At 41.7% G+C, this 576,716-nt stretch overlaps 7 protein-coding genes and 1 long non-coding RNA gene across 15 annotated transcripts; 3 read left to right on the top strand and 5 right to left on the bottom strand.

Moving 5' to 3' along the window:
* The first annotated feature begins 20,274 nt into the window (after positions 1–20,274).
* LOC115657929 (transcription cofactor HES-6-like) lies at positions 20,275–23,117 on the top strand. Its single transcript, XM_030576288.1, has 4 exons — positions 20,275–20,477; positions 20,646–20,732; positions 20,842–20,923; positions 21,168–23,117. The coding sequence occupies exons 1-4, from the start codon at positions 20,394–20,396 to the stop codon at positions 21,611–21,613; spliced, it is 699 nt and encodes a 232-aa protein (XP_030432148.1). The 5' UTR covers positions 20,275–20,393; the 3' UTR covers positions 21,614–23,117.
* Positions 23,118–53,054: 29,937 nt separating this feature from the next.
* On the bottom strand, positions 53,055–140,306 carry PER2 (period circadian regulator 2). 4 transcript variants are annotated; one of them, XM_030574253.1, is made up of 27 exons: positions 140,242–140,306; positions 116,280–116,342; positions 113,665–113,718; positions 109,026–109,191; positions 102,377–102,487; positions 100,474–100,952; positions 99,478–99,540; positions 98,362–98,516; positions 97,612–97,733; positions 94,592–94,793; positions 94,427–94,478; positions 89,605–89,744; positions 87,211–87,289; positions 81,214–81,320; positions 80,103–80,256; positions 79,588–79,696; positions 77,470–77,601; positions 74,636–74,732; positions 73,293–73,449; positions 73,063–73,193; positions 71,412–71,612; positions 70,925–71,185; positions 67,159–68,015; positions 60,670–60,856; positions 59,142–59,334; positions 56,541–56,691; positions 53,055–55,300 (listed from the first exon to the last, which is right to left on the bottom strand). In XM_030574253.1, the coding sequence occupies exons 6-27, from the start codon at positions 100,728–100,730 to the stop codon at positions 55,151–55,153; spliced, it is 3,957 nt and encodes a 1,318-aa protein (XP_030430113.1). In that variant the 5' UTR covers positions 100,731–100,952; positions 102,377–102,487; positions 109,026–109,191; positions 113,665–113,718; positions 116,280–116,342; positions 140,242–140,306; the 3' UTR covers positions 53,055–55,150. The 4 variants fall into 4 exon arrangements, with proteins under 4 accessions (XP_030430113.1, XP_030430109.1, XP_030430110.1 ...); XM_030574249.1 differs by having other exon boundaries at positions 71,412–71,615; positions 102,377–102,477; XM_030574250.1 differs by lacking the exon at positions 109,026–109,191 and having other exon boundaries at positions 71,412–71,615; positions 102,377–102,477.
* Positions 140,307–178,465: 38,159 nt separating this feature from the next.
* LOC115658034 (vesicle-associated membrane protein 2-like) lies at positions 178,466–259,670 on the bottom strand. Its single transcript, XM_030576494.1, has 5 exons — positions 259,558–259,670; positions 189,858–189,981; positions 185,326–185,484; positions 183,444–183,495; positions 178,466–181,316 (listed from the first exon to the last, which is right to left on the bottom strand). Coding segments are annotated over exons 1-5 (354 nt in total). The 5' UTR covers positions 259,560–259,670; the 3' UTR covers positions 178,466–181,299.
* A 15,822-nt stretch (positions 259,671–275,492) lies between these two features.
* PIK3CB (phosphatidylinositol-4,5-bisphosphate 3-kinase catalytic subunit beta) lies at positions 275,493–489,069 on the bottom strand. Of its 4 annotated transcripts, XM_030575228.1 has the most exons (25): positions 488,735–489,069; positions 473,546–473,724; positions 422,525–422,643; positions 385,780–385,963; positions 368,240–368,465; positions 361,551–361,774; positions 354,424–354,603; positions 353,335–353,505; positions 352,303–352,392; positions 346,623–346,874; positions 345,640–345,736; positions 343,802–343,932; positions 338,223–338,276; positions 335,614–335,802; positions 322,421–322,542; positions 319,250–319,393; positions 318,028–318,127; positions 312,978–313,156; positions 312,131–312,240; positions 311,688–311,766; positions 296,416–296,583; positions 295,226–295,349; positions 289,642–289,787; positions 279,879–280,011; positions 275,493–276,997 (listed from the first exon to the last, which is right to left on the bottom strand). In XM_030575228.1, exons 4-25 carry the CDS (start codon positions 385,930–385,932, stop codon positions 276,860–276,862), a joined length of 3,210 nt encoding a protein of 1,069 aa, XP_030431088.1. In that variant the 5' UTR covers positions 385,933–385,963; positions 422,525–422,643; positions 473,546–473,724; positions 488,735–489,069; the 3' UTR covers positions 275,493–276,859. The 4 variants fall into 4 exon arrangements, with proteins under 4 accessions (XP_030431088.1, XP_030431089.1, XP_030431087.1 ...); XM_030575229.1 differs by lacking the exon at positions 473,546–473,724; XM_030575227.1 differs by lacking the exons at positions 473,546–473,724; positions 488,735–489,069 and adding an exon at positions 444,072–444,217.
* On the top strand, positions 445,200–461,439 carry LOC115657413. 2 transcript variants are annotated; one of them, XR_004001971.1, is made up of 4 exons: positions 445,200–445,241; positions 447,004–447,123; positions 449,945–450,015; positions 460,483–461,439. It is a non-coding gene; the product is annotated as an uncharacterized LOC115657413 (long non-coding RNA). The 2 variants fall into 2 exon arrangements; XR_004001970.1 differs by lacking the exon at positions 447,004–447,123.
* Positions 489,070–532,885: 43,816 nt separating the features above from the next.
* LOC115657662 (uncharacterized protein F54H12.2-like) lies at positions 532,886–534,193 on the top strand. Its single transcript, XM_030575744.1, has 2 exons — positions 532,886–533,660; positions 533,757–534,193. The coding sequence occupies exons 1-2, from the start codon at positions 532,886–532,888 to the stop codon at positions 534,191–534,193; spliced, it is 1,212 nt and encodes a 403-aa protein (XP_030431604.1).
* A 5,455-nt stretch (positions 534,194–539,648) lies between these two features.
* LOC115657660 (uncharacterized protein F54H12.2-like) lies at positions 539,649–540,956 on the bottom strand. Its single transcript, XM_030575737.1, has 2 exons — positions 540,182–540,956; positions 539,649–540,085 (listed from the first exon to the last, which is right to left on the bottom strand). Exons 1-2 carry the CDS (start codon positions 540,954–540,956, stop codon positions 539,649–539,651), a joined length of 1,212 nt encoding a protein of 403 aa, XP_030431597.1.
* Positions 540,957–559,941: 18,985 nt separating this feature from the next.
* FOXL2 (forkhead box L2) lies at positions 559,942–561,712 on the bottom strand. The gene has a single exon (XM_030575434.1). It carries the CDS (start codon positions 561,528–561,530, stop codon positions 560,625–560,627), a length of 906 nt encoding a protein of 301 aa, XP_030431294.1. The 5' UTR covers positions 561,531–561,712; the 3' UTR covers positions 559,942–560,624.
* Between the last annotated feature and the right edge of the window lie 15,004 nt (positions 561,713–576,716).

Here is a 576,716-nt window from a genome sequence, read left to right as displayed (position 1 = left end):
AGCTTCATTGCAAGGATACAAAAACATTTCCTCTTATATATGCTTTCTTCCAAAGGGCTGCATCTAACTTTTTCTTAAAGACTAGTATATTTTATTTGCTAGAACAAAACAAAGTCCTGAAATCACATCAAGATTATCTCCTGGACACACTAACAAGCAAACTACCGCCTAGCTTATTTTAATGAAATGATTGCAACATCAACAAAACAGCTGAGTTAAGCTAAATTTTAGCCTGAAGAAAAAATTTATAGACAACTTTGGTGGGTGGTGTTTCTATATGGATTGTGAATTATGACTAATTGTCAGAGTACATACAGCTTGTGTACAGGTACCTTTTTGTATTTTAAAATCTAAAGGGGGGGACTCACAGACATGGAGAATACAACTGTAGTTTTACTGTTTCATTTAGTGTTCTCAAGAAAAGCAGTGTGATCTAGTGCATCGTGCACTTGATTGGGACCCAGGAGACCTAGATTCTATTCCAAGATCTACCACTCATGTGCTCTATGACCTTGGACATATCACTTCACTTCTCTGCACCTCTTTTCTCTCTCCCACCTTTCATCTGTCTTATTGATTGTAAACTCTTTGGACCAAGGACTGTCTCTCACTATGTGTTTGTTCGGTGCCCAGCACATTGTGGCAGTCTTTAATAGAAATAATAATTAATTATTCAATACATGTTATAGATGGAAAATACCTACAATCTCATTCATTCTGACTCCCTGCCAGGGCAGAATAGAGAAGACTATCTGAAATAATCTTAGATTTAAAAAAAAACACAATTTTTCATTCCTGTGTTTTTAATTTATTGTCTGACTGGCAATTTTCTCTCTCTCCTTCATAATTTTGAATTCAGTGTAAAGGTAAAAATCACCAAAGTAATTCCTGTGCTTAGAAATAATCATCATGAGAGTTATTTTCAAGGGCACTTTCATATATGTCAAGACAATTAAGAGCAACTGTGAACAGAGGTAAGGATCCAATCCTGTTCCTCTGTGGTCAGATTCTGCCACTCACCCTTAACCACACTTGAGTCCATATGTAATCCCACTGAATTCAGTAGGACTGATCATGTGGTAAAATATTATTCATTGTAAGCAAGGATTTCATAATCTGGGCCATTGGCACTAATGGTAAATCTCCAATTGATTTCAATGGGAAAAGAAACAGAGCCTTCCAATGGAACAGGCTCTTACTCTTAAGTGTAGCAGCAACAGTGGTGATGGGTGAAGGCACAAGTATATAATTTTTATTGACGGATGATACAGGAGAAAGGAAGATGAAAAATTAAAAAGGAGAATGTGAGAACTGAACAAAGACATCCAAAAAACAGCTGCTAGATCTACAGCCTCAGTATAGGAATGGCTGAGCCTCAAAGAGAGTATTGTCAAGTGCCAAATGCTCCCATGTCAAAGCTTAATAATATTGGCTGTTGACTTTTCTTATAGTGCTATTGCTTGTATGATGAATTACAGGCAGCAAACGTAATGATAGAAAGTATATGACTACCTTGGTAATGAGAAAATGCAGGTATAGTGGGCATATGAATAAACTTCCTAAAATCTAATTCTAAAATAGCTGTAGTTTTAGTGCTCGTCTACATGGGGACATTAAGGAAAATTAATCCAAATTAACTAAAGGTATGACTTTAAAGTAGATTAATTACATTTGCATTAAACTTGAGTGTATCTTCTCATTCAGAAGTAAAATGGCCTTAATTCAGTTTAGCTTAAATCACTTTGGAAGTGAATTATATAAATCTGTACAAATATAGACAAATTAACTACAGTATTTCCAGCTATTTGATAGAAGATGGATTTTTATCCCTGAGTATAGGTGACTACCCTTGGGCAAAAAAAATGTGTACAAAAAAAATTTTTCCACCAAAAATTTGGGCTTGGATTAATCAAAACATTACTAGAATTTTTGTTAAAATTGCCAAATTGTTTCAGTAAGAACAAAGAACAAAATTCTGAGTCAAGATACTTCATTTTGACATTTTCTAAATTAAACATTTCAACTTTTCAATTGAAAGTTATTTTTTGTTGTAAATGTAAAAAAAAAAAGCCTTGAAAATTAAACAAAATTTTGGGTAAACAAAACATTTCATTTGACCTCCAAACTAATTCGTTGCAACTTATTCATTTCTCTCTCTCTCTCTCTCTCACACACACACACACACAGAGAAATGTTCTCATTTCAGCTCAACCCAGAAAACACACACACACACACACACACACAATATTTCTGCCACCAAACCAAACAAATGGGTTATTTGCATAACTCTACCAGTGACCATATAAACTATGAAAACAAAACTCAAGTTATTTTTACTAATTCCCAATATTAAAATAACATGTTTATAAAGGAAGCTTGGATTTTATTTATCTTTTAGTCTCTCAATAATGCATAGTAAATGTACTACTCACGTATGTTGGATTGAAATCCCTAGGAACAGAATTCCTTTTTATCTACAGAACAGGCACAACCCAGATCTGGAAGGACCACTTAGAAGAGTTAGAGGGTAAAATCAGCCTCAATGCCTATTCAATACTTGTCTGTCTGCTGAGACTTCAAACGAGGGCACCATCTGGGGTTACAGTGGTCTTGTGACATGGAACCTTGTCTTTTGGTCTAAGAATGTCAACTCGTTTGGTAGGCTATGTAATCCAATGGATGGGGTCAGGAGAACTGTGTTTTGTTCCAACCTGTGCCACTGGTCTTCTGTCTCAGTTGCCCTATCTGTAAAATGATCTCCAGACAACAAGCTAAGCATTTACCCAGGCTATTGAAGAACATTCAGCAACAACTTTCATTCACTGCTATTCTCAGCCTGGTTTAGAACTGGACTTGGTTCTCTGCTCACACCAGTGACGCTCCGTTGACTTGTGAAGTTACTCCCGATTTACCCTGATTTTAGGAGAATCAGTCTCAGAATTCAACTTGTCCCTCATGAATTAAACTTCACAATATTTGGTATAGATTCAGTGAAGAAGACCTCTAGGGCCAGATTCTGCTCTGATTTACACCAGAATAAATCCAGAAAAACCCCATTTGAATTAATGACATAATTCTAGATTTACACTGGTATCAATGAGATAAAAATCTGGTCCCTTTTGGATAATATACAATTTTCACTGAATGTTTTTATCACTTACTGTTTTGTCTAGTGTGTTTGTTTGTACTTCAGATTTCTACATCTTTTCTTCTGATTACAGTGCCTCAATTTCTTTTAGAGCCACTAAACTGCAGTTGCCTAACTTCCCTCTGCATTAGCTGTTACATATGAACCAGAAGCCCATTAGAGTTCTAATGAGCTACCTTTTTATTTATATTTCGCACTGCTACTATTTGTAGCACTACACTGTTAAAATACATTGTGACAGGGTATACTTGTCATTCATATACTGTGGAGAACCATCATTTCTCTAAAAGTATATTAATACACAGATGAGTGTACAATCATAAAGTCTACTGGTTTAATACTTGGCTATGACATTTCTATATCAGACAGTGGAGCATGGGCCAAAGTTAAGTGATTTTTTTCAGATCATAAAAGAAGGGTTTGGCTAATGTAAACTTTCAAATCAGAGAACAGGATCAAGATACTACCCATATTTTTAATGCAGTCTCAGAAATAAATGGGACTGCTGTAAAACCTAACAGCTGGAAAGGCAACTCCACAAATAAACAAAGGGAGCTAACAAAAACTGAGTCTCTTAGCAAGGATTCACACTCAGAAAATTATTTGATGATCAGTGCTGAACTTCAGTAAGATAGCACAATAGTACCAACATAGTCTGTATTAAATAGTTATAAAGGATAGGGTCTGAATTCAGGGGAGATCTGAATTTAGTCCCTTATTTCTCCTCAGTGTGGCATGAGCTTGGAATACCGTGCATCAACCATCAGCAAACACTTTAAGATAATCACTGAGGACTTTGCTGCACCACAGAGGTATCCATGAACAGCGGTATCTATTCAGCTTGGAAAAGAGACGACAAAGCAGTGGTATGATAATGGTCTATAAAATCATGAATGGTGCGGAGAAAGTGAATAAGGAAGTGTTATTTACCCCTTCACATAACACAAGAGTCAGGGGTCATCCAATGAAATTAATAGGCATCAAGTTTAAAATAAACAAAAGGAAGTACTTCTTCATACAACACACAGTCAACCTGCAGAACTCGTTGCCAGCGGATGTTGTGAAGGACAAAACTATAATGAATTCAAAAAAGAATTAGATACGTTCATGGAAGATAGGTCTATCAATGGCTATTGGCCAAGATGGTCAGAGATGAGACCCCATGCTCTGGGTGTCCCTAAAACTCTGACTGCCAGATGCTGAGACCGGGCAACAGGGGATGGATTACTTGATAATTGCCCAGTTTTGTTCAGTCCCTTTGAAGTATCTGGCATCAGCCACTGTTGGAAGACAGGACACTGAGCTAGATGCACCATAGGTCTGACCCAATATGGCCATTTTTATGTTCTTATGTCCAATTTCCTCCTTGGCTGGAGACACTGTTTCTGAGGTGGACAGTGGGAAATGTACAAAAGGAGATAGAGAAACCTCCCAGAAAAGCTAGAGGTGAGTGTCATCAGCTTAGCAATGATAAATCAGTCCATACCAGCAAATTATTGAAGCAAGATGGAGTATATGGGCACTAAAATGCAAGGCTCCTGTAACAGAGTCCTGCAGCAGACAGAAAAGTGTTTAGAGGAATGGAATGTGTAACTAGCAAATTAGCAGCTATGATTTGAATCAAGCTAGAGCAACTCCAGACAGCCACACCATCTGCTCTAAATATTGCAAAAAGACACCATAGTCTACGGTGTCAAAACCAGCAGACAGATTAAGGAGCATTAATATAGAACATATGCCTGAGCCCGCCTGCAGCAAGAGATCATTGCAAATCTTCAAAAGGGCTCCTTCTTGAAGCCAGACTGGAATTCATTAATTACATCATATGTGTGGAGGTGTGACTGAAGTTGTAATGCAATGACCCTTTCCAGAAATGTGGAAAGAACTGATGGGATGGAGATCAGACAAAGGCTGACAAATTGACTATCAGAAGAGGAAGAACTGCTTCAAGACTGGAGCAGAGGCATCCAACTTTAGTGTTGCAATAACATCATCAAATAGCAAACACTAATAAGGGCCATGTGTTCATAACTATCACATTGCCATGGATCCAGAGAACAGTCCCTCCAGTATGCATGACATGCTAGTATGTCTGAATGCTAAAGAAAGTTTTCCTATTTGGTATGATCAGCTGATGGCGCTGAATACACAGCAGGATGTGGCCATGAGAGATGCTGAGCACCTGAGATCTAACATTCCAGATATAACGTGGGATATTTTTCAAGTCTCTGCACTCAGAACGTAAGCCAATTTCCTTTCTGAGACTCAGAGGCATTCTCCTCACCTCTATATCGCAACTAAATATATGCATTATATTTCTTCCCCTCGCCTCCTGAAATAACAGATGTTGGCTACTTGCAAGGGCAGGTTGTCAGACTCAAGGAAACGCAGTGGAAAATCCTTTGTTCCCATCTCCTCTATAGCTGACAACCACCACCACACATTAGAGCTGTGATAATATCAAATGATGGCATGCAACAGTCATAAGTCAGCTAATATTCTTCATCATCTCACATTACATATGGGATAGTTTTTGACTCAAAGTGCAATATGTCCATTTGAAAAATTGTGAGCAGGCCTCAGAGATGAGTCTATGCAAACTAGAATTATGCAAGCTAGAAATCATAATATACCTCATTCCCAACTCCCCCTCCCCAACAAGTTACATGCACCCCAATAGGTGTGGTACATATACATTCCTCTCTCTGGACTTTCTTAGGTTGGCTTGCATAGAAACTCTCATCCATTTACCAACATCTAATTTACACATTACTTCTGAGCTTGGACCTCTGAATCCTAGTCTAATAGGCAAAGCTGGTGTGACTTACATGCCAAAAGGCCAAAAGCAAGAAGCATAACAAGAAAAGCAACCAGCAGGAAGGTGGAGTAAATTAAAATAGGCCATTCCCTAATCTTTTTTACACCTTCTAGTTCTTCAGCATGCTTATCCTCCAGCTTATCACCAGCTTAGCCCCCCTTACATTCAATCACTGTGTGAGCGTAAGTAGATCTAAATGATTTGATAAATATCAGTCATATTGTAAAGCCCATCTTTTTCTCAGGCACTGAGAGTGGGGGCAGTTAGTGTGGAAGTTGTTCTTTAATATTTAGGTAATATTAATTGGCAATCTATACTGGCATCAGTGGTATTTTAAATTAGCAGCTTAGTGCTCTGACTGGGCATATTTTTCTACTGTTAAAAGTGAAATAAGGAAATGTGTAAGTGTAAGGAAATCTAAGGGAGTCTTACCAAATGACTGTGAGAGAATCTAACAGCCACTTAAATGCTCAATCTGCCACAGTTTGCAGAGGACAAGCCTCTTCTCTATCAATTTGAATACTATAAATTCAATGCAGGCTTTATAGATCTACCGGGGAGAAAACAACAGAATTTTTCCTATTGTTTGTGAGGTGATTAAAAACACATGCAGTATTGAACAGTGATATTTCATTAGCATTGTGCCATTAGGCATGGATATTATTTTGTACAATTTGCATGCATTATCTTCAAGCCTGGCTTGTTTAGTAGATCTCATTAAGATTTAAAATCAAGCCAAATCTGAAGACTAAATATGCTATATGTAAGGGTTTATTTTAAAAATACTGTTTGTTTATAAAAACTGTCAAGTTATTCAATTTATAATATATTTCAAAGACCATATTTTAAGTCACAAGCAGAAAAAGAAGAGTTACAGTAATTTAACTCACAATATTATACCAAACTTTAATTATGACCTCAACAATGATAACCTCTGTGCACTGACTAAGTATGTGATCTGGCATGTGTTGATAGGCCAAGTTTGAGGTCATAGGGTTTAGCATGACAGTGTGAGCTAAATTACGGTGCTGTTTGTACTGTTTCTTTATCTGTTAGAGATGGAAGGGGACTTCCTCATAAAAGTTCAGAGTCTGTCAGTGACAAATATTAATCATAATTTCAAGTTACCCATTAACTTTATTATTTATTTGTATCGCAGTAGCGCCAGGTGATCCCAATCATGAAGCAGGACCCCATTGTGGTTAGCACTTACAAACATAACAAAAAAGTCCCTGACAGAGACTTTTTTGTATTTTTTTGCTCTTACAGGTTTGTGTGACTGGGTTGTGCCTTAACCGGGTATTAAAGTTTTCATTTGGGAGAAATAATTGTTATTACAGACACAGACCTATCTATACTTCACATATTTTACCCCAGAAGAAACTTTTCCCCAACCAAAAAGAGAGGACCTCCTCCATTTCTTCCACAGTATCAAGATAACTCCCTCCAAGACTAATTCCTAAGGGAAATGTCAATACCTGCTGTTAATGGAAAGCCTGAACTATAGGTATATTTTCTACAATTAGGCCAGGTTTGGGCTAAAATGAATTTCCAACCTCTACAATGTCAGGCTGTCCGGAGTTCCTCATTTTCAACTCCTTTACAGAGGACTTAAATGACCTTCTCACAAACACACCACATTGCAACATTGGTTTCTCTCCAAACCTGGATTACTGTATCTGGTAGAGGTCTCCAAATATCTAGGTCTAGGAGATCTCAAGGAAAACTTTGACAATATACTGGCAGACATACCAGGGTACATAGTTGCTTCTAATTCATACCCTGCTAGCTCAGAAGGAATCTGGCATTCCACACATGCAAAGCCTAGAAATAATCAATTGCCAGGTAATCTGTATTTCTATTGGATAGTACACTGGAAGGGGGTTAAACTGACATCTTGGATGATCCACAGAAAGAAAAAAGAAATCTTAGCTGATTATTTACCCTCCCCAAAGTGGAAATAATTTACAGATCACGCAACAATATAGCAATAAGTGAGCTCAAAAATCAATAGATGAATTAGATTAACTAGCCCTTGTAGACAGAGTCCTGGCCCAGACTACCATTGTCTTTGTTAACCAACTGGTTAAGTGCTACTAGAGTGAAATATCTGCAGGCTTGTGTAACAGCATGCATTAGTGAAAGCAAAATCCTATTCTGATCTGCGTTTGCAGGGAGATGGGTCCAACTGCCATATTGTGAAGGGGGTGGGGAAGAGACATTGAGCCAGATTTTCAAGTGCTCAGCACCCACAACTGGAATCAGATTGTCAGAAGAACTTAAATTCCCATTAAGGCGCCAAAGGACCAAAGTATTCAGCACCCAGCAGCTCCCATTGTGACACTTACAGTCAAATTTTAAAAAAACAAAATAAAAGCTCAGTAGTGACATACCGAGCTCTTTTCAAAATCTGGCTACTTGAACCCTTCTGAAAATGCTACCCATAGTGACCTTTTCAATCACAGATTGTGCAAGTGGGTTGGAATAACTGTCTGGTATGAGTGCTTGAGGGATATTGATCCCTTGTCTCATCTCCTCACTCAGCCAAATCAAGCTGCCTCTGGGTGCTGGTGAGTCTCAGTCAACTGGGTCAGTTTGGATAAGAAAAAAGGAGAATCTAGCTCAGCACAAAAGTTTTTTAAACCACTTCCTCCTTAATTTCAATTCAATGAATTTGTTTGGGATGATAAAGAGACAAGTGTTGCCGTAATTAAGTAAAGGGTAATCACATATTTCACCAGTCTAGTACTAACTGTAAATATTATGAAGCTTTATACTGGGAAGATCGCACAAACAGAATAAACTGTTCCTGCAACTGAATGTCACTTGGAACATTTGGCCTCAGCATTCCATCCAGCAGCTTCCTAAACACCATTATCACCTTCACAATTCCTCAGGTGCTGTTCAATCACATCACCCCCCTTCCTTCTGCTTTCCACTTTCTCCCCTTTTTTTGTGCACACTGGCAAATGACAACCAATGGAACATGACTGGCTTAACAAAAGTTTCTGTAGGATTCCAAGACCCCAAACAGGCACTTTTTGATGCAGGTTAGAGCTTAAAACATAGTTGTAGTATGGTACAACCATAGTTGTATGGTAAGTCAGTGGTTCTGAATAAGAGGTCTGGGGCCCCATGGGGATCTGTGGACAGGTTTCAGGGGGTCTGCCAAGCATGGCTGGCATTAGGCTCGCTAGGGCCCAGGGCAGAAAGCCAAAGTCCCGCCATGTGGGACTGCAGCCCAAGGCCCCAAGCCCTGCCACCGGGGGCTGAAGCCAAAGCCTGAGCAACTTAACTTTTTGTTGACCCTTATGGTGTGGGGCCCTGGGCAGTTGCCCTCCCTGATATCCCCTAACACCAGCCCTGGCTTTTATATGCAGAAAACAGTTATTGTGGCAGAGCTGGGCCGTGGAATTTTTATAGCATGTTGGGGGGGCCTCAGAAAGAAAAGGTTGAGAACCCCTGTGCTAAGTTACTTTCTCCGAGTGCTCAAGCACTATCATTTCCTGCTGTATTTAAGGCTTTTGCTGTTTTTTAATAACGTTAGATGTACCTATGAAATGCTAGAGAATAAGGATTGTTCTGACATTCTTTGATAAAACTAATCTCTGATCAACAACAAATATTATATATGACAGTCTTTTGAATGCCACACATTATTGAGACTTCTGTGTATCATCTGGTGAACACAGTGATTGCTGCTAAAACTGTATCCTAGCAAATGAGATGAATGGGACAACCTTTGTGGCTTTGAATGGCTCAGAGGACTCCACAGCCCACACACAAAACACTCAGCCAATCCGGTTTGTAGAAACAAATGGACAAAACTCGAAGAGTAGCTGAATGGAAAGCAGGGAAATTTATTCTGATTACACTGGTCTACAATTTTTGAGAAGTCGTCTGCTTCAGAGATAAAATGTGATATTTATTATGTATTTTGATGTGCTGAATTCAAATATGACAATTAAAACAACTGATTGGCTACTGTTTCTAAGATATTTAAGATTTTACATTTTATGTCTATGTATATTGTGTAGATAGTAGAGTTTTAATCATAAATTGTAAACCTAGGTCTTTTTATGTGTTTATGGTTGCTTTACATGATAATATTTCACCTGTCCTGTTTATGTAACACTTTAAAAATCAGCGAAAGGGTTATATAAATAAAATTGATTATGAAACAAAAGGCAAAAAACTATTATGTACATAGTTTAGTCCTATTCAGTGTCTACTCGGCGCTTCTTGGCTTGTCTCTTGTATTCATTAAATGGAGCATCTCTTGTCACTGTCCAGCAATAGTCTGCAAGCATTGATGGGCTCCATTTGCCCTGATAGCCTGCCAGGAGATTCCACTGCTGTAGTCTGGAGCCCAACAGCTCTGCCTTACTCTTGGGTAGTTCCAAATCCCTGACAAGGTCATTCAGTTCACCTTGTGTAATGAGGTGTGGTTCAGAGGAGGAGGATGGGAGAAAATGTGGGTCCTGTGACATTGATGGTTCAGGACCGGAAGTTTCATCCTCTTCCTCTTCCTCGTTTGACTCAAGTGAGAATGATTCTGGTGCATCAGGAACCGGCAGTCCTTCTCCGTGGGGTACTGGGCGTATAGCTGATGGAATGTTTGGATAATGCACAGTCCACTTTTTCTTCTTTGACACACCTTTCCCAACTGGAGGCACCATGCAGAAGTAACAATTGCTGGTATGATCTAGTGGCTCTCTCCAAATCATTGGCACTGCAAAAGGCATAGATTTTCTTTTCCTGTTCAACCACTGGCCAAGATTTGTTGCACAAGTGTTGCAGCATATGTGTGGGGCCCACGTCTTGTCCTGATCTTCAATTTTGCAGCCAAAATAAAGGTGATAGGCTTTCTTAACCATAGTGGTTATACTGCGCTTTTGTGATGCAAAAGTCACTTCACCACAAACATAGCAGAAGTTTTCTGCACTCTTCACACAAGTACGAGGCATCTCTGCTCACTTTGGTTAAACAGAAATGTGTCCCTTTGCAAATGTATGATTTCTAGAGCTGATATAGGGCAATTTGTTCAGCAGAGTGATGTAAGCTTCGTTATGATTGCATCATCCATGACTTCTAGGAATAACATGTCCAAGTACTGTCCAAACCCATTCATAGATCCAGTCAAAGATGTATTTTAGTAATTTCTGGTTTAAATTGAGATCTCTTCCCTTTATAACTCACTTCTCCTCCGCCATTCCCAAGTCAAGGGTCGTATATACTGACCCAATAGCATATCTTGAAAACTAGAGCCAATCACCAATTTTAAGCATCATTTTCGTTCTCAGTGACCCATACTTAGTAAAGTTGGACTACATTTATTTCAGAAGCATTTTGACTGTAGAGCAATGTTATATTAGTTTGGATTAAATGTTCACACTGCTGAAACTGGAGAGACTGATAGCACTAGAAAGACCCAAATATCAGCCTGGCAGGGATTGTAAGCTTCTCCGTACAGCTCTTCTAATGAAGATTTTTCATACCCTACAACCCTCTGTTATTCCATGTTCTTAGGCTGCTCCATGGTAAATGATTTGGACTAATCTTCAATGGAAATGAGGCTGAGGCCATAGGCTCATTTCATTTGTGTTGGCAGCCATATTTTAAATGCCAAAGGCCAGAGGTGAAAGGTCTGGAATCTATACCACCTGCACAGTTTTTACTTGTTAGCATAAAGGTAAACTGAGTGACAGTAAGATGATATCAAGGGAGCAACTGAGCATCAACTTAACATTTACCACAATTTACACTCTCCGCCATTAATGTTACTAACCTGTGCTAGTCATATTCACAGTAGTGACATGCCTTAACGCCTACTTGACTGCACAACACGTGCTTCCAAAAACCACTTGATTTTGCAGTGTTGCAACCTATTAAAAAAACTACCTCCTGAGGAGTTCACAGTTTACATGCATCATTGCTTTGCCCTGTACTCTGCTGCTATTATTAATGAAGAATTTTGGATATTCACTGAAGGTTCAGAGTGTGGCCCATCCAAGCCTCAAAAGGTGCATTAATATCAGGCAAACACTTTTCCAGTGGTTAGAGCTCCTTCAACTGAACTTCATGCCTAAAACTGTATACGGGACATGTGGGTATCCAATGGAATCATGGACTTCTCCATGAACTCTCACTTATCTTTACCTCTTAGTTTGTAGTATGAATACCATTGGCTCCATGACAATGGCAGTAGATGAGCTTTACATAAAGGTGTCTTGATGCCAGGGTTCATTAACTACAATACAATTTAAAAGAACTGAAAACAATAATTATATATTTTATGTACAGGTATATTCTGTATTAGTAGTTGTGTTTGAATTTGTATAAAAATGCACATGCAGCTTTGCAGCTAAAACTGCTCCCAAAACACAGCCTGTCTCAGTTCCAAGGAGCTTCTCCGTTAACTGCAGTATTATTAAGGTTTACATCTTTGTGGGCTACAACCTCTGTAAGTGATAATTCCATGCTTTGGGGAAGATTTGATATTCCATCTGGGAGAGAGATGCGGCACGCTTGTAAACTTAGCCGTCCATCCATCAACTGTAATATCTGGTGTATTAAACAGCCTGCAAAGAGTTTTGATAGGTAATAAATGGACTGTGTACTACAACTTCATCCAGAATTTCCAATCTACGAGAAAGGAGTTAGAAGTCGTGTTGAGAGTGTCTTCTTCCATTTGATTCCAGTTGATGTGCACATTCAAATATATGACGTTGTCTTGAATTGTTCTACCTGATGTTAATTGTTCTACCATTTAAAATGGCACAAGAATGTCACATTTTCCCTATGGAAGAAGCAGGTATCCTGCAAAAACTTCCATGTAGTACCATCTGACAGGTACAGTAATACTCTTGTATTTCTCTAACATACATATTTAATGTACAGCAAAGTCAACTCCAGCATTTGTCAACTGGTACAGCTATTGTCTTACCTGTAACTTTTCTTAGAGGTCACAGAAGGCCTCACTCCAGAAAAGGTGCCACTTCAATGCAATGTTGTCATCAGTTCAAGTCAACTGTAAAATTAAATTAAAATTTGCGGTAATATTAAACTATTATCAATTGTATTGAAGGGTCTTAAAAGATTTCAGATTGGCTCATTTATTTGTTCTATTGCTCATTCACTAACTTTACAATCATTCCAAGCATGGATCCTCCATTGATATTATTAGGATTTCCACGCCTATCAGATATAGATAAATGGATGTCACTAAGGGCCTGATCTAAAGTCCACCGAAGTCAAAGTAAGACCCCCATCAATTTCAATGGCTCTGGACCAGGCCATAAATCAGAAATAGATAAAACAAATCTCTCTCCATGTTTTTTTGTTTGTCTCGCATGGCTTTAGTTTTTACATCTTCTCTTCAGACTTTGCTGGTGTCTTCTTGACACCTTGGTTTTCCTCATGCATTACTAGTATCTTCTCCTTTCCTCCACAGCTTTTCTGGTCCTCTGGGGTGCAACTTCCAATTAGTGGTCATGAAAATTTTTGTGCTGCTGCAATTGTGGAAAGCATGACAGAGGTATTAAAAAAAATCTGTCTCACTTGTCTATCTTAGGTTTCTTGATTCTCAAGCACCCTGGAAATCAGACTTTTCACTCTAAACTTGCTATTTCTCATTGCTCCTAAATGTGTAGATGTGAGACAAATGAGAAATTATACTCAGCACTTTTTCAGCGTTTTTCATTATAAAACTCATTTCCAGATTAGTTGAGTATCACAGCAGCCCTACAAGTAAGGTTAGTGCTATCCCATCTCCAGTTTACAGAAGGCAAAACTGAGAAGTAAAGTGGCTTGCCAAAGGCAGAAGCAGAAGTCTTCAGTTTAGAATTTCCACTGCATGTATTTCCTGTGGCACTTTTCTTGGTGCACTGTGATGGTGATATGCTTCCCACACTAGAGAGAGGAAATATAACGCCATTAGTTGACTGCGGTCCTAAAAAGCATAGAGAGAGAGAGATTTATTGTGCTGCTGTAAGAAACAGTGTGTATGCTTTTTAAATATGTCAAACGATAGGATTTCTGCTGTGGATACAGAGGGACATAGAGTAGCAAGAATGAAATTAGACTTTTTCAGTTGATTTGTCACAGTTCTGGGAATTTATCTCAAAACACGTTATGGGAAAGTTAAAGAAACAACATCTTGTTATTACAATAATTAACATGCTGCTTTTTCTACTCACTTTGCACATGATTCCTGTTGCAATGCTTGTATACATGGGAAGGGGTCTGCTCCTCAGCTGGAGTAAGTCACTGTAATTCCATCCAAGTCTCTCATGAGATCTAGGGTTGATAAGCCCTTCATCATCCACACAATCTTATCACTGATGAGTCACTTTAATTGCTCTGCACCACAAACCTTTGGCTGGCTGGCCCTGATATTAACTCCTCTCAACTAGCCAGGGTAAAGCTATTCAGTACCAGTCTCTGGAGATGGACTAACCCTCCCATTCCCCCTCAGGCTCACATGTAGGGAAACTCACTGGAGTGAAAATCCTTTGACTCCGTTTATAGGCAGCACTACCTATATTTCAAGGCTGTCCCACACTTCCCATTATAAAATACTCTTTTCAGATGCTTATAACTTCATCAAATGTTAACCATTCAGTGTGAGATTTTCTATGCCAGGTGTCTGCCTCAGGCTGCTGTTTTTTATTTTATTTTATTTTGGGGGGGGAGGGGTGATTGTGAGGGGGGCGGGGCAGGATGGAATTTCAGCAAAAATGGTTCAGCCAATTCTGAGACCAAAGCTAAGGGAAAATGCATTGTTTTACCCATGTTAAAAACAATTCTTATAAACCACTTCAATGAATAGCTCTAGCTGCTCCATGCCTTTGGAGCTGGGAATTGAAATTTGGCAGGAAATGCAAAGATCCCAGCTCTGCTGCTGACCCATGTGGGGGTCCAGATTCCACATGATATGGGGTTTTGGTCCCCCCCCCCAATTTTAAAGCTTTAGAGAAAACAGAAGAAATCACATCCAAAAACCTCCGTTAGAAGAAAGTTAAGTGTGTGAAGCCAAGTGCTCAAAAATTAGAAATTCCATCATTAATGTCACATAGAGTGTGATGGGTCCTGTGGGAAAAAATAGTATGTGATCATGTCCTTTCAGACTGTGTGATAATGCCTATGTACAAGGGTACCTGAATGGCACAGGAAACCTTAATTCTGCCACTTCCCAGCTCTTGAATGCTGGCTTTTGCAACTTGTTCTTTTAATGTAATTAATGTAATCTTTATATTGATCAGGTTAATATAGGAATTGCTTTTGCACAATGGTGGAAGTAGGTTGAAACAGATCTGAGAGATCTCTGTACTGGTCCAGGAGAAGGAGGATCCATAGAAGAGCAGGCTCCCCACTCTAATTGCCCTTCCTTTATTCTCTGCTTTGCTCATGTGAGAAGTAAAGTGGCTTGCCAAAGGCAGAAGCAGAAGTCTGCGTCAGAATCAAGAGTAGAATTCAGGAGTTTCTTTGGTGATCCTTCAGACATGCAGTGTCCCATTAGCTAGGAATTTTTCAGATTAGTTTCATGGATCAGCACTAAGGGCCTGATTTTGGTCTCATGCTGGTTTTATGTCAGTGTAACTCTGTTGACTTCATTGGAGTGATTTCTGAACTATGCCAGTTTAAGTGAAAGTAGAAACAGACCATAAATTATTTGTACTGACAAAGTTGGGGTCTGAGACTGCTCTCACAGTGATGTAAATCAGGTATAACTTCACTGAAATAAGTGATAGGTGAAACAATCACATAATATTTTAATATAGCAGAATACAAATGTTAAAAAAGCTAAATGTTGTCAAGAGAAAAACCTGCTTGCAGTGTCCTTTTGGATTCCTTATTTATTACAAATCAAACGCTTTAGACTATATGATTTATACATTTCTTCTACTTACTGCAACTTGCTCACTTTGTATCAAAATTAAAATCTACCCGGGGAAACTGTAGTAATTAATTACTTTACCATAATTTGTAGCCATGGTTATTTTGTGTCATTCCTCCCTGCTGATTACTTTTTTTCCTATTATGCTAAATATGACTAAAATGGGAAGTACTACAAAATTGCCAGTCAGCTGTGTTTATAAGCATAAACTGACTGTCCTGGCTCAAAATGACATTTGTGAATACTCTGGACTAATTGTGTCAAAATAAGATTAATCCTGTTTGAACTCAATGCATGTGTGCATGCTGTAGAGTGAAACTACAGCAAGGATTGATTTAGCCTGATGTGCACCCAGTTTCTCATAAATGATTCAGATGAGATTTTCCCAAGTGCTCAGAACTGGCCTAAATCTGCTCCACCTGGAGTCAATTAGGCCTATACTGAGCACTTTGGCAAAGCCTGATTTGCATTGGTAGAGGAAGATGAGAGTTGAGCAGAAGTGGAACAAAAATAAATATACTCATGAAAATAAACACATTAAAAAAATCTGTTGTGAACTACAGCTTGAGAAAGAGAGTGGCCTAACTGTACATCTGGAACCAGGAGCTCTTAAATTGATACTGACTTCTGCTTATGGCCATGAGCAGATTACTTAACCTTATGGCCTCAATTTCCATATGTGTGAAATGTGAATAATTCCTATGTTATATGGCTATTGTGAGCATTAATGTTGATAAAGCATTTTGAAGATGAAAAGTAGTCTTTAAGTATCATTGTCATTAGATTTAATTATGATCGCCCTTGGTCAGATTCACTGAGACAAGGTGGGTGAGTAATATCTTTTATAAGACCAACTTCTGTTGATCAGAGAGATGAGCTTTGGAGATTACACCAAGCTCTTCTTCAGGTCTGTGAAACTTACTTAGAGTGTCACCACTAAATACAAGAGGGAACAGATCTACATAAGCACGAAAGTTTGTCTCTCTCACAACATACGTCAGTCCAATAAAAGATATTACTTCACTCACCTTGGCTAATATCCTGAGACCAACACGGCTACAACAACACTGCGTAGGAGCAATCATGTTCTTTTTCAATGAGTAGGACATTATGCAATAGACTATATGGGACAAGTTAACTGTGAATGATGACTGATACAAGGAAGAGCCATGTGCATACACAAACACATACAAGTATGAACATATGTCTCCCTGCAGGAAACAAGTGAGTGCTTATAATAAACACAACCACAAAGAAAAAGTGATCAGGGATGCAAGAGAGAAATGTTAGTGGGTACTTACGGCATTATCTACAGCTATGCCTTTCTCAAAGGGAGTGTATATGCCATGCACTGTATGAGCACTTATTCTTCTATTGGCATGCTCACAAAAATAGCATGTGCTAGCAGCATTCATGAACTCAACAATGAAAGTAGCATGAAAACACTAAAAATGCACTGTAGGGGTTGTTTATGGCAAGAAAACACTAGTAGTCCAGAGCAGAAATGAAGAGAGTTATGCAGTACATGTACACAGAGGCAGGCGGATACATATACTTGCATACATCTATGTATTTGTCTATCTGTGCCTGGCTATGATGTTGATTACACACACAGGACATGCATCTCATTTTCTTGGCTAGTCAAAATATGACATACATTACCAACAAGGAAAAAAAGAAGGAAACAAAGAAGGGAGAGCGAACACCTGTCGCTCTCCTTGGGGACAAGACCTAATGCTTTTATTTGATTCAGTCTGTTGAGGGGACTGCAGCTGCCAACTGTCATCAGCATCAAGTTACATTCACAAAGCCAGACTATTTCATTCTTTAGGTTAAGGAACAGAAGAGGCAACGAAATCCAACAAGGAAGGGAGGAAGTTTTCATCATGTTGTAAATACATGAGATCGTGATTCTTTATAGGGTTTCAACTTTTATCTTGATGATCAGTCTGATTTTTGAAGCACACACACATACTGGTTCACGCTAATTGCTAAATAATTCAAATATTTAAAAGAAGAACATGGCCTAGTAACATTTAAAATGAGTGTATGATTTTATGGAATTATTCAAATCTCTCATAATATTAAATCATGATGAGGGCCTGCTCCTGAGTCCTTGACTTCAATGGGAGTTTAGACTAAGTAACGACTTCAGGACTGGACCCAGGGCTTTTTGCTCCAAATATTTGTGTCTGCTTTCCTGCTTACATATAAGTTGCCTTCTTCATGCCCACATTGTTGATTACAATAGACCTCTTACTTCTTCCTATGCCTTTAATAACATGCATACTGTTAAAAAACAATTGTGAGAAAGATTTATAATAGACTGTAAAGTACACATACCCATAAAATAAATGGAAATTGTTTCATAGTATCTGATAAAGACAGTGAAAGAGATTTCCTCTGTTTTGTTGTTTGTTTGTAGGATTATGAGAATTGAAATGGGTGTTTTAAAGGGGAGCAATTTAACTATGAATGCTTTTGTGAATGTAACATGAATTCTAGAAAATAATAACTGTTAGACGTTCATGGTATATCCTGGAAGATTTGCTGATAACAGTGGAAAGTCTTTTATGGGACTCTGAAATTTTTTGTTAGTGCCCAGGATAGTAAAAGCCCTTATAAATAATAGACCAATAATCTGCAGTAACAGCATTATAAACTGTGTTTTGGTCTTTCACAGGGATTGTACTGTGGTATTTTATTGACCACTCCTTGTTTCCCCAATAAACAGATAAAAGAATCAAATATTTAGAGTTTTTTTATTACTTTTCTTAATTTTCCCAAAATGAAGAGGAAAGTAGAATTTCAGAACCTATGTCCATGTTCCTCAGAATTTTCTGAATGTATGGCTTTAACTTGTGCATATTTGACACTATATAGAAAAAAGTTTTCCTTGCTATTTACTTTGTCTCCTCCCTAACTCATGCAGGCTGCCCCTTCTCCAGAGATACCTCAAAGGAAAGAAATGTAATAAGGGGGTCCTTTGAAATCTCATCTTTTCTCTTGTGAAGTTATTCAACTTCTCCTATTTAAATAGGAAGTTTTGAATTCTGCCCTTAGAGACTGTCTTATTTGGGCATTACCTATAAATACCTCAAGACAGAAGTCAGTCCTCCAAAGAAACAAAAACAACAACAACAAAACATGTTTTACTTTTATTTAGACTAGATCATCAGGCATTAGCCTACATATGTGAAGCAGTGAGTGTAACAAATATCGTAGATACTACACTGTCCAAAAGGTATACATTGGAAAGTGGTGCACATAAACTTGTCACTGTCCTACTTTCTACATTTCCCATCTAAAGGTGCCAAGTTCCGGAGATGGGGATGTAATGCCCCTCTCTGTACCCCCACCACATTTTTGCATTTGTTCAAAGTTCCATAGACTGCAGACCTGGGAAGGCCCCCCACGACCCAACCATTTTAAACTGTGATCCCATACTAAATCAGTACAGCTGCTACTGGACTGGTCTGGAGTATTGCTGGAGTTGCATGGCTTTCTATCCAGATGGAATGGTGGGTGGGGCAAATTTCAGCAAGTGGCATTGCAACCTGGGGCACAATGTCTCATCAACACTCAGATGTGGCCCAGTCACCCTCTACTCTACCCAGACAGATGAGCATCAGGGCCAAAGGGTGTTGCAACCTGGAGCATGGGAAGTCTGTTCCTGTTGGGCTGAGCACAGGGGAGTCTACTAAGAACTTCTCCATGCATCTGAAGAAGTGAAGTTTTTTACCCATGAAAGCTTATGCCCAAACAAATCTGTTAGTCTTCAAGGTGCCACCAGACTCCCTGTTGTTACTAAAACTTGACTCCTGGCAGCACCAGCTCATGCACTGCTCAGGTAAGAGAGGGAAGAATCCCTGACCCAGAGAGACCCAAGGTCCATGTAGATAGGGTGTGGGAAATGAAAATTGCACCGTTCCTCTCCCCCCCCCCAAAAAAAACCCATGTTAATTGGTGCCAGTGCTCCCATCCCTTCTCCCATGTCTGAGCCTCCCTTGGAACCTGGGCACGGATTACAGCCCAGCACCACTCCACTAGAGTTGAGACTGAACCCCATCCTGGGTACAGCTGGACTCTGTGTGTTCTCAGTACATGGAGACAAACATGGCTGAGTGAGTCCCAGAACACACCAGACCAAAAAAAAAACAGGCAGAGGAGGACCCGAACCAACACCATCCAGCCTGGAGCATCGCGGCCTACCCATCCCTCTCGCCCCCCTCCCGCTGCACTGGCGGAGGCTTAGAGCGCCCCAGGATAGACAAAGCGCCCGTCTCTCATTGGTCAGTTCGCCCAACGCAGCGGCTTCTCCCGGCTCGGTGTGACCAATGGGCTCATTGACATGCAAATCAGAGGCTATAAGTAAGGCCGGGGAGTGGTGGCGCCGGGAGGGGGCGGGGGAGAGCGCAGTGGGGACGCCCGAGAGCCGGCTGGTGCAGAAGCCGCCCCTGTGCGCTGCTTGCCAGCTGCTGCCTCCTGCGCCCCTCCCCCAGCCCGTGGTGTCTGCGCCGCGCTCTGCCATGGCCCCGTCCTCTCGGCCCAGCAAGAGCCGGCCCAGCCGGGAGGAGGAGGATTTCTGTGACGCGAGAGGAGGGGACAGGAAGGTGAGCCGGGCGCGGAGGGGCCCCGGGCAGGAACCCCGGAAGGAGGGGGGGGTAGGGACTGCAGGATCGCCTCCCCCCGCCGGGCGGTCGGTGCAATGGGGCTGCGCCTGGCCTGCACGGGGCATGCGACGGTTGGTGCAATGTGTTTTTCCCCTTCTCCTTCCCCAGGCCAGGAAGCCGCTGGTGGAGAAGAAGCGGCGAGCGCGGATTAACGAGAGCCTGCAGGAGCTGCGGCTCATCCTGGCCGACACGGAGGTAAGGCTGCGGCAAGGGCATGCGAGCGGGGGTGGGGGCGCCGCCCTGGCGTTGGGGGTCCCTGGCGCGGGGCTGATCGCTGTCCTCTCTCGCCGCGCCCCGCGGGCAGTTTCAGGCGAAGATGGAGAACGCCGAGGTGCTGGAGCTGACCGTGAAGCGGGTGCAGGGCGTGCTGCAGAGCCGGTCCCTCGGTGAGTCCTGTCGGGCACGGGAGATGCTGGGGGGAGAGGGGAAGCAGCATCCCTCTAACGATGGGGCTGCAGTATCCCGAAAAGTGACGTGTCAGCCGTGCTGTGAAGGGGGAGGGGCTGGCATAGCCAGAGAATGGGGATGGCTGGGTAGGCCCAGACCGCTTTGAGGGTCTTGGGGTGAGGGAAGGGGCTCACCCCTTTGACTCCAGCTATGTATGTTTCCTTATGGGTGCTGCTACTGCAGAAAGTGACAAGCTGCACCGGGAGGCCAGCGAGCGGTTTGCAGCCGGGTACATTCAGTGCATGCACGAAGTCCATACCTTCGTCTCCAACTGCCCGGGGATTGATTCCACTGTTGCTGCCCAGCTGCTGAACCACCTGCTGGAGTCCATGCCTCTGAACGAAGGCAGTTTCCAGGACTTGATCGCGGATGTTTTGTCAGAACCCTCCATCGCCCCCTGGCCTGGCAGTGAGGTGCTCTCTCAACCAAGGGGGGTGTCTCCTGCTGCTCCAAGCCTGGCTAGCGCCACTTCAGCTCTTCTTTCCCCTTCCTCCAGTGAAGAGACCTGCTCTGATCTGGAAGAGACAGAGGCCGAGCAAAGCCCGGCCTCCCCAGCTGGACTGGACAGTTCCAGGACACACAATGTGCCTTCACCTAGCTTTTCCAAATCTATGTGGAGACCTTGGTAAATAAAGAAACTGCATAGGAATCAACAAAGATCTACCTAATAATGGGAGAATGTGAGCACTGTGTTCTCTTTACAGCCATTGGAATGGACAGTGGGGCTTTCAGATGGTGCATTTGTGTGTCTAACGTTACTGTATTTCAGGACTGCATAGATGGCACTCTTACACTGTCAGACCCTGACAGGTTAATTGTTAAATGTGTTAACATTTCATCTATTTGTGTGTGAGATGTTTTGTAACTTTTGGATTGTTTAGGAGAGTTTGGGGTGGTGGGAGGGAGGAAAGGGGATTTTTTGTAGCAAAGCTCTTTGGTGGATGCACAGCAGTATTTCACAGCCTTGTCTTTCCCTTGGCCCTTATAAATGGCCCAAATATCACTCCCTTTTTCTATTAAGAAAAAGCCCTTGTGCATTTTATATCTTGGTGGTTAACTCAATGAGAGGTATATGACTTAAGTGTGCATGCACAATTTTAAGCGTTATAGTGATAGTAAAGATCCCTGAAAGGGATTGGTGTGGCTAGTATCTTTATTATTTAGTGGTCTAGACTCTTGCCTTCAGTGAAGGAAGAGTAAACTAGAGATCAGTTGGAATTAGACAAACATTTAAAATATTGGTGGCAGGGTGTCTTTTAGAAACAAGTGTTTTATGCACATTTTGCTTTTAGCACATCTGAGTTTATTGTGACTTTATGTATATTAGGTGTCAAATGTTTTATTTTTAATCTTTTTAATAAAAATATTGAATTCACAAATGATTGCATGTATTTTGGAGTGTGATACACTTCTAACCACTTTAACATTAAAAATCCAGTTTCATGTTGTTTGCTATTAACAAATTTGTATCTGTTTTGGACACAATGCTGGTAATTTAGCACTTAATTCTTGTACTAAGCATTGTTAGCTCAAGTATTGCAATTTGAATGTTTCTTTTGTTTAATATTGAAAGATGCTTAGGATATTGAAGGGAGCAGTGTAGTTGTGTTGTAGGTTGACTTCAGAACACTAAAATTCCTGGGCATGGTTACATGAATGCCATTCTAAAGAAACTACTCTTAACTTGATTTCCCCAAGTAAGTCTCTTTTTGTAAAGCTGTAGTTATAATTTAAGTACTAGGCAGATGCTTTACTTGTGGCTTAACTTTACCTGTACATTTTTTCTGCTGAGGAATGATGGGTGTTGAAAAGAAGTGTGTGAAATAAATTTGAAAATTTTCTTCAAAAAGGAAATACTTCCAGTGACCTTGGGAGCATCAACATTCCTGTATACAAGGTGATACACCTCAGTGTTCCTATTTTTGGAAGATATAGGCTATTTATGCTGTGATATTACCTTTCACAGAGCTGTCATTGTAATAGGAAAAGTATTGTGACGTTGCTTCCTTAGTACATTGAGGTATTTAAGCATAGAACCAGCTAGGAGAGGAAGCAAAATAAATACATGGGGATTAAGACATGTAACTTTCCTTTGTTAACAACCCTATGGAACAATAAAATCAGATACCTAAATTATTGGTAGACCTCTGCTTTGTAACTTTCTTTAAATTATCTGATGCGGGTGTTTCATTCACAGCTGGTACAGAGTTGTTTGTTTTCCCCAGTTGTGCTAAAATTCTCGCCTGCCTTTGAACTAGCAAGAAGGGCAATGCTCCTCAAAGGGAGGTGAGAGTACTGCCTGTAAAGACCTTTCTGCTTTAGGGAGGGAGGGTGGTGTTTTGATGTGTAAATGGAAGTAGTGGCATGGACAGTTCAGCTGAAAGTAACATCCAAAGCACAAAATGACATCTCCTGGAAACTGGCATTTTGCAGAGTGAATGCAATCCCAGATTTGCTTTAAAAAAAAAAAAGCCATTGCCCTCCAGTAATACATTCATTTTGAAAACTTTATTCTCAGCCTCTGCTCACCAATACTAATGCTTTATAGTGACACCCCTAAAAGATGTATATTATCCTGCAACATTAAAAACATTTGGCCTTACTTTCACCCTCTAGCAAAGAGTTTACTTATAAAATTCTCTCAAGGACAAGGTAAAACCACAGGCTGTTTCCATCCCCAACAAAAATGTTCAGCATTTTAAAGCCCTAGGCCAGGAATCACCAGCTAGCAGCGTACAGAAAGAGGGACCTGCCCTAATATTTCTCCTCACAAGTAGGAAAGGGAAGACAAAGTTAACCTGCTCTAAGGTAGTGAAGTGGTGTGCATAGTGCCCCCTGCAGCTTAAACCAAGCATAAGACATAATTGAGCTTAGGTTGCATGCACTTGCCTGAGCTTAGAGATTTAAGTCATCACGAGACACTTCTGGTGAAGTCCTGTGCATTCATCTGTCTCAGACCATTTTCACCATCAGTCACACACATCCAACATGCTGCTCTGGCAGTGGTTGTTGTCAAGCTCCTCCCCAGTGTACAGCTTGTGGAGAGATTCCCAGGCAGTAGGGGAAGTGCTTCAGAGTCTGTGGGAAGTGCAGGGGCAGCTCAGCTTAGTTTCATTTCCATGAGATGAAAGACTCTTGGTTAGGGCTCTTCTGATGCCCCTGTGAAAGCAAAGTGCAAATCCTGACACTTCCATGATGGAAACATGGCCAAGAGTCAACATCAAAAATGCCAGCTTTGGTTCAGCAGTGGATTTTGTGGCTAACAATAGTCTTTCCCCCACCCTACCCCTTTGTAAATGACTGTAGATTGAGGGCAAAAAGCCTTGGAGAAAAGCTAGATGGTAAATACTGTGATTCCCTAACTATATATACTCACTCACTCTCTCTCACACCCACATGCCCTACCTTTTCATGTTCTGCATTGTGCTACAGCTGAAGGGAGAAAGCGCTGCCTGGGGCATATTTAGCCCACTCCAGAATGTTACAGCAGTGGACTGATGGCTTTTTGTAAATGTCATATAATATAACAATACTCTAGTGAGTGTTGTTGCATATTTGTTTTTAGCAGCACAGAGAGAATGACATACTAGCCCTGTAGCCATGCAGGTCCCCAGTGTGCTTTTTAGATGGTGTTAGTGGAGAAACTGTGTCCAAAACAAAATGTACAAACAGCATGAAGGGGAGGAGGTTTTAGTTTTAGGCATGTTAACTAAGGGCATCTGTCTGCTCTTTTAATAAAACCAGAATGCCTGGGTATATATAACAGCAACAGAAACCAAGTGGGTATACTCCATCCTTCCTGAAGGGAGGGAAATCTACCTTTCTGTTTATAATTCTCAACAGTGTAATAGTTCTAAGAAAAATCAGCTGGGCCCAAGCAATATAATTAGCCCCCAAAAGCGTCAAAAGCATTTTAGAAATGTGCTAAAGTAGGGGATTTTTTTAAATCCACAAATTAGGTTCACAGAAAGTTTACATCCTCTGATTATGTGTTGCTGGATTTCTAAATTTGCATTTCTGTACCTTACTGGAAAGGTGTCAGATCTAACACTTCCCTGGCAAAGGCAGGAAGAGGTGAGCGTTGGGGAGGGAAGGAGGTTTCCAGCAGCTCTGATGAAGAAGAAAAAAAATATATCAATGCAGCCCTTTTCAAGTTCCCCCACAGAAACTGCCTTTATTCTTTTCCATTCCAAAGTAATATAAACACGCTCTCTGATCTGACACCACACCCCATTGTAAAAGAAAGAGAAGCAGCCCACAAAAAGAGGAGCTCGTGTTTGATATGCAGTTGAAGGCTTAGATAAGGATGTAGTCATTTTCTCTCCCCCTTCTAGTGTATGTTAGTTACTCACACCTGTTGCAGGGAAGACTTGATCCTTGTTAGAGCAGGATAGTGCTGATGGTTAATTAATTAAACATTCTTATAAACATAGTGGCAATACCATTAAATACTTTTGAGCAACTGTATCTTGGACAGAATGTAGAACTTAGTCATCACTTAAAGGTTCACAATCAAGGTTGCTATATTCTAAATTTGACCTATCTTTTCCTTATTTATGTTAGCCAATGTGTGTAATTCCCCAGTTTTTCCTCCAAACAGATGCTTGAATTCTCTTAAGAAAAAATAAAGGAATAAAAAAAAATAATCAAAGTCAGCAGGCCAGTACTCCTAAGCAGTACTGATACACAAACAGTACAGGAGGAAAAAAAACAAAAACAAAACCCCAGACAGATTTCATTTCAAGCTTTCCAGAAGTTAGTCCAACAATACTAAGGACTAAGATTTTTAAAGATATGAAAAGTGTTCTGATAAGGAATATAAGCCATTATAATTGATTTTATATGCATGGTTTATTTTTAGCCAGAGACAAAAATAAAAATATATATGAGCTACTGGAACTCCATCCTGACATCTGAAATACTTCCTTTGTCTTGTACAGCCACTAATAAAATACTTTTCTCCTTCAAATTCTCCCTCAAAACTCATTTCTTCCAGGAAGCCTTCCTATTACTGATTGTTGGTATTACAGTCATGCCTAAAGGCCCCAATGAAGATGGGGCCTCATTGTCCTAGGCTCTGTGCAACACCAGCAAAGGACAGTCCCATACCATCTAAACACACAAGTCAAAGGGTGTCAGAAAAATAACCTAATTATTCCCTTTGGCCAGATGGGGACCTGAGGCACTAAGACTTTGCACAAGGTTACATAGGACACATGCAGCAGAACCAGGTATTGAACCAAGACCTGAGTGTCAGGCTAGTGCCTTAATTACAAGGCTTTCCTTCCTCTGCGAAGCTGGCCTTGCTTTCCTGCACCTGAACTATGGTTCTATATACTATTTATACATGATCTGCTATGGAGTGCCTGAGCCCAGAAACCCTTACACAGATAGTCCTTGCTCAAGTAGTTGGGCCTACTGAATTCCATTTACCTTTAAATTAAGCCGAATAGGCTAGCTGTGTGCTATATGGGCAGGGCATGTACAGTAGAAAAAAAAGACACTCATTCACTCTCTGTGTGACTGTACTTCTGTATACATCATTGGTGAGACTGACCATGGAATATTGCGTGCAGACTGGTGTTCACATTTTAAAGAGGATGTGGAAAAACTGGAGAGGGTACAGAAAAAGAAACTGAAATGATTCAAGCACTGAAGAAAATGCTTTATAGGGAGAGACTTAAAGAGCTCCAGCTGTTTAGTTTATCAACAAAAAAGATTGAGAAGTGACAATTACTGCATATAAATATCTTCACAGGTGAAAAAATACCAGGTACTAAAGGGCTCTAATCTAGTGGAGAAAGGCAGAACAAGAACTAATGGCTGGAAGCTGAAGCCAGAGAAATTCAAAGTAGAAATAAGACACTTTTTTTTTTAAAGTGATGGTTAATCACAGGAACAAATCATCACAAGTGGTGGATTTTCTATTTCCTGAGGTCTTCAAATCAGGACTGGAAAATATGCTTTAGTCAGACAAGTTAATGGGTTAAATACTGGAGTAACCAGGTGAAATGTAATGGCCTGTGATATACAGAAGATTAGATCAGATAATCAAATAGTCCCTTGCAGCATTAAAATATATGAACCCATGATTCATGAAGATTTTATATTTGTCCTTCAAAAGAATGGCCATATTGGGTCATACCAATGGTTCATCTAGTCCAGTATCCTGTCTTCCAACAGTGGCCAATGTCAGATGCTTCAGAGGGAATGATTTTCATTGGGTGAGCCCTGGTTGTTGTGTTGTGTGAAGGAGTAAACTACTCTTCTTCATTCATTTTCTCCACACAATTCATAATTTTATAGACCTCTATCATATCCCCATTAGTCTTTTTTTTTTTTTAAAGTAAGATGAACAGTCTAAATCTATCCTCTTATGGTATCTCTTCCATACCCCTAATCATTTTTGTTGCCCTTCGCTGTACCTTTTCCAATTCTAATACATCTTTTTGAGAAAATGTGACCATATCTGCACACAGTATTCAACGTGTGGGATTACCATGTATTTATATAGGGGCATTATTATTTTTTTTGTCTTGCATCTTCCTTTCCTAATAGTTCCTAATATTTTGTTAGTTTGTTTTTTTTTATTGTTGATGCACATTGAGCAGCTGTTTTCAGAGGACTATGCACACAGACTCCAAGATCTCTTTTTTGAGTGGTAACAGATAATTTAGACCTATTATTTTATATGTATAGTTAGAATTATGTTTTCCAACGTGCATTACTTTGCATTTATCAACATTGAATTTCATCTGCCATTCTATTGCCCAGCCATTCAATTTAATAAGAGCTCTCTGCAACTCCTTGCAATCAGCTTTGGACTTAAATATCTGAGTAATTTTGTATCATTTGGAAACTTTGCCACTTCACTGTTTACCCCTTTTCCCAGATCATTTATGAATATGTTGAACAGCACTGATCCAAACCCAAGACAGTCCCTTGGAGGACCCTACTATTTGCCTCTTTCCATTGTGAAAACCAACCATTTATTCCTGCCATTAGTTTTGTATCTTTTAACCAGTTATAGACCCACGAATGAGGACCCTTACCCCATGACTGCTTACTTTGCATAAGAGACTTTGGTGAGGGACCTGGTTAAGGGCTTTCTAAAAGTCCAGGTACACTATATCTACTGGATCACATTTGCCTACGTGCTTGTTGACCCCCCTCAAATAATTTTGATTGATGAGGCATGACTTCCCTTTACAAAAGTCATGTTGACTCTTCCCCAACATATTGAGTTCATCTATGTGTCTGATAAGTCTGTTCTTTATTATCATTTCAACTTATTTGCCTGGTACTGAAGTTATGTTTACCAGCCTGTAATTGCTAGGGCTGCCTCTGAAGCCTTTTTAAAAAATTGGTGTCACATTAGCTAATACTAGTCATCTTCAACAAAGACTGATTTAAGCAATAGGTTAAATGCCACAGTTAGTAGTTCTGCAATTTCATTTGAGTTCTTTGAGAACTCTTGGATGCATACGATCTGGTCCTGGTGACTGATTTCTGTCCAGTTTATTAATTTGTTCTAAAACCTCCTCCACTAACACCTCAATATGGAACAGTTCCTCAGATTCGTCACCAAAGGAATGGATCAGGAGCAAGAATCTCCCTCAAATCCTCTGCAGTTAAGACACATGCAAAGAATTCATTTAGCTTCTCTGCAATGGCCTTATCTTCCTTGAGTGCTCCTTTAGTACTTGGATCATCCAGTTGCCCCACTGATTTGTTAGCAGGCTTAAGAGGTACTAAATAAGGGGCATGGCTACACTTGCACTTCAAAGCACTGCCGTGGTGAAGTTTCGAGTGTGGTCGCAGCACCAGCGCTCGGAGAGAGCTCTCCCAGCGCTACACGTACTCCACATCCTCTACGGGTGTAGCTTGCAGCGCTGGGAGCTGTGCTCCCAGCGCTGCGGCACTGTTTACACTGAGGCTATACAGCGCTGTATCTTGCAGCGCTCAGGGGGGTGTTTTTTTCACACCCCTGAGCGCGAAAGTTGCAGCACTGTAAAGCGCCAGTGTAGCCATGGCCAAGAATTGCCTCTCCCCGTGTGGGTTCCAGGACAAGCTACTCCAAGAAGCAGTTATTAATGGTGTCTAGACATTTTTTATCGCTGTATCGCATCCTGAGGTAACATACACAGTCAGTATGGGGATAGCTGAAATCCCCCATTATTGTTGGGTTTTCTGTTTTTGTAGCCTCTCTAATCTCCCTGAGCATTTCATAATCACCACCACTGTCCCAGTGGGATCGTCGGTAGTATATTTCTGCTGTTATACTTAGTATTCAAGCAGGGAATATGTATCCATGGAGACTCTATGGTACAGTTTGATTCATTTAAGATTTTTTACTATATTTTACCCTTTGCTGTCTTTCACATATAGTGCCATTCCCCTACCAGCAAACATACTCTGTTATTCCTATATATTTTGAACCCTCGTATTATTGTGTCACATTGATTGTCATTGTTTCACCAAGTTTCTGTGGTGCCTTATGATATCAGTCTCTTCATTCAATACCAGGTACTCAGGTTCACCCAGCTTAGTATTTGGACATCTAGCATTTGTATACAAACACTTACAAAATTTGTCAATATTTAGTTGTCTGCCATTATGTGATATAATTGAATGGGACTCTTTTTCATTTAATTGTTTCTCTTCAATTCCGACCTATCCTTTATCAACATTTGTCCTCTCCTCTTTACTAAGGTATAGAGAATTCCCTTTAATAAATCCTCCCCTAAGGGATGTGTCTGTCCAAATTATGTGCTTCTCCACATCTGTCGGCTTTCCTCCAGTTCTTAGAGGAGTTCTTAAACTATGACCTTTGTAATATTACACAAGAGCAATTTGGTTCCATTTTGGTTTAGGTGAAGCCCATCCTTCCTGCATAGGCTCCTCCTTTCCCAAAAGGATTCCTAGTTCCTAATAAACCTAAATCCCTCTTCCCAACAGCATCATCTCATCCATGCATTGAGACCCTGCACTTCTGCCTTTCCAAGTGGCCACAAGAATGCTATCATGAACGTCCCAGACTTTAATCTTATCCAGCAGCCTAAATTTGGCTTCCAGGATCTCCTTCCTTTCACTAAGTCATGGTTACCTATACGTACCATGACCATCAGCTCCATCCCAGGACTGTGTGTAAGCCTTTCTAGTTGTCTCACGAGGTCCACAACCTTTACTACCAGTAGGTAATTCACCATCATCACAAACCCAACTATCTATATTCTAATATTCGAATCCCCCATTACTATTACCTATCTCGTTCTAATAACAAGGGTCCCTTCCCCCAGATGATACCATGACATAACCTTGAAGGAGGGTCCCAATCATGATTTTTAATTTAGATATGACAAAATAATGTTAATCTAGACTGAAAATATATATTTTTTCCTTTGCGCCCGAGAACCAGAAAGGCTTAGTCTTTGCATTAAGAACTAAAGGAGTTAGTAGTCATGGTCATTCCTCTGGATCCACAAATAGGTTACAAGCAGAGCTGGGTCAAATTTTTTTCTATTTTTTTTTTTTTAAAACCACAACCAAAAATTTTGGTCAAAGTTGTATGGCTTTGTGTTTGAAAACAAAATAAAACAAATTGTAATTAATTTTTTAGTTTCTGGTAAAAATATTGCTTGAAAAAAGTTTTTTGTTTTGATTTTTAAGTTTTAGTTTTATTTATAATCAAATTTTATTGAGGTTTAAGGGGAAAAAAACATTTCAGTTTCCCTATGAGGTAAGGCAGTCAGCATTTTTTGACCAGCTCTAATTTAAAAAACAAAGTGTCCTTTCCCTGCCTTTCCTCTGACACTAGTATGCTCTTGTTGATATGCCAGGGAAGTGGATTGGGTCATCAGTGTAGGTAGTTTGAATCCCAATTTAGCAAGGCAAGGCAGCAATTCCTCATTTATGCTATTTGATTTCCCCTTGTGCTCTCATCTCTCTCCAGTTCCTTCTGCGATATCATCCACCTCATACTACTCTGATTTCTCAGACACTCCAAAACCTTTAATCTGTGTCCTTTCCTGCCTGTGTGTGTGGGACGAGAGAGAGGTTTATTATTTATTAAAAGCAGCACCTTAACACTCTGCCACTGGGGCACCACACCTCCCCTCTTTCCTCCCTACTTGCCCAAAAAGGTGAGGAAATAAGTTCACCTTCATCACAATTTTAGGAGCCACTTCAGAGCGATTAATTTGATGGAATGGCTCTTCTAGATGAAAGATCCACAGCGGCGTTCCAGACTGTATATACTGTACATTCCAATAGGGCACGCCAAAGCAGGGTGACTTCATACAACTTGTCAGGTAGCATGGCACCCTTTAAAAGTGTCCTTAAAAAGTAAGGCAGGTTACCAGGCACCACCTAGAGCCTATACAGATTCAAAGATGTATTATCAATGCATCATCACTTTTACAGACCCATTACAGAGAACTTCATATCAGAAATGCTTGAACATGCATCAGATAGAGGCACAGCAAAAGAACAGAGAAAAGCTAAAAGCTTTTCCTAATGTTTCTGGAAAACCATGCACTGTGCTAAACTACCCCAAATTGGCCATTTGTGATCTAATGTGTGACAGTGGCTAATCTTGGATAACAACGGAGTAGGCCTTGCAACTGACAAAATTCTGTTTCCTGTGATGGGCAGACAGAAAAGGGCAAGCGAATTCTATCATTAGCTCTGCTACTAGTAACGGAAGCCCCAACCACTCTTAAAGCCTTCCAGCAGCTCAAGGATCATTTGTAAATAGTGGCCACATGCCTCATTCCACATTCTCACAGACCTGTAGCAAAAGGGTTACAGGTGTAAATTTGTCCTTACCTACTCTGTGCCAGTGAGTGCTACTCAACATTTGTAGCCAGCCTCCACAAAATGACAGTCTTTGGTCCATGAAGACGAACTCCCATGCAGGCTATAGCAAGCTATAGATGCTCACCACCTAGTCTCTTCCAGGTTCCCAACACTCCACATTGAGTAGGCTTAAGCCTGGTCCAGAACAGACAGACACGTCACATGGTCAGAAGGTGGGTGAAAAAGGCACTAGTATCAAAGCACTAGATTCACAGAGGCAATGCATAGCTCATTGTGCCCTTTCTTGAAATCCAGAGATTTGCTCCTGAAATCCACCTACCAGTTTTCTCACCAGCCACAAATCCTCTCCCCATCCATTATCCCATTAAATTGACTGCCTGTTTAATAAGCTAGCACTGCTCTGCACTCCATGGTGATGTTCAAGCTAGTACAGATGTCCTGGATAGGGACTTGTGCCAGGAAGGCTGCCAGTGACGCCTGACCTCTGGTCGACTGGGCTGTTACTATCAGTGGAGGGGCAACCTGTGCCAACTCATAGCAAGTATGGATGTAGGTGGTGATCCAAGATGAAAGCCTTTGAGAAGACACTGGAAGGCCTTTCATCCTATCAGCCATTGTGAAGAAGAGTTCAGCTGATCTATGAAAGGGCTTAGTATGTTCTAAGTAGAAAGTCAAAGCCTGCCTGACGTCTAGGGCATGCAGACACCTGTCCTCGTTGGACACGAGGCTTCAGGCAGAAGACTGGGAGGAAAATGTCCTGGTTAACATGAAAAGGCGACACCACCTTTGGCAGGAAAGCAGGATGGGGATGCAACTGAACCATGTCCTTGTAGAACACCATGTATGGGGGCTCTGACACAAGGGCTTTAATCTTGGAGACTCAGTTCACTGAAGTGATAGCCACAAGGAAAGCAACCTTCTGCGACAGATGTGAAAGAGGCTTGAGGCTCAAAGGGCAGGCCAGTGATCCTAGAGAGGACTAGGTTGAAGTCCCATGGGGGCACCGGGTCCCAGACTGGCAGAAAAAGTCTCTTAAGGCCTTTCAGAAACCTGATCATCTCCTCATGGGAGAATACTGATCTGCCCTGGATGCAGGAATGGAAGGCTAATATGGCCACCAGGTGCATCTTGATCAAAGAGAAGGTGAGACCCTGATGTTTCAAGTGAACCAGGTAGTCCAAAATGGACTGCAGAGAAGACTGGGTCAGAGAGATCTTCTGCTCCACAGCCCAGCAAGACAAGTGCTTCCACTTCAACAGTACGTCGCTCTAGTTAAGGGCTTTTTACTCTCCAGTAGAACTCGCTGGACTTGACTAGAGTCGGTCTGCTCCTTCAGGTTCAGCCATGCTGTGAGGTGGAGAGGGGCAAGGTTCAGGTGCAGCAACCTCCTGTGATCTTGAGAGAGCAGGTCTGTATGTTTGGGAAGTGTCCGTGTGGGTGTTGTTGCCAATTCCATGAGCATGCCGAACCAATGTTGGTGAGGCCATGCTGGGGCGATCATGATGACCCTGGCCTTGTCCCTCTTGATCTTCAGGAGCACCTGCTGATGAGTGGGATCAGCAGGAAGGCATATATCAGGTCGCCTGTCCAAGACAGAAGAAAAGTGTTGGAAAGCAATCCACAGTTGAGCCCTTGAAGGGAGCAGAACCATTGACACTTCCTGTTCTGCGTGGTGGCAAACAGGTCCACTTGGGGAGTTCTCCACCTCTGGAAGATCATTTTGACGACCTCTGAGTGGAGGAACCACACGTGGTGAGAAATGAACGACCTGCTGAGGCGATCCGCCAGCATGTTTTGGACGCTGGGGAGATGTAGAGCCTCAGTGTGTATGGTGTGCCGGATACAGAATTCCCACAACCAGAGGGCTTCTTGACAGAGGGCCAAGAACCATGCTCCTCCTTGCCTGTTGTCATAGAACATGGAGCTGTATTGTCTGTCAAATATCTGTACCACCTGACGGGACAGCTGCAGAAGGAATGCTTTGCAAGCCAGACTGATGGCTCTGAGCTCCCTGACACTGATGTGTAGTGCCAGTTCTTCCCATGATCACAACCCGAGTCTTTAAGTGTTCCGAGGTGGGCTCCCCAACCCAGGTCGGACACATCTGACACTAACATCATTGTGGGCTTCGGGGTTGCAAAGGGTATTCCTTAGGACATATTTACTGGGTTGAACTACCATTTATTCCACAGTGGTAAATACTTGTGGCGGAATTGTGAAGACCTTGTCCAGGTGGTGCCCAGCTGGGGTATAGACTGACACTAGCCACATCTGGAGGAGTTTGAGACATAGTTGGGGGTATGTCTAACTATGTAAGTACATGCTGCTATGTGTCGTAGCAGCCTGAGGCATATTCTGGCCGTGGTGATTGGGTAACTGGTAAGTTGGACAATGAGATCTGACATTGCCTTGAACCTGGGGTCTGAGGGAAAAGGCTCTGGACTCTATCCAAGCCAGAACTGCCCTGATGAACTCTAAATCTCTGCACTGGGACCAGTGTGGATTTTTGTTAGTTTATCAACAGATCCAGCGCTTGGCAAGTGGCTTGTACCACCACGACACTGCAATGGACTTGCACCCTCGAACGACCCTTGATGAGCCAATCGTCAAGGTATGGGTAGATTTGAACGTCCTAGTGACTCAAGCAAGCTGCCGCCACCACCATGCATTTCATGATCACCCTTGGTGCTGTAGCCAGGCCAAATGGAAACACTGTGAACTGGTAGTGAGCCTGTCCCACTGCGAACTGCAGGAACCTCCTGTGTCTGTGGAAAATTGAGATATGAAAATATGCATCCTTCGGGTCTAGGGCAGCGTACCATCTTCCAGGACCAGGGAGGGGATAACGGAGGCCAGGGAGACCATGTAGAACTTCAGCTTTTTGAGATATTTTTTGAGGGTGGGGGGGAGCCATCCACGGCCCTTATACCAACACATACACACACCACTCCAGAGGGCATCAGAGCTGGTCCCCTATGAATACGACTGAGGGAAAAACTTCCAGCGCTGGTGCATGTGGCGAGCATATACATGAAATGGACATGAGCAGGCACTCGAATAATAATATTATGACGGGATAGTTTGCACTCATACCACTTTCTTGGGTGACTCAATGAGATATCATACGGTAAGTCCAATGAGGGTGGATGAATAGTTGGATGAGGGGCTTCAAAGCTCTTCTAGCTGTTGCAGGAAGTGGGAAAAGTGAGTGACTTCTTTCTGTGTCTGTACTGAATGAAAGCACAATGGCACTAAGGGACACTCACTCTGCTGTGGGAAGCATCACTCAAATATAATGCAAAAATCAAGGCCCTGACTACTTGTGCTTAGTGAAGATCTATAGCTGGTGTGGGCTGGTTTTGGTGTTTTAAGAGCAGAAGTGTTAACTGGGGTGTCCCAGATAAATTTTTATTTGGGTAATTACATTCTACCTACCAACATTCTGTCTACAGTTACAAACGGGATGCTGTATTCTTAGCTTTCTACCCTAAACTGTTGGATAGTGGCACTGTGCACTGTTAAAGAGCTGCTCCATTCCAACCCAGTGGCTGCATTTCCATGGTGTGCAAGAGAGTTTTGTGTAGAATAGATCAGTGGTTCTCAACCAGGGGTCTGGCACCTCATAGCGGGCCATGAGCAGGTGTCAGGGGCTCCACCAAGCAGGGCCAGTGTTAGAGTCACTGGGCCCAGGGCAGAAAGCTGAAGTCCCACTGCATGAGTCTGAAGACCAGGCCCTGAGCAACTTAGCTTTGCAGGGGCCCCTGTGACATGGAGCCCCAAACAATTGCCCTGCATGCTACCCCCTAACACCAGCCCCGGCTTTTATATGCAGAAAACCAGTTACTGTGGCACAGCTGGGCCATGGAGTTTCTATAGCATGTTGGGAGGGGCTCAGAAATAAAAAGGTTGAGAACCCTCTGGTAGAGACAAACTGCTCTGGAATCTTTTATGTTAAATAGATGCAATATATAACCTAATGCCACCTCTCTCTTCATGCTTAGTTCCCAAAATGTTTCACAAAGGAAGGTAAGTATCACTATTCCCATTTGACAGGTGGGGAAACTGAGTCAGAGAGCATTTGCCCAAGGTCCTACAACTGGCAGAGCAGAGTTCAGAATCCAGGTCTCTTGAGTCCCAGTCTAGAATCCTGTCCACTGGGCCACACTGCCTCAAAATGACACCATTTCCAAGAAATTATTTTCTTGCATGAAAAAACACACTTTCCTTCTGTGAGTTTCTACTGTGACGTATCCCTCAGAGTCAGTTTATGGTGGACACAAAAAAAAACCCTACAAAGGAACTTCCATAAAGCTTTGAAATCACTGGAACGTATCCCATTCATATCAGTCCATATTTTTCTCCAAAGCTGAAAATTTGCCAGATAAAGGAAAAAACACTAGTCGGCAAATTGAGTGGGTAATTTTACAGATCCTAACACACTTAAGGTGGCAGAGGTTCAGAACAGGGCCTTCTCCCCCCTCTACTCATCATCAAGTCTTTCATGAAACCAAAGGAGGCTTGCAGCTAAGTACACCATCTGCTCTTGTTAAATGCTGCCTTGGCCTTTTTGTACCTGACTTTACATCATATACCAAGTGGCCCACAAAGGAAACAAACTTTTTCCCTTTTCCAAAGTAGGAAAAAATCTACCACTAGTGATTCCGCCCTTCCTTTCTCTGATCATGGAATTGTAGAGTCACCACTGAGGGAGACATAAAAAGGTTTTAAAGGAAAAAGTTGTCATGTCTCTCAAAGTATTCTTTATGGGCCCAATCCTGCACTCAGCAAAATGCATGGGATTTCTTAGCCCCCCTCTCTCAGTACAAGACACAGAAAGACTTGTGGATAAGCTGTTCTTCCAAAAGCTAAGATTTACATGGCAAAAAGTGAATGGAGAATAGTTTGCGTAAATGACATGCATACACCCTATCTTGACTAGCTGGCTTTGTTTGCGCACCCAAACATTTTTATCAAGATACTTGTAGATTTGAACAATGGAGCATAAAATAATTAGATTAGCAAAATAAAATTAAAAACAGGATATTGTCCAACAACTTCCTGAGCATTTGGACCCTCTGATGCTGTCAAATATATTAAAAAAGATTCTTACCTGTAAAGATTCTGTTGTCAGTTTAATGAGTAAAAGTCAACATCATAAAATTCACAGTCTTATGAACCTTAAATTAGGTGACAAAGGCAGCCATATATTACTTCAACCAGTAAATTCTGTGAGAAAGTCAAATTTGTAAAACCACTTAGAGTATTCAAAGTTACTCAATTTTGTGTCGCTTTTGCCACAGAAATGAGTAAGTCTACAAAACAATGAATATAAATGAAGAGGTGGTCACCTTAATTCTGGTAAGTAGTTGACAATCCACAAAGCAGATTCTTTAACAACTTATAAAAAAAATTAAAGGAAAAGTTTTGCATAAAACTCCACACTGTTGTTTTGCAAACAAATTATTAAAAGTTTATGCTTCTCACATAATCCCAAAACAGGTACTATACAAAGGGGAGGAATATTTAAAAGGAAGAAACAGGTAAGACCATTAATAGGCCAAAACATATGTTTCAAGCTGAGCCTGGAGATAAGTGTTTTGGGGATCAGGCCTTTATGCTCAACTACAGTTACGATATGCAGTTTACATTGCACTATAACTAATTTTGTTACAAACGATACTGAAGAAATTGATCTATAGGATTTCAAATACTAATTAAAAAAAAAGTTCATCCTGCTAGCTTTGATGGCATAGTCCCTTTTCAAATGTCTAGTTAAAAAGAGAAAAGAAGCAATCCAGTGGTCACTATATAAAGTAGGAACTCTCCAATGCTGCCACCTGTGTTTGATGACTAAGGTTTATTAGACTGTCTGTATAGTCTCTTGGCTTTTAAAGGTTACTGATCCAGGAGAGTGCAAAAATCAGGTAACTACACTTGGCTTATTGAGTGGAGGTGGAGTTTCAGTAAGGATAGGATTTTGCATGGAAAGCAGATCTAAGCACAAGTAGCCACCCACCGCTTGCCAATAGAAAGTCTGTGCAGGGTAACTGGGACATACGGCCTTCAGCATACAATACAGATAGTGTCACGCCAAGGGCAGAACACCACAGCAGCTTCAGAATGCCACTACCACATACATGCTGCAGCTGCCTCTTGAAGTCACATCTCTTTCCCTCATGCCACTTTCTCAATATTTTACAATGTTAGTGTTTAAAAAATTACCAAAAATGATCCGTGGGAAAACTGCTGTGACCCTACTGCAACTGAATCCACATAGTTGGGCTCCTGTGCATGGACACAGCACTACTGAAATTAACAGGGTGCTGTGGTTTATTTGTGGAGCTCCAGCTGCCGGATCAGGACCTTAGCTGAGAACATTCATTTTTTGGAGGGAAGGTAGAATATACATGTCGTTTTGATTTGGTAATTCAAGGAATTCTATTTGTCAGGTTTGCCAGAACTTGAAATCCAAAATTAAATTTGAGGGGATGGTAGGGAGAGGAAAGAATGGCTTCTGATTCTAATGCACACACAAAGTCAATCAACAAGCCCTATTTTACAGAGCAATTTGGGGCCTTATCTTCTTCCAGCTGCATCCAAATACGATCACTGAAATGCAACATTTTCAGAATAGAAAGCACCTGCCAACAGAACACAGCTCCCAGTAGGAAGGATGGACAGTTTGGACAAGGAAACCAGAACAAACTTCTGCTCCTCTGAAGTGAGCTGTGGGATGCTGCTCTCACCTGGGAAGCATGAAGAGCTGAGTCAACCCTGTTAGGATTTGAGCCAGTGGTTCGATGTGTCCTAGGTATTCCAAACCTGATGGTCTGTCCACTAAGCCAGAGAACAGAGGAGGAACACTGACCAAACTCTTGGATTTTCTTAACAGCCTGAAATACTCTCTCAGCTTCATGACGGACAGGGTAAGAGACCATTGGTTGCAGAGTTCCAGTGCAGCATTCAGAGATTCAGCAACAAGAATTCCATTAACACTAAGGAGTTGTGTAGCTTACCCCATCACAATGCCGAAAGTACACTAACATCAAAAAATCACTACCTATCCCCGGTGACTGGAATAAACATTTCCTAGTTTCTTCCTGTTGCCTTTTGTTTCCTCTGGTCTCTGTTGTATTTGTCAGTATAACCTAGGTCTATTTCCTGAGTTAGATGTGTGACTAATTCACATTATTCCTTCCAGCATGCATTACATTTCCCACTGCTGAGTGTTCTCTGCTCCGCTGCGGCCCATTCACTTTGCTTTGTTAGGCCCATCTGGACATCTTCAGTCTTCTCTTTATCTTAAATAGTTTAAAAATTGTATCATTTACAAAGTTTTACCACCTTACCACTTCCCATCTCATCTATTAGTTATACACAACCAGTCCTAGTTAGGAAAATTGTTTATTCTAACCTTTTACCATATTGAAAATTGACACTTCTCTTACTCTTGTCTAAATCCAGTTCCTGATGATACTTTGTCTCTCACCCCAGGACTATTTAGTCCTCTTCATAGCCTCATGAGGGACTTTGTCAAAGATTTTCTGAAAGTCCAGATAAAATTGTCAATAGGTTTTTTCTTTATCTACTATTCTGTTAACACTCAAACTCAGTCTAGATTAATTAAACAGTTTTACTTTACAGAATGGTAGTAATGAGTTCCAATCATATCAAGTTCCTCTCAGTGATTTATAATTGTATTTTAATTGGAACAGGGTTACCTGCTACTGAAGTAAGGCTTACTGGTCCTTCAGAACTCTATGATGTGTACCATCTGCTGCTGCTGGCTTGTTGATAGTTTATCTATTTGTTTTGGTAGGTCAAACATCACAGAATGCTCCTCTAGTAGTGCCTATAGTTGGCAGCACCAGGAGCTGAAATTCCATTTCCCTACCACCACCCCAATGGGAGAGAAAAGCACCTCTCTGACAGGAAATCAGACGTGGGAGGAGTTCTCTTGCTTGTGAGAATTAACGGTTAAATAGTTTCAGGTAAGACATCTGTCCAAGTAACCCAACCCATTTGATGCTTTTGTAATGTTTCCTTTTTTAAAAGGTTGTTTCCCCTCTCACATGTGGCTGTGTGAAAGTCCCAAGCTCAAAAAATATAAAAGGAAGTTGACTGACTGTACAGAAGGGAAGCAAACTGATCATAGACAAAGCATTGTCAAATGCACAAAAAGAAAAAAAAAAAGCCAGGTTTTTTTTTGGGGGGGGGGAGGGTCAGAAGTATGATTTTTAAGTTGGTTCAGTAGTAACACCAAAAATAATTTAATTATTAACCTGAGCCAGCATAAAGAAACCTGAGAACTTGTACTCATTCTTGTGCATACTAGTTAACATATTAAAACACACAATGAAGAAAATTGGAGAGAAAAGCAGGCTTTGTGGTAACTAGATAAGTCAGGGAATTCCCCCCTCACCTTTCTTTATATGATTAGGATAGCAAGTAGAACAAACATGTCAAAGCATAAAGTACTTTGTGCCCTAGCTCAAGGCAAACACTGGTTGATGCTTTGCTGAATATTAACAAGACCTTAATGCAAGACAACACTCAGGGCTAGTCCAGGGGTCGGCAACTTTTGGCATGTGGCCCGCCAGGACAAGCACCCTGGTGGACCGGGACAGTTTTTTTTACCTGACACGTCCGCAGATTCAGCCGATCGTGGCTCCCAGTGGCCATGGTTCGCTGCTCCAGGCCAGTGGGGGCTGCGGGAAGCGGCATGGGCTGAGGTATGTGCTGGCCGCCGCTTCCCGCCTTTCCCATTGGCCTGGAGCAGAGAACCAGTGGGAGCCGCGATCGGCCAAACCTGTGGACGCGGCAGGTAAACAAACCAGCCCAGCCTGCCAGGGTGCTTGCTTTGGCAGGCCGCATGCCAAATGTTGCCGATCCCTGGGCTAGTCTATACTAGAAGCACTACATCGGCACAGGTACACCACTGTAGTGCATCACGTGAAGACGCTTTATGCTGACAGGAGAAAGCCTATTGATATATTAAAAAATCTACGTCCGCAAGAGGCAGTAGCTAGGTCAGCAAGAGTAGCTCTCCCGCGAACATAATGTTGTCCACCCTGGCACCTAGGTCTGTGTAACTTACATTGCTCAGGAGGGTGGCTTACTCACACACCTGAGTCAAGCAAGTTACACTAAGTGGTAGTGAGACCTGGCCTAAAGGTCCCTCTGGTGGACAGAGTCTGGTCTCACTGGCAGCAGGTCCCTAAAAATGGTCTCACTTCTGAATCCTTGACTCTACACCTCTATCCCAATATAACATGACCTGTTATAACGTGGGTTCGCATACAATGTGGTAAAGCTCTGACATGCTGCTCTGAGCAGCATTAAGGGTGCTGGGCTAGGCTGGGGCCGAGGGGTTGGAAAAGGGGTAGAGGGTCTTGGAGGACAGTCAGGGGCTTCCCCCCCCCGTCTGGGAGGCAGGATCTGTTGGGGGGGGTTTGGGGGCCCTGCAGTCCCACAGTGGCCCAGCGGATTAGCAAGGGGCCAGGAGCAGCCTGCTCCACTTCCCTCGCCCAGGCACCAGTCGTGTTGCTCAAGGGAGGGGACTTGGGTGAAGTGATCCCCTTGCACTCACTGGCAGTGGTGGAAGCAGAGCAGCCTGGCCCCAGCCCGCTCCACTCTGCCACCTCCCAGCCGCGACACTCCGCTTCCCACCGCAGGTGAGTGTGGGACCTTTCCCCAACTCCCCCCCACCCCCAAGGGCTGGGGCTGCGTCGCTCTGCTTCCTGCGCTCACCTGCGGCGGAGGGCGTCCTTTCCCCAACCTCCCCACACTCACTGGCAGCGGGAAGCAGAGTGCCGCAGCTGGGAGGTGGCGAAGTGGAACTGGCTGGGGCCATGTTGCTCCGCTTCTGGTGAGTGCCTGTCAGGGGGCGCGGTGTGTGCATAGGGGTCAGAGCAGTCAGGGGACAGGGAGCAGGGGGGGTTGGGTAGCGGGTGGGGTCCTGGGGGTGATGAGGGATGGGAGTCTGTGGAGAGGATCAAGTATCAGAGAGGTAGCCATGTTAGTCTGGATCTGTAAAAGCAGCAAAGAATCCTGTGGCACCTTATAGACTAACAGACGTTTTGGAGCATGAGCTTTCATGGGTGAATACCCACTTCCTCAGATGCATGTAGTGGAAATTTCCAGGGGCAGGTATATATATGTAGGCAAGCTAGAGATAATAAGGTAGTTCAATCAGGGAGGATGAGGCCCTGTTCTAGCAGTTGAGGTGTGAAAACCAAGGGAGGAGAAACTGCTTCTGTAATTGGCAAGCCATTCACAGTCTTTGTTTAATCCTGAGCTGATTGTGTCAAATTTGCAGATGAACTGAAGCTCAGCAGTTTCTCTTTGAAGTCTGGTCCTGAAGTTTTTTTGCCGCAGGATGGCCATTTAAGGTCTGCTATAGTGTGGCCAGGGAGGTTGAAGTGCTCTTCTACAGGTTTTTGTATATTGCCATTCCTAATATCTGATTTGTGTCCTTTTATCCTTTTCCGTAGTGATTGTCCAGTTTGGCCGATGTACATAGCAGAGGGGCATTGCTGGCATATGATGGTGTATATTACATTGGTGGACGTGCAGGTGAATGAACCAGTGATGGTGTGGCTGATCTGGTCAGGTCCTGTGATGGTGTTGCTGGCGTAGATATGTGGGCAGAATTGGCATCGAGGTTTGTTGCATGGATTGGTTCCTGAGCTAGAGTTATTATGGTGCAGTGTGCAGTTACTGGTGAGAATATGTTTCAGGTTGGCAGGTTGCCTTTGGGCGGGACTGGCCTGCCACCCAAGGCCTGTGAAAGTGTGGGATCATTGTCCACGATGGGTTGTAGGTCCCTGATGATGCGTTGCAGAGGTTTTAGCTGGGGACTGTATGTGATGGCCAGTGGAGTCCTGTTGGTTTCTTTCTTGGGTTTGTCTTGCAGTAGGAGGCTTCTGGGTACATGTCTGGCTCTGTTGATCAGTTTCCTTATTTCCTTATGCGGGTATTGTAGTTTTGAGAATGCTTGGTGGAGATTTTGTAGGTGTTGGTCTCTGTCCGAGGGGTTAGAGCAGATGCAGTTGTGGAGGGGATTGTCAAGGAACAAAGAAGGGGGGGACAAAGCAAGTTTGATATAACACTGTCTCACCTATAACACGGTGAGACTTTTTTGTCCCCCGAGGACCGCATTATATCGGGGTAGAGATGTATTTGGTGATTCACAGGACTTGTGTTGTGCCTGCTGCATGCAGTGCATCAAAAACAAGGATACACCATCTGCTTACTCAGGTGAATACAGCACTGAGAAACGATTGTTCTTCCTCAAATGTAAGGGATCACTGGACTGGAACCAGCATCCTAATGACTTGCCACATAAGCTGCTTCCTCTAAATGCCTTGAGTTGTTAAACCTTCTCCCTCCAGAGTTATTTAGCAACTAACAGGTGAATGTTGGACAGCAGGTACGTAGAATGCTTGCAAAGCTCTGTACTGCTGATAGAGGTGGGACTAGTGTGCTCATCGTCCATAAGCCATTGGTTACACCTGGAGTCTTAAAACAAACAGTTAATAGGGAGAATGAATTCAATCACATCATCTCCTGTTCCTTCAGTGAGTGGCAGGAACGGCCATTCTACACTTCGATTTCTTTGACGGGTGCCATGATAAATACAAGTGGCTAAAATGGCCATTTTACAAACTACTGTTTAAGTTAAGCCTTTTCCAATAACTCCATTAAAGTGAAAAACAGACAGTATTTAAAGCCAGGGGCACAGGCAAGTTGTACTCATACACCTTGTGCATTCCACATGGAAATGCTGTCCAGTGCTACCACCCCAACAAGGAGACAGGTAAACTATTCAATGATTATCTCCTTCAGCAGGAGATCTAAGGTATTTCTGCGGCTACATTGGTAAGTGCTGGATTCACTGCTGCACACAGGATATTTTCTGAAAGCTATGTATAATGATGTGGCATGCTGCTGAATGTTACTGTTGACAGGCAGAGCCCATCCCATTTAGCTGTCTCACCCAGAACAGACCAATTTGGCAACTGCACACACAGAAAATGGGCAAATAATACTACTGATTATGAACAACTTCCTAATATTCAGCAGCCAGAATTAAAGTCCTCCAATCCACAGCAGTTGTCTGTTGTCTAAAATTATTCTGTTTTGAAGTAGTCTTAAGTGTGGGGAGACAAAATAAATTTCTATTTGCACTGTGGAAACATGAATTGAACCAACACTTCTATGTTCACTTAAAGTACTATTTCATTTGAACTACTTATTTTAAAATCCAGGCCGAGGATCTAGCTCGAAATGCACAAAAAAGAAAAAGCAACCATCCTCTGCCCCCCTCCCTTCATCCAACAGTACTAAATCATTTAATACAACAAAAAGAAGTAATAGAAAGAAGTGAATCTCAGGTGAGCAAAACAGCCTCCACCAAATCCAAATGTGTGTGAAGAGTGACATCTATAGGCCAGAGAGAGAAATATTCCAACTGGATATTGCTCCAGTCTCCAGATTAAATTATTCCCAACAGTTTTACAATGTCAAAGAAAACCATTCATCTTTAATGCTGTCAGAGAACATGCCAAGAGTACTTCTTTTGACATGCATGCACCTCTCACATAACACAATCCACAGTTCTGTAAGAATTCTTCTTCACGTGTTAGTCAGGGTGGGCAGCTTTTGTTTTGTCTCCAAGGGTTCCTGTTGAGCGTGTCTTCCGAGCTGACACCAAAGTATGTCCTCCTTCAGTGTCTTCCCCCCACCTTTTTCTGAGTCTTCCCCATGGTCTTTGTTCTGTGAGTACCAGATAATGTACTCTGTGGGCAACATATACCAACTTTTCTAAAAATCAACACACTCGAATATATAAAATTGCAGATATTGCATCAGAAGCAGAGCTAATACTGGAAAGTAGCCAATATAAAAGAAAAGGTATATTAAGTTTAACCATATTATGTATTCAGGAAAGTAATGCTTCTTGAGAAATCTTGGTATTTGATTGCATTGTTGCTTCTTTAAACATTTGTACTCTTCCCCTTTGCTACCTACTTGCAAATTATGCATTATGTAGTGCATTTTCCTCATTCTTCCACTGTACATTTGTGCATTTATTTTAATTATAAATAAGTGACTCCTATATATGCAGAGTTTGCAATTCTGTAGGTGTTTTGATGCTAGTAAAGGTTGGTATACAGGTCAAAAATTTAAGGCATTTTACAAACTCTTCATTTATAAAGTCAGGGGCGCCTCTATGTATTTTGCTGCCCCAAGCACGGCAGTCAGGTGGCTTCTGGCAGCACATCTGTGGGAGGTCCACCAGTCCCGCACCTTCGATGTACCAGCTGCCAAATTGCTGCTGAAACTGTAGGACTGGCAGACTTCCCACAGGCATGTCGCTGAAGGCAGCCTGACTGCTGCCCTCACAGCGAACGGCAGGCCACCTTCCACGGCTTGCCGCCCTGGCACGCGCTTGGTGCACTGGTGCCTAGAGCCTCCCTTGATAAAGGTACATTGCCAAGTTAGTGCTTTGGTCAGAGAACAGTAATAATTTTCTGGCTCCAAAAGGGTAAGTTTGCAAATTTAGGCCCTGATTCTGCAAACACTTAACACAGAGTTCAGTGGGACATAAATCCATCCCTGTTCAGCAAAGCACCTAACTACATGCTGAAATTCTCTGCTGGATCAGGGACAAAAAAAGGACACGTGATAGATCAGAGACCACCATTTCAAATTAAGAAAGGCTTTTCTGAAAGTTATAGTTTGAACTTTATATATAATGCCTGCTTTCCGATTCGTAAGAAGCACTTTTCCATCTCAACACACCAGGAAGATAAATTGGCATTATTAATCAACCTGTCCCAAGTATTTGAAGTCATACTGTGCCATTGGCAGACATAAAAAAACAGAACCCAGGATTCCATGCTTTCTATTTTCCTTTTCTAAATTCCAGTCACAAATAGTTCTGTGCAGAGTTGTTTTAAAGGATATTTTCTTCATTTATGTTCCAAATCCAAGTGTCCACGTCACAACTACAGCTTTTCAGATACACTGAGTTTTGTCTTGCAGTCACAGAGAAAAGGTTGGGTTGCAGGAGCTGCAAAGTGCAGTATGCACTGTCAGAATAAAGCTATGGGTTAAAAAAAATGGTTATTCCACATTCCGGTAACAGTAATAACTATTAACAAGTTAATATGCACCAAACATACCTGCGGTAAAACCAGGAAAAGATTAGCAATTAACTGAAATTGAGCACAAGTTTTACACACATGCTCACTGTGTTCAAGTTACTATTCTTTGGCTCCACAGCCTAGTACAAATATTTCAGTCTCTACTGAATCCAGAAAATTTTGATTTTGAAAATATCTAGGTAAAATATAATTTCATATTTTCATTCCTGCCTGACATTTTTTACTTGCTTTAATGCATCTTGGATCTTTGTTCTAATATGGTATCTTACTTTTCGCATTTACACAATACAATTCACTACTCTCGCTACCTAATTATAGAACATTTTTATACATCTGATAAAAAGGCCTGTGATTGTTAACCAAAGAACCCGTCAAAGTTATCATCAATCTGGCTGCTGTTCAGCAACCTATGCGAAAGAAGCCGGTAATCTCAGTCCACAAGTGTCCACAATATAAAAGCCATCACCATGATTGGCACACTGGTTTGTCAGTTTCAGGGATGATATCAAAGTAGGCTAATTTATCCTCACCTAAGAAAGTCTCTGACTAAATGGGGTAATCTGAGGAATTTGCACTGCTGCTGTATGGACTGTACTAACTCTGGATAAGATACCTTTGGTCTACACAATTAATTTTTATTTATTAAAAGGAAAGCTCAATTTACTTGAAAAGAAAGCACTGAGCTTAATCTAGCACACACGACCCCTAAACCCCACCCTTTCAAGCAGGTAAACCAATCTGCACTTTTAAAAAAAAACTGGCTTTTACTTTTGTGTGACTTTTTGAAACTATATTAGGGTATGTCTACACTATGGGATTATTCCGATTTTACAGAAACCGGTTTTTTAAAACAGATTGTATAAAGTCGAGTGAACGCGGCCACACTAAGCACATTAATTTGGCGGTGTGCGTCGATGTACTGAGGCTAGTGTTGATTTCCGCAGCGTTGCACTGTGAGTAGCTATCCCGTAGCTATCCCATAGTTCCCGCAGTCTCCCCCACCCCTGGGAATTCTGGGTTGAGATCCCAGTGCCTGATGGGGCAAAAAACATTGTCGTGGGTGGTTCTGGGTACAGCCTCACCACCCCTCCCTCCGTGAAAGCAGCAGACAACCGTTTCGCGTCTTTTTTCCTGGATGAACTGTGCAAACGCCATAGTACAGCAAGCATGGACCCAGCTCAGCTCAAGACAGCAATCATGGATGTTGTAAACACCTCGCGCATTCTCGTGCAGTCTATGCTGAACCAGGACTTGCAAAACCAGGCGAGGAGGAGGCAGCTACGGCAGCGCAGCGACGAGAGTGATGAGGACATGGACACAGAATTCTCTCAAACTGCGGGCCCCTGCGCTTTGGAGATCCTGATGGTAATGGGGCAGGTTCTAGCCATTGAGCGCCGATTTTGGGCCCGGGAAACAAACACAGACTGGTGGTACCGCATAGTTTTGCAGGTTTGGGACGATTCCCAGTGGCTGCGAAACTTTCACATGCCTAAGGGCACTTTCATGGAACTTTGTGACTTGCTTTCCCCTGCCCTGAAACGCCAGAATACCAGGATGAGAGCAGTCCTCACAGTTGAGAAGCGAGTGGCAATAGCCCTCTGGAAGCTTGCAAAGCCGGACAGCTAGCAGTCAGTCGGGAATCAATTTGGAGTGGGAAAATCTACTGTGGGGGCTGCTGTTATGCAAGTAGCCAAAGCAATCATTAAGCTGCTGCTACGAAAGGTAGTGACTCTGGGATATGTGCAGGTCATAGTGGATGGCTTTGCTGCAATGGGATTCCCTAACTGTGGTGGATGATAGATGGAACCCATATCCCTATCTTGGCACTGGAGGACCAGGGCACCCAGTACATAAACCACAAGGGGTACTTTTCAATGGTGCTGCAAGCACTGGCGGATCACAAGGGACGTTTCACCAACATCCACATGGGATGGCTGGGAAGGCTTCATGACGCTCGCGTCTTCAGGAACACTGCTGTTTAAATGGCTCCAGCAAGGGAATTACTTCCCAGACCAGAAAATAACAGTGGGGATGTTGAAATGCCTGTAGTTATCCTGGGGGACCCAGCCTACCTCTTGATGCCATGGCTCATGAAGCCATACACAGGCAGCCTGGACAGTAGTCAGGAGTTGTTCAACTACAGGCTGAGCAAGTGCAGAATGGTGGTAGAAGGTGCATTTGGCCATTTAAAGGTGCGCTGGCGCACATTACTGACTCGCTCAGACCTCAGCCAAACCAATGTCCCCTTTGTTATTGCTGCTTGCTGTGTGTGCTCCACAATCTCTGTGAGAGTAAGGGGAAGACCTTTATGGTGGGGTGGGAGGCTGATTATGCGCAGCCAGACACCAGGGCGATTAAAAGAACACATCAGGAAGTGCTGCGCATCAGAGAAGCTTTGAAAATGAGTTTCATCATGGGCCAGGGTACGGTCTGACTGCTGTGTTTGTTTCCACTTCATGAACTCCCACCCCCCTTGATTGACTCATTCCCTGTAAGCAACCCACCGTCCTGCTTCGATTACAGCTTGCTTAAGAAAATAAAGTCACTATCGTTTAAAAATCATATATTCTTTATTAATTCATTATAAAAAGGAGAGAACTGACAAGGTAGCCCGGGTGTGGTTTGGGAGGAGAATAGGAGGGAAGGAAAAGGCCACTAAAAAAAATTTCAAAGTAATGACAGCCTTTTGGTTGGGCTGTCCACAGGGGTGGAGTAGGTGGGTGCACGGAGCCTCCCCCCACGCGTTCTTACACGTCTGGGTGAGGAGGATATGGAACATGGTGAAGGGTGAGGGTGGTTACACAGGGGCTGCAGTGGCACTCTGTGATCCAGCTGCTGTTCCTGAAGCTCCACCAGATGCTGGAGCATGTCAGTTTGATCACACAACAGCCCCAGCGTTGCATCATGCCTCCTCTGATCTTCCTGTCGCCACCTCTCATCTCAAGCATCCCCCCGTCCTCACATTCACTGGCATCTTTCCTGTAATTTGATACCACGTCCTTCCACTCATTCAGATGAGCTCTTTCATTGCGGGTCACTTCCATGATTTCTGAGAACATTTTGTCTCGCATCTTTTTTTTCCGCCGCCTTATCTGAGATAGCCTTCGGGATGGAGAAGGGAGGCTTGAAAAATTTGCAGCTGTATGAGGGAGGGAAAAAAGGGAGAGAAGTATTTAAAAAGATACATTTTACAGAACAATGCTTATACTCTTTCACAGTGAACAACACTATTCACCTTACATAGCACATGTGATTTCACTACAAGGTCGCATTTTGCATCTTAATATTGAGTGCCTGCGGCTCTGGTGTTAAAGATCTCACAGACGCATGTCCAGGCAGCAGAATTCAGCTTGCATGCGTCCATGGTAAGCCATTGTCTTTCGGCTTCTGCAGCCTTCATATGCACAGTGCCCTCCTTTTCCAAATACCAAGCAAAGCCCGTTCCGTGCTGCTTCTTTCCTGTTAACATGCAGCAGCAGACACCACCCCCCTATCCAATTCTCTGGGATGATTGCTTTACCCCTTCCCCCACCACGTGGCTGGTATCATAGAAGATCACTGCTAGCCAAACGTGAAAAAGCTTTGAAAACCAAACCCTCTCTGCTAAAAAGCCCCTAGCAGAGAAAAGAAAAATATAATATTCCTACTGGCTTTTGGATTCTATCTTTCCCATAAACGCTGCCACCATGTCATAACCTAGTCCCAGATTTGGACCTTAGCGTCCAAAATATGGGGGTTAGCATGAAAACCTTCAAGCTTAGTTACCAGCTTGGACCTGGTACTGCTGCCACCACCCAAAAAATTAGAGTGTTTTGGGGCACTCTGGTCCCCCCAAAAACCTTCCCTGGGGACCTCCAGACCCAAATCCCTTGAGTCTCACAACAAAGGGAAATAAACCTTTTCCCTTCTCCCCCCCCTCCAGGTGTTCCTGGAGAGATACACAGAAGCAAACTCCGTGAGTCTAAACAGAGGGACTCCACCCTCCCCGTTCCCCAGTCCTGGAAAACGGAATTACTTTCCTCTTCACCCAGAGGGTATGCAAAGTCAGGCTAGTACATCTAACCCACACGGATGTCCCCCTGACTTCTTCCTCCCACCAATCCCCTGGTGAGCTGCAGACCCAATTCCCTGGAGTTCCCCAGTAAAGAAAAACTCCAACAGGTCTTAAAAGAAAGCTTTATATAAAGAGAAAGAAAAATACATACAAATGGTCTCTCTGTATTAAGGTGACAAATACAGGGTCAATTGCTTAAAAGAATATTGAATAAACAGCCTTATTCAAAAAGAATACAATTCAAAGCACTCCAGCAACTATAGACATGTAAATACAAAAACAAAAAACCAACTTTGTACTCACAACTTGGAAACAGAAGATTAGAAAGCAGGAAATAGAAAAAATCCTTCTCTAGCTGAGAGAGATTCAGGCAGAAGACCCAAGAACAAAGGACTCACACACAAAAAACCCTCCACCCAGAGTTGAAAAAATCCTGTTTCCTGACTGGTCCTCTGGTCAGGTGCTTCAGGTGAAAGAGACATTAACCCTTAGCTATCTGTTTATGACACCCCCCGCTTCCCCTGCTTGGCTACCTGAAAGGAAGGATTTCTTTTAAGCAACAGGCAAACAGCCCAGTAAGAATGGCCATCTCTGTCTCCTCAATTAAATTCCTGAATTTCAACTAGGTTACCATGAACGAGATCACTCTCCTGAGGATAACACAGCGAGATAAAGAACGGATGTTGCTTGAATGCCAGCAAACACCAGGACCGTATGCAGCTAGGCTTTGTCATGCAAGGATACCAGATTACTTGCTACATGCATGGCGTGGTCAAGTGTCCTACCATGGAGGACAGAATAAGGCTGCCCTGCCCAGAAACCTTCTGCAAAGGCTTTTGGAGTACCTCCAGGAGAGTTTCATGGAGATGTCCCTGGAGGATTTCCGCTCCATCCCCAGACATGTTAACAGACTTTTCCAATAACTGGACCAGCCGCGAATGCATCCCAAGTCCTCAGGGCAAATTAATCATTAAAAAACACTTGCTTTTAAACCATGTTTTATATTTACCAAAGGTACACTCACCAGAGGTCCCTTCCATGGCTTCATTGTGTGGGACAGTGGCTTGGGAGGGCAATTCCGGCAGGGTGAGAAAAAGCTCCTGGCTGTTGGGGAGAACGGAGTGCTGTGTGCTCTCTGCAAGCTCGTCCTCTTCCTCCTCCTCATCTTCCCCGTTTGCAGAATCCTCAGCCATGGCTGAGATTACCACCCCCACCTCGGAATCCACGGATAGGGGTGGGGTACTGGTGACCGACCCCTCTAGAATTGCATGCAGCTCAGCGTAGAAGCAGCATGTTTTCAGCCCTTCCCCTGACCTTCCGTTTCCTTGGTTTTCTGGTAGGCTTGTCTGAGCTCCTTAACTTTCACACGGCACTGCACTGAGTCCCTGGTGTGGCCTCTCTGCATCATGGCCTTGGAAATTTTTTCAAATGTTTTTTCATTTCATCTTTTGGAACGCAGTTCTGTTAGCATGGAATCCTCTCCCCATATAGCGATCAGATCCAGTACCTCCCATGCAGTCCATACTGGAGCTCTTTTTCGATTCTCAGGAGACTGCATTGTTACCTGTGCTGATGAGCTCTGTGTGGTCACCTGTGCTGGTGAGCTCTCCACGTGGGCCAAACAGCAAATGAAATTCAAAAGTTCACAGGACTTTTCCTGTCTACCTGGCCAGTGCATCCGAGTTCAGATGGCTTTCCAGAGCCGTCACAATGGTGCACTGTGGGATACCGCCCGGAGGCCAATACCGTCGATTTGCGGCCACACTAACCCTAATCCGCCATGGCAATACCGATTTCAGCGCTACTCCTCTCGTCGGGGAGGAGTACAGAAACCGGTTTAAAGAGCCCTTTATATCGCTATAAAGGGCCTCGTTGTGTGGACGGGTGCAGGGTTAAATCGGTTTAATGTTCCTAAATTCGGTTTAAATGCGTAGTGTAGACCAGACCTTAATTCTCCCTGATACAATGGGTTTCTTTTGAAGAACTATATGACTTCAGAGTTCCCTGACACAGTAGACAAATACACACTACATTGTGGTCAATGCAGAACTACTCTTTGCCTTAAGAGTCTATGAGAAACCTTACATGTCTACCCCTTTCATTTAGCCTTTCGTAGCACCTCTATTATTAAGGCTTAGAATTTGGCATCCAGTTGTGGTAACTGTGAAAAATAGATACACAATTCTAAAAACCTGAGCCTAATAGTTTTGAATCTGTTTTCCTGTGGTAGGACCCAAATTTAGGTTTTATATTAAAAAAAAAGCTTTTAATCAACTCTAATACCAACAGAACTATTTTCACTCCAGTGGAAACTCATTTTTTTTAAAAAGTAGCATTCCCAACTCAAACACTACAGCATTGAGCGAGGGCACAAAAATATAAAAATATAGTTAGAAACTGATTATAAACAAACACAAAATTTATTATTTTAGTTAGCTACGCTAAAGTTCAAACTTACAGAAAACACACACAGAAAGTAACTTAGCTTGAAGTGTTGGGTTTTAATACTCTACAGCATTACTGACACCACAAAGGAAGGTGTGTCTAATAATGATTAAACATGATTGAATTTCAGGGGGTGAAACTGGAATTCTGGTTTCCTCACCTGCTCATTACAAGAATTTAGAAGAGGGCGAGAGAAGAAGTAATGATAGTAGTCTAGTTGATATGTAACAAAAAACAAGCAAGAGAACATCGCCTTCTGGCATTTTTGAACAGCTAACGCCCATTAATTCACATTAAAACATACTGAAGTCAAATTAGGTGCTTCCCCTGCCAGTCACTTTGTCCAGAATCCCAGAACCACTAAACCCACATTTTCAGCAAGCAAAACTTGCATTTTCCATTTTGAACACTAAATTTACTATTCTGAGTTGATAGCAAAGATTTAATTTTATCTGCTTTGGTACAGGTAAGCTATTAGTAGCTTATATAATCTTCATGTTTGATAAAGTAGTTTACATGTGTTAGGTATAACTGGCATATAGTTACCCCCAGCTGCAAAAGGTCAATAAATAAAAAGGCGGCTAAAAATATATCTGTTTTATTTACCAGTTTTCTAAAAAGCAAAGAAAGTCATAAAAATTAGTCACAAGTGACAAAACCAAAAGATATTGCACTGTGTACAGAAAACACTGCTGACAAAAGGTTACGTCACAAATCATATTACAACATAAGTTATAATTTTTCCCAACCTATCTAAAAGTGGAGATTTGTAATTTTAAAGTTACAGAAAAATATTTTACTACTACCCTGTAAATGTACACACTTTAAAAAACACAAGGGTAAGTTGTTGTGTAAACACATCTACAAAATGCTCTAAATTCACCTTTTCCCTCCCTTTCACTAAGTTACAAGACGTTTGTTAAAAAAATTAACCAGAAAAGCATGCTAATGGTGAAAAAAATTACGAAGTGGGTGAGAAGTCCCTGAAAGTTGTTTGTACACTTAGATTGCACTCTTAAAGCTTTATTTCTCAATCACTCTGGTCCAATTAAAATAATATATTTTTGCATGTAATAACGGAATACGTGCAATATGCTGGTATATCTGCACGGCTTAATTTCTGCACAAAACATCTAGTACATTGGACTTTATAAACACTAAAAGATTAAACTGGGTTTCCCCTTTAATATTTACACAGACTTAAGTTTGATCTTCTTTCCCAAAAACAATGGGAGTATGAGATCGTGCTGGTGAGTGTTTTATACAACATTAAAGTGAAATAGTCACTAGTAAGTTGTGACTCTATGAGATTCATGAGTTCTGCCTTCAAGCTATGAAGATGAAAAACACCAGAAATACAGTTGCAGTAACTGTAAATACATTAAGTGAAGATACATTAAAACTAATGTTTTGATTGCAGCTGAACCTCTTTATACATTTCCCCTGTTACCCTTCAGACTCAGTACTGCCATCCAGAAGTATTCTAAGCTTAAGTGTTCTTTATCTCAATACTTATTGGCAAATCCACCCTTTTTTGTCCTCTTCTCATTGCCAAGCAGTATAAAAGAACAGCTTTTGCACCTAATGCACAACTATCCAGATCCATACAATTACAGAGGTACTACAAGTAAACTTCCTGACAGCAAAGGATTCTACCCACATAGCTAAAGATCACTCAGTAACCAAATATAATGAAATGAATACTGTTCTAAAATCCTTTTCTGTGTATAACAACTATCTTGAAGTTGAGAGAACTCTCTAAACCTCTGAACACATGTATGTTTAATGTTTATTTAGCCAGAACTGAAAGACTGGTGGCCAACTTAATGAAGGAACGAACTAAAACGAAGGGTACACAAACTTATACCAAGTTTAACAAACAGGCAGTGGTAGATAACCAGTGTTCTTTTCTGCGGTTCAAGTTTTTGAACATATACTAGATATAAAATTCTCAGAACTAAGATTTCAGTGTAATGAATAGTTCATAACGTTTCAATGGTCATGAAAATAAAACATTACGAAGTTCATGGCACTCCTTTATGTTCTCCGATACATTCACAATTTTAATCTGTGACCTAAACATTTTAAGACTAGATATTGACATGGTAATATGCTATTAAAATATTTCCAGCATTTAAATAACATGAAAGGGAACAAAGAAGATGGGATCAACTAATTGGAGAAAGGATAGGAATTGTGAATCAAAATACCCACAGAGTTTCAACATTCTTCTTCAATATAGTGGACTAATTCAGTAATTAACAGTGATTCCAAAATGTAAATTCAATTTAACACTGCATTATTACTAATTGGATATCTGAAGAAAACATAACTTAACTATGTATTTTGCAGTATTAATTAACCTGGTTACCAGATCTATAGGCTTTCATGAAAGCTTCTACAATTTATAGAAACGTTTTAGGCATTTATGTGAGAGTCTAATCCTTTTTTTTGTTTGTTTTTAAATAAAAGATTTTTGTTTCCAACAACATACTGGAGAGATAAGGGATTGCCCCATTCAAAGAGATTTATTCACAAATGACCTTTTTCTAGAACAAAAAATCCATTTGTTTTATAAACCAGATTCATTTAACTAGAAATAAGTTTTAAAACCTTTAAGACATGTTGATGCATCACTGTAATTTAAAGCAGCTCCTATTTTTAAATAGTGCCAAATATTAGGTTTGTTCTTCACTGCTTTGACTCAGGGTAGCCAAGATGTTTTCTTCATTGGCTTCAATCATTTCATTAAGTTCCATTTCATGGATTTCTTCATCATATGGTGTATAAAAGCGGCTTCGTGTGTTGACCTCACAATAAATACACTCCTTCAAAAGAAATACGATAGTGACATATCCTCATAAAGCATTAAGTGAACCAATTCTTAAAAGTTAGGTCGACACTTAGGCAGAGGTGGATTAAGGTTTCGTGTGGCTCTGGACCAGAGCAAGTGGAGGGCCCTTTCCCCACACCTTCCGCCTGTAGCCCCGCCCCTGTTCTGCTCCTTTCCCCCACCTGTTCCACCCACCGTCCCACCCCATTCCACCCCCCACTGCAGCCCATTTGCTCTTTTCTACCCCCCGCCCCCACCACTGCAGCCCCAAGCCCAGAGAAGCTCTGCCCCCTCCCTCTCCCACCTGACCCCTAGGGCTGCAGTGGGGAGTGAGTGCTCCCCCAGCCCTGAGGCCGCGGCAGGTTGCCAGAGCTCCTCCGGTCCCTAGACCGCAGCATGGGACTGGGCACTGGGGCTTCGCCTGCTGCTCTCTGCTTCTGTGGGGGTGGGGTTCGGGGCACTGGGACTTCTCACACCCCACTTGCCCAGAGTTATCCGGGCCGACTGGTGCCTCCCTATACTGGGGGAGGGGGCATCAACTAAAGGGGGGGATGCATGACCTCCCTACATGTCTCCTTCCTGCCCACAGCCCAGGGCCTGTGCTCTTCCCACCGCCACAATACCTGCTCTCTCTGTTCTCCTGCTCCCCAACCCCAGCTGCATTTGGCTGCCTCCCACCCTTCCTGGCAGCCAGACCCAGGTAGGGAGCAAGATGGAGTTGCTCTCCATGGAGTGGGCTGCCGCTTCTTCCCAGCCAGGCTCTCTTCCAGGCAGCTGCTGTGGGCAGAGTCCCAGCATGGCTGGTGAGTTTCTGGCCCCAACCCTATCCCTTGTCTGCTGGGGACGAGGTGTCCATTTTTCGTGAGCCTCCTCAACTGGCCAGGACACCTAGGCAAGGGCCCCCTGGGATCAGTGGATAATTTGTCATTGAACGTAGGGATGTGAAAAATTAGTTAAGCTGACCTAACCCTTGTTTTAGCTACAGCTATGTCAAAGGAAGAATTATTTTTTATATGTGAATGTTCTATATCAGTGGTTCTCAAATTTATCTATCGGTGACCTCTTTCACATAGCAAGCCTGTGAGTACGATCCCCCCGTATAAATTAAAAACTATTATAAATGCTGTCTCTCAATGTAGTTGATCAAGTTTTCTGCGTAACAACTATAAAAATGAGTCCCAACAGCAAATAAAGACTTACGTAATAAAGAGTAGCATTAATCCATTTAAACTTACTGAATTAGCAACTGCTTTTGGAAGTCTACCCTTCTGGATCCATGGATGAACTTCAATAAGCTCTCTTTTTTGTTCTTCTGTAAACTTTGGCTGGAATTTCTGCATTTGCTTTAGTTTTTGTTTGTCCTCTTTTAAAACCATTTCCACATTTCTAAAATAAATGTATTTAGAAATTGAAATTCACAGCTTTAAGGACCTAAAGTCTAATTTGTATCTGGCTTGCACATACAAATATCTTGTGGAAAGCTAACATTTTAAAGCTTCACCCCTCATCCCTCATTAATGTATATTAAATTTACAACCAACTATAAAGTCTGAAAGATGTTATGGTTGTGTCAGCATCTTCCCAAGTTTGCAGACAGACCACTCCTGTGCCTCTGCTGCTAGCTCATTGCTTTCCTGAAGTGACTCTTCAGAAACCTGCTGGCAGCATCTGTGAAACTGACAAGAATGTTGTCAGTTGCACTCTGCTGCTGCTGAAGACAGTTCTGATCTAGGGCAGATACATGCACTAGAGGTATTAACTAGAGAGGAGAACTCAAGAGAGTGTGGCTTTCTGATGCGGGTTAGAACAGAAAAAAAGGATACCTGTTCCTCTACAACAGGCAGCACAGTCAGGCAACTCTGGAATTACAAGTTACAGAGAGACAGAAAACATTCCTCCTTTCCAGGAGTCAGAGGGGGTGCGGAATTTGGTTCTGGAATGTTTACTTAAATTTGACCATTGTGACAAAGTTCCTCCTCTACCTTGGTGGGTCCTGGGCTTACTGGCAGATTTGCTCACCTCAGTGATCTTCCCCACAGTCTCGGTCAACTTCTCCTGTGTCTGATCAGGAGTGGGGAAGTTTGGGGAGAACCCAGGCCCGCCCTCTACTCCGGGTTCCAGCCCAGGGCCCTGTGGATTGCAGCTGTCTATAGTGCCGCCTGTAACAACTGCATGACAGCTACAACTCCCTGGGCTACTTCCCCATGGCCTCCTCCAAACACCTCTTTATCCTCACCACAGGACCTTCCTCCTGGTGTCTGATAACGCTTGTACTCCTTAGTCCTCCAGCAGCACACCCTCTCACTCTCAGCTCCTTGCACCTTTTGCTCCCAGCTCCTCACACGCACTTCCTCTCCTCTGGCTCCCCCTTGCCTGACTGGAGTGAGCTCCTTTTTAAACCCAGGTGCCCTGATTAGCCTGCCTTGATTGGCTGCAGGTGTTCTAATCAGCCTGTCTGCCATAATTGGTTCTAGCAGGTTCCTGATTACTCTAGTGCAGCCCCTGCTCAGGTCACTCAGGGAACAGAAAACTACTCATCCAGTGACCAGTATATTTGCTCTCTACCAGACTCCTGTACCCTACTGGCCTGGGTCTGTCACACCATTTACTAGTCACGTGCTGATATGGAAGATGAAACCCCAAAGCAGAGTCAAAGGACAGCACACTGGTAGGAATCCCAATACCTTCTCCTTTCCTGCCAGCAGGAATAGGAATGGGTTGGCTTCTCACTTAGGTGTTGCACTTCCACTGTCTTTCATATCAGCCTCTATGCTGGTGGATTTAAATCTCTGGTTATTAGACACTGTTCACTGGAACAATATTTGAAACAATATACTTTTGCACCTGTTGCTACTCTTAGAAATTCTAAGGGTTGGGCTACAACTGAAACTTAGCTCAAACTAGTTATATCACTTAGGGCTGTGAACATTTTCATCTTGTGTGTGATGGAATTAGGTTGCCCTAACCCTCAGACATAAGCTGACCAAAGACTTGTTCCTTAAGAGGGGATATCTCGGCTGACGGGAGTGAATTTACTACAGTGACAGAAAAACGCCTTCTGTTGCTGTAGTAAGGTCTATACTACTGGTGCAGCTGTACCTCAGTAGCATTGTAGTGTAGACATACACTAAGTCTATATTTATATCAGATTAATAGGGAGCACTAAAGTTAACCACTTTATAAATCTGGATGTCCAAGTCCAATCTCCCTTTTCGCTCCTCACAGGAGATAACAGGTTTCTCTTTTCACACACCTACCTGCAGTTTTGATAAGTTACTGAAAGACAGAGGAGGAGAAACCAAATCAAATGTTTTAAATTAAGGGTTTACTCTCTGCTTGTGGGTCCTTATCCTTCCTAAGGTGCAGAGAGTGGGGCTTTGTGAGGAGCACGGAATGTGTGTGTTTATAGGGTGGGGAAAGAATTTAGACAGGAGGCAAGCATTTGAATGTGTAGGTTTTAAGTGAAATAGCAACAGTACAGTGATTTGCATACTACAATCACCTCACTAATCCATGCACTCCAACTGATAGAGGTCTAACTAGTCAGACTAAAAGGATTTGTAAGATACAATTGTCAGTCAGTAACTGTACAACATCCCCAGCCAATACCATAGTTTAGAACCATATTAATCCTACTAAATTGGACTTATCCTTGTTTCTATAGCTATCAAATACATCCATCTTTCTAATCTTTTAGGTTAGTAAATAGAAAGCACTAAAAAGGGAGCAAGCTTGAAAAGCAAAATGACATAACTTCTTAGTCCATTCAGGGTCAGGTAATCTTTAGTGAAACCGCACCTCTTAGCTCATACAGGAATAAAAGTACTTAGAGTTACCGGGATGGTATCTGGTAAGTCATCATAACAGCGTCATCTGTATCTGCCATCAGTAACCAGATAGGATCCTGAAGGACATATTTAATGAAATGTTCACTGTTTTCCATTTCAGGGTTCTTTTTTGTATTATGATTATTTTCTGAGGAGTCAATGCTTCCAAAATATTTGCTGGTATGACTTGTCTCACTACTGCCTTTAAAAATAAAAAGTGGCTTTTATAATAAATGTCACATTCCATTTTAGTACATTGTTTGAACTATGCTTTCCCCTGTAACAGGAAAACCCTTTTAGCCAATCAAAATGCCTGATGGAGGTATACAATAGAGAACCCCTTTAAAAGTCTCTGAGTAGATCATCTGTGTTAACTTCCTACATCAGAGCTGGGCAAACTACGGCCTGCCCAGCCCCTGAGCTCCTGGTCGGGAGGCTAGTCCCCAGCTCCTCCCCTTCTGTCCCCTGCAGCCTCAGCGTGATGCACCACCAGCACTCTGGGCGGGGTGGCTGGCTCCAGCTGGGCAGCGGAGCTGCAAGCTCCTGCCACTCTGAGCGACATGGTTGGGGGGAAGGAGGGACAAGGGTTGGATAAGGGGCAGAGGGCTCCGGGGGGCAGTCAGGGGACAGGGGTGCTTGGATAGGCATGGGATTCAGTGGGAGGCTGTCAGGGGATGGGAGGGGGGAAGGGTGGATAGGGGTCAGGGCAGTCAGGGAACAAGGAGCAGAGGGGGTTAGATGGGTCAGGGGTTCTGAGGGAGGCAGTCAGGGGGCGGGGCCAGGCTGTTTGAGGAGGCACAGCCTTCCCTACCTGGCCCGCTGTACAGTTTCACAACCCCGATGTGGCCCTCGGGCCAGAAAGTTTGCCCACCCATCCTACATAGGGAAGTTTCCCACGATAGCTGTTGCTGCCAAACATGGAATAGAAAGTTTGGAATGGTCAGTAGAATACATATTCATTGCCCTATGGGCTATTACCCAGAAAAGACAGCAACTAAGAAAGGAACCCTATCACACCATCTGTAGTCAAAATCCAATTCAAAATATGACTGAACATGTTAGAGGCAGTATCTGAACACTGGACAATGTTACCCAGAAGCTTTTTATTATTATTATTCTAAGATCTGCAGCGTTAGTTTTGATTAAAAGAAACAAATACTTCTCAGTTTAAATTAGTTCTTTTAAATAGAAAATGAAGAAAAAATTCATCTATTGATTTGTCACAATTACCTCAAATATCTTCCTACCTGGCCTCACAGACTCTCTACAACTAAGATAGCAGATGTTAGTTGTTCCAGATGCAGCCCAAGGAAAAACATTTAAAAAGAAGTCAATGCTTCTCCATTTTCAACAAGCTACTACAGCAACCTGAGACAAATAAAGCTACATGAAATTTATAAATATCGTAAAATTAGGATTGTAAATTAGATTTAAAAGAGTATGATTTTACTGTAAAGCTCTTGAGGTCAAAGTGATATCTGTAATAGCTCACAATCCCCCTCTTAAGGCATGATTATATTTAACCAGTAAATGTTACCTGTTCTGCTTCCTGACATGCCACAGCCATTGGATCCAGATCCCAACGACTCAGCAGCTGCTGATACACCACTTCCTGATGAAGCTGAGCCAGTGCCTGAATATGTATCCTCTTGAAGTAAAATATCAAGTAAATCACTGGACATAGAGAGAGCATCACTATTTTGAGCTTCCACTGGAGAATCAATCTGGGTGAGAGAAAGGTGAAAATGAAATCATAACCATTTATTCACTAACATTTATGTTAATATATGGGACAGACTTCAGTTCTTTACATAAAATTAAGTAACAGTACCTTTTCATAGAGAAAAGGGACAGCTGCACAATACACAGGTAGTCTGACTGATATTAAGGAGGTAGAAGGAAGTGGGTTAATAGGTTTGTCAGGTAATCTTTTAGTCAAATAACTCATTTAGATTTCAACTACATATTCTTTTTCAACACAAGTTAAACATCTCTCTTCAATGTAAGGAAACAGTTTGTCAAAGAGACAGTATTAATGTACTTCACTGTGCTGGAGCCATCTGACTTCTTCTGCAGCATCTAGCTTCTACGGGACAGGAAAGACTAGGAATTGTCCCTACTGTAACTTAAACTTAAAAAAAATAGCTATCACCATTGCTGTAAGAGGACAAAAAGATAAGGCCTGTCTACACACAGTTCTCTAGCGGAAGAAGCTACATGTGTACAAGCATCTTTATACGGGTTTATAATCAGTGCGCTCTAGGGGATCGTACCAATAACTATACTTTTTTATAATACAGTAACAGTATTTTTTCTAATCATGGCTCCTCACAATGCTGTACACAGTGTAGATCTCACTACAGGTTCACATGCACCCTTTGCGCACAAGACCGGAGACACACAAGCCATTTGCACTGGGGCCACACACCTCTGTGCCTCCTTGTGCACCTGTACAAGGTCATAAAGGGCACAGTGGCCACAAACCTCCTTCAGTTCTCTTGCAATACAAGGCATGTACTGCTGAGGAGTGCTAAAAGTGGAAATGGGACAAGTCATAGGATCCACATTGACTACATCTCAAAAAGCCTGTGACTGTAAGGTAAGTAACCGTTCAGTGGAGTTCCACACTGTCACATACTCAGAAGTTGACCAACAAGCAGTATGTATCTGCAGCAGTACCTGGATAGTGTGAGGGAGTGTCTTGTCTATATCAGTCAAACAGAAACTGAAGTACTGCTCCTCTGAATTTGGCATCTGCCCTGGCAGCCATGTGATGTGCATAATGCTTGACAAAAGTTAGCGGGTTGCTTGAGGCATCTGCCTTACAGATCTCGAGGACTGGCATGTTCCAGAAGCTGCTGCCTGTGCCCTAGTGGGGTGTGCATTACTGTCCGGAGGAAAAGGCTTGCTAGCCAACTGACAGAAAGTGGAAATACACTGTGTGTATTGATATTTCTACACTTGACCTTTCAACATGCTGGATATGGCCATGCAGAGGAGGGTGGAGAGAGAGTCTAGAAGGCTGTGTCCTGTTGAGATAACAAAGAAGGCCCTGAAAACGTCCAAAGTATGAAGCTTTTTTTCTCCAGCAAAGAATGCAATTTCAGGAAGAAAAGCAGTAAGATCACAGAATGGTTCAGGTGGAATTCTGAGACCACTTTAGGGAGGAACTTAAGGTGCAATTTCACCACCATTGTGTCCCTGTCGAAGGATATTTTGGTCATATGTGCTTGGAGTTTATTGACTTTCCATGCTGATGTGATGGCCACGAGAGAAAGTCTTGATGGTGAGGTGAGGTGGTATAATGATCACTGTGATAGAAGTTTGAATGGAGGTTCCATAAGTTGCAGGAAGACAATGTGAAGGTCTCATGTGGGATCTGGGTCTCTAATTGGAGGGCAGGGATGAAGAAGGCCCTTGAGAAACCTTGAAACTGTAGAGTCAGAGAAGACTGAAAATGACTGACTATCTGAGCATATTACTGATGCTGCAGCCAGGTAGACTAAAGCTAAATGCCAATTCTGCCTGTTTTAAGAGCACTATGACCAGAATCTTTGGTATCAGAACCTGTACTGGATTTTGGGCTGCCCCTGTGAATGGAAAAAAAAATATTTTCAACTTTGAGGAATTAGCCCTCTTGTTGGAGGTCTTTTGGTTTTGTAAAACAATCTCCTGAACCTATAAGGAGTAGTCTGTCAGTCCTACTCATCCAATCAACATCCAGGCAGTTAGGTGTAATGACTGTGGGTCTGGGTGAAGTATTTGACCCTGGTTCTGAGACAGTATGTCAGGACACATGGGAAGGCATGCTGGGAGGCTGGCTGGACATATGCACGAGATCCAACAGCTAAAGCTGCTTCAGCCAGTAGGGGCTACCATAACTGTAGACATGTCCCATCGTATCTTGGATATTATCCTGTGGATGGGGAGAAGAAGGATCAGTGAGAAAACATAGGAGTTCTTGAGATCAAATGAAGAAAGGCTTCTAGAAGGCAGGCTGGGTTTACATCTCCTTTGAAACAGAAGTCCCTATATTTGAAACTGTCCACTATGGTAAAGAGGTCTACAGTAGGGGATCTCACACTGGTAGAATATCAGGTCAAGAATGGATTTCTGCAGTGACCACTCAAGACTAGTTAAGTTCGAGCTCAAAGTGTGCAAGTCATTGCTGACTCCCAGAAGATTTAGAGCTACCAAGATTGCCGCAGGCTGATGATGCCATTCCCAGAACTTCATGGCTTCTAAACAGAGATGGGATGATTGAGGGCATCCTTGTTTGTTTATATAGTGCACTGCCACTACAAATGGTGCTCTGCCAATGTGCCATCTGTCTGCACCATAGAGTCTGAAGAACAGGCAGGAAAGCTACAGAGGCTAGACTGACAGCCCTTAATTCCAAGAAATTCAGGTAGAGCTTCAGATGATTCTGACAACATGAGTCTTGCATCTGAAAGTGGTTCTATTGGGTGCCCCAATCTGTTCCTGACATCTGTCACTAGCATAATCACTGGGAAGAAACTGAAAAGAGTATTGTCTCATGTTCAGTGGATCTAGCCACCACCTGAGATCCTGTAGGACATGGGGCTAAACTACAACTCATCTGCTCATATGATGCTTGGACGCTGTTGTGGAGTCCACAGATTAAATTTGGCAAGTGGTGTCTCATATGCTGATACAGAAATATGGCCTAAAAGCTCAGGGCATGTATGTGCTGTTGTCAATTTGACCACATGTCATGCACTAATTGACTAAAGGGACCAGAACCTGTCCTCCAGCAGATACCTTTGCTGATCTGGAGTTGATCAGAGCTCCTATTAACTTTACCAACTGCGAAGGACAATTTCTTGTAGTTCACCAGGAATCCCAACTGGGAAAACTGGGAAAGAATGTCATCTAGGGCTGTTTCAATCTTTTCCTGGGACTGTCATCTAATCAGCCAGTTGCCTAGATGGGGATTCCTGGTTTCTTAGATGTGCCATCTCTACAGCCAGGCACTTTGTGAACACTCTTGATGCTATGGAGAGTCCAAATGGCAGAAACCTGTATTGATAATGGTTGGGACTCACTGTGACCCTTAGGTATTTCTAGTGGGCCAGATGGATGGAGGTGTGGAAGGATCCTGCAAGTCAAGCTATCTATCCATCCATTTTTCCTCAACTCTAGAACAGGACAAAGATGACCTTTTTTCTTCAGAAGTACGAGGAGTTTGAAGCCTCTTATGTTCCTGGGGAACCTCTTCTACAGCTCCTAGATGAGGCCATTTCTGTTTCCAATAGTTTCCTGTGAGAAGGATTCATAAAGAGGAATGGGGAAGGTGGTCATATTCTGTGGACTGGTTCTGGTGCTGCTCTTGAACACCTCATTCATCTGAGGATCTGTCAGTATAACAGAGTTTAGAGTCAAGGTTGAGAAAGCTGTTGTTCCCTACTGTACTTCAGATGCTCCTTTGCATCATTCTGTCTACTGTAAAACTGTATATGCTGCCTCTGCTGATACGCAAGCTGAGGGCAGGAAGCTGGAGGAGCACAAATTCCCAGAAGTATAAAGTCACCATAGGATCTTTCAGCAAGAGTAGGACACTGTCACTTTCAATGAACAATTCTGAGCCATCAAAGGGCAAGTCTTCAATTGTCTCTTTTCTAAACAGTCTCAATTTTATCAGTCCCTCCCCATATAGTTCTCATCATCTCTTGGATCCTTCGATTTCTGCTCTCTCTCTTTGAAATAGGGTGATCACGATTGATCATTTGACTATGCCACATGAGGACATTCCATTGGCTCAGATAATGACATATTTTCAGTATTATTTTTCCATCCAATTCTTTATACATTTTAACATTTGTTTGCTTTTGACTACCACTGCACATTGAACAGAAGTTTCCGCTGAGCTGTTCACAATGACATTAAGTTGTTTTCCATGTAGTTAGTTACATTCAAACCCAACTGATGAGCATGAGTAATACAAATTATTCCTTTCAATGTACAATGCTTTGTATTTGTCAACAATGAATTTTTCCTCTCAAGTTTCTCACACAGTATTCTCCAGAGGTGCACCTATTACATTAACTCATTGGTTGAAAACCTGATACAAGGAAAAGCATCTAGTAAGCACCCTTTGTACTCTAGAAATGAAACCGGACTATTTGTCTCACTACCTGAAAGCTTCTCCCCCTTAAAATAATAAGTTTTATGATCCATTGTGGGTAGAACTAGTGTTTAAAAAAATTTTTCTTCCCCCCCTTGTCTAAAATACAATTTAACAAACAAACAAAATACCCCCACCACATCCAAAGATCTAAATTCAGAAAATTTTGACCAACCCTAAATATGGATTAGTCTATGTTTTTTTAGTGTTTTAATCTAATTAACCTTTAAGAGGAGAATATTGTATGGTCTGCTTAAACTAGTTAAGACTTATAAAATCACAGGGCATTCATTGTGTACTCTCTCTCTCTGCACCAACACAGAGGTATCTGGATCTTGCTTAATATGCCAAGAAAACAGCAATAGCTCCACAGAGCATAATTTAAACACACACGCCACTGTAAGACAACAGATCTATGAAGCAGAAGTTATACATATTGGTTAACTCCTTTGCAAGGGGGAGGGATAGCTCAGTGGTTTAAGCAATGGCCTGCTCAACCCAGGGTTGTAAATTCAATTCTTGAGGGGGCTATTTAGGGAACGGGGGTAAAAATTTGTCAGGGAATTGGTTCTGCTTTGAGCAGGGGGTTGGGCTAGATGCCCTCTTGAGGTCCCTTCCAACCCTGATATTTTAGGATTCTATGATTATAGACTAGTATTTCCCAATGAGCACTAAAATAAAATGCATCAGAGATTCTTAGAGTTGAAAATAAAACACTGGGTGATGGCCAGGTCCTAACATTCTGGAGAGATAGGAATTCCAGGGCATATGCATTAGCATCAACACATTTTGCATCAACTACATCATCAAAAAATCCACATTCCCAATAAGTATTTTTAGGGATTCCATACAGGTTAACACTGCTATATCATTTACTACAATTAACTGCATAATATTTAATGACTCATAAGTACACAAGTAACAGTATATGTATCTTGGGTACGTGCATGCACAAGCCTCCCTCTCCCCCCCACATATATTTTTAAGGGGCTAACAGGGGTCCAAATCCTCTATTAGCCTACCTCAATGTTGTTAAATCCTGTATAGCAAACATTATTCTAATAGAGATCCTCTTATTTTCAGAGTTTAAATTCAACAAAATCAACACCCACATGTTGATCCTTGAAATTTAAGGAACCTGAGGTAAAAGGGAAACTGACTGATGGTCCATACAATTTTACTATACCACGTAGACCTAGGAAAAGCTAAAATGGTGTAGAGATACATATATTAATTAATTTCCTCATTTCATTTGCCAATGTACTGTACATTGGATTTTAAAATTACAAAAATGTTTGCTTAGTCCACAGTTATTTTTCCACTTATCTGCCCCTCAAAGCTTGTAACAAAAGAATTAAGTTGCTAAGATGGTTTCTTAGAATCAGTTTCAATTCTCTTCACAAAAAGAATATCGTGTGTTCATATTAACTGAATAAAATATAACAGGTCTTGCAATATACGTAATACATTTCCAAACCTCTTCTACTAACTTTATATTATAAACTTTCTAAAGCAATTAAAAAAAAAGTAGTAACAAAACAGCATGCTGTTTTTGTTCAGTATGAAAACAAATTTCATTTCTCTTCTTTCCCTCATGGAAAGAGTAAGTTTAAAACAATTTATTTCACTAGAATGAGCTCACTGGAAAAGTCCAAATTTCCAACCTAAACTTGAGGGTAGGTTTAAAGAGATTACATTGAAACTCTGCAGCAAAAAAACAAATTGTACAGCTTTGAAACTGATGTTACATAAATTACTGTTGGGACAATACAATTTTACACTTTTCTGAAGTATTTCTGCACATGGACTATGAAGAGAAGAATAGCTATATTCAAAGTGTAAAGATTTATTTTTTTTCTGGAAACTATATGCAATACTTACAGGAGAGGATCCTTTTCTGCTGCTGTCATCAGTTATGGGTTTGTCTGTGGATCCTCCTTCAATTAAAGCTCCATGTAAACCAGCAGCAGCTCCACTTTCAGCACTTTTGGGGGTTTCTTCTAATTGCAGAAGGTTTAGCTGTAGCGGAGAACTGCACCTGGACTGGAACAAAGGCGGCGAGGCCTGATCTTGAGGACCAAGAGACTGTGGAGTGGAGGAACGGGATGGATCATTTCGTGATTCCATGGCAGGAGTCTTTTCACTTTCTGCTGGTGTATTATAATGGAATGGTTGTATTGGAAAGAATGTCTCTTGAGGGAAAGGATTTGGGACAGCTAATGGCGGCTGTGCTGAAAACACTGACTGTGAAGAGAAAGTAGGATCAGCAGAAAAGTTAGGCTGGCTATTGTAAAGTGTCTGGGGTAAATTATTGTTCATTTGAGGGTACATGTAGGTGGGGTGCACAAGAGCTACCACTGGTGCTACAAGAGGTGCAGAGAAGTGTGATGGCTGCACAGGACAATTATTTCCAGAATCTGGTAAATCATTGAAACCAGAAAGGCAAGCCTCAGGACCTGGAGGTACAGTTCCTGCTGCTGAAAAAACTGGAAGTGGATATGCAGGCATAACAGCAGGGAAAGACATGGCTGAATGGCTAGCTTGAGAAGTATCTGATGGTGACCAAGCTGTACTATTTAGGCCTTGCAAAGGAAACTGATGAGGGGGATTGGGTCCAGAAGTTGTACTGTCCGAGGACTCCTGTGGTTTAATTCGTTTTGGTTTTGATTTCCTGTTCTTTCCACTTTTCCTCCAAGACTGATCTACTCCAGAAGTACCATTTCTTTGCCCACGAGCACCTGGAACACAGCGGGAAATAATTATACCAAATTGTGAAGTGTCCCCTTCAAGTCATTCTCAGAAGCTGCTGAAAATTGTGTCTGTTGCTCTATTCCAACTGAATGGAACTGACTAGGGAGTAGTCAGACTCATTCTTCTGCCTCTGGCACAGAAACTTTGCAGGAGCAGCTGTATTAGCACAATTGCAGAAAAGGAAAATCAAGGAGGGGGAAAAAGCTGTGCATTTTGTGCCCAAATGTAGTCCTTCACCCCTTTGTCCAACAGTTTTGATGCAGCGACTTCAGTTTTTGAGGGGGGAGTACCTCTAGAATTCTCTCTGGTCAATGAAAACAGCAATTACAGAAAGGCAATTCTAGCCCTCTTTGTGTTAGAGAATGACTGCCGCACAGGCCTTTAATTTCAGAGGAAACTCTAAAGACTCTCAAGCAAGCAAAAGAGGGAATAAACCCAGAACAAAAGATGTAGCAAAACTAGGAGGTGCTGTGGCAATTTATTTATTGATTGATTGATTGAGGAAAAGGTCTTTTTATGTAGAAGAGCGTGTTGCTTTATTTTACGTGGAAGACAACACTAAAATTTTCTTTTAGTTACAAACTAAACTGGTGTCAGTAGTCAACTGGATTGATGGAGGAAAGAAAAATTTCACACATTTGAAAATCTCCATTCTGGTGCACACTTGTCAGAAGGCAGAGAAGAAAGTTTCTCGATTATCAGTATGTTAAACACCTGGCTGTGGATTGTGCATAGTATGTAGATGTCAATAGCTACACAGTACATGAGCTATAATTAAAAATTGAATTCTGCCCTCTCAGAGTGAGTTTGACACTGCTGATCTAAAATCAGTTCAGCAAATACTTTAATTCCCTAACCAATAATATGACCATCTTTCGTGATCATTTTCATTCATCACCATCACAAAATTACTTATAAGTACATTTATCCATTGGTTCCAAAACTTGGGATGAGGCTGCCCCATTGTTTTTAATATTAATGTAAAATGCTCTAGCACACAATTTGTAGATGTTCACATCCTACCATAAAGAGGTTAGTAGAATTTGAATCTTCTGTTAAAATATTGATCATACACACTGTAGAAGTGAAGAACAATCCCACACATACAAGTTTAAACATTACTTTTATGGATTTGATTTTCAAACAAGGGATTCATAGATGAAATATTTTGTCATAATTTTTCATGGCAACTTGTAGTACAGTAGAACCTCGGAGTTACCAACACCAGAGTTAGTAACTGACCAGTCAACCACATGCCTCATTTGGAACTGGAAGCATGCAATCAAACAGCAGCAGAGACAACAAAAGCAAATACAGTATAGTACTGTGTTAAACATAAACTACTAAAAATAAAGGGAAAGTTTAAAAAAAGATATGACATAGTAAGGAAACCGTTTCTGTGCTTGTTTCATTAAAATTAAGATGGTTAAAAGCAGCATTTTTCTTCTGCATAGTAAAATTTCAAAGCTGTATTAAGTCTATGGTCAGTTGTAAAACTTTTGAAACATAGCATTTTGTTCAGTGTTACAAACATTTCAGAGTTACGAACAATCTCCATTCCTGAGGTGTTCGTAACTCTGAGGTTCTACTGTATGTTTTGTTGATTTATATTTTAAAGATCTAGTAACAGAATCCTTGGTGGTTCCCCACTGCAAGGATAGGAGAACCTAACCATGCCCAGTTATCTACATTGCGCGGTTCCTCACTATTTGCAAGGGTGTGTGTGCTCTGCCCTTTGTGGGCCTTCTTAAATCTCTCCAGATGGGGAATCAAAATAAAAGTCACAACCCCCAAGATGTTCAGGGATAATTCCTCTCTGCAGCCCCAGTAAGGGGGTGTGTTTGGCAAGTCTAAAGTGCTATCAGTGATCCAGCACCAAAGTAATGGGTTTTGGGAAGATCGCTCTGGCTGGGCCTCTGAGGTCTGCTATACTCTCCTCTGCATCATGGTGAAGGTCTCTGGTGAGGGGTTCCATCCACAGCTTCAGGAGTCATTCCTGCAGTCTGATGCTTCGGGCAATCCTGCTCCTTTCCCTCCCGGTTCCCCCATAGGTGACTGCAGTTTAAAAGCCTCCTCATTATCATGCATGATTGACAGGGCTGCAGAGACGGGGCTAGCTACACCACCTGGACTCTGAGGCCTTCCTCATCTGTGTGGGATCCCTACACCCCATCATAGGTATAACACAACATCTCACATTTAAAGGACTTAGCAATTTTATGCTTTATGCTATAGATCAACAAGGGCCAAACTGTGGCTCATGAGCCACATGCGGCACTTTTACTGTTAAAGTGCAGCTTGCAAGCCCCCCATGTCTCCCCATTCTCTTCCTATCAATTGGGGGTCGGGGGGAAGAACTCAGGACCTCTGCCTTGCAGTGGGGTAGGGGCTTCAGCAGGAGTCGGGATGAAGCCCCAAGCCCCGGTTCCTGCAGGTGTGCCCCCGCTTTCGAACTTCTGAAGATTGTTGTATGCAGCTCGGAAGACCAGTAAGTTTGGCCACCCCGCTATAGATTCTTTAAATTCAAATGCAATAAATCTTCAATTTGTAACTGATGCCAGTTATCAATACAAAAGATACAACTATCCATGCCTATTTTACATATAATATTCCCTTCTATTTTTTCCTCCTACCACTGTGCCCTACAGATCAGTGTCCCTTCTCCATTCCTTTCTGGGCTTCCTGGAAGGAGCAGGATTTCATATCCAGGGTTCAGTGAACACTGAAGCCTAACTTCAGCCAAAGAAAAATGACAATTGCATTTGTACTAACCTTAAAGTGATCCATGGTTTAACAATAGCTTCTGAACCTGCAACATCTAAGATATGTTTTTTCCTGTTCACAGATAACTTTAATGGTTAAAACAAAGTTCAAAAGACAACAACTATTGCCTTACCACGTTCACCATGACGTCCTTTGGGTTTATCTTGTAAGTAGTAATTGCAGCGGGATTGAAAAATCTTGAATCTTTTGATTTCTTTGAATTTATTCAAAAAGCTCTGCTCTTCTTTTTGTGTATGCACTGCAAGAATTTCCTTTGTAAGTCCCAGCTTCTTAAATAGCTCTTTTTCCTGGTTTGCATGTATAGCGGTGGATGGAGGGACAAGAAGTTGACTATCGAAGAGTTCTGTTCCACTAGGACCATCTTCTATCATTTCTAGAACAAAAGTGAAAAAATATTTAAGGCAAATGAGGCAAAATATTATGCTAATTTTAAAATTAAGACTTTACGATAAAAGCACTGTAACTCTAAAATGTCTGTCCGTAAGTATTCTATAGCAACAAAAAAGCGTACATCATCCCATCGGTTGATAATGGAATAGCTAATTACAGTGGTAAAATGTCTTAAATTAAGCTATTCATCTCAATAATAAGTACTGTACCTAATTCAGGTTGTGGTTTTTTGTCCCCAACATGAACTATGGTGCTACTGTAGCTGCACTGACTGGTGAAGGATACAACACTTTCTGGTTTCCCAGGTAAAGCCAAAGAGGTTAAGTGAGCACCAACTACCGGAGGACCATTTGATTTATCAGATGTCTTCAACACAGCAGGGTCTATATGAGTTTTCAACAGCACTCTTTCTTCAGAGGAGAAAAAATTAAAACTTCATTAGATGAAACATGAAATAAGCTAATGAAAAAAAAAATCAATCGCCTGAGTCATAGAATGCCAGAGACTGAATTGCTTTTGAGAAGAAAGCAAGGTTATTCAGATTCTGTTCATTCCCAATAGTTCAGCAAGGGCCAACGTGTTTATGTCAGATATTACCCCAACTTCCAAAACATACTATTACACACACACACACACACACACACACACACACACACACACACACACACGTATTTCCATCGATAACAGCTGAAATTTACAGATAGGCAAAGTAAGAAGAATGCTTCTTGAGAACTTAGTGTTTGATTTAAGGACCTATTTTGACATGTGATGTTGACAATTTGTGTTTTAACAGTTATAAAGCTTTAGCTTTTTGAATCTCAATGTCTACTGTCATTAAATAATTGTCTGACCCTCCCCATAACTTCCAACCATTATGAACATTTAAAAAGATAAAAAACAAAACAAATGCTTAAAAACAATATTAGCTGTCAAAATTATAAAAAATAAAAATAAAATTCTGCCATGCCTATTTATATATTCCTTCTGCCTCCCTTTCTACTTCCTCCATCCCTTTTCCAACAATAGACATAGGGGGAGGGATAGCTCAGCGGTTTGAGCATTGGCCTGCTAAACCCAGGGTTGTGAGTTCAGTCCTTGAGGGGCCCACTTAGGGATCTGGGGCAAAATCAGTACTTGGTCCTGCTAGTGAAGGCAGGGGGCTGGACTCAATGACTTTTCAAGGTCCCTTCCAGCTCAAGGAGATAGGTATATCTCCAATTATTATTATAAATGTGATAGCCATCAAGAATTCTCTTTTAAAAAGTACAACGTATCTTTAGTTACTTTAAAATTGTATAGTTATTTATACCTAGTCATATCCAATGTTTGCCTCTTAATTGATTTGCTTTAGCTTTGACCCCCAGAAAAGTTATATATGTATATTAATATGCTTAATGCACTTGTGTGATTACCATAACAAACACAGCTGTTCCAACATCAAAACCATAATAAGATTATATAGTTATTTCTATTGTGATGAACTGTCAACGCCTTCAGAAACTCCAAATTAAGGGAATCTTAACCACAAATTATCAAACTACAAAAGCTGCAAACATTCATGAATTTTCACAATTTTATGTAGCTTTTTAAAAGCCTAACACTAACGTGATTTGTTTAGTGAACACAGATAATGAAATTTCAAGAAGAAATTTCATCAATTGTCTTTGACAGTGCAGAAGTTACCCTAAGCTAAAGTTATTTAGAATTTTGATTTCACGGCCACATTGTCTTGCTAGACATGAGAATGTCAAAATCAAATATGGGCATTCTCTCCCTCTCCACTTAAAAAAATCCATACTTGAGAATGTTCTGCACAGAACTGATATTTTTGCTAAATCCTAATTGAAATTACGTTAATACCTCCTGATGGCTTTATGGCATTATCAGCTGTTTTTTGCTTGTGATCAGCAGAACTCAGTGAAGCAGCATTGTTTGATGAAGGTTCACATTTTCTCTTTATTGTGCCAGGTATGCTGCAACTCTCCAAGTACCTATATAGTAAGTGTTTAACAAAGTTAAATAAAAATGTTGCAAACTTAGGGGTTAAAAACAATTTACACACCAACAATACACATTGGATGGAAGCCTACCTGATGACACTGTCTAAACAACTAATCTGTTGATAGGAATACACAGGCTGTTCCTTCCAAGTCAGTTCCTCTGTAACCACATTCTTATGAGCAGCAATAGCTACAGTATCCTTTTCAGCTATATCTTCCATCCGAACACTCGAAAAATTTGTTTTTTCTGTATAAAGATTCATGCTTATTATAAGTTAACCCTTCATAACTCTTAAAATAAAGCAGATGTAAATCAAAACCTAATTTATGTCCTTCTTCTGAATGACTCAGAAGTTATCCTTCATTAAAATATAGTAAAACCAGTAAATATTGCAATAAAATGTTTGTGCCAGTCAAATGTAACGGAAGTATTGCATAAATGTTTTTCACAATTAGCGGAAAACCAATAGTCCTCATAGTTTTAACTTGAAATTTAATTTATATTACGCTGTATTCGGTACTTACTTATTTTCAGTCAGCATACTCAAAACAGAATTTATGAAGGTCTGAGGACTACGAGGGTGGATGTAAAGTATTAAGGAACCAGGTGAATAGCCAAACTTTTTGTATGTTCAAATTTTAAATCTTATGAGTGACAACAAGTTGAAAGTATCTATGAATTTTTGGAGTTACAAATAGAAAGAAAATATTTTACTTGTTTTTGTAACATTTTGTCCCTTCCTAAATTTAGCTTTTAACTTTAAAAACTGTGAGCTCAATTCATGTGCCTCATGATATTTTCTATGAGTCACATCACAGTTGTTGGGCTGAGGCATTTGTTACAATGTCTATGCTGACATGACCTAATACCCACTAAAAAAATGCAATTATCTGATGGTTTGGTGGAATACTCCCCAGTAAGGCTAAAGAGAACACTGTGCAATGAAGACAGGCTCTAGGAAAGCTCTCACTATACATCTTCTTACAACTGCACATATATTATGTACCAACAATGTTGCAGTACAAAATAAAATCCCTCCCTGAAGGAATTTACTACTTTCAGAAACAGAACAAATATGCAAGAATAGAGACAGAGAATAATAATTAAATTATTTATAACATAGTATAATCCAAATAGTTATCTTAGAATACGCTTAGCTATTAAGTCTTTGAAAGTTGTCCATCACAAAAATATTCAATTAACTGGAAAACTCCAAAAAGATATTTGATCCAATTCTCAGACATTGAACTCACATCCATAAACACAAAATAGTATTAAATAAAAGTAAAGTTCTGTTTCCCAGTTAGTATTATAGTCTGACAGTCATATTTTGCCTGGAAATTGGATTTAATTACTTTAACACAGCTGACTTGAACAAAAATCTGAACTTCTGCTGTTTTACAGAAAAAAATACAAGCTCTTGCTGCTTTACCTCCAAAAGACTTTTTCTTATGTTCCAGCTTCACTCTTCTATCAGTGAAAACATGTTGTCCTTCATTTCTGGCCATATGTGCATCTTGACATGTCACCTGAAAAGTGTCAAGGGGTGTGCAAAGAGAAAAAATAGTCACTAGAAAATTTTGGCTTATTCATACATATTGAGTCCTTAATGAACTCCCTAGGCTTCAGAGCCCAAGCTCCAACCTTAAATGCAACTTCAAAGAGCTTTGCTGTCCACACAGCTATTTTCAGAGTGCTAGTGTGAGCCTCACAAACCGAAGCCTGTTGACCTGAGCTGAGAAGGTCATTTCCAAAGGCTGTGTACATATACTGAAAGGACTGGTGAACAAGATTTTTTTTTCTTGATTGAGAAAGCAAAGACTTACATAATTTTACTACACACTGTGGTTGACATAGTCGCATCTTAGACTGCATTTAATTCTTCCAGTGTTAGCTAGGGGAGCACAAACTACCAAGAACAAAACACTTTTTCCCAAAATATTGGGCCATTTATTTGAAACTAGCAACTGAGCTTGCAGAGGAAAATTAGAAAAAGAATATTCTACACAACAGACTCAGTCCTGGTCTCTGAAAAAAAAAAATTAATAATGCTTAATATAGCATTTCAAAAAAGAGATCTGCCTATCTTTTTAAACACCATTAATTAAAAATTCTTAGTCTATCCTCACAAAATGTATCATCATTCTGACCCTGCCTCTGCACTTGCTAGAATAGTTTAAAAAAAAAGCTGTATTTCTAATGCTCATGTTTAGAAAAAAAATTGTTAAAATCAAGATAGGGAAGGTAAAAGTCTTTAAGGGTTTTAGTGAATGCTAAGATACTTTTTCCTGCACATAATATTTGTGCTGATCAGCAGAAAACAAAGACAATGACATACTCGAAAGCCCACAGGAGTTGTAACACAATAGCAGGATCAGTAAGAAGCTATATTAAATAATTTAAAAAATATATTTCTCAGAAGAATCTGCAAACTTCTGCAGCCCAGATTTGAATGCCAGCCCAATGCTAAGGACACAAATACTAGAGCTGGGTGAAATTTTCCAGTGAATGGTAAATTGGCCAAAAAAAATGCTTCTAGGTCCAGGCAACCAGAGCAGTCATCCTGGGCACCGTCTTCCAGAGGGCTCTGTACCAGTCAGAGCAGTGGGGTTTTTGGCTCTGTTTCTCCAGGTGGGCACCAAAAACATGGTCTGCCCTGGCCAGCAAAAGGCTCAGGACCATTCCTCTTTTGGGGGGGCATCAAAACTATTGGTGAATTCAGGTCCAATCCAGTGAACAGTTTCAAACAAAAATGGAAGAGAGTACAAAAGGTCAAAACAACACATTTCAACTTGTCATTTCAAAAAATCAGTTCATTATGAAATTTAGCTAATAAAAGGATCCATAGGTAAAAGTATCCAAAAACAACCAAAAATGAAAAACCAATAAATAAATAAATAAATCAAAAAATAAAAATTCATTTCAGATTGAACTAAAATGCTGCAGTCAACCCAAAACAAAAATTCAGTTTTAGTTTGAACTGAAACAAGTAGTTTTCATACTTTTTTTGATTCAAACCCTTAACTAAAAAATCAACTATTTGCTAGGCCAGGGGTCAGCAACCTTTCAGAAGTGGTGTGCCAAGTCTTCATTTATTCACTCTGATTTAAGGTTTTGCATGCCAGTAATACATTTTAACATTTTTAGAAGGTCTCTTTCTATAAGTCTATAATATATAATTAAACTACTGTTATGTAAAGTAAATAAGGCTTTTAAAATATTTAAGAAGCTTCATTTAAAATTAAATTAAAATGCAGAGCCCCTCAGACCAGTAGCCAGGACCCAGTCAGTGTGAGTGCCACTGAAAATCAGCTTGCGTGCCGCCTTTGGCGCAAGTGCCATAGGTTCCCTACCCCTGTGCTAGGCTCTAACTAGGGGGGTGGGCAGTGTTATCAGTCTTTGGGTTCTTTTGCCAACAAGAATGTCAAGGCCCAGGCACAGCCTCAAAGGACACTGCTATTCAAAAAGAATCTTTTCCCATGCACATGAGCAGAAACCATATGGACAATCATTCAAAGAGCCAAACTACTCCACTCCTAGGCAACTGTCTCACGCTTGCCATCCACACATCATACAAGTTTATTGCTCTTCTGTAGAATGTCTCACAACCCTCACAGGAAGAAGACAAATACAAAGATTTCCCCCCTCTCATTTCTTCCATCCACAAACAGGTAAGCCAGCGAACTAGCTCTTCCCCTATAAAATTAAGGAAAAAAAGTTTTCACAAACTAATAAAGCTATATCCCTGCTTAGAAATAGATTAAGCTTTTGTGGGGCCCTGGGGCAGAGCAAGTAGGGGCTCCTCCCCACCCCTTCCACCAGCAGGTCCTTGGCCCCTCCCAGCTCCTGCTAGGGAAATGGAGTGAGGGTACGGGGGCTTCCCCTGCCCACCTGGCGCTCCTGCCAGGAAGTGCCCTCCCCACCCCTTCCCCCACTCCCTGGCAGGAGCACCGGGTGGGCGGAGCGGGTCTGCGCCCATTTTTCCAGGGTCCCCGGGCACAGGCCCCATTGGCCCACTGCTAATCCACCACTGCTTTTAGTTCTTGATAGGAATTCCTCTCAAACAGGACCAACCATCTCCCCAACATTTCTGCTGGAAGGACCTGGCCAGAGCCATAATGCAGCAGTAGCCTCAATCCCAGCCCAAAATTTGAAACCACAACAACAGTGAAAATCATTTTCAGTTATAGAGAGTTTTGTACCAAAGACTTCATTTAAAAAATAAAATTAAAAAAAAAAAAAAAAAACAAACAAAAAAAACCTTACATGCTTGTCCTTTAGCGTCTCTTCATTGTTGTTCCCATTGCTGTCACTGGATGATGCTATACTCATTAAATGCTCATGGGATCCATTGCTACCCAAGCTTCCATAGCCACTAGATCCACTGTTGTGTACAGGCTGCAAAAAAAATATTAGCAATCAACTTTAACAAAAGTTAAGCACATGCTAATTTTTGTCATTCTGAATCATCAGTAAGATTCTATAGCTGCATGCTTTCTTAAGATCCCAGACAGGGATACATTTGACTATACCTATATATCAAAGCAAGTACAATACTGTACATATATGAGCAATTATTTCTAGGATTGCACCCTCATGCCCCAAATCAGGCAATGAGCTCCCAATAGGCACAATCCCGTGAAGCCATGAAACCCCAAAGGAGTCAATAGGACTCTGCACAAAGCAAAGTTCATTGCAGGGTTGGGGTAGCTTAAAATATACTTTAATATGGATAGTGTATGTGACTTCTAATAAAGAAATCATAGCAAGTTAAAAGACAGCATGATTTTGAATGCATCACTGACAGTATTTCTACCTGGTCAAATATACCTGTATCACTTTTGATAAAGAGAAAATAGTATCTATTAATGTCATTATTGTTAGACTGACTAGGACTATTGTGTAGCCTCTTAAAATTCCAGATAAAAAAGTTTAAAAGACAACGCATTCAGCCAAATAAAGAATTCAACTTTATGACATGGAAAAAACATGTAACTGTTTAAAAACCTAACCATCATCAGACAAAAAAAAAAGGTAAGTATAAAACTATAACTCACTACATCATGGGATATTAGAGGCAAATTGTACTTTTAAATAACAGTGTCTTGCAGTCCGGAAAACTATCATTAAGATTCAATAATTAACCTTAAGTCTACCTCTGTGTAATATATTGACAGTCTTATATATGGAATAGTGCCAGCATCTGTTGGATACTTGGGGAACTGCAGGCATTGGTTGATTTGGAGCGTATTAGTGGAGTATATGAATTTATGTGGTCCTAATCCAGTGATCCCCAAACTTTTTACCTTGTGCCCCTCCTTACTCGTCTGCGTTCCCCTCTCCCTCCCAGAGCTGGGCCCGGCAGTCGGGGCCCTGAGCACAGGGCTGGGGGCCAGAAGCCAAGCTGGGTGGCGCTCCCTTCCCACTGGAGCTGGCCCAGCCCCTAGCTGTGCCCCCTGAACGTTCCTCCATGCCCCCTCCACAGGAGGTGCACCCCAGTTTGGGGACCTCTGTCCTAATTTGTCATGCAGGAAGATAACCATTTTCCACCCAAAAGTATTTTGAACTCTTCATTATGATGTTTGTAACAGGGTGCTGGCCAGGAGACCTGGCCAGGCCCCGTTAGCCCCAGCTCCCATTAAGGGGAATTGATTGGAGCTGGCAGGGTGTGGCTCATTGCCGGGCTAAAGAAGAAACACCTGTGGGTTTTATGGGCCAGGGGGCTGTATAAAGCTCACAGGAAGGAAGCAGAAAGGGAGGAGCCTTAGACTGGAGTTCCCTGCTAGCTGCAGAAGCTAGCTGTCCCCCAAGGGACTACCTGGGCTGAAATAAACTGTATATAGAAGGTGGTGGGAACAAACACTGAAAATAAAAGGGCACTGGTGTTTGCACAGAGAGGTCTCCAGTTGGTTTTTGAGAGGAGTGGTGAAGTGCGCCACTACAATGCTGAACAGGCCATTTTGTCTGAATTGGGAGAATGGACTGCAATGCAATTTATTCCTGTTACCTCTGCTATGGTGATTGGGCAAGGGGGTGGGGGGGCATATTACAGTTTACTTTTTAAGTAAAAAGTTATTTAAACTATTGAATGGGGACGGTAAAAGGCTGGGTATATTTGTTAGTGTAGGTTGTGGGATGCCTGGTATAAAATGCAGACGGGGTCATAAGGCCGTAAGTTTATTATAAATTTGTAAAGGAATGTGTTACACAATAGAGAATCAGATAATTAAACAAATGACTTCTGTAAAATAGGGGTAATACACTGCTACCGCAAAGGGGTGTTATGAAGACAAAGGTATTAAAGATAAAACTCTCAGGTACTGCAGTAATGGAGGCCATGTAAGTACTCAAGACCCAAGCACGACATAAAACCCCAGACCCTACCTGTAACAACAGCCGGTATATTTGTTCTGTGATTTCCTGAATGCTAGGATGAAGGATTTTATCTTCTGTGTAGTTGGGAGCAGCAAATACGTCTTCATTTAAGGGATCACTGTAAAAATTATTATACCCAAAATATTCCAAATGCATGTAAAACACAACCTAAATTAATCTTTCATATATATTAAATAGGCTCTTGTTCCTATTCTATTGCATCTAAAAAACTTTCAATCTGATAAAATGTGCAGCCTTACTCTGAACATGGCTTCTCCATTCTGAAGTAACTCTTGACAATATTGGAAAAACCTGCAGCACTTACAAATTTATTGTTAAAAGCATTTAATGTATTATAATATACATTTACAATCACAAAACCCAAATACCAAGATTAAAAGAAAGCAGTTTGAATTTGTCATTTTTGTACAGCTCTCTTCCACTAATTTAAAAAGAGTTGCTTTGCAGACTTGAACCCCCACCCTCATTAATTAATATGAGAATCTAATAACTTGTCTACTTACGTCCTAACTTTGTGTCTTCCAATTATAAATGAGACTTTTCGGCTCCAAGGATTAATGAAACTAGACCAGCTGGTGTCCATAGTTATGTATTCCCCATTTCTAGTGCAAAACCTGATTGGTGAATAGTCAAAAGGCTGTCCACCATATTGAAGTACTATAATGCAAGTTTTAGAAAAATGTCAGTTTTATAGTCACACATGAACATTATATTTAATATGCTTTTATTCAATTTTTATAATAATTTCACAACAAAAAATTTGAGTATGTATACATATAGGGCAGACAAAGTTTATCCAGTAACCAAACTCTAGGTAATTTCACATCAAAAAGGGAAAATTACAAGTGTTTGGCCACCAAAGAGAACTGACCTGCACTGTATATATTTAAATTTATAGAAAATAAAATTATATTCTTTGCTCATACCAACATCTACAAACACATTTTAATGAAAAGAAATCAGAATGCTGAATTTTATTCTCCAACATAAAATTCTTCACTAGGTAGAAGACCTAAATATATATATTTTTGTAAATGCATTTCATATGTAAAAACAAGATTTTAAAAACGTGATGCCATCACAGCAACACTAACTCCACCAAGAAAAATGTCCCCAGAAAAAATAACTGAAAAATTATTCCATTTTCAAAATTTAAGCAACCCAAAAAAAAAAAAGGAGTTGACACTGACCAAGAGGCTCATATTTTCTTTCCTGTCAGTTCATTAATCAACGAAAAAAAGATCACTCAAAAATGACTACGTATATGAGTATGATCTTGAGACAATTATCTTTCTGAAAAATGGCTAACATATTTACTTATTATGGCCATTTTGTCTCCAACAGTCAGACTGTACCCTAAGGAACAAGAACTTGAGTAATAATTCTCCTATTTTGTTGTTGACTAGTGTTAAATGTTCAGCTGTAAACCAAATGAAAACGGATAGTTTCGTTTTTCTTTGTTTGCAAAACAAATAATCAGAAAATTGACTAATTCTATACAACCTACCAGCTTGTCTCCCCTTTAGTTCCTTGAAAGTTTTAAGGTCCCTGAATTCTAACTTGTATTTTTCTTAGAAAAATCTACCTTATTTGTCAACATAAAAGATAACATACTTTTTTTATGAACTGCTAGCATTAGAGGTCTGTCACTTGGATGAAGATGCAATAAAACAGGGGTTCCTATTAAGTCCTGAGGTAGGTATCCCAAAAGAGGTACAGCTCTGAAAAAAAGAAAGTCAAGTGAAATAAATGCACACAAAATCCTACTTTGAAATATTTCATTTAAAACTCTCTTTTCTAAGCTTTAGCTTTTTATTTTTTAAATTAAAAAAACTATGTGGAATTGAATTTGGGAAGCGTTAGTATCAGTTCCATAGTAACATGCGACAACCCTTTGGCGAAGATTGCATTCATTTTTATAGCACTTATTTATGGCACCAATCACCAGATTGCCTAAGCACCTCCATAACATTCATGGATATTAAGGAGTTTATTCTCACAAAACCCCTCTGAAATAGGGAGGTATCCTCCATCTACAGATTTGGAGCTGAGACAGAGAGGTCATACCAGATGTCTGTGGCAAAACCAGGAACTGATCTCCTGAACCCAAGTCTGGTGCCTTAACTAGAAATCCACTCTTCCTCTCAGATTAAAGGTTTACTTTTCTGAAGAGTTGCCACACAGTCAGCCCAGTAGTTCAGGTATTTAAAAGGAATTAAGGAAGACTTAAAACGTTAGGAGCTAGTCTGAAATTTTATTAGATCTCCGTAACTTACCAATGACTTTGTTCCAATGAAGAAAGCCTTTAGGTTAATGCAACAAAAACTCATTCCTACTTATGCATATTAGGGAGATTTTCGAAGAACAGCTGGCAACTAGGTGCCTAATTCCTATATGTGCCTTGAAAAACATCTTAGCAGTACTCGCACCATTCCTACTTATGCCAAAGAAGTTGATGGATCAGAAGTTATTTGCAAGATACAAACAACTACCTTTGTAGACATCAAAAGTTGACATCTGGAATTTCAGATATCTGCATTTTTGTCAGAGACAAAGTGCCTGACAAGCAGAGAACAAACTCCAGGGAAGCATGATCCTTGCTCCCGTGGAGCCTAAAAGCATTACAGGGAAGGCACTGCTTTCAGCACTGCACTTCTGACAGTCCACAAGAGAACTCCCCTTCAACATGTTCGGTCAGAGTTTCCAAAAGCATGAAGTTCACTTCCTTGGGGTAGGAGATGGAGCATACAGACAGACCTCAACTATTCCCAAGTCTCAGCATTCATTTAAGAACAGGTCTGTAGCTGCTGTGCCATAAAGAAAACACAAAAACATGACCTGAGCATAACTGATGAAGCAATGTCTTCCTGAGTCTGCAGACAGCCTGAAATAATAACCTTTCAGGAGGTGAACTGCCTGCTCATTTTAAATGAGCATGCTAATTATGACAGTTAACACTATGGATATTTAAAGTACTTCAAGGCTACAGGCACATAAGGAGAGGAAATGTATTATGAAGCTCTATACAATCTACTCTCAATCACTTCTCCTTTTGGGTAGACTTCAATATCACATGACCAGGTAGAAAGAGATGGAGGTGAAATTGGTTTCATTTTCCTGAAAATAGGCAGGTGGAGGACAGAGGGGAGAGACACTCAGCTAGCTTTCAAATAAAAAAAATCTAGCAAACACTATGTTAGGTGGTGTGTTGGAGTGCAACAACTGCCCTACTAATTTTAGCAACTTGAACTCTTATCACTAATTTAGTTATGAAGGAACATGCAAGTTTAGTTACCATTAAGCAAGAAGTCATCAGGCATGAATTTTTAATCTGAATTTCAATATGCACATTAACAACAAATAATGTATTGTCAAGTACATTCTATCTACCAGAACTGTTAGTTCAGTATCATTATCTATTTCCATATACAATATTTGCTCCATGAGCTGATTAACAGCATTTCTAAAAATTGAATGGATTATTAAGAGCTAAGGTTATTGTGAAAATTTACTTTGATTCAAATGTGTATATTGTTAATAGAAACTATGAAGTATTAAGGAAACAGAATATGTATGGACACACACACACTCTCTCTCGCTTGCTCTCTAAATTGTAACACTTATGTAACTGGTAGGAGAGGTTTATTATACACTATCAACCTTTACTGTGAGTTGAAGATTTTATGCAGGAATTTAATTAATTAGACTCAAGAGAAGCACATATTAGTCAGTATATTCAAGTTCATATTTAAAGATAACATGGCTATTGAGCATCATGCACTTGTTAACAACAGACATATGGTAGGAGTGACAGTTAATTACAGTATCACAGGGTAGCCGTGTTAGTCTGTATCCACAAAATGCATGCATCCTCCATGCAGCTGAGGAAGTGAGGTTTTTTTTACCCACGAAAGCTTATGCCCAAATAAATCTGTTAGTCTTTAAGGTGCCACCAGACTCCTAGTTAATTACAAGGAATTGTCTACTTTTTACCCAACATATTGAATATGCAGATCTATTGTATAATTAAGACTGGTCATCATGTAAGCTTTACTTACCTTGTGCAAGCCTGTTCATAAGTTTCAGTGTCACATTATGACCAACTCTCAGCTGACAGCAGGATCTCTATTATAAATATTTAATTCTATACTCTTAAAAACTGAAGTTCTAAAGTTGAGGTACTGTTTTACATATTCTACTTAACTCCTGAGAGACTGTGAAAATATACTGCATACACACGCATGTCCTCCTAAACCTTCATCTCACTTGCAGTTTGGAAGATGCCAGTGGTCATAAAAGTAATACAGTTCCACTAAAATTAATAAAAATGTATCAACTGTGGGCTGCGGAACTTATTCTAACAATCTTAAAACCATACTAAGTTTGTGGTGCTGCAGCAGCAGCCCTACTCTGCTCTACAATGTAGAGAGCCAGAGTTCAAAAATGTCCACTGGTTAAAACAAGACTAATACAGGAAAGACGACCTCAGCGCATCAGCCAGGAAGGACGGGGGAACGCTGTACCCACAGCCAAGGAAATAAGAGGAAGATCTTCTTCCTGTAGTCACTCCCACTCCTTTTAAATTTAACTACTGGAAATGCACTTTTGAAAAGGCCCTTCTTGAAGAGGCAACATCATGAGTCCAGCTCTTTTCCCAGGCTTAGGTTCACAGGCACAGTTGCTGGCTACTAATTTTCCCTGGGGGTACTTAACCCTCAATCAGCCCCAGGCCCCACCTCAACACTACCCCTTCCACCAAGACCCCATCCCACCTCTTCCCTCCCCCAAGTGTACCCCATCCCTGCTCCTTTCCCTCCCTCCCAGAAGGTGAGAGGCACTGGGGGGGAGGAGGGGAGCTGGCTGTCAGTGGGTGCTAAGCACCTGCTAATTTTTTTCCATAGGTGCTCCAGCCCTAAAGCACCCATGAAATCGGCACCTATACTCACAGATACCAGGGAGCTGGCAAATTTAGGAAGGGCAAGCACATAGATGTGTCTCAGATTTCAGTTAAAATGGCAGCCACACCAAAAAAATCCAAGAAGTCCAAATGGAAATAAACAAGCGCACACTCTGTGGAGGAGGAATTTGAGGAAAACAGGAGGGCCAACTGACACCAAAAACTATGTAACAAAACCCCTTTCTCCTGCACGTACCTGCTCATAAAGTCAAATTAGACTCACTTCTGCACCTTAAAGGTGATGATAACATGTAAATAGAAATCCCCCAAAGTAGCTAAGGCTTGTCTGCTTCATATCTTATAAGATCCACAAACCAGAATACTACATAGGGTGACCAAATGTCCTGATTTTATAGGGACAGTCCCGATTTTTGGGTCTTTTTCTTATATAGGCTCCTATTACCTCCCACACCCTCAATCTGTATCTCAAAAAATTATATTAAATAGTTTCTCCAGAAAAGAATATCATCTTGTCTGAGGAAGATTTTTCTCCCACAGACCATCTCAGCAGAAAGGTCAGAACTACCCTCTACAGAACAGACTTTTTATCTTTTTGTAAGCAACTCTTTCATCTATGTGTTTGTCAGAGACACTATAGCATAACGTGACAAAGTCTGTGGACAGCACTTAACACTGCTGATCAAACTAAGTTCAAATCCAAAATAATTTGCAGCAGTAGTTCAAAACCAGAGTGCTTTGAGATGAGACTATTGACTAAATTGAATCAATATAACTTTGCAGCTAAGTCAGTCAAAGACAAAGTGAATAAATACAGCTTGTGAAACCACAGCACTGGTGTTGCAATGACAGCTACCATATAAGACAAAATTTTACTAAATCTAAGCTTTCACAAACAGAGCTACCTAAAATCTGAGCTCTCAGAAACAGAGCTATTAACCAGGAATGTAAATTGCATTCTTATGCACTACCAGTTTGTCTGCACAATAGTACTGGAAAAATCAGTTCTTACAAGTAAAAGGTATTTATTAAAATATGGGAAGTGGTTATTGTAGCAACTGTAAGCATAAAGGGAAAGATGTTATGTAACCAAAATAAAAATAAATAAATAGCGAATAACTAAAGTATATTAATTATATTTGAAGTCCTTTACATTCACATTAAATTCTCTAAATTATGTGATAGGTAAATGCTGTGACCTTTGTACAAACTCCTGCTTTGTATCTGTGATGGAGAATGCAAGCCTAGCAAAAACTGAGATACCTTTACATTTTGTTAGTTAATTTCTGAAATACTATCTCTGCAACGTTCAAAAAAAATATTGTCTTGTATCCACACATCCGGTTTGTGTAATGTATGGGGTCCGTATAATGGTTAAAATGTAAGATATGATGTAAGTTTCAATATGGCCATATATGCCCCACATAAATCAGATGCATCAATTATTGGTACCTGTCTGTAAAAAACATGTCAAAGAAAATACATAAGAAAGATGTACTAGGTAAAGTGATAAAGGGAAAAATTGCGAAATGCCACCCAGTTAGGTATAAATACAAAAGGGGTAAGCATAGAATTTTGAGACAGTTTGATCATTGCAACTGCTGTTTTCCACAGGGGTTGGTAATATATGTACTTTTCCTTTCTGTATTAAACTCTAATAATCTGATTAATAAATTGATTAAGTCTAGTTATTGGACATCTCATTAGTAGTTTATATTGTACATATAACATGCAAGTCTCTCTCCAGTTAAAGAGATTTACTTAGTCTCCACTATAGTTGCTAATGCTTCATGTGTGCCATATATTTTTCAGATAAAGCCATAACCTCCAATCTGGGGGCTTGATACCTTACTTGGCTTCACCCCTGGAATGTGGATAATTACTCTAAGCAGATTCTACGTTCTTCAAATTTCACCAGTTCAACTTTTCATACTGCTCAAAGCAGTTTTTTCAGAACCAGACATAGCAGAAACACGACTGCAGAGATCTCAATTTAATTGCAACAAATGCTGCAACACAGGGAAAAATCATCTGATTCCTCTGTAGCATCTGTCTCCAAGGATTTAGTAAAACTATAAAAGAGAATGTATTGCTATCTAATTGGATAGTGCGTGTCCACTGTGTAACTATGCCAGCAGGGAATGCATGTGACATACAGCTACTTATTAACTAAATTGAGTCAAAGAATTAAAGTTAGAGAACATTTTAATAAGTAATGTTTTATGGTTTTAAAAGCGCTCTTCTGCAGAGACAACATCCGGCGTCACCCCACATCAGCATAGATTATTAAAGAAATTGATTACTAGCGGGCAGTCTAATAGCTGGCAAATATGTTTTCCATTTTCAACTGCAATAAAAATCACTTAAAGATTAGCTATTAACAAAATCCATAGGTGAATTCACATTATAATAGAAATCAGGTTGGTTAAAGTTTGGGGATTTTTTGTTTTTATTTTTCTTGGTTAAATTCATTATTTTAAGAACAAGAGAGACATAGAACGTGTGTGTGTGTATATATATGTCACAAAATACATACATACATAATATATTTGACAGTAATGAGAGATATCGGCTTCTTTCCTAAAATGTGGAAGTTAGTTAAGTGCTAAAACTGCTGTGCAGCTATTGGATATTTTGTGGAGGACATATAAACAAAAACTGCCCTTCCCAAAAAAATAGTAGTTTCAGTTATTCACCTTTCATCTATATCCTGGAACAAACAACTTGGTGTGTGCGTAGTTGTAAAAATTCTCTTGTCAGGAGGAATTCTGGGTGCTAAAAGGAGAGAGAGAGAGAAAAAGAAAAAGGGGAAAATAGCTTGACAGCACTTTTCATATGCATACATTGTTTTAGAGTACCTGGATCCTTCTGTCAACATAGAATAAGTTTTAACCCAACAGACAGCAGTTTTCAATGTTACTAACTTGCTCATATCCACTTATACCCTCCTAATGACAACAGAGTGCAGTCCTGATCACCTATATATTACAGTTTATAGCAATATTTTATCTCCAAGACGAATGTATTGGATACAAAATCAAAATTGTTTTGTTTCTTGATATCTTGGGTTCACTCCTTGGGTGTGGCTGAGCTTCACCTCACAGAGGACCCGAGAGGGTAGCAAGACCAAAGATGATATACACTGCTTTAATATGCCATGGCCTGATCCTGGGTCTAGTTTGGCTCCCAACACAAGTGAGGATAACCTCAAAGCTAGTATTACTTTCACCCACTTGCAATCACCTGTAGGGACCACTGTGACATCTGGGAACTGCCAGACTGCAGCTGCACTCTGGCAATGGACCCAAAAAGCCTGATAGACTAGGGACTACAAGAGGGAGCATAAAGCAAGATACTCTAACTTTACATCACACCCAGGGATTCTTCTACACTGGGAAATCTTCAAGTATCTGACTATACCAGCTGGTTTGTGTTGGCGTGCTGGTACAATCAGATGCAGCAGGGACCAGGATTTGACCTTTGATGCTAGTGTGATTTGTTTCGAGCAGAATGGCTCTTACAAGCAGAATAAGATTCATAACATGCCTATAGAAAACGTCTACCCAGGACGATTATTTTCATTTCAGGATGGTTTATGACTTGACTCAAGCTTAACAGTTACACATTGCAGTTCTGATGTTGCTTTTAAGACCACTGTGATTAAAATGAGAAGTATGTGACTGAAGTTATGGCAACACTATCAGGATTCATTTTATGTTTTGCCATACTAGTATTTCAGAAAAAACATCTAGGCCGGGGCAGGCAAACTTTTCGGGCTAAGGGCCACATCGAGTTTCCAAAATTGTATGGAGGGCTGGTTAGGGGAGGCAGTGCCTCCTCAAACAGCCAGGCGTGGCCCAGTCCCTGCCCCATATCCGACTCCCCCTGCTTCTAACCCCCTGATGGCCCCCCCCAGGACTCCTGCCCTATCCAACCCCTCCTGTCCTCTGCCCCATCCATCCCTCACTGTCCCCTGACCACCATCCCCCACAGCTCCATCCAACCCCTCCTCTCATTCCTCACTTCCCCCATCACACACCCCCCCGGGATCTCTGCCCCATCCATCCCTTCCTGTCTCCTGACCGCCCTGACTGGCCCCTGCTGCCCCATCCAACCTCTCCTCTCATTCCTGACTACACCTCCACCCAGATCCCTGACCGCCCCTGAGGCCGTCTGACAGCCCCCTGCCACTCCATTCAACCTCCTCCTCCCCTTCCTGACTGCCCCTCCAGGACCCCTGCCCCCCAGGCCAGGAGCTAGGGGCCGGTCAGGAGGGTCCCACGGTGTGGATGTGACCCGCAGGCTATAGTTTGCCCACCTCTGATCTAGGCCTACAGTTTAAGTCAGGTGCACACCTGCCTTATGATTATACATACCCAATGTACAAGTAAATCCTTATTTGGGCACCAGCACACTTGTGCATTTATAGGCATTCCATAGCACAAAGGGATCTGTGGTCCCTCTGTAAAGAGACAAATCTCACCCTGTGTGAATAAGCATTCTCATGCAAAATGCGTGCAAAGGTGTTTCTCTTAACCATAATCAGAAAAACTGATATTTCAATTTGCAATTATTTTCTCTGCTGTTTATGTTCCTTTTCAAGAACAATGTTGATGTCATCTTCCTCTCCCCATCCCAATCCTCTGCAGGCAATTGAGAATACATATTAAGGATGAAATCCTGACACTAATAAAGTCAGTGGCAAGATTCCCATTTGACTTCAGTGGGGCCAGGGTTCCACCCAAGGACCCCAAATGAGCTTTAGCAATTACCTCAGCTGCTCCATTTATATTTATATGTTATATTTTTAAAATAATCATGACTTGGCTGTGAATGCCCTATACTGCTGTTCAAAAAGGGATGTGAAAAAAACTTTTATTTGTGGTTTGAATATCCTCTCCCTTAAATACTCATGTTTATAACATGAGAGATGTGGGGCACCCCTGATCTAGTTACCTCAAGACAGTTCTTACCAGACAGTCATTTTTCTTATATTATATGTAATTTCATAAAACAGCTGAATGTTTGTTTTAATAATGCAGACCTTTTGGTTTTCACAGCTAAAAATCACTGCATCTTAGTGTTATTACCTTCATAGCCAGAGTGCACCTTTTCTGCAAGCAACACACAGCAAAGCTGATCTTCTGCATTCTCAGTATCTTGTATTTTGATAAGGTAAGGAGTCATACGAAATGGGTAGTAGAAGACATATTCATGTTCTTTTCCTGCACTAATAATGAAAAGAAAGGACTAAATAATTATTTGTTTTGCACAGAATTTAGTCTACAGTGAGGTCTTCAGTGCAACAGCTCATGGACAGAATTTTCAAAAGTGCTTAAGAGAGCTGGGCATCCAACTCCCGTAAGAGCTTAGAAAAATCCCATCCCAAAATCCCATCCCAAAGTCTTCTTGGAGAGTACCTAGAGGGAGACCCAATCCTGACCAGGGCCTTTGAACATTAATTGTAATGAGAGTAAATTATTCTGTCATCTTATATAAAAACCAAAACACTCTACTTTTTGTAATAGTGTTCACATTAACAACGAGGAGTCTGGTGGCACCTTAAAGACTAACAGATTTATTTGGGCATAAGGACACAGTCAGATGATCCAACCACATCAACCACACCATCAGGAGCTCCTTCACCTGCACATCTACTAATGTGACATACGCCATCATGTGCCAGCAATGCCCTTCTGCCATGTATGTTGGCCAAACTGGACAGTCTCTACGTAAAAGAATAAATGGACACAAATCAGACATCAGGAACGGTAACATATAAAAGCCAGTAGGTGAACACTTAAATCTCTTATTGAATGTCCAGGGAGATTGAAAAGTAGCCATTCTTCAACAAAAAAAACTTCAAAAACACACTTCAAAGAGAAACTGCAGAACTACAATTCATTTGCTAATTTAACACCATGAATTTGGGCTTGAATAGGGACTGGGAGTGTCTGGCTCAGTACAAAAGCAAATTTTCCCTCTCCTGGTATTAACACCTCCTCATCAATAATTGGGAGTGGACCACATCCACCTTGATTGAATTGGCCTTGTTAACACTGGTTCTCCACCTGTAAGGCAACTCCCTTCTCTTCACGTGTCAGTATATTTATGCCTACACCCGTAATTTTCACTCAATGCATCTGAAGAAGTGGTTTGTTTTTTACCCACGAAAGCTTATGCCCAAATAAATCTGTTCGTCTTTAAGGTGCCACCAGACTCTTCATTGTTTTTGTGGTTACAGACTAACACGGCTACCTCTCTGATATTTGGTGTTCACATTAAATCATGTGAACACCATTCATTTTGAACAAGGTCACTCTTTAATAACTTAATAATCTTTCTCTTGCCTTAATCCTAGTCTTTCCTTCAAAAAGGAATTAATTTTATATTTACATAGTGGCTGTACGCTCATATGACCTTTACTTACTAAAATCCCCACAAAACCTCTAGTACTCAAAGTAGTTTTTCTAAAGTTCATAGCTATAGTATAACAAAAATTTTATTTGTGTACTTTTGAAGTATTATCAGAGACAAAAATGACTGAGCTCTTTGGGGAATAGTTTAGTTGACATATGGAACTATCTCACTATGTTCAATGTTACCAAATTTCTATTCCTCATGCTTGAGGAGACGAGCTAGAAAAGGGGAACCCTCTAAAGGCTCAAAGAACCTCTAAGGCAAATAAAAATATATAAATGTATTATATTCTGTGCTTGAAAACATTTAAGTAATGGAAAACTTCTTATCTGTTAATATCCCCTTCCTAAATGCCATCTCAACTAATTCTCATTACAGGATTGCTTTCATTTTATGCAGACCAGGTATGTACTTTTGTGATGGTGAACAATCCAACTGCCAGAAGAATTCTTACACAGTTATAATAAACTTACAAGAGAACAGTTCTTAAAGCTAACGTTAATTATGGTACAAAGAAATCTGACCACTAGCCTTGCAGTGGATCCCACAGTGACCAGTTTTGAAGATTAATAACTATAGATATACTAGAGTGCAACAGAATAGCAGAGTTGGCTTTTGGAGACAAGGAATTAGTTGTTAAAAAATTTTCCAATCACTCAGCATTAATGTCACCAGAGAAAAGTGAAATAGTGAGGGAAAGAAAAAAAATGTAGGCTGCAAAAAGAATAAGTCCCTGCCCTGCCACCTAACAAGGTGAGTTACTTTGGGACCAACTCTGTGGCTGAAGCATGCATCAGAGATGCCTGGAAATAAATATTGCAGTGCCCTGTGAATGTAGAAAAGGAGGCCCAAATTTCTCTCCTGTACATCTTTCTACGGGGTATTGAGGCTCTCTCTGCTCAAGACTTGCTACTTATGTGGTGGAATGGAAGAGAATCCCTACTAAAACTGGTTGAATTTATGCCTTGTACAGATCAGTAATACAGCATTTGCTACATCTGGAAGTGGAGGACTGAAGACTTTCCTCAGCCATATGAGACAGAAGGAAATACAATATGATTTTTCTGGGTCTGGTTCTTTTGACGTAATACAACTAGCCGCTTGACAGCTCACATGTTCTATAATTTCTCTTATGGATGCACTGAATTCCAACATGAGTAGGAGAATCACAGATCCTAAGAGTTTTTTTTATTTTAAATAATAAATAAAATTAATAATAATAAAGAAATTCACTCCAAAAAAATGAATGCTAGAGACATTCCTGAGAACAATGTTGTGTTGATTAATAAATACTACATGGTTCTTCCATGAAAATGATTTTGACCAGAAATATATTTCAATACAGGAATCAGGACTCTACAGAGAGAAATGGCCTTGGAAGGTAGGGCCAGACAGTTCCTATTGCACAAGGCTTAGTTTCCACAGGAGGAATGGTGTGTTCAGGTTGTTTGGCCAGCTTGTCAATCCTTCCAGGATCTACTGACATGAGTGTCTGAGATTAGTGAAGAGGACACAGCTTCAGAACCCCTCCTAAATCTGCAACTTCGATGTTTTGATAACTAGATCTTAGAGTGAGAAGCCATCTTACAGAAAATGTATAATGGATTCTGAGGGTCTCACTTTATTTCTCCTGCATGAGAACTATCTTTAAGAGCTGGAATAAAATTCACCATGCTGGATTTCCTTGAGGAAACAAAGTCTGAAACATACAACTCTAATGTTTCAACTAAGGAGGTCAGGATCCAGAAAAGCCTTTTCCTGTTGGTCATAGTCAAATTCTTCGCCCTCCAACAGCAATAGTTGTCCATTCCTTGGGAAAAAAGGAGATATGAGGCCTCCTAAATTTCTTTTTGTGACACTTACCTGTTTAAGATATCTTAGATTTTTGCTGGCTTCCTGGGGCTTTTACTCAGCTCCTTTTCCATTTCAGCTCATGAAAGAAACATTCACTTTGTGCTCTTAAAGAGAAAGTGTGCTCTGTCCTATGTCTGCGGACCCCAATCTGAAGGAAGGAGTCTAGTCCTCTTAAAGACCTGGGTTGAAGATTTTCAAAGGTGATTAGGGGATGTGACCACACAATTTTCCTAAGTGTCAATGGAAGTTGTGCTGCTAACACCCCTAAACACCTTTGGAAATTTCAGCACTGGACAGAGGACTGTTTTCCCCATGGACAGGTAATGGCAGAATGCCTAATTCTTTTCCCAGGTACAAAAGGACCTATTTCACGAAGTCAAATAGACTACTGGAATCCTGGCATCTTTAACTGACTGCAGTCTCTTCCAAAGACATCAAGAGTTTTAAGGAGTTATGGTCTAGACTGAATAGATCAGAGCTGGTATGAGGCTTCTGCCCTGGATGCCAGCTTTCATTTGGACAGAGACCATACTATGTTGCATCACAAATGCTCCTTGCCCTGGCAGAACAAGGCTTCCCGTGCCAGACACACAGCTGCACAATTCTTCTTCTGCAACAGGCTGCAGGTATTCAGCAGAAATGAAATACATTCAATGTTTGGCTTTGTGCTTCCTTGCCTGTTTTTTTTTTTTTTTGGGAGGGGGGAGGGAGAAAGGTAAGAGAGGGGCAAGGAGGTAGGAAGCATGAGGGGAGCAGCAAAGAGAGTAGTCCGGGGGGTGAGGAGGGGGACAAAAAAAAAAAAGCTGTCCTCTACATGAGTGCCCAGAAAGTAGAAAAAATGGAAACAGCTCGCTACTTAAAAAAACTGAGGAGAAAAGCCTGAAAAGAAACAGCAGTGTCTTGAACTGCTGTGTTTCATCTGCATAGGGGTGGCAGAACTAGCAATTTGTCAAGGAGTTGGGGCTTCTAAGCTCTGTTTAGCATATTGATGTCTTATCCTTTTATCTCACACCCACTTCATTTCTATTTCATCTGCCTGTGGCCTGCTATCAACAAGACTAAACTCTCTGGTGCAGGGATGATCCTCAGGTACCATATAGAAAAGTAACAATCACAATGCCCTTCATCATGATCAAAGGAAGGACTGAACAGAGATGGACTGAGTGGAATATACAAGTATCCACTGAATTAAATGAAATGATGAAACCCTTCCTCCAAAGCTTAACAGGATCAGTTTACTTGTACCTAAGTGCAAAGGTCAAATTCCAAACTGATTAATAACTGAGACATGAGGGTGAGGGAATATCTTTTATTGGACCAAATTCTGTTGGTGAGAGAGACAAAGACTTGTTCAATAAAAGATATTCCCTCAGCCCCCCTTGTCTCTAATATCCTGAGGTAGACAGCTACAACTACACTGCATTAACAACTGCGATGCAGTTTCCTGAATCTGCTTTGCAGTTACTTTCTATAACAATCTCTATAGCGTATGTTAGATAACCACAGGCCATGCATGAGATTTGCCTTGTTTTCATATAAGGAAAAAGGGACAGTGAATTAAGAATCCACTGAGTACTTTTTGACATGCATGGTCTCAGTGTTTAATACTTCAAGTCTAATTTTAATATTTGGTCTTACCTGATGCGACAGAAGAATGATTTCTCCTCCATGCAGTCTTGTGTGGAAGACTCTAAAAATATTAAATGGATTTTATAACAAGTTGCAATAAGCAGTTTCAAGTTTTGTATTCCAAAATGATTGTTACTGAAAAACAGAGATGTATTCAATGCTGAGAGTACTTACCAACTCCATTACAAATACTCCATGATGGCAATCTGTAAGGGGTAGTGGAGCTGTAGAAAACACTGACATCCTGAGGTGCCAAGAACTCCACAAATTTGGCATTTTTAAAGAAATCCCTTTTACAGCGGAGAATAGAGGCAGCTTGATCAGAGATGTACAAGACTTTCCCAGTAATCAGGGAAACAGCTACAGCAAACATGTCCTAAGCAATAACAAAATCTCAAACATTTTAGACAAGAGAAAAATTTCAATCTTCTTTGATAATACAGTGGTTTAAAAATGGTATTTGGAAGTTCAAACTAAATTTGATGTTAAGTATTATTCATCTCGTCTATTTTTAACTAATAAGAAATGATTAAACCAAATGTACTGTATGTAAACCAATGTACATCAAGTTTCAAGACAAAATTCTTTTAACTGCCTGAAAAATACATATAGCTGATATAAACACTTCCTGAAGTAGGTGACGGTTTTAATACATATGTTGATGTAGTTTTAGCAGCTGGTTGTAAAAATCTTACTACATGAACTTGACTCTATCATAATGCAGAAGTTACTTTGGATACAGAGACAGCTGGACTTGGTCACTACAGTTTCCCTCTTCATAAATGTTACTATCACAGGCATATTTTGCATTTATAAAATTAAATTATTCAATTGCCTTAAAGATAACACAAATCAGTACATTCATCTACAGCCAAAATGAACATGCCCATGCTTAGTAATTTAGTACACTAATTTATGGACAAGCGGTTAACACAAACGTTAATAAATGGAAATCTATTAGGTGGCCTAGTGATGTCTATTTTGTTGAAATACAGATTCTATGCAGCATATGCATCAATACCTTTGTCCAGTTCTGTTTTATACAACTTGAGAAACAAAAGTTTGATCTCTGCTGCTGGAAAAGTCTACCGTCTAACAGATCTCAGTGTGAATGAACATTTTTTCCCCTTAATACCATCCTATCCGAATACTGCTATTTATACCCCTTTAACTATACATAGGAACACAGAAGTAGCCTTTCCTGATCAGACCAAAAGGCATATCTAGAGCAGTATCCTGATAATAGCCAACTGAAATACTTCAGAACGCGGTGAAGAATTCTGTAGTAGACAATTATGGAATCACTGATGCATAAGGGAAGTTTCTTCCTCTAAACCCCACCAGGTAGTGGTTAGTTTATGCCTTAAAACATGAACTTCAAGAACATTTATTCTCTCTCATTGCTGAGAGACCCTCACAAACCCAGAGTAGTCAGTTGCCACCTGCATGGACTATGAAGGCCCACATAAAGAGAGGTCATAGCCCCCTGTTGTGCTCTGTGGAAAGAAGCTGAAGGTAAATGCCAGCCCTCCACAGTGTATAGCCTTGGCCAATCTTAACTCTTGCCTTCTCAAAAGGGGTTAGACCAGAGCATTCCTGCTGCCCCTCCGGCACCTCTCCCTGAACTCAGTGAACATTTTTATTTCAGCTCCTCCACAGCCTCTTACCCCTGTTCTTTTTGGTTATTGCAGTGGGGTGCTCCCTCCAGGCCTACCGCCTCCCCTTCAGCTTCTTTGGAACGGGCAGGGGATACACTTTCCCCACCTTCTTCATTTCTTTCCTAGGGTTTTCTGAGTAAGGGGGTTTCCTCCCTTTCCTGCCAACCAAGCATCTCCTGGTTTATCTCCAATGAAGGACTTGCTGGGAGTTTCACAACTCAGTCAGGCACTTCCTCTATCCCAGATTCTGCAAGACAACTAGGGGAGGGATGATGACATCTGCCCCGATATTAACAGGTGCTTCCAAGCCCATGAAGTAGTCCAAATACTAAGAGGATCTCCCAGGATATATCTACACTATAAACTTAAGACGACCTATGTTATGTCATCTTACAGCCACTACAGTAATTACTGCAGTGCTTCATGTCCATCCACACTATTATTCTTCTGTCGGTGGTGTGCATCCTCACCAGGAGCTTTCACCAACTTAACAGTGGCAGTGTGACCAGGACTCTGGGTGCAGGGCTCCCCTCTAGGGGAAGCCGTGCCCCCAGTGGGGAGCTGAGAGCCCAGAGGAGGCCGCTAGGCTTCTAGGAGGGGGAGCCGGGAGCCTGCAGGGGCAACCAGGTTCTGGCAGAGAGATCCATGAGTGGTGTTCTGTGCAGCTGCCCTGTTCCTGGCAGGGAAGCAGAGCCATGAAATCGACAATGACAGCCAATAGATGTAAGTAACTCATAACTACACCGACATAAGCTCCATGACTCTTGTGGAGGTGGAGTTATTATGTCAGTGTAGTAAGGCACACACATCGGTGGGCAAGGCTGTAGTCTATACACTGATATAATTGGGTTGATGCAAGCTGCCTTACATTGACCTAACACTGTAGTGTAGACCAGGCCCCAATCTGTTTGAAGAGTCACCATTTTAATTCTGTCCTCCTAAATTCCTATTTGAATTTTCTACAAATTTGTAGTCAACTTTCCTGTAGTGAAAAAGTGTCCAAAACTGAACATGGAAACCTAGGTGCAGTCTCACCAGATACATTAGCTCCCTAGACTGTGAGGCACTACTTCTCTACACATAAGCCAAAGCAATTTAGTATTTACCACCATACTGTAAGCTCTTCTGCCCAAGATAATTTAATGATCAGATTCATAAGTATTTGCCAAGATCAAATCCCTCATTTCTGGAGTGGATGCTTTGCAACAGATGATAAAGTAGCAGTCAGGGTCAGATAGCCCACTATTTGGGATTAAGAATTTTGCGTTCTTTTCAGTTGTTTTACTTATATAGCATATGGGAAAAGTGTATAGCTGCAATATCCAGCATGATCAATTCTTTCCCATCACAGAGCACAATCTTCAGAAATGCAGAGTCTAATACCAGCAACAAAACCATCAAAGCTGCTGGCAATAAGGCATTAATCCATTATGCCCAATTTTTTTTGTTTTGTTTTTTAAAGAAACGTTACAGTTAAGAATTCCAACCACACCCACCAATTACATACACACTGCAGTAATGGGTCAGCATACTCACTGCATTTTTCATGATGTATTCTGAAGTAATGTTCTCAACTTCCTCCACCGTATAAGACGACACATCAAGACCAGAAGGATGGCTTTCATTAATCATCAGTAACTGGTAATATTCTTCATTGGCTACATAAGAACATTAAGCCAGTTTTTTATATTCAAATTTCAAAATGTGACCAGTTAATATCGAGCCTGCTAACACTGACTGGATAGAAAGCATGAGCTTGTGGTTAAGTACAGGACATGGTATCTAAGTTCTATTCCCATTTCCACCACAAGAAAAGCATTTAACTTCTTCCTGTTTCAGTTTCTTCATCTATAACCTGGGAAAGTTTATGCAGCTCATGAGGGTTTTGTGTAGCTTAGTTCATTACAGTCTGTGAAGTACTTGGCAATCATTAGATAGAAGGCATTGCTGAATATTGTCTATAGTCAGTATCACTTATAATTTGTAAGTGAATGGCTAACTAAATACCAAAAATGTATTTTTAAATAAAATCGAGTCTCACTCTACATTTTACTAGGTTATTTTTTTTAATAGCTTAAAAAAAGTTACTGTAAATGCTTACCCTGCCCCCCTGGCTTTTTTTTGGTAGAGTCACAAACCCAAATTACTAAAATGCTACAACTACATTAGTTTTATGATCTTTCATTTATTACGAACTTGACTTTATGAAGAGATCCACGTTCGGATTCTAGTTTTGGAGCTTACTTTTATTCAATCTAATTTATGATATTTCTTCGGCTACATTACCTTTAACTTGTTTAATGCTTTTAAGTGCATATTTCAATGTTGCCAGCACACTAGATTTTCCTTTGAGTCTTTTTTCAGGAGGAAGGCGTGCTTTCAGCTCCTGCAATGTTTTCCTCAATTCCTTCTGTGTTTTGGCTTTAGTGGACTGCTCACTGCTACAAAATTAAAACAAAAAAAAAAAGTTACACTGATCTTTAAACTGATACCAGATCTTCCAGAAAACCAAAGCCTTTTGACATCTATCACATCATTAGACTAGTTCTTCAAATTTAATATAATATAATTTTGGAAGCATTTAGTTTCAAAGACACTTCAGGATTTGCAATAATTGCTACATTAGCTACATATGGAGTTGTTAACCTTTTTGGGCTAATGACCCATTTGTAAACTTGATGGCCTGTCACAAACCAGTAAAATAGCTTTAGTGAAAAAACACCTGTCTTACTAAATATTTTTTGCCCACAACATCTGATACACACATGAATGTAATAAGTACACTGCAAGTATCTTTGAGGTGGCTCATGTCACAGGGGACTGGCTGAGCTACTCTCCCGGCTCTGGGCGTTGCAACCTCCAGAGTCACAGCCCCGCTCAGGGTTGGCCAGATCCACCTGAAGGATGGGCTGACGGGGCCAAATTTGTGTGAATGGAGTTGCAACCCAGCATATGGGGTCGCAGTAATACTCATCCAAATTTGGCCCAGCCAGCCACCCCCCCTCATAACGGAGGGGCAGTGGGGCCAAACCTGAGCAGCGCCGAAACCACATGCACTAGGTCACAAATGCCCAGGGCAGGGAGCTAAACCCAGCCAGCCTTGTGGGACTGCAGCCACTACTGCAAAGTGAGTGCTGCACAGGCTTTGTAATCCTCCACCCCCAAGTCTTCCAACTCCCCCAGGTGGAGAACCCAACCCTGAGCCATGGCCTCCCATGTGACCTTTGACATATTCTTGCAACCTATTTTTGGGTCAACCACAGGGTGAGAGACCCTGAACTAGATTTACCAAGTTTTAAATAGCTAATTCATTTTTGTTCACAACAATAACCTCAAACAGCATTATCCCATCATTGCTTTAAAACTTATTTTAAAATGCACAACTGTCTATTTTTTATTTACCTGCATCCACTGGTAGATGGATTATGTTCAGAGTGTGCAATCATCAGGCTAAATGCATTCGAGCTGAAAAAAGAACAGCCTCAGTGATGTTAACAAAGTCAAATACAAGTTGTGTTTAGCTTTAACATCTCCATTTTCTATTTGTTACTTTAAACTAACAGATCAACTTTATACCAATGAAACTGGTGATAATGCCAACTAAGCAGCTTCAGCCAAACTAGTTTGTGTGTAAATGTTACATATGCTTAAAAAGATGTAATTATACGGTAGATCAGTGTGTCCACTAAATCAATCACTATATAGTAGACTAATAATGGCAGTGTCCAGCAGTTGTGTCATTAACAGACAGCCACAGAAAGGTGTGACGTATATCACCACTTCATGGTTTTCTTCCCTACTCTCCTAAATTAATACTCTCAGGATTTAAAAAGAAAGGCACAAGATATTGTAAATGCTTCAACTTGATAAACAAGATTTATTCATAGGAAAGACGCATTCTGAATCTAATTTTAAACTGAAGTTCTGTTCTGAAGTCACAATTTGAACACATTAATTTAAACCAGACTGCACTGTTTTTAAGCAATAAGATATTGAGAGTCTGAGGTGGTGAAAACAAGCAGTTAAAAGTCTTACCTCACCGATCTGTTTGCCTTAGCAGAAAATATGAAGACAAACTTCTTTGCTGCACTTCCAGTAGCATTTTTACTATATTTTTCTACTTTAATGTTCTCGTATGGCTCTACTTTCAAAAGTATTTCACCATAGCATTATTCTCTTCAAGTAGAAGAAAGTAACTATGTAGATGCAAACTACTACCTGCATATTATGGAATGAGCCAGTAATGAATGAATAAATAATAAATCAGCATGGAATGGAAAAAGCACTAAGCATAGGAACACAGCCCAACACAGATTACATTGCATGTATTAACATGAAAGTAGGTTAGGTTTTAAGAATCTTAAGAAAAACATGAATGGAAAAAAATCAACATATTACCTTTTATGACAATCTAAAGACTCCATGAGCATTGCTGTATCTTTCCCATTTTCATCAGATTCATTGCCATGAGAATCATGGCCAGTAGAGTAATTTTCATTCATATCATTTCCACTGAAGTCATTACCGCTTGAGCCACTGCTCATCTCAATGTCCTCCTGAAGAGTATCTGGATGTCGTTCAGGCTTGGTTTGACCATCAGTCTCCTCAGCAATCATTTGGCTATGGTTGTTTGCAAGTTCAGAATATCCATTCATTTTGTATTGCTGCTTTGATGAGTCTGACTGCTGAGAAATATTTCCACTGATTTCAAGTTGTTGTGGGTTCTGCTCCTCAGTGCTAGAGTAGAACCTCCAATCTTAATAAAGTCCGCTGAACACTCATTAGCAATATTTGCGCAGACCAAGAATTAGTCAAGCCATATTCACGTTTGTGCTCTGCATACAAGATTGCCAGTCTTGAAGTGTGAATCCAGAATCCTAGGGGAGTGGGGGAAGAAGGGGAGAAAAGAAAACAATGCTGAAATAATTTGTTTTAATCAATTTTTTTTTCAGTTTGCTCAATATTAAAGTTCTCTTATTGGGCAATCAAAACTGAAAAATGAAGACGCTCTAATGTTAAGTTTTAATTTCAAGAGTTTCATTATTAATATTTTATCCCAGAAGCTGACACATTTAAACATTTCTGAAATGTTTCATCAATACATTTCCATATTTAATTCAAGGCTAATAATGTTATAAAACAAATATTCATTTTGGCATAAAATTCACAGGGGAAAAGGAAGATGGAATACAGTGACTTTTTTATTAGAAGACAGCCTTTTCAAAAATTTCAATATTGCTCATTTCTTAGTCTATATAATTTCTGTCATCTTTACTGGCTGGGACTGTATACAAATATGCAAAAATCAAGAGTATATGACAGGTTGTTTTTCTATCTTACTATTTCTGCTGAAGACTTGAACTAACACAATGAACTAGAAAATAGTTCGTTTCAAAGGCTGCTTTACTAGGTTTAGGGGGTATACAATCTCATTTTTCCATTTTAAAAAATTCTTTCCTTTGTTGCTGCACGAGAGACCGACAAACAGAGGAGATGGACTATCCAGTGGAAACAGTGAATTGACTATGGATCTAGTCCATTTTGAGAACAACCTAGACAAAAGAATTCTTTCATTTCTCTCAGTTACAATAATCCTAAGTGACAAAAGTTAAAAAAAAAAAAATCCAGACGGAAGTAAGTTCTTTAAATTGACCTTTTAACATTAAGTACAACCAAAAATGTCAAGTAGTGCTTGGGAAATTATACCTCTAAGGAAAGAAAAAGAGCTGCTGTTAAAGCAGTTATCAATTTTTTAAAAATGACATCAACAGTATTAAAGCAATAATAAACATGTTAAGGACTTGCCATCAAAGGTAAAAAGCACCAAATAGCAGTCATCCTTAAGTAGCAAACTAAACACCAGAAAAAACACATAGGCGAAACAAGTTCAGGAAATTAGATTTCCCTGATCCACAAACAGCAACACTTGTTCCAGAAGAATAGGCTTACAGGTCATTTGCACATTTCCAGGATTAATGTGCTCTGAACAACATTAATGTAATACTAGACAATATAAATTATTTTTATTCTTACCTAAAATACGAGCAATTCAGTGTTTGATATTTTTTCCCATTAAAACATATAACCCTACCATCTGTTTGCATTTCCAATCTGATGGTTTTCAGATTGAGTACAAAAGAATGAAAAACTGTAAGTTTTGCAAGTACTACTACTAGTGCCTTGCTTTTTAACATGCAAAAGAAAATGAACAAAACCTATAACAGTCAGGTAGTTTTAACTTAAGATATTTTAAAAATTCTCCTATTTTCCTTCAGAAAAACAACTGAAACTATTTTCTTACCCTCCTAATTTTTGGTTTTCCAGACATTTTACATTTATTTCGAGTTCTCAGAAGCAAATATCACTCTTCTTCTCATTCAGCCAAAGATGTGCACAAGAGATCTGTTTTCAGCTGGAAGAGGAAGTGTTTTTAGGGGCATTTATTTTAGCAGTCACTACTGATAACTATAAATATTTTCTTACAATTAGAATATTTGCTGGAAACCTGAACAGCTTTTTGCAAGTAACATGAGGCAGTGTTTTTCTACCAGAATAGTAAATTTATGCAATTCAGATCCACCAGTCATGACTGAGCTGATAGGCTCAAAGCTGTTCATCCATATACAGACAGATCAATAGGTGGAGATTTGTTATAGTAGCACAAATTCTGAACTACAGTTTATTTCAGCAGTTTTTCCCGAGCCAAAATAAGCAGCTACTTGTGTCTCCCTAAAGTTACTTAAACTGGAACACACAAGAAAAGGAAAAAGAGAAGCTCTGCACTGGTCTATAGTGTGGCGAGAAAAAAAAAAGTGTTACAGGAGAGGGGAATTTCTCTTCCTTCATTTCAGACTGATGGGCTTTTGGCTAGAAGCTATTAAATTAAAAAAATCTGTTCAAGGTCTCAATCACATTGAAGTTTGCCCTTAGATGAAACTCCCAGTAGCATTTAAAAATGACATATAATAAAATCTTCTCTCAGTTACCTAGGATCAAAAAGACTAGACAATTCACCTCTAGTGAATGGACATTCTCTAAGTAAGTAGGTGCCTATATAGAAACCAAGCACCAGATCTAGGGAAGGTTCAATACATAATGCCCACCTAATTCACTATACCGTTTGTCCTTCCAGCATTTAGGTTCATGACATTTAAAGCTGCACTGTGCTAGGAAATCAAAAATTAATTTTTTTACAGCAATTTGCCTAAGGCAATAATTATTAGTAATAGTTTTGCCCTATATGTCTCAGCCAATAAGACCTGGCCAGAAGATCATTTTGCAACCTTATGTTAGATACATTATGGTCAATTTTATTTGTTTACTTGGTCATTCAACAACAACAAAAACAAAACAAAAAAGGAATTGGTTTAGTGACATGCGCAGCTTCCATGGGATCCATTTTTAAGACCTTTCCCACAATGTCCAGAAGTGTCCTTGGCAAAAAACTAGTATATAATAATTCATTTAAGATTTCTGAGAAATAACACAAGTCCTCTTCTGTTACTGATGTTCTGGAATTTGGGCTTGGTTTCCAAGGTACAAAGGAGGCAAAGTCCCTTTAAGAACTATGGTAGTTAAAAGACAAAAAACTTACAGGACGGTCTAAGTAAGGACTTGTCTGAGAAGTTGCAGAGAAAAAAAGTCTAACAGGGAAAGCCTTTCTGTATAACAAGCTCATGTAGATACCAGTTTAGGATTGGCGTACATGGGGCTGGAAATCAAGAACAGCAGCAGCCAGGATAAGCCAACTTAAAAACTTTGAATGGGATTCACAAAGGTATTTAGCCATCTAGCCCCCACTGAAATCAATGTGAGTTAGGTACCTAATCATATCCTTCAAGTATAGGAAAAAAGGCATTTCAAGGCTCCCAAAGTGTAAAGAGATCTTTTGTAGGCCTCCAACCTTAACATGGAAACCATACTGGGAGGAGGAGTTGAAATCTAAAGAACTGGCACTGGCATTTACCTCAAAAGCTCTGTTACAGGGCAGCTTACTTCTGGTCTAAAATCAGGTCAGCTACTGAGAGGGTAAGCCAGACTTATCTATAGTCATGTCTTTGGATCATGAAGAGCAAGCCAACCTGAATTCCTCTTATGGAAAATCATTCCATCACTATTTATTTTACACAAGTCCTTCCAAGACAGTAGAAGGTAGGAAGGAAACCAGTAACTAGAGAAGTCTACCAGAAGGCTTGTTTCACTATAACAGATATCTTAAGTTAGTATACTTAAGTTACCGCATGAAGTGTGAATACACTGCACAACAATATTGGAATTACACAGTGTGATTTCATTATCAGCACAGAGTGATTGGCTTAACACTGACGCAACTTGAGTTGTTGTATCACCGCTGCATTAGTAATTTGGGCACTAGCTTCACTCAAGCTTCAACCCATCCCCATCCCCGACTAGCCAGCTAAACTCAAGCTTAAAGCACCACTTAACTCAAATTAGAGATATCTGTGTGTGGTAACAAAATCTACAACCTGAGCTAAATGCTCGAAAAAATGAAATCCCAGGGATGCTGTTTATGTCACTCCCTACTTGAGTATTTCCTTGCCCTCTATCTGCCTGTCAGAACAAGTTCACAAAACCCCATGAGTCTGAACTGTGGCTCTGAAGAGCAATATTTTCCACCAAGCTAACAAGGTGGTTTATGAACAAGCTGACCAACAGACCAATAGCAATGGATGTCAGAGATACAGTTTACATCATTTCCTATGTTTCGAAGAAGGTTAACAAGGAAGCAAAATTAGCCTTGTTTTTCTTATGAGATCTTTTTTTCTGTTTATTATAAATGGCATGCAAGTTATTTTACTTCCAAATTTGGTTTCAGTGGCTCTAATATACCAAACAGAAACAGATGTCACACATAAAAAGTTAGTTGCCCAACAAGGAGATGCTGCATTGCAAGCACTGACCCACTGAAAAAAAAGACTTTGTGAGTGCCCAACACACCTTAAGGGGCCTGATTCTCAGAGTTCAACACTTTAAAAAGGACCTGATTTTTTGTAAGCGTATCATGTTGGACATCGCAAATACAGAAGCTCCCAAAATTAAGTTACCTTTGAAAAATCTTGGCATTTGTAAGTTTTATTTTACCAAATGAAACAGTCTTGTGTACCTCAATTAACATATAAGTGAAAACAGAAAGGATCCCAGACAGAACCGTTCTAGAGGCAATGCTTTAACCAAACCTGAGGTTTCTCACCTTCCTCTGCAGCGTGGGGCACGGGTCACTTGCTGGAGGATTCTCTGCACCTTGAGGTCTTTAAACCACGATTTGAGGACTTCAATAACTTGGACATAGGTTAGGGGTTTGTTACAGGAGTGGGTGGGTGAAATTCTGTGGCCTGCGTTGTGCAGGTCAGACTACATGATCATAATGGTCCCTTCCGACCTTAAAATCTATGAGTCTGAGTAAAACTTCCCCTCTTTTCTCTTCACCCCAAATTCTCTAAAGTCTCATATGTAATCAGATAACTGTATCTTCCTATATGCAGAATCTAAGGGCTTGTCTATACCATCATACCCATACGAGACTTAAGTTACACTGACCTAAGCACTGATGTAGACAGCACTATGTTGGTGAGAGCACTTCTCCCACTAACATAGCTACCGCCTCTCACAGAGGTGAAGTAATGAAGTCAGCGGGAGAGCTCTCTCCCATCAGCTTATACGGACTTCACCAGACACACTACAGCGGTGCAGCTTCTAGTGTGTAGACTAGCCCTCAGCCTGTAAATTCTTCCGAGCTGGGACAGTTTCTTCTTATGTGTCTGTACAGCAACTAGTATAATGACTGGGGCCTCTGGAAGCTACTTTTAATACCTATTTGACAATAATTAAATTACAGCTACTGACATCTTTTGTCTATTTTACAACATTGGCACAGCTCTATTGCGCAGCCCTGCTGCGTGCATTTGTCACTTCCACTGGGAAGATGCCCACATCAACATACTATTCTTGGGGGATTCTGCACCATGGCGCCCAGAGATTTCTTTGCTTCCCCACAGAAAAATGACTTCTGATGGGGAAGCAAAGGGAAGCCGGAAGAATGGTTATGCGCAACTATGGCAATTCAGGCCAGTCAGTCTGGGCACACAGAGCAGCCAGTAGAGACAAATCAGAATGTGTGTGTGTAGCAGAATGTAGCAGCCTGACTGCTTAGTGAATTGTTCCCATTGTTCTTGGCGAATTCCTCCAGGAATATAAAGTAGGTGTAAAAATGTTAAGACTCCTTTACACTGCCAGAGTGGTGTAAAGGAGCCTTACTGTAAAAGGACAGTATTGCCTTATAAATGCTTAGGATGCTTTAGTGATTAGAACTGGTCTAAATTTTTGGACCGAAAAAATTTCCTATCAAAATGTGCCCCATGAACTGTTTGCTAGCGACCTTTTTGGAGATGGTCGGTAGCCAGTATAAATTGTTAAGTCTGAGTCTCCAAACCTCACTTGCTCTTCAGTTAGCTATGATTAGGACCCTACCAAATTCACAGCCACGAACAATGTGTCATAGACTACGAAATCTGGTCTCTCCCACCATGAAAGCTGATCTTCTGTGTGCTTTTACCCTATACTACACAGATTTCATGGGGGAGACCAGCATTTCAAGTTGGGGGTCCAGACCCAAACAGGAGTTGTGGGGGAGGGGTCACAAAGTTATTTTAAGGTAGTAACAGTACTGCCAAATTTATGTCTGTGCTGCCTTTAGAGCTGGGCGCCTGGAGAGTGGTAGCCTTTAGCTGGGCGCCCAACCAGAAGCAGTGCATAAGGGTGGCAATACCATACCATGCCATACTTACTTCCGCACTGCTGCTGGTGGGGGCTTTGCCTTCAGGGCTGGGCTTCCAGCCAGCAGCTGCCGCTCTCCAGCCACCCAGCTCTGACAGTATTGCTGCCACCAGCAGCAGTGCAGAAGTAAAGGTAGCAGTACTGCACTCCCCTGTACAATAACCCTGTGACACACACTCCCCCAGAAACTCCTTTTTGGGTCAGGACCCCAACAATTACAACACAGGGAAATTTCAGATTTAATTTTTTTAAATCCTGTGACCGTGAAATTGACCAAAATGGACCGTGAATTTGGTAAGGCCCTACCTATGATGTAATGCCGAGCATATGGCTGCATATATTTGTTGCCTAATAACTAGAAGTAAAGGGTCAAAACTAGCTACATTACTATTAGACAGAAGGGGGTTGGTGATTTCCTCCAATGCTCCCCACTCCAATTCTTCATCCATTGTTCTGTAGTTTAAATAAATTACCAAAATAATTAAAACCAGCGAAATTATATTATGTTATGTTGACAAGAAATATGCAGAATGTGTGTAGAATTTTGATTTTTTTGGTGCAGAATTCCTCCAGGAATAATGTACCTTATACAACTATCTTGCTGAATTAGTCGATACCTGAAAAGATGTCCTTGATAGGGAAAGAAACCAAAGTTGTGCCTGTCACCTTTCAGACCACATCTTTAAATACCACAGTTACGCTCCAGGGGAGGAATGTCTATTTTCCCCTAGAGTCTTGTTTTGTTTTGTTTTGTTTCTCTCACAAAAGCCACAAGTGGCCAAGCAACTATGGTTGAGTTCTAACAAAAAGGATTATTCTACTGTATGGTATATTCCATCACATATTCTGTACAGTCTTATTTAGTCTTTCACATACATAGTGTTCATTTTGGGGTGTAACAAGCTCACATTGTGCAGAGTGACTGGTTTCATACTATGGGATGAGAACTGCCTCGACACAACCACCCTCTTATTAATATTTTTGAAATCCCCACGCCCAGAGCCATTGGCAAAGTGGCAACATATAAACTATGGGTCTTTATATGGCAAAAAGGAAAAGCAAATTAATTTCAATTTCCCCAAACCACAGAAGTACTAGTGATGTACATCAGTGAACACAATCAACTCTCTCTAAAAATCTAAGTATGCTGATTTTGCCTCATTTTCTAACACCTTTGGATAATTTTTTAACCAGGACGGGTTGTGTCAGACTGCATACACAAGTACAGATATCAGAGTGATCATTCTTAACAGTATAGATTTTAGAGTTTGCTACTGTAATTTTCATTAATGTGAAATGTTTCCAGAAGTCCTCTTTTAGAGGGCTGCTTTGCCAACTGGTATTGTTTTGCAATTGTTATATGGCAAACAACTGACGATGATTTGACCATTCCACGCTATCTGAGTGAAAAATTAGATGTGAAAATGTACACTGAAGACAAGGCTCCCTGAGCAAGCAGGCAATGCTTAAATACTTCCTCATAGTTGGTAACAAAAGGATGCTAACTTGACAACAACCATCAAAAGTGAGAAGTCGCTTTAGTACTAATCTACAAGTTGTCTGTGTGTACCTGTAAAAGACTAACTATACAAATAGTTGAGTCTTAAAACTTATTTGAGAGCTAAGAGTTAATAGACTATCCTCAATGTGGCATTCTTTCCAGAAAAGAGACAGCAAAAAACTTGTGTTCTCAGACCTCAGCACAAGGAAAATGCAGAGCAGTGCTTACTTGGCAGACTTTTACAGTAATCCAGGAATCTTTCTTTCCTAAATATGTTTTTTCACATCTAGTGTTCTTCGAGTCACCATGAGCATAAGCTTAATACTTGAAGAATTCTGGTATTAAACTATTCATTAAGCATTAAAAATTCACAGCAATAAAAAAAATTCTCAGCAATATCCAAACCAATAATCAGATGCTGCAATCTACATTGAGAAACCCTAATGCCTGAAAATTCAGTCTTTTAAGGCAGTGAATAAAGCCTAATTCACTGAGCTTATATGTTGATTCTATTATTGTATTTTTGGCATATTTACATTAGCAGCAATTAAAGATAAATTAAAGCACAATTGGAAGAAAAATAGCTTTTTGTATAAACTATTTAAAATCTAATTTTCTACTCAAATGAATCAGAACAATTACACACATTCCTTACCTGCTTTTTAAATCAAGGTTGGCATAAATGTTATCAGGCTCCCTCCCTGCTAGCATCAAAAAGCATGAAGTACCTAGGTCCAGAATCTCCCACATGCACTTAAACTGTGTCTCTTCCTCTTCTACTGGTAATCCTCATCCATTAGAGAGTCCGGACACCTCTAAAACTATAAAATATAAAAGAAATACCAGGGCCCCCCAACAATGTCCTTTTCTTATAGCTTTGAGAACAAAAAAATACCACAATATTGCTCACAGTTATGCCAACCCTACACAGATAACCTTTTGGCAAAGAAGGAATTCTCATCCAGCAAAGGAAGCATATGGATATTTTAATACACTTGGATTTCAGCAAAATTATTTAAAGTTTCAAAATATAAATATCTTTAAACTAGATAGAACACACCTAAACAGTATGTAGAGTTCTGGTTAAGCAGCAGCATGGTAGGATTCTTCTAAGTCTGCACTGGTTGAAAAATGTCACCTCCACATTTAGAGCCATATTTTGTGGCCTTTACCACCACTAAACACCCATTTAAGTCAACAGAAGTTGCATGTATTCAGCACCTTTGGAAAAACCAGACTACTTGTTTAGGAGTCCAACTTCAGGTACTCAGATTTAAGATTTCTGGCCTAATGATTTTCACTATCCATATTTCTTGTCAGCATCAGGCTAGTAGGGGTCTGAAATTCAAAACCTACAATTTTCTGAAATAATAAATCCTGGAAAGAAGTTGTGTGTTTCTTCTCCCCTCCTAATGCTCTGCAGAAATATGAAATTTGTACAGTTCTCGGTTTAGCCATTGCCCACAAAGGTTCTCAACAGCAGTAATCTTAATGAATGAAAAGATACACATTTCATTTGGCTTCTACTTATTAAACTAAGGCTATGTATACACTGGCAATGAAACAACAAAACACTCTTGTCTTTCAGAAGTGTTTTTTTAAAAAAAAACAAAACCCTAAAAGACAAAAAAAAATTGCCACCAACAAGCACCATTCTGAACAGGACTTTGTTGGCAGAAGCCCTCTCCTGCTGCCAACTCCGCTTGTTGGGAGTGGATGTTTTTGTCAGCAGGAGAGCCAACAAACGGCGGCTATACTGCGTGACTTTTAGTGGCATGGCTGTAGCAACACAGCCATGTCACTAAAAGCTGTGTAGTATACACAGAGCCTAAGGCCTTGGCTACACTCACACTTTACAGCGCTGCAACTGGGGTGTGAAAAAATACCCCCCTGAGCGCTGCAAGATACAGCGCTGTAAAGCGTCAGTGTAATCAGGGCAGCAGCGCTGGGAGCGCGGCTCCCAGCGCTGCACGCTACACCCGTAAGGGATGTGGTTTACATGCAGCGCTGGGAGACCTCTCTCCCAGCGCTGCCGCTCTGACTACACTCACACTTCAAAGCGCTGCCGGGGCAGCGCTTTGAAATTCCAAATGTAGCCATACCCTAAGAAGCAAAAGCACTGGAGCTGCCTGTCTACTGACAAAGTCAACACCCATTCTTTAGTTTTCAATCCCTTTTGAAATGGTATCTTTACAACCATATGGGGCATTAACATCTTTTGTTGTTTTAAAGGAAAGGTTAAATTCTACAGGAACTGATGTCTTAAGCCTTCATGTTCATCAGTAAAAGCTTCCCATTAGCAAGAGGATTTTTCAAGTTCTGGTTTGGTGTACATTAAAATCCGATTCAGCACATCTTGGGGAAAGTAAGAGTCTAGATCGGAGTGGCCAACCTGTGGCTCCGGAGCCACATGCAGCTCTTCAGAAATTAATATGCAGCTACTTGTATAGGTACCTACTCTCGGGCTGTTGCTACAGGCACCAACCTTCCAATGTGCCAGGGGGTGCTCACTGCTCAACTACTACCTCTGCCACTGGCCCTGCCGCCACTCCACCCCTTCCCCTCCCCTCCCTTGAGTTTTCCGTACCCTTGCTCCTCCCCCATCCCAGATCCTCCTGCATGCCACAAAACAGCTGATCAGGCGTTGGGGGAGGAAGAGGGAGGCACTGATCAGTGGGGCTGCGGGTGGGTGGAAGGCACTGGGAGCGGGGTGGGAAGGGGAACTGATGCAGGCTGCTCATGTATTACTGTGGCTCTTTGGCAATATACATTAGTAAATTCTGGGTCCTTCTGAGGCTGCTCTAGATTGTGTGAAACTTGGAGGGGGGCGCGGGGGAGGTTGGCTGAATTTCCTGTTGAACCCAAAACATCTAGCTATGTTGGAAAGTATAATCAGTATATGGCAGACATAAGTAGCAGAATAAATTAAAATAAACAGTATTTTATATGTGTCAAACATCTAAATCATTTTCAAAATACTTAGACTGAAAAAAAAATTGCATTTCAATACCTAAGACTAATGGTTTAAAAAAAAAATGGTCTAGCACTAGAACCTTTCATTAAATGTGTTGGAAAACAGCATATGTTACTAAGTCTCATCATAAAATGCTGTGTCTTTACAACTACTGTTTGTTAAAGTACACTACAATGTTGGCAAGACTTCTCAGGAAAAAAAACTTAGGGTATGTCTACATCTACAATTTTGTAGCACTGGTTGTTACAGCTGTATTAGTACAGCTGTATAGGGCCAGCGCTGCAGAGTGGCCACACTTACAGCAACCAGCGCTGCAAGTGGTGTTAGATGTGGCCACACTGCAGCACTGTTGGGCGGCTTCAAGGGGGGTTCGGGGAACGCGAGAGCAAACCGCGGGAAAGCAGGTCTCCTTCCCCGGTTTTGCTCCAGTGTTCCCCGAACCCCCGAGCAAGCAGGTCTCCTTCCCCGCGGTTTGCTCTCGCGTTCCCCGAACCCCCGTGCAAGCAGGTCTCCTTCCCCGCGGTTTGCTCTCGCGTTCCCCGAACCCCCCTGCAAACGGCGGGGAAGGAGACCTGCTTGCTCGGGGGTGCGGGGAAGGAGACCTACTTGCACGGGGGTTCGGGGAACGCGAGAGCAAACCGGAGAAGGAGACCTGCTTCCCCGCGGTTTGCTCTCGCGTTCCCCGAACCCCCCTGCAAACCGCTGGGAAGGAGACCCGCTTGGGGGGGGATTCGGAGAACACCGGAGCAAACCGCGGGGAAGGATACCTGCTTGATTACCAGAGAGGCTTCCTCAGGTATGCTGGGATACCTGCTTATTCCACGGAGGTCAAGAAAAGCGCTGGTAAGTGTCTACACTTGATCACCAGCGCTGGATCCTCTACACCCGAGACAAAACGGGAGTACGGCCAGCGCTGCAAACAGGGAGTTGCAGCGCTGGTGATGCCCTGCAGATGTGTACACCTCCTAAGTTGCAGCGCTGTAACCCCCTCACCAGCGCTGCAACTTTGTGATGTAGACAAGCTCTTATTCACAATGTTCCATTCTGCAACATGTGACATGAGTCAATGTGAGTTCTGGATGTGCAAGGAATACAGGACAAGACCCTTTTTGTTGGTTCTAAGAGACTACAGAAATTTTTTAAGTATAATATTAATGACTGTACCAAAGAGTAGTTTAGAATGTCTTGTGTTGTGGTTATATGTTACATAACAGGCAATCTTGTGAACAGATTAATTCCATCAATGTTTGGCGGCCTCTATTGTATATTTTCACGGTGCAGGATCTGGCCTCAAGTTTTCCATAATAAATCCGGTCCCTTTGACAATAAAATTTTAGAACCAACAACTCTTAGCCAGAACTATTTGCACATCTGAAAATTTTGCACTGGAAATGTGGCTGCATTTCCAACAATAATTAAGGAATTCTCATGCACAGTCTTTCCCAGTTTTCATATTTATTGTAGGTGACAGTGTCCTTTCCCTTCTATCTCCCTCCAAACAGTATTTGGGCTATGGAAATTAATTTTTATCTTCACTAATTGAGATATTTGAAAATGAGCCACAAGGACTTGTTATTCTCTCCATGAATGATGTATTCGGCATTTGGTTTAACAACCTGCTATGAATCATGGAATTCTCAATTAAACTTAACTAAAAATAAGATTCTGTTTCAAGATCAACTGTTTCACTGAAGATGGGACAGTGAAGTAGATTGAAGTGGGGTAATACAGACTTCCTTGTGCTCATGTTTGGGAAAAGATTTTTTTTCTGTAAGTTATTACCTGTTTAATGGTTCAATACATGCCTTTTGCTCAGTGTTTAACTGACCTGAGCAGCCAAGTCTATGTCAAAGAGATTTATCTGAAATTGGAAAGGTAATTTCCAGCTATACCTTGAAATATAACCATACAAAGGATGTATAGCATCTTAAATTACATAGAGAATGCATCTTCAGAAGATTACTTGTTTAAATTAAAAGTATCATGAAATTAAATATGAATAACAAATTCCAGTGATTAAAAGAAACACTAAGTGGTTCTCATTTAGCATGATGGGATTCGGCTAATTTCTCCCCCAAAAAGAGAATGTCTTCTGCTTCGAATTGTGGCTGAGAAGAAGAAGAAATTAAAGCACTCAGATATGGAACCCTAAGAAGAGCTTTTCTATGAGAGGAAATCTAGTTGAAATTTGAGCTAAAGAGAACATTCAGACTAATTAAATAATTTCTTTTGAGATTGAATTACATATATTGTACACAACATAAAATAGAAAGTCTTCAAATATTAGAGAAGAGCCAACAACCTGCTTTAGGTGACACACCTGTATCACGGGATCCAAGTCAAATCCCCCTTTTAAAGGGAACAGAAGTCACACCTGTAGTATTAAAAACAGAATAGTAAACTGTCAGCTTTAAAAACTTAACAAGTTAAGGTTTTTGTAGCAACAGATGAAGATCAAATGATCAAAAGGATATTTAGGTATATATGTGATACTACCAAAATGCTTAGAATTCTGATTCTACATCCTCAGCAATGTTATAGAACTAGCCAAAACTCTTGTACAGGAACCCATCTCCTCCCTTCCAGCCTCTCTAATACATTGTCCCTCTCCAGCCTACAGAAAATAAAGCTTCTAAGATCATCTTCCCTTGCTTATTGCCCCGACCACATCACCCCTTATTTGAAGCTCTCCACGATCTTCCCATATTCACTGCATCATCTTCAAATGTGCCCTCATCTTCTAGGTCTTTTAAGAACCCTGCATCCAGTAACTCATTTCCTCACACACATCCTAGCCCTGCAACATTAGCCTTGTCTGCCTGCTTGTCAACTTCTTACATATGGAAAACTCTCCTTGAACTTGATCCATAAGGAACTGCCCTCTCTGAAGCGTACAATGGAGCCTTATCAAAATTTAGTTTTTTCTTCTGCACTAAGCTTTCATCTTCTGAAGTCATGTTTTCTTATGTTTTAGAGGAAAATTAAGTGATTGACAAAGAACTCAGCTATGGTCGTTTATTAAGGCTTCTGATTTCATATTTTAACAAACATCAATAAAAGGGTGTATGGGGGGGGTCTCAAAGCTATTGGGGGGGGTCATAGTATTGCCACCTTTACTTCTGTGCTGCCTTCAATGCTGGGTGGCTAGAAAGCGGCGGTTGCTGGTTGAGAGCCCAGCTCTGAAGGCAGTGCTGCAGCAGTATAAGTGGCAATACCATATCATACCATCCTTATTTTTGCACTGTTGCTGGCAGTGGCACTACCTTCAGAACTGGGCTCCCAGTCAGCAGCTGCAGAGGTTCCTGGAGATGAAAGTCCCATACCTCACCAGTCCGTCCAGGACCAGCAGCTAGATCCCGACGTACAATAGGAGCCCTCAGCCAGGGTGTCCCCAGGTTTACCCCTCCCCTGGCTGTGGGCCCAGTGCCCCGGTGCTTGGGAGTGAAAGGTGTCTTGGGCTGGTTGTGTGTGTGTGTGTGTGGAGGGGAGGTAACCACGGAACACTTCCTCCCACCCCCCAAACCACGAAAGCTTGGGCAGGAACACACCTAAAGACCATCCCTGCCCCCTCAAAAAGTGAGGACCCCCCCATATGATGCCACCTTCACTTCTGCACTGCTGTTGGTAGCAGTACTCCTTCAGAGTCAGGCGCCCAGCCAGCAGCCACTGATCTCTGGCTGCCCAGCTCTGAAGGCAGCACTACCACCAGAAACAGCACAGAAGTAAGGGTGGCAATACTGCAACACCGCCGCTCCAGCCCCCTTTTGGGTTGGGACCTCCACGGTTACACCACCATGAAATTTCATATTTAAGGATCTGAAACTGAAATTTAGGATTTTTAAAATTGACCAAAATCAACCATGAGTTTGGTAGGGCCCTATATACAGGCAATTTGTCTGCTTCCTGGCTTGCATTTAAGGCCCTGTCTACAAGCGGCAGTAATGCAAACTATGGGGATGCAATTTCTAAAGCGCATTAACATGCTGCTCATTAATTGGTATATTTAAACCCTACCAATATACACTAAAGACTCGCTAGTGCACTTCACATAATGGTGCTTGAAACAGCACTAGGGATATATACAAAAAGACCCCCCCCCACCCCATCCTCATTTTTGGATATCTGCATAAAACTGAAAAAAATGCCAAAAAATAAACTTCCAAAAACAAAATAAAGCCTGAAAATCAGAAGCCCTATTTATAATTCAGTTCTAATTTCCTATCTAGAACAGTATTAACTCAGTAAGCATCTATACTATTTTGATTTATACATTACATAGGCATCACCGGACTATTCACAGAAACTAAAAACTATTGTACTGAAAGTAACCTTTTCATGATCACAATAGTTCTCTGTATAGAGAAGCCTGCAGTATTCTGAAATCTGTGTGTGTCAAAGACAATCCACATATAAACTAGTACTGGAGTGACTAGAAACTAGAATCTGACCAAAAAAAGCATACTATCCCCTGTAACATTAAGCCTTAGGAGCAAAGTTGTGCCCATTTTCTCCTGAGCCACAATCCCATAGACTCTGATGCAAATTAGCATCTACATTTGCTGTTCCCAGAATCACCTTTGGCATTATAATTCCTTAAAACATCTGAAAGGAGAACCCAAAATATTGGAAAAAAAACAGAAAATCATTTTATTGCATAGCAAGATGCAGCACATCTAGCACATGGTATTAGATGTAACACTAGAGGGCTTCCACTTTCTAAAAAGGAAGCAGAAGTCTGCTTATTTCCATGTGCTTCATGACTTTTACCTCACTCTCTCTGTTCTGTATTTCCTATTTGTCAAAAAACTTTATATATAAACAACAGCTCCAAAGCAACACCACACACACACACACAATAAGTTCAGAGTAAGCAAGAAAGCAGAATGTACACACTTCAGATCATTTCTTGGGGGAGAGCATAAGTAAGACACTCACCTTAATGAATGTGCTAATTATGATCTTTCCAAATCAAGGTCTGAAACTGTAGTTAATACTCTCCTGCAAAAATAACAAACCCAACATAGTATTATAAATAAATTACAGAAAAGGACTTTAAAATCCTACTTATTTAATGAGTCAATTTAATTAGTGGAATAAAAGGCTAGTCACACATGACAGAAAACATGAATTGTAAAGTTAGAGAGCAGTTATATTCTAAGATGAAACCAGAGGAAATGGGGAAAATTCCTTAGCTTAGCTACAACTGATATCTGAAAATAAAACTACAATATTGTTTTCTTAAACTGTACATGAAGAGTTACTGATCTGTTTTCCTCTGTAAATTTGAAAAAGCCAAAAAAGCCTCACACCAGTTTTAGACCCTAAATCAACAGGACACACACACACTTAAATATATATGCTAGAAAAACCTATTTCAAAAGGCATTTATGCAATTGTTTGCCTGCCAAAATCCAAGTTAAAGAATCTGTATTCCTAGAATAAAAATTGAGATCAAACACTTGAAGAATGGCAAAAAGTTGCATTTCTTACTCTACAAGTGTTTGAGAAATTGTCAACTATTGCAAGACAAACGGAGAACCCTTAACTATAATTTTTCTCTTGCAAAGACATTTCAGATAACTTTTGAACTGCATTCAGCTAAATACTGTAATCCAATGGGGTAAAAGTACTCAGTACATACATAATGTTCAGAGCCCATTGTGGCCATTACTAGCCCCTTGCTTTGACATACTGCTGTGCATTCACAACTGCAAAAGCCGTTCTTGGAAAATGGGATTTACAACTATGAAAGAGGAGGTCTCAGCAGAAGCCACTCACTATCAGCATGCTGCTGTCAGGACAGTAGAATGGGAATGTAAAGTTCCTTCAACTAAGTTCTGGTAGAACTGAAGGGTGCAGGAGGCCTCAAACCTCAGTGATCGAGTTCTTGAGTCCACACCCCACCACCTGAGTTATCTGTGATGCTGAAGCACCTAATCTATCTGAAGCACGGTTTGACTTCCACCTCCCCACAGCACCTAGTTATTCCAATTGCTTCACTTCATCCTTAGTCATCCAGTAGGACCATGTTCCCTCCCTTAGCCAAACCATAAGCAATGCTTATCCTACTCCTCTCACAGATTTAGCACCATTCTCTTGCTGCTCCTCCACCATGACTGCTCACCTCCACAACAGGTCTGGATTATTCAAGGCTTCCCAAAACACTCCAATAGCTCTCTCAGTCTCTCTCTCTCATGAGTCTTCCTATTCTCCTTTCCCAATAGGTTTAGATCCAAGTCACCACCCTCACATTCAACATTTTCCCCTGTTCCCTTTCTTCTCTTAGGAATAGCACTGCACACAGAAGTTTGCCCATGATTGACAACCTTGTTGCAGCCTGTTCACAGGCACATTTCCACAGAGGCCAAAGACTGCATGGGATATATGTGGAGACTAGGGCATGGCTACACTTGCAAATATAGAGCTCTTTGCGTTAAACCAGCTTTCATAGAGCACAGTAGGGAAAGCACTGCAGTCTGTCCACACAGACAGCTGCAAGCGCACTGGTGTGGCCACATTTGCAGCAGCATTGGGAGCGGTGCATTATAGGCAGCTATCCCACAGAGCACCTCTTCCCATTCTGGTGCTGTGGCTTGTGGGAAGGATGAGGGGTAGGGATGTGTGCAGGGCATTCTGGGTCCTGTCCCAACATCCTGTGATGCATCAGTTGGCATCCCAGCAATCCCTCTGCTTCCGTCCACATTTGGTGCCATTTTTCAACGTTTTTTGTACTGCGCACTCTGTCTTCCCTTTTGGTCTGCGGAAATGGAGCCCAAACTGCTGAGGAATATGCAGATGACTCTCACCAGCACATCATGTTTGGCAATTGAGTTACTCCTTAAGATCCAAACTGACAGTGAGGACTCCGACGATATCAACTCAAGTAACACATACGACACGAGAATGCTTGTGGCATTCATGGACATGCTCACCACCGTGGAATGCCACATTTGGGCTCAGGAAACAAGCACTGAGTGGTGGGATCACATCGTCCTACAACTCTGAGTTGTAGTGGCTGCAGAACTTTCAGATGAGAAAAGCCACTTTCATGGGACTGTGTGAGGAGTTCCATCATGACCTCCAAAAAATTTTCAGAGTCATTGCTTCCCAGGATAGCATCCCTCATTGTGTAAATATAGTCTACATTCATTGTTCCTAAGGTGTATACATTTACCCATGTTAAAATGTGTATTGTTTGCTTGTACCCAGCTTACCAAGTAATCCAGATCGCTCTGTATTAGTGACATGTCCTCCTCATTATTTACCACTCCCCCAATTGTGTGTCATCTGAGAACTGTGTTAGTGATAAACTTATGTCTTCTTCCAGGTCATTGATAAAATGGTTAAACAGCAGAGGGCCAAGAAAGGAACCACCTTAGAAACACACCTATTCAATGATGAGTCCCTGTTCACAATTATATTTTGAGACCTATCAATTTAATCCATTTAATGTGAGCCATGTTAATTTTATTTTGTTCTAGTATATTTAATCAAAATATCATGCCTTACCAAGTCAAATACCTTAAAGAAGTGTTAGTATATCACATCAATACTATTACCTTTTATCAATCAAAACATGTACCTAAGCTACCATTAATTTTTGTTCTGTGATCATTTTTTCTTTACCTGTCAGGACTAGATCAAAATTTAGAATTCACCCACATCGGTTGCAACACTTTTTGAGTTAGGAAATTGTCACCTATGATATTTAGAAATTCCAAAGATATTTTAGTATTGGCAGCATAAGACCTCCAGCATGTGTAACTTCAATCCCTCCTTATTGAGGTTGCAGGAACAAACCATCCCGATGTGTAGAAAGAATAATAAATATGGCAGGGTGACCCGCTTGGCTTAACAGTGAAATCCTTGCTGATCTTAAACACAAAAAAGCAGCTTACAAGAAGTGTAAGATTGGACAAATGACCAGGGAGGAGTATAAAAATATTGCTCAGGCATTCAGCAATTAAATTAGGAAGGCCAAATCACACTTGGAGTTGCAGCTAGCAAGAGATATTAAGAGTAACAAGAAGGGTTCTTCAGGTATGTTAGCAAAAAGAAGAGTCGAGGAAAGTGGGTGCCCCTTATGAATGAGGGAGGCAACCTAGTGACAGAGAATGTGGAAAAACCTAATGTACTCAATGCCTTTTTTGCCTCCGTCTTCACGAACAAGGTCAGCTCCCAGACTTTTGCACTAGGCAGCACAGTATGGGGAGGAGGTGACCAGCCCTCTGTGGAGAAAGAAGTGGTTCGAGACTATTTAGAAAAGCTGGATGAGCATAAATCCATGGGGGCGGATACGCTGCATCCAAGGGTGCTAAAGGAGTTGGTGGATGTGACTGCAGAGCCATTAGCCATTATCTTTGAAAACTCAAAGCGTTCGGGGGAGGTCCCGGATGACTGGAAAAAGGTTAATGTAGTGTCCATCTTTAAAAAAGGGAAGGAGGAAGAACCGGGGAACTACAGGCCAGTCAGTGTCACCGCAGTTCCTGGAAAAATCATGGAGCAGGTCCTCAAGGAATCCATTCTGAAGCACTTAGAGGAGAGGAAAGTGATCACGACAGTCAGCATGGATTCACCAAGGGCAAGTCATGCCTGACTAACCTAACTGCCTTCTATGAGGAGATAACTGGGTCTGTGGATGAGGGGAAAGCAGTGGATATTATTCCTTGACTTTAGCAAAGTTTTTGATACGGTCTCCCACAGTATTCTTGCCAGCAAATTAAAAAAGTATGGGCTGGATGAATGGATTATAAGGTGGATAGAAAGCTGGCTAGATCATCCGGCTCAACAGGTAATGATCAGTGGCTCCATGTCTAGTTGGCAGCCGGTATGAAGCAGAGTGCCCCCCAATGGTCGGTCCTGGAGCCGGTTTTGTTCAGTATCTTCATTAATGATCTGGAGGATGACGTGGTGTCATAAACAGATGGTTAAGGGTTAATGCCTCTTTTACCTGTAAAGGGTTAAAAAGTTCACTTAGCCTAGCTGACACCTGACCAGAGGGACCAATGGGGAAACAAGCTGTTTCAAAAGGAAGGAAGGAAGTTTTTCCTTTGTTGAGAGTTTCAGTTTCAGCCGGAGTGAAAAAGATCAAGGAACCAGCCTCTTTTCAGAGTAGTAAGTTTCAGAAAGGAATAAATAGATTTATGTTTATTTCTTTGTAACCTGTCTTATGCAATTAGAGGTAGAATCAAATTGGGTATTTGGATATTATTATTTTTTTTGTGAGTAACTAAATTTGTGCCCAGGGGAACATCCTCGGTGTTTGAAATCTGTTGTCTGTGAGAATAGCTGGTACGCTAATCTCTCCCAGAGGGTTTTCTTGTACCTTTTTTTTCTTTAATTAAAAGCCTTTTTTCTTAATATCTGATTGATTTTTCCTTGTTTTTAGATCCAAAGGGATTGGATCTAGACTCACAGGGACTGGTGGGGGGAAAGGAGGGGAATGGTTAATTTCTCCTTGTTTTAAGATCCAAGGGGTTTGGATCTGTGTTCACCACGGAATTGGTGAAATCCCTCAAGGCTACCCAGGGAGGGGAAGGTTTTGGGGGGACAGGGAGTGATCCAGACACTGAAAATTCTGGATGGTGGCAGTGATACCAGATTTAAGCTAGTAATTAAGCTTAGAAGTGTCCATGCATGTCCCCACATCTGTACCCTAAAGTTCAGAGTGGGGAAAGAACCTTGACACGTGGACTGCACTCTCAGCAAGTTTGCAGATGACACTAAACTGGGAGGAATGGTAGATATGCTGGAGGGTAAGGGTGAGATACAGAGAAACCTAGACAAATTAGAGGATTGGGCCAAAAGAAACCTGATGAGGTTCAACAAGGACAAGTGACAGAGCCGGATTAACTTTTTGCGGGCCTGGCGCCAAACACTTGTGGGCCCCCATTGGGGAAATAGGGCATGTGATGGGGGGGCGATCCACAGAGCAAGGGCCCGGTTGTGGGCAATGAGACACAACACAGCACAGCGGGAGCAGCCCCTCAGCCCAGCACAAGGGCACTGTTTACAAACCCAAAACTGCTAGACACACACTGGCCCATCCAGCCCTGCACTGCCAGTGTGCCCCTTCCATATTGCCCCCTGCCCAGTGCCCCCTCACCAAGACTTCCTCCACAGATCCCTATGCACAGCACCCCCTACCTGGAGACCCCTCCCGCTGACCTCCCACCACAACTGCACAGCACCCTGCACACCATACCTCCTGCCCAGCTTCCCCACCCACAGATCCCCTACTGTCCAGCACCCCCTTCACAGTCCCACCATCACAGCTGTACAGTGCCCCATATTCCTGAGGGAATTCTACATCAAAGTCTGTGCACAATATTTTAAAATTCTGAATTTTTTTTTAATAATAAATAAATGTGGAAGCTCCACCATGGCAGTGGGTAGCACAGGCCATGGGCTGCATGGAAGTGGGAGAATATCCTGAAGCCTCCCCCACTGCCCTGGTACAGGGACTTGGGAGTGAGGCTGACCTGACACTGATACAAAACAAGGGCCATGTCTGCCACAGAAACACCCTGGGGCCCTGCCCCTTTTGCGGCAGGCATACCAGATGTGGGCAGGGAGGCTCAGCCTGGCAGCAGGATGCAAGTGCAGAGGGACTTAGTGTGAGGGTATCCAGATGTGGGTAAGATAGTTCTGTGGAGGATAGTCTGGGTGCAGGCAGCTCAGTGTGGGATTTGGATGCACAGGGACATGCCAGGTTCAGGGGCAATGGGAATCTGCAGTGGGGGACCAAGTGAAAGTGGTTGGAGCTCAGTGGGGAGCGGGAGGCTGGGTGCAGCAGGGGGCGTTGTTGTACTTAAAGTACTGCACAGGATCTTTTCAGGGGGAATAAGGCAAACGCCACAGTTATTGGTAATATATGCATCAATCAACACTGTATCATATGCATATGATATATATAACACTCATGCATTCACGTACACACAAACACACTCCATCTTCTTGTTGTTGTTACCAACTAGTTACTCCCCTTAACTTCACTGGCCAGGTGAGTTAGATGGGGGAAGGGTGGAGCCAGGCTTCTGCCAATCTGGATCGATGCTCCGATGTTGACAAGACATGACCGAGGGTCCTCTGCAAGACACCTCATATTTACAACAGCTTCCCACTCATGCAAATCTATACCAGATTCAAAATCTGTGTCTGTGTCCGTTGGTCCTTTGTGCTGCTTCCTTCTGGGAAGTTGTGCCAATGCTGTTCAAAGAGGGTGCTTCCAAAAGAAGGTGCTTGCTTCTACTCTCCCCCTCCCCCCCCAGCCATCAATACATGGATCTTCTTTAGTGAGCCCACTTGACAAGTTTTATTGTCCTTGGGTCTGGCTTCCATCCCCTCTCCAACCCTTGCAGCTATCTGGAGGTGCTCGCCTTCCACGCCTTGCTCATTCACACCTCATTCATTCAACAGGACAACTGACTGGGGGAGGGGAGGAAATCTTATTCTACTCCTAGCAAAAAGAAATTTTTCTTCTACTTTAATTATCCTTAGGGCAAGGGTTCTCAAACTGGGGGTCGGGACCCCTCAGCGGGTCGTGAGGTTATTACATGGGGGGGTCATGAGCTGTCAACCTCCACCCGAAACCCCGCTTTATTCCAGCATTTATAATGGTGTTAAATATATAAAAAGTGTTTTTAAATTTATTGGGGGGGGTCTCACTCAGAGGCTTGCTATGTGAAAGGGGTCACCAGTAAAAAAGTTTTGAGAGCCACTGCCTTAGGGGCTATAACATTATACCAAGGCTTAACACAAAGTTTTCTATACGTTATTCTACACAGGGATCTGATACAAAGTTGTATGAAAATAGCTTAATACAAGCTTATATGAAGAGGTATAATATAGAGTCATATGAAAGTTATGTGAAGATGCTTAATACAGAGATTTATCTAGAGGGTTCATTTGGGTGGGGGTCTAGGTGTGGGTGGTTGGGGCTCTTCGAGGTAGTACAGATGCAGAGCAGGTGGGGCTTGTCAGGGTGAGGGTTTGATGGGCCTGCTTAACAGGGGAGCCCCAGCTGCTGCCAAGGGGATCCGCATACTGGGCCCCTATTTCCTTTATCACAGGGATCAGCAACCTTCGGCACGCAGCCCACCAAGGTAAGCCCCCTGGCGAGCCAGGTGGATTTGTTTACTTGTCGCGTCCGCAGGTTCAGATGATCACAGCTCCCACTGGCCGCAGTTTGTCGCTCCAGGCCAATGGGGGCTGCGAGAAGCCGCGGCAAGGACATCCCTCATCCTGCACTGCTTCCTGCAGCCCCCCATTGGCCTAGAGCGGCGAACCATGGCTTCAGTGTCGCATCACAGCACTCTGCAGGGGAGGGGTTGTGTGCTCAGCAGCTTGTTTGGTTGGCTCCACATGGAGCCAGCAGCTGGAGCGGCGTGGTGGTAAGGGGAGTCCCAGGGGGCGGTCAGGGAGCAGAAGGAGGGTTAGATGGGTCAGGAGTTCGAGGGGGCAGGGCTGTCAAGAGGCAGAGGAAGGTTGGAGGGGTCGGGAGTTCGGGGGGGACTGTCGGGGGAGAGTTGGATGGGTTGGGAGTTCAGAGGGGCGGTCAGGGGAGGGGCATGTGGAGAGAGATCGGAACAGTCAGGAGAGAGGGAGCAGGGGGAGGGTTGGATGGGTCAGGAGTTCTGGGGGGGCTGTCAGGGGACAGGGGTGTGGAGAGGGATCAGAGCAGTCAGGGGACAGGGAGCAGGAGGAGGGTTGGATGGATGGGAGTTCTGGAGAGCGGCATCTGTTGGGGGCGAGGAGTGGTTGGATGGGGTGTGGGAGTCCCAGGCGGTCTGTCTAGGGGCAAGGGTGTGGATAAGGCTTGGGGCAGCCAGGAGACAGGTAGGGGATAGGGCCCTAAGGGAGCAGTTAAGGTGGGTGGGGGGGTCTCAGGAGGGTGCAGTCAGGGGACAAGGAGCAGGGGGGGTTGAGAGTTTGAGGAGGGTGGGAAGTGGGAGGGAGTGGCTCAGGTGCGGCTCTCCCCTCCGTTCTCTTTTTTGATTGTTGAAATACGGTAACCCTAAAAAAAGCGGTGCCCTGGCTCGGAAGGGAGGAGCCGCCTTCCGGCAGCACCAGAGAGCCAAAGCATCAGCTTGCAGGGGGAGCGAGTCCCAGCCATGGAAGAGCCGGAGCAGCACAGGGGGGCAGCAGCCCTACAAAAGCGGTGACACCGCTAGCAGGGAGCAGCCGCACCCCCCATCCCTCCTGCCCCAGCTGCAGCCTGGCACACACTCCCCAGCGGGGGCTCCTACAGGCTGCAGCAGATGCATGCGGCCGGCAGCCCCCATGTGCTCCCCAGCTCCCCCCTCATCATGCATGGGCTTTGCGGCTCCCGGGCATGTGAGCCACCGGGGCACGGGGCCCTAAGCCTGCCCTGGAAGGGGCAGCAGCGGTGGTGGCTCACACACCTGGGAACCACACAGCCCAAGTGCAGCGAGGGGGCAGCCAGGGAGTTTATAGGGGGCCAGTGCCCGCATGCATCCACTGCCACTTGCAGGAGCCCCCCGGGGAGGAGGGAGGTATGCCAAGCCGCAGCCTGGGAAGGAGGGGCGGGGGGGTGGTTGCTCCCCCCTAGCTGTGCTGCCACCTTTGTAGGGCTGCTGCCCCTCTGCACAGTTCTGGCTCCTCCATGGCTGGGGCTCTCCGCCGCCGTAAATGGGGCTCTCTGGTGTCTCCAAAAGGCAGCTCCTCCCTGCTGAGCTGCTGCAGTGGCCCAAGTCCGGCAAAGCCACTGAGTGGACTTGAGGCAGGGACTGCCAGGATGGGGTGGGGAGGGCTTGCAGGGGGCTGTGTACCCTCCAAGGGAGTTCAGGGGGCGGGTGGGGGAGACCTGATCTGGGGACCAGTCCCTGGGCACAGCTGGCCCCTGAGCTCTATAAAAGCTCGCTGGGATTTGCCCATCAATGAACCTGTGGGGGCGGGGGCAAGGTGGGAGTTTTGCCCAGTGCACAAAATATCCGTGTACCGGCCCTGGGTTTGCCCCCTGTCCATGGGGGGGAGGGGGGAGGGCACCTCATTGTGCCGTGCTCCAACCGCCCTAATGGCCAGAGCTCCCTGTGGCACCTGTGTTTGTGCGCTGGACAGTCACATCCAATCCCTTCACACTGCCCCCCTTTCCCCTCCCTAGCCTTGTTCGCAGCTCCAGAAAATCCCTTCAAACTGTCCTTTTCCCCTCCCTTTATTTCATGGGAGGATGATGAACTGAGTGGGCAGGTGGGCAATGAGGCTTTATATTTGGGGAGGGGAGTGAGGAGACGAGCGGCAAGTCGGTGGCTGAAAGGAGGCATCTATTTTCATTATTTTATTTTTTGGCATTGCTGTGTGCAGTAATATACTGACCCCAGGGGGCTGAAGAGGGGGCGGGTCCTATTTTACTGCTGTGATCTGATCACTCTATGTGCGCTGTTTCTTTCTCCCTCTACAGGCTTCCACACACTGTTAGTGCCTTGATAGTGTGACATGCACCATGAGATATCTCTTCTCTTTGTGTGTGACTATGGCCATGTCTACATCTAAAATTTTGCAGCGCTGGTTGTTACAGCTGTATTAGTACAGCTGTATAGGGCCAGCGCTGCAGAGTGGCCACACTTACAGCAACCAGCGCTGCAAGTGGTGTTAGATGTGGCCACACTGCAGCGCTGTTGGGCGGCTTCAAGGGGGGTTCCGGGACGAGAGAGCAAACCGGGAAAGGAGACCAGCTTCGCCGCGGTTTGCTCTCTCGGTCCCGGAGCCACCCAGCAAACCGCAGGGAAGGAGACCTGCTTGCTCGGGGTTCCGGGACCGAGAGAGCAAACCGGGAACGCCGCGGTTTGCTCTCTCGGTCCCGGAGCCACCCAGCAAACCGCAGGGAAGGAGACCTGCTTGCTCGGGGTTCCGGGACCGAGAGAGCAAACCGCGGCGTTCCCGGTTTGCTCTCTCGGTCCCGGAACCCCGAGCAAGCAGGTCTCCTTCCCTGCGGTTTGCTGGCTGGCTCCGGGAACGCGAGAGCAAACCGCGGCGAAGCTGGTCTCCTTTCCCGGTTTGCTCTCTCGGTCCCGGAACCCCGAGCAAGCAGGTCTCCTTCCCTGCGGTTTGCTGGGTGGCTCCGGGACCGAGAGAGCAAACCGGGAAAGGAAACCAGCTTGATTACCAGAGGCTTCCTCCTTCCACGGAGGTCAAGAAAAGCGCTGGTAACTGTCTACATTGGATTACCAGCGCTGGATCACCAGCGCTGGATCCTCTACACCCGAGACAAAACGGGAGTACGGCCAGCGCTGCAAACAGGGAGTTGCAGCGCTGGTGGTGCCCTGCAGATGTGTACACCTTCAAAGTTGCAGCGCTGTAACTCCCTCACCAGCGCTGCAACTTTCTGATGTAGACAAGCCCTATGAGTGTTTCCCTTGGCTGTGAATTTATTCAACAAAATCTTGAGCTTCAAAATGGCTACCATGAGTGAAAAGGAAGAGAATCAGAGCACAGAGTTTTCAACACTGAATGGACGAATAAATACTTATGTACCGTTTCCAAAGACAAAATACAGTGCCTCATGAGTCACGAAATGTTAGCCCTTCTGAGAATACAACCTTCAATGGCACTTTGAAACTAAACATCCCAATTTCGCCAAACTGAACCCAAATGAAAAAATAATTAAAGCAGTCAGCTTAGCAAAAAACCTTAGTGGAGCAAATTTTCAAGGAAGTGAGCACTGAGAATGATACGGTTACTAAAGTAAGCTTTCAAATTTCTAAGGACATTGCTGCTGCGGGGAAATGCTTCACGGAAGGCTAGTTTTTAAAAAAGCGTATATTGATTGCTGTATCTGAGTTATGTCCAGAAAAGGGGAATATCTGAGAATGTCAGTCTATCACGCATGACTGTACAGAGAAGAATAGCTGACGTTTCTACCAATCTAAGGCCATGTCTACATCTAAAATTTTGCAGCGCTGGTAGTTACAGCTGTATTAGTACAGCTGTATAGGGCCAGCGCTGCAGAGTGGCCACACTTACAGCAACCAGCGCTGCAAGTGGTGTTAGATGTGGCCACACTGCAGCGCTGTTGGGCGGCTTCAAGGGGGGGTTCGGGGAACGAGAGAGCAAACCGGGAAAGGAGACCAGCTTCGCCACGGTTTGCTCTCGCGTTCCCGAACCCCCTGCAAACCGCAGGGAAGGAGACCTGCTTGCTCGGGGTTCCGGGAACGAGAGAGCAAACCGCGGTGAAGCTGGTCTCCTTCCCCGGCTTGCTCTCTCGTTCCCGGAACCCCGAGCAAGCGGTTCTCCTTCCCTGCGGTTTGCAGGGTGGCTCCGGGAACGAGAGAGCAAACCGCGGCGAAGCTGGTCTCCTTCCCCGGCTTGCTCTCTCATTCCCCGAACCGCCGAGCAAGCGGTTCTCCTTCCCTGCGGTTTGCAGGGTGGCTCCGGGAACGAGAGAGCAAACCGGGAAAGGAGACCAGCTTCGCCGCGGTTTGCTCTCGCGTTCCCGGAGCCACCCTGCAAACCGCAGGGAAGGAGAACCGCTTGCTCGGCGGTTCGGGGAACGAGAGAGCAAACCGGGAAAGGAGACCCGCTTCGCCGCGGTTTGCTCTCCCATTCCCCGAGCAAGCAGGTCTCCTTCCCTGCGGTTTGCTGGGTGGCTCCGGGAACGCGAGAGCAAACCGCGGCGAAGCTGGTCTCCTTTCCCGGTTTGCTCTCGCGTTCCCGGAGCCACCCAGCAAACCGCAGGGAAGGAGACCTGCTTGCTCGGGGCTCCGGGAACTAGAGAGCAAACCGGGAAAGGAGACCCGCTTCGCCGCGGTTTGCTCTCGCGTTCCCGGAGCCACCCTGCAAACCGCAGGGAAGGAGACCTGCTTGCTCGGGGAACGGGAGAGCAAACCGCGGCGAAGCTGGTCTCCTTTCCCGGTTTGCTCTCGCGTTCCCGAACCCCCCTGCAAACCGCAGGGAAGGAGACCTGCTTGCTCGGGGTTCCGGGAACGCGAGAGCAAGCTGGGGAAGGAGACCAGCTTGATTACCAGAGGCTTCCTCCTTCCACGGAGGTCAAGAAAAGCGCTGGTAAGTGTTTACATTGGATTACCAGCGCTGGATCACCAGCGCTGGATCCTCTACACCCGAGACAAAACGGGAGTATGGCCAGCGCTGCAAACAGGGAGTTGCAGCGCTGGTGATGCCCTGCAGATGTGTACACCTTCAAAGTTGCAGCGCTGTAACTCCCTCACCAGCGCTGCAACTTTCTGATGTAGACAAGCCCTAAGTGATCCGTTAAAACAGAGAGTCAGTGAATTCTGCTTTTACTCCCTAGCTATGGATGAAAGCATCGATTTAAAAGACACAGCGCCCAGCTTCTTATTTTTATTAGAGGTATTGATAAAAACTTTAAAATTGCTGAAGAACTTGTTGGCATGTGCTCCATGACAGGTCACATAACCGGAAAAGAAATCTCCACTGACGTGATAAAGTGCACGAATGATGAGTCAGGATTAGATTTCACAAACTTGGTGGCCATTTGTACTGATGGTGCTCCAGCAATGTACAGAAAAAATGTTGGAGCAGTTACTTTTCTTGAAGAATTTATTGGGAGACAAATAACCAATCACTGCATTATACTACACAAAAGCTGCTGATGTAAAAAGTCTTAAAATTTGAGCATATAAATGTCAGTGGTAGTTTCCATTGTAAACTACATCTGTTCTAGAGAACTAAAACATAGGACATTTTGAGCCTTTCTTGAAGGGAGAGACGCCAAGTGCAGCAACTTAATCTACCATACATAAGTGAGGTAGTTGAGTCAAGGAAGAGTGCTCCAACATTTTGTTGCTTTGAAAGAGAAGATAGCAAAATTCCTAGAAAATTGGGCCAATAAAATTCCCAGAGCTTGAAAATGAGTCCTAGAATCAAGATCTCTTTCTTTTGTCATATTACAGCAAATCTGAATGATCTCAACATTCAACTTCAGGAAAAAAAATCAACTGTATTTCACATGTGTGCAGCAGTGAAAGTTTTCAAAATGAAATTGAAACTTTTCAGAAGTCAGCTGTCAAAAGGTGAAATGTGTCACTTTTCCACTTGTGCACAGCGTATCCCTCAGCACAAACACGTTGAGTTAGGAGAAAATTACGCAGAGCACATCAACCTTTTGATTGAAAAATTTGACAGAAGATTTACTTTGTCTAAAGAAGAAGACATCCAGTTGAAGCTGACTGAAGATCCCTTTTCTGTGGATCCAGCGGAAGTGCCACTAGATTTGCAGTTGGAGGTTATTAAACTTCAATGTTCGGCAGTTAACCGAAATAAGCACAGAGAAAGCGGCCTGCGGGACTTCTACAAAAGTCTGGACGATGGAAAATACAAGTATCTTATCAAAGTTACACTGAAAACGTTCAGCATTTTTGGAGGCACTTACATATGTGAACAAACATTTTCCATCATGAACATGAATAAAAACAAGCAACGTTCTTCTCTGACTGATGACCATTTGGAAGACATTATGAAAATATCCACTTCAAATATGAGCCCGGAATAAGACAACCTTGTTGCCAAAAAAAGATGTAATCTCTCTCATTAAATTTGCAAGGTAATTATGAAAAGTACAAATGTTTTGTGTCAACGGAACAGGTGTTTCATTTTTCCATGATTTATAAAAAAATTGAAAATAAATTTAAAGAATTGTTTGCTTTACTTGAAAAATTCTTGAGTGTATCACCCATGCCCTCCCCCCACAACCTTCCTTTTCAGCCCACAGCTGTTTCAGCAGGGTGGCACTGGGGAAGGAGGGTTTGTTTCTGCAGTGCGGACAGCACTGGGGGAGGGGGAGAATGCTATGTTTCGGGAGGGGATTGGGGGGGTGTTTTGGCAGCACTGGGGGCAGAGGGTGTTCAGCTCTCAGCTGTTTTCTTTGGAGTAATATGGCCCTCGCCACTTTACGAGCTGTGCAGGCCTGGGCTGAAGGAACTGGGATTGTTTAGTCTTCAGAAGAGAATAACAAGGGGGGATTTGATAGCTGCTTTCAACTACCTGAAAGGGGGTTCCAAAGAGGATGGATCTAAACTGTTCTCAGTGGTACCAGATGACAGAACAAGGAGTAATGGTCTCAAGTTGCAGTGGGGCAGGTTTAGGTTGGATATTAGGAAAAACTTCTTCACTAGGAGGGTGGTGAAGCACTGGAATGGGCTCCCTAGGGAGGTGGTGGAATCTCCTTCCTTAGAGGTTTTTAAGGTCAGGCTTGACAAAGCCCTGGCTGGGATGATTTAGTTGGAAATTGGTTCCGCTTTGAGCAGGGGGTTGGACTAGACCTCCTGAGGTTCCTTCCAACCCTGATAGTCTATGATCACACAGCTTCCCTCCCTCTCCATCTATTACAGATGAGGCATAAGGAGCCAGTCATCCTATTGCCTACTGTGATTTGGTGGCCTGTAGCAGACACCAACTAATACCAGTCTTGTGTTTGTTTGAACATTGATCCATGTACATTCAAGATAATTTTCTTCCAAGTTATCAGTGACTCAAACTGGTAATGCCATTTTTTAACATCGGGTGCCACTTCTCCTCCCCTTTTAAGGGCATAAAAACCACCACACTGAGTCAGACCAATGGTCCATCTAGCTCAGTATCCTGTTTCCAAAAATGACCAGTACCAGAGCTTAAGGAGTGTACACAGAACAAAGTAGGTGGAGTGATCCAGCCCTGTCTTCTCCTCCCAGTTTTTGGCAGTCAGAGATTTAGGATCACCCCAAGTAGATGGCTGCATCCCTGACCATCTTGGCCAACAGACCCTGATGGGCCTATCCTCCATGAATGTATGGGTTCAAAAAAATAATTAGGTTATACTTTCGGCAATAATGCCCCATGGGAATGTATTCCATAGGCTAATTGCATGTTTTTATTAAACCTGCTGCCTATTAATTTCATCAAGTGATCCCGGTTTTGCATTGTGGAAGAGGATAAAGAACGCTTCTCTATTCACTTTTTCCACATCTTTCATGATTTTATAGGCCTCTATCCTATCCCTCCTTAGCCATCTCTTTTCTAAGCTAAAAAGAGCTAGTCTTTTTCATTTCTGCTCATTCAGATGCCATTCCATACCCCTGATCATTTTGGTTACGCTTCTCGGAATCTTTTCCAGTTCCACTTATCCTTTTTAAGGCAACCCCTCCCCTCCAATGCCCATTACTTTGCACTTATCAAATGTTGAATTTCATATGCCATTTTGTTGCTTTGGACATAACCATCTTGAATAATTTTGTGTTATCTTCAAACTTTGCCACTTCACTGGTTCACTCTGTTTTCCAAATTATTAATACACATATTGAAAAGCACAGGTCCCAACAGAAATGCTTGGGAGACTCCACTTTTTACTCTCCTCCATTATGGAAACTATTTAAAAGATAAGAAACAAAGGGTAGGAATAATCAGATACTGATCCATGAGCGGACCTCCCCTCTTGTCCCATGACTGCCTATTTTGCTTAAGAGTCTTTGGTGAAGGAGCTTGTTAAAATCTTTCTAAAAATTCAAGTACGCTATATTGCCTTGATCACCATTATCCGCATGCTCGTGGGGACACAAAGAATTTTAATAGATTGATGAGGCATGATTTCCCTTAACAAAAGTCAGATTGACTCTTCTCCAACATAGCATGGTCACCTAAGCATCTGATTCAATTTGCCCAGTAGTGCAGTAAGGCTCATGGGCCTGTAATGACCAGGATCACCTCTGGAGCCCTTTTTAAAGCTTGAAATTATATTAGCTACCTTCCAATCATCTGATACAGAGACTTGCTTCAGCAATCCATTACACACTACACTTTGTTCCGCAATTTCATATTTGAGAACTCTTGGGTGAATACCATCTGGCCCTAATGACTTATTACTGTTTAATTTATCAATTTGTTCTAAAACTTCTTCTATGGACATATCAGTGTGAGACAGTACTTCAGATGTGTCACCCAAAAAGGGTGGGTATGTCCACCACATCCTCTTGAAGACAAATCCAAAAAGACTTACCTGCTGAAGTCTTTCTAAATTGGTTATAGCCATTGATTTTAGCATTTTGATAAAGGTAATCAGCCACCAGTTTCAGTAATACCAACTAGATCAAATTTATGCTCACAAGTGAATTGTTTGTTATCTAAGCTCCTAGCACTGGTGGACAGGCAGTTAAAGAACGTCTTCTCTTCATGTCCTTTGGTTCCTCGATTAATTTTTTTCTCAATATCTCGATTTTATTCTAGCAGCAGCAGGCTCCAGGGCCACTCCAGCAGTGGCCGGTGAGGCTGACCATGGGGTGCCTGAGCACCTGGCCCTATGACTTCCGTGACCTCTGTAACAGAATTGCAGCATTACTGATCATCATTAGGCCATTGCATAAGTAAAGGGTACTTCCTCAGGCTTGATGGATGGCAACGTGGAATGCAAATTGAAAGTCACAAACCAATCTTGAGTCTGAAGTGATGGAGGCAAGCACCACCATCTTGAAGCCAAGGCTGTGGAGGCATTTGTTCAGTCTCCTCAAGTTCGATGAAATCTCACATCGATGTATGAGGAGTCAGTAAACACTACAGGTAAACACATATGCAAAGTCAGACCAATGCAAGAAGTTGCAGTGCAACTGTTGTAGATTGAACAACTGTCTATCAGTGCAGAACTGGATAAATTCTCCTCTGTCAATGGTATGAAATGCATCCATAAGCACAGCTGGGAAAAAAAAATGGAAAAAAGCATGGCAGCCAACACACAACCTTGTTCAGTGACACAGGCAACCAGAAATGGGTCTGGTATCTTGCCATTTCCACAACTCTGGACAGCACCACATCATGGAAGGACTGAATGACCAAAAATTAAAAAGAAAAAACACCTCTGCATTTCTAGAGTCCCTCATGATTTATAGAGTTAAAAGCTTTAGCTGAGTCAAAAAATATCATGTAAAGACCATGGTTTTACTCTTAGCACTTTTCCTGAAGCTTATGGGCTGCGAAGATCATGTCTAGAATGGTTTCCACAAGACAGGTGTTAAGTCTATTCAATATGACCCATGCAAGAATTTTCCCAGCAACTGAGAGTAGGGAAATGCCTTAGGATCAGGAAATACCTCAATTTTGGTCAAAGATGAAGATCCACCTTCTTCAGAATGAAGAAATAATGAGAGTAGAAACTCTTGCCCCTGTATTCTTGAAGAATGTTTTCTATGGCTCCCAGGTGGAATAGGCTACTTTTTGTAAAAAGGCTCTTGTGAGATGGGTTGCAGACGAAGGGAGGAGAGGAAAGGGGCAGGTAGAAGACAAGAAAAAAAAAAAGTGTCTAGCACCCATTTGTTAGCTAAAATCTCCACCCAAACCTCCTGGAAGCAGGGGAAACTGGTTTCTGAAAGTCAGCTATGCAAAAGATTCCAAGCTTGAATGCCTGGGGCACATGCACACCTATAGATCCACAGCAACGCATATTTGAAGAAGAACCTGACTTCTCATATTACTAGTAACAAAAGTAATTCAATTACAAATAATTTTTAAACCAAAATGTATAACATACATCTACAATACTTGCATAGGATTTTTAGCATGTAAAGGCCACCTGATTCCTGGTGGCTTCTAGACAGTCAATGAATCATGCTACTTAAGTAACCCTTGATACAATGAACTCCTGAAACAAAGTGAATAAATACTGATTTTACAAACTGTATAATTATGTATTTAGACTAAGTAGTACATGAACTTCACACTGTTGGCCCAATCAATGTATTCATCCAGCCCTTATGTTAGTTTAAGAGCACAATGTAGTCTGATACAATGTCAACAGCAGCCACAAACAGCTAGCAAGGAAAATGTATAAGATTACATAAAGCTACTAAATTTTCTTTTTTCAGCAGATTGTGTAGAGAGCTTTACTGTAGCCAGAGGAAAAAGAGTAGTAAAAAAATGCTTTATACGCTGCAGGACTTCAGAAGGGGAGGTGGGGGGAGGAATAGAACAGAAGAGGCTTGACCTAACTCTACACTAGTACTTTTGTCGGTATAACTTATGTCACTCAGGGATGTGAAAAAACCACCCCTCTAAGCAACGTAAGTTACACCAACAGAAGCACCATGTGAACATGGTATGTCAGCGGCGCTAGTTGGAAGTGGTTTAATTATGTTGACGGTAGGGCTCTCTCCAATCAGCACAGAGCAACTACACAAGCGATCTTACAGCAGCACAGCTGTGCTGATACAGCTATGCCACTGTAAACTTGCTCACATAGACATGGCCTAAGAATGGCAAAGAAAAGGTGATAAGAAAAAGAAAGGGTAGAATGGGAAAAGAAACGAAGGGCAGACGTGGAAATGATCCTAAGCACTCCACCACAGAACCCAATTGGAAATCTTGGTAACAGACACTCAATGGATTCAGACAGCTTAGAATCAAAACTTGGAGGAACAAAACTTTAATACATAACAGCTGTTTTATTATTATGTATCATAATTGCTAGGTAACCAAGCATTTCCGGTAAAGAAGCTTTGCCCAGTATTACACAATGGATTGAAGAGAACATGCTGTTCCCTTTTAAAATCGGCCAATTATGAGTACAGTGAAACTACTGTCAATTCAGATGAATTACTAATAGACAAAAGGAGCTTTACAAAAAGTATAAAACCTCTTTTACACTGTTAAAAGTTTAATGTAATTTCTTTTAAACCCTATGTCAGCCTAGGCTATCAAGGATTAACATTTTTCCGGGTCATCAGAAATCAGAGAAAAACCCAGCTCATATGCTCAGCTTTCGTGCTCCCCGCTTCTTGTCTATTTGTATTTAGCCAGGAAATCATATCCTATTAAGTAGACTGAGAATTTGGTATTTGATCTCATGCAGAGGAAAACTTATCAATATAAAAAAAGATGAGGTTCCTGGACTAGGTCTGAAACTAGTTTTTCCTAAAAATGTAAGTAGTTTTATTTAGTACCATCCCAAAAGTCAGGATTTGCAGATAGGAGGCATTGTGCTAGGAGATCCACTAACACTATAAAATATGTGCTCTCTCTGTAGAACTTATTCTTGAGGCAATACAAAGGGGACAAGGATCATTTTTCAGGCTGGAAGTAACTGCTATGAGCTCAAGTAGTTCACTGATGATATTTATTTTGATTTCAACTAGATGCCTTTCCAGAGATAGAGATATAATCCCACTAAGAAATAACAACAGAAACAATAGTCTTCTACACAAAGGAATGCAGTCTACAAAACCAAAGTTTCTCTACCTAGGATTCTGCAAAACCCTGACACACACCTCAAATAGAAAGAGCCTAATGTCATAGAATACACTGAATTTCACAACAGAAATTCTTAATTCAATACTGATGACAATTTTTTCCTTTCAAGAGTTTAAGACAAATGTTTCCATCCAAACAAATAGCAAACGTTGTCAAAAATACTCAAAGTTTCCAAATGTTACTGTAACCTGCAGTGATGTTCAGTCCTACACCACTATCATCTCTAGATTTTTATATATGTATTATTTTTAATACGCTGCACTGCAGTATTTGGGCGATATTCTGATATTGTTTCTCGTTAACTTCAGCCTTTATTTTCTTGCAGATAAAAATAATTCTAGATCTATAGCGAAAAAAATAAAATGGCCTGAATAACCAAAATAAACAAACAAACAGAGTGATGAAAAACTAGTTTACAGATTTCAGCAGAGACAGCAGCTATTAATAAACAGGAGGAATCATATTGAATGGTATAGCTGTTTAAAAAGAAAAAAGCATACCTAGCTCTTTAGCACTTACAAAATTGTCTTTAATATACGCTGCTTGCACAGTTATAAGCATAGGAATTTGTTTAAACAAACAATGGTAATCCACTCAAACTGCTTCAATTACTGTAAATGTGTTAGTGGCTCAAGATCATTTGACATATGTCATTACAACACAATGGCGGTAAAAAAATAAATGATATACTAATATGGTAGAAGACTCCAGCCTTCTCTTTGAAACTAGTACATAATTTTCCTGTGAGGTTCACCTACACTTCAAATCCATCTGTAACCAGGCCCTTTGCCACAACACACCATAAGGCAGACAGGCTGTTAGCCATATTCCAGGGACGGCCAAGTTTACTGACCCTGTGAGCCACATACAACCATCTTCAGATCTTCAGCCCTGCAGGGCGCACCTGCCAGGCTCAGGGCTTCAGTCCCACTCTTGCTGAAGCCCCAAACCCTGATAAGTGCACCCTGTGGGGCTGAAACCCTGAGCTGCCTGCTGGGCAGAAGCCAGAGGTGACTTATGGAGGGACACATGGAGGTCAAGTGCCCCCCTCCCCCCGATTTTTGCCAGGATTTGTTGGCCTTGCTCTGTCACATGATGCCACCAGGCCCCCTCCCAGCAAGACAGCTGCTAAATCCAGCAAACTGTTAAGCGGGGCTATGAGGAGAGGTAGCGCCAGCGGCAAAGAGGTGGGAGCTGCAGAGATAGACACTGCTTTTGCTGCTGCTTCCCCAGGTGGAACTAACATCTGGGAATTGCAGAGCAGGGCTGCTGAGGGTAAGAGGGATGGTATGCCAGGGGAGGGGGGACGACAAACCTTTAAATTGCATGCCCCTCTCCCCCACCAGCAGGCACCAGTCATCTCTGCCGGAAACCCCTAACCTTACCATCTCACCACAGGGCAGAATCCCCGAAATAGGCAGAGAATGGAGGCGGGAGTAGAGTGAGCCGCACAAGCCACACTAACTGTAAAAGAGCTGCATGTGGTTCACGAGCCATAGTTTGGCCATGCCTGCCATATTCCATAGCCAGGCTAAAAAAAAAAAAAAAAAATCTGTAATAGTGCAAGATCAGGGCCGGAGTGCATAAAGTTTAGCATATGGGTAAGTCTTTGCAGGAACAGGACCTTAGTTTGACACTGTTATGCCATATATTAAGCCTTAATACGGCTGCTACACATACAGATAATAAGGATTTGGGTATCTCAGTAAATGCTCAGATGGCAACCACTATCATATTTACATCTTCTGGATTTATTTTCATCATCTCTGAGAGACAGAAGACAATTCCCAGAGATACTAGTAGTACTGAGAAATGTTACCTAAACAGGTATATCATAAGTAAACACCGTCTCAATGGCTAAAGGAACCCTGACAACTTGAAATCTTGTCAGTTTTCAAAAACTTATTTAATAGCCTCAGGTATGACTCCTGATTCCATGCCAAATTTGATTTTAGAATCACTGGTTTGGTTTTTATTTTTCTTTATGATCTTTCCTTAGTTGCTGTATGAAAGGTCCACACAGATAACAGGGGGAAAAAAAGTGACTATCAATATACACATGCGCGCACACAAACACACACACCTGTCAAATGAGTAACAAAAAAACAAAATAACTTTCTTCTCAACTTTCAATAATAGTAATCTTGAAACAATAGCAGGAGAAAGAATGAGAAATGTGGTATATTAGTTGATGATGTTCACTCTAAATAAACCTTCAGTTTTACTGAAGCATTAAAAACATTTTCTACTTTCCTATGTAATCTACCAAACAATATTAATATAGTGTAAATTTGTATTATCATTTTTAAAAAAAAATAAAAAAGCTATTAAATATGTAAGGTTCTGAAGCTTAAAACTTTACATACCTATTTTAGAAAATCAGTTTTATAGCACAGGTCTTAAGATAATTAAAAAATATAGTCCTTTAAAATCTGATAATCTAGGTCCTCAACTGAAAACAGTTAATAAAGTCTCAAATAATCTGCTTTGGTGTCCAAGTTAGAATACACCATAAAGCAGAGTTTTTCAAACTTCGGGTTGCGACCCAGTGGTGAGTTGCAACATGTCAGGCACTGGGTCGCACTGTGACTACACAAGTTCCGTCAGTGGTTCTGCCCAGCTAAGGCAGGCTAGTGTGTACCTATTTTGACACTGCGCTGCACCCCGGAAGTGGCCAACAGTGGATCTGGCTTCTAGACAGGGAAGCCACAGGGCTCGTCACGCTGCTCCTGCCCCAAGCACTGGCTCCAAACTGGGGGGGGAAAAGGGGGAGGAAGAGGGGAGAAGAGCAGCAAGAGTCACGCGCCTCCGCCTAGGAGCTGGACCTGCTGCTGGCCGCTTCCAGGGCGCAGCGCAGTCCACAGTACCAAGGCAGGCGGGAAGCCTGCCTTTGCACCCTCACTGCACCGCTGTCCGGGAGCCATGGGAGGTAAGTCCACACCCCAATACCCTGCCCTGAACACCCCCAAACCTGGAAACCCCTCCTGCACCCCAAACTCCAGCTCCACACCAGAGCCTGCACCCCCAGCCCAGAACTGACCCCCTCCCACACTGCAACTCCCTGCCCCAGCTGTGAGCCCCCCCTAAACCCAGAGCCCCTCCTGCATCCTAAACCCCTCATCCCCGGCCCCATTCCACAGCCTGCACCCCCAGCCCTGACCCCCTCCCGCACCACAACCTCCTGCCTCTGCCCAGAGCTCCCTCTGACACCCTGAACCCCTCATTCCCAGCTCCACCCCACAGACCTCACAGCTGCACCCCAACCCTCTGCCCCAGTCCTGAGTCTCTTCCACACCCCAAGCCCCTCATCCCCAGCTCCATTGGGTCATGGGCATCAACTATTTTCTTCAACTGGGTCCCCAGAATAAAAGTTTGAAAACCACTGCCATAAAGCCATCTTTTAGAGATCCTGTTGTTGGCTAAATTGTAGCTAAATTCTCTCAAATTATAATTTATTCAGTGTAATACTAATGGCCAATTATTAAATGTTATTAAAAGAAATTAATAAGTTTTGTCCATATGGTTACATGGAGCAGAGCTTGGCAAATAAAATGGTTTTACAAAGACAGCGTACCTGCCTGTAAGGTAAATAATAACAATGAATAGCTTTGAGACAGTTTGCTAACATGCATAAAAAGCAACATAAGACAAAGCATCTTGCCAGCCTCATTTATGGTTTATTTAATTCTGTAGAAGAGATTCACCTAGCTAATACAATCTTTTATCTTCACATTTTAACAAGCAGAGATTTGCACGCATACATTGAAGATTTAGCAGCCGGCAAGTTAAATTCTATCTGACTTTAGAATTTGCATTCTGAATTGATATTTATCACTTATCTAGTATTATGCACGTTTAAAAGTATTCTATGATCACTAACATACATGCATGACACCTACAACATACAGCTCAGCTACAATATTGTACAACACTCCTATCAGAAAAGCAGACTCCACTATAACACACTTAACAAGACACAGCAGAGTTGCAAAGAAAATAAGCAACAGCTAGATTTTAAGGTCATCTTTAACATCAGTTTAAGTGCAAGTGAAGCCCTAAATGTGATTAAACAATTACTCTGTCCCATCATCCTGCCTCCTAATGCCAGACTGGAAGGATTAGAACCACCTGCAGTGCCACAGTCTAGCTGGGAGCTCACCTCTCACAGTGCAGGGAGGATCTTAGCCACACTGCAGAGCCAGGGCCAATACTTTCCACTTACCATGGGAGAGGAACTAGATAAGAACCACACATCACAGGGAAATAGGAACATTCAGTACGCACCCCCTCTGTGCAGGCAACGCACACACTGACACTACCATACATCCACCCACTGCAAACCCACCTGCCTACTCTCCCCTCAAGCAGCCCCCATCCCCGGCTCCTCTCATTCACCCAGCCCAGCCCCCATAACCCATTGCACCCTCGATCCGCTTGCCCCCAATCCCATAACCGCCGTCGCCCAGTCCCCGAACCCCAATCCGCTCGCCCCGATTCCCCTCACTCACCCACCAACCAACCCTCAAACAGACAGAGCAGGGGGCTCCCTGCGCTCGGGGCCGGGCTGCAGCCGACCCCCCAGTCCGTACCGCACCCCCCGACAGGCCTGCCCCTTCAGGCGCAGGGAACGGGATATTCCCCCTACTCCCCGGGCACGGTTACATAACGGGAGACGGACCCGCCGTCCCTCACTCACCAGGCGCCCCGGCTCCTCACAACGCCGCTGCCCCAGCCCAGCACAGACTACATACACTCAGAAACGTGACTGAGACACCGCCCCGCGCCGCCCATTGGCCCGGGAGGCACCGCCTCGGCCAGCGGCAGGGGGCCCCCGCCATCCCATTGGCTCTGGCAGACATCGCTCATTTTACATAAGCCTCACGTGTGACACCATGTTTCCATGGCCGTTTTCGGGGCCAACCGCCTCTCATTCCGGAGCGACGGGCTGCGGCAGGGCCAAAACATACTCACCCCTCCACTGGGCTCGCCAGCGCCGGGCTGGGCAGGGTACGACCAGCCGCCCGCAACGGCCAACTAGGGCAGCGACTGCATCCTGGCCAGAAGCGCAGCGAGACTTCTCTCCCTGCCTGAAACTGTAGCTGAGGTCAACGGGTGCCGAGGGCGGACGGGAGGGAATCAATGCGTGCGTCACAAGGGGCGGGGCTCTGGATGGGCAGCCATGAGCGGCGGGGCAAGCGGCCAGCGACTGCCCCATCGTAGCGCTGCCTAAGTGCCTTGTCCCTTAGCTTCCCCAGTGTGCCCAGAGCCCCGCGCCCGCCAGCTGCTCTGCGGAGGCGACCTGCCGGCCGGGCCCCAACCGAGCTAGCAGGAGGCAGCTTTGGCTAAAAGCCCGGAGCAGGAAATCTGGTTCTGTGCCCAGCCCCGTTCTTGGCCGACCAGGGCAGGGGCCTTCGCGGCTGTGTGCCTCAGTTTCCCCTCGCCCCGTTCTTGGCGTGGCGGGCACTAGCCAGGATGGGTTTTACTTTGGGCCGGCATGAGTGATCCCCAGGAAAAAAACTCAGCGTAGACTTGACGTTTTGATGTAGGTCGGACTCTGTATCTTGAAGTAAACCAGGAGGTGACCAGCCCTTCCCCCCGCCCCCAGGTTTGACCTGATAAAACGAGAGCACCTGGTCAGCCCGCTGTTCGTACCGTGGGGTAGCACATGCATGTTCACTTACCTTGAGGGTTTAAAAAAAAGAATAAAACCCCCACACTTTTAGCATTGAAGACAAGGCTGTCCTTTGGGGCAGGGGCTGCCTTTTGCCAGCTTGTACTGGGCCTAGCCCCATCCTAGTTGAGACCTTTAAATCATAGAAATGTAGACCTCGAAGGGACCTGAAGAGGGCATCTAGTCCAGCCCCCTGCAGTGAGGTGGGATCAAGTAGACCATCCCTGACAAGGGTTTTTCAAATCTGATCTTAAAATCCTCCAATGACACAGTCTACCTTGGAAACCAATTCCACTGCTTAACTACCCTTATAGTTAGAAATATTTCACCTAAGTCTTCTTTGTTTACCCTAATTACTACTTGTCCTACCCTTCCTGGTCATGGAGAACAATTGATTGCCAGATTCTTTATAAGAGCTGTTAAGCTATTTGAAGACTAATATCAGGTCTGCTCCCCCTCACCCCCCTGTATTTTCTCATGATGAAATATGCATACTTCTTTTTACTTTTCCTCATAGGTCAGATTTTCTAAACCTTTTATCATTTTTGTTGCCCTCCGCCAAACTTTCTCTAGTTTGTCCATATCTTAAAGTCTGGCATCCAAAACTGTAGACAGTACTCCACCTGGTACCTCACCAGTGCCACTTGCTCCCAGCTCATTTTAAAGGGATGCTGTCCAGGTTTGTTCGGTTTTTTGTTTTGTTTTTGTTGTGTTTTGGGGGCGGGGGCTAAACAGAAACCAATGAGAATATTGTCTGGGTTCTATTCCCTGCCCGCTTCTCCTCCCCACTTTTCCATATACTTTTAAGTGAACTACTTTTCTTATTGGGTTGTTTAAAACCAAAGTGAAAAAACTATTTGCCATCTCCAAATATGGGAGTTCCTTTACTGTTTTCTCACAGCAGTGTGCTAATGAAAACTGGGTTGTATTCTCCTTTCGTCCCACTTTTCCAGTGGTTATAGCAGTTTGTATCAGTACAGCAAGTTACTCCTGATAACAGTGGTATTAATTAAGAGGCTACCAGGTCTATTACTCCTACAGTAGTGCACATCCCTGCTGACATAATCAATTATTCTTGTTCACAGCCAAAGAAACAACCAGCCACCATATTGGCTCCTGTCTTGCTAGAAACACACCAAATAAAATGGTTGCTAAGTACAGCAGGACTAAACTGTTAGAGAAATATTTTTTTTTAACTTTTAGACTTCAATCTTGCTAACACTTTTGCACATCTCACGGTTTATTTACTGCCTGCCATCATAGTATCCAAGTACTGTGTACTTTATGTATATTAGTCCAGATGGGGGCTACTTACGTAAATGAAATTAAGATAGTGTAAGTATTTGCAGGATCAAAAGAACCCAACCAAGAAACAAATAATTTTGTTTACCGCTCTCAGTCTTTTCTATATTTTAAGGTTAAAAGCAAGATATTGCTTTACATGGTGTTTCTTACATATTTCAATAAATATTTAAAATAAAAAAGAGATACTGTATATGTGCAATGTGGTTGAGTTAACATTACTATGAGAATCTTAGAGTTCTGCCCCTTTAAAATCAGGAGCTAGTTTATTATTGGCACCAGAACAAGTTACTCTTGAGGCCAAAATCAACCTCTCATTTTTAGTATGTGTTTGGTATATGTTCATCTCAAAGCAGGGCCGCCCAGAGCATTCAGGGGGCCTGGGGTCTTTGGCGGCGGGGAGCCCTTGCCACCAAAGACCCAGCACTTCAGCGGTGGGTCCTGGGGCAGAAGGACCCCCCACGACCAAATTGCCACTGAAGACCCGTCCAGGGACCCACCGGCGAAGTGCCAGAAGGACACCCCCCCACGGGTCTTCGTGGAACTTCAGTGACAGTTCCTGGGGCAGAAGGACCCCCCGCCGCCGACAACCCGGAGCGGAAGAAGCTCCGGGAGCCTGGGCGCCTCGAGAGTTTTCCAGGGCCCCCGGAGCGAGTGAAGAACCCCGCTCCAGGGGCCCTGAAAAACTCTCATGGTGGCCCCTGTGGGGCCCGGGACCCAGAAGAAATTGCCCCTCTTGCCCCCCCGCCTTGCCCCCGGGCAGCCCTGTCTCAAAGTTTTCCACTTTGTGAAATTTACTATTTAATTATCACACATTTAGACCATTCCAGTTTTCCTCTCATAAGACTTGTCAAAGTTCTATATCGCATCCTGCTTGAAGTTTTATCTAGGTCCCCCCAGTCCTGAAAGGCAGACCCCTCTGCCCCCAAAGTCTCACTAAAGTTAGTGGACCTCCATCTGGGCACAGCAATCCACCAGCATGCATTGCAGGTTCAGGGCCTATGTTCTGATCTAGCACACATCACTATGTGTCACAACCTGCCCCTTCCTGAGTACACACTTTCTTCAACATTGGTGTCTCTGCAGCAAAGAATCCTGTGGCACCTTATAGACTAACAGACGTTTTGGAGCATGAGCTTTCGTGGGTGAATACCCACTTCCTCAGATGCATGTAATGGAAATATCCAGGGGCAGGTATATATATGTGTGCTAGCAAGCAAGCTAGAGATAACGAGGTCAATTCAATCAGGGAGGATGAGGCCCTGTTCTAGCAGTTGAGGTGTGAAAACCAAGAGAGGAGAAACTGGTTCTGTAATTGGCAAGCCATTCACAGTCTTTGTTCAATCCTGAGCTGATGGTGTCAAATTTGCAGATGAACTGAAGCTCAGCAGTTTCTCTTTGAAGTCTGGTCCTGAAGTTTTTTTGCTGCAGGATGGCCACGTTAAGGTCTGCTATAGTGTGGCCAGGGAGGTTGAAGTGCTCTCCTACGGGTTTTTGTATATTGCCATTCCTAATGTCTGATTTGTGTCCATTTATCCTTTTCCGTAGAGACTGTCCAGTTTGGCCGATGTACATAGCAGAGGGGCATTGCTGGCATATGATGGCGTATATTACATTGGTGGATGTGCAGGTGAATGAACCAGTGATGGTGTGGCTGATCTGGTTAGGTCCTGTGATTGGTGTCTCTGGGTGTCTAGAACAGGCCTAAAGAACGAGGAGTCCTTGTGATACCTTAGAGACTAACACATTTATTTGGGCTTTCATGGGCTAGAACCAAATAAATTTGTTAGACTGTAAGGTGCCACAAGGACTCCTTGTTGGTTTTGCTGCTACAGACTAACACAGCTACCACTCTAGAACAGGCCTGAGCTTTCTCTCGGGACATTTGACTGTGAGCATAGGGTGATCCTGGCTGCTTGTCCTCTATTTTCAGGGCCCTGCATATCTCTTCACAACCCCACTGAACAACTCTGCCCTCTGGGCTTTGAAAATCACTAAGATTTTATTTAACCTGAGTAAACAGAACAACAGCTTTCGGTTACCCTTCTTATTAGGGTATGTCTACACTGGCAGAGTTTCTTCTCTGGCAGTAATATCGCCACTCAGAGAGCACTGAAGGGAAACCGCTGTTGTATGTTCACATTGTCAGCTGCCTGTGCAATAGCATGTTCACACGTGCAGCACTTGCATCAGCTTTGGGAGTGGTGCACTCTGGGCAGCTATCCCACAGAGCATCTCTTCCTCTTTTGCCGCTAAGTGTTGTGGGAAGGTGGAGGGGGTCACAGGGCATCCTGGTCCTGTCCCAATGCCTCATGATGCATTGCTTCACATCCCAGAAATCCCGGTGCTTCTGTCCATATTTGGCACCATCTTTCAACAGTTTGTGTAGTGCGTGCTCTGTCTCTTAGGTCGCCAGGCATGGATCCTGCACTGTTAACAAATATGCTGCTCGCTCTAACTAACACATCATGAGTGACAGTGATGGCAGAGCGGTGCCCTTAACGGGGCAAGAAACAAAGCAGCTCTATCAAAGAACCTGCCGCTGTGGATTGCCCAGTATCTCCATGAGAGTTTTGTGGAGATCTCTGAGGCAGATTCACGTGAAGTGAGGGAGTCCCTGTTCTGCCGCTCTGACTAGGCATGTGGTGGTACACACATCACACAGACACAAGCCTGCCTTCTGCAAATCCCTTCTGGCAAGTTCAGCACCATAGGTGCTGACTTCCCCTCTTTCCTGTGGATGCTCGACCCCGATCTGCCCCTGGCCCCACCCCCTCTCCACCCCTTCCATGAGCCCCTGCCCCTGCCCCACCTCTTCCTGCCTCTGCCCCACCCCCAATTCCAACCCCTTCCCCAAAGTCCCTGCCCCAACTCTGCCTCCTCCCTGCCCCTATTCCAACCCATTCCCCAAATCCATGTCCTGGCTCCCCCTCTTCACTGCCTCCTCCCCTGAGCGTGCCACATTCCCGCACCTCTCCCTCCCTCCCGGAGTTTGGTGGCGGCCGGGGGGGAGGGGTGGAAGCACTGGGAGGTAGAGGGAGGAGCTGGGATGCAGTGCACTAAGGGGAGTCGGCGCCTATGCTCAGCACACAGAAAACTAGCCAGCTTTCTGCAACCCTTCTTCCTGCAACAACTCGCTTCAGTGATTCCCAACGTCAAAGCCACTTACCAGGGGCCTCCTCTCCTGTTACCACTTTGACAAGCTCCAACCACTATAACTGGCCAGCCACTTCTGGGGTAGAGAAGAGCTCCTTGCTGCATGCATCTCTGAACACCGAGTCATCCTCTGCATCTGGGTCCCACTCCGCCTCCACATCCTTGTGCAAGATTTCCTGCTCCTGGCTCGGTCCAATCTCGACTGGTATGCGAGCCCCCAAGTATCCATGGGGCTCTTCGCAGTGGAGATGGGCCACCACAGAGTATCGCATCCAGCTCTTTGTAGAACTGACAGCTCGTGGGCACAGCACCAGAGTGGCTGTTTGCCTCCTGCACTTTGTGGTAGACATTCTGCAGCTCCTTCACTTTGACCCTGCATTGCATTGTGTCCCAGTCATGGCCCCTTTCTATCATTCATCGTGATATCTGTCCGTGGGTATCATAATTCCTATAGCTGGAGCACAGCTGGGACTGGACAGCCTCCTCTCTCCAAATGCTGATGAGGTCCTGCAGCTTGGCATTGCTCCAAGTTGGGGGGGGGTTGCCTGGTGCATGAAGCAGCCATGGTCACCTGAAAAGATACGCTGAGACCTGCATGCATTGCCGAGCAAATATGAAGATGCCTTTCAAAATTCCCAAGGAATTTAAAGGGTGTTGTTGATGGTTGGTCACCTGAGGGCAGGGCAGTAGATTTCAAACCAATGACCAGCTAGGCGAAAACAGGCATTGTGGAAGTTCTTGGCCTTGAAATGGTCCATCACTGAGAAATGTTGATACTTGTATGGTGCTCAGTCACAAGTGTGGACAAACAATACACTGACGTGTTAACGTGCTAAGCTGGATGCTACTGGGCGGAGATGGGTGGCCGCCCTGGCTAGTTACGAGTTCAGCATTCAGTACCGATCAGAGAGAAGCAATGTAGATGCAGATGCATTGTCCCGGTGTCCAGAGGCATCAGCAGTTGCTGTGATACCTATGGATGGAGTGAGACCTTTTTGCAGTGTGAGTCGCTGAGAGCCATGAGAGCCTTCCTGGGTATGTTGCAGAAGCTCTGGGCCTGAAAGTGTGCCTTCTGCCTCGGTGAACTATATTATGTTGGGCCAGTCTCCACTGCTGATGCTCAATGCAGCTGACTGGCAAGAAGCCCAGCTGCAAGATATTGAAATTCATGATACACTACTTGCCATAAGGGAGGGGGCAAAGCCCAGCTGTGATTTATCCCACCTAACCCTGAGGGTAAGCTACTATTGAGAGAATGGAACAAACTAAGACTGATTCAGAGAGTGCTGCACCGAATTAACACTGACCCTTTAGAAAAGCAACAAATGCAACTAGAGCTACCAAAAGAGTACAGAGCCCTGGCCATGAGGGCCCTGAATAATGACGTTGGACATTTAGAAATGGAGAGGACCCTGGAACTTATTCATAATAGGTTCTATTGGTCCTGGATGGCTGAAGATGTTTGCAGGAAATGTGAGACATGTGCTTGATATGTTCAAAGGAAGACTCTGCCCACTAGAGCTGCATATCTGAAGAACATCACCAGCAACAAACTTTTGAAGTTGGTACGCATTGACTTCTTGCCTTTAGACATGGACAAGAGGAATGTTGGGAACATTTTAGTAGTGCCTGACCATTTTACGAGGAGACATATCCCACACATGACCAAAGGGCCACCACCGTCGGTCAAGTATTGTGGGAAAAATATTTTTCAGTACGGGTTCCCAATTCGGATACACTCTGACCAGGGGCGGGACTTTGAGAGTCACCTTCTGAAGAAGGTGCTCAGGATAGCAGGAATTTAAAAGACTAGGACAACACCTTACCACCTGCAAGGTGATCCTTAACCAGAAAGGTTTAATCAAACTCTGTTCGATATGTTGGGGACATTACGGCCAGAGCAGAAGGTAACCTAGAGCCAGCATGTTGCGTTTTTGGTGCATGCCTACAATGCTACAAAGAACGATGCTACAGGAGTCACCCCATATCTCTTTATGTTTGGTCAAGAACCAAGTTTACCCATAGACTTGTGCTTTGGCATATCAGAAGATGGACATAGCCATGAGACTCATCAGCCATATGTATCCCAACTAACAGAAAAGTTACGGGATGCTTATCACTTAGCTACATCTTCAGCTCAGAAAAACTCAGACCATAAGAAGCATTGGTATGATGCTAGGGTGCGTTCGGAGGAGATACAGCCAGGGAATACAGTTCTGCTGCGAAATTTGGGTATTGCTGGCAAACACAAGATAGATGACAAATGGAAAGCAATACCTTACCTGGTGGTGGAAAAACTGGGAGATCTGCCGGTCTACCAGATTAGGTAGGCGCCCCTTATGAAGTAGACCACAGCATGGCAACTGGGCAGAACAAACGTGCTAGACCAAAGCCACCATCCAGCATAGACAATGGGCCCCCTGCGGCTAACCTACCCCTATTCAGCATATTTGAGAGTGAGTCTGAGAAGGAAGACACTGCCATGATGTATCCTAGAATGGAGATGAGATTTCGTTCTCGATCAGCTGAACCAAGGGAGAGCGCCACCAGTGAGAACATCCTGCAATGACACATCTAGGTTATTGGACAATGGAGACATACAGGTGGAAGGTGTCCCGGATGCCTTGGGCCTTCCACTATTAGAATCAGAGATGCAGGGGTCGATGCCAGTAGCTGAGGGATCCTCCAAGGAACCCTCACCATCCCTTGCCCAAGAAGATGTGCCTGCTGCCCCTGCAATGCCCACTCTCAGTAGGTGGGACAGGATTATAAGGCCAGTAAGCCAGTTAACTTATGATGCACCTGGGGTGGATAGTGAAGAACCAATACACTTAGTTCACAGGCTTGTGGAAGCCATAGTGGATTTCCTGAGGTCCTTTGGGGGGAACCAATTAATTTGGTATAATATGGAGTGTGATTTGTCGGGATGACAAATTCTCGGCTGGGAGGAGAATGTAAGCAGTGTGTGAATGAGCTCTCCCTGACATCTAGTGGGGAGATGTGGAAAAAGACTTCAGGAACTGGTCTCATTTGTATGCACATACCTGCCCTGCCTAGGTGCTCGGCATGATGGGATTGCTTGCCTAAAGGGTCATTTGTGGCTGGTGTTCAGTCTCATTATTGGGTCAGAAGTAATAAAGAATTGTTATTCCTTGTTGTGTCAACCTACATCTAAATATTAGATCTAATTTGGTACAGTGTCTCTGATGCAAGAAACTGCCTAGTGTGCACCTGCAGTGAAGCTCTGCTACTAACAACTGAAATCAGTAAGAGCTATGTTAAGTGGGGGGCTCTGAAGACATTTTGGTGGCCAGCAGGGCAACCGGTGGACATGTGCGGCCAGCAGAGAGGCAAGGTGAGCAGCCAGCAGGGTGGCTGGCCGGCCAAGAGTGCTGGAGCAGATCCCTGGAGAAAGTGGGGGGCGAATGAGTCCCCAAGCAGTGGAGTGAGTAAAGTGCCTCCTTACCCTCCTCCCCCACGGTGGGAGCTGAACTCTGGGCCTACAATGTTGAAGGACAGCAACTGTGAGTGGGGTGCAGAAGAGGGATGGGCATATGAAAGGGACTTTTGGGTTACCTGGCCTTAGAATATCAGGGTTGGAAGAGACCTCAGGAGGTCATCTAGTCCAACTCCCTGTTCAAAGCAGGACCAATCCCCAGACAGATTTTTTTGCCTAAGAGCCCTAAATGGCCCCCTAAAGGATTGACCTCACAACCCTGGGTTTAGCAGGCCAATGCTCAAGCCACTGAGCTATCCCTTCCCCCTTGGACTTAAGAACCTCGGGGGGAAACAACACTGCCCAACTTACTTGGTAGTGGGTCTTTTGCTCAGGGTTTATGTTTATATACTCTGTTTGCGGTGTTTCCCAAAATTAATGCTGTGTTATTTCCCTCCTTTTATTAAAAGTTATTTTGCTACACTCAGACTCTGTGCTTGTGAGAGGGGAAGTATTGCCTTAGAGGCGCCCAGGGAGTGGTGTGTAATTGTCCCAGGTCACTGGGTGGGGGGCTTGAGCCAGTTTGTGTTGTATTGTTGAAAAGAAACCCCTAAATGCTGAACCTGGCCCTGGTGCTGTCAACTCTGACTGGCAGAAGGGTTACATAATTATGGTCAGAAAAACTTGAAGTGTCACCTTTTTACTCAATATAACATGTCTGTGTGTCTTCAAGAGATGTTTATTTACAGACTAAAACAAGTGTTTCCTGCCAGCACTAATGAGCTAATACACCTATGAAAGGGTAAGTTGGAGTCCATTTTGACTCATGAATTATCACCTAAATAGTCAATAGCTACAGACTTCACTCTTGGTGATGATGAAAGGGCAGAAAGAATAAAGATTGATCTTCTTAGACTGGCAATTTAAAAAAAAAACATTATCCTTTTCCTTGTAAGCTAATTTGCAGAAGCAGAAATCCTTGTGAGAATAATTTGGATTCCCACCGTACCTGCAAACATACAAGCATGTGTGCAATTTACTCTCATGTTTAGTCCCAATGAAGTAAATAGGACTACACATGAGTAAAGATATATACATACTTCAGTGTTTGCAGAATTGGGGCTTAAATTCAGATGTGATACAGTAAATGAAGGTAATAAACCCAAGAGAGAAGGACAGTATGCAGGATTAAGTAACAAACTCACATATTATATTGTTATTTTTCTTGTTTGCATTCTACATTCCCATGTTGTGTGTAACTACACCAAAAAACCCACGACCACAAAGTCAACTGTGGGAGCAAAGCACCTGGTTTTAAAATCATGAAGAGCTGCTTCTACAGTTACGAAGGGGGACTCTGATGCAGAGTGCTCCATCTTAGATTCAGTTTCTGATTTAGTATTGTTCTGCTCTAGGAATTAGTTTTCCATTGGTAGTTCAAGCTGGCAGCAATCAGAAGCATCGTTTCATTCTGGACTGAATTGTGTTCCTTCTGAAATGAAGGGGAGTTTTGATATTGTTTTCAATAGGAGTGCACCCTTTATGAATGAATATTTTGACTGGATGAGTTCTGTTGTATTTGTGACAAAATCATTCATCCTTCAGGTTTCCACAGAGAATCCAGCTATTAAAGGAGAGTGATATGTTTAATAGGCACTGATGTAAAACAAAACATGGATTTTAATAAGCTTTTCAGGCATCACAGAAGTCACACATAGGGTATGTTTACACTACAAAATTAGGTTGCTTTTATAGAAGTTGATTTTTAGCAATCGATTGTATACAGTCGATTGCGTATGTCCACACTAAGCGCATTAAGTCAGTGGAGTGCATTCTCACTACTGTGCCTATCATCAACTTATGGAGCAGTGCACTGTGGGTAGCTATCCCACAGTTCCTGCAGTCTCTGCCACACATTGGAATTCTGGGTTAAGCTCCCAGTGCCTGATAAGACAAAAAACATTGTCGCGGGTGGTTTGGGGTACATTTAGTCAGTCATCCTCCCCCGCCCCATGAAAGCAATGGCAGACAATCGTTTTGAGCCAGCCACCAGGACAATTAGAAGAGCACAGCAAGGCGTGCTGCACATCAGAGAGGCTTTGAAAACCAGTTTCATAACAGGCCAGGCTTCGGTGTGACAGTTGTGTGTGTTTCTCCTTGATGCAAACCCACCCCCTTTGTTGAATTTAATTCCCTGTAAGCCAACCACCATCCCCCCTTTGAAATAAAGTAACTATTATTTTGAAACCATGCATTCTTTCTTTATTAATTAAAAAAAAAGAAATAACAGGCAAGGTACCCGGGGGGGGGGGGGGGAGAAGGAGGGAAGGACAAGGCCACATTGCTTATTGTAGCCACACTAAAAATCAAATTGTTTGAATGACTGCCTTCTGTTGCTTTGGCCATCCTCTGTAGTAGAGTGGCTGGGTGCCCGGAGCCTCCATCCCCCCTCACGTTCTTGGGCATCCGGAGGAGGAGGCTATGGAACATGGGGAGGAGGCTAGGCAGTTATACAGTGGATGCAGCGGGAGTCTGTGCTCTTGTTGGCTTTTCTGCAGCACCAACAGATGCTTCATGTCCGTTTGCTCCCCCATTAGCCTCAGCATCGTGTCCTGCCTGCTCTTTGCACTCACTTAATTCTTTCCTGGCCTCTGCCACTGAATGCCTCCATGCATTAAGCTGTGCCCTATCAATGTGGGAGAACTGCATGATCTTGGAAAACATGTCATCACAAGTGCATTTTTTTCACCTTCTAATCTGCGATAACCTGAGGGACAGAGATGATAGGGGGAGCGTAGAAACAATCTACGCTCTACAATTCTGGAGGGACTGCATGGTCACCTGTGCTGCTTAGTTTGCCACGCTGACCAGACAGGAAATGAAATTCAAAAGTTCCCAGAGCTTTTCCAGTGTACCTGGCTAGTGCATCGGAATTCAAAATGCTGTCCAGAGCGGTCACAATGGAGCATTCTGGGATAGCTTCTGGAGGCCAATACCATTGATTTGTGTCCTCACTACCTCAAATTCAACCCAGCAAAGTTGATTTTAGCACTACTCCCCTCACTGGGGAGAAGTCTATTTTAAGAGCCCTTTAGGTCGATGGAATGGGGTTGATTGTGTGGAAGCATTCATTTTTAAATCGACCTAACACGGCTAAATTAGACCTAACCCCGTAGTGTAGACCAGGCCATCGTCTACTAAGCCAATTTAAGCTGTTTTAATAGATACAGTTGCACACAGCCAATTTCTGTTGAGCCAAGCACATTTTAAAACCCTCTGATTTGCTCATAATTGACCCTGTTTATCTACTGCATTAAGGACCAGATCCACAGTTTGCTGGAAACAAGGGGAAAACTCCTATTGATTTCAAAGGATTAGGATCAGGCCCAAACTAGGTTCTGAGGTTCATTCCTAGAGTTGTATAGGAAAACCTACAGGGAGTTTGGAAGGGGAGTAGGAAGGGAGGGGGGGTCCCTTGTCGGTCTCATCTGTGACCCATTGGTCCCCTGAACCCATAACCTGAGCCACATCAAAAACCTTTCTGTTTACAGCAGAGAGGAGCGGACAGGGAGCTGTAGACAGGAATTTGAGAGAGTTTGACAGAGGGAGGCTTACAATGGTGAGGAGGACCCGCAACACCTGTGCCAGCACTGCTTCTGTCTCCTCCACCTGCGCCTGTAGCCAGACAGAGCACCAAAGCATGGATGCTTTTACCCAGATTCTGGTGTGGGCTTCCAAAGACTGTAATTTGCAATTTCCACTTACTGATATCCAGGCTGGGGGTGGCATCCAATGTGAAAGGTGCCTACTGGTGGAATCTCTCAGGCAGCAAGTGGGAGAGCTACAGGAGGAGGTGGCCAGGCTGAGGAACATCCATGTCCATGAGCAATTCCTGGACAGTATCCATGTGGAGACAGCTGACGGTGCTGTCCCAGTTGACAGGACTACTGACACTCCAGTGGAGGAGGAGATGCCTCAGGGTGTATCTGACACACCAGTGGAGGAGGAGGCTCAGGGTGGACACAGCCAGCTGGTTACTTCTAGCAGCAGGCAGTGCTCCACCGCTGCTGCAAACCCTCCTGTTGTGGTAAAAGATAACCATTATGCTCTTCTTGATACAGGAGAGAAGAAATCACCCCCAACAGTTAAGGGGGTGAAGCCTCGTACACCTAAGGCTGGGAGGTCTGCTGCCACCACTGATAAGAAACGTAGGGTAGTGGTGGTTGGAGACTCTCTGCTGAGGGGGACGGAGACACCCATCTGTCGCCCTGACCATTCATCCCGGGAGGTATGCTGCCATGCCGAGATGTTACAGAGGCTTTGTCGAGGATTATCCGGCCTTCTGACTACTATCCCATGCTACTCATCCATGTGGGCACAAATGATACTGCGAGGTGTGACGCTGAGCAGATCAAGAGTGACTACAGGGCTCTGGGAGTACGGGTTAAGGAGTTTGGAGCGCAGGTGGTATTCTCTTCGATTCTTCCTGTTGAAGGTAGGGGTCCGGGCAGAGACAGATGCATCGTGGAGGTGAATGCCTGGCTGCGAAGATGGTGTCGCCAGGAGGGCTTTGGCTTCCTCGACCACGGGATGCTATTTGAGGAAGGACTGCTAGGAACAGATGGCGTTCACCTTTCGAAGCGGGGAAAGGCCTTATTTGCGCACAGACTGGCTAACCTAGTAAGGAGGGCTTTAAACTAGGTTCGACGGGAACAGGTGAGCAAAGCCCACAGGTAAGTGGGGAACAAGACCTGGGAGATGGGTTGGAAACAGGAGGGAGCACGGGCTATAATGGCAGAGAGGAAGGAGGGTCAGGGCAAAGCTGGGAGGCAAGATCAAACCAGTATCTTAGATGCCTTTATACAAATGCAAGAAGTATGGGTAATAAGCAGGAAGAACTGGAAGTGCTAATAAATAAATACAACTATGACATTATTGGCATTACTGAAACTTGGTGGGATAATACACACGACTGGAATGTTGGTGTGGATGGGTATAGTTTGCTCAGGAAGGATAGACGGGGGAAAAGGGAGGAGGTGTTGCCTTATATATTAAAAATGTACACACTTGGACTGAGGTGGAGATGGACATAGGAGACGGAAGGGTGGAGAGTCTCTGGGTTAGGCTAAAAGGGGTAAAAAACACAGGTGATGTCATGCTGGGAGTCTACTACAGGCCACCTAATCAGGCGGAAGAGGTGGATGAGGCTTTTTTCAAACAACTAACAAAATCATCCAAAGCCCAAGATTTGGTGGTGATGGGGGGACTTCAACTATCCAGATATATGTTGGGAAAATAACACCGCGGGGCACAGACTATCCAATAAGTTCCTGGACTGCATTGCAGACAACTTTTTATTTCAGAAAGTTGAAAAAGCTACTAGGGGGGAAGCTGTTCTAGACTTGATTTTAACCAATAGGGAGGAACTTGTTGAGAATTTGAAAGTAGAAGGAAGCTTGGGTGAAAGTGATCATGAAATCATAGAATTTGCAATTCTAAGGAAAGGTAGAAGGGAGTACATCAGAATAGAGACAATGGATTTCAGGAAGGCGGATTTTGGTAAGCTCAGAGAGCTGATAGGCAAGGTCCCATGGGAATCAAGACTGAGGGGAAAAACAACTGAGGAAAGTTGGCAGTTTTTCAAAGGGACGCTATTAAGGGCCCAAAAGCAAGTTATTCCGATGGTTAGGAAAGATAGAAAATGTGGCAAAAGACCACCTTGGCTTACCCTTGAGATCTTGCATGACCTACAAAATAAAAAGGCATCATATAAAAAATGGAAACTAGGTCAGATCACGAAGGATGAATATAGGCAAATAACACAGGAATGCAGAGGCAAGATTAGAAAAGCAAAGGCACAAAATGAACTCAAACTAGCTATGGGAATAAAGGGAAACAAGAAGACTTTTTATCAATACATTAGAAGCAAGAGGAAGACTAAGGACAGAGTAGGCCCACTGCTCAATGAGGAGGGGGTAACAGTAACAGGAGACTTGGAAATGGCAGAGATGCTTAATGACTTCTTTGTTTCGGTCTTCACTGAGAAGTCTGAAGGAATGTCTAGTATAGTGAATGCTTACGGGAAGAGGTTAGGTTTAGAAGAGAAAATAAGGAAAGAGCAAGTAAAAAATCACTTAGAAAAGTTAGATGCCTGCAAGTCACCAGGGCCTGATGAAATGCATCCTAGAATACTCAAGGAGTTAATGGACGAGGTATCTGAGCCTCTAGCTATTATCTTTGGGAAATCATGGGAGACAGGAGAGATTCCAGAAGACTGGAAGGGGGCAAATATAGTGCCCATCTATAAAAAGGGAAATAAAAACAACCCAGGAAACTACAGACCAGTTAGTTTAACTTCTGTGCCAGGGAAGATAATGGAGCAGGTAATCAGAGAAATCATCTGCAAACACTTGGAAGGTGGTAAGGTGATAGGGAATAGCCATCATGGATTTGTAAAGAACAAATCGTGTCAAACTAATCTGATAGCGTTCTTTGATAGGATAACAAGCCTTGTGGATAAGGGAGAAGCGGTGGATGTGATATACCTAGACTTTAGTAAGGCATTTGATACAGTCTCGCACGATATTCTTATAGATAAGCTAGGAAAGTACAATTTAGATGGGGCTACTATAAGGTGGGTGCATAACTGGCTGGATAACCGTACTCAGAGAGTAGTTGTTAATGGCTCCCAATCCTGCTGGAAAGGTATAACAAGTGGGGTTCTGCAGGGTTCTGTTTTGGGACCGGTTCTGTTCAATATCTTCATCAACGATTTAGATGTTGGCATAGAAAGTACGCTTATTAAGTTTGCGGACGATACCAAACTGGGAGGAATTGCAACTGCTTTGGAGGACAGGGTCAAAATTCAAAATGATCTGGACAAGTTGGAGAAATGGTCTGAGGTAAACAGGATGAAGTTCAATAAAGATAAATGCAAAGTGCTCCACTTAGGAAGGAACAATCAGTTTCACACATACAGAATAGGAAGAGACTGTCTAGGAAGGAGTATGGCAGAAAGAGATCTAGGGGTCATAGTGGACCACAAGCTTAATATGAGTCAACAGTGTGATACTGTTGCAAAAAAAGCAAACATGATTCTGGGATGCATTAACAAGTGTGTTGTAAACAAGACACGAGAAGTCATTCTTCCGCTTTACTCTGCACTGGTTAGGCCTCAACTGGAGTATTGTGTCCAGTTCTGGGCACCGCATTTCAAGAAAGATGAGGAGAAATTGGAGAGGGTCCAGAGAAGAGCAACAAGAATGATTAAAGGTCTTGAGAACATGACCTATGAAGGAAGGCTGAAGGAATTGGGTTTGTTTAGTTTGGAAAAGAGAAGACTGAGAGGGGACATGATAGCAGTTTTCAGGTATCTAAAAGGGTGTCATCAGGAGGAGGGAGAAAACTTGTTCACCTTAGCCTCCAATGATAGAACAAGAAGCAATGGGCTTAAACTGCAGCAAGGGAGATTTAGGTTGGACATTAGGAAAAAGTTCCTAACTGTCAGGGTAGTTAAACACTGGAATAGATTGCCTAGGGAAGTTGTGGAATCTCCATCGCTGGAGATATTTAAGAGTAGGTTAGATAAATGTCTATCAGGGATGGTCTAGACAGTATTTGGTCCTGCCATGAGGGCAGGGGACTGGACTCGATGACCTCTCGAGGTCCCTTCCAGTCCTAGAGTCTATGAGTCTATGAGTCATTGTTCATTGAAGGTCTCTGTCACAGAGGCAGAGCTGTTGGATGCTCACTTCAGTGAGAAACAAATTCACCCACAATTTTTTAAATGAATAGGTTTTGTTATAATTTTTAGAAAATATTATTGACTTTACAAGACACTCCACATGGATTAACAGCACAATGATACTCTCTGTTCATAATACTGGAGTGTCAGAGTTAAATGTTACCACTACAACCAAGCAGGCAAAGCCTGCTTTCTTTAAGAATGGAAGTATAAGGAAAAAAGAAGCCGCTCAATATAAATAATATTAGCTATCTGAGGATCATTAGAGAGCTCAGGCACAGGGAACAGTGAAGACAAAACAAACAGAATGAAATCTTACCTTGCAGAATATTGGAGCAATAAGATATTGTTTCTAGAGTCAATTATACAAGCTTTGCACTCCTCATTATTCATTTGTGGGTAGAGAGTGGAAGCTGATAGGTTTTGGAATATTTTTCCTGCATCTCTGAAGAACATTTTAGTAGCCTTTTTTTTTTGGGGGGGGGGAAGTCAAGCCTCTTTGTACTCTTCCCTTGGCCAGTAATTTACCATGCTTTATTTTGTTTTTCCGGTCTTGTGCTGTCGTTATTAGCTGGATATTGTTGTTAATAATCTGGTAGCTGTTGCTGGCTTCATTCAGCACTGAAGAAAGATTTCAGTTATGTGCTCGCTGTAAGAACTTGATGGCTTTTGTATATACCAGCAGACTTCTTATTCCTTTTATTTAATATGATGGGGAAAATATAGTGACCAGTGGAGTAGAGACAGTCTTTGCTTCCAAAGCCTCAGTAATCTGAGAAGCAACCAGTGGCTGAAAATGAAACAGTCTTCACAGGGAGCCTTTTCTTCCACATTGTAGAGAAATCTGACATGGGGCAGTCTTGGTGATGGCTTTAGCCCTGCAGGCTTTAGAATCTTTTTGCAGGGACCATTTGTCTGGGTGTCAGGTGGGAAAAACAGAGGGGAAAAGTCCATTCCTTTCACCTGGGGAATCTTATGGCTTTAACAGCATTAACAACTCTAAAAAATTCTATTTGTATCAGATTCAATTCCTTACACAAGTTTCTGTATCTGTAGGGATGTGTAATTATGCCTTTTAATTTAGCACCAGATATATTCACTTTGTTGTCTCTCTCTCTTTGTGGCAGTGACAGTCTTTCATTCACTATTACTAATTGGTATCAAATAATTACACAAATTGTGGCTTTTAGTGTGCATTGTTAATTTTGTAGTTCAATAGGACTAATTTAGAGGTAGGATGTTCTTCAAAATTAATCTCATCAACTGATTTTTCTCTCCTTACTTAGAGAAAAAACATGTCAATATCCCTAGTCTCTGATTAATGAATGGATGGTGTAGAAGTGTAATTTCCCCATACCATACTCATTGCTGAGAGATCAAACAATAATATACAGACTTTCACAAGAAACACTTAAGAGCCAGAGTAAGGGAGTTTGAGGGAAGTTGGGGGTGGGTCAGAGAATGTTCTGGAACCTGGACTGGCACCTTTCTTTTTAGCAGGAGGAGCTGTGAGGCGAAAGTGGCTACAGCCTGCTGTTTTAATGTGACCCAGAGAAGTAGTTACTAGTCAAGCTGCGATAGCATATGGAAGGGAGATGTAAATTTCAACATAAGTATCTAGTTTTTAAATGTTTATATTTCTTCCTTTCAGTGGGTGCACCTATTCTGGGCTCTAGGTGTTTCTGCCACAAATTTAAAAATAAAATCAATTAAAAAACAAAGCCAGCAGTTGCTCCACACTTCCAACGCAAAGAATATGTTGGATCACAACCAAATCAATTCCCAACAATACCTCTACTCCCTTAAGGATCAGTCCTTGAGCTTAATCCTCCCTATGCAAAGAAATGGGCCTTGTAGCATGCCCTGCATGTCAGCGAAGTTTGGGCTGTTTTGGACCAAAGGAAGGTGGCAGATTTCATAGTTCAGGACCCTTCAAGCTGAGTATCTCTCTCATTTATACCAAGCAGGAGTCAGCTTGAGCACCTACTGATCACAGATGTGGCAATATAAATAGAGAGAGAGGCAGGGTCTCAAATAGACAGGTTCCTAAGCTACTTAGATAATTATACTGATATTTTAAATTCCACCTGAACAGCAAGAGCAGGTCATGGCACACTAGTGCCATACATTCCTGGTAACATACACCATATAAAGAGTGCACTTCCACAGCCTGATTAAGCTTCAATTTTCAAGCTGGGTTAAGGTTTAGGCCCATGAAAAGCACATGCCAGCAGTCTAATACAAACAAACAATATGCTTGCATCCATGTCTCAGCATCTGCTTTCTATAAAGGCTTCCTCACAGTCAGGTAATTTGAATGCTGGTAGCGGGTCAATTCCTTGTTGAGAGTAGGGTGATCAGATAGCAAGTGTGAAAAATGGGGACAGCAGATGGGAGTAATAGGTGCCTATATAAGACAAAGCCCTGAATATTAGGACTGTCCCTATAAAATCAGGCCATCTGGTCACCCTAGTTGAGAGAGATACGATACATACACAGGATACTGTATTCTAAGATAATTTGTTTATAAATAAGTACATACTTGAACAGGGATATTAAGATAGTGGAAGCAGGTATGGCAGCACAAGGCTTTCAGAATGCCAGCAAACAGCTCTGTGCTCAAGTTCTTGTCTAAACCATTTCTCTCTTCCTGTTGTAGGACTGCAAGATCCCAGTTCTCAGTTGGCCCATTCCTGTGCTGAGTGCAGAAGTGGAATGGTGTGGGAGTAAAGATGGCTTCTTTTGTGGATAATGAGCAACTTTGAAAATCAAGTCATTAGTAACTTATCCAAGGTATGGCAAGGAGCAAGTGGAGAATAAAACCCATATCTCCTGAGCTACAGGCCCCTGCTCTTGCCAATAGATCATGTCTCTACATAATGCCATCACTGGCACTTATCAGCACCCGTGCTTTTTGTAGATTTTAAATTTTTACTTTTTAAAGACATGATAGAGTTGCCAGTTCATGTGTTAATACAACAGGCCAGCTGATCAGCAGTGTTCTACTTTGCTACTTCCTGCTCTTACAGAGGATTAAACTGTGAGGGGAAAAAGATGAAATCTGATATGGTTGTGGAGGGTAAATTGTTCATATTTATTTGTTAAACAATAGTCTTAAAATAGGTTAAATGTAGTCTGAGAACACCCTTCTGACTTGATTGAAGGACACTAACTTTCTGTTCCACCCTTTAGTTTCTGTTTATTTATAGTGTGTTGTTAAACCGTATATTGAAGGTGAGGCATGATGTGTCTTTGAGTTGGACACAAGTTTCATCCACAACTGGACTGGGTAATTCTCTCTGAATGATTAGGTCATTATCATTAACACAGGTGACACTGGGGCATTTATGTCCCAGGAAGCCACAGGGAACATCTCACATATGACTCCTGTTATGAATCACTGTCCATTCATAAAATAGATGCATTCATGTATCACTCATATTCTGGCAGGACAAACATGTATCTGTGCAGTTCATTTTTGCCGGGTTCTGATGACAATAAAAGAATAAAGAGAGCCGGCGTCGCATCAGATACAAGAAATTTAGAGTCATAACTTTATTTTTTATAGGGAAGGGGTGGTTATACTTATAGCCTATTAACCTGCAGTGCTCCTTTAACAAAGTGAGCTAATGCATACAGGCGAGCAGATATAATTTGAGAAATGTTGGGCATAGAAACAGAGAATACAGGAGGAGAAATGCTGTCACATAGGAGAGCGAGCCCTGGGACAGTAAGGAGGTCATAGCTGTCATCTGGAGAAAATGTGGGAGATGGAGGGAAAGCAAATGCTTAGGAGATAATAGCACTAACCAGCAGAATGATGTAAAACAGAAGTTTGATTCAGCATGATGGAACACAGGAGGTGGGACAAAGCAAACAAGGGATTAGAGAAGGCTAAGAAAGTATTGGAGTCCACAGTCCAGAGAGAACTGAAAACCTGCAGCTACCTGAGGGATTTGAAGACTGTACTGAAGTGACTGAGGAAGGATCAGAAAGTCGCAGTTTCACAACTCACTGGCTGGTTCATGGAATTTGTAACCAAGTCTGGAGCCCTTAATCTGTCGAGTGCTATTTTGAATCTGGTTCAGGTGGGCTGTAATTTAAAGCTATCACTCTTTCACAGCAGTTGTGTCCTTTGTGAAATAAGCTCTTACAAAAAGAATTGGTGTGCAATTTAAAACAGTATCTCCTATGCAAATAGGGTAGAATTTGGCTCTAACTTTACAGTATCACAGAAGAGAGGTATTTACTGGCCAGCTTTGTTTTTGAAATTATTCACTTGTCCACTAGAGGGTGCATATACTTTGTGTACTCGAAATTAGATCACTTACAACTATACATCTCCCTCTAAAACTATATTGATTTCCTTTTCCATTGGCCCATAGCTTTCAGATTGAGCCTCTGTTATTTAGCTAGGAAGTAGCTGTTTGAAGGGAGTTTGGAAATTTCTGCAGTCATCTTCCCTCTTCCTCCCTCCTTCCTAGACTCCTGCTTGGTTTTAAAGACAGATAAAGCCCTAGTTTGTGAAGCAGGTTAATATGAAATGATTAACTGCCAGTACATGTATGTAGCAATGCTGAGTTTTCTTGGGCCATTATTGCAAGGAGGTGGGCTGTGGTAGAGAACTCCTGTTTGATTTTACTTAAGAAGGCACTAACTGCACTTGTTAAAACTTTTTGTGATCTGCAAAAAGAGACAAAACTGGATGAGAAGAGCTGGCACAGGTGAAATGTCAGAGCACAAGGATGCAGTTAAAATTCAACATTAAAAATCCAGTGTGTGATAGCAGCAATGGGTAGACCAAGCACGAGGACCACTGATGAAATACAAACTGGCATCTTGGATAGTCACCTGTTTGGTACAGATGGGCCTGAGTAAGAAGCAAGGGCAGCTCCTGGCACCAGCACAGCAAGCAAGTGCCTGAGGCGGCAAGCCGCAAGAGGAGGCCTGCCGGTCACCGTGAGGGCAGCAAGCAGGCTGCCTTTGGTGGCATGTCTGCGGGAGGTTCACCAGTCCCGCGGCTTCGGCAGCAATTTGGCGGCGGGTACGCTGAAGGCGCAGGACCAGCAGACCTCCCGCAGCCATGCCATCAAAAGCCGCCTGACTGCTGTGCTTGGGATGGCAAAGTACATAGAGCCGTCCCTGGTAAGAAGGTTCAGATTCAGCTCAAGCCTCTCTCAGCACTCTGGGGTAGGCATATTGGGGCTTGCTTTGAGTCCATCCCAGAAGCGTTGTTAAGTAAAAGGTCTCTTTTCTAATAGTAAGTATTTACAACTTTTTGCTTTGCCCCCTTTCAGCTAGGACTTATGCCTACATGGTGCAAGTGCGTGGAGTTACACATACAAGCACAAGGTGAGTAAGGTGAGAAATGGTGAGTAAGGCAGAGGTGATGGGATGTTAGATGGGGTGGGATCAGAGTTACTACAGAGAATTCTTTCCTGGGTGCTGGCTGGTGAGTCTTGCCCACATGCTCAGGGTTTAACTGATCGCCATATTTGGGGTCGGGAAGGAATTTTCCTGCAGGGAAGATTGGCAGAGGCCCTGGAGGTTTTTTGCCTTCCTCTGCAGCACGGGGCGTGGGACACTTGCTGGAGGATTCTCTGCAGCTTGAGGTCTTCAAACCACAATTTGAGGACTTCAATAACTCAGACATAGGTTAGGGGTTTGTTACAGGAGTGGATGGGTGAGATTCTGTGGCCTGCATTGTGCAGGAGGTCAGACTAGATGATCATAATGGTCCCTTCTCACCTTAAAGTCTACGAGTCAGCTGCCATAAACAAAGCCAAAGAGGACGGTATAGATAATGGCCTCATTAGCATATTAGGGATTGTGTGTCTGCCCACATCTGCCCTAATATGCCCATTTTCCACCCAGACCCCAACCTTTATTATTACCCTGCACTGTGCTGTGCAGAGAACAGGATCTTTACTAGAGCTCAGTATTGAGGACTATGCCTCCATTTTACTAGCCCCCACATATAATCTCCAGTCATGCTTACCTTGGAGAGCAGCAATTTCACATAACCTACTGCCATGCAAGGTGGTTAAGGACACCTGTTGTTTTCTGGCGTGGGTGGAACTTAACCCAGAGTCTCTAGAAGAGAAAGCTTTCTGTACATTATGCATCACCTAGGCAATGACACTAGGCATTAAAAATAAGAGCATAGCTGGTTCACGTTTCTTACTAGCTTTTGTAGTTAAAGTGAGGGTAGAAGACTGAACAATCATCCAGAACAGGGTTCGGCAACCTTTCAGAAGTGGTGTGCCGAGTCTTCATTTATTCACTCTAATTTAAGGTTTCATGGCTGGTAATACATTTTAACGTTCTTAGAAGGTCTCTCTCTCTCTACATACAACAATAGTTTAGTTATATAATATAGACTTAAAGTAAACAAGTTGTTTAAAATGTTTAAGAAGCTTCATTTAAAATTAAATTAAAAGGCAGATCTTATCAGTTTAGTGCAGTGGTTCTTAACCTGGGGTGCGAGATGCCCTTTCTGCGGGTGCGAGACATGCTGAGATTTTTTTAGAAGGTAAATCATCGAAAACACAAATTAAGCACAGGCACATAAGTACAACTACTTTGTTTCATCAAACCTATGTATTTATTAACATTTTACATGTTTTAACGATTACTGTGATATACAAAGTTTTTAAGTTTTCAAGTTTTTAAGCTAATTGTAGTGTAATTTTCTATAAGGGCTGCAGACAACTGGGACCAGGCCAGGAGCAGAGCCCTGGGCTGGCTGCTGGTACACTAGGCTGGCAGGAGGGCTGAGCAGGGCCACAGGCCTGGCCCCGGTTGGCAGGGGCCTGGGCGGCTGGAACCCCAGACCAGCAGTGAGGTGAGCGGGGCTGGTGGCTAGTATCCCAGGCCAGCAGCAGGCTGAGCAGGGTCAATGGGCGGGACCCCAGCTGGCAAGGAGCCAGCGGCTGGAACTTCAGATCAGCCAGCCAGGGTCCCAGCCACTGTCCCCACTCAGCCGCTGCTGGCTGGCAACAGCAGGCTGAGTGGGGCTGGCAGCCAAGACCCCAGCTGGCAGCAGCACGCCAGTAAAAATCAGCTTGCATGCTGCCTTTGGTACACGTGCCACAGTTTGCCAACTCCTGATCCAGAAGAAATGCTCAAGATGGACCATGTTTTTGGTTTTGCCTCCTATACATCAAAATCCTTTGAAACCTGGAGATTTTTGAGGAAAACAAACTAGAGTAATCTGAAAAGAGACTGCTAGCTGATTGTCTGCCCTAGATAAAAGCTTAGGCAGCCCAGTTGTCAACAGGAAAGATGTATGAGAAATCAATATGACTTGTTTCAGTAGAAAAGGCAACAAGGGAAATCGGGCAAATACATCCTTGATGTAACCCATAAGTCTAATTGTGATTGCACCAATGACTATTTTGGCCCATAAGGCTACAGCTGTATGAGAATGGAATATTAAATCAGACCAAATAAAATAGAGGGAAGACTATAAATTGTTACTCTACGTGACTTCAAACTACCTAAGCCTAACTGTGGAGCCTGCAATACTAAGCAACACACACAAGAGGTAATACTGTAAATAATGTGGAGTTGTACAATATATTATCTAGTAACTATAACATCCTTTCAGTGATAAGATAATCTCTAGAAATTTTGTTATCTGGTGACTCCATTCAGCAGAGAACATCTGCCTAGTTCTGCAATATGGCAGTCTCCAAAAGGAAGATGATGAAGCCAGTTATATCTGCATTTGTCAGGGTGGTTCAGCAACAGTGGCAGTTATTAGCTGCTAAGTGAGGGCTAACTGGCTCAGATGCTGAGATAGAAATAAAAGGGGATCTGGGATTATTTCTGCAGCAGAACAGTATTTTCTTCAGAGCTGCTCTACAAAGGACATGTAAGCCCCATGCTAAAATGTTCTTATCATGCATACTGTCTATTCATAATTGTTGTGGCTGAAAAACACTTTTGACGATAACCATCTATGCCATGCACTGAGAAATGCTCCTATGCTGCTAGACTGGGCTCTGTGGATGTTCTTGGTAGCTGTTTGAGAGCTCTAGGAAAGTAGAAGTATTTGTGTCAATAGTCATCACCATCCAGAGTTGTCTGCACATACCTTACTGAAGATACTGAGGTTGCATGGTTTCTCATTTGACTGCAGCTGTTGGTGATAACATTGCTACCTGTGCCCATTTGTATGGTGTTCGGCACCTTTTAAAAATCGTGGGTCAGTCACCAGCACTCAGACATATTTTGTTCACTCACTTTCTTTCACATATTAACTCAGAAATCCACTTACTTATGGGGTCTCTTTCCATTTTGACGTCTGTGACTGTGTCATAAACAGATAGTCAAGGGTTAATAGAACAGAAGTACTTCATGTCTCTTTTGCCTGTAAAGGGTTAAGTTCAGTAAGCCTGGCTGTCACCTGACCAGAGGACCAATCAGGGGACAGGATACTTTCAAATCTTGAGGGAGGGAAGTTTTTGTGTGTGCTGTTAGATTTTGGTTGTTGTTCTCCCTGGGTTCTGAGAGTGACCAGATGTGCAACCAGGTTTCTCTCCAATCTCCCTGATACAGGTTCTTATAGATTCAAAATAGTAAGTACTAGGTAAATAAAGTGAGATAGGCTTATGTTTGTTTTCTTTATTTGCAAATGTGTATTTGGCTGGAAGGAGTTCAAATTTGTATTTTGCTGAAAGGATTTTAATTTGTACTTGTGTACTTAGGCTGGGAGGGTATTCCCAGTGTCTATAGCTGAAAGATCCTGTGACATATTCCATCTTAAATTTACAAAGATAAGTTTTACTGATTTTTTCTTTCTTTAATTAAAATCTTTTATTGTTTAAGAACCTGATTGTTTCTTTATTCTGGTGAGACCCCAGGGGACTGGGTCTGGATCCACCAGGGAATTGGTGGGGAGAAAGGAGGGAAGGGGGAGAGAAAGGTTAATTTTCTCTCTGTGTTAGGATTACTTTCTCAGGGAGAGTCTGGGAGGGGGAGAGAGGAGGAGGAGGGAAGGTGGATTTTCCTCTCTGTTTTAAGATTCAAGGAGTTTGAATCACAGTGATCTTCCAGGGTAACCCAGGGAGGGGAAGCCTGGGAAAGGCAATGGTGACGGAAAGGGTTTACTTTCCTTGTGTTAAGATCCAGAGGGACTGGGTCTTGGGGGTCCCCAGGCAAGGTTTTGGGGGGACCAGAATGTACCAGGCACTGGAATTCCTGGTTGGTGGCAGCGCTACAATTACTAAGCTGGTAATTGAGCTTAGAGGAATTCATGCTGGTACCCCATCTTTTGGACGCTAAGGTTCAGAGTGGGGAATTACACCATGACAGAGTGACACCCAGGACGAATGGATCTCATCACAATTCAGGGCTACTGCACTTGTATTTCCCCTCAGTGGTTCAGCAAGGGCATCCTCTCTTGGCATCCAGCTCCCCAGCTGTTGCCTTTCTGGGGGAAGCCCTACAACTCTGTCCCTTCTGACTGACATATTCCAAGCCACACAGTTCCTTTCCTTCATTCTTTATTTCCTAGCACAGACAGGTTTCCCCAGGACACCTGCTTGCTTTCTCTTCAGAAACTGATAGACTGATTGTCCACAGTTCTAAGACACCATGCAGTACTTCCTATGCAAGCCTATTTTATTTTTAAGGTAAAGAGCATTACAGAGAAAACATATTAAAAACAATAAAAGAACCAGCATGCATGCTAACAAACTTACCAGAGTTAACCCCAACCCTAACATGGATTCTGGCAGGCCCAGTCCTTCCAACCCTACCCTAAGGATTGGGGCCTGCCGTGGACCAGGGGTCCTGTCCATTTGCTGGATCAGGAAGAGAGCCATGAGCCAGTTTAAACCCGGGCTACATATCCAAAAACCCTTGCTTTGTCTGTTGGTGCCTGAAGAATCCAGTTGGAACTAGTATATGCATCCTTCTCCACCATTTCTTTCCTTTCTCTAGACTTTCACATATAATACCAAAGCTGCTAGCTGAACAGTGGCAATTTACATACAATCTGTATAGGAGAGGTTTTTTTAACCAAGCCCAAAAACTTAACTTGAATTTCCTCCTTATATAACCCATCTCTACTTTAAAAGTTTTTTTATAGTTTGATAAGGTTCTTTGTGAGGGGAAAATGGGCTATAGGGACAAATTACCTGTGGTGTTTAATTAGGCATCGCAGCTGACTTCAGTGGGATTGCAGCTAGTCACACCAGCAAACTGACCCAGTCATTATCTTTTAACCGTTAGTCCTGCGTGCGCATCAAAACCAAATCCATAGCCACCGTTTGACATAGTTTGTACCATATAGTCACTCATACTCCAACGCACATACATTTATTCATTTCCTGAGTTGCCTTTTTTAATGCTTCCCTTTGGGCTTTCCCCTCCATATTGCTCCATAGTCATGGCTAGATATTCTAGCTTTTCCTGTGAAAATCAAGTTTTAAAATAAAGTATATTCTTTCCAGGATACATTTTGGCATTGTTTACTTTTTATTTTCCTGTTACAAATGTAAACTTTAAACTGATTTGTAGGAGACTTGCTGGGTGAATAATAGATTTTTTTCAGATAGCTGGCAATTTAAAAAGTCATTGTAGGTAAAATGGTATGTTTGATTTCAGCATTTTAAAAATGTTTTTCATTGATTTTTGTTTGAAACAACTTTTAATAATTTTCTTTCATTCTATTAAAAACAATCTTTCATTTTGAAAATATCAAAATAATGCTTTGGTTTTTTTCAGATTTTTTTATCATCCCTGAAAAAAATTAAGTGATTTTGACACAAATTTACTAAACTTTTGGTTTCACCCAATCTGGTTTTTTTTCTCTGAAAAAAGATTTGGTCAAAAAATTTCAAATAGTTGTAATGGTGCATTGTGCCCATCACTATGAACGATGAAACAGAACTATGCAGGAGGTACTGTGATGTTTATATTTTGTGCCATGCCTTAACAGGTAGGTGCAATCCCTGAGAGGAGGAGGAGGAAAGGTGGGTACATATGCCCACCCATTTTTTTCCCTTTATTTACTATCTTCTTGTTGCTTTCTCCTTCAAAGCGTTCATACCAAACAAGTAATGAGGAATATAGGAATTGCCAGCCTGGATCAGACCAGTGGTCCATCCAGTCTAGTATCCTCTAAAATGGCCAATATCAGCTGCTTCTGTGGAAGGTACAAGAAATTCTGTAGTAGACAGTTATGTTCCCTGGGCATAGGTTAAACCATTTCTTTTATATAAATGCCCAGACCTTTCTGAATCCTACTCAACTCTTGGCCTCAATAATATTTTGTGACCATAGGATCCACTGGCTAACTATGCATTGTGTTAAAAAAAAGTCTTTTGCAATTGAAAGGGCAACAAATAATATATACATGTGGCTGCAAGATTAGTGTATTCTCCCTCTCAGCTCTCCCTGACCCACAATACCTGGTGGTTGCATCACTACCTCCAGTCTCTCTTCACCCTAAATATGGTTGTACACACAGTTTGCTACATTGGTATTTATGCAATAGAGCTTTCCCTATTAGATTCTATAAATCAAAATCTAATGTGAATTTTCAGAGCCTTACTTTCAGCATTCCAGGAACCCTTTAAATCAAAAGAAAAGAAAGAGGCTGTAATATCATGTGCATATAAAGTCATATATACTATATGTGCATATAAAACATACACAAACATCTTAAACAAAAATTTATTGGCACAAACATACATGTTACAAATGTATACAGTACTCTTGGAAAATATATTTACCACTTCAGAAATCACTATACATGAAAAGTACAGTTATATCAAACTTTGTAAACAATGTCACTAATTTAGCATCCAAAATAAACAAAAGTGCATGCATAATTTCTCAGTCAGAAATGGAGTTTCACTGACCTCCAGGTAAAGCAATCAAAGAAAAATTATTGGCTCTACAACAGTTTTTCAAAATAGCTATAAGACATGACGAATGTTTCTTAGTGGCACAAACAACAATTGTTTGCTCAGTACAGTAGAGTATACAAAGTGAGTGATGCCACTCAGAGCACAGAGATCTTTTCTAACCTTGTCATAAACTGATGGTTAAGGGTTAATGCCTCTTTTACCTATAAAGGGTTAAAAAGTTCACCTAGCCTAGCTAACACCTGACCAGAGGAACCAATGGGGGAACAAGATGTTTCAAAAGGAAGGAGGGAAGTTTTTCCTTTGTTGAGCATTTCAGTTTCAGCTGGAGTGAAAAAGATCAAGGAACCAGCCTCTTATCAGAGTAGTAAGTTTTAGAAAGGAATAAATAGGTTTATGTTTATTTCTTTGTAACCTGTCTTATGCAATTAGAGGTAGAATCAAATTGGGTATTTTTTTGTGTAACTAAATTAGTGCCCAGGAGAACATCCTCTGTGTTTTGAATCTGTTGTCTGTGAGAGTAGCTGGTATGCTAATCTCTCCCAGAGGGTTTTCTTTTACCTTTCTTTTCTTTAATTAAAAGCCTTTTTCTTAATACCTGATTGATTTTTCCTTGTTTTTAGATCCAAGGGGATTGGATCTGGACTCACCAGGGACTGGTGAGAGAAAGGAGGTGGGAATGGTTAATTTCTTCTTGTTTTAAGATCCAAGGGATTGGATCTGGACTCACCAGGGAATTGGTGAAGGAGTCTCTCAAGGCTACCCTGGGAGGGGAATGTTTTGGGGGGAAAGGGAGTGATCCAGACACTGAAAATTCTGGATGGTGGCAGCCATACCAGATCTAAGCTAGTAATTAAGCTTAGAAGTGTCCATGCAGGTCCCCGCATCTGTACCCTAAAGTTCAGAGTGGGGAAGAAACCTCGACAAACCTGCAGTACAAAAAAATTAACATTACTGTGGGGGCTTTTAAGAAATATAGTTTCTCCTAGACAGGGCAACTGAATGCTTATTTCTGTTACTCTACTCGTTAGGGAAAACAGCACTCAGTAGATTAAGTGGGAAAGGTAGAAAGGTGTTTTTAATCTCATATTACTTTTCAACTGTGTTTAAGGAGTGCTGGCCTGTCAACTGGTGACTTAAAACAGACCACTGAACTATACAAAGAGGCTTCTTCGCTCTGTCCCACTCCCGATACCGTATCACTGGCATCAACAGGAGTTTTGTCACCAACCTCAAGAGTGCAAGATCAGGCTCGTAATGCATGTGAAACCCCTATTGACTTTAATGGCTACTGTAGTCCTGTTCCTTCACCACTGCAGTAAATGGGATCTTCTCCGATGACTTTAGAAGGCAAAGGATCACCCTCTACATGTGCAGAGAGATCTTGGTTCAAAGACAGACTTGGCCTAATCAGGTATAACTTAGTATACAAAGCAGTTATTGACTTCAGTAGGAATCCTTTGAAGTAGGTGGGGATGCAGCTTCTTGCACCAGCCCCGAATTTGACTCTAATCTGAACATACTACACCTCTACCCCAATATAACACAACCCGATATAACACAAATTCTGATATAACGCGGTAAAGCAGTGCTTGGGGAGGTGTGGGGCTGCACACTCCAGCGGATCTAAGCAAGTTTGATATAACGTGGTTTTACCTATAATGCGGTAAGATTTTTTGGCTCCTGAGGACTGTGTTCTATCGAGGTAGAGGTGTATTGGGACAGAAAAGACAAGGAGCCAGATTACATCACTGCATGTGCTTTCAGAGCTCTTATTGCCTTCTACAGGGCTTTTCTGAGCACATCCAAGGGTAGAATTTGGCCAAGTGAATATACATTTTTCCAATCTAGGGCAGGGAATATTTTCAGCCACAGCCTGCCCTAATCTTTATGGTAAATCAGTGTCTCACAGGCAGCACTGGGGGGTGGCTTACTGTATGAATCTGTGTCTAGTGGAAATTGCTTATTTACCGAATGCCAAATTCAAAACAACAAAACCTTTTAGAAAACTAGAACATTTATAGAGAAGTGGGGTAGTAAGAGAGACATTCACTTTTTCATCACCTGTCTAAAATACAAAGCCTATTTCTTTCTCTTCTGATCATCCAGAAAGAGAGACACAAGCTTAATTTCTCACGTAATATTTCTATTCTGAAATTTCCCTTAGTATCTCTTGGGGAGGATGTGGGGAAAGAGATGATAAATATTTCCTGTGCAAAGGTGACTGGACTTTGGAGCTACTAGCCTTCAACTAGAGATGCAGGACATATATTGCCGGGACGCCAATGTCTACATTGAGCCTTTATGATTCAGCAGGGCAAAACTACTCTCAACTATCTAGATGTGCTGACAAGCTTAATAAATACAAAAAAGGAAAATATTTTTTCCCTCCCTTCCTCAGAGCTGAATTGTGACAATAGGGCAGGTACTGGAGACCACTGGCACAATTTGAGGCTGCTCTAAGTTGTAATGGCTTGAAATGGAGGCTGTTATAGCAACTGAGACTAGACAAAGTGTAGCATGCTCCAGCCATATCCATTACACTGCTGGCATATTCCTGGCATGCCTCTTACACTAGAGGCTGTTGAAGGTATTCCCTGGGTAATAGGTTCACCCTTTTTATGAGTCCCTTTGCATGCTGGAATAGTGCAAAGGGGCCACAGTGCACTACAGAAGTTGGCCTATGTTGTCATTGAACAGAAAAATTTTCCAAACAGCACTACTGACTTCTTTTCTTTTGCACTTAGCTCAGTGGTTTGAGCATTGGCCTGCTAAACTCGGGGTTGCCTGCCGTGCTTGAGGTGGCAAAATGCCTAGAGCCGCCCCTGTGGACAGCTTGCAGCAGAGCCCCTCTACGTCTGCTCTTTCATATTTGGAAAGTGGTTTTTATGACCATAAAGGCTAAAAACAAAAGCTTAGATTCTGCAGAACTGCTTTCTCTTGGGAAATCTTTTTGCCACAGATAAGAGGATTGTTCAAGCCACAGGTTAAATGGCACATGTTAGGGTCTATCCTTTCAGTAAGGCAAAATTCTTAAGATAATTTTCTAGACAAAATATTTCTGTGTGGATGTGTTTCATTCTGAAAATCAATTGGTGGCATCACAGGAACTGTCACCTCAAAATATGAGTCAGATTTTTATTATGCAAACTTGTGCTCATTTCTCAGGCACTTGCATATTTTCTTCATTATTTTTAATCCTCTTCTTTAGTGCGGGAGGGGGGAGGAAGAGAACTCATACAATAACGTCAGGCTTATCATATCTGTCTTACTACAGCAATATTTTTTCATAAACACATAGGATTTTGAAACTAAATATTTGGCTTTTTTTATGCCTACCAAGCTCTTTCATAACAGATCTTTGGTTTAAAAAACAACAGCTACATGCAAACTCACTGTGCTTATTATGTCTCTGCCTTGAACCCTGAATTTCCCTAAAACACCATAAATTCTGTACTTAATTCTTTGAAACATCACAGTGTCTCCCTGTACAGCTGGAGGGCCCATCTTAATTACAGCCTACAGCTAAAACCTCAGATCAAGCCAACAATACAGTGACAAATGAAAAAAATGCTGTATCCTTTCAGATCAATATTATAATTAATAGCCAAAGCACTGGAAGCAATGACATGCTGTGAGTCTGTAAATTCATGGTCCATTAAATGCAATATGTCCTACTGATCATAGACAGAAAATGACAGCAGGTGTTGTTACTCATTTCGCTTTTAGAAAAACATGCAATTTATTGGCTGACAAAACTAACTTCAGAAGATGGATTAAAATATTCCAGGCTCTTAACTCTTTCAAGTTCTTTTCACCACACAAGCTATAAAACAAGTGATCATATATGCATGTTGGGGGCATTAATTAATTCTATGCACATTTTTTCCACTCTCCTCCATCAGCATCCCCTCCCCCAACTCTGGTCTATGGATTGATGGGGGTAAATTGGTGTAAACTAGCAATGGAAAAAAGTGTAGAAGCTGGAGCAAAACTAGTAGTTAAAAAAATAATTCTTCTATAACTAAAACAGATTCCTGTTCCTGGCCGACTGAGGTTTTGTAAACTTTTTGAGGCAGATACTTTTCATATGTATTTGTATAGCACTGACCACAATGGAGCCCTGATCTTCACTGGGGCCTTAGGGCGCTGCTGGAATTCAAACAGCAAATGCATGGCTTTGCTTTCTACACACAAAATGGGTAGCTTTAAAAAAAATACAGTTATCACACTGCAATATTTCTCATATTCCTATGCTTTAAATGACAAATTCTGAGAAGGTAAATTCATCTCCTGTTTCCACTAATGGCTATTTTGAATGGTGCCCGCTATATTATATACCAGACCCTTTTATGTGACTGAGACTTAAACAATGCAGCAAAAACCCTGTGTTTATGTAGGTGAGCTGCACTGATGTATAGTCAGCTACAAAATCATTCAATAACCTTCAGGGTTTTAAAATTCCATTTGCTTTATTTAACTCATGCCATTGACGTTCACCACTCGTCCCAGTTTAGTACCTTGCCCTTATTGTGCTAGCATTACTGTGCCATCATTGTGTGGTTTACTCCCTCTTCTGTCAATGTTGATGGTTGGCCTGTTATTTGAGGCACTAAAAGGCCAATTAAAATGACCATATAATAATTCAAGTTGCGCTGAATGGTTTAGCAAAAGTGGCTGGATAACCATCAGTCCATGGGGAGCCTGTTCCATTTTTCCCTGTCAAATAAAGGTGCAGGACCATACTCTGCCCTTCATCCCACTTGTAGGACCAATAAGAAACCAGTCTGCAGACTTGAAGGCATTATGGGTGGAGTTTTCTAAAGGGCTCAGCATGGGTCCAATCCTGCTTCCACTGAAGTGAATGGTGAAACATCCATTCAGGGAACTTCTGTGAAATGGGAGTGAAGCTAGGCCAATGCACTCTTGAATGCACTCTGCCCCTACACAATATGCTACAAAAGCAGAAATTTGAATTACCTTCATTGGCTTTTGAAGAAGATGGGGAACAAAGAGTATTTGGGTTAGGGTGACCAGATAGCAAGTGTGAAAAATTGGAGACAAGGGAGTGTGTGTGTGTGGGGAAATAGGGTTCTACGTGGAGGGTAATAGGGTCCTAGATGAGACCAAGCCCCTAAAACTGGGACATCTGGTTATCCTCATGGGGAGTTGGGGGTAGCAGGGAAGCAGGAAAATGGATAGAGCTGAAGAGTGAGCAGACTTTTTCATAATTATTTTTAATATCCTCTGAAGTGTTTTCCCTTTGAAGGCCACATTGCTCTGTTACACTTATGGAACTTACAAAGGCTTCACTATTTTACTTGAGAATTATGAATTAGCTACGAGAATGTTTTCATGTTTTAAAAGAGTGCAGCATTTGGCTCTGTTGCTTTGGCGAGCAAGTGCATGTGATAAAGTCATGACAGAATGAGGTTACTGCAGAAATGAGTCACTGTTGAATAACCAAGTGTTTACTCCAGCAAAACTGTATGTAACTAGACTGCCACAGTTTTTTTAGGTTTTCCATTTTATTGTAAGATGTAGCTTTTCAATGTTAGCAAACCAGAAAAAAAAAAGTAAGCTCCTTGGGAGGCTTAGATCTGTGTGTGTTTAAAGCAGGGAGTCCACTGGTTCACAGCTGAGAAATAAAACCACTGAGCGCGTCAGCGAAGAACTGCTTTCATGAATTATAGACAGGAAATTAGTTGTAGAAAGAACCTCTTTTGAAATGAAATGGGAACTGTTTCTGGGAAAGGCAATTTGGAGGAAAGAATGATTTCTGAGTAGAGTTGGTTTGTTCCTTTACAAATTCTAGTGCAGTGCCTGTGTAGGTAACACTCTTTGAAGGATGCTGACAATTATTTTTCTCTAAAGAGCTTGTTAAACTATAGGTTTTTAAAATGAATACAGTTAGGGTTGCACTGTGCCCCGTTCTATGTGGTGACAAAGGAAGGGAAAGTACAAAGAGCTTCTGCTTCCTTTGTATGGCCTGATCCAATGGCTACTAAACTCAATGGGAAATTTTTTCCATTGACTTCAATGAGCATTGAATTAAAGCCCTATACCCCTGCACAGGTGATAGGAGACATGCCTGTGCACAAGGACAGGTGGAATCATAGGCTTAATATTGGATAGAGCCAGTGTGCCTAGCAACTGGTAAGATAGAGCTCCTAATGCAGAGCATGGACCTAGATCCTCAAAGAGGGGAGTAAGGGAAAAGGTGGGACTATACGCATACACCTCTCTCATTGGTTAGAAGAGCTAGGTTAGCATGTGGGTGGAACAGAGGCCAATTCACCCTGTAAAAGGGTGAAGAAGGGGCCACTGAGGCCAATACTTCCAAAGAGTTCCTGGAGGCATTCTGCCTGCCATAGCAGATATACTTCTGGGAGAGAGCACCATTTCATAGCCCCTACTTACCTGTCACCCGAATAAGGATAGCGGCTCAATGCCACAATCTTGTCCTAAAATGATAGCACTGAAACAAGAAATTGTAATTTGAGCTTAATAAAAATTCTATCATGCAAACGACGGCACACATCAGGAGCAGAGCTAGACTGCTAATAGGTTTGTGGGAATTCCCCTTGCTGTCAAGCTAGACATGTACTGGATTTTAATTTTTATACTTCTTTCCTACTGTACAGTGTTGTTCACTCATTGCAGTATTTTAATCACTCATCCCAGGCCTTGGTTTAAAAAAAGAAAAAGTGCCAAGAGCTCTGCATGCTTAGAAAAGACCTCATCAGCCTTGAACTGCTATAGGATTAACATCATACAAGATCCCAAGGAATTAAAAATGCCAGCTTTAAAAACGATTAAACAGTGTCTTTAAATAGGTCTTAGTCCTGTGGGGTCAGGGCTATAGTTCGGATCTTTACAAGATTTTTTTTAATTATGCCACTTACAATGTGTTGACAGTACCCTTGCCTAATACTATTAAGTGAAGAAACCTATGTTATAGCAACATATTTAGACAGACACGTCAGGAAGTGCAAAGGTTTGGGTTCCCAGAGCAATGTTAACTCACTCACATTTTACATACCATATATTATATTTTAGTGCCAAAATAATGCAAGGAGAGTTGTGTTAGTAGGGGAGAAAATAAAATGCCCAAGCAGGGATCCTTGGAAATATTATGTCTGTGCAGAACAGGAGCAGATACCACCACTGGGGTAATAACTGGAACAGCTTCAATAGCACCCCCTGTAACAGCTATGGAATAGGTGCAGAGCTGCTGCAACAGGTGCATGGGGGAGAAGCGCCCCATGAACCCTTTTAGCAGCCCCACCCATGCACGTGTGCGCTAGCTAGAGCAATCCTGGCCACACCCCTCCTCAGCCATCCACCCTCTGGTGTAGTGTACTCTGCTAACAGTGCTAGTTGGTCTTCAGTGTTGTGCATGTGTAATCCAATGGTCAGGGTCAGCATATGTTACAAGTTTCCCTCTGCCTGATCCCCAAAAGATGAGAGTTTGGTACAGTGGTCAGTTACAGAGCCTGACTCTTCAGCTCAAACTGTACAGACTCATACTTCCAGAACTGAAGTTCCCCACTTCAATCCCCCAGGTGGCGACTATCACAAACTGCCAAATAATGGCTGCCTCCTCTGTGGAATTGCTGGGGTGTGGATGGAGGAGAAGCACCCCATGAACCCTTTTACCAGCCCCACCCATGCACATATGTGCTAGAGCAATCATAACTGGGCCCTTTGCACTCTAACCAGTAATAACTCATCCTTGCTCATACATAACACTTATTGGATGTTCTCATAGGCAGCTGTAGTTCTGGGTTGACTTATTTTAAATTTAGAAGAAAAATAAATCATGGCTCCAACACTAATGAGATATGCAACAGTGGTTTGGTGGGTGCAGTGGGTTTTTTGTTTTATATCTTCATCGATTGTAACCTGCATCACGCTACAGCTACAGGGTTCCACAATGCAGAAGAATGTAGCATTTCACAGTTCCATGTTACCACCGACTGAGCAACTTTATCCCCCCATTTGGAAGCCATTCAGCAGTCCCTCTCTGTAAGCTGTGAAGATGAGCTGGGCAGGGAAGGAGGTGCTTGCTCACTCATCCAGTCATGGACTAGAAACATTGCTGTGCGACTTATCTTACCGATCACAACTAGCCAGTACAGCACAAATAGCAAGGGTCAACTACTAACAAGTAACTTATTCATGATGAATCCACAGAGTTAAAAACATTTATTTAATACATTCCATTACCAAAGATAAGGACATTTTAATTTGTTGGCAGGCATTTTGCAAGACACAAAAGGTGACATTTGGTGGATAAACTGTTCACTGTGAATTATTTGCTGACAGCTTCTCTGTGTGGGGAAACTGATTGGCATAGCTATTCCAGAGTATCTGCCCAGGGGGTCACTCTAATCCAAAATAAAAAAATGACTTTATTCCAGAATAATTACTCCACTTTCAAGGCTAAGTAATTATTTAGGAATAAATCACTTTTCTTCTGAAACAGATGGTCCACCTGGGGGAGTTATTCCAGAATAGCTAAATTATACCTGAATAGTTATAGCAGTCATTCCAAAATAGCTAAACTGGTTAATTTCTCCTCTTGTAGATAAGCTCTGAGGTCTAGCAATGATCCACTTTGCAGTACACTACTTAGGAGATGCAGGACACCTCCACAGAAGGCCCAAAAAGAGAGCGAGTACACATTCTGCAATCCTGGAAATACAAGTCAGTCAGGATTTTCTAGTGGGATTTACAATGTGCATGAGCTACCTGGGAACACCAACTCCCCTTTTCCACCCTCCTCTAAAGTTCCTACTTTGGTTCAGTCCCTAGTTGGGATTTGTTACCCTTTAGATTTATAGCTTTCCCTAGAGTAGTGATTCTCAACCTTTCCAGACCTGTACCTCTTTCAGGAGGCTGATTTGCCTTGAGTACCCCAAGTTTCACCTCACTTAAAAACTATTTGCTTACAGAATCAGACATAAAAATACAGCAGTGTCACAGCCACACTATTACTGAAAAAGGGTTACTTTCTCCTTTTTACCATATAATTATAAAATATATCGATTGGAATATAAATATTGTACTTACATTTCAGAGTGACACATGAGCCTGTTTTTCACTTGTGAAGTCAAAGCCCGAGCCCTGCTGCCCATAATTTAGCTTTGAAGGGACCCCTGTGGCATGGGGCCTTGGGCAATTGACCTGCTTGCTATCCCCAAACTCTAGCCCTGTGTACTTTTCCGTGATTTTATTTATTGCCTGCATCCTGTCCATGCCAAAATCGTAGCCTTATATAGAGAGCACTATGAAGTCATTGTCCATATGGAATTTTAGTGTGTACTGACCAGGGCCAGTGCAACCATTTAGGCGACATAGGCAGTCACCTAGGGCACTGGGATTTGGGAGGTGCCATTTTCTTCAGCAGTAACCGCGGCGGCCCGATCTTCAGCCACCCCAGTCGCCGCCAGCATTTAGGTGGAGGGAGCTGGGGCAGGGGAGCGTAGGGAGGGCTGCTTGCAGCAATTAAGGGGGGGCGGCATGCAGGGGAACTCCTCACCCCAGCTCACCCCTGCCCCGCCTCCTCTTCGAGCTCGCCGTCGCTGACTCACTTCTCCCGCCTCCCAAGCTCGCGGTGCCTAAGCTGATTGGCGCCACAAGCCCGGGAGGCAGGAGAAGTGAAGCAGTGATGGTCTGCCTGGGGAGGAGGCAAGGCAGGAGTGAGCTGCTTCACTTCTCCCACCTCCCGGGCTTGCAGCACCAATGAGCTTAGGCGCCGCAAGCTTGGGAGGTGGGAGAAGTGAAGCGGCAACGGCATGCTTGGGGCACTCGTGCTCATGCGCAGAGCAGGGGTGAGCTGGGGTGGGGAGCTGCTGCAAGGTGGGCACCTCAGGGTGGGGGGGGTAGCTGGCGCAGGGCTCCTCAGGGTGGGGATGCGGGGGGCGCAAGGTGGAAGTTTCGCCTAGGGCGCGAAACATCCTTGCACCGACCCTAATACTGACATCATGAGTTCTTTTTATGTAGCCTGTTGTCAAACTAGGCAAATATCTAGATGAACTGATGTACCCCGGGGAAGACCTCTGCATACCCCAGGGGTATGTGTACCCTGGTTGAGAACCTAGAAAGGTTAATTCTGCTATCCTTACTCACAATGAGCAGTAATTTAGGCTTGTGTATACAGCATGGGGGGGTTTCCCCTATTTAACTACTCTCAGTGTAGATGTTCTGCACCAGTGCAAGCCACGTTTTGCACCAAGGCAGTGTGGCTGCATTAGGATTTTCACTAGTATAGCTACACAGACATAATTACACTAGTGCAAATTTCCCTCCTCGATACAAGCTTTTAGCAGTTTCATGGAAATAAATCAGTTTACATAGGGAGTAATGTACTACTAAATGTTAGAGTGGCAGTTACTTTTTACAAGAGCCAGACAATTGTTTTGCTGGTTAGAAAATAGTTTTTAGATTAGACGACTTAGCCTTTTTCTGGAAGTCCCCTATTCTGCAGGCTGTCAAGTCAATGGGAATGGCACTCAGCACCTCACAAGATCAGGCCCTTAATTACTTTGGAGTAAACAAATGTTCTATCCCGTGTCAATGAGCTTTTGGAGTTTGTGCATTTATTCCCTCACAAGATTGAAGTAAGCAGGACATATCATTAAGCCCAGTAATACATCAGTAGCTTTCAAAATGACATTTCCATTTCATTAAGGCTGTGGGTATCTGCTATTTCTCTATGTCCTATGGAACATGTAAAAATAAAGCAATAAATAGACAGCAACCAATAAAGTAACTAGAGCCTTCAACTAGCCATTATTTTCTCTTCAGAATTCTGCTTAAGTACAATTTGTATATACGTCTATTACAATGGCACATTAGTCTATATATACTGATTGGCTTAACTGTCTGTTTTGGGGTTTCTCTAACACCATATTTAATGGTGGTTTACAATGGGAATATTTACAGGTGTATCAATACATTTACAAATTTTGGCTATAGCAGCCAAAGATAAAAACAAAAAAACAAATACTTCTTCGGGTATTTATTCCAACAATTACCCTTTCAAAATCCTGCAGAAAAGTTATCACTCTACATGGACCCTGTCAGGATCATTAGGCCCCAAATTGGACACATCTTTATTTGTATTTGTTATATTTGTTTGAAAACAAAAACCAATATCATTCTCTCTGGATAGTATTCCCTCCCTCTTCTAAACAAATGATTCAGTGCTTAAAAAATCCTAATACAAAGCCAGAAGCTCATCACTTGTGAGCAACTCTATAACAACAGGCCAGTGTGTGTGTGTGTGTATAATGGGAAAAAATTTGAAATGAAAATCTATTTTAGTTTCAAACTTCCATAATCAACAAGGGCCATTGTAAACAGAATATAAACAGTGAGTTTTAAAAAAGTATAAAAGACATCTCAACAGAGCCCCTTTAAAAAGGGGATGCTGTCAGTTTAAGACTTATATAGATTGCCTTACTTGTGTCACTAATAACAGTGCCTCAGATCAGCAGTTCTGTGACATTTTCATTCCATGGACCACTTTATAAAAGAACTGTCCTTCAATGGGTCCTGCCTGCCATAATTCTCACCCACAATCTCCCACTGATTGATTTTCAAATGGTTGATTTGGTGAGATTCCATGGGAAAAGGCCCCCAATCCTGAAAACTGATGCATATGGGCATAGCCCCCTGACTTCAGTAAGATTACTCATGTGCTTGAAGTTAAACATGGGCATAAGTGTTTGCAGAACTGGGGTTCAGGTGCCATACATTAACCATAAATCTGAGGGCTGCCATCTTGGCTTATTAACTATCTAAGTTTTTTTGGTTATTTATGATGTTTGTTTTCTTGTCAGTGTCATTCTTGCTTCTCATCTGGTTCTCATACACTAGCATGCTGCCACAGTGTCTGTATAGGAAACAACCCAATGGAAAGTTTAAATCCATGAAAGCATTCTTATTGTTGTACAGAACCTAGACCAAATAATTTCAGACCTGGATGCCTAAAATTAGGCTCTAGAGTCCATATTTAGACACCTAAATACAAGTAATTTGACATTCAAATTCATTAAACATCTGCAACTCCCATTGACTAAAACAGAATCAGCAGGTGCTCTAGATGAATGAGGCCATGTTTATTTGTGTGTTTAGATATGGATTTTGAAGTCTAATTTAGGCCCCCAGGTTTGACCATTTGGGCCCTACTGTTTAATACAAATCTTAATTTTGGGCCTAAACTACGTGACAGTGTCCTTTTAAAGTAAGGATTTTCCCTGTAACTGCTGTCTTATGATTCTGAAAAGTTTAAGATGCTTTTCATATATTAGTTTCTGAAGGTCATTGTGGACGCATTTTAAGACTCAATGATAAGACAACGCATGGAATTACTTGGCAGTATTTAGCTGGTACAGTTTCATGTGGAAACAGCATAATACCAAACACACTACACTGAATGCTTACGGATTATTACAGGCAAAACTCCCCAAGACACCAGGAATTAAAAAGCAGAGTTCAATAAGAGAATATCAGAAAAGATGAACCAAGCCATGCCAAGCCTTCCCCTCGTTGCTTTTTCAAGTGCAGAAATAAACTAGGAAGGAAAGAAGGAAAAAGAAAACCGATGTTATCGTATATTTAATATTGGACTTCAGTCCACAGACATGAGCATATACGGTCAGAGAACAGGCAAGCACATTAGCACAGCCCTGCCTAAGGAGCATACTGTGGTCTTATTACAATAACAACTTGTATTTGGTACCCTAGTGTCTGGGAATGGGCAACTTTGGAAAGGGTGCTGGTCTGAGCTAAAGGATAAATGTGCTGGGTAAATCACTGAAGGTGTGATCCTGTCTTCATTAAAATCAAGGGCTCCACTCCAATCAATTTCAGTCATAGCCTGATAAAGCTCTCATTACACAGCAACATTTAGCCCAGTGAAATGGATGTGACCACACCAAACACAATGCTGTAAGGCACCAAAGAAGTCACTTAGGTGCCTATTCAGGACAGCACTTAAGAACACACTTAACATTAAGCAAGTGCTTAAATCCCATGGACTTCAATGGGACTTAAGTAGATCCTTAAGTACTTTCCTGAATAGGGATGCTGTTCTGAATCAGGGCCTAATTTCTCTGCCCCTCAATTCTCAATCTGTGAAATGGGGATAATATCTTCCTTTCTCCCACCTCTATCTGATTTGTCTATTTAGATTGATATCTCTTTGGGGCTTGGACTGTCTCTCACTATGTGTATGTTCAGTGCCTAGACTAGTGGGGTCCTAAAGTAAGTTGAGACTTCTAAGCGGTACTGGAATGGAAAAAACAACAACCTGGAGTGCAAAGAAGTATTTATGAAAAAATGTATGCCCCTGAGCCTTAAAGCACTGATTCTCTCAAGTATTGCACTAAGTCTAACAATTACATAAACAACTTCAAAGCATAGCCGATGTCTACACTACGAGCTAGGGGTGTGGTTCCCATGCTTGCGTACACATACTCGGGCTAGCTCTCTCTGAACTAGCGTGAGTATAAATACCAATGTAGTCGCGTTAGCAGAGGCATGGCTTAAGTGTGTCAAGTACAAACCCACTGAAACCAGTGGGCACATACTTGGCATGGCTAAGCCTCCACTACCTGTACTACCATTTCCATTCTTGTAGCTTCAGAATTATGAAACCCAAAAATCATTCTGGGTCACAGTGGTGCCAGCTTTTATATAACTCATACATTACATCATGCACCTAACTCATGTTTACTGATCATTTGTAAGTATAACAGAAGCAAACATACACAGACTGAAGGTGAAGTAGGTAATCTGAGAAGAAGGTATTAGTACATACCCATAACACAACTTGCTGTTAAATCTCTTTTGGATTACTGGCAGTATTGTCTGACTGAACAACCCCCCAGTTTTAATATCTAGTGCCATATTAAAGTTACATAAAAGAAACAACTTCATTCATAACAGCTGTTACTAACACAGAGTTGTATATTAGAAAGGAAAAGACTTTGTAATCCTTCCTTTCTGATACTAATGTCTTTATCTGTGTATGAAATCTGAACACAGAGTCCTGTTATTATGAGATCTCTGCTTTGCTGCCTATACCATTGTGACCATTGTTCATATTCTATTTCCAGATATTATATAGATATGTGGAATACAAGACACAAGACACTCCCTGTGTAACCGAGAACTCAAGGCAGCTTTGGGCCAGGTTTTAGATATCTAAAGATGCAGATAGGCACCTTGTGGGATTTTTCAAAAGCACCTACATGCTTAACTGCCATTGACTGGCATCACACTAGGCACCCCTATGTACCTTAAAATTTGGCCTGCTGTCCAGATTCAATAACAGTGAGTTAATTTATAGGACTGAGTCTTCTCCCACTAATGTAAATAGGGTTTGTGTCATGGATTTTAATGAGAGTAGGATTGAAGCTCTTTGAGATTGCACAAAAGTTTATCTAATCCTGGAATGGTGACATTTAAATTGGGAGAAACTATGTAATATAACAGAGTGGGTGCCATTAAAACTCGGATGTTTCCAACCCATGGTCAATGAATGTTCAGTGAAATTTACAGTATATCTCCTTATAACAGCGGGACACTTGAAGGGGATATTCACAGTCAGACTATCTTCCTAAATGTTTTATTTTTTTCGACATGAGGACATTGGAAATCACAGAGCTATTTAGATTGTAAAAAATGAATTACTTACTTATCATTACAATAAGAATGACTGCACATACTACCCCAAGGATGATCATCATCTATAAAGAGAGTTAAAGAAAGAAAAATGAGGTATTTGCATTGTAAAAGGTCGCTCCTTGTTTTGTCTTTAGGTGGGCTGTTCACTCTGTCCCAGTGTTCTTAGTCCTTGCACAGACACCCTGTAATCAATTTTTATAGGCCCCAAATGTAGCATTTCCTAGGACCGAGACAATCAGAGAGAGCATCTGTTAAGATACAGGCTAACATGTTTGCAGCTGTGTTCACTGGCTGTGTTGTAGCCTAAGTTACAACATGGCCAGCTAATATGGCTTCACATGTATTCACCAGTATCTCAACAGGGCTTTTAATCATGGTAAAATAACTGGATCAGCCAACATGATTGAAAAGCACATACTTTGTGAGAGTCAAGATAGGCCCTAATGGAAGGAAGAGTCAACAATTGGTACTGGCGACTTCTCTTCCTCTACTCCTCCTCTGGCTCCTGAAGTCTGGAGCTTTCTTCACTTTACTTTTTTTGCAGGGGGTCAGGATAGGGGTCAGGATCCAGCTCTGGGGACAGCTGGTCTTACTTGGGAAGGAGGTGAATTGCCAGCAGCGCCACAGGTTTCTAGGGGAGACAGAAATGAAGCCAGGCAACTGGGCTGGGGTTTGCACTAGGGAGGCATATGGATGAGTGTTTGGTATGGGTACAGGAAGAAGGAGGAGGGCTGAGGAGGGTGGGGGTTGGAAAGGATGATACTGGAGTGGAGGAATAGGTGGTTTCAGGATGGGAAGGAAGAGGGGTCTTCCTTGTTCAAGGGAAAGGATGAGTCTGTTGAGGGGTAGGGGCAAGATTTTGCTGAATTCAGTCTTTGCTTAGCCTTAATCTAGCCCTGCTGAAGAGATTCTCTTCTTCCTTTATTTCCCTTGGTGGCTTGAGGAGGCCCTGGGTCCAGTGGTTTCCTCCTCCAGAAGCTTACCTCCGTGAAGGAGAAAGAGGTTCATCAATCCCCACGAGGAGAGAAAGGCTCTTCCACTCCACTCCTCATGTATGCTATGCAGATACTGGCTTTGTGCATGTTTTCAAGTGTATTTTTATTGTGTTGGGGCTGAAGTTTTTGCATGTTGTATCAGTTTCTTCAGTTTTCGTGTCACATGCTCTCACACTTAGATTTTTATATTAATCTATTTTCCTCACAGAAACAATTGGGTTTGAATTATGTGAGATGAGGATGGAGTGGGAAATTCTTGCAAAAAAAAATTCTAAAAACTTTTATGAAACCCCCAACTTTTGCAAAATGTTCTAGAGAGTTTGTGAAATCCAAAAGTTGGCTGGAGTTAAGATAGTAACTACTGACACTTAACAAGAGCGTTGGAAGGGATATAACTGCTCAAACTTCAGTATAGAAGCCAACTTCTAATTATTTGGGGGAAGTTAGAAATAAACTTCCCCTTGGGAAAGCTTATTTCATAACTGCCTATTGCAGTGTTCCTTGTACCTTCTTCTGAAGTTGCCAGTGCTAGGCAGTTTCAGAGGCAGGATACTGGAGTAAATGAATCACTGGATTGATTCTGTATTGTAATTCCTATGTTCTCTCATTCCTGTCTCCAGAAATTGGCTGAAGCCTCATAATTATGATTCAGATTTCATATAGGACAAAGATCTGTGGTTCTCCGAGCCACAGTGTAGGTTAAGTCTATCTCTGTTCAAAGTCACTATAGCTTCCAAAGACTATCCTACTGGTTTAAAGAGTAATATATCTTACTTTTCAGCATTAAGAAAAAGGGTCATTTAAAGTCAACCTACTGTTACAAAGGCTCATTAGAACAAAGTGAAAGCAAACAATTAACATGTGGCAGATTTAACAAGAGATACCTATCCTCTTTACCTTGCAATTTTTCCACCAGTATTTTCTCTTCAATTTGGCTGCACTAGTCTCAAACTGTGAGGCACCAGCTTGTAATGCATCTGCCCGGTTGTCAAGCTCTGAAAGCTTTTGGTCTCTTTCTAGAACCTTGTCTACATTTACTCGCATGATGTCCACCACCTGAAAAGATAACCCACAGTTAGCACACTCCATACATGGAAAGGCTGTATTCATAGGACTGACATATCATGGCGAGTGGGAAGGGTCCCTTTGCTATCAAGGTAAAAATTATGGCTTGCTGTTATATAGACAATTCCTCTATATTGGGGCTACTCAAGGGAGCCCTAGACAGACAGTAAGGCGCACATAATCATGCTGAGCTCAAGTGTCCTTACAGACTATAAAATACTAAGACATTAAAACGTATGCTAGTTATTTTCATGACGTTTTTTAGAGGAACATGCACTGGTGCTTTGCTTTAACCCAGTTAGCTGCTTTGCTATTGTTACAGGAACCTGGTTGACGTACCTATCACGGAGCAGACACCAGCACATTTGCAGTATGTGCTACCTCATGGTGTTGGTTAGGAACACAAGCCTAAAACTATTGTTTTCACTGCTGATGACTTAACAATATAGTTGCCCTATCATAACTATAGAAGTAGGCTTGACGAGAATTTCTAATAGGAGCTACCACAACCTATGAGCTCCTTCTCAGACAAGATAATCTTCCAACTGTAGTCTGAAATCCTATTTGGTATTGGAAGATGGGAGAACATTTTGCATAGAAAAACTCTTGTCTTTGTTAATTTTACCATGGAGACCAACATAGGCCTGATGCCCAAAAGAGCATAGATTGGAAGAGACACACAGAAAGTACTGGGAAAGGCACAGTAATTCAGTTATTTTATACATATTGAAATATATTTACATCGATTGGGCATTTTAGCCAATTAATGCTTAAAAACAGAAATCCTGATCCAACTTCATCAACGGCTTATGTAGGCACAGCCTCTGTTGAAGTCAATAATGTTATTCCCACTTATGGCAGCAGTAAATGTGAGACTGGCTTGCAATTCTTTATAAATTATTAATACTGCAGACTATGTCAGTTGTACTTAATCTAATTTAATCTGTTCAAAAGAATAATAATTAGCAGTAAAAAACAGAGTCAAACACATACTTTGGACACAGTGAAAACAGTGAAACCCTACACGCTTGATTAGTTATAAGATGCATCTTATATTTATGTACAAGAGAAAACAAAAGATAGTGGGTCCAGTCCTGCTCCCACTGAAGTCAAAAGCAAAACTCCCATTATCTTCCAGTGGGGGCAGAATTAGGTTCTTAGTGTGAAATTCTGGCCTCGCTGAAGTCAGTGTGAGATTTCATGTCTACTCGCAAGTGAAGATTTGTTCCTGTCCTTGTGAAATGAAATGGAACGGATCCTTTCCTGAGGGACCAAGGGATGCACCCCACCCATGTACCTATCTGCTCCATCGATACTGACTTGGACTCCTTATTCATTCCATGGGTGGCGAACTCGAGCCCACTTATTCACTGACACTTTAAAAACCCTTGCACCCCAATCTGGGTCTATGCCAGTTATGCGATATGTATGTATCCTTTCATCCTTGCAAACGGTATCTGTAACCCCCCATGACCCAAGCCTGACCCCAGATGTACAGTACTTTCCCTCTCAACCTGTGTATATTTCATTTCAAACGTTTCCTTTAATAAAATTTTTAAAACTGTAGCTTCTCTGCTTGATTTCCATAGTGCAAGTGTTTGGTGCCACCTAAAGGATGCTTTGCCACAAGACACACTGAAACAAAAATATTTCCTAGGAAAAGACTTGCAGTAAGTGGGCAAGATAAAAGTAAAGCATGATGAGTCAGATCCTCAGGTGGAAATCAACACAGTTCCATTAAGTTCAAGGGCTCTGGCTCGATACATATATCCTATTCCTGAAAATCCCAACAAAGTTTTGCCTCCTTGATTCTAGTCAGCCTGTGATTTAACCATTGGCTGAGTTCCCTGCCCCCCCCAAAAGTGTGTTCTGTCTGCTCCCTTATATGTCTCCTCTGGACAACCGACCTACGACAACTTCTATCTCTTAAGTCTAAACTAACTATGGAAGTGAACCTGGACATTTCAAGTGCACCCTGGGATTGATGGTCACCTGCTGTCTGTCCACTTACCAGACTCATCAGGTAGTGACTTCCCTGACAATTGGCCTGATTCTGCCTCTCCATTCAAGCTTCTCATCACTATGAAGCTGACTCCTGTAGGCCTGAGTTAAACATATCAGAACTAAAGTGTGCCTCAGGCCACAAAGTTCAGAACCACGTCTTCAGAGTTTCAGAGGGTTCTAGGCTTTTGGTTTGGCCAGTCTATTATTGTAACCTATTTCCATTCTCCTGCTTGAAGAACTCCATTAGCGCATTTGAAGTAGCTCCTTTTAAGCAATAAAATAATCACATTTCACCTCCCAAGGAGGGCCATTTGCTTTGATGCTGAGCCACGTAAATGCTCACAGCACCCTCATGATGCAGTCTACGTGGGTACAGAAGTTTATTTTATGGTTCTGACCAGAGGTAGGGTCCCACCAGAGGCTGAGACACAGTGGACTTGATTCTCTTCTCATTTTCCACAGTGAGAATGAGAAATCACTCCATTAAGGTCAATGCAATTACATTGTTGTAAAACCAATGGGAGAGAAGAATTGGGCCTAACCTTTTCTGTAGCTGGACGCTATTCTGATCTGCCTCAAATATCAGCAGAGGAGCATCCAGGACATGAAGCTGAAGAAGGTTCTAAATGAGGCAAACTTTGTCTAAAATATAACATTAATGGTATGAATAATGAGCTCAGGTTGGATGATTTCTGTAAATGTCTTTCCTAAACTTGCAAGGTGCATTTGGGGACAATCCCAACACTAGTTGAATGGATATTACTGCTGTCTGTACATCTGAATTGGCATTAAGGATCCAAAGAGAGCAAGAGAGAGTTATATACAACTAGTTGTTCCTAACTACGTGGTGTTCAGTTAGGTAACGGACCATTGCCTAGGAAGTCTTCAGCGTACAGTACTTATACACACATCTAAAGTCTGCACTACATAACTGGCCATATGGCAAGTCAGCAGCTCATCCATGATTAAACCCCAAGATTAGCTTGATGGGTTGCACCCGGATTAGCTTCAATAGTTCAGTGAATATGGTGGTAAATGATTGCTGGCATGATCAATGTGACTGAGTGGGAATTTTCTGTAATATTTGTATGAATCATGGGAAAAGGTTATTTACTCTCAGGCAGGCTATGACAAAGGTGTCAATGGCGCCTAGGTGAGTTTGGCCCATGTCATTGGGGAATCCATGAAGACAATAGCAAAGTCAAACCTTGGGATATTTGCTACCTAGCAACTAATGACCATGGTTCACTCCCCTTCCCTGTAGGAATCCAGCTATGTTCGATCAACCGGAGAACAAAGGCCTGAGGAGGGGCCAGGTATGACTGGTCTGGGAACTTGAACAAGAGGGTACACACTCAGAGCAAGAGCCATCGGGGACACACTACTTTAACAGCATGGTCCACTCTGATTAGCCCAGAGCCACTTTCTTTTCTCTGTTCTAACCAAGGACTTTCTATGCTAGGTTCCTGCTGACCAATAAACCTTTCTGTTTTGACAACACTGCATGAAGGTCACTGAAGATGCTGTCGGAGATGCGCTGCTCCCTAAGATTTACCAGTCTCTCTTAGAGGTCCGCCTCAGTGGGACTCACTGAAGGGAGTTAATGGTAGGAAGCAGGACTGCGGAAGGCCCAGAAATCAAGGCTACGGAGGCAGTGAAGCCATATGACTTACCCTCAAGGAAGAGTGAGACCCTTAGGTGGTCTGGCTCACTGAAGAGATCCTCCCAGAGGCTGTTCCAAAGCAGGGGTCAAAGCACTGATCCTGTGGATCCGTGACAAGGAGTAAGACTGTTAAGGGGAATTATCACCCCAGTGAAGAGGGAATCCATGCTGGAACTAAGTCTCATACTGAACAATCATTCAAAAAGTAGCTGGGGACTTCTTGGAGCTGTTGCTCTGTGGACATGCTCAACTGTTGTCTTTGCCTGAATTTAGTTTTTAATAGTAATCAAATAAATTAAATAAAGCCTTTATTGCTAACTACAGCCCTGACCTTGGAAACTAACCCAGGCTTTCAGACACAGGCTCCTTCCCACAAGGAATAGTTTGCAGGGGCAAGGCCTATGTCTTTATAATCCTAGAAAGGGTTTATATTTATATTGGCTATTTACAAACAATGACAGAGGTAACATCTAAGTCACATTTGTTTTGTGAGCAGAAGTGTTAGGGGTATAAAGATTATTAACGAGCTCTTCTGCAATCTTCCTATTAAAAACCTTATCTCATGTAAATCTCATTCCATAGATGACCCCCCCGACTTCAGTTGAGTAAAGGCAACAGAATCTTTAGCTGGGTAAACAGTCATTTAATCATCTTAAAAATTAAAATCTCATCAGTGCACCAGCTGTGTGCAGCTCACCTCATCGACCTGAGCTTGTGTCTGCTGCAATCTTCTGTTACTGGTCACATTGGGTGGGGGAGGAGGCCCTCCTGCCCCAGGAATTGTGGAACCTCCGGCACCTTGGGTGGGAGCTGGGACTGACCTAAACCAGAAGCACAGAAAATCATTGAGCATACCTTGAATTTCATTCGTCTGCACCTTCACTTTGCTACCAGTCCAAGGTGTGTATATGCACAGATACAGAGCAGAGTTTTCTAGCCTTCCATCAATTGTCAGTTACTGCAGGTGGCCAAAATTAGGCACTTAACTCTGTACTTAGACACTAGTTGCCTGATTTGGGGGAATTAAGTTTGAAAATTGGGGCCTTTTGATCTCCATCCAATTTTCCCCATTAAAAAGTTCAGATTCAGGCAAATCTACTGGAGTGAACAGGAATCCTGTGTGCCTTGGATAGGGCCCTTCGATTAGCTATCAATCATCTTTCTTCCCTGGCTGAGCAGTGGAAGTCAGGGAGGAGGAAGTGCTGCTCAAAATGTCCATGGAACAATGCATAACAGGCATCTAACCAAGCAGTCCAGTTAGCTTCTGTGCAATTCATTTCCATGTTTTCACTAGCCATGGTGTGCCCTGCTTGCAATGCATACACGAAAGCTTTAGAAAACTTTCCTTTGGCAGCAAGGTTAAATCCATTCGTCAGCTGCAGAACTAGGCATCAAACAACAACCACAGCGAGCATGTGTAGGTGGGGCTAACTTTGTTACAATGGCTTAAAAAAAAAAAAAAAAAAATACTTGAGGCTTGGTCTCTAAACCACTTTGCACTGGTGGCACAACCAGGAGAACTGAAACAGTAGATTCAACTTTTATGAAATGGCTGGGTTTGCAGTACAAAGAGCAAAACGTGGGTGTGCCTAGTTCTATAAATCTGGCCCCAGGGTTCATAAATCCTCAGTTCAAGTGATCTGACTGCAATCAGTGCACTGGGAAGGGCAGTGACTCAGACTCTTATAAGCATTAGCTGTCTATAAAGTGAGAGAAAATACATGACATGCTAAGTCTCCCTTGGCTGTTTTGATTCTCTTTCCTCCCATCCTCTCCCGTTTTCTAATAGTGATTTAGAATAGTTCCTCCTCTCTTGTCCTGCGTTATCTTATCTTAATTTCTCATTTTCCTCATTCCTGACTCCTTCCTGCCTCTTTACCAATCACCCATGATCTCATTCTCCGTGCACATCCTCATCTGTCATTAGCCACTCCCCATCCTGCATCACCCACTTCAAATGCTCCCCACTCTCTGCTCATCATTCTCATTCTGACTCCCCTACCATCCAGTTCTCTTCCACTGTTATACTTTGCTTCACTATCAGCCCCTTCTGGGGCCTTAAGCTAGCTGGGCAATGTCAAGCCGTAAACCTACATTTCTCCTTTTCTCTCAAGCTGGGAGGATTTTGCCCTGCGGCTAGGCCTACTGACTTAGGTTACAGCCCAGCTCAGCAGTATGGCTTATCACCAGCAGACGAAGCTTTGGGGGCAGGGAGCAGTTTCAGAGCTCCTCCTCCAGCCACTGATCTAAATTAGTTGATGGAGTGAGCAGGAAGAGAGCTGATGTGCTCACTCAGCATGGCTTCTCCCCTCATCTTTGAGCTGCTGAGGGGAGATAGGTTTGAGAACCTGCCCCCTCTACTCAGTGTTGTGAATGTAAAACCACCCTGGTGAATCAGAGCAAAGCTGAGAATGAGCTAAGCAAGGAGATGCATCAAGAAAGAGGACAAATAACAGCAGAGGGAGAAAGAGCTGGGAGGAAATTTAGGCTGAGGATTGTTTATGGCAAGGGGAAGGATCTCTGAGGAACACTGCAGTACTTAACCAGCACAGCCTAGGCAGTATCAAACACCAACTGCCACTACAGAGCAACAGACCTGGCTAAAACCCTTTGCCCAAGAGCACAGATTACAATATGTGGCAGAGCTGGAAATAGAACCCACATGTCCCACCTTACATACAAGACCAGCACGGTCATCTTCAAAATTGCTTTTAAAAAACATTTCCTTAAGATGATCTGACAGATCCAATCTGTCCTGGTGATTGAACTTCAGTGGGCAAATCATCCCACTCACCTGACAGGTCCTAATGATTTCAAGCAGCCATTCTTCAAGCCCACACATCAAATCTGTGACTCTTTCCCTTTTCTAAAGGTTCCCCATCAATTCCTCCAGCAACAGAAATAAAATCTTCTAATAACTGCTGAGGAAATCCCTGAAGATTTGAACTGGGGACCCCCCCCCAAAATCCCACTCTTACATTCCCAATGCATCCCCCATAACAACAGCCCAAGGGAGCACAGTGTCTCTCTGAATCACTCCTTTCTACCAGGGCTTAATTAATGTTACTGGAATTACGTCCACATCAGAAAACTGCCACAACACCTTGCATTTCATAGAGGTGTGTTCATTCCTCAAAAGCACCCTCAGTGTTGATTTGTCATCATTTTGTCAAGTCCAAGAGCCCCTCAGAAAGACTGTTGTTCACTTACTGAGATTAATGCTGCATATTACACTTCTTTTATTATCATAAATCATTTATCAAGCTTTGATTGAAAGGGCTTGAGTCATATGATAGATAGCACATCCTTTGTGAACTTCCCATCAGTTGCAATGAACACAAAAAGCCATATTGTGAACTCATTTCACCAGCCTCAAATCATAGCAACTCCAATGAAATCAGTGGGGGTACTCTGCATTTATACACTGGTATAACAAAGATCAGAATCCAGACCATAATGTACAAACTGATTCGAACAACGCACCCCGTATGGATAACGTTTTGGGGGGATGTTCTGGGATCCTACAGTTGAAATTGTAAAATCTCATCATGGCTCTGGAGAAAAAGACCCTTTTCCCATCAACCCAACTAGACAATTTATGTGGAAAAATTGTGAAATACCCATTTGCTAGTTTAAAAAACACAATAAAGCAGCCATCCGCTGGCTATATTTTGTTAAAATCTCTGAGGCTACAGAATGCTAATACATGGAAGAAGGTATTATTTAAATCAGCCACTTGCTTTGGCTAGTAAGGGTAACCTATAGAGGAGACATATTCTTCAAGGACAAGCTGGGTAGGGTTGCTACCCATCCCCCATACTGCACCCAGCCTCAATTTCTGATCATACTTCTGCATTCCAATCTTTGAAGGACCCCAAAATGAAAGCACCCAAGTTTGGCTAAAAGGCTGGGTGCTCGCTTCTATACACATTTTCTGCCCAATATTTAAAAGGCACTTTTGCCTCCCTATCTATGCCTAAAATGAATTTGCATAAATCAGAAGCACTCCCTAATTTGCTATATCATAGTCTTCATACCAGTCTCACTGATGCCTTCTTATTTGGTTGGAATTAGGGTTCAGTTGTGTGTTCAGGGATCACATTGTCCCCTGTATAGATTAATTCAGCCAAAAGGACTGGAAGCATTCACAGAATTTTCCCCATATCATTCCAGAGCTCCTACAGTCCGAACACTGGCAAGAAGGAGGTGTCCTCTTTACTAGAGTTGGTCGGAAAATTTCCAGCAGAACATGTTTACACTGTAAAATCCTGATTTAACAAATGCAAAATGTTTTGTGGAAATGAGTCAATTTCAACCAATCTTCCAATGGAATATAGGCAGGTTTCAAAACTTGTCAGCTTTCCTGCCAGCTCCCCCACCTGGCTCCTCAGCAGCTCATGTGAAGGGCTACCTCAGAGTTGTGAATCTCAAGGCTTCCTTGCTGAATGAAACAGCCCAGATCGGTCAGCTTCACTGCTGCTATTCAGTGTTGGTCAGCAATTAAACTGACCAGCCTGGGCTGCTTCATTTAGCAAGGAAATCATTTCTATGAGGTAGTAGTCAGCCAAAGCAATTTGTTGTGATGCATGTCAGCACCCTGAGTTATATAACAGCTGAGGATTTATATTTACAAGAGGGGCTTTTTTAATATATAAAATGTCAGAATTTTTGAAGTCCAATGTCTCATTCCTTTTTAGGGCTAGAAACAAATGTTGAGTCCTATCAAGATGCTGGGTATGTGGAATGAAACTCTCATTTCAGATCCTAAATTCATTACCATTTTTAGGACAGAGAAGCAATCAACTGAGAAGCTGTTATTAATACAAGGCTGAATATTGCCCATCTCAGATCTTGGACTAGATTGATTTTTTGGGGGAGGGAAATTTAAAATGCTGAGGGACAAGGAAGAAACATATCTTTGGCAGGTTGAGTTTAAAAAAAATGGTATCTGCTCAAAGCCGCCCAGGGATTGGAATGTTAGAGTAAAAATCCAGGATGAGGTGGATTAAAGACAGATGAGATAGTCACACTTGTATGATAAATAGATGTATCACATGATATCTCAATATGCGGTATAGGTTTTGAAAGACTTTAGGCATTCTACCAAATTAGTAGGTAATTCTTTCCAATAATAAAAATTATGTACATGCTACAGAATGCAGAACTTTGCTCTCGATAACACACATGCAACCCCATTGACAAAGAGCATACTTTGCCTCTGTCTCTAATTTAAAGCATTTAAAGAACATGCGACCAATTTGGTAGAATAATTCTAGTGGAAACAGATGTTCTAGTCTTCTATTATTATGCTGTAAATGTAGACACCAAGGTAAAGTTGTGACTTCAATTTGTCATTCTACACAGTGAAAAAACACCCCCGAGTGCAGCAAGCTTCAGCGCTGTAAAGTGCTAGTGTAAACAGTGCACCAACGCTGGAAGCTGTGCTACACCTCTCATGGAGGTGGTATTTTTAGGGCGCTGGGAGAGCGGCAGCATTTTAGCATTGCTAGTATAGACTAGCCCTGAGTTACAGTAGCTATACCTAACTGGGCCAGATCTTCAGCTGGCATAAATCAGTATAGCTCCAATGAAATCTACAGAACTATGCCAATTTACACAAGCAGCATATCTGGCCTATTGTTTTTATAGAGTTATACCAATTATTTTTTTAAATAATTTCATCCTATTTGGCTCGCCTTGCCTCAGACCCTTCAGTTGGTGTTCTAATAAAGGCAGAAAATTATTCATTTTCTCTTCACTATCATCAACCACATTTCTATAGACAGTATTTATTTTTGCAACCATAGAGATTTAATAATTAGGTCCCAGCCTATGTCTGCATAGACTCCCTTTGACTTTAGTAGGGGTCTATCCATGTGGAGTTCATGGCAGGATCAGAGCCATATTAATTGCAGTTCCCAAAAGGTGAAACAACCTTTGTTCAAATGCAGCAAAATCAGGACAATTCCTTAACACCAAGTTCATGGAATTCATAGGCTATATCCCTTAAACAATGATGGCATTAATTTTCTGATGTCATTATTATTCACATTAGAGCAGTGCTTATGGACCCAAAGAAGAATAAGGACCTCATTGTAATAGGCACTGCACAAACACCACAAAGTCAGTCTGTGGCCCAGAGCGCTAGGTTTTAAACACTGGAAGGCTTTAATTTGGGATAATTTCCAAAAACGGTGAAGGTTACTTTCCTATCCCATGGCATTCACTCTAGCATTTTGTTTTTAATTTGGTGTCCATTTTGTTTTGCAGGACTGGTGTGTGAAAATATCTAATCATAATTTGTCACCAGCATTTTCTTTATGATGGGGAGTTTGTACTGCTCCTAATGTCTAGCTTTATGTCCTTCCAATTCTCTGGAGAGATTTCCTGGTTCATTTCCTTTTCCGAATAAAACTTCACTATGTTAGAAAGTTAAAAATAATCTGTTCTGTGGTAATGAGATTCAGGTAAACTTTGGTGCTCAGTACTACGTGAGGAGGGACCATATATGAACCTAGATAGCTCGAAAAAAGAACTAGGCTTTCCTCCCTCCATCATGAGAAAATTAGAGGCAGGCCCAAAACAAGGCTGGGTTCTTTCCATCTTGCTGTTAATACACAGTAATTACATATAAAAATATGCTAAAAGAAAGTTATTCAGGTTACAAAGTCAAGTACTCTGAAGTTAGGAAATGCCAGATTTACAGTTGTCTGTAAAATCTTAGTTCTGCTCTCTTGTGCCTCCAGCCTGTACACTGAATGAGGCAGGGGCCCTGTAGAAAAATAACTTATTATCATGTAATTAAAAACTATATAATAATGCATAAACATACGGGTCACAATCAGGACCAGCGCCAGCGTTTTTGGCGCCCTAGGTGCATGGCCATTTCACCGCCCCGCGCGGTGCTCCCGCAGCTCCAGTGGACCTGCCGCAGGCATTCCTGCGGAGGGTCCGCTGGTCCCGCGGCTCCAGTGGAACTGCCGCAAGCGAGCCTGCGAGAGGTCCACCTGAGCCGCGGGACCAGCGGACCGTCTGCAGGCACGCCTGCGGCAGGTCAACCGGAGCTGCCTGCCACCCTCCCTGCAAAATGCCACTCCCCAATAATCCTGGCACCCTAGGCGATTGCGCACGTCGCCTAAATGGAAGCGCCGGCCCTGGTCACAATTAGGATTTCACAGGCAACCATAAATTGGCATTTCCCAACTTTGGAGTGTTTGACTTTATGGCTTTCCTTTAAGATGGTTATTTGTATATAATTTCCTATGTTGTATGGGTAGTGGTGGTTTTTTGTTGTTTTGTATTTTCTGAAGAAGGTAAAATCAAGTTATATTAAGCACAACTAGTGGAAAGTCTTAGGCAACCCCAAAATAGGTGGTGTTACCAGCTCCACCTATAATAAAAACTCTGCAAGCGAAATAGTGCTCTAAGAAACACTTGGGTATCCTTACTAGCCTCAGATTAGGTTGCACAGGTGCCACAGATAATCTGAAGACAACAGGGTTTCACAGGTGGATTGGAAGAGCCTACCAGAATCTTTATTATTGGACATGATAGATGAGTTGGAAAGAACCCAAGTTGACTGTTGGAGCACCACATTAATTTGTGGAACCAGGAGGTAGAATTTTCTTTTAAATTGCAAACTGAGCAATTTAATATGGAAATCAGTGAGAATGTGCCAGTTTATCAGGGTTTTTTTGTCAGAGAAGAAACATTTTAATTCTGGCTCCCTCTGCTTAGGTCTTAAAATATGGTCTCTCTTCTTACTGTTATATTTATCACTTAATGCGTTCAGCAAGTTGGAATCAAGCACATACAGGCTTCAGACTTGGCTTGATTTTAATTCTCCATATGATTTACAAACCAAGTGAAGTTTATAGAAAATTGGTTCAGTATAAAACAATTACTGTTTAAAACTGAATAGTTTCACCCAAGTTTGAGAGTGTCCTGAGATGGAAGAATTTTCAATATTTGTTTCATCTCCAACATTAGACACACCCTCTTTTGAGATAGGCTGAAAGATTGAAATGATCTTACACAGCCATAAATTCACACTAGCTTTGAATAAATCTGAAAACTGAAGGACAAAGTTTCAGCTTGCAGATTTAACTCATTCACAGGTGGAGTTATTAAAAAAAAACAGTTAAATTTTCACAAGTCATTTTGAGGTTGTTTCCCTTCACAGGGTTTAAAATGGGCTCATTATCCATTTTGTATAATATTTTCCATTATACTTTTTTTTACCAAAATCCTGGTTTATAGTAAGAAAAACAGTTTACGAACATTATTAGCTAACTGGAAACAAATATTGTAGAACATTCTGTGAAAAAAGGAATATTTCTATGATAAACAATTGTTTATTTCAACAAACAAACAAAACTTTTCACAAAGGCCATTTTTGGACAAAAACTTTTTTGAGCAGCTCTAGTCAGACCTTTAAAATAACTAGAGTGATTTTCTTCAAATTTGGCTGGTACCTGGATAAAAATAAATTTAACATGAAAAAGAAATACTGAAAATTTGTTGGCATAAACCTATATGCCATCTCAGTAGGTAGTTTAATTAATATCTGTTCTTTACAGGACAATGTTGTGACACAGATAAAAAAAGGGGTCAGAATTAAGATTGTGCTCAACTCTGAATTGCTCATTTCCTGTCTTTTGTGTTCTTAACTGTACACATTTAACATTAGTATAGAATTGATATTCTGTATGTTAAATAGAGTACATATATATGGTTATAGATATATAGGAGACAAAGAGACATCTTATTTTAGCTCTCTGTATCTTGGCACAAAAGTGTCTAAAAACACCAAGAAATGTTGTGCTTCTTCATAACTAGGTGTAAAGGCTTAAGACGACAAGCTAAAAAATCCCTTCAAAGCAGAGAAAGACTCTACCTGATGTTTTTGGAAAGAAGCCAGTCACCAACTTCCAATTGACCAGATTCGATGGCCAGAAAGATTGGCTTTATGTTCTCACTTTAATACCAAGATTTTATTGTGCTCTTTGCTGATAAAGGTTAGAAGAAACAGAGGTCAATGGCAATTTGTCTTGTAGATACAGATTCAGCCATGATATTGTTCATTAGATAATATGAACTCTCCTTAGTTTGAGGTAGCGATATTCAGTTATGAGTGTTGTAGCTCACCACAATTACCAACTGATTGCACCTAGCCATGAATTCTAATTTATCATCTTCCTGTACCAAAGCACACACTTGCACAATACCAACGTAAAGATCACTGGGATGCCAACATAGACTCATAGACTCTAGGACTGGAAGGGACCTCGAGAGGTCATCGAGTCCAGTCCCCTGCCCTCATGGCAGGACCAAATACTGTCTAGACCATCCCTGATAGACATTTATCTAACCTACTCTTAAATATTTCCAGAGATGGAGATTCCACAACTTCCCTAGGCAATTTATTCCAGTGTTTAACTACCCTGACAGTTAGGAACTTTTTCCTAATGTCCAACCTAAATCTCCCTTGCTGCAGTTTAAGCCCATTGCTTCTTGTTCTATCATTGGAGGCTAAGGTGAACAAGTTTTCTCCCTCCTCCTGATGACACCCTTTTATCTTGCAGCATGAGCCAAAGGGCTGACTTGTCAACCAAATCAAAAGTTGCTTTGTTGTCAACATATGACATATGAAGCAGTACCAGTGTGAGAGTGCATGCTGGTCCATGGCTTTCATTGCATTTCTTTGGAACCTCAGGTGTATGACAGAGATGATTCTCACTCTAGCACTATTCTGTCAAGCTATTGACTGGATATTAGGACTTGCTGCTCCATACATCAGAACCAAGATTGGTCAAGAAGTGTTCTCTGACCAAGACTATGATGATGACACCGCCTTGCTTGTGAGAAGCCAGAGAACTTCAGTCCTGTCCTTCAAGTTTTCTGAAACATCAGCCACACTATGGGACTGTACATCTCATGGCAGATGACCACAGTCCAGAACCTCACAGCTAGGCCACCAGAAACCTCAGTGCAGGTAGGGTCAAACATTGAGAAGAACATTGACAAATTAATCTACCTAGGCTGCAACCAGATTTCAAGTGGTAGCAGTAAACTGGACATCCTCCTATGAATAGATCTCACAGCCTCCTGAATGAACTCCATGTCTCAGCTATGAATGCAAAAAGGTCTTTGCACTGAGACAAAGTTCAAGACCTATCAAACCCGTGTACTACTTGTACTGCTAAACATGTCAGAAACCAGGCCCCTTCTACAGGCAGTTCTGGAGTGGTTAGAGACGTTCCAGATGTGCTGCCAGTGACAAATCCTGAACATAAAGGGGTTCCATGTTGTGCAAAATGCCATAATCTCTCAGAGATCTGGCCTTCCTTCAATTGCTCACTATATTCAAGAGAGGTGTTTGCATGCTTTCTGGCCACATCACCAGGATGGACAAAAACCAGTCCTAAGTACGGTATTCTTAAACTCTCCATCGACAAGTGAAAGTGTGCATGCCTTGACCCTATCAGGCTTTACCTGCAGGGCTGCACCAAGAGATTTGATCCAGATCTGTGAATTTCATTCCACAATGCCTAGTATTGTGCCATCAACCATGGGTCCTGTGGCTGATGCAGCAGTCCTCAGTAGAGTATGTGTGTTTGATGATCTTCCTGTACTTGTTATCTAATCCACTTGGCATGGTCCAAATACATCTGTGGTTTAACTTCACTGGGCTTGCTTCTGATATCATATACATCAGTGTAAATCAGGAGTAACTACTGAAGTCAAAAAGGTTAGACCATTTTAAAACTGATATGAGTGAAAAGAGAATTTAGATCATTGAGACCAGTGGACTTACACATCAGGGAAGAAATTTGTGGTTATGATGTTGTCTTCTCAACACTCCAAGATATCATAGGAATGGTGACAGTCCTTTCCAATAAGGGGGCAAAAATGGAGATTCCTGCGCTGTTAGTGAATTTTGACTATTTTAATGGAGACATATTAAAAAAAAACACACACTTGTTTTCAATGTTCCATTAGATGCCTTCAGCACTCGAAGAGATGACTGTCATCCATGTAGAAGACTGCAATCTGATGGCTATTAGCTTACATGATTTATAATACTCCCAATTTGCTACACGTTGCAATGAACACTAATGAACTTCCACAGTATTACCATATTGGGAGAAATAAATGCACTTATAAGAAGATTTAAAATTACTATTGGATGAGATAGATTCCTTCATTTTGTAAAGAGTTATGTTTGTTCCAAGTTCCTGCCTCTACATTTGATTTTCATGTACCATCAAGCAATATTCTGCAAGGGCTTCCTCTTATTACATGATATTTACTGTAAGCATCAGCCAAAATATGCTATTCTACATTTTATGCACTACCAACACATTAATTAATATTTTAACCAGTTTATTATGACTGCCTCGACCATCTGGTATGTTATTAGTGGGGCTTATACAGTTAAATATATATGGAGGGGGGGAAAAGATGTACCCTGAGACTTTTTTTTAAAATTTGATCATCATTTATTATGCTAGTATAGACTGACTAATTTATCTTCTCATTTGGCTTGATTGAAAAAAAAAGTATGATTTATAAGGCAAAACACACCCAAATAAAACAAATATTATTTCAGTGCAGTGTTTTGGGGGTTTTTTAGAATCAAAATTTGCCACATTGGTATCTGAGTTATTTCACTTATTTCCCTAAGTCAGAGTTTCCAAAATCATCAGCAGTTGCTTTTAAGAGGGGTTTTTCTTAGTCTGAAATTTAAGATGAGGCAAGATTTTTTCTTCAGAAGTATTAACTTTTAGATCTTTCATTTTCCTTGCTGTCATCATTTGCAAACCCTGGGATTTAAGATAATCTGAAAGTAAGGCGGGGTTTCCATTTACCAGTTAGAGTTTTTGTGCTTTGCAAAGTACTGATGGATTTGTTCAGATAGCAATTAAGGTTCAGCTGGGAAAAGGCTGTATTAGGTTTATAAAGTAGAAGATCAAAACTATATGGTCTCCTTTATGCTTAGAGGAATAACTGTGGCATCTCTGATCCAACTATGTGGCAAACAGTGACATTAAATGATAACTGTATATCAGAAAGTGAGCTTCTGTAAATTTGAATTATTGCTATTATGTCTTCAGATTCAAATAAGCCAGTGACTCCTTTATAATGAATTACAATGGCTTTAATGGGATGAAACAATAAAAATAAACCAAACTAGCAAAATGAACGGTTCCTTGTTATAACCTACCCACACTGTGACATAGGACCTTTCATGGTTTCCCCACACAGCCACAACCCCTTCCCATGGTTCTGCTCCCCACACCTGGAGTTCTGGTGATGGAGCTCCTCCTCCCTAGTGAGAGAGAACTCCCCTCATATCCTTCAGAAGCAGCAGCAGCAGCAGCCACCACCCCCTTCCCCCACCCCCGCCCATGGGAGCAGTGGTGGAGAGCACCGCAGTTTAATTTCAACCACCAGAATGTGTCTGGTTAAGCTGTGGGCTGCGTCCACTGCACTCCATTCTGCCTGCCACAAATGCAGCCCCCCAATGGAGAGGTGCTGGCAGGATGTCCGAGAACAGTGGGCCTTGGACAGGGGTGAAAGTAACTTAAGGGACTTACTGGTATGCAGGGCCGGGGTCCTGGGCAAAGGGCAGGGCCTCAACCAGAAGGGGCAGGCCCTTTAAATCCCTGGGCTCTTTAAATCACCACTGCTACCCCGAGGCTCCGGCACTGATTTAAAGGGCCCAGGGCCTTTTTAAGTTGCCAGCATGGGGAAGCTGCCCCTTGCCGGTATGGTTGGTTGTGTACTAGCTCTTGCCGGTGCGCAATACCATACCAGCTTACTTTCACTCCTGGCCTTGGAATAAAACACCCTATTCAGAAGGATGGAGCAGCTCACTCTTCTCAGAGCGATTGTGTCAGGCTGTCTGCAGACTCAGGCAGGCATCACTGCATTGGTTACACTTCTAAGATTTTCTTCACAGCCGTCAGGGCTAGTATTTTTTGTAAACTGAAATTCTGATGTAGTGTCACTCCAGGATCTGAGGACCCATGTGCCTGTTGTGTCCATGCCATAATCCAGCCCCGCTGTCAATTGACATGACTTTTGAACTTTTATCACATAAAAAGTTCCAGACCTTAAAGGTGCAGTCATCACACAGTCACCACAGTGAGTACAATTCCACCCACAACAACATCAACTAAGGCGACTTCACACACGAGGAAAAATAAAATTGGAACAGGGAACTTTCCGGTCAGAACTGGCTTTTCACCAAAAAAATGGAATAAAAAGAATTTCAATTTATAAGTAGATGGTATCCTTTATCCAGCTTTAAAAAAAAAAAAAAAAAAACTCCCAGCAAACCAAATCAAGTTTGGATAATACAAAAGCTTCATTTTCTACCAGCTACTTGAATTACAGACCTGGAAACGGGGAAGGAGATAAGACTATTTGAGAACTGAGACAAAGGTGGATTGTAGCACAAAATCCCCAAGAGCAGACCAGATTTTGTAAGGAAACATATAACCTAATAGAATGAATGCCATTGCAGTAAATAGCTGAGAACATAGGGATAATACACTGAAAACACGGTCAAGATAACTGCAGCACAAACTGTCCCCACATTTCTAGTAAATACCAGAGCAAAAAGACTAGCCCTTCTTGGGAGACACAAGGTAATCTTATCAAACATGAATGAGGACTTTGCAAGAGCGATCAGATATTTCATGAGCACAGCACTGACAGGCTGTGATTTCCCCACATTTATCAGACACACAAATGTATTCATTTTTTAAAAGGACACCTCTGAATTTTACACTCTCAAATGATCACTGAGGCCACAATTCAGCAGTCCATCCCTACTGAGCCAAGCACTTACATCAATGCTTAGACTTAGGCATGTGCTTCAAGGTATGTGTATATTACAATCCATGTGGCATGATTACAGCTCATGTAGATATACCTGAGCTAGTTTTAATTTAGCTAGCTCAGGTACCAGAGAGGAGAAGCCACAATAGTTTGTACTGTACAAGCTCACCTGGAACTGTGGGCAATTACTCAGGTGGCTAGCCTGTGTTGCCATGGCTCACTGCTCCAGTTCCAGAGCTAGGTGGATTAAAACTAGCTCAGATCTATGTGGAAGATGGTTGTTCACCACCCAAGTGCTCCCTTGTGGACGGAGGTACCTCTGCAGTGCTCTGTTCTATATTCTCCCTCTTCCAGACCCTTTTATGCAGTCTCCACACCTTTTTGCTCATCCAGTCACAACAGTCCTTCTTGGGGTCTGGTTTGTTCAGACAAAATAAACTTAAAAGTAAAACTCAAAGTCCCCAAATCAGATCCATCTGTTTTACTTTCTTGTTGGATCCTGCCCAGGCCTTTCCTACCTGTTGCTTCAATACCACATTCCCGGAAAATCTTCTAGAGCCCGCTCACTCCTGCAGCTTCTAGCTGCTCTTTATAGGGGAATCACTTGATATGGCTTGTTAGGCAATTGAGTGGGCTAGGCCCAGGCTTTCCAGTGTGTGGGGCAAGCCATCTTGTTACACTACACAAGCTGCAGTGGCACCCTGTGATCACAGTGTAGACATACTATCAATCCCATGGATGAAAAGGAGTTGACTTAAGCAAATGCTTTAGGCTATGTTGAATCGGTGCATAAGGGCTGGGGCTTGTCTACACTACAAAATTAGGTCAAATTTATTGAAGTCAACCTGTAGCCACTAATTTTACAAAATCGATGGTGTATGTCCCCACTATGCACATTCCGTCGGCGGAGTGCATCCCCACTACCATGGGTAGCATCGACTCATGGAGTGATGCACTGTGGGCAGCTATCCCACAGTTCCTGTAGCCGATTGGAATCCTGGGTTAGGCTCCCAGTGCCTGATGGGACAAAAACATTTTCGTGAGGTGTTTTGGGTACATATCGTCAGTCTCTCATGATGCACTTGGCTCCTCCCTCCCTCCCTGAAAGCAATGGCAAATGATCATTTTTGTGCCTAAGCCTGAGTTACTCATTCAGATGCCATTGTACTGCAAGCATGGACCCGGCTCAGCTGTACGCTGTTGTGAGCGTCACAAACACCTGGTGCTTCGTCCTGCGGTATTTGAAGAGCCTAGCCAGGAGCAGCCGCACTGAAGAATGTGATGCCACACAAATAGCTGTGCTGGAAGCCATGGAATGGAGCAATTCGCACATACTGCCAATAGTTATCCTTGGAGACCCAGCCTACCCCTTGCTCCTGCGGCTCATGAAGCCATACACAGGCAGCCTGGACAGCAGTAAGGAGCAGTTCAACCATAGGCTGAGCAAGTGCAGAAAGGTGGTAGAAAGTGCCTAAAGGGGCACTGGTGCAGTTTACTCACTAGGTTAGACCTCAGCAAAAGCAACATTCCGATTGTTGTTGTTGCTGCTTGCGTATTCTACATAATATCTGTGAAAGTAACGGGGGAAAGTTTCTGGCGGGGTAGGGGGATGAGGCAGATCACCTGGCTGCCAGCCAGACACCTGGGCAATAAGAAGAGCACATCAAGGTACACTGCATCTCCAAGAAGCTTTGAAAACCAGTTTAATTAATGATCCAGCACTGATGTGACAGTTCTGTGTATTGTTCCTTACCAACCTGCCCCCTTTTTCGCATGTACTGCCCTGTAAACTAAACCCCCACCAGTCACAGCATGCCCAGTGAATAAAGAGGCTCTTGTACTCAATTCATGCTTTTTTATTATGCTAACACACACAGAACAGAGACAGCAATGAATAGCAATGATAACCAGGTAAGGGCCTGATAACACAGGGAGGGAGGGGCAAGGACACATAACTTATCACAATTGCACTGTCTAGCAATCAAAGCTGTGGGAATGAGAGCTTTCTGCTCCATGAACCATCCCCTGGAGTCGAGTTCAAGGGATAATGGAGCTTCACCCCGCCCCACATTCTAGGACGTCTGGGAAAGGAGGATATGGAACTTGGTGAAGAGGGCAGCTCATTCATCATTGGGTGCAGTGGCACTCTAAGGTTTAGCTGCCTTTCCTGCCCCTCAACCAGATGCCTCAACATGTCTGTTTGCTCCCCCACAAACTGCAGCATCTCCTCTTGTGTGTTACGCTCTTGTTCCCTGCCCTCTTGGTCAATGTGCATGCGCTCTGAGGGTGTGAGCCTCCATGCATGCAACTGGGCCCCATCAGCCTCAGAGGAATGCATCAAATCACAGAACATATTTTTCCTTATCCATTTTTTTTGCCTTCTGATCTGGGGCAGCCTTTGTGCTGGAGTGGAGGAAGCACCAGAGAGAATGTTGCAGCTGCAAGAAAAAGCATACACTGTTGACAACAAAAGGCTAACTGTTGCAATGAATAAAACTCACAGCAGTAAATACATTCCCTGAGGTACTTGGCCAAATTTTGCTTTTTTAAAAGAAGAGCCTGCCAGTGAGGTACAGCACATGGCAGAGCGCTGGGTAGCAGATTTTGGTTTGCAGGCAGGCATGGTAAGCACACACAAAAGGGTAGGCGGTGTGAGGGCAAACCTGGGGACATTTTTTAGTGTGGAAACTCTTGCCACATAAACAGGCTTTTCCAGGGAGCACCCTTTGCATGGCTGCACTGGCCGCCACTGTATCCCCATTGTTTACTTCAAATTAAACACTAACCACAATTGCATTTAACCCCTGTAGTGTTATTACAAGTGTGCACTCAGCAGACGTGCCTTCCCCGCCATCACAGTCCTGCACCAGTGAGTCCTGCGAAGGGATGGCTCCAGAGTTAGGAAAAGGACCTAGCAGTTGAGGAGAATGGATCCTCCACTTGCCTGCTGCACATTCTCCTCCTCCTCAACAGTGTCCTCCTCGTTGTTGCCTGTGGCCGCCTGGGTCCCCTGGGAGGTATCCACGGAGAATGTTGGGGTACTGGTGGGGTCCCTGCCTAGAATCGCTTGCAGCTGCTCATAGAAGCAGCATGTCTGTGTCTCAGCACCAGAGCAACTATTTGCCTCCCTTGTCTTCTGGTACATTTGCCTGACCTCCTTTATTTTCACACAGTACTGCTATGTGTCCCTGCCGTAGCCTTTTTACCCCCTGCCCTGTGCGATATTCACACAGATGTCAGCATTTCTTCTGCTGGTTCAGAGCTCTGCTTGCACAGACTCTTCTCCCCATATAGCAATCATATCAAATGTTTCCTGTATGCTCCATGCTGGAGCACGTTTGCTTACCTGAGCAGCCATGGTCAGCTGTGGTTGTGAGCTCTCCACGCTGATCAAACAGGAAATGAAATTCAAAAGTTCCAGGGGCTTTTCCTGTTTACCTGCCTGAAGTGCACTGGAGCACTCTGGGACACCTTCCGGTGGCCAAACAAGTCAAAATACACTGTGCTGTGTCTACACTACCCCTAATTCGACCCAGGAAGGTTGAATCTAGCACTACTCCTCTCGTTGAAGTGGAATACAGACATTGATTTTAAAAGCCCTTTTGGTCAGCAGGAAGGGCTCTGTAGTGTAGACAAGCACATTATAAATTTGACCTAATGTGGGCAATGTTGCTCTAACGATGTAGCGTAGACCAGCCTGCAAACTTTATTCCCACCAGACCTCGGATTTGGGCACAGAGTAGTAAACAGGCAGCAGGTGGGTAGGGAGGGTCAGGGAATGGATGGAGCCTGAGGTCTAAACTCCTCTAACTTGTGGCTAGCATAGCTAAACTGGTGTCATCATTTGCTGCTAGGATCAATAAATCGCTATAGCATCATTTCCTGGAGCAAAAAAGAAATTGGAAGGGATTGTAACTGTGTTATGTGAACCTGTTTTGTGATATTTTGGGGGCTCCAATTACCTTCCTGCACATTTTTTTGTGGGTCCAGTTTAGGATCCAGATTTTGAGAACATGTGTCTATGTGGTTTCCGGGCCTGATACTACTGAACCACAGAGCATACCTTCTTGTGTGGGTAAAAAGACACAGACTTTGAAAAAAAAACGTTTTAAATAACAAAAAGAAGCTGCGGGAATCAAAAAGAAAGAGTTCATTGTGTGTTCTTCCATCTGCAGTCAAAAATCAGCAAGAACAAGAACAAGGAGGATAGGTCCATCAACGGCTATTAGCCAGGCTGGGCAGGAATGTTGTCCCTAGCCTCTGTTTGCCAGAAGCTGAGAAAGGATCACTTGATGATTACCTATTCTATTTATTCCCTCTGGGGCACCTGGCACTGGCCACTGTCAGAAGACAAGATACTGGGCTAGATGGATCTTTGGTCTGACCCGTAGGGCCATTTTTATGTCTGTCTAAAAGAATCTACACTGACTTACACCATTTCTGTTGGAAAATGTAAAGTGAGGCAGTATTCTTTTACAGACATATCCACCATACTGACATTTGGCTCTTTCATTCCTCTTTACTACAGTCATTTGCAAATGCAGGAATTCAGGTCATCTCAAAACAATGTGACAAGTAAATCAATACTCCTAATCAGATATTTGCTTTGCAACATTTTCTGATGGAGTTGTTCAGATGGCAATTCAGGGTCAGATGCCAAATCAATTGGTCTGAGATTTGTGTGTTAGGTGTGCAAAATAAAAACATCAGAACTTATCTGATGCTTCTCCTCAGCCTCTCTATTTTGAGGTGTTCACTTATAGCCCTGTTCAAAGTTTATCTCAACCCATCTCTGAAATGGTCACCAGCATTCCCCATTATATCTTAATTTCTCCGCTTGACCTCACAATTGTTGGATCTTTGTCAAATCCAATACTTTGCCTTTACTTGCCAGTAGTACATCTTAACTGTTTTACATATAAATCATGCACTCCACTGAACTCAGTGGGAATTCAGCAGCTCTGATTTTCAAAAGGAACCTAGGAGTTTAGATACCTTTTAAAAATTCCTGCCATCGGGTATAAATATGTCCTTAGCTGAAACCATACAAAATACGTTGCATATACCCAGTTGTATTTACAACTGCTTAGAAATCTGAGCCCTCACTCTGGCTAGATTTACGCTCAAAATTTAGATCAACATAGCTACATCCATTAGGGGAGTGAAAACTGTACCGCAACTGATGTAGCTATGCCAACCTTAATCTCTAATGTAGATGCAGCTATCTATATAAACAGAAGAACACTTCCACTAATGTTGCTACTGTCATTTGGGGAGGTAGCATTCCTACATCACAGAAAGAAACCTTCTGTTGGGTTAGGCTGCAGCTATACTATTGGGTTATGATGTAGCTAATCCGGTGTAGTGTAGACATGCTCTCTGTCTTCCTTCCCAAAGAACTACAGGAATTGTAGTTAATTTTAAAAAGCCAGATTCGTCTTGATACTGTATTTTAGGTTTGTGAAGTTGAAGGGAGAACATAACAGAGAAACACAATAGGTTAAAATGTTTAGGCACTTTGCTAAGAACTATGCAGGAAATGTGTATTTACAATTACATCATTATCAGAAATGTTTCAGGTTCCTATTTAGGTGATTTCATTTATCCTCATTCTAATTAACAAATATTGCCTTTCTGACTTGCATTTGACTAACTTTAATTATCTCACCACTAGACCAGTAAGAACCATCTCTCTCTGTCTTTCTTCCTTGTAAAAGGATCACAAATTCATGAGATTTACAATTTCATGTTTCAGTTTTGATCCTAAGCTTAATTTATTGACACAGTTCTCATTCATTTCCTCAGTTCACAAAATAAAGACCTGACCCTTCTTCCACTCCAGTCAATGGCAGCTGTGCCAACGGGAACACATCTTTGTGAATCTGCAGTCTGTTTTTACACCATTATGAACTCTGACACACCACATACTGTAGCATTCAGATAAATGAGATAGTGAAGGAAATATATGTTGCAGTACCCAGTTGCCTAGGCAACAGAGAGAATTTATTATAAAAGGGAAAGCAACACTGCAGTGGATTAAAAAAAACAACAACCCAACTTGGCCAGTTTACTAGGATTTAACATGTCATGGAACTAGACTCTAGGGATATTAATTCATGCACATCAAATTCTAACCATAAAATACTTCCCCGAAACAATACCACTCATTTTCTCTCTTTTCACAAGTACTTTTTAAGCAGCCAAGAACACTTTGCCTCCTCTGGCCTGACTCCCTTACCTCACCGCTTTTCTAACTTGCTTGAACATTACAAGCAACAAGAGGTTGCAGAGAATGACTCACTCTCATGTGGCTGATGGTCTAAGTGCAGAATGGAGATTAATGACCTGACACTCCACAACTCTGGCATTATCATGTTCGCACACAAGTAATGTGTTCACTGAATGCAGTGAAATTTAATAAATATAAAATGCCTGAAAATTATACAATTACAGAGGCGATGAGCTATACCTGCTGATGGACATGTTATCCTGTCCTAGCTAGAGAGAACCCATCAGAGGGTACAGTATACACATATATTAAGTAGTCTATAAAAATCAGGTGTTCCTCTTAAGTTAGCTAGCAAGTTTTAAAATTCTATTCCATCTACACATTGAGAGGAAAAGATGGGCTCACCCTCTGGACTGGGTTTTAATTGAAAGGACTTGGGTGTCAGGAAGACAGGGGCAGGGCAACTGGAGCTTGTCAGCTGATTACTGAGTGTTAAGGCCCTTTCCACTGGTCAAGGTAGGAAACCTCCCCCCAGTTGCTGTTTTAATTTTTTTTTAAGACTGTAGGTTGAGCTTTCTAAGCAGTGCAGAGGGTTTAGCCACACATGTTCCAGTACAGTTACGTGTGGCTAAAACCTCTGCACTGCTTTGAAAATCTCAGCTATCTTGTCTCTCTTTTAGGCCCAAAGCACCTTTCTTGCTGTTGCTAGCTAATCTTCAGAATAGAACTATCAGAGGAGGGGCGGGGAATCCCAATATCTTTGGGCCATAGCTGTTTTTAAAATTTATTCTCCAGCTGATTGAACTTCAGTGGGAAGGGTCGGCCATTAGATTAGACTATCGGGAGATACCTTGAGCAGGCCCCGTAGAGCCCCACAATGCCATTTCAAGACCAGCTGCCATAATATTTGAAGTTCTACAATTCCTGCCATCAGAGGAACCCAACACACTGGGGTCATTTTTCTACAGGTTTCTGAATTACTCCATAGAGTTCTATAGAAGGGATAAAATTCTCTACTAAATCCTATAGATGGTTCTCTAACAAAGCTCTCATTTTCTATTAAACTGTACTCTGTAGGGATGTTCCACTGATTCTAAAGTTCTTTTGTTACATGTTGAGGAAGGAATTATTTATTGCAACCTTGACCCCCTGCAAAATAAAGATAAACCTTTAGATCTTCCTCACATGTTCCTTTTCATTGCCACAGATTATGTGCCAAGAGCAGCTGCCCTGGGGCTAGCCATTTAAAAGGGCCTAGGGCTCTGGCTGCCACTGCTGCTACCGTGGCCCCAGGCCCTTTAAATTACCACTGGAGCCCTGGGTGGCATGGGCCATGCAGCACGGATGGGCTGGCTGGGGGATGCTGAGCCCCCCCCCAGCACTGCCCCTTCTGCCCGAGGCCCCACCCCTTCCGGGGGCTGGAGTCGGCCCCTGTACCAGTAAGTCCTCTGCGTTACTTTCACCCCTGGTTCTGTCCCCTTTTTAGATCTCATGACCAACTGTACAAAGCAGCAAATGGAGGAGTAATATCCAAACTGAAGAATTACAGTAAGTTATAAACCCAGGAGTAAATCAGAGATGTGCCCTAAGTGCAGAGGTCCATTCTAAATGCCAGTGATTGATAGTGAAGTTTTTGATCTGGGTCTTGCTTAACCCACTATGACAATCTAGATTCAGATCTCTGCTTTCCCAAAGGTCCATTTCTAACTAAAAGGATGTGGGATTCATTTCTCAGGCATTAATAACATTTTCTACATCCCCAGTGGTACGAGCTGGCATTCCTGATTTAAAGAATTCATAATAAAAGTGTTATAATATCAGAACTGTGAGGGATGGAGATACATTTGACTCTGTAGAGACTCTCAAGATAAAGCAGATTCCTTCCACCTTTGAGAAACTGGTTTAGGGACTCAAGGGGGAAGTATTAACTCCGCACAACCACTGTTTAGAGCAGGTGGGCTTTCTTGTCATCATTTCTTTGTGAGTCATGGCAAACTCTTAAAAAGGGTATTGCTTGGATTATGTTGTACAATAAAGCTGTAGCCTTCAATTATCCTAAAAGAATAATGATGTGCATTATTTTTTCCTGCGGCTGGATAATGGAAGAGGGTAGGTATCTGCAAAAAGAGGATTACTTGTTACATAAAAGGGTATAGGCTATGGTAGACAGCTACTGGCTTTATTTAAGTCAAGGAGTTTGTATTTCCCTCCACCTGGAGGACTCTTAGAGTATAAGTGCCTTTCTTAGCTCTCAATCCTGCAAATATCTTTCAAAATTTCCATTGAGTTTTATTCAAATGTGTAACGTTAGACATGTGCACAAGTATTTGCAGGACCTGGGTCAGACTCAGACCATAAATCCCTGGGGGCAGGGATAAGGACTTCCTATATTTGTACACCATCCAAAGCAGTGTGGCCCTGATCCTGATGGGAGCCAACTCAGGTGCTGCCACAATACAAATAGTAGTTTCTAATGAGACAAATCAGGCTCATTCCAATCCATCAGACCGAGGAGGTGACCTCATCTAGCACATACAGGGCTTTTTGCCTAATGTTGGGCAGTGGGAGGTCAGTCTCAGGATTCAGCCTGCTACATCCAGACACCTCACTGGTATGGTGATATAATCAGTTTAGAAGGAAATAATAATAATTAATAATAAAACACTAACAGCATTTCTTATCTTTTAGGGTCTGGTTCAAAAGCCCATTCAGGATTCACATTAACTTTAATGGGCTCTGGATAAGACTCTATTCATTCCTATGAGATTTGTTTCACATGAAAGTTAGAAGAATTTCTAACAGGAAAACTAACAAGACAGCAGAGACAGCTTGTAATGGGGAGGAGTGACAGGTGGGAACAAGGGGGCTGATTTCCAGTGGTGCTGAGCACAGCCTACTCCAACTGAAATCAGGCCCAGTTACTCTATTTATTGATTTGCAAATTAATAAATATTCTTACTAGCAAGAACACTTCAAACCAACACTTATATCTAGAATGTCCTAAAATACATCTGAAGTCATTATTTCTGGATCAGGCCCTGGATGAAAGACCATTGAAGTCAATGGAAAGATTCCCATCAACTTTGGATCATGCCTTTACTAAGTGCTAAATCCCACTCATTTTATTAATCTGAGTGGACCTGTTGAAGCCAATAGCTGAGATTTTCAAACCTTCAAGGGCATTTAGGCCCACAATTTCCATTAGTTTCAATGGGAATTGTGTGTCTCAGCCAATGATTCTACTCATGCGAGTAGCGTAATCAGGATTTAGCTCTAAGTTTGACTTTAATAACATTACCCAAATTAAAAAAAAGAATACTCCATCTTATCTGTCTTCATTTTCCATGAAATCTATGTAGGAGAAAACCCTCCATAACCACCTGTGGCATGATTAAAAAAAGAGGTGAACAAATATAAATCATATTAGAATCAGACCTGACTTGCAAAGTGAAATAAGTGATTCACATATATAAGTGAGATCTCAAAATGATTCATAAGCAGAAAAGATAATATGCTTTACATCAACTGGGTTTTCTTTATGGAAAACAACTAACCACCTGTGATCCACATTTCCTCAGTTCACAGCTGTGTGCATTTCTCAGCCTGATAGTGGGAAATCACCCTATTTAACTTCCTATGCTATAAAGATCAGAAAGAGGTTCTTTTTTTTAAAAAAAAAGGAATATCTTGGATACTTATAAAAATAACTTATTTATTATAGATATTGTTAATAAAACTAACATTAGACATTTTAATGCACTCAAATGCAGTGCTGCTTGAAAACTATGACTGTTCACTTGTATTAATTTCTGTTTTTTCAGATGTGTATTAAAAGCTATATCTAGTGAGAGGGTATGTATCAGACATACTGCAATGCATGAATATTCTTCATAGAACTCTTACAGTAAGGCACTAAAACCTGATGTTACAATGATTTTGTATAACAATATGACTACTTGACCTTCACTGAATAATTGTATCTACTATCTAAGCTATTTATATGGCCTCCATTACCACAGTATTTGAAGGTCATGCAATCCTAAATGCATTTATCACCACAACACCCCTGTGAGGTAAAGAAGGGTTATTGTCCCCATTTTACAGATAGAAGCTGGGGCCCAGATTTTTAAAGGTATTCAGGCATTGCTGCACTCAGAGTTGCCTAACTGATTCAGTAGCATACATTTCATTTTCAAGAGAGATTTAGGCACTTAGGAGACAAAATCCCATCAGCTGCCAAATCAGTTTGAGTGCCTAAATACTTTTAAAAACCTTGGCTGAAGTGATTTGCCCAAGGTCACACACAGAGCTGCTTGGAAAAAATCCAAAATATTTTTTGTTGTTGAAATTTACTCATTTGTTGAAATCAAACTATGGAACTGATTCGATATATATGACTTTCCCATGGTACCCAGGCAGTAGTTTGATGTAACCTTGCCTGTCACTCAGATTTTAAAAGCTGCCTGCCTGTTTTCCTGCTAGCTCCCCAGCTTGGATGTGAGACAGCCCGCTGAGTCAGGAGCTTCAGGGCTTGGGAGGTGGCATTCAAATTAACAAGGATCTGGTTAGTTTCATCACTTCTATTCAGTGGTGGGCAGCAGTGAAAGGGGCAAGAATCATGTCAATTTCAGTCTGCCTGGATTTCCAGGGTCCCTGGTCTGTTGCAGCCTGCCAGCCAGGCAGCTGGTGATCCCAGGGAGCATATCTCATTTCAGAAAATCTTGTTTCAGGGTTTCTGCAACAAAATACTGCAGGATTTCAGTTCTGTGAACATTTTTGAGTTTTTGCCTTTTTGACCCAATTTGGGACGAAATTTCTGAAATTGAAAAAATTTCTAAGAACTAAAATTCTGTTTCCCAGCCCATTCTAGTTACACTGGAAATCTCTGGCAGAGTACAGCAATGAACTGAGATCTCTCAAGTCCCAGGCTAGGGCCCTAATCATAGGACGGTCTTATTCAGGATTCACTTTAATTTAATTTCGTTCAGATACACTTAACAAGATCTTCAGTCCTCTTGTCATTGATAAAAACCTCACACGGTGATAAATGCATCCAGAACTTTACTGCAGTTATACTCAATGGAAGCCTTGCCATTGAATCCTGCAGAAGCAGGGTTGGGCCCAGGGTCCCTACCATTGAGTTTATTTTTAAATGCAATATCCATAGAATCATACGTCTGGATCCCTGACTGAAACTGGAATACTGTAATACTGCTGCTCTGTGGTGAAGTGGGTAAACTCAGGGATGCAACCAGAAGAACTGGCCAAAATTACACCTACCCCTTGAAATCAAGAGTGTAGTCCATTTACTCCTTCAAGGAATTTGGCCCTGCATTTTTAATGTATGTAATAGATGTAGATCTTGGATCTGTGCTTTTTAAACATATTTTATAGATCAAAATAAATAAGTTACAAAATATCCGATGCAGGAAGATAACTGTACGGTGCCTTTCAGCCTTCATAAGCCCACAATTTAACACCAGATTTCTTCTTTTGTAACTGCAACAAGTCTGACTGTACTGTCTTGGTCTTTGCTGACTAATATAGGACTTCATTCACTCCAGCCTACCAAGATTGCTTCATTTGTGCTCATTTTGACATTTTAATGTTTAGTCAGTTCACCCTGAAGACAGACTAAGTATGATACTCCTTAAGAAAAAGATGTCACAAACAAGGCCTAGTCACAAAGCATATTTCTTCCTGGAAATGCTGCTAATTAGTTTAGAAAGAGATGGGAAGAGTCCCTGTACTAGAAAATGTTATATAATGTGTCATTATCAGCTGTTACAGATGTTATATCAGGTCTTTTACAGGTGTAGATACTAGGGTGAAGACTTACTCTTTGGACTGCTGTGATCTTCTCAGGTCTCACAAGTTAAGCCATGTTGAGTCAGGGTAGTACGTGAATGGGAGAGCAGCAAGGAAAACTCCAATACTGCCAGGAGTAGTGGTGATTCAGGAGGAGGTGTTTTTCCCTGTGGTTGCTCTGGCAGAAGGTTAGGAAGCAATGTAATGTTGGAAGTGACTTCATTTGGTTGAGATGTAAAACTAAACTCCTCTTAACTTCTATTGCTCATTGAAGAATCAATAGTAAGTTTTGAAAATATTAAGAAAGCATGTTAACTTGAGTGTCCTGGCCAAATTACAATCTCAGAAATTGCAGGAGGAATTTAGAAAGGGATACTGTAATTTCAGCCAGATGCGAAGTTCTCTGCTTTAGGCCTGACTCTGCTTCTAATAAAGTCAGCTGATCAGGATCTGTTGCTTAGTTTCCTAAACAGTCATGTGGTGTTGCTTTAAAAAACAGCTGTTACATTTGACTCTCGAAGTAGGTACTTTTCAGTGGTGATTGAAACAATTATACATGACAAAAAACCTTTGCTGTGAAGCAGGTAGGGTTGCTACACACCCACAAAATCAAGGAAATAAAAATTAAGCCACCTAACGGCATGCATCATTTTCTCCTTCACCCACAGACACACACTTTACCACTACCACAATTACATTCCACTACAGACCACATACAACGACTTTAATGCTGCCCCTTTATGGATGCTAACTTTTCATTACCCCATTTAACCACCCTTCTGTAAACAACCCTTTTCCAAATCACCCCCTCCTAACACAACCAATTACTCCACTAAACATCCACAATTACTTGTGTTGGGAGAAAAAAAAACCTCTCTGCTAAAGGGGTATATGCAAAAAGACCAAAAAGGGGCAGAGTTAAGATTGCAACAGATGGTCTGTGGTGTATTGTAGTTGTGGTAATGGGGAGGTGTGTGCTTGTGAGTGAAGGAGAAGAGGATGCATATAAGCAGCTTAACTTCTCATATTTACTTTTATTGGCATGGGTCAGATATTTTGTGGATCCAACTCTCTGCCAAGTTATATGTAGATTTTTTTAAAAGACTTATTTGTCAACAATGAAAATAGGCCTGCCAGAAGAAAACTTCAACCAAAGCCATATTTCAAAGAATTGCTAAGGAAGAAACTAACAAACTTCATAGGAAATTCAAAAGGCATTAAAACAATCCTGTCCAACATTTCACCTCAAATGTCCAACTATTTTTAGAGAAAAATAGGAATTTATACTCCATTTTAGAATGCAACACTAACTATGGAATCACTACCAGATACTGCCATAATAAAATGTGTAAGGTATTTTGGGATATTTCAGAATAAATATCACATGAGTGCAAGTTGCATGATATTAACAACCCTTTACTCAAAAGCCTAATTTAGCTGTGTTGAAAAAAAAAAAACCAGAGAAATATTTACACAAAACCATTGTGTCTCTGTAGGCCCAAGATATGTTTAAGGCATACGAAGAGAGGTTCACTTTGTGCATTTTAATGGTTGATATTTCTTCTTTTCAATACTTCCTTTAAATTATATATATGTAAAAGGGGTGTTTGAAGATGATTTTGAACATTCACAGTACAATTTAAAATGAGAAAATGTTCAGCCTTTTGAATCTTCTTTGAGAGACAACTGCTGAAATAAAAGAACAGGTTACTGAGGTTTCCAGGTCTAAAGGAGAATGTATTTAGCTGAGATGTCTTTTCATGTGTGTGTGTCCTTCAATTGTACAGAGGCAATGTTGCATCTGAAATAGTTAGTGGTATTATTTATCTGAGTACATGATTGCACATGTAGAAAGATTAGGATTTTCTATTAAAATCTACAGCATTTTTCCTCAAGATTTTTTCACTTTTCTGGAAATAAAAAAGACAGGGTAATTTGGTGCTGGAACTTTGCTTATGAATAATACCTTGAGGAACTGAACATAAAAAGTGATATCTTGCTGAAATTCTGAGTTCTCTCAAGTGAATTTATTTTCATTAGTATAGAAAAGCAAAATAAATTACTGTGCAACAGCTCAGCTATTTTAAGAAAACAATTATAGCAATGTAAGGTGTTGATTTCCTGTGCCACATTCCATCAGAATCCAAGAAGTTCATACTTGAAAAGGACTTGATTCTACAAGGTGCTGACCACTCTTACCTGATCCCGCAAAGCATTTAAGCACATGCTTAACTTTAAGCACATGCATAGGCCCAGTGGAGTCAATGGGATTGCTCACATGCTTAAAGTTGTTTTGCTGGATCAGGACCAGAATGTACAACACTTTATAGGAGTGAGCTCAAACTGCATCTTTTTAAATCACAACAGTTAATTTCCTTGTTTCTTTCTTACAGTCCAATGATGGGGAATAGAATGGGAAAGAAATATGAAAATATCAACAGAAGCCACTACAACGAACCACACCTGTAATGACACTTACTAAGTAGAAAAAAAATTAAAATAGCAGGTTCACTCACTCACAGAATAATCATTGGTTAGGCTGGTAAGTATAATATAATTTACAGAACCAGATAAAAATCAACAGGTATCATTAAGCAGATGCCAAATCACAGCAAGAGTAGACAAGAATGAAGAATGGATACAAATAATATATTGCAATACCTATATGCTGCAGTAGCTTTGCAGGTGAATCATCACTATCACAGAACACGCTGAGGTGGAGGGGGTGGAGGAAATGAGCAAAGTAAAAAATAAATCCTTCTCTCAGTTTCTTCTAGGTTACGTGATCAGAATCCCAATGCTGCTCTCTCTGTGCTTTGCAGGTTATGTTTTGACTAACCAGCCAGCAACATTATTTGATTCATTAAAGAACAAGAAGGGCGGTAACAATTTACACAAGTGTTAAGACTATAAAAAACAGAAATACAAAAGTGCATTAATGTTGCACAATGCTCCTCCCTAGTTAACTCAGTGGGTTGTTTTTTTTCCTGATAGAGTAGTTCAGAAGATTGGGCCAAATGTGGTCTCCAGAAATATGTTACTGCAAAACAAAGCTTTTACACCCAATAAGCATTATTATAAACATAAAGCAAAATTTTGGCACATGCCTAAGCCACTTAGGAGCCTAAATTCTCTTGGCAACACTCTTTGAAAAATATTTACTATTTTACCTCTGATATTCTTGTTATCTATCTAAATGTCTAATCTTTTTGAATCCTGCTGAACTCTTCACTTCAAGGATACCTTGTGTTAAGAAACCCCGCACACTAGCACTGAATTATTTGAAAAATTGTTTCCTTTTGTCAGTTTTGAATTTGCCACATATCAATTTCACTGAATGTTCCTTGGTTCTTGTATTAGGAGATAGTGAATAAAAGGTGCCAATCTATTTTCTCAATACCACTCATTGTTATACACCTTTTAATGTCTCTCTTAGAGAAAGTGTTCTAGGTCTTCCCATCTGAAGGATTCCTATGTCTTGTATAATTCTTGTCACCTTTTTTTGAATTCCTTTTATATCTGCTATATTCTTTAGGACAGTGTTTCCCAAACTTGGGATGCCGCTTGCATAGGGAAAACCCCTGGTGGGCCAGGCCGGTTTGTTTACCTGCCGCGTCCTCAGGTCCAGCCAATCGTGGCTCCCACTGGCCACGGTTCACTACTCCAGGCCAATGGGAGCTGCTGGAAGTGCTGGAAGTGGGCCAAGGGACGTACTGGCCACTGCTTCCCGCAGCTCTCATTGGCCTGGAGCAGCAAACCGCAGCCACTGGGAGCCACAATTGGCCGAACCTGAAGATGCAGCAGGTAAACAAACCGGCCCGGCCCACCAGGGGCTTTCCCTACGAAAGTTGCATCACAAGTTTGGGAAACACTGCTTTAGGAGATGGAGTGACCAGAATGAACATAGCATTCCAGGTAAGGGCATAGCTTTCATTTACATAATGGCATTCTAATATTTTCCATCCTATTCCTCCTATATATATGGGTTTTATCCTGCCCTCATCACTGGAGTATCTGAGCATCTTCCACATAAAAATCAGTAATAATAGCCAAGTCCTTAATGGGCTTAATGGACTGTCTGGCACTTGTCCCTATTCAGGGTAAAACACCACTTTAGGAAGAGTTTTTTGTTTGTTTGGTTTTAGGGGAGCTTCTAGGGGTGAAGTAGCATGAATTTGGGAATAAAAAGAGTGCTCATATTGTGAGTCTCACAGTCAAAATAAGAGTATAAATATGAATGAACAGTGTAACACTATTGCAAAAAAAAAAAGCAAACCTAATTCTGGGATGCATTCGCAGGAGTGTTGCAAGCAAGACACAAGAAGTAATTCTTCTGCTCTACTTTGCGCTGACTAAGCCTCAACTGGAGTATTGCATCGAGTTCTGGGCACCACATTTTAGGGAAAGATGTGGACAAATTGGAGAAAATCCAGAGAAGAGCAACAAAAATTATTAAAGGTCTAGAAATCATGATCCATAAGGAGAAGCGAAGACTGAAGGTGGGGACATGGTAACAGTTTTCAAATACATAAAAGGTTGTTACAAGGAGGAGGGGAAAAATTGTTCTCCTTAACCTCTGAGAATAGGACAAGAAGCAATGAGTTTAAATTGCAGCAAGCAAATTGCAGTTTAGATTGGACATTAGGAAAAACGTCCTGTCAGTGTGGTTAAGCACTGGAATAAATTGTCTAGGAAGGTTGTGGAATCTCCATCATTGGAGCTTTTTAAGAGCAGGTTGGACAAACACCTGTCAGAGATGGTCTTGATAATGCTTACTCTTGCCATGAGTGCAGGGGACTGGACTAGATCAGGAGTGGCAGGTTTGTGTAATTTTTGGTGGTGCCCAGAACAGGCACCCCACCCCCCCCCACCTGCCTAAGGCTCTGGAAGTTTGGGTGCAGGAGGGGTGTGGACTCTGGAACGGAGTTTGGGCGCTGGTTGTGGGCTCTGGGCTCGGACAGGGGGTTGGGGTGCAAGAGGGTGGCAGGCTGTGGGAAGGAGTTTGGGGTGCAGGCTCTGGGAGGGAGTTTGGGGTGTGGGCTGGGACAGGGGGTTGAGGTGTGGGAGGAGGTTTGGGGTTCCAGGTGCAGGAGGGTGTTTGGGTGCTCGGTACAGGCTCTGGGGCAGGGAGTTGGTGCTGGCTGCAGGCTCTGGGCTGGAATATGGGAGAGGTGTGGGGTGTGGGGCTGGGCATGAGGAGTTTGAGGTGCAGCAGGCAGGCTGCCCTGGGACTAGGGTGGGGGGCCAGAGAGGATGATTCCCCCCAGCCCTCTCCCTGCTGGCAGCAGCAAGCTCAGGGGGAGCGGGGTCAGGGGGCCCTCCCCCTCCTCCTCCCTGGCATTACACTCACCCAAGCCCCCCCAGGCTGCTGCTCAGGAGGTCCAGCCAGGATAACCCCTCCTCCCCACACCTTGGAGTGGACTCGGAGTCACCTGCTGGGTGGGGGGGCAGCCATGTGCCTCCTCCCTCCATAGGTGCAGCAGCTGCCTCAGCCTACCCCCAGCACCACTTCCTTGTAGCCGACAGTGGCTGTGGCCTGTGAGGGAGTGCAGCACAAAGCTGCAGGGGGAAGCCACCCGTTGCCCAGGGCAGGCAGGGATACTTGGGGGAGATGTACAGGGGCAGCAGGCGGGGCTGCGGGATGCTCCAGGGGAGGCACGCAGGGGTGGCAGGTGAGGCCAGGGGAGAGACCCGGCCATGAACATTGGTGGACCTGGGCTCCCCAGGCCCTGAATTTGCTGGAGCTCAGGCATCACAGGCCTCTACAACTCTCCACCCTTGGACTAGATGACATCTCAAGGTCCTTCCAATCCTATGATTTTATTCTCTCAGAGAGGAAGGTTTTGCTACATTTTCTCAGAATGGCAAGAGTCTAGATTTGCCTGATCTCCTCTGGAAGACTGTTCCATAGCAAGAACCCCTTGACCAAGAATGCTTTGTCCACAGCTCTCCTACGCTTTGGCTTCTGCATTATTTCAGAGAAGATCAGCTGTCACAATGGTTCACAGATAGATATTCAGCAGCTGATGTGGCTGCGGCTTGATCCATTAGTTGCTTTGAAAGTTAGGCTCAAGACCTTAAACCAGTGGTCCCCAACCTTTTTGTCTGGTGGGTACCAGACGAAGGACCGTGGTAGCGGTCAAGCATCTGCTGAAATGCCGCCAAAATTCAGTGGCATTTCGGCAGCGACACCTCTGGATGATGCCACTTGCCACCGACAAGCAGTGTCATCCAGAGGCATCGCCACAGAATTTCGGTGGCATTTCGGTGGCAACGCCTCTGGATGACGTTGCTTGTCAGCGGCAAGCAGCATCATCCAGAGGCATCGCTGCCAAAATGCTGCTGAATTTTTGTGGTATTTTGGCAGATGCTCGACCGCCGGACAGGGCACAGGCACAATTAAATGCCCCCGTGGGCACTATGGTGCCCGCATGCTCCGCGTTGAGGACCCCTGCCTTAAACTGTCATCAGAATCTGACTACGAGCCAGTGGATGGATTTGAGCACAGCCATGATGTGCTCACTAGTGGTCTAAGCCCTGGAAAAGGCAAGACATATTGTCTACCAGTTGTAGCCTGTGCATCTTCAACTTCAGCTTCAGATACAATCAGTTACAGTAATCCAGCCTGCAGGTGATAAATGCAGGGATCAATGTGGCCAAGTCCTCAGCTGAGAGGAAAGGACAAAGTTTCCTAGCAAGCTGGAGGTGAAAAGGCATTTTTAAAAACTGATGCTACTTGGACATCCAAACTTAGTGAGGAATCAAACTAGATCCCAAGACATCACATAACTTTCACGAAGTGGGCAATATGCCTTCGATGAAAAGTGGAGACAATTCATAGATTCTCAGGCCAGAAGGGACCATTGTGATCATCAGGTCTGACTTCCTGTGTAATGCATAGAATTTCTCCAGAATTATTATTAAAGCAGATCTTTTAGGGGAAAAAAAAGAAGAAAAAACCCCAAAATATACAATTTTGACTTCAAAATGTTCAGTGATGGAAAATCCAACATGTCCCTTGGTAAATGGTTACAATGGTTAATTACCCTCACTGTCAAAAATTTACACCTTATTTCCTGTCTGAATTATCAGTTCTAGCCATTGGATCATGTTATATCTTTCTCTGCTAGATTGAGGGTCTCATTATGAATTATTAAGTCACCTCTTAAATTTCTCTTCGTTAAGCTAAACAGATTGAGCCCTTGATTTTATAACTATAAGGCATGTTTTCTAATCCTTTAATCATTCTCATGACTCTTCTCAGAACCCTCTCCAATTTATCAACATCCTTCTTGAATTGTGGACACCAGAACTGGGCACAGTATTCCAGGAGCAGTTGTACCAGTGCCAAATACAGAGGTAAAATAACCTTTCTACTCCTACTCAAGATCCCATTGCTTACGCATCCGTAACAGGGCAGGCTCTTCTCCTGCCCTAGGGTCCTTCACAAACAGCCTTGGACGCCTCTTGTCAACACCTCTGAGTTTTATTGATGTTTCCACAACCAAGCCACTGTAACAATCCAGTGTTTCTAACCACAGTACCCTTCTATCTTTAGCCCTTTCTCCAGTGATCTCACCAGCCAGAGTTAGCTTTCCTTTGGCCCATCAGTCCACAGTCTGATTAGGTAATTAAATCATCTGCCTCTCAATCAGGGCTTCTCTGGGGGAACTAGTTTGTGCTTAAATGACCTGAGTGCTGGGTCAGTGGCTGACTCTCAGCCAGGGGCAGCTCGAGGTATTTTGCCGCCCCAAGCACGGCAGGCAGGCTGCCTTCGGTGGCTTGTCTGTGGGAGGTCCCTGGTCCCGCGGATTCGGCGGCACGCCTGTGGGAGGTCTGCTGAAGCCGCGGGACCAGCGGACCCTCCGCAGGCATGCCGCCAAAGGCAACCTGCCTGCTGCCTTCGCGGTGACCGGCAGAGCATCCCCCGTGGCTTGCTGCCCCAGGCACGCGCTTGGCGTGCTGGTGCCTGGAGCAGCCCCTGCTCTCAGCATTCTGTTACAGCAGAGTGACACCAAGGATATTAGCCATCTTGGCCACAGTGTGACACCGGGAACTCACGTTCCACCATGATCCCCAATTTTTTTTTCAGACACTGTTTCCCGGGATAGAGTTCCCACTCTATAAGTGTGGCCTATGTGGCCCATGTTCTTTTTTCCCCAGAGGTATACATTTAACCACATTGCAACATATTTTTTGCTTGTGCCCAGCTTACCAAGCGATCCCGGTCATATTATCAGTGACTTGTCTCTCTCATTGTTTACCACTCCCCAATTTTTGGCTCATCTGCAAACTTCATCAGTGATTATTTTATGTTGTCTTCCAGGTCACTGATAAAAATGTTAAACAGCATTGAGTCAAGAACCAATCCCTGCGGGACCCCCCCTAGAAACGCCCCCAACTCAATGAGAATTCAACATTTACAACTGCATTTTTGAGACCTATCAATTAGCCAGCTTTTAAGCCATTTAATATGTGCCATGTTAATTTTGTATCTTTCCAGTTTTTTGAACAAAATATTATACAGCACCAAGTCAAATGCCTTATAGAAGTCTAAATAGATTACATCAACACCACTACCTTTATCAACCAAATTTGTATGGTCATCAAACGTCTTGACCTGCTCTTTGATGCGTTTCTCCTTTCTGATCAGCAACACTCCAGTTTGGCCTGAAGGACTTTTTCTTGAGTTGACATAGTTACCTTAGAAGGGGCATGAGTAATTCAAATTATTTCCTCCAGCATGCATTACTTTATGGTTTGCCTATATGCATAACTCTGCTTCAGATGAAAGAGCCTTTTTAATTATTGATCTCTATCATAATTAGCTTCATAACATGTATAGGTGAAAAAAACACTTTCTTTCAGCATACACAAAGTCCAGAGAATCCAGCTATACTTAGATGCCTTGGATTGAACTAAAAATAAAGTAGCAGCATCAATTCTACCAATTCTCTCTCTTGTCAATTTGCCAGGGGTTCGGTGGTTTAACCAGGTTTGCATAGAACATATTTTATGTTAAACAGTGGAATGAAGTGCACATATCAGAATAGGAATGACAAAAATATATTTATGACTCCTTCCTTTATTCCATCTTCCACATGTTAATTTGTTTGGAAATTAGTTATGTCAAAGAACAACAAAATCTAAGGCCTCAGCCTAACAGCACAGAAGTTTGATCTACAAATCTTACAATATGATTACTGTTTAACTTGGCCTCTTTGTGCCTTCTGCATGGTGAATTTTCCCTGAAGGGTCTGTTGTGGATGTGAGATCTTCAGCTTATTCCCTTTACACTGATTTTACACCAGTATCACTCTAATGACTTAAATGGAGTTACTCCTAACTTACGTCACTGTGAAATCAAAGTCAAACTTAAACACAGCATGTTACAAAAGTAGTAATGTTTTAATACTTCCATCTAGCAGATGAGAAAAATCTCTGAAAAAAGCAGCTTAGTGGCAGAATCAGGCACTATTATTCAACATTCACAAGGCATCCTGGGTTGTGTTTGGTTTTATTGTGCTGTGTTCAGTCATTCAGCATGCTCTGAATGGTTATAAGAGAACAGTAGGAACAAACTGGCACCAAATGTTTGTTTGTTCGTTCTATCCTGTGATGAAACTGAATATTTTGTCTGAGGGAGAAATTGTACATATAAGGCAGGCAAGTAACATTTAGACTAAGTGCACACCACATAAAAACTTCCTAACACCTGGTCCTATTGAAAAACTTCAGTAAGCAGTTCAAGTTCCACATACTTACTGTTTTGAATCTTCCTGCAAATAAATAGTAATTCTAACAGAGTGTAGTAATTCTAACAGAGTGCAGTCTACTTAGTAGTCCTGTATGGAATCACATTAGTTGGTGAACATTTAGCTTTAGTGTGAGAGAAAATGGACGAGGAAAGTTAAATAAGCTGTGTGCTTGCATTACTTGTCTTCCCCTTTTCACCCCCTTTTGCTGATGGCTTTTAAAGGTCATTTGGGATTTACTTTCCAACACACACACACAAAGAAAAAGTATTGTTATTTCTTACCACTTCTTTTATTGATCTGCATTACTTATCTTAGATATATTATACATCATTTAAAATAATTTGCAGATACCACTAAATGATCTCCTGACCTGCCAACTTGCCCCTGTTAAAATATCCTGGAGGTTTGCTTTAAAAAAAATAAAAAAAAGTATTCTAGAAAAATTGCAAAGTTCAATCACTGAGCTCCAAATCCTCAGCTGGTATAAATTGACAGCTCCATCAACTTCAGAGCTACACCAACAAACACCCCCTAAGGATGTGACCCAGAATTTAAAAAAAAACCTTGGGAACATTGTTAGAAAGTTTTTTACTTTATTGAAGTCTATGCAATTACTGCAAGATACAGAATCAAGAAATAGAGGAAGGAGAAAGAAGCCAGCAAAAATACAAGTAGTTGCTTGCAAATTGCTTTCCAAATAATGGCATTCTCCCTATAGCCCATCCATTGGAAAAAATTGTGCAAACTGATTATGGTTCAGTTCACCACTATCTACAGGCAGAACCCATAAATTACAATTTCTGTATATCAGGTGCTCAGTTAACCAGGCAGCAGTCCTACTCTAATTAATTTACATGGCATAGTTCTTAGGGAGGAAAATTTACAAATTATAGATGGATAATTTTTATTGCGCAGTGTGTACTGTGCAGTGAGATGCTGGAAACATGGGGTAAGGTACCCTTATTTTAGGAAACCGCATGTATCTAAATCAGACAGCATTTGTAGATAAAATGCTGAATGATCTGAAGTAGAGAGGATTATGTAGATTTCAGATGCCACTAATCTGGTGGAAGATTTATATAGGAAGATCATGCTGTTGAATTAAATTAAATTATTTGTAAATTACGGAATTAGTTAAGGACACAAAGGAAGACTCATGACATATCTGTATTTCCTCTAAATTTTTCATTCCACATCACACATAAGATTGATCAATATAATTAGGAAACATCAAAGCTGTTTGAATTATTCATTATGAATAATGTTTGTTAGGAAATTAGCACCTTATTTGGTACTTTAATCTTTCACAAAGCAAATTTCTTTTAACATTCATTATTCTGAAGCGTTTGCCAAACAAGCTGGTCAAATACATTTAAGCCTATGGGTTGTTTGCTACTGGTGCGAAAATTTTAAGAATCTGGATAATGAGCAATATACTTTTATAATTATTCAAGCCAAAATTCATAATACTTTGTGATTACTTGGTGCCTGTCCAAATAAGGAATAATATGACCCTACAATTCACTGCAAGGCAAAATCATTTCCCCATCTATAACATAGTATCTCTATGTTTTCCCTTTCTAACCTTTTGTCTGTCTTGTCTATTTAGATTGTTAGTTCAGCGGGCCAGGATCTGTCTCCTAGTGTGTGTTTATACAGTACCTCGCACTTAGTGCCCCTAGGAGTGACTGTAATACTGAATAAACATTAACACCAGCTCAAGGCAGATCTGCTTTTCCTTTCATGCAAATATTGAAATTACAACCACACACAGATCTATAAACAGACACACTAACCTTGTGAAAGAAATGACTCATCTTGTAATGGCTTTACATGAATTATGTGGTTAAAAATGTAAGAAAGTGTGAAGACATTAACACTTTCTGTAGTGTAAGTTCTCTCTCTGCATACAAAGAAAACTGAGGTAATAAAAAAAGACTAAGCTGTCAACACCTGTCATGTTTGGAAAAGTCGCTAATAATCTATGCCTTTCCTGCTTTGAATGTATGGGATTAGAATTAATCATTTATTCCTGCTTTAAATTTTTCTGTTCTTCAAAATAAAGAGGGGGATTTTGTCTGATGCTTTTGGGTGTTTTCTTTTGCCAGACTTTGATTTTTTTCTCCCTGACTATTAAATAGATATGAAATTAACATGATTATTTTGGTCTGCAAACATTATCTACTCATAGTAGCGCCTTACTATACTAAAGTATTTTTGTAGACTAGCATCATCTACCTCGCCAGCAGATCTCTGGAAATAGGACAGGGGCCATGTTTTATGGGAAAAATTGATGCTATAAAAATAACCAGTTACTCTGTATAAAGATTCTGGGAAATGGAGAAAATTGGAAGAGAATGGGGATCCTGTCCCTTTTGTAGCTGCAAACTGAGCTCAGTGAGTGGGCATCTACCCTGAGATACATTTGTGCAAATCTCTACACGGTCCTTAGGAGCTGTGTGTGGACAGAACTGAGTATAATGTGTTTACAACTGCATGGAAAGGAAGCGTGAGAAATAAATGAGTTAAGAATTGCTACCACTGAGTTAACAAAACCATGATCAGAACTTGTGGGTGGTATTCAGAGCTGATGTAAAGAAATCCCGGAGGAAGCCATTTGCTGTGTACCACAATAAATTTTATTGGTCCAGCAAAATCCAGGAATTAGGCTACTCCTAATATGTACTCCTGTGTATAGTCTAACAAGTTTCGCAGCTAGTGACAGCTTCAGTACTTGGTGTGGTACAAATATTCAAATTTTCTATTTCAGAAAACCAAAGGAGGTAAGCAGGTGCCAGACATAACACAGAGAGTCTGATTCTCCTCTTACTTACACTGGGGTAAATCAGGAGTAGTTATGCTGGTTAAACACTGGAATAAATTGCCTAGGGAGGTTGTGGAATCTCCATCTCTGGAGATATTTAAGAATAGGTTAGATAAATGTCTATCAGGGATGGTCTAGACAGTATTTGGTCCTGCCATGAGGGCAGGGGACTGGACTCGATGACCTCTCGAGGTCCCTTCCAGTCCTAGAATCTATGAATTCATGCTGAAGTCAATTGAATTACACTGGTGTAAAACTGCTGAGAGAGGAGAATCAGACTCAAATGCTTATGGGTAGTGGCCATAATACCATAACAAAACTGTTCCTGTAATAGTGCACGGAATTGCCAGTTGTCCCTACGTATATTGCTTCTACAGTAAAATCTATTTGGTAACAAAATACCAAGATCTGTAATATATACAGTGAGTCATTCCAGGGGCCACTACACTAAAGACAACTACCTACGTGTGTGCGGAAGAGAAACGGCCAGCAAAAACAGTTGAGAAACTGGGTGGGATTAACTTGGTTTTGAAGTCATGGTCCCTGTGACAGAGTGCTCGGCAGTAGCACTCTGTTCACTGAGCTTGCTGGAGCACAGAGAAGGCTGAAGATTTAATTAGAATCAACCAACCTGTTTGTGGTGGTGCGGGGGTGTTACTGACACTTGATGGGCTAATTAATTAACTGGCTCAGGGTAATGGGGAGGATCTATAATTGAGAGGAAGAGGAAGTAAGGGGGGAGCTCAGCGGGTGAGCTGGGTGGAGGAGAGAAGTTTAATGAAAGGCGTCTCCTGCTGTATACCTGTGCTACGTCCTGTCATGTTTGGAAACTGAGGATTAAAGGACATGTGATGAAAATAAAACAGACTGTGTATTTGTGACTAGGAGACCATGAAAACAGGCTAGGCAATCCTGGGTCACTGGGTATCTGAAGAAATACCCTGTGCAATTAAATGTGCTTGGGAAATTGTTGATAGATCTTTCTTAGAACAGAGATCCAATATCAAGTGTTTAGCTCAAGCTACTTTTTGCATGGGTATGCAGACAGTAACAAGATGCAGATCTTCCACAGTTGTTCCACCAATGCCAGCCTTGCTCCATTTAATTCTCACCACTTTTTGTTATTTACTTTCCTTCCCTCTTGTTAGCCGTACACCCAGCAAAGTAAGATCTTTAAAAGCAGTTTCATTATCCTTTTCTAGGGAAAAAGCAGTGGCTGCCTCTGTGTTTTTCTGTCTGTGTAAGCAAAATTGGAGTGCTATGCGAATATGATGAATATTTTCGCCCCATAAGTTTTGCAGAAAAAATACCCAGTTTCTTATTCTATTCCATATTTTGTAGCCATAAAATTCAACTCTTCATAAAATGGCTGGATTCCACTGAAACATGAGGAAGTTTGCATATTTCACTCCCATAATCTGTCCTTTTATATTTTCAAACTTCAAAACTTGAGACATTTTATGCCTCAAAATGTTTCTGTTGTCACTCAAATTCCACACAAAAGCCAGACTTTTAATGAAATTAAACTATTCTTGTAATTTGCAAAGTGCATTGCCAATACCAAGCATAATATTATTTGTTAGTGACAGCTCCATTGCCTGCAGACAATATTGAATGGTGAAATGCCAGGCAAGAGTAAAGGACAGCCATTGTAGGCTCTTCTCTGGAAACCTATACGGCCCCATCACTATCATTTTAGCTCCTCCTGGGCATTTATGGATGTATCCTCACAACAACCTGTGAGGAAGGGATGTATCATTATTCCAGTTTTACAGAGGGGGAAAATGAGCCACAGAGGGATTGAATGATTTGCCCAAGGTCATACAAGAAGCCTGCAGCAAAGCTGGGTAATGCAGGGTGCAGGCATAGAGCATGCCACCCTCTGCATGCCCCAGGAGATTGCTTGAATCAGTTTCCCTCTTGGCTGGCTCTTCACTCCAATCCACTCACATCAGTCCAGGAATTTTAAAAATAAACATAGCATTTCCCTTTCTCAGGTCTAATTTTTCAGGTGCTCATCCAGTAAACACAGTTGGCCCTTTCAGGCTCACATCCTTCCTGCTTCAAGTCCTGTCTGCCTTGGCTCTCCCTCTGAGCAAGGGAACTCTGCTATTCCCACCTCGCCCCGGCCTCCCTGGAGAGACCTTCCCCTAAGCCTGTTACTAGCCCCAGACCCTGGGCTCAGACTCCTCCTCCCATGGAGCAGAGCAGTACTGACAATGACAAAGGTTCACAAATCATGAGTCAGAGTCTGAAAAGATTTTTTTTTAAAAAGAAGCTATGTTGTAGGGTGGGTTTGGTTTGTCTATGATTTTTGCACTCTCCATACCCATCTTCAGTGCGTGACAATTGGTGTTGCCAACTGTCCCACATGCATTGGGTATAGTGATTCTAGCCCCTGCTGCAGGAGCTCTGACTCCCACTTTCACCTGTCCCTGTCCAGCAATTAATTCTGTTCCTTAACCTCCAAATCACTGCTGTCCCCTCAGCCCTGCTCCCATTCCCTGCAGAGTTTTGTTCACCTTCAGAGGAACCATCCACCCCCTGTTGCTCACAGGCTGAGAGGAGGGAACAGAGCTGCCATGAGCTGCTGGACTCTTTCTGCTCCCTTCTCTCTTTTTGTGGGAATGGTGCCAGGTTACCGAGGGGAAGGGGAAGGCCTGCAGTAGCCTTGACTGGTTATGCTCTGGCAGAGCTTAAATTTACTAGCGGGCTGGAGCTTTTTGAATCATTGCAGGACTGGCTCCAGCCCCAGCCAAAACCCGGTCACTCAGGGGGACAGAGGGAGAAATCACAAGAGTAGGCAGCACTGAGGGTCTCAGAGCCCTCCATCCTGGGGCTATGCTTGGACCCTGCCAGACTACCCAGGCCACCACTGTCCTAGTTCAGCCATAGGAGAGGCTCCTTCAGGTCTCTCCTGACGCCAGGCTCCATGGGTCTGAGCCTGCTTTATCATCCTCAGCAGGCAGTCACATGGGTGAGGCAGCACTCTCCCCACAAATTCCTGACCTGGCATGGTGATCCTTCCCAGAATTGCCTGTTCTTAAAGGGGCCACCATCCCTTGAAACAGGGCTGGCTGGCCTCAGTCCCTCTGCTGCCCTTGAAGGGGACAGACCACTCTGTTACACCTGACTGGTGCTTTAGCCGCAAGACCAGCCTTCCTCCTCTTACCTGAGGATTTATAGGATGCCTTTCCAATTAGAAAATATCTCTGCAACTCTTCCACAGACACAGAGAGTCTCTGAACTCCTGCTAAACAACAGACACCTTGGATGTCATGTGTGATTTTATATGGTCTTGAAGGCCACTTCAATGTAGTTGCTCATACGAGTAAGGGCTACAGGATTGAGTTCTACATGTAGGACAAAGACAACCTCTTTAGTAACTTACTGGTTTGAGTCTGATATACAGGAAAATCTGAATGTTTACTTTAAGTCATGATCAACAATACATTAATTCCACCAAATAGACTGGACTCTACTTCACCTTTTAAGAAGGCATTTGCACATCAATGAATGAACAATTTTTTTAAAAAATTGATTTTAAATGAGGACAGAGGAATAACAAAATAATTGCCTTTAGAAGAACATGCTTTATAACCAACAGGTGGAGCTGCATGAAGACTATTTCACTTTTATAGCTGATTTCTGCAGATAAATAACTTATGCCTTGGTTTTATTCTTTTTATTGTAATTGGATCTTGTGGAGACATTAAAAATTATCTTTAGATCTTATAATTACTGTGAAAGGAGAAAATTACCAAATGTTTTTAAATACTGTAACATCCACAATCTTCCCATTTCTCTATCAGAGCAGCATAAGCTTTAGTTACATATCTTCAGGTTCAGCTGAAGTGAGCGGCATGAGCCAAAGATCATCTTACTCACACAACCACTCAGGTTGGTTTTAATGGAACTACTTGTGCAATCACAGTGAGCAAGATTTGGCCCTATCCGTAATGGCACCAGGAACACAGCTCGCTCTTAAAATGCTTTTATTTAATAATCTCCAATAAGATAGCAATATTACTTTGACATTACAAATTAACACCTCCAACCACTGGTGAAGGAACACACACCACTATTAAGGATAGTACATTTACAGTATATTATAAAAGAAAAGCACAAGCATGTAATAGAAGACTACCAAAACTAATACAAACAACAACTGTTACCTCCAAATAAACCCAGTTTTATGCAGCTATCTTTCCCAATCAAAAAATGACGTGTGCCTTGTATGCAAGCACTTCTATCTGACAGCTGTTCTCTGAAATGATCGTCTTTTTTTTTAAATTCCTAACAATCAATATAAATGGAAGGGTAAGAAGAACCGACTTAAGGAAGTTTTAATTGAGTGAATAACAGAAGAAGGTATAGGATATTCCTATTTCCTCTCCCCCACCCGACTATCTAATCCTATGGATACCTAAATAATTATCTCTTTTACCTTAACAAATTGAGAAGGAGGAGCCAGATTTCAATAAGAATTAAAGAGAGAATCCCAGAGACTGAAATATACAAGCTACTGATGCTGGTTAGATGATGTGGAGATGTTCATAGATAAGATTGGCAACAAAAATCAGGCTCCTTCTATTAGATGTGGGGCTTTCTGGGTGTCATTACATAGGGGACAGGGAAATAATAGCCAAGATTCCAAACTCTGTGTTTTACATATTCTCTTGCTTAACAGAGGCACATGGAGAAATAAACGGGAACTGACAATGGCATGTCCAGTATTCCTATGAATGGTTTGGGCTAGTTCCCAGTGACTCCCAAAAAATGAACTCAGCTTATTTTGTGCTTCAGACCAACAAGTCTTGTGCACCAGTTAAAATCCCATGTATGCCCAAGTTTCACCCTGAGTTAGGAGAGGAAGGACGAGCAGTAGTTAGGGCACTAGCCTGGGACCTGAAAAACCTGGATTAAATTCCCTGCTTTTTCACAGACTCCTTGTGTGACCCTGGGCAAATGATTTTGGTTCCTTGTGCCTCCATTCTCCAACTGTACAATGGGGATAAGAGCTCTGCCCTTCCTAACAGGGTTGTGAGAATAAATACCTTAAAAGACTGTGCAGTGCTCAGATGCTCTGGTAACAGAGGCCACAGAAGCTCCTCTAATAGATTGGTTTAAAAGGACTACACTGAGGCCTTCAAAAATGTAGGCAGAAATACTCCACCTGTGAGCCATCCCACCCCCACAAAATATCTTTTTCCTTTTATCTTCAGATAAACTCTATCTATTCCTACTCCTACAAGACCATAACTGTCAAATCACCCCTTCTGAAGTTAATTGGTCCTTCAAAAGTCATTGCAATTGCAGCTATCTTGCAAGTTTGTGGCTGCTGATATTCCAACAGGGTGTTTCAGTCTGTAAGTGGGGAACATTTCAAATCGATCAAAGGTGTCAGTTTGTTTTATGATTTCAAGACCCGTTAGGCAAAATATAAATCTATTTTTCATTGTAATCTAAGATTGCCCCAGGTGTGGGAACAGGGGTTCATATCCCATGGACAGCCCTTTAGATAAATCATTAGCCACAAGATTTTGCAGGCAAATAGCTCTTACTGCCAAAATATTTATGTTTTAATCTATTTTCTCCAAATATCTTTTTTTGATTCTATTATAATTCATTAGTGTCAGCTGATGGACATTCTACATGTGTTTATCTTTCCATAGGAAAGATATTTTTGCTCCAGGAAGTTTCTTTCCAAGGAGAAAACACACCCCAATCTATTTCTCTCATATAGTGATAGTATGAGATAGCACTTTGTTCTTAAATATTTGAGAAGACACTTGACCATTTAAAATTAAAAGTGAACAGGCCAAGTGTATATCTGATGTAACTCCACTAATTCCAGTGGAGTAACACCACAGATTTGGCTCAGGGTGACTGTTTACAAAGACAATATCCCACACAAGAGGCTATTAAAGAAGTTAATAGTTATGGAGGCAAAGAGGTCCTGTAGCTGTAATATTTATTAATGATCTGGAAATGGGAATGAACAGTGAAGTAGAAAAATTTTCAGATGAAGTTATTTAGGCTAGTCAGGGCCAGAGAGGACTGTGAGGAACTTCAGCGAGACCTAAACAAGGTAGGTTAATGGGCAACATGATGGCAAATGAAATTCAGTGTTGGTAAATGCAAAATAATGCACTTTGGAGGGAAAAAAATTAAACTACTGTTAGCTCTTACTAATTTAGCCCTTTCTAAATTAACTGTATCAACCCTAGAAAAGGACTTGGGAATCACTGCAGAAAGATCAATAAAAACCTCTGCTCAAAGATCAGCTGCAGTCAAAGAAGCAAACAAAATGTTGGGATGCATAAGAATTGGAATGGTGAATAATTCGAAGAATATTATAGTGTTCTGTAAAGCCTCATCTGGAATACTGTGTGCATAACTCTGTCTCAAAATAGATGTTTCCTTTATTTGAACACCATTTAGATCAGTAACAAGAATGATCAAGGACGGGAAAAGTTCTCATATAAAAAGAGAGATTGAAAAGACCAGGATTGTTTATCTTACAACGGCTACAAATAAGAGGAGACATGATAAAAGTATATAAAATAATGAACAAGAGATAAGATAGATCAGGAGCTTCAGTTATCCTCATCTCATAAACACAAAAATCTCAAGGGAACAATCAATGAAATTAAATGGTGGGAAATTGAAAACCAATACAAGGAAATACTTTTTCCCACACAAAGTATAATTAAACTGTGGAACTCACTGTCATAGGAAATAGAGACCAAGAACTTAACAAAATTCAGAAAGGGACTGGACATTTATATGGGTATCCAGAACATCCTGAGCTATCATAACCAATGATCACAAATTTTGTGGAAAGGATATTAAATCTTCTGCTTTAAGGTGTAAACCAATCTCTAGTAGAATTGGAAGGAGACCTAATATGGGGAGGAGGGGCACATTATTCTCCATCTGCCTACTATGGGGTTCTTACACCTTCCTTTATAGCATCTGGTGTTGGCCACTGTCAGAGACTGAATATTGGACTAGATGGACCTTGGGTCTGATCCAATCTGGCAATACCTGTTCTCCTCAATTAGACACAATTACACAGGTATGAGTCCAGCACTTCCCATTCCCAAAACTAGATGATACTTATTTGAAGCCCAGTATGTACTGAGAAGGAAACTGGAGATTCATGCAAATATTTCCCTAGTCTGGCATATGGGATGGAGGCTCCCTTATTCTAAAGTCTTCCGTCTCAGTCAATCAATCATTCTCCCTTAAGGTCACAGTAGTCCTAATGACCAACATATTTCCCCTCCACACTGGAAAAATGGCCATTCATCCTTTTTATCATGGATCTACTGGCTGAACTCCTTTAGTCTCCTACAAACGGAGAAGAGGAAGTCCAGACAGAGCAGTCTAAGCCATGCAGAGAACCACACACCTTGTAGGGGTATGCCCATTCACCAGCAAGTCATAATCCTCCCGTTATCACCTCATAATGGATTGCTGTGGAAACAGTCACTAAGAAATAGGAGGTAGGAGAGGATTTGTTTTTCCTCCAAAGAAGTCTGATTTCATACAAGTTATGTGCTTATCAATTGTAATTTTCTCAACAATATAAATTACACCAACTCCAGCTCAGTCCACTCCATGGACTTCTCTGGACTGGGCATACACACACACACACACACCCTGTCTTTGCCCCTGCTGGTTTGGTTTGCAACTGGTTCAAATCGGATTCTGCAGTGTTCCCAGTTAACGCTTCCCATGGCGCTTTTCTAAGCTTCCAAATGTTCAGTTTCTAGGCACTTACTTGGAGTAGCCGCAGAAGAGCCAGATATAGCATTCTTTGAGGTATATTGGCTTTACATGGTTTAGAATTAGTTTTAACAAGGTTACTTTGAGTCACAGGGAAACTTTCACTCACACTTTCTGCCCCAGTGCCCAAAGTGTAGGCTTCACAGGAAACTGGTTGAGATGTTTACACCATTGACATTTTAAACCAATCAGTTAGTGCTCACAGGTGTCTGAGACAAATATCTTTGGGGAAGGTCAGAATCTGAACAGTTCCAGAGCAGCTGGAATCACATACAAATCAAATGTGGTTTGAGTAGTCATCAAATCCTAAACTAACTACATAATCTGTTCTCATTGTCCTTGATAAAGGGTCTGTGCCCATCTGGGATGGAAACTATCCCCATGGGTAGGACCCTACCAAATTCATGGCCATGAAAAATGCGTCATGAACTGTGAAATATGGTCTTTTGTGTGCTTTTACCCTATACTATATAGATTTCACTGAGGAGACCAGTGTTTCTCAAATTGGGGGTCCTCGCCCAAAAAGGAGCTGCAACAGGGTCACAAGGTTATTTTAGGTGGATCGTGGTATGGCCACCCCTACTTCTGTGCTGCCTTCAGAGCTGGGCAGGTGGAGAGTGGCGGCTGAGGGCCCAGCGCTGCAGGCAACAGTGCAGAAGTAAGGGTAGCAGTACCACAACATCCTCTACAATAATCTTGTGACTCCCTCCCAAACTCCTTTTTGGGTTAAAACCCCTACAGTTACAACATGCTGAAATTTCAGATTTCAATTGCTGAAATCATGAAGTTTACAATTTTTTAAATCTTCTAACCGTGAAATTGAACAAAATGGATTGTGAATTTGGTAGGGCCCATGAGCCAACTTGGAGAAGTTATACTGTGTCGTACCCATGTGTGAGAGAGACAAGAGAGGAAAAATGTCAGATTAAATCAAATCAAGATGGGTGCTTAACTGTGTCAGCAACCACAATTATCATAAGTTAGTTTGTACTACAGTAGTGCCTTGAGCTCCCAACTAAGTTAGGCACTCTACAGACACACAATAAGAGATGGTCCCTGCCTGGAAAAGTTTACAATGTAAATAGATAAGATGGACGAAGGAAATAGTATTGTTCCCATGTAAATGATAGGGAACTGAGGTACAGATACTTTAAAGGACTTGGCCAACATCACACAGGAAGTCTTTGACAAAGGTTGGAAATGAACTTGGATGTCTTGAGTCCGAGTTCAGTACCTTAACTAGATGGAAAGGATAGTCTGATAGTTATTTCAGCTTTTGTTATAACAACCCTTGGCCTCTCTTCTCCAACCCCTTTGTTTTTCATTTGCCCTATATCTACTATAAGTTCTACAAAGCGCTTACCATGTTTTCAGGTGCTATAAGAGTGATGAACCACCACCACCATCACCTTGAGGCAAACCTCCCCCTCCTCAGCACTACAACGTTTAAAGGTTTCCACATACTGTTTTATTTGAAAGTACTTTGGCGTCCTTGAGAGAAGACATTTTCAGGAAGTGGGTGGAATTCTTAAACTTCTTTAGAAAGATCAATCTTTAAAGCATTTAGATGAAGAAACAACCCCATGTAACTCAGTTGCGTGAACCAAATTTGGGAAACACCAGAGAAGGAAAGACATTCATTACACTCTGGGATGATCACTGCAACAGAAGAGAATTATGTGGCTTACTAATACCTATTTATGCCTATTCATTAAATTTAAACCAGGAAGTGCCATCTTCTGAGAACATACCCATTAGTCATTATTTCCTAACCAGAATGGTCTTTTGTTTAAATTTTAAACCAGCAAAATCAGAAAAATATTCACAATCCCTGGGGTTGTTAAAACATTCCCGACAAGGTTTTAAGTCTTCCTTGATCCACTAGTCACCATTTAAACAATGCAAAGATATGTGGGTTTCTCTTTGTATCATGCTGAGATTGCACATTTTAGGTATTTTAATTTGGTTTAGTCTAGCTATTAAAACTGTTTTCAGTTAAAATCATCCTTTATTTCTCCCTTTAAATTCTTTTAAATCTAAGGCACAGGCATTTACAGAAGGCACAGGCATTTACAGAAGGCAAGCTTTCACATTCATTTCTAGAAATTTTAAACCTTGGGCATTCATTGGCTCTTCCAAATAGAAATAAATGTATCATTGCCCCTTCTTCTGGTACCAGTGTCCCGTTCTGACACCTGCTACTGCTCCGCAGAGGAGAGAGGCTGACGTCTGGGGCTTTCCAAGTCAACTTCTCATGGGAGGAGAAATTCATGATATAGAGTCTGGGTATATTTTGTTTGTAACTTGTTTTATTTACACATATACCTCAGTCCTGGAACATAGCTGGCCAGATAGCATATGAGCAATCCCTTCTTCTAGGAATCTCAGCCTAACACCAGTGCCCAATTCCCAGAGAGCAAATCCCGCTCAAGAACTGACACTGATCAGAGACCTAGGCAGAGAGCTAATTCTCCAGCTGTCACATAGCTCCCTCCCCAAGGACCACTGCCTCTACACAGAACTTTGCATGACAAAACAAACATCATGGCACGTCTTCCCAAGTCTAAACATTTGCTCACACTCTGTGCAAAAGAACTTGGAAGATTACATGTAACAAGATCAGATAAGCAAGCCTCCCTCTCAACGACCTACCCCTGCCTTGCCAGACCTCGTTCTCTCTCTCTCTCTCTGTTGTGGTCTTCTCCTAAAAGCCACATAGAATTATTACACTGATTTCGCCAGTCAAACAGGATCTTTGCACCTGTTTTGCATCCTAGACACCCTCTCCCAACATTCACTCCATGGGTTCTTTCTAAGCAACTTCCTTCTCAGAATCCCATCCACATACAAATCAAATTCCTACCTTACCTTTAGCTCATGGAAGCCTGGTGGGGGAGGAGGGTACTGGATATATACAATATATAATCCTTGAAATCCCTTCTCCCTTCTGTAACATTAACGTTTAAATAATGATAGTTCTTAGATCAGTGATCTTATTACAGCAGCCCAGACTCCCCGCTGGTGTAAACTGATCTGGCTCCAGTGCAGTCAATAAAGCAACCCAGATTTACACCCATTTGAGGACCTTACCCACAATGTCAGAGAGATGCTTCAGTAATCTAAAATATTTGTTAAAAGTTTTGCTGCCATTAAAGTTGGTAATGTGGTTCTCTCCAAACAAAAGTGTTTTGGGGCCATATGGCTGCATGGGCATCTAATATGAAGCAAGTGACTCAATCTGATCCATACAGGAAATGCAATTAACCAGCTTAAAGTGTTGTTGATTAGGAGTCACTGCTATAAGAACCTGATCCAAGTCCCATTGAAGTTAATGAAACAATGGTCACTGACTTCAGTGGACTTTAGATCAGGCCCTAAACATGCAAATTTGTATTCACAAATTTAGTCACTTTTCTGATTAGCCATTCAGAGATGGTCAAATGAACACTCCTTTTGCTAAAGATATTCTGGAAGAAAAAAAACTCAAGGTTTTATTTCCAAGCATACAGCAAAATACTTAGTAATCAAGTGGAACCTGCTTTGAGTCAGAGTGTCCGTATGTTGAACAGCTCTTGCGGAGCAGCACAGAAGCGTCTTAATTGCTGCTTGTCTATACACAGTTACACAAAGCACCCATCATTAAAAACTTTGACAATCTGAAGATATCTGCATGCTGTTAGGCATAGGTGTTGGTTTAAGCACTGAATATATTCTCACCTAGGGATCTCACACATTTTATATGGTACATTTATATCTTATCATGTAACACCCATGAGATTAAATGTATTGGTCTTTTTAATCCTTTAAATTACAGGAAACTTCAGAGTTTTAAAACAGCTAAGAGCAGCTCTTCACTGAGTCCATTTGTATTTATAAATATAACACAGGGCAGGTTTACAGAATCCATTTGCATGTGTGTGTGAGAGAGAAAAAAAATCTCTTCTTTTTCTGTGCTAGAAAGGTAAGGGACAAACTCATTGAGATACATCTTTTTTATTCCTGAAGAGCTCCACACATCAATGCCTGTCAGAGCTAAACAGGGATTCATGATGCCCAAAAAGGCCTCTAAATCAACAGAAGTCCAGTAGCTATGGTCCACTGAGAATATACAGGCCTTGGGGGGTTTTCCCCTCCCATGCCACCCTTTGGAGTGGTCTGTTACTTTTCCCATTGGTCTGCTTTGAAGATATGGGGCCAAATTTGGCACCAACTTGCATCCCAATGGAATTCATTTGGTATCAGTGAGACTGCGTGTTGTGCAATGCAGCTGTGGGTTAGTGTGTGTCTGTGACAGAAAGGAACCATTGATGGTTCACTTCTCTGTGTCAGCAACTTATCAAGCCTGACATACTCACTACACCAAACACTGTTGTCATGATATAGATTCAAAAGGTGGCACGTCATACATCATTGGAAAACTAATAATTGACTGGTCGTTAATATTCTTGGGTAATGTATGTCCAGGGATTGTACAGAGAGTTATAGCTTTATGTTAGAACTAAAACAATGCATAGTGTACAAGCAATGCCTAAACCCAGTCTACCCTAAACAAAGGAACATGTATTTGTTTGTCTGACCAGCCTGATTCTCAGGCAGAGACAATGAAGGTACATTTATATAAAAGGTAAAGCCATCAACCTAGTGAATGGGGAAAATAGTCTCTTATGGGGGTCTGAACCTTAAATGATAAGCAATTGAATCAACTGCTTGAAGACAATGTTACTGTATTATAAAAAGTGTGTCAAGTAAAGTCTTTTATGAAAGCTAACAACACACTGGCTTTTCATATCACTGTCAAATGTAGGATTAACACTATATGAGGAATTATGAATACTCACTGATACTGTGCTTTAGAGTCTGTTACCAAACTAAGGAAGAGAAACAGGTTCTCTCCCATACAGGAGGGAAGGCAGCTATCTACCCATCTCCAGTAAAATTAAGTAAGGTGTGACCAAAAGCAATAGAAGCGCCATTTACACATGAACCTGCAGGGGGATGGTGAGTCCACGGGAAGGAAAGAACAGCATGAAGTCGCCTTGACCCTGGAGACAAAATAGTAAGTTTGGGAGATATAAAGAAAGAGAAGAAACCATGTTGGCCTCCATCACTCAATGGATACAAAGGCCCAGCGCTCTTGCAGGGTGAGAAAGATGTTTCCTTCAACTAGGTGGGTTGAGGCCTTTGGGAATAGAAAACTGGTGAGAAAACTACCTTGAACAAAAGGTTGCAAGCTGCTGAAGGAAAGTCTTCACCATTAGAAAGCATATTTTTACTTTTGCCTGTAACCCTAACTGTTTTCCTTCTACTTGGTATCACTTAACCTATGTCCTTTTGTTAATAAACCAACTGAATGCTGTGCTTGAAGGGAAGGCTGTATTTACCCGTTAGAGTAATAAGCTGTAATGTGTTTGTGACTCTTTAAAGGTGCAAAGGAACCTTATTACTTCTCTGAGTGGTCCAGGAGAGGGTGGACAATTCAGGCAGACACGTCTGGGGTCACTGGGCCAGCGGTAACCAAGGCTGGTGGAGACCAGAGTATGGCAATGATGTAACAAGTAGGTTGCTAGGTCAGAGGTTGCTGACCCCGGGCTACTCAACACACAAAAACTCAGCGCATGTTTGTATGTTAGCTGGGAGTGTACAGACAAGCAGCTACAAATATATCATGAGATTCATTAGATCAAACAGTGAGCTCTGCCTAGTGCAAAAAACACACATGGAAGTATTGTCCTTAATAAAGAAAACTGAAAAGTTACTAGTGAGCTGGAGAAGAGAAAAGATATGGGGACACAATGGGCTCTGGACAACATTTATGGTTTCCTCTGAAGCATCATGCTTTGCTCACTGTTTGGATAGGATATCAGCCTATACAAAACATGTGCCTCAGTGAAGCAGACCATATATTCAAAGATTATATCCCAAATCAGAATCCACAAGAAATCAGCCTGAGGAACTCAGCCAGGTTCTGGCTTTTCTAGGCTTCAATTCTGCACCAAGCTTCCTGTGGGGAGACTTTGCACCCAGATGGAGCCCCATGGAAATCAAGGTAATGGACGTGCATAATACACATAACCAGATAACCAACCCAGACAGCCAGAGGTCTTCGCCACAGGAGAAGGGAACCTACATTTCATTCCATCTACATTTCATTATTATAGCAATGATGCTGATGACATTAAACAAGCATTCAGCATTTATGCTATTGAGTTCAACTTTTAAATTTCTGAAGATACACTTCTTGAAGCTCCCAGTCTCTACCCTCTGTGAAGACTTCAAGCCATATTCTCTCATGTCATCGGAAACCTTCTCAGGCCCCTTGGGTTAGCATCAGGACAGGTCACCAAGGGGACTTTCAGGGAGACCGAAATGTGGCAAACAAAAAAGAATAAAAATAAATACTTTTTCACTCAACACTTAACGGTAGAACTCTGCCACACCATGTTGCTGAGGCCAAGAACTTTGATTCCAAGAAGGACTGGATATTTATATGCATAACAAGAATATCCAGGGTTTAAATATTTAATGAAAAATATTTTGGAAGGGATAGAAACCTCATGCTTCAAGGTTTAAGCCAGTTTCTAACTATTAGGGGTTAAGATGAGAACTTATTAGGAGGACAGGTGATCCCACATCTGCCTACGTGGGGTTCTTGCATCTTACTTTGAAGACTCTCATGCTGGCCACTGTCAAAAACAGGATATTGGATGAGATGGGCCCCAGGTCTGATCCAACCTGGCAAACACTAAATGCTGATTCCAGGTTTGGAGGACTGAGAAAGATAGCACAGAGCAAGTGCTTGTCTGAAATTTCAGAAGTATCCGTGGCTTGTGGAATAGACTAGGCTCTCACCCTAACCTCACCATTGCCTGGACCATAACTGAATATACTTCTGACTCTGTACCACACCATCAGCCTCATACCATACTAAGGACTGGAATAGACTATTGCATTTTCTTTTGGGAGAAACTCAAGAAGAATGCTGTTCAGTTTTGACCAAATGAGTGGAAATAGCAGCTGAGTGAAGGATTTCCCCTGGCTCTGTCTGACAGAGATCCACAGCAGTTCTGTTTACACTGTCACCATTGGCAGCTGTAACATATTAACAGAAGTTCTAGAGGCTCAGAATGGAGGATTACAGCCTCCACAGAGATTTGTAGTTCAGTGCAACCACAAAAATATCAAAGCAGAGGAGGTAACTTTCATGAGGAATTGTTCTGATAATGTTCCATCACTCAGAGGCTGTAGCTAAAGCGTGATGGCTGGAGAGCATTTAAGAACTGTAAGCAAGCAATCTCAGAAGAAGTTGGGACTCTTAAAACCCAGGTTTACCAAAGCTCTGAATAAGGACAAGTTACCATCTGGAAGTTACAGTGAAAGGCAATTTGTAAGTTAGATCATCTGCAGGATAACAAGATGCCACTATGAAAATAATGAATGTCACATTCAATCAGTGACTCACTCGGCCTATGAAGCAATCAAAAGAGACTTGGTGCTGGCATGGTGCAGTGAGTTATGTGTCTACACTCCACTACTCCCACCTTTGCTCCCACTCACACAAGAAATTGTTAACATCAGCCTCTGCTTACAATATTTCCCTACCAGTGTCTGGAGAGTAAGAGTCTCTAATTTATCTGATCTTTTTTCCTGATATGAATCTTAGAAACATTATTAGAGATCATGAAATCATTACACCAAGATCTTTGCCACTTACGTATAATGTTCTATAAGCAACGTGCAAAATCATCTTCCAAGAGGTACAAAAGGGAGAATAATAGAAATAAATATTTCCCTTTATGTAAATCTTTTTCTCAAAGACCCTTTAAGGGCTTGTGTACATATCATAGTGTACAAATCTACTGAAACACATCTATCCTCCTTTGGGTTTGGCATAGCAGCCAGCTAATGATACTTACCTCCTTTGTACGTCACTTTGAAATACAGGGATGAAAAGTGCTAAATAAAAGAGAATTAGGAAATAGTTTTGTTAAGCTATGAACAGACCACTGCACAGTGAAGGAAGGTGGTTTTGGCCAAAGCCACCAGGGAAAACTGCTAACTTTTTAATAGAAGTGCTGTGGGATCTTTAATATTAATTGCCAGATTCCTCAAAAAGTCTTCTCCAGATCAAAATTATGCTAATTTGAACTCTGCTTTCTTCCACTGAACGCTACTCATAAAACATACTCTGTGCTGCTTTCCTATGTACCTATTGCTTGCTGTTTTCAAATGATCTAAACTAACTTACAGTATGTAAGGATGGCCATACTGGGTCCACAAATGATCAATGTAGCCCAATATCCAGTCTTCCATCAGTGGCCGGGGCCAGATGCTTCAGAGGGAATGAACAGGAAATGGCAATATTCGAGCGATCCATCTCATCATCCACTCCCAGCTTCTGTCATTCAGAGGCTTAGAGACACCCAGAGCATGGGGATGCATCCTTGCCACCCTGTCTAATAGCCATTGATGGATCTATACTCTATGAACTTGTCTAATTATTTTTTTAACCCAGTTATAGTTATGGCCTTCACAACATCTCCTGGCAACAAGTTCCACAGGTTGACTGTGCACTGTGTGAAGTACTTCTTTATGTTTGTTTTAAAACTGCAGCCTATTAATTTCACTGGGTGACCCCTGGTTTGTGTGTTATGTGAAGGGGAAAACAACACTCTCTAGTCACTTTCTCCACACCATTCATGATTTTGTAGACCTCTATCATATCCCCTCATAACCATGTCTTTTCTTAACTGAACAGTCCAATTATTTTTAGTTTCTCTTCAGATGGAAGCTTTTCCATACCTCTAATCATTTTTGCTGCCCTTCTCCATATTTTTTCTAATTCTAATATATCTTTTTTGAGAAAGAATGACCAGAACTGCATGCAGTTTTCAAGATATGGGTGCACCATGAATTTATATAGTGGCATTATGATATTTTTGTCTTACCTATTCCTTTCCTATTAGTTCCCAACATTCTGGAAACAATAAGGCTTCTGGCATGAGTCTTTTCAATATATAAGTGGGTGGAATACTGAAGAAACTGTAGCTGTGGCAAAACCCCTTAAAATGTACTCGAAGTGAAGCCTGATAGCTGTGCAATAGTCTTCCAAGAGAATTCATGGCTGATGGCTACTTTTCACCTTTAAAACAGCTAAAAGTTTATTTTTTCTGTCTCTGCTAACACCAACATTGATATACAGTAGATAAGTCCTTAAATATGGAGTAACATGTCACTTTCTAATCATTAAATATCTTATTGTGTTAATCTTGCCTCTAAATGAGTTTGAATGCTATTATAAGCAGGATGCTGATATTGGATGAATCTGGAATAGATTTGCTCCTCAGTGTAGAGTATGCCACTTCTATGGAGAATATTTAATTTTTTCTTTCAACACTACAATCATCCCTAATAGTGTAAAATAGGCCAACAAATTTGAAGAGCAACTAGCAAAAAGCCTAAAAATAACAGCAAACACGTGAGTACATCAGAAGCAGAAAGCCTGCCAAACAATCAGTGAGGCCACTGGACGATCAAGGTGCTAAAAGGAGCACTCAAGGAAGAAGAGGCTGTTGTGGAGAAGCTAAATGAATTCTTAGCATCAGTCTTTACTGCAGAGGATGTGAGAGATTCCAATACCTGAACCATTCTTTTTAGGGGAGATGTCAATAGAGGTGGAACAAATTGATAAATTAAACAGTAACAAGTGACCAGGACCAGATGTTATTCACCAAGAGTTCTGAAGGAACTCACATATGAAATTGCATAACTGCTAAACTAGTGCTTAAATCAGGCTCTGTACCAGATGACTAGAACGTAGCTAACGTAACGCCAATTTTCAAAAAAGGCTCCAGAGGCAATCTGGAAATTACAGGTCGGTAAACCTACCTTAAGTACCAGGCAAACTGGTTGAAACAATGGTAAAGAACAGAATTATCAGACACTTTGATGAGTGTGATATGTTGGGGAAGAATTAACACGGCTTTTCTAAAGGGAAATCATGCCTTACTAATCTGTTCAAATTATATGAGGGGGTAAACAAGCATGTGGGCAGGAGTGATCCAGAATATCACTTGCACTTTCAGAAGGTCTTTGACAAGGTCCCTCACCAAAGGCTCTTAAGCAAAGTAAGCTGTCATGGGATAAGAGTGAAGGTCCTCTCATAGATCAGTAACTGGTTAAAAGATAGGAAACTAAGAATAGGAATAAATGGTTGGTTTTCACAATGGAAAATGGTGGGGGCCCCCCAAGGATCTGTACTGGGACCTGTGCTGTTCAACATATTCATAAACTATCTGGAAACAGGAGTAAACAGTGAGGTGGCAAATGTTGCAAACGATACAAAATTACTCAAGTTAGTTAAGACCAAAGCTGACCATGGAGATTTGCAAGGGATGTCCTAAAACTGGATAACTGGGCAACAAAATGGCAGATTGAATTCAGTGTTGATAAATGCAAAGTAGTGCACACTGGAAGGCATAACCCCAACAACACAGTAACTCCTCACTTAAAGTCATCCCGGTTAACGTTGTTACGTTGCTAATCAATTAGGGAACAAGCTCATTTAAAGTTGCACAATGCTTTCTTATAACATTGTTTAGCAGCTGCCTGCTTTGTCCACTGCTTGCAGAAAGAGCAGCCCATTGGAGCTAGCTGATGGGGTCTTGAAGCCAGGGTGGACCGGCAGCACCTGATCAGCTCCCCACTCCCCTAAGTTCCCTGTGTGGCAGCCGCCCAGCAGGCTATCAGTTGCCAGACAGTTCAGCTGTCCCTCCCCCCACTGCTATGTTCTGCTCTTGCCCTCTGCCTTGGAGCTGCTCCCAGGAGCCTCCTGCTTGCTGTACGAGGGTGTGTGTGTATGTCTGTGTGTGTGTGTGTGTGTGTGTGTGTGTGTGTGTGTGTGTGTGTGTGTGTGTGTGTGTGTGCGCACAGAGGGGGGCTGTCAGGGTGTCCCCCTTCCCTGTACTCCTGCCCTCCACTTACCTCATCTCCAAAGAGTGGGGTGGGGGGAGACAGGGCTCAGGACGGAGGGAGCTTGCTGGCAGAAGCAGCTGTCTCAACTTGCTGATCTACTTAAAAAGGCAATGTACTTAGAGTGGGGTCAGCATACTTAAAGGGGCAATGCGTATCTCTCACACACAGGGTGTGTGTCTTGGTCTGCCATGCTGTCTCCCCTCCCTCCATTTGTGCTGCCTCGTAGAGTGTGAGGCTACATTAACAACAACGTGTTAACTTGTGAGGGTTCAGCTGTTCTAGTTCATCATTTTGCAGTAAGACATTCCCTAGGAAATATCCCGCCCTCTGACTTCACCACTTCAACCAAGTTTCACAATCATCATTGCTGTGTACAGTATTAAACTGTTTGTTTAAAACTTATACTGGGTGCGTGTGTGTGTGTGTATATATATATATATATTAGTCTTTTGTCTGGTGAAAAAAATTTCCATGGAACCTAACCCCTCCTCCCATTTACATTAATTCTTATGGGGAAATTGGATTCACTTAACATCATTTTGCTTAAAGTCCCATTTTTCAGAAACATAACTACAACATTAAGCAAGGAGTTACCGTAGTGTGATAAACTCAGGACAGATAGCTGCAAGGGAGGGGTAGGAATCAGTAACAGAAGGTTAAAAGGCCCTCCTCCTTATCAACTGAGAGGCAACCACAAGTCAGTCAGGTTCAGCTGGGAAAGGTTACCAAGGTAGTAAATTAGAATCAGCTGAGGGGGGAGCTACCTGAGGTTAATTGGGACCAGCTGATTCCAACTTGGGGCTGCCTGAGACCTTTTTAAACCCTTCCCTGTGGAAGGAAGGGGAGGAGAGTAGAGAGAGAAGAAGGCCTGCTGCCAGGAGTAGAAAAACAGCGAGACCCTCCAGGAGGAGAGGCCGTACTTTCTCCCACAAGGGGGGTAAGAATTCACTAACCAGGACTAGTGGAGATACAGGGAGCAAATTTCCCTTGTGTCCCAAGGGGGACCGCATTACCTGAGCCTGTCTCACCAGGGCTGAAAGCAGAAGAGACCGGGGAGACTGAGGAGGTGCCTTGCCACAGTACATACAAAATAATGAGGTCCAAACTTTCTATTATCACTCAGAAAAGAGATCTTGGAGTTGTTGCGGATAGTTCTCTGAAAACATTTCTCTCAAAGTGCAGCAGTAGTCAAAAAAGCTACCAGAATGGTGGGAACTGCTAGACTTATGTTCCCAACTCAGTCTTCTGTTCTCCAGACTAAACACACATTTTTTTCAAATCTTTCTCATAGGTCATTTTTTCTACATCTTTTATTGTTTTTGTTACTCTCCTCTGGATATTTGAGTTTGTCCTCATCCTTCCTGAAATGTGGCTCCCAGAACTGGACACAATATTCCAACTGAGGCTTTATCAAAATGAAAGAGAGCGGAAGAATTACTTCTTCATGTCTTGCTTACAATACTTCTGCTAATACATCTCAGAATGATGTTCGCTTTTTTTGCAACAGTGTCTTACTGTTGACTCATGTTTAGCTTGTGATTCACTATGACCCCCAGATCCCTCTCCACAGTACTCCTTCCTAAGCAGTCATTTCCCATTTTTATGTGTGCAACTGATTGTTCCTTCCTAATTGGAGTACTTTACATTTGTCCTTATTGAACTTCATCCTATTTCAGACCATTTCTCCAGCTTGTCCTGATCATTTTGAATTTTAATCCTATCCTCCAAAGCACTGGCAACCTCTCCCAGCTTGGTATTGTCCACAAATTTTATAAGTGTATTCTCTATGCCATTATCTAAATCAGTGGTGCCCAACTTTGCTATACAGGAGGGCCACATAAACATAAGCACAAACTTCTGCGGACCAAACAGATTCTACCTATTTTAATAAGATTTAAAATATAAATCAATATAGGTGACTAAGTTCAGCTTGTTTTGTATGTATTTAGACAGAAACAAGCTATGTACACTATTGTATATTTACACACTTGTATAAACTGAAGTAAACACAATGATAAAGTGCTAATGAACTGGCCGTTAGTAAATTGTGTTGAAGTAGACTGTGGGCCTAATGAAATGCTCTGGTGGGCTGTTTACGGCCCACAGTCATAGGTTGGGTACTCCTGATCTAAATCATTTATGAAGATATTGAACAGGATTGATCCCTGTAGGACTGTACTTAATATGCCCTTCCAGCTTGACTGTGAACCATTGATAACTACTCTCTGGGAACGGTTTTCCAACCACCTATAGGTGCCCCTATCCACAAGACTTGTTACCCTGTCAAAGGAAGCTATTAGGTTGGTCTGACATGATTTGTTCTTGACATATCCATGCTTACTGTTACTTATCATCTTATTATCATCTAGGTGCTTGCAAGTTGATTGTTTATTTGCTCCATTAACTTTCTGAGTACTGAAAGCTCACTGGTCTAATTCCCCAGGTTGTTCTCATTCCCTTTTTTATAGATTGGCACTATATTTGCTCTCTTCCAGTTCTCTGGAACCTCTCCCATCTTCCATGAGTTTTTTGAAAATGGCTAATGGTTCAGATATCTCCTCAGTTAGCCCTTTGAGCATTGTTGGTAAAAGCTGAAACAAAAGAGTTATTGTGCATGTCTGCCATTTCCACATTTTCCATTATTGCCCCTCCAGATTGAATAATGGGCCTACCCTGTCTTTGGTCTTCCTCTTGCTTCTAATATATTTGTTTGTAGATATTTGTTGTTACCCTTTATGACTCCAGCTAGTTTAATCTCATTTTGCACCTTGGCCTTTCAAATTTTGTCCCCACATGCTTGTGGTGTTCTTTTAATATTCATCCTTTGTAATTTGACCTAGTGTCACTTTTTATAAGACTCTTTTTTGAGTTTCAGATGATTGAAGATCTCCAGAATAAGCCACAATGGTCCCTTGCCATACTTCCTATCTTTCCTACACAGTAGGATAGTTTGCTTTCATGTTCTTAATAATGTCTCTTCGAAAAACTGCCAATTCTCTCAGAACTGTTTTTTCCCCTTAGACTTGCTTCCCATTGGATCTTACCTTCCAACTGAGTTTTGTAAAGTCTACTCTCTTGAAATCCATTATGTTTATTCTGCTGTTTTCTCTCCTGCCATTCTTCAGGATCATGAACTCTATCATTTCATAACCACTTTCACCCAAGCTGCCTTCCACTTTCAAATTCTCATCAGTTCCTCCCATTTTGTTAAAGTTAAATCTAGAACAGCCTCTCCCCTAATTGCTTTCTCCACCTTCTAAAATAAAAAATTGTCTCCAATCCATTCCAAAAACTTCTTGGATCATGTGTGTCATGCTGTATTATTTTCCCAATAGATGTCTGGGAAGCTGCAGGCCCCCATCACCACTGCTTTGGATGATTTTGTTAGCTCATCCATCCCTTCTTCTTGGTTAGGTGGTCTGTAGTAGGCCCATATCGTGACATCACTCTTGTTTTTTTATCCCTTTTATCAGAGACTTTCAACAACTCCATCTCCTATTTCCAACCTCATTGCAAGTGTATACAGCTTTTTTATACAAGGCAACGCCCCCACCCTTTTTTCCCTGCGTGCTCTTCTTGAGCAAGCTGCACTATGACATAGTTGGCATCACAGAGACTTGATAGGATAATACAACTGAATGGAATAGTTCTCTATGACTATTCCAGTCATGTGTATTATCCCACCAAGTCTCTGTGATGCCAACTACGTCATAGTTGTGTTTATTCACTAGTATTTCTAGTTCTTAATGCATACTCATGTATTATTCTTTCCACCACGTATTTTGTGTCTGTAGGAGATTTACACTAGATTAGACTCCATCTTGAAAGATGTTGAACTACCTCCAATGAGGTGCTCCGCATTGTCAATGCTAAGTGAAGTCAGTGCCAGCACCTTAGAGGTTTAGGTGATTAGTTTACTTTCTGTGTGTTTTTTCCTAAATCCTGGCATTGAGTGGGATTTCCCCTTTGGTCCCCCACTCCCAAACCGAATGGTCACCAAGAACTTGTTTGTGAATGTTTTACCTTTGTAAAGTGCCAGGGCTGGATGCTGCCAAAGTATCTGAAGGGGAGAGAGAAAATCCCACAGGTTCCACAGTCAATCTAGCAGGAAATGTAGGAAGCTTTCCCACAAACCAGCTTCCACACAGCATTTAAATAAAAACAAACACATACATTTTTAACTACTACTTTTTTGACATCTTTATCCCAGAGAGAGGTAACAGAAATTTTCAGTGCTGACCTCTGTGCTAAGCCAGACTCTGAACTGAGACTGTGACAGACATCAGCAATAAAAACCTAATCCTAGAAACACGTCTGGGAACTTCAAATATCATGGGCAAAAAATATTTTGCCCATGTTAGCAGCCTTTTCATGCATTAAACGGCGCACAGAGATGGATTGTGGTAGCAGATAAGGCAAATACTTGCACACAGCATTGCCTTTGCCCAGCTGTAGCATGCTGTATTTAAGGCCCTTCCCTGTCTAAGGCCAGATTCATAAAGAAGAGTTATTTTAGTATTTGAATGTAAATGAATAAATGGAATTTCTATCCCCTAACTTTTGGAAGTAGAGAATAAGTGGTTCTAGGCACAATTAATTAATTTAATTATTTCTAGGAAATCATTATTGAGTCTATGTATTTATAAAAAACTGGAATTTATGCACACTGTGCAACTCAGTATTTCAATGTATATCAGGGCAATTTGATCTTTCTGCATTTGGCTGGTTTCCTCGAGTCTTTCTGCAGAACCAAATCCTGCCTAGCCCTTTTGTGGGTGCACAGGAGTTGTGGGGAGGCCTAAGGAGCTATGTCATCATGTCCCTACACATCTACAGCCCCTCTCTCATTTAGACAACTAAATCGATGGTGAGATTTTCCGAGGAGTTCTGCATGTTGGGTGGACGCTAGATGTTGAGTCTTTTGAAAATTCAACCACAAGTGTCACAGTGGGAACTGTGGGGTGCTGAACACTTAAACATTTGGCCCACCAGACATAGTTGCAGTCTCTCTGCCCCCTCACTTTTTTTCCTGAGGCACAAGTAGCCCTGAAGGGGTAGATAGGAAGTGGGGCTATGGACTCATCCTCTCTTCTCTGCAACAGCCTACATCAAGTGCAGTAAGCTGCACCATGTGAAGGAGTGTAGCAGTGGATGGACTCCTCTGTGCACCATGGAGCTCACATGGGGTTTGGTCTCTTGGGGATCTCTCTTTCTTTGCTCCCTTTGGAGTTGTGGCATTGTGCTAAAACTCTCCCCTCCTGAGGCTCCACATGGCTGCAGTGCTTACTTTGAACAGTTGTCCAAGTGGCTACCACCCTTCTCTCTGACTGCTGAAATGCACCCATCTCTTGAGGCAATTCCTGCCTATTTCAGTTTGCAGCATTTGGTATCACTAGGATTTTCTTCTCCTTTGTCACTTTCCCCCTTGCACATGCACGATTATTGCTGTATGAAATGCCTGCACTCTCCATTAGTGAGACAGTGCTGTGTTCCCACTGCAAATAGAGGCTTCAAAACAAGCAAACCCCAGTAATTCAGAGAGATGGAGGCTTTTAGCCAGTTAGAAGGAGATTGCCTAGAGTTTGTTAGAGTTTGTCTGCATGTGTGTGTTCTCCCTGTATGCAGCCATGCACGGCACCATGGTGTAGACATGGCCTAACTCGAGACAATATAGAATTTGACCCCAGCTATACTTATGCAGGGTCAGTGCATAAATCCACTGGGCTAGCTGGCCTACGTTTAGAAGATACTCCAACACATTAGAATGCATTCAAAGGTGCCAATTATATTTAAAAGTTCAGAGATGTTTCTTGAAATACTGCCCTTCTGACCTCCCAAAACATAGTCATAGAAGAATCTCAACACTTTCCAGAAGAATTCTCTCAGCGATGCTTCTGTTTGAGTCTGGCAGAGGTACGTCTGTTGCTTTAATTAACATACAATCTGTAAACCAGATTTTTGCCTTGTTTGCTATGAGACTAAGAAAAGACACCTCTTTCCCACGTATTTTCTTCTAAATATTACATCTGGAATAAGTGAGAAACTTGTTCAAATATTTCCAATTATTTGGACAGGAACATTAGAGTGATGAAGTCCATTCTAATTATTTCATCCAGTACAGAAGTGATGATATAATTGCAAATGACAAAACAGTTATAAATGTACAGTCAGAGCTCTCAATAAATTACTACTTTGTGCAGAAAACATGGTTGCCATAACTGAGTAGTTAGCTTTTTTAAAGGTGGCCATCATCTTGTGCTTGTTCAACAGGTTATGGTGAAAAGAGCTTGGAGGGCTCCATACAGGCACCAGGGAAAAGCAACCACAACATTAAGGAGACAATCTCAGTTAATTGGGGCTAATTGACAACTGCAATGAGTCCCAGGGAGGACAAGTACGAACTGGGCCTGAAGACAATATTCTCTCACTCCTAGAATTGCTGTCTCCTAGTCAAGGTTGAGTTGGATCCACAGGACAGCTACAGGGAAAACATACATTTGTTACTACAGTAATTCAAATATCACTGGGGGAGGGGGTCACTGCCTTGTTCCTCTTCCTGGATGCACTGTCTCTCCATCTCAGTACTAGTTCCACAAGCACAGTAGCCCTTCTTTCCCGTTCCATGAAGTTACATGATCTTTTACAGAACCCACCTGCTTTACAACATCCACTTCTTCAAATCCTTTCATTCAGTGGCTCCATTGCCTGGGTAAAAGAGCAGATAGAAAAGGGAGCTGCTCCTAAGCCAGATGGAGTCAAGCCCATTCAAATAACACAGCTTTTCAAATGGCTCTCATGCTTGCAGCTGCCACACGGTGAATGAAAGCTACTCAGTAACTGGAGTTCTCTCTCTGAAAAGACTGTGTTTGCAGAGCCACACTTCAACAAGTTACATCTCATGAGTAGGGCCCTATCAATTTCACGGCCATGAAAAATGTGTCATGAATCGTGAAATAAGCCCTTCCCCGTGCAGTCTGCTCTCCCCCTTGCTGCTGGGAGCACCCCAGTCAGGGGACTCCTCGCTGCAAGTCCCAGGTGGACTGGAGAGGGAGAGGACTTATCCATCCCCTGCATGGCCACTATCACTCTCAGGGGGAGACCAGACCCAATTCGAAGAGCCTCCCCCTGCTGCAGGAAGCTCCAGGAGCTGGAAGAGACTTGTGGAGGTGGGTCCAATATCCCCATCCTGCTGAAGATTCCAAAAGATTCATGAGCAATCTATTTCCAGATGCTATGGACTAATAAGTGACCCAGACAGGCACCCTAACCAGCACTGGAACCATTTGCTCCTATTGCAAGAGACAGGAATGGCTGAGTAAATTGCACACCTTTGAGAATTATGACTGCATGAAACCAACACATCAGAGAATCTCTGACTGACTGTAGGGAAGACAAGAGAGATCTGAGACTGAATTAACTGTATGAAAAGTAACTCCTGTGCAAAAAGCCATTGGCCCAATGATTGAAAGAAAAAAGCCCTGACTGTTCCCATGGGATTGAATGCTTCCTACAAACACTGATTTTTGGAGCTGTCCTTGGACCATTCCTAAATGAACACAAAAGTCCTGCTGGAATCCAGAATCACTTCTATCAATACCAAAGTTCAACTGGAATCTGAAACTGAATTCTTCCGTCAGCGCCAATTCTGTTTTACTGAACATGGATCTATGCAGGCAGCAAGCTTTGTTGGTCAGTGCAAGCGGTCAGAAGGGTGTATGGCTCCATCTCCTCTTCATTCCCTCCTTATCCCTTTTTGAGCAGATAGCACCTCCAACCAAGCATCACCCAACTCTGCTAACACAGACCTACTTAAACATTTAAAAGAGGCTAAATTCTGCTCGGATATCAGGGTAAATCCATTGCCTTCAGTGCAATTGCCCAGAAATCGGCCAGTTAGGGTTTTGTTTTGATTAACAGAACCAGTTTTAGACTATCCATCCAGTGAATACTTCTTGTTGCTAAAAGATAGAGATTTTTTTTTTAAATTCCTACCAATGAACAGAGAGACACTGTGGCACCAGGGAGAATTCTGGTGCTTTGTTTTATTGTGCATCTCAGAAGAATTGTGCCCTGCAACAGAATTCATTTATGCTAGAGCAGTGATCCCCAAACTGTGGGGTGTATCCCTTAGGTGGGTGCAGAGGCATGTTCGGCAGGGCCTGGGTCAGCCCTCACAAGGGGCAGGGAGGGAGCGACACCCAGCTCCACTCCCAGCCCCACTCAGCCCTCATTCCCTCTCCGCTCCCAGGGCAGTTCCGCCTCTAGCCCCAAGTCCTCCCCTATTCCCAGATCTGCCCCCAGCTCCACCTTCAGCCCAAGCTCCTCTGCTGAGCCAATTATGCGGTAATGTGGGGGGGGGATGACAGGAAAAGTTTGGGCATCATCACTGTGCTAGATTAATTTAATTAGTCATTGATGATGATGGTTTTGTTTCTTTCCGATAATCACATCTTCTACTGGCATTGTTCTATTTTCCACAGACAAACAAGTCTCTCTCCACTTGCATTTTCTCTTACCCAGTGCTCTCTCCTGGAGATTGGGTGACAGACATCTAGACGCTTGGCTTCGATCTATGGGTGATCACAAAGGTCGGTGAAGTTGTTGGACATGCTGTCTGCCTTCTATTCAGGCTAAATGAGTGTACAATTAAATGCCCTTTTGGTTAGTGAGAACTGGAAGCCACCACCAAAGGACTTGACTGAACACAAACGCAGAGTCTGTGGTCTGACTGTTATTGCTGCTGTGTGCATGTTTGAGTCAGAAACAGCCAGAAGAGTGAAAAGCCCAGGAGACAGCAAGAGAAGCCCTTGTAACATGAACCTGAGAGAAAGCTAAGAAAGATCATAAGAAGGCAGCCTGCCTGGGATGCCCTCCTGCAGCAAGCCATGGACCTACACATGCATCTGACTCAGTTTCTCCTCAATCCAACCATAAAAAGAACAAAGTCTCCCCCGCTGTCCACTCAAAATACCACTTCTGGGTATAATTTATTCACAAACATCTAAAATAGTCCATAGAACCCTCATAACAAAGCTGTTCTTCCCAATTCCCACAGTAAAACAGAGAAATGTACCGCAATTTTTCAAGCTCCTCACTCACGAGCCCATCAGCACTCACTCTTAGTTCTTTCCTGTTCTTGTCTCAGAACCTCACTCTCCAGGCCATCCAACTGCTGGGGACCAGTCCCATCACTCTTCCTTCCAAAACACAGTCCATTGACTCAGCCCTCTTCAGCTTCCAGCATTAACTCTCTGGCTCAAAAAGGTCAGCAGACTAACTTCTCAACTGTATCCTAGCTCTCAGCCCTTTTAAACTTCCAGCACTGACTCTCTACCTCAAGGCAGTTGGCAAACAACCTCTCTGCTAGCCTTCTAGCCAGTTCCTCCCTCTTTCCATGGTAAGGTGACCAGATGTCCAGATTTTATTGGGACAGTCCTGATTTTGGCATCTTTTTCTTATATAGACTCCTATTACCCCCCACCATCTGTCCCAATTTTTCACATTTGCTGGCTGGTCACCCTATTCCATGGAGAGCATGCAGAGCCTCCTACTCTCTGAAGACTCAGTCTCCTCTAGGTAGCTCTTACCTGCCCTTTTCCTTTGTTCCATTCATCTGTGTTCTCAGGTCTCTCCTATTTATATGACTCAGGTGGTCTCTCTTAAAACCCAATTGGAGTGAGCTGATAAGTCAGAGGTGCAGTGGCCTTGCTCTTAAAGGACCAGTGTTACACTCTGAGAAAAAGGTTTTTGGCCAGAGTGCTGATTGGAGAGAGTCTTGGAACTGCGAGCAAACAAACGACCTCCTGTTTGTTCATTCTTTGTATATGAACAGGATTGCATCAAAGACATGCCTGATGCCATCATCATTTTCTCCTTCACCTCCCAAGAGGTGACACTCAATCTCTCCCCCCACCCCTGACTCTCTGTTCATTTCTTATCCTTGTGCTTGGAACAATTTCCCCGTCTTCGCAAGCAAGAAGTGACCTCTGCTCTTCCTTCAAATTCCTCCTTTTAAACCCACTTCTTTCATTTAACCTTTCAGTACTGATCCTCTCTCCAATAAGGTTTGCTCTGACTTTTGAGCCTTCATCATTTGTATTGAACCACACAGACTGTAATCTCATGAGGCTAGACTGCCGGTTGCTGTAAGTCAGCATCTCTCTACTGAAGTCACTGAACACAGTTGTACACTAGACATACATCAATATAACAACATTGCTCAAGGGTGTGAAAAATCCACAGCCCTGAGTGATGTAGTTATAACCGACCTAATCCCCTGTGTAGCCAGTGCTGCAGCAGCAGCACTATTCTCTTTATTCCTCTCGTGGAGGTGGAGTACAACCAGCGCTGTAGCCATGGAGATACAGGGCTGTACGTGCCTTGCCAGTGTGGATGGGGAATGCGTTACAGAGCTATAAAACCATTAACAGTGCTGTAACTCTCAAGTGTAGCCAAGGCCTAAAGCACTGCAGCGGTAGAGCAGTATGTGAAAACAAGCCCTCAGGAGCCAGTTCTTTGTCTTCTTACAAGTGTGTGAAGTGCTATGCATGTTTATGGTGCTCTATAACAAGATGAAAAGAAACCATTTCCTGGTATTTGGTGTTCACTAGCAATAAGCTTTTGCAAGTTGATGAATACCATTAGTTGTTGCTACAGGTTGTTAGTTAACACACATTTACCTTCTGGCATTCATCGATAACTCAAAGTTGGATAGTGGTGACATTCATCAAGGAGTTTTAAATTCCTTTTCTGTACATCCATTTCACAGAGAAACAGAAACCAACTAAATACATCAATATCTGCCTAATAGCAAGTTGCTTATTTATCCTGGCTTTGTATGATTAGTGTGTTGAAAGATTATCCGACATAAAAACAGTTTCCCTTTTTCCCTAGATCAACAAAGAAACTTATGCAAGCTTTTCTACAAAAGACCCAGTCATACTAATATGGAATCAACCTATTTTTAATTAAAAAATCTGTTATGAATACACACTAGTAAGAGAAAGATAGTATGAAAAACTGTTTCTTGTTTGAATAGTTTAGATGATAATTCTGCAGCAGGAAACTGTTGCATTAATCATTGAAGAACAGCTCACATACAGATCAAAGTATTTGACGTCATCCTCTGACTCCTGATATAGACACAACTAGGCAACAGCACCAATAGCATACAATGAGCTGGCAAGCGCATAACCGTTTGGAGAAGTTCAGAGGGGCACATTAAGCCAGGATATTTTTCAGAAAGCAGTTCTTTGGCTTGGAGACATTCTGGATGTTGTAGTTAAAAGCTTGTTTTCTGACATTTTAATAGGTGAATAAGCAAATGAAAAAAAATTCTAGATCTCAGAATAAGATTCTGGATGTAATTTTTTTTTAAATTTTGTATTGAAATAGTTTACAGTAGGACACAACTTTTTATTTACAGTAATCAGCATAGCTCCATTCACTTCTATACCAGTAGGATCTGGCCCTATGTTTTTCCGCCCACTTATGTTATATAGTATTAGAATTATTTGACCTTTTTATACTTCTGAGATGTTTTGCAGCTGGTTTGGACTGACTAGTCATAAATGAACATTTATGCAATCCTGTTAAAATAGATTCATAGATTATAAGGCGAGATAGGAAAGTTGTGATCATCTGGTCTGACCCTCTGCAGAATGCAAGTCACGGAACTTCCCCGATTTAATCCCTGTTTGAGTTACAGCAGATCATTTAGAAAAACATCCCATCTTGATAAAAAAAATTGCTGGTGATTGAGAATTCACCACAATCCTGGGTAAATTGTTTCAATGGTAAATTACCATCGTTGTTAAAAATTTGCACCTTATTTCTAGGCTAAACCTGTTCAGCTTCAACTTCCAGCCAATGGATTTTGTTATACCTTTGTCTTCTAGTTTGAAGTGCCCTCTTTCATCATTTTTCCCCCCATGTAGATTGTTATAGGCTGTTATCAAAGGATGCATTTCAGAATCAAGTTATCTAAACGACATGGGCAGATCTAGTCTCATTTACACCAATGTTTTTCCAGAGTAACTATTAACTAAATAGGTTTTACTGGTTGACTAAAAGAGCAAATTAATGCTGGCATTTACACCACAGTTAAAGACATGGACAGCTATTTAAAGATGTAATAAAATAATTCTGAAGTGATGGGTTAGTGTCATCCACTGCTGCACAGAAACAGACGGATGCTGAATATAACTGAGTTGAAATTATTTTATATCTAATATTTTATTACCATATTGCACCAGATAGTGAGGACAAAGGTCCAGATCCTCAGCTGGTATAAATCAGCATTGTTTCATTGTGAGTTACAGAACTGTACTAATCGGAGGATTTGGCCCAGCGTTTTGAAGGGTTTGTTTCAGCACTATTTTGAATTGTAAACACGTTAGTAATTCTTTTTACTGCTGTCCAGCAGCTGGAAAAACTGCACAGCCTGCCATAGCAGAGTTCCCACCGTTTAAGAGCCACAGCAGACCGTTTAAGACAGAATCAAAGTCTAATCAAACTTTGGATCCCTAATATACACAAGAGAGGTCTCACACTCAGCAAATGCTCCTCAGAATCTGACACTGATTCACACGGATGCCATGTAGTTTTCATGTGACAGCCAGCTACACAAATGTTAAAGTAGCTTCAGATGCCTTATTCACATAGCCAGCCTTTCACCACACCTACACACCACATACAATTAAACATAAAAAGAAACATTCATAGTAAGAGTTAATTTGTACTTGGTTTTGAAAACAACAACATACTACTTGGCCATTTCTCCAAAACCCAAACAAGCAACTTTTCATGTATCAGAAACAGCAGTGAACTTTCCAGCCACAGTATTGCACTTCTATAGAGCGAGCATTTAGGGGGAATATAATTGTAAACAGATATTGACAGATATAAGACAGAATCTGTGACATACAATCCCATAACCCAACCTTGCTTCAAAAAGGATCTCGGTCAGTTTAAAGCCATGCTGCTATCATTTCTTTGTGAAGTAAGAAACACACCCATTCACAGCTGAGTATTCAGAGTTTCAGCACCACAACTGATGGACAGTGCTTTTATGCTGATTTAGCGAAACTCCTTCCCTCCAGACATAAACCCTCATTCTCACACTGCAGCTCATTTTCATTAAACTCCTATGACAAGGGATACTCACATTGTTTTCTGTCAGATAGTCTGCGGATCTGCTAAGGTTCTGCTGTTTCTCTCACTCTCAGCAGCTAGCAAAGATGGCTTTCCAGCTCTGCTTCTGATGCAACCAGTCTCTTAGTATTGTAGGCACTGTTACTGAGATAGGAGTGGTAGGCATAAGCTACTGAGCATGCCTGCACCTCACATCACATGCTAGGAAGTAGAGGAAAGCCACAGATGCATACCCTCTGTAATTCTAGGCAGAATAAACTCTTAGAGTGACTAATATAAATGGAACTTTCCCCCCAGATGTCTGCATCCTGACTCCTCTAGATTTAATAATAGGGCATTTATTCTCAGCTGTATTGTACATGGAAATTAAGCATATTTCCATCTTTGAATTTATTCAAAGAATTCTTTGTATCTTTTTTCCTTAAACAATGGAAGCATGACTGTTCTATGTCTGTAGTTAAATTATGAGTGTAAAGATCCAATTGACAGATGAACACTGTTGGATTAAGAGAGGGAGAGGATGCATAAATATCAGCTAGGTCAGGAAAAAAAATCCTCCAATACAGTATTGGATGGTCCAGAGGCAAATGCAAGACTGGCCCTGACTGGAGACAGGATGCCAGACTAGATGGACCAATTTTTTTTTCTGATCGGGTGCAGCAATAAAGCCAGACTGCAGAGGACTCTCAGCACTTGCCAAAGTACAAGGAAAAATATCTATTTACCTCCACATATGTGCAATTTCTTATGCCTTCCTCTTTTTGCTCCCTCTACTGTGAGGAGTCCCAGATCCTTCTTGAATCCCAGGTGTTTTCCTCTTTGTCAGTGCTTCTCTCTTTGGTTGTCCTCCTAACCAAGCAAGTGAATCTCATTCTGGAAGAGAAAGCACAACAAAACATTTAAATCCAAGTCACTCTGTAATCAGATAAAGATATGAAATGTTGCAGAGAGATCATTTAACCAACGTAAATCCAGCACTGTCTCCCCATGATGTGAATTTTTGTTTTAGTTGGTGTGTTATCCAACATTCTGTGTAGCCAAATAGAGTCTTTCCACTCACTCTAGTGGGAGCTGGCTCAGAACAGATCTATGCCTGGATAAGGGAAAATTTTAAACAGTACAAACAAGGAGATATTTGAGAATCTAGACCTCTGAGATGGATGGGCTGGTAGTATGGAGAAGCATCTGGTTGGTCTGGTGGTGGTGGCAAGTTACAAAGAAAGTGTTTCAGATGCAGAACCTCACCAAGGCTCATTTTCAAGTTAGTGAGCAGAGGTAGAGGTCTTCACCCATCCATCTACCCACATATCCCGCTAAACCCTGCCAGTTTGTAACCCCACACTGTTTCCAGGTGAGCAGAGCAATATATGCCCCATATTAGTTAGCTAAAGAATTAGACTGAGCATAAAACACACCAGAACCCAATCCAAGTGAAACAGAGTGCTATGAAAAAGCCCAGCTTTGCGGTCATCTGATATTTGCTTAGATCCTAAGAACCAAATCTTGCTCTCATGCGTAAAGCTTTCATAGCAGTGCTTTGTACATGGGACCTATAAGGAAGCTGAGGGGATGAAATCCTCCTAGCCCAAATGTTACACGTGTATTGCTGCCAAGGGATCCATATAGCAATGGACCCAACAGCCACAGTCTTTTTTTCCCCACGCCCCAGTATTTAAATTCCTGTTGGGCAATGACTTGAAGACCAGAATGTAGAGAGAATGAAAAGCAATTCAGAAAAAAAGCTAGTTCACCTTTTCCAAATCTAGAAGCCTCAAGCAGGCTCACATTTGCATTGGAGTTTGGACATAGGTCCAGAATGATTCATGTTTTATCCCAAACAATTAACCCATTTCTAATATGACATATTACAAAGCATGTTCCTTAAAAAGAGAAACCACCCACCCATAAGTGTCACAAGCTAAAATGATCACAGCAGCAGCATGTGGGTTAAGTCCAGAGGTGACTATATCAGGTAATTGCTAAGTCACTAGCTTGCCCTTCGGCTTCATTTCATTGCAAATAAACACTACTTTAAACCTATATTGAGGACAATTGAACAGATCTGCTAAGGTGTGCAGTGCAATACTTAGCACATTTATCCTGGCAAAGCTACTACACCGATTGCTTTGTCAAAGACATTGGTATATAGACATTGGTAAATATGGACATTGAGAGCTCAGTTTTGCTCTCAGATGCATGGTGCAGCTCACATGAAGGGTGATGAATGATTAGATTTCAGTTACCTGATCATCCTTGTTTCATGAACTACAAGCAGCTACCCTGTCAAAACATCTCCAGGTTTCAAGCATCATCAACCACTAAAGGAAATAAGTTCTCGCTGTCCATTGAGAAGTGCCGCCTATTGTAATAGCATTCTCAAACCAGACATTGTTCTCTGTTGCAGAAGAAAATCCGCAGAGAACTGGGTGATTTTTTTCTTAGCTTTTAAAACATAAATTGTGTTAAATACACTGAAAGGGTTGGAGCTCTGTGTTCCAAAGGTCGAAGAACTTGATGTAGCTTGAAAGCTTCCCTCTTTCTCATGAATAGAAGTTGGTCCAATAAAAGACATTGCCTCCCCCCATGCCATCTTTCCAAAGGTGGGGTATTCTGGGCCAGGCTACCAGAGGCTTTTGTCTTTCTAGGAAGAGATGCAGAGACACCCTGTGGTGGCTGAAAGGATATGAGAAGAGTAAGTCAAATAGCTTATATGATGCTTTTTGCAATATGTTTCGAATAAAATCTTGTATTAGATTAGAGAGAAAGGATGATCGTGCGGTTGAGGGGGAGTTCCTGTGATGCTGGGAAAATCATTTCATCGCTCTGTCTCTCAGTGGGATGAGGACACTTTCCTGTCTCTTACCCTTTGACTTGCTATTTTGGACCAGTGACGCCATCTCACTACATACACATGTAACTCCTAGCACAGTGGGGCTCCGTGTCCTACTGAGACTACACGAGAAAAGGCAGATGGGCTGTGTCTGTAGGGTAGTCTTCTGTCTTGCTATCCTGACAGTCTTCCCAAGCTGGGGTAAAATCACGCTAAGGTAACAACAGTGGTAAAACTGGTCTGTGAAAGTTTTTAAACTGATAAATACATATTTCTTTCCTGGGCTGAGGCCCCATGTGCAAACATGGCAGTGTCAAGGCCACTTACTAATGGACATTTAGCAGCACACATGCTACACAAGTAGAAACAAAGGTACCAGTCTAATAAAATAAAGACTCATCTCTCAGAGTGTAACACACACTCATGTCTTGTAGTGCTAGTATAGAGCCAGTCACTCAGGCATTTTGCTCCAGAATAGCTAGAGATGGAAGAGAGTTATCAATTTGGTCCATGTCACTTTGCCTTACACAATATTATATATCTGTTCAGAACTGGATGTCCTTAATTCCCCTTAAACTAATACCTGGATAGCACTCCTTAACCAACAAGGCAGCTGTATCAGGAATTATGAAGAAAGCCTTTAGGTGGAATCACTAGGTATCAATGGTGACATAATGATCAAACAGCATTCCAAGGCTCTGAAGGTACTATGCCTTTCTTGCCATTACTTAGAGCAATACAGAATTATAGCATTTAATTACTTGGAAATGCTGTTCTGTCTCTCTCTCCCCACAAATCTGTAGTTGTTCCACCTAGAGACCATTAGTCTCTTCCTAGCTCTTTTTAAGTAGGATCCAGATATTAGAGATACTTTGCAGGCTGAAGTGCTGAGCTCTAATTGCTTTCAATTTTGTTTTAACGATGATATTTTGGAGATTTGTGTGTGTGTGTGAGAGAGAGAGAGAGAGAACCTCTGAGGTAACTAAGAATACTTGGCTGTTATTTCTGTGTATTAGGAACACCATCAGTAAAATCACACAGACAATTAATTACAGTGTTAAAAGCAATGGAAAGCAGAAGACCCTGAAATATAAATGGGGTGGAAGAAAAGAGATAAGCGCTCAGTCATACAGAAGCTCAGAACAGCACATAATCACATACATAACTGTAAAGACAAGAATAGTTCTATCATAAGGACTAGCTACATTAGACTACTGAATACAGATAGTAAAGATAATATGGGCAATTTAATCTTACTGGGCCCAGTCCTGTAAAAAATCCACATAATCCTGGCCAAAGTCTTCTGAAGTGGGAGTCTTTTCACTGACTTCAATGGGCTTTAGAACAGGTCCACTTTGAGTACCTTTACTTTTTCATGACCTACTTTTCTAAACATTTACTTTGATAACCTTAATGTTACACTTCTCTTCCATCTCCTGTTTAAAGAAAAAAACAAGCTACCTGACTTCAGCATTAATATTAAAATAGCTTCATCTGCAGGGCTCTGAACTCACCACTGAGAGGTAGAGGAAATTCCTGCCTCTCCAGCTGCTGCCACTTAGGTGCAGATTATGGTCTACTCTTCAAAGCTGGTTTAACAGAAAAACTTCAAATTGACACTCCTGTATCCCTGCTACAGAAAAACATGTTGTGTTTTCCAGGCAGGCCTTGAATTTGAAGGAGGTTGTGGAAAGCATTAAAAGCTACAAAGAGACCTTAAAATGGTAAGGTCTGAACATTTGTGACACCTGCAACTTTCTTTGCTCCTTGATGTTGGAGCACTTTTTAAAGAGACTGTTTCCTTGTGCATTTTAATGAGATATTTACAACCTTTTTCATTTCATTTCACCTCTGTTCAGTCTACACAGAGAAACTACACCATTCCCCAAATTAATCATCAAAAGGGAGGGTCTTCCCTCGGCTCTGCTAAAAATGTGGGCAGCTGCCTACTTAGCATGAGGGTGGAGTTAACTGCTGAGTGACTGTGCTGCTCCTGAGTTCTTTCTACTTTCCTCATTCACATGTCATAGTGTATTCTTGGTAAACAATTATAATCGAATTAATAAAAGTGAGAGTTAGATTGGTCCTGATTCTGCAATGAGAGCTGTACACAAGAGACCTCTGTGCTGGCATGGAGTGTGTTGTAGGATTTATGTGAGGATACAAAGGCTAAAATTAAGGAAAATACATAGCTCAGCCATGATGGATTTTCTGATCACTCTCTAACTCAATAGAATGCTGCCTCATTTGTGTTTATTCCTAAAAATTAGGGTTGTGTGATTTATTTTAGAAAACAATTATTGGGAAATACTTCAAACTACAACAAATGGGCAGGATGGGCTGAAGCTGCTTCCCAGCAATTTGGAGCAAGTGAAAACTACTATGTGAGTCAATCAACCAAAAGTAAATGCAATTATTGAATATCAAATGTAGAGCAGAGAGACTAATTTAATCACAGAGGCCACAGGGATAGTGCTTGGAGACAAAGCAGCACAATGCGGAAATTAAGATTAATCAAATATTTTACCAGGAAAAAGAAGAAATTATTTTCAAGCAGTGACCAAGTGCCTTCCTCGCCTGTTGCTTTATATCTGTGCCATCTCAAGAAATCAGTTTGCTGTTTCCCTTCTCTCTACAGGATTGTTTTATTATCTCCTATTATTTGCTTTTATCAAGTGAGCAACTTGCTATTTCTTTGGAAATTAATTTAATCATACACGGTAGCATCTAGAATGGAGACATTTATCTTACTTAACAGCCATGCTACTAACCAGAGCTTAGTTAAGTAAGAATAGCCATACTTACCTCTTCTTCTTCCCTCAGGATTTTCCAAAGCAGGTGTTTGCTCCATCTGATGGAAAGTGCCTTCTGTCTGAATTCCACAAAACTAGCTGTATTCCCAGAACATCTACAGGTTAGTACAGAAACATGTCTATATAATTTAGTTGCACATTGTTACTCATGTTGTTTTTGTGATAGCAGCATAGATGTTTGAACTTGCTGTCTCCTGCTCTCGTTTGTTTTATTGTTGCTCTTATAGTGAAGATGAGCTGGCAGAAGGCAAAGAGGGAGAGTAAAGATGACAGTGTAGGTGATATGAAACATGGAAGGAAAAAGAGAGAGCGTCTGTTTAAGAAAAGGTTTTCTGCACTAAATTTCTTCTCTGCTCCTTCCAGGAGTAAACTGTAAGTATGTCAGAGGCTGAATGCTCAATGACTCATGATAAGCAGCTGTAATAGACACAGTGAAGGGTGCCATAGCATAATCTTTAACCAGTGGTGGTTACTTATGCATAATACTTTGTGCTTCTAAAGCATCCTCCACCCAAAGCCCACAAAAAGCTTTACAAACAACCCTGTGATGTGTTTTTACGAACCCGGAAACTGAGGTATAGAAAGGTTGAATGACTTACAGGGATGTTTCCCAGTGCCCACATTTACTTGTCGGTACCCTTGTACTGTACTTGTCAACACTGTGAGTTGTGACAGCCCTGGAAATCACTTCCCGGAATAACATTACTACGTTGGTGAATCCGTGTTTGCACCAGTACTGAATCCTAGAATCATGGCAGAAGACGTGGTATGGTAGCAATATATGGGTAGCAGCTGAAATCAATACACAACTTTATAGGTACTGGAAAGTTGCAAGTGTGGTGGAGTGTGTGATACCACATTCTGAGCTGTGAGCTTAAACTTCAGTTCTTCTCTCTGAAATATGATCATGTAAAATTGATGCCTCTTTACTCAGCAGGCTTGCTCCTTGTGTATGCTCAGACTCCTTTCTGCTAACTTCTCTGACAAAAATGATTAACTGCTTTTTTGCATACTTGTTAGCCCCGTTGGAATGTTCATTGTTATTACTTATTTGGGATTCCATAAGTGTTTTAGTGTCAGTCAAGTCACTCCAGATCCCCCTTGGATGAGATAAATTGAGTGCATGCACAGTGCAGAAATTATTGGGTATTGCTAATAAATTAACTTAAAAAAATGTCCTAGCCCAACCCATAGGTCAAAGCTGCTTTCTTTACAGCTCTGCTAAAAGCAGTCTGTCTTTGGTAATTAGACCCAGGAAATTATGATCTAAGCAAGAAGAGCATGTACATATCAGCATAAATACATTAGGCTTGATAGCCACATCAGCTAGTTACATGCTTAGCACAGATTTAAAATAAACTAGCCAGAAATGATACTGAGAGCCAAACTCTGTTCTAGATTATACTGGACCAAATATGGAATAACTCTAATGCCAGTAGGATTACACTAGCAGAATTGGACCCTGAGACAAGTTGTGATGGAACAATGACAGATTTTGTGGGTTACATTTGCTCTTCATGACTTCTCGGGAGCTTGTTCTGGGGACAGAACAGGGTAAGAAGTCAATTTAAATATAATGATAAAACCAGGAAAATCATTCTTTCCAAGACCAGGAGGCCTCAAACTAATCTGAAAGTGAGGACAGTTGAAAATGGACTAGAGAGATTTTTTCAGATCTGCTATAAAAAATCAGTACTGTTCTAGCTGCCCACTCTCTCAGTATTTTACTACACCAACAAGCTGACATAACAGAGCCAGTCCTCACATAGACTGAATGTATTTCTAAGGCTCCTATTGTCTCGGTACATAGAAGTACCGATAGGCCCCAATCCCACAAACACTACTTGGGGACTATTCATGTAAGTGTTTGCAGGATTGAGACCTTAGTTAGCATTCAACTCAGCAGAAAGGCACTGTTACAAATAGATACTCAGGTCATTAGCATTCATTTTCATGAGTGCTAGAAGTGTCCCTTTAAAGCCTTTCCGGTTGTCTCTGTCCAAGGACAGAGCATTGTCATGTTCTCCTTCTAGTCATTGCAAGCTGCATGTGAGTTCACAAATGCAAACAGGCACTTTGTATGATATATTTGGACTTTGTTTTACTAACTAGGGCCTGATGCCTGCAATGATCTCTGCACGGCAGACCCCTGCACCTGCACAGAGCCCTGTGGAAGTCTCCACATGGGACTCACTGCAGGATCAGCTCCATGGAAAGTGCATATGCGAGGCTGTGTGTAGTGCCAAAGAGAAACTGCTGTTCTAAATTACAGCCTCTTTCAAGATACCTGCAGTAACTTCCACTGAAAAAGGGCATTCAAGACAGGTTTGTTTTACAACTTTAAAACAGGCAGATAAAATCCTCACAAATTCCAGCTTCTAAAAAGCAAGGCCTGTGACCTGTATCATATTGTAAGTACCAGATTCTGCTTATTCTTTCCACATGCATTCTTCCATAGTGTTTAAATATGGCACCTGTTGTTTAGACTGTGCCACAGAGAAAACCTCAGGGGCTTTTTAAAAAAGGGCATTAACTGCTTCTGCTGACCTCATTTTGCTATCAAAACTTTATAGGTTAAATTTGTCACCATTTTCCTTCTGTTGTTTCAGCCCTCAGGGGAGGAATCGGGTTTTTGAAGACAAGAAGAGATGTTTACACAGGAAAGGTTCCAAAAAAATGAAGCTTCCAAGGGAGGAGATGTGTTCTCTAAGGCAGCCACACTCGGGGAAAATGTGTCCGAAATGCGAAATCGTCATCTGCCGGAAGTGTGACACTCTGCACTCAGAAAGCAGTTTCATTGCCCACAGCTTACTGGACCACTATGACAGAGGAGACACCCGCTGTGGTACTGTACTCCCCAAAGGCTATCATGGATGTAGGGGTAATCAAGGACTCACGGTAGATCCCTTTTTTATGCAGGATGTTGCAGCTTCAAAACATTAAAACTCCAGCCCTACGCTTGGATCCATATAGGCTCAGCTTGGAGTTGGCATGGATCTGAAAGCAGGACAGGGGTCTATAATTGCACTGTATGCTTGCTACATATACTAGCTGCACATTGAATAACCTAAATATTGTGAACTCTTCATATGTAAGGTAGTTTATAAGTGTGGGAACTGAAAGCTTTTTAGGCCTACCAGGACCCAAGTTTGCTCTGTAATAGCATACCCTTAAAACATGTAGGAAGCAGCTTTCTCCGTGCCACTCTCAATGAAAAGGTTAATCAGCTGCAGCAAGAGTAGTGCAGAATCCTAAATGCAGATCTTGACAGTGAATTAAAAATTGTTTTGGTTTGTATTATATTTGCTGGTATAGTGTAGTCTGTTCAGGAGGTTTTTATTACTGATCTGGCATATTAAACAGTTTTTATTTATTTTTGAACTGTGTGAGCATGTATGTGAAATCAGAGAGACAGCCTTAGTGTCTCAAGTCCTCTGTTTATCCACAGGGATCCTTACATTCCTCCATTTCCCCACAAGCCATCCTCCCATACCCTCTATTTCAGGGACTCTCTGTAGCTTCTCTCACCATCTTTCCAGGTCTGGAGCTCTGTCTGTCCACCCCCCCCTGTTGGCAGACAGGGTGTAGGATCTCCCAGATTCCCCTCCTATACACCATTATTCCTCAACTCTTCCCTCTCATGTCAGCAGCTGCCTGCACCACCATTTCCCCTTATCTCTCAAAGCAGCTGCTATCCTCTGCTCGTACAGGAGTCTCCCAACTGCCCCCTCAATGGCAGGGGCTGGGTGCACACTCCATTGTCTCCTTTTTGTCACAGAGATGAGTCATTAACTGTGTCAATCTACTAAACTCTATTAGTAGGATCAGCAGAGAAGTTAGAGACTGTTACGGTGGAAGGTGGTGTTTGTATTACTGTAGCACCTACCAGCCCCCAACATGGACCAGGATCTCACTGTGCTAGGAGCTATACCAACAAAGAATAAGAAAGTGCCATCAGTATGATGTATAGACAATTGTAAAGGTGCTTGAAGCTGTGATTCTGCTAAACAGAGGGCAGGGCACTTCCTATGTCTCCCCTCACCCATATGGTTTTGCCCATCGCCTCCCCTAAATAGGGTTCTGACCCCTGCTGCCCCAAACATTCCTTGAAATTGTAGAATTGACTGGATTTATAATTTATATTGCAGAAAGACAGAGAAATGGTGTTGTTGTGTAAAGCATCCCACACATGGCTAATTAGAATCAAGGGACTGTCTTGCCAAACACTATATCTGTTCTATTGAAGTGAAACAAATTACAAACAGGGCCCAACTGCCTGTGTCATAGTAGGATAGTCATATCCCATCTCAGATGCTCTCAGCAACAGTAAAGGCTTGATCTTGCACCTGTAAGACACCCTGCATTCCTACCACCATTTGTGGGAGTTTAGAGCAGTCAAGCACTTGATTAGATTAGCTTTAGTTGTGTAAAATGGGCATCTGTGCAAAATTCTACTGAGTGATCAAATGTGGCAAGTGGATGCAGTCATAAGGAGCCCACATCTGAAGAAAAGTTCACAGATGAACTCTTAATGCTTGGGCATATAATTGATCAACTTATCAGCCTTTTTGTTATCCCCCTAAACACACAAGATTATTCTAAGACATAAAATGCTGCTTGGCAGGGAGCTTCTAGAACCTAACAGCTTTCTTTCTAACTATTAGAGCAGACAAAATGTACCCAAATGCACCTTTGCTTTTGTACCTGTAAGACTTTGTCAATGCTACAGTTTGTATGGGCATGGTACAGAATTGCAGCTTGCAGATACAGTATGCCTTGCTATCCTAGCCCGGAGCAGAGTGGTTTGCCAGCCCCACTTAGAACTGGAAAAGATAAACAGAATGGTTCTAAATTCTACCCTGGTAAAGAAATAACTTTAAACACTTACTAAGCAGGGGCAGTTCTGAGAACTCAGTGTGAGGGAGATCCAGCAATACAGGCTATCGCTTGTAAGTATGTTATTAATTAGCAGCGAGTAACTGCCCACTGGACTTGTTTGGGGGAAAAAAAAAAGTTCTTTAATAAAGCTGAAGCCTCTCTGTACATGTATGTCAATGCTGTAATTCATCTCAACTCTGCATGTTGCATTTTTCATAAGCAGGTTCTTCACGTGATAGACAAAGATCTCAATCTCTGTACCCTGACCAGAGCCCTGAGGTGGCTCATGAAAAGAGTTATCAAACAAAATGTGAAAGATTCAATTTTATTTTCCATTTAAATGTTTATGGTTCATTTTTTTTCTATCTTGGTTAAGAATTTCAGGTGGGGTGGGGGGATTTAATTCCACAGCTTCACTGAAGGGTGTTGTATGGCCCATGGCACCTTTAGAAAAAACTCTTCGGAACAGCTTCTGTTCTTATTCACAGAGAAAAATCACTAGAGAGATCACATGTGTATTTCTTAAAAACCTCCTAGAGAGATCACATGTGTATTTCTAAAAACCCTTAAGTAAGTAGGCATGGAGACTACCAGCCTTGTAAAATCTTGGGGGAGGAGCTATTTTCTTTAGTATTTCGCCTGGATTGGCGTTCCTAGTTGCTACTGTAATAGTTATCCTTATCCCTAACAGGTGTTCTTCTAGATCAGTTTTGGGGTACGGGGGGGGGGCAGCTTGTACTGATGCATCTGCTCTACGATGGTCTCTGACTAGAGAATTTCACTTTAAGACCATCTCAGCTCCCAGCACCACTACTCCAGGTGAATTTTAAAGATTACAAAAAAGGTTGACACGTCTGAAGATATTTCATCTTTAGTATTAACAGGTGAGTGTTAGATTAACACATTGTATTATAAAAGATTAACAGGAATATTGATTGCACAAATGAAGAATGACATTTGAAATCACATCTTTGTTTTACTCAAAAGGAATAAAATGATCATAGTCTGACACTGTAATAATTAAGACTGTGTACTAGTTATCGGATTTCAATAGTTCCAAAAAATTAATTAATAGGATCAGGTTATATTATGAAGTCATATGTAGCAGCTATTCGTTAGAAGATAGATGATCTGAATCAATTCAGACTGTTTAAAAATGATGTGGTAAGACAGTTATGAAATCAAAATATACACAGTTGTGAGGAAGCGAAAGCAAGGAAAGCTGCCTCCCTTGGAAAACAAATTGAGTTCGCACCTAACAAGCAAATACCTAGATGGATAGTTGTGAACATCTGCTATCATCAAGCAGTGATAGTGCAGCAACTGAGGGAAGGAATATACAGAAGATGGAGCACTTTTAGGGAGCAGCATACACACTACACAATTATGAAGTTAAACAAGAGAGATGACAAAACAATTTACAATCTATGCTCTGGAAAAGGGTGCTATTACAGCTTATTTATCTTAGGTTTGGGTGACTAGGTGTATCTTTTCTTCTACAAACACAGTGAGAGAATGCAGCTAAAGGGGCTGTTTTAATGAAGGGCTGTAATATTTTTTAAACAGGAAAGAGTGCATAACAAGGTAACTTATTACAATGACTCTCCTCAACAGCTACTTAAAATAACGTGAAACTTCATGAATCAGAAGATGTTTCAGTCTCATAATTTGTAGTTGGATTCCATGTTTTCAACAGCAGTGGAATTTAGGTCTTGCTGTAGATCTAAACTATACTATCTATGCTTTCCCTTGACCTGATAACTATGTCTAGTCACCTATCTATAATAATTATTTGAGTGTCAACAAACATGTGCACAAGGGTGATCCAGTGGACACAGTGTACTTGCACTTTCAGAAAGCCTTTGACAAGGTTCCCCACTAAGGGCTCTTAAATAAAGTAGACCATCAATATGTAAGAGGGAAGGTCTTCTCATGAATCAGTAACTGCTTCAAAGGTAGGGAACAAAAAGTAGGAATAAATTATCAGTTTTCACAGTGGAGGGAGATAAATAACAGGGCCCCCCAAGGATCTGTAGTGGGACCAGTGGTGTTCAACATATTCACAAATGATCTGGAAAATGGGATAAACAGTGAGGTGGCAAAGTTGGCAGATGATACAAAATTACTCAAGATAGTTAAGTTCACAGCTGACTGTGATAGGTATAAATGGATTTTCCAAAACTGGGCAGCAAAAAGGTAGATGAAATTCAATGTTAATAAATGAAAACTAATGCACAGTGGAAAACACTCCTAACTCTACATACAATATTATGGGGATCTAAATTAGCCATTGCTGCTCAAAGTGCTCTGGGAGTCATTCTGGATAGTTCTCTGAAAACAGCTGCTCAGTGTGCTTTGGCAGTCAAAAAAGTTAACAGCATGTTAGGAACTATTAGGAAAGGGATAGATAAGACAGAAAATATCATAATTCAGCTATATAAATCCAGGGAACACCCACATGTTGAATACTGCATTCAGTTCTGGTTGCCTCAAAAAGGATATTAGAATTGGAAGAAGTATAGAGAAAGGCAAGAAAAATGAGTAGGGGTATGGAATAGTTTCCATTTGACAAGAGATTAAGAAGAGACTGTTCAGCTTGGAAGAGAGTCTACTACAGGGGGATATGACAGAGATTTATAATGTGCAGAGAAGGTGAATAAGGAAGTATTATTTACCCCTTCATATAACACAAGAAGCAGGGGTCACCCAATGAAACTAAAAGGCATCAGGTTTAAAACAAACATAAGGAAGTAATTCGCACAATTAACTTGTAGAACTCATTGCCAGGGGATGTTATGAAGACCAAAAGTATAACTGTGTTCCATGAATTCATCTAATTCTTTTTTGAAGAGAGGTCCATCTATGGCTATTAGCCAAGCTGATCAGGAATACAACCCCATGTTCTGGGTGTCCCTAACCTTCTGACTGCCAGAAGGATATCTGGACAACAGGATGGATCACTCAAAAATGGCCCTGTTCTGTTCATTCTCTCTGAAGCATTTGGCATTGGCCACTGTCAGAAGACATGATACTGGGCTAGATGGACCCAGGTCTAACCCAGTATTGTCTCTCTTATATTCTTATTCCTCATCGAGGAAAATCTTAAAACTGTCAAACAAGTGTAATCTCATGCTATGTCGTCTCCTGAAGGCTGCAATCAGCCTAAAACAGCAGCTGTCTTTGAGGTAAATGGCCATTCACTCAATGGGATGTTTACACCAAAACCTAATAAATGACTATTTAAAATGTCAATATAGCTAATTACTTCTCTGCTGATGATTTTAGCTGAAATATCCAGCCACTGATCCCATTGGCTTCTCCTCTGTCAATGTCCCAAGAGTTCCTACCTAGAGAATGAAATCTCTAGCCTGTCTCTCCTGCCACCTTCTCCAAAGCAGGTATGCTTTGTCAGCAAAAAACGTGAAGCATATTAAAAACTGAAACTTGAAGGACAGTCTAAAATTCAAGTTATGAACATAAATACGGGAAACTAATTTATCACTCTTATTTAGTAATTAAGACACTCCATTTTTAAATTTAAATGAAGCAGTCACAAAAGTCTCCAGGCAGAGAAAACAACCCTAGTTTGCCTCTCAGATTCCAGAGTTTTCTGGCTCATTCATTGCCAACAACAAATATGGGGAAGATAAAAGATAATCATGAAGGCAGGAAGGTACAAGGATGCTCCAATATAAGCGCCAGTATCATAGATATCAGGGTTGGAAGGGACCTCAGGAGGTCATCTAGTCCAACCACCTGCTCAAAGCAGGACCAATTCCTAACTAAATCATCCCAGCCAGGGCTTTTGTCAAGCCAGACCTTAAAAACCTCTAAGAAAGGAGATTGCACCACCTCCCTAGGGAACCCATTCCAGTGTTTCACCACCCTCCTAGTGAAAAAGTCTTTCCTAATATCCAACCTAAATCTCCCCTACTGCAACTTGAGACCATTACTCCTTGTTCTGTCATCTGCTACCATGGAGAACAGTCTAGATCCATCCTCTTTGGAACCCCCTTTCAGGTAGTTGAAAGCAGCTATCAAATCCCCCCATATTCTTCTCTTCTGCAGACTAAACAATCCCAGTTCCCTCAGCCTCTCCTCATAAGTCATGTGCTCCAGCCCCCTAATCATTTTTGTTGCCCTCTGCTGGACTCTTTCCAATTTTTCCACATCCTTCTTGTAGTGTGGGGCCCAAAACTGGACACAGTACTCCAGATGAGGCCTCATCAATGTTGAATAGAGGGGAATGATCACGTCCCTCGATCTGCTAGCAATGCCCTCACTTATACAGCCCAAAATGCTGTTAGCCTTCTTGGCAACAAGGGCACACTGTTGACTCTCATCCAGCTTCTCGTCCACTATAATCCTTAGGTCCTTTTCTGCAGAACTGATTCCTAGCCATTCGGTCCCTAGCCTGTAACAGTGAATGGGATTCTTCTGTCCTAAGTGCAGGACTCTGTAGAAGTGCTCATGCTCCCTGGGGTGCTAGCTACAGTAAAAGGAAGCAGGGAACAGATGGGGCCATCTATCCATCTGAGGTACTTATATGCCCTCCATTAGTAATATCTGACTGCCTCATAATCTTTAATGTATTTATGCTCACAAGCCCCTGTGAGGTAGGGAAGTGTTGTTATCCACATTTTCCAGATGGGGAATTGAGGAACAGAGAGAATTAGTTATTTGTGCAAGGTCACTCAGGAAGTCTATGGTGGACCAGGAAATTCAATGGCTTCCCAAATCCTAGGCTAGTGCCCTAACCAGTGGGCTATCATTCCTCCTGTCATGGCCCTCCAATCCTTCTGCACCAGTCAGGGTGGATGCAATATGTGCATTCCCTACTGTGCTCTCGGGAGTTTTCGGAGAGATTGCACTTCCTTGAAGCTCAGTCCCTATCAGAGGTACTGCAGTATGTCTCCACATGACCTCCAATTCAAGCCTCTAACTATCAGACCTACATTAGCCTTGAGTAATTTGCCTTGTTGCATAGCAAAACTAAACATGTTAAGCTATGGTTCTGCTGATTCAACTGAGCAATGGTTACAGATGTTAATTTTTAGGCAGTGAAGTGGCAGACTGATGATTCGTTTCCCTTTACTGTGAAGACAGATTTGTGGCCATTGGAGTAGTTTTTCTTCCCTTCTTCCTGTCTGCTCCTAAAAGCAGAGGGGTGATATGATACATGGTTACCAAAAGTGGATAGGAAACTAAAACAATTGATATGTTAGCATATTAACACAACGGACATTCCCAGAAACATCAGTAGTAGCACAGAACAATGAGGAGAGAGTATACCCAACAGTTGGGGCAAAACAACATTTCAGTCCTTTCATATCTGACAAAAAAGAAATCAAGTAATTGTGTAAAATGCTGTACTTCTAACTTGCTTAGATTTGGTGTCTGGTCTTTAAAGAGGACAAAACAATTCACTCTAAGAACAAAGTAAAATCATCTTTAATGAAATTCCTGTGTAAAACAATTGTTTAGTCCAAAGGTAAATATATATTTAATTCTCTTTCAAATGTCAACATAAATTGAGAGCTAACAGTGGTCTTTGGAGAATGAACAGTAGTTAAGTTCCATCTTGCTGATGTTCAGAAACAGTATATATTACACCTTTAAAACAGCAGTTTCTATTGCACATATCACAATTGCTTTCCATTTATGCACCTAAAAAACTGATACCTCACTAAATAAATTAAAACAAATCCAGTTTCATTAGCAATCATCTTAAACCGAACACAAATATCCTGGAAAAGTAATATTACTGCAGGCTTTTAATAAATACAGTAAGAACAGAGTTATGACTCCTCACTGGTGTTTTATAACATGTTGAATTTTAAGTATGGACTTCATTTTTACAAAATCTTAAGTACCGAGTTGGTGGTACAATTTCCTTATTATTTTGGTACATAGGCTCTGTTAATCAGTATTTGTATTATATTTAAGTAAAATTGTCCATATACTGTACATACTTTACACAATGTGTTTGTGTGTGCATCACTGTTAAATGGAAGACTGAATCGAGCAACTCTTTGCAGACAGATGAAATAACTTTGCTTTTTGCAAAGAGTTAAACAGATTGAATTGAAGACAATACATCTTTTGGGAGGGATTTTCAAAAGCAATCAGCATTGGTCTAATTGCTCCTAGTGAAGTCAGTGAGAACAAAGTTAGGCCAAAACTAAGTGCTTCTGAAGAACTCCCATTAGAAATCTCACAAATATCTGTATACTGTTCTTTCAGCAGCAGTACAAGACTTTAAGCACCTCCCTGTAGTACAATAACTGTGGCTACTCTTTACAGTAGAATTAATTAATGCATTTATGCAAGTAGGACAGATTTCATATGAAAAAATATACACAGTATGGTCATGTTTAGCTAGTATTAAGATATCAAAAACTTTCACTCTTCTTTTAAGCCCCAATTTTAAAACAATGAGCAGTTTCATGAGAGGTCTCCAAACCTTCCGGGTGTGTAGAATACATTACCCCAACATACAAAAACAAATATTTACACTTTTTTAAAGTACCAAATAATTAAAAAAAAAAACAAATAAAGTATCTAGTAGCTCTCAGCGTGCAAAGTCAGCAGGAACTGATTATCCAGGATATTTACTATTTGTTCAGAAAGTCTTGGGATCAAGCATTCAGAAGCAGAGTGCAAAAGAATCAGCAATTCTCCAGACCACTTCCTTTTTCTGTTTTGAAATACATTTTGTTGGTCAAGCCTACAGTTCCCTTTTTAAACACTTATTGTCAGAGTAATATTCAGTTCAGTGCAAATCTAAAAACCACCTAGGATCTGTAATCTTTTCGAACAGTGTGAGCCATCCAGTTCACTTTAGTAGTCCAACTCTCCCGGAGCGCTTCATCAAATTTTTGCTTAAATTGTTTTAGCGCTTCTTCCTCACTCTTCCCTAAGGCAAGAGAGTCCTAAAAAACAAAAAGGAAACAAAAAGGTACTGTTGGGAATTTAAAATCCAGTTATGTTCCCCCCCTTCCCAGCAATTTTAATTTTTCTAAATCACATTCTCCTTTTCTACTATAAACCTCTTAAATCTATTAGTCTTTTATCAATATACAGTGATATTTTCTGGACTTAATTATAAAGTTAGAAAGAAAAAAAAGGGGAAATCACAGGTGTTTTTGAGAAACTAACCAACTCTGGCCAGTGTTTACTGTTAAAGCAACAAAAAAAAACTACTGAAGAAGAACATGGCACTAATTTGCAGTTCAGTAACTAGAAGTTATGAGTAACATACAGGCAGATGGCAACTCAATGCTGGCAAAAAAGAAATGAACTGACGGAGAATCTAAAAAAGTGACAGGAAAAGCTGTAAAACGTACTTTTACCTGAGTGAAGCAATTTGAACAGGCTGTACTGTTCTGTTGTGAAAAACATTCCATTAGCCCTCTCATATGAACATGAACTACCTACCTAGATGATAAGATACTTTTAAAACTATTTCTTTATTTTGACCCAGAAATTAAGAAAAGCTTTTTTCTTTACAGCACTGTGGTCCTTGGCCAATTTGTGAGGTCATAAAAAAACCTCTGAGGGTATGCAAGCACCCTCAATTCCCACTGGTCTTAATGAGATCAGCAGCCCAAAGGGTCAGAATCTGACCTCTTGGTGCCAACTGGCAGAGGGCACAGGGTTCATAAGAGTCACAGAGATCCCCCAGGTCTGGTATCCACATACTAGTTTGACAAAGTGTGTCATATAAGGTCTCTATTGAAAGCCTGAGTCACAATGGTCCCCATAATCCTCACAAAATGTATGTATGGATAATATGTAATCAGTTATGTATGTATACTGCAAATTATGTTCTTAAGATCTGTGCCTTGGGACTGGTCACCAGAAGGTTTTTAACAAGTTACTTTCAGTCAGGAGATGCTTATCTACCTGTCTGGCTATATGTATATTGTGTACTGTGTGCTTATCACAGACTCATAGAATTTCAGGGTTGGAAGGGACCTCAGGAGGTCATCTAGTCCAACCACCTGCTCAAAGCAGGACCAATCATCAACTAAATCATCCCAGACAAGGCTTTATCAAGCCTGACCTTAAAAACCCCTAAGGAAGGAGATTCCACCACCTCCCTAGGTAACCCAGTTCAGTGTTTCACCACCCTCCTAATGAAAAAGTTTTTCCTAATATCCAACCTAACCCTCCCCCACTGAACTTGAGACCATTGCTCCTTGTTCTGTCATCAGGTACCACTCAGAACAGTCTAGATCCATCCTCTTTGGAACCCCCTTTCAAGAAGTTAAAAGCAGCTATTAAATCCCCCCTCATTCTTCTCTTCTGCAGACTAAACAATCCCAGTTCCCTCAGCCTCTCCTTATAAGTCATGTGCTCCAGCCCCCTATCATTTTTGTTGCCCTCCGCTGGATTCTTTCCAATTTTTCCACATCCTTCTTGTAGTGTGGGGCCCAAAACTGGACACAGTACTCCAGATGAGGTATCACCAATGCCAAATAGAGGGGAATAATCATATCCCTCGATCTTCTGGCAATACTCCTATTTATATAGCCCAAAATGCCGTTAGCCTTCTTGGCAACAAGGGCACACTGTTGACCCATATCCAGCTTCTCATCCACTCTGATCCCTAGATCCTTTTCTGCAGAACTGCTTCCTAGCCACTCGGTCCCTAGTCTGTAGCAATGCATGGGATTCTTCTGTCTTAAGTGCAGGACTCTGCACTTGTTGAACCTCATCAGGTTTCTTTCGGTCCAATCCTCTCATTTGTCCAAGTCCCTCTGTATCCTACCCCTACCCTCCAGCATATCTACCACGCCTCCCAGTTTAGTGCCATCTGCATAATGAACAACTACATACAGTCTGAGAAAAATGCGAATCAAATGATAGTAATGTCTCCAGGGGAGCTTCTAGATAGGAAAAAACAAGCAGTGGGGGTTACCCATTTTACAAGTGAAGACAATGAATCATTGGAACTATATCTGGAGGTGCAGAGATGCACCCAGTTATCCTTCACTGAGAGGACAAGCTGCCAGCATGCTTGACTTCTGAATGGAGGATCACAGCCTGTCTGGTTGTTTGACACTGGAGAGAAACTTTGGGTGAACTAACCTCTGAAACACATTGGAACGTCCTGTTAGTTAAGCTTAGGCTCTAGAAAGCATATTATAAAATATACAAACATATCAAATGAAAAAATATATTCTACTAGCTTCTTGAATCTATTATTTGCTAAATAAACATATTGTTTTTACTGTAAACATACCTAAGTATTGTGTGGTAAGAAGAGCCATGGTCTAAGATGTAACTGATAAGCTGGCTGTACTGTACCTTTGAGAGCAGAGTATTTGGGAGTTCTGTGAGTGTCTAGTGGATCACGGGCTGTGCACTCCATGGGGCTGCTCAGGGGTTGGAGTGTACCTATCATTAACCTGTAAAGGAGAGTGGGGCTGATGGAGGCCTGGAGGGCAGTGCTTGCATTGCCAGAGACTGGTGGAGTTGGGGAACTGACCCACAGCAGGCATACACAAGCATTCCTGATGCTAAAGCCTGGTGGTAGCAAGGTTCCTCAAAACTCTTGGTACCCCCTAGGATGCATCACAGATCCCTTGAGAGACAGCAACTAGTCATTCCAGGATCTTACATACAAAATAGTTGAGGGAAATGGGTCTGTGCCTCAGTACTAGATACCACTTGAAGAAAATTCTATTATATAGAATGTAATCCTAGGGAGAGGGCTTAGAAAAGTAAGGAAATGCATTTGCTATGTGACCATAAATTCATGTACAGAAGAAATGCTAAGTCATATTGAGTTGTAGTTCTGGTTTTTACCTTGAGATACTGGATATCCTTGACAGAAGTTAGCTCTGGAAGCCCTGCAGTTAACATCAGTGCAAAGAGTGTGATAAATAGGTTTCCATGTCTTCGCAGAATCAAATATGCATCCTCACAACACTGGCGGAACCTGAACATCCATCACAAAACATACATGTAATGGACATGAAGCAGGAGAAGATACAGTGAGATAGCTCTTCATAGGTCATCTGGCCCAATACATATTTTTTCAAATGAAATTAAGCTTAGTATACAATTACTGTCTGAAATGACAATTGTGAACTTTTATTTAGCCCTTCAGCTGTTCCACTTCCAACCCTGCATTTGTTTGCAAATATAAACACAGTAAATACTGACAGTATCAAACAGAACTGTGGGCTAACTACTTATTCTACAGTAGAAAAATGGCTCATTGGCATTCGGTTTGTTTTCCATTTATCCAGCAGCACCAACTACAGACAGCATTATGGCTCCACCTACCAGAAGCAAGGAGGCAAAAGGTGAGTAAAACTGAATGTACAAGCATCAATATGCCCACTTCTTTGCCAATATAGGCTTCTGTCACAAAGTGATGACTTACATCAAAGTAAAATCTCTGAGAGACTCCTTCTAAGAGTACATCTCCACTGCACACTAAGTCCAGGTCTGTGGGACCTGGGCTTGTGGACTTGGTGTTTCCAAGCCTACTCTTGACAGTCCACACTGCATTATAAACCCGGGTTTACAATTACTGGACCTTGCTAATGCATCAATACTGTACTACACAGACCTTCTGACTTGGGTCTGTGGCTTGAGTTGCATCCATATTTCAGAATGACAGGGCCTGAACCCAAGTGACACCAGGACTCTATCTTTGACTGCTTCCTCCCCCTCGGTCCCCCTAGCAGGATTCTAGGTCCTGAGTGCTTGCTGACCTGAGTCCAACTGATTTGTGTATGGATAGAAGGGGGACAAGTCAGAGTGGATAGAAGTCAGGAATGATGTAGAAAGGGAGAAGAAAGGACTTTAACAAATAGAATTACTGGTGGGCAACTTTCCCTTGTTGCATGTACCTTACCTTTCATACTAGCCAATGACAGTAAAAACAGTCGGTGGCTGTTGCAAGCAATGGGTTGAAGGATCGGCAGCCAATCTGCGGAGGCCCAAGCTGGAGAGGCGCAAAAAATGGTCTCCACAACACTGATAGCCATGGAGGCTATGGAACTGGCCTGATTTCTGAGAGCCTGTTTGTGTGACAAGCTCTCAAGTAGGCAGAGAAGTCAGAGAGATGAAGTTGAACCTCAGGGACATTACTGTGTCCCTGCCAATGAGATGGTTCAGAGCCCCTGAGTGGAAGATTTGGTCTGAAGGATGGTTTATTTCTGCTGGCTCCCTGTAATTCTTGCCTACCAGCTACAGAGTCTTTTAGCTGGGAGCTGGCTTGGAGGTATCTGTACAGACATTCCCTCCCTCTTCATTCTCCTGTAACTAGATTTTTTTTTCTTCCTTTTACTCTTCTCTTTCTCATTTATGTAAATGAGTTGAAAGACATTAGAGAAGAAACAGAAGAGCTAAGAAAGTACTGTTACTTATCTGACAGTAACTATGGTTCTTTAAGAGGCGTTGTCTAAGTCGATTCCCCTCTTTGGACACACACACCCCATGTAGCGTGCAGCAGTTCCTACACCCTATATATGTCCTGTGTACACTGGCCCAAAGGAATAAAAGGTGGAATGGGCCCAACCATCCCTCAGCTCCTTTGACAAGCCAGAATCTGGAAGGAGCAGGACTCCGTAGTTGCGGGGAAGGAGGGTTGGCCTTGGAATCTATGTGACTAACACATCTCAAAGAATCTCCGTTCTTTCTTGTTCAAATGATTGTCCACATGTATTCCACTCTTGGTAACCAACAACAGTTGTTTGTTTGCTTGGACCTGCATATTAGGAGTCAACAAATAATGAATGCAAGAAAGCCCTACCAAACGGAAATCCAATCTGGAAGCTTCTGCCAAGGAACAGTGTCTTGTAAAGATGTGGACTAGCTGCCTGTGCCCTAGAGGAATGAGCTCTAATATAGTAAGAGCTAACTTGGCTATCTCTTAACATGTTGTTATACAGTTGGAGACCCATTTTGATAATCTTTGTAAGGATACTGCCTGACCCATAACACTATCAGGGAACGCTACTAGCAGTCTAGGTGTTCCTGAATGATTTTGTCCAGTTAAGATAGTATGACAATGCCCTTACTACAACAAATGTATGAAGTTGAGCTTTCCCTGGGTTTGAGTGAGGCTTCGGAAAGAAAACTGAGAGATGAACAAACTGGTTCATATGGAACTCTGAAAGAACTTTGGCCAGGAACTTGGGATGAATCCTGAGAGTAATGTTGTCCTAATGAAAAACTATAGAAGAGAGACTCACCAGACAGGACTGATTTCCCCTACCCTTTGAGCTGATGCAATGGCTACTAAAAAAGAAGTCTTCCGTGATGCACGGTATAGGGTACAGGTTGCTATGGGCTCAAAAAGGGAGCCATCAACATTTAATACTATATTGAAGTTCCAAGAGGGACAGAGCTCCCAAACTGGGGGAAAACATGAATAAGGAAGGCTCTTGAGGAATCTAGCTGCTGTAGGATGAGAAAATATTGTGTGGCCCTGGATAAAGAGAGTGACGTGCAGATATTGCTGCTATACTGACCCTTCAGAAACTAAAAGTCCAGATTCTTTCTGGACTAACAAACAGTAAAATACTGCTGAAATGGGTGTTGAGGGAAATGGATGCTGATGAAATGCCCACATAGAAATCCTTTTCCACTTAGCTGTATAGGTCAGTCTATTTGATAACACTCTTTCTATTCAACTGGTATCTAAGGAGGATGTTTAACAGCAACTACTGAAGTTAGACATTTTTAAACCAGCAGGTCCAGATAACGCATATCCAAGAGTTTTAGAAGTGCTGGCTTGGAACATTGGGGAAGTCCCAGAAGACTGGAAGAAAGCTAATAATGTGTCAATATTTAAAAAGGTTAAATGGGATGATTTGAGAATTATAGGCCTGCCAATCTGGGCATCAATTCTGGGCAAGGTAACAGAGCAAATGATACAGGAGTCAATTAATAAAGAATTAAAGGATGGCAATATAATTAATACAAATCAACATGGGTTTATGGAAAAGATTTCCTGTTTCCTTCATACTTTTTTTTTGATGTGATTACAACTTCGGTTGATAAAAATAATAGTGTTGATGTAATATATTTAGACTCCTGTAAGGTGTTTGACTTGGTACCACTCAACATTTTCATTAAAAAACTAGAATGATATAAAATTAACATGGCACACATTACATGGATTAAGAGCTGACTCACTCATAGGTCTCAAAACTTATTTGTAAATGAAGACTCATCATCAAGTAGGTATCTTTCTAATGGGGCCCTGCAGGGATTTGTTCTTGATCCTATGCTATTTAACATTTTTATTAATGACCTGGAAGAAAACAAAATCATCACTGATAAAGTTTGGAGATGACACAAAAACTGATGGAGCGGTAAATAACAAAGAGGTCATTAATAACTGGTCATTAATACAGAGCGATCTTGATCAGCTGGCAAACTGACTGCAAACAAATGAACAAACTATATGCCTTTTGATATAGCTAAATGTAAATGTGTAGACCTGGGAACAAAGAATTTAGGCCATACTTACAGGATGGAGGACTCTATCCCGGGAAGCAGTGACTCTGAAAAAGGTTTGGGGGTGGTGGCGGATAATCAGCTAAACATGAACTCCCTGTGTGATGCTGGCCAAAAGGGCTAATGGGATCCTTGGATACAAAAACAGGGGAATCTTGAGTAGGAGTAGAGAGGTCATTTTACCTCTGTATTTGGCACTGCAACCGCTGCTGGAATACTGTGTCCAGTTCTGGTGTGCACAATTCAAGAAAGATGTTAATAAACTGAAGAGGGTTCAGAGAAGAGCCATGAGATCGATTAAAAGATTAGTAATGGAGCCACAAGGAGCTCAATCTATTTATCTTAAAAGGATGGTTAAGGTGTGAATTGATTACAATCAATAAAGTACCTATTTGGGAAACAAATAATTGACAATGGGCTCTGCAATCTAGCAGAAAAAGGTGCAACATGATCCAATGGCTGGAAGCTGAATGTAGACAAATTCAGACTGTAAATGAGGAGTAAATTCTTAACAGCGAGACTAATTAACCACTGGAGCAATTTACCAAGGGTCACAGTAGATTCTCCATCACTGGTAATTTTTAAATCAAGACTGGACATTTTTCTAAAAGATCTGTTCTAAGATATTATTTTTGGGAAATTCTATAGCCTGTGTTATACAGGACAGATGATCACAACAGGCCCTTCTAGCCTTGAAACTTTTGAATCCATTTGAGGCTTTCTCCTTTGGACGGAATGTTCTGAATGCATAGGAAACAGGCACACAGAACGGAATCCATATGAACAATCACTAGAAGAACTGGGGAATCACATTACCATCTATGCATTTAGGTCAGGCGAGCAAAACAAATGGAAAGGAAGTGGAGCTTAAAATTAGTAGCCTTGGCTGACAGCTATATTATCTTTAGGATTCTGGTAGGCAGACCTAAAATGCTCTCAATAATTGCTTGTTGCCGAAGATGATGGTACATACATTTACATTTAGCCATTTGGCAAAAATCTGTAGAAAATTAGTTTTAGAAATATCACCAAAACTGCTAAATAGTGCTATAAACCCTAGAATTTGATGACTGCAGAATTGCAGGATAATTTCTGACAGTGATAGAAACAGTGCTATTTCTACTTACACTGTACTCAAGAGGGGTGTTAAAATAATTGTGTGTTTTAACAATGGGTGGGTTTTAAATTCAGGAAAATCATTTATAAAAATATGAACATGAATCAGATCTATATACAACCAATTTATATTATAAAAGAAATCCTTCTTCATTTTTCTCTTACACCAAACTTCTCTTTCCCCTTCCCCCCAGGCAACAAATCAGTTATATCACATGGCTAAAGATAGCTATGTTTCATGGTTGAGACATCATTGCTGTGAATGCAGACTGAAGAATGTAAGAATGGCCACACTAGATCAGACGAATGGTCCATCTAGTCTAGTTTTCTGACAGTGGCCAGTTTCAGATGCTTCAGAGGCAATGAAAAGAACTAGGCAATTTTTGAGTGATCATCCTGTTGTCCAGCCCAGCTTCTGACAGTCAGAGGCTTCAGGTCACCCAGAGCATGGGAATGCATCCATGACTAACTTGGCTAATTGCCACTGATGGGCCTATCTTCTGTGATATTAGCTAATTCTTTTTTTAAAACATAGTTATGCTTTTGGCCTTTACAACATCCCTTGGCAATGAGTTCCACAAGTTGACTGTGCATTGTGTGAAGAAATACTTCCTTATGTTTGTTTTAAAAGCTGCTGCCCATTAATTTCATTGGGTAGCCCTTGGTTCTTGTGTTATCTGAAGGGGTAAATAATATTTCCTTATTAAATTCCTGCACATCATTCATGATTTTGTAGACCTCTGTCATATCCCTCCATAATCGTGTCTTTTCTAAACTGAACAATCCCAGTCTTTTTAATCTCTCTTCATACAGAAGCTGTTTCATACTCAATCATATTTTTGCACTTTTCTATACTTTTTCCAATTTAACATCTTTTTTGAAAAGGGGCAAACAGAACTGCATGAAATATTCAAGGTGCGGGCGTATTATGGATTTATATAGTGGCATTATGATATTTTTCTGTCTTATCATAGAATCATAGAATATCAGGGTTGGAAGGGACTTCAGGAGGTCATCTAGTTCAACCACCTGCTCAAAGCAGGACCAATTCTCAAATAAATCATCCCAGCCAGGGCTTTTGTCAAGCCAGACCTTAAAAACCTCTAAGGAAGGAGATTCTACCACCTCCCTAGGGAACCCATTCCAGTGCTTCACCACCCTCCTAGTGAAAAAGTTTTTCCTACTATCCAACCTAAACCTCCCCCACTGCACATTGAGACCATTACTCCTTGTTCTGTCATCTGTTACCACTGAGAACAGTCTAAATCCATCCTCTTTGGAACCCCCATTCAGGAAGTTGAAAGTAGCTATCAAATCCCCCTTATTCTTCTCTTCTGCAGACTAAACAATCCTAGTTCCCTCAGCCTCTCCTCATAAGTCATGTGCTCCAGCCCCCTGATCATTTTTGTGGCCCTCCACTTGACTCTTTCCAATTTTTCCACATCCTTCTTGTAGTGTGGGGCCCAAAACTGGACACAGTACTCCAGATGAGGTATCACCAATGCCGAATAGAGGGGAATAATCATATCCCTCGATCTTCTGGCAATATTCCTATTTATATAGCCCAAAATGCCGTTAGCCTTCTTGGCAACAAGGGCACACTGTTGACTCATATCCAGCTTCTCATCCACTGTAACCCATAGGTTCTTTTCTGCAGAACTGCTTCCTAGCCATTCGGTCTCTAGTGTGTAACAGTGAATGGGATTCTTCTGTCCTAAGTGCAGGACTCTGCATTTGTCCTTGTTGAACCTCATCAGGTTTCTTTTGGCCCAATCCTCTAATTTGTCTAGGTTCCTCTGTATCCTATCCCTACCCTCCAGGCATATCTACCACTCCTCCTAGTTTAGTGTCATCTGCAAACTTGCTGAGAGTGCAGACCAAGCCATCCTCCAGATTATTAATGAAGATATTGAACAAAATCGGCCTCAGGACCGACCCTTGGGGCACTCCTCTTGAAACTGGCTGCCAACTAGACATGGAGCCATTGATCACTACCCATTGAACCCGACAATCTAGCCAGCTTTCTATCCACCTCATAGTCCAATCATCCAGCCCAAAATTCTTTAACTTGCTGGCGAGAATATTGTGGCAGACCGTATCAAAAGCTTTGCTAAAGTCAAGGAATAACACATCCACTGCTTTCCCCTCATCCACAGACCCAGTTATCTCCTCATAGAAGGCAATTAGGTTAGTCAGGCATGACTTGCCCTTGGTGAATTCATGCTGACTGTTCCTGATCACTTTCCTCTCCTCTAAGTGCTTCAGAATTGATTCCTTGGGGACCTGCTCCATGATTTTTCCAGGGATTGAGGTGAGGCTGACTAGCCTGTAGTTACCTGGCTCCTCCTCCTTTCTTTTTTTAAAGATGGGCACTACATTAGCCTTTTTCCAGTCATCCGGGACCTCCCCTGATCGCCATGAGTTTTCAAAGATAATGGCCAATGGCTCTGCAATCACATCCGCCAACTCCTTTAGCACTATTGGATGCAGCGCATCCAGTCCCATGGACTTGTGCTTGTCCAGTTTTTCTAAATAGTTCCGAACCACTTCTTTCTCCACAGAGGGTTGGTCACCTCCTCCCCATACTGTGCTGCCCAGTGCAGGAGTCTGGAAGCTGACTTTGTTTGTGAAGACGCAGGCAAAAAAGGCATTGAGTACATTAGCTTTTTCCACATCCTCTGTCACTAGGTTGCTTCCCTCATTCAGTAAGGGGTCCACACTTTCCTTGACTTTCTTCTTGTTGCTAACATACCTGAAAAACCCTTCTTGTTACTCTTAACATCTCTTGCTAGCTGCAACTTCAAGTGTGTTTTGTCCTTCCTGATTTCACTCCTGCATGCCTGAGCAATATTTTTATACTCCTCCCTGGTCATTTGTCCAATCTTCTACTTCTTGAAAGCTTCTTTTTTGCATTTAAGCTCAGCAAGGATTTCACTGTTAAGCCAAGCTGGTCGCCTGCCATATTTACTATTCTTTCTACACATCAGGATGTTTTTTTCCTGCAACCTCAATAAGTATACTTTAAAATACAGCCAGCTCTCCTTGACTCCTTTCCCCCTCACGTTATTCTCCCAGGGAATCCTACCCATCTGTTCCCTCAGGGAGTCAAAGTCTGCTTTTCTGAAGTCCAGGGTCTGTATTCTGCTGCTCTCCTTTCTTCCTTGCATCAAGATCCTGAACTTGACCATCTCATGGTCACTGCCTCCCAGGTTTGTATCTACTTTTGCTTCCCCTACTAATTCTTCCCGGTTTGTGAGCAGCAGGTCTAGAAGAGCTCTGTCCCTAGTTGGTTCCTCCAGCACTTGCACCAGGAAATTATCCCCTACACTTTCCAAAAGCTTCCTGGATTGTCTGTGCACCACTGTACTGCTCTCTCAGCAAATAACAGGATGATCAAAGTCTCCCATGAGAACCAAGGCCTGAGATCTAATACCTTCTGCTAGTTGCCGGAAGAAAGCCTTGTCCACCTCATCCCCTTGGTCTGGTGGTCTATAGCAGACACACTTCTAAACTTAATCCAGACATTCTTGGGTTTTTCTGCAGTTTCATAACGGAGCTCTGAGCAGTCATACTCCTCTTACATACAATGCAAATCCCCCACCTTTTCTGCCCTGCCTGTCCTTTCTGAACAGTTTATATCCATCCATGACAGTACTCCTGTCGTGTGAGTTATCCCACCAAGTCTCTATTATTCCAATCACATCATAGTTCCTTGACTGTGTCAGAACTTCCAGTTCTCCCTTCTTGTTTCCCAGGCTTCTTGCATTTGTGTATGGGCACTTAAAATAACTCGCTGATTGTCCTGCTTTCTCAGTCTGAGACAGGAGTCCTCCCCTCTTGCATTCTCCTTATCTATCCCTTTCCTACTGGGTCCTAAATATTTGGGTAGCTTTTTTGAGTGCCGGTGCATATTGAGCAGCTGTTTTCAGAGAACTATGCACAATATCTCCAAGATCTCTTTACTGAGTGGTAACAGCTAATTTAGACCTCCTAATTTTGTATGTATAATTGGGATTGTGTCTTTCACTATGCATTACTTTACATTTATCAACAGTGAATTTCATCTGCCTTTTTGTTGCCCAGTCACCCAGTTTTTGAAGATTCCTTTGTAAGTCTTCACAGTCTGTTTATCATTTTCCAGATCTTTTGCGAATATGTTGACCAGCACTGACTCCAGTACAGATCCTTGGGGGACCGCATTATTTACCTTTCTTGACCGTGAAAACCGACCATTTATTCCTACCTTTTGTTTCCCATCTTTTAAGCAGTTACTGATCCATGAGAGAAACTTCCCTCTTATCTCATCAGTACCTATTTTGCTTAAGAGCCTTTTGTGGGGGACCTTGTAAATGTTTCTGAAAGTCCAAGTACACTATATGCATTGGACCACCTTTGTCCACATGTTTGTTGACACGCTCAGAGAATTCTAATAGATTGGTGAGGCATGATTTCCCTTTACAAAAGCCATGTTCTTTCTTCTCCAACGTATCATGTTAATCTATGTGTCTGATAATTCTATTCTGACCAGCAATACCAATTTGCTGGTATTGAAGGTAGGTTTACTGGCCTGTAATTGCCAGGATCAGCCATGAAGCCTTTTTAAAAAAAATCAGTGTTACATTAGCTATTTGCCTGTCATCTGGTACAGATGCTGACTTAAACGATAGGTTACATACCATAATGAGTAGTTCAGTTCATCTATATACACAGGATGTACGGTATTTTCTTAACACTTCGTTTTCAAATTAAACGAGTTAAAATTACTTCTCTTTTAAAAAGCAAAAATGTTTCAAGTTTGCTAAGGTATATTTTTCCTTAGTCTAGGTCCACTTGGATGGCTGATCACCTTACATTATTTTACTGCATGCTGATTATGCATAGAACTGTGTGCTGGAACTGATCAACATACTTTGTTCCAGCTATAAGGTGAGGAAAGAGGTTATGACTTTATCTTAGACATCAAAACAATACTTACCGGCCAAATTTCTCAGTATTCCCCGTTTTGCCTTGTTGAATGACATGAATGAAATCATAGGTAAGAATGAAAGGCACTCGTTCCCTTTTAATTCCAAATTTGGATTTGAAGTTCCCAAGAATATGCCCAAAATCTATGTGAAAGAGCTAAACAAAAAGAGAAATAGAAATTAATTTCTCCAGAGAAATATTCTATATTTATAATTTGTTTAAAAAAATTAAAGGGGACCTTGTCAGGGTCATAAACAGATGGTTAAGGGTTAATGTCTTTTACCTGTAAAGGGTTAAGAAGCTCAGTAAACCTCGCTGACACCTGACCAGAGGAACAATCGGGGGACAAGATACTTTCAAATCTTGGTGGAGGGAAGTCTTTGTTTGAGTTTTTTGTTTGGTTCATTGTTAGCTCTTGGGGCTAAGAGGGATCAGATGTACACCCAGGCTTTCCCAATCTTTCTGAATCAGTCTTTCACGTTTCAAAATTGTAAGTAAAAGCCAAGCAAGACAGATTAGTCTTATGTTTGTTTTCTTAACTTGTAAATGTATCTTTTTGTTGGAAGGATTTTTACCTCTGTTTGCTGTAACTTTGAATCTAAGGCTAGGGAAGAGTCCCTCTGGTCTATATGAATCTGAACACCCTGTAAAGCATTTACCATCCTTATATTACAGAGATAATTTTTACCTTTTCTTTCCTTAATTAAAAGCTTTCTTTTTAAGAACCTGATTGATTTTTCCTTGTTTTAAAATCCAAGGGGTTGAGTCTGAACTCACCAGGGATTGGTGGGGGGGAAAAAGAGGGGGGATGGTTAATTTCTCCTTGTTTTAAGACCCAAGGGGTTTGGGTCTGGGTTCCCCAGGGAAGGTTTTGAGGGAATGGAAAGTGTGCCAGACACTAAATTCTGGCTGGTGGCAGCATACCAGATTTAAACTAGTAATTAAGCTAAAAGTGTTCATGCAGGTCCCTACTTTTTGTACCCTAAAGTTCAAAGTGGAGGAAAAAACCTTGACAGGAGACCTTGTCAGGAACGGTTAGCTAAAAATGAGACTCTCAGTGATCCCCCATCCAGCCCTAACACCTCATCTTTTGTGTCTCTCTGAAGGAGATGTAATTTCTTGTTTAGGTTTTTATTCTCAGTGTTTCAAAACTGAACAGAAAAATCAGTGCCAGCAGCCCGGCTCTTCTGGCCACTCTGAGTACAAAGCAATGTCCACACAGGAGGATCGGCCAGAAAGGAAATCTCAGTTTCAAGCTTCCAAGGTACAGCAATAAACATTATTTACCTGTGTTAGGGCTTTACCATGATGCCCAACATCACAGTATCTGTGCCGTGGTCTACACTACGAGTTTAGGTTCAATTTAGCAGCATTAGATCGATTTAACCCTGCACCTGCCCACACGACGAAGCCATTTTTGTCGACTTCAAGGGCTTTTAAAATCGATTTCTGTACTCCTCCCCGATGAGGGGAGAAGTGCTGAAATCTACCTTGCTGGGTTGAATTTGGAGTAGTGTGGAAGCAATTCAACGATATTGGCCTCCAGGAGCTATCCCAGAATGCTCCACTGTGACTGCTCTGGACAGTGCTCTCAACTCAGATGCACTGGCCAGGTAGATAGGAAAAGCTCTGCAAACTTTTGAATTTCGTTTCCTGTTTGGCCAGCGTGGCGAGCTCAGAGGTGACCGTGTAGATCTCATCAGCAGAGGTGACCATGGAGTCCCAGAATCGCAAAAGAGCTTCAGCATGGACCGAACGGGAGGTACTGGATCTGACTGCTGATTGGGAGAGGAATCCGTGCTATCAGAACTGCATTTCAAAAGACGAAATGCCCAAATATTTGAAAAAGTCTCCAAGGGCATGAAGGACAGAGGCTATAACAGGGACCCGCAGCAGTGCAGCGTGAAACTTAAGGAGCTCAGGCAAGACTACCAAGGAACCAGAGAGGCAAACGGCCGCTCCAGATCAGAGCCCCAGATGTGCTGCTTCTATGAAGAGCTGCATGCCATTCCAGGGCTGCCCCTACAACTACCCCACCCCTGTGCGTGGACTCCGTCAATGGATTCTCGTGCAACAAGGATGCAGATTTTGGGGACAAGGAAGATGAAGAGGAGATTGAAGATAGTGCAGAGGAAGCAAGTGGTGAAACTGTTTTCCCTGACAGCCAGGAACTGTTTATCACCCTGGAGCCAATACCCTCCCAACCCACCCAAGGCTGGCTCCCGGACCCTGAGGGCAGAGAAGGGACCTCTGGTGAGTGTATCTTTGTAAACAAAATACATGGTTTAAAAGCAAGTGTATTTAATGATTAATTTGCCCTGAAGATTTGGGATGCATTCGTGGCCAGTACAGCTACTAGAAAAGTCTGTCAATGTGTATGGGGATGGAGTGGAAATTCTCCAAGGATATCTCAATGAAGCTCTCCTAGATATACTCCCAAAGCCTTTGCAAAAGGTTTCTGGGGAGGGCAGCCTTATTCTGTACTCCATGGTAGGACACTTTACCACACCAGGCCAGTAGCACATAGTCTGGAATCATTGTTGCAGGTGGTTTTGGGTATATGTCGTCAGGCCCCCCTCCCACCCTGACGTCCAAATTGCCAGTGCCCGTGCCTTGAGAGAAATCTTGTGTCCATGTCCTCATCATGCTCATCACCGCACTGCCCTCGCCTCATCGCCTGCTTTTGAAGTCTCTGCTGCTGCATATACTGCAGGATAATGCGCATGGTGTTTATAGCGCTCATAACTGCCAGGATGATCTGAGCAGGCTCCATGCTTGCTGTGGCATGGCATCTACAGGAGAGCAGAGTGGCAGCGGAAGCGGCCGTTCGATGATGACAGTTTGTAGTCCTATTGCACTGTCTGCTGCCAGCAGCACCCAAGACACAACAGCGGCGGCTGAGCTGAGCAGGCTGCACGCTTGCCGTGGTATGACATCTGTGCGGAAAAAAGGCGCAAAACGATTGTCTGCTGTTGCTCACACAGAGGGAGGGGTGACTGACGACATGGCTTACAGGGAATTAAAATCAACAAAAGAGGTGGGTTTGCATCAAGGAGAAACATACACAGCTGTTACACCAAACCCTGGCCAGTCATGAAACTGGTTTTCAAAGCCTCTGTGATGCGCAGTACGCCTTGCTGTGCTCTTCTAATCACAAATAGTCTAGTCATCAAACAGCACAGCGAGCTTTTAAACGTCCAAAGGCACATTCTACCACTATTCTGCACTTGCTCAGCCTATAGTTGAACTGCTCCTAACTACTGTCCAGGCTTCACGAGCCATGAGAGCAAGGGGCAGGCTGGGGTAGGTGCGAACACGTGGTGCTGCTGACAGGGAGAGCAGCCTAGGCAGAAGCCTCCAGCTCGCATGATATTCCAGGGAGGACTGAACCTCCAGGAGACGAAACTTAAAGAAGAGAATGACCTGGAGTCACTCCCATTTATGTCCAGAAGCCCCGACTGACCTCACCGAGGTCTGCCAGGAGCACCCATGTCTGCCTAGGTGCCCTGACCGACCTCACTGAGGTTGGCCAGGAGCATCCAGGAGATGACGACGATGGCTAGCAGTTGTACTGCATTGTCTGCTGCTGCAAAGGCAAGAAGCTGCTGCTGTGTAGCAATGCAGTACCGTGTCTCCCAGCAGCACCCAGGAGATGTAATGTGACAGCGAGCTGAGTGATCTCCTTGCTTACCACGGTAGATCGTCTGCACGGGTAACCCAGGAAAAAAGGTGAGAAACGATTGTTTGCCATTGCTTTCACGGAGGGAGGGGAGCCTGATGACATGTACCCAAAACCACACGTGACAATGTTTTTGCCCTGTCAGGCACTGGGAGCTCAACCCAGAATTCCAATGGGTCGCTGAGACTATGGGAACTGTGGGATAGCTACCCACAGTGCAACGCTCCGAAAGTCAAGGCTAGCCTTGGAACTGTGGACGCACTCCGCCGACTGAATCTGCTTAGTGGGGACACACAAATCAACTGTATAAAATCGATTTATAAAAAAATCAGCTTCTATAAAATTGACCTAATTTCATAGTGTAGACACACCCTAAGTGTTTTCCATGTGAAGTCCCCTATAGACTTCAAGGAGTCTCTGGCATTCTACCTTTACAGGGCTGAAACTTTGTCAGGTAAGGTTTTTTTAAATAAATAAATAAATTATTAAAATTTAATTTATTTCATGTTTTTGGTGATGGGGCAGTGTCAGGGATATTAAAGGAAAAATTCTACAAATTAATAAAATACTGACAGCATTGTTCTAAAAATGAGAAAATGTTTTGTAGATGGAGGTGTGATTTCACTGAAATCTGGATAAAGCTACACTATAAAATAAAAAATATTAATTATGAAAAACAGTTTTTATTGAGAGTATTCTTCATGTTTAACCCTAATGGAATCATACTGTTCAAAACTCCATACCTGGATTTTCTAAGTTGGAACTTTGCAAGATACACTAAGATCTGACCATAGCTATAATCATCTAGGGCAGGGGTAGGCTACCTATGGCAAACGTGCCAAAGGCGGCACGCGAGTTGATTTTCAGTGGCACTCTCACTGTCTGGGTCCTGGCCACCGGTCCAGGGGGCTTTGCAATTTAATTTTAAATGAAGCTTCTCAAATATTTTTAAAACCTTATTTACTTTACATACAACAATAGTTTAGTTATATATTATAGACTTATAGAAAGAGACCTTCTAAAAACATTAAAATGTATTACTGGCACATGAAACCTTAAATGAGAATGAATAAATGAAGACTCAGCACACCAGTTCTGAAAGGTTTCCAACCCCTGATCTAGGGCTATAAGGAGTAGCACCGTGTACATAATTGATTTTTCTGCTTTGGTGGCCAAACCAAAAAATAACTTACAATTCTGTTTGCGCTGACCCAAAACATAAATGTTTCAGTTTTTCTGGAGAAACAAAGAAGATGGAAAAAAAATCTGTTTTAGGTTGAACAAAACATTTTGCTCAACCTGAAACTAGCGTTTTGCTTTCAAGATTACCTTTTCAATTTTTTTTAAAAAACAAAACAGTGAAATTCTGAAACAAAATGTCTTTCTGAAATAAGAAGTTAAAATATTACATTGTAGAAATGCTGAAAATGAACTGTTTGCATATTTCACAAAATATACAGTTGACCAAAAATTTTTCTGAAATAGACTTGAATATGCATTTCGGTTAAACAGAATCAGCATTTTTCAGTGAAAAAAATGATTAGCATGAAAAAAAAATTGCCCAGCTCTAATAAGGAGACTTATTGAGTTTTAGGGAAATGATGAATTATTCAGAACATTCGTACTTGACAAATAATTATTTACAATATATGCAGTGATCTCTAAGCTGCTATCCTCTCTTGATTAAAATCTTTCAAGACTCACTTTCTCTCCCCATCTATCAGAATGGAGTTAACCATGACGACTACTATTTACATATAGAGTTCCATATTTATATGTTTTATTCTAATAAGACACCAAAACTAGAATAAGACAAAGGTACCTGAAAAAAACCTCAAATAAGCTTTGTACAAGAATTATAATGGCAAAGACTTTTTTTAAATAGATTTCATCTAACTGCTAACAGGATTCTTACCTGACCATTCTTCCTGACCATGATATTGTCACTATGTCTGTCACCGATGCCCAGTACGTAAGTAGCTACACAGTAGCCAGCACAAGATAGGGTGAACTCCTCGATGGCTCGATCCAGGTCATCTCTAAAAAACACAGAGGCAAACAATAATTCTGCACATTAGCAATAATTCACCTTCTATTTTCACATTAAGAAAACACATACTTTTGCTTAAACTAGGATCAGAGATGGATATTTTAAAACAGCCCAACTGCAGGATTATTAAACCATTTCACTATGTAGACATGAAACTATTACAGTAGGCAATGGCACTGAGCCATTAGGTATGTGTAATTATTATTTTCTTTAAACTATGTTTCATGGCTTATCCAATGATGCTGCCAATGTTGGAATTGAGTGTTTGGATTCCAAGAGCAACCTGAATCTGAATCCGGCATCTAAAAAGAAAAAGGCAACAAACTTGCGAAGACATCTATATATGTGTGTACTTGTTCATACCTGCATGCACACAATGGGCGAGATCATCACTCCACTCAGCCCTTTTACATGGGTAAAAGGGACAGAGCAATGTAAAAGGCAGCTAAAAGTCTTGGATGCAGCCAAGGGAAGACTCTCAAGGCAAAGGAACAGTGAAAGACAGCAATGAGACTGCTGTCTGAGGACTCCCTGGCAGGCCCTGGCATACAGGGAGTGCTGGAGGCAGGGCTACAGCACACAGTGCTTGGAGATTCCAGACAGCGCTATGGCCCAACGGGTCCCAGACAAGTCCTGAGGGATGTCTAAATTATGCTCGAGACTGCAGAGTTTACAGCCACTTTAGCCTCTCCCAATCCCTGGGCTATGAGTTTTCTGCTGTGCCTCTTGAGGTGCAGTGCAGAATCTCACCCAATCCTTTTGGATATGTATTATGGTGATGCTATAATGGCTCCAGAATTCAGATTGCTTTGAATTTAAAAAGGGGATCAAACCTATTTATTATGGGTTAATAATACAGTGTACGCTCTACTGATTCTGAATACAGAATACATTTTCTGAAAATTTACTTGAAAAATGGGTGCTCTGCATCACCGTGCAGGACTGGACCTTAAAATGGGATTTGTGATTTTTTTCTTAATCTTCAAAACAGAATTTCACCTTGTAGGAAATTTTGTAACATAAGTTATAAGCAAGAAATACACATGAAAATTTACCCTAAATTGTATTCCTTTAGCCAGTTTAAGAGAGCATCTTTGTTGAATGCAGCAGCAGCAGCAACATTGCTACTATTTAACTGAATATCTGCAATGGTTTCTGCAGCAGAAACAGCCTCAATAAGGCCAGAATGGTCTCCTGTTGCTAAACAACCATATGGCAACATCCTGAAACAAAAAAGAGACACTATTAAAAAAAATATTAGGAAGACTGTTTCTTTCAACACAAACATTCTTGGGCTGCATGTCTATGCTAATTTTAAGGCTAAATTCTCACAAGTTAATAAATGGACATGTCTCCAGAGTGAAAACGTCAATGTTTTTTTAAAAATAGTATTTTCCCTCCACTACATAAATACAGAACCTGCTGAAGAAGCTCACTTTTACAAATACCAATCTTACAAGTTACAAATGGCCACTTATATGAAACGATTTCCTGATTTATTTATTTGGGGGGGGGGACAGAAAGGCAGGGAGGGTGGATATCACATAACAAAATTCATGTAGATGAAGAACAAGTCAACATTCTTTCACATTTTGATGCCTTTAATGTATTGGAAATTCTTTTGCAATGCTTAGAAGGACAAGAAGAAAATGATGCAGTGCACAATACTACAATTTACACACTGTACTTACTGTAATTCTTAGCACTTAAAAGGTCTTAAAGACCTTTTCCACTTTATACACTCCTCAGTCCCCAATTAGTCTGCAAAACAGGGATTCTACTATATGGGAAACAGGCAACATTTTGCTTTTTACAGAAGTGTAATTCTGTTAGAAAAACAATAGAGGGAGCCATTTCATGTCAGTTGCAAGTTTAGAATGTAAACTGGCTGTAAAGAGGAAGTACATTACATTCACACTCACTTTAAGATTCCTTTACACTGTCAGAGAAGTTTAAAGGTGTCTGAGTGCCAATGAAAATCCAGCCCCTCTATATTTTAGACACTATTTATCGGATTTCCATTCTTTCTAGTTCAATTAAAAAGTTTCAAGAAATTAATAAAGAGGTAGCACAGTATCTTCTCCAAAGTCTTTAAGAATGACCACTGTAGGTTGCTTGGGTGCATTACAAAGAGACAGAAAACCCAAATCTGGAATTTCTTTTACAGAACATCCACCACCAGCACACTAATTTAAAATCAAGAAAATTATCAAAGACAAGGAAGTGCAGACCACAGGCATTGATGTTGATAGCAAAGACCATCTAGAGATGAGCATATTGGCAACACATAATTATGTTATACTCAACAATGGTAATATATTCTGTTTTCAGTTTTGATAATTCATATTGAAGTAAATTAGAGCTAAGATTGAACTGGACCACACAAATGCAACCAATATGGTGAGGAGGTATGGATGGGGGATACAAAAAACAGGCTTAAGATTATTTCATGCAGAACTAATTTAATTGAGGTATTTACAAGTATGGAGAATAGGGGTCATATAGATGCTAGCAATATTTACAACTCAAATAAATATGAAGCGGTTTCATCAAATCTGGTGTTCTAGTTGTACACTATTCCCATCACTAACCCTAAGACGATTTATTTTATACTTCTTCATTAAAGTAACTGATTATAAAACTGAAATTTACTATATTAACTATAACAGAAATTACAAAATATTCATAAATATTAAAAAGCTGGTTACTAATTTTAGGATTTATTTAATTAGACCAAAATATGGCATCAAATATAGTAGTGGACATGAGTTCAAAAGTATATAATTAACATTGCTACCCACTGGTCTTGAAAGGTGAACTGACCTTCTTGTCCGTTAGGGTAAGGGCAGAAGCTGAATTAATCCTGCTCCTACCGATCTCCTCTACTTTCCCACCCACACCTTTCCCTTCTTCTCACTCCTAGCCGCAGAACAGTCTCCCCCGCTCACAACTTCTCTAGCCCTCTCTCACTATGTTAGGGTGACCAGATGTTCCGATTTTATAGGGACAGTCCTGATATTTGAGGTTTTATTATTATTTTTTTTAAATATGGCTTTCTATTACCCCCTCATCCCTGTCCTGATTTTTCACACTTACTATATGGTCACCCTACACTATGTAAATGTTTGAACTCTGGACTGCTATGAGCAGGTAGAATGCCTCCTGCTGCCAATCACCCATGTTATCTCTTCATGCAGGACCATTTCAGAATCTGTGTCAAGAATTCACCGCTGAAAGCCACCAACCCCTTTCATGGTTTCCCAGTTAAGGGCAGGGATAGGACCAGCAGAAGGACAAGTTGGGCAAAGCTAGAAGGCAGGCTGAAGAGAATACATGGATTGAGAATTCCAACCCTGGCCCGGCCACAGACCCCCCCACTCCCAGTAAACATCTCTTAACTGCCCCTACACAATTCAGGAAACTGTGTTTTGGGGACATATAAAATTGAACTGGGGAAAGCATTAACAAAAAAACCCCACACTGTCAGGAATAATCTTCCACTAGCAGTGAGAAGCGCTGCTACTTTTTCCATCTCTACCATTCAGTGGAATAACAGAATCATATATATGTAATACAATCTCTGTCTGAGAACCATAAAATAAAGCTTAAATGTAGATGATTTGGTTATAGTATATATCCAGATTATTGTTCAGTATTTCAGAAATCTGTTTTTAAAATAAACTAAAAAAAAATTCAGATTTGTAACCTTTTCTTTTTTATTACAGTCTCTTTCCCAGTTTAAAAAAAAACATCCAAGGCAGAGTTTTCAAACTGGAATTAAAGAATACATATAACAATTGCATAACATCAGGGTTCACGATGCAAGGAACACTTTGCATCCTTATCACGACATGAAAATGTAAGCCAAGTATTGCCAGGTTAAAGTGCAAGCTGGCGCTCTTCCATGGCATTTCAACCTACCTTACTTGCAGCTAAACTTGGCACATATCCAACAACTTCCCCTTCAAAAGCAAGCAATGATGAAAGCTATTCAGCCCCTGGAGGACAGTGTGCTTACAACTGGAGGAAAAAACATTCTTGTCAGAGAGACAGTTTGACAGGAGTCAAACTGGGGACAAATCCTCAGGGCTCTGTCCATCTCCTTCTAGCCTTTTTGCCTTCAACATCTGTCAGCAGGATACCTTCCTCCTTTTTTAAGACCATGTAAAGATCACTGACAGATCTATAAGCAATCTTTGGCAATAAATATAATGTTCTTTCCGCACAATATTTTCTCTAGTATTTTTCAATCCCTATTTCAAAAGCTTAATTCTTCAAAAGGGATCTCTCCCAAATAAATGGGAGAGTATTGGTACTTCATTACATCAGCAAGTTCTTCTATTTTCAGGTATAGCATTGAATTTACTAAATGACTGAAATTCTACAAACTTTAAAGAAAGATTTTCTTTGGTTTTTTTAAAAATAAACTTTCCCTTAATTTACTTGTAGTACCCACAATGCCAGACGTCACACCTATCGATACAAATAAAAATGAAAATCCACTGTAGGCTTCTAGACAAGAAAGGTAAATATATGTATATAACGCTTTGCCTATCAATCTACCAAACACTGTAATATGTAGATTTTGGATTAAAGCATCTTGATTTATATGTGACAGTTCAGTTGAGTCCTAGAAAAAAACATACAGCCTTTGAAACCATTTGTGTACATTGGGAAAATGGGTGGTATTTTAAAGTTGTGTTGACTTACATTCATTCCCCTCTAACAGTTAATCATGACCAGGTAGCATGTTTTTAAACTTAATTTTCTTTACCTACCATCCTATGGCAAAATGCTGTTTAAAAATGTGTTGGATAACATATTTTAAAATACCACTCATTTTCCCAGTGTAGACAAACCTGAAGTTATGAGATAAGCTGGCTGTAAAGCAAGTCAATATCTCCAGGTGAAAGGCTGGTCTCTAAATCTCCTCCCCCTGTCCAGCTTTGCAGCACAGAAGACCAACACATGCTCCCAGTAGCTGAATACTTTGTCACCCTTCCAGGAGAGGATGATCTGCTGGGGTTTCTGTCCTTGTGTAGACCCCAAGCAGAAGAGAAGAACTGGACTGAGCCTCCATTTAGAATTGCTATAAAATAAACATTCAGGCTTGTGGTGGTTATAAGAGAAGTCTGGCCCCCATCCCAGATTGCTCATCTGCTGCATAGCGCTTTCCGCACCAGGACCATTTCACTGAAGCTGTAACATCTGTGGTGGCAGAGGCCCCCAGATTGGATAAGGCTCCCACGAGAAGATTCAATTGAGGCAATAAGCATGTGCTCCTGCTCTTTTAAAAGGAAAGGTGGAGAAAAGCAGCAATAGAGCAACTGAAGCCTTGCTGTTTTCACAGGAGTGTGGTTGATGGCTAAGGATCCAGAGGTCCCAGGTGAAGCAGGAGAATCTGGGAAGCCTAGGGCCTTCTGTGCACCCAGGACAGCACAAGGGAGACCTATTGTTCAAAGAAATGGGGGGCAGGAGGATTGGAGGCGGAAGGGGCAGCACTGACTGGACTGGAGGGGTAGGTGTGATTTTTTTCAACCAGATTGAATTGCTTTATTTGGGGGATTGAAGATGTGTCAGTGGAAATTAAATATGGTTAGACTTCAGTTGTGTGGTAGTACCAGTATTTTCACCCTATGCTAATAGCTTTAGTCCTCAAGCAAATAAATTGAGGACATATTTTTCAAAGCCTGCTATTCATCCTTTCTTTAGGCTCTATGCCTCATGAACAGCAGACACACCCAACCCCTGACCTTCACAAGAGCCCAGCCTGGTTATTTTTATATTTTCCGATGAGACACATGTGCTGGAGAAATAAGGTTATTTACATTTGATTTTGCGGTAGGGGTGACTTATGGTTCTCTCCCCTGCTTCCAGCATATGCTACTGTGGGGGCTGGATGCTGTTACTGTCATAACTAAGGCTATTTCAGTGTGCCTGGATCACCATCTGGATGCTGCTGCCTGCATACTACTTAATTCTTTTTGCAGGCTCTACAGCCCCGTCAGAATTTTGTTTATAAGCATGAATTATAAAGGATGGATGAAAGCAGGGCTCCCAATCAAACAGATCCACAGGTTCAGCTCTCTCTGGGGGTTCCCCTTACGACTCTTTCTGAGAGTTTATGGGGACAATCTTTGGACTACATGGCATCTCTCTTCATCTCCCTTTGACGACCTTAGAAAGTAGGTCAGTCAGAGAAAACATATCTAATGACTCATCAAATTAATTCCCAATTGCCAGACGCTGTGTGTGGGGCTGGGCTGGAGTCACAGAGTCTACCCCTGAGAAGGGAGTAACTGAGAAATGCCTGATCTGGCGCTCTCCAGCTGCCAGGAAGGCAGTCCTTGCCCCCAAGTATTAGAGTAACCTCCTGTAGGCTATTCATAATAGTATAAATCATCTGCAAATATTTTTCCTCTTTTCAAAAAAGAAAATTAACTTAAATGTTCAACTTTACAGCAACTAAGCAAACATTTAATTACCCTAAAGCAAACATACACTTCCTGAAGTAATCTGTCTATTTAAATTCTTCTTCTATCTTAGACTTTACTAAAAGGAATCTTCTCATAAATAGCATATTTTCCTGATGGGTAACTTGTTTATAATTTTCCATATCTGTGTGGTTTGATGCGATGTGCCTTTGCAAATCATACTATGAGTCCTCAACTACAAATGTTTAAATGATGAGATCAAATTCTCCAGCTGGTGCAGCCTGAATATTATTTAAAAATATGCTGACTTCTAGCTTATTGCAAAGATGTACATAGTTTAGCAATTAAAATCACAAAATGTAAAGATTACAGCTCTGTACCTCACATGGTTTCAAGTTATGGATAATGATAGGGAATGGAATGCTAAATTGCAAGATTGTTAAAAAAATCAACCTATTGTTAGAAACATTAGTTCCAAAGATGTTCTTAGAAATCAGTCTCTTTTTTTTTTTTGAAGGGATGGGGGTGTAATCAACTAAAACTAACATTTGTTTGTTTGTATATGTATCCGCAGCAGTGAGTGAAGTGGCAGAGGCAGCTGCCTAATAGCTAGTGTCCTGCACTATAATGCTATATTCCTTATCTTGTCATTTCAATTCTTGGAACTGGTACTAGTGCACAGTTACCATGTTCAGTGCTGTAGTGAGTGGGTGGAAGGAGGTGAGTTCTTCTTCGAGTGATTGCTCACATCCATTCCAGGTAGGTGTGCGCGCCGCGCGTGCACGTTCGTCGGAAACTTTTTTACCCTAGCAACTCCAGTGGGCCGGCAGGTCGCCCCCTAGAGTGGCGCCGCCATGGCGCTCTATATATACCCCTGCCGGCCCGCCCGCTCCTCAGTTCCTTCTTACCGCCGTGTCGGTCGTTGGAACTGTGGAGCGCGGCTTAGCTGTCCTCCACGTCCCTAGCTCTCCTAGTTCTCTATCGTTTTTCCTCCCGGCGTGGTCCCAAATAACATCGGACCGCTGGGTCTTAAGCATGGTGCAGACGGGATACCGCCTGCAGTTTGTTTCGTTTCCTCCTTCCCGCCCTCCTTCCTCGTCCCTCTTCAGGGACCCCTCTCACGAGCAATTCCTTCGGCAGGAGGTGCAGACGCTCCTCAGCAAAGGAGCTATAGAGGCGGTTCTGGAAAACGAGAAAGGCAAGGGGTTTTATTCCCGCTACTTTCTGATCCCCAAGGCCAAGGGGGGCCTCAGGCCTATCCTCGACCTGCGAGAACTCAACAAATACCTCGTGAAGTTGAAGTTCCGCATGGTATCCTTGGGGACCATTATTCCATCCCTGGATCCGGGAGACTGGTACGCCGCCCTCGACATGCAGGACGCGTATTTCCACATTGCCATTTGGCCGCGCCACAGACGCTTTCTCCGCTTCGTTGTGGGGGCTCTTCATTATCAGTTTGCAGTCCTCCCATTCGGCCTGTCCACGGCCCCGAGGGTGTTTACAAAATGCATGGCAGTTGTCGTGGCGCATCTTCGGCGCAACCGTGTCCACGTGTTCCCTTATCTGGACGACTGGTTGATTCGGGGCACGTCGGAACAGCAGGTCAACAGCCATGTCCGCATGATCACCGCCATATTTGCACGTCTGGGCCTCTTGATAAACACAGACAAGTCCACTCTGAGGCCCACGCAGAAGGTGGAATTTATCGGGGCCGTCCTGGATGCCACTGTGGGCAGGGCCTCGCTGCCTCTGCAACGGTTCCAGACCATGGCGGCGATCGTTCAACGTTTGCGGTCAGCCCCATTGACGTCAGTGAGGACATGTCTAGCCCTGTTAGGCCACATGGCGGCATGCACTTTTGTGACCGACTACGCTCGGCTCCACATGAGGCCTCTCCAGCTGTGGCTTATCAGTCATTACAGACCGGCAAGGCAACCTTTAGACATGTTAGTCACAATCCCCCAGAAGGTCTTAGATTCTCTCGGCTGGTGGTTAGACCAGTCCGTATTATGTGCGGGTCTTCCCTTTCACCCCTCTCAGCCCTCGGTATCCCTGACAACGGATGCCTCAGATCTAGGCTGGGGGGCCCACCTAGGGACCCTGCGGACACAGGGCCTGTGGTCCCAGGAGGAGGTGAGGCTCCACATCAACATGCGGGAGTTGAGAGCGGTCCGCCTTGCTTGTCAAGCGTTTTGTCATCAGCTTCAGGGTCGTTGTGTCGCCGTGTTCACGGACAACACGACGACCATGTACTATATCAACAAGCAGGGAGGCACCAGGTCCTCCTCCCTGTGCCACGAGGCGATACGACTCTGGGACTTTTGCGTAGCCCACTCCATTCACCTCAGGGCTTCCTTCCTCCCTGGAGTACGGAACACTCTGGCAGATCGATTGAGCAGATCCTTCCTGTCACACGAGTGGTCCCTTCGCCCGGACGTCGCTCTCTCCATTTTCCGGAGGTGGGGTTATCCCCGGGTGGACCTCTTCGCGTCCAAAGGGAACAGGAAGTGCCAAGCGTTCTGCTCCTTTCAGGGCAGGGAGCCGGGGTCGATAGCGGATGCCTTCCTCATCCAGTGGTCAACCCACCTGTACTATGCATTTCCCCCGTTCCCTCTGGTCCACAAGGTCCTCCTGAAGGTGCGCAGGGACAGGGCTCTCGTGATCATGGTGGCCCCGGCGTGGCCCAGGCAGCACTGGTACACCATGCTGCTGGACTTGGCCATAGCCGACCCAGTTCCCCTGCCCCTTCATCCGGACCTGATTACCCAGGACCACGGGACCCTCTGTCACCCAGACCTGCAGTCGCTGCACCTAGCGGCGTGGCTCCTGCGTGGCTGACTGGTTCCGAGCTGCGCTGCTCTACGCCTGTGAGAGAGGTGCTCTTGAGCAGCAGGAAACCGTCCACAAGAGCCACATATTCGGCGAAATGGAAGCGCTTCTCCTGTTGGTGCGTAGAGAGAAATCTCCGCCCTATGGAAGTTTCGGTATCCGAAATCTTAGACTACGTTTTGTACCTCAAAGGGCAAGGTCTGGCCTTATCGTCGTTGCGAGTCCACCTAGCAGCTATCTCCACCTTTCACCCGGGTGCGGACGGTCGCTCCGTTTTTTCTCACCCGACGGTGTCGAGATTCCTTAAAGGGCTGGAACGTTTATTCCCTAACGTCCGTCCCCCTGCTCCAACCTGGGATCTTAACCTGGTGTTGTCCCGGCTCATGGGGCCCCCCTTTGAGCCGTTAGCTACTTGCTCCCTGCTCTACCTCTCTTGGAAAACTGCCTTTCTAGTGGCTATCACCTCAGCTAGACGGGTGTCGGAGCTCCGAGCTCTTGTGGTAGACCCCCCATATACGGTCTTCCACAAGGATAAGGTGCAGCTGAGACCACACCCTGCTTTTCTGCCCAAGGTGGTCTCAGCCTTTCACGTCAACCAAGAGATTTTCCTTCCGGTTTTTTTCCCAAAACCTCACTCCTCAGGCAGGGAGCAGCAGCTCCACTCGCTGGATGTCCGTAGGGCTCTCGCGTTCTACATAGAGAGGACTAAGCCCTTCCGAAAATCCCCCCAACTTTTCGTGGCGGTAGCAGATCGTATGAAAGGTCTTCCTATCTCCTCCCAGAGGGTATCCTCTTGGGTTACGTCCTGTATCAGGACCTGTTATGACTTGGCCCATGTCCCTACGGGCCGTGTGACTGCGCATTCCACCAGGGCGCAGGCGTCGTCGCTAGCTTTCCTCGCCCGTGTGCCCATCCAGGAAATCTGTCGGGCAGCGACCTGGTCATCGGTCCACACCTTTGCTTCCCACTACGCCCTGGTCCAGCAGTCGAGGGAGGATGCGGCCTTCGGAACTGCAGTGCTCCGTGCCGCGACTTCTCACTCCGACCCCACCGCCTAGGTATGGCTTGGGAGTCACCTACCTGGAATGGATGTGAGCAATCACTCGAAGAAGAAAAGACGGTTACTCACCTTTGTAACTGTTGTTCTTCGAGATGTGTTGCTCACATCCATTCCACACCCGCCCTCCTTCCCCACTGTCGGAGTAGCCGGCAAGAAGGAACTGAGGAGCGGGCGGGCCGGCAGGGGTATATATAGAGCGCCATGGCGGCGCCATTCTAGGGGGCGACCTGCCGGCCCACTGGAGTTGCTAGGGTAAAAAAGTTTCCGACGAACGTGCACGCGCGGCGCGCACACCTACCTGGAATGGATGTGAGCAACACATCTCGAAGAACAACAGTTACAAAGGTGAGTAACCGTCTTTTCTTTATGTTGCTCTGTTACAAAAAGACTGGAAGATACAAGAGCAGGACCTACTAGCTCTGAAAGGAGTTCTGTGCTGTCCAATCCAGTCATCAATGAGGAGAAGGAGAGGGACTACGATCTGGGGATGTATGTTAAAGATGGTAATAATGGGAGGAACTCTTAAGCTTTAAGAGGGGTACTAAAGATTAACCTTAGGAAGAAAAAAACATGGAGGGTATATAAAAGAAGTGTCAAGTTCATGACTATTTACACAGATGATTAAAAAGTTTGCCCTCTTCATTAGGTGCATTATGGTAAATTGTATGTCAGAAGTCTAAGCAGTTAAATAACCATCATTACCGCTCTTTAGGTGCAGGAAATTATGTTTATTCCTTCCTTAGCATAAACCCATGATAATAGCTAGATCAACAATATATTCTGTTTCACTGGCATTCAGAAATAGCATTTCAAAACTGGTCCAAAATGAGCGATAGCTACACTGTTCATTTCAGTCTCCAATCCCTAAATTATTGAAAATTATGTACGTTTTCATTGCAGCACATTGAGCTACTTTTAAACATTTACAGTATCTGATTTTATTATTAACTTTACTCAGATGAACTGTGGCATTTTCCTATACTTCAAATATAATACAGCAATGAAGGATTTATAGCATGGTAAGGTAAATATACACTTTTTTAAAGATCCCCCTAATGTATATCAAGAAGTGAAACAGATAAACTGCTTTACAGATTTATTACATCATGTTTCTCCCTCTCACCCTTTGCTCCCTTTATTATCAGGGAACAAGTGGTAAGAAAGCAATCATCACAGGGATATCATACTTAACTAATCCTTCTTGTCTTTAATATAAAATTTGTTTGTTCCTTTTTTATTGTAGTCTGCGCAGAAGTCAAAAGCATTTTCTGAAGATTTTAATGAGAATCAGTTATAATCCAATTATAAGAATAAATGAAAGAGCACTTTTTCAGGGCTCAGTGCAGGAACTAAACCTCAATGACACTATATACATCATCTATGAGATGTAGTAATTATTCACATTGGAGGTGCGTTCCAGGTCAGAAGAACTGAGTTTAGAGCCTGCCATATATAAACTGTTTAACTTGAAAAACTGCCATTAGGAAATAAAGGCAAACGTAACAGGTAAGGATATGTAATTTTTTGAAAATTATGCCAGCACTTCTTGTAAAAAAGAGCATTTAAGAGTTAATTCACTAGAGGTTTATTTAAACCAAGCACAGAAGTAGAAAAAAAAACTAGGCAAAGAAAGTTACTTTCACCAGGCATGCATTACCTTACATCAAACAGAAACTAGGCTTATTTGGAACAGTCCCACATGTTGTTGCCTCTGTTCATTTTGCCTTCAGGGTATATTAGACTGTGCTAAATATGCTTCAAATTTGACTAGAATGAATACAAAACTACATTAAAAAAGTTATAAAGTTCTGACAAACTTATAAAATTAGGCAGAGTGAAAATGATCAGTAAGTATTGTACCTCAAGTAGCAAGAATCATTATACACAACTGAGATACCTGTATAAAAGGTTGAAGAGAGATCAGACTGATGATCTTAACTTTAATATTCCTTTATCTACCCAACTTAAGTCAGACATTTATTTAAATAAACCACAGAAAGCTGAGAGAACATTTTTGACTAAATGCCTTTAAGAGGATAGGTTTCAATTTCAGCACAGAAATTCACAAGGGCAATTTCCTGCAGTGATAGGCAGTATTCTCTTAACAGGTTAGACGACACTGGGAGATTTGGCAAACTCCATTTCCTCCTCAACACTGTGAAATTCCTTGGTTTTATTTAATTAAAAATTACAGTATTAACTATTTTTAGATTACTCCTTTTAGATAATTAGATTACCTGTGTCTACTTTGGGGTCATTGTATATAAGGTCTTAAAATGTATTTGGTTTCTATGCTAGAGACTTTTCACTGTGAAAAACACCCCACAATTATGCAGAATTAGGATAGACCGCACTAGTGCAAACTGTTTCCAAACGAATGAGTTGAAATACTTAACTCCAGGCAAGAGAGAGGAAGGAGTGGATGGGGGATGGTAATCTTTCTTAGTTCTGTCTTGAATCTTTGTCTACATTCTTCTTTCCCTCTACTGTAACACTTGCTAGTTTAAATTTTAAGTAAGAAACCAATGTAATACAAATTACCAAATAAAATCAAACACAGAACTCAGTTGCAGTTTGGGTTAAAAAGGATAAATATTAACATTTAAAAGACAGTGGTACACTAATACGCTGTGCAATAAAAAAAAAATTCTGTTCTTCAGTGAGTGATTTCAATAATGAACTACAAGTGCATATACAGGAACATAATTTGCTCCCAAAGCACTTTGTGATTGTTTCCTCTGTGGCCATTTTTCCACTCTACAGAAATGCTGAGCCTCTGCTATTAATAAAAGTAGTGGCATGGGTTATAAATATATGCAGGCGATGGTCATAAGCCAACTTTTTGGGATGAAGAAGCAGTAGGAAACCTACTTCCAGTAATATCAACTAATAGATATGAATGCCAGTAAAACAACGAATCAAAGAGGACTCCAATCCAGTAAAAATATTTGAATTATGAAAAATACTAAAATGACATGCTGTGATGGTCATATCTAGCCTGATTTTACCAGTCTGTAAATTTGGATGATTTTAATAACGTGTGTAACATTTATATTAGAGACACGATGTCTATATCCTGAATTACACTCTATGTAAAGAGCCTGCCTCCCTCCAGATTGTAACCAAGAACTGTTCAAGGTGATGTCTTGAGTCCTTGAAAAGCGATAGTTAACTGATATGTATGCATGAATTCTGTGTACTGGACATTGTGGGAAAAGTCATCCTACTAATAGAAATCTGTCTTGAAGACATGAAGGAGGATTTATACCAGGGGAAGGTGTACTTACAGAGATAACGGCCTCATACTTATGTATTTTTTGGAGATACAGAGAAAAGACAAGTCAACGGAACTCGGTATTCAAACATTCTAGCCCATTCAGCATTGCCCCAGAATGATCATTAAGGGCAATTAAGGATAGCAGAGCAAACAAATGACCTCAAAGGTGCTCAACACAGCTATGCCATATACTTGCCTCATAAATGTATTCTCAGTTTGAGAGCTGCACAAGGGCTGTCTGAGATTAAAGTGCTTAACTGGAGTTGGCAGGTCAGTGATACAATAACTCTGAGTACATCAAAACGACAATTCACACTGCCTTGAGATTTTTTTTTTTTAAACCATCAGGGGAAGAATCTTTATTTCCTCCACGGCCTTTGGGTCTCCCACAGACCTAATACTTCTCAGTCAGATATTGAAATCCTCCTGTAAGGGATCCATATGGATATCTACTCATTAATAGCTTAATGTGCCTAATTTCCAATTCTTTTCTGTTACTTAGGTCTGGCTATTAGAGAACTGCAAAGTTGTACTGCAGATCCACACACTCCCACAATTCAACACAGTAGCTAGCCCCGCCTCCAGCTAGTTCACAGCTCAACCAGTGGCTAGCCCCCTAGATAATTCATGGCTCAGCCAATGGCTAGCCCTCTAGCTGTAGCCAAACATAAGTATGCTCTTTGTTCAAAATTCTCTACTCTGGCTGACAAACAGAGATTTGCCTTCTAAGTTTTTACCTCACTTGGACATACGCAGCATTAATGCTAACTAGGACTACCACTTCCTGGACCAGAACATGAAGCATATTTATATTAGATCTGAAAGACCAAGCTAACAGATAATCCACAAAATCATTACATCACAGAATATCACAGACAATGTTTTCCAGATCTATATATTCCTGACATATACCAAAGGATCATAATAATCGTCAGCTGTACCCTCACTCGAGTGTTTCCTGTCACCAAAAGATTAAGGCCAAGATTTTAAAAGGTATTTAGGCCTTGCTGTGTTCAGTGCTGCAATGCCTAGATGACTTAGGAGCCTAAATCTCATTTATAATACTGATTTAGGGACTTAGGAGCCTAAATCCCATTGACAGATGATGGGATTTAGGCTCCTAATTCGGTTAGGCATTTTAATGCTGAATGCAGCAATGCCTATCTACCTTTAAAAATCTGGGCCTAAGTTCCAAAAGAAAGCCGAACAGACATAGCAATTGATGGCATGAAAGCTGTCATACAAATGCGAGACAGAAATGTGTGTAAATAACATGACAAGACTTCACCATGGCAAAGGTGACAGCACGTTTGCTTGGTACACAACAAAAAAGTACATCATTTTCCATTCACTGCACTACTTCCATTATTTCTTTCCCACAATAATTTGGACCATTTTGAGTCAGAAACCAAAAAATGCTGAGAACCACTGGTTAGGAGATTCCTAAAGATAGCATTGACTTCTCTGGCAAAAATGGAATTACCAAAACTTTTGGCCACTGCGGAATTCACCTTATATGGGTGTAAATCCTTAAATTTGCACCTGTCCACCAGCAATCTGCATTTTGCAGGAGTTAATTGTGAGTGCAAAGTGGAAGTCTAGCACTGTTCGACTATTATGAATCAATTTTTGGATAAACTGGGTGGAGGGGTGCAGGCATTGTTAGGTTTCAAGGAGTATAAACCTATGTGGAGTGCCTTTGAGAGCTGTGAGAGTCAGTGTTAGTAATTTTGAGGTGTTTCTTTGTAACACTGAATGGTCTTTGAGGACAAAATGCAGGGAATGGTTGGGGATGCTTTCTTGGACTCCTCCCTTAGTTGAAAAGTCAGATTCATTTACTGCGGGTCCATATTGCCCGAGGCTGGGACAATGAACAGCAGAAAGGTCATCTGAATTTTAATCACTAGCAAGTGAAATCTCATCAGAAAAAGACTGAAAAAGTGAAGACAATCCTAGCTGGCACAGCAGGTGAGTTGTGAATGATGAACCACTTTCTTTTAAGTGCTCAGTGGGCATTGAGGCTGTTTTAGTCAGTCAGATGCGTTCTTGTCACTAAAAAGGCCTTGTCCAGTGGAGAAGATAAGTTTAGGTCAAGGAAAACAGTCACATCCTCAATGGTCAATTCCTTTTGTTAAAGTTAAAGGTACCTGGTGCCCAGATTCTACGCTTGTTGAAGACTATTCCTCACTATCTGGTGTAGAGACTGTGCTGAAGACCCTGGGTTAACAGTTAAGATTTCTGGCATAAGAGAGAGACACAGATTTAGTCAGACTGGAGTGTACTACCTTGCCACAAGGGCAGCACTAATCTGTTTTTCCCAAAGTCTTCTCCACTTTATAAGTTTTTATCAGCACACTGAAGTGCAGGAAAACTAAGCAAAAGAACTCAGGAAAGCAAAGGAAGAGTTCAGGTTAAAGACTGCACAGCAGAACAAGACCTCAGACCTTCATAGTGGACCATGTCTAATTGCACAAAAAGACAATCAAATAATTGCTTGAATATGCATATAACTTGTGAATACATTTAGAACAACTGCATGTGAAACCATGATAACACTGCAGGCACATTTGTTAACCAGAAGGCCTGAAAACTTGGGAAAAAAATTCTGTGATTTCATTAGTCACATCACTGCTGATATGAGAAGTGAAAATGTACCACATTAGAGACTACCCTTGTCTAGTCAGGGAACTGGGTTCTCTTTGCACTGGATTCAGTAAAAATTCTTACCGGAGATCAAGACCAGCTTCTTTCCAAAGTAAGTCCATCAAACGCAAAATCTGGAGTGTCAACATGTCTTGTCGTAGATCTGCAAGGGAAAGATAAAAAATTGACACTTTAATTAAATAATTTCCTGTTGTTTGTATTACAGGCATTAAAAAGTCAGTAGTCAATTACATCAAAACATACAAAGTAAACATTATAACATTTTATTCAAAGAATGCTGCCCAATTAAATAATACATCAGTTCCAAAGGTTAAATGGGGTGAATAAATAATACGGAGCCCTAACATATAAACTAATACATGGATGGGTTTCTAATGGGATAGGCTTAATAGTATCTGCTTATCGAGCCATAGGAAGGCATGGGTAATTTACGGTAATAAAAAAGCCATACAGTCTAAATGCAAAAAGAAAAGGAGCAAAAAATATAAATTTTTAATATCACTTACCATCGCCATTTTTAAAGATGATCCCTAAGAGATCTCCTCCAAACATCTTATTGTTGTATACTATCCATAAAGGCTTCATTTTAGAATCCATATATTTACACTTCTCAACGCTGGAAGGAAATACAACAACTATTTTACTCAATTAAGTAAACACTCTATTTGCAAGAATGAAGGGCAATAAAAAGTTTTAGAGTTCTAGTGTGGAATTGTCTTATACTTTGGTTGAATGCCATTCCAAACTTTCATTTCAGCACTATTGTGTCAGTTATACTTGGCAAATTTACATTACTTATTTATTTATATCTATATAACTTTATATCTGGAAACTACTAAACCTAATGCCTGAAATACCTTTCTGTATTTTCTAAGAAAATACATTACCGTCTTTAAATCTAACTCAGTAAAATTTTAGTTTTATGCTCGTATTTAACTGCTGAGCATAGTATTCTAATGGCTAGCATGTTTATTATTGTGAACCAGATGCCAAGACTGTACTCTGACTCACTTTTAGGTTTATATATATTGTGATGGGTTGGATCACAGAAACCCCCTTGGGGCTGTCAACTGATGTGCCAAGACTACCTCTGCCCCTGCTTTCCCTGCCAGCTTTAAGTTTTAAGGTGGATAGCAAAAATCTTCAACCCCAAATTAAAACTGACATCTTAACCTTAAGAAAGCAGAAATTTGCTTACATAGCTAGGATGATACCAGACAGACAGACCTTCTCCCACCCTAGAAAACGTACTCTGTGTCAGAGCACTGCTGAGCTGCACAGACAACAGAAATCAAAGTGTTTCCATATTAAAGTTATGGTGAAAATGTAAACGGACAATCATATATAACTTACTATAGTTCTGATAGTATAACAGAAGGATTCAAAGGAGACTGGAGGTCAGAAAGTGCTTCTCTGTATGCATTTTGTTTTAAACAGGTGTGCATTGCATCTTTTCCTTTTGCTTTGCTTTGCTTCATGGCGTTCAGTTTTATTATACTATTCAAGGTCTTCAATTTACTGAGGGCTTCAACCTGAAATAGATTTTTAAAGTATTAATTTCTGAATCATTTATGAAATTCTAAATAAAAGGATGATTTGAAATCCATATTATACAACTACAAATGCAAAGTCTCATTTTCAAAATAAAAGGCCAATTAAAGATTTGGTTAAAATATTGAAGCCAGCAATAGTAACAGTTTCTTTCAATACAGTAAGAGTCGATTGTAATGAAGATGCCATTTCTGAAAAGAGTAAAATTTTCAAGAGCACCTAAGTGCCTGAGACATCTAAGTCGCATTTTCAAAAGTGACAAAGGCACTCAGGAGCCTAAGTCCCACCACTTTCAATGAGACAAGCTCCTAAATTATTTTTTAAAATAAAAAAAACTTAGGTGTTTTTGAAAAATTTCCCCATAAAACTTATTTTACTGTATGGTCTATATATATGCATTATCTCTTCCATATACAACGTAATTCTAAGAACTCTGGCCAAATTTCAAACTAGATGCCTAAAATTTGGTGCCTAAAATTTGGCACCTAAATTCATACTGAAGTCAGTGGGAGCAGTGGGCATTCATCACCTCTGGAAAAAAAAAATTTATTTAAGAATCTAAATGTGGATTCAGCCACCTTGCTTTAACTGACTTATATCAGTTCAGTACAATCATGCCACTGATCCCACAAAAAATTACGCACATGCTTACATTTAAGTTTTTGCAGAACTGGGGCCATAGTGAACACTGGTTTAATAAAGCTGTGCTATCCATTTTACCCACCACTACAACAAACATTTGAAAACTACCCTATTATAACATTAAAATGGGACTTATCTGTTTGGTTTGCCTATCTTCACTGACAATGTAAAAAGTGAAATCCTGGCTTCACTGAAGTTAAGTTTGTCATTGATTTAAATGGGACAAGGAATTCACTCTAAATATTTTTGTGTTATTCACTACAGTTGACTCACTTTCAAATGAACTGAGGGGAGGACACAAAAAGCTACCCGGTTAGAAATGGTTTGTCTGAGGTAAGTTTTTTTTTCCTTTGCCAATGACACCCATTGCAAATAATCCAGATCTTAATCCAAATCATGAATCAGAGAGCTATAAAGACTGGGAAGGCTATGGAATACATACAGTTTGCCAGCTATTTAGTAAAGAAACTTTGCTAACTTATTCAGAGATCAAAACTAACTAGCTTACTATGCCATAATACCACTACTTTCAAGCAGGACATTATGCTTCTCAACTTTCTAGAAAAAACTCTTTCATACAGAAAGCTAACAGAAGCAATGGCATCTGGTCAATTAGGAAACAAACAAACAAAAAATCTAACTAGTTTGTATCAGTCATTGCAGACAACTTTCCTAACAAAAAAATGCCCATGTATGACATGCTGGGAAAAGGATCTGGATAGACAAATTACTCCCAGAGGAATAGGGTCTGATCTGGAAAAGAGGACCAGTAATCTCACTCTGTAGCACAATAAAAGAAAATTTCTTTTTAAGATATTATTTAATGGGTACCTCACACCAGACAGGTTAAAAAATATAGATTGAATGGGGATTAATTGGAGAAATAGTGATGGAAAAAGAGACTATGTATTCATGGTGGACACGTCTAGTCATTAGAAAGTACTAGGGTTTTCAGGCATCCGGTTTTCGACCAGAAGGCCCAGTCGAAAAGGGATCCTAATAGATCTCGTCAGTGCTGTTGTCTGGACCATTAAAGTCCTGTCAGCAGCACAGCGGGACTAATGCAGGCTCCTGGCCTGCCCTGGCTCTGCATGACTTCTGGAAGCGGCCAGCATTTCCCTCAGGCTTCTAGGCAGAGGCACGGACACTGGGGCTCCACGTGCTGTCTCTGCCCTGAGAGTGACCAGGGAACCGGAGCCAATGAGAACTGCAGGAGCGGAGCCTAAGGACACAGGCAGCATGCAGAGCTACCTGGCCACACCTCTGCCTAGGAGCCAGAGAGAAATGCCAGCTGCTTCAAGGAGATGCTGGAGGTGAGCGCTGCCAGAGTTTGCACTCTAAACTCCGTCCTGCACCCCACCCCCGCGCACAGCCCGGTGAAAATGAGTGAGGCTTGGGGAGAGCAAGCAATAGAGGGAGGGAGGAATGGAGTGAGCAGGGGAAGGGCCTTGGAGAAAAGGGGTTGGGTAGGGGGCAGGGCCTCGGGAAGGGACGAGGCAGAGGCGGTGTTTGGAAAGCTGTCAACCCCAGAAAGTACTAAGATGCAATCAGTAATCAAATATCACATATTGATGGTTATTACTAAATTATCCTTTGGTAATCTCCTGGGGCTTCCAGAAATGGTCACACAAAAGGAAATGAAGAATGAGTCTCTCGTCTGCTAGTAGCTGCTCAGTACTGAAAGCATCTCATTGGAAAAAGAAAAATAGCCCAATTCTAGAGAAATGGTTAAAAAAAAAATATGGGAAGTTGTGGTTATGCTAATTTTTCCATACCAATACCCCAAAAAAACAGAGGATAAACAGGTACTTAGATAATTGGCTAAATTTTATTCAATATTCAGACAAAGTACATTCACCTGCAAAAAACCCAGCACATCTGTCCAATTTTTTTAGAATATTAACATTTGACAGACATGCCTGGTCTGTTAAATAGGTGTTATCACTCAATTTAATAAAATCACTAGAAATGACATATCATTGGTGGTGTAGTAATGCTCACTCTGTTAATATGGTAGCACCCTGTTAACAGAGAGATCTGATTACTGTATTTCTGTATAATGTCTCTTTAAGCAAAAGTTCAGTTGTAATGATTCTGTTTCCTATATTTATATGGCAAAGATCTGTAAAACTGTTAATACTCCCTAATCAAATAATTAACGGGGGAAGGGGTAAATGTCTGTCTGATCACAGTTGTTTGACCTCAGCCACACAGGTAAGGCATATTGTATATCTGTGGGAAATACAAGAAAAGCAAGTATGGTTTTTATTTTATTAAATCCTCATTGCAATGACACTTTAATGTGACCGAGAATCAGTTAAAAGTGCTTTGAGAACTATGGAAGAAAAGTGCTATATGGCCCACAATCAACTGTACTTAACCATGTCCCTAACCTTTAAGCATTTGAGCAGTCCCATTAACTTCAACTGACCTCGCTCACATGAGGAAGTTAGGCACATACTTAAATATCTTGATTACTAGGAATTTATAAGAGATTATTATTATTTAACCAACAACTTTAAATCTTGTTGCTTGTAACTAGATAATTATTTGTAACCAATATTGTATTATTCCTTGTGATGTTCGCTGAACTGTTTATTCCTTTGTGGCAATCTTTCTGAGTAAAGACACTGAAGAAAATGCCGTGACATTACAGCACCAAATGACAATATAGCAAAGCCCTTTGTACATTTCTCTCTAGGCTTGCTACTGATTAACATATTAACATATGCATGCTGTATTTTAATCTCAACTAGAGATAAGTGATTATAAAATGGATCTTTATTATAATTGTATACATAAAATCCTCTTTAAACCAAAGCTAACTTGCTCAATCTAAGGCTGATTATTATTCACTCAAAGATATTCTACTTTCACATTTGCAAAGTTAGTTTCTATACAAGGAAACTTCAGCCTAATCTATAAGGTGTTGAGTCAAAGTTCAAAATTTCTATAGATAAACTGTCAGACAGGATGCTGTGGAAGTTGTATGCAGTATGATTATAAAACTGAGGCAGGTCAGCCATCTGTCAAAACCTAAAGCACTCTGCTTTTCCACAGTTCCAGGAGCTGTACAAACACCAGTGACAAGGGGACAAAATGGAACCTGTACTGAATAAACAGGAACTTTTTGAAGTATTTCTACTTTGAATTTCTTCCGTGTTTGCACAGTTGGGAAGTTTGCACAGTTTGCCCAGTTTTTTGCCCCTTCTTTGATTGTGTTGACATTTGTTTCCTGAGAAGTGCATAGAAAACTTCACTGACCTTATGTCTCTTACTGACAGCATTTCATCACCTAGTCTTTTTATGATTTTAATAATACTAACAAGCACATTTGTGAGAGATGGCTTTTTCAATGCTTTCTGAACAGTATTAAGAGAGAAGAACAATGGCACATTCCTATTTCATTTACTTCTTGAGATACAGTTGTAACCCAGATGTGATAAGAACTAAACGAAAATTTTGATCAGACAATTTCTAATTGGCTTGCTTTTTGTTGCCTCCTCTCAGTTTATGTTTTCGCTGTGCATTAAATAAATCAGAGATATTACCTCTGTTTTTCAGAAATGTGTATTACTGCTAGCAGCCCAGCTCTTAAGCCAATGCAATTTCGACACATTAAACTCTTCAGAACAAGCTTTGCAATGTAAACATTGGCAGATCATTAACAGTAGCACACTATAATATATTTAGAAATGAACCTCACCTCTTCTCTTGACTGGTATCCCCACAGAGATAGCAAAAATTATGTTTGTCATCATTTCTCTTTATAGCGATCTACTTAGATTTATTAAACTTGTTAAGGCATTATTTCAGCCTCTTTATTAAAGCAACAGTTTGAATTACCTTTTAACAAAAGCCAAAGTTGCAAGAAGTGACCTTTTAGAGTAATCTACTAAATCCATTGTTCCCCGGGGACGCATGCACTCTATTTACAAGTATCAGGAATAGTTAAATGGCTGCCATGCAGGAGAGCTTTCCTCCTCTGGGGCTCCCCCACCCCTTGCTACTTCCTGTGTCAGTGGCTTGGGGAAGGGGTCCCCCATTCCTATGTCTCTTAGTAGCTTTTTCTCCTCTTTACCTCCCTTCCTTTTTCACACACAGCAGTTCTTATGGAAGGAGCTTGCAGCTGAGCCCCATATCATCGATAGAATAAATATTTCACTTGCAAGTCAGGAATAATGAAGACAAATATTTAAACAATCAATACCTGTTTGGAAAGCACTTTCATGTGAGCAATACTTCCTCGGCAGTAAGCTTCAAGTATTACACCAAACTGTATTGAGACAGCAGGTATGTGCACCTCTGACCTATAGGAAGCATCATGTGAAAACAGAAAAAAAAACCCCACTGAGTTGCAAAGATAGATTGTATCCATTTTACAGATAAGAAATCTTCAAGCTACTACAATAGGAATTTATTACTACTGTAATTAAACACAAAACATAATACTCTGACTTAACTTAAATGCAAAGCTACATTTGAAAAAACAAAATCCTAATGCAGGGCCACTTTCCCTAAGGACAGCAGCATAGTTCAATGGCTAGGTGCTAGACTTTGAAGCAGAAGAGTTGGTTTCTATTAGAGTTTCCCTCATTCTTTGGCCCAGGAATATTTTAGAGGCATTTTAAATCACTAGGAAGGAAGGAATGCCTTTATATCAGTCTTCAGTACCTCTTTGGCCAGAAATGTTGCTGATAAACTATGAAGGGAATGATGCTGGCTAGGCTTCAGTTATGCTAGAGTGGCAGGGGTATTGTGAGGAAAAATGGAGGCAGTCTCAAGGGTTCACGAGGAATGTGAAAATTTTCCAAAGGAGTCCCCCTTCCTCCAAAACAAACCATTTTAAAGGTATTAGGACAAAAGCTAATTATCCTCCACACAAAAATTAAACATGTAGTACTGTATTTACTTTAGTTTTAAGTAAAAGCTTGAGACAAACTAAAGCTCTTCCTACAAAGTATTTGTCATTCACAGAAAGGCCGTTCTACTCTTGCCTTCAAAAAGTGGCAACTAAGAATCAAAGAAATTTAATGTCTCAACAAGAATTCAAATAAAAGTGAAATTCATTCAAACTTGTGAGGGTATAAATGTTGCATTTCCAATGCAAACAAAACAAACATTTAAATTTATATGCAGAACAATTATAGAAATAAGACTTCCAAAATATTAATTCCAAAATGGAGCAATTTAATATTTTTTTAAATGTAGCTTTTGTTTTGGAGATTGCACTACTGTTATTTTTCAGCCATTTTATGAAGAATTTAATATTATCAACATCAAAGTTAAGAAATCACAAAAGCAAGAAATACACAATACTGGGGAATAGCTAAAATGAAAAATCCTCAAGAACGTGTATTTGGTATGAAACAGTTTATTCTGCCTGCTGAGGATACACACCACCCACTCTAGTAAAAAGGGGAAATTCTTACCTTAGATGCCAAAATAGCATCTGCCCAATCCTCCTATTAGCAAGTGCTCTCTCTACCAGGAATCTGGAGAGGGCACAATCGAGAAAAGGTTCATATTTCAGAACTTGCACAAGCTGGAGAAGATACTGAGAGAGCTCTTCATCACTGGAAGGAGATGATAAAATCTCGTAAACAGCCAGGTAACTAGATTGATCGATTCTTGAGACACACAGTCTGCAACAATGGTAAGATCCACATCTAACAGGAAAGGTTTCCACCTTTCAGGCAAATGAGGAAGAAAAAATAATGCATGTAGGCTGAGTGTGAAACTGTCAAAGAGGTTCTAGAAGACCTTGAATAATAAGGAGCAACACCGTTATGATTAGAGCAGAAACTTCTGATGGAAATCAAGGGACATAAAATACTTTGGGTGAAATCTACTGAAATCAACAGGAATTTTTTCCAGTGTGTTTGTGTGAAGTCAGATTAACTGCCTTCAACGCTTCACAACAGATCAATGGCCCCTCTTTCAATTACTCTGACCGTGGAGATGGATCTAAGGCAACAGCTCAGGCTCACCCTGCCCCCTCACGTAATGCAAGAGGTATGACAGGAATGGACACTGAAATCACCTAAGAAAATAAACTTCAGCAACTCCCAATCCAGGTCTGTGAAACACAGTAAGCTGGTAAGGGTAAGGGTGACTAAATGGCCAAACTTGGTCTTTAGGGAAAAAATAGATGCTTAGTGATCAAAGGGAGTGCACTAAGTACAGTTCTGCCATTCCCAAGGATTTGATCCTTCACAGTTATCCAGATGTTGAAGTCATTCCTATGGCTCTAATGAGACAGTCAAGATGAGCTACAAGATCTCTGTGGGGCCTTACAATTCTGCCAGCCCTCTGCGAGGTTGCATTTGCATCTGCAGTTAAATGGGTAGCTCTATATTTATGCAACCACAGCATGCAAGATCTGAATTAAAATTTCCACCTACAATTATTTGAGGTTCAGCACCAATTTCACCTGGATAATTTTGCAATCAGGTAGTGCTAAAAAATGAAAATATGGCATGTTGGTTTAGAATGGCTCTCATAAAAAGATGTCAAGAGCAACCAAAATTTAAAACAAAAAAGTAAACAAACCAAAAAACTCCAGAACTAAAGTATTCAATAATTCATCCAAAAAGCCACCCAAATACCTTTCAGGCCCCATTTTTATAACTTAATTGTTCTGTATAATTGAAAAAAAATTATTCCTTCTCAAACATAACATACATCTTTCTAGGAAACCGTCTATTTCCAAGAGAAACAAACACTTGCATTCTCTATTTTTTATGTAGTAACTTTGTTGCTTTAGCGATGTCAGGGCATATCTGAACTCCCCCGCTGAACTTTCTAGATTTTACACTTCTGAATTGCTTATAGAACTCTTTACCCAAAAGAGAGACAAAGGAAAAATTAAAATTTTACAAGTTACTGAAAACTCAATTGTGACTGTTAGTAGAATGCTTAAGGTTTAATTTGGATAGAAGTATTGTAATCTGTTGTAGCATAAATTCCAACAAAGATAATACTTTATTTATAACTATTATTTTTTTGTAAGAAAGCCTAGAATACAAATATTTTTCTGCTGTCTGGTACGTTTAGCCTTCAAAAAAGACAACAAAGAGGTGACGTCCTAACAGTCTTCAAATATGTAAAGGATTGTTATAAGGAGGATGGTGATCAGTTGTTGTTCATATCCACTGAAGGTAGGACAAGAAGTAATCAGGTTAATTGGCAGCAAGGGAGATTTAGGTTAGACATTAGGAAAAACTTTCTAACTAAAATAGGTTACTAAGAAAGGTTGTGGAACCCCCATCATTGGAGGCTTTTAAAATAGGCAGACAAACACTTGTCAGGGATGGTCTAGATACACTTGGTTCTGCTTCAGCATGGGGGTGATTGACAAGATGACCTCTTAAGGTCCCTTCCAACCAATCTATTATTAACCACCATTTAGATTACATTTTCTTTACATTTTTACTTGAGGTATTTTATCAGGCATATAAAAAAAATCTGAAACTGAGTTGTTATATCCTGTTGAAGGGAATTCTGCTTTGGAGACATTACTAAGAATAATCATTCCAGATAACCAATTCAGCATCATTAGGTGAGACAGGGTTAACAGAGCAATTACTTGTTTACATTTGAAAGAAGTCAAAATATTTTGTCAATAACCTAGCCTTGACAATAATAAGCTGTTCATCACATATAAAGCTTAGGAGTCAAGGACAGGAGAAATGCAGTAATTCTGCAAATGATAAAGTTCAACTTATTGTGGAGCAAAATTTTTACAACAGCAGAAATGTACACTATAAAGGAAGAACTGCAAGCAAGAGAAACTACCTCTGAGAAGAAACTGAAGTCAACAACTCTACCAAATCTTAGCTTTTTATTAAATGGTACAGTGAGTAATTGGGCCACTATTTTCAGACACAGAGTAGCTGGTTTGTGATCCTCACAGTATTTCACTATCCATGTACTTCTTCCCATCATCAAAGGCCTCACATTATAGTGATTCTCCCATTGACTAAGGTCTTGTCTACACTACGGGGATAAGTCGACCTAAGTTGCGCAACTTTAATTACGTGAAAAACGTAGCTGGAGTCGACGTAGCTTAGGTCGACTTACTGTGGTGTCTACACCATGCTGCATTGTCGGGAGACGCTCTCCCGTTGACTTCCCTTACTCTTCTCATTCTGGTGGAGTACTGAGTCAATGGGAGAGAGCTCTGTGGTCAATTTAGCAGGTCTTTACTAAACCTGCTAAATCGACCGCTGGTGCATCGATCTCCACAGTGTGGATCCCCAGTAAGTGTAGATCCCTTAAGTAGGGAGGAAAGACATTTCCTTTTTTTGGGATAGAGGACACTGCCAGCCTCTTCTTGGAAGGGAAGGACATGAACCTTGTTCCCAGAATGGCAGTATACTGAGGTGTTAATGGGTTGACAGACTAGATTATAATTGGGCCATTCTAAAAGAGTTTATTTAATTGTTTGTATGTATTATTTTACTTGGGGATCCTTGTGTGGGAAAGAATGTGTTCTTAGACCATTTTTGAGTCTGAGTCCTTTCTTCTCTTGTAAAAAAGTAGAGTGCAATTCCCTCCCTCCCCCATAATACTTTTACAGCGGAACAATTACCATTACTTACCTCATTTGCTTTAAACAGCCCACTGCATACTCTCTCACATACTGGTCCGGATAATTGAAATCCAGTAACTCTAATGCTTCTCTAGGAGGCAATTTTGACCATATTTGAAGAAGAGCCTGAAGCTGTTTTAAAAACAATATCATCCACAGTCAGTCACCTGTTCAATACATAGCTGAGAAATTAGATGGACAGATTTTCCTGATGATAATTATTTGGAAGAAGATTATGGGGCTAGGTGGCTCAAAACCCAGGAAAACAACTTTTTGAAAAATTTCCCATTTTTCAGCTGTTCTTCTGGGGTTCTTTTGGTGGAGTTTTGTTTTCTGAAAACCTGGTTTTCAGTAAGTAAACAATGGTTTTAAAAAACAAAAAAATCAGATAACTAAAAATAAGATAAATGTTCTAAATGATTTCAGTAAAAAAAATTTGTAAAGTTTCGTGGAAAATTTCTTGAAAACATGAAAATTTTGATGAAGAAAAAGAAGATTTTTCACAAAAAGTTTAAGTGGTTTTTTTTGGGGGGGGGTGGACGAACAAAAAAGCTTTTCAGATTATACATTTTGGCCCATTCAAATTATGCAGCACATCTTTGGATGTAATCTGACTGCTCTGTACTAATGTCACTTTGGCTGCGAGTATAAGTGACCCAGGGAAGAACACCACAGTGAAGGATGATCCTGTAATGGTATGCAGATGACCTGGGTACTCAAATTCCATACACACTCCCTGCTACCAGCATAGTGGGAAAAGGAAACTATAGTCCATAGACCTAAAGCTACAGAACGTGGTTAATGAAAAGAGGGCATGGTCTGGATCCTAAGTTAGATTTTCATCCCCTAAAATGATCAGAGTAGCATCCAGTCTAACAGACCACAAGAAAGAAAAAATATGCACAGCACCACAAAGATCAGGGCAGTACAAATAAAAGCTTTAACCCAACTCAAAACATACCCCTTGACTTCGGTTCTGTACATTTTAGCTGTACTCCCGGGATCTGACCCTACAAGTTTAAATTAGTTATCCAGTAAGGTGCACAATTTTCCTGAGGGCTGCTTTTGTTAAAATATACACTTCATCATTATAAACTTCATAGTAGTGTCCAAAGGTCCCAAATATGTGATCAGGACCCCACTGTGCTAGACACTGTATATATACTCAGTAAAAAACTGTCACTTCTCCACAAATATCAGTGGGAGAAAAGGAACATAGATCTCTATTAAAGCTGAGGAACAGACAGATTTATCGACTTGCCCAAAGTCACATAAGAAGCCTGTGACATCACTGGGAGTTGATTCCAGCTGCCTTAACCGCAAGACTATCCTCCTTCCCTAATTCATGCTACAGCTGCAGAATTGATGTAAACTGCTACACGCCTGCAAACAGAAGCATTATTTCTCAAACTGGTTAAGGGGCATGCATTTCTATAATTTGAAAATATGAAATATTTATTAAAATAACAGAAGTTGATCCAATTCTAGCTCACAGTTACCTATAACACTATGAGCGATTAGTAAAATTAGTGAAGTTTTACTGCCCTTGTTATTTTTATCCCTTATGGTAGATCTAGCCCTGACCAAGTATATATGAATAAAGATCTGTTAGTACAAGAAACACTAGAGAACATATTAGAATAATTGAGGAAATAGATCTATAAAAGTCTCTGAAAGGAAGTGATCATATTATCAGAACACTGTTTTGCTTTTACTAAATTAAAATATAAGCACTTTAAAAATTAATCTGCCCCCTGAAAATACCTTTTCTAATGCATATATCCATGTAGTATGTATGCATATATCCATGTAGAGACAGTATGCATTGTCAGTTTAAATCAGCAACCCAGCAGGGATCTAAATGGGATATCAACACTACATTTTTATTTATTTATTTATTTATTTTATTTACTTTTCTTTTGTGGAAAGCAGCATCTATACTAAAAAACCCTTCCTGTTAGTAGGAGAATACAAATATTTCACAATGGAAAGGACCACTTATTCAGTAAATGCTGAATGATGAAAGTAATTTACATGTTCTTGCTCTGATTAGTGAATCCGTTTATCCTCAAAGTGAGATTTCCACTTTCCACTGCATGTCAGATCAGAGCTGAATGGTTTCACTCAAATATACCAAATGTGTACTTATTTTGTAATGTTAATTACTATCCAGGGCCATCATTTACAATTTAAGTGGCCACATTCCATGCTGATTTATATCCTGTGTAATCTCATTGACAGGTTGCCGGGGATGCACATCAATTAAAAAAAAAATTAGCTCAAATGCCCATGTTACAATCCCTGAGGAGAAAAACAATCAATGTTTCAGTCAGTGAGGTTATTTTCAGTAACACAGACTGGCGAGAAGAATTGATATTTGTAGGTTTCAGAATGATTGAAAGATAGTACAAAAATTTTCTGGAATATAAATACTGCTTTGCCACAGAAATATATATTCAAACCAGATATTCAGCCCAGAGATGGGAATATCCAGTCATACTATTTCCCTCCGTCAGGGAGCAGCATGACATAGGAGCTGAAGTACCACAACCACTTGTGCTGGAACTCTAAAAATACAGTGATGCTGACACACCAAAGCAAGTGCTGAGCACCAACAAACACAGGTACTGAAGCACTGACAACATAGGCACCTCATCACTTAAACACCAAAACAAATACGCCAGAGCACCAGTGGAGGTGCTGAACCATCAAAAACACAGAGACCTACATGTTGAAGCAGATAAAAATCCCAGATGCTGATATGTCATGGCTGAATGTTGATCTCAATGGTACCTCTGAAAATCAGGACACTTATTAAAATGTATAAATATGGTTTTAGGTGCTCAATTTTAAGCAACTAAGTTTGAAAATTATAGCCCTATACTACTCAAATCTTAGCTTAAGCAATAATTTAAAATATTTATTTCCTACAACTTAGACTATGACTGCATTAAATTGTTAAAATTAAAGACAATGGGTATTAAAGCAGGAAATGTTAACTGATGTGACCTTAGAGGAAGCAAGAGCTAGATGACTTGTGAAAGAGCCAAGAAAATTCCAAAAATACAGTCTGCTCTTGTTTACATTCCTCTTCTGAATCTGCATGAGGAGGGAAGTGTAGGCCAACTAGCTCAATGTCCCAGGTGAGCATCTGCTGATCAAAATGTGAAGGTCAAAGGACATCAGATGTACTAGTCACATCTGGATAATTTTTCCTTTCTTAAATCCATTTTTAAAAAACACATCTGCAGAACTATTAGGACAATGGGGAAGTTTATTTGGAAGTTTTCCAAACATTTAAGAATCCTTACATCTAGAGTACTGTATTTTTATTTAAATGTGCTCTTTTCAATATCAACCATGTTCAAAAATACAAAACAAAACAAATCAGTGCATGAAAACTAAATGAGATTAAGCACTCATTCCTGTGACAGAAAGGCTATATTCACACTGCAGCTGGGAGGTGTGATTCCTAGTGCAGGCAGACAGACTCATGCTAGCTCAGCTTGAGGTAGCACACTAAAATAGCTGTGTGCTGGTTGTAGAACTGGCAGCGGCTCACCCTACCAGACCAAGCTCAGACCCAGGGAGTCGAGCAGGCTTGGACTTGGGCAGCTAGCCTGAGCCACCGGCCGTTCGGCAACATCCACACTGGCACACTAGCTCAACTCCAGCCAGTGAGAGTCTATCTACCTCTTGATGGGAATCACACCTCCCTGCTGCATTGTACACATGCCTTAGAATCTCACATACATGAAGACAATACCAGGGGCATTACACCAAGAAGTGAGGATTCTCAAATCTCAGTGCTGCTAAGGTTCTAGAAGAGATACAAAAAAGGATTGAATGACACCTGAAATCTGACTGGTCTTTATATTGGTTTGAAACTCTTGCTTTTCACTAGTCAATGAACATATATGCACCAAGAATTCTTTCCAAGTGAGACGTCTTTACCACATTAAGCAATATGGTTGAATTAAAAACTCTATATTTTTATTTAAAATTGTTTGACATTTCAAAATACCCAATTGAGTTGTCTTTTTTTAATCTCCTCCCAGAGGATAACATCCTACTGAGAGTGGATAGGTTAACTTGGATGATCTGTTTAATAAGATCTGGGGTCTGCTTTCCACACACATTCTCTACAAATCCCTCACTTAACCAAGTTCTCCCATCCTGCTGCTGGGCCAAGGTAAGAGCCTTTGGTATTCACGAGGCACCTCAGCAACAATAAGGGCAATTACTTGGACAAATTCATTCTGGATGACTGTTCAGCTGTAACATTTACAAGAATGTAGTATGTAAAAGAAATAGTAAAATTAAATTACATTATTTTCTGAGAGCTACTGTTGGTGTATTTTATTTGTTATTTTCAGAACATCTAAAATAATTTATTACAGTAAGATGTTCTGCTGTTAACAATATTATACAATTTCTTGAGACTAGATTCTGACTGCAAATAGCAAAATTTTAAAACACCCAGAAAAATAGTTTTGATCACATTTAGTGACAACTGCTGTTAAAAATCTTCTTCGCACCACATGTCAGATTCAGTGCAATGTCTGTTGCCAGTAAAAGACATTATTCAAACATCTGATGTCAAGAAATTACTGTATTTTACACAGCGGGAATTAGTTGATGCTGTTGTGATGGTCCTTGGCCATAACATAACATTTATTTTAAAATTGGCGAACATTAACTACTATAAGATATAACTTTTGAGGTACGGTAGAACCTCTTAATTTTTGCAATTCACACAAAAGTGGCAGTCTCTCTCCTTTAACAGATTTAATAACAGAGGTCAGTAATGAGGAATCATTAAGTAATACTTCATTACTTTTGTAAAATATACTACAGTATATTTATTAACACATTAATTATTATAACCAATATTACTAAACTACAACTGTGAAATTAAATAAGCTAAATACATTTTGGGATGCATTACTTGTCCTTTTTTTTATTTGAATTACTTTCTAAAACTCAATTCAGGAGACTAAATTTGACAATGTCCTTCTAATATCAAACAACAAATTGGAAGTTCAGATGTTCATCCAAAATGCTTCAGTATTTTTTTAAAATGTGCTTCACAAAGAGAGCGTGTGGGATATTAGTATTTGCAGTATTGCTAGTATTTGTAACCTACAATTACCTCTTATCTTTATTCTGTACAAATACATTTACTGTGTATAGCTCTGGAAGTCTTATATGCACAAAACGCTCTTTAGATAAAGAAGCCTTCTTAAAATAAATTGTGTATGCAAAAAGAACAGGCATACTTGTGGCACCTTAGAGACTAACAAATTTATTTCAGCATAAGCTTTTGTGAGCTACAGCTCACTTCTTTGGATGCATAGAATGGAACATACAGACAGGAGATATTTATACATACAGAGAACATGAAAAGGTGGAAGTATGCATACCAACAGAAAGAGTGTGTATGCAGTTTGAGTGAAACTGATCTGAGTGCAGAGGGACCACACAAGGTCCTGTATACCACACAAATGTGACAAACCTTTAATGAATATCTTATGTGGTGCCTGAGACCTTGCATAGTTCCCCTGTATGGGATCTATTACAACCTAATCGAGTAAGAGTCTTGTTTAAACAACTGTTTCATTTTTAATCCAAACTGAAGTTATATTATCCTGAAAAGAGATTTTTAATAATTATTTTTCTGTTTTTCCATTCAGTGCAAGGTCCCTACTACATGTCTGGGGCAGTGCACAACGTCTGTACAAACACATAACAAACATTCATGAACGCCACACAACATTCTTTTATGGGCCAAATGTGATTTATAATTTATAAAACTCATTTAGCCACTGCCACAGGGCTAACTCTCCCACTTTTCCAACACTGAGAGGCCCTATCCAAAGCAGATCAATATGATTCTGCTGCACTGAGAATAGGGTGGCAAGATTCTGGGACTACATGCCGGGGAGCCCTTGACTTCTGCATGCCAAGAAGCTCAGCTCTTTATTACTGACCCAGCATAAAAGGAAAGCACGGGAGTGAGAGAAATACTATCAGACACACAGCTCTGAGGATTTCAGAGCCATTTCTCTTCATGGAAGCGTGCTTCAAGTGTTGTGGATGCTACTGCAGCCACAGAGTATGGCATAGAGGATTCCTTCCTCCCACTCCAGGGGACTCCACTGAGCCAAGCCTGATTTAAGACTGGCATGGGGGACAGAATCTGCTCTTTATTTCTTATTCTTAATATAAATACATAACAGAGTAATAACAAAAAATATACATATTTCACAGCCAAGTATGCCCCTGCTTCTGCAAACACTTGCCCAGTGAGTAACTTTAGGCACATGAGAACTCCCATTGAATTAAATGGACCTATTCATGCGGATGAATGCTTGCAGGAAATAACATCTTAAACATTTTAGAATAGAAAAACGGTTAAACGGTATCCGTAGGACCAGCTGGGGCACCCTCTTCAGTGTTGCACTCAGACGTCAGTATATCCGGCGCCGCCAGTCCTACGCCCTCTCAGTTCCTTCTTGCCAGGAACTCTGACAGAGGGGTAGGAGGGCGGGAAATGGAATGGAATGGACGTGAGTAATGCATCTCGAAGAACAGTTACGAAACATAGGTAACCATTTTTCTTCTTCAAGTGCTTGTTCATGTCGATTCCATTCTAGGTGACTCATAAGCAATATCCATGGAAGTGGGCTTGGAGTTCATGGTCTTGCAGCTTGCAGCACTGCTCTGCCAAAGCCAGCATCGTCTTGAGCTTGCTGGGCAAGTGCATAATGAGAAGTGAATGTGTGGACAGACGACCAGGTAGCAACCCTACAGATCTCTTGGACAGGTACTTGTGCCAGGAAGGTGCTGACAACACTTGTTCCCTAGTCGAGTGTGCTGTCAGGAGCACTGGCGGAGGCACCTTCGCCAGCTTATAGCAGTAGCAGGTACAGGCTGTGATCCAGGATGAAATCCTCTGAGCAGACACTGCGGGTGACCTTTCATTCTGTCTGTCAACACAAAGAACAATTGTGTTGACTTACGGAACAGCTCTATTCTACCTACGTAGAAGGCCAGTGAAGATCGACCTACCTTGGAACAGCGGATGGAAAGCTGAGATAGCAGCCAGTTGGACCTTGATCAATGACAGGGACAAACCTTGGAGTTTGAAGTGCAGCAGATAATCCAGGGTCTCCTGCAGTGGGACCTGTTCAGCCCAAATACGCCATTCTGAGGCCCAGCACATGAACTTATTCCATTTGGACAGGTAAGTCACTTTGGCAGAGGGTTTCCTGTTACCCAGTAAGACCTGCTGAACACGGGATGAGCAAGCCTGTTGGTCCGGCTTAGCCATGCAGTAGTCAAGCCATCAAGTGCAGCACCATCAAAAGGCTGCCGTGGTTCTGGGACAGCAGATCTGGCCAGATGCAGTGGGGCGGCTACTGAAAGACTCAGCAATGGTGCCGAACCAGTGCTGGCGAGGCCACGCGGGGGCTATTAGGATAATTCTCGCCCTGTCTTGCTTGATCTTCAGAAGGACCCTGAGAATCATCAGCACTGGCCAAAAGGCATACATCACTGCCTCTGACCAAGGAATGAGAAAGACGTCTGACAGGGAAGCCCTGTCCATCCTCTGGATCGAACAGAACACCAGTTCTGCTCAGAGTCCCTCACCTCTGGGAAATTATGCTGACAGCCTCCGGATGGAGCAACCACTCATGAAGAGATGAGCAAGTCCTGTTGAGGTGATCTGCCAAGACATTGTTGGTCCTGTTGGGATCCGGGAAGTGGGTGGGCAGAAAGGACCTCCCCCAGCCTAAGGGGAGGATCCACAAGGTCCGGGATCTCAATTAAGTACGGGGGACAACTAAAGCTATAACAGGGACAGGAGTGAGGTCACAGGGCTAAACGAAGGGAACCTGATAGGGACACTGAGCAGAGAACCCTGGACTTTGCCCACTGCTCACTGAAGGTATCAAGGGAGTCAGCAGACACTGCCCAGAGGAACTCTGCCAGGATGTGTGAGTGGACAAAGGATCAGAAATAGGCCCTGCAGTTGCAGAAAACCCCATCAGCCAACCTCCTCTCTCTGGTCTACATGGCCAATTTGGCCAGTGTTAGAAGGAGGTTGACAAAGAGGTCCTGTGACTTTGTGGGGACACGGATAGAGAGTGCATAGATAAGGAGGTGAGGGGAAAAGTGCAGCCAAAAGTGTAACAGGATATCTAAGAGAAAACGGAAGAGGGGCTGCAACCTGGTGCACTTCAGATACACATGCGCCAGGTCTCCCTCACGCTGCAGAAAAGACAGGTGTCTGGGACAGGGGTGAACTGCGCCAAGAACATGCTTGTGCTCATGGCTCTATGAAGGAGCCGCCAACTAGTATACCCAGTGGGCTTTGGGACCACAGTGGGATATAGGCTGGCCCACCGGGGGTTCCTCACCCTCCAGAGGTGGTAGGAGGTCCCCCACTCATGTTGGGGTGGAACGTAAGGGTGAGGACATGAAGGGTGTTGAGCATGCACAGATGTTTCCTCGGCACAGTTCAGAAACAGACTGGCTGCAAGTTGTGCGGCCAGCTCACAGTGAAGGGGTAGGATGGTCAGGTAGGGACACAGGGCAGGGGCCTGATGAAAAGGTCCGGGGGGCCCAGGGTGTAGGGTGGGCTGGGGGTGCCCTCCTGCAGGACCCAGTCAAGATATGCCCAAGCAGTGGGCTGTAAAGCAGCCCTCACCTTCTGAAGTATATGCTGGGGAGTACAATGTCTGGAGAACTCCATGAGCTGAGCGAGCGTCAGAGGAGCCAACCTGTCTCCCTGGTCGTAGTCCAGGTGGTCTCCAAGTCTAGTGACTACTGCCAGGACCAGCCTCTGTTGCACCAAGGTGAACTTTTTAACCCATGCAACCTCACATCAGTCTACTCTGAAAAGAGACTGTTTCCATTGAATGGGAGGTCCTGGATAGAGGTCTGCATCTCTTGGGACAGGCCGGCGGTCTGAAGCCAGGAGCTGCACCTCATGACCACCGCTGCCATGATCACCCTAGCCACTGTATCCCATGCCATCTGGAGAAAGCACCTCAGTGCCCTCCTCCACCAGGGTGCTGAATTCTTGGACCAGATCCTGAGGGAGGGACTCCTTGAACTTACGGAGAGAGTCCCATAAGTTAAAATTGTACCTGCCTAAGAAGGCCTGATAGTTTGCCACCCGGAATTGCATGCTGTCTGTTGAATAAATTTTTCTCTTCAAAAGATCCAGTTTTTTGGCCTCTTTATTTTTGGGAGTTCAACTAGTTTGCCCCTACTTGTCCTTTTCATTGGCCATGGAGACAACCAGCGAACCTGGAGGTGGGTGGGTATAAAGGTACTTGAACCTTTGGCCAGGACAAAGTACTTCTTTTTGGCCCTTTTGGAGGTGGGAGGGATGGATGATGGGGTTTGCCAGAGGGCCTTGACAATTTTCAGGACCCCGTCATGCACTGGTAGTGCAACACGTGCCGGGGTAGAGGCTGAGAAGATATTGAACAAGGTGTCCGCTTGTTCTGCCATCCCCTCCACCTCTAACCCAAGTTCTTGGCCACCGTTGAAGCAGGGCCTGGTGTTCCTTAAAATCGTCCAGCCGGCTGGCCCCTTGAGGGTCCCATGACCGCCTCATCCAGGGACGAGAACAACAACTGTACCGCTGGGGTAGGCTCTGGGTCATCATCCCTCATGGGGTAGGGGATTTTTGGGGTTGGTTCTGTTTCCTATAGCCCGACCTCTGAGCGGGTCTCATGCACGGAGCCCGGTGCTGCCAGCTGTTGCTCCAAGGCAGCGGCAGACGAGTGGTGTGAAAGGGGCATCATCATCACCAGCATGTCCCATGAACTCCCATAAGGCCACTGTGCTGGCCACTGGCCATGCTGCCAGGGCAGCGCCATAGACGCTGATGCAGCATCAGGTGCCCATTCACACTGGTGGAGTCTTGGCAGAGGCTTGAATTGCCTTTCTGTGCCGGAGGCAGCTGCTGTGGGGATCGCTTACAGGCATAGGCCTGTTACAGTCTACACAGGGCTTAAATTCCGGAGACCAGGCATGCCCCACCTAGGGCAAAGTCCCCACTACTCTTACCTTTTGACTCCTAACTACACTTAACACCTACTTAACACTGACTACTATAAACCACTATTTACAAGACCCTAAAGCTCAAAGTCAGAAGAGACAAAACCGCTAGCCCTTGCTATGCAAGGAAGGTGCTACAACTAACCATCATGGGAGGTAAGAAGGAACTGAGAGGTCATAGGGTTGGTGGTACCTGATATACCAATGCATAAGCATGGCACTCAAGGGGGCACCACAGCTGGACCTACAGATACTGCTAAGGCTAAATCTCCAATGACTGTGCATGTGGGCATGCGCACGCCTAGAACAGAATGGACATGAGCAAGCACTTGAAGAAGAATTTTGTCTTCCTCACAAATATAGGTTACTAATGTTGCCAAATACATTACTCAATTGCCAAGTCATCCCCTTCTCTACATTAGCAAAAAATATACCACATTCCTTCCAGAAAGTGCACATTAAGATACATGATAAATGGCAAAAATACATAACGTTATCTATATTATCTTAGGCATTTTATTTTAAAATATTTTTAAAATGAAGTGCCATGTCATTTAATCTATTTTTCTCTAATCTTTATTTCCAAATAAAAAACCTATTCTAAGTAATGTGGACCTGTCAATTCATTTCCTACAATTGTTTAGTCATTGACCTGTGGTGAGCATACCCCAAAGCCCCTTCCTTACATTCTCATCTTTATGGGTAATATATACCACTTTAAAATATTCTTAACATACTAAATAAAAACAAATCAAAAGCTTAAGTGAACAGTAGATGTGCAAGAGCATATTGGAATGAATAAACAATGTGAGAGAATTCATGTGTACAAAAGAATGCAAGAGGGTGAAGAATGAGTGGGTGATACATATAACTAGTCTCGAGTTCACTGCTGTAAACCATTCAATTGCAAGTTTAGAGGGTGAAAATCAAATTACTTTAATAGCTTCAAGAGTAACTTAAGGCATGTTGGAAAGAAGGACATAATGGAAGAAAACAGATCTTCCAGAATAGAGCATATGTTCTCCTGAGGCTCTTTGCTACCTAGACCCTGGAGCAACATTTTAATTGGACTGTCCAATCAAAAGGCCCGCATGATATGTAAAGTCGATAGTGATGGTGGTGGGGGAAAGAGGGTTTCCACATAGTGGATGAATGGGTTTCTCAGTCTCCTAAAAAAGGTTACAAGTTTTATAGTAAGTGGAGGAATACCAGGTTCGATTCAGAAACTATTTGGAACACATGTTTATACTGTGATCATTATGCTCCATAAAACATAGTTGATTTTTAGCACAAACATTTTAAAGGTAAATAGTGTGTCTTTCAAATTATTAGTATGGTAAGTTAGTATGATAGCTTACTATAATACTGCCAATTATATCCACAGATGACAGATATAATCTTAGTGTGATGGTCTCTAAAATCACAAATGCCAAGTTAGTATGATAGCTTACTATAATACTGCCAATTATATCCACAGATGACAGATACAATCTTAGTGTGATGGCCTCTAAAATCACAAATGCCATTCAATGCATGGCTCCAGTAATAGTAAATTTTAAATTAAAGCAAGCAGACATACTGTAACAAGCATCTGGTTCTCTATTAGTGTGTTGGATCTGTTAAGGCTGTCTGGGTCTGTATAGTTTTGCCTTGGCCACTGCAATAGTAAGCTTTTTTTTTTTTTTTTTTTTTTTTTGAGTACACAGAAGGTCTAGGCAAAATTCCAAAAAAAAAAAAAAAATAGAAATCCATTATTTTTGCTACATTTACACTTTTAAATCAGTCTGAGAAACAGAAATATTATGACGACTATGAAATCCATATACTTTTCCTATACAAAGTTACAAACAACATTGTTCCACAACTTAAAAATTTAAATGGTCTACAGCTATCTAGCTATTACTAGATAGTTCCATAACAGAGGAGGATCTCACATTAGAATCACCTTAGAAAAATAAACATTTCATTCAGAAACCAGAATTCCACAAGTATCAGTTCATTTCAATAACTCAGAGAATATAGCAACTGAATTCAGAACAATTATATACTCCACTAATATTAAACACTGACAAAGTATAGTTTTTTAGTCATGAATCCAGTTGTGCATTGCTATGCAAATTGAGGAGAGTCATTCTAAAGCTATCACACACATTTCTACCAATTTTCAACAAGCATTACAGGACTAGGATTCTATCTGGGATGATATGAAAAATGTAGACATATGAATTAAAGTATTAGAACAGACTCGTATACCAAAATATCTGATACATTGAAACTAAAATGAGGATGACGCAATCTGTTTGACAAAATGCAATCTTAGCTTGATATTAACATCAAAACTTGAAGCCCCAATTATCTCTATTGCAGCTTTAGGAACAGCTTACTCAAGCAAGTAGTCTCACTGAAGTGAGTGACACTATACTTTGGAGCAAGATATTTAATTGAAAAATAATTGTTTTCTCCAATAACTATATATTAGCTGGTTTGAACCATCAGTTTTTCCACAAAGTTCCAAAGATTTTACCATCTGAAAAAGTACAGTCAATCTAAACCTAAGTTTTTGGACTTGCAGTTTTAATCAAGGCCCTGATCCTGGAAATGCTTAGGCACATGCTCAAAGTTGACCAGATGTATGTTTTTAGGATCATGGCCTAAAATTGGGACATGGAGAGAACTAAAGAAAATATGGAGGGGAATAAAACAATTTAACTGTGTCAATCTTATTTCTCTTTTGCGTCCCTGGGCTTGTCTACCACTCTCCTTTCCAGTCGCTGGTGGATTATGGAGACATCCTCTTAGAAATAATTTGAAAGCTTTGTCAACTCAGAGCACACTATCTGCCTGAAGTTTTTTGAGAAAAAAGTGCTTGGGAACTGGTTTTTCATGTTTAACTTTTAAATTAGTATTAAAATCTGGCCCGAGACATAGGTTCTTTGAAAGCAAAAGAGTTATGGCCTAGGTCCACAAAGGTATTTAGGCTCCCAACCTCCACTGAAATCAATGGCCCAAATGCCTATTTTTTTAAACCAATGTTTAGCACAACACTTCAATGTTTCTGTGTACAAGAAAAATTTTGCTCATGATTTGTCTGCCATATTTTTACATTGCCTTTGCCATTTGCCTTACCTGAGCAACATCTTCAAGTTTGTTCCATTTTATAGACAGCAGCAGTTTTGGCAGTGATTGTGGGAAATTCTCACGACAGTCATACCGCAAAGTCCATATAAGATCCATTTCATTTTCGCATAGTTGAGTCAAGGGGTCCCTTTCCATGATTTCTTTTAGTTCAATATAGAACTTTTTGCCACCTCGACCCTAGGTAAATTAAAGTTAGCAAAGTAAGTTAAAGAATCACCAAATTTATGTTATACTGGATGTAGACTGACTAGCTTGCTCTAATAGTCTATGATAAAGCTATATTGGGAAAACAGTAGTATTAAGTGAACTGGATTCATTTCTTAGATCACAGTGGGATGATCATCAGGCTTTTACGTCAGACCTCAAATTTCTGGTGATGGTAGAACATATTTATACAGCAGAATCTAAATTCAATTAACGAAATTATTTGAAAAAAGTTATTATACTTCTGCATAAATAACAGTAGATGGCGATATTGCTGTTTTCCCATTTAAATTGGGGAATTCTTGTTTTGACAGCAAGTACTTTTCCCATTTATTTGTCAGCTAAATACTGTCATGGCAGTGTAAGAGTAAAAGTCAAATTAAAATCAAATGTGAAGGATGCACTTCCAACTATAACAAAAAAAGACTGGTTTTGTATGTAAATATTAACACACATTATGTTTTCTAATACAGATTTGTTTTATTCTCACAATTCTCATTTTAACGCAGAATCAAAATAAATGTAGGGCAGGAAGGGACCTTTAGAAGTCATCTACTCTCAGGCAGCACTGAGGCAGAATTAAGTATACACAGACCATCCCTGAGAGGTGTTTTTCTAACCTGTTCTAATCCTCTAATGACAGGGATTTCATAACCTCCCTAAGTGACTTGTTCCAGTGCTTAACTATCCTATGTCAATTATTGTAACAGGTTAAACGTTAACATAACTTTGATTACTAGAACTTGGAAATTAACATTACTTTTAAAAGTTAGGTTTACTAAGAACAAATCTTCATTTAAAAGACACAGTGGTCAGAGGATGCATCCTTACTATGCAAACTGCAAGGAAAGAAAGCTGACCAATATAATCTGAAAGTCATATAGACGCATAATTACATGTAATAGATGCTCCTGCTTCTAAACAAACATGGACTCTACGCAGAGACATTGATAATCTATTTTCACTGTGTATGAAGCTCTGAAGCAACCTGAAAACTTGAGCAATTAGTATAGAAACTTCCTTGGATCTTGGGAAACCAGAGCAGATTCAGATTTTTTTTAAAGTGGTACTCTTTTTGTATGAAAACCTTTTTCCTTCCTTGTAAAAGTTCAGTTAAAATTATAGGCCAAATTGAAGACAATATTGTTTATGTATCAAACAGTTTCACTTCATAGTAACATTCTGTAGAGAGTTCCTAGCTGACAAAATAATTCAAATGCTACATACATTACTACTTCAAATTTAGCTCTTATTAGACAGGATGAGTGCCTGAGCCTTGCAATGTGCTGAAAAGTTTTAAGTAAATATCTTCAAGCAAAAATATCATTTAAGAATAAATTGTTTAACAGAATAGACTTAAAATAGTTGGTGTAATTGAAATGTTTGTTTCGTGAGTTAAGAAAAGTATGCACTTTGTTCTTATGTCAAAATATACAGTAAATGAGAAAGTCTTGAAAATAAAGTGATTTTGTAACTGAAAGCTTTATTCAAGAAAGCAGTTTTCATGTTCCTAAAGGATAATAAATAAAAGGTCTTGATTACAAATAATGTCAAGCTGACATTCTGCTGTGTAAGTGGTAATCTCATTGACATATTCAGTTGCTTGTAATAGAACAAGTTATGAGATTTCAGTGTTTCAGAACACTGCATAATGTTTAAAGTGCTCTATTCAGTGTTATTTATACTTGATGTACTTGTTGACAAACATCTGTATTCTAAAACATCATACAGTTCTTACTATAGATCAGTAAGTAGAACAGGTATTTTCCAGTAGCAGACTGGAGAACTAGCAGGATTGTAGTTTTCTGCATTTTTTTTATTTTTTCTCTTCAACATTAGGTGGGTATGTATTAAGAAAGCAATTTCTAGTTAAAGACTTCATATAAAAAGTACAACCTCTGTTCCAGAACTGTTCACCTCCTTCAGAAGATCAAATATCTCCACTCCAGGGGTATACAAAAAATTATGGAATTTATTGTTCTCAAAGATCAATCCAGCTCAAAAATGGTCATTATTGGGAAGCTTCTGACAACCAGACAGATGATCTTGCTACAGCTAGCTAAATTTGTATGAAACCAAATTTCAGACATGGATGAGGTATAGTCCATAAAATATATTAAGCCACAGCATCCCTTGTCCACTTTGTAGCCTGACTAGTGTCCAATACAGAGAATATATGCTTAATTTGAAGGAAATGCTAAGTCCCACAAAAGTGGGTGGTCATTTAAAAACAAACAAACAAACAAACAAACCTAAAAAACCTAGAGGGTTTTAATGTTACCTGAATACATATATTTATTTTTTATTAGAATAATACAAGCATAAAGTGACAGAGAAATAGGATATTGGGATTTTCTAATTTTGAAGATGCTATTTTCAGGTTGGATACTTACTGGCATGCCAGCATTCTCACTGCTTTTTGCAATCTCAGCTGCCTTTTCAAGTATCTGAAAAAGGATAATAGTTTAAGTTTAAGATTGAAATAAAGAACTGGACTACATTTTGAAGGAAAAATGTTATAAAGGTGAAGTGGTGAAACGATACAGCAGAAGTTCTCTCTTTAGTTACAGAACTGATTATTTACTCATATTTATTAATTCTTTATACTGTAAGTGTGGTATATAAATGTGTTTATGTATAATGTTACATCACAACCTTATGTGTATTATTACTCTTCCATAAAATGTCTTTTTATGAATACAGATAGCTAATTTAATAAAATAGATTCTGGTCTAGAAAACTCAGTATAGTTTGCACAAAGGAGTGCTACATACCAGCTGCAAGTACTAGTGGAATGCACCTAAAGCAAAAGGATTTCTCAGGCAATCTGGTGTTCTCTTAAGATGTCATCCTTGCATAAATCTATGTTCTTTGGTTCCACTTCAGAGCATGTAAGTACAATATTTTCCCCTCATCTTTACAATTATACATGTGAATTAAATCTGTGAAAAGCTGCAAGTTAACATTCTTGGAGACTGATGCCGTCTACCTATCCACAAAACACATCTTCTATAATGTCAGCTTCCCTACACTGTCGCTTCAGTAATCTGATGGGTACTTCAATTTCTATGTCCATCCAATTTTTGGTGGCTGTGCTCAGTGTTCAACACCCCCAAAATTATTGTCAGGTAGCATCCATTGTATGAGATGTTCTATGATTTAGATACATATCCTGAGAGGTGAAAGTAAGTTGGTCCGGTCCGGCATAGCAGCAAGAGCCGGTATGCCATACCAGACCGGACCGGCTTCCCCAGGCTGGCGATTTAAAGGGCCCAGAGCTCCCTGCAGCGGCCGAAGCACTTGGCCCTTTAAATCACCACCGGAGCCCCGCCGTCACTACTCCGGTAGCTCGGGGGTGATTTAAAGGCCCTGGGGCTCCCAGCCGCAGCCGGAGCTGGAGCCCTGGGGCCTTTAAATCTTGATTTAAAGCCCCGCCTCTTCCGGTTGAGGCCACGTCCCTGCTTAGGACTCCAGGGAACTGGTAAGTCCTTTAACTTACTTTCACCCTGCCTATTCCACTGCAAATTAGATTGAGACCTACAACCTATTTTGCATAGTTCGCTGAACATACAGTAACATTAGGGTTTTACTGACCTGGGCTGGATTTGAATCAACAGCACTTGTTCCTTTACAAATATCCTGAGCCATTCTGCACCAAAGCACAAACAGTACTTTGAAAGTTCAGATATCTAGAAATGGCACCATGAAGGTGGCAGCCCTGAGCGAGGGGAAGGAGATAGTGGATCATGTCCTGCCCAACATATATATATATTTTTTTACTTAAAGCCACAAAAGCTTTGGTTGACACATCTCAGTGGAACGATGTACATAACTATAAGCAGGTAACTTATCCTCTTTAGGTTATTTAATAGTTCTCCTTCATAGACAGTATTCAATATAAGAAAGCTGTGCATTCAAACCAGATGTTTTTCATGTGTAAAAATATCTAAAAATTACACCAGTAATCAGCTTATAGAAGCAATCAAACACATAGTCTTTTTTTAAAAGTATAATCAACATCCACTGCACAATGATTATAGGTGGAGCCAGTAGCAATGCCTACAGTTAAGGCTGCTTGATGCTTTCTATTATCAGATTCTGTTTTCAGTTGCATGCAACTTTTCCAAAAATTGTTTTGGTTGAAATTTTCTGCAGTGGGTCTCTGCCTGATGTTGAGTTTTTTGTTTTGAAAGTTTCAGCAAAAATGGTTTAGCCATTTCCCAGAGCAAAATTAAGAGGACAATACATCTTTGGCCAAGTTAAAAATATTTTTATCGTTTTATTGAGAAGCTCTTGCACCTTCATGCTTTAGGGGTGGTCTTGGAATATGGCAGGCATGGGTGTTTTGCTGCTTCTGTAGAAAACCTCCCACTCAAATTATAAACCTTTGGAAATAAAATCTCAGTTTGCACATCTTAGTAGAGCCTTGTTAGAGTCTGGCTGCTAACTTTTCCAAAGGTATTATCTGTACTGAGCAAACTCTGGCCTAGTGCTGCAGTGGCAGGACATTACCTATAATTGTTGCTCTTGGCAGTCACAAGGCTACTCTGATTCAAATGCAGAGAGGACAGGAGCCAGATAGATGCTGGCAACAGCAGAGAGAGAGAGAGTAGTTTGGAACAAAGAGTTGGGAGAGGGGAGCAAATGGGGGTAATGGAAGCCAGTATGATAAAGGGAAAAGTAAGGGGAAGATTGAGATCATACAAGGAGCTGGTGGAAGGGAGGGGGGCGGAAATGGATGAACCAGTGCCGTTTAGTGAAGGAAGTCCTTATCTGTAGGAACTCTGGTCTTTTGTTGCAGAAATTGGAATGGAACTAGTGAAGGAGGCAGGGTTTTGCAGGAAGAGAAAAGCATGGGCTTATGGTTAAGGCTGCTGAATGCTGCCCTGGAGAACTGGATTCTATCCCTATCTCTGCCACTGAGTTTTTATGTGATGCTCAACCAGTCACACACTACAAAAAACTTTCACAGGTGGCCACTGTGTTCCCTCCATTTTCTGGACACTTGGGATGTAATTTGCGGAAGTGCTAAGCACGTGTAATGGCTACTACGTTCAATGGGGGCTCTGCTCTGAATATATAAAGTGCCATAAAATGCTTAAGTGCTCTGAAAATCAGGTCCTAGGCATCTAAAATTGGGCAGTCAAAATTAGTGCATACTTTTGACCTTACTCTCTCTCTGTCCTTAGGTCCCCAGCAGTAAAATGGGGACAATACTACCTCCTCACCTCACAGGAATGTGGTGAAAAGCAATCCATCAGTTTTTGTGAAGCACTCATAATACAGTGATGAGTGCTATAGAAGGGCCTATGAAGAAAATAATAATTTTGTCCTCATAGCAGGACTTGAACAGTGTGCAATAACTAACGCATGATGTCACATTTGAACAATGAGGATAAAAGAAATATCAGATTGCCATTCATTGAGCACCGTCCATCCTGTGAACTGAATAAGGAAGAGGCCCTGTGGAAAAAGTAGTATGTGATAATGGAATTAAAGACTGTATCAATGTGTATGCATAACAGGGCTGAATTCAAGCAGCACAGCCAACCTTCTTAATTCTGGCATTTCCTATCTTTTGAGCACTTGACTTTGCAATCTTAAAATGTTTTTAATGCAATTTGTGGGTAATTTCAGCTATAAACTCCACCACAATACAATAAATAAAAGACACAAGATACAATCATCTCAAGTAAAGTGGTGAGAGCTTGACTTCCCAGCACAGAAATAGATCTTAGACAGCAGATGAGGCAAATCTGGATTAATGTTGTGACTCAGTTTCAGTGGACTTCTGAATTAATTCTACTTAAATACAGTCTAACATTTACAGCAGACACATGATTAACAACATTAAATAATTAGCTGCTGCTTCAGTGAAGATGGCTAAAGTGAAGTATCAATTTGCATCTATAATAAGGGTCTTTGTATATTCTACTAACAGGTGGACTGATGCTATGATCTTTATATATCTATATCTTCTATCTATATATAAAAATAAAAGAGAGAGTTAGTTTCATCTTTAGGATCTAAGACTCTCAAACCACAATCACACATCTAATTAAAGGTATTTTGTCTAATGCCCTCAACCAACACTGAAAACTGGAAAAATTAAAACAAATTATGTATTTGCTAAATCTTACGTGCAAATTTAAACAAATATTGAGGGTCCAAATTCTCAGCTCGTATAAAACAGGTAGCTACAAATATAATCTATGCCAGCTGAGGATGTGGCCCATTGTCTCCATCATTTTGGTACAAAGGGGCCTTCATCCAAAGAGGGGAGCTTTATTCTTCACAAAAATATTAATTACTATACCATCCTGATCTCAGCAATTCATCCTCAGCAGTTCTGATCTCAGTTCATTCTCAATATTGGACCTTAATATCTGAGGCAAAATATTTTGATGCTTTCAGTTTCCCATTGATACTCTAGAGAATTAAAAGCAGCAGAACGTTTTGAGCAACCAAGAACCACCAAAAAAGGACTTGCATCTAAGTTCTCCAATACTGAGTGCTTCCAGTGAACATTTCTTCTACCAGCTGTGAAATCACTTCACATCAGAGCACAAGAATTTCCCTGCGTTTGATGTACAGAATTGCTCAGGTACAGCTGAAGAAGAGGATAAAGTTCCCCAACAAAGAGTTATGACAGACAGGGGAAGATTATCATACTAAACAACTGTGACTATATAACGTACTGCACTCAATAAAATCCTCTGACCACATTTATGATAATGTTTGAACATGCCTGAATAATTGAATTTTCAATTGTAAGTAATTAAAAGCAGAAAAGAAAAACTGAACACAAAAACAAAAATATTAATTAATAAAGGTAAAAGCAGCAAAGAATCCTATGGCACCTTATAAACTAACAGACGTTTTGGAGCATGAGCTTTCGTGGGTGAATACCCACTTCATCGGATCCAACCATCCGACGAAGTGGGTATTCACCCACGAAAGCTCATGCTCCAAAACGTCTGTTAGTCTATAAGGTGCCACAGGATTCTTTGCTGTTTTTACAGATCCAGACTAACACGGCTACTCCTCTGAAACTAGTAAAGGTAGTATATGTTCTAAATTATCTCAGGAACACAAATACATATGATTTTAAATAATTTTAGCAATGAATGTATACAAGATAATTAACAGAAAAAGAACAAGAATTATAATTAAAAGGTAATAAAATTGCCAAAATATTTTTAAACAAGAGAAATAACTTCTTCAGCAATTGGTAATAAGATTTTCCACTACTGTCAGGAAAATAGTACCAACTGCTTAGTGCTGCACTTATATTATTATTGTCACCTGGGATCAGCTTTATTTGCTGGTTTGTGAATAGACTAGCGTTCTAGTATTTACATTGTAGATGTATCAGCTATACTCTGAACACACACTCACATATACTTCCTGTCCCTAGGCAGATATTCTTATTTGTATCTGTGACATTGTATAGTACAACTAAAGGTAATTTTTTTCAAAAGCAAACTAAAGAAGTGTTTCAGTGCAGAAACAGACATAAAAAGTGTATTTCTCCAGAAAAGGATTTTAACTGTTGAAGGAAACAGAAAATGGATAAAATATCGTCTTAAACATGAAGTGTCAGATCCTTTAGTCCTGGTTAAGTACAGTTTGATATCAATGAGTGTGTTTATACTGAGGTTTACAGAAATGCAACAGTGGTATATTATAGTCAAAGGCAGACAGTGTTTTTTCTGACACTCAAAACAACATGCACTAGAAGTGCAGACTGTTTAAAAAAATTCTGTTCAACATGTTCTCTAAAAATACTGAAGCCAGAATACTGAGGTTTACTTATAGGTTCCAAATTTTAGTAACTACAGTATGTAAGCTAAAAGGCAAGAAGGGTGGATTTAATCAAAAGCCAGTGTTAAAGAGGAAGAAAGTAAATACCAGATAGCCATTTATATACTAGCATTCATAGCTCCTCTTTATTTAGTATATTATATCTTACCTTATCAAAGGGAGGGTAATAAATAGGCAGTTTTGAATATTCTTGAAATTTAATGTGCAAAGCAGTTGCATTTTCAGTGTAAGGATTAGTTCGTACTGTTCCCATTGGATTCAACATTTCTTCAAGTTCATCTAAAATATCAAAACAATTTATGTTATAGTACAAAGTGTCTTTGGATAAGGCAGCAATACCATGAGAAACTGCTTCCTGTGTTGATTGTAAAAATATACTAGAGGGCCAGATTCTCTCTTACTTTGCAATGAATCTCTGGCACAATCTGTTCCTAACGTCAACATGTCTGATGCCCAAGAGGATCATCCATTGAAAGGAAGACAAGTTACAGAACCAGTTTGGCTCTTATGACATTTCCACTTGTTACTGTTTCAGAAAATGGAAGGTGAGCGGTAAAAATTGTCCCTGTAGCATGCCAATATCTAGCTGCGGTTTCAACACCATGGATAGGTTCCCATAACTTTGTCCAAGGGGGAATGATCCACATCTAACAGGAGTTCTAAACCACTGAAGACAAGACTGCATCGTGTTGCTGAATTGCTTCTCTAATTAAAGAGCAAGATTAATAAGCTCAAAAGGGCATTTTGTCCAGTTTTCCTCATGCAGGTGGAAGGTGACTACGATGTGGGGCTTTATGGGAGAGAGCAGCACAAGTCAGGAAAGCACAAGGATATCCTTAGGACTCTGGATGTTCTATTTCTGGTTCTGTCACCTATTTAATGCAAGCCTGTGAGCAATTCACTTCTCTGTACCTCATTTTCCCTATTAACAAAATAGGCAGAATAGTCACCTACTCACAGGTGGGTTGTGAGGTTTAATTAGCTTCTTATAAACACAGATCCTTGGAATAAAAAGGCTCCCCAAAACTTCAGAGGCAGTTACAAGTAGTTGGGATTTACTGACAGAGGCTATTCTATGCACTTTGCATATTCAGCATAAACTACCATATTATAATTCCCATTTTCCACAGAAAAGATTACTGAATTAAACAAAAGAGATGGCCAAATCCTCAGCAGCTATAAACTGGCATGGCGCCACTGATCCTCAATCAAACCAAGCAGATTTAACAGCTGCGGATCTAATCCAGAATGAATATCTTTAGCATGATTTTTAAAATAAATATTTAAAAGCTGCTCTTTAAAGAAAAAAAAAGTATAAATCAAAATTAATGTATATTAAGCTCTCTAATTTGCTGAAACAGATACTCTGTAATATATATGACATGACAATGCAATTAACTTTCAGTCAATAAAAACCACATGGATTGAAATTTATAACAACAACATTTCCTTCACTGAAATATACAGGTTTCTTATAAAACAATATGAAATCTAGATGCCACTCTTCATTCTAACCAAAACAATCATCTGCTTTTTATGGCATAGGAATCTGAACCAACAAAAACAATGAAAATATAATGGCATCTTAAAGATGGCAAACATTATAAATTGCTAGAAATAATAGTCATTGCCATTTTTAAAGTGTCCTTATTTAGTAATGGATAACACTTCAAGGATATAACGAATTTCCAAACTAAACAAGAAACATCCCCAAGAAATTTGGTATTTTTTGAGAGAAGGACTGAAGTTTAACAAACACCAGACTAAGGAAACTGCATAGAATATCAGAAGAAAAACAGAGCTAACTACTGAGGGGACATAGACATATTTTATGCAATAATAATGTTAGCTCTCTCTTTCCCTATTTGGAACAGTAATAATGGCAGCCAAAAACAATTAATATTCCATTATCCTAAATTAATGTTGTTCTTTAGTCTTTGAGTACGAGTATACAGCAAATCCCGGGATTACACAATCAAACCTTACCAGGAAATGATGTCCAACTGTGCAGTAAGAGGTCTCCACTCTTCAACTGTCCTTTAAAATCAAATACCATGGTATTTACCCAGGCTACAGGATAGTGCTGTTGAAGGAAAGACTTTATTGTTTAAATGGAACCTAACAATAAATCTGAAACTTTAAAATGGTAAATGACATAAAACTAGAAAAATAAAGAGTAAAAAAAAAAAATAGTTCTAGACTAAGACTCTGATTCAGGAAAGCAATTCAGCACATGCTCAACTTTCAGCATGTACCTAAGTCCCATTGTCTTTAGTTCAATAATGAAAGTTAAAGATGTGATTTTCTGGATCGGGTCTAGGAATAAAACCAAAAAACCTATCCTGTTCAGAGCTCAAAAGATGTCAATACAATTTCACAAATACTAATAATTTGTAAAGCTTCAGCTCATTTAAAAAGAGACATTGCCAACTACTTTAAGTTTATGGCCTTTTTCCGTGTGTAGGGAGGGCGAAAAGCTTTTACAAAACCCAATAAGAATATTCCCCTGTGTTGTGGAACGTACACAGCCTTGGTCTGAGTACATGGAAACCAAAAATTGAATAGTGAAATGCAAAAAGTAAACAAAAATGATGTGAAATAAATTAGTTTTTTCTTTAAAAATTTTACTTTTAATATAAGATGCCATTAATAACACACATGATTTTAAAATGTGATTTTCACAATACCCCTTTATTTAAAAAAAAATTGCTAGAATAAAAAGGATAAAGAAAAATAAACACTAATAATTAACAAAAGGAGGGAAAATTAACCTTTTTTGTTTAAATAAGCTCCCTGAGACTAGACAGTTCATAAATAAGTTGCTTTTATAACTGAGCATTACTTCAGTTAAGGTCACTCATTTTTTTCATTTGTGTTTCAGATTTCCAAGGTGAGAAAATAAAATGCCTACAAATATACTGCTCAGTACATTAAGAGGTACATTACGAGAAAACAAATAAAAACATTACCACTTTTCCAGCTTTCCTGATGGTCTGGTATTTGGAGGGATTAATGGTCTTGGTTGACTTTTTAGTTTTCATTTTATCCATCACAGCATAAACTGCAAAGCACAGCCTAGCCATTCTTGGCAAGTCACAGACATTGATTTCAAATTCCAGTGTTTCATTCCAAACATGTTCACTTCTCCCAGATATTTCTGCACTTACAATTGGCTTACAAAGGAGTTCAGTTCCATGGAAAAGACCAGCCCTGACATGAACCTGTGATAGAGGTGAGACAGAAAAGTATCCAAAAACATTCCACAAAGCCAAGAATACTACTTAAAAACGTAAGACTTGGTTGAAAAAGTTTTTCTTTGAAATGATTCTCTGATGAAAAAAGCCCTTTTCACAAAATCAAAAATTTCCATCGGAAAATTTCCTTTATGTCAGGAAAATCAAATTGACAGCTCCAATGTTGTTCTCCTAGAAGGCTCTTGTCATTTCATTTGAAACTGAAAAAAGCTTTCCCAGAGGGCTGCTGAGGCCAAGCACCAGCGCTCTTTGCATCACAGCTTCTCCAGCCCTGGAGATAGGGGAGGAGAAGGGAGGCTGAGCACTGGGGCTCTCTGTCTCATTGTCCGGCTCTTGTCAATTTCACAAGTGAAATGGGCCTTCTAAGCAGGCAACTGGGAAGCCAAAAACCATACCCATGAGAAATTTTGCATTTTGATGTTTTGTCCTGATTGAGAATTACATTTTTATTTCAAAAACCCATTTTTTTTTTGCAGGAAGTGATTTCCATATCCTGGCCAGGTCTATTAAAAACACAAAGTATTTATTAACCTAAAAGCATATACTGTATAGGAAACTAAATCAAATCTTGAAAAAAATTACTTCATTTTGGTGTCTAGTACTGTTGGTGCTCACGCATAACTCGTGTTGGCAGAATAAGTATTAAACTGAACGTGTTAGTGATAAAGTTATATGTATTTAGCTATGTGAAGAAAAGTGCTGACAGTATTTTATAGTCGCTTCTTTTTTGAGCCTATAATGAGTAAGAGGATTAACTTCACTTCTTCCCTTTAAAATATTTCCTGGAAAGGCGTCAGGTCGAAAATACTACCCTTGTTTTCTATTTTCTACTTGAATTCAAGGTAAGCCTTTTGTTCTATACAAAGCCCACATGCTAAAGCAAAACAACTATGAAATCTGGATACAAAAAAGTAAACTCATGATGGGGTGTTTTCTCCCCCTTTTTATTTTAAAAATCTTATATATTCCCATTGAAACTGTTGTCTTGAAAACCCATTAGAAAAAAGCAAAAATATATATGTGGATTTACAATTCAGTTCTGGACAGAATTAAATGCATGGTAAGGGTAGTGATGACTTGGGTGAACTTCAAAAAGTTCAGATGCTTATCCAAATTATTCAGGTCTGTAAAACTGTGAAGGAAATCTTAAAGGCTCCCTGGTGAGATTTCTGACAATTCCTTATTTCCGGTCCAGAAAGAAATACCAGGATAACAGCCTCTCCCAGAGTATTATGCCACTTCCTCTGCAGCAATTGCATGTAAACAGAAATACAATTTTTAAATCAAACTTAAGTTAATCTAATTTTCCTGAACTTATAAACATTTTCTTTAGACTTTTGGGTAAGACCATGTCTACAGGGACTATAGTGGCATAGCTAGGGCACCATAACTATGCTGGCATAACCCAGTAGCACAGATGCAGCCTAAACCAACAGAACAAGGTTTTCTTTTGCTATAGGAACATCACCTCCCTCAGTGCTGGTAGCTAGGTCGACAGAAATGTTCTTCTGTCAACATACCTACATCTACACTGAGGTTATGTCAGCCTACCTTTTTAGGGTAGACCAGGCCTCAGAGTTCAGGCTGGTTCTTTATTTCACCTACTTAGATCTACACACCGAAAAGGAAATCTTAGCGCTGCCTGGTGAGTTTTCTGGTAATTCTTTACTTCTAATCAGGAAAACAAATACCAGGTAAACATTCAATATGGTCAGCCACAGAACTCTACTGTCCCAACTCAGACACATGGCAGAGGCTACAGGAATTTGTACTGAGATGGTGTAACCCACGCACTGTGCTGTTTTGTCCCATCTAGTAGCACCGAGACTACTTAAAGAGAGAGACAGTGAGCCTGCTCTACAGTCTTTGCTAACAGCCAGTTGGCTTTTAGCTCATGCTGAAGAGCCTCATGCACTAAGCTCCAGAGGTCCCCCACCAACGACCAGGGTCTGTTGGCGTTACAAGTGGGGGCTCATCCAGGATTTCAACTGGGAAGTCTCTGAAGCCCGGGCTGCGCTTCCTCAGCTAGGGGAAGTATGTAACCCACACACCTTTTGGGTGTGGTGTTCTGTCCCATATAGTGGCACTGAGACCTCTTAAAGAGAGGGATAAAATAAGTCTGCTCTACGGACTATTATTGTTGTGGTAGAGGCTCATGATTAAGTCCCTGTTCCTCTCTCAGGGTATGTCTACACAGCAAAGAAAAATCTGTATCTGGCCTGGGCCAGCTGACTTGGGCTTACAGACCTCAAGTCATGGGGCTCTCTCATTGTTGAGTAGAGTTCCGACTTTATCTTCCAGGTGCTCAATAGCTTGGGCTTGTGTACCTAAAAGATCACCTAAAGCTCTGAGATGAGAACCATGGTCAACAACTCAGCTCCTCAGCAACTATGGAACTTTGTACTATAAAGGCACAGTTCATCTGTGCAGGAGACTGCTTTCTCAGGGGCTGGTTGGAGACTGTGGAATGAACTCCCACATTAATTAAGGACCTTTACAACCCATTTCACCTTCCGTTCCAATTGCAAGCCTTCAAGCTCACTTTCTCTCAAGACACAGGAAAATAAAACCTCAAAACAAAACGTTACCAAAACCAAAACCCTGAACAGCACACACAATTTTCCTTCTAAGGCAGGGGTGGCCAAACTTTTTGACCCGAGGGCCACATCTGGGTGAGGAAATTGCATGCAGTGCTGGGGCAGGGATTTGGGGTGCGGGAGGGAGTGCAGAGTGTCAGAGATGGTATGGTGTGCAGGAAGGGGCTCAGAAAAAGGGGTTGGGGGCAGAGGAAGGGTGTGGGGTGTATAAGGGGGCTCAGCGGAGAGGGGCAGAGTGTGGGAGGGGTGTGGGGTGCAGCAGGAGGCTCAGGGCAGTAGGTTGGGGTGCAGGAGGGGTGTGAGGTGTGGCAGGGGGTTCAGGGTGCAGGAGAGGTGCAGCAAGGGGCTCAGGGCAGGGAGGTGGGGTACAAGAGGGGCTTGGGCTCCAGCCCGGCACCACGTACCTGGAGCAGCTCCGGGGTGGCCCTGTGCCGCTCCCGGAAGCACCAGCACCACGTCCCTGAGATCCCTGGGAGATGCGGAGCAGAGGGCTCCACGTGCTGCTCTTGCCTGTGGGTACCTTCCCCGAAGCTCCCACTGGCCACAGTTCCCCATTCCTAGCTAATGGGAGCTTCGGGGGAGATACTCACAGGCAAGAGCAGTGCACAGAGCCCTCTGCAACCCCTCCTGCAGGGGCTGCAGGGACATGGTGTCCGCTGCTTCCTGGGAGCGGCATGGGGCCCGTAGTGCCATGGAGGTGGCAATCCCACAGGCCAGATCCAAAGCCCTGAGGGGTCGGATCCAGCCCACGCACCGTAGTTTGCCCACCCCTACTCTAGGGAGAAAGAGAACAAACCACATATGACAGATGATAGTGCACTATTGGAAAGCATTCAGATTCTACAGTGATAAGAGTTGTATAAGAATCTATAGAATAGAGTGGGGTCGTGAAACTAGTGTCAAAATCTCAGTGCAAATCTGGCCTAATCTAATTAAAGAACCGGAACTTCAGAGACAAAATTGAAATTTTAAAACTGTGGAAAAACCAAACAGAGGTTAGAGCCTATAAGAGGAAGAAGATATTGACATTTGGTCAATAGAAACTATACCTGTGTCTTCCTTATTTTCTAGCATTTAAACTGAAGATATAGAATTGTACTCCAATTCTGTATTTGCGGAAGAGCCTGTCACAATTTGTTACATCAAAGTTGTGAAAAAACAAATAATCCAAAATTACAGAAGTTAGACTTTTTTCTATTTTTAAAATCTAGACTTCTGTTCCGCCTGCTCGCCATGAGTCAAATGTATTTTTAGCATGTTCAGAATAATTTAATCTAAACTTTGTAGTAAACTAGGCCATGAAAAAACAATGTAATAAAACACTGTGCATACATGCATGAATCAGCAACACCTGAGCTAGTGGAACAGCAACACTAGCAAGTTCCTCCTCCTCCATGTGTGATAAGAAATGATGTAGGATCACTGTGGAATCATCAGAAAGTTCAGGGAGCATTCCGTTGTAACAAAAAGATCAAATTTTCAAGATAAGAGTATATTTCAGTCATTCATTAGAAGCAAAGAACCAGGAATATGGATCTATTTCAAGGCAACTTAGAAGCTGTTGTCATAGTATTTGTGTTCATGCCAAAAGAAGAAATGCCAGAAATTTCAAAATAGATCCTTACCTCTGAAGGTTCCCAGTCCAAGCCCCAAAGGTTCAGATAAGCATAGGAGCTTTGAGGGTTTTATTAGCACCATATCATCAAATCTTTCGAGATTTACTTATGACTCATTTTAAGAATGAAGAGATGAGAAGTTGGTTTTGCTTAAAGCTCCATAATTAAAATGTAGAAAGTGGTTTTCTGAAGTTTTCAGCCAATTATGAGGTCTATGATACTTTATGAGGCACTATGGTGTGTATCTAAGTACATGAATGAAACTAAAATAAGTTTGAGAAGTTGGACAGTCAGTAGTTGTGAATTAGTTTTTAACAGAAACTATCTTGCTTTGGATAGAAAATTTCCTCTTATATTTGGCTCTAAAAAAATAAATAAATCTATATTTAAACCTAAAATGGAAGAAGAGCCAGAGACTGCATGATGTTGACAAGGGAATTTACTCTTGATATTCATTGTACAAGTAAGGTGCTCAGATACTTAAGGCAGCTTACATTAACCTAACTCTATAGTGTAGACCAGGCCTCAGTATGATTATTCTTTATTTAATTGTCATCTAAACAAATTAGGAAAATTCATGCTGTTCTGTTTCAGAGGCAAAGAGTTTGTAAGGTCTTTATGTAATTCTGTGGGACTGTGCAATAAATTCCCATGTGTTAACAACTTGTGGTCTGTGATGTAGCCACCTACAGTTTTACCGGAAGTGCTGTTGCAATTTTTGCTATGTTCAGCGTGTTTAGAATATTAAAAACAGGATAGATTACACAGCAGCATGTGATCTAGACCCTTAGCTTTTATACAAGATACAATTTAATCAGAGCTACATAAAACACTATATATCTAGTGCTGAATCAGAAATGCATTCATATTTAATCTGTGCTCGTGTATAAGGCATACATGTCTATATCACAATAGCTTGATCTGAATACATACCTTTTGTGCCAAGATCGCACCAAACATTAGAAAAAAAATTGCTGAAAATCAGGGACAAATTAGACCCGGCACTAAAGCACGTATCTTACTTTAGGCAGGTGGGTAGTGCAACTGGGACTATTCATGTGCATATTGCTTAAAACACTTGCTGAACTGGAGCTTTTATGAGCTGACATTCACTAAACACTTTGCAAATTAAAATGGTCAGTCAGAAGAACGTCTCCAGATACTAGGCTCTACATTACTTACTTTGGCAGTTTCTTCTGTGTTCAACTTATTACCCTTTAACAGCATAATCTTGAAAGGGTTGCTCATATCCCACACACTGTGAGTCAGCTGCTGCAAGTAAAACAGAAATGTGGAAGTCTTTTTTTAAATACAATTTAGTGATCTAGTATTTACGTGTTAAATAGTTCTGCAATATTTATAGATAAAGCTAAAAATGCATGATTAAATATTTAAACTAACTAATAAGAATTAAAAAAAATGAATGAATGAATGAAAATTCAGCTATCATAGCCACAAGACCATTTCAGATGCGCTGAGGGAGCAGGAAAGGAAATAACACATGTAAACCACATCTTGGGACTAAAATATGCCTGCTGTGATGGTTGACAAATCAGAATAATAAATGTTACCTCCTTTAAGTTTCAAACCTATTCACCTCACATACATACAAGCTATTTAAAAACAAAAACACAAAAAACTTTGCAGTAATTAACTCCTGTATCACTGAACAAAGTCTCTCCTTGTTCCCAGGATTTACACATATATAAATTGCAATCACATTCTGAGGATAGCAGTTTAATTAACATAGACTGATAACATTTAAAAAAAAATCCAATTGTCAGACATGATATTAAGAATTAGTAAAAATATTTCAGAGTTTATTGAAGTGGCAGTACTGTGCAGCAAATCTGAGTTAAGAAGCAGATGTAAGACGGCAGCTGATGAAGAGCAGGCATGTGGACTCAATCGTTCCCTCATGTAACTTCTCCCCTGGTTAAGTACAGGTAATCACCTGCTCTTCTGGCTTGTAGTAAAAAGTAGTGACAGTAATAGTAAAAAAGAGGTATTAATTTGGAAAAGGGTAAAAGAATCAAAATGGAAAGGACAAGGTAAAGGCTACAAGGCCTCTTATCCTTGATGCAATATCTTGAACAACAATAGGAGACTCTTGGGAAAGAAGTATGAGAGGAAAAACATACATAAAGAAAAAAAAGTCATCAGTGGTGTGTCTTAAGTTATTTTTGTTAGTAAATGTTCTCCTTATCAACTTACAGTAACTGTTCGTGTTTTTTTTGGTGGCAGAGGAAGAGGAAGATTGGATGATTTTCGGTTTATGGCACCTTCTATGGCAATCATCTCCTGTTCACACATTTTCTTTATGCTGCAACACTCAACCAGTGTCAGGTGAGGAAGAATCCTGTTCATCACACACTTACGGATATACTGAAGCCAGACAGAAAATAGTTGTTACAAGCTGATACTTCCTCTTCTGATAAACCTGACACCTCTGTGATTTCTAAATACTATGTGATGTCACAAGCTATGTCAGACCCAAATTTGGAGCAATTATCTCCTGAAAATTATTGCATTTGGAAGGAAAATTCATAGAAAAAGGGTATTAGTTTAAGCACTAATGTGAAACTTCTCTCATTACCGTGAGAGTCACAGAGAATGCACTTGAAGTGTATGTAATGAGACAGCAGCAGTGCAGATACACTATTGTTTTACAGGAAGAAAAAAAGCCTTTGGCATGAATTATTATTATAAATTTGAGAGGTACTGTCACCTGAGAAACAAAATAACCATCCAAATAAAACCGATTTTATAGTTATATTTGTAAAATAATGGGCCAGATTCTCAACTGATGTAAACTTGCATAGTTCCACTAAAGTCAGTGGAGCTTTACTGACTAACACCAGCTGAAAATTTGGCTCATGTCTAAAATTTGAAGTTGAGACAAACTGACCAAAAAATTGTCTAAGCTTATGACAACAATTCAATCTGAACTAGTGTGATTATGGAGAGAGGAAAAAAAAAAGCAATCAACCTTATTTTTAATATTCTAATGTTGTCATTTTCTGAATCATGATATAATGCTAAATCGGCTCTAATAAGCAAGATAAAATATCTTCGTGTGGGAAATACATTCTATTTCTCAGCATGATAATCCTTGTGAAATTTTCTTTGAAACAACAATTTATTTTTGTGGTCAACAACACTTCTAAAATAAATAACCCAGCTGTTCCAAAAGAATTAATTCCTCAACCAGAAGTTATTCCAGCATAATTGTGAATTAATTTTCCTTGTTTCCAGGCAAAACCCACTGTTGTCTTAAATTTAGAATTCTAAAAATTTCAATACCTGGAACTGAATTAATGGGTGGTCACCAAAAATATATTCCAGTCTTCCACTAATTTGCAACACATAGTCAGAAGGATCAACTTCGTCTTCCTTTCCATGGATAGTCAAACGTTTTCGGATTGCCAATTCATTCAACTTGACAGGATTTATGTTAGGAGACACTTGAAAACTAAATACATCCTAATAACATAAAAAAGAAAGACTATTTAACACTCAACTTTTCAGAAAAATGTATTAAAAGTAAGGAAAAATATAAAGTTTCATACCATGCTGTATATATAAGTGAGAGTTTTCAGAAGCACCTAAGTGAATTAGGAACCTAAATCACTTTCGTGCTTTTGAAAATTTTGCTCAATATATTTCAAGTGGAGTGGATACTAGTTGTATTGATAAATGTTACAAAAGTATCTGTCATAGTTGGATTCATAACCTGATACAAGGCTTGTGTATAGGTTTTACTATTACTATTTTAAGTTATTTCATTTCTCTCAAGGAAAGGTTACTTCAGATATACAGATAACCTCATTTGGCATGTATCTAAGTTTCATATTTGCACTTTCCACAAAAAATGAAAAAAATTATGAAAATCTATGTTTAATATTATCATTGAGGCAACTATGGTTAATCTGTATTCAACTATTGCGAGTGAAACAGAAACCCTCCTAGATGCTATGAGATGGTTATCTCCTAATCCTAGCTATCATCAGGACAACTTTGAAGAGCATGAAAGCTTAAGTAGAAATATTAGTCTACCAAAACTGAATACACAATCAACATTTTATTGTTTTCTATTTATGATTTTTATTTTTAGATTTTACCACAAAGGGATCAATAATATGAGAACAGTGTTTCTGGGAGCCCTTGACTTGCAGCCAAGTTCAAATAAGGAAAACATAAAACAAAGTCTATTTTTGTAATATCTATTGGTTTTAAGCTTGTGAGTTTGAATGCTTTAAATCATAAAATTACTTGCCTGTATATAACTATTGATTATCATTATTTGTCATTCAGCAGTGCCTAGTGGGTTCAACCAGGTCAAGACAAATAGGAAGTGACAGACCCTGCCCCAAAAGATTATAATCTAAGACCCAAAACTGCATGTTCTTAATGGAACTGGTCACAGTGAATAAAGTTAAGCATGTACATAGGTCTTTGCAAGATTGGGACTCAAGGACTCAAACATGCAACTGCCTTTGCACAAGCTATCCATGAAGTCAGTTTCAGGATTATGGCCTAAATACAAGATGCAACAAGTGGGCAAAACAGATGCAACATAACACAGAGATATTTATCAAATTGTCCTGTAAGTAAAATCTTGCACAGAAAGAAAAAAAAACAAAACAGGCAGGCAGTTAAAAAATTAGGCTATGCTAGCGGAATTATATTTCAAAAATATATATTTGGTTCTTTTGGGGGGAAGTGTCAGATACCTGATGAGATTACGTACAGAATATTGGAAGAACCTGAATTTTTCAGTGAAACATTTTAGATTGATTTCAGAGATTATATGCATATTCCCCATGCTGTTCTAAACTATTTTTTGTTCTAAAAGCTAAAGTTATGTAGATACTGTACCTAAATTAGTTTCTTTGAGACTACCACAGATACAAGTTACGGTGAAATTAAAGAGTCTCAAAAAGGAGAAATATTCCTTCCACAGAAAACTTCCCTCTCTTTTTTCAACGTATGTTATACAAGTTGATTTGTAACAACTCACACAGAGTTTTCATTTAAAAAATACTCTAGAAAAATGTGATCACTCTAAAAGCAATTTACAAATGTGCTGTGGTCTAGCTTGCATTATTTTGTCTTGCATCTTATTTATATATAGATTTCTTGGTAAAAAGCCAAGCCTCTCAAATGGAAAATTATAACCATAATAAACTAAGTTAAAATCAATTCAACATTTTCTCAATTTTAAAATGGTATGGTCCACATCAGCCTCCATTCCTACAGCTGTTGCCAGACCCCAGGGGCCTCTTTTGTCCCTTTACCCTCACCATAACTAATGTGAGGGAGCCATGGAGTGAAGCGATCTCTCCCCACAATTGCTGATGCTGTATTACAGACTCTTATTTGGGGGGTATCTTTACATGTATTTAAATGAGTGAGAGAGGTGGTTTCTCTCTCGATCAAGAGCCAGTTTGATTAATGTCATAGTTGGTTGATGTATTCTAGGCAGCTAATCTTGGGGATTATTAGATAATTATTTTGGGGATAACCCTTTTTGTAATTCCTCAGTTTGCTCTCCCTGGTTGAAAGGAGATGCCACTCTTCATTCTTTATTTTTTAATTCTCTTTTGATTATTGCTTTTATAAAACTAACAAAGCACAAACAGAAACATCCATATAGCGCTAATGTACCAAAGTAGAACTATTAATGGCTGTTGGAACCAACTGGCATCAGAAATGGACTGGGAAGCAATGGAGGGACCACAAGACAGATTTGATGTGTTCACAGCAGCCTAAGCCACTATCTACAATTTTCATAGTGTTTTTATAACAGCGTCAGATACAAAGAATTACAGCAAATTAATCTGGAAGTGACAAATACATGAGCCTCTGGAGCCAGGCCTTTGTTGGGAAGGTACAAGAGAAAATTCAGATTAAGCTGGACATGGAAGAATGTTGTTGTTGTTGTTTTGTCCCTGATTATCCAGCCTCAACTATGTAGTCGGGCTTATTCTTTTTCACCAGATCAGCAAAGTTCTTCTTTACTGTTTCCAATCAATCTCTTTTCAGTCAGAGAGATTTCATTAGTATCAAGTTTAAAATCAAAACAGTTGATTTAAGAGCATGAATAGCTAAGAACTGGGTCAGAATTTGCACCATATGTACTCAATGGTTCTGAGAACTCTCTTTTAACATCAGCCATCCTGATTCATTCTAGTGCTGTAAAAACAAAGGGAGCCAGACTCTAAGAAGTCATTCCTTCAGAGAACATTTGGGTACAAATGGGAAACAAATTCTATAAAATGCCTGGGGATTCAAATCTCAGACAATCACGAAAAGCTCTACAATTTAAATGTCACTACTTCAACAAAAAGATCTGGAGTGCTGGAGAAAGTATGCAATTTCTTGGCTGGGCAGAACAGTCAGAGTCAAAATGAATATTTTGCCAATGTTATCTTTCTTGTTTCAAACTCTTTCTAGTGATCATCCCAGAAAAAACCCTAGCAGGAACACAGAGGATGCTGTTAGAATTAATATGGAATAAGAAAAGACTACAAGTGAGTGCAGATACTTTGTACAGAACTGCTCGAACAGAATGGAGACTCGCTAATTCAAATATTCTATAGTATTATTAAAACAAATCAAAGCAGTAGTGGATTGGGAGAGCTCTAACCCAGTCAAACACTGGATTATAGAACAACTGTGGCAATATAAACACTGCTAGGCTACCAAGGATCAATAAAATATTATGCTTTCCAGAAATTTATACACATCCTTTAGCAAAGGCTACTCTATGGGTTTGGGATAGAACTAGGGATAAGTGCTTTCCTCTTACCAATGACACCCATTTCAAAAAATCCAGATCTTAACCTAATCACAAACCAGAGAGCTTTAAAGATTGGGAGAGATGGAATACAAATAGTTGGTCACTATTCAGTAAAGAAACTTTTCTAACTTGTTTCGAACTCAAAGCTAGCTTTAACTTGACCACTTTCCCAGGGTATGACTACATTTAGTATCAACCATGATTAAGAAACAAAGGGTATGTCTACACTACGGGATTATTCCGATTTTACATAAACCGGTTTTGTGCATCTATGTACCAAGACTAGCGTCGATTTCCGGAGCTTTGCACCGTGGGTAGCTATCCCACAGCTATCCCATAGTTCCCGCAGTCTCCCCCACCGATTGGAATTCTGGGTTGAGATCCCAATGCAAAAACAGTGTCGCAGGCGATTCTGGGTAAATGTCGTCACTCAATCCTTCCTCCATGAAAGTAATGGCAGACAATCATTTCGCACCCTTTTTCCCTGGATTGCCCTGGCAGATGCCATAGCATGGCAACCATGGAGCCTGTTTTGCCTTTTGTCACTATCACCGTATATGTATTGGATGCTGCTGACAGACGCGGTACTGCAGTGCTACACAACAGCATTCATTTGCCTTTGCAAGGTAGCAGAGATGGTTACCATCCCTATTGTACTGTCTGCCATTGTAAACTGGCAATGAGATGACGGTTATCAGTCGTTCTGTACCGCCTGCCGCTGACATGGGTGCTCCTGGCTGGTCTCGCTGAGGTTGGCTGGGGGTGCGTGGACAAAAATGGGAATGACTCCCCAGGTCATTCCCTTCTTTATGTTCTGTCTAAAAATAGAGTCAGTCCTGCCTAGAATACGGGGCAAATGTACTACAGAACCAGTGTATCAGAGAACCAGAGAGCACAGCCGCTCTGTGTCAGATCCTGCAGAAATGATGAGCTGCATGCCATTCTAGGGGGTGCCCCTGCAACAACCCCACCCGTTGCCTCCCTGCTCCCCCAACCCTCTTGGGCTACCATGGCAGTGTCCCCCCATTTGTTTGATGAAGTAACAAAGAATGCAGGAATAAGAAACACTGAGTTTTTATTGAGATAAAATGAGGGGGAGGAAGCCTCCAGCTGCTGTGATAGTCCAGGCAGTATGGAATCTTTTCTTTAGACATGAAGGGGGAGAGGGCTGATGGAGCTCAGCCTCCAGTTGCTATAATGAAGACGGTTACCAGCCGTTCTGTACTATCTGCCGGGAATGACCAGGAATCATTCCCATTTTTACCCAGGTGCCCCCGGCCAACCTCACCGAGGCCTGCCAGGAGCACTCACGGGCTGATGATGAAGACAAATGTCAGTCATATTGTACCACCTGCCACTGGGAAGGGGATGCTGGTGTTCAGCACCGCAGCAACCCGTCTACCAGCAGCATGCAGCCGACATAGGGTGACATTGAAAAAAGGTGAGAAACTTTTTTTTCCCCTTTTCTTTTTTTTTCGTTGGGGGGAAGCGGGTAAATTGACGACATATACTCTGAAACACCCGGGAAAATGTTTTTGACCCTTTAGGCATTGGGAGCTCAGCCAAGAATGCAAATACTTTTTGGAGACTGGGGGGACTGTGGGATAGCTGGAGTCCTCAGTACCCCCTCCCTCCCTCCCTAAGTGTCCATTTGATTCTTTGGCTTTCCGTTACACTTGTCACATAGCACTGTGCTATGGCCTCTGTCTATTATAGCCTGGAGATTTTTTTAAATCCTTTGTCATTTCGTCTTCTGTAATGGAGCTCTGATAGAACAGATTTGTCTCCCCATACAGCGATCAGATCCAGTATCTCCTGTACGGTCCATGCTGGAGCTCTTTTTGGATTTGGGACTGCATCGCCACCCATGCTGATCAGAGCTCCATGCTGGGCAAACAGGAAATGAAATTCAAATGTTTGCGGGGCTTTTCCTGTCTACCTGGCCAGTGCATCTGAGTTCAGATTGCTTTCCAGAGCGGTCACAATGGTGCACTGTGGGATACCGCCCGGAGGCCAAAACCATTGATTTGCGGCCACACTAACCCTAATCCGACATGGCAATACCAATTTCAGTGCCACTCCTCTCATCGGGGAGGAGTACAGAGATCGGTTTAAAGAGCCCTTTATATTGATATAAAGGGCCTCGTTGTGTGGACGGGTGCAGGGTTAAATCGGTTTAACGCTGCTAAATTCGGTTTAAATGCGTAGTGTAGACCAGGCTAAAATGTTAAAACTAATCTATAATCAATGCTTGCAGACAAGTTTCCTAACTGCTCCCCCCCCCCCCAAATATCCTCATACGAAAGGACCAGGATAGACAAATTACCACAGAGGAATAGAATTTTATCTAGAAAAGAGAACAAATGACTTCAGTTTGTAGCACCATAGAAGAAAATGTTTTTAGGGTACTGTTTCAGTGGTTCCTCACGCCAGTCATGTTAAAAAATATATAGAGACTGAATGGGGATGAGTGTTGGAGAAATTTTCTTTAAAAATGACACTTTGTGCATGTATGGTAAATATGTCCTGTCATGAGAGAGTATTGGGATGCAATCTGTAATCAAATATCACAAGTGGATGGACATTTATTACTAATCCCCCATGGACTTCCTAGCAGAAATAGTTGCGCAAAAAGAAGAATGAATCTCTTATTTTCTGGTAGCTGCTTGGACACTCAAAGCATCTCACTAGAAAAGGAAAAATATTCTAATGGCAGAAAAATACGGGAGGTTGTGGTTATGGAAAAGTTAACTACCAATTACGTACCCAGCAAAATAGAGGACAAATTGATACTTAGATAATGGGGTACCGTGTATTCATTACTCAAAGTGCATTCAGCTCCAAAAAATTAGCACATCTGCCCAGTTGTTTTTTTTAATATTTGATAAACATGCCTGGTCTGTTACATGTATAATCAGAGATTTTATTCAATTTTATAAAATTAGTAGAAACGACATCATATGTGATGTAATTATCCTCATTCTGTAAAAAGGTAACACCCTGTTAAATAGGCAGATTATTCCTGTATGTTTCTTTAAATAACTCACTGTTATAATGATTATTGTTTTGTTTCTAATATTTAAATGGCAAGATTTGTAAACCTGTTAGTATTTATTAATTAAATAAAAATATTTTATAAAAAAAAAGCAAAGGGAGAACAGTTGGAAGCATGAGATAAGACCTCTTTGTGCTGGATCCATAAAAGTAGCTCTTCATGCTTGTGAAAGCAATAATCCAAAGAGAATTAAAATAAAACTGGCTTGAAACTAGTGCTTTTTTCCCTTCTCGACAGGAAGTGCAATTTTCTTGGTTATTGGCTGGATTACACTTAAATTCCAACATTAACTATTTTTTAAATAAAGTTTTTTATTTGTGCGTGAGCACTATTATTTACTAGACAAATAAAGAGAAATCTAGTGCCTTATGCTTTTCCGAGGGTAGTTATACACTGTAATTCACAATCTGATTGCTACTAAATTAAGCCCAAAGATGTTCAACAGTGAAGAGCAGATTGTTCGTCTCACATCAAAGCCAACATGAAGTGTAGTTCACATATGAACTGTGATCCCAAATCAAAAAGTATATGTATGTAAAAAAAGACTCCTATTCTGGCATCTAGTAACTTTACCTGGCATTTATCAAAATGAATGGCCACAACAAGATTTCCACCATAGAGTTTATCTTGAAAGTTTTCTGGGATTGAGGGTTCTTGTTCTGGTGGATAGCTGTGCTTTAGCCAGTCAACCCAGGACAGGCCCACAAGCGACAGGAGTTTCTCTTCACTGATTCGCCGCATTTTACTACGGAATTCTTTCACTTCAGGGTCCTGTAAGGCATCAAACTCATGGAGGCCTAAAAAGATTCAATCAAACACGGAATATTTAGTTGCATAAATATTGTATAGCTATTCCCATCCACTCACCCTTTGTTAACAGAGTTAAGACTGCTTATGTGCTTTTTTTTTTTTTAAATCAACATAATCACTAAAAACAAAGAAAATCACCAGTTAAGGCTAAATGAGCATGCCATTAGCTTCAGTTTTCTCACCTAAACATTTTTCACTTCCAAAATAGCACAGAAAATTCTAATCTCTCCAGGACAGTTTTTGTACCAGATCTGGAATTCAAATCAGTAATGCAAAGAAGAACTTTAGTCCTGCTCTAAAAGAAAACCACAATGCAATGTTAACCATGCACTCACTACCACAACCTATGTAAGATGTTACAAGATACTTAATATTTTGCACACAGCATTTTTCTACAGAATTTTTATGCCCAGAACAAAAAGTCATGCATAAAATTGGGGAGAAAAAACACACTCCATTTCTAAAAGAAAGCAGTTAAAACACTACATTTGTGTTCCTCATAACATTTTTACGTGATTATGAAGAGACTTATTAAAACTATACCAAGTCACGGCTTGAAAAGTTTTAATGTCACCTATTAGCCAGAGCCCAATTTGTTCTAGGGGCAACATCCTGGCAAGAAACCCTGCGCTCCAACCTAGCTACCAAAAAGGGGAGAGTTCCTCAGTTTCATGCCAGAGTACAGTCCCTGGATCTTACTTGTGGACTCTACCATTTTTAATAGGATTTAGATAAATAATTTTAAAGAGACATTCTGAACAAAAAATTCTAGAAGACAGAAGAGCTTGGCTTTTTCTACCTCAGAAAGCTATAAAAATGAATAATCTAAACTGAAATTCCTCCCCTTGAAGCAAAAAACAAGCAATGGTACTTCTTAAACATACAGCAGAGAATTTGGCTGCTTTGCAAATCTCCTGGACTAAGATTTTTTGTTCAGATCCACAGATGACAAAAACTTCCTAAATTGCCTAGGGAGGTTGTGGAAACTCCATCATTGGAGATTTTTAAGAGCAGCTCAGACAAACACGTGTCAGGAATGGTCTAGATCAGAGTGGGCAAACTTTTTGGCCTGAGGGCCATATCTGGGTGGGGAAATTGCATGCAGGGCCATGAATGTAGGGCTGGGGTGCGGGAGGGAGTGTAGGGTGTGGGAGAGGGTACAGTGTGCAGAAAGGGGCTCAGGGCAAGGGGTTGGGGCAGAGAAGCAGTGTGGTGTGTACGAGGGGGCTCAGGGGAGGGGGCAGGGATGCAGGAGACATGTGGCAGGGGTTTGGGGTGCAGGAGGCATGCGGCAAGGATTTGGGGTGCAGGTAGGATGCTCAGGTCAGGGAGTTGGGCTGCAGAAGGGGTTCAGGCTCTGGCCCACTGCTGCTTATCTGAAGCAGCTCTGGGGTGGCCTGCCTGCCCCGGCCCTGCGCCACTCTCAGAAGCGGCTGGCACCACATCCCTGTTGCCCCTGGAGGAGAGGGGCAGAGGGCTCTGCATTGGCCTCCCATTCCTGGCCAATGGGAGCCACATTGGGAGGTACTCACAGGCAAGGGCAGCACACACAGCCCTCTGTCATCCCTCCTCCAGGGGCAGCAGGGACACGGTGCCGGCCGCCTCCAGGAGCAGGAGGAGGCCCGTGGCACCGCGGGGCTGGCAATCCCATGAGTCGGAGATTGCCCACCCCTGGTCCAGATAATACTTAGTCCTGCCATGACTGCAGGGGATTGGACTAGATGACCACTCGAGGTCCCTTCCAGTCCTATGATTCTATGCTTATTTTGCTTAGTAAGTAAGTTTTAACTTCACTTTATTCCTGTTCATCCTTCAGAACCAGAAGAGCTGCTGAAGAGTGAACTGACTATTCTGGGTGGAGCATTCCATACAATTTTTAATTCAGTTTTGAGAGCAGAAATGTTAATGCAGTCTAGGGTAAGGACTCAATTCAACAGCAAGAACAAAAGCCTCTCCAGATCACTGCTAAATGAGAGAGCACTCCTACTCCCAGACCCCAAAAGATCGCAAAATTAAACTCTTTTACCTCCTTGCTCCCCTCCCATCCTGCAAGGCAACACATGGTAGGTAAAGCAGTGTGGCCAGACATAGCCTGAAGACATCAAGGAGAAAAGGTTTGCAAGCCACCAGTTCTCCTTCCCACAAATAATTAGGAGAAGGTAGAAGAAGAGGATGGAAAGATGGTCTGGTGGCTTACAAGAACTAATGGTGTAGCAAACAGACAAGATTACCCTAGCATTTCTCTTGGTGATTTTTGAACTAGTATAAATCTGATCCTCCAGTCAAAACCAAAAGATTAAAAATTTGCACAAACCAAATTCACTGGTGTAGCTTTGCTAAACCTATGTAAACCAAAAGCAGAAAGATCTCAGCTTTACTTCTTCAACACCTAATGAAGCAAAGGCATATACGAACATCACATTTCTCTCACTTTGAAAAATATTCTCCAAATTGTGTTAAAAGCACCTTTTGAAAACCAGGCATAGTTCATATTGGAATGAATCATTTTTCCAAAGCACAAAATAGGAGTCCAAGGCTAGCTCTGTACATAAATGTCTTGCAGAGTCATAAAAACTCAAATAATTAATCAAATAATCTTTCAGAATACTATTTTTGGAGTGTTTAAACAGACTATGTCAGTAATGGCTCCATTGTCAGTTTGAACAAACAAGCAGACAGTTTGCTGCTAAAACCTAAACAAAACTTGAAGTCTGTATAAAAGGACTAACAATTCTCCATTGTTTTGCTATGCAGTGTATGACCTCACTAGTCCCTATTTGTCTTCATTTGTATCTGCAAGTGAATAATTTGACAATGTATTTAAAGATGAAAATTCTTTACTAAAAAGGTCAAAAGCAATTCACTCATAGAGCAATGTTAAGCCTCTACAAAATAGCTTAACAGCTTTTCATTGTATGTTGAAAGATGTCTACAGTGCAACTATTAAGAAACCATGAATCATACCAAGCTAGCTGGAGCAAAAACCACCAACTACACAAAACAAGAATAGGCTTCTACTAGAGCTGTTGATTAATCACAATTAACTCACCCAATTAACTGAAAAAAATTAATGGTGATTAATCACAGATAAACAGTAAAAAGAACAGGAGTACTTGTGGCACCTTAGAGACTAACAAATTTATTTCAGCATAAACTTACATGGGCTACAGCTCACTTCTTCGGATGCATAGAATGCATTTGTTAGTCTCAAAGGTGCCACAAGTACTCCTGTTCTTTTTGCGGATACAGACTAACACGGCTACTACTCTGAAACCAGTTAAACAGTAGAATACCAATTTAAATTTATTAAAATATTTTTGGATGTTTTTCTACATTTTCAAATATATTTATTTCTATGAAAAAACAGAATATAAAGTGTTCAGTGCTTTATTTATTACAAATATTTGCACTGTAAAAAATGATAAAAAAAATTTTCAGTTCAACTCATGCAAGTACTGTAGTGCAATTTCTTTATCATGAAAGTGTAACTTACAAATGTAGATTTGTTTTTGTTAGGTAACTGCACTCAAAACCAAAACAATGTAAAACTTTAGAACCTACAAGTACACTCAGTCCTACTTGTTCAGCCAATCGCTAAGACAAACAAGTTTGTTTACACTTATGGGAGATACTGCTGCCTGCTTCTTATTTACAAAGTCACCTGAAAGTGAGAACAGGCATTTGCATGGCACACTTGTAACTGGCACTGCAAGGTATTTACATGCCAGATATGCTAAACATTCATATGCCCCTTCATGCGTCGGCCACTATTCCAGAGGACATGCTTCCATGCTGATGATGCTCATTAAAAAATAAATAATGTGTTAATTAAATTTGTGACTGAACTCCCTTGGGGAGAATTGTATGTCTCCTGTTCTGTTTTATCCACAGTCTGCCACATATTTCATATTCTAGCAGTCTTGGATGATGACCCAGCACGTTCGTTTTAAGAACACTTTTACAGCAGATTTGACATAATGCAAAGAAGGTGTCAATTTGAGATTTCTAAAAATAGCTACAGCACTGGACCCAAGGTTTAAGAATCTGAAGTGCCATCCAAAATCTGAGAGGGACAAGGTACGGAGCTTGCTTTCAAAAGTCTTAAAAGAGAAACACTCAGATGCAGAAACTACAGAACCCGAAGCATCAAAATATTGAATCAACTTTCTGCTGGTGGCATCTGACTCAGATGATGAAAATGAACATGTGTCAGTCTACTCTGCTTTGGATTGTTATTAAGCAGAACCCATCATCAGCATGGATGCATGCTCTCTGGTAGAGCCATCCCTTGGGTAGGGCAAATTGGGACTACCGCTCTAGGCCCTGCACTTTGGGGGGCCCCGCAGAATGGTGTGATTGGCCGGCGCAGTCGGTCCCGGAAGAGATGAATCCATCATTTCTGCTCCAGGCCCCGCATCCCGTTAGGGACAGCCCTGTATGTCTGGAATAGTGGTTGAAGCATGAAGGGACATGTGAATCTTTAGCGCATCTGGCATGTAAATATCTTGTGACACCAGCTACAACAGTGCCATGCAAATGTCTGTTTTTACTTTCAGGTGACATTGTAAACAAGAAGCAGGCAGCATTATCTCCTGCAAATTGTAAGCAAACTTGTTTGTCTGAGCAACTGGCTGAAGTAGGACTGAGTGGACTTGTCGGCTCTAAAGTTCTACATTGTTTTATTTCTGAATGCAGGGTTTTTTTGTACATAATTCTACATTTGTAAGTTCAACTTTCATGACATGACAAAGATTGCACTACAGTACTTGTATTAGGTAAACTGAAAAATACTGTTTGTTTTGTTTTTTACAGTGTAAATATTTGTAATAAAATATAAAAAGTGAGCACTGTACACTTTGTATTCTGTGTTTTAATTGAAGTCAATATATTTGAAAATGTAGAAATTATCCAAAAATATTTAATAGCAATTAGAGTTTTTAATTGCTTGACAGCCCTATTTACTACCTTCTTACACACATTAGGATCCTTATCGTAACACCCTTCACCACAGAATACTTTTTTCTGATCACTAATTATCCATTGCATTCTACCATTAACTTGATAACACTGGTCTTAGAATTCCAATAGCCATAGTGTCATGTACTGACGTATGACAGACTGAAGTTTAAAATTCCCCTAAAAGAGATTCTTACTTTGATTAAGGACCAGCCCCAACAGGATCCAAAAGGAGTTCTATCTAGCCTTCCTAGTTAGGTTTTGGCGGAGAAAGAAGGATACAACTAAACAGGCCTTTAAAATCAACTCAGGTGTTAGGAATGTCTTTGGAGGTAGGCCCTTGATCTTCTGTTTCAGACAGATGTTAATGTGATATAGAAGTTCTGTACTGTGAGTTTCAAGGGGCCTCCTCTCTGGCAAGACGTATCACAAGGAAAATAAAAAACAACCACCCCCACCTCTCTCTCTCTCTCTCTCTCTCTCTCTCACACACACACACACACACACACACACACACACACTGGGAGAGCAGGAAAATATTTGTCTGTAATTCTTCTTTGAAAATCTCATGCGATTCTCAGTTATGGATCTCATGATCCCTGTGTGAAACTGGCAGAATTCCCCCTAGCCCAAAGCTTTTTGGTCCTCTGAGGCAGCAGTAGTTCAAAAATGAGCCCTGTTCTACTAATCCCTGACTATACTCTTATAAACATCAAGTCATATGCTTTTTGATTATGATTAGGCAGGAGCTACAACTATTATCACTACCATATCAGCTCTTTCATCTCTGTTCTTTTTTGGCTCTCTGCAGGAAACTCCTTGCCTGATTGTGGTCAATCAGGGACTGGCTAAGGCTGAAGTAGCTGCAGTTGGAGAAGCATGAACCGTGCAAGCAAGGAGGTCTGTGCTGAGTGCTTCTTCTGTCTCAAAAGTCAAACTTCTTTGAGCTAGGGAGTTCTGCTAAATCTCATGCTGGGAGATGGAGGCCAAGGACTGAGAACCCATTAAACATCATATCTTCAGAAAATTGATCTAAGTGGCTGTAAATGTCATGCCACTGTCATCATGAATCAGAAGTGACCTTGATTTTTATTATTTTTGTTAAATCACATTTCGAACTAGTAGTAAGGCACTTTATCCACTTCATGCCTCTTGCACTTTTCAGATGCTTCCAGCCACTTGAACTTCATTATTGTGCATTATGACTTCACCAGATACGTGCGATAATTGCTCAGAAATACACATTTATTTTTGTTAATTCTATTTATTCTGGTTACAAAAATGACCTCACTACAATTTTTGAAACTTCTAATGTTAGTATTAGAATGGTGTTTAAAAAAATTCTTAAGTTACATTTTCTATCTGCTTTAGAATGGGTAGTTCTAGAAGATAAGGGCTGAGGCAGAGATATCCTGACCTCTGTGAAACTAACTTACACAAAATAAATTCTCCCTCTCTTTTCCAAATAAAACAAAAGAGAAAAAATTCAAAATTACCTTTTCCTATAAGGACACCTATTTTGGAACCCAATTTTTCCCCTGGGTCACAGTTTCTTGTCACTAGTTTGAGGACAGGAAGAAAGGGTCTAACATCACACAACCTTCGCGTTTCATCCTCTAGTTCCTCACGTACAGCCGTCTGGTTCACACATGAGAACATATAAGAGTCAATCTCCATAAGGAGATGAAATAGAGGGTAGCTGTGTGCTTGCTTCCATAGTAGCTGCAAAGAAGAAATAGACAGACATCTATTAAGGTACCAAACGCAATGTTGAGAGTTACGTTTAAAATTTATCTTCGGAAAGTTGATATTCTTCACAATGTTAGGGCTTTACCTTAATGGTACGGTCCCATTGATTTCAGGATCAGACCATTGTGAGACACTCAGATACTACATTGGTAGGCCATATCAATATATGAGAGAGAGAGAGAGAGAGAGAGAACCGAGCACTAGAATGTGCTCCTGAATTATAGTACTGGAAAATCAACATACAGTGAAAAAACTGTATGTTTGCCAGCTTATTTAATTCTTATACGTACATACCAGTGTATTTGTTAGGCCTTGTCTTTACTGCTTAAAAAAGGTATATTTTTACCTCAGGGTAACTAAGGCATGTGAGCTACCTCCAGATAAAACCATAGTGAAGACAAGGCATAGTGGTTTTATGTGAGGCAAACTAGGAGAGGTCAGCCCCCATGGGGATGTATAATGCTGACTTCTCATAGTTTACCTGGTGGTAAAACTAACATGCCTTATCTTCATTGCATTTTTACCGGGAGAAAACTCACATGCATTGCTACCCTGAGGTAAAATTCACTTATTTTTTTTTTAAAGTAGCGAAGACAAGGCTTTAATTTAAAATAATAACAGAGCACAGACAGATCCTAGAAGCAGAGCTCCTTTGTGCTGCTCAGCAAGGTGTCACTCTCCTCCATCACTCTGGTGCTTCCCCCCATCACAACCATCTCCTTTCCCAAAAAAATTTGCAGATCATTTTTTCTCCTATTCTCATTCACAGTGAAAGATCTAGAAGATACTAGAGGGAGGGGACAGAGTATGAGCAAAGGGAAGACATGTTGAGAATTTCAAAAAATAAGACTGATAAAAATTTTTATCTATTGTTTCCATTTAATATTAATTCTTTCCACATTTCTAAAAATCACAGCTACGGACATAGGGTGGTTGGGCTAAATAACTGATACTTATAGAGGTTTCATGCTTTTTTCAGTAATTCCAATAAGTTGTGGGATTTATTTTAACCACTACGCTGAGTAAAAAAAATTCTTTACACTTTGCCAAACACATTCTCCATCAACAATTTCTTCCCATAAAAATTCAGACTAAGTCTTTTGACCAATTTTCATACCATGTATCTATTACATTTAAATTATCAATATATCAAACCAAAAGACGAACAATCAGTATTTTCATCTTATGTTTGACATACTGTAGTGTTATAGGGATAGGGTAGCTACCCTTTAAATAATTTGTGACCCCTCCAATATGTTCAGTATTTTAGAAGCCACCAGAAACCATATCAGCAGTATGGATGTAGCTAGGCCTTGCATGTTTGTGTATATTTAGTAAACATGATTATCTGTGATACAACTGTGCCCATATTTCATTTTTTGTTGTTACATAATAAACAAGAGACTGATACACTAAACGCCAGAGCCTCACTGTACTAGGTACAAACATATAAATTATATACCTGCCCAAAGGAGCTTACAACCTAAGTTTCATCTAACACAATACAGTAGAACCTGAGTTACAAACACTAGTTATAAACTGTATCAGAGGGGTAGCCGTGTTAGTCTGGATCTGTAAAAGCAGCAAAGAATCCTGTGGCACCTTATAAACTAACAGACGTTTTGGAGCATGAGCTTTCGTGGGTGAATACCCACTTCCTCAGATGCATGTAGTGGAAATTTCCAGGGGCAGGTATATATATGCTAGCAAGCAAGCTAGAGATAACGAGGTCAGTTCAATCAGGGAGGATGAGGCCTTGTTCTAGCAGTTGAGGTGTGAAAACCAAGAGAGGAGAAACTGGTTCTGTGGTTGGCAAGCCAGTCACAGTCTTTGTTCAATCCTGAGCTGATGGTGTCAAATTTGCAGATGAACTGAAGCTCAGCAGTTTCTCTTTGAAGTCTGGTCCTGAAGTTTTTTTGCTGCAGGATGGCCACCTTAAGGTCTGCTATAGTGTGGCCAGGGAGGTTGAAGTGCTCTCCTACAGGTTTTTGTATATTGCCATTCCTAATGTCTAATTTGTGTCCATTTATCCTTTTCCGTAGAGACTGTCCAGTTTGGCCGATGTACATAGCAGAGGGGCATTGCTGGCATATGATGGCGTATATTACATTGGTGGATGTGCAGGTGAATGAACCGGTGATGGTGTGGCTGATCTGGTTAGGTCCTGTGATGGTGTCGCTGGTGTGGATATGTGGGCAGAGTTGGCATCGAGGTTTGTTGCAAGGATTGGTTCCTGAGCTAGAGTTATTATGGTGTGGTGTGCAGTTACTGGTGAGAATATGTTTCAGGTTGGCAGGTTGTCTGTGGGCGAGGACTGGCCTGCCACCCAAGGCCTGTGAAAGTGTGGGATCATTGTCCAGGATGGGTTGTAGATCCCTGATGATGCGTTGGAGGGGTTTTAGCTAGGGGCTGTATGTGATGGCCAGTGGAGTCCTGTTGGTTTCTTTCTTGGGTTTGTCTTGCAGTAGGAGGCTTCTGGGTACACGTCTGGCTCTGTTGATCTGTTTCCTTATTTCCTCGTGCGGGTATTGTAGTTCTGAGAATGCTTGGTGGAGATTTTGTAGGTGTTGGTCTCTGTCTGAGGCGTTAGAGCAGATGTGGTTGTACCTCAGTGCTTGGGCTGTAGACAATGGATCGTGTGATGTGTCCGGGATGGAAGCTGGAGGCATGAAGGTAGGCATAGCGGTCGGTAGGTTTTCGATATAGGGTGGTGTTCATGTGACCATCACTTATTTGCACCGTGGTGTCTAGAAAGTGGACCTCTAGTGTAGATTGGTCCAGGCTGAGGCTGATGGTAGGGTGGAAGCTGTTGAAATCGTGATGGAATTTTTCCAGAGTCTCCTTCCCATGGGTCCAGACGATGAAGATGTCATCAATGTAGCGTAGGTAGAGAAGGGGCGTGAGTGGACGAGAGCTGAGGAAGCGTTGTTCCATGTCGGCCATAAACTGAACGGTCACCCAAACACCTCATTTAGAACCACAAGTATGCAATCAGGCAGCAGCAGAGACAAAAAAAAAAAAAGCAAACAGTACAGTACTGTGTTAAATGTAAACTACTGAAAAAATAAAGGGAATGCAGAATTTTTTGTTTGCATGGTTGTAATACACTCCACATGCTTTATAAAAATGTTTGTAAATGTGAACATAACGTAACTGGAATATGCTTTATGCAAAAGGTCTCTTTAATATGGAGATATGCCTATCTCACAAAACTGGAAGGGAACTTGAAAGGTCATCAAGTCCAGCCCCCTGCCTTAACTAGCAGGACCAAGTACTGATTTTGCCCCAGATCCCTAAGTGGTCCCCTCAAGGACTGAACTCATAACCCTGGGTTTAGCAGGGCAATGCTCAAACCACTGAGTTATCCCTCCCCTAACTCCCATCCAATCTGTCTCCAAGTCCTGCCACTTATAATTCTCCATCACCAAAGTCTGCCTTTTCCTCATTATCTCTGTTTCAAAAGAACTTGTCTTGTAAGGTATCACTGTAAAGCTTATAATCTACTGAGTGTGTTCATCCTATTTGTATGCATGTATCATTCTTGTATCTGTTACTAGAAATATGAAGTATAACTCTGTAGTCCCATTGTAATTACGCAAAGTGTGGGCCATTAATGGTGGTTTGGAATCTTGCCATTGACTAACTAGGACAATTGGTTGTAAATGGCTCTGTTTACTTGCAAGCCTTCCTGTGTTCCTGTGAGTCAGTCCAGGAAGAATGGTGGCTTGGGGTCTTACAGGACATGTGTCCATGTCACCTGGTACTGGAATCCATCTTAAACCTAGTGCTTTTCCATTTAGAAGAAGAAGAAGAAGAGGTGGGAACCCAAAGAGACAAAAGATCCCCACCTTGTGCCAAAGATATCAAAGGGGGTGGAACAGAACAGAAGAGTCCGAGTCATGTGAAATCCCCTGCTTTTCACCTAAGACGCCTGCTGGAACTAACAAAGTCTGTACCAGGGGAAAGGATTGGGTCCAGACTAGGAAGGAGTCTAGATGACAGTCCCAAGGGGGTCTCTGTGACTGAACCCATCACAATGGTAACATTTCAAAACTGTATTAAGTCAATGTTCAGCTGTAAACTTATGAAAGAACAACCAGAACATTTTGTTTGGAATTACAAACATTTCAGAGTTATGAACAACCTCCCTTCCTGAGGTGTTTGTATCTCTGAGGTTGTACTGTAGATTGGTATGACAAACTGGTGGGGAGCACAAGGTAACTATGAGACTATTAGAATCAGTAGGATAAGCAATTGTCACAGGACTCCAGCTGCCTAGCCACTGTTACATTTGTAGGCACCATGACACAAATGGGTTTCAAAGAAAAATGTAGAGGACAATACAATAGTCTTTTGCAGGTAACCCACTATTCATAAGGGTCGGCATGGAAGATAAGCCCAATTTTAATCTTCCATTGTTTTTTTCTCCAGCTGAATACCACTGGAGTTACTGCTAATTTACACAAGTGCCATAACTTCAGAATCAGGCCCCCGACACTGAGTTACACTGCCCCTACTCACTTCAACATAGAAAACTAGTTAATATTTCACTGACATTCTTTAAGATTTTTTTTAAAGCAACTTTCATTTTTACACTTTCCTAAATTGCATCAATATAAGCATCGTAACAGGAAAGCTGAAATCACTGACAGAAAAGGAGTTCTGTCTCTTTAGCTACTGTTCAAGTCTTGTGTATAAAGTTTTATACCCTAGCTTTCCTAAAGCTTTTTTGGAACAAGAACTAAAGAACAAAAGAGTGTGATCTCAAAGGTATTTTAAATCTTCAGCTAAACAAAGAACCTTCAAAATGCTTCTGTTGAGCAGAGCCAGTTTTTCTATAGATTTTAAGGCCAGAAGAGACCATTAAATCATTTCGTCTAACCACCTGTATATTACAGGCCTTTAAAATTTCACGCAATATCACCTCTGTGTTGAGCCTTAATAACTTGCATTTGGTTAAAGCATATCTTCCAGAAAGGCAGTCAGTCTTGATAAGAAAACATCAAGAGATACAGGATCCCAACAATTCCCTTGGTAGTTTGTTCAAATGCACAAGTACGTTCACTGTTAAAAATCTATGCTTTATTTCTGTTTTTATGTTGTCTGGATTCAGCTTTCAGCCATCGGTTCTTGTGATGCTTTTGCTCACTAAACTAAAGAACACTTTTGTTATCTGCATTTTCTCACCGTGAAAGTATTTATACACTAATCAAATCACATCTCAATCTATTTTGATTAATTTACCAGATTGTCAGCTCTAAGTATCTCACTGGCGTTTTCTCCAGTTCTCAAAACATTTTGGGCCCTTTACTCCATCTTTTCTAGTTTTTCAATATCCTTTTAAAAATAGGAAGCAAATATGGTATTCACAAATAGGCCTCACCAGTGCCATATAAAGAGGTAAAATGAATTCCCTACTGCTAACTCACTACTCTTGTTTATACATTCAAATGATCTCATTCTTTTCAGAGTCAGTGTTTTCCAAGGAACAGTTCCCCCATTCTACAGATATGGCCTGCATTCCTTTTTCCTAAATGTACAATTTTACATTTGACTGTATTAAAATGCATTTTATTTGAATAAGCCCACATTACCAAGCGACCCAGATCACTCTGTATGATTGCCCTGGCCCCATCACTATTTATCGCTTCACCAATCTGTGTGTCATCTGCACATTTTATCCGCAGTATTTACTTCTAGATCATTGATAAAACTGTTTAATAGCACTAGGCCTCATGCAGATCCCTATGGCATCTCCCTCAGAACACCCCCATTCGATGATGACACCCGCACGGATGACTACTTTTTGAGATCTGTCACTCAGCCACTTAACCTAATTAATATATGCTCTATTGATATCATATTATTCATGCTAATTTTTAATCAGAACGTTGTGAGGTACTAAGTCAAACACTTTACAAAAATGTCTAAATATATTGTATCTACACAATCATATTTTGTAAAACCAATTTGTAATCTCAAAGAACAAAATAAGATGCTTGATGAGAACTGTTTTCCATAAAACCATGTTGACATTATATTCCTATCCTTTAATTCTTTATTAGCTTAATGACATATGGATTTTTCCATTATTTCATTCAGAAATAATGTCAGGCTAATCAGTTCATTGTTACCTGGGTCATCCCACCTGTCCTTTTTTAATATTGGCACGTTAGCACTCTTCTTATTTTCTAGGGTTTCCACCTTACATTTATTTGATTGCAATGTAAAATTTATTCTCCTTTTCATTTAAGTATTCAATTATTAGTGAAGATGTCATTTATTCTAAAATACAAGAGAACAACTGCATATGAAATTATTTTAATATGTACAGAATGTCTTGTTTTATGAAAGGGGAAAAAAGTGATCTGGGCATCTACAGACCTGTCAGCTTGACATCTATAGTATGCAAGGTCTTGGAAAAATTTTTTGAAGGAAATAGTCGTCAAGGACATTGAGGTCAATGGTAATTGGGACAAAATACAACATGGTTTTACAAAAGGGAGATTGTGCCAAACCAACCTGATTCCTTCTTTGAGAAGGTAACAGATTTTTTAGACAAAGGAAATGCAGTGGATCTAATTTACCTCTATTTCAGTAAGGCATTTGATACAGTTCCAGATGGGGAATTATTAGCTAAATTGGAAAAGATGGGGATCAATATGAAAATTGAAAGGTGGATAAGGAACTGGTTAAAGGGGAGACTACAACGGGTCATACTGAAAGGTGAATTGTCAGGCTGAAGGGAAGTTACTAGTGGAGTTCCTCAGGGATCGGTTAGGGGACCAATCTTATTTAATCTTTCTACTACTAACCTCAGCACAAAAAGTGGGAATGTGCTAATAACGTTTGCAGATGACACAAAACTGGGAGGTATTGCCAATACAGAGAAGGACCGGGATATCATACAGGAAGATCTGGATAACCTTGTAAACTGGAGTAATAGTAATAGGATGAAATGTAATAGTGAAAAGTGCAAGGTCATGCATTTAGTGATTTAACACCAAGAATTATTGTTCTAAGCTGGGGAGGCATCAGTTGGAAGTAACAGAGGAGGAAGAAGGACCTCGGAGTATTGGTTGATCACAGAATGACTATGAGACGCTAATGTGATATGGCTGTTAAAAAAGCTAATGCGGTCTTGGGATGCACCAGGCAAGGTATTTCCAGTAGAGATAAGGAAGTGTTAGTACCGTTATACAAGGCATTGGTGAGACCTCATCAGGAATACTGAGTGCAGTTCTGGTCTCCCATGTTTAAGAAGGATGAATTCAAACTAGAACAGGTTCAGAGAAGGGCTACTAGGATGATCCAAGGAATGGAAAACTTGTCATATGAAAGGAGACTGAAGGAGCTTGGCTTGTTTAGCCTAACCAAAAGAAGGCTGAGGGGACATATGATTGCTCTCTATAAATATATCAGAGGAATCAATACCAGGGAGGGAGAAGAATTATTTAAGCTCAGTACCAATGTGGACACAACAACAAATGGATATAAACTGACCATCCGGAAGTTTAGACTTGATAAAGGTTTCTAACCATCAGAGGAATGAAGTTCTGGAACAGCCTTCCAAGGTGAGTAGTGGGGGCAAAAGACATATCTGGCATCAAGACTAACCTTGATAAATTTATTGAGGGGATGGTATAATGAGATAGCCTAATTTAGGCAATTAATTTGTCTTTGACTACTAGCGGTAAATATGCCCAATGGCTTGTGATAGGATCTGAGTTACTACAGAGAATTCTTTCCTGCGTGTCTGGCTGGTGAGTCTTGCCCACATGCTCAGGGTCTAGCTGATCACCATATTTGGAGCTGGGAAGGAATTTTCCTGCAGGGCAGATTGGCAGAAGCCCTGGGGGGTTTCGCCTTCCTCTGCAGCGTGGGGCACGGGTCACTTGCTGGAAGATTCTCTGCACCTTGAAGTCTTTAAACCATGATTTGAGGACTTCAATGGCTCAGACACAGGTCTGATACAGGAGTGGGTGGGTGAGATTCTGACCGTTCTTTGAACAGAGGATTTCCCTCTCAAAAGCAAGGTACCTGCACTGCAGATGTCCCTATATCACCTTTTCTGTGTGCTGCAGCCATGGTCTGGAAGGACCAACTCTGCAGATTAAAAAAATAGTTCAGTCTTCATGGTTATTCAATTATTGGCCTCTGACTTGCTGATGAATGCCAACAAGGGTGCTGGCTGTGCTGTGGTCACTTGTTCACAAAGGAATGGTTTGAGAAAACCACTCTGTTTCATACAGTTACAACCACCCAATGACAGTTTAGGAGCCCATAGATCACTGCTGACATATACTCTATTTAAAACATTGAATTAGAAGTGAAAAGGCTTCATTGTTTCATTAGCACTCCTCTGACCCACCTAGCCTATTTAGACTATAGGCATGGGATTTTCCCCTCCTTTTTAGGGGGACTTGGGTTCCTTTACATCTCTGCCAAAGTCTTGAAAATCTTCCCCTTTTATCCTGAACTTTTAATTCCCCACTTTGCCTACAGATCTGGCCCTCTCTGTGGTCAAAGCCTCCCTCTGGAGCAAATTAAAATTCCTACTTTACTTAGCAGGTGATTTTGTATACAGTAATATAAGGATCTCCAGTGGAAGCTGATCATACCATTTCTATGACTCTACTAGCCTGAGGGAAAAATAAAACGATGATCTTTGGAGCTCTGAAGTTTGCAACTGGGATTCCCTTGATTTTTGAGACCTGTAAAATATCAATGCTAATCTCAGCTAGTTTGCTTCTGTAGTAAAGGATGTTTCTAGCCTCTCATTGTGGACAGCCTTCACAATATAAAAATTAAGCATTCAGGTAGAAAGTTTTTATTTTATTTTATTTACTTTTTTAAAATTTAATTTATATATTTAGTTTCAGGTTATTTTTAACAGGTGATATGTGCACCTCTAGCCCCCTGAAATGACGCCTGATACCAATTAAGGCCAGAGGTACGCAAGAAATGTTGCTTCAAATAAACATTTTGCCGGTCATTCTCTGGGTACCTGCTCCACCTTTGGAGAAATGCACGTTAAATCAAGATCAACTGAACTGTCTCACTCGATGACCAAGTCAGTCCATGCATCTAATTTGAATAAAACAGGGCTATTGTTTATTTACAGTAAAGCAAGCTGGGTTTGAAAGACATCCAATTCTGTGTTGCTAGAAACAAAAGGTATGTTTCGCAAGTCTTCAACTGTTATGCTCTGCAATGTTTGATTATATTCCACTAACACTTTTTGAGACTGGAATTAAGAATCTCCATTCAAGTTTCCATTGTGAAATGCTTGCATGATTCTTTTGGCTATATGGAAGTTGCTCTTTACCTTTCCAATACTGAATTTCCATCTTTATGTTTATCAGCCCTAGAGGCTGAGTTTTTCATATGGAAAACAGCACCAAAATGATTCAACTTCTTATACTTTAAGGAAAGCCACAAAAATGTTACTTTCAGTGCATTTTATGAAACATTTCAAGTTGATATGAAACAAAACAGGAGTGCTCTTGGCACATACAATGCCACATCTGTTTAATCAACATAAATTTGTAAATGTTCTTCATATTTGTCAAGCATGCACAGACAAAAAATAAATCCAATTACAAAGCGTATATTTTTTGCACATCAAATATTTACAGCAGGCCTCTTTCAGTTGGCTTCATAATTACTTATTACAAAGACTATCCTCTCTCAAAATTGAATTAAGAGAGGTGTTTCATATTATACAATTAATGCTTTATTCAAAGGGCCAGATAGGAGAGGGATATTTTACAAAATGAAGCCTTAAATGAATATATTTGAATTTGATGGCTGCAAGTCTCAGACGTAAATTAGATAGTCGGGGCTTGATTTATGAAGGAGGAACCTTGAGTTATGTGCTCAAAATATGAGCACAGAATTAGCAGCCGAAAGGGACAATGGGAGGTGCGGGAGTGGGAGGGAGAGATAGTATATTAAAACTAAAAGAAATTTAAGAAAATTTCATTAAAAATTTAGAAATGAACAAAAATATCCATTCATGATTTTACTGATATATATGAAAATTAAACAGGGCCTGAGTGAAAACAAAACTTCAATACATATCCAGTTTCCAACCGTCAGATGAACTACTTTAGAATTTTCTTCAATTTCTTAAAGCTCCTAAAGTTCTCCTGGCAAAACAATTCCCACAATTTCAAAACACAGACTATTTTAGGGTCACTGATCCATGGATTCACAAATCTGAAGTTTTCTCTTTTTTTATGTATTACAGTTAAAAACCACTATCTTCTTGCATCATTTTATTGTCTACACATTATCCAGAGAGATGGACAGCAGACTGGGATTCCATAGATTTGATTCAATTCCCAGCAATGCCACAGACTGCCTGCATCTCTATGGCCTCAATTCTTGATCGTCCTGTATTTTGTGTAGTCGTGTACATCAGTGCAATGTGGGTGTATGATGCCTTCATTCTGATCTGTACACGTGTAAATGACTACACATGGTGCAGGGCAGTGAAGAACTAAGGGCTCTGGGGCTCAATTACCCCTTCTCTAAAAGGGAAGGGACATGCATGATCATCTAGTCTGATCTCCTGCACATTGAAAGCCACATAACCTCACCTACCCACTCTTGTAATAGACTCCCAACCTCAGACTGAATTACTGGACTCCTCAAATCATGGTTTAAACACTTCAAGTTACAGAGAATCCACCATTTACACTACTTTAAACCTGCAAGTGACTCGCGCCCCAGCTGCAGAGGAAGGTAAACAAACAAACAGGGTCTCTGACCCAGGAAAAAATTCCTTCCTGACCCCAAATAGGAGCATGTCAAATAAATCCTCTCCCTCTTTGGTATTTATCCCTCTTGATTTATTTACAGAGAGCAATCATCCCTCTCCTCAGCCTTTTTTTGGTTAGGCTAAACAAGGCAAACTCTTTATGAGTCTCCTCATAAGGCAGGTTTACCATTTCTTGGATCATACTAGTAGCATTTCTCTAAACCTGTTCCTGTTGAAATTCATCTTGAATAAGGGAGACCAGAATTGCATGCAGTATTCCAGATGAGGTATCACCAGTACTTGTATAATAGTAGTAACACTTCTGTCTCTACTGGAAATACCTCACCTGATGCCTTTTTTTCATAGTCGCATCACATTGGTGGCTCACAGTCATCCTGTGTTCAACCAATATACCCAGATCTGTCACTTCCAACTGATAGGTCCCCAGCTTAGAGCAAAAATTCTTGTTAGTCCCTTCAACTTTGCACTATGAAATTATTAAATTTTATCTCATTTCTATTACTCAAGGGTGTCCAGATCACCTCGTATGATATTCTGGTCCTTCTCCATATTGGCAATTCCTCCCAACTTTGTGTCATCTGTAAATTTTATTAGCATACTTCCACTTTTTGTGCCAAGGTCAGTAATAATGATAAATAAGATTGGACCCAAGACCAATCCCTGAGGTATTCCACTAGTAACCTCCCTCCAGCCTGACAGTTCACCTTTCAGTATGACCTGTTATAATCTCCCCTTTAACTCGTTCCTTATCCACCTTTCAATTCTCATATTAATTCCTATCCTCTCCAATTTAACTAATAATTTTCCATGTGAATGATATCAAATGCCTCACTGAAAATCAGGTAGATCAGATCTACTGCATTTCTTTAGTCTAAAAATGAGTTATCTTCTCAAAGAATATAAAAAGAAGGTTGATCTGGCATGATCTACCTTTTGTACCATGTTGTATTTTATCCCAATTACCATTTACCTCTACGTCCTTAACTAGACTTTGCAAGACCTGAGCGTTGTTAAGCACTGGAACAAATTGCCTAGGAAGGTGGTGGAATCGCCATCATTGTCTAACCTGCTCTTAAAAATCTTCAAACACCTGTCAGGAATGGTCCAGATAATACTTAGTCCAGTCATGACCTCTCGAGATCCCTTCCAGTCCTATGATTCTATGATATAATTAAGGTCAAACTAACAGGCCTGTAGGTTCCCTGATGACTTTTTTCCCTTACTTAAAACTAGGAACTATATTAGCACTTCTCCAGTCATAGGTTCTGACCCTCAAAGTTACAGATCCATTAAAAATCCTTGTTATTGGGATTGCAATTTCATGTGGCAGTTCCTTTAATATTCTCGGATGGAAATTATCTGGGCCCCCCGTTTTAATATAAGAATATAAGAACAAAAGAATGGCCCTACAGAATCAGACCAAAGGTCCATCTGGCCCGGTATCCTGTTTTCCGACAGCGGCCAATGCCAGGTGCTCCAGAGGGAATGAACAGAACAGGCAATCGTCAAGTGATCCATCCCCCGTCGGACATTCCCAGCTTCTGGCAAACAGAGGCTAGGGACACCATTCCGGCCCATCCTGGCTAATAGCCATTGATGTACCTATCCTCCATGAACTTATCTAGTTCTTTTTTGAACCCTATTATAATCTTGGCCTTCACAACCTCCTTTACTAAGCAGTTCCACAGATTGACTGTGCGTTATGTGACAACATACTTTCTTTTATTTTAAACCTGCTGCCTACTAATTTCATTTGGTGACTCCTAGTTCTTGTGTTATGAGGAGTAAATAACACTTCCTTATTTACTTTCTCCACACAGTCATGATTTTAGACCTCTATCATATCCCCCCCTTTGGCTGTCTCTTTTCCAAGCTGAAAAGTCCCAGTCTTATTCATCTCTCCTCATATGGCAGCTGTTCCATACTCCTAATCATTTTTGTTGCCCTTTTCTGAACCTTTTCCAATTCCAATACATCTTTTTTGAAATGGGGTGACCGTATTTGCACTTAGTATTCAAGATGTAGGCGTACCATGGATTTATAAAGAGGCAATATGATATTTTATCATCATTTATCCCTTTCTTAATGATTCCCAACATTCTGTTCACTTTTTAGACTGCCACTGCACATTGAGTGGATGTTTTCAGAGAACTATCCACAATGACTCCAAGATCTCTTTCTTGGGTGGTAACAGCTAATTTAGACTCCATAATTTTATATGTATAGTTGGGATTATGTTTTCCAATATTTATTACTTTGCATTTATCAACACTGAATTTCATCTGCCATTCTGTTGCCTAGGAAACCCAGTTTTGTGATATCTTTTTGTAGCTCTTCACAGCCTGCTTGGGACTTAACCATCTTGAGTAGTTTTGTATCATCTGCAAATTTTGCCACCTCACTATTTACCCCTTTTTCCAGATCATTTATGAGTATGTTGATTAGGACTGGTCCTAGTACAAACCTATGGGGGACACCACTATTTACCTCTCTCCATCCTGAAACCCGACCATTTATTCCTACTCTTTGCTTCCTATCTTTTAACCAGTTACCAATCCATGAGAGGACTTTCCCTCTTATCCCATGACAACTTACTTTGCTTAAGAGGTGGTGAGAGACTTTGTCAAAGGCTTTCTGAAAATCTAAGTACATTATATCCACTGGAACTCCCTTGTCCACATGCTTGTTGACCCCCTCAAAGAATTGTTCACACTTCCCCAACAAATTATGTTCATCTATGAGCCTGACAATTTTGTTCTTTACTATAGTTTCCACCAGTTTGTCCAGTACTGAAGTCAGGCTTCCTGGCCTGTAATTGCCAGGATCACCTCTAGAGCTCTTTCTAAAAATTAGCTATCCTCCAGTCATTTGGTACAGAAGCTGATTTAAATGATAGGTTACAAACTACAGTTAGTAGTTCAGCAAATTTCACATTTGAGTTCCTTCAGAATTCTTGGGTGAATACCATCTGGTCCTGGTGACTTATTCCTGTTTAATTTATCAATTTGTTCCAAAAATTCCTCTAATGACACCTTAATCTGGGACAGTTCCTCAGATCCGTCACCTAAAAAGAATGGCTCAGTTTGGGGAATCTCTCTCATAGCCTCAGTCATGAAGACCGATGCAAAGAATTCATTTAGTTTCTCTCCAATGGCCTAAGCATCACTGAGTGCTCCTTTAGCAACTCGCTCGTCCAGTGGCCTCACTGATTATTTAGCAGACTTCCTGCTTCTGATGTTCTTAAAAAAATTTTGCTATTACTTTTTGATTCTTTGGAGCTGTTCTTCAAATTCTTTTTTGGCCTTCCTAATTATATTTTTACACTTCATTTGCCAGAGTTTATGCTCCTTTCTAGTTCCCTCACTAGGATTTAACTTCCACTTTTTAAAGGATGCCTTTCTGTCTCTCACTGCCTTTTTGTCTCTCATTAGCCAAGACAAGCAAGATAGGGTGCCCCAAGCAGCTAAAGAGTCCCCTTATTTTAAGCTCTGAGGCAAGATGGAGGAGGGAGGAGAACAGGAAGGGAACAGAGGCATTCTATTGTAGATTGAGAAGCCCACTGAAAGTTTCAGACTGTGTCATCATTTAGGAATGAAGTCCATGGCAATCGTGAAGATTTTGACTGAAAAATAGAATTTAAATGAAGTAAGGTGAGATGTTTCTTTCCACTCCTGAAATCATATGCACTTGAAATTTGTAATCTGTAATTTGTACAAGTACAATCTAATCTGAACACTAGGTATGCCCTAGGACACATGGAGATTAGGGACCCCCTCTATTTTACTGGATAAAGGCTCACTGAGTATCTCAAGTTAAAAGCTTTTTAATGCCTTTTTCATGATCACTATCCTTATGCCCAAGGAACGTTTACAACCATTTTAATAGTCTGACTCCTAGCAAAAGCAGACCAGATAACTAGGCCGTAACCTCCCCAGAGAAACAACTTCTCCTACATCTGTATGGTCCTCAATAAATAAAAGTAATAATAAAAGACAGACAGTAGAGCTAAAGGAATAGGTTCATTTGTGCATTCGTGATGACAACGAACATAGCACCTTGGGTTTCTTTGTGGATCTTCCAGCTGAGGATGTGGGTCATTATCAGCCCTGCTTTAAAAGGACTGATACTGAAAGCTCTAAGAAAGAAACATAAAACCAATGTATGGGTAAGGTTTAGGCCTGTTAGCCCCTCTTTTAAAGAAGCCTTCTACTGAGCTAGAGGATTTAGATACGCTACGCCTCAACAGGCAAAATATGGCACCAAATTTAGGTTAGAAATTAGACTATTATATGAACTTCAAATCCATGGTACAAAATAAATCTGGAATCCCGCCTAGTATTTTTTAATACTTTATAAAAGCACAGTACAGTACCTATGCTTGGATATCAGCAAAGAGGTCTCTTACAAGTCAGTTTTATGACCTTCAAGTTTAATAATGCAGAAGACTGTTTTTGTACATACTTCCCTACCGTGCATTCAATCTATTACTCCTTAAACAAAAGCAGATCAGCCCCATTACTTCAAGTTAAAGAACAAAATAACTAGGAATGTTGGGAACCAGATTTTATTCTATTCCTCCTTTTACAATTATTCAAGACATTAATTTGCTGGATGGACTGTTTACACCAGTCATTTGAAAAATAAAAATACAGTAATACATCCCAAAGTAATTAAAGACTTGGGGGAGGAAAAGGTAAAAGCCCTCTTTGGTACAAACATTATAGGAACATTGAAACCAGCTGTTTCTAGAACACACGAGCAAGGATGTTCCAAGTTCATTACAGGAAAAAAGCATTTAACACGTTTAATAATCAAAGCTTTCACTCTCTTTACAATGATGCCCCAAATAAGGCACTTCTAACAACCCTCCAGAAACTACTACTACTGTCAATCAACATACTGGAACCCAGGGACCTTAGATGAAAAGAACACTGTCAAATGGAAATATTGTATGTGGTGTTGCTGTAGCCATGACGGCCCCAGAATATTAGAGAGAAAAGGTGAGTGAGGTAATATTTTTCATTGGACCAACTTCTGTTGGTGAAAAAGACAAGCTTTTGAGCTTACAGAGTTGGTCCAATGAAAGGTACTATCTCACCCACCTTGTCTCTCTAAATGGGAATATTGTCAACTAAAAAAAAACATAGTTAAAATACTATCAGACATTACACCTTCCTTTGAGTCCACCAGAAAAGTTGTGGTTTTACAATCATATCTACCTATGTTTAAAATGAATGTCTCTTGTTTCTGTGTCACACACAAATAGCAAACTGAGTTACTACAGAGGAAATTGAATATGGGTATAAAGTGCTGTTAATGCTTGAAAAATTGAGAAAAATGGAAAATATTTTCTTTAACCTATTTTGCTTACAGTAATCTTAGATGCAACTTTCAACAACAGCTAAAAAAATCAGATGTGTGATTTTTCTAAATTTAGCTGTCTCTCTTAAAGAAAGTTATATTCACAATACATATGCGTTGCTGAACCAACAGCTACACACACCTAAATGCATTGTTTCATTTTCCAAAGCCACAGCTAGATATGCTCACCTTAGAGGTCTAACTCAGAGTTTCTACACTGCACACTCCATGTGTGCCTCCAAAATATATGCAAAATGAAAAATGTTTTTAATTAAATAACATTAACAGAAGTACTTTAAACCTTCATAGTCAAAACATGGTGTATGCCACAGAGAACCTAAACTAAAATCTGTGCAAGGATCCAGGAGACAAATTCTGTTCTCAGTCACACCAATGTATATCTTGAGTTACTCCACTGAAGTCAATGGTGTAACTCCAGATGTATGGAGGTATAACTGGGAGTACACTGGCCCCCATGCTGCTAGAGCAGACTAAATGAAACTTGCAGGATTTCTAAAATTTTTAAAAAACCTCCATTTTGAGTTAAATATTAAAATAATATATTCAGGATAATAGCCCATGTGTTATTTATTAGAATATTTAATTTAATTCATTTTGCAATGTTCTCACCCTTTCAATGTTCAATGTACATTTTTGGGGGGCGGGTGAGTGGGGGAGACAATGTATAATTTCATCATAGATTTGTCACGCAGAGAAGCTAAGGTTCTTGCTGATGATTAAGGGGTAGTTGCGGTTTTTAGTCCCTGAGAAGGCAGAGGAAGAATTTAGGGATTGCGAGATGGGCACAGCTGGATTCTGAGCTAAAATAATCAGCAGTGAAATAGTCAATGCTGACATTTAAATTGTCATCATTAAGTTTCAGAGGTAAGACTTGATGAGACGAATGGGAGCAGTTCACACTTCTTGGAACTATTGTTTCATGCAGTCTACAGTCTAAGTAAAATATCACACCAGTTTACATTTTATTCACTTTTTAAAGTTGCACCTTGGTTTCATAGATAGGAACAAGCTTCTAAAAGCTTACTTGAAGACTTGTAAATAACATTTTATATATAAAGTACTTCTTAACAAAATCAGCAATGGAGTTCATTTAAAATAGCAAGCCAATCACTAATTTACCTGTTTAATATGGCATATGGTGGCATCTCGAGGCACATCCAGGTTGATGTAGGTTCCAGTTGGGAGCAGGAAGTCCACAGAGATTAAACCATCAGCTCCTATCTGTGAATCCACTGCCCAGATGTCAAGGATGTCTGTCACGGCAGGAGGCATTATGGAACCTGAATATCATAACCACATGGCCCTAGGAAAAAATTAAAATTCAGTAAAACTCAGCATTTTATAGTCAGACATTTTAAATTCTTCTGAGATTTTGTATGGGTCTGCTTGCACAAATCATCTTGAAAGACTGGAGCCTAGGGGTTACCAATTGTGGCTAGACGTATTCCTGGAGGTTTCATCACATAACATAACATTTAATTAAAGGCTAATCTTTAATTCCTGCAGTCTCCAGGACAATCCTGGAGGGATGGCAACCCTACTGGAGCCTGAGACGCTCTATATTGCAAATATATGCAAGTAATCAACTTTGTAGGCTGGTACTCCTGTTCGTCTCAGAGACTACACAAGTGACTAAAGGTACTTCTTTGTGGTTGCAGGATCAAGGCCTAAATTACCAACTACGATTAATTACACACACACACACACACACACACACACACACACACACACACACACACACACTTACACTTTTTCACTAATTTACCTACCTACCAACCTCTGTTTAAAGTAGTGGTCAAAAACTTGTACAGACTAGAAATGGTTAAAATACCAAATGAATAGGACAATGGACCAAACAAATCTGTTATACATCTGAATATATGGTAGCATGTACATTTTAACAAAATGTATGTTCTACTGCGTTCTATGATGTTATCAGGAATGATCATAAATATTTACATATTTCTGCAATATTTGAAATCTCAACTAATTCCAATCTATTCTAGGTAGGAGTTCACAACCATAATAATAATAATGAAGTACATATTTGTACTAAGATAAGAGCCTAAATATTACTGGGAATATTTCTGAGCTATCAAATCTAAGATTACAGAAATTAATGTATTTCATAAAATGTGGTGTTCACATGTATATAAATTAAAAATGTATAGATTAAGAAATCAATTACATTCATAGTATCATGTGTGATATTGAATAAAAGTACAAGAGTAGAATATTTATTTTTTTCCTGTTGAACTAATGAAAAAGTATTAATATGAGGAACTGCAACATTAGTGGAGTAAAAAACACTGTTTTTGAGTTGCATATAAAAAATGTGTAAATTGAAAATATTTTCTGATTTGATTAACACTATTTTCAAAACAGGTGGTAAAATGTGTGACATTTAAAATCAAAGTTTAGGTTGTCATTTTCAGATATCTTAAACATAATAAAATGACAAATTCTGAGTTAGATAAAATGAAATCTTCCCCCCCCCCCAGCATATCTGCTTTCAACATTTCCTAAAACAATATTTTATGCAGGTAAAATGCATGCTGCACATACAATGTTCAGCAATATAGAAATATAAGAACAAAGCACATCTCTCCTTCAAATACTTTTTATATTTAACAAGCTTACACTGGCTGCTACCTACTCACAAACAGAGTGATTAAGGATTATAAAAGCAACATGCTTATAAGTCTATAAAACCCCTTATTTAGGTTTAATGTCATTTCTGTCTAGGGGCACAACTCTCCTACTCTATGTCTTTGGGAGGGTGATAGAGTTCTCATTTGCTATGAATCCAACTAATTACCACATCTAATTGCACTGACTAGACAACAAAAGAAATTCATACACAATCAACACCAATATGAATCAGTTCAGTTAGTTCTTTCTGCTTGATTTCCCCAGCTTTGTATTCTGAGGCCTGGTCTACACTGGGGGGGATCAATCTAAGTTATGCAACTTCAGCGACATGAATAACGTAGCTGATGTCGACATACTTAGATCGACTTACCATGGTGTCTTCACTTCCGTGAGTTGACCGCTGCCGCTCCCCCACTGACTCTACTCACGCCTCTCGCTGAGCTGGAGTACAGGAGTCGATGGGAGAGAGCTTGGGGATCAATTTATCGCATCTAGACTAGATGCGATAAATCGATCCCTGCTGGATCGATCACTGCCCGCCGCTTCAGCCGGTAGTGAAGACATACCCTGGGTCTCTTTCTCACCCTCCCAACAGTCCCACCAGTTCTTCTCTTCCCCAAATTCTATCTTTCCATCAGTCCCACCATACACTATCTCTTCTATCTTTCTCAAAAGCATCACTGTATTCAGCATTACCCTCTAGTTGAGGAAGGCTGGACAATGCTCCCTCCAGACTCAGTCAACACTGTTCCATTTACTATAGGGTGGGGAGGGTGCAGCAAAGCACTCCTTCACAGACAAAACAAGCTGCCTTTGTAGCACTCCAAATCTTTTTCTCCAACAATATGAGAAGAGGGAATCACAGTCTGTCCAAGATTAAATAAAGTCTGGTACTAGCAATCTAGTCACATCTCTTCTGCTTTTATCCTTCTTTCCTTTCTCCTTGTTTCTGCTCTGTACTCTGGGATCAGACTAGTATCATTGCACCACTAAGCACTTCTACTACAACATCAGCAGGAGAAGTGGGATTTCAACTTTAAGGATATTGGTTTTACTCAGCTGCTGCGCCTTCTGGAGCCACAAAAGTGCTATGTGCAAGAGCAGCAGACTCAAGTGTCATCCTCTTCTGATACACTTATGTACAGAGAAATTAAAAACAAAATGCAGCAACTGCAATGAAATCAAAATGCTGACTATTGCAGTGCTAACAAGTCTCCCTTTCATGTCGTGTCTTGCTGACATAGGATTACAGTAAATGTGAATACTATTATCAAAAAAAAGTCCCTCCTGGATGTAGGGATGTAAAATGTTAATTGGTAAGAATTAGTCTTACTGATTAACCCACCTTAACCGTTAACCCCCATGCTGGCCAGAGCAGCCCCAGCCGCCCCAAGCCCAGCCGCCCTGGCCCTTTAATCTGTTAACCATTTAAATATTTTTTATTGTTTAAACAGTTACATTTTTAAATGGAAGTAAAGGTACCTACACATGTGGGTACATCCAGATGCAGTATATTATAGTTTGCCACTTATTTTTTGTCAGTCATGGAATCAAATTACAGATAAATAATAGTTATGCTGTATGTCAGACTCCATAAACACCCACAGGCTCATGGAATACACATCTGCACCCACATCGCAAAAAACAAGCAAGTTAGTTACAGTCCAGGTTACGCCACCCCCTGCTCAGTTCAGTCAGAAAGAAAAGGACTGGAGCCATTTCAGAAGGCTTCTGTTCATCTTTGTATCTCCTATATGGAACCACAAAAATCTAATTGTTAGAGACAGCCTGCATCAAACTAAAGATTCAGACTTAGTAACATTTTCCTTGTGCTCACTGAGATGGAGTAGCAGGGTTCACCTTAAAAACAAGTAGCTTCATTTATAACCTTTAGGGACACAAATGCTTACAAAGCAAAAAAATAAAAAATAAAAAATTCTCAACTGAAGACCAGCAAAAAACTTGGGAATTCCCATTTTCATTCTGGAATTTTTCTTTCGTTTCTTGTGTATGGTTTCCAATCAGCTAGTCCTCAAAGCAAATCCATGTTGACTGAGATCATGTTAAAATTAAAACATATAGAAAAACTAAGTACTTCCCAAAAATGGAATTGGTTCCAGCATGAACATATTTAACGTTAATCAGATTCACTTACCTATGTCAAGTGGAAAGTTTGCCCTGGCAACTGAGATTTTAAGCTTTTTTCTTTGAAGAAAGTTACATTTCAAGCAACTCTGGTTGCGAAGACAAACTTTTCAATATTATTATGAGATATCAGTTCTGAAAAAAAAAATCGAGGGAAATGAATACTTTAAACGCATTAAGTTTTAAAATGAATTTTTTTCAATATTGCGAATTGTCTAGTATTTGTGTCTCCCCATTCAATCACCCTCACCGCTACTGTCTCTGACATGTTATGCCGTAACTGGCAACTGCCCTGATTTTTAATGACAGGAAATTCACTTGAGTAACCTTCGCTCTAATGTAACAGTTATTTTTGTTCTACACCACACACATCCCCTAAGTCTGCTTAAAAGTGTTGCTTACTGGGGTAGTCATAAGGGAAGTGAAATCTCTGTTGTCGGGCATTGGTTCTGCTATAGGTACTGCAACAAAACAAATTAATTAATCAGCCGCAATAGGGGTGGAAGGGGAGAAGGGTGTCACTCCATTTCAGTTTGAAACATGAAATTTAAAAACCAAACACTTTGTTCCCCCCTCCTCTTTTTGTTAAAATGAAATAGATTAGTTCGTAATTACAGAACTCATTCTGATGCTATGAACAATATTCAAATAGTGATATTCAATAAAGATATGGGACTGATTTAATTTGACTAAATATTTTGTAACCAAGAAAACACATATGGCAAAAGGCCCTAGTGTACTTATTTGGGATCTTTTTCTGATTTCTGGCATTCAATGTAAATTATCAGAAACCTTTCAGGTTCCATCCATATTTTTCATTAAAACTAGGAATTACCTATGTTAACCAGTAGTTTGGAACATTTCAAGAAGCCAAGATGCAAACTTTAAACACAACTAAGCACTCACTTAGTGAGATGTTTACTTAACATTTTGTTCATTAGTGAAACAAATTGGTGTCTTTTAGAAACAATATCCAATCATGATTCTAGTTCTGCCACTAGCTGACATCATAAAGGTCAAGGGAGAGCATGTATTTATACTGAAAACAGCACTGGTAACAAATATGAGACTGCTGTGAGAATGAGTCATGGGCCAAACTGTACAATATGTGGTGACTAACTAACAACCCTCACATTCAGTAGCTGAAATTGTGCCAAGAAGACATCCGGATGGCAAAGGGAACCATGAGAAGCATTTAAGAGATTTCAGTTAAAGGAAAAATGTGCTATTTCAGGCTCCTAAGCTCAAAACTGTGTGTGTCTACGGTCATTGTAAAAACCATTTATCATACAAAAGGAGGAAGTAATTAAGGCAGCATTTAATCTTGGTGTTTCTAATATCTAATTAAAGATTATTTTAATTTACCAGAAGCACAGCTCAATATTATATACCATTTGAAGTTACAAGTATTTTCTGTTGTGATTTTGCTAGATAACACAAATATTTTCCTGTGTAAAGTGCAGTTCTCTGAAATGTGAGTGTTTTTTTTTTTTTTAAGAAATACTTTGGTGTTTCATATTTGTGTGTCTCAGTAATTTTAGATTAAATATGGTCAGTTTGCAAGGTCTGTCTGTCTTAAATACTACCAACCACAAAGACTCACCCAAGACTCTAAAAACTGAACCAGGTTAATTCCTGTCAGCAGATCACCACCAGTAATAAAAATGCTGAAAGTCAAATTATGTCTTTGTTACATCTGTATAACCATATTATGCTCCCATTTACATTGGAGTTGCACTGTACTGGTTGTACCTGGAAGGCATAATTTGACCTGCAGAATCTTTATTATTGATGACGGACCAGTTGTAAAGAACCCATCTTGAGTTTCCGATACCAGGCTGAGATTTATAGCAGTATCAGCTAGGAAAAAAAAAAGTAATTTGTTAACTGAGCAAATCTCATCTATAATCATTTAAACCCAAACATGGGACAGTAAATCAAGCAATAACATAACAGCTAATGTGTTGTATTGAACAAGACAGCTATTTTCGTGAAATGTTTGGTCTCTAAAAATACACTTCTCAGTAGATTTCCACATTTGGGTCTGTTTTTCAAGCATGAGACCAAGTTGGAACACAAACAGCTTCAAGGTTTTCAGTCTCCGAGGAACCTTGTAAAGTCATTTTGAGCACCATCCCAGTTGGTGCCATGGGTTGCCCTTATTCCTATAACAGCCAGTTCCTTTGAAAAGCAGGAGGGAACTCCTAAATAAAAGCTGATTAAAATATAAGTGTTCACAAAAAAGGTAAAGCACTGAAATGTATAACGTCAGAGAACAAGTATTACAGGTAAGGAATATTTTTTCCAAGGGAACCATGAGCAGGGCTACATATACAGTTCCAAGTGACAGAGGTTCTAATATCTTTCATGGACAACCACTGATGAGGATGCTGCTCATGGATTAGATCTGTTCTTTCCACTACAACAGGAATATCTTAGGCTTCTTTATTACATTTCCTTCCTCCTAGACTCTGGCAGCACTACATTCTGACCCTGCTTCATTCTGCCACCACCTGACAGAGAACAGGGTTACTCTCACTACAATGGGAAGAAGTAGAGTAAGAATGTTTCTTCTCAAACCAATGGGAAAATAAAATAATTGATTTTTTTAAAAAATATTCTCTAGCAGTTGTGATATTTGTCACTGGGTGAACTGACCCGCTAAGACGTATGCGGCTCAGCCTCACACCTCTGCCAGGTGTAGCCTGCTTCCCCAGGTAAAGGAAATTAATCCAGGGGTAACAATGGGAATCTGTGGCTCATTAACCAGGCCTTTTGGGAAAATATAAAAGGCAACCTGAATTCGGTAGAGACAAGCAGGTAGTCCAGCAGTGAATCTGAAGGGGATTGAGTGTCAGGGAGGGGACCAGGGGAGAGACCCTCCACACCAACCACAGGAAAGGCTTGGCAGCAGCTACCTGCAGAGAGAGGCAGGAACAAAAAAATTTTAAGATGGGAGTAATGAATCAGTGAACCCGCAGGAGGTTGGAAATTTCTAGGTTTAAAATTCAATTGTTTTGATAGTAAACCAGTCCCCAGGAGGAGAGAGGAATTAGAAAGTACCAAAAGTGGTGGCTTTGTTTGGCTGCAGAAGGAGAGAAACTGATGCAGCAGCAAAGTCCAAAATGAATAAGGAGAGCATGGTACAAAAAATGGTTACTCACCTTTGTAATTGTTGTTCTTTGAGATATGTTGCTCATATGCATTCCAATTAGGTGTGCGCGCGCTGCGTGCACGATCGTCAAAGAATTTTTACCCTAGCAACACCCAGTTGCTAGGTGTGCATGCCCCTGAGTGGCACCTTAATGGCACTGGATATATACCCCAGCTGACCCAGCACCCCCTCAGTTCCTTCTTGCCGGATGGAGAGTGGGGTTTGGAATGGATATGAGCAACACATCTCGAAGAACAACAGTTACAAAGGTGAGTAACCGTTTTTTCTTTTTCAAGTGCTTGCTCATATTGATTCCAATTAGGTAACTCCCAAGCCTTACCTAGGCAGTGGGGTCAGAGTGAGACATTGCTGAGTGCAGAACTCCTGAACCAAATGCGGCATCGCCTCAAGACTGCTGAACTAATGCGTAGTGAGCGGCAAACGTATGTACAGATGACCAAACTACAGCTCTACAGATCTCGTGAATTGAAACCTGAGCCAGGAAAGTGGCCGAGGAGGCTTGAGTCCTCGTAGAGTGAGCGGTGAGGCCAGAGCTTGGGACACCAGCCAAGTCGTAGCAAGCACGGATACAGGCCGTGATCCAAGAGGAAATGCGTTGCGAGGAGACTGGCAGGTCTTTCATCCAGTCAGCCACTGCAACGAAGAGCTGGGTCGAATGCGAGGGCCCTACGAAAGTACAGAGTGTGCATACGTTGATCCTGACACGTAGCGTACAGCTTTGGATGAAAGACCAGGAGGAAAATGTCTTGGTTCACATTAAAAGTTGATACCACCTTGGGGAGAAAGGCAGGGTAGGGGTGAAGCTGCACCTTGTCTTTATGGAAAATGGTAAACGGCGGCTCCGACGTGAGGGCTCTGATTTCAGATACATGTTTTGCTAAATGATGGCTATATGGAAGGCTGTCTTCCAAGATAGGTAAAGGAGTGAACAGGTGACCATTGGCTCAAACGGAGGCCCCGTTAGCCTGGAGAGGACCAGGTTAAGGCCCCATGCCAGAACCGGTTGTCACACTTGTGGGTAGAGGCGATCTAAACTCTTCAGAAATCTAACGACCATCGGATTGGAGAAAATGGAGGAAGCATGTTCTCCTAGATGGAAAGCCGAGATGGCTGCCAGGTGCACCCTGACAGATGATATCGCCAGGCCCTGCTGCTTTAGGGACAGGAGATAGTCTAGGATGAGAAGTATCGAGGCCTGCAACGGGGGCATGCCACGCTGCTTGCAACTACAGGAGAAACACCCCCATTTAGCCAGGTACGTGGCTTGAGTTGAGGGTTTCCTGCTGCACTGATTGTGAACAGAGTAACTCTGACTGAGTTAGCCATGCAGCATCCACGGTGTAAGGTGGAGCGATTGCAAGTCAGGGTGACAGAGTCGTCCATGGTCCTGTGAGATCAGGTTTGGCCACAGTGGGAGCGTGATCGGAGGCTCTACCAACAACTCCATGAGTGTGGTGTACCAGTAATGCCTGGGCCATGCTGGGGCAACCAGAATCATGCATGCCTTGTCCCTGTGCGGTTTGAGTAGGACCCTATGGACCAGAGGGAATGGAAGAAAGGTGTAGAACAGCTGGTCTTTCCAAGGAAATAGGAAAGAATCTGCCTTCCAGGTACAACCAGTACAGTGCAACTCCAATGTAAATGGGAGCATAATATGGTTATACAGATGTAACAAAGACATAATTTGACTTTCAGCATCTTTATTACTGATGGTGATCTGCTGACAGGAATTAACCTGGTTCAGTTTTTAGAGAGTGCCCTGGAGAGAACAGAACACTTGGCACTTCCGATTGATGCACAAGGTGGAAACCCCCACCTCAGGAAGATGGAGTGGATGATATCTGGATGAATCAACCACTTGCGAGGCTGGAAGGACCTGCTGAGGTGGTCTGCCAGAGTTTTCTGGACCCCTGAGAGAAATGACGCCATCAGACGTATCGAGTGGACTATGTAGAACTCCCACAGGCGAATGGCCTCCTGGCATAATGGGGACGATCAGTCTCCCCCATGCTTGTTGATGTAGAACGTGGCCATGGTGTTGTCTCTGAGGACTGCCACAAAATGCCCACGTAGGTGCTCGCGAAATGCTTGACACGCTAGGTGTACTGCCATCAGTTCACGTACATTGATATGCCGAGTCAGATCGGATGTGGACCACAGGCCCTGTGTTTGGAGCTCCCCAAGGTGGGCACCCCATCCCAGAGATGATGCATCTGCAGTCAGGTACAAGGAGAGTTGTGGAGTGTGAAATGGTACCTCGCTGCACACCAACGTGGGGTCCAGCCATCAATGGAGGGAAGTCAAAACCAATTCCGGGACAGTGACCACCATGCTCAGGCTGTCTCAACCTGGTCAATATACTGTTGATAAACAGGACTGAAGCGTGTGAAGCCAAAGTCTGGCATGCCTGGTTACATAAGTGCATGAAGCCATGTGCCCCAGAAGGCTGAGGCACATTTTTACCATGGAAGTCGGAAAGTTTACAAGGCTGCCAATGATGCTTGCTATCGACTGAAAGCGTTCATCCAGCTGGAGACCGCGGGCGAGTCTGGAGTCCAGCACTGCCCTGATAAACTCTATTCTCTGGGTTGGTTCCAGAGTCGACTTTCTGCTGTTGAGCAGGAGACCCAGACGGTGGAACGTGCTTAGGGCGAACTGAACATGGGATTGAACTTGGTCCCTGCTTAGGACTCAAATGAGCCAGTCGTCGAGATACAGAAACAACTGGATCCGCTGACGATGAAGGTAGGCTGCCACAATAGCCATATACTTGGGGAACACCCTGGGAGCAGTGAACAGGCCGAAGGGAAGTACAGCAAATTGGTAGTGTTCGTGATTGACCACAAAGCGAAGGAAGCACCTGTCCGGCGGGTAATTCACTATGTGGAAGTACGCGTCCTTCATGTTGAGGGGTGGCGTACCAGTCCCCAGGATCCACGGAAGGAATAAGGGTCCCCAGTGAAACCAAGAGGAACTTCAACTTTATCATGAATTTGTTGAGTCCATGCAGATCTAGGATGAGTCGAAGCCCACCCTTGGCCTTGGAGATTAGGAAGTAGCGGGAGTAAAAACCCCTGCCCCTTAGCTCCCTTGGAACCTCCTTGATCGCTCTCATGGACAGGAGCATTTGGACCTCCTGTATAAGGAGTGGTCGTGAGAGGGGGCCCTGAAGAGGGACGGAGAGGGAGGGGAGAAAGAAAACTGGAGAGAATATCCCTTCTCCACCGTGTGAAGAACCCACCGGTCTGAAGTTATACGGGACCACGCACGGTGGAACGAAAGAGATGATCTCAAAATGGAGGGGAAGGATCCTGGGTGGTGACTGATATGCCATCCTCGGGCACATCTTCAAAAGCTTTGCTTAGGCCTCACCGATGTTTTGGGAGGGTCTTGGTTCTGACCAGGTTGGTGGCCATGGGATTTCTTTCTGCCACCTCATCCGCGTCTTCTGTAAAAGTCCTGCCTCGGACAAGGGGGAGGGTAAAACCTTTGGAGCTGCAGCTAAAAAGGCTTGCGCTGGGTCACCGGAGTGTGCATAGGGAGCGTATGATGGCCCTGGAATCTTTCAGGCTCTGTAATCTAGAGTCCCTCTTGTCTGAGACCCAGGCCCTGCCCATCAAATTGCAGGTCCTGCAGGGTCTGTTGCAGCTCTGGTGGCAGGCCAGATACCTGCAACCAGGAGATGCGTTGCATGGTTATGCCTGATGCCAGGGTCCAAGCTGCAGAGTCTGCTGCATCTAAGGAGGCCTGAAAGGAGGTCCTAGCCACCTTTTTGCCCTCCTCCACTAAGGCCCCAAACTTGTCCCTGGACTCCCGCGGAATTAACTCCTGAAATTTCCTCACGGAGTTCCACGAGTTATAGCAATACTGGCTCAGGAGTGCTTGTTGGTTTGCGACCCTGAGCTGAAGACCTCCCGCTGAATAAATTTTGCGCTCAAACAGATCTAGACACCTGGCATCTTTTGATTTGGGTGCTGGGGCCTGTTCACCATGCCATTCTCTTGCGTTCACCGAGGACACCACTAATGAACATGGCTGAGGGTGAGTATAAAAGGTACTCATACTCCTTGGATGGGACAAAGCATTTCCTCTTCACCCCCCGTTGGTGGGATAGAGGCAGGGGTCTGCCATACTGTCTTGGCATTGGTCTGGATGGTGCAGATGATGGGCAACGCTACTCGGGACGGGGCCTCCGCCAAAAGGATGTCCACCACTGGGTCCTCCAACTTCACTACCTCCTCCGCTTGGAAGTCCATATTATGTGCCACCCTATGTAAAAAGTCTTGATGGGCACAAAGGTCTATCAGGGGAGGACCTGAGGCTGTTGTCTCGGTCACTGCCTTGTCTGGAGAAGATGACAAAGATGCCACAGAATCCAGGGAGTCCTGTGGCGGATCGTGTAGCAAGCGGTCCTGTTGCGCAGGATCTGCTATACCGGGGCTTGAGGCCTGCACTGCGGTAGGTGCAGCCGTTTCCATACCCCTAGGAGGGGGACAACTTATAGTGGCTTCTGGTATCCAGGGTTATGAATGGGCTGAGCGGAAGGCCCCTGATGGAACCCCTTGGGCTTGGTGGTTCGCCCACAGTGTCCAGAAGGACAATTTGCAGGATCCTGATTAAAGTTTTGGCCTTTGTCATGCCATTGACCCACATTACCTTCGCCCTGGCCTGAAGCTGGGTAGGCTGAGCGTGAGCCCCCTCAGACTGCAATGACTGTAAGCCACAGCACGAGGGCCAAGGCAGTGCAGAGCATATCTCTGTCAACTCTCCGGGGTGCAGTGCGGACCAGTACCGTGTTGCTGGAGAGTGGTACCGGTGAGGCGTCGAGGTGCGGTACTGGGATTGACATCGATGGCCGACCTGGTACCAGGATCCAGACCTGGATCACGACGACGAATGTCTGCAGGAGCAGTGCCAGGATCAACTCCAGGAAGGCGACCGGCGCGGCGATTGGTGCCGGGAGCGATGTCAGGAGTCCAAATGGTACTGCGGCCTGGAGTCGAGCAAAGAGGTGGACCGGAGCAGCAAGTACGACTGGTGCCGCGAGAGGGAACAGTGTCGGGACTGCAAATGGCGCCGAGATCAGGAGCTGTGCCGTGTCTCCATGCTAGGAGATGGTGGACATAGTAGGGTAGGCTTGCTCCTAGACTATAACAGAAGTCAGAGGCGGTGCCGCAGTCTGCACCGGTGCTGGCTCTGTGAAGGCAATGAGGTCTCTCATTCTCATGAATGTCTCTGGTGTCAACAGAAGTCGGGGCTCAACCATGGTCCGGGTTGGGGAGCTAGCGTACACGAGACTCAACGGCTCCTCCCTCGGTACCGGAGTCAACAGTGGCAATATCGGTGCTTGCACTCTCAGTCGCTCGGGTGCCAGATGCGACTCACAGGTTAGCAAAGGAGATGCCAGCGCCTGTTGCTGCAAGACAGTTTCTTCTGTCCTGGAGACAGAGAATGGTGCCAAGCCACTTGCACTGGACGCAATGCCGGAGAGGTCCAGTGCCGCGGGCCTCTATCCAAGTTTCCCCGTGGTGCTGTACCCAAAGCCACCGCTGGGGCACTGCACACTGATGCGCTCGGTGCCAGAACTTGGCATGCCGATAGGGGATCCGGGCTAAGGGCCACCTCCATAAGGAGCTGCTTGAGTCTATCGAGGTCTGAATACCTTACAGATCTCACACTTCTCAGCCTGGTGAGACTCCCTGAGTCACTTCAGGCAAGAGTCGTGGGGGTCTCCTGTTGGCATAGGCTTTGAGCAGGCTGAACCTGGCTTAAAACCTGGAGCCTTGAGCATGAGCCCGGGCGGCAGGCAGGGAGGAAGGGGGAGAACCCCTTCCAACCTGCTAAACTTAACTACAAGCCTAACTTTATAACTATAACACTATTTACACTATACTAACTATATATATTATAACATCTAAAACTGGGAAGCAAAAGCTAGGAAGAGTGGAGGCCAGCTATGCCATGCTGCACAGTTCCAACGACTATCATGGGTGATAAGAAGGAACTGAGGGGGCGCTGGGTCGGCTGGGGCATATATCCAGCGCCATTAAGATGCCACTCCAGGGAGATCCACAGCCAACCCACCGTGTGTTGCTAGGGTAAACGTTCTCTGACGATCGTGCAAGAGGCACACGCACACCTAATTGGAATCGATATGAGCAAGCACTCGAAGAACAACCTTCCTTTTAGAGCAGCCTGCAGATCCTGGGTGCCGAATCTGTATTCCCTTTCAACTCTCTCAGTGTGTTTGTATATGTCAAAGTGGTCTAGCCCAGCTTGCCATTTTATCACACCTTCCACTGTTTCCCTCAGCAATGTTTCAGATGCCAACATAGGTAGAAGAAGGAATTCCTCTGTTTTCGGTTGGAGAGAGCATACTTAAAAAGTTAATTCTGGAACAAATTAGGGCACTAACCATGAAAAATCAAGAAGCAACTATTGGAGTCTACATTTTGTTTAAGACATTTCATCTTCCATTATTTATACATCCACCAAAAGGTGGACATCACAAAACATATGGTTGTTTTTATATTATCCTAATCATTATCAAATGCAGCGTCTCATCTTTATGAAACCATCTAGTAAGTTAAATTCTATATAGCACCACAATATACTAAAAACATGCTTTTAGTACAGTATGATTATGTTTAATTCGTTTCCAATATTTAACAACTTTCTATCAAAGGTAACCACAGACAGTTTTAAACTGAATAGTTAAAACTTGATTCACAAAAGTAAAAGTTGGCACAAAATATATTATCTTTCCCCAAAGTAATTACTTACATTTCCTTCTGAAAACAGTAATCTTAAAAAGAAAAATATATATACCTATGCTTTCAGCAGTCTTTGGAGCTTTTTCCAAGGGAAAAAAACTTAAAAAAAAAAAAACACAAAACACTCTAAAAGGGAAAGAAGGCTGCATTTATGTTCATTAAGTAAAGAATGCTACTCTCGCACATGTGCCACAGAACAAGACCAGAGTCTAAAACGCAGCTAAGGTTAGACAGAAATTTTTAAAAAGTAATAAAACTTTATTCTAATGAATAAATAACTGCAAAGCTTTCAAGTTGTGTTATGAAAGTTTTGGGTAACAGCTGGGTTTAGCTAGTCAGAAAAATTAACACCCTAAGCAATGGCATAATGAAGAATAAAGCAATTCAATTCAAGGTCTCAATTCTGCAATAATTATACACATGCTTAATTTTAATTACTAAAAATTTTTAAAACAGTCTTATTGAGCTCAGCAGGGTTATTCCCAGGGTAAGTGCAAGGATGTTTCGTGCCCTAGGCAAAACTTCCACCTTGCGCCGCCCCACTCCCCCAAGCCCTGTGGCAGCCTTCTGCCTTAAGGCACCCCCCCCCGGGGCAGCTCCCCACCCCACTCCATCCCTCCGCCCTGAGGCGCCCCCACCCCCCCGGGGCAGCTCCCCGCCACCCCAGGGCAGCTCCCCGCCCCAGCTCACCTCTGCTCCGCCTCCCCCCCAAGCACGCTGTTGCCGCTCCACTTTTCCTGCCTCCCAGGCTTGCAGCACCAAACACCTGATTGGCGCTGCAAGCCTGGGAGGGAGAGAAGCACAGCGGGGCGGCATGCTCAGGTGAGGAGGCGGAGCAGAGGTGAACTGGGGCAGGGAGCAGTTCCCCTGCGTGCCGTGCACCCCCTTACTTGCTGCAGGCGGCCCTCCCTGTGCTCCCTTGCCCCAGGTCCCTCCGCCTAAATGCCAACAACAACTGGGGCAGCCGAAGATCCAGCCACCGCGGTCGCTGCTGAAGGACCTGAAATGCCACGCCCCAAATGCTACCGCCCTAGGCGACTGCCTAGGTCACCTAATGGGTTGCACTGGCCCTGGTTACTCCTGGGATAAAGTGTTCAAGTCTTTACAGGAAGCAGGTCCAATACTGCAAAGGAGAAATGCAAGTCTTCTATTCTGTAATCTGAATGAGCTTTGTGATGAAGCAACATTATGTACATCAAAATAGTATGGTAAACATACACAGAATTATTGTTCCCACTAACATTAACACATGGTAGAGACCTTTTTATAAAGCATTAAGAGAAAAATGTCTTTGAAAAAATCTGTGCTAACTAATCCTAAATATTAGAATACTGACTGTTTCCAGAGTAATAACTTCATCCTAGGCTATCTTGGACTGAATGGTACTCTGAGGCCAAAAGCTGAACTATGAGTTTATTATAAAATCAAGGTATGATTCTTACATTTTTAATAAGAAGCATTATCATATTACTACACTAAAAGTTATAATTAAAAATTTCCCTCCCAGCACATCCTTAAGTTCAGAGAGGCTTTGTCTCAGAGAAATGTCTATATATTGTTTATATTATTTTTGAAAATTGAATTAGGAAAGTGTTGCCATTCATCCAATTTAAACAAATATACTGGATAGCTATTCTGGGGACAAGAACTTTGTTGGCCTGTAGGGATGAGAGTGTGAGAGAAACATGGGATGGAGAAACAGAAATGAGTCAAATAATTTAATTTATCATTTTTATTAAAGAAAGACTTTCCCTTTCAGTAGTCTGACAATCCTACATATTTTTCTTTAAAAATAATTATCAGCAGAAGACTATAGTCAATGAGAAACATCTTGCACCTCCATCAGCATCCATTTTACTCATATGCTGGCATTATATCATTAAGTTATTGACATCTAAAATTGATCCAAGTTAGCTCAGTCCTTTTAAAATAAACATGTTGGATCTTGTCATGTGTGTTTAGGTTGGAAATTTTCTTTTTCCTGAACTCGATACTCCAGAGGCTAAAATGTTTAAGTAGGAACTGGCAGAGAGTTTTTTTTAATTAAAAAAACCAAACCATAATGCAGTACTTCATCTGCTAACGAAGAATTACAAATTATTCACCAGAACAGAATGAAAGAGTGTAGGGTGCTGGAAAGAAAAAACAAATGCATCGGCAATATAACCTAAAACACTAAAGGCCTGATGACACCCTTACTTATGTCCAGTAGCACTTACTCTCCTGAACAGCCTCATAAGGCAAGGGTACAATCTAGTCCTAAATGAATTCTTCATATAGTTTAGAAGTCAGTAGTAATTTGTACATCTGAAAGCATATTGCGTACCCCACCACCAGCCAAGACATGTGGTCAGAATTCCTGTAAAATGAAATATCAATACTTGACCTCAAACTGATATACTGAAAATTGGCATAAAATGTTCAGATATGCACTAAGAAAAGGTAGTGCTCCATCATGCAGGGACTGTCTTTTTGTTCTGTGTTTGTACAGCACCTAGCACAATGGGGTCTTGGTCCATGTCTAGGGCTCCTAGATACTATGGTAATACAAAAATAAATATTAAATCAGTCTATTTTAAGCTGTCTCTTTCAAACAGAAAGTCACGATTTAAATATCAACAAGGGATTAGCTTAAATGATTTGTATTTGATCAACTGAGTAAAACTTGACTTTTAAATACAGAAAAGCCTTTTCTATTCTAGTTTTCGCTGAAAACTAGTATCAAGTTTTAAGTAGAAAGTAAGTACAACATGAAAAACTAATTTGCTCCCATTAACTATCAAGTTAAAGTTATACTTGCCCACTATTTTACTCTGTGTGTTGTAATAACTTGTTGCAACCGTTAAACACCACATTCCAAGATGAACACCACAGCCATCAATACAGTCTTTATTTACTATTTGTTCTGTCATGTGGCAGTCAAGAGACTAAGTAAGACTCTTGCAGCAAAGAAAACAGTTAAAAAAGGCCACAACAATACCTCACTGTCCCTGGCAGACTAGAGGACAATCTAACCACAGTAATATACTAGGAAACAGCAGCAGCGTAACACATAGTCTAAGGACTAGAAACACCAGGCATTGACAATATCATCTTTGTAAACATTTTTCTAAATACGTAAACATTCAATATTCTAAAAATGAATAAAGAACCACAAAAGGAAACATTTGAGAATGAAGGAGAGAAGGGTATCTAGTGACAAAGCTGGATAAGCAAGTTAGAATATGAAGTGTGGTTTGTTATATTTTATGACATTTTCAAAATAAAATTTCAACAAAAACCCCTTCTTCCTTATTCAAGGGAGAAATTCACATCCCTCACGCAGAGCTTGTGAATAGGATGTGTCCAAGGGAACTGATGCACACATTGGAGGATATATGGAACTGAAATCTCTTCTTCACTTAAAACTGAAAGTCAGTGCAAGAGAAGTCCCTGACCAAGATCTCAGTCTATACGAGAGAAAAGATGGAAGAAAAAGCATTAGTATTTCCATTTTACAAATAAAAATGATGGCAGACAGATTAAGTGCTTAGCCCAAACTCATGCAAGTCTGTGGATTTTTCTTAGGCCAACTGCATTTCCTGAACAGAGTAGAAGCACTGTGGCCTTGCAGCTGTACAGGTCGATTTCAATTTAAATGGTTTAACAATTAAAAAAAATACAAATAGCAGGATTAAAAACACTGAAGTCAGTGAAACGAGAAGATTTTTTCATCCTAGTACTTTCATACAGAATTGGCATTCCAAAATTACAGCAAATCTTATAAGAATTCAAAGCATCTACAATGTTGCCATGAAAAGGCTTTTCTAAATCATGTCACTATAAATATTGCATCTATTTCCCAGGAGTCTGTTTAAACTGGCATGAACTGACTGTATGCAATAAGAGATAGCATTCAGGTTTGCAGTAAGAGTTTCAGTAATGCTTAAATGAAGACACTGAAATGTGCAATATTAACTAACTAACCTACTACAGTCAAGAAGAGAGTATTTGCTTTCCTTGGTTATGAAAAATACCAGTTCACAGATCCTTCTGGGCTTTCGATAGAAACACTTGATCTCTCCTTTCCTACTTATAGTGAATACAATTGGCAGCCCATCATTGTTTCGATGTGTGTGGTTACTTTAATTTTTATTCCTTTGTTTGGAGCTACTGTAACACATGAGAAGTGTCTGTGGAGTATAACCAGATAGAAACTATTTTTTTTTCCAAAACTGGCAATATTTTCAAGTAAAAATGGTCCCCACTAAAAATCATTGTACTGAAAATCTGTTAAAGAACAAGCATTACAAATGGAATTCTATTTTACATGTCCAAATTTTGTATTAATTCCTTCTGAGTTTGTTATAAAAATGTTGTAATTCATTTGAAGACCACAAGGTCCTTTCATGTTGTTAAGCGCCTAATAAAAAGGTTACTTTTGACCATGAACTTTCCTAGGACATACTATACTGGCCCAGAAAACCAGTTCATAAGTAAAAATAACCTTTGTTCTTCTGGTTTTAACTATCCCTCCTTTATCACCACAACATGTAAGTTACATCCAGATGCTAAATCACAGGATTAGGAAGGACCTTGAGAGGTCTTCTAATGCAGTTCCCTGCACTCAAAGCAAGACTAAGTATTATCTAGAAACCATCTCTGACAGGTGTTTGTCTTGTCTGCTCTTAAAAATCTCCAATTACAGAGATTCCACAACTTCCCTAGGCAATTTATTCCAGTGCTTAACTACCCTAGCAGAAAGTTTTCCTAATGTCCAACCTGAAAACCACCCTTACTGCAATTTAAGCTCATTGCTTCTTGTCCTATCCTCAGGTTAACAAGAACAATTTTTCTCCCTCCTCCTTATAACAACCTTTTAAGTACTTTAAAACTGTTATGTGTTCCCCCCCACACACACACACACTAGTCTTTGCTTTTCCAGACTAAACCAACCCAATTTTTTCAGTCTTCCCTTGTATTTTCCAGAGCTTTAATCATTTTTGTTCCTCTCCTCTGGATTTTCTCCAATTTGTTCACCTCTTTTCTGAAATGCAGTGCCCAGAACAGGACACTGAGGCCTAATCAGCACAGAGTAGAACAGAATTACTTCTTATGTCTTGCTTATAACACTCCTGCTAGTGCATTACAGAATGATGTTTGCTTTTTTTGCAATGGTGTTATACTGCTGACTCATATTTAGCTTGTGATCCAGATCCCTTTCCGCAGTACTCCATTCTAGGCAGTCATTTCCCGTTTTGTACTTATGCAATCAATTGTTCCTTTCTAGGTGTAGTACTTTGCATTTGTCCTTATTTACTTCAGACCATTTCTCCAGTTTGTCCAGACCATTTTGAATTTTAATCCTATCCTCCAAAGCACTTTCAATCCATCCCAGCTTGGTATTGTCCACAAACTTTATAAGTGTACTCTCTATGCCATTATCTAAAATCACTGATGAAGATATTGAACAGAACCGGACCCAGAACTGATCCCTGCAGGACCCCACTTGATATGCCCTTCCAGCTTGACCATGAACCACTAACAACTACTCTCTGGTAATAGTTTTCCAACCAGTTATGCACGCATCTTATAGCGGCTCCATCTAGGATGTATTTCCCTAGTTTATTTATAAGAAGGTCATACGAGACAGTATAAAACGGTTACTCACATTCTGGTAACTGTTGTCTTTGAGATGTGTTGTTCATGTCCATTCCAATTAGGTGTGCGTGCACGCACGTGCATGATAGCCAGAAGATTTTTCCCTAGCAGCATACGTCAGGTTGGCTTGGGCGCCCCCCGAAGTCGCGCCATCATGGCACTCAATATAGACCCCAGCCGCCTCGCCACTGCCTTAATTTCTTCTTGCCACCTACTCCGACAGAAAGTTAGGAGGGTGGGTATTGGAATGGACATTAACAACACATCTCAAAGATCAACAGTTATGAGGTGAGTAACCATTTTTTCTTCAAGTGCTTGATCATCTCAATTCAAAATCAGGTGACTCACAAGCCTACGTTCAGGAAGTGCGGTTGGAGTCTTCCACTGATGGGAGCACTGTTCGTCCGAAGGCTGCATCGTTTCTGGCCTACTGGGTAATCCATAGTGAGTGATTAAAGTATGGATGGAGAACCACATTGCCGCTCTGCAGATTTCCTCAGCGGAGACCTGCACCAGGAATGCTATTGATGAAGCCTGCACCTGGTAAAATGTGCAGTGACTGGGGGTGCGGGAACCCCTGCCAGGTTGTAGCACATCACAATGCATTTCATCATGGATCACGTCTATGATGAAGTGCATTGTGATGACACAGGCAGACTTTTCATTTCTGTCTGCCATGGGTAGCTGGACAGATTTTTTTGAATGGCTTCATTCTCTTGATGTAAAAGGCTAGTGCTCTGCGGACATCCAGTGAGTGATGGATGGAGTGCAGCTTAGGGTAGAATACTGGGAGAAAGGTGTCCTGGTTGGGGTGAAGTTGCCACAACTTTCGGGAGGAAACCCTGTCCTTACAGAACACATGTAAGGAGCCTCTGATATTCAGGCCTTGAGTTCAGACACCCTCCTGGCTGAGGTTATCGCTAACAGGAACGCCACATTGTAAGACAGGTAGATCAGGGAGCATGTCACCAACGGTTCAAAGGGTGGTCCTATGAGCCTAGAGGACCAGGTTGAGGTCCCAGGTGGGGACAGGCTGACGGACGTTAGGGTGCAGTCTGTCGAGTTCTTTTAAAAATCAGTTGACCATAGGGTTAGCAAACATCGAGCATCCCCCTGCACCCGGATGGAAGGCCAATATGGCAGCTAAGTGCGCTCTTATTGAAGAAAACGAAAGCCCCTGCTGCTTTAGATGGAGGAGGTAGTCCAGAATGACTGGCACTGAGGCTAGTGTTGGGAACAAATGGTGCTGCGCTGACCACAGGGAAAATCTCTTCCACTCGGCAAGGTAGGTGGCTCTCGTAGAGGGTTTCCTGCTGCCAAGAAGGACTAGTTTAACCTGGTCTGAACAGGAAAGCTCCATCGGGTTCAACCACAGAGCTTCCATGCCATGAGGTGAAGCAACACACAGTTCAGATGTTAAAGACAACCATGATCTTGTGTCTTGGAAGAGTGGCCAGGGCTTCCACAGACATGTCTAGGAGAGATGTATACCAGCGCTGACGGGGCCAGGCTAGTGCTATCAATATGACCTGAGCTCGTTCCCTCCAGATCTTGAGGAGTACCTTGTAAATGAGCGGTATGGGCGGAAAGGCAATGGCCTCCCCATGGAAAGAGGAACACATCTGCTCTGGAGCCCAGGCTGTGATTCTTGAAGGAGCAGAACTGCTGGCATTTCCTATTGTGTGTGTCGTATGGTGAATAGGTTTATCTGGAGAAAGCCCCACCTCTGGAAGATTGAAAACGTGACGTCCAGGGGAAGCATGCACCCCCATTTGTTGTTATAGCACATTGCTATTATATTGTCCGTCATAACAGATACACAAAGTCCCGTGAAGAGTGCACAGAAGTTCTGGCATGCTAGGCGCACTGCTCTCAGCTCTCTGACGTTGATGTAGAGAGCCAGTTTTGCATGAGACCAGAAACCTTGGGTCCTGCTGTCTCCCAGATGAGCTCCCCAGGCTAAGTCTGACGTGTCCGTCACTTGCAAGAGAGACGCTTGCGGACTGGTGAAGGGGACCCCTGAGACCACTTCCTAAGGGTCAAGCCACCACAGGAGAGAGTCGAGGACTGGGCGAGGCAGGGTCATGATCCTGTCCAAGCTGTCCCAGGCTGGACGATACACTGATGTGAGCCACGACTGAAGAGACTGAAGCCTGAGTCTGGCATGCTACATTATGTAGGTACAGACAGCCATGTGACTGAGAAGCTTCAGGCAGTTCCTTGCTGTGATGGTGGGAAACTGTCTGATGCCTTGAATGATATCTGTCAGGGTCTGAAACCTTTCTTCCAATAGATATGGCCACAGCTTGGATCGAGTCCAGTACTGCCCCTATAAACTCTATCTTCTGGATAGAGGATAAAGTCGATTTTGCTTCATTTAGATGAAGATCCAGGTTGTCGAAGGTGGCTCTGATTAATCTGACCTAAGCTTCTACTTGGGTCCTGGAACGGTCCTTGATCAGCCAGTCACCAAAGTACAGCAACACCGGTACCTGGTGCCTGCGCAGGAAAGCAGCAACAACTGCCATGCACTTGGTGAAGATTCAAGGTGCTGCTGACAGGCCGAATGGAAGGACTGTGAATTGTTAGTAGGTATTAGTACCACAAACCTAAGGTACTTTCTGTGGGATTGAGTAATTGTGATATGAAAGTATGCGTCCTTCAAGTCGAGGGCAGCACACCAGTCTGCTGGATCCAGCAAGGGGATGATGGAGACCAAATAGACCATGCGGAACTGGAGTTTCTTAACAAACTTGTTGAGTTCCCATATGTCCAAGATGGGACTGAGGCCGCCCTTGGCTTTCAGTATTAGGAACTATTGTGAAGCCCTTGCCCTTCTGCGCCTAAGGAACCTCTTCCACTGTCCCTACCGACAGAAGCGAGTACAGCTCATGAGAGGAGTCCTTGAAGAGGGATGGGGAAAGGGGATGGAAGGGCAGGAGGGCACAGAATTGGATGGAGTATCCCCTCTCTACTGCGTGGAGCACCCAAGTTCTGAAGTAATACTCAAAGTAATGCACAGTAGAAAGGGGAAAATTGAGGCGAAAAGGTAAGGTGGAGTGGATCCAGATGTTGTTCTGGTGTGCTGTCCTTGACCACACTTTCAAAAGACCGATTTGGCTCCTGAAGATGGTTTGGAATGTCCCGAGCCCTGGCCACAAGGCTCACAGAGCCTTCTCCTGCCACTCCGATTTCTCCTTCTGGAGCCATCTTGGTGGTTCTGATGACCAAACCGTTGAGGAGGCTGCGGACGGAAATGTCTCTGCTGTGCTGAAGGCACATACATGTCCAGGGACCTGAGGGTGGCTCTGGAGTCTTTAAGGCTGTTTAGCCCTTTGTCAGTTTTTTCTGAGAAGAGAGTCTCACCCTCAAAAGGCAGGCCCTGAATGGTTTGCTGTACCTCATAGGGGATGCCAGAAACCTGGAGCTATGAGCCCCTTCTCATAGCCACTCTTGCGGCCATAGCCCCATCAAGTGCTGCCTGAAGGGATGTCCTGGAGAGGAGTCTCTCTTCCTCAACCAACACCAAAAACTTGGCATGGGAGTCCGAAGGGAGCAACTCCGTGAACTCAGTCATCGCCAAGCAGGTGTTATAGGAGTGCCTGCTGATCGGATATGCAGAGCTGCAAGTCTTCAGTGGAGTAGACCTTTCTCCCATAAAGGTTAAGTCTTTTTGCTCCTGATTCTTCAGGGTCGTTTTCAGTGTCCCTGGAAGTCCTGATCCTAGCATTGGTTGGCAGCAGCGACCACAAGACAGTCAGGTGTGGGATGCATGTATACATGCTTGTAACCCCTGGACGGCACAAAGTAGCATCTTGCATGGCATTTAGCCATAGGGGGCAACAAGACTGAGGTCTGACACTGAGTTTTCGTGGTGTCATAGATGGTCTTTATAAGTGGCAGTGCAATAAGTGAAAGTCCAGAGGGGGCGAGGATGTTCACCATCGGATCTGCATCCTCGACTACCTCCTCTGCCTGAATGCTCAGGCCCTGGGCAACCCTACGCAACAGCGGCTACAGAACTCTGGCTGTCGCCATGCCTGCCAATGCCTCATCTGGTGAGAATGAGGAAAAGATCCCTGTGAGGGGTAGCTGCTCACTTCTTCAGCATCCAAGGGGTCCCATGCCACCTGGGTTTCTTGGGCCAGTGCCAACCCAGATGATGGTGTGCCCCTCAGTGCAGTGGCTGCATACACCGATGCAGGCACCGCCAGTGCTGAAAGTGCCAACAGTACCAATGTCATTCTCAATGTTGGAATCGCCATCACCGCCAGTGCTACAGTCTATGGCACTGCTGGAGTCCCTGCCGGTGCCAGGGCTACTGGACCCCCAGACCTGGTGCCAGCTGCGCTGGAGGAGTCACGATGGTAGTGCAGGTGATAATGGGCCTACCCCCAAACACTGCCAGTGCTGGCGATAATGGGCCTGCACCCAACACTGCCAGTGCCGGCGGTGCTGAGGGAGGGACAAATGGAGTTTGAGCAGAGAGGAATTGGTGTTGGAGCAGAGGACAGTTTGGAGAAGTGCTGCGGTGAGCTAAGAAGTCCAAGACCCTAAGTAAAGGGGCACCCTGCTTGTACAGAGGGAGGGCAGAAAGCCCCTCACAGGCTGAAGGGCAGGAGACGGAAGTAGCCCAGGGGAAGGAAGTGTCAGTTCAAGTGGTTTACCACTATCCTCAGGGCCCCTGGGCTGGGACCTGGAGTAGAGGGTGGGCCTAGGTCCCTCCCTCTCCACTCCCCTCCTCTAGGACACTAGTGGGGCAGTTAACATTCCACTGCAGGGGCAAGAAATGGTGCCCTGAACCCCTCCCAAAGAAGAGAAAGCATGAGATCCATCAAAATAGTGTTGGCAATTTGCCACACAGCCCATTCAGGGTAGGCTGGATCTGTGGACCTCAATACTCCAAATAAAGACATTTTCAGATAAGACATGAATAAATTTTCTTATTCTTATTCGTAATGAGATCCACAGTTCCCTGACATGGAAATGTTTAGATCAGTGTCCACTCAGGGTTGGGGGTGGCGGGGAGAAGAGGAGATTGGTGGGGGATCATGTACAGTTATGTACTGATGCAAAAACCTTTTCTTAATAGTTACTGTGCAGGGCTGGCTCCAGGCACCAGCCAACCAAGCACATGCTTGGGGCAGCACCTTGGGGCGGGGCAGCGCTGGAGGGGGTTTTTTGTTTGTTTCAGCCAGGTAGTACTCGGGGGGGGGGGCGAGTAGGTAGCACGGCACTCATGGCGGGGCAGCACTCTTTTTTTTGCTTGAGGCAGCAAAAAAGTTAGAGCCGGCCCTCATACTGTGTTACTACAGTGAGGAGCACATCTCTACTGAAGGCAGCATCAGATGATGACTGGATGCCCAGCTTGTAGAATTTTGAAGGTGGTATGAACTGATGACCAGGTGCTGCTTTACAGATTTTCTTGTACGAAACATGTGATCTTACTGTCTATGAAGCTGCCACGGCTCGCAATGAGTTCCACAGTTTGACTGTGCCTTGTGTGAAGTACTTCCTTGTGTTGATTTTACACCAGCTGCCTATTAATTGCATTAGGTGACCTCTGCTTCTTGTGTTATATGAAAGGGTAAAGAACACTTCCCCATTCATTTTCTCCACACCATTCATGCTTTTATAGACTTTTATTCATAATTGTCTTTTCGAAGCTGAACAGTTCCAGTCTTTTTACTCTCTCTTCAAATGGAATGTGTTCCATACTACTACTAATTTTTGTTGCCCTTCTCTGTACTTTTTCCAATTCTAATATCTTATTTGAGATGGAGCAATGAAAACTGCACTCAGTATTCAAGGTGTGGGCATACCATGGATTTATAGAGAGGCAATATGATATTTTGTCTTATTATCTAAATCTTTCCTATTGGTGCCTAACATTCTAGTAGCTTTTTTGAATATCAGTGCACAGCTGTTTTCAGAGAACTATCTACAATGACTTCTTGAGTGGTAACAACTAATTGATATCCCCATCATTTGGTATGTATAGTGGGGATTATGTTTTCCGGTATCCATTATTTTGCATTTATCAACACTGAATTTCATCTGCCATGTTGTTGCCTAATCACCAAATTTTGTAAGATCCCTTTGTAACTCTTCACAATCAGCTTTGGACTTAACTCCAGGATGACAGAATGGATCCAAAACCATCCTCCCCAATCGGGCATGGATGGGTCTTAGAGGATAGACTGATCACACCAGTTGTGTGTGAAATATCGTGCACTCCTGAATCAATCCTTCAGCTAATCAAATTTTCATGTACAACAGAAGAGATGAGAAATTTTGGAGGTGTGACCAGTCTGGGGAAATTTGACTCTTTATGGTCAACCCAAAACTTCATCTTTACTAGGACAACTATATCCAGTAATTAGATCTGTAATTCTGATTTGCCCCAAAATGTACAATTAGTCCTCCTACATGTCCAGCCTTACTGTTAGCTCCTACGCTGAGATTTAAAAGCAGCTGTCCATAGCCTCTTATAGAAAAAGGTTATTGTTGCACAAAACAGAACCCAAAATCATATACTAACAACTCCAGAATGGTGAAGAGACTTAGCTAAACCTCAGGTGCATCTTTAGCAATATTGATTTATAAATGCATCTCAAATTCTTAGACTATAAGGCCATTTGGGCCAATTTTTGTCATATAAAAAGTTACTAGAAAACTGAATAGTGATCTTGCCCCATGCGATCATTTGTGTCGGAACACAAAGGATATTAATAATACTGAAAACATATATAGCACTTCTAATCCAATTAATCACACAGCATGGAATGATTATCTTATCTACATGTTATATTATTCTGCGAGAATAGGCATCACTCGGTTTTATTTTAGGATTATTTTTATTACTTTTATGTGTGCTATATCTCAAATCTGAAAGACATGAGCTACTACCTTGTATATAAGTTGAAATCTATACATAAACACTGCAACAGATATGGCAATTTCTTGCAACATCTTTTGGAGATATTACTGTATTAAGTTTATGTATCATTGTGGGCCAGGGACAGTACATAATTCCATGGAGGAGAAGAACCACAGCCCTCCATGAACTAAAAACAGTGAGGGGTGATTAGGCAAATTAACTCAGGTTGTAACACCTCCAGAGAGGTGCCACCACTAGGAGAGGCTCACATATACTGGTTCAAACTACATTCTCCAGAGATCAACAGACAAAGGACTTTTGGATAAACAGTCTGCATTTAAACTGACTCAAGGCCTTCTTTTTGATCCAGCAAACAGAAAGGTCCTTCTGTCTAAGGGGGCCGCCAACCCAGGAAGGGTTAGAAAGACTGACTCCTACCAGAGTCCCAAGCTCTGGTAAACTTTTTAGTATTTGTGTTCATTTATTGTTTTTAATATGTTATTCTCCTGAATGCTTTCACTTTAAGAAAACAATGTGCTTGCTTAGAAAGAGCTGCGTGGTACCTCTGCCAGGCAGAGTTCTTGTGCATGCTAAAAAAAAAAAAACACTCCCGCAACTGCATCTTCTATTAGATGATGTTAGAGCAACTTCTCCAAAAAGAAAGAGACCATACTACAATTTAGATCAATGCCCATGTAAGAGTCAGCACTACTAGTCTTCTTTAATGATCTAAAAAACTAACTCCTAAGTGTATTGTTTCTTGCTCCTTCCACACACAAGAGTTGTATCAATAAGCAATAGGAGTAAAACAGTGTCAGCAACAGGTAAACAGGGAGCCAGAGCAGGGGAAATCCTACTTTTCAAGACTCTCCCTCACTGAGGTGACATCAGTGGACCCTGGGCTAAGGTAGCAGCTGAGTAATATTACTTTGCTATTTATAGGTGTGCTGTATTATTTTTGTAGCGGTAATAATAATTTGCACTTGGTTTTTGATCTGCTTTCAGTACTTATTTTCTTGTTAGATAAATAATTTTGTTCAGCCCTTTTTAGAGATTTGACATTCAGTTAGACATTCAATGTGTTTTGTTTTGTTTTTTCTTTGAAACCCTTGTCTATATTCAGGAAACTCTAGGGATGCTCTCATGTTACCAGGTTAGCAAGATGTAACTCCACCTATTAACCACAGACTGTGTCGCTAAGGAGGATAAGTATATGCCTCATATCCAAAGGGTATTTAATCATTTTTTTACATGGAATTCATTGTTTTACCATCTGGGCAACTCTTTAAAAATGAGAAAATTATGTAATATTCAGCTCAATAATTAAATATATTCTGAGGCATACAAGGTCATTCATTTCAAGCTGTAATTTTGAAACAATTTCATAAATAAGTGGATATAATTAACTATAATTGTTTATATATTATATAGAATAATACTCTCTTACGGTATTCCATAGGCTAAATGGCAAGAAGCATGTGCAGGGATTCAAAACACAATTCCACTCTTGCAGAGGAAAGAGGAAATATGACAGTGAAAGGCTGCAGGAAAGGGGAAACTGGTCAGCAATTTAAACTCTACTGGCAGCACCCACTCTGAGTGGGAGCAGCAGCAATTGCAGAACAAAGCCTGAATTGAAAATTAAACAATGTCTTTTACTAATCTCGTCTTGAAAACTCCAACCAATGGTGAGTTCAAGGCTTTCCTGGTAAACTTTTCCAGTGTTATCTTACTACTAGGAATGACTGAATTCTGAACTCACTAAACAGAAAAATCAATTATTCCTGGAGTTAGAACTAGCTTGCCAAAACTAGGCTGTAAGTGGGAAACAGGCAATATTTCATTAAGTTGCTAATTTGCTAGATGTTTTCCTCTTATTTTACCCAACGTGAAACTAATAAAGGACAAAGACTTTAATGAGAAATAATATCTGCTCTAATGTTAGCCTCCCTATTATCATCTGTGTTACTAGATCTTGTTTCTGAGACTGAATGAACTGACAGTCAGAATACACGATTTCTCATGTCCTATAAAATCTGTACTGTTCAGTTAACCTAATCCGCCAAAACAGTAACTGGTGTAAACCTCTGCATACTGATTTACAATGGCTGATGATCTGGCCCCAAGTTTGTTTAAATATTTTTTATGCATTTTGGTTCTCTAATTCTCTTGACAGTATTAAAATTGAGGATTCAAATCACTTATTTTTTGCTCACAAAAAGAAAACAAAATGAATAAAATGTTAGAATGAAAATAAGAATGTGACTTCAGCAGCAAAATGTATTTCTCTGGTATTGATTAGAAAAAAATACCGAGTAGGAAAAGTTTAGTCTTGTCTGGTAGTAATCTGCATAGACATTTTTATGCCCAAATTATGACTGTCTACATATCTCCTTTATATGAAGTATGTAGTTAAAAAGAGAAGAGTAATTTTCCCTTTGGCAATTAACAGACATTCCAAAATGCTCTTTTGCCACAAACTAAAACCAAGCTTTTTTCCTTAAATTTTAATGGCCAGATTCTTCTCCTGCTTACGCCTGTGTAATTCAGGAGTAATTTCATGTGCTTAACAATGAGATCAGCAATCAAGCCCTAAAATTATATAAATTCTTCTATATTTCTATCTTATATTTTACAGTATATAGTATACCATCTTGAAATACATGATCACATTTGTTATATCTTAATATGGCCTCTATCACACCCCAGTACCTCAGCATTCCAATCTTTAATATAATCTCAACACCTTTGTGAGATAGGGAAGTAACATATCATCACATTTTATCAGTAAGGAACTGAGGTAAAGAGGAACTAAGGCCCACATCCTGAAAGGCACACAGGCTCCGAAATGCCACCGAAATCCATGGAAGTTAGGCACCTAAATACCTTTGTGGTTCTAGTCCTGAGTGACTAGCCCAAGGTTACACAGGAAGTTTATGGTGGAGCAGGGAATTGATCCCCCAGTACCAAAAATCAGATGTCTGAAAGATCTACAGGACCCTTGCATCTTTAATTGTATAGAATAGACAGTGAATGAAACAAAGGAATGCAAAAAGAGAAAAGATGCTCTCATGTTCAAGGCACTGGACTGGGAACCAGGACACGGGCTCTATATCTGGTATATACTTTATAGGCAATATTGAGTGAGACTATCCTAATGTATATGTGCAAGGGGGACAAATTAAGTGTTCCCAAGCAATCTTAATTCTGACATTTCTTAACTTTGAGTGTTTGACTTTGCAAACATAAGTTTTTTGTATGTAAGAAAAAGGTTATCTAATAGCCTATCAATATCTCTTCATTAGGAAAAATGCAGTCCAATTCCCAGAGTATGGATCATTCACTAAGATGTACAGAACAATTTGATCTGTTCACAATTTTTTCTTGCACCTTAGGAAACCACTGTGGCAATTTTTAGGGGTCAGCCAACACTATTTCCTTTAGATTAACCTTGACTTACTTTACAAGAAGTATAACCCCAATCTGTCCTCCTTGCCTTTTAGTACAATATAATAATAATTTGGTTATACCTAGTCTATTAATAGCTAGAGTTTTGTATAGCAAAGACCACTGACTAGGAACAAAAGACGGTTACTCACCTTTGTAACGGTTGTTCTTGAAGATGTGTTGCTCATATCCATTCCAGTTAGGTGTGCGCGTGCCACGTGCATGTTCGTCGGAAGATTTTTACCCTAGTAACACTTGGTGGGTCGGCTGGGCACCCCCTGGAGTGGCGCCGCCATGACGCCGGAGACATACCCCTGCCAACCCAACCACCCCTCAGTTCCTTCTTGCCAGCTACTCCGATAGTGGGGGAAGGAGGGTGGGTTTGGAATGGATATGAGCAACACATCTTGAAGAAGAACAGTTACAAAGGTGAGTAACCGTCTTTTCTTCTTCGAGTGCTTGCTCATATCCATTCCAGTTAGGAGATTCCCAAGCCTTACCTAGGCGGTGAGGTCAGAGTGAGATGTGGCAGAATGCAAAACTGCTGAGCCAAAGGCTGCACCATCTCTTGACTGTTGAACCAGAGCATAATGCAAAGCAAAGGTGTGGACCGAGGACCAGGTAGCTGCGCGACATATCTCCTGGATAGGTACACGAGCCAGGAAGGCGGCAGATGAAGCCTGAGCCCTGGTAGAATGCGTGGTGATGTGGCTTGGGGAAATATGAGCCAAATCATAACAAGTGCGGATGCACACCATCACCCAAGATGAGATCCTCTGAGAGGAAACAGGTAGGCCTTTCATTCGGTCTGCTACCGCGACAAAGAGTTGGGGCATTTTACGAAACAGTTTTGTCCGTTCAACATAAAATGCGAGCGCTCTACGGAAGTCCAGGGAGTGCAACTGTTGCTCATGTAGCACTGAGTGTGGCTTCGGGAAGAAGACCGGGAGAAAGATGTCCTGGTTAACATGAAAGGCCAAAACCACCTTAGGGAGGAAAGCCGGGTGTGGTCGCAACTGCATCTTGTCTTTGTGGAACACAGTGTACGGCGGATCCACCGTAAGAGCCCTAAGCTTGGAGACTCATCTGGACGATGTAATGGCTACGAGGAAAGCTGTCTTCCAAGACAGATATAGTAGCGAGCAGGTTACTAACGGCTCGAATGGGGGAGACATAAGTCTGGTTAAAACCAGGTTGAGGTCCCAGGTCGGGGCTGGGCGGCGTACTTGAGGGTATAAGCGCTCCAAGCTCTTAAGGAACCTCGAAACCATAGGGTGTGAGAACATGGAACGACCACCTTCGCCTGGGTGGAAGGTAGAGATGGCTGCCAAGTGTACCCTCAATGATGATACTGCTAGGCCCCGCTGTTTGAGAGACAGAGGTAGTCAAAAATAGAGGGGATCGAGACCTCAGTGGGTGTAAGATTAAGCGTTTCGCACCAGCAGGAGAAACACTTCCACTTGGTCAGGTACATTGACCGGGTGGAAGGCTTCCTGCTACCCAGGAGAACTTGTCGTACTGATTCAGAGCAACGTAACTCTGACTGGTTAAGCCACACAGCAGCCACGCCGTGAGGTGACAAGCCTGCCGGTCCGGGTGGCGAAGCTTGCTGTGGTCCTGAGTTATGAGGTCTGGGTGGAGTGGCAGGGTAATTGGGTTGGCTATTGACAGGTTGAGCAACGTGGTGTACCAGTGCTGCCTGGGCCACGCTGGAGCAATCATGATGATGCGCGCTCTGTCCCTGCGGAGTTTCAGCAGGACCTTGTGAACAAGCGGGAACAGTGAGAAGGCTTAAAGGAGCTGGCTCTTCCACGGCATCAGGAAAGTGTCCAAGATCGATCCCAGAGAGAGACCTTGGAAGGAGCAGAACATCTGGCATTTCCTGTTCTCGCAGGAAGCGAACAGGTCTATGTGGGGAAATCCCCACTTCTGGAAAACAGAAGGCATAACGTCCGGGCAGATCGCCCACTCGTGAGACAGGAAAGACTTGCTGAGTCGATCTGCCAGGGTGTTCTAAACGCCTGGGAGAAAGGATGCTACCAGATCTATCGAGTGGGCTATGCAAAAGTCCCAGAGTTGGATGGCCTCCTGACAAAGGGGGAGGACCGTGTCCCTTCGTTTGTTTATGTAGTACATGGCTGTCGTGTTGTCTGTAAACACTGAGACACAACGGCCTTGCAACTGCTGCTGGAACGCCTGGCACGCCAGACGGACTACTCTCAATTCTCGGACATTTATGTGTAATGCCAGCTCCTGAGAAGGCCAAAGGCCTTGAGTACGATGGTGACCGAGGTGAGCACCCCAGTCGAGAGAGGACACATCCGTCGTCAAGGACATTGAGGGTTGGGGCGGATGGAACGGCATCCCTGCACACACCAGGGAGGGAGTTAGCCACCATTCTAGGGAGCCTAGGGTGCTCGAGGGAATGATGACTATCGTGTCTATTGGGTCCCTGCCTGGGCGGTATACCGAGTTGAGCCAAACTTGGAGAGGACTGAGGCGGAGCCTGGCGTGTTTGGTTACAAACGTGCAGGCAGCCATGTGACTCAGGAGACCAAGACAAGTGCGAGCCAAGGTCGTTGGGAAATTCTGTCGACCTTGGATGACTGTTGCCATCGCCTGAAACCGTGGCTATGGTAAGCAGGCTCTGATTAGACTGGAGTCCAGGATAGCTCCTATGAAGTCTAACCTCTGCGGGGGAACCAGAGTGGATTTTTCTATAGTGATGATCAGACCTAGTCGTGTGAATAGGTTGTTGACTATGCCCACATGCTGAGTGACTTGTGTCTCAGAGGCCCCTTGGATGAGCCAATCGTCCAGATATGGAAAAACATGTATCTGACGTCAGCGGAGGTAGGCGGCGACTACGGCCATACACTTTGTAAATACCCTTGGGGCTGTAGAAAGGCCAAACGGCAGGACCGTAAACTGGAAGTGCTGACAGTTGGCTACAAAGCGGAGGTATCTCCTGTGCGGAGGAAAGATGGCGATGTGAAACTACGCGTCCTTCATATCGAGGGCGGCATACCAGTCTCCAAGGACGGGATAATGGTCCCCAGGGATACCATGCAGAACTTCAACTTTATCATAAACTGGTTGAGTCCTCGCAGGTCTAGGATAGGTCTGAGACCTCCCTTCGACTTAGGGATTAGGAAATAACGGGAGTAAAATCCCTTGCCCCTTTCGTCCATCATTACCTCCTCTATAGCTCCTATGGCGAGGTGCGTCTGCACCTCTTGTAAGAGGAATTGCTCATGAGGGGGTCCCTGAAGAGGGACAGGGTTGGATGGTGGGAGGGCGGGGTTGAAATAAATTGGAGGTGGTACCCATACTCCACCGTGCATAGGACCCAGCAATCTGAAGTTAACTGCGACCACGCTGGGAGGAAGTAGGAGAGACAGGTGAAGAAGGGAGGAGAGAGATCCTGGCCTGTAACTGGTAAGCCACCCTCGGGTGCACCTTCAAAAATTCATCTTTGGTCCCAGTGGTGGTTTCGAGAGACCTTGATTTTGGCCCCCTTGGAGTCTTGACGGTTCTCTGTGACCACCTCGGCCGTGCCGCCTGCCAAAGTCCTGTCTTTGTCTAGGCACGGAGTATGGGCGGTGAGGCTGGGGATGGAAAGGCCTGCGTTGGGTCACCGGCGTATGCACGCCGAGAGAGCGCATTATGACCCTGTTGTCCTTCAGGCTTTGCAGCCTGGGGTCAGTCTTTTCCGAGAAGAGGCTTTTACCATCAAATGATAAGTCCTGAATGGTATACTGCAGCTCCGGTGGGAGGTTTGAAACCTGAAGCCATGAGATGCGCCTCATCGCAACGCTCGAGGCCAGAGTCCTGGCTGCTGAGTCTGCTGCATCCAACAAGGCCTGGAGGGAAGTTCTGGCCACCTTTTTCCCTTCCTCCAAGAGGGCAGCGAACTCTTGGCGGGAGTCTTGAGGGAGAAGCTCCGTAAACTTACCCACCGCCACCCAGGTGTTATAATTATAGCGGCTAAGCAGGGCTTGTTGATTTGCCACCCATAGCTGTAGGGCCCCTGCAGAGTACACCTTGCGGCTGAGTAGGTCCATTCGCCTAGCCTCCTTCGATTTCGGAGCTGACGCCTGCTGGCCATGACATTCCCTCTCCTTAACGGACTGAATGACTAGTGAGCAGGAAGGAGGATGGACATACAAGTACTCGTACCCTTTAGAGGGCACCATATATTTACGCTCGACTCCTCTGGCCGCAGGAGGGATAGAGGCTGGAGACTGCCATATAGTATCGACATTCACCTGGATGGTCCGAATAAACGGTAGGGCCACTTTAGTGGGGGCATCCGCCGATAGAATGTCCACTACCGGGTCCTCTACCTCCGGGACCTCCTCCACCTGGGGTTCATATTGAGTGCTACCCTCCTTAGGAGGCCCTGATGGGCTCTCAGGTCGATTGGAAGAGGGCCCGAGGAGGATGTTCTTGCCACCGCCTCATCTGGAGAAGAGGAAGAGGAGATGCCAGCGATGAGCGGGTCCTGGGTGGTCTGTTGCTCTTGAGCGATCTCCCGCTCCAGAGGAACCTGGGAGTCCAGTGGGTGAACTGGGACTTCCTCCGCAGCAGTAGGAGGGGGACGGCTAACCGTCACCTCTGACACTCGGTGTTCTGAAGAGACAGAGCGGGACGGAACTACTGGTATGCCTTGGGCCTGGTGGTATGCCCAAGGTGTCTAGAAAGACCACTGATGGGGTCCTTGGTCCTGGGCCTGAGTCTCTTGAAAGACTCTGGTGGGCACATCTGAATTGCAGTCCTGAGCATAAGAACTGTTCGTATGGGCCGACACTGATGCGTGTCTGGATGGCCATGGAGGTGCTGAAAAGCTCTAGCAGACCTTGCCCTACTCGGTACCGGGGACCGGTACCGGGAGGCATACTGGTACCAGGAACAAGATCGAGACCTGAGACTGGAGCGGTGCCAGGAGGTTGATCAAGATCTCGAGGCTGGAAGTGGCTACGGGAGTCACGGTGCCTGGAGCGATGCCGGGAGCTGGAGCAGTGCCGAGAGTAGTGGGCCGGCGAACGGGATACCGACCGGCACCGTGAGTGCAACCGGTACCAAGGAGGAGAACAGTACCAGGACTGCGAGCGGCGTCGGGAGCGGGAGCGCCAATGGGACCTGGAACGTCTGCGGGACCATGATCCTGAATGGTGCCGCTCTGCTGTGAGGACAGAGGATGGTCTTATCAAGGCAGGCTTGCCGACAGACTGTATTACCCGGACCGGCGGTGCCGGAGTTTGAGGCAGCGTCGACTCTGTCATGGCAATCAGATCCCTCGCCGTTGAGAATGTCTCCGGCTGGAGGGAATAGTAAGCTCAACCATGGCTCGCGCTGGGGAGCTGACAGGCACCGGACTCGATGGCTCTCATGGGACCGGAATCGACGGTGCCAACGTCGTCGGTGCCAGGCAATCAGACTTAGACAAGCTCTCTGGCTGCAGTGCAGGTGGCACGGAAGCAGCAGGAGTCTTAGGCTCTCTCGACCTCGGGGAGAGGGAGCGGTGCTGAGTCAACTTCAGTGCTGGCGACGGCCGGTGCCGAGAGGCCTTGGCAGTACCAGCGTGGTCTGGTGCCGAGGAGGTGCTTCTGCCTGACGATTGACCAGTGCTCGGTGCCGAAGGTGGAGGGGTAAGAGCTGCCTCCATGAGGAGCTGCTTTAGCCGAAAGTCCCGCTCCTTTTTTGTTCTCGGCTTAAAAGCCTTGCAAATGTGACACTTATCTGTCAGGTGAGATTCCCCGAGGCACTTAAGGCAGGAGTCGTGTGGATCTCCTGTTGGCATCAGCTTATGACAGACCGAGCACGGTTTGACACCCAATGAACCGGGCATGGGCCCCGGCACCAGGTGCGGGGAAGGGGCTAATCCCCGAACCCCTCTTAACTATACACTAACTATGAACAATAAAAATTAACTATAACTATGTAACTTTGAACTATATATACAACAAAATAACTAGAGAACTATGAATAGCTAGGGAGGTGGAGGTCAGTAAAACCTCACTCCATTGTTCCAACGACTGACACGGGCGGTATGAAGGAACTAAGGGGCGCTTGGGTCAGCAGGGGTATATATCCGGTGCCATGGCAGCGCCACTCCAGGGGGCGACCAGCCGACCCACCGAGTACTGCTAGGGTAAAAATCTTCCGACGAACGTGCACGCGCCGCGCGCACACCTAACTGGAATGGATATGAGCAAGCACTCTAAGAAGAACATATAATACAAAAAGTGACTTCATAAAACACCATGCAAACGTAGTAAGATGAAGCAGTAATATTGTGCATCCCTCATAAATATTGTTACCAAAGCATGGAAAGCATTAATGGTCTGTATATAAGGTGTCAGCAATCCAAAGAGTCTCTCAAATGGAACAATACTTAATGAAATACCAAACAGGGTGGCTGCAAATGACAGCTATAAATACAAATTGGGTCACTTTATCTTAGACTATGCTGGTGACTATGGCTCTGCAATAGCCACATACAATCCAGAACCAGCTGGATATCAGGATGGATTGGGTTCTATTATATTTATGAACCTCAGGTTAGGTTTGAAAAACAAAAAGTAAAAAAATTAATCTCTAAATGAACCTGCAGAGGCTGGTATGTTGCCAGTTCTATAAGCAAACCACCCAGGATTCACAATGCATACTTTAGTATCCAGTATTCTTTAATACTGTTTTATTTCTCATGTTGCCAAGAAGTGGAACATATGGATCATTAGGGAAAACTGTAGTTTATGGTGCAAGTATTACAGCTTCAAATTCAAGAGCAGATGCAGGCAGAGTTATTAGTACGACCAACAGGTTTTAGGCATGTTGCAATCATGTCTTCTCCAGACCACTACCTGTTCACAACCACAGACACAAAGAATGCCTGGGAGCTTAGACAGAAGCAGCAGCTATCTCAGTCCACAGGACTGCAATTACCAGTGAGACAGCAGTGTCCTCTCCAATGATCTTACAAAAAGATTCTGCCGGTGCTTTTGCACTCTGACATGTAGATCATTTGACCTCTGTAGTATTTTGTAGAACACTGCTCCACATTAATACACTAATGACACACTAAACTGCCATAATCAAGATTTTTAAAAAAATAAACAAACAATTAAAAGACTTCACAGTGATACTTACTTCAGAGATGTGCTCCTGTTTGAGTGTTACTTGACAATGAACTTGTTTTTGTTAAGCATCGTTTCCTTGTAATCACTACTGTTTTCTCTGAAGACTTTGTGCAGTGATCCAAAAGTGACCTTAAAAACCAAAGCAAAAACAAAAGAAGCTGAGTAATTCTTGACAGAATGTAATTAAACAAATTAAAATCTAAACAATTTGTCATTTTACGTGCTCCATAAATTTTTAATGAAGAAATACCACAAATTAACCAGCACATTTCCATTCTTTTCACTTACTATCCAAGAATATTTACGTCACATAGTCTAGTACAGCATTTCTCAAATGCGGCCACCATGGCTGCATGAGGCCACGAGGGTTTTTTCTTGAAGCCACAGCCTCCTGGGTTATGATTGACAGGGAGGGGCAAAGTAGCAGCCCTTCCCTCTCTGTTGCTCCTGGATGCACAGCCTTCGTGTTGGTTGCTGGGGCCACCAGCAGGGTTGGGTTCTGCCCCCCCTCTAGAGACACCTGGGGTACAATGTGGGAGGAGCAGGCAGCCAGTGACTTCCTGCCTTCCTGGGGCAGTGGGGCTCAGGCTTTGGGCTTCAGCCCTGGGGTGGACTCACATTCAATTTGTCATCGACTATAAAAGGATCCGGAGGTTCAGCAGTACTAATGACTAGCCAGTTATTCTCCATTTTGTAGCTGAGTGTTCGATTTTTCCCTCTTAAGTGCAGTGTTTTGCAATTGTCTTTACTGATTTTCATCTTGTTGAATTCAGACCAATTCTCCAATTTATCAACAAATGCCCTTTTGAATTCTAATCTAATCCTCCAAAGTGCAAACGACCTCTCTCAATGTGGTGTCATTTGCAGACTATATAAACATATGTTTCATGCCATTATCCAAGTTATTGATCAAAATACTGAAATCAGGACAGAACCCACAGGACCCCACTAGACAAATCCTCCCAGTTTGACAGCAAACCATTGATAACTGCTCTATGAGTGTGTCTTTTTAACCAGTTGCATACTCACCTTATAGTAATTTCATCTAGACCACATTTCCCTAGTTTGTTTATGAGAATGTAATGTGGGACCATGTCAAAAGCCTTACTAAAATCATGATACACTGCATCTGTTTCCCCAAATGCACTGAGTCAGTAACTGTCAAAGGAAATTAGATTGGATTGGCATCATTTGTTCTTGACAAATTCGTGTTGGCTATTGCTTAAAACTAATATTCTCTAGGTGTTTGCTGACACTTTAATAATTTGTTTGTGTATTGTTCAGATATCGAAATTAAGCTGACTGTTCCTTTTTCAATGTAGGAATCGTGTTTTTGTCCTTTCCAGTTCTCTGGGATCTCACCCCTCCTCCATGAGCTCTCAAAGATAATCGCTAATGGTTCTGAGGTGGCTTCAGCTAGTTCTTTAAATATGCTAAGATCAATTTCATCAGACCATGCTGATCTGAATACATCTAACTTATCTGAATATTCTTTAACCTGTTCTTTTCCTATTCTGGCTTGTGCACCTTCACCCTTGTTGTTAATATTAATTGTGTTAAGCATCTGGTCACCATTAACCCTTTTAGTGAAGACTGAAGCAAAACACACATTAAACATCCTTGTCTTTTTAGTGTCATCCATTATCAGCTCTTCTTCTCCATGGTAAGACAAAGGAAAGTGTAGGTCTTCTACTTTCTCTTAATCCTAATATACTTGTAGAACCTTGTAGCGAGGCAGTGGGATACCCCATAGCCCTGCTGAGGGACAAACCGCCCCTAACACCAAGGTGGGCAGAGCCCCTTGATCCTGCACCAGCCCCTCACAGGTCACGGCGCCGATCCGGAAGTATAAAAGCTCTCCGGCTGAGCTCAGTGGAGAGCCAGTCGCCGGAGAGACCAGACATCTGCCACTGAGCTCCCTCTTGGGAGACAGCAGCAGGCCCCAGCCAACCAGAGGTTGCACTGGGCCAGCCGAGCCTACCCCTCGCTCGTTACCTCGAGGACTTGCCGAGCCTGCTCCTTTGCAGCTACCCCAAGGAGGAGCCGGCCTGCCCCTTTGCAGCTACCTCAAGGACGAGCCGAGCCTGTCCCTTGCCAGCTACCCCGAGGAGCAGCTGAGTCTACCCGTCGCTACCTACCTGGAGGAACCGATGGTGTTCGAGACCGCTGAGGATGCTAGCACGACCCAGGTACCCTATGAGGGACAGTGTGGAAGTAGCCTGGGGGCAGCCGACCCCAGTCAGGCTGCAGCACAGCCTGAACCTATGTCAGCGTGTTACGGCCAGGATCCCCACTGACAGCAGCAAGCTTTTGCTGCTGCTAGGGCCCCGGGCTGGGACGCAGTGGAGAGGGAGGGCCTGGGTGACAGACTCCCCCCTTTTCCTTTTCCTGGCCTGGAGAGGCTAGGACAGTTTGACTACTGACTCAGCCCCTGCTTAAAGGCCTGAGTCCTTGACTGTTTGGTTGCTGCCCCGCCCTGACCTAGGGCCTGGGCTGATTTTGAACTATTGACTCAGCCCCTGCTTAAAGGCCTGAGCCCCTAATTGTGTGCTTGCCGTCCCACACGGCCGCAGAGCCCGGACTGATGGCGAATTAGAGTGAGGCGGTGGGATACCCCACAGCCCCACTGAGGGACGAAACTCGGCAAAGCCCCTCTACAAACCCCTTCTTGTTACCCTTTATGCCCCTAGCTAAGTATAACTCATTTTGCACCTTAACCTTTCTGATTTTGTCCCTATATGTTTGTGCTATTCTTTTGCATTCATCCTTAGCAGTTGGTCCACATTTTCACTTCTTGTAGGATTCCATTTTGATTTTCAGATTAGTGAAGAGCTCCTTATGGAGTCATATAGGTCTCTTACTATTCTGCCTATCTTTTCTTTGCATGAGGATGGGTTGCTGCTATGCCTTTAATATTATCATGAGAAAATACCAGCTCTCCAAACTCCTTTTTCCATTAGATTTTTCTTCTCATGGGGACCTTACCTAACAGTTCTCAGAGTTCGTTGAAATCTACTTTTTTTCAATTCCATTGTCCTTATTCTGCAGCTTTCACTCCTTCCTTTCCTTAGAACCATAAAATCTATCATTTCATAATCACTTACACCCTAATTATCGTTGGCTTTCAGATTCACTATCAATTCCTCCCTGTTAGTCAGAATCAAGTTTAAAATAGCTGTTCCTCTGGTTACTTTCTCCACCTTCTGAAACAAGAAGTTCTCCCCAGTACATTCTAGAAAGTCACTGGATATTTTGTATCTTTGTACTACTTTACTAATACATGTCTGGGTACTTAAAAGTCCTCCATTACTACTGATCTTGTGTTTTTGGTTATTTTTACTCTCTTGATTTCGTGATCCACAACAGATGTCTTCTATGACATCACCCCAGTTTCTTCCCCTCTCCCCCATTTACATTTACTCAGATACTTTCAACTGCTTGGTCTCTTACAACCTTCTAGACCTCAGAATAAATGCACATATTCTTGATGTTTAATGCAATGCCTTTTTTTCCCACCTGTCTTTCCTGAACAATATACTCCACTACATCAACAGTACAGTCATGAGATTTATTCCATCGTCATAATTTAGCTTACATATTCTCCATATTCCCTATATTTGTATACAGACATCTAAGATGTTGAACAGATTTCCCCTATTGTTTTACCTCTTGTGGTTCCTATGACTGTATTGTAATTTTCCATTTCCTCCCACCCTCCCCTTGCTCCTTTACACTCTTGTGTGTCTATCATCACCTCCTGTAGATAAGTGGGATGTTATGTGATCCGGGCAGAGCCTTGGCTCCCACCTCAACACACCAGGCTGCGTAGCTGCACCAGCATGTTAAATTAAATACATTAAGAGAACATTTGAGGAAACACTTTGAGTAGGTAACTAATCCACATTTAACAACTTTTTTTTAAAAAGTGTATGATAATATGAAGCCTGTTACTCCTCTCCCACCATAAAATCCAAAGAGAGGGGCTCAAAGAAAGAATCTCAGAGGCAATCCTGATTAGGAGACCAGAATCATATGCACACAGAGGTCCTGTAGCTCCAGCACAGCTCTGGCTTTGAAGACCCTACCTCCAGCACAGTCCTCCCCACCCCTATCCTCCAGCCTGCCTAGTCATCTCCTGCTTTCCCCCTCCCCTTGACCTCCAGCACACACTTCAACTCTATTCAGCATCTTCTGAGGCAGAGAGAGGGGGAGAATGGGGGGAAATGGGAAGGTTCTATGAAAGTACCTGAGTACTCCCTTCAGTGTGAGTGGAGATAGCTATAAGCAGAGGAAGGCTAGAGGAATGTGGTATCTAATAAGCTTTTCTTCCGTTTCTCTCTGCCTGCCTGTCATTTTGAAAAGCAGAGAGCTGTGTAGGTGAAGCCAAGGTTATCATGATTCCTGAGAAGTAGTGAGACAGAAGGCAGAGACTTCAGGTATATTCTGTTGTGAGAAGGACTGCCCGTCCTGATATCCAGGAGCATCTTAGGAGAGGAAAATAAGCAGGGTGGATTGATTTAAATCAAAGCAATTTAAATCACTTACTTTAATCATGATTTAAATCAATAGGAAAGAAACTTCGATTTAAATCAACAATTTTAACTGTATTGAATTTGTACTTCAGTTATTTTCCTAAAGAAAGGTTGACTCATCGGCTGGTAACCATAAAAACATGAGTTGCAACTAAATATAGCTTTTACACTAAATTTGGAGCTTCTATTTGCTAACCAGTGAGACAGTATCTATACACATTTATTTGAGCCATTATCTAGCTTAACTTACATTTATATAAAATTGTTAATTTTCACATTTTTTATGTTAGGAAATGCAGAATGATGCATTTCTTATTTAGTACATAATTAATTTTTACTTGCAATTTGTGTCAAACTATTTATCTGGAAATTCAATTAAAAATGCATAAAGCACTCTAATGTTTTTATTAAATAAATCTATCTTAAATGTGCTTGATGCATAAGAAAATTTTATCAAAACATTTTTGCATTTAAAGCTAATGGATTTAACAAACAAAAGGAGTATCTGCAGTTAGTACAGATAACAGATTATTTCTGGGCACTGTGTAATTAGAACTAGTAGATCTCATCCTCTCACACTTCGTTTTTATTCATAGATTGGAAGAGGAAAGCAAGCTTTCCTGTATTTTCAACTCCTAGTTGGTTTCTTAACTTTGAACGAACTAGTCATTGGGTTAAACTAGGTGAATAAACTACTCCTCTGTAACTGCAGAAGAGTCCACTGCTGTTTGATTTAGCACTTCAGCAAATGCTGGTTCCAGCTATTTAGCCAGAGACTTCCAACACTTCAGTGATTTAATGTTCTTTAAAAATTAGCAGCAAACATGTACGGCTAAATTTTTTTTTTTATTTACTTTAGATTATTTTAATAGATTATAATACATTTAGGCTTCACTATACGTTGTCAATTTCAAATGGGTTTTAATTTAAAAAGATTTAAGTAAAATCTGATTTTTTTTTCAATTAAACAAAATCATCACCCTAAAGACAACTCATTATTGAAGATTTGAGATAGATGTCCCAGGCCTGAGAGACTGTGGAGCCATTTAAATTACATAACCATGAAGCAGTTTCATAATATATATGTCCATTTTACAAAATTAAAAGATTTTTTTTGAGCTTGGATAGATCAGGCTTTCTTTTAATTTGCTTTTTAATTATTCATAATTACATTTGCACCTATCATTATTAGGCACAATTACAACAGTCAGAGGAACAAACTCAATTAAAAATAAAATGCATAAAATAACTAGAGAAGTCCTAAATGACCTTAGTATTCCATAAGAGCAAGTGCCTTTGATGTGTTTGAAGTCTAGTTCACAAGTAAAGGTACATGATTGACTATAGCTGATGACTTTCCACAATTCTTCACTGTGATTGCTGTTTTGTGAGCGCACTGCTACATGCATGCTCTTGTTTGAAGAGGGCAGCCAAAATTCCAAAACAACTTTCCTCTGCGTAAGCAAGTTAAAATTTGTGACACCAAACTGATCTGGACTACTTAGTTAACATTTTCAAGTAAGTACCAGGTGAATATAGCTACTGTTTTATGTTATTTTTGAATTTCCAGATGCCTTTCCAAACAAAACAAAAAACACACACAAATTCCTGGGGTCTCAAGTCTTGAAGACATGGGCACGCTATTAATTATACTACAGGATTAAATGCAAGTGCTGTTGAAGATCTGCAGATAAGTTTTATCACACATTACCTTTTATTGCACCAACAAGCTTTCAAACTATAAAGGCCCTTTATCAGCTTAATGCAGAGCTTTCAAACAGGTTCTGCTACAATCCAACAGATTGTATGAATTCACAACCAGCATTTTTGCCAAGACAGCAAGAGCAGTAGTAGTCTCACTGCAGTCCTTTCTCCCACTCTATTAACCCATTGTGAAAGTTAAGCAAAAAATAAATCTAAGGGGGAAAAGTTAAATATGGACATACTAAACTACTCCAGAGCTAAAAAGAAAAGATCTAAAAGGTGTTCAAGTTTCAGGAAATAATGTAATTTTTGCCAACTAATAAATTTCCATTTTTTAAAATTAAATTCCTTAAATACTGAAGTATGCTAAAGGTTCTATCACAATGGTAAGGAAAAATATTAATTCCACCACAACTGAAAAGCAGACATTTATAAAATCACTATTTCAAGAATGTCTAGAAGTTCCCATCTATTTAAATAGAAATCCATAATTTCAAGAGGAAAGAAGAAAAGATTTTAAAAACAGCCAGCCTAACAAAATGTACCTGTAAACTGAAAGTCAAGCTGTATTGTTGTCTTTTTCTGGCCCATGTATCACCAGCAGTAATAAAGATGCTACAAATGAAACAACACTACCAATTCTATGTCTTGACCTCCGTCATAGAAGAATCCTGCTCACTCTCTCAGAGCTTTATCAGTTCTGCAGTTCTAAAATATCGTATTTGTTGTTAACGCAAAAAAAGTATGACTGCATACATATGGATCAAACCTGGTGAGTAAAAACACCATTTTAACAGTCACTTTTCTGACCATAACCACACACTGAAATCAGGCAAGAATTGCTCTTTTTCCTGTAGTTCCCTCTTACACATGTTTAAAGGAAACACTTTTATACCACGTGAATATACTTATTGCTTAATATACCTCCAATACATCTCCTGTCAGTACTATTTTGCAAACTTTTTTTTTTGGTGGGGGGAGGGTTAACTTTCTGTTGCAGTCTCCTCATAAGAGGCCCAATCCAAAGCCCATGGCAGTCATCAGGAGTTTTTCTGTATTATGTCAGTGGGTTTTGGATCAGGTCCTATGCTACATCAGAGAGCCTACCCCAGTTTACTTGCTTCATCTGTAGTTCTGTAAAGATTTTACTCGTTACATGCTAAACTTTTTTCAAAATGAAGCTATTCCTACTTTCTGTTCCCTGAAATTTCTTCCAGATGGAAAAAAACTGAGTAATATAGATTAACACACTGATTTTCACTTCCTCACCACATTTCAGTTAACATACTGTATGTTTAGTTCCTTAATTTTCTTTATGTTGTGTGGGTTTGATGTACATAAAAACACATTAGAAGAGCCAAACAGCAAGACCAAATAACTTGATTATTTGGACACAAAAATTACTATAATTACCCTTTTTTGTGAAGTTGCTTATAACTGCATTCTAGTAATCAAGTTTTCATGTAAAAAAATCATCTGTAACCATCATGGTTGTTAAAATAAAATGTGCACTAAAGGTAGATTCAGGTGTACACCAGTTTAACAGCATGAAACACCAGTTTAACTTCAGAAAAATGTGAACTGCTGCTATCCATCAGTGTGGTTTTATCTCTGACAACTACAATTTAAATCCCCCAAATCAACTATTACGCTGCTGATACTTCAGCAGAAGCATCAATAGCTAACCCCATCATTGTTGGACATAGCTTTGGATATAAATGTGAAGTGCAATTGGGCAGCTAATCACTGACTTTGGTTGCTGTTAGTGGGTACTCAAATTCTTCATTCCCAATAACAAGTGTTAAGTCACCTTAGGACTACCTCCCAAATGCCAAAAAACCAAAACCTTTTGTGGCTGGGTGCTAAATGCATCAAGTATCAAAACCTTCAGCTTCTTTCCTCTCTTCTACTCCCAGCTTTTTTCAATGTCATAGAGCCTCTAGTATGTCACACCATGGTGCTGAAGAAAATAAAAAAGTTACCTCCTGTGACACTGCATTACATATGCTTTATGGAAATATGCTTATGTGCTTATGTGTGTAAATATAATGTAACTGGAATATGCTTTATGCAAAAGGTCTCCTGTAAGGCATCATTACAAAGCTTATAATCTGAGTGTGTTCATCCTATCTGTATGAATGTATCATTCTTATATCTGATGCTAGAAATATGAAGTATTACTCTGAAATCCTATTGTAACTATGCAAAGTGTGGGCCATTAATGGTGGCTTGGAATCTTGATGGAGCCCATTAACTAGGGTTGTAAATGGCTCCGTTTACTTGTAAGCCTTCCTATAAACCTGGGTGCCAGCCAGTGAGTAATGAAGTCTCACAGGACACGTGAACATGTCACATAGTACTGGAATCCATCTTAAACCTGGTGCTTTTCCATTTAGAAGGAAAGGTGGAAACCCAGAGAGAGACAAAAGATTCCCGCCTTGTGCCAAAGATATAAAAGGGGTAGAAAAATCCCCTATTTACCACCTGAGCTGGAACTAAGAAGAACTGTACTGGGGAAAGGATTGGGCCCAGACAAGGAAGAAGTCTAGTCTGTGAAAGAAGCTTACTGGAACATCTCTAAGGATGAGATTTACCTGTATTCAGTTTCTTAATGTATTAGACTTAGACTTTTGTAGTTCCCTGATATGCTGGAGGCCTGCACCCAAAAACGCTGCCTCATCAAGATGGCTGTCACCACGGAACACAAAACTGTAAGTGTAGATCCTGGTTCACATTTTAAAATTTTGCATTGCAAACATTTGTTTTCACCATTCTCTCGTTTCTCATTAAATATTTATTTTTTCTTAAATCTATGTTTGTTTTAAATGTTCATAAGTGCTGTGTGGTTTGCAGAAGTGGTGGTTTAAGGCAAAAGCAGGGTACACTGAACCTCTCAGTGAAAAGGATCTGGAAATCTGTGACTAACCAATGTCAGGAACTGGATATCACATGAGAATGACTCAAAGAAATTCTTGACTGGGATGTACCTATTGCCAACCTGAAAGACATCATAAGGGTAGCATAGCGCATAGAGGAGTGCTTGAGTAGCTGAAAGGCTGGTGGTGCGCAGGAATTCACATCCAGCTACCACAAGAAAGACTCCCTCTCGCTGCAGGCAGAGGCTAACAAGGTAACTCCCAGTCCTGGATACTCGAAGAACAATCCCAGGGAAAACTGTCATTTGCCACAAGAATGGCTTGCATCATCGACAGCATTAACAGCAGAATTAAGCATACATCCACTGGAACTAGTACAAGATCTGAAGATGGCATGGTCAAAGATCTCCCTGGTAAAGGAGAAGGCACTACTTTCAATGGTCCTTCCAAAGTCCACAGCACTGCCTCATACAGTGTCGGTGAGTACTGATGCTTATGACCAGACCTCTACTTGGCAACAGAGAACTTTTTTTAATCACCTTTTTGTGGGATGAAGAGTGTAGCTAATCAATACTTGGCAACAGAGAACTTTTTTTAATCACCTTTTTGTGGGATGAAGAGTGTAGCTAATCAACCTCAGATGGTTTTGAATGCTTTGGGGAGGTCACAGGTGAGAAAAACTATCTACATTTCTCACCCAAAACCAGCTTCAGAGCCATGGCAGCTGAAAGGGCACTTCTTGTGGAGGAACTTTCTGCTCTCTCTTATGTCCACCATTTCTCATACACACAAAGCAATATCAAGTCTCTTTCCCAAAGCTATCACCATTCTGTGACAGTTAGCTAAACAAAAGGAGCCTCAGTTAACAGAATGTGATTGGTAATCTATTGCATATTTAGCCTTCTCAGGAGTTAAAATTATAGACAAATCATTTCTACCATCAACCTAAAAAGACACTGTAATTTTTCACTAAATCCCAATATTAGGAAACTTAAAATTTGAATGAGTTTCCCTTTGAAAAATAATAAAAATAATTACAAACATGGAAAGGAGAAACAGAATAGCTCAACAAAAGCAAAAAACCAACAAGGCCCTAATCATCCAATTGTTCTTTATATATTTGCTTTTAAACCTACTCAAAGACACAGAAAATCTCAAAATGACCTCCCGACATTATATAACATCAGAGGCATGAGCTCAATAGAGTGCACTTCTGCAATAATTGTTCAATAATAGTCTTACATTATATGGACTTTCATGACAAACTGTACATGTCAAACATTAACACTCAACACCACTAAGCGGTAGCAAGTATAAAGAAATCTTACATATTTGTTAAACTGGAACACAGAACTTCGGTTATTCACTAAAGGTTAACCAGCAAGTCACAGGGCCAACGTCAAATATAAATTCTGCTCCCATCAAAACTTAACTCGTATATACTCGATTATAAGTTGGTTTGTTTATAAGTCAACCCCCTCCAAGATGGATAAGTAAAAAAGGAATTTTTTTATGACCCGTTCATAAGCCGACTCTATAATTCAAGGGTCAGCAAACTTTGGCGCCCGGGCCATAAGGATAAGTTGCTGGTGGGCCGAGATGGTTTGTTTACCTTGAGCATCCGCAGACACAGAGGTAAACCTAAGTAAACAAAAGTGTCCTGGCGTGCCAGTTGCTTATTCTGATGGGCCGGGACAGCAACCGGTGGGGAAATTTTTTGGGAGGAAGAAGCTGGGGGTCAGGGGAGTAACCCCTGTGACCACCCCCCACATGAACCCACCCCTAGCCCAGGACCCCCATGCTCTCCCTATCCCATCCCCTCCTACCTTATCTTGGAGAATTAGGGGAGGATGTCTCTGGCCTGGCTGGAGCTGTTCCAGTAGGCTGGGCAGCACAGCCGCAGCCTGCTCTGGCAGGCCAGACAGGGCGGCATGGCCGCAGCATGTTCCAGTGGGCTGGGCTGGGCGTCACGGCCTCGGCATGCTACGGTGGGCTGGGCAGCCACAGCCTGCTCTGGGGGGCAGAGCCAAGCGGCTCTGCTGCAGCCTGCCAGCCCCAGAGCTGCAGCTGCTTTGGAGGCTGGGGAGAGAGCAGTGTGGCCAGAAGTAGAGACACTCTGGCCCCGCCTCTTCCCTTCTGGCTCTGCTGCCTCTCCTCGCTCCCTCTGTTGGGAGGCGGGGGCTGTGTCCCACCTCTCCCTCTCTATACCTGTTCATAAACCAATGCCTTCTCTGGTGCTTCCCCTTTTTACTAAAAAAATTCAGCTTATGAACAAGTATATATGGTATGTTTTATTTCTGACAGCTGTCAGAACCTAGTTTGAGTTCAACATACCAAAAATAAAACAATAATAGTGCCACTATTATTTCCTTTAGCACAGTGGGGGGGGAAGGATAGCTCAGTGGTTTGAGCATTAGCCTGCTATACCCAGGGTCGTGAATTCAATCCTTGAGGGGGCCACTTAGGGATCTGGAGCAAAAATCAGTACTTGGTCCTGCTACTGAAGGCAGGGGGCTGGACTTGATGACCTTTCAAGGTCTCTTCCAGTTCTAGGAGGTAGGTATATCTCCATTTTATTTTTTTTTGTGCATCCCAAAAGTAATCTAGTAACTTCTCACTACTAATTAGATCCCTTTACTGAAATCCAGTAATTTGGATAGAAAGTGTCCCATAAATGCAGCCTGGTCTGAAGATTCCTTCCTAAATAAGAGTCTAAATACCCACACACTGCTAATCTTTCCAGGAAGTCTATAAAGCCAAATGAATACAGAATACTATTAGTTTACTCTGCAAGGCTGTGCTCTGAGAAGTTGTAACCAAAATCTGAGTTTTAAAAGATGATCTGCAAAGGAAAAAAAGAAATAATAGGTTTTCTGTCCTTTCTTCATTTACAGACACTAGATTGTTTTAAAGTCAATCTGCAGCAGATTACCCAGAAAATCTGAGCTCTGCTTTGTTAAAACAACTAAGCATAAGACCACTAAGTTTCCTGATCAGTGAACCTCAGTTCTGACTTGGCCCTCCACAGGTAGTTCCATTTCCTTGCCGTTCAATCTTTGACCACTCTGCTGACCTGACAAAGAGGTGTGAATTTTGATATTAGATACACACCTACTACAAACTGATTTGAGACCAGCACCTATTTTTCCATTTTCACAGTTAATAAGTGGCCCTGACTTTTGGTCATTACCAGGTTGGGGTTGATTTGAACTGGTCATCTAGACATTTGAGAGACCATGTTCCATTTCATCCCCCCAAGCATTTCAGTCCCCAAAGAGCAGTTTTAAACACTAAAACTGATATTTCAAATGATCAAGCAGACGGTGGGAAACCAAAGGAACATGGAAATAAAGATCTCTTTCAATCTTATGACTGATCACAACCAATGTTCACGCCAATCAAATTAGAAATAAAGTTAGGACACATCTGCTTCCATTTAAATTTGCTTTGTGTGCCAAAAAAAAAATGTCACTTGCGAAAGCGTACATGTTAAAATATTTGATACTACTAGTTCTAGCGGGAGAGACTAAGACAGGAACGTCCCTAACTTCTCACAAAATTTACCTAACCGTTACGTAAAACAGGAAAATAAAATCATGGAAAATAGTTCTAAATAGAAAGGGTTAATCATTTATATTTGTATTCCCAATTAACTATTTACACTAAAAAGACATCCCATTTAATACACTAACATTAAAAAATCCACACATTTTAAATGCAATGGTAAAGGATTTTCTCTCTTCCTTTTTATGGCTAATTTTTGTAGTGCTTCATAAAAGAGTAGATTTTCAATCCCTAAAAGGACATCTCCTCAGTAAAAGCTTCCAGTCAAAGCAAAAACATTCCAGCTATTACATATTTTACCAGATGTGTTTTTAAAAGTGCCATATAAAAATGCATTAAATTGAGAATTTACAGTTCCCATTTCAAATGAGGATGAGAAACAATATTCCTAATCTAATATGTAGTACATACAAATAATTACCAGCTATTCATGTCTGATATATCAGCTGCTGCAACAAGTTTTCATAGTTAAATAACGTAATATATTATTATTTGTATTATAGTAACACCATGTGGTCCTAATTCAGACAAAGCTCCTGGACTATCTTAAGATATAAGTAGACTAAAAATACTATTATCCCCATAATTACAGATGATAAATTAAGGCACAGAGAAATGAAATTACTTTCCCAGGATCATACAAGAAATCTGTGGCACAGGTGAGAACTGAATCCAAATATTCTGAGTCCTAACTCAGTGTTTTATCATAAACTTTCCCACCCAGTAAAATTAATTTTGAAACCCTAGAAGTAGAGGTGAGTTTCAAATAATCTAAAAGGGCTTGGAAAATCTTACTAAGCATTATAAAATGAGAAGAGATGAAGGCTTGCAACATATCATAAACAACATTATTTTGAGGAAATGGAAGAAGATAGAATATGAAGCGATCAAGAATCTCAATTTGCTGTGGAAAAAGCCCTAGCAGTGCACATTTTATAGAACTGACTCCAACAGATGAAGAGCACCTGAAACTTTTGTTGAAGCCAGTGAGAAGTCTAGATACTCAACAAACCTAAGGACCAAGCCATAAGTCAGGTACATAGTAAGGCGCCAACTCTGCAAAGGAATGTGTGTGGCCAAACCAATACAATTGTGCAGAAATTTGTAACCAATGGGACTCTTCCTTAATCCTTTGTAGAATCGGACAGTAAATCAGGCAAATGGGTAATTATTGCTATAAAGCAAGTACAGTGATACTTACTTGCTTTAAAGTTCTCATTGCAACATTTAACTTTAGCGGCTGAATTAATCCTTCATTTACTTTCCTGTTTGTTCCATTAATTAACAAATATTTTGTTTTTTCTCTTCTATCTTCTCTAGCCTGCACGTTTTTTTGCTTTTTTCTTAGGATTTCTTAGGACAAGTACAAAAGTCTCACTATTTTCTGCTTAATATGACTTTGAAATACTTGATTTCTCTTCCTGTTCGTGTAAATCCAACAGGTTGTTCTCACTAAGAACCACTGGCTGATTTATTAGTTTTTACTGTTGACTTTTTTCCTTTTAATATTATATCCTACTGTTATCCTTCCCCAGCACTTTGGCTCATGGGTACGATATAAATAAACAACATGTAATGTACTATGGCAATTACAAAGTTAATGGACCACAGAAAAACAAACAAAGACCATTACATAAATAATTAACTATGAAAAGATATGATCTGATACAGTTTCATGGCTTGACCATCCAGATATATTTAATTTGATCAAAAATTTGGTTAAGAGTTAAATTTAAAGCATTTTCTTCCTTAATTTAAGCATTAAAGCCCCAATTCAGCAAAGAACTTAAGCTTGTGCCTTTCTTGAGGTCAATGGGACTACTCACATACTTAAGTGCTTTGCTGAAACCAGCAAACTAAACTAACGCATTTTCATTAGTGTGTCTGTCACCTACTTTGCATCAAACATACGATTATCCTATCACCACTATGGCCAACATAAAAATTATTTAAATTAAAAAAAAACAAAAAACATTAATGCTTCATTAGTGCCAGGGAGGCAGCTTTACTTCTGTTGAACCCATTGGACTGAGAATCGTAATAGTTAGTTGACATTACATAAATCAATCTATAAAATGGGAATGACCACTTACTGCCCAGGGCAAAGCTTAATCATTGAGTATCTGAAGTATTTTATGATCCATGAATTGTGGGAACTATAGGAATGCAAAGGATTATTATTAGGATAAAAACAGTTGGGTAGGAATACACAGATTATAGTTGTTTTAATAAGGGAGTATTTTCAGAAGTTTCATTAAAAAGCGGGAGATCATCAAAAAGTAGTCAAGAGGTTAATTCTCTTATACAATGAATTCAAAGAAGCTTTCTGACCAACTCTCAACAGGTTGATAAATCAAATTTTTCCTATTTTAATAACTAATGTTGGCAGGTAAAACTTTTTGCTTGTTTGTGCGTTAGGCAAAAGATTTATGCTTCAGCTGCCAGTTGAAAATCTCAAAACTCACAGACCATTCCTCTCTAACTCAAAGGGTTAGGAATTCATGGAATTTACTATTTTATGTGACCTTACTACTTCATGTGAACATAATGAACACTAATCACCCCACTATAAACAGTTCAGAGTCATAAGCATGCAAGTAGATTTCTTCACATGGAAATAAACAAAACAAAACTCTCTTCTCTTCACTCCTTTCGCTCTACTCCACATCCTCAGTCATTACAAAAACAATTGTTTATAGTAATGTATTGTACTACCAGTGCAGAACTCCAGATGATCACAGCCCAAGAGAATCATACTTCATCCTCTCACATTACTTATCTTCCCCGCCCCCTACACACACGCGCGCGCACACACACCACTTCCTTCAAGTTATTTACTTAATCCCACAAAGTGAAGTCCCTAAGACTGCAGCAAAGACATTTCAAACCTCCACAAGAAAGCTTTATCTCTTTTTAGTACTGTTTGTTCAAACTCTTTGAAACTGACTATTTCATACTCCTAGATCAGATATACACACATAGGAAGCAGCCAGAGATCCTTGCATATCTACTTTTTCAGATGGTAGTCTTCCCCTGCACTCTTCCTCTTTGGAACCCTTGGTTATGTTCCAACACTGGAGCCAAACTATCTACTCCTTTTCTTGTTGAACGTTATCCCTACCATTTGCCTGAATTACCACTTTATTCCAATGGTTACCAATTGAAAAAACAAAAACTTTCAAAACCTACACAGCCAATTTTACACTTTAATCAACTCGAGCTGTGGGCCCTCAGCTTATCTAAAATCAGAAACAAGATGCCTCAAGCATCCAATAGTTGAGGCACACAAATTTACTGCACGTTTTTTTAAAGTTTTGGCTTCCATGACAAAGCTTCTATATTCATTCTTGCATTATTTTACTAAATAAACCTGTAGTTCCTCAAAGACAGAAGTGATTCAAACAACTTTGCATCTAAAACCACCTCTCCAACATTTCCCTGTGTGCCATTGGTTTGACTCCACCTCCGCTGAAATCCCCATCTTGTTATATTTACTTCCTTCTTTATAGATACATCTACATAGTAAACAAATAAATGACAAAAAACACCAACAATGTAAAACCACCACCAAACACACACCCCTGGCAGCAAGTCTCAGAACCTGGGTTAACAGACTCTGATATCCTCCCCACTAGGTTTCTGAACTGGTCTCCAACCTAAGGCCAGCAGCTACACTGCCATTTTTAGCCCCTCAGTGCAAGCCCAAGTAGTTGACTCAGTCTCTGAGACTTGCTGCCACAGGTCTTTTTTTTTTTTTGCTGTGTAGATGTAGCCTATGACTAACCCCTGGCCCAGCTCACCCATCCTCTGCAGCATACTACATGAGCAGCAAGCTGCTGATTGAAGCTTCACTCAGACATATAATATCATTCCTATCTTCCAGCAGTTCCATTGAATCCCATTCATTTCAGGATTTAGTTCCAAATTGCCCTCATTGTTCTTTAAAGTCTTCTAGGGATTAGCTACAGACTACTTCATGGACCTCATCTGTCTCTGCTCCCTCCCCATCTGATACTAGTTTCCTCTCTGACCCTCACAAAAGCCTCCTCATCTGCTCCTCTTTAGAGTCTGTAATACAGAACTATTATTAATCAAGTTTATTATGATACTGCCTAGGGAGCAAGCAAGAATTGGGCTACACCATGCTACACATCGTGGTTCCTGCCCTCAAGGGCATACTGTCTAAACAGACAGAACGAACAAAGGGTAGGGGAAAGTCGCAAAATACACAAGCAGAGTAAACAATATAATAACAGCAAATATCATGCAAGTTCCACACTTTGGTTTTTGTTTTGTTTCTTTTTTTTTTTGCGGGGGGGGGGTTAGATAGAAAGGGATAAGCTACAGGAGGAGTGGGGTGGATAGGTGGGTTTGAGGGTGTGTGCAGTGAGGCTGAGATGAAAAGACTGGGGCAGGGGGGTGAGGGGTGGGGGGTGGATCAGCCAAACAGCACAGGGGAGAAAATGTTCAGTCAAAACTGTAGGGGAAGAAAACAAAAAAAACTTTTCTGTATCTTTTTGCCTCATTAACTCTGTATTTCATTTCCAGTCAGTGCTGATGATAAGTTTCCCTCTTAACTGACCTGTTTTCCCCTGTAATTTATTTAGCTGTACACAGCATCTTAGAACATGGTTTAAATGAAAGATGCAATAGCAATTAAAATCATGGTGTAATGTTTAGTCATCATACAACAGGAAAATTGTTCTTTGCATTGGAATATACTCACAAAGAGACTTTTTTTGCAAATATACATTTAAACAAATGCAAGAAACATTTGTTATCAGGTATGCTCTGCTACAACAAACACTGTCATCCCTTTATTAATAAATATAACCTGTACCTTTTACTTACAAATTACATCACTGTTTACTGAACTAGTGACTTTCTTATTTGAGTTAAAGTCATACAAAAGAACAAAACCATTCTCCTCAAACACACCCTCTATAAAAAGCAACAAAATTGTTTCTGAGATAAACAAATCCACTGCTGGTGTTAAATTTTGTCATGAACACATGAGTTGCGTCACTAGTGACTGCAACTGAACTACTAAACTCACATTCTTTTCCAACTATGATGTAAACTCAAGTTTTGTAGCTGAACAATTGAACGCTAACATACAATATCACCTAGATTGTAAGCTTGTCTACACAAACAGTGAGTCCACAGTTAGTCAGTCTACACAGTTATCCACAGTAAGTCAGTCAGTCTACACCAGTGGTGGGCAACCTGCAGCCCGTCAGAGTAATCTCTAGTTTGTTTACATTTGCACAGCCACCTGCAGCTTCCAGTGGCTGCGGTTCACCGTTCCAAATATTTGGGGAGGGAAACTCTGTTTTTAAAGAATTCATAAATTTCCACCTCTTCAATTATGAGATGGAAAAGGTCCCCAAAAGTCGTCCCACAGCAAACAGGAAGACAGGACTTGACATATCTTAAGTAAAAACGAGTAGAATAGATAAAACTTACTTAAGAGTCATTTTAGTTCAAGAGTCTTCTATATAGCCACACTTGTAAGAAGCACTATTAAGCACCACTGAGCTTTAGAATCCTTCTAAAAAAGGTACCTTGGCTTCCATGAGTTCCCAAGTGCCACACAAAATTTTGGAGTCAAGGTTACAAAAGGCCACATGGTCCCCACCCACCTTAGATCATCCTGCTAAACTCCAGAATCCTGTGACAGTAGCACTCCAGAAAGACTATGCAGAGGTAAAATTCTTAAAGAATTACACGTATTGGTAAGTAACCTGCCTTTCTTCTTCAATGTGACCAGGGTCATACCAAGTTCAGCGTCCATTTTGGTCAATTTCACTGTCACAGGATTTTAAAAATTGTAGATTTCATTATTTCAGCTATTTAAATCTGAAATTTCACAGTGTTGTAATTGTAGAGGTCTTGACCCAAAAAGAAGTTTGGGGGAGAGGGAGGGGCTCGCAAGGTTATCGTGTGTAAGTGGGGTTGCGGTACTGCTGCCCTTCTACGCTGCTGATGGCGGTGGCACTGCCTTCAGAGCTGGGCAGCTGGAGTGGCGGCTGCTGGACAGGAGCCCAGCTCTGAAGGCAGCAGCAGAGAAGTAAGGATGGCATGGTATGCAAAGTTTCCCTGAACATTGGGCCCTAGTGAAACCCTGGAGGTAAGGGGAGCTCAGCACCAACAAAAAGCCCAGTTAGCCTTGGACTCAGAGAGTCCATTATTCTAAAGCAGGGATAGGCAACCTCTGGCACGTGGCTTACCAGGATAAGTACCCTGGTGGGCTGGGCCAAATTTGTTTACCTGCCGTGTCGGCAGGTTCGGCCAATGGCGGCTCCCACTGGCCACGGTTTGCCATCCCAGGCCAATAGGGGTGGTGGAAAGCAGCGCAGGCGAGGGATGTGCTGGCCGCAGCTTCCCACTGCCCCCATTGGCCTGGGACGGCAAACCGCGGCCAGTGGGAGCCACGATCAGCCGAACCTGCCGATGCAGCAGGTAAACAAACTAGCCCAGCCGGCCAGGGTACTTACCCTGGTGAGCCACGTGCCAAAGGTTGCCAACCCCTGTTCCATAAAGGCACAGCATACCAAGTAACTTTTCTGAGAATAGGCTCCTCTCCAGATACAACAGACAGCAGGTACTGTATGTGATACCCGGGGTGCTGTCCAGACCAGTGGGATGCTGTATCACTCTTGCCCTGAAACCTGAGATGCCTTACAATGCCTTGTTGAAGTAGCTTCCTCCTGAGCAGCTCACAAACAACCTTCCAGCACGCAAGCTACATCCTGAGTGTGTCTGTGTAACTGCAACATGCCAGCAACACTTGGGTTACATTCTTGCTTTTGCCAGCCTTGGTTACTTATGCAGGGTGACTCCCAGTCCTCCCAGAAATGTATGTTATGTACTGCCCAGACCTCTCTTGGACAGTTAAACGTATTAAGTCTATTATTCCTTTAAATGAATAACATACACTAGCTTGTTACCTTAAAGTTACCCAGACACTTTTAAGTTAAACATATTGGATCAGATAAAAACAAGTGTATTAACCACAAAGAGACAGACTTTAAGTGAGTACAACCAATGAGGCATAGAAGTCAGAAATAGCTGCAAGAAAATAAAAATAAAAATGCTTTCCATTACCTAGCTTAAATTATATTAGATTCAAAGCAAAGTTTTTCACCATATGCTTCCAACTGCATTACTGACCAAAATCTTCAGGTCAGGATCCCTTCCCTCAAGAGTTTTTTCACCTGCATGAGCTCTGTTTTCTCCCTTCACCTTTTCTGTCAAGCTGGAGGCAGTCCAAGCATCTAAATGCCACAGAAACTACTACCTATAAACTTTCTAAAACTATGCCTGCTCAGAGGGAAGCCGTAATAAGTTAAGAGATTCTTGATTGGAAAAAATATTCTCTGGGCATGAAATAAAGACCCCTATGCTTGCAAAAGGCCATAAAACAGAAAGAACTGCAGCAGTTGGAGACTGCACGACCATTTATAAATTTGGCTTAGAACATCCGGTGCTGCGGAGGGTGGGTCACTCAAATGGTCCCAACAAGCACTCTTTTTCTTGAAGGTTCCTGATGTTCGGGAACACCAGGGGGAGGATGTAGGAATATGCAGAAGCTACATCAAATAATTTTTTTTAAGCATAGGAGATAATATTAGGCTATACTAATAAGTAACAAATCATAGAATGGCACCTCCTCCCTGTCATTTTTAAGGGTATGTCTACACTACAAATGTGTGGGCTGTAGCTATGCTGCTGTAGTGTAGATGTTGCCACAGTGATAGAAGAGTTTTTTCCCCATCACTGCAGTAAATACACACACAAACACCCACCCCAAGAGGTGATAGCTTTTCCATCAATCTACAAGAGTCTTCACGTGATTTGGGTCCCCTTAATTTCATCTCTCAGAGGTGTAAATTTTTCAGTGACAGTTATGTTGTAGAGACATAGTTGTGTGTGTAGACCAGGCCATAGTAGCATCCTCAGTAATCTTAAGAGAGCTTGGGATGCTTACATGCCACTTGTTTGTTTCCCGTGCAATCTCAAAGGATACTCAACCATTTTCTATGTTTTTACATTTTCTGTGTTTTTACAACAAAGAACAGAGACTCATTTTTGAACTTTAAAATTAAATGGTACTCTTGTGGTTTTAAACAGATCGACACACTACAAAAGACCTTTCAGATCATGTTAACTTTTAAGTAATCTTATCTTCCCCCCTCTCTCACAGATCAAACTACTCCCACCTAATTCAAAGCCATCTGAAGGTTTAGTCCTATGCACCATCTCCTCTCAGCCCAACTGATAAAGACCAACATGTGACTAAACTTCAGCAGTGGCAGGAAGAGGGCAGAAAACTGACTATCGTTTTTGTTGAGCAACTCCAGTGTTGCAATTTTCTTTGAAGAAGCTGAAAAATACCCTTTTCCTCTGCCCGTCCCCTGTACACTCGCTGCCACCACCGGGCAAACAAGGAAGGGAGCAGCCACCGTTCTGCAGAACGGATCTGAGAAGCAGCGGGAAAAGGGGCTGAAAACCAGCCCCAGATCTGCCAAACAAGGGGGGAGGGAAGAGAAAAAGGAGGCTTCATTGGGCAGAGTCACTTGTGATCTCTCCCGGGGGGGAGGGGGTCTCGCCCCACTCTCCCGTTTGTGCCGCAGCGAGACACTTCTCTCGTTCAAACCGCCCTAGCTCCGCGCCCCGGCCCTCAGCAAAGCCCCAGCTCGGGTAGGAACCGGCCACACGCCCCGCCGCGGCGACAGCTTCCCTCCGGGCCGGCATCCCCAGCCGCAGCCCAGGCGCGGTCCCGGGGGGAAGCGGAGACGTTGCACTCACACGCAGTTCCCGCTCTCACACGGACACACACAAGGTCCCTTCTGCCCGCCCGCCTCACGCAGTCACTCACCTGCCCAGGCAGAGGCGGCGGCAGCAGCTGCTGCCCCTGAGCCGCCGCCGCCTCCCAGCCAGCGCGGCAGCAACTAAGTGGCCCGTCACCGGTAACTCACATGCAATCGCGAGGCCTCGGGACACGCGCGCGCGCGGACTCCTAAAGCTGAGGTGAGAGGGAGGGCGGTTACCTAGGCAATAGCTTCCCCCTGACTCCGCCCCGCCCCCACCAGCCCAGCCAATCCGATTGCGGCTTTCAACAGCGGCCTGGTTGGTTTCCCGCTGGCTCGTGCTGAGAGCGCAGGTTAGAGGTGCGGAGGGCGGCTCAGGCGGGGATTGCCCCTGAAGTGCAACGCCAAGTGGAGGAAGGGACGCGGCTCGGCAGGAGCCCAGGCAGGGTGGCTTGCACCATGGACGGGCGTGTGAGGCCGAACGGAGGGACCCGGGCAGAGGGCGCTGGCCGAAGGAGCCTAGGCAGGGAACAGAGCCCCTGGGCTACAGCGGGCAGGGAGGGGCGAGAGGCTATTACAGCACCTGCTGAGCTCCTCTTTCAGAACTGGGACGGCTCCATTACGGCTGATACCCTGTGGGGGGGCACCTGCATCGATGGAAAATATGGGGAGATGGCAGTTGGCCATAAAAAGCAACAAAGAGTCCTATGACCTTAAAGACTAACAGATGTATTGGAGCATGAGCTTTCCTGGGTGAATACCCACTTCATCAGATGCATGTAATGGATATTTCCAGAGGCAGGTATAAATATGCAGGCCAGAATCAGTCTGGAGATAACAAGGTTAATTCAATCAGGGAGGATGAGGCCCTCTTCTAGTAGTTGAGGTGTGAACACCAAGGGAGGAGAAATTGCTTTTGTAGTTGGCTAGCCATTCACAGTTTTTCTTTAATCCTGAGCTGATGGTGTCAAATTTGCAAATGAACTGAAGCTCAGCAGTTTCTCTTTGAAGTCTGGTCCTGAAGGGTTTTTTTGCTGCAGGATGGCTACCTTTAAATCTGCTACTGTGTGTCCAGGGAGGCTGAAGTGTTCTCCTACAGGTTTTTGTATATTGCCTTCCTAATATCTGACTTGTTTCCATTTATCCTTTTACACAGAGACTGTCCGGTTTGGCCGACGTACATAGCAGAGGGGCATTGCTGGCACATGATGGCGTATATAACATTGGTGGCTGTGCAGGTAAATGAACCGGTGATGTTGTGGCTGATCTGGTTGGGTCCTGTGATGGTATCACTGGTATAGATATGTGGGCAAGGTTGGCATCGAGGTTTGTTGCATGGATTGGTTCCTGGGTAAAAGCTGTTATGGTTTGGTGTGTGGTTGCTGGTGAGAATATGCTTAAGGTTGTCGAGTTGTATCTGAGCGAGGACTGGCCTACCACCTAAGGTATGTGGAAGCGAGGAATCATTGTCCAGGATGGGTTGTAGATCACTGATGATGCGTTGGAGAGGTTTAAGCTGAGGACTGTAGGTGATGGCCAGTGGAGTTCTGTTGGTTTCTTTCTTGGGCTTGTCTTGTAGCAGGAGGCTTCTGGGTACACGTCTGGCTCTGTTGATTTCTTTCCTCATGCGGGTATCATAGTTGTGAGAATGCTTGGTGAAGATCTTGTAAGTGTTGGTCTCTGTCTGAGGGGTTGTAGCAAATGCAGTTGTACCTCAACGCTTGGCTGCAGACAATAGATCGTGTGGTGCGTCCGGAGTAGAAGCAGGAGGCACGAAGGTAGGCATAGCGGTCGGTGGGTTTTCGGTTTAGGGTGGTGTTAACGTGACCATCACTTATTTGTACTGTGGTGTCTAGGAAGTGGACCTCCCATGTAGATTGGTCCAGGCTGAGGTTGATGGTGGGGTGGAAGCTGTTGAAATCATGGTGGAATTCTTCCAGAGTCTCTTTCCCATGGGTCCAGATGATGAAGATGTCATCAATGTAGCATAGGCAGAGAAGGGGTGTGAGTGGACGAGAGCTAAGGAAGCATTGTTCCAGGTCAGCCATAAAAATGTTGGCATGCTGTGGGGCCATGCGGGTTCCCATGGCGGTGCCACTGGTCTGGAGGTATATATTGTCACCAAATTTGAAATAATTGTGTGTGAGGATAAAGTCACAGAGCTCAGCAACAAGTTGCGCTGTGTCATCATCAGGGATACTCTTCCTGACAGCTTGTATTCCATCTGTGTGGGGGATGTTTCTGGAAAGAGCTTCCATATCCATGGTGGCTAAGATGGCGTTTTCTGGGAGATCACCAATGCATTGTAGTTTTCTCAGGAAATCAGTGGTGTCATGGAGATAGCTGGGACTGCTGGTGGCGTAGGGTCTGAGCAGAGAGTCCACATATCCAGATAGTCCTTCAGTGAGAGTGCCAATTCCAGAGATGATGGGGCATCCAGGATTTCCAGGTTTGTGGATTTTGGGTAGTAGATAGAATAACCCCGGTCGGGGCCCTGAGCATGTTGATTTGTTCCTGTGTTAGTGTAGGGAGTGTCCGGAGTGGATGGTGCAGTTTCTTAGTATATTCCTCAGTGGGATCTGAGCAAAGTGGCCTGTAGAATTTGGTATTGGAGAGTTGTCTGGCAGCCTCCTTCTGGTACTCAGACCTGTTGGTGATCCATAATTCACTCAGCCTCCTTCAGCCTGCCATTCCTGTCAGCAAACCCCAACATTAGGGAACGGGCATGAGTGCCCAGGTGCACAAGGGGCCAGCCTCACTTAGGCACTCCCATGTGAAGACTTATACCAGGATCAGGCTGTAGGTACACTGCAGGTGAAGGGCAAGGGCTGCCCGAAGATGGGTACCCAGTGGCAGCTACTCAGCAGTTACAGCAGTCTTTCCCCAAGGCCCCAGTCTAGGACTTGGCAATGCAGCCATGAAAGAATGGACTGGGACTCGAGTTCTGCTGCTCATTTGCTGTATAATGGAAAACTAATGAGTTTGTTTTCATTTTAACAGTGTTGCTGGAAATGGCTGGATAAGTGCCAAGTCCAATGTTGAGTAATAGTCTTACCACCATTCTCTGACACCTGACCTGGCCACAACACTGTAATTGTTTCCTGAGCAGGAAACAAGAGGGTAAAAAGATCTTACTATTCCTTGTTTTTATCATACTATGTGTGAAGCTGGCCTTACGTTTTGTAGGGTCCTTAGTGAAGTAACTTACAGAGTTGACCCCAGATCTCTTCCACAAGAGAAACTGTACTCAGGTGCCCTCTGACTTGCAGTAGCCGTGCCTTCCCTCACCCCCAAATCTTGGTTATTCAAAAGTGAACCTAGAAGCAGCAAGGGCCTGTGGACAGCAGAGGTGGCAGAGGCCCATAGAAACACAGGGTCCTACAGTCCTGGTTACATACTGGTGGCAAATCTCCCCTGAGACCAAAACTAAAACAACTACTATGGGTGGTTCTACTTAAGAGCAGCCTTGATTGCACTACTGTTTTTTGTGCTGACAGTTTTTTTGATGTAGTGAGAATGCATCCATTACTTATTCATTGTAGCAAAACATCACATTATAAATAAATTCTGTTATTGCTACTACTGTACAATTCATCTTAAGTTAGTATCCTCCCTCAGGGCGTCTCTAGAAAACTGCAAGTTACATAATATATTATTTAAAGGGTGCTAGCCTCCCATTCTTGCATCTTTGCAGTGAGGATTCTTTCAAATTAGGGCCATATTTTAAAAGATTGAAAGAGGTCAAATTCAGTGTTCACACACAGCTGGGAAAGGTTCTTAAAAGAAGAGTACTTTGAAATGGCTGTTGGAAAATAACAGGGAAGGTTTTATTACAGTAGCTCCTTTCCCTGCAGCAGCTGATCCATGCTAAATCCTCATTTTAAGAAACTTGTAATGCAACTGCTACAGAAAATTATGCAGAAACCAATAAATGCCACTGAAAGGACTTAAAAATAGGCAAACTGTCTTTTAAAGACAATCAAAGAAAAGGAAATTTGAATGTTGTTTCTGTGTACCTGTAACTTATTAAATACACAGGCTATTCCTGTGTACCTATAACTCAGACAAAATGAATTTTGCAAGTTTTAGTACCTTAATTTTTTCATATTTAAAATGGAATATAGTCATGGTAAGCATATTAAAAACACTTCCTTACTGTAGTAATAACACTTTATATTATGGTAATTTTTTTAATCTTTCACCTTTGAATAGAAGCAAAAGTGAAATTGATCAGTATTTTTATTTTCAATTTCACTTTAAGATACTCATGCACTAACAATGCATACTGTTAGGTTTGGCAAAATTGTAGCAGAGTGTTTGTTCCACTCCAAGATTTTGGGAACAATAAGGAACTTCAATCCCAACTCTGTCCAGTTAATCTAGGTATTGCATGGGAGATCGGTGGGTGATGCAATATTTAGGCAAAATGTCAAGTTACACATGAATCAATAATAGAGCTTGCCTACCATATGTCAGATTTTTGCACAACCTTACTCTTCATTGTTTGTCTGAATTAATAGTTTCTGCGAGTGCCTATTTTCAGTTCCTTTAAGACTATTTAATATCATGGATAAAATGTAACAGTTCTTTCTGAATATCATGGTCTTAAAGAATATCTAGGAATACGACAGATGCTTCTGTATAGAAAAAAAGGTAACATTTGCTAATATTTTAAATGAAAAATAAAATCATCATCAGGTGAGAGTTTTGATCATACAGATACTTACTTATCTCTCCGTAGGTCAATTTGTCACAGGTAGCAAGCTAACACATGCACTTCTGCTCATCACTCTAATTCATTCAAATTAAACCAATCCATCTGAGTTTTTTTGTGTTCCTCGACCAAAAGGAGATTTGTTTGCGGAAACAGGTAGCATGAAAAATTAGCAATATTTCACGCTTTGAGAACTGTTCTACTTTATTATTATTTGAAATATTAAATCTCAGACATCTAGGTTTAGAAACTTAGTTGGTATTAGTGATACTTTGTAGTACTTTGACTGTTTTCTGGAAAGCCTGGGTGGAAATTATTTAGAAAATGCTTATTTATTCTGGCTTTTGCAAATTTTAGGCTGTTCTGCATGTGCCAATGCAGTTTTTATAAGGTGCAAACCAGCTTGGTTTTGCTGAATCTTTAATGGACTGAGCAAGGAGGCTGGGATTCATAAACTCTGGAGTCTGCAATCTGCCATCCTCTGACTTTAATAATGATATTTTATATTTGAACAGCATCTGTTATCCACCGAACTCAAAGTACATTATAAAAAAAACTAATATTGGGTAGGCAGTTACCATTATACTTATTTTACACATGTGAATCAACTTCCATGGGGTTGCGCCCCCTTGGAGATCATACATGATTGAGATTTTAAATGGTAAGCTCTTTAGAGTAAAGACTCTTAATTGTGTGTCTATACAGCTCCAAACACAGTGTCAGTTCTTAAATAAATAAATAATAAGGGTATTGAAGAGGTCTCAACCACTAGGTCTTTGATGAAGACATGAAGATATGTGGAGTTATAACAGGTCACCTTCCTGTGATATTGTGATACTTGTCATAAATTCCTATCTATCACGAATGGTGCACAGAGTGGCAAGGGTCTGGGACAGAATTAAAGTATTTTAAATCTGCATTTTTATATTCTCTACTACTTGGGAGAGAGAAAAAGGGGGTTTTTAAATGTAACCGTAATTTTCAATTTTACTTTTCAGTCTCTCTTTGAAAAGAACATTCTATTAATGTTCCCCCCCACCCCATCCCCAGCTATTGTTATATACAACAACAGTGTAACGAAGGTTTTGTCTGGGAATTTTGTATCTGAATCATGTCTGTTCATGTAAAACCATGTACACCTAGGGCACATTTTTGGACATTGAAAACATGTAATACTTTTGGGATGATGGGTGATAGAATACATGCTTTGTATTCATATTACTTTAGCCACTGCTTTACCAAGAGAGCTGAGAAGGGAAAAGGAACTGCTTTACCAGGAAAAGACATTAACACACAAGGTAAGTTTGCAGATAGGACTGAAGTACTGTAGGGATAGATGCAAACACCCACAAAAAAAGAAGAAAAAAAAAAGAGAGACTGCAAGACCATTGATAGGAAGGAAAAAGATGGGGGAGCGGGGGTGCAGAAATCAACGTAATGTACTGAGAGAAGTATCCAAAACAACAGCTACATAGTAGGATGGAAATCCTTAGAAAATAATTGGGGCCAAGCAGAACTACAATGTAATTGTGAGTGGCAAACAAGATATTATCTTACTTTGTTTTTTGTGATATGGTGGTAATAATAATCTTCACAGGATAGTTTATGCACAGGCACTCTTTTGAAAAGTACCAGATAAGATCAGAGCCCTGGTGAATATATTTTTTTCTCCTGAAAAAACATGTTCTATCTAAAGCTGCGAGAGTACAATTTTGAGAGTATAATGGCTACTCTATTTGCCACACAGTCACTCCTTTATCAGTATGACGATATCTACTGTAATACAATATAAGAAGCTTTAGAACTTCTTGCATATGAAAAGTTATGTGACAAACTCCTAATATAGTAGTGAGGGACTACCCAGTTCCGTACAATTTTGGATTTTGGGAATCTGTCAAAATGAGATGTACAAAACTAGTTTGAATTTGCAACCCTTTTCCCTGTATTTTAAACTTTTTTCCTTCGCTGTATTAAAGAAAAGATTATGATCCTATATGATATATGGAAAAGAAAAGGAAAACGATCTGTAAAAGCTAAGCTGAGACAAGTTGTGCCCTAAAGTATATGCAATTATATAGATTCTGTAATTTTTTTTTTGTTCAATTTGCCTCTTTTCCCTTCTGTACCCCTCACTCCCTCCCCCTCTCAGTTTCTATCTGTCACGGCTTCCCCTCAATTCTACTTTATCCATAGATTTTCATTAATTTTTTACTCTACCCTTTCCCTCTTCCTACCCCGTCCCACTCTCCATAGAACAGAAAACAGATAAGTTTTATTTATGAGCGTGTTCAGCGTTAGATAAAATGAGTTCACCTATCCTTAACAGTAATGTAGGTGGAAAGAGAATTTAGGATTTGAGTTCTTTTAGGTTGATCCATTAAGGAGAGCTGGCACTGGTATGGGTATTGGTTTCAGATAAGTATACTTTACAGGCTCTGAAATGGCTACTTTACCCGTAGGGCTGGTACGACTTCCCCTTTTGAGTAAGGATTTTAGCCACCTTCTGTCAAAAAAACACTTATGCCGCACCTTGTTAAATATGTTCTGTGCTGGCCAGCACTGCTTTTTATTTGCTTCTATCCTTTCTCATTCAGAACAGAATGCAAGAGACATAAAGGAAACCCCTAAAGGAAAACATCAGTCTGCAAAAACAGGGCATTGTTAGAAACAAGGAGTGAACTAATTTAAAAGGAGACTGAAACAAAGATTTTCCCCTTCAAAGGTGCTCTGCAAGTGATTTTTTTTAACTGAACTTGTTCCCTTTTTTACTTCCTAAGATACAAAAAGAACGTAAACTTTTTCCTTTATTAAAGATTGTTCTGCTCATTATCTTAAATGCCAGGAATGTCAGCTCTACTCTTCCCTAGTTTTGCTGCAAGATCCACTTGTTATCTCAAAGAACAAACATTGTTAACTCTTCCATCCCTTAAGTTAGGGAGTAAGATGGTGAATCTTTATTGTTTTGGAGAAAGAATATTGTTAGTGATTCAAGTTAAAAAGGTGTTAACTGTTTACATTTTTTTGTTATTGTTATCAGACCTATTTCCTGTTATTTGTTTAAATGTTATTTCAACGTTGGCCTACATTTTCCAAACATGAATGCCTGAAGTTAGGTGCCAAAAACTATATTTAGGCTCCTAAAATAAAAAGTGGTGATAGGTACTACAGCTCCTAGTGACTTCAGTATGTGAAGAGAGGATATTCATGAAACCTACAGAAGAATTCTCTGTATGAGGTCAAAATATTGCAACACATGGAATATTGCAACAGTTTGTAATTGATGTGATAAAGAAGTAGCTGGATATGGGTAGGAGGCTATTACATCAAATTCAACACAGAACACAGGCTATAAACCAAAGAGATCATACTGGATTATTTCCTTCTGTATAATAATTTTAAAACAATATGATATCAGCACTGGCCATGGCCATTATGAGTTTGAGCGTACAGTTAAAATGCTAATGGATATGAAAAGGGAAACTTGGCAACCAGTAGAACACTGATGTTTTTTTAAACCAAAATGTTAATTTAGAAGGTTTATTGTACAGTTGTTATGTGCTGGTCTCTTCTGACCCTTGCACTACCATGTGTCCCTGTTATAAGCTTCTCTTTGTTTCTCACAGCTAATACAATGAAGGGGGAGGCAATGGCAAAAAATGGGCTGAGTGACATCAGACTGAAAATGCAGATGTCAGACAAAACGGATATGCAGCTTGGCTAATGAAGTCAGAGCCTGCAGCAAGAAGTTTTCATTAGTGCTTTGCTATATAAAGTTATTTAACGTTTACAAAATTAACTGCAAAAATTTACTGCTAATGCAACATCGTTGTTGAGAATTGACAGTATCTGCAAAAGTGACAGGAAATTCAGACTACTCCAGCCTTACCTGTAACAAAATGCTCAGCGGCTCAGGTTGCTATGTGTACGTCATTCTGGTGTTCCAGTCACTCAGCTGGCTTGCCACTGAATAAAGAGTCCAATTTAAGGTCTCCAGCTTCATATTCAAGCTCTCAGTGGAATCAGCCCAAGCAACTCGAGAGATTACCCCCCCCCCGCCACCCAGAGTCGTTGACCTCTCATGCAAGCTGCAATCCACCAGAAATATCAGACTATCAACCAATAGCTTCTAAAGCTTTTAAAACAGCCTAAAGCATCTAAATTTCTAATCTGGAACTGAGGGCTTGTCTACATCAGAAAGTTGCAGCGCTGGTGAGGGAGTTACAGCGCTGCAACTTAGGAGGTGTACACATCTGCAGGGCACCACCAGCGCTGCAACTCCCTGTTTGCAGCGCTGGCCGTACTCCCGTTTTGTCTCGGGTGTAGAGGATCCAGCGCTGGTGATCCAGCGCTGGTAATCAAGTATAGACACTTACCAGCGCTTTTCTTGACCTCCGTGGAATAAGCAGGTATCCCAGCATCACCGAGGAAGCCTCTGGTAATCAAACTGGTCTCCTTCCCCAGCTTGCTCTCGCGTTCCCCGAACCCCGAGCAAGCAGGTCTCCTTCCCTGAGGTTTGCTGGGTGGTTCCGGGAACGCGAGAGCAAACCGCGGCGAAGCTGGTCTCCTTCCCCGGTTTGCTATCGCGTTCCCCGAACAAGGAGGTCTCCTTCCCTACGGTTTGCAGGGAGGTTCGGGGAACGCGAGAGCAAACCGCGGGGAAGCTGGTCTCCTTCCCCGGTTTGCTCTCTCGTTCCCCGAACCCCGAGCAAGCAGGTCTCCTTCCCTGCGGTTTGCTGGGTGGTTCCGGGAACGCGAGAGCAAACCGCGGCGAAGCTGGTCTCCTTTCCCGGTTTGCTCTCGCGTTTCCCGAACCCCGAGCAAGCAGGTCTCCTTCCCTGCGGTTTGCTGGGTGGTTCCGGGAACGCGAGAGCAAGCCGCGGCGAAGCTGGTCTCCTTTTCCGGTTTGCTCTCTCGTTCCCGAACCCCCGAGCAAGCAGGTCTCCTTCCCTGCGGTTTGCAGGGTAGTTCGGGGAACGCGAGAGCAAACCGCGGCGAAGCTGTTCTCCTTTCCCGGTTTGCTCTCGTGTTCCCGGAACCCCCGAGCAAGCAGGTCTCCTTCCCTGCGGTTTGCTGGGTGGTTCCGGGAACGCGAGAGCAAACCGCGGCGAAGCTGGTCTCCTTTCCCGGTTTGCTCTCTCGTTCCCGAACCCCCGAGCAAGCAGGTCTCCTTCCCTGCGGTTTGCAGGGTAGTTCGGGGAACGCGAGAGCAAACCGCGGCGAAGCTGTTCTCCTTTCCCGGTTTGCTCTCGCGTTCCCGGAACCCCCGAGCAAGCAGGTCTCCTTCCCTGCGGTTTGCAGGGTGGTTCGGGGAACGCGAGAGCAAACCGCGGCGAAGCTGGTCTCCTTTCCCGGTTTGCTCTCGCGTTCCCCGAACCCCCCTTGAAGCCGCCCAACAGCGCTGCAGTGTGGCCACATCTAACACCACTTGCAGCACTGGTTGCTGTAAGTGTGGCCACTCTGCAGCGCTGGCCCTATACAGCTGTACTAATACAGCTGTAACAACCAGCGCTGCAAAATTTTAGATGTAGACATGGCCTGAGGCAGAAAGAAGGTGCCTCCTGAATGCTGCCATCCTGACCTGAGGCATATATCCATGCTGATACTGTCCCAACTAGGCAGCATTTGACAGAGATGCCAATTCAAATCTTTTGGTGAAGACAAACAATTGCCTATCACTGATTATTATTATTTTTATATTCCAGTAGCCCCAATCAGATGAAGGGGTAGGGATGGCATTAAAAGATTGAAGCTTCCCTTAAGAGCTTTTACAAACTAAATAGACAAATCAGATGAAGAGTGACGGAAAACAAATCAAGCACATGAGCTGTAGTCCATGATAAGTGGCTATGTGAAAACTACATATATTTTTTAAAAAATTGTTTTTTAAAATATAAATTTGGGAATACAGCAAGGGTGGAGGAAGGAGATGTAATAGAAGTGCACGAATAGTAGGAAAAGGAAGGAAGGGCAAGACAATATTGAGAAGGGAGGGAGGAAAAGGGAGAGAAATACAGGAAGGATGGAGGGGAACACTATGTCTGTTTTCTAGGTATGAAAGGAACAACTGCAGGGCAGTTCCTGGCAGAACATCAGTATCACCAGTCAACTGAAGCAGCAACCCATGGTCAGCAGAATCAAAATCTGTTGAGAGGTTCAGCATGAGAATAAATGCCAATTGACCTCAAATTAACAAAGATAATTCATGACCATGACAGGTGTCGTCCCAATGGAATGTTGGGGGAGTGTCCAGCTGCACATGCAATTGACAAGCTCTGCCTTCTCAACCACCTCTCCAAAGGAGGTAAAGTTTAAGATTATGCAGGATTGAATAGCAAGTAGTTCCACGTCAAAGGAAAGTATCTTGAAGAGGGGTTAGACTTCAGTGTGTTTAAGAATTGTCAACACCCTCTCCTTGCTCAGTGAGGTTTTAGCAATGCCTCTCAATATTGACACCATGGCTACCACACTTCCTTTGAGACACCAATATGAATAGGGATCAGGACCACAAGTGGTGGACCTAAAGAAACTGAGAAGACAGATACCTCCATCAGAAACTAAATTTACTCCAAATGGCTGAGGACACGTCATGTTTTTTTGGCCTCAGTCACAGCATTTTTGTACGTTTCTTTCCAACTCCAAATGGCTCCTCTGTTAAATCCCCTCCCATCTACACACCAGCCATTTCAGCTCCTGGGGATTACTTTTAAGACTTGGTGGTCTCCAAGCACCAGAGACAATCAGGATGCAGTGAGAGGCCAGGAAGCTGAAAGCCCCTACTAACAACTGATAGCAGCTGTTAGGGTAAGCTGAGTGACACCCTGATTTAAAGGGGAGAACAGATACTGTTCTGTGTTTGTACAACACCTAGAGCAGTGGGATCCTGGACCATGAGTAGGGCTCCTAGGGGCTTCAATAATACAAATAATAAGATATACCTTGATCTCGGTAAAGAGCCCACAGAAACTATTACACATGTGCAGAAGCCAACTTTGAATTGCTCATACCTTTATCACACACTTTTTTCAGTCTTGGTTGTGAACACACACTTCAGGGGCTTTTTGACTTACCATATTTCAAAGTTCAGCTACAACTTAAGTCTCTGTGTAATGAAAGCGGTGGAAATTTTTCTTCTAAAAGGAGAATATGTATATTTTTTACCATTGCAGAACTCAAAATTGATAAAAAGATTTTATCTCATATGGCATGAGCCTTTAAACTGTCCCAAATATTTAAAGACGTGCGGTCATCTGAAAGGTTTCAAGTCATTTAAATACTTATATGTTGTCGTAAATATTTAAAGCACTCTTAAGGGTGTAATTTTCAGCGTATGATGGTACTTAAAAAATAATCTTTAAGTTGCCATAAACATTTAAGTCCTAGCAAATTAATGCAAAAAAAAAGTATGAAATGTTAAGATTGTACAGTTAAACTAATCAAAAAATTGGAAATGCAACGTTAAGGTGCCAATCACTATGCTAACTCAGTTATGTTACATGTACAGTGTATATACTATACAGCATTTTCTGTTTGCTGTTTTTACTAAATGCATAGGTTAATGTGTTACTGTTTACGTCAGTAAATGTATATTATAATACATACAAGAAGTTAAACACAGCTGGGGCAGCGTTGCTAGTAGAATCCAAATTCTTGCATTCCTGACTTTCAATGACTTCAACTGAGCAGCCTTACAGTGTGGTTATGGTCAAAAACAAAAGTGCCACTTCCTCAAAAGATTTGCTACCTGGGTGTATTTGAAATTTATTTTAAATTATAAAAATAAGTGTTTACTGCCCTCTGTTTGTTTGTTTGTTTTGTTAGCCTTGCAGAGCCAATACAGCCAAGAGAGATTGAACTGGATTATCTTTTGATTCAAGCACCATCTAGGGAATTGTTAACTAAGATGCAACTGCAGAATCATTACGAGTGATGATGCACAAACTGGAGAAAACACAATTTCACCTTAAGATGAGGAAGCCAAGCATGTTGTTAGAAAAATAATATATATATTTACTTGTAAAATAATCAAATTAAGGACCTGATCCTGCAAGTTGTTGCATACCCTCCACTCCTGTTACCACTCAGCAATTTGTCCGATCAGGCCTTTTGTACAGATATCTTTGAGAGTGAGTAAACATGGAACCCTACAATATCCTGTTCACAGAATGACATTGTAGTGTATAACATCACTAACATTTAACCCATTTTTTATGTAATCTTCCTATCAGCCATTATCTCAATTCAATTGCTCACATATAGTGACCTGGACTCATACTCAGTTCCAACATTCCTGTGCAGCACTAGGAATAGCTGCATTGTTAGAGTTTCCATTCTTTGGATGAGATATTAAACTGAGGTCCTTTGTGTTATTTCTGCTGATCGTTCTAATTGAAGTTAAAGATCCCATGACACATTTTGAAAACGTAGCTAGCTCATTTATTCTTTTACTTAAAGCCGGTTCTAATGGGTTAGCTATTTCTGAAAATATAATAGAAGCCATATCTGCCTACATAAATTTGTACTACACCTCTACTCCAATATAACGCTGTCCTCGGGAGCCAAAAAAATCTTGCCGCATTATATCGAACTTGCTTTGATCCATCGGAGTGCACAGTCCCGCCCCCAAGGAGTGTTGCTTTACCGAGTTATATCCGAACTCATGTTATATCAGGTTGCGTTATATTGTGGTAGAGGTGTACCAATAACTAGCTTATCACTTCTGGAATATCTTGATTATGAAAGGTATTATAAGAAAATCAAATGCTATTCTTCAAAATTAATTGAGTGATAGTACTGCCTGAAATATGTAATAGAGTTTTAAACAATTATAAAAGGATAATAAATAGCTTGTGATAACATTACAGTGAGCCAGTTTCTGACACTCTTACAATAAATAGTACCTTACTCCTTGAAAACAGGAGTAACACCACTGAAGTCAATGAATTTTCTCATGTGCTTAAAGTTATGTTTATGTCCCTTGCTGAGGCAGAGCTGACATGAGTAAGGACTTGTCTACACTGGAAAGTTTTTTCAGTATAGCCTAACATGCAAATTTAAACCAATATAGTTAGACCAGTATAATGCCCCCATTCAGACATTCTTATTCCACTATCTGTGCATTTTTTCATTTTAATTTATGTCACTTTGGAAGAGGTTTAATCTAAACAAAAATAAATAAATAAAAATAAACCCATTCTTATACCGGAATAGGAGTGCCCATGTAGGTGGGTTCCAGCAGTATAACTATGTTGATGTAAGTGGTAAAACTTTCTTGTGCAGGCAAGGCTGAAGGATGGCAGAATCTAGCCCATTATTCTCCTATCCAAATGGCAACAGCATATATCATTCCTCATTACTATGTCACCTTGTCTACTGTTGGAAAACAATGTCTAGTTATTAATTAAAGAGTGCATGTGCTGGCAATTAAAATAAAATCTCAGGAAACATGACAAAGCTAAACTGTCCAATCGTTCTCAATTTAAACTAGTGTAGTTTATCAAAGGGTAGCATATAAAGATATTTTTCTGTTGTCTCTCCTCTGCTTGGACACACTTTTTATATCCCCCAGATTAATGGTTTATTACTACTCTTAGCAAAGGGCAAAAACTAGACAGGAGATTAACAGTAAAAACTAGAACACAATGAATTTTTAAAATAAAACATTTCTTCTTTCTTCCTTAAATCTGTTTTCTAGCCTATGCCTTTTCATTAAGACCATTTTGATCATATGGAGAATTTAATATTTCTCATGTGATTCAGTGTTCTGAAAAGTTAACAGAGTAATAATCAAATCGTGTAAATGAACAAGGTAATCGATCACATCCATAACCTGCAAAGACAGACTCATCTCTGAATTTGGCCTTGCATGAGTGTGAACTGGTGTAACATACACCTTCGTTCAGTCTACTTAGGGCCTTATTCTCCTGACACCCAGAGCGCCATTGTAAGTCAGCAGTAACCACAACACAAGATAATGGATTTGCGTAGAGATAAAACTGGTGTAAGAGAGAAGACTCATGGCCGTAGGGGCTATAAACCCTATTTAAATTACACCACCTTAGTCTCTCTTAGATTCAGATGCACTTATTGATGTGTAACTTGCACATTACCTCTGAATTTGGTCACAGTGCCACTCGTTAATCATAAAGACTTCCTCAAACACAAACCTTCCTTTATCTCACCTGAACTGCATGTGATATGCAAAGCCAGAAGGAAACTAAAGATGACTAGGTTAAATTACAGCTACCATAAATATAGCCATCACAGTACGTTTTTCTTTGGTAAATGAAGAGTTAACAATTGGATAACTTTTGTCTTCCTGTGATCTGAACTGGTTAATATACTCTACTTAACTAGAATCTAATATCAAAAAGCTGCTAGAGGCCAATGAACTTTTCAATCACTGTAGTTCATTATATGTAGGGCCCTTCATTTTCAGTTTTTACCAAAAACCTCCAAAAATTCCCAGGTTTTGAAAAACCCAGTATTCAGGTTTTAACCTTTTAACCCAAATTTTGTAAGTGCCAGAACTCCCTGGGCCTGGCTCCCAATATGTACCATCACCGCCAGACAGCAAAGCACACGTGTGTTGGTTGGTGGCTGCTGCCAATTTGCTCAGGGAGCTTGGTCCCAGCACCCATGACTCCTGAACATTGGCACAATTGGCCACTGGGAGCAGAAAGCTGCACCCAATAAGAACTGGCCCCTGTCCACTTCCCTGCTCAACAAAGTCCCTGGACCCAGCTCTTCAGTGTGTCTCCAGGGCTCACCCACTTTCCCCTCATCCCCCTCCCCTCTGCCTGATGCGCTCCCTTGAGTGCCAGGCATCCCTGTCCCCCTCACACTGCCTCCCATGAATACCAGGCATCCCTCCCACCACATGCTGTCTCCATCAGTACCAGACACCCCTTCCTCACCTGCCCTTGTGAGGAGCTGAGCCTTTCAACATTGCCTGGGGATATGCGACTACCTGGAGAGGAGCCTCAGGGAACAGAGCCTTGGACAGAGCCCCTTCCTGACCCAGCTCTTCAGAGGAGTGCACGGTGCGGGGAGGAGGGTAATGGCAGCCCCACTGCTTCTGGTGAATCTATGTCTCGGGGAACATCTTCATAAGGATAAAACACTCATGGCACAGCCGTGGGGAGCCCAGGTCAGTTGACTTGGGCTGCAGGGCTAAACATCACTGTGTAGACATTCAGGGTCAGGCTGGAGCCTGAGCTCTGAGACACTCCACCCTCTAGGATCCCAGAGCTCAGGCACCAGCTTAGCCAAACATCTCCACAGGGTATGACTACACTGCAAATAAAAACCTGTGGCTGACCCATGCCACCGGACTCAGGCTCATGGGGCTCAGCTGCAGGTCTGTATAATTGCGGTGTAGATGTTTGGGCTCGGGCTGGAGATGGCCTCTAGGACCATGTGAGGCGAGAGGGTCCCAGAGGTCAGGCTGCAGCCAGGGCGCCTACACTACAGTCAGGTAGCCCAGGCCAGTTATGGATTTTAAACTTGCACTGTAGACATACCCTGTGTGACTAGGATCTGCAGGACTGCCATCAAGTATCAATGGCAGGATTATTCCCTGTTCTTTCGTCTCCATCCCCTTCACAGATCCCACCCTCATGCTCTTCTTCTCCCCTCTGTTCTGCTTTCCTCTGTTGTCTCCTAGCTCCTACCCTGTATCCCTCCTGTGTGACAGGAAAGAGGATGATTTTGGGATGGGGGTTATGTTCAAGTACTATTCCTTTTCTATTCTCTTCCATGTCCTTCAGGTGACATCAACCCATTTCGGTTGCTGGAGGATGCCTTTCCTGAGACACCATGGAATTTCTCTGCCCTGTAATACTTAAATGAGGTCTTTGCTGCGCAAAATTTAAGTACTAATTCACATTGTGATTAGAAAAGGTTGAAAATCATCAGCATTCAAACAAAAAAAATTAATGAAGTACTTCTAATTTCTGATTGAAACTTCAGCCATCATACGAAGTGCAGAAAAAATTGGAATTCTGTTCTTAAACAGACAACGTTCTCTAACACAGATCACAGGCAACAATGTCTGAAGAACTTTGTCACAAAAGCGTATATGGGGAGATTCCAGGAAAAACAAATAAATCTTTTCATTTCCATTTTGCCAGAGAGCGAGAAACACTTGTAAAGCTTTTCCAAAGTTTTCATACAAAACTGTCAAAGAAGTAGTAAGCAGTGGTCACTTGTAATAGGTCCCCTAAGTCTTTTAAGAGTGATCACCATTCTGGAAAGTAATTGTGCTGTTTGACCTCCATAGCAAAAGTGTGGCCTTACTGATGAATGTAGAGACTATATTTTTATCTTTTCTATCTTTGTGGCTCCTAAATGAAGAAAAGGCCAAACTGGAAAGCAAATTCCATGCATACATAATAATGCCTTCTCCAGACAATGGCGACATTGCTCCATTTGAATTTTGGAAAATCCATTGAACTGACTTCCCAACTTTGAGTTATGCTGCTTTCCCCACCCTCAATGTCTCATCTGATGTGGATTGAATATTTCTACATGCAAGACTGCAGGAGAATGATCTTGAGTGGGAAAAAAAGAGAGACACTGAAAAAATTGCTGAGAGTCTACACTACCCAGGACTTTTGGATTTACATTGAAGCCCATTATATCCAGGGTAATACCAGAAAACTGTTAATGAACTGTTGTTAAAAGAAAATTAAAAAGAAATAAACCACAGCATTATATTTCTGTTACATTCAATACTCTTCGTTTTCTCTATTTGTTGTTCTTTTTCTGTCCTTCCATCCTGCAACATTAACACTGATAATTACCCAGAAAACTTTGATAATTTTTTCCAGTAATTTTCACCTGTTTTTCAAGTTTTATAATAAACAAACACCTAAGAAATTCTAAATGAAATAAAAACCGGAAACAAGGGGCCTTAATTATATGAAATCTTGATCTATATAGTTAACAAGAAACACAAATGGAAATATACTGTATAATTTCACCAACAATACCAATTCTTAAGTACAAAAGGACTATTTGTTCATGTGATTCCCATTAGAATCTGAATTTTGAATTTCTTGGCTTTTTGTCAGTCATAACTATAATGAGAATTTTTTTTTGAAAAAAAAAATAATAGAAAGTGATAAAACTTGCATTTAGGCATTTTCAAAGTATTTATATTTTTGACTGAAAATACGTAGAGTGTCTACAAGCTTCTTAGGACTTATGAGTATCTATTCTTATCATATAAACTTTTGCTACAGAATTGGTCTTATGGCCATGGGACCTGATCCAACAAATCAAGTCCCACTGACTTCTGTGGAAGTGGAGTACACTCAGCACAAGAAGGCACCTGTAGATAAAACTAAGTGTTTAAAATGTTTTTTCTTAAAATGTCATTTGTCAATAACTCTGGCACACCACCAAAAATACTACTTTCTGGTCAGTATACAATGAGATTAATCCCAAATAGTGAGAATTTAAACACCATTTCTTCCAAACCCTAATCTCAAAAAGATAGTGTTCAAATACATTTCAGATCAGCATCTACAAACTTATAGTCACTGCTCATGGTAAACAATGGAACAGAGGTTCTGGGCATATCCCTAAATTGTCGATATATGTGTCATTTGTCACAGACATTTCTTATTAGACATTGTTAGTCACACTGAATCACAGAGACATGCATGACTTCCAAGAATTCTGTTTTAAACTGGCTCTTTGAAATATATCTGCAACATCTTGACTTTTAGAGCTAAATTACCAATGTTGTTAATTTTGAAGTCTGGTTGAGGGACATCAAAAAATTAATTTAAGAGCTTAAAGAGAAAAAAAATTGTCAAAAAAAAAATACACCAGCCTCAATTGTTTCAAGCTTTCTGTAGCATCTATTTTTAGATCATCCTGTGTTCCCAATTACTCATTAAACTGTTTTTCTCACCCACTCTCCCTAGCAATCTATCATAACAAATTTGAAAGTCTTATTTATGTGAATCATCCCCCTTTTAAATTGAACAACCACACAAATGCTGCTGGTTCTATTTTTACAGTGGCTTTGCCAGCTAAACAAATCATATGATAGGTGAATCACACAATTACAGTCTGGATTCTGAGAGTGGATACAGAATGCAAATGGACTGATGCCAATTTAGCTTCACACTTTTCAATCTATCCCTCTCACATCTTCCATGTAATTCTGTGACATCCTTCACACCAGCAGTGGAGCTGCATTTGTCTTTCTTACAACACAGTTGTTTGCTTTGGTCCCAATTCAGCAAAGCATTAAGCAGGTGCTTAAATCCCATTATGATCAATGGGGTTTAAGCACATGCTTAAGTGTTTTGCTGAATAGGAATGGTTTGCTGAAAGAGCTTTTGGGAATAATACCCTACCTATATTACAGAAAGAACACTGGATCAATTTAAATTTACAATCTAAAGTACAGTATCTAAGTATTTACAATCAAAAGTATCTCCCTCCTGCTTGAACACACTGATGTATCGGATGCAGTTCATAGAAGACATTTGTTAAAATTCTACACCAGGCTGAAGGCGAGGTTGGGATGGTTTCCCTGTCTCTGATGGAGTTCACACCCTCTCTGGATATTGTTAATCACCTTTGCCAGAGAGGCCATCCCTGTGGCTCATAACAATACTTCTGAAGGATAACTTTTCTGCTTTTGAAATAAACCAGATTGCATTAAATGACAGGAATGTTCAATAAAAAATGTTCCTGGGGGAAAATATGAAATCTTCCACCCTCAATCCCATCCTAACTGAAATTACACAAGTTAACTAATACGTTATGTGTGTCGATATGTTAAGCAATGTCTAAACATTTCATGTAAGTACATATAAGCCCTTGTTTGCAAAATCATATTGCCTCTCTCCTTGGTTATGATAAATAGTTTTTGTTAAATGGGAGAACAGCAGGTTACATTCCCTAGTTCCTCTCCCTTCAAGAACATGAGTCCCTGATACATAAGGTTTAACCTAAGAAAGTAATTTTTATCCATCACTGCCTGAACTCCTTGATATTTCCCTATATTTGTTTTCACAAGTTTTAAAATCTCTCTCTCAAATCTGTCAAGAGAAATGCTCCTTTCTAAGACCTCTGATGGGCTTTGTAGTGGATGTCAGGAGATATCGCCACAGTGTTACAATTTTGATGCCAAGAGGGGGTGGGGCAGGGGCAATTAAAGTCCCATCATGAAAAGCGTCAGGTTCATTTTCATACTACTGAGGCTTTTTCAAGTAATAATTTAATTTCTCATCATGAGCTGTCCAGAGGCTGCTTCCTGAATTTCAAGGCTCTGCACTTCCAGTGGGGTTATTCTGGGATGTGAGATCATAGAGCTAGGTCTCCTTAGACTGATGCCTACCCTAGTGGAAATCCCCTTAAGAAGTAATGCTATGTCAAACATACAAATTAATTGTGTGTATTACACGTAGTATTAATTCCCCTTCCTTGAAGAATCCCAAGGATGAAGACTGGTTGCCCCGAAAAGCATGAATTCCACTGAGTTTCCAAGCCACATCCCTTCTTAAAGATCGAAAATCCATCACCTTCAAGGGAGAATGCAAAGGAAACATTACAAGAGAAAACTCAGGGAGTTTCAAGTGAAATTTGTTCTCTCCTATGAATTTCTCCTGTAGTGCCAACTTTCCTGACGAATTTCTACTAGATCAGAGGTCGGCAACCTTTCAGAAGTGGTGTGCCGAGTCTTCATTTATTCACTCTGATTTAAGGTTTTGTGTGCCAGTAATACATTTTAACATTTTTAGAAGGTCTCTTTCGATAAGTCTATAATATATAACTAAACTATTGTATGTAAAGTAAATAAGGTTTTAAAAATGTTTAAGAAGCTTTATTTAAAATTAAATTAAAATGCGGAGACCCTGGACTGGTGACCAGGACCTGGGCCGTGTGAGTGCCACTGAAAATCAGCTCACATGCCACCTTAAGCACCGTGCCATAGGTTGCCTACTCCGGTACTAGATTATACTTACAGCTCTGAGAAATGCATGTAAATATGACACCTTCCTACTCAACATACCTGTTTAGAGTCACATCTGTTCCTTTTAGTGGCAAAAACAGTTTACTGCAATTTATTCCCATTAGTCCTGCAGAGGCAAAACAGATTTGACCAGATTGTTGAGTATATATAGTTAACAAATATTTCAAGGCACCATTCAAGGTGTAGTGGCCTGTTAACACTTCTCCAGTCATAGGGAAGAAAGGAAGAGGGTGGGTTGGTGAAGCTGTTAGTGAGTTTCAGATTGTTGTAATAAAGCGAGCCCCTGAAAGACTATTTGCTTGGTAGCTGCCTGAGCTCCACCCAGGCCAAGCCAGCCCTGATAGACTGTAGTTAAAGGCTGACTACACCTGAGGTGACCCCGCCCAGGTTAAAACCTGGTATTAACTATTTGCCTGTCTTACAGACTCTGGTCCTGACCCCATAGGACTAGCCTGAGGCTAGCCGATGGGAGGGGGAGGGAGCCTTACAGGTTGTCTTTGAGTTCTTTATAGTAGGTGAATTGGAGAGCTGTTGGTTGGCTTCATTAACATAACCACCATTGAAGACTACAGCAGTGCCCCCTTTGTCTGTTGGTTTGATCACAAAAGTTGGTCCAATAAAAGATATTACTTCACCCATCTCAATAACTGGAACCTAATAAATAACTACCGATCAGTTGCACCTGTACAGCTCTACCCAGGGATGCACAATGTCACTGAGGACATCACTGAGAGACAAAGATTGCATAGGTGTAAATAAGAGTTAATTTGACCTGCAGATCCTTTAGTACTGGTGAAGATGCTTTAAAAGGAAATAAGCCCAGATGATTTTCAGAGCTTAGACGGACTGCAGAATCGACAGCTAAGGGGGGAAAACACCCTATTTTTTACATGTGTAAGGGGACTATTGCCCCCTTACTAACATTCAGTGGGGGTGTTTTGGTTGGCTAACTCCCAGTGCCAAAAGAAAGGGGAAGGGTCGATGGGAAATCAGGACCCTGAGACTGAAAGTCCCCAGGGACAATGGGGACAGGCCAGTGCTCCAGATCAGCCTGACTGACAGGGTGGGCAGGCTAATCAGGGAGACAGGAGGCTGGGGTGGTCCCATCCTCTGTGTGAGCTGGAATTGTCTGGGTCAGATAGAGTGGGGCCAAACTAAGGAGAGAGCAGGGGCCCAAGCTGAGCTGGGAGCAGAGCTGTGCTAGCCAAAGGGGCCAGAACAGCAGCCCAGGAAGCAGGTCAGAGCTGGGAGCAGAGTCACAGAAGCAGCCCACAGAGCAGACCTGTCCTGGGGGGAGAGCTGCAGCCACAGAACGAGACACAGTCCAGGGAGAGCAGATCCTGTGCTGGGAGCAGAGCTGCAGCCACAGAGCCAGGTGTGGTGAGCAACTGGGGCCAGCCAAGGTGGGGCTTCTGGGCAAAGGGTTCAGCACAGAAAAACACCCCCAGCCAAGGGTACTTGCAGGCCAGACTGGGAGGGGGATCTTAACCTGACAGTGGGTTAATGCTGGGAAGAAGGGTCTCACCACCCAAAGCCCGGAGGTGTGTGGCCATCATCAGAGCAAGTGTCCAACCCACAACATCCCTGCAGCACAGCCAGAGCCTGAGAAGGAGGCCTGGCACCTAAAAAAGGAACAGACAGGTTTCAGAGTAGCAGCCGTGTTAGTCTGTATCCGCAAAAAAACAGGAGTACTTGTGGCACCCTAGAAACTAACAAATTTATTTCAGCATGAGCTTTCGTGAGCTACAGCTCACTTCTTCAGATGCACAGATTGGAACACACAGACAGGAGATATTTTTACATATAGAGAACATGAAAAGGTGGAAGTATGCATACCAACAGGAAGAGTCTAATCAATTGAGATGAGCTATCATCAGCAGGAGAAAAAAAACTTTTGAAGTGATGATTGAGATGACCCATAGAAGGTGTGAGGAGAACTTAACATAGGGAAATAGATTTAATTAGTGTAATGACCCAACCATTCTCAGGCCTAGAAACTGGGAATGGTTGGCTTATTATATTAATTATGTATAAATTATACATATACACTATAAAATTGGGACATCTGGTCACCCTAGTTAGATAGAAAAGTGGAAGAGGAGTCCTCAAGGTCAGGCAGGCCTCTGGTTAAAGAAAGTGGGAGTGAAGACTCAGATCCTTTCACTAGCCCACTTCAGCGGGGTACTGCAGAAGCCAGGAAAGTTCCCCACAATAGTGGGACCATTCCCCACTTACACATGTAAGCAGAGCTTATTTAATATGGAAATCAGTGAGCAACAACAAACATGCAACCCTACAAGGCCATGTTTACAGAATCACTTTAAATCTGATTGTATTTTGAAAAGATAAGAGAATAACAACTATTACTCTCTATTTTTATGGGGTTTGGGCATCCAAAAACCGATGGCCACCAGCATGCTCTATCCCTCAACAGGTTTTCCATGACCTCTTGATGGTGTTTGTGGCATCCGTAACAGGACTTGCTCAAGACATGCTAATTGTCTTCTCCAGAAGACAAACAGCAGAGGAAGGAAGGAAGGGAGCTGGTGGCTGATAGTGGGAAGAGAAAGAAACTCAGCAAGTCAATGATGAGGGCGAATGGGTAAAACTAGACCACACAATGGTTATTGTACCTATTTCAATAACAGATGCTGGCTCTTCATACATGAATGGCATCAGCATAGAAACAAAGTAAACATTTTTTCAGAATGAGCCTGCCCTGCTCAGGGCAGTGCTTCTCCAGCAGCCAGTGGATGGGAGTTTGAAATTTGCACTCTGATTGTCATGAGACTATCAATACCCTCCTCTGTGTTTGGAGCTGTAAAGAGTGCTTCAGTGAAGATATGTGCAGGAGTGCTACTTTCCAGATGCCTCTTGGTTCCCCCTAGTGGGGAAGGTGCACACGTCCTTCTATTGGACAGAGTGAACTGCCTACAAGCAGCTTCTGGGTGTGCTTTTGGCTAGTTGCAGCTATCTGTGCAGAGCTTTACTAATGGTGAGTGGAGTTTTCTGGAGTTTTTCACAGGAATGAGGAAGCTACTACAGCCATAATTTTTCTTGACTGGTTAAAGAGATACTAAACCTTCAGATTTTTGAAATTCAGATACCAGGGCTCTAGGTCAGTCTTGACTGGGGTAGCAGAAAGACTCACCAGCTTCCAGGCTAGTTGAAAAATTCTACTCCAGCTAGCAATCTTATTTTTTTAATTTAGGAAGCTGTACACAATAGCAACAGCTGTTAGTCAGTATTTTGTTTATCTGAGTTTGGAGGTAAGCTCCTGATACAGGAAGGTGATGATGGTAAGAATAAGTGTTTAGCCCTCCCTTCATGTCTGCCAATCAGAAATTTCTTCACATCCCGTTCCCAGGCTTCTTCAACCAATCCCTCCCGGCGCATGGGAAGGGAGTGCTACCTCTCCAGCAACTCCCTTTATTCCCAGTCCTACAGAACTGTGCCTCTCAACCAGGGATATGCAAAGGTCTTCCAGGTGGTACATCAACTCAATTAGATATTTGCCTAGTTTTACAACAGGCTACATAAAAAGCACTAGCAAAGTCTAAAATTGCATACAATGACTTGTTTATACTGCTCTATATACTATACACTGAAACCTAAGTACAATATTTATATTCCAATTGATTTATTTTAGAATTATACAGTAAAAATGAGAAAGTAAGCAATTTTCAGTACCAGTGTGTGTTACACATTTGTATTTTTATGTCTAATACTGTAAACAAGCAGTTTTTAAGTGAGGTGAAACTTGGGGTAATGAATACAAATCAGACTCCCCAGAGTGATACAGTAGTCTGGAAAGATTCAGAACCACTTCTACAGAAGTTCCTCTACAGGTGGTTAGTGTGAGTGAGAGAGACAAAAATGGTCATACCTCTGATTCAGCTATTTCCTGTGTTTCTTTCTGAAGCAAATGCAGTTTCAAAGGCAATTATAACTTTATGATGGTGATCTAGTTGCCTGTCTACAATGGCACAGAGGATTCCCTAAACAACAGTGTAGTTCCTTAACATTTCGTATTGTCTGAGAGGATCTGCTAGGAAAAGAAGAACGTGGAAGGCAGACATGAGGTGATTATTTTTATTCCAACCAATATATGGGGGTTTATATAGCTATCTATAGCTTTATATCAATATAGTGTGTGTGTGTGTGTGTGTGTGTGTGTGTGTGTGTGTGTGTGTGTGTGTGTGTGTGTGTGTGTGTGTGTGTGTGTGTGTGTGTGTGTGTGTGAGAGAGAGACAGTGCTGTCAGCTGAGCCTGTTCCAACTGTCATGATCCTCACTGTAAAGCTACACTGAGTTGCTGAAGCAAAACATTGACGTAATCCAATTAAAACAAACTGCCTCTAACCACTCCATTGGAATCTAACACTTTTACTAATGGCACTAGACAACTGGTACAAACATGCTACATTTTAACTGTAAGTTAAAACTTTAATTTTTAACACACACTAACTTTATCCTTGAATCAACTGAAAAAGACATTCACAGGTACCACTTTTAATGACTTCAAAAAGCTCTACAACTAATTTTCAGACAACAGTCAATGAAATTCGAATATGGATATGGAGAGGAATAGTATTTTCAAGTGGCTAAGGGTGTTGGACACCTGAAAATGACACCCTAACCCTCTGGCACCATTTACAGAGAACATATAAACAGCCATGATTTATTTTAAAAAATACATTGTAATGCAAAATGTACTTCAGTTTTCAAAATATTTCCTATAGATTTCCAATATAAATCATCATCAGATTATACCTGTTCAGAATCACAGAATCATAGAAATGCAGCTGGAAGGGACTTCAAGGGGTCTTCTAGTCTATCCCCACATGCTGATGCAGGATTAATTTACTTAGACTATACCTGACAGATGTTTTCTAACCCAGTGCTTCTCAAAGTCATTCCACCACTTCTTCAGGGAAAGCCCCTGGCAGTCCAGGCCAGTCTGTTTACCTGCCACATCTGCAGGTTCGGCTGATCGCAGCTGCCACTGGCCATGGTTCACCGCTCCAGGCCAACGGGGGCTGTGGAAAGGGTGGCCAGCACATCCCTCAGCCTGTGCCACTTCCCGCAACCCCCATGGGCCTGGAGCAGCGAACCACAGCCAGTGGGAGCCGCAATCGGCCGAACCTGTGGATGTAGCAGGTTAACAAACCGTCCCGAACCATCAGGGGCTTTCTCTGCACAAGCGGCGGCCCAACTCTGAGAAGCACTGTTCTAACCTACTGTTAAAAACCTCCAATGATGGGGATTCCATAAACTCTCTTGTTCTATTTGGAAACCTTTTAGGAATATCTAAATTATATCTCCCTAGGCTTAGTTTTTAGGCAGCAATTACTACTTGTCCTACCCTCAGTGGACATGGAGAACATTGATCACCATCCTCTTTATAACAATTTTTTCCCATATTTGAAGACTGTTATGTCCTCCCTCATCCTTCTTTTCTTTAGATTAAACATGTTGAATTCTTTCAACCTTCCCTCACAGGTCAGGCTTTCTAAACCTCTTATCAATTTTGTTGCTCTCCTGTGAACTCTTTCTATTTTTTTAAGATCTTTCTTGAAGTGTGATGCCCAAAGTTGGACCCAGTACTCTAGCTGAGGCCTCATCACCGCTATAGAGAGGGGAATAACAATATCTCATAATTCTACGTTAGTAATGTTTTCATATAACAGTTTACATGACTAAAACTCACACTTAGGAAGGCTTTACATTTTTAGACTTGTGTGAAATTACTGTGAGAAAAATATTTGCGGAAAACTAGTCGAGAAATGTAAAAAACAAACAAAAAAGGTATTCAATTTATTGCCAGTATTTTTCATTTAAAATTAAAATAGGTTTTAAAAGATAAGAATCTATACATATATATTTATAAACCTATTTTAATTTCAAATAAATATCAATGTATATTTCCATTCAAATCTTTTTGTGCTTACCAAAGAAATACAAACTTATGATTAAACAGAAAAGTAGGATATTCCTGTAGGTCAGCTTTTCTATCAAAAGTATATACTATTCTCTAGTAAACCAGCATTTCAGCTGGGAAAGAACTTCTCACTTTCATATTCCATCTATAACATGTTACACTAGTTTCAAGTCTATAGATAACTTTGTCACAATCTCCATTAGAAACTCTAGGAAAGATCAGAGTAAACCAAAATGTAAATCTATTTTCCACAGTTTTAAAAATATTGCAGTATTCAGGCAATTCAATCACAGACCTGTGACTATGAAAGTTATTGGGAATTTCATTATTTATTTCAATCATTAAGAGCAGGCTCTAGCAGTCCAAGTCTCTTATACCAGTGCCCCATTGATATAAGCTCATTGGTATGTCTCCTCCAACGCTGTAAGGGAGGGGAGAATCAGATTTGTGCCTGACAGGTTAAGCATGTATTCATAATTGAGTATTTGTACAGGACCAGAAGTAGGTCTGGATGGCTTGATGACAACACTGTCCCTTCTGTCCTATGTAACTTTTGGACTTACCTTTCAAATTTACACTTAAATCTTTAAGATTGTATTAATGTGTGTGCAATGGGAAGACTAAATAAATACATAAATAAAAAGTATGCACATACACCACCCTGCTCCCTCGCAACTTACCCAACTAACATTCAGCCTAGGATGAAGGAAGAAACAAAACAAGAATCAGGGAGAGTCCCTGCTTACCCTGGAATGGGAGGTTGGCTACTTGCAAACACAAAACTTAGCCCATTCAAATTCTCTTTTAAGCCACTGGAAAGACTCATATTTCAGTGGGAGTTGCACTGAGACCTAGTACCTTTTAAACTCGATTTCCACATAGTCATGCAGTTTTTGCTTAAATACAATAGTTTTACATGATTCTACCACCTTACTTGGAAGGTTATTCCACTTTAAATGTTCCCTCATTAACTTAAATTTATACCAGAGAGTTTTAATCAGACTGTGTGAATGGAGTAGTCCATCCTGGGTATCAGCTGCTTGGGAGAGATGCCACTAAAAGGCCTGTTGGCATATCAGTCCAAATATACGTGATTTGGATGCAAATTTAAAATATAAACATGATATTTCTTGCCTAGAATAAGTCCCTAAAATTGATTTTAAGCTAAGCCATTTAGTATTTGGACTCAAGGGTATGTGTGTTTGTGCTTAAACATATCACACAAACTTACTTATCTTTTGTATAGAAGGCAAGTGATGGAGTGATAATTCAGCTATCAAATTCTCAGAGAATTTTTCATTGAAAAGAAGTCCATAATGAAGAAAAATGCTTTAGACTGACTCAAAAAGCATTCTACATATCTTTCATAACTTAGGGTCCAACAACATCTACTCAAATATGAAAATTTAAATGGTCCTTGGACTGGATCTTTCTGACATCCCAAATTAAGACCCTTTCTTATTCCTCAACAGCAGTCAGGGTAACCTTTTAAAGTGAACTCATTCTGATGCATCATAAATGAGCAAATAAACAATGTATCAGAGTTGCTGGGCCCAGTTCAGGACTCAGATTCAGTAAGTCACAATTCTGTGAATGACTTCAATGTGAATTGAACCTGTGTACCTTCAAGGCAGATAATATAAGAGTTCACATCATAGTAAATTCCAAAGCACTTCAGGGGTTAACACTGCTCTAATATTACTTATCAGTTTTGCTCCTGGTCATACCATTGCTGTGTTAATCATCTTGTGATGCTTAGAGCCCTGCATGGATACAAAATTTTTATCCACATCTGATCCGTAATCATGGATATGTTTACTTCTGACAGAAGCAGCACCCTGCTTAACTGAATAAAAACATTACTGGTTCATTGCATCATTCAGCAGCAAATGACCAATTCACATTTGCTAAGTGCAAAAAAATCAACATTAACAGCACATTACATTACTATGATAAGGCTGATAATTTAAGTCTACTAAAATCAGAATGAATGCCTCTATGGCAACTTTATTGTTATTGCTTTCAGTTATGAAGCCCTTATAGTCCAAAGAAAAAGATTCCACATATAGTGATTCATTGAATTTTTCTATGATGGATAAACATTCTGCATAATGAGGACCTTGAATAGCAATCTGCATTATTACTGCATAGAAAAATATCAGTTGTCTCAAATTCTGAACATTTAGACCTCAGAACTGCAAACACGTGAATAACTTCATACATGGGAGTAGTCCCACTGAGTCCAATGGTCTTTCCAAACCAGAGTATGTGCTCTGTTCATGTCAGATATCGTGCATCTTACTGTGTTCCAGTTCATTCCATCTTTTTAAACTAACCTTGCTATCTAGGTTGGCTACACTTTTCCAAGGTTTTGTTTTCACCCTTTTTTCCCTCACTCAGTTTTTCCTATCTGATATAATTGTAAGGATATTAAAAGGACTTTTATTAAAGTACTAACTTAATTTCTTTCCAGTGCTTTTATCTAAACTGGCCAGCTAAATATGAACTTTTGAAAGGTATTTGGCAGAGGCCCATCATTTGTCGAGTTATTTTTCCAATTTTTTGTTGGTGTCAGTTTTAAAACTGGTATCAAATGATTTTTGTTATATCAGTAAAAAAAACACTCTCTTACATTGAGCTGAAGTTCTTTAGTCTAAAGAAAAGCCCACTCTTCCCCCCATTCCCACCTCCAAAAAAAAAAAAATTAGATGAACTAAGTACGAACTTGAAAACCACACTAGAGTTTCTGGTTAACAGCCAAACTTCCATTACTTCCTGGTGCTGTAGAAATGAGCAGATACTCAGACCAGCATTCCAGACTACTTGTCACTGTCAGGTAGTAATTACTTTCTTAATTACATTATTTTCTGAATGCTACATCATTAGCTACGAACCTGGTACACTGTCCAGAGGTGCTGTATGATCCTGTATCATTCTGCTGGTCCAACAGTTGTAGTAAATCAGTATTTCCAATAGCACATGAGGCTGTGATTGCTATGTCCAGTTCCCACAAGTTTTATTAATCACTGAGTGGTATGCTGCCTCTGGAACAGCCAGCTCAGAGTTCTGGAGGCTGCAATGGAATCAGGAGACTAGTTCAAAGCCTTTCCTACAGTTGCTGCTAAATCATAATTACTTAGAAATATTGGCTATGGCAGACCAGGAAGAGGAACAAAGCATCTTACTCATGGAAAAAATTACTAGTTTTATGAACAATTCATATGACAGATATATGAGCACATAGTTACCTTTTAAAGTTAATGCATAAATTAGGAACTGCATTAAAAAACCAAATGCCCTCCAGAACTTCTCTCATTAAGATCTCATGCAATCCCATTTGTTTCATATGTTGTTTACACAGTATTCTTTATCCAGCTGTGACCCATGTGACTGCTTCCCCCACCAATTACCTTAATATTTTCTTTGCACTTCATGTTATCTTAATTTTACCATTTATTTATGCCCACAATAAAAAGGAAGAATAAAAAGCAGAAAAGCAGGCCATAGCATAGGAGATATGGCCAGGTAAGGGAGTGTGGCCAAAGTGCTATTGAGCTCTGGCAATTTCCAGCTGTGAAATGCCTCCCACCCCCAACCACAGGAGCCATTACTAACCAGCACAACTTACTGCAGTCCTTAGACTGCTTTAAATCATGTTGCGATCTGAACTGGCTGCGAATCATAGGGAAATGGGAAGATGGTATAAAGCTCCCTCAGTACACAAAACTGCACCAACTGCAGCCCTGGAATTTGGTGGATTTTTAAAATTATGTAACTAAGACTCTAACCCATGTTTGTAATTGAAATAGTTGTTTTCAACTTGTAGCTATGACCAAGCAGTCTTTTTTTTTAAATGACATCTACTGTACTGTACCTTTGATTGTCAGAAGAATAAGGAACTTTCGTACTGGGTTATAAAATGATCATACTACATGGGTACAAACAGGTGACAAGTGAACTTTAAGAAATCTGGATGCTCAGTTCCTATAAGCAAAGAAAGCACCCAGAAATGGTACTATTTAGCCAAACACATACAGAGTCTATACAATTATGCCAGAAATCTTATGAAAACTCACTCTCTCTGAAATTTTTGATGTTCCCAGCATTTCTTTCAAGTAGAAAGTGCAGAGGTGCACCAAAATGAAAACTTACGATCATGTAGGGAAAGTTATCCCAACCTCAAAAATTCTGTTCAGGCTTAGGTCATAATTCACACATAGTTTGTCACACAAACTAGAATAACTGTCCAGTAATTCTAACAGCAAAAATATATGGCATGTTTAGGAGGCTTTTATCTTCCCATCACAAAAACAAACAAGTACAAATTCCTCCAATGAATAATACAATAAATTAACTAACAGTCAGCCTAATATTTATTCAGTGCTTTGAAAATACAAAGTGTTGTCAGTATAAAATTGATCATTACTATTTTAAAGAGCAGTCTTTGGTCCAGATCTTCAGTGGGTATATATAACTGGCATAGTTCAATTACAGTGAACTATGAACTAGAGTTTAATACCAAGTGAGCATCTGACCTATTCTGTGTGGTTGCTTTCATTAAGGTTTCTGGTAACTGGATATTTGACACTAAAAGAAAGGAAGCACTGTAAACATCACTTAAGGTAACTATAGGAAAGTTCATCATGGAATCAATTAAGGTTCAGAACCCAACAGTCTCAGCAGGAAGTCTCTATCATTTTGAGAGCTGAGCTGCAGCTTGAAGGTAATTCAATTACTTTCATATTCTATAAAACAGACAAAGTTTAGAGGATACTTTCCTCATTTCTATGGTCTTCAAAAAAGAAGACTCTTACTCAGAGAACTGGTAAGTAAGATACCATGGAAAGAAAATCTAAGGGAAACAGGAGTTCAAGAGAGCTGGCAGTTCCTCAAGGAGACAATATTAAATTCACAACTGAATTCAAACAATTCCAGTCCAAAAGAAAGAATCATAGAATATCAGAGTTGTAAGGGACCTCAGCAGATCATCTAATCCAACCCCCTGCTCAAAGCAGGACCAAATTCCAGACAACTTTTTACCTCAGTTCCCTAAATGGCCCCCTCACAACCCTGGGTTTAGCAGGCCAATGCTCAAACCACTGAGCTATCCCTTCCCCCAGATACCAATATGGTGCCATCAGGATCTTTTTAATGACCTGAAAATCAAAAAGGAATCCCACAAAAAGTGGAAACATGCATAAATTGATAAGGAAGAGTAGAGAAAAAGAGCAGAAGTGTGTAGGGACAAAATCAGAAAAACTAAGGCACAAAATGAACCTGGCAAGGGAGATAAAAGGCAATAAGAAGAGGTTCTTTAAATATGTTAGGAGCAAGAGAAAGATGAAGAAAAGTGTAGGTCCTCTACTTAGCAGGGAAGGGAGCTAATAACAGATAACATTAAGAAGGTAGAGATGTTTAATGCCTATTTTGCTTCAGTCTTCACTAAAAAGGTTAATGATGACCAAATACTCAACACAATTAATATTGACAACCGGGGAAGAAATGTAAGCCAAGATAGGAAAAGAACAGGTTGAAGAATATTTAGATAAGTTAGATGTATTCAAGTCAGCAGGGCCTGATAAAATTCATCCTAGGGTCCTTAAAGAAGCAATCTCGGCACCATTAGCAATGATCTTTGAGAATGCCTGGAGCATGGGAGAGGTCCCAGAAGATTGGAGAAGGCCAAACATAGCACCTGTCTTTAAAAAGGGGAACAAGGAGGACACACGGAGTTGTAGACCAGTCACCCTAACTTCAGGAGCTGGAAAGATACTGGAGCAAATTATTAAACAAGCAATTTGTAAGCACCGGGAGTATAATAGGGTTATAAGGAATAGTCAGCATGCTTTTGTCAAGAACAGATCATGCCAAACTAAAACTTAATTTCCTTCTTTGATAGGATTACTGATCTAGTGGATGGTGGGGGAAGGAAGCAGTGATGTGATACATCTTGATTTTAGTATGGCTTTTGGCACACTTCTGCATAGAATTCTCATAAGCAAACTAGAGAAATGTGGCTGAGATAAATTTACTATGAGGTGGGTGCACAACTGGTTGAAAGACCACACATGTGCCAGCAATGCCCCTCTGCTATGTACATCAGCCAAACTGGACAGTCCCTATGGAAAAGGATAAATGGACACAAATCAGATGTTAGGAACAGTAATATACAAAAACCTGTAGGAGAACACTTCAATCTCCCTGGACACATAATAGCAGATTTAAAGATAGCCATCCTGCAGCAAAAAAACTTCAGGACCAGATCTCAAAGAGAAACTGCTGAGCTTCAATTCATCTGCAAATTTGACACCATCAGCTCAGGATTAAACAAAGACTGTGAATGGTTAGCCAACTACAAAAGCAGTTTCTTCTCCCTTGGTGTTCACATCTCGACTGCTAGAAGAGGGCCTCATCCTCCCTGATTGAACTAACCTCATTATCTCTAGCCTGATGCTTGCATATTTATACCTGCCTCTGGAAATTTCCACTACATACATCCGATGAAGTGGGTTTTCACCCATGAAAGCTCATGCTCCAATACATTTGTTAGTCTATAAGATGCCACAGAACTCTTTGCTGCTTTAACATGGCTACCCCTCTGATACTCAAAGGCCTGGTCTACACTACGCATTTATACCGATTTTAGCAGTGTTAAACCGATTTAACGCTGCACCCGTCCACACAACGAGGCCCTTTATATCGATATAAAGGGCTCTTTAAACTGGTTTCTGTACTCCTCCACGACGAGAGGAGTAGCGCTGAAATCGGTATTACCATATCGGATTAGGTTTAGTGTGACCCCAAATCGACGGTATTGGCCTCTGGGCGGTATCCCACAGTGCACCACTGTGATCGCTCTGGACAGCCATCCGAACTCGGATGCACTGGCCAGGTAGACAGGAAAAGCCCCGCGAACTTTTGAATTTCATTTCCTGTTTGCCCAGCGTAGAGAGCTCACCAGCACAGGTAACAATGCAGTCTCCTGAGAATCGAAAAAGAGCTCCAACATGGACCGCCCGGGAGATACTGGATCTGATCGCTATATGGGGAGAGGATTCTGTGCTAACAGAACTCCATTCCAAAAGACGAAATGAAAAAACATTTGAAAAGATTTCCAAGGCCATGATGGAGAAAAGCCACATCAGGGACTCAGTGTAGTGCAGAGTGAAAGTTAAGGAGCTCAGACAAGCCTACCAGAAAACCAAAACAGTAAAGGGAAGGTCCAGGGCAGGGCCGAAAACATGCCGCTTCTACGTTGAGCTGCATGCAATTCTAGGGGCGTCCGCCACCACTACCCCACCCTTGTCCGTGGATTCCAAGGTGGGGGTGGTAATCTCAGCCACGGCTGAGGATTCTGCAAACGGGGAAGATGAGGATGAGCTTGCAGAGAGCACACAGCACTCTGTTCTCCCCAACAGCCAGGAGCTTTTTCTCACCCTGATGGAATTACCCTCCCAGCCCTCCCAAGCCACTAGCCCAGACAATGAAGCCATGGAAGCAACCTCTGGTGAGTGTACCTTTGTAAATATAAACCATGGTTTAAAAGCAAGTGTTTTTTAATGATTAATTTTCCCTGAGGACTTGGGATGCATTTGTGGCCAGTACAATTATTGGAAAAGTCTGTTAACATGTCTGGTGATGGAGCGGAAATCCTCCAGGGACATCTCCATGAAGCTCTCCTGGAGGTACTCCAAAAGCCTTTGCAGAAGGTTTCTGGGCAAAGCAGCCTTATTCCGTCCTCCATGGTAGGACACTTGACCACGCCATGCATGTAGCAAGTAATCTGGTATCATTGCATGACAAAGCCTAGCTGTGTATGGTCCCAGTGATTGCTGGCATTCAAGAAATATCCGTTCTTTATCTTGCTGTGTTATCCTCAGGAGAGTGATATCGTTCATGGTAACCTGGTTGAAATTCAGAAATTTAATTAAGGGGACAGAGATGGCTATTACTACTGGGCTGTTTGCCTGTTGCTTAAAAGAAATCCTTCCTTGCAGATAGCCAAGCGGGAAGAAGGGAGGCGGGGAATAGCGTTGAGCTTTTTCACGTTTGGCTAGCAGGGATCTTCCCTGCTACCAGCCACGCAGTGGGGGGAGGGGTAAAGCAATCATCTCAGAGAATTGGATGGGGGAGTGGTTTCTGCTGTTGCATGTTAACAGGAAAGAAGCAGCACTGAACGGGGTTTGCTTGGTATTTGGGAAAAGAGGGCACTGTGTATATGAAGGCTGCAGAAGTCGAAAGACAATGGCTTACCATGGACGCATGCAAGCTGAATTCTGCTGCCTGGACCTGCATCTGTGAGATCTCTAACACCAGAGCCGCAAGCACTCAATATTAAGATGCAAAATGCGACCTTGTAGTGAAATCACGTGCTATGTAAGGTGAATAGTGTTGTTCACCGTGAAAGAGCATAAGCATTGTCCTGTAAAATGTATCTTTTTAAATACTTTTCTCCCTTTTTTCCCTCCCTCATGCAGCTGCAAATTTTTCAAGCCTCCCTACTCCATCCCGAAGGCTATCTCAGATATGGCGGTGGAGAAAAAAGACACGAGACGAAATGTTCTCTGAAATCATGGAAGTGACCCGCAATGAAATGCTCATCTGAATGAGTGGAAGGACGTGGTATCAAATTACAGGAAAGATGCCTGTGACCGTGAGGACAGGAGGGACCAATGTGAGGATAGGAGGGACACTCGAGATGAGAGGTGGCAGCAGGAAGATCAGTGGTGGCGGGATGCAACACTGGGGCTGCTGCGTGATCAAACTGACATGCTGCAGCATATGGTGGAGCTTCAGGAACAGCAGCAGGGTCACAGAGTGCCACTGCAGCCCCTGTGTAACCACCTTCACCCCTCACCATATTCCATACCTTCCTCACCCAGACGTGTAAGAACGCATGGGGGAAGGCTTTGTGCACCCGCCCACTCCACCCCCATGGACAGCCCAGCCAAAAGGCTGTCATTACTTTGAAATTTTTTTAGTGGCCTTTTCCTTCTCTCCTATCCTCCTCCCAAACCACACCCGGGATACCTTGTCAGTTCTCTCCCTCTTTTTATAATGACTTTTTAATAAAGAATACATGATTTTTAAACGATAGTGACTTTATTTCCTTAAGCAAGCTGTAATCGAAGGGGGAGGGTGCATTGCTTACAGAGAATGAGTCAGTCGGGGGGGGGTTCATCAAGGGGAAACAAACACAACAGTCACACTGTACCCTGGCCCGTGATGAAACTCGTTTTCAAAGCTTCTCTGATGCGCATCGCTTCGTGGTGGGCTCTTCTAATCGCCCTGGTGTCTGGCTGCGCGTAATCAGCGGCCAGCTGATTTGCCTCAGCCTCCCACCACGCCATAAAGGTGTCCCTCTTACTCTCACAGAGATTGTGGAGCACACAGCAAGCAGCAACAACAATGGGGACATTGGTTTGGCTGAGGTCTGAGCGAGTCAGTAATGTGCGCCAGCGCACCTTTAAACGGCCAAATGCACATTCTACCACTATTCCGCACTTGCTCAGCCTGTAGTTGAACAGCTCCTGACTACTGTCCAGGTTGCCTGTGTATGGCTTCATGAGCCATGGCATCAAGGGGTAGGCTGGGTCACCCAGGATAACTACAGGCATTTCGACATCCCCGCTGTTATTTTCTGGTCTGGGAAGTAATTCCCTTGCTGGAGCCGTTTAAACAGAGTAGTGTTCCTGAAGACGCGAGCGTCATGAACCCTCCCTGGCCATCCCACGTGGATGTTGGTGAAACGTCCCTTGTGATCCACCAGTGCTTGCAGCACCATTGAAAAGTACCCCTTGCAATTTACGTACTGGGTGCCCTGGTACTCCAGTGCCAAGATAGGGATACGAGTTCCATCTATCGCCCCACCACAGGTAGGGAATCCCATTGCAGCAAAGCCATCCACTATGACCTGCACATTTCCCAGAGTCACTACCTTTCGTAGCAGCAGCTTAATGATTGCTTTAGCTACTTGCATCACAGCACCTCCCACAGTAGATTTTCCCACTCCAAATTGATTCCCGACTGACCGGTAGCTGTCTGGCTTTGCAAGCTTCCAGAGGGCTATTGCCACTCGCTTCTCAACTGTGAGGGCTGCTCTCATCTTGGTATTTTGGCGTTTCAGGGCAGGGGAAAGCAAGTCACAAAGTTCCATGAAAGTGCCCTTACGCATGCTAAAGTTTCACAGCCACTGCGAATCGTCCCAAACCTGCAAAACTATGTGATCCCACCAGTTTGTGCTTGTTTCCCGGGCCCAAAATCGGCGCTCAATGGCTAGAACCTGTCCCATTACCATCAGGATCTCCAAAGTGCAGGGGCCCACGGTTTTAGAGAATTCTGTGTCCATGTCCTCATCACTCTCGTCACCGCTCTGCCGTAGCCGCCTCCTCCTCGCCTGACTTTGCAGGTCCTGGTTCAGCACAGACTGCACAAGAATGCGCAAGGTGTTTACAACATCCACGATTGCGGCCTTGATCTGAGCAGAGTCCATGCTTGCTGTGCTATGGCGTTTGCACAGTTCACCCAGGAAAAAAGGCACGAAATGGTTGTTAGCTGCTTTCACAGAGGGAGGGGTGAGGCTGTACCCAGAACCACTCGCGACAATGTTTTTTGCCCCATCAGGCACTGGGATCTCAACCCAGAACTCTAAGGGGCGGGGGAGACTGCGGGAACTATGGGATAGCTACCCACAGTGCAACACTCTGGAAATCGACGCTAGCCTCGGTACATGGACGCACACTGCCGAATTAACGTGCTTAGTGTGGCTGCGTGCACTGGACTTATTACAATCTGTTTTACAAAACTGTTTTATGTAAAATTGGAATAATCCCATAGTGTAGACATACCCAAATAGTAGTTATCAATGGTTTGCGGTCAGGTTGGGAGGGTTTTTCTAATGGGATCCCGCAGGAGTCGATCCTGGCTCCGGTACTATTTGATATTTTTATTAATGACTTGGATAATGGAGTACAGAGTATCCTTATAAAATCTGAAGATGACACCAAACTGGGAGGGGTTCCAAGCTCTTTGGAGGACAGGTTTAAAATTCAAAATGACCTTGACAACTTGGAGAATTGGTCTGAAATCAACAAGATGAAATTCAATAAAGACAAGTGCAAAGTTCTTCACTGAGGAAGGAAAAATCAAATGCACAACTACAAAATGGGGAATAACTGGCTAGGTGGTAGGACTCCTGAAAAGGATCTGGAGGTTATAATGGACCACAAACTGAATATAAGTCATCAATTTGAAGCCGCTGCAAAAGAGGCTAATGTGATTCTGGGGTGTATTAACAGGAGTGTTGTACGTAAAACAAAGGAGGTAATTGTCCCGCTCTATTCAGCACTAGTGAGGCCTCAGCTGTAGTACTGTGTCCAATTCTGGACACCACAATTTAGGAATGATGTGAACAAATTGGAAGAAGTCCAGGGGAGACCAACAAAAATGATAAAAGATTTAGAACAGCTGACCTATGAGGAAACATTAAAAAAAAACAGGGCATGTTTAATCTTGAGAAAAGAAGACTGAAGGGGAACCTGCTAACTTGTCTTCCATGTGTTAAGGGCTGTTATAAAGAGAACAGCGATCAATTGTTCTCCATGTCCACTGAAGGTCGGACAAGAAATATTAGGTTCAATCTGCAGCAAGGGAGAGTTAGAAAGTTTTTCATAATATCTAACCTAACTATAAGGGCAGTTAAGCTCTAGCCTAGGCTTCCAAGGGAGGTCGTGGAATCCCCATCATGGGAAGCTTTTAAAAACAAGTTGGAAAAAGGCCCTATCAGGGATGGTTTAGGTTACTTGATCTTGCCGTGGCACAGGGGGCTGGACTAGACTTCTCGAGGTCCCTTCCAGCCCTACGTTTCTATGATTCCTCGCATTAGTTATGCTCTAGGAGGAAGCCCGTGAATAGACTGACATCAAGTTGTCCTATGTAATCTCCTTATTCTACTTAATTGGTATTTTTAATTAAAAGCTAAATGCAGTATTATTTTCTGAGGTCACAAAGAGGGTACATAATGAATGGGTAGTAGATTTTCAGAAATTTATTTGCAAATCAAGTCTTCCTTAGACTAAAAAAAAAATCAAGCTGAGCAAGATACCTTTTATATATTTAAACCTATGCAGTAGTCTGATGGTGGGTGCATATGAAAGTAAGTGAACACAGGTGGTTATTTCCATAACCTAATATTTTTGTGCAGCTGGTTAAAAAAATAATGGGGGAAGGGGCAGTAGCAGGAGCATGTGGAGCTGAAATATATCATCACTTTGTGTAGGCCATGCTAATGACCTCTCCATTTTAAGCACTGAAGCTATGTTTAAATTTGGTTTGGGATAAGCTGTGTTTTTCATCTGAGTATATATCAAGCTAAACAAGCTATCTGTACTCAAAAAAAAGAAAAGAAAAGAAAAAGGCTGAATAGAGTTTGCTGGAACCAAAAATAAAATCTATCTGCACAGTGAGACCAAGTGGAGAAAATTTTAACCCTCTCCCCCAAATAATTTGTTTTGAGAGAGCTCTAAGCAACTGAAAAAGAGCAATGATGGTGTTATAAAGGAAGATGCATTTCATCCTGCTCTATAGAGGTTACTACTATTCCCAATATACAACAGCCAAAGCCAGTCTGTTTGTCTGTGTCTAGCTCCCCTGCCTCACTTGACATCAACAAATGAGATGACAGTAAACTAGTTGAGGAGAGATTAACTTCCTGTGATCTCACAATCCCATTGCCACCACCACTCACTCTCTCATGGAGAAAAGGAGAGGGAAAAAAAAAGACAGGGTCTCACAATTTTAACACCCCCATATGCTAATAAGGCATCTAAAAAAGAAGAAAAATGGGAACGCCTGGACAGATGCTGAAGTGCAGTCTCCTGGTGCCACAATTCCACAAATCTTTGATTTTTTGTTTTGTGTGAGCTAGTAATCTTCTACTTGTACTGTTTAAGAAGAATCCCTTTTCTCCTGGATTTTTTTAAACTGATGCTGTAGATTGTTGAACTGTCACAATGTTCACTTTTCTATGCTATTTTCCTATTTATTTGTCCATTTTTACAAGCTGTGGTTCCACTGGGATACCATCAGTAGGTAATTTTACACAGTGCTATGCAGAAGGCAGCTCACAGAGTGTGACCTGCTGGGCAGAAGGCAGGGTGTGACCTGCTGAATATCCTAGTTAGGTTATCTGTTAGATCTGTCATTTTAGGTTAGATTCTGGTTCCAGGCCAGAGTCAAGCATCATTTCTCCCCAAATAAGTGTAAAAACTGTGTAATGAACACACATATGCTGGCTGACCATGGTCCCGCCAATAAAGTTGTGTCACAGCATGCATAACCTGAGCAGAGGAGGTTGTAGGCAGATCAGAGGGGCAATCTGCTCATAAATATGCAGATCAGACCTTCAAAGATTACCACCACTCGGAAATATACCTCCATGGTACAGACTGCTTCTCTACATATTCAAAGACAATACAGAACCATGATGAAATAATTTTCCTCCTGGTCACAGCTCTGAAAGATGGCGTTTATGTGAAGCCCAAGACAAAAAAAAAATCTTAATTCCTGTGATTTAACAGAGGTAGTGTTCTCACTCTTCAGGGGTAGTGGGGTAACGTATGCTAACTTCATAGTGTCTGTTTATGGCACCTTGCCTCTAGAATGCAGGATGAGGGCATTGATCTTGGTAGCTGAGTTTAAAATGGAAAAAAATGGGATTATATAAAACAAAAGTCACTCCCAAAATGATGATGTAATAGTGTAAGCCTTAGGTCACCGGGGGTTTTTTGGGAGAGGGAATCTTTTCATCTCAGTAAGGAAGCCTTTCACATGAAAAAAATAAAATAAAAAACCCCCAGCAATACTTCAAAAGTAGAAGTGATGGCTGTTTGGCTTATCATCCCTTGCAAGACTGGTTATGGTAATCATACAATGTATGCCAAGCATACTACATATTCCAAGCTACCTGAAAATAATTAAATAGTTCATAAACAACCTTCCCACAGCTGTTTCAATGCCCACAGTGTTTCTATTGATTGCACAAAGATATATTGTTTTTAAAATTCCCCAAGAAGTAAAATGAGGTCACATATACAAATATAGAGAATCACTCTATTTGTGGATCCTAAATACAAATTCTATCTCTTTATCTTAAGGGCTCCCTTAACAAGTGTAATTCACTTCATGGCCCGAACTTGCAGTTTGAAAATCACTTTCTTGATGCCTAAGACTACACAATTAAAAGTCAACCGTGCTTATAACTGGGGCTCCTGGTTGACGGTGACTCCTTAGCCACATTATGGTTCTGATTTTCAGCATGCTAAGCACCCATCACTCCAATGATGTCTATGGGAGCTCAGCACCTGTGAAAAGTCAGGGCTTAACTACTGTGAGATATAGGGCATTGGAAAGAACTAGCAGCAATGTTCAGCAAATTCTTCTCCTCTCACATACATTAGTATGGAAATAGTGGATAGTAGGTTAGCGTATCTCAATCAGTGTTTATGAAAATAACAGTGTGAGCAGGAGGAAAAGGAAATGGTGAATAAGGTAGAGGAAAAAATGGAAGTGAGGAAGGTCAGAAGGTTATTTATATTTTTACAATATCTTTAAAATAAAGTTCCACCCTATGGAGAAAAATGTGGCAGAGCAAACTTTTCAGCACACAGGAAGATACGAATGACCATATTGGAGTAGATCCGAGGTCATCTATCCAGTATCCCCTCTCTAGCCTCTCTCGGTGCCAGATGCTAGACACATCCACATTAATATTTGGCAAGCCTAACTTGAGATTCTCATAGACCAATCTAAAAAGCTCACGTGTTACTACTATCCACCATTAACTTTCCTTTTTGTTAAAGCAGCACTGTATGAAAGAGAAGGGAAATCTACGGTAGAAGTAGGGAAGCTGAAATGATAGGGCGTACAATTATTTGTGACAGATTGAGCCAAGGATGAAACTTGATATAATGTACAATGTCACGGCTTATCTTTCTCCTGGTTCTCAAAACATTGCATTTAAATGTGTGTGTCATGAGTGTGCAAAATGAACTTGTTGGCTTGTCAACTGGACTGCACAGGTGCTAACACTAGCAGTGTACGAAAGGGGCCACTTACTCAAAGCAGAGTCTTGAGGGTGATATCTTAAGGCCTATGCAAGCTTCCAAATCCTGTGGAAGGAAGTTCTACATTAGGATAATATGGCAGGGAATGTTTCACCGGTGGGTCTTTCTATCCCCCTACAACACTGGCTTCTCTATGGTTCTTTACTAGGGCTTGTCCAAAAAAACCCAAAACACTTCAATTGAAATGGTTTTTTGACTGGGAAATTGAGCATGACAAAATGTTTTTCATTAAAAGTTTCTACTTACGGCAGAAAATTTTGACTTTATGTTGAAAAACCAAACACTCAAAAACTGAGACATTTTCTGTTTTCAACCAAAACATCACGCTGAAAACCAACACACTTCACTCTGGGAAATGCTGCTGTGGTTCCTCATGGGAGTCTTCATGCTCCTCTGAGTCAGATCGCCACTTGGACCACACTTCCTATGATGCACCACGATTAGGGACTCCCATGACACTGGAGTGATTCACCAAGATGGGAGACCACAGTGCAGCCTGGGAGATGTTGTCTGGTTAGGCAGTGTGCCCCATAGAAGAGAATTGGGGCAATAATGCACCCAAACTCAATTCCCAGGAGGCACTGCGGAAGCATTCTGAATCAAAAGTGTTTTTTTTTTAATTTTCATTAAAAAAAAATTAAGACAATGTTTTTTATTTTAATTTCTAAATTAAAAAACAAAACAAAACAACCCAACCTCCATGCCTGACCACTCTTGCCCTCTGAAGGAGTCCCGGAGACTTCGGCTGCCAACTGTGGAGCCAACTGCATTAGAAAGAGATAGGGGACCCAGCAATGGGGATATTAAGTGTGAGCTCCCACCAAAAAACTGGTGCTTGTGCAAAGACAAGATGAAAGATTGCAAGGAGTTCAGTTGCTGCACTTCAACTTCCTTTTCCCCAGGCATTTCTTCAGCCCATGGACCTGACCCTTGCTGGCTGCCAGCTCAGTTTCAGAGGTCGCCTGCTCTTATTCTCCACAAAGTTAACTGAGAACATGACAAATTGTCCTGACATCACCAAGCACTGGCATATTGTTTTTTAGGTTTAGGTATAAAACCAGCTACTGATACACCACCTACAAAGCATCATTTTAATACAGGCCCCAATCACATGCAAATGCATACCCAAAACGTAGTGCCACTGAAGTTTTATGAGCTCTCTTGCAGGATGTAATGGTTACAAAAAGTATATATATATATATATATAAGTAGACTCTCAGCAATCTGCTTCATGCTTTAACAGCTCTGTAACTAAAATAACCTGCAGCATGCTACACCTCTCAACACAATGTAGTGTCTGAAAGGGACACATTATAGCAAGAATCTCTTCTGGCCAGTTAGGAGTCAGAGGCCTATTTGGGAGGGAGTCTGGCCTGCTGCATAAACTGAGTCACAGGTTATTGATTGGATGCTTTCACGAGGAGTCACATCCTGAGACAATGTGAGAGATGCGGTAGGCCCAGTGAGAAGTTTAGCTGGGAAGGAAACATGGAAAGTGATGGTATCCAGAGAAAACCTTGGTATGCTAAAGACAAGCAAGCAACATGAAATGCTTTCTGTTACTAAAGAACTACAGATTATAACTTTGGACAGTAAATATGGAAAATGTTTAAGGAAACAGATAACACTAGAGAAAATTAGGACACAGTTTAATTGATGAAGGGAGTGAGCAGAACATTCTTCCCCTCCCCATACCTGCTTCATAGGCCCCTAACCCACACTGGAGGAGAACAGGAGGAGCAGCAAGCTGACAGATGGGTGGAACTTTGAAGATGCTGCCAGTCACTGTTCCACATGCCCAGACACGGGTGGAGGGGGCTTCCTGCAGTGAAGATGGCAATTTGGCAGCTTTCCCCAAGGGTGCCCCCCTCTTATCTGCTTCTCCTCTACCACCGCCTTACAGGACATCTCTTGAAGCTGTTGACACTTCCCTTGTGAGGGCAACAGCTCTGGTGGGGTCCCTTGGACTTGTGCCCCCCCCCCCGCCCAAGAACCACAGAGGCACCTGCAGTGGATTTACATCCCTGAGGATGTGAGTCAGGAACTCATACAATTGACATCCACTGAATGGAAGCTGAGTGAGCAGATTGCTAACAATGAGAAAAGCCATCCATGGATGCAGGGCTATCAAGTAGGGAGACCGCACATGGGGGTGGGAAGAGAGGCAGGCTACAAAAGGGGGCCCAATTCTCCTCCAGCTGAAACCAATGGTAAATTTTGTTGATGATATGGGAACAGGATCAGGCCATATTGTGGTTCTGCTTCTGCACTCTGCCTTGGGTGGTGCCTGTAATGCGAGGGAAATCCCAGGGCTTCCATAGGAATTAAAACAACTATGGAAAGTCAGTGCCATCTCCTTCATTTCTACACTAGTCACAATAATCATACTGTTAGCCAGAAGCTAGTTCCCAGAATGTGTTATTAACAGACCTTAAAAAATGAAAAAGCTCAGGAAGTCTTTTAAATAAAAGAATCTCAAATCTCTCAGTTAAGTATTTAATACCTCATCCAGATAGAATTCAATCTCTTTACTCTTTCTGCCTTTAACAAATATTAAGTATTTTTCAATCTATATTCAGCACAACAGTGCATTTCCAGTTATTTTCTTTCTAGAAGTGTTAACAACATTCATCTCCTCTCCCCTCATCTAAAACATTTTGCTTCTGTAGTGTAGACACAAACTCAGCTGGCACAAATCAATTCATTCTCATTTTATTATTGTCCCAGCTTCTCACCACCTACTTAACTCATAGCAGAGTATCTTGTCTCTCTCTAAATTTAAGCAGATAAACCCTGGTGAAAAGCAGTTCAGGCTGTAACTTTTGAAAACAAGGCTACAAGAGGTGAGGAGACAGAATTTCCTGGCTAGCTGATGTAACACTTTATAAATAGATGAACAATCACTCTGACAGCCTGTTTTTCTTGTAAAGAGGGGAGGAGGAAAAGAACCTGCTTTCCTACCCTTGTTCAGGTCTCTGGATCAGATCCTCTAGGAAGGTGGAACGTAGCTGTCCTAGTTTGTGTGTGTTCTCTAGCCAGGTTTCCACAAACACACACGTAAATTGCACAGAGGCTTTACTTATCAGCACAGCTGGCGTTTTATTCCTCCGTCATGTTCCTGCAGCACACCCAATTCCTTTTGAAGTTTTAGTTCTTCGGTCTCCCGCCGTGTATCAATCCAAAGTACAGGCTGAACCTTTTCCCTCTCAGATTTCTACCAAGTGAACAAATAAAAGCTGATAAAGATCTGAGCTCCTGTTGAAACAAAATGCTTTTGTCAGCCTTCAGAAAGCCTAAATAAAAGATGGGATCTGCCAGTGACTGGTATGTAATGAGTAAACTCCTCCTCTTGGCTGGCAGGGGGAGGGTATTGGAAAGATAGAGTGACTGTGAACAGACTGACTTCCTGCTTGGATGAATACAAAGGTAGAACTGCTGTATTAGTGTTTTCAGCAGCGTTGTACACAGACACCCATGCATGTACACAGACTCTTAAAACAAAGGCTGCTCCAAGTACACAAGAGCCAAAATGCAGTGATATTTTGAACCAAAACTTTCTTTAAATCAATTAAATAACTACCATGGGCTTCAAATCAAAATCTGATTAAAATAGGATAACAGTTGCAGCTTCTGCAGACAAAGCAGTCAGGTAGTGATACTAAAGTTATGGTTGAGGAGGGGAGGCCCTTTCATTTCAACTTTTAATTTTCAGGCCCTTACAGCTTTTCAGAACTTTGCCCTCAGTCTGATTGTGTTGTGTGTCTTTAGCTGTGTGCATGCAGTTATTCTCAGTCCAAAGGTAAACTCTCTAGGAAGTTTAATAGCATGTACTATAGTACAAATTGCTGCATGCATGCCAGGAGGGAGTTACAGTTGCCACTGGAAATCATAACCTTTCCTGAGTTTATTTTTATTACATTTTCAATCATAATGTGCCATTATCAACGCTTTTAACATCAAATTATATTAAACACCACCCAAGTTCTAGTTCCCTCTCCCTCAGTTTCTTTCAAATTCAAATATTGCAATGAAGCTGTTGGTTCATCATTGGATGGATACGTCCTCTTTCCTCAAATGAGCTGCTGGGTGGAAAGGACTGGGTCACATGAAATTCTGCGAGGGCCACAGACCCAGCTCAGCTTCAAGTCAATAGAGGGCACTATGTTACCAGGAAAAGGAAGTGTTGTCATGAGGGTAAGAGAATCAGGCAAACAGCAGACTGGGCTGAGCCTGCTGAGCATCCTGTATCTTGCTCTCCTACCTACCTCAGCCTAAAAGGTACCAAGTTTTGTGCCACTGCTCAGAAACGGACATATTGAACACAAATCAGAGTCTATGTTCATAGACAAGTTATTTGCAAATATACAAATCAGTTAATTAAATTTGCCTAAAATATCTCAGGGAGCCGCACAAATCTTGGCACCTATGGTCTGGAGGCTGTCTGCAGAGGGAAGGCCAGGAGAGTGAACCTGCAAGTAGGAGACATGAGGCAACCGCTAAAGCTGGATGATAGGAGGACAACAGAGAGCTGCCCCTCAGTGAGACCAATGGAGGGAATGTCCTTTGTCAGTGGGATCTACAGGCAAATGCTGAATTGCCTCCTAAGAGGCCTGGACTAAAGAAACCCCCCATTGCAAGCTTGGGAAGCCCCACAGGGCAATGGGTCCCTTTCTCCTCTCCTCTCCTCTCCTCAGCTGCTGTGGGGTGGGGTGGTCAAGGTAGGTTACTGTTCTTGTCTGCCAGCACTCACATGCATACTTAGCAGAAGTGTACATTTCATGAGAGAAAAAGAACAAGAGTCACTCCAGCTCTTGCAGCAGAGTTCATGATACACACAGCGCACTACCAAATATCCAAAAGGGACTAGAATACCACAGCACTAGATGGACACTCTCTAGTGCAGGGAGTTACACTGAATTCCATTGGTTTATTCCCTAAGAGTTCTACAAGGCTCCACAGTACTACAACATGATATGACACATTTTGTTCTCCTGCCAGGAACGAAGAAGTTATTGGAAGAGCATTTGCAAAAGTATCTCCAGTGATCTGAAAACCAACCTATGCCACTGTCCTTATATTGTCATTATCAGGCCTGCTTGATGCAACCAGTATTGTCAACTCACAATTTTTTTTGTGAGTTTGTGATATTTAGTGTTTTCAGTAAATCTCCAATTACTGGAATCATATGATCACACGAGACTCTCACCTTTCTTTTTCTTTTTTAAAAAGTAAGTTTCTGCTCCTTGTGGTTGTGGAGAAATGCCTAATAATGTGATTCCTAAAGACACAAAAACCAGAAAGCAAGTAATAGGAACACCAAATGTATTATTTATCTTCATGTACAGCACCTCACACAATGGGGCCCCAATCCTGAGTGGGGCCAGTAGAGATGCCATTGTTATAATACTACTAATAATTACTATTAATAAAGTGGTGTAAAGGAAAGGAGAATCAGACCCATTAAGCTTCTTGTCTTTATGCTTGTGAGGAAAACTCTGAATGTGACCTAATGGCAATGTTGTTTTCAGACAACAGACAGCCTGTCTGCTGTCTGTCATATCTTTCATACTTTTAAGACCTTATTATCATTGTACTTTGGCATCATTCATATCCATTTACTTAGCATTCAGAAAATCCTGATAATCTTATCTCTCATCTCTCACCATTTCAGTTTCTTTTGTATCCTTCTTTCTATTTAACACTGTCTTTTTTTAATTCTTCTCTTTTTTTCTCCTTCCTTTCTTATCTCTCACCAGCCCCTTTGAAGGCTGACCCTGGTGGTTTTATTGGAGGGAGGCTTAGTGAAGAGGTGAGTCTTGCCTCATTACCCGAAAGAGTGAAGAAACTATATGCATATTTTCTGGAAGAAAGGGGAAAGCAGAGTTCTCAGGGTCATATCTGAATTCCATACTTGACTGTGTTCATGTTGTAATTCCATACATGTGCCTGTCTACACTTGCCTGGCTGTTATCATGTAATGATATTAAATAGGTTGTTACAATGCTAATTTTTTTAAAAAGTTAGACCATACATAGAACATAACAACTACAGCAATGATGTTGCCAACCCAAGCTTTCAAAAATCATAAAACTGGCTTAAAAATCATAATGTTTTTGTATATACAAATTTTCTTCCTGGTTTCTGAGCCTTTAGGTCACACTTGAGATGTATTTTCAATATCTTGTCTGTAACCACGAGGGCTAGGAATTTTTTCAATGAAAGCAGAGACTCTCACAGAATCACATGACTTCAGGACCTGGGGCTTTAGGACAAACAACTATTACATGACTCAGGATAAAATTGCAAGGGTTGGTAACACTGCAGAGAGTTCATACTTCTCTGGATCTGAAGTAGATGTTTGCATTTGCACTGTGTCCTAACTAGAACTTTGGCCACTGTTTAAGGTTGAGATGGCAGCCAGAACACACTGTTCTATAAAGTACCAGGCCAGTTATCAGATAATATCAAGTTCCACATTAATGACGGAACAGACCAAGTTGCACCAAGAAGTAATCATTGTCTTCGTGTATCTCAAAGCAAATAATTTAGTGGTAAGAGACAAGTGTTTGCTTAAGATCTCCTATGCCACCCACTGCACAGTCAATGGCACAGAAGTATGTCAGGGATGGGCAGCACTCAGACAATCCTGGACTGAGGAGTGGTCCATTGGGGACCATAGCCAGCTGGTGTAGGTTAAAGCAAAGCCTAGGCTGCTCTAAGCTGAGCAGCAGGGAGGAGTGGGACAAGAAGAGAATGAGACATGTAACCTGCTCCCTGATGGCTCCCACTGCTGCTCCCACAGCAGCAGAGAGTCTGGGCCTATGTTTGCTTTCTAAAGTCACAATCCCTACTGATGGGCAACTACTTCTATCTAAACATGCATGAGTGCTGACAGAGGCAGGCATGCCACATTATTCCCAAACCTTTGACTCTCTTGTGAACTGACTGGTATTTATGTGTACCCAGAAGCTGTGAGGTTTTTTGATCTACAGCTGGGAAGTATGAAGATCACAAGACTACATTATGACATGACTGTCAGGAAAGCAGAGAAATTATTATTCACTCTCAGGAAACATCATGACAATCTCATTAGTTATGACTTCTGTCACTGTGTTAACTGAAGCTGCCTGTAGGCCAAATCCCAAGATCCTGACTCAATTTTTACCAGGTCATATTCAAGCAAACTCCCTCTGATAACGACTGAGGGCAAGAGTCTGATACCCCTTTACATAGATGCAGAGTATTGGGTGAGCATGCAAGGAGCATGAAGTCAATGCTGAAGCTGATGGAGTCTTGTGTTCCATTAAGGATCCCACTGTTTTCAGTGAACTGGTTATTGCATTGGTGGGAGTTTCCGCTCTATTTCACATTGGTCCTCTCCCATCACAAGACCAGTTTTCTCAAATGGAGGTTCAGGGCAGCCAGTTCTAAGGTGGACCTGTTCTTCCATGTTCCTGTATGCTGACTGTAAATAACTCTGCTCCACTGGTTTAACTGTGGTCTGAAGACGTTGGGCTCTGAGGTCTGCTATACCAGGCACTGACTCATACTGCCCAGCCACAAGGCAAGCTAACTGTATATTTGGCACTCTCTGTAGGAAACTGGGTAACCTCCACCCTGACTAACCTGCTTCTAGTCTTCCATCTCCATAATTACACAAGAGTCTTTACTCTGGGGCTGGGTAGGTGCCATTCACTTCCCTTTTTTAAATTCAAAGCTAACTTTTTTGTTACTTTTAAAGAGACTAATTCAGAGTCTTATTAATTGCATTTATACAGACCCAACCCTTAGTATCCACCTTTCAAAATATTTGTTTTAAAGATTATTACTTAAATCCTAATATTAAAACCCACGATGAAGAGAAGCTACTTATTCAGAGGAAGTCCTAGTCACGCTCCATCAGTGCTGCTCACATTGAGGGCTTCCTCCACTAAAAACAGTTTAGAGGAATGTTTATTTGATTTTAAAAAATTACTAGAATTAAAAACTGTACACATTTCTATTGAGCCTAAGTGCTATAAAATCTTAGTTTTACAAAAGTGAAATTTGGGGCCTAATTTGACAATGCAGTGTCCCTTTAATGCATTAGATACTGTCCACATGAAAAATATCCACCACACTGAGCAGATCAGGTGGCAACAGTTTCCCATCTAACCTAAGCAACTTCCACCATCTTGGCTCACAGCAACTTACTCTAAATTAGTACCATAAGCAATACAGAGCATGGGCCAAATACTGATCTAGTTTAAGAAGTATAACTCCATAGTTACATCAGATAAAATCATCTCCTGTTTTAATCCAGTGCTTTTGAGTAATTTCATTCACTTGAATCCCATTAAAATCAGGTGCTCAGATACCTGGGTGATGGGCATAGTATAAGTTGTGTGCAGTACCATGCATGACGTTTTATTAAATTACCAAAATGAAATAATTTGCATATTTGCAAATATTTGTATATAAAACATAAATTTTGACACATCCTGTCTCAAGCATTGGCTGGGGTAGAACATGGAGCTGCACAAAACATGGCAGCTGTCACTGGGGGCATTAGGGATGGGTGAACGCTAAAAGTTGCCAGAGGATAGCTGGGTGCTGGCTGACTGATCTGGGCTCTATCTGGCTGCCTAGGGAGTAGTAGTGGGGGAGGAGGGTTGGAAGAATCTGAAGAGGTGCTGGATGAGTTGGTGCTGGGGTGGCTGAATGGTGCGTGTTTGCTTGTTGCCTGGGGTTACTGGGGTGTATAATGAAACAGGTGGGTATTGGGATATATGTGGCTGCTGGAGGGAGCATGCTACAGCTGATTCTTGAGGATGAGGGAGTCACGGGCCTCGCCTTGTGCTTTGCAGTTGCTACTGCTATCAGTTTCTCTTCCCAGCTACTCTTTTGTGGCTGGGATCCAGAGTAGGAGCAGAACAAGGGCACCTGGCTGCCTGTTGAGTGGGCACCATGGTGGTCAATGGGCAGAACTGCAGACAAATGCCTACTGCCTCCCTGAAGCTCAACTAGGTGTGTGAGAATCCAGGTGAGACATGGGAATGTGTGACAAGGCTGCCAGACACATGACTATCACATGAAATGCCTGGTCTCTACACATGGCTGCCAAGGGTCAATGAGGCTGGGGCCTCGCTCCACTGGGTTCTGCACAAATACAGCAAATGACAGTCTCTGCACCAAAGACATTTCAACCTGATTGTAAGCACTGTGCTTAGTAGTAATTGCTTGCAAAAGTGGGACCAGAAGTTGACCCTTGAAACTGCCCTTGTACTAAAGGGAAGGACCTCAGAAAGAATAAAGCACACTGAAACATTTGCAGCTGGTCATATTCAAGCAAAGAGACCCCTTTCCAGCACATCCAACGCACATATTCTGTACTGCTGATGTGCAAATCAACCTAGTGCATTAAATCTGCAAATGTCTCTTACTCTGAGCTGTCTAGAGCCCCAGCTGACCTTTCCATGGCCCTGAGATTCAGTCAAGGAATGTTATGAATTTTACATCACATACAGTAATTATCCAGAGGAAAGAAATCCCAGCTAACTTACTACCCTGTACACTTGCTGTGTGCTGCATCCAGGGAGTTGCATGATGAGTGCTTCCTTGATACAAAATGGCATAAATGCTGAGTGATGCTGACAAAATGCCTTTTCCCAGAGAAGCAGCGAAAACACATGTAGGGTTTACAGCAAGACAGTCATTGTATTTGCATAGTCAGTGCAGTATTCACAGGAATGGGCATGCGCAATACTGTCCTTTAGCGTTAGTGGTGTGGGTTATTTACTCTATTATAAAGTATTGTAGGGTGTAAAACCAGCCTGTGGTAGTGCAAATCACATTAATGGCATCTTTATTTGTTATGTTAAACATCTAGGAGAGGGGCATATAGCTCTTTCAACCTCAAAGGTAGTTTGTTTGTTTTTTTCTTAGCTTCATAAATCTACACCCCAAAGAACTGGATTGCTTCTTATCATATACTGATCATTTGGTTAGACTTAGTGATCAAATTAGGGCTTGTCTTACATGGAAAAAAATCATTTTTAAATCCTGGTAGCTCCTAAAGGCTCCAGTCAGGATCAGGGTCCCACTGTCCTAGATGCTATTGAAAAAAAAACATATTGAAGACTTGATTCCTGGCACAAAAAGCTTTATAATATGAGAAAACAAATGGAGGACAATTGGTGTGACAAGTGCTCAGCACCTCTGAAAATCAAGACCATGGGAGCTCAATTTGGGTACCCCAAAAATGAGGGTATCTAAATCAGAGGCTATTTTTGAAACGAAGTGACACAACAAATCAGTAGAGGAGTCAGGCTGTAAGCCCAAAACCTTTTCTTCAGGTGTCTGAGATTGCTTTACAGACATTAGCTAATTAAGACTCCAAGCACCTAAGAGATGGTTAGTAACAATTATTATTATACATACAGGTAAACCGAGTTACAGAATGTTTAAATGGCTTGCTCACGTTATAAAGCACCAGATTCTGCCACTCTTAATTATGCAACAGGTAATCAGTGGGGCTCCTTGCAGAGTAAGTTATTAGTCAGAGCATGTCTAGACTACAGAGGTTATACCAGCATAGGTAAATCAGATGTGATTTACCTATGCTGGTATAACCTCTGTAGTCTAGACATGCTCTGACTAATAACTTACTCTGCAAGGAGCCCCACTGATTACCTGTTGCATAATTAAGAGTGGCAGAATCTGGTGCTTTATAACATGGACCTGATGTAAGAACCTCTGGGACTAGAACCTGGAAGACTCTGGTTTGCTGATGCTTCTGTATCACCATTGGATGCTTAGATTGGGTTTCTGCTGGGGGACCCAGCTAGGCTCTGCAGGATGCACTGCCCAGCAGGGCCTGAATGGCAGCCTGTGACACAGTGCTACCAGCAGCACCTTGATCACTTGCATTGCTACAGCCTGGAGAAGGCTGCAGTCCCAGCCGAGGGCAATTACACACTTCCTGATGGGGGATTGTGAGCACCCGGGTAACAATCATTGGGTAACAAGGTAATTGGGGAGAATATAAGGGGAGGAATCAAGAAGCAAAGGATAGCTGAGGAGGAAGCTCAGAGGGTGAGCCTGGGCTGGGAAGTGAAGGTTGGAGGGAAAACTACAGTACATGACATTGCTATGTAAGAGGGGAATAAATGCACACCTTGGTGAAAGATACACAGCCTAGTGTGTGTTTGTGACTCTGAAACCTTCTGAACTGGCCAGGCAGTGAGGGTTACTGGGTAGCAGGAGAGATGTCCTGTGATATGACTCCTTAACTGATTGGTTTATGCCGGTATCTAAACCAGGAAGCCCATGTAGGGAGCTGTCTGAGTGACAGTGCAGGTTACCTGCCTGCTTTGTTGTAGCCCCTGGACTGTGGCTTCTGACCCTAGTTTGTCCCCAACTCTATTTGCTTGCTGTCTATAACTTGGTGCTTGACACCCCCTCCCCCATTTCCTGGTATCCTGAGTTGGCTTGACTGTGATCCCACTATTTATCTCGTGACTGTAACTAAGTAGCTGACCAGTGCAGGCAGGCTGCCCATGGCCCATACTCCCATAGTGTAGATGAACCCTATACTGACAAAAGGAGGGTTTTCTGTCACTGTAGGAACATCACATCCCTGCACAGGCCAAACCTCAGTGGCACTGAGGCCCCATGCACCAGGCTGCAACATCTGGAACAGGAAACTGGGCCCAGCCTTGTGGGACAGGTGGTACTACTACTACAACAACAGGGTGAGTGCAGGGCAGGTTCACTATGTTTGCCTAGGGCAGTGCTTCTCAAAGCCAATCTGCTGCTTGTGTAGGGAAAGCCCCTGGTGGTCCGGACTGGTTTTTTATCTGCCACATCTGCAGATTTAGCTGACTGTGGCTCCCACTGGCTGCGGTTCACCGCTCCAGGCCAATGGGGGCTGTGAGAAATGGCGTGGACCGAGGGATGTGCTGGCCACCCTTCCCGCAGCCCCCATTGGCCTGGGACAGCAAACCGTGGCCAGTGGGAGCTGCAATCAGCTGAACCTGCAGATGTGGCAAGTAAACAAACGGGCCCAAACTGCCAGGGGCTTTCCCTGAACAGACGGCGGACCAACTTTGAGAACCACTGTCCTAGGGCCCTGCTATCTATCCAGAACCTTCCCGGGATCCAACATTTAAGAAACAGTGCTTTAGCCCTAACTAAATACAAAGGCCTGATCAGACTGTTGAAGGACTATAGCATTGGGATCAGTATACCTGCATTGTTTTGTGACTTGTAAGTTGCATTTCTGTAAAACAATCACTACTTTTGATTTCCTTGCTAAGTACCATAGCACTAAAATCCTCTTTTCACTGACTGTTGGATCTGGCTGTTGGTGCCAGTGTACTGTAATTGAAATCCATTGCCTTCTATCACACTTAAATACTCATCATGTTACATAGTAAATACCTCTGTTGTCTCGCAGAATGGTTCTGATTTTGTTGTTGCCTCTTCAGTCTTGAGCATTCCCATTCAATGTCTAGGTCACGCAGAGACATTTCTTCTGTATGACAAACGCTTTATTTCTGTCACTAAGTAGAAAGCTTCAGAATCATAACTATACTGCCATTATATCTGGAAAAACAATCCTGTGGTTGTGACTGCTGCCACAACATTGTCTCTAGAAACTGCTGTGCCATAAATTCTTGCTTAATCCTACAAGACAATACCTAGTTACATTACCCCCTTGGTGGCTGTCTGATGCTTTAGTGCAATGAGAACAATATCATAAATAAAATACCACAGCACTGTAACTTTGAACGATCGAAGCTATCGATAGTGCCTGCATTTTAACCCTATGCCACAGACTTTTTCATGAGTTTATCAAAATTATTGCATTATGAATTGCTTTCAGTGTTCAACTATCAGGGGGCAGCCGTGTTAGTCTGTATCCACAAAAACAACAAGGAGTCCAGTGGTGCCTCAAAGACTAACATATTTATTTGGGCATAAGCTTTTGTGGATAAAAAACCAGCCACTCCCAGTCCTTATTCAAGCCCAAATTAATGGTGTTAAATTTGCAAATGAATTTTCGTTCTGCTGTTTCTCTTTGAAGTCTCTTCAAGCCCAAGTTCAGACTTCAAAAAGGGACTGGGAGTGGCTGGCTCATTACAAAAGCAGCTTTGCCTCTCCTGGAATTGACACTTCCTCATCTATTATTGGGAGGGGACTACATCCACCCTGATCGAACTGGCCCTGTCAACACTGGTTCTCCACTTGTGAGGTAACTCCCTTCTCTGCATGTGTCAATATATAATGCCTGCATCTGTAACTTTCACTCCATGCATCTGAAGAAGTGGGTTTTTTACCCACAAAAGCTTATGCCCAAATAAATCTGTTAGTCTTTAAGGTGCCACCGGACTCCTTGTTGTTTCAATGTTCAAATTTCTTGTAAACATACAATATTAAACATCTCTATTAAATAACAGAGCATGGAAAATGTTAACACAGCCATCTATACAATTACAAAATGCTAATGACATGCTTCTTGAAAAGCATATTTACATATTTTAGCATATTTATTACAGCAAAAGAGGAAAATATAAAATAAAATATTTGTTGCTAGATTTCTGGGTATTTCCTTTCATAACAATTTTTTATTTTTAAGTTAGCCCCTTTTTCTGCTGGTACACATTCAACAGATATCAAGCTGTAAGAGCTCTTATATGTACGAGCAGACAAAATATTTGTAACCAAATATTAATATTATAAATTGATACCGAAGGGCCAGATTTTACCACTTCGGCTCACATTGCATTGTACTGTATTCTAAGAGTTATCCCATTGAAATCACTCTGATTAAGGGGGACAGAACAGTTACCCAGTTTGAGGAGAGACTTTCTTTGACTTATACTATTGAAGAGTAAAGTTTCATTATTCAGTCTTCTTGCCAGAGCTGTCTTGTGCACATTCTGCAAGATGAAAATAAAGCTGGTCAAATAATATTAGCAACTGGTTTGACTTTTGTCATCAATAATTAGATAAATTATTCACAACTATTAGATCCACCATTCAACCACCTCTCTAGATGATAATGTAATATCCACCAACTAAATCATCTGGGATTTTTTTTTCATTATTTAACCAGCATTAGCTATGTAAACATGTTCAGCCCAGCACATACTTACTTTTAATGACAAAGTGTTTAGCACACTTTTTGTTTTTATAGACAATTACATTTTGTCTAACAAATAAGATGCGGCTGCTTTGAGATTGTACTTTTCCTAATTAATTGCATCAACTCAAGAATGGGACCTGAGTGTCACTGGACAGCTCAGTGAAGACCTCAGGTCAATGTGATCAAAAAGTTAAGAAGATTTTAAGATGTATAAGGAATGGGATGGTTAATAAATACAAAGAGTATTGTAATGCCATCACAGGGTCACCTGAACCCAGAGCTTTTTATTTTGCCTGCTGGACTCTGATTGCCTTCAGCCAAGTCAGCCTGTTCCTTGACCTACTAGCCCCACAAAGACCAATTCTCATTAGCTCTGCCAGCAGCTGATCTTGTGTGGCCTCTCTAAACATTTCTTGGAGGTCTAAACTTTCTGGGGTTTTTCCCTTGAAAAGATACCTTCCTCAGGCAAAGCATGCCAAGATAGTGAGACCCCTATTAAGGGGCATCAAATGCCTGGTACACCCTGTCCCAATGCCTTTGAATAAACAATGATGCCCCCTCATCTGGATACATGTGCTATACTGATCACCCCATCTCAGCAAAGACAGTGCAGAATTAACAGGGGTTCAGAGATGATTGATGAGAATGATCAAGGGCTTGGAAAAGCTCTCATAAAAAGAGAGATTGAAAAGACTGGTTGTTTACCTTAGAAAAGAGACAAGTAAAAGAGGACCTGATAAAAGTATGTCAGATAACACTGGTCTACAATTTTTGAGAAGTCGTCTGCTTCAGAGATAAAATGTGATATTTATTATATATTTTGATGTGCTGAATTCAAATGTGACAATTAAACAACTGATTGGCTACTGTTTCTAAGATATTTAAGTTTTTACATTTTATGTCTGTATATTGTGTAGATAGAGTTTTAATCATAAATTGTAAACCTAGGTCTTTTCATGTGTTTATGGTTGCTTTACATGATAATATTTCACCTGTCCTGTTTATGTAACACTAAAAATCAGCAAAAGGGTTATATAAATAAAATTTATTATGAAACAAAAGGCAAAAAACTATTCTGTACACAGTTTAGTCCTATTCAGTGTCTAATCGGCGCTTCTTGGCTTGTCTCTTGTATTCATTAAATGGAGCATCTCTTGTCACTGTCCAGCAATAGTCTGCAAGCATTGGTGGGCTTCATTTGCCCTGATAGCCTGCCAGGAGATTCCACTGCTGTAGTCTGGAGCCCAACAGCTCTGCCTTACTCTTGGGTAGTTCCAAATCCCTGACAAGGTCATTCAGTTCACCTTGTGTTATGAGGTGTGGTTCAGAGGAGGAGGATGGGAGAAAATGTGGGTCCTGTGACATTGATGGTTCAGGACCAGAAGTTTCATCCTCTTCCTCTTCCTCGTCTGACTCAAGTGAGAATGATTCTGGTGCCTCAGGAACCAGCAGTCCTTCTCCATGAGGTACTGGGAGTATAGCTGATGGAATGTTTGGATAATGCACAGTCCACTTTTTCTTCTTTGACACACCTTTCCCAACTGGAGGCACCATGCAGAAGTAACAATTGCTGGTATGATCTGTTGGCTCTCTCCAAATCATTGGCACTGCAAAAGGCATAGATTTCCTTTTCCTGTTCAACCACTGGCGAAGATTTGTTGCACAAGTGTTGCAGCATATGTGTAGGGCCCACCTCTTGTCCTGATCTCCAATTTTGCAGCCAAAATAAAGGTGATAGGCTTTCTTAACCATAGTGGTTATACTGCGCTTTTGTGATGCAAAAGTCACTTCACCACAAACATAGCAAAAGTTATCTGCACTGTTCACACAAGTATGAGGCATCTCTGCTCACTTTGGCTAAACAGAAATGTGTCCCTTTGCAAAATCAAACACTGACAAAGAAGAGAGCATGACACTGTATGATTTCTAGAGCTGATATAGGGCAATTTGTTCAGCAGAGTGATGTAAGCTTCGTTATGATTGCATCATCCATGACTTCTAGGAATAACATGATGCAATTCATATCATGTATGATGCAATACCAGCTTCAGATTGCATCATTCATTGTTTTGCCTAAAAAGCAAGTACTGTCCAAACCCAGTCATAGATTTATTCATAGATCCAGTCAGAGATGTATTTTAGTCATTTCTGGTTTAAATTGAGATCACTTCCCTTTATAACTCACTTATCCTCCGCCATTCCCAAGTCAAGGGTTCTATATACTGACCCAACAGCATATCTTGAAAACTAGAGCCAATCAACAATTTTAAGCATCATTTTCATTCTCAGTGACCAAGAGTTAGTAAAGTTGGACTACATTTATTTCAGAAGCATTTTGGCTGTAGAGCAGTGTAATTAATGGTATAGAGAAGGCAGATTGGGAACTTGTGTTCTTCCTCTCTCATAATAAGAAAAAGACAGCATTCAATTAAATTAAAAGATAGGAAATCCAAAATGTGATAAAAGAAAACATGTTTTCACACAATGTGTGATTAAACTGTGGAACTCTCTGCCACAGGAAGTTGTTGAGGCTAAGAACTTAACACAATACTTAAAAGGAATTGGACTTTTATATCAATATCAAGAATATCCAAAGCTATAACAACAATTTTTGGAAAGAATACTTTATCCTTCAAGGTTTAAGCCAATTTCTAAGTACTAGAGATCAGGATAAAACCTACTGGAGGGGGGCAAATTATCCCACATCTGCCTTCTGCAGAGTTCTTACACTTTTCTCTGGAGCAGCTAATAAAATCCACTGTCAGAGGCAGGATATGGAACTCGATGCTGGTCAGATGCAATATGGAAATTCCTATGTTCCTAATGTAGGGGCCAATCCTGTTATTCTTACCCCGACAAAACTACTAATGATTGCAATTGACCATTTTAACATGAATTCAATTCTTCCACTAAGGTATTTTCAAATAAATTGAAACTTCAAAAGATTGTTGTCTTTAAAGCCCAAGGCATGATTTGTGGTAAAGTAGTAAATCATCATTTAATTATTTCACTGGAATCATGTCCGAATCAATGCTAAAGCTAAGCAAAAATAGAAAGCGTTCAGAGACTGATTCAAAAAATTATTTAGAGGCCTGATCATGTTCCCACTTAAATCAATGGAGTTCTGTCTTTGGATTCAGTGGGACAGGAGCTAGCCCTATATGAATGGAAAGACTTTGCTATGAAGAGAGACCAAAAAGATTGAAACTGTTTAGCAAGAAGATGAGTAAGAGGGAACATGAAACAGGCCTAGGGAATAATACATAGTATAGAGAAGATAGGTCAGGTGCTTCCATTTACTCTCTTTCAGAATACAAGATTGAGGAGACATTCAGTGAAACTGAAAAAAATATATTTTAAACTGATAAAATACTTTTTCACAAGGCACATAATTAACCCGTGGAACTCACTGCCACGTGATATCACTGAAGCTGAGAATTTGTCAGATGCAAACAAGAACTAGGCATTTATATGGATAATGATCACATCCAGTTATATTAAATTGAATAATTTTGTATAATGATTTAATATAATATTTAAATTGCAATAGCACCCAGTGGCCCATTATGCTATATCCTTACAAACAGGAGCACTAGGAGGGTTGAGGTGCAAAAGGGGCAATTCCCCCCACAGCCTCCCAGCTGAGAGGGTCTCCAAACCAAGTGGTGCTGCAAACTGGTATGCAGCATCTCAGAGGGGCAGCCAGGCTAAACCTGAGTGGTTCTGTGACCTTATGTGCCAGGTCACAACACCTGAAGCAAGTAGCTGGGGCCAGCCCCACAGGACAGGAGCCGCAGCCATAGGGTGAGGATGGTATGGACTCGTTCTTCACCCCCTCTCCCATCCCCCTGCATTGGTAATTTTTTGGAAGGGTGGGGGAGCCTCAGTGTCCAATTTTGCCCTGGGCCCCCAAAAACCTCTGTGCAGCCCTGCTTACAAACACATATTGTATTAAGAGATGGGATGAAGTCATGGCCCCATGAAGTCTGGGAGTTTTACCACTGACTTCAGTGGAGGCAATGTCTCAGCCATGGACTGTGCCCTGAAGAGAAGTCCACTGCCTGTTAGCAGAGGTTAGAAAAAGCTTCCCCTGTGGCAGATTAGTCTGTATTTTCCCATTGCTAGGTTTCTTGCACCTTCTTCAGAAATGTTCCGTCATGGCTACTATAGGAGTAGGACACTGGTGCAGATAGATCTGATCTGATCTAATGCATTGCTATATTTCTGTGTAAACAGATGAATGAAATATCTCTTATCAATGAGACATCTCAGAGGTGGTGCAGTAAAATGACATTTCTTATTATAAAGAATGGCATTCCAGGCTAGTTATAAATCAAACTAGAGAAAGTGAGTTCTAAATTCAGGTGGTGGGAACGATGACAATTTATTCCAGGTATACATATCCAGGTGGGTGTATAATGTTTTTTCATTGAAAAGTGTTGTCAAATATTTCCAAAGAAGATGAGTATCCCTAAAAAATGAAAAGTCAAACCACTGAAGTTATTTTTCAAATCAAAACTGAATGTTATAGTCAATAAACACTCAGGGGAAAAGCTCTTTCTGTGACAGTTTTTCACTGTTGGCGTGTGTTCCCTGATTCTTCCAGTATACACAATGTCATTCTCAGTGCAGTTGTGGGCCTAAACACCCACACGTCGCTGCTGGCTAGTTACCACAATGAACTCATTCTGTAGAGAACTATGAGCTCTGGAACGAGTGCACATGCCACTAATTAGAGAGAGCAAGTTTTGCTGCTGTTTTTACAATTAAAATGTCTGATAGCTGTATATGTTTACTTGGCCCTTTGATGTGGTCAGTGGAGCAGAAGAATCTTTCCTCCTTGGTGAATGTTGAGTTAAAAAATCTGTTTTAGAGGCAACAACTGACAGGAAAACCACCAAGAGACACTGGTTTTGTTTTTAAAAAAAGTAGTTCAGAAAAATACAAAAAGCAGTGTGTACCACTGCCCAGATTTCAGATGAAATCCAAATATTTCCAAGGTCATATCAGTTTCTGTAAGTATCCTCTATCCTTTTCCTCCCATCATATACTTTTCCCTTCACCTCATATAGACCCACGGTGACATCTTCATAGGCCTAGGGTTGCCTGCTGAGCTGGCTGTCCATTTTAGATCTGATGGCATTGGTAGACAGTGCATTCTGGAGGCACTTCGTGCTAGAAGCCTTGGCCAACTCCGAGATTTGAAGACGTTGCTAGCAGAGCACAGTTCTCCTCCCAGGGTCCCAATGGAGAGTGGTCTGCTTGTGAAAGAAAAAAAAAGAAATGTAGGGATAAAGACTGGGAGTCACTGGTTTCTAGGTGTGGCTATCAGCCAGAGAATAGATTATAATGGGGGTGGACAGAAGATCAGTTTGGAAGGTCAGACTGGAAGACAAAAAAGAATCAAACTGAGGGAAGAGAGCAGGGATGCCACTGAAGAGAGAAGAGTCTGGTTGGTGGATAATGGCATCTGGAGATAGGGGAAATGTCAAAAAAATGCTTATAGGGGAAATGTCAAAAAATTGTGTTTTTTTTTATAAGCATCAATACTTGTCCAGTTGAAGTTTTCACATCCCTAAAATGAAGCTCCCCAGCTACAAACACATGGTGAATGCTCAATCAATAATAAATATAATCAAAAACTTCAAATGAAAAAGCAGTTTCTACCAAAACAAAAGATTCTTTTGTAAATCAATTAGAATGATACTGTCATGTTGACCATAGCAAATTTAGCCAGGCTGTACACGTGCACAGGTTTATTCAATTAATTTTGTTTCAATCTGCCAGTAATCTTTCAAGCCAGGTGGGTATACATTTCCACAGACTATAGGATTATTATCCATCAGCCAAATCCTGTGTCCCATGTTTGTAGGCTGATGGAGGATTGCTTCAGAGTACATTATTACTAACATCTTTGCCTACTGCTGTACAATGTAGCGTAGACAGGAAGGACTCTGAAACAAAAGTCACATTACTCAAAATGTATCTGTTACTGCAACAGAGTTGACTTCATATCTTGGCACTACAAGCATAGACCTTTTCCAATCTGTCAGAAAATAAAAGTAGCTTTTCTTTGCCCAGATAAGTTCTTGCAAGTCTAAGGAAATGACCTGTCTGAAGGACTGAACTGTTTCTTACCAAGAGTAATTATCTCCACCTAGTGGCCAAAAGCGAAATTTCTGGTGTGCTAAAATCCAGTACTCCAATGTCAAGAGTGTGTTTTCTTCATACTGTCCATATCTCTCATCAGTGGCGGAACCAGGTTTTACAACGGGCAGGAAGGTGAATGGGTCATTGGTAGTGGGCTGGAGAGCGAGCCCACCCTACACTCACTCCAGGTGTTGCGATCTGGCGCACATAGTTGTAGTACTTTTCAGGTTTGGCCCAGCCACCCTTCTGTCATAAGTGAGTGGCGTTGCAACATGGCACATGAGATCACAGGGCCACATGACCCTGTATGCCAGGTTGCAACACCCAGATTGGGGAGACACTCAGACCCACAGGATAGGAGCCACTGCTTTGGAATAAGTGTGGGGCACTTCATGTTCCAACCCTGGATGGAAACCCATGACATAGACCTCCTTTTATCAGTTGCATAATATGGATGAAAAGGCACCACACATACACCTAAGGGCCACTGGGGGGATGTTTGACCCACCTGCCCCCCATCAGTTCCGCCACTGCCTCTTGTCTCTAAGACGATTTGTCCAAGTCCCTTGGTGAGTTTTTAGAGAAATCATTGAAAGCCCTTCTTGTCCAGGCCAGCCTGAGCATGCCTATTTTATTTATGCTGTTTGGAGGGGCTGAGGATTCTCCAGATTCCACTCTTTTGTTTCCCAAACTAGGATCCTGAGGCCTTGCACGGGATTCTCAAGAAAGCCTTAGAAATGGTATGATACTTTAAAGAGTGTAACTCTCTCCCAACATTTGGATAGAGAAAAAGCCAAAATGTGTTGTCAGGCATGAATTTGAGGCTCCCCTGATGCAGGGTAAATGCAGAAGATGCGCAGGCACCACAATTTTATAGTGCCAGTACAGAACATTTCTTTAGAAGCCAGGTCAGCCAAGGAAACCTGTTTGCTTTGGTGGGTTATGATCCACTAGCCCAGACAGCAGTCACACTATCTATTGGCTCCCTAAGAATAAGGCCTAAACAGGAAATTCTTCTGAGATTCCATAGCACCTGTCCCATAACTTCCTTATTCAACTAGAAAAGTCACATCCGAGTCACAATAAGTGAGGCCACTGAAGAGAGCCTGGTGATTCGCCCTGCAACTAGAGATGTTTAGTCAAGGCCAACTTCAAAGTTCTGTTTGTAAAGCTTTGATAAATCCAACCTCTCTTTTAGGACCTGATCCTAAGTCCATTGAAGTCAATGGAAACCTTTCGATTGGCTTCAGTGGAGTTTGGACCAGGCCCATTAAGACCTTTTGAATTTTTAAGAGTCATGAGTTTCAAGAATAGGCTCAATCTGTCCTTTCTAGATAAGTACCAGTATCTGTAAACATAATAGGATGCACGCGCCTCTAATTTTGTTTGTATGCACAGCTCCTGTTAGCAGCAATGGAAGTGAGGAGTGCACACTGAAAGGAGGCTTTACTCAGCTTAGGTTGCCTGTTGGTTTGTTTTTTCATAGCCTTCTGGGTATGAAAGGAAACATGTTTCACAGAACCTCTGTCACATATAGAAACTGCTGCCGCTGCCACCACCATCACATGGCCTTGAATTACTGTAGACTACTGTCCATTAGTTTCAGCAGCAATTTTCACATAGGCCCTTTACTGAACTGTAGTCTCTATTTCAGAAGTAGAAAGCCACTGCTCCATGCTGTTTGGACAGCCTCGTGTAGAAGATTTTATTTTTTTTCTCCTCATCAAAACACTGAGATCTTAATATGGAACCATTTAGATAAAAAGATAAAAACATTCCAGAAGCCTAAACAGCAAAACCCAACAAACAATGTTAAAAGCATGCTCAGCACAGGACAGTTTCTTAATTTGGAAATGGAACAACGTTGAAAAACATCCTAGATGTACACTTATTACAACAGATGATAGATTATATTTTATTAACTGAAAAATGCATATAGTAATGTATAAGTCCCTGTCACTCACAGGTCAGCTACTCTTTATGGGGGAGCTAGAGACCAGTCTGGGAACAGTCTGTGACTGTGACTGCCTTATGAAGGCCCCTTCTGGGGGTAACTGACTGTCACAGGTGGCTGATTAGTAAACAAGTACCTGGACCAAATAAAAAGTTACCTAAGCTTAGTTAGAGAAACTCCAAAGGGAGGCAGGAGGCTCCTAAGGGAAGCCTGAGCCAGAGGGCTGAACAGAGAGCCTAGAAGCTGAGCTCTACCAGGACGGGGAGCCTATAAGAGGAGCTTCTTGAGAGGGAAGCTTCCTAGTCAGTGAGCTTTACCACTCATCCCCCAGACGCGAGCCAGCAGCCTGGCCTGGCAAGGACTGGCTGCTATTCCTGGAGCAGAGTGGCAGTGAATAGATCTCCCTAAACTCCAGAGAAGGATGTTACTGTGGTAGGGGCAAGAGGCCTAAAACCTGGTGCAGAGACTGGAACCAAGAGACCCCTGGAACGAGAGCCTGGGTCGAGGTGAACACTGGACTCAGATGTGGGACAGGAACTAAGAATGAGCTAGTCACTCTGCTGAGATGTTGGGATGTTTATGTTCTGCGTTGATTCTTCCTGTTAATAAATGAGACCCTCCACAAGGAGGTGCTCTGAGCTGCTTAGCCTTGTTGATACCTGGGCAAAGATCAGGTAAGGCTTCATCTGCCACATTACAGCCACCCAAAAGGGGACATGCTGGGTCAGATTGGAACAGTGATAGTCCAGTACCAGTTCTAGAAGGTCAAGGGTTTACACAGCATCCCAGAAGTCTGACATCTTAGCACTTCTGAGAGAGAGATTCTCTCATGGGTGGGTGGCTAGGGGACTAGTAATGGGATCCAGAGTCTTTCCACTTTTAGGCACTGATTCTGCAAAAATTTGTACAAATACAGAGCTTTATGTACATGTACATCTGTAACGTGTGTAAATATGTGCATAACTGTTTGCAGGATCAGGGCCCTAAGTTACTCATTCTGATGCATCACAAGTTGGCAATATTCAAAAGCTGCTACTTTCTGATAGCCTCTATACAGTTACAATATGGAGGAGGGACACTGATTGTCCAAAGCTATGTTCCAATAGGCTGGGTGACCTCAACTGTGCCCCAACTACCGCTGCTAAGTCTTGATGGCCAAAAAGAAGGAAAATCCCTATGTCCACTGTAGAAAATAGGTTAAGGCAAAAAAAATCTTAATATTAACTTCTCTCCCCTCTCTCCTTTAAAACATTTTTCTAGAATGGAGAAATGTTGCTCTTAAAATATTATAGACTTTAGCTGCAATAGCATTCAAGGCCTGTATTCCTCTCCCACTTGTTTACCCATGTACTTCCACCGTCTTTGCTCCATCCCCTTTCAATTAGTTTTTTAATGTAATAAACTGAATTGGGAGATGGGAGTTAGCTCCTAGTTCAACTGCCTACAGTAACGTTTTGCTTAGACTCAGCCTGGCTCCTTCTCCAGTTCTGCTGAGCATCGCAGCAAGTTTTCCTTTGAATCTTTGCCTGGAGAGGGACTGACAGTGGGATTTCAAAGGGAAAGTAACACATACCTCTGCAGCCTGGCCATGGTGCTTGGAAGCACTAGTGAAGCAGACGTGCTGAGTTTCAATGGAATGCAGACTAGCCTTACACTGCACAGCTCAACTCCAGTTACAGACAGTTTTAAAGGAGTCTGAAAGGGGAGAAAGGTAGAAAAAGGCTGCAGATGTTTTGGGAAGGAGGAGAATAAACTCTCTCTACCCTTCCTCTAGATGCTGTTGCTGGACACAACTGGTTAAACAAAGGTCCTGAATCTGTAAGCCACTGTGTGCAGGTGAGTCATTGCACCCACTTGGAACTGTATTAACTTAAATAATTGGGGTTCCTCATGGGCTTGACTGTCTACCTGCAGGGTCAGAAATGCTTCCAGTACTGTTTTGGCAATAGAAAGTGGAGTGAAAATGTCTCTAGAACTAGACAAGCTTTGCAGAAAAGGCAGCCAGGCACACAAGGCAGGAAAGAAGAAAGAAGGTCCTGCTGAACCAGGGACTCTGGAGGAAAAAAGAAAAACATTTGAAGAAATTTAATTTTATAACAAATATTTGAAATAGTGGTGAGAAAAGTCTTAACCTTTTCTCTATTCATTTCATCCTACTATGAGATACTTTTCATGAAGGCAGGATAATGATCTGGTGCATAAATCCACCCCAAGTGGGTTAAAGACTAAAGAAATAAAATGTAGCAACTATACCAACGTGACCCTTCTGCCCATTTGAGTTGGCAGCAACGAGGGCCAGGTTCAATATCTAGGGGTTCTGTTTCAATAACACAATGCAAAACCGGCTCGAGCCCCCACCCAGTGACTTGGGACAATTACATGCCACCCCTGGGTGCCTCTAAGAGGCAATATTTCCTCTCTTGCAAGCACGGAGTCTGAGTGTAGCAAAATCCTTTTAATAAAGGAGAGAAACAATGCGTCAATATCTTGGGGAAACACCACAAACAGGATTCAATCTTAAATCCAGCAACCCAAAAAATCACCCAAAAGTCCAACACCCCAAAAGCCTGTTGAGTCCAGTAACCCAAAAATCACCCAAAAGTCCAACAACCCAAAAGTCTCTGTCCCTGGTCAGTGCAGCCCCAGAGTTCAAAAGTTTATCTGCAGAGTTCTACCTCCCAGCCCGCATGGAGGGTGTCCAGCAGTGTTAAGGGGCACCTTACGTGGTCTGAGGCCGACTGGTCCTCCTCTCCATGGGGTTCTGCTGCAGCTGGTCCGCTCCACCACCTGTCCTGTGAGTCACTCCAGCCGTTCCGCGAACTGCTCTGCTCTGCCAGCTGCTCCATTCCACCAGCTGTCCCGTGAGCTGCTCCAGCCATTCCACGAATTGCTGTGCTCCACCAGCCACTCCGCTCCACCAGCTGTCCCGCGAGCCAGTCCAGTCATCCTGCAAACTGCTCTGCTCTGCCAGCCATTCAGCAACATAGCTTAAGGTCCCCCCCACAGCACAGCACTCAGTGATTTCAGCTCTTAGTGATTTCAGCTTGTAGCAGGGGAGCCTTGGTGCTGGTGCACCATTGGCCCAAAGTAAATTCAGCTCAGCATTCTGTAACTAGATTCCTAAGGGAATTAAAATTTGCTCTGATACTCCACAGTAGAGAGAGAAGAAGGTATAATTAGTATTTCAGGCCCTCAAAAGGGGGGGCACATACCATCAAGCACAAATACCTGTCCCAAGCCTCTCTCAATTCACTTTCAGTTTGGAACCCATGTCCCTTGTCTAGAGAGTGCTGCTTAGTTGATGGTGAGTCCCTCTGTCAGAAAACAGTTTCATTGTCCTTGATTCACATAATCAGGGTAACACTACTTTATTCTTCCTGCCCCAATAACAGAGAAACTGGGGATCCCACAGCAGCCAAAGTGACCATTTGGGCTGCTGTGGGTTCATGCTAGGCAGGGCGGGTGTGCCTATGCAAACAAGATCAGCCCCTGAAGTTCTTTTCCACAACTCGCCACAATTCACCACCAGATGTCAGAGTAGAGCTCATCCTGACTCTGCTTACACCAATAAAGGGTTTGCCTTAATATACCTCTAGAGAGGACAGCAGGGGTGAGGGCTACATGGGGCATCTCCACATGGTCCCTGCAGGGTTGGTGGAGAGTGCAGGAGAGGAGTTCTTCCAACAGCTACCACGGTCCTGGCAATACCCATGGCCCAGCAGTTACCTGAGCGAAGAGCAGTCAGAGGGCTGAAAATGTTAACAAGCAAAATCAGTCTCAGCATTTTTGGGTGGATCTTCAAAAACAGTATTTTACTGCCCCCTGCCCCAAACACGACAGACTCTTGACTGCCATTACCACACAAGCCTGTACAGGGCTGGCCTGGGAGGTTGGGGAAGGGTCAGCCAGGTGATTCTTTTTGATGCACCACCAGTGTTATTCATTCACTCTCCATAAAGATGTGCATTCAGTGGAACTTCAGGACCCCTCTCCCCAGCCAGCCTTCTGATGCCAAAGGGTAGCCCAGCTTCTTGTTCCTCCCCTACTAGCAATCTGTGTACGGTTTGAGAAGCACAGCTGAAAAGCACTACAGACAAGGTAGGTATTTTGTCATGATTTGCTGAGGTCTTCTCAAGGAGGAGGGCCAGAAATTTACATTTTAAAAAAAGAGATTCTACTTGCTGGGCCAGAAAGGCTGATTTTGTTAAGCTGTGGCTGACATGAGTCCCATTAACCCCCAGTACAAAAGGGGATTTAATAGAAAATGGTTGTGGGGGAAGCATGAAGCACAAAACTCGGGTTGTCACCGATGGGCAAAGTGAGCAGGAAAATGACAGTGTTCTGTTAACGACCCAATCCAATTCTCACTGAAGCTAATAGGAGAATTTTCATTGACTTTAGTAGGAGCTGGATTAAGCCCTCATCAAAATGATGTTCACGATAATAACAAATCCTCTCTGAAGTGTTTAGATAGATAGGTTTAGATAGTACCTGTCACTGACATTAAGAGAGAGAAATCAAGAATGATACATTTGGAGAGTAACTGTGAAAACCAAAAATACTGTCAGTGTTTCTTTGAGATACCACAATTCAGATAGGGGTTTGGGGAAGCAATTATGCATTTTTATGGCTTTAAATTAGGACTTGAAAAATAATACATGTCCTGTGTCTATACTTGAGTAGCCTCAGGTTTCAAGATAGCCCCAGCTTAGTCATATTGAATTTCCTCAGCTCCAGCCTCTCTGGAAATGCACACTGCATTGCTTTAGTTTTTATTCTAATTCTGAATTTAGCAACTTTTCTCTATCCAAATGGACAGTTTAGCAGAAGTGGTGATACCGATCCACACTGCTGAACCTCCAGATGCTAAATGATACAAAAGAACACTGTGTAGAATTTCCACTGAGGTGCTTTCCCATGAAGGGAGGTACAGATTTATTTTCTTCAACTTCCATAGCTCAATTTTATTTTACTTACACTCACTAAATTGGCAGCAGCTTCGCTTTTAATTCCACGTCAGCATCTGCAGGACTTGGGCTTTGTGCACTAGAAGAAGCATATTTTGCAAACAAGCTCAGTTCTTCAGCTTTGCAAATTCAACTCCCCTAATGTTGGTATTAACTGGAAAAGAGGGGATGAGCACATAAATGCCCCTCCCATCCCAGAGACAGTGGGGGAGATGGTTGGAAAGGTTTCTTTACTTCGCTGCTTCCTAGCCCATTTATTATAACTAGGGAAAACACTGGTAACATTGCTGGGGTGACTGGAATGACTCTGCAACAGATCCAAGACCCTACCAAGAAGATCAGAATCAGTTCTTGGTGATGGGCATTCATGTGCCATTAAATCAAAGATATGAAAGGGGAGGTTCCCCTGGGGTCTGTCTTATTTCCCATATTGTTAAAAGGGCCTTCTTGGTTATAGCTTTTCTAAACAGGGTACTGAGCATCAATCACAAGTAGATCATTAGAGCTGGGTGGGAAACTGTTTTCCTGTCCTACAAGAATTTCTGAGATTTCAAAAAATTTCCCATCTTGAATCAGGACAAAAAGTTGATGTCTAAAATGTTCCTAAACCGAAAGTCTAAATAAAAAATTCTCATCAGGTCAGTCAAAACATTCATGTCACTAGTTTCAAAGCATTTTGTTTTGATTTCAACCTTTTTATTTTTTCCTACTTTTTTTTCCTGTAAATGAACTTAAATTTCTAAATGAAAAGCCATATCAATCAAAAATATTTTCTTTTTGAGATGTCATAATGGGACATTGCAAAAAAACTTTTTTTCCAAATTATTTAAAAATGGGAAATTCGATTAAACCAATCCTTTCCTACAAACAGTTCAGTTTTGATGAATCAGCATTTTCCACCAAAAAACATTTTGATGAAAAATTTCCGACCAGCTCTAATGATGATTATTCATTTCTTGTCCCTTTGCATCCATCTGTCTTGGTTGCTGCACTGGAAGTGTACTTAGCCAGCAAAGACACCATTTAGGCAAGCCAGGCTCTTCCCTTTGATCAGCGCTTCAGTCCCTTGGTGGTGATGTCTATAGATGTAGGTGGAAGAGAGAGGAAGAGCATGGCAAATGTCTCTCCCTTTTATCATGTTCTTTATTCCCTCTTGGCTTTGTGCCCCCCCCCTTCAGGGTCAGGTGAGCATTACCTCATCGTAGTCCCTGACTGACCAAGGGAAGAGATGTGACTCATTCGAGAGTCTAACACATCCTTTGTTGCTGCCTATGCCAGTGTCCTTTGTTCCTGTGAAACTGGGCTGGGTTTGTCCCATACATGCCCAGATGAGGCATGAACTGCCCCTCTGTTCCTGGAGAGTTTTGCCTGGTCTTGTTTTAAGCCATGAGGACACATTTTCAGCCTCATAACTATATACATGAAATTACAACCTATAACAGGGGTCGGCAACTTTCCAGAAACGGTGTGCCGAGTCTTCATTTATATACTCTAATTTAAGGCTTCGTTGCTCTGGGGTTCCGGCTGCTGGCCCCTTGCCAGCCGGTGTCCCCACTGCAGTCCCACTCACCTTGCTTCCCATTGGAGTTCCAGCGCAGGCCAGAACTCGGGGACTAGAACTAGAACTAGCTAGTAACAGATTTTAACATTTTTAGAAGGTCTCTCTATAAGTCTATATATTATATAACAAAACTACTGTTATATGTAAAGTAAACAAGGTTTTCAAAATGTTTCAGAAGCTTTATTTAAAATTAAATTAAAATGCAGATCTTATCAGTTTAGTGTGATCCTTGCCCTTGCTTTTCCTTGCTGAGTTTTCCAATGTCTGGCACATATTTGGATACTTTAAGCTGCACACAGGCTTCCGAGTGATCAGTTGTGTCATAAACAAATAAGTAAGAGTTAATAGACCAAAAGTGCTTCATCTCTTTTTTGCCTGGAAAGGGTTAACAAGAACAGTGAGCCTGGCTGTCACCTGACCCGAGGACCAATCAGAGGACAGGATGCTTTCAAATCTTGTGGGAGGGAAGTTTTTGTGCTGTGCTGTTACTTTTGGTTGTTGTTCACTCTGGGGGCTCAGAGGGAGGAGATGTGCAACCAGGTTTCTCTCCAATCTCTCCAATACAGGCTCTTATAAGTTCAGACTAGTGAGTACTAGGTAGATAAAGCGAGTTAGGCTTATGTTTGTTTTCTTTATTTGCAAATGTGCATTTGGCTGGAAGGAGTTTTAATTGTGCATTTGGCTGGAAGGAGTTAAATGTGTATTTGGCTGGAAGGAGTTAAATGTGTATTTGGCTGAAAGGAGTTCAAATTGGTATTTTGCTGAAAAGATTTTAATTTGTACTTGTATACTTAGGCTGGGAGGGTGTTCCCAGTGTCTATAGCTGAAAGACCCTGTACCTATTCCGTCTTAAATTTACAAAGATAATTTTTACTGTTTTTCTCTCTTTAATTAAAAGTTTTTCTTGTTTAAGAACCTGATTGGTTTTTTTTATTCTGGTGAGACCCCAGGGGACTGGGTCTGGATCCACCAGGGAATTGGTGGGGAGAAAGGAGGGAAGAGGGAGAGAGAGGCTGATTTCTCTCTGTGCCCGGATTACTTTCTCTCAGGAAGAGTCTGGGAGGGGGAAAGAGAAGGAGGGAGGAAGGTGAATTGTCCTCTCTGTTTTGTGATTCAAGAATTTTGAATCACACAGTGATCTTCCAGGGTAACCCAGGGAGGGGAAGCCTGGGAGAGGTAACGGTGAGGGAAAGGGTTTACTTTCCTTGTGTTAAGTTCCAGAGGGACTGGGTCTTGGGGGTCCCCGGGCAAGGTTTTGGGGGGACCAGAGTGTACCAGGCACTGGAATTCCTGGTTGGTGGCAGCGCTACGGGTACTAAACTGGTAATTGAGCTTAGAGGAATTCATGCTGGTACCCCCATCTTTTGGACGCTAAGGTTCAGAGTGGGGAATTGTACCATGACAAGTTGTTAACCAGCTGGCAGGAGGTCAGCAGCTGGAAGCCCAGATCAGCAGCTGAGGTGAGTGGAACTGGCAGCTGGTAGGGCTGAGCAGGGCCAGAGGCCTGGACCCTGTCTGGCAGGGGGCCTGCGCTGGAACTCCAACAGGAAGCAAGGTGAGTGGGACTGCAGCGGGGACACCGGCTGGCAAGGGGCCAGCAGCTGGAACCCCAGAGCAACGAATGAGCAGCTCAGCCCACCCCCGCTCTGGGGTTTTGGCCACTGGCTCCTGCTAGCTGGGGTCTGAGCCTGCTGCCAGCCTGGGGTTCCTTCATCCAGGCCAGCAGTGGGTGCTGAGTGGGACCGGAGGTGGGATCCCAGCTGGCAGGAGCCGGCAGTGGAAACCCCAGAGTGGTGGTGGGATGAGCCGCTCAGCGCAGCGGTGGGCTGAGTGGCTCAGCCCGCTGCCACGTGCCATCAAAAATTGGCTAGAGTGCCACCTTTGGCATGCGTGCCATAGGTTGCTGACCTCTGACCTATAACATTACTATTACAATTCTCAGTGCATCATGAGCCTTCTGAAGACACCCAACATGACAAACTTTGCATTGGATACCACACAATCATATTATAAGGATGAACATGGGGGTGCAGAGTGTTCCCCCAAGCTACAGAGTGTCACAGAGCTGTGTAGCCAAAAGAGAAATCCAGTGCTGCTCCCCAACTTTCTTGTTCTCTGACTACAATAATTGCATTAGCACTGTTGAGATATGGAAGTCACCTGTGGCTGAAGCTATGATTCCTGAGGTAACCATCTTGCTAGAGTTAAGGTCTTTAAATGCAAAAGTGTAGCATACCAATACTTCTGGGGAGCAAGCCACCCATAGCTATTGCTTTTAATTTTTGTTAGTACTAAAAAACAGTCTGTAAACCAATAGTTAGTCATGGTAGCTTGGTATTCAAAGCATCACAACTTATAAAATGGGGCTACTTATTAAACAGACACAATAAAGTTTGATAGACCTGGAACTGAAAGTTACTTTATATTAAAGTTCTCACCTTTTAAGTTTCCAAACATTCACATCATTCTGTGTTTCACATATACCTGACCCCTTCCATACCTGTCACACTGACTCACATAGTGCCAAATTCTGCCCCCACAATCATGCTTTACTGAGTTTGTACAAGAGTACTTTTTCTCAAGCCATAAGACATGCACTAATTTACTGAGGGTCTTACATTACACTGTTGGGTATGTATTACACAAACATTGACTGGTGCCAAGGGAAACAGCTATAAAATACTGCCCAAGGCAACAGTATCTTGACACTGTGGTATCTTGTCCAAAGCTAATATGCAAAATAAAAGGAACTGTTGGTGGGCCTGACTGCTCCTCTAGCTCGTAGATGCTCTTTGTTAATGGAAGGCATATAAGGAGATAGTTGGAGCCTTTCCCTGCTGAGGGACACTGGGGGAACTGGCTGACTCTTTTTAGAGGAGACTTGCATGGGGGTGAGGAGAAATGGCTGCCATATTTGTTGGCCTTTTCAAGACCATCCAAAGATGTCTATGATGCCCTCGACACTATCCTATTCTGCTTTCAGGAGAGCAATAGTACAAATCTCATCTGTTCATGCACCCTGTAAACAAGACTGTATATAAAACTCAAGGGTAAATAAACAACTATATAATTAATATGCATCAGCAATCAGTTTGGAAAGAGGCGTGTTTGGAATCATTAAGTTTATAACTTCATTTTGGGACAATCTGAAACTGAACTGCCTTATTGTATCCCTTTAAACGAACAGTCCTCAGCTCTACACTTCAACTGGCAGAATGCCTATAGACCTCAGCATATCACTTTACTCAAATGCTCCCAAATCTTACTAATATTGAAATTATAAATTGCCACAGCTGACAGAAATAAGAAAAAATAAATTAAATGTAGGTGAAAGAAAAATTATTTTGTCTCTCTTGTGACTTCATTTAATATGATTTGTTTCCTTTTTTCCAGTGTTCTATGCTGAGTTGGAAAAAGCTTTCTTGGTGCCAAATCTGCATCTTGTATGATTTTCAATCCATGTTATTTTTGTATTCCTTCTTTGGCATTCAAAGCCCTTATATGTGACTGCCAATTCTTCTTCATCCTTCCCTATCCAAGATATACCATATACTAACTGGGAACTAATTTCTCTGAGCTGGTGTCCAAGGAACGAGGCTCATGGAGTTTTCCTTCATGCAACATATTGTAATACACAGATATTATGAACACTCACATATATTTGAGGTTTTGCTTCTCACATTGTAACAAGTAAAAATTACTAACTTCACACATCTGCATTTCTGATGTCCTCAGAGATGCCATAAACAATCCTCCCCACACGCACAAGTTTTTAACCTGAGCTGCCATTTATTTTCCATACAAGACACAATTCACCCTGCAAGAAAGCAACCACATGTGCTCTCCAGAATGCTGCATTTCACCTTGCCAATAGTAAAGCAAAGCCTGTCTACAGGCTGAAGAACAGAATGTGCTTTAAGGGCCTGATCCAAACTTCCTTTGAGTTCAGAAGGTTTGGGATGAGTCCGTAAATCTGTGCCACTAGACATATTGTGATCTAAAAATGGAGTACAGCACAAAACGGTTTAACAGCAAGCTTCTCCGCCAACAATGTTAGGCTCAGCTAACTTTACCCACCTTCTGATGGAAGAATGATTCTGAATTATATCTGCACTTTAGCCAAAAAACCCATATTTTATAATTTATTGCAGCAGTTATAATAATTCATTATAATAATGGGGCTATAATAAACAAACAATCTACCTAAAGTGACTATATTCCTCACATTACACACTTTCATTTTAAAACTAGCCATAGTCAGTTTATCTGTTTTTCCCCAGTCCAACAAGCTCTAGCCTCTTTCTGGGTGAGGGACTGAAAATCAGAATCAGAATTCTGTATTTTATTTTGCTATTTTTGTTCTACACCACAGATCATTAACAACCTAGATCTTTTTTTATTTTTACAATTTAGTCTCCAGTTCTCCATGTGGTGTTATTTTTGGTTGAAATTTGGATTCTAGGAGAATTTTGTAAAAAAGAAACCAAGCATTAATGTTTTTTTAATTTAATGAGGCCATTAGAAAACATTTTTCAGCACTTCTTTCCATTTTCCTTTTTAGCTTTCTCATGATTTCTTATCTAGAACTTTTTATTGGTTTTAGGAATAAATGCTACTTATCAGACAAATTGATGTATAGGTTCTGGGCTGTAGATCTAATACTATTGGCTTTCCTCTTAGGCAAAGGGATTTTTATAGTGGCTGGGGGCAGGACGTAGAAGGCTTATATCAAGATGTGGAAGGGGAGATGGTTAAGATGTAACCAGTCTGGAAAGGGAGGGACAGTGGTGGGGCCAAAAGTTTGAAAGGAAGAGGCAGAGAGGAACCAAGGGCTTGTAGGGCTTATGGAAGGCTGTCACTAGAAATGATATCACCAGTAAAGGAGGGGCTTGTCTCTACCTATTGATCAATCTCTTGTCTATCAGTCTTTATTTGGCAGATGTTGGCTCAATATACTTCTCCTATCACTAGTATGCCTCAATTACACAACTGAAATCCATAGAAATGTTTTCATTGACTTCAGAGGGAGAAAGCCCTCACTTTGAATTCTATGGGTCATATGCTACTTTCAGTTATTCAAATGTAAATCTGAAATAAGTCAATTGTCTTCAGTGGAGTGACTCTTGATTTACACTGGTGAAACTGAAGGCAGAATAGAGTTGTATTGATAAAGACTCCTGTAACGTTGCCTCCTGAAAAGTATAATTCTCTACTATGGCAGGGGAGTATTTCTCCTTAAATGAACTAAGGCTTACTTCATGGGAGTCCTGTACTTCTCAGTGGACTGTGAACTCACTTCCTTTTAGTTTGTTTACAGATGTATGGGAGGTTTTTTCCTCTGCCATTCCCTTTTCAAGCAGCAAGAAGACAATGAGACATTGTTGAATTTTAAACATCCAGGTTTCTGTTTCTTGTCTTGCAGCATAATGGAATCACTCAGAAATTGTGAGAACTGCAAGGATGGTTGAGGGGAAATGGCAAAATTTTGATTAAATTTCTCAGAGAAGTAGCAGAGATTGGGTAAACCAAGCTAGAAATGTTTGCATGTTAGAAAAATACAAATTAAACAGAAATTATCCTGGTTAAAATATTGAAGGGATTTGGAAATATAAGCAAATAGAATGTAAAAATGCAGGAATATTTAAAGTTTCTTTGGTTGTCCCTTAATAAAGGCCAGATTCTGATATACATACTCACATTGAGCAGGATCTAACACCAGGGAAGACCCACTGAAATTAATGGGGCTACTTGGGGGGAGAATGGGGTCAGGTGCTAGTCACCATGACTCAGAACTTCACCATAAGCTTCTCCAGAGAATAATTCACAAAGAGAGTTAAGTTTATGACTAGGAATCACATCACTGACAGCAGTTGTCAAAGATCTAACCAGTGTCCTGGACAACACAATGCTGTGGGTATTTCCTATGATTTCTTGAAGCGAAGTTCAGTTCTTAAAAATAAAACAGCACATTACACATAAGTATGAACAGCTCTGGGAGCAGGTACAGCCTTTTCAAGTGTGCTACATCTTCTTTGTATCTGCAGTGGGCCTGTTCCTGGAGAGGCTGTGTGTGTACCTCTGCCAGTGACTGACTTTAGGGAGAGTTTTACACACTGAGCACATGCAGGACTTGGAAGTATGTTGGGGCCTGGTTCTGCAAACATTTACTCCTTTGTGTGTGTATTTAGGTGCTCTAGAATGGCATCCCAAAGAACAACCATTTCTGTATGAGTGTTTGCAGTAGGAAGCCCCTAGCTCAGCAGAGGGAGAATATTAGCACACTTGAAATTTTAGTGATTTTACAGCTCACGTGGAGCGGCTACTGCCCTCCCATGCATCCTCCTAAGTAACTTTCCTCTGTAAATCACTTTGATTGTGTTACACTTTCATCTTTTCTGGCCTTCACCAGGTCTGTTCTCTGGTTTATACCCCTGCTCAGTAACGGAGGGCAGGAAAATCTGAGGGTCCCCTTGAAGAATGTGCATGTACTCTTCTACTGGGGGACTGACACTGTTCCTTTTCATGGGGGACAAAAGTTGAGGTCCTCAAGCAACATGGATGGCCCTAGGGTACGGGGCTGTCAAAAGGTAATATACTGCTCTAGGTGTGTTATCCTTCAGTGGAGCAAATGAGATGAGGATTTTTGTCCCTGGCCCACTCTCCCACAGCCTGCCCAATTCATGCCCTGCACTGCTGCTTGACAAAGAGGGAACAGTGCTGTAGATGTAGCTGGATTCCCTTTTCCAAACTAGAGTGGTGAGATCCATGAAAACAAAATCTTTTCATGTATGGATCAAGGGGATAAGATTGGGCCTTTGAAAGACTCTGGTGAAAGCTGCTAGATACAGTAAGTGCAAAATATTACTATTATTGTTAGTTTCACTCTCCTTTTCTCCTCTTTTTCCTTTTCTCTTTCCTTTTTCCTCTCTTCTGCTTCTTTCTTTCAGTCCCTCCCCTCTCTACTTCTTGTTCCCCCCTCTCTTTTATTTAGCACTTTCTCTAGCTATGCTGTGTTCTTCCCTCCTGCTGAAACCCTTCTTTCACAGTGTATTAAGTCTAATGTATCCTGACAATCTAACTGTTTTTAATTGTTCCAGTAAATTTATCAAGACATTTCAGAGATCAGTATACATTTAAACCAAGGGCCTTTTCAAAGTCTTCATAATCCATCTTCATCCCATGTGTTTAATACAAGAGCCATAAGTTTTTGTGACTAATATATTACTTTGCATATGCGTATATTTCCCCAGACATTACATAACAGACATGTGTTTGGATATCAGCTGTCATTTGCTTTCTGAGAGGTCATTTAAATGTGTGTTACTTAATAATAATTATATTTTTAAAATACATCAAACAATTGTCATCTGAGGCTCGCAAAATGCCTTATGAATGTTAATTAAGCCTAAATACCCTAGTGAGATAGTGATTATTTGTTGGCTCCATTTTACATAAGGTAAAAATGCAGCTCATACAGGTTAAGTGTTTGCCAAAATTAAGCGGGGAGTTGGTGGGAGAGCCTGGAACAGAACCCAAAAGCCATAACTCCCATTCCCTTGCTCTCCCAAACTAGACCATGCTCTCTCAAATTAAAAAGTTGATGTTTCCATGAAAGTCACATCTAGCAAAGGTCCAAAACCCGATACCTGTATAGCACCAAACAGCACTTTCTCCCAGCTAGACATCAGTATTCCCTGTATTACTATATTGTTTTATTCTTAAGCTAACCATTCCTAGTCAGTTCTTAATCATTTGCTATCCTTGATGCTTGCTGTTCTTTGGAAGAGTAGTACTTTGTCTTTCCTAAAGAGACAGTTAGTTTGATGTGACTCATTTCATTGATTTACAAGCCACAACACCCAGAGTGATCATCATCATCAACGCTCCTAATGATAATTTAGTACTTTTCAGGCTCTTAGACTACTCACAGCAAGTTTACTAGAAAACAGTACCTACCTTATTGTGATTTAGGCTCAGATGTAGCAGTTCTTACTCAGGCAAAACTCCCATTGACTCACCTATTGCAGTCTTAGATGAGCAGAGACTGTAGGATCAGTCCCTGGTGATAAAGCTGTCATGGGGGAGGTGTTGGGAGGGAAGGCTCGGGAAGAGTAAGAAACAAAGTTTCCTTTGTTAGCAGTTAAAGTATTGAACAAAATGTTAAAGTCATACTGAAGGTGTTGGTGTTCCCTGCACTTTTCTTCACATCAGATGTATGTGTCTCAAGAGGCAAGTGGACAGAGACTTGCACTGATTTAAATGGAGGGGGAAAGGTTCTCACACTGATTCAATTAGGACTAGTATATGTTGTAATATAGCTTCAAGGGATAACTGAAACTTTCTGAGAGTGCTTCTTCCCCCCTCCCCTCACCCCGCCCACAACCTTTTGGCCACTGCCACATGGAGCTCATTTCACATTTCGACTATAATGTAAGTGATACAGAAAAATAATTCTCATATTGCGTCAGAGCCACTGGGGCAGAATGCACACACGTGCTCCTTCCATTAATCATAGAATGTAATCACTCTTAAGGCACTTTCCCCCAACTGGTTTTCCAGTACATGGATCTTCAGCTGTCTGGGAGAAAGCAAATACGATATGGAAAACATAAACATATCATCACAGTTATTCTATTAGTTAATATAGTGACACAGAGGATAGCATAAACAAAAGAGACATTGCTAAATTCATGCACTAGTATAAGTCCAGATCCTCAACCAATATAGCATAAATCCATTAACTTCAATGCAGCAACTGACACCTGCTAAGAATCAGGCCCCTCATGTTTCTCATAAGCAAAAACTTTTCTTTAACTTTAAGAACAAGTAATATTCTGAAAAAATATCACAGAACTATTTTAACTGTCAGCTCTTTAGGGCAAGGAGTGGCTCTTACTACGTGTTTGCAAACTGGGGTCCCAATATGGCTTAGGGCCTCAAGGCATTTACTTTAATACAAATAAATAATGTCTAAAAGAAAAACAAGGACATTTCCCATAAGCCAAATTTTCAAAAGAACCCTCTGATTCCGGATTCCCAAACTGAACTACCTTGGACCTAACTTTCAGAGACTTTCAGTTCCCAAGTTTCCCATTGACATTAGTTTGAGTTGAGAGTGCTCAGCACTTTTGAAAATCAGGCCCTGAGCAGCTCAAATTTGAAGGCCTCACTGTTAGTAGACACTTGAAAACATAGGCCTCCAAATTTTTGACTAATGTGGAAATCTTTCAGCAAAATTCTCTTCTTCATAACAGAATATCTCTATAGTCAGACATACAGTTTGCACACTGTAATGCACTGAGGGTGAAATCCACTACTCCAGTGTAAAACCTGAGCAATAGGGCTCTATTCAGGAAAAGTGGCTGGGCTCTAGATAATCTAGTAATATAGTTATATATCTTCCTCTATGACACCTATCATCACAAATATGAAGTTGATGTCATTCACCTGAGAGCCAGGATGCAGCACTACAACCTATAGACTGACTAGTAGTTGCAACCTTTCTGTGTCCCTTGAATGGGATATTGGAGCCAAGAGAGCCACATAGAAATGGATCCCGCGACTCTTCCCCAGGCTTGTCCCATGCTCAACCCATTATAACTCTGTGAGCCAGACAACGTGAAACTGACCCAGAGACTCCTTCTCCATCACAAGCAGCTGCACAGAAAAGCATTTAAAATCCCAGTGCAAAACTAAGTTGCACAAAGGTCCTTTCTCTGACTTTGGCATCATCATGGATTAATGTAAGGCCAAAAGAATAAAGGATTTTCATCTTACTTAATAAATGTGATTTCACCATATCTCGAGTTTCACAGGAATCTGCTGTACTTGGGTTATTTAATGAATTTTAATCATTCATTTATTTTACAAATATGCAATTCCTTTTTTAAATAAGTGGAGATAGTTGATTATGTTATGGGAACATCAGAATTCACATGAAATCATTAAAAAGAGTGGTTCCAGAATATTCTGTCACAGTGTGAGTCCTTTGCTTGTCTTATTTTGTATTTTGTTGTACGAATTGTGGCTGTAAATTGGCAGCTATTCTCTGTTTGCAGATTCACAAATGCAAGTAGTAAAGGGGATATTTTCCATTGCCCATATCTTCTTTTCCTCATTTGCATCTCAAGCCATCCTAAACTCTGATTTGATCAAAATCTGGAGATTGCAAACTGACTTACTTTGGATCTAAGAAACACAAAATGAAGATTTACCACTCAATGGAAAACTCCATACATTGGCTTATAGGTACTTAAGAGATTTTTCTAAAATGTAAAAGGTCCCATTACACTTAAGAGAACTCAGTCATAAAAGGAAGATTATTTTAAAACTTCTCTATCACATGCATGTCTTTACTGGAAGAATTATCCATTGAAGACAACTTATTTAAATATTTTGTAAGTCAACAGTGTTTACTTTGCAGTGTTGGTGTTTAATTGATTAACTTTACCGCAAAAACAATCAATGCGAACAGAGTTAGGCCAACTGACCACTTTTGAAAATCCCATCTTAAAACTGTTCACACTGCTAAAATGCAGACATAGATGCAGCACTTGGTATAAAGACAACGGTTTAGGATAAAGACATATGAGATTTTTTTAACAGTGATTTGACTTATAAAAGAAAAAGGGTGAGACAACAGTGTCACAAAGGATATAATGAAGCATGGTGTATTATTGCCACTTAACACTATAAAATATCAAAGGCTAGAAATATTATCAAAGAGAAAAGAAGGATGTGAGAAGTGAAGGTGAGATTAAGAACAAGAGAGGACTAGCACAACAGTGTACAGTTCAACATCCCAAGTGATCCAGAAGTTTCAAGATGTATTAAAGACCTTACATAGTCTAGAAGAAATTTCCATCCATCATGATATTCCTCAATATTTTCTTATAATCAAAACATCTTGTAAGCAGCTGTATCCATGTCCAATAATGGGCAACAATTCATTCCTTTGCTGTTGGAAAATGATCTCTCCAATCTCTAAGATATTTATACAAGCAGACATACATTAATCCACTTTGCCCATATAAGAAAAACCTAGGATAACTTTGACATGACTTCACACATAAAAAGATGAACCAATAAGCTAAAAGAGAATAAGAAATGCCATAGTGGTGCAGACCAATGGTCCAGCTAGGCCAGTATCCTATCTCCAACAGTGGCCCATACCAGAGCTTAAGGAGGATAGTACAGAACAGTGCTCCTGGACTGATCCATCCCTGTCTCCCTCTCCTGGCTTCTGACAGTCAGATGTTTTGGGTTGCCTGGAGTGTGGGACTGCATCCTTGACCATCTTGACTAATAACAACTGATGGACCTATCCTCCATGAACGTATCTAGTTCTTTTTTGAACTTTCGGCCATCACGACATCCAATGACAATGAGTTCCACAGGTTAATTGTGCATTGTGTGAAAAATAATTTCCTCTTGTTTGTATTAAACCTGCTGCATATCCTATATATGGCTGTAGGTAGGCTATAACTTATCATGTACATTTTCTCTGAATCCAAAATTCTGAAGGAAACACATTTAAGACTTGTTCTTAATTCATCTCAAAAAAAATCTTAACAAAAAATCAAAATCAAAGCAAGTCTGAACACCGGGGCTAACCAAAGATGGCCCCATCCACTATCAGGATTTGACCGACAAATTCAATCTCAGCTACAAGAACCATCCATTGTAGAACCAGAGGGAATTAGTATCAGGTGGGTGATCAAGCCACACCACTACTTCACAAAAAACACCAGAAACTACAAATTGATAGATTTTCCTTAGTTTGTTCCCTTTTGGATAGGATGTATTGTCTACCTGGTTGCAGCACTCTAAAGCAGTGGCTCTCAACCTTTCCAAACTACTGTACCCCTTTCAGAAGTTTGTCTTGTGTATCCCAAAGTTTCCTCTCACTTAAAAACGACTTGCTTACAAAATCAGACATAAAAATATAAAAGTATCACAGCACACTATTACTGAAACATTGCCTACTTTCTCATTTTATCATATAACTATTACATAAATCAACTGGAATATAACTATTGTACTTACATTTCAGTGTATAGAATATAGAGCAGTATAAACAAGTCATTATGTGTATGAAATTGTAATTTGTACTGACTTTTCTAGTGCTTTTTATGTAGCCTGTTGTAAAACCAGGCGAATATCTAGATGATTTGATGTACCCCCTAGAAGACCTCTGTGTATTCCTTGGCTGAGAACCACTGCCCTGAAGTGTATACAAGAGTACACATGCAAGAGCAGTGGATTTCACCCTCAGTGCTTTACAATGTGCAAACTGCAAATCTGACTACAGGGATGTTATTTCACAAAGAAGAGGACATCACTATAATAAGGCTCCATGTGAGGCAAAAATGTATGGGCCTGTATACACTTTACAAGTGTTACACTGACAATTAGGCAGTTTGAAAATCTTCCTTTCATATGCTAGACCTTTCAGAAAATGGACCAGTTGGATCAAATGTAGTGAAATTACTTCAGGTAAATGAGAGCAAAATTTGGCTCGTTGATTTAAAGAGGCAAGTATGTGCAACCAAAACCTGCTCATTCCTTTCCAGAATATTCTTTCTACTACCTCCCCCAGAACTCAGAATAATAAAGAAATAAGGACTTTACACATCAAGCCAACTGTAACTACTTAGTGTGTTTTCCGGCTTTAAACTCTACAATGTGTAATGTGGAACATCAGAAAGACACACTGATGAACTCTCCCCCCCTAATGGGAAACAGTTGAGGGTTTTACCAAATCTGTCACTTTTAAAATGAAAACATGAAAAAAGGCTAAGATAAAACACAACAAAACTGAAATAATGCTTTTTGATTCAGATACTGGAAATTGTTCCTCAACGAATGGAAAAGCTAATGGGGAAAAAATAAAATGAAATCTTATGGTGTTTGTAGCAGCCCAAGCAGACATTCTTCCCTATAATCCCCTTACTCTCCTCTCACTCAAATAAATAAATAAATAAATCTCTTTCTGTGATTGCTTAGAGAGTCTTAGGATGTTTAAACAAGTGGTTCCCATTTCTATTTCAGGGTAACTTGTGACTGTCCCAGCCAGCACTTTACTCATCGGGGCTGAAGTGAACAGTAGTTTATCAAAAAACCCAAAATTGGAGGCTTCCCAAACAAGATTAAACAAAAGAAAAGACAGTGTTGTATGGGACATCAGATTTAGAGCACAAGGAAAAAGTTTATTCCAGCAAGAAAACAAATGTTTGATGGTACTGTATTAACAATAAATTAATCTGATACTTTCAATATTTTCTCTGTTTATTTTAAAAAATTGTGGAGATCTTAAGGGCACACTAGGAAATGGAGAAAGAACATCTGATGGCAGGGAAGAGAACATTAGAGTAATTTACTTTGCTGGTTAATTTCTGTATACCCTTTGGATTTATAGCAAGAGCTCTTGCCCTCAAAGCTCTGCTTCTGCTGGATCCAGCTATGATCTTCTAATCTCACATTGGTGACATTAGATTGTTGCCATGGAAATATGTGGTGATGATGATGACACAAATTAAAGTGCCAATGGCATGCATCTCACACTGATATTAATGGGAAGTACAGCTGCTGATCCCAATCAGTATATGGCCATCCTGCTTCACTGTGGTATGGCTTGAGAAGAAAAGAAGGACTAACAGCAAACTGTTTTTTGAACACATGTATTCTTTAGCAAGCACAGCAAGAATGGTTATTAAAAAATCAAGTTAAAGATGAATACAACTACTCAACTCTTTGCTGCAAGGTCTTATTCTGAAAGAGGAGAATGTTAAACTGGAAATAATGAATAGCACACTTGTAGGAGGAATTTTCAGATGAATAATCATTTCTGCTACAGTTCATGAAACTTTTTAAACTTATTAACATTTTCATGAATGAACCAGTAGTCAGCCACATACTCACAAACAACAGCCAACAACACACCATGAAGGACAGCAGAGGAAACTTGCCAGATTTATTCCCCAAAATGTGTATATGTTACCTTTTGTATTCTTTGACCATATCTAAGGTGAATTAATTTGCGTGATAAGAGAGATGATTAACTTTTTTGAAAATCACACTTTTGTTACTGACAAATTATTAGTCTCTTGTTTTTCAACTTGTTGATTTAGGGCATTTGACCGCACTTTGTGTTTGACCTACCAGTGTCCTCTGTTGTTTGCTTTCAGAACAACAATAGGCGACAAGAAAGCATGGCAAAAATAGGAAAATGTGACTAATATAATAAATATTGGCAAGGGGACTCTGGGGCATGTGTAATACCTGAAAATACTTCAAACTAACTTTTGCAATTGACTGTGTGCCTTTAAGCTTAATACCTATGAAAGACTTCCTCCATGGTGAATGCCCCTCCTGAAAGACGATTCAACCGTAAGATCATTTTACTTGTTTTTTCCTGCCCTTGGCCAGCTGATAAAGAGTTAACATCAGTAGTATAAGGGCCCTACCATCAATCAAACCCTAACCCCGCCCCTAACCCCGCCCCGTGACCCCTCTAGTCCCTCCCACCTGTCACCGGAAGTCCCACCCTATGGGGGTATTACTTCCGGGGTCAAGATGGCCACATGACCGGAAGCAAAGTGGGTCATGTGACCCCTCTAAGAACTCCTCCCACCACCCTCTACCAATCAGGAGGGGTTTCCTCCCGAAAGGACCACCCCAAGAGGAGATTTGACCAATCAGGGCAACTTCCGGGGGCGGGTGACCTATCTAGAAGTGGGTCATGTGACCCCTCTAAGAACTCCTCCCACCACCCTCTACCAATCAGGAGGGGTTTCCTCCCAAAAGGACCACCCCAAAAGGAGATTTGACCAATCAGGGCAACTTCCGGGGGCCGGTGACCTATCTAGAAGTGGGTCATGTGACCCCTCTAAGAACTCCTCCCACCACCCTCTACCAATCAGGAGGGGTTTCCTCCCGAAAGGACCACCCCGAGAGGAGATTTGACCAATCAGGGCGACTTCCGGGGGTGGATGACCCCGTCTAGAAGAGGGTCATGTGACCCCTCTAAGAACTCCTCCCACCACCCTCTACCAATCAGGAGGGGTTTCCTCCCGAAAGGACCACCCCGAGAGGAGATTTTGACCAACCGGGGTGACCCCTCTAAGAACTCCTCCCAAGGCCCTCCGCCAACCCGAGTGCAGCACCAATACCCCATAAGTACCAGCGCCGAACAGAGGAGGCCATTTTCTTACCAAGGACACGTGTTTTAGAAAGCGTGGAAAGGCTGCTCAGAGGAAAACATGGACTCCTTTACCACCCCCGTTAGAACTTCGGACTTTGTTTTGGACCCAAGCACCATACTTATGTGGCGCAGGACCTACACCAGCGACAGTTCTGAGGAGGAGGAGGGAACGATCGAGAGGAGCCCTTTGGCCGACCAGTTGATGGATACGTCGGAAACCGACCAGAAACCCCTCGTGAGGCACCCTGAGGAGCCTGATGACCTCTCTTTGTCCACCCCCTCAGATCGCCGCTTGGGAGAGTCACCGGTGGACAAGGCAAATGGAAAAGATGGCGCTCAGGTAAATGAATGATTAAGAAATGGCGGTAGAGGAGGGGGTGGGTAATGAAGCTAGGAACCGGGGGTTTGCATAAATTAAAAAAAAATCCCAGCAGCTGGGGTACTTACTTACTCTGTTTCTTTTTCTGAAAATTTTTCAGGAGCTCGACGATGCCTTTCTGGAGGCCTTTAAGAACTTGCGCGTCAGCTGTTTTTACTGCTATCCGAGAGACAGATCTGAAGCCGAAAATCACAAAATGGAAGAATGAAACAGCTCAGACTCCCTTATGGAAGCAGTTAAGGCGTCCATTTTACAGGCGGCTGTAAAAGATCATGTTAAACCAGGCAATTAATAAAATGTATTTAAATGTGTCAATATGAGCGTGTCCCCTTTTATACTTGTGGTAGTAAAAGACGGTACCAGTAACAGTCATGTCTACACCGACAGCTCTGTTAAAGAAAATATATTACAATCCCAGGGAAGTTGGGAGCTTTGGCGGAGTGAACCCTCTTTTTCAAGTGGCCAGAAAGCATAGTAAACTTTAAATAGAAGACAGGTAACAGCTTGGCTTTCAGACCAGGATGCTTACACTTTACACAAACCAGCTCGAATACATTTTAAAAGAAACAAGACTATTGTTTCAGATGTGGATGCACAGTGGCAGGCAGATTTGGTGGATATGCATCAGTTCTCCAAACACAACAATGGCTTTAAGTACATCTTAACAGTGATAGACATTTTATCCAAATATGCCTGGGCCTTATGCCTAAAAGACAAGACAAGTGGTGAGGTATCCAAGGCCTTTAAAGCTATTTTCAGCGAAGGTCGCGTGCCTCAAAAATTACAAACCGATCGGGGGAAAGAATTTTTAAACAAACCTTTAAGTGGACTGTTAAAGCAGCATGGGGTTCACCATTTTCTTACTAATAATGAAGTCAAAGCAGGGGTTGTGGAGCGATTTAACAGAACTTTAAAAACTAGGATGTGGAGATATTTTACAGCCCATAACACCTTTCGCTACATTGACGTCTTACCTGACTTTATAAAGAGTTATAACCAGAGCTTTCACAGGACTATACGTACCAGACCCATAGATGTTAACCCTTCAAATTCTCTGAAGGTGTGGAAAACGGTTTACGGAGACAGTTTTAAAATAAAACAGGTTGTTCCCCCTTTTAGAAAAGGCGATCACGTGAGACTATCTAAAACCAAAGGCGCTTTTGAAAAAGGTTATGAACAGACGTTTACCGATGAGATATTCATAGTGGATGAAGCCTTAACCAGGGGCCGAAGACCTGTATACCGATTAAAAGATTATGAAGGTGAGGCAGTTACTGGATCTTTTTACCCTGAAGAATTACAAAAAGTAAACCCCAAACGAGACAGGATTTACAGGATTGAAAAAATTCTAGCGGAGAAAGGAAAAGGGAGAAAAAAACACTTACTGGTAAAATGGTTGGGTTGGCCTGATAAGTTTAACAGCTGGGTGGAAGCTTCTCAACTCTGTGACATTTAGAGACAAACCAAAGAGAGAAAAAAAAAAAAAAACAATTCCTCCTGCAAAGACAGATAGAAGAAAAAATAATAATGAGCGACGGAGGGTTTTACATCACTTTGCCCAGCAATGCCAGCTCTGCAGTTTTTCCCCAAAACACCATCTCGAACTTTACAATACGGCTAATTAAGCCCTTGGATCTCCCAGGTGCCTGGGAGGTGGGGTTAGTGGAAATACAATACCCGCACAGCTGGAATACTATCAATGAAGACACCCCTTTTGAAATTACCTTTGAAGATACGAAGTGGAATTTCATCCTACGACGAGGTTATTACTCGACCATACCTGAATTACTGGAGCATATGAACAGCACCATGGCTCGTCACCAAGGACCGCCTGAGATGGTCATGAACTACGACCCTGTAGGTAGAAAAGTGAGACTTAAATCTACCAATTTTAACTATGGGTTTTCTACTGGCGGGGAACTAGCTAACATTTTGGGTTTGGGCCCAAAACGCAATGTCCAAAAATTTTCCTTCTCGGCAGACATTACAGGGGGTTTTAACTCCTTGTATCTGTACACGGATATTGTAGAACACCAGTTTGTGGGGGACTTTTCTGTTCCCCTGTTACGCTGCGTCCCTGTCCAAGGAAGGAACAATGAGTTTGTTACCATCACCTATGATAAACCTCATTACGTTCCTGTTAGTAAACACCACATCGACACCATTACCATTGAAATAAAGACAGATCAGAACAGACATGTCTCATTTCGCTTCGGCAAGGTGATCATCAAGCTGCATTTGCGACTGCGGAGAGAGCGAGGTTTCTAAAAAGCAAAAAAAAACACTATTATGGCGATCATAAAAAATTATGGCGACCCCACCATCTACAGGAACTATTACAAAGCCCAGGCTGGATACGCCCTTCCTGGATATCATGGGGCCCCCGTGATGTACGGGGCTGGTGTGGGTGGAATATTTCGTAGCCTCTTTCGAAAAGCTGTACCGCTTTTGAGGAGGGGGCTAGAGATTATTAAGCCCCACGTAAAAACCGCCGCTCAAAACATAGCTAAAGATGTGGTAGGTCATGTCTCCCGTGCTGTTCTGGAGAAGGTGGGGAATACAGCTTCACAGGAAGGATCAGGGCTGATGTACATTAAAAGGAGGAAGAAAAGAAAGAGAAATACGTCATACCCGAGACGCACAGGTCCCCCAAAACCTTTTAAAAGAAGGGCTTTGACACGCAGAGCCGGCCATAAACGAAAGTCCAAGAAGCAGCCTGGGCAAAAGAGGAGACGCGCTCTGCCTGGTAAAAGAGACATATTTTAATCAATATGGCTTTTGTTCACTGCGGGTCTGAAGAGTGCACCAAATCCGAACTAGACTTGTTTCAAATAGCCCCTACGCAGACCAGCATCGAGAAAAGCATTTACATCGAGGTGCCACCTCTATCGGCCGTTACGGAGTCTGCCCCCATTGACTTTTTTATAGCAGGGAATGGCATAGATTATATGGATTTAAACAACACGCTGCTTTACCTGTGTTGCAAGATTGTAAAAGGAGACGGAACTGAACTTGCTGCGGACGCCGAAGTGGGCCTGGTGAATTACCCCGTGGCCTCTATTTTCAGTCAGTTGGATGTTACGCTGGGAGACCGCCTTGTAAGCCAAAGCAACAACTGTTACCCTTACAGGGCCTTTATAGAATCAGTGCTCAATTACAGCGATGACACCCTCGCCACGCAATTTTCTGCCGGCCTGTTTTACAAAGACACTGCTGGACAACATGAAAAAACAGAGTTGGATGGAGAGAATCTAGGGTTTGTGAAGCGTGCAAAGCTGACGGCCCAGAGCAGAACGGTAGAGCTGCTGGGCCATCTACACAGTGACCTGTTTTTTCAAGAAAAACTTTTGTTAAACGGAGTGGATGTGAAAATTAAACTGACACGCAGTAAAGACGCCTTCTGTTTAATGGGCAGTGCGGCTGAAGGCTTTAAACTGCGCATTGTATCAGCGTCCCTTTTTGTGAAGAAAGTACGGGTGGCCCCGGGTGTCCGTTTGGGGCATGCAGAGGCCCTGCTTGCCGCTAATGCTAAATACCCCGTGGACCGTGTGGGAATGAAAGTGTTTAGCATCCCTGCAGGCAGCAGGGTCAGTAACCAGGAAAACCTGTTCTTGGGACAGTTACCCAAAATGCTTGTCCTAGGATTTGTGGATAACGATGCCTTTAGCGGCAGTTACACTAAAAATCCCTTTCATTTTAAACATTACGATATTAATTTTGTGGCCCTGTATGTGGATGGTGAACAGGTACCGACCAAGCCTCTGCAACCGGACTTCGAGGCAGGACGCTGCGTGAGAGAATACATGAATCTGGTACAGACAGCTGGTAAACACATGAAAGATCGTTCTCTGTTAATCGACCGTGAGGAGTTTGCACAGGGTTACACCTTGTTTGCCTTTGACCTGTCTCCCGACCAGGAATGCGCAGATCACTATTCCCTGATTAAAACTGGGAACCTGAGAGCAGAAATACGGTTTGGAAGGGCTTTAACGGTTACCGTCAATATGATTGTGTATGGAGTTTTTGACAACGTCATAGAAATAAATCAAAGAAGAAATGTTCTGTTTGACTACATGTGAACATGGACACCGTGCAGCTCTCACGTGTCTTATCAACGGATCCTTACACAAAAAAGAATTTTTTAGATGTGTTCCCTTGTGATTGGCTCCCTGGAAGCAAGCTGTCTCAGAGGCCCGTAGGTTTGGTGGTGAACACGCATCCACACAACCAACCGGGTGAACACTGGCTCGCCCTGTATCTGGCGGAGCATAACCATGGAGAGTTTTTTGACTCATATGGGCAACCCCCGAACAGTGTGTTGTTTCCTAAAAGCATTATGAAATTTTTAAACAAAAATGCCACAGACATGGTGTTTCACAATAGACAATTACAAGACCCCCGCTCCGTCGCCTGTGGCTATCACTGCGTGTTTTTTTTACATCATCGTAGCAAGGGTTTATCTTTTGACCGGATTTTAAAATTGTATTCTGACGACTTAGTGCAAAATGACCGGATGGTGATAAATTTTGTAAAAAATAAATTTAAATTTTTGGGCATGCCTAGCCTTGCTCAAAACATGTTTCAACAAGCCCAGACATGTGTATCTTGTAATGATTTTTATAGCCATGTTACCCAATAAAGCACCCCAGGTTAGGGGTTTAAAGAAATTGATGTTTGTCTGTTTTTTAAATGACCAATTGAAAAAATTACACAGATTTTTTAAAAAAAAAATCTAGAAATGTTTTATTTAAAGCAAAACATTACAAGTTTTAAAATTTTTAGAATGTGAAAAACGTTACACACTGAGCCATTGGGCTCTTTAGCCAATCTTTTTTTTTTTTTATAGGGCAAAAAAGGGGTCACGGATTCCTGATCCACCCCGGTGTCAGCAGTCGAGGCCTTGAGGCGTTCCAAAAGGTCTCTGTTGGCTGCATTGCCCATGACAGAAGATGGTACGTTCAGTTCCGCCATGGCATTCATAAACACATCCCATCCTTTAGGTACACGTTTGCTAGGTACAGAGCGAGTTTGGGTGACAGCCCTGACTAAGTCAAGCATGTTAGAACCATTAACCACAGAGCCTTTGTACACAAAAGACCCTTTATCATTCCATGAAGAGAGATTTTTATCCTGCCCCAGTTTATTTAGCAATACTATTGCATTTTTTTTATAACGCTTATTCACATTATCCAGCACCTCCTGAGCAACAGAGTCTGAGTTCTTTGGTGTTTCTGGGGGTTTGGCAGTTACGCTTTGTTCCTGTTCCGGTAGAAACAGACTTATTTTCCCTTTATCCGCATCACTTTGCTTCACGTACGTTAGGTACCTTTGAAGCACGGCGCTGTAAAGTTTAGCCTTTTCGTATTCGGCCAGGTCAGTTCTTTGAAGAACAGACTTCATTTCAGCATCCAGTAAGCGAGTTGCTGCTGTTCTGATATTTTCCTCTGCTGGAGGGGGAGCCCTTAATTGCTCCAACTGGTGGCTGGGCACCAGGTACATTTTTTCTGCATACTCCATTATCGATTAGTTAAAAGCCCTGTTATCAGGGGGATAGCAAAACTTAACAGAGGCCCAATAAACCCCCCAGACTGCTTTACCAGATGCTTTTTTCTTTTAAGTGAAACGCTCTTATTACACAAAGTTTTTATAAGCGTGCGTTTCTTTTTCAACACACGCACTTGATTTTGTGTTAAAGGTATGTTTCCTTTTAAGGTATTGAGCGCTATTTCTGAGATGGCCACTACTAGATCGTCAGAGGCCGAACACAGAATAGCCTTCCTTTGCTGCGGGGACGATTTGCTAAGTAATTTTAAAAGGCCCAGGTTTCTCTTCACGCAGCTAGACATGTTTTCAGTCAGCAGTCCCAGCTGTTAAAAAGGGACCTGCCGATAAGTCATTTCTTTTTATATCCAGCTGTTTTTTTTAAAGTATAAACCACTGGCCAGTCTGGAGGGAAAAGACCGGTTCTTAGTCTATAAGCTTCCGGTGTGGAAGCATTTAAATCCACCACCAGGTAGCCATAAGGTCTTTTGGTAGCATCCTCAAAAGCTTCTAGAAAGAATTGAGCTTTGCCAGGGTACATTTGCCGAGCGAGCGTAGCAATTTGTAATTTATCCCTGGGGTTTTTGAATAGAACCATGTACTTTGTGTTTAGGTTAATTGTGCGACTCTTTTTTCCCTGACAAAATACGTTCTGAACTATATACATAATGCTCAGGTTTCTGTGATGCACGTACTTGGTAAAAGCTTTCTCGATTTCACCGCTTTCACAAGCAGAGTTCATCAGATCGTCTATGATAACCATATTTACTTTATTAGTAGGAAACAAACTGTCATCATCCAAAGCATCAGGCAACCCCTCCATAAAATTGATAAAGGGATATTTACAGAGCAGTTCTTTATACAGAGGTTGCCAACAACTATAACACCACACGATATTCTCAGGCATAACAGATAGTGTTTGTTTGGCATTATTCAACACATTTTTTATAAAGTAACTTTTTCCGCAGTTGCTAGGCCCCGCAAGAATTGCGGAAAAGGGGTGTTTCCACCTCGTATCCATTTTTTTCAAAAGCCGTAGGGCAGGGTTTTAAAACCTTTTCCTAGGACCCTCTTGTTATAAACCACTTTTTGTGTTTTTTTAAGGGTTTTTGTTTCTATTTGCCACTGGTTTTTGTTTCTTACAATAGAGGGCTGCTGCACCTCTATCTTTTTTGAGGTGTTTTCGTTATCTCGCAGGCCCGTGCAGTAGTCCAGGACTAGATCTTTTAAACTTTCAAAGTTGATTTTTTCACAGTTTGCTACGTTTAGGGTAATACCTTTGACTTTTATACAGGCCTTTCCTCCAGACAACTTATACCCATACGTTTTTGGGCCTGCGAGATAACGAAAACACCTCAAAAAAGATAGAGGTGCAGCAGCCCTCTATTGTAAGAAACAAAAACCAGTGGCAAATAGAAACAAAAACCCTTAAAAAAACACAAAAAGTGGTTTATAACAAGAGGGTCCTAGGAAAAGGTTTTAAAACCCTGCCCTACGGCTTTTGAAAAAAATGGATACGAGGTGGAAACACCCCTTTTCCGCAATTCTTGCGGGGCCTAGCAACTGCGGAAAAAGTTACTTTATAAAAAATGTGTTGAATAATGCCAAACAAACACTATCTGTTATGCCTGAGAATATCGTGTGGTGTTATAGTTGTTGGCAACCTCTGTATAAAGAACTGCTCTGTAAATATCCCTTTATCAATTTTATGGAGGGGTTGCCTGATGCTTTGGATGATGACAGTTTGTTTCCTACTAATAAAGTAAATATGGTTATCATAGACGATCTGATGAACTCTGCTTGTGAAAGCGGTGAAATCGAGAAAGCTTTTACCAAGTACGTGCATCACAGAAACCTGAGCATTATGTATATAGTTCAGAACGTATTTTGTCAGGGAAAAAAGAGTCGCACAATTAACCTAAACACAAAGTACATGGTTCTATTCAAAAACCCCAGGGATAAATTACAAATTGCTACGCTCGCTCGGCAAATGTACCCTGGCAAAGCTCAATTCTTTCTAGAAGCTTTTGAGGATGCTACCAAAAGACCTTATGGCTACCTGGTGGTGGATTTAAATGCTTCCACACCGGAAGCTTATAGACTAAGAACCGGTCTTTTCCCTCCAGACTGGCCAGTGGTTTATACTTTAAAAAAAACAGCTGGATATAAAAAGAAATGACTTATCGGCAGGTCCCTTTTTAACAGCTGGGACTGCTGACTGAAAACATGTCTAGCTGCGTGAAGAGAAACCTGGGCCTTTTAAAATTACTTAGCAAATCGTCCCCGCAGCAAAGGAAGGCTATTCTGTGTTCGGCCTCTGACGATCTAGTAGTGGCCATCTCAGAAATAGCGCTCAATACCTTAAAAGGAAACATACCTTTAACACAAAATCAAGTGCGTGTGTTGAAAAAGAAACGCACGCTTATAAAAACTTTGTGTAATAAGAGCGTTTCACTTAAAAGAAAAAAGCATCTGGTAAAGCAGTCTGGGGGGTTTATTGGGCCTCTGTTAAGTTTTGCTATCCCCCTGATAACAGGGCTTTTAACTAATCGATAATGGAGTATGCAGAAAAAATGTACCTGGTGCCCAGCCACCAGTTGGAGCAATTAAGGGCTCCCCCTCCAGCAGAGGAAAATATCAGAACAGCAGCAACTCGCTTACTGGATGCTGAAATGAAGTCTGTTCTTCAAAGAACTGACCTGGCCGAATACGAAAAGGCTAAACTTTACAGCGCCGTGCTTCAAAGGTACCTAACGTACGTGAAGCAAAGTGATGCGGATAAAGGGAAAATAAGTCTGTTTCTACCGGAACAGGAACAAAGCGTAACTGCCAAACCCCCAGAAACACCAAAGAACTCAGACTCTGTTGCTCAGGAGGTGCTGGATAATGTGAATAAGCGTTATAAAAAAAATGCAATAGTATTGCTAAATAAACTGGGGCAGGATAAAAATCTCTCTTCATGGAATGATAAAGGGTCTTTTGTGTACAAAGGCTCTGTGGTTAATGGTTCTAACATGCTTGACTTAGTCAGGGCTGTCACCCAAACTCGCTCTGTACCTAGCAAACGTGTACCTAAAGGATGGGATGTGTTTATGAATGCCATGGCGGAACTGAACGTACCATCTTCTGTCATGGGCAATGCAGCCAACAGAGACCTTTTGGAACGCCTCAAGGCCTCGACTGCTGACACCGGGGTGGATCAGGAATCCGTGACCCCTTTTTTGCCCTATAAAAAAAAAAAAGATTGGCTAAAAGAGCCCAATGGCTCAGTGTGTAACGTTTTTCACATTCTAAAAATTTTAAAACTTGTAATGTTTTGCTTTAAATAAAACATTTCTAGATTTTTTTTTTAAAAAATCTGTGTAATTTTTTCAATTGGTCATTTAAAAAACAGACAAACATCAATTTCTTTAAACCCCTAACCTGGGGTGCTTTATTGGGTAACATGGCTATAAAAATCATTACAAGATACACATGTCTGGGCTTGTTGAAACATGTTTTGAGCAAGGCTAGGCATGCCCAAAAATTTAAATTTATTTTTTACAAAATTTATCACCATCCGGTCATTTTGCACTAAGTCGTCAGAATACAATTTTAAAATCCGGTCAAAAGATAAACCCTTGCTACGATGATGTAAAAAAAACACGCAGTGATAGCCACAGGCGACGGAGCGGGGGTCTTGTAATTGTCTATTGTGAAACACCATGTCTGTGGCATTTTTGTTTAAAAATTTCATAATGCTTTTAGGAAACAACACACTGTTCGGGGGTTGCCCATATGAGTCAAAAAACTCTCCATGGTTATGCTCCGCCAGATACAGGGCGAGCCAGTGTTCACCCGGTTGGTTGTGTGGATGCGTGTTCACCACCAAACCTACGGGCCTCTGAGACAGCTTGCTTCCAGGGAGCCAATCACAAGGGAACACATCTAAAAAATTCTTTTTTGTGTAAGGATCCGTTGATAAGACACGTGAGAGCTGCACGGTGTCCATGTTCACATGTAGTCAAACAGAACATTTCTTCTTTGATTTATTTCTATGACGTTGTCAAAAACTCCATACACAATCATATTGACGGTAACCGTTAAAGCCCTTCCAAACCGTATTTCTGCTCTCAGGTTCCCAGTTTTAATCAGGGAATAGTGATCTGCGCATTCCTGGTCGGGAGACAGGTCAAAGGCAAACAAGGTGTAACCCTGTGCAAACTCCTCACGGTCGATTAACAGAGAACGATCTTTCATGTGTTTACCAGCTGTCTGTACCAGATTCATGTATTCTCTCACGCAGCGTCCTGCCTCGAAGTCCGGTTGCAGAGGCTTGGTCGGTACCTGTTCACCATCCACATACAGGGCCACAAAATTAATATCGTAATGTTTAAAATGAAAGGGATTTTTAGTGTAACTGCCGCTAAAGGCATCGTTATCCACAAATCCTAGGACAAGCATTTTGGGTAACTGTCCCAAGAACAGGTTTTCCTGGTTACTGACCCTGCTGCCTGCAGGGATGCTAAACACTTTCATTCCCACACGGTCCACGGGGTATTTAGCATTAGCGGCAAGCAGGGCCTCTGCATGCCCCAAACGGACACCCGGGGCCACCCGTACTTTCTTCACAAAAAGGGACGCTGATACAATGCGCAGTTTAAAGCCTTCAGCCGCACTGCCCATTAAACAGAAGGCGTCTTTACTGCGTGTCAGTTTAATTTTCACATCCACTCCGTTTAACAAAAGTTTTTCTTGAAAAAACAGGTCACTGTGTAGATGGCCCAGCAGCTCTACCGTTCTGCTCTGGGCCGTCAGCTTTGCACGCTTCACAAACCCTAGATTCTCTCCATCCAACTCTGTTTTTTCATGTTGTCCAGCAGTGTCTTTGTAAAACAGGCCGGCAGAAAATTGCGTGGCGAGGGTGTCATCGCTGTAATTGAGCACTGATTCTATAAAGGCCCTGTAAGGGTAACAGTTGTTGCTTTGGCTTACAAGGCGGTCTCCCAGCGTAACATCCAACTGACTGAAAATAGAGGCCACGGGGTAATTCACCAGGCCCACTTCGGCGTCCGCAGCAAGTTCAGTTCCGTCTCCTTTTACAATCTTGCAACACAGGTAAAGCAGCGTGTTGTTTAAATCCATATAATCTATGCCATTCCCTGCTATAAAAAAGTCAATGGGGGCAGACTCCGTAACGGCCGATAGAGGTGGCACCTCGATGTAAATGCTTTTCTCGATGCTGGTCTGCGTAGGGGCTATTTGAAACAAGTCTAGTTCGGATTTGGTGCACTCTTCAGACCCGCAGTGAACAAAAGCCATATTGATTAAAATATGTCTCTTTTACCAGGCAGAGCGCGTCTCCTCTTTTGCCCAGGCTGCTTCTTGGACTTTCGTTTATGGCCGGCTCTGCGTGTCAAAGCCCTTCTTTTAAAAGGTTTTGGGGGACCTGTGCGTCTCGGGTATGACGTATTTCTCTTTCTTTTCTTCCTCCTTTTAATGTACATCAGCCCTGATCCTTCCTGTGAAGCTGTATTCCCCACCTTCTCCAGAACAGCACGGGAGACATGACCTACCACATCTTTAGCTATGTTTTGAGCGGCGGTTTTTACGTGGGGCTTAATAATCTCTAGCCCCCTCCTCAAAAGCGGTACAGCTTTTCGAAAGAGGCTACGAAATATTCCACCCACACCAGCCCCGTACATCACGGGGGCCCCATGATATCCAGGAAGGGCGTATCCAGCCTGGGCTTTGTAATAGTTCCTGTAGATGGTGGGGTCGCCATAATTTTTTATGATCGCCATAATAGTGTTTTTTTTTTGCTTTTTAGAAACCTCGCTCTCTCCGCAGTCGCAAATGCAGCTTGATGATCACCTTGCCGAAGCGAAATGAGACATGTCTGTTCTGATCTGTCTTTATTTCAATGGTAATGGTGTCGATGTGGTGTTTACTAACAGGAACGTAATGAGGTTTATCATAGGTGATGGTAACAAACTCATTGTTCCTTCCTTGGACAGGGACGCAGCGTAACAGGGGAACAGAAAAGTCCCCCACAAACTGGTGTTCTACAATATCCGTGTACAGATACAAGGAGTTAAAACCCCCTGTAATGTCTGCCGAGAAGGAAAATTTTTGGACATTGCGTTTTGGGCCCAAACCCAAAATGTTAGCTAGTTCCCCGCCAGTAGAAAACCCATAGTTAAAATTGGTAGATTTAAGTCTCACTTTTCTACCTACAGGGTCGTAGTTCATGACCATCTCAGGCGGTCCTTGGTGACGAGCCATGGTGCTGTTCATATGCTCCAGTAATTCAGGTATGGTCGAGTAATAACCTCGTCGTAGGATGAAATTCCACTTCGTATCTTCAAAGGTAATTTCAAAAGGGGTGTCTTCATTGATAGTATTCCAGCTGTGCGGGTATTGTATTTCCACTAACCCCACCTCCCAGGCACCTGGGAGATCCAAGGGCTTAATTAGCCGTATTGTAAAGTTCGAGATGGTGTTTTGGGGAAAAACTGCAGAGCTGGCATTGCTGGGCAAAGTGATGTAAAACCCTCCGTCGCTCATTATTATTTTTTCTTCTATCTGTCTTTGCAGGAGGAATTGTTTTTTTTTTTTTTTTCTCTCTTTGGTTTGTCTCTAAATGTCACAGAGTTGAGAAGCTTCCACCCAGCTGTTAAACTTATCAGGCCAACCCAACCATTTTACCAGTAAGTGTTTTTTTCTCCCTTTTCCTTTCTCCGCTAGAATTTTTTCAATCCTGTAAATCCTGTCTCGTTTGGGGTTTACTTTTTGTAATTCTTCAGGGTAAAAAGATCCAGTAACTGCCTCACCTTCATAATCTTTTAATCGGTATACAGGTCTTCGGCCCCTGGTTAAGGCTTCATCCACTATGAATATCTCATCGGTAAACGTCTGTTCATAACCTTTTTCAAAAGCGCCTTTGGTTTTAGATAGTCTCACGTGATCGCCTTTTCTAAAAGGGGGAACAACCTGTTTTATTTTAAAACTGTCTCCGTAAACCGTTTTCCACACCTTCAGAGAATTTGAAGGGTTAACATCTATGGGTCTGGTACGTATAGTCCTGTGAAAGCTCTGGTTATAACTCTTTATAAAGTCAGGTAAGACGTCAATGTAGCGAAAGGTGTTATGGGCTGTAAAATATCTCCACATCCTAGTTTTTAAAGTTCTGTTAAATCGCTCCACAACCCCTGCTTTGACTTCATTATTAGTAAGAAAATGGTGAACCCCATGCTGCTTTAACAGTCCACTTAAAGGTTTGTTTAAAAATTCTTTCCCCCGATCGGTTTGTAATTTTTGAGGCACGCGACCTTCGCTGAAAATAGCTTTAAAGGCCTTGGATACCTCACCACTTGTCTTGTCTTTTAGGCATAAGGCCCAGGCATATTTGGATAAAATGTCTATCACTGTTAAGATGTACTTAAAGCCATTGTTGTGTTTGGAGAACTGATGCATATCCACCAAATCTGCCTGCCACTGTGCATCCACATCTGAAACAATAGTCTTGTTTCTTTTAAAATGTATTCGAGCTGGTTTGTGTAAAGTGTAAGCATCCTGGTCTGAAAGCCAAGCTGTTACCTGTCTTCTATTTAAAGTTTTACTATGCTTTCTGGCCACTTGAAAAAGAGGGTTCACTCCGCCAAAGCTCCCAACTTCCCTGGGATTGTAATATATTTTCTTTAACAGAGCTGTCGGTGTAGACATGACTGTTACTGGTACCGTCTTTTACTACCACAAGTATAAAAGGGGACACGCTCATATTGACACATTTAAATACATTTTATTAATTGCCTGGTTTAACATGATCTTTTACAGCCGCCTGTAAAATGGACGCCTTAACTGCTTCCATAAGGGAGTCTGAGCTGTTTCATTCTTCCATTTTGTGATTTTCGGCTTCAGATCTGTCTCTCGGATAGCAGTAAAAACAGCTGACGCGCAAGTTCTTAAAGGCCTCCAGAAAGGCATCGTCGAGCTCCTGAAAAATTTTCAGAAAAAGAAACAGAGTAAGTAAGTACCCCAGCTGCTGGGATTTTTTTTTAATTTATGCAAACCCCCGGTTCCTAGCTTCATTACCCACCCCCTCCTCTACCGCCATTTCTTAATCATTCATTTACCTGAGCGCCATCTTTTCCATTTGCCTTGTCCACCGGTGACTCTCCCAAGCGGCGATCTGAGGGGGTGGACAAAGAGAGGTCATCAGGCTCCTCAGGGTGCCTCACGAGGGGTTTCTGGTCGGTTTCCGACGTATCCATCAACTGGTCGGCCAAAGGGCTCCTCTCGATCGTTCCCTCCTCCTCCTCAGAACTGTCGCTGGTGTAGGTCCTGCGCCACATAAGTATGGTGCTTGGGTCCAAAACAAAGTCCGAAGTTCTAACGGGGGTGGTAAAGGAGTCCATGTTTTCCTCTGAGCAGCCTTTCCACGCTTTCTAAAACACGTGTCCTTGGTAAGAAAAATGGCCTCCTCTGTTCGGCGCTGGTACTTATGGGGTATTGGTGCTGCACTCGGGTTGGCGGAGGGCCTTGGGAGGAGTTCTTAGAGGGGTCACCCCGGTTGGTCAAAATCTCCTCTCGGGGTGGTCCTTTCGGGAGGAAACCCCTCCTGATTGGTAGAGGGTGGTGGGAGGAGTTCTTAGAGGGGTCACATGACCCTCTTCTAGACGGGGTCATCCACCCCCGGAAGTCGCCCTGATTGGTCAAATCTCCTCTCGGGGTGGTCCTTTCGGGAGGAAACCCCTCCTGATTGGTAGAGGGTGGTGGGAGGAGTTCTTAGAGGGGTCACATGACCCACTTCTAGATAGGTCACCGGCCCCCGGAAGTTGCCCTGATTGGTCAAATCTCCTTTTGGGGTGGTCCTTTTGGGAGGAAACCCCTCCTGATTGGTAGAGGGTGGTGGGAGGAGTTCTTAGAGGGGTCACATGACCCACTTCTAGATAGGTCACCCGCCCCCGGAAGTTGCCCTGATTGGTCAAATCTCCTCTTGGGGTGGTCCTTTCGGGAGGAAACCCCTCCTGATTGGTAGAGGGTGGTGGGAGGAGTTCTTAGAGGGGTCACATGACCCACTTTGCTTCCGGTCATGTGGCCATCTTGACCCCGGAAGTAATACCCCCATAGGGTGGGACTTCCGGTGACAGGTGGGAGGGACTAGAGGGGTCACGGGGCGGGGTTAGGGGCGGGGTTAGGGTTTGATTGATGGTAGGGCCCTTATACTACTAACATCTATTGTCATTAAAGTGCTCCCCAAGGCCAAAATGGACATTTGTATAGCATGTGTACTTAACTTGCATTACACATTAACACTTTTCTCCCTTAATTTAACTAAGCTTACATTACTTTACAAGAATATTTTGTTTAAGAAAGAAATAAAGTATCCTATTTCTATTCACTATTTTATAATTGCCCTCAATTAGTATTTTGTTTTCTGGATCTGAAATATTCCTCTGTTCACTAAGAGAAGCTATGTACGCCACACTAAATCAGGGGAAGCTAGGTAACATGCATAAGAGGAAAAACTTAACTTTCTCATTGCCCTGATCCAAAGCCAATAGGAGTCTTTCCATTGACTTCAATGGGCTTTGGATCCAGCCCTGTGTGTCAAGGGTTAAAAAGTGTGTCCAACTTCAGGTTTTATAACCGGGTATGTGTTGATTTAATGTAACAAATTGTGGCTCACGTCTTTGCACTTTTCATGACATTTAAGAGCACAAGGACGATGGCCCATGTTAGAGGCTCAGAGCCGTCTGTAGGCAGAAGTAAAATTAACTTACATGTGAAATCCCAATAATAAGATTTCCTGAAAGGGATCCTTTGTACACCTGGAGCTGGACAGCCTAAAGGAAAATGTGGCAGTGGTTACATTTCACTGTGCATTCATGTTATTTTTGTCTTAACTCTTTCTCACCAGAGAATGTCCATTCTGAAAGATACACACATCAGAAAAATAATTACATGGTAAAACTTTCTTGTAGCGTAATGACATTTGGCATCTAAATAATGCTGTTTATCAAGGGATTTTTAAGTGTCTCAACCATGGTCAGGTAAGGACTAATGTTTATTGAAAACCAAATTCTACTAGAGACAGTATGCAGTTTATTTTGAATGAATTTCTTTCCAGCCTCCCAAATCCTGCAGAATCTTGATTGACTAATAAACACACATCAGGTTTCTAAACTTTAATCAATCAATAAATAAAACACCCGTCCAAATAAATGGTAAGAACTCACTGATTGCCTCAGCTTTCCTGTCTCTGATTTGATCTTCCATCATGACATTCAAGGCTTATCTATGCAGTGCAGCAATGTACCCTGCTGGGGTGTGATTTCTAAAGCACAGTAGCATGTTACAAATTAATTGGTCCATATACACACTGCTGGTGTGCGCTAAAAGTTCCCTAGTATGCTCTAACATAGTGCTGTTTCAAACAGTACTACATTAAAGCATGCTAGGAAACCTTTAGTGCACACCAGCAGGATTTACAGGATTTAATTTGCAACAAGTTAGTCCATTTTAGAAATTACACCCCTGTAGCGTGCATGGTTGCTCAGCGGAGATAAGCCCTCAGAGTCATTTTTGTGGAATCCTATTGGTTTAGTCCTATGAAATTCTTTTCTCTTTTCCAGAAGGGTGGCTGTTATATAATACCTTGTAAGCAATCACAAGAGGGCAGGTCTAATGTTTTCAGTACAGCTCAAAGATCAAAATAAATGCATTTGATTAGGGCAGTCAGAGCAATTGTTTTGGTGATTGTTACTTAAAGACATCTTCTCTCTGACTGTGTGTTCCACTAGCCAGTGAATCGTTAGCACAGGAGGAAATTAAAGGCAAGTATCCACATTTTAAACGTTGCATATTGGCTCCTTTTACTAGCATTCACTGATATTTCTAGCATCAAACCCTTTCCGCATGCCGTCATTATTCTTTTTATATCCATAGTGCAGTAGCACCTAGCGGCTGAAACCATGACTAGAATCCCATTGTGCTTGATGCTGTGCAAACACATGCAAGAGACAAACTCTGTCCTGAAGAGCTTGCCATTTAAATGGGCAAGACAAACGGAAGGCAGGAGGAGGATGGGAGCATTACATTACCCCCATTTTACAGATCTGAGAGCAGAAACTACTGGTCCAGCTTTCAGGAGAACTCAGCATAGTGGGTACAAGTAGGCTACTGAGCTTTTCTGAAAAATCTGGCTCCAGTTCCAGGTTCTGAGCACTTGAGGCCCAGGCCTCTTTTGAAAATTTGGCTTAAGTGACTTGCCAAAGTCACACAGGAATTCTGGGGTAGAGCTGGGAATTGAACCTAGAGAGCCTAAATCCTAGTCCAAAATCTTAAATTCACATCACTGTAGTAACCCAACTGCAATCAATGGGACTATTCTTGGGGGGAACAGTGAGCCTTTGAACAATCAGGCTTTACTCCCCCACCCTCCCACGGTTTTTCTTGTTTTGTCTGTTTGTTCTTTAAAGGTAATAAAGAAAATGTTATTTATTTTCCACTCCTCTGGCTAAAAACAGATGGGGAAGGAGAAAGAGAGGAGTTGGAGAGTGTTGGGGGGGTTCTGTTTTTAGGTTTCCAAAACAACTCCCTATAAAGACAGCTGAGTCACCAGTTTGACAAGGCAAAGGAATTTAAATAGGGGAAAGCTGATTTGATGTCACTAGCTCTAATTGAAAACCGCCCTGTAAAGCACGTTAGTACTTAACGCAGGAGAAAGCCCACCCCGCTAGGGGAACCCCCACAAAGAAAAACTCCCCAGGAAACAGCACCGAACCCGAGGGGTGAAAATGAGGGATCACGGTGCGCTAAGGGAAAAGGGAAACATTGCCCACTGCAAGCTGCGACTGGAGGGCTCCTCTCCTGCGCCCCCAGGCCATGGAAAGCCCGGCCCCCCAGCGTGTTACACCTTCACGGGGCTCGCTGGGCGCGTCAGACACATGTGAATGCGAAGAGCGAAAACACGACAGGTTTGGCTGTTCTCTCTGCACGTGGACAGGGAGTTATGGGAAAGTAACAAACGGGTGAGGAGTAGGGATCTAATTCTCCGATCTGGCACAAAAAGAGTTAAAATAAAAAATAAAGCAATTGAAAATTGGAGAGGTGGGAAATATTTCTCTACTATCGTGCCCGCGCTTTTAGGTCAACTGAGGCATTAATTAAGAGAGAGAGAAAATACACGCACACACACACTTTTCAAAAGTAACATGTATTTTTTTGTTTCAGAAAAAAAAAATCTCTCGTTTTCGACATAACAATGGCCGGATCTCTCTGAATTGAAGGGCTCTGCATATTTTCCTGTTTTAATTGGTTGTATAATAAACAGAACTGACCCCACACTCTCTTTTCAATAAGTTCAGGGTGAAACTCGGACCATAGGACTGGAAATGACTTCTTCACCGCTTAAAACGTGGACAAGAATGCCAGGAATCAGGCTGGGTAAAACAGCAACGTGAGCCAAGGAAGGGGGCGGGGAAGAGCAAGGTAAAATAAATATGAAGCACCTTGATTCGCGCTTTGTGCCTCCTTTGTTCATCCTGCCCTAGAAGAGGACGCGACTGCAGCTATGAGCATATTCCTGCTGAGCCCCGAACTGCACAACTCCACACAGGTATACAACAATGTTGTGACAGCAATGGAGGAACAGAATAGGGGCGTGGGGGGTTATCATGTAAGCAATTAATTCCCCAGTCCACACGTTAGTCATAATTGTAGCATCTGCTCCAGTTTTGACGCTGTGATAGCCAATGCACTATACATCATACGCACGATGTTGGTTCGCGTCCCCACCCACGCGCACACACCCACACACACGCCGTTATAGTCTGCCTGCAAATGCTGCTTGTTGCGGGTAGAGGGCAGTATTGACATTACACAGAGTAAAAGCCCAGAAAGCTACCAAAATAGAAACTCTCTGATGTTCTCACACACACAGAGACCAGCAGCTAACGGAAGAGCGGAGTGAAAGGCTGCCGGATTTTCAGAGACCATTTAGAGCAAATGATAGCAAGGGTGAAATCCTGCAGCTTCATCTAGGCAAAACTCCTGGTTTCAATGGCAGTGTACCTTGGCTGGGACAGTGAGATTGCACTCTGGGGTGTAGCTTTTAAATTGAGACAAATTCTTTGTGTAAGAGAAGGTCAGATCCCGCACGGTGCGCTGAATAACTGAGAGAATAAATCCTCCTCTTTCTGGCTACACGACTGTAAGTCACCAGCCTTATTTATATTTGTCAAAATACTAGTTGAGTTGCTTGCATGTTTGCACAGATACAGAAGCTCACTTCATTTATTAAATATCAGTCCCTTGCAGTAAGGGGGGCGGGGGAAGGTTGCTACATACAATCAACACTATATCGGATTGACATACTGTGCAAGTGATTTGTCAGCCATTCCCTTAATTTAGTTGTGACATCAAATCCAAATGAACCAATCGGGAGTTACTGTCAGATTAATATGAGGGAAAAGTTTCAGGGTCTATGATATAGTCCTAAAGGCCCCGATTCTACAACTTTTGCATACCTAAACCATCTTTAATCAGGTATGACTTCACTATAAGATTTACTCACATGAGTAAGGCTTGCAAGATGGATCCAAAGCTTCCACATCTAGGAGGGTGAAGAAACGCTGCAAGAGCTCGAATAACCTAAACTATGCGGTTTGCTCCCGATCCTGCTCAAACAAAAATCCTATGGAAGTCAATGGGCCTGCTTCCGTTCCCACTGGTTTGCCTGAGGAAGAACTGGCGGTTCAAAGCTTTCGTGTATTGTTACCAAAAGGAAGTTCTTCAGAAACTGCCAAACGTCTCCTCAATCGCCAACGTTTATGTAACAGTGTATTAAAAGTCCTTACACAACAGTTCAAAAAAAAAAACTTCACTGGTTGTTGATGAGAGAGGTTTCCTCATTTAATTATATTTACAAAGGCTACTTAGAGCGTTAAGTCAGATTTAAACAGAGGATGGATCTTCGTGGGGTGAACTAAAGGATCATATCCCTCGACTGTTTTCAGGTCAGGTAGGGAGGCCAGAGAGACAAAGCAACAGGGATTTCTATGCAGCTGCTGCAGCCAGCCCTGACCTTCAAGAAGCACGGGTGCTAGATTTAGGCAGGAATAATGTACCGATAGCAGGATCAGTCCCCGAGCCCGGCTTCTCCAAAACACACCTGCGTCTGCCTACATTATCAATAAAGTAGGACTTGCTGTCATTCCCTCCACCCTCAGAATCCGAGCTAACTACTACAGCCTGCAGTTATTAGTACGTTCAATTTCGGATGCACCCACCCCCAGGTCACTGATAGCAAATACATAACGACAATGTGTCAGCAGGTAATAATGAGCTAAGGTCTCTCCCTGTCCCTCTTCTTGTTTTTTTTCCACATGGAGGTGCTGATCCCACAACATCTTAATCCTCACTCGAGCGAGTAATTCCCTCGGTCTCCTATTGACTTCCATGGGGCTATTCACCTGAATTAGGATTACTCAGATGAGTACAAAGTTGCTGGCTCGGGCATGTGAGGCACGATCCTCGGATGTACTGACCTGAAAAGAGGGGTGCTCAGCACCTCCCACGATCGAGTCGTTAGGACCCCATCTTCCCATAGGACAAACTCCCCTTTGACTTAGGGAGAGTTTGGGATTCGTGTGTTCTATGAGAGATTTAGACCCTTTGTTAAGAAGCGAATATTTACATGATTTGGGCCAAGCTGGAGTGGAGTAAATAAATTATTTCATATCGTTTGAATGCTACAGGGATCAGTAAAGGCTGAGATTCCTTAGGAACCACATCTGGGTCTCCCTTGCTGTCACAGTCTCCCTTGCTGACGCTTTGAAAACGTTCACCTTTTAATGCTACAAACCCATACCAATTGCTTTAAGCGGTCCAGAGCTTATGATCAGAATGTAGACAGGACTCACTTTCTCTCTCTCTCTCTCTCTCTCTCTCTCTTTCTCTGTGTGTGTGTGTGTGTGTGTGAGAGAGAGAGAGAGAGAGAGAGAGAGAGAGAGAGAGAGAGAGAGGGTGAGTGGTGGCATCAGGTTGAATATTTTAAATGATTACTCAGTTTACTAACAAGTTGTTTTCCAGAGAAGCAAGGATCCGATTCTGCAGTCCCCAGGCAGACACAGCTCCCATTTGGAGCTTGGAGTCCATTTGGATTTCCACTGATGATTGGTGCAAAAATGAGACTTTTTAAAATATGAACGCAGTCGCGACTGTAGTTCTGTCTAGTCTGGATTTGACAGAGATTGCAGCCTGACAAACGAATGTTAAAATCAAAGGCACCACTCAAGGAGCCCAGCTGTTTACAAAACACCGTTGCACACGTGCCTAACATCATAGTTAATTGCTTACTACAAAAAAAAATCTGGTCGTTACAAACATATTTGGTCAAATAACAACGGATCTTGGAAGCTAATGGTACCCAGGGTGAAGTGTCATTCCCTGAAATGACAGCCAGAGACTGCATTGGGAGCCATGGCTGAGCAAGGACAGCAGGGTGGGCTTTCTACTCTGTAAGGGAACTCAGTTGCTCTTTACTTAGTAGAAAGAAGCTTCAGGTTCAGATTGAGAGCAAAATCCAATTATCCTTTGTAGAGTTTCTAAAGCTTCTAGCTTCCTAGCCAGAAACCTCAGCACAGTCCTTGCAGCAAATGATATTTAGATACGGGTTTGCTGCTAATAAAGAATCCTGTTCCCATGGAACTCAGTGGGAGTTTTTGCTAGTGACTAACGAGAACAGGATTTATTTGAAAATAACTTTCTGGTCATTCAGAGCCTTAAAACTGGGGAACTTGGTATGTTTTAATATTTTACGTCTGAAAATTCCCCTTGCTGGAAATGGATCATAGGTTGTTACGACTGTTAAAATTCACAGACAAAGTTGGACATTAGTATTGGTCGTCAACGGGAGTTTTGCCTGAGTAAAGCCTGCAAGGATCTATCTGCTCTTCACTGAAGAGTTCAAGTAAAGAGGATCATATCTACAATACTTAGGTCTAACGCCCTGCTGTTAGCCACACAGGGGAACACCCCAGAAAGACCAGGCAGCCTTCCCCAAAGCGGATTTATTTTTTCCCGTTGTTTACTCAGTTTTGCCTGGTAGCTCGCTTTGTTTTATTAACAGCCGTCAAGAAAAAGGTTCAAGCGGGAATTCCAGCTTTTCCTTTCTCGCACTCTGCCTTTCACAGGAAAGCTGGGGTGTTATTTCCTTGAGCGACTAACCCCCACGCCAGCACTCCCGTTTTCACAGTGCACAAAGCCCTGATGCCCCAGTGATACGTGTGTGCATTGCTTACAGCCCTATTAATAGTGCATTTTCTCCTATCTTGTTCTGAAAAAGGCGTTACAATAATAATTCACGTTTCCGAACATTTGCAAACGTGGGGCTCACCTTAAACATGTCCCCCCGGTTTCATTTCTCCCGCGAAGATTTAAATTTATGGGAGCAACTGCTGGTATTTAAATGAAGGGCTGAGATAAGCAAAAGGGAAAGGGGGCATTGTCGCAATAAACGGTAACACGGTGAATGGGTTAATAAACTGAACCGTTTACTTTCAGTTGCGACCTCTGTTTATAAAAAAAAAGAAAATGATAATGAAAACAACCTACTGTACCAGGAATGGCAGCATGCAAATTCCAGCAAGAATCTTAGCACTGGGAGTGGAAATGGATTTATTGTAATACAAAGTGACTCAGAGCGACAAAGGGGTATTAAGAGACAGACTCCATCCTTTAGCCATACGCCGATCGGAACATATTTCTGTTAGAATCGAGTTTGGGGACTGAGAAGCTGCAACTGATCAGATTCTACTCGGGACTACGGAGAGAGATGTAATTAAGCGTAAAAACAAACTTCTGCTTAAATAGCTTCCAAAGGTGGGAATAATTAGCTCAGTAATTTAAAAATAGCAGGAAAGATTGTTTTAAGTCTAACGTGTAACATCTCCTCCAGATACTGTATCAGCTATCAAGTAGCTAAATACATTACAGATGGGACATTCACAGGCATCTGAAGGATTCTTGGCCAGAACTGCATATACATTAAACACAAAGACGCTGGAGTGAGGATTATGATGTACTTACAAACCACACACAAACCAGGAAAATCACAGTTAAGGCTGACACTCCATCCTTATCTAACCCCCTTGCGGTGGGGGGAGCAAAAGGACACAGTGCCAGGCTTAACTTAGAATTTCCTGGCTTTTTGTTTTCCTTCATGTCTCAGCCATTACATGTAGGTTTTTTGTATTTAATTCCCTTTTATACAGTCGTTTAAAAAGAGAAACAAACAAACAAACAAAAACAGACTTCCCCGAAGCCAGGACAGCTCCAGCTCTCTCAGGTAATTACACATTTGGAGAAACATTAATAGATTTTAAGGCCTGAAGGAACCAGTATGATCATCTAGCCTGCAAAACACAGGCCAAAGAAATGCACACAGTGATTCCTGCATCATGAGCGTGAATTCTGGCTGAACTAGAGGATATATTTTGTAAAGGTATCTCATATATAACATGCACCCAGTAGATCAGAACCATGCTATGTCGATTGAATACACACACTACAAAGCAAAATAGCTGCTTTACTGGTCCATATTTGGGGACTAGATATGTACTGTGTTCCCTTTTAGTCCTGTGTGGCACTGACTCCGATACACACAGCAAGGCTTGTATTCTTCATTAAGAGCTTTATGTGAGAATGCGCACGTGCTTAACACTATCTCTGACAAAGGCCATGCGAGACAGGTTTTCAACTTCTGGGCAGCTTCAGGTATTTCTTTATAAATACCAGAAGCACCTAGGCTGCTTCAAATTTCAGGGAAACAAAAGCAAGCACACAAAAGGAAAGCCCCCTTGTTTTGAGAGTCACAAAACGCCTCCCTTTCCTATCATGTAATATTCCCTTTTCTGGGAACCGACCCTGCAGGCTTTGACCAAGGCAAAATCTCCGCGTTAAAGGGAAACCTGCCCGAGTAAGGACTGCAGAATCGAACCCTTTGCTCACTTCTGAACTGAATTTTTTTTTCGGAAATCTTAAAATAATAAGAATTCTGACGCTGAGCCTTTGACCAGCTACAGAGAAGAGGGACTCAATACAGTCACATTTAAAGCCAGACTTTGAATATACTTTTTAAAGAAGGGCAGAAACCATCTTTACAGAAGCAGACGTGACACCTCTATGCTATGGGCTGCTGTGTTAGATCACAGCTTTAGTATTCACCGTTCTTTACTTAATGAGAAAAACTCAAGCATATGCTATGTCTTGTAGAGTGATATTTTTAATCGTCTGTGGTAATTTTAGATAGGTAATCTTGGAAGGAAAAGTACCACAAAAGATTCCCTAGTGTAAAACTCTAGTTTCTAATATTTTCAGGTGTTAATATAAAAACTCAGACCTATTCTTACTAGAATATACATTTCGGGTTTAGTTTAAAATTGAAAATCGCATCGACGTTTCAAAGGAAACAATCATTCAATATTTAAAATATCGATCAAGGACTAACTAGGACCAGCTGAATGGGCCAAAGAGCAGTTAGTGTAATACCAAGCATTTTATTGCATCTCTGAGAGTTTAATGAACAAGCAAGCAAACAAACAGGATTAATGGATTTTCTGATTTTCACTCCCGTGCTTGATTTCAGGGCTCAGCAGAAGCTGGATATTTTAAAACAACGCGTACAACATTAATGTCCTGTACTAAACTATACCCTGGACTGTTTTGTCTTGTGATTCCTGAAGCTAGTTTTGCAGCTATCCGATCCTACCCTGCCCACATTATTAACACGTTAGGTTAGGACTAGTGTGAGTAAGGAAAACAAAAAACCTCGTGTGATAATCCAACAGATTATCATTAGGGTATTTTGGTGGAAAACCGCCTGGCTATCCGTTATTTGGCTTACTAAAGACTAATTATAGATGTTCCACTGACAGCTCTTTATCCATCTAAACAACAAGGAGTCTGGTGGCACCTTAAAGACTAACAGATTTAACTGGGCATCTGAAAAAGTGGGTTTTTTACCCAGGAAAGCTTATGCCCAAATAAATCTGTTAGTCTTTAAAGAAACACTGGACTCCTTGTTGCTTCTGTGGATACAGACTAATACGGCTACCCCCGATACTTTATCCATCTAGCGTCTCTCGCTCACAACAGTAAATGAAATCTATGCAAAGCCACTGCACTGGTTAGTTAAAACGATCGCACCACAATAATACCTAGCCATGTCCTATCAGCAGCTTTGAAACAGAACTCTTCAAAAGAGATGCGGAGGATCTGTGTCCAAATGTGAGCCAGGATCTGACCACTAGCGTGGGGGCAAAAAGTAGATACTGACACATTAATATTCTATAATAACGATACATGAAAAACAACATTAATAATAATAAAATCATCAGACCCAGATTTTATCCGTATCTGGCATGACAATGCCGTTCAGCTGCTGCTTCATCTATTCCTAGCCAGTTTTTCTTATTCTAGAAGAAATAATCGTATTATGATATTCCCCTTTATTTCGATATTTTTGTACGGTTTACTACCTCATTTTGTCTATAATATCTAGATCCGTCCCCACAAACATAATTCAAATTGCATGGGGGAAACCTAAGGTATTAAAAAAGAAGAACGAGATATTAAAATGCTATGTCTAGGTCTTCTACTTATCATCTTACTACAGTTTTAATCATTTGTAATTTCAAAATGTGCCCTCGTTATTCTGATCAATTTGTATAAATCTGTTTACAAAACGTAGAGCTCAGACAATACATGTGGAAATCAGATATACCACGTGTTTTGCTGAGAGTAATAAACTCCTCCGCGTTAGGAGACAGATCCAAAACCCATCCAAGTCAAAGGCGAGACTTTCCACTGGCTACAATGGGCTTTGGATCAGGTCCTTTAAATCCACAGAGGAAACTCTGGTAAACACTCACTTCACCTTCAGACTAAGCTCTAAACAAATGCAGCCTCGAGAAGGAAAGAGACAGTTAATACAGCTTAGCTATGTTGCAAATGCACATATTTGTGTGTGGGTGACAGAGACACAAACACAGTGACAGCCAGCGCAACTGTCCGGATCTATATTGTCCACGTTAACCCCCAGGGACCTGAAAAAGGCACAGACAATACTGCTTCGTTTCCTTTTTTCCCCTCCAGATTTGCATCCTGATTTTCCTACAGTCCAGTCCTAGGAAAAGCCCATGAGACTTAACCCATCTATGTACTTACAGTAGTTTCCTGAGTACCTAGGCCGCTAGCAATATTTCACTGCCGACTCAATACATCTGTGCTCCTGCCCGTAAAGAAATCGAGTTTTTTCAGACTCTCCTCTCATCCGTATTCGTTATAAAATTTTGTCTCCAGCTATGATAAAATACTGGGGGCTGCTATCTGCAACCACTGGAGTGAAAACTTACATTAGGTCAAAACTAAAACCAACAAAAATAGACTCTGCGACTTAAAAATCGATCTAAAACCCATGGAGCTCAAAAGGAAAGGCTCCCACTGACTTCAACAGGCGTTGGATCGGGCCCACGAAAGGTAAATTGAACACACTATGGCAAATGAAGACCCTATGGTAAAGGCTGCACAGAGTGCAATGAAAACATTCAGACGTGCGTATGCACTAAATAATATTTCCTCTATGGCGATTAGTTTTAAAGGTCCCTTTCTCCCCTCTGTCGAAAGTGAAAAGGCTGGAACATAAATAAATGGCATGAACGCAGATGGTCTCACAATGCATTATGAAACGGGGGCCTGATCCTGCAGTCACTTGCCAGACTGAGCTCCTATTGACGGCAAAGGGAGTTTTGTTTGATTGAGAAGCGCAGGATCAAGCACCAAATTTATTATTTTATTTCCAATCCCAGCCCCATCAGCGATAAGCAGAACATCTGCGTTAGAACGTTCACCCTAATAAGAGTGTGTCAGGAATTTACTGCCAAATAAGATTTGGTCATGGCGGAATTTGTAGTTCCCTAACGAAGGTGGCTTGTGTGCATTTTACAAGATGAAGAGGCATTTTGGTGAAGGCCACTTAAAAAAGCTGATGACTGAAGGATGTAAATCTCTTTCTGAGATCAAGGTCAGTGTCATTTTAAAGAGATCAGAAGCATAGAATATTGGCTACAATTTGTTCCAACCCTTACAAATATTCCCTAATACCCCCCTCATTGTTCCTGGGCAAACTGACATCAGTGAAGTTAAACCAAAGGATATCCCCCCCCCCCAAACATCCCTTTTTACTTTGTGTGTGTGTATCTGTTTTATCTCACCACAGAATATGCTATACTCAAGATGACTGCAAGGGCTTTCCTAGCCTGAGGCATCCTTTGGCCTAATTTGGGATTAAAAACGTGCAGGTGGTTGCTTAATCCTAAAAACATTTCATTGGCAAGGCTTCGCAGCCATTACTCTGCCACAAACAAGAAAAGGGAGGGTAGGCTTGGATATAAGCAGTAATCTATCAAATGAAACATTCAATGAGATACTATTCAGATACTCAGGCCTGTGCTGATTGTATTCATCTTGATTTTCTCCACACACAAGGAGACCCAAAACCACAGGAATTTACAGTTGCACATACGCTGTGCGTGTGCCGTCTATATCGAAGCTTCTTTGGGCATTGAGGTTTGGATACGTCAAGAATGCAGGGCTGGCCTCTTCCTGTGCATCTGATAACAGATCTCGGATGCAGGGGCGAACGTTATTTTGCAAGAGACATTGTTAATAATGCTACACTGCCAGTCTTTGTTGACAGGAGGAACTATCCTCTGAACGCCTGGCAGTGAATGTTATCTAGGGGCTTATTTTAGGTGGAAGCAAAGTTTCCCAAAAATAAAGGGAAAGCTCTCTTTCTGTATTGAGAGCTGCATCTTTATCACCTGCAGTCTGCAAAGGCCCACGGACAAAATGGAAGGGTATTACACAGAGAGGAAACTGCACCACTGAACTGATTTTAAGAAAGATTAGGAAGTCCCTGTAATCAGAATGTCTCTTTTGGACACTGTTGCAGGAGTCAGAAATGCCATTCAAACCAGTGCTACGTGTTAGCAAAGCTGTGAGGAGGCTAAACAGAACTCAGGAGTTGGGAATTTTGGCATACCTCAGTCCCCTTATTTTGTTGCTAAGCTTTCTTCCGGCCCGGTCCCCAATAATGTAGTTATGGGACACAGCTGCATAATTTGTCACATTCAAACCCTCATTAGTTTAAAATTGCACAAATATAATAAAATAAAAACAATGTCTACGTATGTTGTGTTGTGAAATGGTATCTAATTATATTCATCTCTTATCATTTAACCCTGACCTGTTTAGTATAGAGGATTATTACAGCATTTCTGCACGCAGTCAGACTTTCAGTGGGGATTATTGTTTTTTTTTTCGTTCAAGAAAGGAGAGGATTTTGAAAACACCTGCAGGTTTTTAAATAAGAACACTCAATAACACAAACACAGCAGGTTATTGACACTTTTCAGTCACCTTGATTTACCTATCTACACTATTCCTTTCGTGCTAAAGAGATCCAATCAAATTAGAAGGTGGGAGAGAGAGAGGGACTCCACTGCTAACGGTGGGAATAGCAGATCTAAAAAAACAATGACATAGCTAACCTCCTGTATCTTCACTGCACTATGCATTCAGGGTCCTTCGTTAATTAGAAATCGATGGGAAGTAACTTTGTCCTGACCAAGAATTTCTTTGCTCAGTCTCCATTTAACTCACAAGAATATATTGCATAACCAAGGAAGGTGTCTGTCTCCAGCAAGTATAGACAGCCTTTAAAACAAAGTCAATGCCCAGAAACAGCTGCTAACATAACCACCAACATCGTAGAGTAAATACTATAAAGTCAGGTTTCGAGGACAAATAAATTCGGATGCCTGGGGTTACAAAAAAGGATGCACTGCCACCTTATAACATTTTGAGTAATGCAGCTGCCAAAGCAGATAATATTATTTGCATTGCTGAATTGCTGTTTAGATGCTTTCTAAGTCACAACAAACAGCGGGCATGTCAAGAATGCACAGTATGTTAAAGAGGATATGCTTTCCAAGTACCTTCCAATAACAAAACAATTCTGACATGTCTTCGGCATAATTTAATAGCTTTTTGAATTGCTACGTTTATCAGTTATGCAAGCAGTGTAGTTTTCCTTTAGGGAATTGGTACGCTTAGCAGAAGAAGACAGAGTCAAACTGGGGTTCGAATCTGTTATTGGCTTAATCCAAATAGTACAGCTGTTTAGTCCTACATTACCACAGCTGTAAAAGAGAACACGAAATCCGTATTATCCACCTCTGCAAGTTTGATCGCAGAAGAGCAGTGAAATCAAAGCAGTTACTCTGTTCTGCTAGATAATTTGGAGCGGCTCAAAATGACTGGCTTTGTGAAAGCATAACACCCTTTAAGGCCGGATCTGGGAATTATTACTCAAACAAAACTCCCACTGAAGCTAAAGAACGTCAGGTGGAGTTTTTTCTGCCTTAGGAGTGCAGGATCGGACTCTGGATATAGGAAAGAGACTAAAGTTTAATATTTCTGCATGACAAAAAAAGAAAGACTGTCTTTTGTATATTTTAAAAACAGAATTATTAAGTTTTGGCTGCTTAGGACATTTCAATTATTTAGACTTGGAATAAAAATATCAAGCGAGGGTAATCTGCATATAAACTGTATATACTCTACACACGTCTCTCTAGGTGGGTATTATGCACAATGCTATCCCTGATTACATCATTTTTTTTGGTATTTTATATTAGAATGTTAGGAATCTCTGCAACTACTCAAGACAATTAAAATATTTTGCATTGAATCTCTCAATGGATTTTCATATCAGCAGTGGAGCACGCAGGACTGAAGGAAAATAAAACAATATTAAAAGAAAGAAAAAAACATTTTATTGGAGACTTTACAATGCTAGAAAATACAATAAAAGTGCTAGTTTACTCTAGAAAAGTTGGTCCCAAAAATGGTACTATGCCTTAGTATCTATCAGCTTACATAAACATTTATAAAATCGCTATGAACTGGCCCCAATATTTATAAACATCTATGTTTTTCACATTAATCTATTTAAAGTCGGAGGACCAAAACTTTGTAAGAAAGATGCTGAGCACTTAAACGCAGAACCTACCAAAGATTCCATTTGGGGCCAGGAGGTTTTTGGTCAAAAATATGAAGATAAAATTTAACTTTTATTTAATAATAATAATAATAATTAATAATGCGCATGGAAAAAATCGCAATTATTATAGGAAACTGTCTTTTTCTTAGAACTTCAAAATATTATTTTAGACCAGTATAAAATTACTTTTAAGACCTCACAGGACATTTTCTACTTTAATATACATATATCTATATCACTGCCGACATAGTTAACAAGTTACTCTTGTTATTTTTTGTTTGTTTCAAATATCAACAGCATTGCTAGGAAATGTAGGCATGCGTTCTGCTTTTAAAACAGTCCCCAGGTAAGTACTATTTTGACAGAAGGACAGAACTTTGAAGAAGTGCAATTCTTTCCAGACTATAAAAGTCCTGTGACACACGGCGGATAGGCCTGTCCCGGCAACAAATCTACAATTAGCAGAGATCGAATTGGCGTTTTTTCTATTCCCCTCCCCCTCAGTTTACTTTCCTCAATGCCCAAAAATAAGAGTGCCAAATTACAGAATGGAGTATACGTTTGAGGACAAAAGTGTGCATTTTGAATGGCATGCTTTAAAAAGAAAAGTTACCCCCTCCTCTTGTTATAAATCAGACAAACCGGCCATAGCTTGATAACCTTACACTCCAATAGGATCACCCAGGTCTCTCGCTGCAGCTAGAGGGTTTTAAAGTTCAACACTTACACTGCCTTCAACCAAACGCGGAGCAGGGCTTACATTTTTCCGCGGTGCCCATTTTTGGCACAGAGAGCAATTTAGACAAATCCGCCACTACAGAGGAGAAACAAGAGACAGACAGACAGGAGGGCGGGGGTCTCTAGATGTCTATCCGGGAGTGCAAGGCGCTGTGTTTGCTGTCATGGTCCCAGTAGGAACAGTGCATCATGGAGAGCTCGGCGGGCTGGCGGGCGCAGGCGAACTGGAGGCCGGCTCCGTTGGGGGCCGGGGCTGCAGGCGGCGCGGGGCTGGCGGGGCTGAGCTGCTGCGTGTGGTGGTGATGGTGGCTCATGCCGTTGTAGGAGTTCACCATGCCGGGCAGGGCCATGCCCTGCACCCGGGAGTAGGGGCCGTAGGAGGCCGGCGCCGACAGTCCTTTCACGTTGACTGGGCTCACGTTGCCGCCGGCCAGCTGGCAGGAGGCGTAGGACATCGGCGCGGGCGGCTGGGCCAGCGGCCACGAGTTGTTCATGAAGCCCGACTGCAGGTACTTGGGCGGGGAGAGGTAGCCGTAGCTGTCGCTGCTGAAGAGGGTCTTACCCGGCTGGAAGTGGGTCGGGGGCGGCCTGAAGGGCCTCTTCATCCTCCGCCGCCGCCGGTAGTTGCCCTTCTCGAACATGTCCTCGCAGGCTGGGTCCAGCGTCCAGTAGTTGCCCTTGCGCTCGCCGCCCCCCTCGCGGGGCACCTTGATGAAGCACTCGTTGAGGCTCAGGTTGTGGCGGATGCTGTTCTGCCAGCCCTTCTTGTTCTTCTCGTAGAAGGGGAACTTGCTGATGATGTACTGGTAGATGCCGGACAGCGTGAGCCGCTTCTCGGCGCTCTCCCGGATGGCCATGGCGATCAGAGCTACGTAGGAGTAGGGGGGCTTCTGAGAGGGGTCCGGCTTCTCGGCCCCCTTCTCCGGGCTCAGCTCGTCCTTGGCTCGCTCGGCCTCCTTGCTGGCGTTGGTGTCATGAGCCATCAGGGCTACGGGGTCCTCCTCGGGGTCTGGGTAACTGGCCATCATGGCACACAAGTCCACCCTTCTTCCCTGGGGGAAAAGAACCAGCGTTCCTGCTTGCCGGGCTGCTCGAAGCCCAATCCCACAGGCAGAGGCTCAGAGTCAGTCCCTTCTTGGTATGGATTTGGATCAAACTTGCGCCCAGAGCCAGCTGATACTCAGAGCCCCTTTCCCTTAGGAGCTGGTAAAGTTTCTCTCTTAGCCCTGCCTGTTTTTCAAGAGACAGCAACGCGTCTCTGGCTCCAGAGGCTCAGATTTCCAATGCACTCAAAGACTTGCTCTTTTCTGATTTGTAAGTTCCGCTTTCGTCAGGAACCCTTTCCCCTATAGCGGGGGAGCCAGAAAGGCACGGTCGAGTTCATTTCTAATTCGTAATTAAACCCCAGTGACTAGCCTATTAGCAAAAGGAGAGAAAGAGTGGGTATTAAACTGAAAAAATCAAATGGCCACGTATATTTAAATTAAACGTTCTCGATCTATTAACATTTCATATTTGGTTTTTAAGAAGTTTTCTCGCAACTTTCTCTGCTACAGTTTTGAATAATTGTCTCAGATGGAGATTTTGAGGAAGTCCTGATAGACAGAGATGATCTCTCAGTGAAAGATGGATAAATTATTATCCAGATTTCCAGTTGAGAGGGAAATGCTAAGTGTTATAGTAACATGAGGTTCTGAAGGCTACCATATTATCAGCAGTAAAAGGAAGCTAACACACTTCATTGCAAACCTACCATGTTATTTGGGTTTGGCTGGCACAGGCATTCATTTTGGCACCAGGAAAGTGAGCTCAAATATGCCTACTGTGCAGTAAGCTGCAAACTTCCACTCCCAGCCTAGAAACCGAACCCACAGCCCTACACTGAAATCAATAGCTATAAATGGGACCTGATTGTGATACAGGGTACTCTTTCCCCATTCTCAGATGTCTATGTCTATATATATATATTTGCATTTATACTCACTAGAGTCTTGGCACAGTGCCCAGATAACTGATTACAGTCGAAAAAAGTAAAAACAAACAAAATCCCAACCCACACCTGTTGCACAATAAAACGGGGCTCGGTTCTCGCAGTCCTTCCACACACGAGTAAAAAACACGGAATTAAAAGAGTAAAGGCTGAAGGATCAGGTCCAGGACGTAGCAGGGTTTTCTTCACCCAGAGCATAAAAATGTGATCGAAAACAGACAGCGCTTGTTTACCTACAAACCTTAAAGGGCCCCGCAGATGAGCGAACAAAAGGAGGCTAGAAAGGGACTGGAGGGAGATTATAGGGTAGAATCTTTTCTGGGAGAGATCCAGACTACACAGCTGAACTGTTTCCCCCCGGTTAACCGGAATTTTCTATGTGCCTGTGACATTTTTATCTCTCTTTTTTATCTTCAGGTAAAGCGACTCCGAGCAACAAGACGGAAGCGTGTACTGGACACCCTGAAGAAGCGTCTCAAAGGTATTGTACAAAAAATAGTCACGAAGGCCGCTCCATTTGCAGTCGCACAAATGGATGTGGATTCCTTAAAATGTTATTCTGCGATGACTTGCAAACAATTATTCGGTTTGGTTCTAAGGAACAATGCACGAGGACTCGCCTGCTTATTTTCTAAATTCGAGGCTCCTTGTTGCTCCTTCGCTGCCATTTTTAATATTGAGCTGTCATTTATAACTACAGCTACCTGTGTTTACAAACTTCGGCTCTCCTGAACCAATCCTTGAAAACTAGGTTGTCCAAAGAGTGTGCGCATCAAAATGCGAAGATCTGGTTAAAAATAAGTCTCCTGGCATTTTTATGCACATATTTAATTCTCGCTATGAGCTTCCTTTTAACTTAGAAAACGGTGACCTTGCAGAACTTGCTCGGGAAAAAACTCTCGGTCTCTAGTGGGTTTTCCCGGAGTGCAGGATTAGTGAGCCTTATATTGAACTATCTCGCAGCTTTCCCCGATTCCACAGGCTCAGGATGCCACGGAGCATCTTTCTTTAGAAGCGCAGCGTTAACTTTCTTGAACTGCACATACGAACGGGAATCCCTGCAAAGCTCCGTTTCCCTCCAGCCGCCGCGGGCTTGTCACATCATTTTTCGTAACCACATTTGTACCCAGGAGGATTGCAATTCTTCAAGAGCATATATTCCTGCACGCGTCTAATGTGTAGCTCCTGATATATTATATATTTACATCGATAGATATGTTTATCTGCATCTTTAGATTTCTCTGTACTCACCTATAGACCGTCGTACCTATATACACATCCTTGTGTATGCTGCCATTCATAATATAGACACACGAATTGCAGTCTATGTATAGATAAATTTAAAAACCTCAGAACAACATTTCAATACAAGTATAAAACATTCAGTATATATACACAAACTATATTACACATTTTCAGGAAAATATATGATCTTTAAGAACTGTAATCCCGCTGGGTACAAATGTGGTTACGAAAAATAATGACACAATATATTTACATAAATATAAATATATATAAATATACGGGGAATGTATATCTTATGTGTGTATATTTTATATCTACATTATACACACACAGCTTTTCTTGAATGCCGATGTGTCGTTAGTATAGAGAAATAACATTAGCGATTCATTTCCTAATTAATCGCCCACTTGCATCTTCCCAAGTAAACAAGCCAAGATTTTCCATTAGGTTAAAACACGAACATTCTTTTGTATCCAAGGGAAAACGAAGCTGGGAGACAGCTGTGCGTTCGGAGCACTTAGGTTTGCTGCATGGGGATTCTGTGTTCACTCGTAGAGGTCTCTTAGTTTCTGTGGTGTTGGGGCTATCTATTTCTTCTGACCACCCATGCAGGCCGGCTTGCTCTTCCTCGCAGGCATTTCCGCAGCCAGAGCTGGTGCAGGTGTAACAGCATTGTTCTGTGTGTCAACACCTCCTCCAAATTGCAGATTCCTCCCCTCTCTGCTCTTAAACTGGGTGCACGGCTCTTTTAAAGGATTCACTCTGTGGAAGAGGAAACTCTGCTAGCCTAGGTATTTCTTTTTTGACAGTTTCGCCAAGTGAGATTTAAGATCAAACCAAGCGGTAGACTCCTAGCACAGAGGTAGGAAATGTAGAGCAGGTTTCAATAGCAGAGTAGGTGAGTATATTGTGGTCTGCACAGAGTATTTGCCTGCGCCCCGCTAATTAAATGTTGCCATTAAACCAAGGCACTAGGAGAGAACAGAAATTATTTGTTTGGTGCTGTTCACTCAAATCTCACCAATGTCAATTAGAGCCTACTCGGAGACAAAAACATGGCAATAAGTGAGTCGTTCGGCTTTTTCCTGCACATTTTAACGCTATAATTAACCGAGATCTAAAATATTAGAGGCTTTTACGGTGATTGCTAGGAATGTGTCCATTCTGACAACACAAGAGAAATGTAAGTAATGCAGAGGCTTTCTACACCACTGGCATTTAAACAGGGAGGTTCAGTATGGAGTTCTGCCTACGCGATCAATGTCATGTTGCAGCTCAGAGGGCACAGAACTTCAGTTTGAATATTCGTATGTCTGTTTCAATGTCAACTGAATTAACGATGATCACAGATAGCCCGTTTCTTTACATTGTCACTTTCTAAGCCCTCTGTAATTGTAATAAACTCAAATACAACAAACGAAGAAATACACAGAGCAATTTCCCTGGGCATAGTTCAAGGTATACAGTAAATGTACGGGGGCGGGGACGGACTGAAGGCAATTTATATACTGAAATATTTGCAAGGAGCTGGTTCCGCTCCCTTAGAGCGAGTGGCAAAACTTTCATAGACGTCAATGGAAGGATCTGGCCTCAGTTCCGTGTATCTTTAAATTATATTACTGACTATCAGATCTTCATTATAAGGTGTAGAGCATTGGAACGATATTGATAAGAAATTCCATCCTAGAATGAAGCCACAGTTCAGGAAACGGTGAAAAAGGAAATCACTTTTATTTAAATAACCCTGTCTCAGGAAATATTACTTAGTCTCAGTCAGAAGGATTGACAGAGACTGATTTATTCTGGTGAGAAAATGTGTTATATCATATTTGACCTGGATCAGGATATTAAGATCAAATCTGGTGTAAGTTTAAAAAAGAATCTGACACACGATGACAATCAAAGCAATTCGCGAGAATCGGTTTTTAAAAAGACTTTCTGGTTTTCCTGTAGAGTTTTAAAAATATTCTAACTGTTCGGAGTTACTAAGAAGTCGCAAAAGAAATAGATTTAATTGATGGTTTATGCTAAACACAAGAATTTAAACCCTTCAACCTGCGAAATTACAATCCGCCGACAGGCAGCGTAGCCAATCACAATGCGTCCATCTGAAATAGAAACGCTTTAGTATATAGTGGAAATTTGCACAGGCTATGTCTGTCATTACAAGGAAATTCTTAAATAAAGACAAATGCAGCGCAATTAATAATTGTGCCCTGAATTGGTTCTAAATATCTATTTTCTTTTCTCCTAATCTGCAACACAAACCACAAGACACTTGGAATGCCGAACAGGAGGGTACAAACTGTTGAGATTAACGCCAACCCCGCTTTTGATGGACAACAACGGATTTAGTCTCTACATAAAATGCACTATATTTAACTTGGAAACCAGTGGTGAAAAGCGGCTTGCAAGAAGGCAGATGGGACGTCTTTTACATTAAAATCGGGTACCGCTGTTTTTAATAGACAATTGAACATATCAAAGCGGTTTTTGCTGAAGTCTTACAGAACAGTTACTGCAATTCACAAACATAAGGGAAAAAAGGCAACACAACATTGCTATTGATTGCAATTAACATAGCGGTGAATGTAAGCAAAGAGCGAAGAGGTCACTTTAATACTAACATTTCAACCTGGATACTTGATTGATCTGATGAATTACATTACCTCTGATGTTACGGAATCACAGCTTAAATACCAACAGAATGTATTCTAATGATCACATGCAGATGTGTACATACAATGTACTTATATGATGACTGACATATTCTCGGCGCCCTGCAACTACTGGTAAACATATAACACAAGATACCAGCATAGAGGTTAACATTAAACCAATGCAGAATAAATTGAATAGTAGTACCAATCAGCTAAACCAAGCTACGCTCTTTTTTATATACTCACCACTGCATACAGACAGAAGGATGTCTATATGGAATTGTTTTTAAAGTGTCCCGGAAAAAACTATAATTTCACTTTTTTTGGTTCTTTTTAAGGAATCCCTCTCAATAGTCCACATTATAATTACTCTGCCCTCATTAAGCCAGAACGAAATGAGCTGTATGTAAGCAAACAGAATGACTCCGCGAGAGCTGGAAAACTCTCTTACTGCTACCTGAACAGGGACAGGTTAAAAAGCCTGTTTGTTTATTTTCTAGATCCTAATCCGTTGATATTGCCGTTCAGTGTCCCAGCTCAAAGGTATATATGCATGGCTAGCACGGGGAGCTTTAACTTTTACCAGGCACAGCATTAAGTAAACACACCTTTTGGGTTTGCTCTACTCTGAGGAGAAATAGGCGGTTAGGATACAAGGTCTAGCAGTCAGACAGCAGAAAAGCCATGCATCTGTTATAATATTAAATGGATGTAGTCCTTGCTGTTCAGGTCCTTTTTGTTGACAGAGCAGGACCTGATCCTGTACTTCCTGAAGACAGTGGTAAAACTCTCACTGACTTCAAGATCAGACCCTCAAAGCTTTCTGCTTCCTGCCCTCACTCAGTTAAAAATGAGATTGCTTTCAAACAACGACCCCTAGAAAGATGAAAAGAAAGGGAATGTGATTCACATCCCTTCCAAATGGAATTGCCATTATGTTTCAGAGCCTTAAAAATGTATTTCCTATGTTCAGCATCATTACTAAAGCACCAAGGCAATGAGAACAATCTTGTTACAATTGTAAGTATTTCTAGTCCTTCTCCTCCATGAAGATGTAATGCATTATTTTAAATCCCTGGATTATTTGTTCCAAAAACAATTGTAGAAAAAATAATATTTGCATGTAAACATGACATTTTATGGACTGTTCTCTATCCTAAAAGTAATGAGAATCAAATAAATATAGTGTGGGAAACAAATGAAAGTATTTTCTGGCATGAATACACGTTCATCAGTTTTAGCTTAGTCTATTAAAATACATTTTAAATCCATTCTAAAAAGCTATTTTCTCTTGTCACATATAAGAAGTTAGTCCCATATATGTAATCATACACACAGTCTCATATACACACACACACTTATGCATAAACATATATATATACACACACACACACGAGCTTATATAATACAAACAAACTTCATGGGCACATCAAGATATGCATGCAACAAAACTGAGTAACTGTGATTCTATTGCTGTAACCATTTTCCATCCTTACCCACTTTCCCCTATTGTTTGTTATTCTCTCCCCCTTATACCACATCTAAAATAAGGGCGTGAGTCTGGAAATACTTATTACCAGGTGCAGGCTAGCTACCAAGAATAACAGTCCCACAGATTTAAATGGAACTACTCATGTAAGGACAGTTATATATATATGCATTTTTAGGATCAGGCCTTTCACCTATAAGCTCTGTGGCTAAGAGCTTTATTTAGTGTCTTTTTATTTGTTCTGTGTCACCTCACACACTTTGGGGCCATGCATAAACAACAATCCTGCATTCCTTGTACACCCAGAATTCCCACTGACCTCCCCGAAACTCATTTTCTAGCATTTAATAAATCTTCTCTCTGGAATTATCTTACTTAATGTGTGACAGTAGCACAGAGACACATTCACATGGAAAGTGCCCTCTCCTGTGTGAATGAGTTTCATTGTCAAAAACTTGAGCAAAAGTGGGAGTATTCCACAGCCAGGGATTTAGTTTTTCCTTTAAACTGTGAAGCTGAAAAGTCTTGCAGCTTCAAACTTGTTTTCACAAGCTCCCAAATGTACAAGGATTTCTGCATTTACAGGAAAAAAACAAGCACTCCGCAGGAACATGATGGCCATGCATCCATAATGCAGGCTTCACAAGGAATAGAATAATTTTATTATGAACTGGACTGAAATCATATAGAATGAAGGGTAATTCAAGAGGACCCCTGGGGAAATCACAAACAGGCTTGATTCTGTATTGATCCCAAAGTGAGTTTTTGGTGCAAGGAATGCAGGGTCAGGCAGATTCTAAAGAGCCCAGATTTCCACTTAAATCAAGTCTAAACTCCAACATACAGTATAAAGATGCTTTGCACAGTCCCATTTCATTTTGGGCCTGTTCCTACTCCCACTGAAAACAATAGGTGTTTTGTCACTGATGTCAATGGGAAAGTATCACACCTTTTTCCTTTATACATTTCCACTCTTCTTTATTTCTGCTTCTTATCCCTTAGTCTGGGCTGAATTTTTCACCACAGCATATTCATGTTTAGAGCACCGTTCTATAAAAAACTGCATGTTTCACTTCACCATTTGGTAGTTTATTTCTTTCATCTGCAATCACAGCCTGATCCAAGGAAAGCTCTTGAACTCGCACCATCAGTTACATGATGAAATGCAAATAGTTTCTTGTGGTATTAAATGGCAGCCCACAGCAGAGTTCAGGTTGGCTGTTATGGATTCCCTAGTTACAGCTCTGCAGGATAATCCTAGGTTACTGCCATCCTGCAGTCACTGGCCTACAGGAATGTTGCAAATAAAAACAAACAAGTTAGCCTCCCTTTTTAGACAAAGTAGAAATTATGTCTGTTTAGGAAGTTGTAAAGGTTGCATGTATCAGAGCGTGACAACTTGAAAGGCAAGCTGATCTTTCTACTGCCTGGACATCGATGCTCAGACATTTTTCTACAAAGAGTTTATCAAGCACTGAGTCCAAATAAAATAATCATAACAGCTCTCTGGTGTGGGGATCATCTTAAACCTGCTAATTAATAATGTTTGACTATAGAATGAGATTCTACTGGGGTGGTAGCTCCACTATTATTATAACTGAGACCAGTTTACTGTTGAACACTCAATATTTCTAAATGCTCTAAAATCCACATATTTATGTGGATTGTATTGAAAATTTCTGTGCCCCATGGGGACCCCTGGAGAAGTGGTACACATTTAAGATTGTTGGAGCAAGGGATTTCTGTGATGCAGCCCCTCTAACAAAACTGATGTCCAAGATATATGGGTTTTATTACTTTTTTTATTTTTTTGCAAACACCTAGCTTTTCAACTATAGTTCTGATCCCACCCAAACTCCTATCACCTGCTCTGTATTGATTTCAGCTAATATCCAGCACTCATTGACTCTTTGGGGAAGCAATAGTTAAAAAGTTCATCGGGATAAAATTTGGATCTCCAATGTGGCTCAAGCCAATCTGATGAGCTAGGGAAAGTAATTTATATATGTAGAGCAGGATGGGGACTGTGTTGCAAACCAGAGTGTTTGCTGACTGCCTGTTGTGAGGATAAGTGCATGGCTCCAAGTGAGATGCTGTGGCCACCCAATCTGAGCACCACTCATGTCCTGTGAGCTTGTGTCCTGCCCTTGGCAGCTTTCTAAGAATGTTTATTGTGCAGATTAGCTGCTCTCTGTTTACATTTTGCAGGGGACTCGAGAAATTTTGCTCTGAGAGCAGAAATTCTTATTTAAGAGCCAATATTTCAATAGGCTCCAAAATCCATACTCGTTTTGATTTTTTAAAAGAAATATTGCTCTAATACCCACAAGCAGAGTGAGACTTAATTGAAAATTAATATTCCACAATTGGGGCTAAGGTAGACTTTGGTGGAGGGAGAAGAACACCCATTGAATGAATGAGTCATTTCTCACCTCTCAGAGCTCTTGTGTCAGGCTGCATTCACCTTCATGGGGTTTCTGATTCACCTAAGAACATGGAAACTTCTCTGATGCAGAGGGTTGTTCAGAGCCCCTTCCCCCTGCACTAATCTACACAGCTGTCCCTAAGGCAGGGAGTCCCAAACTTTTTGCTGGCACAACTCCATTTTAATGAAGTCCTTCTCACTGGGACCCCAAACAGACTGGAGGATGCCATTCTGAAGAACAAAATGACATCCTCCACACAGCGTGACCTCGCATACACCACACATGGGAGGCCAGGCTTCATGGAGGAAGCCATTTTGCTCTACAAATGCCATCCGCTGCACAGTGTACATATGGTGTGTGCAAGGTCATGCTGTGCAAAGGATACCATTTTGTAAAGCAAAATGACATCTTCTGCACAGTAGGGATCTCCACAAGCCCCTCCACTGAATGGGGTCGTGACCCACAGTTTGGGAACCATTGCCCTATGGCTTGGACTACACTAAAATGTTAGGTTGACCTGGCTACATGGCTTGGGGTGTGAAAAATCCACACCTCTGAGTGATGTAGTGAAGCCAATCTAATCCCTGGTGTAGACAGTGCTAGGCTGACAGAAGAATTCTTCTGCTGACCTTGCTTAATTATAGTCTCAGGGCTATAACTCATGGCTGCATTAACTAAGTTTTTGGGCAGCAAATCTATTTCTTTATTTCATGCTCATTGCACTGGTACTGGAACATCTTCAGAGTATCTGAGCACCTCCAAGCTAAAATACTTTATACCTCTATTAAGTATGTTGCAATTTAAAACAATTAGTGGCACATACTTGCTAATTAACTATTAGGCTTTTCTAAGAGATCATCAGGTTTCAAGTTCTATTACTAGTTTGATCTGAGGGAGAAAAGCTGTCTCCTCCCCTTTCGACTCCAGTTTAGCAAATTACATCTCTATCTAAGAGAGGCAGATCAAAGCCCCTTTTTCTTTACTGAAACAATATCAAAAACAGCAAACATCTTACTGTATGTATCAGTCTCTGGAGAAGCAAAAGTGGATTGGAAGTGATTCTGTATTGCACTGTCTGCTACTCAGGAGCAAGACCTCAACTTCTCTGGAGGAATTAAGTAATTCCTGTGCAACAAGCTAAATATGGCCAAACCTCAGATTATGCACAGCTCCCAGTAATTTCAAATGCACAGACCTAGTTAGTGCCTCTCAGAGAGCTGGGTTAATACAGTGACAGGAGAACCCCTCCTGTTGCTGTAGTGAGTGTCTACACTGAAGCACTGCAGCTGTGCCACTGTAGCGGTTTAAGTATAGACATAGTTTTAGCTCCTGACTTCAGTGGGAGCCAGATTAGGCTCTTAGACACCCATAAATTTCATGCTATGTCCTAAACATCAGTTGATTTATGAGTTAGTGCAAAAATATTACAATTATCCTTCTAACAAGAAGGATCTGTAGGTTTCAAATAGAGTGCAGCCACCCCTAAGTTCCAGAGGTTCAGTCCTATGCATATAAGCACCTCCAACTATGTTTCTATATCTGAAACTTATTTCAGCCTCTTCAGTATGTAATCTGAGCTGGAAATCTACAAGAAGCAGGATTTCATGTGAGATTTCGAGACTATCCTACTTTTGACCAAGCCTGAAATGTCAGGATAGCAGCCTCACTCACAGTTCTCTAGCATTTCCACTCCTGGCCCTGACTAAACATAGGAAATGCAAACCAGACTATACATGAAAAATTAATTAACCAAACTGTTTTGGACCCTTAGAAAGAGTTTGGTTCAGGGCCAATTTGAATTCACCTGAAAATTCAGGCCCACTCCTATTTTTTCTGAGTTGCTTTGCTCAGAATTAATTTAATTGCAACTTAGTTTCCTTTTTCTCTATGCTGAAAGGATCCTTAAAAGTCCATGAAATATACAAATTATAAAAACAACTATGAGAGTAAATTAAACTCCAAATGCAAATAAATTCAGTAATAAGCATAGGTGACTTCATTCTGCAGTCTACATAGGGCTGGATTTAACCCTGGGGTTCTGTGGGTGCCAGCCAGCAGAACCTTGTCTGTGGGCACGAAGCGGTGACAAATCCATCTGGCGGTGGGGGCATAGTAAAGCATTTTTCTGCAACTGCTGCTAGGCTGTAGATCCACAGCCAGCGTAAGCAATGCTGGCTGTGGAGGGGAGAGGCCAAGGTAGTTGGGAGATATAAAAATTCAACACAACTCCCAGAATCCTGTCAGTTGCATTCCTGTGGAGCAGTGGCCAGAGCTGACAGCTTCCCTTTACTGAGGGTGAATTCCTTTGGAGCGCAATTTGTATTCCAGTGACCACAGGAGTAAAACTGGCCCATAATAGGTCAGTATATAAACATCACATGCTGTTTCATGACCTTTATGTAGGGCCATATCCTGCTTCCCTTCTATGTATAGGACTCCCGTTTGCAGAACGCCTATTGATTTCAATGAGAGTTACATGTGGCTAGAAGAATAGCCTTTAATATCAATGGGAATCCTTTTGTGCCTGATAACATCATTTGGCCTTATTTGTATTAGACAAGCTACAAACAAGGATGCAGCCTTAAGTGTGAATTTATTCACTTCTGGTAATTATTCAGACATTACTAGTATTTACAATACTATATATAACTTACTAAGTGTAGAATGATGCAGGATCAGGCCCATATGCTGGAGATATTAATTCAGTCTATCCCCATCTACTCAACCCCATAACTGCCTAAATGCAATAAAGTAACTGAATTATTCATAAGAATACTTAACAATGCAAGCCTCTGCCATAGGCTGCACTATTGAATGTTACAGCTGGTTCTGTTCAGTACTATCCATGCTAACACGTTCAGCTGACGTTTGGGAACATTTTTCAAGTTCAGAAGAAGTAAAACAACTGTCTCTTGCTTTGTCATTCTTATTTTAATGCATGATAAAGGGCTGGGGGGTTAAACTTTGATGTTATCTGACTCAGAAAAACAGCTAAGGAAATGAAAGGGTTTTTTGTTTATTGAGCTATTTGTTAACTTTTAATGCTAGGAATATCATACACACAAAGGTTCACAAAAACACCAAATGGATTTTGAGAAGCTGCATGATCTAGTAGATTGAGAATGCTACTGGTAACCCAGAATCTGGAGTCCTGCTCCTGACTTGGGTAGCTTGGGCAAGTCAGGTAGGTCAGCATTTAAAAACGTGGCTGCCTGAAGTTTGACACCCACATTTGAAACATTTGGCCTTAAATTTTTCAGTGCATCAGGGCCAAGTCACCCCATTGTTCTTGCTAGAGAGGATGAAAGAAATGGAAAGCCTGCTCCTTTGGCCAAAAGTCTGTTGTGAGGCGAGAGGATGGGCCTTTGTCACCCACCCCAAATACACAGTCTCCACAGAAGCCCTTAGGCAATCACTCCGTATATTTTAAATTCTGGATTTGGGGGGAAGGATGCCAAATTGATATGTATTTCCCTGCAGGGACAGTGCAGACTGTCACCATTATCTTATGGGAAAGCCAATGTGTGTGAAGTGAAGAGCACAGACGAAGGGAGACAGCCAATGGGAGCACCTCACTGAGAGAGCCAGACCAACGCAGTGCCAATGCACTGGACCTCTGCAGATATTCTGGCATTTGCAATATCTCCTTGTAGATTTGAGGACATCCATGAGGAAGGCCATCCCTTCCACTCACTTTGCTGGAGCAAACACTTCCTTCCTTCCTGGATAGGATTATTCAAGGTAACTGTGTGGCCACACAGCCTAGACTTTGGTCTTCTCATGGGTTTTCCAGTAGGAGGCATGATTTAGCTTCTAGTTTCTGAATCTGTTCAAGTGAGTTAAAAGGAGTTACCTAGCTACCTCTCAGAGGTGTTATGAAATGTAGTAAGTTCTTAGATGCAGAATGCTCTGAAGATATAGAGTGCTATACAAAGGCAGGAATATAGCTCCACTGAAGTCAATGGCAAAGCTCAAAAGCTGAATGCAAGCATGATCAACCCTAAATGCCGAGTTATTTTACTAAGTCCCTACCAGCCAATGTTACATGCATTAATAACAATATTTTGCACTTACATAACACCTCTAATCCAGGGGGCTCAAAGCATTTTACAAATATTAGAGACACCAATATGTTTATTTAAGTATCCAAATATGGACTTCATTGCCTAACTTCAGACATCCAAGTTTGAAAATGTGACCCTTGGGGCCCAATCCTGTGATATGTTGATTGCCCAGAGCCAAAGCCACCCAGACCCAGAGTTAGGCACCTAAATACCTTTGAGGATCTTGGTCTGAGTCCCTCACTTTATTCATCTGTAAAATGGTGAGTGAGTGTGGCACTTCAGTCTTGTCCCCATAATTCCACTGGGTTTGTAGCATTTGTATGTGTTACAGAATTATGTAAGGTCAACGTTTGATTCCACTGAGGTCAATGAGAAAACTCCCTTTGGCTTCAAGAGGACTACACTTACTGCCCTCCACAATTTAAAACTGCTTTCCTGTTTTGACTGTTTCCTTTTGCCAAGGTACGTGACCTAGAATTTTCATCATCTGCCAGAGGTTGCGTGGGGATTGGATCACAGCGCATGGGCATGGGCATTCATCTAACCAACTAGAGCACTTTCCTGCAACAACCACTCATTCTTCTGGGAATAAACAAATGAAGAAACAATCCATTATAAAAAGTTTACAGTTTAATTTCTTTAGTAAATGGTATATTTATATCCCAAGATTTTACATCCAGTTTTGAAGGGAAGAAATTACAAGCTGCCATCTTTACTGCTTAAATAAATATACAACAGATCACTTGCATGCCAGGTCTCGTGCTACCCTGATGTAACCACTGCAAAGACAAATGTATAGCCTGGTGGGCTAATTGGCAGACACCCACTCCTCACCAGATCTGGAATTTGTTTACCAGCATGACTGTATTTGTTTAGCTTTATGTCTACAGAGGAAAACACATTTCCACCAGATGTTTATACCCCTACCAGAGAAAAAGAGGTAAGTTTTGAAATTCTGAACAGTTTGCCATAGAATAGATTTCAGTAGAGCTAGTACATTTTACTGGGTTTGTGGTATGTGTGTGTGTTTGTGTGCATGTGTGCATTAATCAAAACACAAACATTTGTAGCAAATAAAAATAAAGAAAAGAAAGAAAGAAATACATTGTTTAGGTAAGAACCTGGGAAATTTTGGCCCAAAAGGAAAATTTGGTCAAAAAGCCATATTTTAGCCAAAACATGTTTTGACTTAAAAAAACAAAACCAAACAAACAAAAAGACCCCACCAGCTCCACTCCTGAGTTTAGTAGTTTTGACATCTTGGGTGAAATTCAGCACTGTGCAGAGCACTGGCAGAAGCTCTATAGGGTTTAAGTAGTGCACAGGCCTTATGTAGTCTTCTGCACAGGATGAATGTATTGCAGGGAGAAAAGCCATAGCATTGGTTCATGCTGCTATTGGGCACCTCCAGTTGGTGAAACACAATGGACAGGGATCAATTAATATAATATTTCAGAGGAAATACGGATTGATAGCGAAGTTCAGTGCTAACAATGAAAGTGTTGAGTTTGGTCTGCTGTTGTAATAGTTTTAAAAGAAAGATACACTTTGTTCAGTGACAGCCCCTGCTATAGTATGCAGTACTAGATTATTGCTAAATTACAGGCCTACTCAAGCTTGAATAACTGAAAACGATACAGTGCTTACTGCACAGTTAGTCAAGTTATTCAATTACACTGCTTCATTTCTGCTGAATTTTCATCTCTTAGTGTTTCTGCCAATCAGCAAGAAAGCTATTTATCAGGGTCATGTGTGTTATTTTAGGCAAATTGTAAACTCACATGGCTGCTTCCTTGATTACAAATGAAAACACTGTACAAAAATAGATTTGGATTCATTGTAATATCTAAACCCAACCAACAGAAACTCTGGTCAGATTTATGAGGTCAGCCTACTTCTGGGTCACTGGATTTCTAATGACAGAATGTTCGTTTTGTCCAGTGGAACAAGGTTAATTAGATTGTAAGATACTTGGGGCAGGGTGGCTGTTTCTAACTTGTTTTGTCTAAACAATAATCCACTGTGTGCTGGTAACATACAGCCTCTCATCCTTCCCTGCCCTCTGTCACCTCCAAACTGCTATAGAATATAGCCAGCAAAGCGTATTTGGGCACCTTTGTCTAACTGGTAAACTAGTAAAACACACAGCAGATGTCAGTGCATTACAAATCTTTGGTAAGAAATAATAATTATAAATGAGAGAGCTAAACAAAGCACATAAACAAAATAATATTCTGAGACTTTCTGAAAACTTGCTCTGCTCTGTTTTACTTATTTTATTAACTTCTAATATTAGGAATTTTACATTTCTCTTTGCAGCTTTTACAACTTCTCTTTGTG

The sequence above is a fragment of the Gopherus evgoodei genome, chromosome 9 (assembly GCF_007399415.2).
Source record: "Gopherus evgoodei ecotype Sinaloan lineage chromosome 9, rGopEvg1_v1.p, whole genome shotgun sequence".
In the NCBI taxonomy this organism is placed as follows: domain Eukaryota; kingdom Metazoa; phylum Chordata; order Testudines; family Testudinidae; genus Gopherus; species Gopherus evgoodei.
This window is presented reverse-complemented; position numbering and strand designations above follow the sequence as displayed.

What these genes read in the sequence shown, in the direction of transcription:
- LOC115657929 (XM_030576288.1), top strand. Translation starts at nt 20,394, where the DNA reads ATGGCCCCGTCCTCTCGGCCCAGCAAGAGCCGGCCCAGCCGGGAGGAG. An exon ending in CGAGAGGAGGGGACAGGAAG is followed by an intron (nt 20,478 to 20,645) that starts GTGAGCCGGGCG and finishes CTCCTTCCCCAG; the next exon opens with GCCAGGAAGCCGCTGGTGGA. An exon ending in GCTGCAGAGCCGGTCCCTCG is followed by an intron (nt 20,924 to 21,167) that starts GTGAGTCCTGTC and finishes CTGCTACTGCAG; the next exon opens with AAAGTGACAAGCTGCACCGG.
- PER2 (XM_030574249.1), bottom strand. Translation starts at nt 100,730, where the DNA reads ATGAATGGATATTCTGAACTTGCAAACAACCATAGCCAAATGATTGCT. An exon ending in AATACATCATGAAAAATGCA is followed by an intron (nt 94,794 to 97,611) that starts GTGAGTATGCTG and finishes GTTATTGCTTAG; the next exon opens with GACATGTTTGCTGTAGCTGT. An exon ending in AGGACGTCATGGTGAACGTG is followed by an intron (nt 68,016 to 70,924) that starts GTAAGGCAATAG and finishes GCTGTGTTCCAG; the next exon opens with GTGCTCGTGGGCAAAGAAAT.
- LOC115658034 (XM_030576494.1), bottom strand. An exon ending in CACAAGCTCAGGTCGATGAG is followed by an intron (nt 185,485 to 189,857) that starts GTGAGCTGCACA and finishes TTATCTTTTCAG; the next exon opens with GTGGTGGACATCATGCGAGT. An exon ending in ACTGGTGGAAAAATTGCAAG is followed by an intron (nt 183,496 to 185,325) that starts GTAAAGAGGATA and finishes CTCTCTTTATAG; the next exon opens with ATGATGATCATCCTTGGGGT.
- PIK3CB (XM_030575228.1), bottom strand. Translation starts at nt 385,932, where the DNA reads ATGCCTCCTGCCGTGACAGACATCCTTGACATCTGGGCAGTGGATTCA. An exon ending in GTGAGAATGCTGGCATGCCA is followed by an intron (nt 335,803 to 338,222) that starts GTAAGTATCCAA and finishes TAATTTACCTAG; the next exon opens with GGTCGAGGTGGCAAAAAGTT. An exon ending in AGGATATCCAGTATCTCAAG is followed by an intron (nt 276,998 to 279,878) that starts GTAAAAACCAGA and finishes TTTGTTTTTTAG; the next exon opens with GACTCTCTTGCCTTAGGGAA.
- LOC115657662 (XM_030575744.1), top strand. Translation starts at nt 532,886, where the DNA reads ATGGCTTTTGTTCACTGCGGGTCTGAAGAGTGCACCAAATCCGAACTA. An exon ending in TGCTAAATACCCCGTGGACC is followed by an intron (nt 533,661 to 533,756) that starts GTGTGGGAATGA and finishes TGCTTGTCCTAG; the next exon opens with GATTTGTGGATAACGATGCC.
- LOC115657660 (XM_030575737.1), bottom strand. Translation starts at nt 540,956, where the DNA reads ATGGCTTTTGTTCACTGCGGGTCTGAAGAGTGCACCAAATCCGAACTA. An exon ending in TGCTAAATACCCCGTGGACC is followed by an intron (nt 540,086 to 540,181) that starts GTGTGGGAATGA and finishes TGCTTGTCCTAG; the next exon opens with GATTTGTGGATAACGATGCC.
- FOXL2 (XM_030575434.1), bottom strand. Translation starts at nt 561,530, where the DNA reads ATGATGGCCAGTTACCCAGACCCCGAGGAGGACCCCGTAGCCCTGATG.